At 36.6% G+C, this 557501-nt stretch overlaps 3 protein-coding genes and 1 non-coding gene across 10 annotated transcripts; 2 read left to right on the forward strand and 2 right to left on the reverse strand.

The window, feature by feature from the left end:
• The first annotated feature begins 9143 nt into the window (after positions 1–9143).
• WRNexo (WRN exonuclease) lies at positions 9144–300394 on the forward strand. Of its 7 annotated transcripts, none has more exons than XM_081749028.1 (7): positions 9144–9384; positions 38119–38282; positions 56310–56442; positions 67104–67189; positions 70747–70888; positions 74555–74656; positions 76771–76959. In XM_081749028.1, exons 1-7 carry the CDS (start codon positions 9337–9339, stop codon positions 76819–76821), a joined length of 726 nt encoding a protein of 241 aa, XP_081605154.1. In that variant the 5' UTR covers positions 9144–9336; the 3' UTR covers positions 76822–76959. The 7 variants fall into 7 exon arrangements, 5 of the variants coding, with proteins under 5 accessions (XP_081605154.1, XP_081605153.1, XP_081605156.1 ...); XM_081749027.1 differs by lacking the exons at positions 9144–9384; positions 76771–76959 and adding exons at positions 9392–9615; positions 298973–300394; XM_081749026.1 differs by lacking the exon at positions 9144–9384 and adding an exon at positions 9393–9615.
• Positions 127820–143366, reverse strand: LOC145678652 (uncharacterized). The gene is made up of 4 exons (XM_081749025.1): positions 143245–143366; positions 140911–141156; positions 130973–131184; positions 127820–128812 (listed from the first exon to the last, which is right to left on the reverse strand). Exons 2-4 carry the CDS (start codon positions 141122–141124, stop codon positions 128651–128653), a joined length of 588 nt encoding a protein of 195 aa, XP_081605151.1. The 5' UTR covers positions 141125–141156; positions 143245–143366; the 3' UTR covers positions 127820–128650.
• Positions 300395–399256: 98862 nt separating the features above from the next.
• Positions 399257–522228, reverse strand: LOC145679851 (homeobox protein rough-like). Its single transcript, XM_081750372.1, has 3 exons — positions 521359–522228; positions 425654–425888; positions 399257–399896 (listed from the first exon to the last, which is right to left on the reverse strand). Exons 1-3 carry the CDS (start codon positions 521807–521809, stop codon positions 399665–399667), a joined length of 918 nt encoding a protein of 305 aa, XP_081606498.1. The 5' UTR covers positions 521810–522228; the 3' UTR covers positions 399257–399664.
• On the forward strand, positions 490243–490315 carry TRNAV-UAC (transfer RNA valine (anticodon UAC)). The gene has a single exon. It is a non-coding gene; the product is annotated as a tRNA-Val (tRNA).
• Positions 522229–557501: the final 35273 nt, after the last annotated feature.

Below are 557501 nucleotides of genomic sequence, written 5' to 3' on the forward strand. Positions count from 1 at the left end.
GTATTAAGGTTTTCTCGGAGTATCATATACGGTTTTAGCACGGTGGAGGTCCCCCATGTTACTTCCTGTGGTTCAGGAATATAATAAAATATAGCTCCATGTCTCCTATAGCCTAGCTGTTAAAAGTAATAATAAAACTTGTTCCTTACTAATCAATTACCGTACACGCCCTAGTTGTGGGAGACCCACCAATGCGGAAACAACGCTAAGCTATGTCTCATATAGCCACAGTTCTAAATGAACTCTATGTATTATCCTGGACTTTAAACGTAATTTTACTCAATAACCGTAAAATTGAAAAAGTACATTTTCGATGAGTCATAATCCAAAAGATCTAAGTGGGAAAATAAAATTCAATTACAAGGTTAATATAAAAAATAACAGTACGGTCAATAAGCGTAGACTCCTCTCATTATGCAACGTAAAGCATCTAGATGTTAATGGAAATTATTCTACAATTACATCTCATGACTTGTCCCTAGCTGGACACTCTTTATTTTTTACTGCTACCATTAAATTAACTCGCTGGATACACATAAAATTTTAGAATTCAAACCCTTTAAACTTAATTTTTCTGTCACGCAGCAATTGCTGTAACACTGGCAATGCCCCATTTCATATAAAGTCAATACTTTATACTATCGGTATGTGAAATCAACAATAAAAAGTTTAGTATTCGATGACTATAAGGAAACATTCTAAATGTAATTCACTAGACTTGACATCACAATTTAATGGTCATATTACAAAATAAGGAAAACAAACGTAATGATGATAAAAGGCACTGAAAAACAAGCAAATAAGATAATATTCTTGCAATTAATCTTTTTTTCGCAAAACGAAGGATTTTCTTTATATATAATCTCAAATTGATTCCTAGTTAGAAAACCTTAAACATCAACATAATAAATACGCATTTCACACTACTAAACTCCGATAAATCACTTCAACAAATAATGTTTCCTACAACTTTGACTCTAATTCTGTACTGCATAATAATGAAATACAAAAACAAAGTTTAAAATCAAGCTCAAGATGCGCAAAATTCCAACTCAATAATAATAATAATAATAATAATAATAATAATAATAATAATAATAATAATAATAATAATAATAATAATAGAGCTTCTTTACTGCTAAACTTTTTAGCGTATGCGCCTTCGGCAATTAATTCTTTTATTCCTACAAAGCAGTATTCAACTCTGCTTTCCATTGATTCTTCAAAGTTTGTTCGTTTCATTAAAAAAAAATCGGTGCTGAACAGGCATATAAACTCAAATTTAAGTACAATCAACATAATGAAACAAATCTCTTTCAATAAAACAAAGTTTAAAAACGAAATATCAATTTCATGAATTAATCAATCTTTGCAATATTTAATTCTATATTTTCTATGTATAAAATTAGCTAAAGTTTTCTTACCTTAATTTTGCATAAGCGCTGAAACAATCTTCGATGTCAATACAGCTAGCTGCAGAAATCAAGCATCCAAACTAGTACACCCAATAAATTATAATACGACCACACAATAAAACTTCTCTATATCAAGCGCAGTACTAGACATATAATAAAACGGCTATGTTCGGTCATGTATTTATAAAGCCCCCTCAATTCCGTCAAAGCATAAGTTCATTTACCTACCCTCCCTTCTCCTATCTATGATTAGTTACAAAATATCTTTCAGCTTTCTACCATTATGCTTATTTTAAAAGAAAAAATAGATAAAATCTGATTTCCTCATGCATTTTCATCAGATATAATAAATGAGGGGTCAGTCTCCTGCCTTGTCCTAGTTTTTGGGTTAAGCATTCAGTTAACCAATTTATTTATTTCATTTCTAGCTAGCATGTTATTCCAAAAATAAGATTGCACTTAAAAGAGGAAATTGTGGAAACCGTTTACTGATTACATGGCAATAACCCCGTAAATAACGACGCCAGTATACATATCACTTTCTTTCCTTAACTAGCATTCCATCAAAGTAACCTTTAGTGGCCATTCCTTTTCAAATCGTCTATTGGTACACATCTAGAGGCGTCTTGCAGACATAAATATCTTCACATAAGTAAATCTTAAAATATCAAAAGAGTCGCCATAAAGTGGTTCTTTTAGATAATATCAGTCATTGTGTCATCACTTCAAATAATATCATCTATAGGAGATAGTCCCATAGAGGTTCAGAAATAGCATTAGAAATCAAAGCATGTATTTATTTCAACAGTTGTGGATATTAATCAGATATTGTCTACATTTATAACTCGTCAACCGTCCTCATTTCAAAAATATTTTATAGTTCTTGTGTACGTCAGAATAGACACAAGCATCAAAAATAATATTTCAACAAGCTGTATGAGGTAAATGACATTTTAAAAATAAATATGTTCCACATGGTTTCAAGGCTGAGTTCCAAATTTTCCAATAACATCAAATGTTCCACATCAATCGAGCCAAAACCCATCGCTAATGCTTCATTTCAAACAGGTCATATATCTTGTCTCGTTCTCCGACTCATTGTAGTACAAAATTCTGCTACCTGATGACGCCACCTCCTTATACGCAAAGAGAAATTTATCTTCGAAAGTATTAACACACAAAAGATGCATAGCTGGATTGTCTTTAATTTTCTTTCAGCAAGGAAAAACTAAAAGTTACAATAAATGTCACCGCTGTACCGTAAAATATCAAATATTTTTATACTGTAATTTCCAGTATTTATAATTCCACGTACTTAAATAATCTTTAAATCAAGTATTTGTTCCTAAATAATTATAATATATGAAAATGTTATTGTAACAATAAATAATTCTAAGCTGTTCGGGAAAATCAAGTTCATTCTAGAAATAATTAAAGATTTAAAAAAAACTCCGGGCTCATAAGACCAGTTCATAAACGGTCGGTGCGGATCGTGTGTCATCGGCGTGCTTCGTCAAAAGCATCAGTGGTGATATCAAAAGTAACTTGTCTTCCTACTTAAGTTAAAGTATCGGGTAAACATACAAAGTGTGCCGAAAATACCTTTAGCATCCACGGTTACCAAGCGGCGGGGCTAAAAATCTCGCAACGGAAATGGAGCCAGCGGAAAGCTAACGTTCAATACAGTGCGGCTGCCGGGCAGTCGGCACTATACAAAGTGGACGGGCGGAAAAAGTATAAAGGGAACTCGCGCTGCGGTCAGACAGTAATGGCGCCAGCGGCACCATTTGCCACGCGTTATCAATCCAAAATAATTGCAATCTCGTTACTTCAATTGAAAAAACTCATTGCGCTAGGTACACTATCATTACTTCAATTATATACGTCATACTCTTTCACGAATTCAATTACATACGTCATACTATATGATGAAATGTCGCCTTTTAACAAAAGATCCGGGTTAATTTCACGTTAATCTCTTGGTTACTTAACGTAATAAATACATAAAACACTGTAATCATAGTTTAATCCCCTTAGCATACCTGGGACAGGTAAAAAAAGGCAACCCTGTTTAATTCAGGTAGTATACGTGGAAGGCGATATATGCTGCATGTTCCTACTCAATAGTAGTGCAGGGGGGAAGGTGGTGAGAAAACGAAATTAATAAAATCATAGGTTCGAATCCATCTAGAAAAATATTTTTTGTAAGTGAAAATTATAGAGAGAAAAAAAGATGGTTGATAGAAAAACTTCGAACAGATCTGAAAAGAAAAAAATATTGAAATTTTGATTCAGTGTTTTCATACACGATAAGAAACAACTTGTTCATGCGACAATTATGGTTTGGACGAAGCAACAGCTATTAGTCTTTGACATAAGCTGAAATACAGGAAAGAAAACGTGAAGAAATCCTGATCGTTGAATCCACTCCTCATTCCCTGAACAATATCGTTTCGTCATTGATGTGCAATTACAAGTTAAAGCATTCGATTAGAAGTGTAACGTATTTTTATACAAGCCATAACAGTTTGATATTAACAAATAATGATTTTGTGTATCAATTGGAGCATCTTATATACATTGTGTCCGGAATGGGACTGACGGTTTTTAAAAGTGTATAGTTTTAATATGGTTGGAGGTACAGAATTAAAAAACATTCATATTGAAGGAAAACTCAAAAAGTTTAGTTCAGTTAATTTTCATACTTGACCAACTACCGGTGACGGCGCTAGTATTGCCGATAATTAGAAGTGGCGTTGGGAGTCGAAAAGGCGCAATGCATGTAGTGGTTTGCAGAGACAAAAAGTGTTGTTCAAGTTCAACGAAACTATCGACGTGTTTACCACAAGGATCCTCCATCACGCAATAGTATCCAGACGTGGAAAGATCAATTTTTATCAACGGGGAGTGTAGTGAAACAACACAGCGGTGGTAAAGCGCGTGTGTGAGCGGAAAATGTGGAAGCAATAAGAGAGTGTTTTTCACGCAGCCCGAGGAAGTCAATTCGCGCAGCGAGCAGGCAATTGGTAATTGCAAAATCAACAGTGCACGCACGATGTGGTACACAAACGATTACGTTTGCGAGCGTATAAGGCGCAATTGTTGCAAGAAATTAAGGTCAACGGTAAGCCACAGAGAGCAGCATTTGCTACTGAAATTCTGGACAGGATTGATTATGACCATAATTTCCTATTGAACGTTTTTTTCTCTGGTGAGGCAACTTTTCACTTGTCTGGCTGTGTTAACAGACACAATCTTAGGATATGGGGATCTGAGAATCCGTATGCGTACATAGAACATTCTACAGTCCCAAATTGAATGTTTGGTGTGCTGTAACACATAATGCAGTTATAGTCCCCTTCTTTTTCATAGAGCAAACCATAACAGGAAATGTGTTCTTAGACATGCTTCAATACTTTGCTGTTTCCCAGTTGCAACATTTGTAACCTCAAGTGATATTCCAATTCAATGGTGTCCCGCCACTTTGGAACCTACAAGTGAGGGAGTACCTTGATACTGAATTTCCTGGCCGTTGGATAGGCCGTGATGGGCCAATTACGTGGCCTTCACGCTCTCCTCACGTTACTCCCTGGAGTTCTTCCTGTGGGGGGTATGTGAAAGACTTTGTGTACTCTGGTGAAAGGGTGCGTAAACCTTGATGAACTGAAGAACCGCATTAAGAGTGCGATTGCTTCAGTAACACCTCAGATGTTACAGAATACGAAAGAGATTGAGTTCAGGCTAGATATTATAAGTTACAAATGGAGCTCAGGTGGAGTTACACTGAGTTAGAAAGTCTTGTAAGAAAGACCAAATAAACTTTTTGAGTTCTCCTTTAAAATGCATGTTTTTTTCTTCTGTATCTCTGACCATATTAACCCTTTCCGGATCCTGGCTTTTTGGGCTATTTTTTAGACTTTCAGTCAAGCAGCTACTGTATCGTCACTATTTGTCCTAGGATCATGGTTCATACCTCATTCTCTTCAGAATAAAGCTGGCTTTCAAATGGTACCACTTGCATGCTCATACCATATACCAGAAGCGGGAAAAATGACAAAATGAAAGTTTCGGAGGGAATTTTTTTTCTCGAACTTTGGCCCCCCTGGACCTTCCCCTGTGTCAACGTAGCCATCTAAAAAAAAATCTGATAAATAGTACTTGGTATACTGAATGTGTGTGCCAAATTTCAAGTTTCTATCTTGAATAGTAAGGGAGGGAGAAATTTTATCAAAATTTCCCACCATGCTCCAAATTACCACAAAACACTATGATCTCAGGGAAAAAAATCCTGAGACATCCCTAATTACCCTAGGGTCATGTGTCGCCCATATTCTCTTCTGAATAGAACTGCCTTTCAGGCGGTACCATTCACATGTCTCCATCATGTATCTAAGGCGGGAAATTGCAGAAAAAAGGGATTTTTTGGTCTAAATTTCCCTTTTTCAACTTTTAGCCCCTCTGGACCCCCCTGTTTTAACGCAGAAATCTGAAAGAAAATCTGTTAAATACTACTCGGTGGACTGAATGTTTGTGCACAATTTCAATCTTCTAGGTGCAAAAATAAGCCCGCCAGAAAAAAATCAGAAATTTCTCCATGTTACCCTATACAGAAGTATATTTTGAAAAAAAATTTGAGACGCCCCTAATTACCCTAGAATAATAATTCGACCGTCATTCTCTTCAGAATGGAACTGCCTTTCAGACGGTATGACTCACGTGTCTCCATCATGTATGTGAGGCGGGAAAATCCTGAAAAACGGGATTTTTTGGTCTAAAAATCCTTTTCTTCAGTTTTTCCCCCTCTGGACCCCCCTGTTTTAACGCAGAGATCTGAAAAAAATCTGATAAATGCTACTAGGTAGGCTGAATGTTTGTGCACAATTTCAATCTTCTAGGTGCAAAAGTAAGCCCGCCAAAAAAAAAATATACCCACCATGTCCCATTTTTCCCTATATAGAAGTATATTTTTCAAAAAATCCCTGAGACGTCTCTAATTACCCTAGGACAATGAATCGACCGTCATTCTCTTCAGAATGGAACTGCCTTTCAGACGGTATGACTCGTGTGTCCCCATCATGTAAGTGAGGCGGGAAAATGACGAGAAACGGGATTTTGGGGTAAAAATATCCCTTTTTTCTACCCCTTTTCCCTTCTGGTTCCCCCCCCCCTGTTTTAGCACTGACATCGGAACAAAAAATCTATTAAATACTACTCGGTGGACTGAATGTTTGTGCAAAATTTCAATCTTCTACGTAGAAAAATAAGCCCGCCAAAAAATATTGAACATAGGCTTAGAAAATGAGAAAAGAAATTTTTGACTTATGACGTCATCACCTCCTATGTCTGGACGCAGGACGGTCTGAAACCATACGTAATGTCTTCTACAAGGCCTCTGGACTTGGAAAACAAAAAATACCCGGACGGAAAAGCTCAAATAGAAGAGAAATAACGCAATGTACCATGAAAAACGCGTATGGTACAAAATTGTACCATAGGATCCCCAAAGGGTTAAAACTATACAATTTTAAAAACCGTCAGTCCGATTCCGGACACCCTGTATAATTCTGATTTTTATTTTTGCAAATATATTCTATTTATTTGGTATTAATCATATGTTTTAAGGATATCGAAGGATCGTTGCCCCACAAGCTCCTGAGTTAACTTTATTCTGCATTAGCTGAAATACCGTCTCTCTGCATGAGGAGGATAAACTTCGTGAACTGTATCACATTTGATTGTAAATAAGTAAGCATAATAAACAAATAAAGAAGAGCAACGCCTTGGTCGTTGTTGGTGTCAACAGTGAAATAGCATAAATGAATAACGGAAAATAACGCTTTCGGCATTACCCCTGTCAATATGAGTGTAATACGAGAATATATAAATATTATTTAATTTCAGGTTCAATGGACAAAATTACCAAACTGTTTTTGTTAAATTGATGATCTCAAACACGTTTTGATCAGTTTACTTGGGAAAACTCCTTTCTCCAAATGCACAGTCCTTAAAATTTTAAAGAAAAGTGTATATTGCAATGTGTTCTTTGTGTACTTGACAACGGAGAATATAGTATATTCTAGCGCGCCGCCCGATTTGAAGAATCGGTCCAGTCGGTTTAGGTCCGGTCCTGGGAGTGATAACTTCTTTAGCACACATATCACCTACTATCTTGAAAAAACTGTATGTTTTCCTTGCATATTGCTTGCTCTATCAGAGCATTGTGATTCCAGACTTTTCTTCACAATATCAGCGAGGTGATGCACTGATTTTGTGAATAATGCTCTCTGAACGCTAAGATGCGTTTAGTGAACATGAAGTTTGTCATCACACCAACGAATAAAAAGTGCTGCTGATCCTTTACTCTGTTGTCTCATCCATAATGATAGAAAGCTACTTGACTCCTTTTACTTCTTTCTTTTTTTTACTTGATGTTACGTAGTGAATGGTCGAAGAAATATCGTTTTGTATGGATTTTGAGGTAAATGCCATGTCTTTACCCAGTCTTTCTCTATATGACTACTTAGACAGGACTGCAGCCTGTTGAGATAAAAGGGAAGAATATTAGTCCCTAAATCAGAGGCAGAAAAGGGAATATTAGTTCCTAAACATCTACATATATAGTAGAACATTTTACTTGTGGCTATATCGTCATGGGAATTTTATATCCCTTAATTAAACGATATTTGTCTTCCTCCAGTGGACAGTCCACTCTTTGGGGAGGACCCGTAGGCTGATTTGGACCTTGGTTCAGAAAATATGTAAGATCATGCTATGAGCCGGTACTATAAACTTCTATGTTCTGACAAATGGGGACTCTTGTGGCAAGAATCTCCTCTCAATCTTTACCTATGCTACGAAAATAAAGAGCGTAATAAAGCATGATACAATTGGAACAGGCCAATAGCCGTAGAGCGAGTAGGGGCCCTTGAAGCTTTTCCTTACAATAATAGCCTCTATATGAACTAATACTAAATGATATTTACTTTTCACGTTCCTTTACCTTGTCATAACTATTAGTTTGTAGATTTTCTCCTAAGTTCATTTCAAAACATAACGTCCCCAATTCCAGGAGACATGTGCAAAACTCACCTGACGGCATTTCCTTAGCACTGAAATGCCGTACGATAATTCGAAAAACGTCCCTTAATATTTTGGTAATATTTAAGCTATCTTCCCAATGGATGGGTAGTTTCCTTAATGAGACGGTAAGTAACAAGAACTTTCTGTTTAGAAATGGACTTCTTCTTTTACTCATTACTTTCACTCTACTAATCAAATCTTTTAATTGCTTTTGTAAATTGCCAATATGTATTGTCCAAGATACTGGTAACCAGGCCCGTATCCACGGGGTGTATAGGGGAGGCCGCCTTTCTAAATTTTTCCTGGCATCTTAAAATACTCATCATAGGCTTGCAAATGAACTATGGTATGGTGATGAACTATAATATAGTTGGATCGCCCCCCCAAACTTTTACCGGACCCCCCTAAATTTTTGGGCTGGCTACCGACCTGCTGAAAACTTTTTTTTTAAAATTCACGTTTTTGGCACCTAACAGAAGGTGACTCTCATACTATACTTTTCCACTATTTACTTATAATATATTTTCTTGCTTTTATGACTTAATTATACGCTCCGAAACTTTATGTTCATTGAGGAAAAAGAAGAAGAAATTGAAAGTAATCATGCATGGTACAATGTTACTAATTTTTACCATTCATGAATGAAATATACGTATTGGCAACACTGTTTGTAGTTTTCTTTTGTCATAAAGCGCTGTAATTTGAAAGTAGAATAATTTTCAACAAAAGGAATAAGTATCGTACGTCTGCTTAGGTTAATTATATTCATTTATACAAGAATTAACGAATTTTTACACTAATAGTGTGTTTTTGTAATATTAACAACTAACAGAATAGTGAAATGGCAGCGGAAGGTCGAAGCCGGAAACTACCACAATGGCTTCTGCAGGCAAGTAATTAGCGCATTTATTAAAGAAGAATTACAGTTTCAGTTGCATGTGTTATATTATGAGCAATTCCTACTTAAGTATTGAAGTATTTATATATAGAATATGTGTAGGTTAAGAATACATCAACCAATTCTTTTATATAAATGGTCAAGATTATATATAAAGTAAATCTCGTGAAAATATTATCCTCATACCTTTGGCACATGTTGGCGAAACTTTACGAGAAACAGGTAAGTTTGAAGAGCGCCACCAAGAACAATACATCAAAAATTACAATATTACTGTTTATTTTCTAATGCTATCTAGCCATATTCGTAATCTGTATCTGTAATATTTTAAGTAGAACTAAATTTGCTTATTATATTCACATAGCTCCGATTGATTCCAAGAAAGGGTTAAGTTCCAAAGTTGGTCATCCGTTTCTAGCAAAATTTTGAAAGTTTACCGGGAAGAAATGAATAATTTTTTTGTTTGTGTGGTTGATAATGTATAACGAGGGTGAAAATTGGGGTTAAGTTTAGAGTTACCCCTCCGCTTTTTTATAAAAATCAGGAAAATTTACAGGAGAAATAAGCTAAGAAATGATAATTTGAAGTTTTTATTTGATGTTTAAGAATATAAGTTTGGCAGGAGAATTATGTTTACTACGAGAAAAGATATGTGGAAGTTAGTACTATTTGCCGGATGCGGAAGCATTCGCGGAAGGTTTCAGCAGCATGGTAGTTGTAAAATATGGTGAATATGGCTAACATGTGTAACGGATGCGCAAAAATAATGAAGAAAATCTTTTAAATTTTTGTGAAGCCCACAGAGTACTGAAGTTAAGTAAAATGTAATAATTTGTAATACTTTAAGCACTGCTTTTTGTGTGTTGCTAAGTTCAAGGGCACCTTCAGACTGGAGGGGCAACTCTAAACTTAAGCCGAAAATTGTGTTTATTTTCTTATATAAGCTCTTCTAAATATGGAACTAATAGGCAGATGAAGGGAACTCTTGGCGCATGGTTACTTCATGGTAGGATTATGAGAATGTAATTAGGTAATAGTTTACAACAGCTACTTCTCATCTCCCGTGCACGCGGATACTTCTTACTGTTGCACTACCTACAGAAGTGATTCTATATCATGTACAAATGGTAATGGAAGACACAACAAACCCAGATCATGTTGTGTTCACACTCCAACATGAAGTGTGAATACAGCGAGATCTGCGTTTGTTATGTGTTGTATTACCGCTTGTACATCAAATAGAATTATTTTTGTAGGTAATGCAACAGTAAGCAGTATACACGTGCACGGAACATGTGATATATGTTTTCAAATCCCTCCACACATACTCATACAGTAAGTACAAGGGCACATTATTCTTCCCATATGTTATAAAAAGAGATTCCTGGAAAAACACCTTAAGTACAAGGGCAAATTTCAATAATGCACGCTGTGTTACCTACTTTTAACATCCTAGATAATCAATGAATAATTCCTAAAAGTATGACGTTTCCCCTCCTTCCCAAACGGGAAGTAGCTGTCGTATACTTCAACCGTAATTAACATTTGGTTTGTAAACATGCCTGGTGATAATCAGGAAAATATTAAAAGTAAGTAAAAGTCATAGCTTAATAAATCAAAATAAATTGAAAAAAAGGCGGTAACTAAATAACTGCAAAGAAACGTGGAGAAAGTTGTCAATGTAACGGTAAGTATCATAATCAACATGACATCAAGTTCTAGAACTCAGGTACCCCTTCCCATTTAGCGGTAATAAAAACAACAACAAAATAAAAAAGACGTGCCCTGCGGGGCTGTAACCAGGGGTGGATAACTTAACGTAACTGTAACGTAACGAAAATAGTTCTCTGTAACAAAATTATTGGTTATTTAATGTAGGTAGGTACAAGGTATACCACCAATTTTTGTTACGACACCGTAACGTTATTCGAGCATGTAACGTTATTGTACCGTAACTAATTGAAGGAACAAATCTGTTTCGGGTATTCCTTTCACGCTTGGTGGGAGAAAATCAACAACTGGTACCAGCTGAATGAGATTCTTTCCTATGCGGGTATCTAATGGAACGAAAATGTGTGGAACAGAAGCTATTTCGTTACAAATACTATTTGCCACATGAGTAACACAGTTGACCAGACAGGTTTGGTAAAGGTATTGTGTTCATCAGTTACAGATCTTATCAGATCTTTGGAGAGTTCCTCGGACATGGTATCTATTGTATTGTTCTTCAGAGGGTCACATTGAATTTCGTTCTTCAGGTGGTGAAGCAGAATGAATATTTCACTTTCGTATGTTGTTATTGCAAATATGAAGTAGAGACAGGGAGAAAGAAAGAGATCGATTTCTGTGAATATCATAGGAGGAAGTCAGTCACATACAAGGAAAAAGGCAGGTGGAAGGGGATAGCAGGGTCAGGGGGAAGCACAGAGTGAGACAAAAGTAGCAAAGGGGAGGGAAAATAGACAATCTCTTTCATTCTTCATCTTGCTTTGTTTTCATAGCGCTCTTAGCTGTCCACAACAAGAGTAGGATTAATTTATGTTAGAACTGTTCCATGAATGGTGGGCGCAAGCCTGTGAAAATCATATTATTATTATTATTAAAACAATGCCCACAAAATAGCTAGGAAATTGTGTGATGCATGGCCACGTCATTGGCTATCAATCTGCATTATTTTTGGAATATTTCACCGTTGTTTGCTGATTCTTAATCCAGGCACATCCCCAATTTGTTCACTATATTGAATCAAACTATATTATTATTATTATTATTATTATTGTCTAGCGAGCATAGCCTAGTGGCTAGCGTTCTTCTTTCGCAAAAGGGAGATCCTGGGTTCAAAGCATGTGGCCTGCTACCCTGACCGGTTTTACTAGCTTTTTTCGTTGTTCCACAAAGTGAATGCCGGGACGTTATCTTTAAGGAGATGTTATACCTTTTGCCACTGGTTTCTCAGTCCCCATAAGATAACATGTAAACTTTATTTCATGAATATCTAACGAAATATGGTACGTAACAACTTAAAATTTTTCATACGTATACAGAAAAGCAATAGAAATGAAATGATTGTTTCAATTGCACGCTTAATGACGTAGATCAAGAGTAATGAACTTTTAAAAGTAACATTGTAATGGACTATATATTGAAGGTTGTGTTTTCCAATGTGATCTTCGCGGACAGATGTCCTGTTGACAGGCAGGTATTTCCCTCCCCCTCTGAAGTCCTTTTTCAATGGGTGTGGTAGAACGCCGCGGGGTGCCACCCTCATCCCATTTCTTTCCTCCGTTTCTGCAGAGCGGATAGATTTTCTGTAAATGTTACAAAGAAACAATATTTGCTTCCAAGACAATTTGAAATATTTGCTTCTTGCGATTTCATGCTGTATGATGTATACTGCGAAAGCAAAGATCAGGTAGAGAACGCCAATTTCTTCATTACTAGTAACTCTAGTTAGATAATTATTGCTAACCACTAATTTCATATTAGTACGTTCCAACTCTTTGTAATAACACTGTCTCAACAGTAGAAAATAGGGGAGAGTATATACTTTGAAGAGGAGGATCAACAATTTGATACAGATCATGGTTGAAATTTAGCTTTGTAACATCCTTACAGTGATTGGAGATTAAAAAAAAATCTTTTCATACCCCCCACTCTTTCCTTTATTTTTTTTCATATAGATTTTTTTGTGCTTTCTTAAGCATCAGCGCTTTACCAAGAAAACAGAAATTTCAGTTAATAATTAAACGTAAAAGATCTGTAGCATCGAATTTTCTTTTTTTTTTTGGGACCATAATAGTACAGAATATTATTTACAGAATCCTTTATATTTATTGAATAAATATAAGTTAAATAATTACTAGCAAATGCTAGCGGATATTTTTTTTCCTTCGTAACATCTGCCACAGGTGGATAGAAGAAATGTCATTGGTCAGATTTTAGCTTCCAGATTTATAGAAGCTGGGAGGAAGAGATGTAGAAGCGTCTTTTCTTCATATACCGTGGTGGAAATATCAAGCCCTTTTTGGTTATCAAAATTTTCTTTTAGTTTAAAAGTTTCCGGCATAAAATTTATTCGCAATTCGGTGTGGAAGTGAAGAAACTGTAAGTACAACAAATATGTTCGAATAATCAAATTTCACAGATAGACAGAAATAGTGTTTTGCGATCTAATACTCAGACTTCATTAAGTAAATAAGGACAGCCATATTTGGAAATTATTGAGTATGTCTAATTGTTGAACTATAAAAGTCTTCTGGTTTACCTTTCCTCTCGCTCACGTTTGATTTATGTAAAACTGAAAGCAAACATTATTATTATTATTATTTTTTTTTATGTGACTCAAGTTCAAAATGGTACGACGTATTGCTTATGTGAAAATTGAACACGTAGCCATGCGGGGCTAAAGAGGGTGTTGAGTGCCAAAAAGGGTGTAATGTAGCTGGCTAAGTTTTCATTTCCTCCTTAGGAACCTTCAGTTCCTAGGTGAGTTTTGTGTTGTTGTTTCCTTAACATCAGAACATTATGAAATAGTAGGACCTTAACCTACACTCTCTCTCTCTCCCCATTTTCGCATGTTTGTCATTTACTCAAAACAATTAAAAGATGGCTTCGTCATATAATATTTTTTTTTACAATAGCAAGAATTTTTAATCCCACCATCCATCTTAGATTAATAATTATTTGGTTAATAATATTTTTATGTGTGTATAAGTTGGTAGTGTATATTTATTATTGCTTTGGTTGGGATACACACTAGTGATTATAATGGACTCATATTTATTTTGTTTATATATGATTAGCCCGTTGACATGGTCACTTCTGTATTAAAATTTTAGTGCCGGGTTATTCTCGTGTTAGTAACCACTCTGAATTCGAACTTCCGTATATAGATATTTAGTCTGGTTCGTACTGTGAGTTCCCATGCGTGTTTCTTCGCTGTGCGATGTTTCTTTGTCTCGTGGGGATGGTGATAGACTGCATCATGGATAATTTAGTGATAGCGAAGGGATGTGAACCACTGTAATTTAGTGAGGGAATCCAGGTGTTTGAAAATTTTGATAACGAGTCATTGTGTGTATATTGAATATTCATTTTCGTTGGCCAAAGTGGTATTCGAGAGTGCTTAACGTGTCATTAAAAATTTTATTTGTTATTACGTAAATTTTAACTTTCAATAGTTAACTATTGCAGTAATTAAATCGCTTCGTTGTGCTTGCATAGTTTAGGATCCGTTCGTAGTTGTAGATGTGGCGCTAGCAGCGTCGTATTCAAAGCTGATTCTTGATATACAGAGAAAATTAATAGATAGTAAATACAAGAATATTCAACAGAAGTTATTGATAGAAATAGCAGAATATTTTACCGAATAGTGTGCGCATCGGTTAGCTTTCGCAATAAATCTGTAATGCTTTGTTTATTGGAAGGTAAGCCTGAAATTTAATTAACTATTTTCGAAGTAGTATGGTAAGAGGTGAAGAGCTGAAAGTAGTAGGAATGATACATAATATTAGTTTAGATAAATGGAACGGGAGTTTTCGTGGAGTATTTATATATATTTTTTTTTATTATATGTATGCAATACCCCGGTGGTATTGTGTACATATGATAACCTTTATTACAATACAAATAGTGGCATATATATTTAAAAAAGCATATTATAGTATAGGATTATCGAGCCTATGGGCTATTTTGTGAATTGGTTGGTGTTCCGTAGTATTGACTAGTACTTGAGAATATAGATATGTTGATTTGTGATTATGAATATTAAGAATATAATAGGAACCCAACATATAAAAATATAAGCCCAGTAATGAATATACATATGAGAGGCCACTAGATCAAGTGAATGCGATCGGAGTCTCCCAGACCTATCGTCGAATATTATAATTTCGGGAAAGCTAATTCATAAGATTGGGTTGAGTGGAATTTAGTTGCAATTCGGTGTGTAAGTGAAGGGGAATAGTGTAATAATTTCGATTTGATATCTTGCGAAACTTCATAATACGTCCGCATATTATTTAGTAATGTTATTATACTATATTTTAAAATATTTCCAATAACGAGGAAGATTCGGTAAGGAAAAAGTAATACAGGTTAACACATCCTATAGATTTTTTTTTATTTTTCGGTATTTTCCAGTTTTTTTTTTTTTGTTCCTAGTTTTTTTAAATATAAGCATTAAGTACTTTCTTCCTACTTTGTTTTCATGTGAGAAGAAGTTTTCATCTTGTATACTTCATGGCATTTGTCATGGTTCCTTCGGGGCAGAGCGATGTCGTGATGTGGGGGACATGTGTGTGAGCTCACAGTGGGACAGTTTAACATTATTTTACATCACCGATGGACTTGTACTATAACTATCCGATTTATTTTCCAAGCTTTCCTCCGGACATGTAATTTATCTCTTATTGAAGCCGGCTGACATTCTGACTGTTTTGACAATAATGCTAATCTAATGTCAAATGTCGGGATGAAGAATTGATAATGATGATTTAGAGAAAAAGAATATATTTACTTAGTTCATCTTTTGATTATATTACTAATTTACTTACATTTTTATTGAACGGGATTTTTTTTTTTTTTTTTTTTTTTTGGAAAATTTTCCTTTCTATTGTCTTCTTTGCTTTTAACCGACTTTTGGTGGTAACGAAGATTGTTTGTTATATAGAAATTTTATTGTAAATTCTAATTCTGAAGGTCGTCTAGCGGTTTTATTGTAAATTCTAATTCTGAAGGTCGTCTAGCGGAGACGGAATAACTAGGGCGCAGGTACTAAGGGGGAACTTTCTAACGGTAGTCCTCCTTCGTATCTCTGCTTGGTCACAGACTTCTAGCGGGTTTCAGGATAGTAAATCGGTCTGTATTGTGAGGACCGTACGTTTTGGGGTTTATGTTAAATTGTTTCGGTTTAAGTCAACAAATGGTTGCAAGTTTTATCATCTTCGACGACCTAAAAATTGTTCGGTTTTTCATTTGCTACTTCGGTTCTTTTCCTTGTATCTCTGATCAACGATGACTCCAAGACGTCGATTATTCAAAATCTAAGAAGCTAGCGTTATTTGGAATGGGGAAAGGATAAATTTTAATGTTACTTGATATTTTATCGGCTTGGAGGCATTCGATGTTCGCTCTTTGATTTTTTTTTTCTTTCTTCTCTCTTTCCTCGAACTAGATTTTTTTTTTTTTTGCCATTTGTATATTCCTTGATATAAGTACTTTTTTTTTAATATTTATAATAGAGACATCTCTAACAGACATGTTACCAATATATATTTCATTTAAGGGGACTTATAACTGAAGTTCTGGGATTTTGGTTCCGAAATGGGTTCATGATCTTGGAAGTCGTTTCCATATTGCTGAGAAATTAGTCTCCATTAAATATACCTGAAATCCGATATTCATAGTGGTTCCACAGATTATATTTCTGCCAGTTATAGCAAAATAGTATCCTTAACATCAGCTAGGCCTAGCTAATCACCAATAAGGAGGAATATTAATCACCTGCGTACGCAATTAACATGATTTTTTTTTTATTTTGTAAATATACCTGGATGAGTAAGAAAAGCTGTTTATTGATTAAAAAAAAAACAACCTTGGGTTGGATATTTGTGGAAGTATTTTTTTTATTTTATGTATTATTTTTAAATTTTAATATTTATCGTCCATACGAGAATACTGTTGTATAGATATACAAGCTTCTGTTATTGCGAATTTACCAGCTCTTACTATAATATTTTGTAACTAACTCAATATACCCTTTCACTAGACCGAGACTGTACAGCTGTTGTTGAATGTAATTATTAGAAATTTTGTTTTCATATCGTAATACCTATGTTTAAGACTTCTATTTAATTAAATAAGGATTTTTTTTTGTAAATTGCTTGTTTGCACCTCAATCTCAATTTTCTGCGCCGTCTCACTTAATCATCGATGGGTATACTGACGACATTTTCTGGAATTATCATTGTTACAAAATTTTAACCTCTATTCGAAATCAATTGAGGGAAAATTAAAATATTAACATTTATATTCGATGTTGCCATGTAAAGTCAATATTTTTGTATATGATTTCTCTGTACGGGCGAGAGTACCTTCAGGAGCTATGAAAATTTTCGTAATCAGTGAAGAATCCGTAATAATCATTCCATTCCAAAAGAAAACTCCAACACCCAAATTGAAAGTTTAATTTACGTCAATTTAGTGCGTTCATCTTTATAGAACAGTGTTTCCCTAGTTATTCATTTGGAGTTGCCATAGTGCGAAATCACATCCAATTTATTCTAGAAGTGCAAATAGTGACAGGTTAACGCAGACATCCCAATATGCCGGAATCAAAATAAAGTTCGGAAATAAATTACTATATTAATTTGGATAGACAGGAATAATGTACTAAGAAGATATATAGATTATGAATCACCTTGAATTTAAGTATGCCCAAATTACAGTGAAACAAGTAGTGGCAAGGAATTAATAATTTACAGGAACTGTGATTTACTAAATTTTATTCATAAATACACCATCTTCTTTGCAAATAGTTGACCTAAAGATATATACATTGTTCTGCAATAACTTTGGAAGAATATGGAAAACTTCAACATATTTAATGCGATGGAACACTTCCCTGAGAATTAAAGTTCAGAAATTTTGTGCTATTTTTTTTTATGCAAGTTTACTCAATGTTATTTAAAAAATTTCATAAAACTTTCTTTGTCTCGTAAAGCCATAAAAGATTTTTTTTTTGTTTAACCACTAACTGTTTTGAAAATCATTTGATACTGCAAATTTTATGTGAAATACTGCTAAAACCATTTCCCTGTTTACTTCCGTTGTGGACGGAGGTATTTCCATTTGGAAAATATTAATGTGTTTATTTCGGAGTTTAATATTTTTTTTTTTATTTGAATATGTCAAATTATTAAATGTAAATAAAACTTCCAGCTGGAAAAATGTTTCTTTATTTTCTATAATTTGTAGACCAATGCATCCTAGCAACTAATGGTAGTTTAGTAAGATTTTAATTTATTTGTGTATTTAAGTATTTTAGGTTGATGTGATGGTGTGGATTTACTCCGATTTGGTTATAAAGAATATTTCAATAGTGAATGAATATATACATATATATATATATGAGAGTAAAATCAATACCCAATTTAGGCATGCACTGAAAACAGTATCAATCGAAATTATGAAGTAATATCACCTTATTACTCCTCTAAATATGATCTAGATATATACATATATTCAGTGCTGTATCGCACAGAAGAAGATGGAGTAATCGTTGAAACGGTGACTGGTTAAAAAAAAAGGGAAATAGTGAAATAATTTAAATTGCAGAGTTACTTTTTTTAATGTTTTCTCTCAGGGTTATTCTTTTATGTGGACAGGTTAGATACTGTTTCTCTCTTCTCTTTTCTTTTTCTTCTTTTCTTCTTCTTTCTTTTCCTTTCTTTCTTTCCTAGTCTAACGGCCATACTCATGTCATCTCATTTTAAAGACATTTCAATTTCTTTGGAATGTTTTTATTTCTCTTTTCTTCGGTGAAGTGCCCGCCTTATTCAACACACGGTTAATATCTCCTATGGTTTCTTCTGAAATCGTTGCTATGGAGATGACATGAGAGATGGGGTTAGAGCTTTCCTTTGCAGCACTAAGTTTGTATGAGACGTTTGCATGGATACAAACTACAGAATTCCCTCTAGTAACTGGGATTTGAAATTCGTGACAGGTAGTTACTTTTACTTTCTGGCAACATTAGCTATTCAACACATATTTTTCTGGATGTAATAAAAAAAATCAACTTTACTTCAAGCTAAATTTAACAGATTGAAACGATGGATTGAACCCGATGAACCAACTTTCCCGTGAATAAACATACATAGGTAACATTCTAAAAAAAAGAAAAAATACAATAACCTTTCCCGTTCGTCTGTCTAGTGGCTAGCTCGCGCAACTTTGGGTCACAGATCTCGGGTTCGATACCCGGCGGAAGAGCCTTGAAATATCAACAGATCACTAAGGACTCGGATTCCACTGAAGGCTCACGTCTCTTATAACATCGGTACAGAAAGGGACAATAAACTCTAAACCCACCAAACCAACCAAACTAATGAAGAACGGACATAGTAATGTCACTATAATTTAGACTACGTGAACGATTTTTTAAAGTTTTCATTATGGTAATAAATATAAGTGGAACTAGGGCCTCGAACATTTCTAGATCTTGTTACTCGAAAATAAGCAAATATAATATATACACATGGTGTCAGGAAATAACTTCGGGATGTGAATCCTCGGACGAAAACATGAAAAAGCCTATAGACCAACCTTGGTGCACAGTTGCGTTATTTCAGATATATTGTCCACAGAAAATTGGTCGTAACGGTACAAGAAAGCAACAACTCGAGCAATATTTTGGAGTTTTCCGAAAACACCTTAAAGTTTTATTGTATTTGACAGCAACATAATATGATTTAACCTAAGAAATTTAAGCGAGAATGTTTTTAGTACGGTGACCCGTAACTTTCACTTTATGTTCTCGTGTAAGGATTAAATTCCTTAAGTAATTTGATGTCGTTTTCGAACACCCTGTGAACATACATAGCGAGACCTCGGGTCACGAACTTTATATCTATTCCGCTGTAGGGATGGATACGAGTGAGTTTTCTTTGAAACTCGACTCGACTCGAAGCAGACATTTTTGAGCTCGGCTCGAAAAATTTCCTCCAACTCGACTCGAATTCAGGTCGAGTTTCGACTCGAGTCGAGTCGTGTGTAGTTTCAATTACTATTTTTAAGTATCCAACATAGATAATAGGTCAATGATACTACTACTACTTATATTATTATTATTATTATTATTATTATTATTATTATTATTATTATTATTATTATTATTATTATAACATCATGTATAACCAAGAAAGTAGGCGGGGTGTACCTGTATACTAAAAACTAGTTGACTTCCGATCTCGGTCACCGAGAAGTCTTCAGGAGGCAAGGACATTGTTCACGAGGATCTGGGTTTGAGTTCCGGAGAAGAAAGTATTCAGGCTCGAGCCAAAAATTGTTAAAAGTTATAGGGCGCCGGTCAAACATGTTCAAAACTGCTCGACTCGGGTCTAGGGTTGTCAGTGACTCGAGCGGCTTGGTTCATAGCTCATTCACTATCGAGCCGAACCGAGATGTGAGCCAAGCCAATAGCTCACCCAACCGAGCCAACTCGAGCAATCGGCTCAGTTGAGCCGAGTCGAACCGAGGCGATGAACTCGTTTCAACGGAGCTGGCTCGAGCCGATGGCTCATCTCAGCTGAGTTGGTGAATCATCTGAGCCGAGTCGGTAGCTCATCCCAACCGAGCAAGCTCGGGCCAAAAGCTCAACTGTGCCAGCCGACGGCTCGTCTAAACCGAGATGGCTCAAGCCATTGGCTCAATTGGGCCGAGCCGATGGCTCATCTGATCCAAGCCGGCTCGAGTTGTTCGCTCAGTTGAATCGAGTGCCGAGCCGATTGACATCACCACTCGGGTTGGGCTTCTGCTTGAGTTCAAAAATTCGAACGTGCAGATCTCAGCTTTGATAGTAAGAGCTACAGTATATACTTATATTGATGCTCATGACACTTGAGGCTGTCTCGTTATAAAAAATAAAAAAATATTGTCGTCTCGTTATCGAGACGAGACGAGATGCGAGTAGTGTTCCTTGTCGTGAGCAACACTAAAAATATTTCACACTGCTGCTTACATTTCTCATGGTTTTCGCTTTCCAGTCTAATCAGACCATTATTTCAAAACGAGTTAAAACGACTGAATGAGCGAGCCATTTAACAAACTCGACTCACTCGAAACTCGACGTCAAAAACAGTGACTCGGCTCGGAACTCCACTCGAGAAAATTACCTTTGACTCGACTCTAAACTTGACTCGAGTTTCGAGTCGAGTCGAGTGTTAGCTCGACTGGTGCTAAAATTATCCAAAGATCCAAAATTATTTTCCTATTGAAGTTCATAGAATTTGTATGTGTATGTTAAACAAACAATTGCTTTAAACCAATAAAATAATATAAATGGTTCAGAACCAGAGTGAACTCAATTGATTCATATCTTTATTCACTTCTTATATTTATATGCAAATTAAATTAGGTCGCTAAATTTTTGACTCTGTGAACTAACTTGGAGGAATAAAGTATATATCTTCTGTACTTTGTACTGATTTAACTTGTGCAGTTTTTTTTTTCTCTTCTTGTAAAGCGATTCTTAAAATATTCACAAGTACAGTACATGCAATATCAGTACAATATATCTTTATCAGGTGTTCTCCGTGGATGAGTCTGTAGAATTGTCACTTTTGTAATCAGGCAGGGGTCCCAGGTTTGAGCCCAGCTAGAGGACAATTTCTCTCCGATTCAAACCAAGTAATGGTTTGTAACCCACATTAAACTGTAGGTCCCGTCCTTCATAACCCCCTTGTTACATAAGAACGGGCTAGAAAATACTTATTTCTATCCATATGTAATCTAAATAAATTAAAAGTTTTGTAGCCATGGCCCCTTCTTTAAAAAAAAAATGAATAACTGCAACTTGAGGGTGCTAATTCGACTGATTTCGGTCTCAATCTTAAGAAGTGACCGCAAACCGGTCCAACTCGAGGTCAAAGGTCAACTAGCTGTTTTCGCTCAGAATCAAGACTTTCATTACAAAAATGTGTTTTATACTTCCCGCTTTATCCCAACTTAGGCTCTAGCCCAATCTATCTTATTCTCTTATCAATTTCTTAACTGTAACTGTGTGAACCAAATAACCTCTCAGATGTTTAAGATTTTTTATCCCTTATTACAAATCTAAAGTAGGTTTTATTCATGCAAATAATCTTATGTATTAGCTTCCCTAACTCACTCCTTTGTTCAGACACGCTACTCGGTTTGGCTTATTCAATCTTGAACAGTAATGAATGGGCAGACTAGTAAATAATTTGTGCTCTACTGGTAAATCATTTGTAAAACTAGTTTACATATGACCTCGAGTTTGACTTATTTTATTATTTAAAAAATAGAGGCCACGATTATCCACAAGATAAAGAAAATGGTTCAAAAACAAGTAGCAGTGCCACGTGTACATCACGCAGAAGTGTTTGGTGTCTGTGGTACGATATTTTCATAATTAATATTGAAACTGTAAATTGTAGTAGATTTCTACCACTTCCGGTTTTAGTAGAGATATTAGACTAGAGACGAAATATATTCTTGGAACGCCTAATAAATTGCAGAAACCGCTTCTTATCTATTACAGTTTTTATTCTATAGCCATCAAAGTTAAAATCGGTAGTAGTTGATTTCCACATCTTTTGGAAGACAGAATATAGTAGTTATTTTTAGAAAGCTGAATAGAAAGCAAAAACCCGCTTCATTCCTGTTCTATGGAGATCACTATTGAAACCGAGCTTTCAATTGAAGATCACAAGAAGAGATGAAAGGTACACCTGAGACGCTTGAGAGCTGCTCGATTGGAAGAAACCGTTTTCATCTATTTTTTTTTTTTTTACCGTTTTTGCTATATATAGATCAATATTTATTGAAAGCAGAAATTATAGTTGATTTGAACCATTGTAGGTTGTAGTAGAGTTAATAATAGAGTTAATAATATATTCTTACGAAGCAGAAAACCGGATCTCACTACATATTGCCGTTTTTGATCTATGGTGATCAAAGATCAAACCAGAAATGGTTTATTTAAATCACTTCCGGTTTGGGTAGGTGGTTTTAATGACAAATAAAATTCCTTACTCTTGACTATATTTTGACCAAATTTGGTGATGATCCATCAAGCAGTTCTTTAGTTTTTTCTTTTACTTTTTCTTTCTTTTTTTTCACACACGTGCACACACAGGTATGGTAAATATATAAAGGAGTAGGTAAACCAAATTCTAGTTATTCAAAAACCAAACAAGGAAAACTTGGTTTTTGCCACCCCTGCATACAATTAATCCATTCTAACCACAGAAACGTTGCACTGTCTGTTTTCTATGATAAATAATATAAAATGAAATGAAACCTATCCTTCCAGATAACAAAAGATAGGTAAATAAGAAACATTTAGACTTTTCTTCGTTGTATAGTTTTGAGTGGCAGAGAGGTGAAAGCTACTGCTTGGAAGAAGAATCCATCCGTTTCAAGGCATGGGCGCCGATCCTGGGGGACCAAGGGGACCCGGGACCCCCCCCCAGAGCACATGTGGGCCCCCTTATTGTATTTAAGAATATATAATATTTGGAGTAATTTGAATGCAATTTGTTTTAAAATCCTCATATATGCCTTCTCCATCTAAATGAGGCCCCCCATTTTACAGAGAAATCGGCGCCCTTGTATACAGGCGCGGATCCGAGGGAAGGCCATAGGAGCTATAGTCCCCCCTTAACGATCAGGTATACACCGGTTAAAATGGGCTTCAATTCTGCTTTACACTGGATAAAGCTGCAAGCTATGGTTTAGCCCCTCCCTTGTTCATATCCTGGAACCGCCACTGTATCTATCTATCGATCTATCTATCTATCTATCTATCTATCTATCTATCTATCTATATATATATATATATATATATATATATATATATATATATCTTATATATAAAAGAGAACGCACAAATCCTTTGTTCCCTCATCACGCTAATACGGCTGAACCAATTTCTTTCATTTTTGGGGGGTTATTAGGATTTGGACCCTAGATGGTTTTTATCATATCACTTTAATTTTTAATTAGCAGTGTCTTGAGATAATTGACCATTCAAGTGTCCATAACGTACAAATCCTTTGTTAGTTCATCATAGGTAAAAATAAACGTATTTATATGCAACCCGCATGACCGTGTCACTCGGCGGGTTAACATAAATGACAGGCGATATAATGTTAACATTTACTGCAATCTACTATGGTTTTTATCATATCACTTGAAAGCGAAAAAGTAAAAATTATCTAAGTAACACAACGTTTATTGCGTTCCGGGGTGACCGCAGCGAAGCGGGGCGGGTTAACATAAATGACAGGCGATATAATGTTAACATTTACTGCAATCTTCTATGGTTTTTATCATATCACTTGAAAGCGAAAAAGTAAAAATTATCTAAGTAACAAAGTTTATTGCGTTCCGGGGTGACCGCAGCGAAGCGGGGTGAACGCTGCTAGTATATATATATATATATATATATATATATATATATATATACAGGGCCGGATTTAGGGACTGCAAAGGTGCACTTTCCCCCTTTGTTGTAAATATACACTATCTAAAATGAGAAGCGAGCAGTGAAAATAGCAACACATTCCGAAATTTTTTGCCATCATGTATCTGTTTGGGGCTTAAAAGAAAGCAGAGCTTTGCAAAAGCATGATTTTCTGAAGGTTGAAGGAAAAGAATTCACCAAGCAAAATAATATAACTTCTGTCAAGCAAGTAAGAAAACATAAGGCAAGAGGAGAGAAGGATATTTTTGTCCTGCATTCCACTTGCGTCTTTGTTTAAAATATTTCGGCCAGTAGTTACTGAAAAAGAAGATACAACGTACAAGACAAGTCGAGTCGAGACTGTCGGCGACCGAGCCCAGACATAATATATAATGATCTTTATTCCTTAAGCGATACTTGGAAACCAAATTTAATTTAAATCTGACCAATAGTTACCGAGAAATAAAGTACAACATACAAACAGAGCCGAACCGAGCCCGTCCTTTGCCGAGTCGGCCACCAAGTATAGAGATGTTTATTCTTTGGATAATGGGCTATCTGCACACCAAATTTCGATGATATTTGGCCAGTAGTTACGGAGAAATAAAATAGAACATACAAGGCAAGCCGAGCCGAGCCTATCACCGACCAAGCTCGGCCATCACAATACTAATGGGGAGAGCTTGAGGCGGGTGAGCCCCCCTGACTACGCCACTGCACTTTTGAGACACTTGAGAGCTATCCGAATGGAGAAAACTGCTTTCATCTACCGCTCTTGCTCTATGTAGACCAATATTTATTGAAACGAGAAATTATAGTTGAATGAACCACTTCCGGTTTTATTAGAGAGTTAATAATAGAGATTAAATATGTTCTTACGAAACTGAAACCCGGATCTTAATACGTATTACGTTTTTCGATCTATGATGATCAATGATCAAACCGGAAATGGTTTCTTTAAACCACTTTCGGTTTGAGAAGACTATTTTAATAACAAACTCACTTCCTAATTCTTGACTCTTTGTATTTTTACCAAATTTGGTGATGATCCATGAAATACTTTATTTATTTATTTACTTTTGTCACACACTAACACACGCGAATAAGGTAAATATATAATGGAGTTTTGATAAACCAAACTCTAGTTATTCAAAAAAAAAAAAAAACTTACAACGAAAACTTGATTTTTGTCATCCCTGTACACAATTAATCCGTTCTAACCACAGAAACAACGCACTGTGTGCGTTTTTGTTATAAATATTATAAAATGAAAAGAAATCTATCCTTCCAGAAAACAAAAGAAATAGGCAAATATATAAGAAACATTTAGACTTTTTTTGGTTTACATTTGTGAGTGGAAGAGATTAAAGCTACTGCTTCGAAGGAGAATCCATCCGTTTCAACCAACAAAAGATGTAGAAAAGCAATTGGAAAGACATTCCATACTGAGGTTTCAAAGATCATTATCTTTGTTCTACGAAGTATTTTGTTGACACGTGAGTCATACCAACTTACGCCGAAAAAGCACATTCAGATAGTTGTGTCGTAAAGTTGTGGGAAATCAGTGGGAAGTGGGAGGTGGGAGTGGAAAGGGAGACTGCTCAAGGCATAAATGATTATGAAACTGGAGGGGTAGACACGGGTTTCACTTTTCAAATTGTCATAATACATCCCTCCTCAGCATTTGTTCTTCAAAGAATGTCATCCATAGTAATTCATGAGATTTGCAAGTGGTCTTTTGACTCTTTACCTGCAGTAACTCAATACGGAAGAATGCATTACAATTAATCCAAGTAATTAGGTGCAAAATTGTGACAGTCATCTGAATTGTATTACTCTTTGGCAACAAAATTACCAGTTCCTAAATGCAGTATTTTCTAAGATATTTATGAATTAAATTTTACATGTTATCTTATGAAGATTCTGAAGCCTCTGATGATGGGAAGACATCCCCTTAAGCTGTAGGTCATGTCTGACAGTGGCGTAGTCAGGGAGGAACACCCGGCTCAAGCCCCCCCCCCCATTAATATTGCGATGTTGAAAGTGGATTCCGCTTACATATAGTATGTTCTATTTGTGATCCTGATGTTAGGACTTTTCTTTTTAGTTCCCGGCGTAAGCTGACCGGATGTTGTACTTTTACTCCAGATGTAGAAAAAAAATACTGTAATTATGTGTGTGCATATGTAGTACTTTATTCCTCGGTAACTATCAGCTAAATTTAAACCAAACTTGATGCGAAAATACCCAATCATCTAAGGAATAAAGATCACTACATGTGATGGCCGAGCTCGGCCGGCGATAGGCTCGGCTCGGCTTGCCTTATATGTTCTATTTTATTTCTCCGTAACTACTGGCTGAATACAATCGAAATATGGTGCGCAGATAGCCCATTGTCCAAAGAATAAAGATCGCTATACTTTACAAAGCGACAGGGCAAAGGACAGGTTCGCCTTTACAACAACAAAAGAACTACGAATATATTTTGTTTGATGGAAGGTGAAGGGGCTGAAGTATAATCTTGGGTGTGAGAATGTGTTCATTTGGCCCTGTACATTGTCAGTTATTTGCTTCAAACGCCATATTTCTTACCTTTTCATGCCAGCATATGTAATGACTTCTATATATTGATTTGCTATATATTACAGGCACGCCACGAAACCTCAAGTCTGAATCCAGCATCAAGATCATATAGTTTTTTTTCTTTTTTCTTTTTCCTTTTCTTTCTTTCTTTCTTTTTCTTTTTTCTTTTTTTTTTTTTGCAAGATATAATGTATGCAAATGTCTATCGCCAAACTGAAATATTCAGTCATCATTGGCGATCTGGCGATCGAAAATTCCAACCTGGCGACCAATTTGGTACATGGTTTTGTTTTATATTACTTAGGCACCAGACAAGGGTTGGAAAAAATAGTTTTATTTTTTTTTTTAAAAAAAGAACAAAACATGTGTTTAAAACATAAAAAAAATGTTCAAAACGTTTTAAACGTTTTAAAACACAGACGAAAAAAACATGTCAAACATTTTGAACAGTTTAAAACATGATTTTTAACATGTTTCAAAATCATGTAATAACTTATTTCTTAGGACTTTTTGCTCTTTACTAGCAACCGACCTTTTCATTTATTTTATCCTGATTAATAACACTGTGCTGGATACAGAATATTTCAGTATAGATTAGTAATTCTCAACTTATTTCATATTCCAACCCCTTTTTATTACACCCTCTTGCCAGTGATTCTCATAAGTACTTTCTTGGTTGTAATTAGCTTTTTAAGTAGATTTTAAAATCTACCTACTGTGGAGATTTCACACAATCTATCAATATGCATGGTGAAACAAAAGTCCTCACCACCCTTGTGCGTTAAGAACGGGTTGAGGGAGAATGATGAAACTTTTAAGTGATCTGACACATCAGATAGTGCTATCAAACATCATGGCTGCCATTTTTGATTGGAATTCAAAATTTCAAATACAAATGGAATCATGTTACGTGTTTTAAGGCTAGAACTTTACCAGAAATACGCTTGTGCGGTTACTTTAGCCTTAAAACAAGTCATTTCGGAGTTACTGCTTCTGAAAATTTCCTAATTATGCTCTTAGGGGCTAAGATCGCGTTTCATGGAGGCGGGTGTGATTTTTAATTGCAAAAATTTGATTACTATTTCAGAACACTCATACTAATGAAATTATCTTAAAATGATAAATTTTCGAAAAGTAATGATAGTTTGAAGCACACTTCATGTTGTGCTAACTTTAGAATATTTTCTGCAAGCCTATGTAATTGGTTGTTTTTTAAGTCAATAATTCATTGAAGAAAAGTAATATATGAGGCGTTCAGAGCACTATGGATCCAAGTCCATTTTCAATAAGGTTCAGGTTTGCTCAGCAAATGAATTCTATTTCCAAACGTAATATTTTCGCAGTCAAGAGTCCGCAATAAGTATAACTAAAACCACGTTAAAGGCCGTGGGATAGTTTCATATGACAGCCGCTAGATAGGGGCGTTAATGGGGCAGGAGGGCATCCGCCCCCACCCCACCCTGAATTTCAGACTTTGGGGGCAGTAAGACAGTTTTAAAAACCTTTCGATAAGCAAAATCCAACAAAATAAGTTTGAGGTCCTTACACCGAATAAATAAGGAGGAAATACAGATGATCGAAACTGGAAAGTTGTTCCAAATGATGTCGTTTTTTTCTTCCCGTAAAACTAATGTTAAGCGATTCCAAGTTGTACGGAGACTGACAAGATACATTCGCGAAGTGTCCCCTCGGAATTCGTGTAACATTGATTCAAATGCAAAGTTCTCCGTGGCCCAATGTGTATTGTACTAATTTAAGCGGCCCATACCGGTAATTTCCATATTTATGGGCCTTCATGTATCCGGAATTCAATCATACACTACTATAACACTCGGAAACAAAGTTGCTTTTAGTTTCTTTAGATTTCACTGGACATGAATATGGGCATATGCAGAACAAATTGAATCAAGTACTCCTTCTCTGACATATGTTACCCACCTTGGCCGCCATCTTGGATTTAACTTTCGGTTTTTCAAATGGCAATAGGTTCAAATGATACATCAAATTAATGTAAACTTTTCTCGGAATTTCATTGGTGTACTGAGTTTTATCGTAGCTTGTATATACCATTAAATGTCAAGCACTTCATATTGAACCAAATAGAAAGTTGTGCAGGGCCCCGTGTGTATATGCAATCTTTTATGTGTTATCGTTGATTAAATATTCTCTGAACTTATATACATGCAGACACACAGATGTCAATACGGAAATGGTAGGTCTTTACCCAAATCTGGCCGTATCTGGATCTACATTAGGCATTTTGACAGTAATACAATACTTCCTTATTATAGTATAACATGGAAGTAATAACAATCACTCATGGAAATGTAATAAGATTATGACACCTATGTTGTAAGGAGTTTACCAGTTAGAAATTGTTTTGATTTGTCAACACCAAAAACGTAAGCGTAACTGATATTAACCTGCAATGTCTATTCGCAAAGTGGCTGGAGGGAATGAACATGTAATACCTTCCAAATGGTACAAGCTACGGTAAAATACATTACACCAGTGAATGTAAACGTAAATGTCCGATGTAACACTTGCACCTATTTCCATTTGAAAAACCAAAAGTAAAATCTAATATGGCAGATCTAAGATGGCGGCCGGGATGGGTAACATGTGTCAGAAGCAGTACTTGATCCAATTTGCTTTTCATATGCTCATATTCATATCCAGTGAGTAACATCTAAAGAAACTAAAATGAATTTTGTGTCCGAGCGTTATGGTAGTGTATGACAAAATTCCGGATATATGAAGGCCCATAAATATGCCAATTACCGGCATGGGCAGCTAAATTTAGTACAATACACATTAGACAGCAGAGAACTTTGTATTTAAATCAATTTTACACGAATCTCGAGGGGACACTTCACGAATGTACCTGGTGAAAACCAACATGTAGGCTACTATATCAACGAACGCCTGCGATATATTAATTTCAGAACCGCAATTTAGAACCGCAAGAACCCTATGTTTGTTTTCTGAATACAACATGAAAAATTGTTTCTTTTATTTACTCTTTAATATTAGTTCTACAAGTAGTACAACCTTCGACTATGACACTTTCTCGCAAGTTAACTTATAAGCATTTAAACAATACAATGAACATTAAAAATCAAAGGGAGAAAAAGAGACAAACTGTAGATTACCATATTGCCACGAGAAGTCAAAACATTCACATGAGAAGAAAATAGTCTTCTGAATGGGTAGCACTTTTTGACAATTTTCTTTCTCTGGCAGATTTTTTTTTTTCAAAAATAAGATAAAATAGAAATATGTTTAAAGGTGCAAAGGTGTACGTGCACCCCCTTCCTTGTAAATATACACTACCTAAAGTGAGAAGCTAGGAGTGAAAATAGCAACGCTTTCCGAAATTTTCCTCTGTCATGTTTCGATTTGGGCTTAAATCAAAGGGAAGTTTTGCAAAATCGATAGTTTAAGTCAATTTTCTAAAAGTTCAACAAAAGGATTCACCGAGAACAGATACTTAGGATATCCAGGGCATTTCCTCATTCACACCACAGGTGCCTAAAGGCATTTAAAAAAATCCAGTTCAATTCAAATGTAGGCCTACTGGTAGTTATTGGTGCACCCCTCAGAAGATCCTTTCTACCAAATCTTGTGTGTTGGTCCCCCTTGATGAGTTTCTCGCTACGCCACTGATGTCTGATATGTATTTGATTTATAAACTAAATTGCTTGCAAGCAAATGAAATGTCCTTCCTGCTTCCCTGGGGGCCAGTATATGTGTAACTTTGGTGAATGTAGCTCCGGGTTCGATCCTTGTTGGGAAGTGAGCTCGAGCTTCAACCACATTGGTCAGTGCAAGACTGTTGTAAAATAAACATATATGGTGACTACCGGCAGTGAACTCCTTCATGCCTAAGCGCTTAGCGTACGCACCTTTCGCCTGGAAGACCCGGGTTCGATTCCCGGCGTGAGCACATGTGGTTTCGATTCCATGTTAATCAGTAGGTCCCGTCTCATAAAGCCTCGCTGCCGAAAAGGACGTTAAACTCCAAATCAACTCAACTATCGGCAGTGTCATCACAAGAAGTAAAAATCTTATCAATAAGCTTACATTGAAAACTTCACTCTTTGATCATTTCTCTTTTTCCTCTTTTTAAATACAGAGCAATCAAAGTAATGCTATTCTCAAAGGACATGTAGCTGAGGGCTTAAGGCAGCGTTTCCCAACCTTTTTCAACTTGCGGCACACTACAGGTGTAACTTGAATTCTCGCGGCACACCCATATATATATATATATATATTAGGGCGGAGCGAAAAATCACTTTTTTATAAATCGAAAACGCAATAGTGCGGAAAAGTTGTCAATTGATGTTGATAAAATACTGTAAAAATTTCGTCGCTGAAATCAAATATCTTCGGGTGGCGAATCGCCAAAAAAGATTTTGTGTATTTATAGGGTATGCAAACCCGCCGTACATATAACTCTTTTGTGTTTCTACGGTAAATGAATAAAACTATTACCTATATTTCTTATCTTAAGCAGTCTGTAAAATTGAAGAAATAATTTCTAGATGATTTAGGCAGATTTGGAACCATAAAAGAGCCACTTTTAGCAAAACAAATTATTCTATACCATACATTGTACTTGTGGTCCCATATAAGGTTCCAGCATTGCATTAATACGCCGATAAATGTGTTCATTGTTCATTACAACTTTTCCTTCAACACTCCTTTTCCTTTTAAAAAAATTCTCGTACTGTTTTATACAGCTTACTTTGCTTCCCTGCGTAAGAATGTAATTTGGACTAGTCCAATTCATAGTAGCAGCATTAAAAAGAAACAACGTTAGTATTCGATAACTTTGTTCGAGTGTGGAAGACGATCTTTTCAAGATATTTTGCGGTGTTAGCATTGTGTTTCGGTGTTTACTTCGTTGTACGTAGTTGATAAGTATATAAACTGTTTATGTACTGTAAATTAAACTTTATGTAATTGTGAGATTCGTACTTTGCATCAATATTGAAACTCTAACCATGCCAAAGATAAGAACAAGATTACGAACGACTTACTCCGTATTTGAACATTCAGCTAAGCTTTCAGGTGTACAGTTACCCACAAAATCAGATGTAATAAAACATTATTTTTAATTGGTAGAGCTTGAAAAGTGTGAGAAAGGGTATGATTGATCTGTAAAGATGGTGGCGAGAGACGTTGCTCAGTGTGTGAAATCTGTTTAGGACAAGGCTTCCATCCCTATTGTGTCGTTAGAGCGTATAGTTCAGCTTCTACTTCGCTTGCACGGAAAGTATACAAGAAGTTTGGTAAATCTGAGAAGAAAACGAAAGCTTCTGCTAATTTCCAGAAAAAAATGGATATATTTAAACAAGATTACACTAAGTTCTTTGATATATGTTCCTGTAAATGTCATGAACTTTCCATGTGCTCATATGAATTGAGAAACTAAGTACCTAAGAAGGAGTGGACATTTCTGCAAGATCAGGGAACAACACAAGTAGGCAGAATAGAGGAAGTTGACTACGAGGAGCCTATAAAACTAATCGTACGCACTAAAAGGAAATCAGGAGAGACCATTCTCCAACAGTCTTCTCACATATCACAAACGAGTACTTCTAATGAACTCCATACATCATCTTCTGATGGCGATGAGTCAAATGTTGATGATTACTTTGCGAAATAATAGGATATTAGAGAAAAAAGAAGCAAGGAGTAACGACATGTCCTTAGACCTCTTGTTGTGCTCGTAGACCGATTTGGAAGATCTGATCGTGCAACTGCTTTGATAGCAACAGCTGCAATTCAAAGTTTTGGAATGATTGATCCAAAGGTGGTAGACCGCTCAAAAATCCGGTGAGAAAGGGAAAAGATACGACAAAAGGAAGTGCTAATGGCCAAAGGAAAGGCTCTTAGAGGCTTAAACTTTGATGGTCTTAAAGATCAAACTCTATGCAGAAAAAAAGACTGGAGGTCGCTGGATTTTAGTAGAAAGATACCCTACTTGTAAAGACGGAGAGCTAAACACGTATGACTAATGAGAACTTACCACATACCACATAAGATACATACCACAAAAGGAGCGGCAATTGGTTCAGGAAGTAATCCAAAATAACTGTTATTTCGCTAATCCGGAGAATATATTGCTTTCTATGGTTGACAATCAAAGACTTCAAGTCAGAAAAAAGGCATGGAGAAAGATGTTAACGCAAGGGGAAAGGCTAGGAACGAGAAGAATAGAGATAATGATAGTAGCAACAGTAGGAAGACGAAACGAGGAAGATCTTCTAAAGTAGACAATGAGTCATATGTAAATAAGAAGTATGCTACCAACGCGCAATTTCAATGCAAACGATTAGACTGACTTTATTAACTGAGAATCAGTTGAAGTAACGTATCCTCCAGCGCTGTCTTGTTTTCCAATAGAGAAATCTACAGTAATAACCACGAACATCCATTCATAAAAAGACCTTTGAAATATTCCTATCACATTCAAAATACAGAACTCTGCGTGAAACTTGTAACAGAAGCATCTGCATCAGTTTGTGGCAGAGGTAGTTTTATCAGACTTTTTTTTTAAAAAAGAAAAAGAAATCTGTAAACCCAAAAGTAGAAACAAAGGCAAACTATGCTCTCCAAAGAACCAAAGATCTAATTTTGAACACACGTGTATGGATGGTAGGGTGGGATGGGAGGGACCAGACCTGCACCCCCGTTCTCGTCGTAGGTCCTGGGTCGTTTCACTGAAACAAGCAGATGGATACAGAAAAAAATATGTATTTTGTATTAAGTAGATTGTTATTTTGATCACATTGGCTATTGTGTGATTCCAAATCTGCCTAAATCATGCACAAAATATTTCTTAAATTTCATATATTACTTAAGTTAAGAAATATAGGTAATGCTTTTGTTCATTTACCGTAGAAACACAAAAGAGTTATATGTACGGCGGGTTTGCATATCCTATAAATACACGAAATCTTTTTTGGTGATTCGCCACCCGAAGATATTCGATTTCAGCGATGAAATTTTTACAGTATTTTATCAACATCACTTGACAACTTTTCTGCACTATTGCGTTTTCGATTTATAAAAAAGTGATTTTTCGCTCCGCCCTATATATATATATATATATATATATATATATATATATATATATATATATATATATATATATATATATAATTACCGTGGTATTTTAATGTGATTACTAATTTCCTTCTTACAGAGAAGAAAGCTCGATCACTGATTTTCCCCCGTGCTAAATCATTATACTTATTTTTCATTCTAATTTTAAAATAGAAAACGATTGCAATGAAATATACGACTCGGGTTTTTAAAAATCCACTTTCTCTTTCGAAAACTGTATCTAACCTCTAACTAAAAGGGAAGATCACTAAATAACGAACAAATAAACAAATCTCCTATACTTTTAAAACACAAATGTAGGTAATTTGTATGCATGCTTGCTTTGTTCAATTTATTGAATGATATGTTAAAATTTCAAGTTACGAAATAGTCTGCAACAATAAAGAAGTAATAATGGTCATGACAATGATAAATACGTTTTTCAACATTAAAAATGTACAGAAAAGTAACACAGTATGAAATTTAAAATTGTAGATTTATAGTAGAGGTTCATAGTAATGTGAAATATAAATATACATTTTCCAATGTCTTGCAATTTGGTTCGTATAGAATTAATAATTTGTTTCGATTTTCTCGCGGCACACCGGTTGGGGAACGCTGGCCTAAGGTGTTTACTGAATCTTAAGTATGAGGAAAAAGAAAACAGACTGAAAAACGTGGAATTTATTTACTAGTATAATGGAGATTCTTTTAAAGCCAACCTTAGACTCCCTGTCGCCAAGGATGTTTAAACGTTACTCAAGCGTAACTCCAAGACCATCAGAATTGAAGAAGATGAAATACAGGTACAAAAGGTAACCGATAAAGAAAAGAGAAACATAGAAATGGTACTCATCATAACAAAAATATGTCTACTTACACAAAAATGTTCTGCAGAATTTCAATACGTTTCATATCGCTAAAATCAAGGAACAAAACCCTTTGAGTTCGAGAGAGAACTGGTATTCAGTGGAACCAGTTTTATCTTAACAATCTCAAGCAGGTACGACATACGTGGGTATTTCGAGTAACGCTAATCCCTTGGTGACCGTAACTACAATACCAAAATGCAGAATGTTCCATTGAGTAACGTTACTCAGCGTAACATAATTCAGAGCGTACCATTTTAAAAGTTACACTGACCAATAACGTTATTAACTAGGTGCAGAAATGGGTTACAAAATAGTAACCGTAACAGATAACAAATTGTAAATATTGCACATTTCGTTAAGTTATCCACCCTTGGCTGTAACCCGCCTTCATTTGGTAACGCTTGCTCGCAATACTATTTAAATTAGATATTATACTTTGATAGACAAAGGAACCAATTATTGCGCTTTTAGCCAAAACCTAGGCGGACGACCAACTTCGGAATAAATGCCGCAAAAACATTACAACGCGCAGTTTTACTATACGGATCCATAATATAAGTAGTAGTAGGAGCGGGTTAGAAGCCCCATAGGGGTTGGTTGGGTTCTGTTCTCGACATAAAATAGGCATGCTGCTGAATCATCGAATCCGCGTCTTTCAAATAGTACCCACTTCCATATATCTTTTCTCGTATTGAACATAACTTTATTGCCAAACTTACACACCTAAAATTCACATAAGAATTCCAGTTCATCATTTCTTACCTCATTTCTGCTGTAAATTTGCCTAATTTTTATATAAAAAAACGGAGGGGCAACTCTAAACTTAACCAGGCCTTTGTGCGGCAGATTAGTAGTTTTATTTTTTATTTTTTTAAAAAAGTTAATGGTAAAGTTTCACGCTAAAATTTTAAAAAAATCTGGTATCCCAATAATGAAACAATGTTAATTTAATTATGTATCTGAAAGAAAATAGTCGAAATTAGAGATAGAAAGGATAGAAATCTATAAAAACAGAACTAATTCAAGTACCAGAATGCAAAAGGTAACAGGACAACGACGTAGCCATTCCTGCTTTCATTTTCATCGATCTTCCAAAGATATAATTAAAATACTATTATTAACATATCCAAATAACAAATTTAAACTGGTGGAGTTACGAATAAAACAACCAAAACGTTAAAAAGATGACTCATATAATTATAACATCAATCTCTGACAAACACTAAAAAGAAAAAGCATGTGCTAACCGTACCCTGTGAACGAGTAACTCGCACAGACAACGTAAGACACATCGTCGAACATTACATCACCAACCAATCACAATGCTTTAAAACCTTCAATCATAACAAGAGTTCTAACACCGCCAACTAACTGTTGGCCAATGCTAAACACACTATCTCGAAGTTGACTGTCAGTTTGGGATAAAAGCATTTTCAGTGAGGAAAACAATACAAATCAATGGATGAACACAAGGCTACGTTTCTTTATTACCTTGACAGTTTACGAAAGAAACTGCTAAAAACTTAGGAATTACTCAAGCAGACGGTTCTACCAAATTTTGACACATTTCTTACATTTTCCGGTTAGGTTAGAGGTTTGTATTTCTTTTAGCAGAGCATGCACTAAATGAGGAGCTCCATTACTACTTGCATATTGACTCTAAGAAGTGGTCAGTATAAATACAGTGTGGACGTATGACATAAGAACTACAGTGCATAAGACTGGGTGGCCACTGAAAAGCGCGAATAATGTCTAACCGAGTCAGGGTAGGAGCGGAGCAGGGGAGACCGAACGGTAGCGAAGGGTGCATTCGTAGGGAGCAGGCGCGTCAACGAGGGGGTATACGCAAACACGAGGATAGTGGAAGAGCACACTTACACACATAATTCTTTCACTGTCACTCAAAATTCAATTTAATATGCTGTGCACTGACAGTTATTACTTATATTCACACTCTCATTCTTTCAAAAAAGTGTTTCTCATCATATTTTGCTATCTGTAAATTTTCTATTTGATAGAACCGTCTGCTCGAGTGAACTCAATAATTACTCCCTCAAAGTGTATTCGCTCAACAACAAAACATTCTGAAAAAGTAAGATGATCAAGTGAAATGGTAGGTATCGATGAGAAGATAAGACAAAACTCAATATAAAGCAAGTAGTTTAGACCTTGAGAGTAGGTCTAATTAGTAGAACGTAAAGAAGTTTAATGTATATATTTGTAAATGTTAAAAATATCAGCTCGTTGAAACTATTTTCAATAGGCAGATGATTGCGTCAGGCGTTACGGTGTGATGAGACAATTAATGAACCAATTGCAGTTTCTTGCTTTTCTACGCGTATTAGTCATCATTTTATACAGCAGAAGAGCTTGAAATATATTTGCCGACTGCAACTATTTGAACATTTATTCAAGCAATTCAAAAACCTAAAACTGTTTTACACAGGTTATCAGAGTTTGAAAGAACAACTGCGTATTTATGCTTACATTATTGGTTCATGAAGTCACATAAGCATGTATAATTCCTCCATATGGGCTGCAGCAATTAGCACAATAAACACGGGGCCCTACACAAGTTTCTATTGGGTTTAATATTCGTGCAGTGCCTGACATTTAACATGCAAAACCTTGTAAACGGTGCTAGAAACGGTGAAACTAACTACACCAGTGATTTTCCCAGAAAATTTTTCATAAATTTGATGTATGTCTTGCTCCTGTTCCCATTTGAAAAATCGAAAGTTGAATCCAAGATGGCGGAAATCTCAAATCATACAGTAAAAGTACTGTATGTAAAAAATGATAATTATACGAAAATGTAATATTTTGTTTCAATATTTACTTCAGAATGTTCAAGTTCAGTTTTCTCTCCGGTTGGAAAAGGGTGTGATTTACATGAAGAGATAAGTCTTTTAGAGCACATCTTTAATGGAAAATTATTTTTTATTTCAGAATTCAGAAGTGACTGAGAGCGAGAGCAAAGAAAACATAGTTGAGAAAAGAGGAGTTAAAGAATTGAAGGCAGGAAACGAGAAATTACCACTTTTGAGATTTTGTGGGAAAATTAATTACTGTGATACTGCAGGGGATTGTGGCTATGCATGTGAAGAAATTATGTAAGTAATCACTATTTTGTACTTTTGAAATGCTCTTTAAGTATTCGGTCAATACAATGATACACGGAAAAATATTGGCTCTAATCTGGCAAATGACTCGAACTCTATATCCTGCTTGTCAGGTGGATTATTGCCACTATTTAAGCCAGCTACAACGACCAGTATTTCCGTATTTGGCGCTTTAATTTTCCAACTCTTACAGACCAACCATCTATTGCAGAAGAATCCAATATGGGCTGCTTATGTCGCTAGTAGCCTAATTTCTTACAGCAATCGTTTATGAAGCGGGATATCAGAGTCGAGTCTCCATTAACCAGCATTCTGTGTAGTTCAATTATGTGAAATTGAATTGAACATTTGTTTGCTCGTCATCTGTAGGGCACAAATAATGTGTGTCATTAAAACTCGCTTTGCTATATCAGCTGAAAAAGTCCTTCGATGGATACAAGAAATAATAAATGAACATGAAACGGCTGACTTTTTTTTTTTTTTTTTAAGGGATTACTTTCTTTTAGTTGAAATATTTTGTCAGGAGTGCCTAAAGTAATCGAATAGCTGAAGACACAATGAAAAGTCAAGAGTTAAATTATATCGTTTGTTAATACTACGTCGGTGGTTGAGAACTTCAAGTATCAGTTGGATTAAATGTACACCTTGTCTCAAAAAGGTTGAGCGCATTCTTTATTGGTGTTTTGAGGCAAAAGTTTTCAAAGTCCAACTTCGGGTATCTTCGGGAAATAGTAAACCAGGTTCGAACCTCCAAGCCAGCCTTTGCAATCGGGAAAAAGTTTGCAGATGTGTTTTTCTTCTTTTAAATATAATAAGACTTGTTACCAAGTGTACAAAAAAAGCAACATTGATTGAAATATTTAATGATACAATATTTCGAAACTTTGTATTAATGTCAGCTCATGTTTGTTTGTCATTTAGCTCTCCATACGTGATGGGACATTTAGATACGTAAACGAATCTTTCCATATGTAAAAGAATGCTCAAAGTTAAGACATAGAATATAATTATCACCTGAATACTAAAATAAAAGTCAAAGTAGAACAAAAACAGCGTTTCTAGTGGGTATGAATGTCATAATTTTCTTGAGAACCGTTATACATCGCTAAAAGTACCTTAGCAGAAGTCCTTGTGTTAGCTCACTGGTAAGCTGTCGGGTTTCAAATCATAAGGTTGTGAGTTCGAATCCCATCTGGGTCAATGCTCTTTTAAAAATTATATTTTCCGCAATGCATGAAAAATTATATAAAATAATGACATTAAATACATCAGTTGTATATATATAACATAATTATATATAACATAATCATTGCAGAATGTAGTAATTATTATGTTTAAAATATAACATCTGAAATAGGTAGGTGTTCACAGTAGGTCTGTATTATATATATGAGAATGTTAAATACAAGTTAAGAAACTCGTTCACTAGCAGTAAATAAATCATATAGTGTATTTATTTGCAGCTATTTGTCATACAGATGTAACTTCTCAATATTCTCAATACAGCATGTCATTTACATTCGTGAAATACAGTATATTCCTACGGATATAGAAAGTGTGTAAACAGAGTATCCAAAGTCGGATCCTGCTTCAAGACACACAACTTTTCCCGATCCCCTTAACGTCACGGGAAGAAACATAAATTCTCTTTAGAACGGAATATCGTTACTTAGAGTCTCATTCGAATACGTTGAATATGCTTTTGTATATTCATTTCTCTCTCTCTCTCTCTCTCTCTCTCTCTCTCTCTCTTTCGCTTTGTTTATGTGTTGCGGAATATCCCAAGTTGAATACAACATTTGCAAAGTATATGACCATCAGTGTCATGGACTACCGGAAATTGAAAGTCGTGTTTCTTCAGGTTGGATTTGCGTGTTCATGTTAGCTCACTGGTAGAGTACGGGCTTGTTAATAAGGTCGTCTTCAGCTCAAAGCCTGCAGAAAATTATCTTCTTCTTCTTCTTCTTCTTCTTTTTTTTTTTTTTTTTGTTAGTAGAATTGCACAGAAATCGGATTCAAGGAGTGGTTTACTTCTGGAAATATTTTCAGAAGCGTTTAGGTAGCCCTGAAAATGACTGTTTTCGGGAGTTAAGGCGGGGACATTAATATTGTGTCCAATACCCTTCTGAATTTATTACACGCCCCATTCTTCTGGGCATGGAATCTATTAAATGGGTGACAAATTTATCTCCTTCCCCTACCTCCAGCTATGCTTCGGAAACAAGATGCCACAGGTCATCCTGGGTTCTTGGTGGATCTGCCTCAGGCCAACTATCCCTTAGAGTACGCTTCACTTCTGCCCACATATTTTCCGTGAGATTGAGGTCTGCTCCACGAGGCGGACAGTCAATTAAATCAATCTCAGGCTGCCCTGCGAACCATTCCTGAACCACACGGGAAGTATGTATTGGCGACTGGTCTTGCTGGAACTGAATTACATCATCAGGCGGAAATACTCGTACAGATGGCACCATGATATTACTCATAATATCTAAGTACTGAGCACTGTCCAGGTGTCCTTCAATTCTGTGAAGCTGTTCTGCTCCGCGCCTGAAAATCCAACCCCAACATGAAATAGATACATGGCCACTGCGATTTCAAGCAGCAACACATCCAGGGTCATATCGGGTGCCTCTCGGGCGATACACAAAACGGCGTCCCTCATTTGATGTTGTGAATATGGATTCATCTGAGAAAACTACGTTTTCCCAATTGCGACCCACATTCGCCTGTGCAAACGCGAGACGGCAAATTTTGTGGTCGTCTGAGAGTTTTTCCTTCACGGCAGCAACACAGCCACGTAACCCAGCATGACGAAGCCTTCGCAGAGCTGTATGCTTACTACCAGGAAAGAGAGAAGCTTCCCTTAGCTGTCTAGACGTCCGTAGTGGGTCTAACCGGGCTTCGTTTACTAATCTCGCATCTTCTGCTTCGGTTGACACATGCGGACAACCAGAAGAGCGTAAATTACCAGTTTGACGTGTAGGACCATATTTCCGAATCCATCGCCTTCCTTAGAGGCCGGGACACCTACTCGCCTGCTAGCTGCAGTTGTAGAATAGCCTTCCAACTCCCATAAAGTAATTACTGCTGTACGTCTATCCATAGTTACCAATGTTCTGAGCTGTGAGCAGGAAGCAATAGGTAAAAGCTAGTACCTGACGTGTGGTTGGTTGATTGCACGACACGCCTATTGTGGGGAACGACTTGGTCAACGACTCGCGAAAGAAATCTGAAAATGGTGCGCCGTAATAATAATATTAAAAACAGTTTTTATAAAGGAATATTAATACATACGAAAAGCTGTTTAAAGAATGAATTTTTATACTGACTTTACACGTATAAAAACATATACCATATACCAAACAGATTGAGCGATATGATGATAGCTGTATTGAGACGAACACTTTCGAAGTTCAACTTCGGGTATCTTCTGAAAACAGTAAACTAAAGCTGCTGGTTCGAACCTCCAAGCCAACCTTAGCAATCGGGAAAAAATGTACAGGTATGTTTTTCCTTCTGTTAAATATAATAAGACATGTTGAAATGGTATTAAGTGTAGAAAAAAAGTAAAGTTGATTGAAATACTTAATGATACAATATTTCGAAACTATATATTCACACTTTCGTTTCGTCATTGTGATTTCCATACGAAAAAAATAATTTACGTATGAGCTCAGTTATATTTCAGAAGCAGCTTCCGAAAAGAGGTCATGTTAGCTCAGTGGTACACCCCCGAGCGTTTAAATCGTGAGTTCGATACCCGTTCAGGTGAGATTCTTTTATGATATTCTACTTTCCTCAATGCATGAAAATTATGTAAAATAGTTACATTACAATTCATCAGTTGTATATATCAGTTGAATATATATATTCATATCATTTCACGACATAAGCAATTTTTATCTTTAAAATATAACATTTGAGGTATTGACAGAACGTCGGTATGTTATATGTGAATATTAAATACAAATTACGAAAATCGTGTAATAGCAATAAATAAGTTATGTAATGTATTTATTTGCAGCTATTTTCATACGCAGGTAACTTCTCAATATTCGCATTACAGCATTTAGGTAGAGAATATCGAAAATCGGATCGTGGTTCAAGACAAAAAACTAGCTAGCCCCAAACTGTCACGTAAGAAATTCACCAATCGCAAAAGTAAAGTGAAGAGATTGAGAGCGGTAATATCTTAATCGCTCTCTCTCAACTCTCTTATCTGCATTTATGTTCCAACATAACTCATGTATGCCTAGAGCAGGGTTTCTCAACCTGGGAGTCGTGGCCCCTAGGGGGTCGCGAAGATAAGCGGAAGAGATAAATATAGTTAGAATCTAATACCGGAAATTATTTTGAATTTTGTTCTGATAGGCATACTTTTATTTTTTATACATACTGTAAAGAACAATAAAAAATAAGTCTACTGAACATTTTCAAAGGGTGCAGAGTTGTTTAAAAATGAATTTAAATGAAAGACGTATGATATGATACTAATGAGAACTGTATATAGAAATACTAGAAAAATACACATGGAACAAAGCCTGCACATTGAAATACAATTAAAATTGAAACCTAATGAGATGCCTAAGCATGGTGTAATTTCACTAGTGCAGCAATGCCCGGTTCAATCTTCGTGACGAACATTATGAAGCCATTTTCAACTGATAAGCGATTTCTTGTCTTTGTTTTAATGTTTACCATGAAAAAAAAAAAAAAACTTTCGCACAAGTACGATGTAGCAAATGGAATTATCACTTTTAAAGCAGCAGATACCAGACCAGGATATTCTTCTCTCCTCATCAGGCAGAACTTGTCCAAGTCTTCGTTACAGAAAACCAGTTGCAAAGACTTGTAGCATGATCATTCTATTAGTTGGTCAAGAAGTTGTGGGCTTAGATCAGATACGTTAATGGCCTCTTCAATGAAGGAGTTTAACATCCATCTTGAACCAGCACCTTCGTCGTTGGGAATATAGATAGTACAGTTACTGTATCCACTGTCAATGCCGGGCGCCGAAAAAAGAGGCACAAATTTCGGAGGAAGTGTGTTACTCATGTTAGGAAAGTAGGGATGCACGCGAGACAAGACGAGACGAGAAATGGAAAATTTCGCCTCGTCTCGCAACCTCAAACGTTGGTCTCGTCTCGCGTAAGGTCTCGTCTCGCGTAAGGTCTCGTCTCGCGTCTCGCATAAAATTTTGAGTCTCATCTCGCATCTCGCGCGAGACTTTCTCGCATGGTCTCGCAGTCTCACATATATTCTAGGTCAAAATTTTGCAATGTGTTATTCTATGGCTGTTGAATGATGATGTGATATTCTGTCCGAAGGCAGGTATTTGAGCTAAAAGTCCCTTGGCAAGGTGAATGGTGGTTTGCCATTGCTTTCCATGGGATGAATGTTCATAACATCCTAAGGAGACGGAACCTAGAGTTCAACATGGTATTCGAACTTGTGTCCCCTAAGCTACAAATTAAAAGAAAAGTTGTGCTGGAATTTGATCGCTGGACCATTAATTTTCGTCAAATTAATAGCATAATTTACAGCAAAACCAGCATAAATTGTTGCTGGATTCAACATTGTTTTCCAGCTTAGAGGTGTTCAGCAATATTTGGCTCTTCTAAAATATCGTCGCCACTATCAACATTTACACGTTTTGGTCGTTTCCTTGAAGGGTGATTTTTCCAGTATAAAGATGTTTTTATACCACCAAAAGCGCTTGTACACAACAAAAGAACTCCTCACAACACAATACGACCCAATTCTTTTGGTTCGTTCGTGCTTGTACCAATGTTGGATTATCGCATTTTATCAACTTTCGCTTTCAACTTATACTGCCAGATCTAGAAAATAAAATTACTGACAGATATAGGGCCATTCCTACCATCTCCCACCAAACCTATAGGGACATCCTGCCAAACCAGTATTTGAATTAAACTTCCGAGCTAGAGGGGGATGTTTTTGATAAATATATAGAAAGAAAATACTTATTCCATGTAAAAATATGTTATTTCTGCGAGCCGGGCCGGGGATAAACTTTGAGAGAGGGGATTTCCCCGCCATCCCCCAACATTAATCGCTAGTAGTAATGTGAAAAAGACAGAAACAACAGAAATAACATATTTCGCAGCAATAGGGAGTCTTATTCGCTTTTCAGACCAAAAATAGAAGTTCATGTATTCGTGCGCGCCCGCGTGTATGTGTTTGTGTCGCAAAAAAAAAGTCCTAAATCTATGCTGTAATAAATATCCAATTTACAAAGCTTTTCTTTTTTAGAAACTAAAGAAGGCTTTAATTCTGAAAATTAACCTTGATTAATAATAAATCTCATAAAATGTCTATTGCCCCAATCACTTTTTTTAGTTCCTGGAGGCATTAACGCTCAACTTAGAAAACTCAATAAATGTAAAATTACTAAATATACAATTAAATGCAATTCATAAATGTTGCGAGACGAGACGAGACGTCTCGCGTGCATCCCTATAAGGAAAGTGCATGTGCACATGTATAAAATAGAAGGAAAAACGTAATAAAATGTGCTCAAAATCAAGGAAAGGCAGGGTTTACTTTTGAAAATTTTATTGAGCTTCGTGCCAACCATGGTGGCGCTTCGCAGCTAGTCTGTCGACCTCACTCATATGTACGGAGACATCGTCGTATACTCTCGCCCCGAGCGCTGATTTTCCATGCCACGGCACTGTTCACTATAAACAAGAAATGGATTCTACTATTATAGAAATAGGTATGTTAAAAATCCCACACAAGCTTATTATAAAACACAAATTATAAAAGGGTCGCTGGCAAGAGGATGTGATGAAAGGGGATCGTGATAGGAATTAGATTGAGAACCACTGGCCTAGAGTAATTTTAACCAAATTTCTTATAGTTTGAAAAAGAATGCTGTCGGGTTACCTATGGTGAATGGGAGGGGGATACATATAAAAGATTGCTAGAAAATGATCGGTATTAGTGTCGAATTGATAGTTTTCGGGGTCGCTTAGATAAATAGTGTGACTTTCGATTTCGCTTAACTCCGATTAAGCTCTCATTAGTAGGGATGGGCACGAGCGATTTTTCTTTGAAACTCGACTCGACTCGAAACAGACATCTTTGAGGTCTACTCTAGGACTCGGCGCGAAAAATATCCTCCAACTCGACTCGGATTAGAGTCGAGTCAAACTAAAACGAGCCAAATCCTGTGTGTAGTCCTACCGAGACAATACATAGACAATATAATTATTCTATTATCAATTATACTACTATTACTACAAATAATAATAATAATAATAATAATAATAATAATAATAATAATAATAATAATAATTATTATTATTATTATTATTATTATTATTATTATTATTATTATTATTATTATTATTACACCGTGTATAAACATGAACGATAGATGGTTAGTAAAGGAATACTAAAAGCTAGTTGACTGCCGACGTCGGTAGTCATGACATCGACGTCGGTAGCTACAAAGCAAAGACATCGTTCATTACCCTAAGCTGTAAGCGTCGGTGGACTACAGATGGTCAACTATTGACCTCTCGCCAAAAATTGGTGGCCCCGCAGCGACAATCCGCGGTGGCCCCAGTTCCATTTTGAAAACATTACTACCAGCGGCAGAGACGCGATGAAACGACAACGAACCACAAAATTACTCTCCCAAAATATGTTAAAATGCCTATATGTGTGATTTGTTTATATTTAGGTGAGTCAAAAAAACAAAACAAATACCCCGGGGTGGACGCGAACTATCAATATTACGATTACTAGGCACGTGTTCTTCTGATTTCCCCACGAAAACGATCATAAAAAGCTTGCTTGTTGATGGATAAATCATTGACGTCTTAATTTAGCCAATCAGACAAACCCCTATATCTCGAGTTCTAGGAGGTGATACTGTGAACCGTTTCAGATTTATTGCTTTCTGGTGGGGTACTATCTATGTGCAAAATTTGAGTATAATAGCCGACATGCATCTTCGGTGCCTCTTATCTTTAGTACAATTTTAACCAGCGATGGTGTGGGTCAATGAAAATTTGATCCACGAACCACCATGATCCAGTATCACCCACCACCCAAATGACCCATTGGCCCACTCTGACCCATCATCCATCGTGATCCACTCTGACCCACCACCAACTATGAACCACTCTGAACCATTGCGACCAACTCCGACCCACCAACACCCATCGACATCAACTCTGACCCATGATCCACGTCCTCTTCTCCGTTGACTAAAAAGGCTACACTTGTAATAAAACAAGACTGTGAAATTATCACTTATCGGAGTTTGAATTTCTACCGTCAATGGCTCAAGCACCTCTCTGTTACAATACTGGTGGATCTGACCTTTACGATATATAATGGCAAAGTGTTTCTCAACTTCCGAATTAAAATGAATTTAAATTTATCATATATAATTATTTCTTTGTTGCCTTACAGACACATTTCAGTAGAAAATAGGATGAAATTTGAAAGTCTCAAACTAAGGAAAAGTAGACCAACGTAAAAAAAGAAAGAAAAACTAATTTTCTATATCATTAAGCACCTGAAGTGTCACTCTTTATCTAATCCACCTCGAAAATTATGGATTCGACACTAATGTCGGTCTTTTATATATATATATATATATATATATATATATATATATATATATATATATATATATATATATATATATATATATATATAATTTTGATGTCAGCCCCTTTCATTTCTCCTAGGAGAGCAAACGGATACTGCCACCGTTAGGACTAAATTTGGTCTTAAATGACATTAAAATTTCTACCAATTAATTTAGCGACCAGTGTTGCATTTAAAAGCTCGGCGCCCCTACGCACTTTTGCTCTCGGCGCCCCCAATAACTACATATTTCTCCGCCCCTTCATCCCTAACTTAAAAATAAAACTTAATTCTAATATGCTTAGTTAGTGAATTTATTACATTTAAATACCACTCACTACATGCTACAGCTAGAACTACGTAACAAAAAATAACAAATGTGAAACGTGTTCTGAATTATTTTTAGATTTCTTACGCTATTATTATACATATTAGAACAGTAAAAGAGGATTGTTCATGAAATAGTATATTTGCTCTTGATTTTTAACTTTTTCATACGGAAAAAGTTAAAATATTATTCAAGTTTTAAATTTTGCACTCTGCAAATATATTGCCCTCTAGGCAGTGGGACTAATGTGAAATGTGGACTAATGTGGACTAATGTGAATTGCGGCGCTGAAAACTTACGATTCGATTCTAATATCGGTTGATTTCGATATTTTTATGTCGCTACGTAACCACCCTGGGTGCTAATGGGAGCTTAATTGGACTTGAATTGAAAGTATAACTATTCACCTAAGCGACCACGAAGCTATGGATTCGATACTAATATCGACCCGTTTCTAGCATTTTTGATATGTATCCCGACAGTACTCTTTTCCAGACTGTAAGAAATATAGTTATAATTGCGCTAGATATATCAGAATTATGTTGAAACACACACATACATCCACTTTTATATTCTGTATAAATAGAGAGTGAGCGACCGAGCGAGAGAGAGCGACTAAAGGCATCACCACTTCCACATTGCAAAAGCATATATCAGGAATTGAATTGAAAATCTATGTAAAGACTTTCTGCTGTGGCGTGCTTCATAAGGACAATTCCAGTCTGCTCACGTGACCTGTGGGGTTCATGAATTTCTTGCGAGCGTTGCGACTTCGGATTCTCTGTTTAAACCCTCGGTTTATGCATCGAATAAGTTTTCAAGAACATAAATGACATGCTGTATTATGAATGACGAGAATTACCCTCTATATGACAAATAGCTGCAAATAAATACACTACATGATTTATTTATTGCTATTGAACGAATTTCTTAACTTGTATTTAACATTCTCATATATATAATACAGACCTACTGTGAACACCTACCTATTTCAGATGTTATATTTTAAACATAATAATTACTACATTCTGCAATGATTATGTTATATATAATTATGTTATATATATACAACTGATGTATTTAATGTCATTATTTTATATAATTTTTCATGCATTGCGGAAAATATAATTTTTAAAAGAGCATTGACCCAGATAGGATTCGAACTCACAACCTTATGATTTGAAACCCGACAGCTTACCAGTGAGCTAACACAAGGACTTCTGCTAAGGTACTTTTAGCGATGTATAACGGTTCTCAAAAAAATTATGACATTCATACCCACTAGAAACGCTGTTTTTGTTCTACTTTGACTATTATTTTAGTACTCAGGCGATAATTATGTTTTATGTCTTAACTTTGAGCATTCTTTTACATATGGAAAGATTCGTTTACATATCTAAATGTTCCATTACGTATGGAGAGCTAAATGACAAACAAACATGAGCTGACATTAATACAAAGTTTCGAAATATTGTGTCATTAAGTATTTCAATCAATGTTGCTTTTTTTGTACACTTGGTAATAAGTCTTATTATATTTAAAAGAAGAAAAACACATCTGCAAACTTTTTCCCGATTGCAAAGGCTGGCTTGGAGGTTCGAACCTGGTTTACTATTTCCCGAAGATACCCGAAGTTGGACTTTGAAAATTTTTGCCTCAAAACACCAATAAAGAATGCGCTCAACCTTTTTGAGACAAGGTGTACAAATAAGTTTAACTCAAGCGAAAATAATTTATGATTCATTGCTTGTAGCAAAACTTTATTTCCAACATACAATGCAACGAAAGAGTTGAGTTGAGTTGATATTGAGTTTAACGCACCGTTCAGCAGCTAGGCTATATGCGACGTGGACCTACTGATTAACGTGGAATCCGAACCATATGAGCTCCCGCCGGGAATCGAACCCGGGTCTCCCACGCCAAAGGTGCATACAATGCAACGAAAGAATAATCAACGTAAGCAGTTTACATGCATGTAGAAGTTCCTACTTGGAGATCCATTTTGGTGGACAGTCTTCACAAGGACTTGGAAATTTACTTCAATACATCTTCCCATCAATACATTAGTATCGTCTTTATATATTATGTACATTCTACATCGTGAGTCATTGAATGGCCGTCAACAATAAAGATTTCGGATGCACACTAAGCAGATTAGGGTCCACAACTTGGTGAATTTGGTCAATATCAGATGAGTTTCATCGATCGCGCTGTAGTGAAATTGTTTGATTTCACTAAGTAAAAATTCCAGATTGATGACTTCTCAGGAACGAAAGGTCTGCACATCATAAAACTTAAAAATGCCACTAATCTCGACAAAGTCTACCACTATATTGAATTTGGTCAAAATCGGATGAGTTGCATTAGTCATGTTTTAGAGGAATTTCTTGACATCATTGAAACCAAACTTTTTTTTTTTTTTTTTTTTGTCAATAACTCGGAAACCAAGGGTTTGCATATAATTTATTTCATATATGTACTAATATCGTCAAAATATACTACGATACGAAATTAGGTCAAGATCGGATAAGTTTCGTTGATAGTACGTGTCACATATCATGGTAAATCTATTCAAAACTTTCATGGTCAATAATTCGAAAGCCTAAAATTAGCACATCATATTATTGTATGTTTATTAAGATCGTTAAAGTCTACTGACATATCAAGTTTGATAAAGATCAATTGAGGATAAATTTTGTCAATTGCATTCGATATATAACATCTTTTTTTTTCGCCAGTTCAGTGGGGACACTCGGTAGAAAAGTGGAACAGCTTGTTTACGCCACCAATGAGAGGTATATCCTGGGTTTTGCTCATTCACATCAGGCAAATGCCAGGATAGTACCTAACATACAGATCCCAGCCCGTATATCCTTCCTTCTCCCCTTCCCCGGATAGTGTGCTCGCTGAGGGACGTCATCCTTCATACCTAACATACTTAAGGTCCTAGGTTCCGGTAATGTCCAGAAATATGTATAAATAAATAAAATAAAAATCTTTTCACTAACTCCACGCCCAATATTAATGGTTAATAACTCGGGAACCAAACGTCTGGACACCATATTCCATATAAGTACTAAGCTCAAGATCTACCACCATGCTGATTTTGGGAGATGGATGAGTTTCATCAATTGTTTATGATTTACAGGACTACCCTTGTGATTTATCTTTTCTTTCTTTTTTCTTTAAAAAAAAAAAAAACAAATGCAGAACGAAAACAATGAAGATTGGCAAAGGCATATGATTATCCATTATAAGGTCAAGAGAAAAAAGTGTCAATAAGCAGGAGGTTGGATTTCAAACATTCTAATCACATTGTAGCAGATGCTTGATGGGGTAGCGTATTAACAAGGAACCCCTCTGAGTGCGAGGTCGGGAAAGCAAGAAATCGTTGTTAGCATTAAAAGCCCCTTCCCATCAAATAACCGTTAGCTGCTAATGGCCACCACAGGGGGAACCAGGGAAGGGGGGGGGGAAGCTTTATCAAAGACAGACGCATGTGACGCAATTACAGGAGGACGTGATGCACACGAGGGAGGTAGAAGGAATGTGAATCTTTGAAAATGGATAGACAAGGCAAAGATATGATGGAAAAAGCTAGACAACGATAGAGCCTGGGGAAATAAGCCTCGGAAGTGGTTCACATTCGACGAAGTGACGGAATGGTTTCCGGTCACAACAGAAGTTGACAGAGCGACTGGGAAACGTTGTTAAGGGCGACCGAAGCGCCACTGGGAACCTCTACAGCAATCTTTTTTTAAAGGTTTGTGAATATTTTGGAAGGTTTTGTAGAATTTTTGTTCTTATATACCTAGGTATAGTAATTAGTTCTGTTTCCCAGTCACTCGAATCAACTCACTACGAATAAAATTTAATTTTGAAGAAGGTGGATGGTCTGCAGAGCACCTTCAAGAATGTCCCTTTTAATTGTGGTTGTAGTTGATTCGAGTTTAGCGTTGGGCCGCATTGGCTCAGTGGTAGAGCGTTCACCTCTGGTGCTTGGCGTCCTGGGTTCGATCCCAGTCCCCGCCAAGTGAACTTTGTGGTGGACAAACACCGTGCGCGTGGGTTTCCTCGGATTTCTCCCGTTTCCTCCCACTTCATTCCACCATTTCATTCATTACTCATCATCACCGTCTCCTTTAGCCTCACCGGCATAACCGTAGGATGTGAAGCTCAAAGATTTCATTTCATTTCATTTTTGAGTTTAGCTTCCCGTTCAGCAGCGACACTATATGAGGCGTGGAGTTAAAGCTTAACTTGAGTTCCGAACCACATGATTTCACGTCGGTAGTTGCAGCCCGTTTTTAGAAAATAGTATCACACCACGATCAGATGTTAAGTTGGTGAGTTTGAACTAATGTATTATTAGAGTGAGGATTGGAAAGTTCGTGGGCTGAATAAGAAGAAAGCAGTTATTTTATGTTTGTATACATTACCTGCTTAGCTATATCCGTTGAGATCACTGTGTAAAATTTCATTTCTCTATTGTTTCAAGTGAGGAGTGTATAATGCGCTAAGTATGCGGAAGTGACGGAATTTTGTGACATGGAGAAAATTAAGCATCGAGCTGTCATTAAGTACCTGCATAAAAATGTGCTTAACACCATAGAAAATTCATATGGACATGTTGGAGACACTAAGAGACTCCACGCCCTCGTATTCCATGGTGAAAAAGTGGGTAGCTGAGAAGCGTGGCAGAAACATTGAAGATGACCCCTACAGTGGCAGGCCTGGAACGTCGGTTACTACAGAAATTGTTAATAGTGACCTGACTTTGAATGAGCGTAGAATCAAAATCCTATAGATAGCTGAGACTGTATGAGCGAGCGCAAAACATTATCGTAAACTGTGATGTTCACCCTATAGGATGGGAATCCAGATAGAGTAAGCATTACATTAGTTAGTCATTGATCAAATATTTTGCCCGAGCATTAACGACGAAACAAATTATCACTAAAGCAATAGCTTCTTTCACCGCTAACAACACGTAGGCAAAGATTCAAACAACAACCTTAAACTTATGAATAGAATAAAACTACAGCAGCATTTGAACTGAAAGAGAACATAAAACAATAAATTACTGGTATCAGTATTTTGCATAATTCACCACACTATGGAACTACACGAGGTAACGGTACTCTATCAGTCCGACACTATGTGATACCGTAGAAGAAATGCTCTATTTTCAAATCATATTATACTGACATTAATTTTACAGTAAGGAAACAATTTTAAAATCACCAAGATATGTAGATGTACAATATAAATGAAATATACGATGGGTTCACATAATTGCAAAGCTTACTATGAATTGTCGCGACCAGCTGAAGTACAGAGCTTCTCTTTTATCGCATTTCCCGGCGCGAAGTGCTGATTACATCATGCATCTCCTTTGTCCCCGTTGCTCACGTGAGTCCCAACCTACCAGATTGACGTAAGTACAGGTAGAACTGTGATTGGCTGCTGGCGGCGGCCAAGGCCGTCGACTGCTATCGTCTGCTTTGCTTCTGATATATCCGTTATGAGAACATACAATGATTAGTTACGCTATGCGCAAAGAAATAGCAGCCTTCAAAATAAAATGATTAAATTGTCTGTGCGGGCACACCAAAAATTATGCAGAAATAAGTTTTGTTTTAAAAATGTTCGAACGTGACTTTTTTTTTTTTATTTGTCACTTAGGCTCTTTAAAACACATTGAAATTTTTAAAGTGCGCATTTTTGTTCTCAGAGTTTTAACACAACGGAAAGTTAATTCTTGTGAAGGAAAATATAATCAATCAGGGTACGTTTCCCTTCCAATCTTGTCGCCAGTGTCTTCATTAGTAGTAGAGGAGGTGGAGGAGAGGTGTTGACCTGGCTGAAAAATAAAGATTTATTTCTGCACGTGGTAACAACATAACAGTGCATGAAGATAAGGAGAGTTTGTGTGGGTTTCTGGCCTTCTAAAGCCCTTGTTTTGTAAAACGCAGAGATCGTTCTTCCTCTTTTTCATTTATGTGTTGTCAGTCTGTTTGTACTGAATGTTGTGAACTCGTTCTTTCCTGCATACGAATTTGTTATCGTAGATAACATTTGAAGATTTGTTATCGTTATTTTCACTTGTGAGACTTTGGCGTTTCGTGTGTTGGAGAATGGAAATGACATCGCGAGGTGATCTCGGTTCATAAAAACATTCGAGACGACTTGGAAGCAATGGACACAAATTCGGAGTGAGATGAAGAACAGATTGATTTGCCTTTCTCAGAGATACACGAATTTAATTCTGATGACTTTGATGAAACACCGGGCTCATCAACGCCTCCATCACCTTCAGCAGCTACTCCTTCTTCCTCTTCGTCACTTCCAACTCTTCCTCTCAACCTATCGTTGCCTGGAGCATTCCCACTGGAGTTTGGGCTGCTACAAATTTACAGCCATTTTCCGGACAGACAGGACTGACTAATAGATGCATCACGGCAAACCCTACCCCACTGAATTTCTTCAATTTGACTTTCTCAGTGAAAATATTCCGTCGAGCAGTTAAAGGAGTCACTAGCAATATAAGAAGTTCGGCGCTAAGGTACGAAGTTTGTGGAACAAAATACTTCCCTGAATGTGAAGATATGCAAAAAAGGTGTGCATTGTACTGCTCTATCCAAAAAAGACGTTTCTTATACCGATGTGTGGCCTGTAAAGTGCCTCTTTGCGTGACTCTATGTTCCTTCCAGTACCGTTTAATAATCATGAACGTGAACAACCAACTTTTGCGCATTGAAAGAAAATGGTTTGGAGCAAAGGTAGGTAAAACATTTCACTGTAACAATTCTTTTTTAATTAGTGGCGTATATTCATTCAGCAGGGAGATGCTGTAATTACGCTGTGTGTACTCTATAATGATACTGCTACTGTATTTTGTTGCCAACATAATAGAAAAAAATTATGTGTATATATTATTTACATTCTCAAGTTGTAGTGCGGAGAGGGGGGACGGAGATATTATATTAGAAAAATTGTAAAAATTATGTTTTCTCCCCACCCCCTACTCCTTGATTACATTCGATGTGCGTAAAACACCAATTATGAAACTTGCATGTATTCTCCGTAAAATGTTTCAATTTTCGTGAGTTTACTCCTATTACGGCCTGATCCACAGCCGTTTGAAAATAACCCTGCACTTTGTTCAAAATTGACGCCGTATTCCAGGCTTTTTTAAAAGGCTCCGTAATTAAAAGGTTTTAAAAGTAAATATTTATCCCAACTATTCTGGAAGTTTCCGTATACGGGGTAAGGAGTAATTTGAAATATCTTTTACAAATTCAAATGACGTTGTCTTATCACGAAAAAACGGCTACATCACTTGAAATTAATTTTTATGAACATAGCATAAGCTCCGTCTCGAGCTTATGCTCGAGCCATCTTTTTATAATTTCATTTATTAAACTGAATATTCTTAGGGAGGAGGAAAGGTTCAAAATGTACGTGAAAAATAGATTACCTCACCAGCTTCTTCAGTTCGGAAAATTAAACTAGGAATATAGATTGGCTCTTAAAAGTAAATTGACACGGGTTCAGTGTTCTTGGAACTTTCGCTTCTAAAGAAGAAAGTGGGCAGTTTCTATGTCCGCATTTTTTTTTTTTTTTTTTTATTTCCCATTTTGTATTCAGAAAATAGCCCAAGTCAGATAACAGTTAAACCGTTTAAAACCTAATTTTGAATGTGGGCCTAATTAACATTCGGGTCCACCTGGGATTTTATATTTCGATGAAATGCATATCCTAAGGATGTTTAAATGTAGCTTTCAGATGTTCTCGATAAGCTTTTTTTTTTTTTTTTTTTCGTGCAAAGAATGTGTATTTCAACTAGTAAAATATGTATAAGAAAAAGCTATCCAACGTTTTTTACACGAAAGATTAAGAGAGATCCTTTAATTGATCTTTTTAAAGACATATTTTGAAGATTTTTTTCGTAAATGAGTCGATTGAGTTCCTAGAGCATCCGTTCTGAATCCAATGGAAAATCTATGGTCAGAAATTACTAGAACTTTACAGGAGAATTGGCCTAACAACTCACCAAGGAAAGCTGACGAGATATGGAAGCTAGTTCTTAATGCGTGGGAAGAAGTGGCACAGAGACACCACTATGTCGCCAGCTTAGTTAATTTCGTACCAATGCAAATAAGAGCCGTAATATAAGCCAATGTGGACTATACAAATAACCCAAGCTCCTTATGCTTTAACCCCAAAGTTTTTAAGGATAAAGAAAGAAATGTTTTTTGCAAATTTCTTGAAAACTACTACTAAAATATAGAGTTTAAGTATAGCTTTACGCTGGATTGCTCATAAAAACAGAGCGAGAGAGAAAAAGAGCGAGAACAGGTCACAGGAGAAGGTGAGTATGCTTTTCTGCGTCTTGAATTTGGAATAAATCTTTTGTATTTTTCATCTATGGACAGTGAGCCATCCCTAGTATAAAGCATTAAAATTGTCTGTGGCAAAATAAAGGACTGTTCCTTCTAGAAAGAACATAAGAAAGAAAAGAAGAAAAAAGTAGTTTTTTTTTTGTGCTTGAAAATAAAATCCCAGAATAAAACTATCGTAACACTAAAATGTCAATTTTACAGGCAAGCCAAAGAAATCTTCATATCTAAAGATACTTCATTATCTATTCATTTTTTGGGAGTTGGAACACTATTAGAGTATGTACAGTAATTATTGTAGAGAGAACCTTTGTTAAATACCATACAAATTACAATTATTACACATTGAAAATTGATAAATATTTCAAACTTATTTTAAGTTACGACAGTCTTATTCTGAGGGTGCAAATTGTAAAATATGTTTTATATTTCAAGATTTTCAACTAACAAGATGCCAGACAGCCAACTGGTCAAATTTCGATGAAAGTTCTTAGCATTATTGCAGTGAAAGGACGATATTCTTTCACCTTCGACAATCTCTGCCAATCCGATATAAATTTATTAACGTTAATATTTGGTTTTGTGACCTGAATTTTTTTCTGTGTAGATTTTTTCTCTTTTACATTAAAAAGTAGCATATAATTCGTATTATTTCAGAAAAGATCTTGAAAACAAGGAGTATCTTCCTGTAGGATTTGACATAGAGTGGCCGGTTTCTTATAATGGTAGTACTTCCAAAGTTGCCTTGCTGCAAATCTGTTTGAATGATTCAGTATGCCATCTCTTCCATGTAAGTAACTTCATACTCAACTTAAAATACTTTATACAGATAGTTAAAACGGAATAAACAAAATAATGAAAACACTGTGTGCGGTAACACGTACTGATCGTGTTAGTAACGCCGAATACCTCGTGTATATAATATATGTATTGTATATCGCTTTGGAATTTCGTTCACATGGAATATTCTAGTGTCGAGATAAATTAGTTAGTTGCTCTGTATACTGTGACTGTGTTAGGTGCACTGTGACTGTCTTGTATTAATGTTGTGTTGGGTGATTGTGGATATTACGCGAGACAATGTAATACGGATTCGTATGTGTAATAGATTGTACGTTTGTGGTGCAAAATGAGAAACTTGTTTTCAGAGAGGGCAAATATCGATGTGCGGTTAGTTGGAGCAAGGGTATTCATTATTACGTGTGTTAGGTTTATCAAGAGCAGCAGCGTCCGAAGTGAAGACAGCGCATAGAATTCATGGCAAAACAATATCAGAAAAGAGGAATAGTGAACGGCATTCTAAAACAAGGAAGAAGAATCTGAAAATGAAACAGGATTGTCCCAAAGAATCGTGAGACTAATGCGGCAAAACTGACTACAGAACTAGGTAGCATCTGGAACAACCTGTTTCTGCAAATCAGTTCGACGAGAGCTGAATAATCTTGACATCCACAGTAGTGTAACATGTACACCACGAAAAGGAGTTTGGATTGTATGGCGTGATATTTTCTCAATTAATATTGAAGCCAGAAGTGGTAATTTCTACCATTTCTGGCTTTAGTAGAGAGAGAGTGGAAATGGAATATATTCTTGTGACTCTTAATTGATTGCAAAATGCAGGTTCTCGGTATGTTACTGTGTTTCTTTTATAGTTACAACGTTAAAATTGGAAATGGTTTATTTCTACCACTTCCAGTTTGAATGACTTTCATCAACGAACCCAACTACAACTTCTAACACTCTATATCCTGGCAAAAATTGTGATGGTGATCCTTGTCTTCTGGTCGGACGGACGGACAGACAGACAGTAAATATACAGAAGAGTTTTTGTTGGTAAACCAGGCTCCTTAAAAAGGAATTAAGAACAAAAAGATGGACCACCGATGACGATTGGAAGAGAGTAATGAGTTATGAGTCAACTTTCTTCTTGTTTCCAACAACAGGCTGGATTCATGTATGGAGCACACCCAAAGATTCATATGCTCCGGACCGCCTTCTTTCTACCTTTAAACATGTCAGGTCTGTTCTAATGTGGGCCATAATTTCATGGTATTCCATTAATCGTGTTATTAATGCAAAGAACGAATTACTGCTAGTGATTGTGTGGATATTTAGGTGAGCTGATGTATTCTACAATTAGTTCCCTAACAACAACACGGACGACAATGCGCCAATACACACAGCTAAGTCTGTTTAGGAATGCTTTGAGAAACTTTAGCACCTCGTCTGACCTTCATATTCTCTCGACTCGAACATTATTGAACATCTATGATCAATTTTAGAGCAGTGAGTCCGTGGCAGATTTTTACCTCCACCGTCGCTGATGGAACTAATTCCTGCACTGCATGAGGGATGGTGTATCATTCCTCTGGAAACTATTCACGAGTTATATGCCTCAATTTCCCCACGAATACAAGTTGTACTACAGGGTAATGTGATCGAATGCCATATTAATCTGCTGAGTTGCATTTTGTTAGGTCGTTTCCATTATTTTTATTACTGTCTGTATATGTGTGGTATTTAGTATAATGATATTTGAAATGCAGTAACCACTACTTACGTAAATAATGCTTCCTGTAAACTTTTATATGTAAATTTTACGTGTAAGTCGAATTTGTAAATTGCGTAAATGTAACTTTGTACGAACCGCAATATTTATTATCGTGTATGTATATATGTATATTATTAACACAGTATTATTTTATAAATGAAATATCATGTACCAGTGTTTACTCGAATACAAATTATAGAAGTATGATTCTACTAACGTAATATTTGAAATTCAGATTGTAATTTTCGAGATTTGTTACATGACTACGAATTGACTTAAGTTGCACATCATGTAATTCCTGGAGTACTGTAATGTCTTTCCTTCATTACTTAAATACTGTAGAAACACTATCATCATTCTGGGTGTAATATTCACTTATTTTCAAGAGATTAGAACGCGTTTAGGAAAGTAAATAAATCATTCCTTTTTTTAAAAAAAATATTTGATCTTCTTTATACTTATGATTGTTAATACACAAAACCTATTTGCTATAAAATTATCGGGAAAAAATGTAATATGATTTATCATGTTCATGAACTTTTGTGGTGAACAATTTCTTTATACTTCTTAGATGTGGTGTAAATTTTTCAGAAATCTAAACACATTAAGAAGCTGAACACATTAAATGAAGTTTTTTGCTAATTGAGAGCTATTGTTTCTTGGAGTGGGAGATCTTTGTTCGACTTTTACTGAGATATCTTGTTATTTGATTTCATTTAAACTGTTAGTGGGGGCGCGGTGGCTCAGTGGTAGAGCGTTCACCTCCCGTGCTTGGGGTCCCTGGTTCGATCCCAGCTCGCGCCGTGTGGACTTTGGTGGACAAACACCATGCTCGTGTGTTTTTTCGGGGTTCTCCCGTTTCCCCCCACTTTCTCCATTCCACCATTTCATTCATCTCTCATCATCACCGTCTCCTTCAGCCTAACCGGCATACCCGTGGGACATAAAACTTAAAGATTTATTAGTTTTCACTTAAACTGTTAGTTCAACTTAACTCCTAGATATGAAAAGCTAGTGATGAATTTTGATTACCGTAACAAAAGGAGTGTTTCATTTTGTTGCTTTACCAAATAATTAAAGTTGCTAATAAGTACTATGGGCTTTGTTGTTTTCATTCAATGAATCGAATTTTATATAGCTACTTGTCTTGCTGTATTTGCATATAACCATTTGTAGATGTGTTTGTATTAAACAAAAGACATATTTTTCTACTTTGAAAAGGTTATATTGAAACACCTACATGTGGTGTTCATTTAAAATATCCTCTGATTCTCTTACCATTGACTGAGATAAATGAAATTTGGTACAGACTGTAGATATTAGTCCTCCACATAGGAACCTCTAAGATCACACGATTTTCCCATCGCTTTGTATACTTGTAAAGACTTTGTTTGTAGGATTCCCCAGATTGTTCTGGAAGCTATTACTTGACCTCAGAAATCAACGTTTCATCCTCTATGAAATGCTTTCCCTTCAAAAACGACTTCATGGTTAGGAAGGTGAAAGTCAGATGGTGCAAGGTCAGGAGAGTATAGGATATAGGGAAGTATTTCATATCCACAGGATCATGCTTCTGTCTGAGCAACATGCGAGCTGTGAACTGGAGCGATGTCCTTATGGATACAGACACTTTTGGTTAACATTCCACGCTTCTTGGTTCTGCAGCAGTAAAGCATAGTATATCCCTGCAATTGTGGTACCCTTCGCCAGGAAATCTATTAGCAATACTCCATGCTAGTCCGCAAAAACTATCAGCATGACCTTGCTTGCTTAGAGTTGGACATGATCTTTCTGTATGCTTTAATTGCTTTGATGGGCCGTAATCTCTGGGTCATAGTGATCCACGTTTCATCGTAAATTACTAGGTTTTTTTTTTTTTTTTTTTTTTTTTTGTTTTTTTTTATCCTCCTCGTTTTCACGAAAGTATCAAAAGCTCATAGGAGCAAGTGACTCGTTCTTGCTTTTGGAAAGGTGTGTAGCCGGAGAAGCCATCGGGCAGACACCTTATGCATGGTAAATATTATTGAGGGATTGAAGTTAAATAGATTTTATTTCTAAAATTTTAATAATTGGATTGAATAAAGATAAAATGATGTGAGAGAATTAAAAGACAAAATTAAAAGTTAAGTAATTGCAGAATTAGGTTAAGGAAATAAATTACAAAATTATGTTGTCCATGTTTTGGTTGTGTCAGTTGTAAATACAGACGTGTTAATGTGCAATATTTTGAGTACGAAGAATAACATAGAAGTAATGCTGTGTCAGGAAGTTGTAAGAATAAGTTGTAATGTTTATGTTGTCATTTGCCAATTGTTAACATCGACACAAATTTTAGGATGTGACAAAATTGTCAGATTACGGAGATAGACGTCTGGAGATTTTGTCTATTTGATGATCATTGCAGAAATGTGAATTTCGGCAATGAGATAGCAAACACGTGGAGAAATGTGAAGCAAGGTGGCAGTTTTGAGAGTAACAGGTTTGACATAAATACTCTAGGAAGATGAGATCGTGGCGATTCGACGGAGAGAGGTCTCAAACTATCATTCTACGTAGAAGAGACTCTCAGTTCAGTCTTTTGATATTTTATAAATCGACGAGATTTACTTTAAGACTATTCATGAGCTATGGCCAACTAGTTCATAAAACAAGTTCTATAACCGTACTACAGTGGAACATTTGAGCAGCATTATTGTCGCCAGTAGTTGGAGTTCACTCTGCTGCACCTTTGCTTCCTGAGAAACAACATCGACAGCTATCCTGAAGGTATGTGTTCGCTATTCGTTTTACGTCATCAAATAGAGAAATTAGTCAGACTCCTTAGGTTGTGATCTGGTACTGTTTCTACATCCTACACACAACAAAATACACTCTAACATCGCGATTGATTATTGAAAATACAATGATTCTAAACCTGACTCGTTATGTGTTTACTTTATTGAAATTAGTAATAGGCTATTCCCTGACATTATAGAAAATGTCAGGAGGACAATCTTCCTGTTACTTAGAGCTACGCACTTGCTATTAAAGGCACGACAAGGGGGGTTGACAATATGATCATTGATTATTTTTGACACAGAAACCCCACATTTATTTTCATATTGTTAAGTGCAGGCAACTAGGGGTATTATAGATTACGAATTGCTAGTCCTGCACCATGGAATATTGACACCTGTTTCTAATTACATTTAAAATATTAAAACAATTCAGATAATTTTAATCAACAAACGATATCTAATAATGACTTCTGCCAAAAAGGTAGTTGTCAACATTCCTGTATACGTGGGTTCAGATTTTAAGTCACTTTCCCCGTTAGTGACTCCTCCTGGATACATGGATTTACGAATTTGTATTATCTACCATTTCAGTATTCAGGAGAGTTTTCCACCAGGCAGATTTTTAGGAGATTACTCAAAACATCGGTCAGACATCATGTTGCTCAATCTGAAAGAGAGACATTATTATATAAATGAGGTACTCACCTAGCGGCTAGAAGAATCCAAGTACAATAGATGAAATCCTTTTATAAGATACATACAGTTTTATTCAATACTGAATCATATTTGACATATTTTACTACTTTATTCATATAGCGCTTTTAATATAAAATTTCACTGCAGCAATTGAAGATTTCTCAATTAAAAAAAAAAAAAAAAAAAAAAATTAAAGTTTCTGCGCACTTAAAGTTTCAGTTTCCATCTTCTTTCTTGAAGTGTCCCCAAGTTAAATCTTCTACTAATTTTTCACACAGTTCTCTTTCCCTTTCTGACGATAGAACGATGAGTCGTCTTGATGCAGAAATGGATTAGTTTTTTTTTTTTTTTTTAAATAGAAGTTCAGTAGACTTTTGTCACTTTTTACTGTTTCCAGTGTCACTCATCAATTTTCGTTGTATTATTTTCATCAAAAGTAATTAAAAAAAAAAAAACTAAAATGATATAGTTAGTTTAATGCAGAATATTTATCATGTCACCAAAACACTTAACCCTTTCCGGATCCTGGCTTTTTGGGCTATTTTTTAGACTTTCAGTCAAGCAGCTACTGTATCGTCACTATTTATCCTAGGATCATGGTTCATACCTCATTCTCTTCAGAATAGAGCTGGCGTTCGAATGGTACCACTTGCATGCTCATACCATATACCAGAAGCGGGAAAAAAATGTCAAAGTGAAAATTTCGGAGGGAAAAATTTTTTCTCGAACTTTGGACCCCCTGGACCCCCCCTGTGTGATCGTAGCCAGCAAAAAAAATCTGATAAATAGTACTTGGTATACTGAATGTGTGTGCCAAATTTCAAGTTTCTATCTTGAATAGTAAGAGCGGGAAAATTTTTATCAAAAATTCCCACAATGCCCCAAAGTACCATAAAACACTATGATCTCAGGGATAAAAATCCTGAGACATCCCTAATTACCCTAGGACTATAATCCGCCAATCATTCTCTTCAGAATAGAACTGTCTTTCAGGCGGTACCATTCACATGTCTCCATCATATATCTAAGGCGGGAAATTCCTGATAAAAGGGATTTTTTGGGGCAAATTTTCCCTTTTTTCAACTTTTGCCCCTCTGGACCCCCCTCTGTTTTTACGCAGAAATCGAAAAAAAACTTCTGGTAAATACTACTCGGTGGACTGAATGTTTGTGCAAAATTTCAATCTTCTACGTGAAAAAATAGGCCCGCCAGAAAAAAATTCCCTACCATGCCGCACTTTTACCCTATACAGAAGTATATTTGGATAAAAATTCACTGAGACGGCCCTAATTACCCTAGAATAATAATTCGACCGTCGTTCTCTTCAGAATGGAACTGCCTTTCAGACGGTATGACTCACGTGGTCCTATCATGTATGTAAGGCGGGAAAATGACGAAAAACGGGATTTTTGGGGTAAAAAATCCCTATTTTTACCCCTTTGCCCCTCTGGTTCCCCCCTGTTTTAGCACTGACATCGGAACAAAAAATCTGGTAAATACTACTTCGTGGACTGAATGTTTGTGCAAAATTTCAATCTTCTACGTTCAAAAATAAGCCCGCCAAAAAATATATACACCGACAATGCCCCATATTACCCTATATAGAAGTATATTTTTTAAAAATTCCCTGAGACATCCCTAATTACCCTAAGATAATAATTCGACCGTCGTTCTCTTCAGAATGGAACTGCCTTTCAGACGGTATGACTCACGTAGTCCTATCATGTATGTAAGGCGGGAAAATGACGAAAAACGGGATTTTTGGGGTTAAAAAATCCCTATTTTTACCCCTTTGCCCCTCTGGTTCCCCCCCCTGTTTTAGCATTGACATCGGAACAAAAAATTTGGTACATACTACTCCGTGGACTGAATGTTTGTGCAAAATTTCAATCTTCTACATAGAAAAATAAGCCCGCCCAAAAATATTGAACACGCTTAGAAAATGAGAAAAGAAATTTTTGTTTTATGACGTCATCACCTCCTATGTCTGGACGCAGGACGGTCTGAAACCATACGTAATGTCTTCTGCAAGGCCTCTGGAGTTGGGAAAAAAAAAAACCCGGACGAAAAAGCTCAAATAGAAGAGAAATAACGCAATGTACCATGAAAAGTGCATATGGTACAAATTGTACCATAGGATCCCGAAGGAGTTAATCGGTGATCTTGCTTTATATAATTGCACAGTTATGACAACAGTCGTATGCATCTATCTCACATGTATTGCCACTTAATTTATATTGTCAGTTATTGGTTGAACAAAATATATATGTGTATTATTTTTCACTGTTCAAAACTACATAACTTTTCACTATACAGGTATCCGAATATCAAATTATTGCAATCAATTTTAACACGAAGAACAAACTGTCAGAAATTCCTATAAGATATATTATTTAGTCTGAGTGTAGCGACCAGCACAACACTTCGCCTTCTCACCACCAACTCTAGACAACAACAACCTAAAAACTGAAAACCACTCTTGTCACTTTTTTCTTGGACACTTGATAACTTCCTTTCTGAAGTATCCACTGTTCCCCTAGCAAAACAGTTTCTCATCGATTTATATTTCCGCCAGGCCTTTCTCACACTTCGTCTGCCTTTTAGAGTTGGGCAAGATGAGGTCTGACAGTGCATCAAGCAACGTATCTTGAAGCCAAATCTCTTGCAATCTAAATATTACTATTTTAAAAAGAACAAATGAAAAGGTACCACGATAAGAAATAATGTTTTATTTCAGAACGGAAATTCCAAGAGCATTAGTTTATCTTTTAGTTTTCAGTTATTCATTAGGTTTTTTTTACTTTACTTTACTTTTTACTTTACTTTTTACTTTTACTTTTACTTTTACTTTTACTGTACTTTTACTTTTACTTTACTTTACTTTACTTTACTTTACTTTACCTTACTTTACTTTTACTTTTCTTTTACTTTTACTTTTACTTTACTTTACTTTACTTTACTTTACTTTTACTTTACTTTACTTTACTTTACTTTAGCTTTACTTTTTACTTTACTTTACTTTACTTTACTTTACTTTTTACTTTACTTACCCATAATAGTGTGCTGAATAATAATAATACATATAAATCAAGTACAGATATTAATATTCCATTTATTATTTATGTAAATTAAATATGCATATTAATAGACAAATTAAGCTTGGGGAAGGTGTGCCTTTCACAATATCCTCATCCAGTTGGCGATTGGTTATACTGCGATCTTTGCCCAATGATATCTTTTTCAATAGCGAACTGGGGTCGCCCGTCAATGGGGACAGTTTCTGCGGAAATCAGGCCACACTTGAACTGATGATGCCAATGATTAATATCATATCATGGGTCTTCCTATAAGTCTTTAATCTACTAAGGTGTTTCTTTGGGTGTGCGGCCTCTAGAGTACAGAAAATTAATCACTGCTCGGGATCCAATTTGATTTATTTTTACACTTTCGTTCAGTTTTGTAACACAGAAAATTTTAGAAGCTAAAAATTGAAATTTTCTTAATAACCTGTAGAGATATGTATCAATACACATGTAAAATTTTAGTATACTATATTAACTACAACTAGGACGGTGAAAGTCTTTAATGAACGTCCCACGTACTTATCTAGATGTAAATGAATTGTTTTGAAATGATATTTATTTTATTAAATCTGTTTGATTTATTATGACCCTATTTAGACTGCAATGCATATAGTTACACTCGAGTCAAATTTAGTTTTTCGATTGCACGGCTAGCTCCCCACCGACTTGGTACGTTTAGTTCACCATGATCTGATATCATAATCATCAGGAGCCAATTTAACACATCTGCTGCCCTGGGCAGTTAAGAAGTTACCTCTCCCTCAAGATCGATAATTACCAGTCTAGAAAATTTTAGAGTAAAGTGAATAATTTATAAAATATATACAATAAATAAAGTGATATGTAGGTAATATACCAATAGTAATATATCTTATAATAATTTATAAATATTAATAGAAAACATAGTTTCTCGCACAGTATTTGGTCCGAGAAACTTTGCTACCCCGAGCCATGATCCATATTGATCCATGCGTAAATATGGCCCTGATTATTACAAGAGTGAGTCATAAGACTTGAAATATTCTGGTGCACAACATATCTGTATTTATTACAGTACAATGAAAACACGTTAAGTCCCTCGTGTTGGACTGTCTGCAGCCATCTTCGTGCCAGTTCCTCGATTCCACGTCTACACCACATCTTGTTCTTAGAGACAAGCAAGTCAGGCTCTGCTGTTCCCGTATCTTGGTGATTGGTGTGTCATTGTAATTTCAGGAAGTGCGTCATCGACCGGATGCAGCATCAATTTGAGTTCTTGAATCTTTTGTTGCGTTTTTCGAACTGTGTGTGGTTTTGCGTTACCCTGTTGCAGCATGGCGCACTTTGTGCACAATTTAGTTCACCAATTCAGGATATTTTTGGCGTAGTAGCATACATCCTCTCCCATCTGTTCGGAATAAAATTCGGCATTGATTGTAGGACCGTTTTTGGAAATTGTCCCTTGATCAATCACGGTATTTTGCACAATCGAGGTTTGGAAGAACACCAACCTTTTGTCGCATTTGACAATCCGTTTAGGAAATGCTTTGCGGATTTTGCAGCAGTTGTCGGCACACTTCTACTATTCCTCTAGGCCTGGGCTGGAGTCCGCTCATGTTGCACAATGCTGAAATTCCGGATGGCTTTCCCCAAGTTCTTGAATGTGATACATTACAGTGGACTGGGGCATGCCGAGTTGATTTGACAACCGTCGTGTGCTGGTGAATAGTTTTTCTCAGTGACTTGTCGTATGACCTCAGAATCTGTTCCTGGGGCGACCGAACCGTGGCTGATCTTCCGACATATTTATAACCTGCACAAAATCTTTGGAACTAATGAATTGTGCTGTAGTTCACTGCATCTTCCATTTCGCATGACCATTTTTTTTGGGGGGGTTGCTACCGCAGCGTTATGCCCGAGTTCAAACTCACACAGTAACAATTCACGTATCAGACATAATGGAGCACTTATCGTCATTGCCAGTATAATTGACTAAAGATACTGACGAAGTAGTGGCCTCCGTGATAAGTAGTCCGCTTGCGACATTATCTCTTGGTCTAGTTTGATCTTGTACTTACGATCGATCACGGCGTATAAATGTGCCTGCTGTTTAGGTTGTGGGAATATTGGTAGACTTAAGACTTACCTTTGTATTCTTCTTCTTCTTCTTCTTCTTCTTCTTCTTCTTATTATTATTATTATTATTATTATTATTATTATTATTATTATTATTATTATTATTATTATTATTATTATTATTATTATTATGTTTAAATTTAAACTACTAAAATTTTGTTACTTTTATTATCTAGGTAGAATAAATACTATTAGAACTAATATAACTAATGAAAAATTATAATTTCAGTTAAGTTGCATGAGAAGTCTTCCTGTGATTGTTAAAGAACTTCTGCAACACCCGAAAATAAGATTAGTTGGAGTCAATATTTCAAGGTAATTTTCACTTAGTTAAATTTATTTTCATTAACAGTCGCAGAGATGGAAATATAAAAATTAAATGAATAAACTAAGTGTTGAATTTATAGAAGAATCAACTTATTTTGTGTGCGTGGAGTAATAGTATTCGATGATTTGGATTTGGTACTGGATAGTGTCACATTGATTTGCAATATAAATTTTTTTTTAATTCTTTACAAGGAAATCATAACAAACTAGTTAGGTAATAAAAGGACTTTCCATTCTTTTCTTCCTAACCAAGTTTTTTAAATCTTGTAATCACGGCACAAATGTGTCTTTCTCTGCTTCAGTAGTCTAATCGTAGAAGGAATATTAAGAATTCGGATCGGACACTATGTTTACTAAGAACTTACATGACCTGGAATCGAACCACAAACTCCTCGTACTAAAGGTGAGTGCCCAACCAGTAGTGACAAGGAGATACAAGATAATTTCCTTATTTTCTGTTTCTAACTTCCAAAATTCTATTCAGATTTTGAGTTTTTTTCCATATATTATTAAATTCGTATTTTAGAAGTTGTCAGTTTTATTTCGAAAATCCCTCGGAACAAAAAGTTATTAATATGATCCTTAAAAAAAGATTTCAGAGTATTACTGAGATATTTATTTAATTTATTTGTAGTAATGACAGCCCTATTTAGAAAGTCAAGTTAAACAACAACAGTTCTAAAGTAGTCGAGTCGGGTATCACTTACACTTTTAATAAAATTAATTTGTAATGGGAGCTCCTTCGTGGTTAAGCAGTTAGCGTGCTCGCCTTCGGCATGGAAGACCCGGGTTCGATTCCTGTGGTTCGGATTCCACGTTAATAAATAGGTCCACGTCTCGTATAGCCTCGCTGCTAAACGGGACGTTAAACTAAAAATTAAACTACATCAAATTTGTAATGGAATTACAGAGTAATGACTGAATGCAATTAAGTGCTCTTCATTTGTAATTTACTCACCAATGCTATCTGAATTCCTGCCGTTAATTGATCATCTGTGGTTTCAGTGAGGTAGTTTATTATAAATACTTCTTAAATTTCTTATACAGATTCATTTTATTGGTGTAGTAATTCGGAAGGAAATGATGATGTTTTTTTTTCGCTTTAAATGCTGGATATATAAGTTTGTAATTACTTTTTTGTGTATCTTTTTCTCTAATGCCTGCTGAAGAATCAAATGCTCTCCGTAAAATCAACGTTTTTATTATTATTATTATTATTAGAAAAAATAATAAAATACTACAAATTTATAATAATTGATAATGATATTATTGTATTCCTAATTGGGAATTTTCAGTTATTTCGCTATAATCATCATCTGAAAAATAAAGTCTACAAATTGTGATTAAAAAATTATAGTAGCAGTTTTGTACTTGCAAAAGGTGGATTCATGTGCTCAATATTATGCGTAAAATTACTCATACAGGGAAAAGAAGTCAGTCAATATATTCAACAAAAAATTATAAATTAGCCATCTGTTAAGGTCTGATTTGTTATTCAAGCCAAGAATTTAGTAGAGGTGCTCCCAAGAAAGTTATCAGTACAAATGGAGACATTTAAATGGAGCATAGCGAACATGATAATTTGTCGGTGCTAGGTCCGAAGTATACAGTGGAAGCATTAAAACCTTCCAGCTAACTTTTCTCGATGTCTGACGGGTCATTATAGATGTATGCAGCCTGGCATTGTCAGTATGGTATACGATATCCTTTCTGTTGACCAGTCCCGGGCTGTCTTTTGAATTGCTAGGTGCATTCACACTAATTGTCGACAGTACAGATCCGAGTCTATCGTTCTATCCGGTGAAGTTCTATCCGGCCCTTCCCATCCCACCAAACGTATAGCATAATCTTCCTGCGCGTTGGTGTGGGTTTTGCCACAGACTGTGGAGCTGCTTCTCACTTTCACTACGATCTTTTTGGCACATTATTATTGAAGGCTATTATTCATTATTCACTTGTGATCAATCGCTTGAAAAATGGTTCGAGTTCATTACATTTCAGTGGAGATTTGCAGATAAGAGAGATTCGATCGAGTGAATGCTTTTGAGTCATATCATGTGGCACCCAAACGTCGAGCACTTTGAAGCCACAATGGTTAAATATTGTTTGATTATAAATCTTTAAGTCCATGACGATGACATGTCGGTCTTGCTCCAGTTTTGCCAGAATCTCATCCACTTTTTCTGTGATTGGTCGCCACTTCGAGAATAATTTTCAGAAGGAAAGTGACGGAACCATGGTTTGCAGGGTGCTCACCCAACCTTGAATAACTCAGGGATTTCTTATACCATGAGAAAACCTGTAATAAGCCGTGAATTTTGTTATCAAATCTTGAAAGTCTAGAAAATGTTTAAATTAATAAGAAAAACTTATCAGAAGAAAATAAATGCCATTTTGAGTTGCAAAACGTGCTTTGGTACTATTTCACATTTAAAATATTTGAAATAAATAGAAATATATAGGATTAAATATTGGTAAAGATAATTAGATAGTACAAGAGCATTGTCAAAAGCTTCTGGTTTGACACTGAAATATCACTCCTCGTGAAATAAGCAGTTCGTAGCATATCGTGCCATGTATTGCAGAAATATGTATCAGTTTGAACTGTCTAGCTGTCTCAATTTGTTGGAGACAGTCATTTAAATCAATCATAGTGCATTGAGATCTCTAAAGCATGACAATGCTTCAATCTACAGGGCTGTTATTACCTAGATTGCAGTGAAAAAGTATGGTTTTGAGAAAATTCAGGTCCATTCTACAGTCCAGATTTAGTACTGCAGCTTTGGCAACAAAGCCCTGTGGACTGGACCATTGTCATGCGCTATGCCAGCTCAACACATAGCGCGAGGAAGGGTCTCCCTTAGGCTAAAGGACATAATCGTGGGACGTTAAACTGAAAGATTTCGTTTCTGAACGCATAGTGACTGATGCGAATGGCTGCCTCTAACGAACTGCCGAAGCCAGACAGTTGAAACTGATTTAGTATTTCTTCCATAGATGGCACTATATATCATGAATGGTTTATTACTAGTGGCGCGATATTTGTATTAGGGCAGAAACTTTTGGAAATACTCTTGTAATTGGGATATTAGATTACTTATATACAATGACAATTGTTACTAGCTGCATACAAAGTTTGATATCTGCACCAGTTTGTCAACAACACAATTGTACATCTGCGTTAGTATTCTGTAGATAACAGGATTTATTAACACTGAAAGATTAGAAATCAATAACTGGAACGTAGGTGACCACATTCATTAGTAAATAGTGTTCATTTCTACAAGTGACAGTGTATGTAATTGTGTCCTTGCAAAATTCTTTGAAAAGAATCCTTTGGAAACCAGAATTTGAAAATAAGTGATTTTCTTTTAAGAAACCTCGTCAGTCTTGTTCATGAGGATTACGTGTAGGTCAGAGAAATTATGGATAGAAAACTCTCCAAATTAGGAATGCAATATGTAAATTTGTTATTGGTATATGTTCGTATATTTGTTATATTTATACCATGTATCATATACTTTATATTTTTTCCCAAACACTAGTGATCTGTGGAAGCTGAGTCGAGATTTTCCAATTATTGTAAAACCCATTATTGACAATCGCATGATTGATCTTGGAAAATTGGCGAATGAAGTGTTGAAGTGTCAACAGAATTGGAGTCTCGAAAGACTGGTTTTATACTTGGTAATTGTTGTTTTGATTCATTTCATTGTAAACTTAACGGGCTTTAAAGTCCATATTTTTATTAATTAATTCATTCACTCGTTCAACCAGTGAATCAGTGAGACAGTCTATCTTCAGATTCAAGAAATTGAAAACGGAGCTGCAAAGATTTGTCTGATCAGCTACTATCAGGTTGTCTAAATAATATTGAGCATTTGAGCATTCGAAATTGAGAATACAATTATTCTTATTTGAAACAAACATTATGAAACATGTATACCATTCTTATCGATGACTCTCTGTAATTTTTCGGGCAACATAATAATTCCGTCACTGTAGAACTTCTGCGATTTCTGGACACAAGATTGATACTCGTTGTTTTCACAGACCTCTTTTGAAACTACTACAGGGTACTACAGAGACTGAAACAAATGATAGTCAGACGGTGCCAAGTCCAGACTATATGATGGATGCATTAAAACATCCCAGCCAAGTTCTCTTAATTTTTTGACGGGTTATTAAAGATAAGTCCATACTATATGATGGATGCATTAAAACCTCCCAGCCAAGTTCTCTTAAATTTTTGACGGGTTATTAAAGATGTATGTGGCCTGGCGTTGTCAGCGTGGAATACAACACCCTTTCTGTTGACCAATTCCAGCCGTTTCTTTTGACTTGATAGATGCATTCACGCCACTTGTCGAGAGTACAACTCCAAATCTTTCGATCTGCCCGGCTCGTGATGCACAATCCCCTTCCAGTCCGAGCAAACATAAAGCATAACCTTCCTGGACACCAGTGTGGACTGTGGAGCTTCTCCTCAATTCGAGCTGGTTATTTGTCTGACTGTTGTTGTAGGTTATCCACGTTTCATTACTTATGATCCGCCACTTCAGAAATGGCTCGAGTTCGTTACGTTCCAGTAAAAATTCGAACAAATAAATATTTTTGAGTAAGAATGGCACCCAAACTTCGAACTTCTTTTTGTAGCCAGCCATTTCCAAATACTTTAACACTGATGTTGGATGTGTAATTGATTGGCGTTGTCATGACTGCGTACACACCGGTCTTACTCGAGTTCGGCAAGAATTTCATGCCACTGCGAGGAGTATCTTGGACATCGAAATTTCCAAAACGGAAGCGATTGAACCATATTTTGGCTGTTGTTTTTCATATTGTATCTTGTCCATAAACAGCACAAATTTCTTCATGAGCCTCCGCAGCATTTGCTCCTTTACTAAAATTGTAAGATGTAGCGGAGTTTTGCGAAAATTTACTCCTTTTCATGGCACAATACCGTATGTCTGATTATAGGTATTCCAACACCTTTTGCATATCCACTAGCTTCAACTGTCAGCTGTGAAACAAGGCTAGACCTGAACCGCTTGCGACTCGTACCCTATGATTTGAGACATTAAAACCATGTTGTGCGCAGAAGGCTCAATACTTCATAGACAATTTGATAGAAATGTAGGATGCTAGTAACATTACTTTACTATATTTTTTATCAAAATAATGGAAGTTACAATATGTAAAGTGCTCGAGGCACACGCAAGTTAAATATGCATGTTGTTAGAGGTGTCTTAGATAATCGTCTATCAGCTTCAGACTAGGTAAGTGGAGTTAAGTGTTGAAGCGGAAATATGGTCGTGATGGGCAATGGGAGACATTTCTGATAGTGAATGGACGGTCAATTGGGAATTGTATTTAACGTGACTGGTGCGTTAGGAATGTCGTGAGGAACAATATACAAGGTGATGACGTTGTAAAGAACTCATCGTTTCGATTTTCTGTGTACTCCTGAGCTCGTATTGTTCCTCTTTGAGTCTTGAGCCTAAGATTTTTCTTATGATTTTGTATTCCTTTTTCTTTGTGTTTGTGATACCTGCTTTTCTGTCATGTTCCTAAGCCATAGAAATATTCTAGTCTAATGACTGTATTGTAATGTCTTGATTTTGCATATTTAGATATTATGCATTTTGTGTTGTATATATTTTGGGTAAGTCGATATGCGGTTTCCATTTTTTTGATATCATTATTTTACACTCTGTATATTGAAGATTCCAAATTAATTGCATACTGTTACAAGGGTGAGGCATCTTGCAATATTCTGGTATACAACATACCTGAATTTATTACAATAAAGTGAAAGCAGATTAACATTCAAAATATAACCCCTTGTATTGGACTGTCAGCAGCATCTTCCTGCCAGTTCCTCGATACCATGTCGTATCCTTAGAAGCAAAGAAATCAGTCATTGTTGTAGCTACCTCCTGCTGGTTGAAGCATCGTGATTTCAGGAAGTGTGCTACAGACAGAAACAAGTAGTAATCCGAAGGGGCAAAGTCAGGACTATATGTTGTTCGTGACATTAGTCGATGCTATCAAGTTCCTGAATTTTTTGAGTCTTCGAATAGTGTGTGGTTTTGCGTTAGTGTTGCAGTACGGCACACTTTTGTTTCACCAATGCAGAATATTTCTGGCATATTTCAGCATACATCCGCTCAATTGTTCGGAATAAAGGTCAACGTTGATGATATGACCGTTACTAACGATCTCGAAGTGAATTATCCCCTTGTAGTTCCACGGCCCTGTTTGACGACATTTTCTGTAAGTTGGCTCTTGCTTAACCACTGTTCTTGCTTATTCGTATTTCTCAAGAATACCTACTTTTTGTTGCATGTGACAATCCGTGTCAGGAAACTCATATCACGCGGATTTTTGCAGCAGTTGTCCTCACATATCCACTCTCCTCTGGGCCTGAGCTGGAGTCGACTCATATGGCATAATGCGGAAGCTTTTGATGGTTTCCCCAAGTTCGTAAATTGACGCACTACAGTGGACTGGGACATACCAAGTTGGGTTGAAAATCGTCGTGTGCTTTGCGAATAGATTTTCTTCAATGGCATGTCATGACCTTAGAAATCTGTTCACTGGACCGTGGCTGATCTTCGATATTTTTTACAGCCTGCGTAAAACTTCTGGAACCAATGTGCTGTGCTCTGGTTTTGTTCCCGTTTCGCATGACAAACGTTCTGAGTTGCTGCTGCAATGTTATGCCCGAGTTAGAACTCATACAGTAGCAGTTCACGTATCAGACGTTATTGAGCACTCATCGGCAGTGCCAATAAAAAGTGACTTGAAGATACTGTCGGAGTGGCGGCCTCTGTGTAAGTAGTCTACTTGCCACACGACGTGTTTGGTAGTTAGTCCAGTTTGACTTTGTACTTCTTGTTGATCACGCACACCTGTTTCGGTTGTGGAAATATTTGAAGACTTATGATTGACACTTTGCAATTAAGTTTCGAGTTATGGTGACTCAGTAGTAGACCACATAGCCCTAATTTAAGTCGAGAGTTAAAACCACTTCGATTAAATTGGGATAGACTCTAATGTGTAAGTTCTCTTATTATTAGTTCGTCACTACTGTTATATCATTTCTCTGGTTACTTTGTACATTATCTTCATTATTAGACTAAAGCGAGTAATATTTTAAGCTTATATAAATAAATTCGTCAGGACAAGTTTTATTAGTAACATTCTAATATTATTTAACAAAGAACTTCGTTTATTCTGTATCACTCGTTTAGCTTCCTAAATATTCGTTAAATAGTTGATATACTTGTATAAATGTGACATTAATCTGCGTTAAAATTAATCATATCATTTTTTTTTTTTTTAATTTAGTTCCGAATGAGGCTTGAGAAAGATGAACGTTTGAGGAAAGGTAATTGGACGCAACAGCCTCTGCCAGATGATCTAAGGAATTACGCTGCAACCGACGCTTACGTAAGTATACATGTCACCTAAGAGTATATTTTACGAAAATGAATTTTAAAATTTGAAGGATCTTTTTACTTTTACGTAGGACTGAAATTATATATTGTTGCTTTCTTTAAAGTCTGAGTTGGATAGGTAGGTGGCACTAAAAGTTGCGCCATTCATTAAATATCCGTCTGTATTTATGAGACTGGGAGATTTCATAGCGTATCTATTTCATTACATGTTCTTCTTCCTTTTTGGCCAGTTTATTTGACTGACATTTTCAGAGGTTTTTCACTATTCTATTAAGCATATCAGTCTATTGTCATGATTCCCTTATAAATTTTACCCTGGAATGTACACTATCTAACAAGGGAAAGAAAGAGTTTTTCCAGGCCTATTGCGATCGAACTCGGTGGGTATGTAAGTAGACCTTGATCCCAAACACTATAATCCGTTGATTTTCTTTTTTCGAACTTTTGCCTTTGGTCAGAGTTACAGGATTTCAGAAATATTTGGTATTTTGGTTTTTGTACCCTTGTTGTTTCCATATACAGGATCAGTAGATAGTACTCAGTAAGTACTTTAATTTGATACTTTATATGGCCTTATACGCTCACGATAATAGGCGTGAAACAAGAAAATGTCTCAAATTTGGAACATATATATATATCTTGGGGGTTGTATATTAAAATGATACTAGCTATGTAACGTGAAATAAAACGTGTTTCGCAAATACGAAACAGTTGGAAACTTGCATCCGTACTGATTACTGACTCTTGAATAAGTGATTTCTGTATATCCAACTACACAAAACGTTGAGCTGAGTAGAATGAGCTGTAGTTCATATATATAGGTTGAGAAGGTCAGTAGTTAGAACATAAAAAACCAATATCCTATAATACCTTTGAAATTCTATGTCTTAAGAACCGTTAACCCCAGGTCACCTAAAATTATCTGTGGGTAGACAATATTAATAGCTCTTAAATGAATTCGCGATTTTGAATATACAACCCCCAAGATCAATAGATTCCAAATTTGAGACATTTCCTTGTTTTACGCCTATATCATGAGTGCTATAGGATCATATGGATTATCAAATCAGAGTACTTACTGAGCACTATTTACTGATATTTAGAAACGAGACCTATCTCCTTGTAAGGGTACAAAAACCAAAATAACAAAAATTTCAAAAATTCTCTAAGTCCGGCCCCAGGCAAAAAATCAACGGATTATAATGTTTGGGATCAAGTAAATTATCCACCGAGTTTGATCGCGATAGACCTGGGGACAACTGTGTCCTTCTCTTGTAAGACATATACGTATCTCGTAGGTGTTTCCAAACCAGCGTCATACTCTGAAATTTATCAATCCTTCGAATAGAGAAACAGCTGTTTTACCTGTTTTAGTATAGGCACTTGTAAAATATTCCAGTCTAAAATGTTTCAGAGAAATTTATTACTCGTATTGTTAGTAGAATCTAAACCAAACTTAATGTTTTCCAGCTCATGAATGCGTACCAGATAGCGAATGTTCAACTGGGTGATACGTGATCAGTTCGACTCTGATTATTTGTAACTTTTTAATTGGTAATTAAATTGAATTACCTTTCTATTCAGATAACTTCCCAATTTCCCCATTGTGTCAGACTTCAGATTTTTTTGTGGATAATAGTAATATTTTTTCTGCATTTTAGCGTTTCTGTTTAAGTCCGTTAATATATATATATATATATATATATATATATCTTTGACTATGCATTTACAATTGAAAAAATAGGTCCTATTTTAACAACTTTATAATTTTAATACTAGTTGATTATTTTAAATTTTTGTGATTAACAAATTCAATTAAAACATTGTAAATATATCTCGAACAATGCAGTTTTACGTATGAAGGTTCCTTGAACCAATTAACTGCGTTATGCAAAGTACTCATGTATCTTATGTAGTTTTGTAAATACTCTGTTCATAAAATCATTAAATTATGTTTTCTAAATAGTAACACGCACACATATCGCATTACATCCTTGCCAGTATACTGTTGACATCTACTTTAGAAAGGTTTGTTGCGGTAGTAATGGTAGACATTTGTTCTTATGTTGATTATACTTACAACTTTCCCTTCTTTCTTTCTTATAGGCATCTTTGATGATATACAAACACTTAGCAAACAGAAAGAGTTCTATATAGGTTAAGTACGACTGCTTAACTTGCTTTGGGAGTATCATAGCTATCAAAATGAACCGTGTTGTTAAAGTTTGGCAATTCGGTCGGATAGGATATCAAACATCACTCAAACTTCAACAAATTCTTGCAAGCCAGCACAAAAAGGACGGAGTGCGGGACACTTTGTTATTAGTTGAGCATAATCCTGTGTATACAATTGGTATCCGAAGAAAAGATTACACTTCTGAAGATGAAGAGTATTTAAAGCAACTAGGAGCTGAATTTTATAGAACTAACAGAGGCGGTCTTATTACATTTCATGGTCCTGGTCAGTTAGTTATATATCCAATTTTGAATCTGAAAAATTTTGAACCTAGTATGAAGTGGTATATAGCTCAGCTGGAGGCAATGGTTATTGACTTGTGTCGCAGTGTTGATATTAAAGCAGAAACCTCACCACATACCGGCGTTTGGGTAAACGACAGGAAAATTTGTGCAATAGGGGTTCATGGCAGTAGGTATGTTACTACTCATGGTTGTGCTCTCAATTGCAATACTAATCTGGAATGGTTTAGTCATATTGTTCCTTGTGGCATTGAAGGCAAAGGCGTGACGTCGTTAACAGAAGAACTGGGGACAAACTTTACAATTGAAGATACCATACCGTTACTACTTGACTCGTTTAGTAAACAATTTGAATGCAATTTATGCGAATTCCCGGTAGATGAAGCTCAAGAAATAACTGCATTATTAAACGAAAATGATGCAGGTGTAACATTTGAAAAGGGTACTGTTTAGAATACTTTATTTTTAGTTTGCAGTGTATCTGTAGAAACGGTACTATTTAGATTACTTTATTTGAGTTCGGAGTGTGTCTATAATTGGATTACATTCTGCAGAAAGGAACCTGTTAGTATGAGATGCATTGGAACAAAAGTAGTTTAACATAAATAAGAAATTCTCTATTTATTGTGTTAACTTATTAATTGCTTAAACCGAAAGCGATCAAAATATGGATTCTCAAATGTATTTTTTTAATTGTTGTATCTAGTTGGTTCCTTTTTGAAAAATGTGGTTCATTTCTAGTAATACAATAGATAAGATATGTAGATTAGCATTAGTGTGTTAACTATACACTATAATAAATTTTGGTCATTATATATATATATATATATATAAATTGAGTATTATCAACGAAAGTATGGTCTGGTTCGGGAAACTTTTCCGAACAATCTCACAGAGCTATGGTAGAATTCTGTATAGTTGGGCTATCTAGAAATCACCAAAAGAACTATATTATCAGAAATAGCAGAAAACATTCGAGCCATTTAAACAGTAAATTTTATTGTTCTTATTAAGTTAATGTACACTCAGACTTGTAAAGCATTAGCTTTAGTATAATGTAATGTGATCAAATTCTAATATATACTTCCTAATTTGTTAGCAAGCATGATTTAACGGAGTGCATCTGGGTGAGAACCCTCTTTCTCTTGATATTATCAATTGACTCCTTAATTTAACAAATGGATCGCGGTGGCTCAGTGGCTCTGGTGTATAGGGTCCCTAGTTCGATTCCAGTTTGCGCCAAGTGGACTTTGTGGGGGACAAACAACGTGTGCGTGGGTTTTCTCGGGGTTTTCCCGTTTCCTCTACTTTCTCCGTTTTACCTTTTTAAATTCATTCCTCGTCATCACCGCCTCCTTTAACCTACGCGGCATAACTGTGGGACGTAAAACTGAAAGATTTCATTTCATTTCTTAATGTAAGAAATAGTCAGGTAACAATTTTTGAATACTTTCTCCCGGTAAAATACGTAAATAAAATTAGGTCTATAATCTGAATATGAGCAAATTATTAATATTTTTTTTCTTTGAAGCATTAGCGATATGGGGTATTGACATATATATATATATATATATATATATATATATATATATATATATATATATATATATATATATATATATATATATATATATACGGCATATGGGGGGTTAGCTGTAGAGCTCCACCGTTCGTACCCGGAGAGACTCCACCAACTGTTACGGTTATTGGGGGCTTAGTGGTAGAGTGCACCGTTCGCACACGGCGAGTCTCCACCAACTGTTACGAGTATGGGGTGTGTAGTGGTTGAACTCACTGCTTATGTCGGGCTTAAATCTATCAACTGTTACGAGTAGCTGTGGTTAGTGATTAGCGCGGGCCGCCTATTGGGAACCGGTGGCCACATACTAACATCTCGGGGGTTCCACCATAACTAAGACGTGTGATAGAAACCACACAGTGTGTGTTCGTGACGAGCGTGAGCACACACTATTCCGCTTAAGACATGAATCATCAGGAACCCTGCCTTACACGGAGTTAAGAATCGCTTCTCTCTCTCTCTCTCTCTTCGCCCAGCCAGACGGGGCTGTGAATAAGTACATCCCGTATTCAATCTCAGATAATCCTATCCTCATAGATTCGCTGGTATGAAGTAAGGCTGAAAGAGAAAACGCATCGAAGTCGTAGCTCAGTTAATTCATTGTCGGTACCTGAATCTACCCAGGTTTTATTCTACTCTAGGAGAAGTTCAATAAAGAGAGAGATTTCAGAATAGTAGAGTTTATTACAATGATAGGATAGTATACAGAACGAGTACAAGCGAGAAGACCGAATGAAATAAATATTAAGTTCTCAATTCATACTAAATTCTCAATAAATACTAAGGTCACAATCACTTAGTTGAACCATATTCAAGTCTAATAGTGTCTCTTGGCTATCACAAACGACTAAGTTCTCATGTACGTCTATGATTCCGTTATTCTCTTAACTTCTGTTTAAAGTCGCGAAATAGATTAAAAATCATAAAAGAAGAAGAAAACGAAGAAACAAGTAAAGTCGCGCTAAAGTGATTCAAGTTTTTCCGAAGGGACATACAAGTCTGCTTGATCCAGGCTATGCGTAGGGCGAGGCCGGTCGCCAAATTCTAAGTCCGAAAACTACATCTTACAGAAAAACTCAGCGCAGCGGCTAAGTCCACACATACCTCATTGGTATTGGAGACTACCGGAGCACGTCTGATCGTCTTGGAAGTCGAAGAAGAAATGAAGACCGGAACTGATCAAGGCCGTTTTCGCCTCCTTATATAATACCTGCTCAAGGTCGACCTTGGACAGAAAAAGGTGGGAGGAGGTGGAGTGGGAAGCTACAAAAGAGAGTGGAAGGAGGTAGGTGGGGGTATGCTTCAAGAGAGCTACACTAGCGCCATGTTTCAACCTGGTGGACAAACGGCTAATCCAACCGGCTGTATTTGCTACAGAAATGCTTCGCTAAGGATATTTTTGATATTACACATTTATTTTATTTTATTTTGTTATTTATTTTTCACTTCCTTGTTTGTAACCATTGTGTTACACAAGGTACAGTACGATTTATATTAATTATTTATGCATAATTTCCTCAGTCCTGAAGCCCCTTCTGGCCGGTTGCAACCAGGTTAACAGAAGTAAATAAGGCGTTCCCCGATACAGCCATCCCGAACCTCCTCTGTCCCACCAATGCCTCCACGTTCCCCACAAGGAGCGCGGAGTTCACAATCCAGGAATCGAAAGCCGGCCATCAGGCTTACGCGCCTTATGTAACAATATTATATATATATATATATATATATATATATATATATATATATATATATATATATAATATTGCTGTCTTCGCAATAAAATTTAAATGTATTTAAAAATAAATTACAAAATGAGTCTGAGGCTTTGGAGTGTCTTTTGATTGTCGCTACTAATCGACTGTCAGAAATGAAGTCTATTCGTCTGACCTGATGTCATAAATTAGCATACTTCTTTTTTAATCTGCAGTTACGTAAGTCCGTCATTGTTAATCGAATATTGCTGAACTTTACTGTATTGTTCTGGTTAACCTGTGTTTCGTCGAGATACTATACTGCAAAGGATACTTGTTCTTTCTGACAGCTCGCTGCTCGCACGTGTTGCTCAATGCTGTGTTGCCAGCTTTTGCGTCGGGTATTGAAACAACACGAGTAGAACTAGGGAATCCTTCCTTGTTCCATATTAACATTCACTAAATGTAGAATGCTTATGTAAAATCACACTTATGAGAGAGACAAACACTAGTTCAAATAACATTGGCACGATATTAAAGTACGGTAAATCCAATCATTCCTTCCTCTCACTTTATTTCTATCGGAAACCTTAACTTTCACTGAAGAAAACAGAAATTTCCTTATAGCTGTAGCGAAATTACTAACATCAATATTGGACCTTGTTTATATTTACTGAACTTACGTTTGTATACCAGACATCACTCACGGTACGTCTTTATTTGGAACTCGTGACCCTTCTATTGCGATAGCTTTAACAGTTAATAAAGAAGAATGTAGTAATAAAGAAGAAAGAGAAATGTGCTTACGTTTATCGTATGATTAAGGATACTCCCAGAGAAGAATCACTGTCACTTTCGGAGCTGGAAATAACAGAGATTATCACTTCCTCCACACACTTCAAGTATTCCCTCTTTATCTCATTCTCTTCCAATGTTGATCAGCAGCTCAGTTTTCCGCAGTAACACTAACAAGTGCTTCTCTTTTAAGTCTTTTCACTTCTGCCACTATAAATTTTTTATTTTCCCTCGCAACGTATTCTTTTACTTACGGCCATATATTTTCTATAGGGTTTAAGTGGGTATTTTAAGGGGGAAGTCTTATGATCTGGTGACCCTTTATCATTGCTAATTCGTCAATTCTGTACAAAGGGATTTTGGGCTTGTATAAGGTCACCAGTTCTAGAAGTTCTACCTTCTTCATGTCAGGCTCTAATTGCACACTGGTATTGCGCTTTAATCAGTCTAAGATCTCATACTTCCAGGATTGAATTGCTGGGGGTTTGTCGGTCATAACGGAATGGTATGGGGCGTTGTCGGATTTAGGAGATATGTTTTCCAAAAGAGCTTCTTGGAACCTTTTCGTAGGTGTATGGAGTTCATTTCCTCGTGATAATCATCAGTTTTTTTTAGATCTGAAAATGAGGAGGCAGTTTGGGACAAAACCACGAGATATGCCAGCATGAACAATTATTCTTCCCCCCTTACCTATTGGTGCGTTCATTTTACTTTATGCAATATAGTCGGTCCAGCCTTTTTCTAATGTATGGCGTGCGTTGACCCATCTCTTGTCTAACCAAACCACATTATTATAATCGCATTTCTTCATAACTGAGTTACCGACAATGTCTAACCACGATGTCATTTATTTCCATCAGTACTGTGCGTTTGGAGAGTGTGTTAAATTCGAACCCCAGGTCTATGATATAGCTTCTAAGCGAGAACTTACTTCCGTGGAACAAGTTCGATTCAAGGCTGACTTGGAGCTTGCTTAATGTGGGATGCTTCTTGCGCATATAATACTCTTAAATGTGGCGACGAAAAGCATCCCGCTGGAATGAATTGAGGTTTGTGACCTTTTCATAGCAACGATGTTTTCCTGGAGTTTTCAGCAATACCTGCGATGGTCCAGGCTCGTCCTTTTCTTGTTCTTCCTTCTCCTCAAGTTCCTCCTCTTTCCTGATTTTTTTTCTCAATTCACATCACTCTTTTTCTTTTTTTTGTTAATTTTAAGGGTAACCGCTGTCCTTTCTGTAACTTGATTCACATCGATAAAAGGATCACCATTTTCTCTTTCCCACTATTCTCGTAGTGTACACTCCATCTCGCGAGCTTGGCCTCATAAATCGACACCCTGTCCAACCCTGTTCAATTTTTGAGTATTTCTTTACAGACGAGTGAATTCATCGTCACCTCCGTCGTCGACGAACAGGATTGCACTTTCTGTCGCTTCATCCATTTCAGAGGACACGCACACACCAATTAAGAGACAAAGAGTCAGAAATAAATAATGCACTAAACACTAAAGTATACACGAAACATGAAATTATTCACTGCAAATAAATCTCAATTTTATAAAATTAAATGACACAAAAGAGAACTAAAAAGAATGCTCTCAATAATTAGCAGGTACACTGAAGTTAACATTCGACTAAAACAATGTGCATTTGTTCAGTGGCGGTTCGTGAGTATGATACGGTAGTGCCAAAACATACATAATAAAATGTGCATTTCCGTAAATACAAAGTACATGTAAAGGAACAAATAATATTTTAGAATTATTTTATTACATAATATATATATATATATATATATATATATATATATATATATATATATATATATATATATACAGGGTGTCCGAGAAGTCCTTCCCTGATTACAGAAATTGATAACTCAGGCTAGAAATAAGATAGAAATATGAAACTGGTGTTGAATTGTTTACAAACTATAAAAGTTTTGGTCACATCAGTACACTTCCACATGAGCACCCTTGTTAGCACGTAGCACATCTAGGCGATATTCAATTTCCATCCACACAGCCAACATCACTGGAGGGATCGATGCAACGACTGTGGTTATTCGTTGCTGCAGGGTTTCAAGATCTGGTACACGTGTTCGGTAGACCTCATCCTTGACATAACCCCATAAAAAGAAGTCTAATGGGGTTATGTCAGGAGAGCGTGGAGGCCAAGCTGTTGGTCCATCACGACCAATCCATCGCCCAGGAAATGTCCTATCGAGATAGGCACGGACGTCCAAACCCCAATGAGGTGGTGCACCGTCTTGCTGAAAAACGACATCGGGGCGATACTGAAGCAGCTGAGGAACAGCATACAGCTGCAACATATCCAGGTACACTGCAGATGTGATGGTATCCTCAGCGAAGAAGAATGGCCCGATAATTCGATCGTGCAATAACGCGCACCAAATATTCACCTTTGGACTGCCTCTGGTGACCTCTCTGACGGGTTCTGAACCCCAAATGCGTACATTATGGCGATTCACTACTCCACTGACAAAGAATGTCGCTTCGTCGGAAAAGGCAATTCGTCTGAGATAACCATTATCGTCCTAAATACGTGATAGCATTTCGACCGCAAAGTCATATCGACGTGTACCGTCGTCGGACAACAAGGCCTGGACGAGTTGCACTTTGTAAGCACGAAACAATAAACGTTTGTGTAAAATGTCATGGATAGAGCTTTTTGGCATCTGTAATTCACGTGAGGCCCTGCGCACCGATTTCTTAGGACTTCTCAGAAAAGACTGCCGCACAGCCTCCACCGTGTCTGCTGAGGTTCTTGGTCGACCAGACCTCGGAAGGTCAGCAACCGACCCTGTGTTCTTGAACTTCTCATACCAGGCTTTAATGCTCTTGACATCAGGTGGAGTCCCAAATGTTGTCTGGAACTCTCTCTGCACCGTGGTTGGTGATCGTGTCTCATGGTACCACAGGACACACCGTGCCTTCTCCTGGTTGGTTGGCATGGTTTCTTGGGCTTCTTACTTACGTACTACAAACCTAAAACAAACAAAATTGAGACTTGGTAAAACAGAACAAACCTAACACAGACAAAAACTTTTATAGTTTGTAAACAATTCAACACCAGTTTCATATTTCTATCTTATTTCTAGCCTGAGTTATCAATTTCTGTAATCAGGGAAGGACTTCTCGGACACCCTGTATATATATAGTTATTTTGAATGAAGTTGTTTGTGCGTACACTAAACTTATTATAAACATAAAGCAAAATAAAAAAGTTTTAAACTTACTTAGCATGTGCTGACTTCTGCTAAATAGAAGAAGATGGGAGAAGCCTAATTGGAGCGTAAACAAAGTCCATCCGATGATTCTTCTGTTTGGCAAATTGGTCAATGACCTTCCCTTGAAATCACTTACATTGTTCACAAAACTTTTTTCACACGATAACATTCCCAGAGCACTGAGTCTTTCCTCTTTCATACTGTTCCTGATGAAAGTTTTTATCCTTTTCAATGGAGAAAAACATCTTTCAGCCTCAGACGTAGACATCGTTATTGCGACTAGCAGTTTTAACAGCTTTACGGTTTCATTAAATGATTCACACAAACCTGCTTCAATGAGTAGAGACAAAAGTGGAACAGCTCCAGAAACAGTTTTCAGCTCTTCTCTTTCATACAGCACTGCAGGTTTACTCTTGAGTCTATTCTTTATTAAAACAGAATACTTGTCTACTATTTCACTAAGGTATTTGTGAGGAAATCTTACATGATAGTTGTCAAATTCTTCAACCATGAATAAGTTAATAGCTATGAGATGACCAGAAAATTCAAATCTATTTTTCTACTACTAGTATTGTGTCACACACTTCCATTGCATTTCTTTTCATGGTGTCTTATTCTTTATTATCAGTACGTGGCCTTTTTGATGGAATGTTATCAAGTAGGGGCTGCGGTGGCTCAGTGGTAGAGCGTTCACCTCTGGTGCTTGGGGTCCCGGGTTCAAACCCTGCTCCCGCCAAGTGAACTTTGTGGTGGACAAACACCGTGTGCGTGGGTTTTCTCGGGGTTCTCCCGTTTCCTCCCACTTTCTTCATTCCACCATTTCATTCATTTGTCATCATCACCGTCTCCTTTAGCCTAACCGGCATAACCGTGGGACGTAAAACTCAAAGATTTCATTTCATTTTTTTCATTTCATGGAATGTTATCAAATTTCAACTCATTCCGAACCTCGTCAATTACAAGATCAATTTCCCCTCTTACTCTCTGAATGCCTATTTCGAAATTGTGAATTTGTTCCCTGACTTTAACGGGATCTGTGATTTTCTTCTGCAACTGTGAAAAAAATAATCTCAACATGAGACATAAGTCTATGTAAAAATGTTAGCCAGAATACAAATGTACGATCTTGAAGCCTCAGTTTATATGCTTCAGGTTGTTCAATGGTACTGTGTAATTTGATATCTTGACTGGTTTCAATTGTTTCCATTACCTCAATCAGTTCTTTTCTGTACTCATATACTACATTTACTCCACGCGAATGAAAGTTCCATCTGGTTTGTGATGTACGAGGCAATCTTCTCTGCACAATAGCATCAAAGATTTTTGTTCTTTCGGTTGATTGTGAAAAAAAAAAAAAAAATGTACATATCCCAGACAAATGTGCGAAGATACGAGCATGGCGGTTCATGGATGCTGCATAAAGCACTATGAGATTAAATTGATGAGCATAACAGTGGAGGTAGTTTGCATTGGGATATTTATCTTTTATGATTTTTTTGCACCCCATTTGTGCATCCACTCATAATCGAAGCACCACCAAAATTTTGTGCTATTAGTTTCTTTGGATTTTCACTGACCAAGGAATATCCAGTTGGTTTAATAATACAATTTGCTATTGCACGAGCATCATGACCGTCAGGATTTACAAAATTCCAGAAGCTCTCTACTAGGATTCCCCCAACAATATATCTCAGTATCAAAACAAACGGAAACTGGGTAGATAAATCTGTTGTTTCATCAGCTATAATGGCAACGTAATCCACACTTTTTATTTCTTTAGCCACTTCATCATGGTACACTTGTAACATACAGCAAAGCAGTTCGTTTTTTACTGTTTTTGATGTGCCTTTGAACACGGATGATTGACATAGCTGGCTTTTCAAATCTTTATCCAGTTCTGCACTGAAATCAATTAATTCTCGAAAGACACTTTTATTTGAAGAGTCCTCAGACTCATCATGCCCCCTTAATGCAAGTTCTGAAGCTCCGCAGAAGCGAATGCAGTTTATAATCAAATTCAAAATGTACAGTCGCGGCCACCGATAAACGGCCTTTACTCATACCCTTCGTAAGAAAGAGCCCCTTCCGCAAGCATAACCACAAGTGACCACAACAGTCTTTTCCGCACGTACTGGAGGACAAGGTTGTCACATTTTTTTGCTTGAAAATATCTGGACACCATATGTTCTTCTCTTCTAGAGAAAGCCGTAGTAGAAACGTATTGACGCGTGAATTGTGTAATAAAAAATGATCTAAGAAAAATGTTATGTGATCCATTGCCTACAACATAATTCAAATCGGGCGAAAATATCAAAACTCAACACGAATCATTCTTTTTTCTTAAAAAAAAAAAAAAAAAAAAAAAACATATACTCTATTATATAAAAAAATTAAATTGACTTAGACCCTACTCATCAATAACTAAGTCAAACTATTATAGATAGAAACATGAATTTGTAAGGATGTTCCTTTGTCACAAAATCAAGGATTAAGAATATATTGTTCAGAAGTATGTCTTATAGGGGAGTAAAAGAGGGTTCAAATAGCTTTTGCTAAGAATAGAGTATCTCACGAATCCTTTAAGTTATTTTATTTTAAAAATTCCGTTGCTGAGAAGGGGAAGTAGAGTCATTTTCTATAATATTATACCTATAATTTTAGTTTTATTGAAGAAAAAGTTCCAGGTAATTAAAAACAAACATTAGTGCAAAATATCAGAAAATTGCAATTTGATTAGCATTGGTTAATAAAGCCGTTAGTAAACTAAACTTAAAATAAAATTTAAAACAGGCTATTGTGAAAATGATGACTTGTATGTAAATATTTTACTATTGTATTGAAATCAATATAATTCAGTTGCTTGCAAATGTCTTACATGAAAACGTATCCTAAGGTTAGTGGCTTGGGCTGGGTTTATGGATCTCATCATTGAAGCCAATAAATAGATGATATTAAAGAAATGTTTAGATTTATTGTATATTATCCCGATTTGGACGTGCGAAAACGATTTAACTCGATCTTGACTAGTGTTGCCCGCGAGAAGAGACGTCTTGTTAAGTTTGAAGAAGTCTTATTTCGATTCTCAAAGAATTCTTTTTCACCTCATCTCAAATCGTGTCCAGTAATTTTATATTCTTTACTTTTAAAGGTAATCTTGGTAAATTTTTACATTTAGCAATAAGAAATTTAAATGCTTTATTGGGATAGGTGTTAAATAATCAGCATTAATTAAAGATACATATCGCCCAGGTTTCTTAACCAATGTTCATATCGAAATCAGATCTGTAGTATTCAGATCTGTATCAGATCAGTCTGTTCGTCTTAGACTATTTTCAGCCCTCCTGAAATTTTCACATCTTTGTTGGTTGTATATCAGATAACTTTGCTTCTATGTTATTTTCGGTCTTCGGGTAATGAATCATAAAGGATAAAAGAAATATATTGTATTACCAGTGGTAATAAAATAAAACTGCCACGTATTACTCTAACTGTATGTAAATTCTTCTACAAGAGCAAGCGTTATCATATTACAAAATAAAAACTTGCAATAAAATATATCAATATTTTAATTAACGCAAAAATAAACAAGGAAATTATTTTTAAATAGGAAATTCTGTAAAAACATACAATTATATGTTCACCCATTCGTGAATACAAATGGGTGAATATTTTAAACAAGATAAAAGTTTAATTGAACAGTAACCAACTACAAATTTTATAAGGTGCATGATCTACGAAAATAAGAGAATATTAAAAACTATGGATTACTCTCTTTCCTGGAAAAGTGCTACTCCTGATCCAAGTCAGAATCGTCTGTTGACGAATCTGTTATTTCCACTAAAACTCTACTTGAGTTGACTGAAGATTTCTGTAACTGTCTTCAATATCCTCCACGTGTCTTATATAATTTCTCTCTAATTGTCAACTCTAATTCTGTTAAATGCACTATTTAATAAAGACACAAGTTTTTGTAGGGGTTTGCCTTTCATCTTTTGGGATGCTACCGTCCGTTTTAATTGTGACCACACCATTTCAATTGAGTTAAGTACGCAATGATATGGAGGTAATCTTAAAACAACATGCCCATATGATGCTGCCAATTCGTGTAATTGCGTACCTTTTTCTTTTTCCGTTCGCAGGCAGTTGTTCATCAATAATTTGGAGAACAGGTATTATCGGGACCGGACTAGATATGGCACTATTGTGGATTCGCATATAATTAAGAATAGTTTCTCTTCTCCACGAAGTATTAGGCTTCGGATTAATTACACAACTATGGGAAGGGGCATAGAAGATACCTCATCTACGCGTTTTAGTATGGAGTTTTCAAACCAGTGCTCGAAATTTTCTGCGTTTATTGTTCCATGATAATCGACAGGAGGAGCATGAGACCTTTTCTTGAGAGTTATAAATAAAGAACTATCCACAAAAGCAAATCGGCCATCAAAATGCATAATAACGATCCTTTCCCCTTTTTTGTCCGAAGTTGCAACTGTGCAATTGTCAAGAGTCGTCGGACCAATTTTTGATTTGGCACGTGTTGCTATCGTACCAAGTTTCGTCTATGTATACGTCACAGTATCCCGCGGAACGGTAAGCTTTAATTTCTTCGAGATAACGGTATCTCTAAGTAATAACTTCATTGGACTCACATTTCGCGCTTTTTCTTGGCACTGATTTATACGAAAACCCCATAGTATGTAACAGACGACATAATGTTCTGATGGAATAATGAATTTCATAGTTAGTCTCGAATGTCTTCACAAATCATCACGTTTCTTTTTTTTTTTTTTTTTAAAAAAAATCTGATTATTGGAAGGGAGAGTCCTCCCAGTTCCAGGATTGGGGGACATGTCCCCCTTATACCTCCGGGATTTGCGCCAGTGAACTATTATTGGCTATAAACAATAAATTGAATCTTTCTGTAAGAAACGGAGTTTATTGGAGAAAACATTTTAAGCTAAGATTTTTTTCGTTCTTTCTATTCGTTTCTTTAATTTTCAAAACAGTAGAAAAAAACTGTTTTAACTTTAACTTCTTTATATGTGTAAGAATGTGATTCATTTTATTATGGTTTGCAAAATCCGGAAAACTATAAAACTCAAGAGGAAAAAAGAAAAATAACTCTGTTACCTGCCTTAAGTTGTATATTGTAGCACCAAATACCCTTGCAGGAATTGCGAATGAATATTTACCCTTTTAGAAGCATTTACACTCTTCGCTTATATATATATATTTGTCATTCTGAAGGAAAAAGGATCCTTGTAAAAAATGAAATCTTCGTTAGTTCAGTTTAGAAATCTGGCAGCATTGACGCCCTCATGAACCCGAGTGAAGTTTGCGGTTGCTAAGCCACAGGGGGTAGAGGAAAGTTTTTCCTCTTCTAGGAAAAATAGTCGTTTATCCATGGCCGCGAGAGTATCTGTTTTTATTTACCTGTTCATTGTGCTGTAAACTGATGATATTGCGAATCCAGCCGAGCATGGGTAATTGTATTCCCTAACAAAGACAAACTTAGTACATTGTTCAGATGTAATGCAGACTTTTCATGTTTTTTTTTAAATTTTATCCCAAATATGCACTAAGTCAGTGACGCCAGATTTTGTCCAGCTTGCGTCTCGCCCAAACAACATACACGGAAAACAGAATAAAGCACGGAAAACAGCTACATCACAACCACATATCCAACTGTTTTTCAAATATATGTTCATGTTAAGTTGATGCAATCTTTCCTTATTACGGATCACTTGCTTAATACACAATTTTAAATTAGAGATTGGCCTCCCTAAATTTTTAACAGTTAGTTTGTCATCATATGATAGGGACGAAAACGGATGTTTCAGTAAATTACTTACTGCATTCATCGTGTTGTATTGTCCTGGTTTCAACGAAAGTAGTTACAAATATAATGAAAGAAGAAAATTGCGTTTCTGTTTACGTTTCAACAATTATGCTTATGCAAATCGTTTGTAAAATTGAAACCAGGAATGTACACCCTCTGTAATTTATGGATATGCAACTTGAGGTATTGCTATAACTGTCCTGCAAATTACATAATTTTTGAGGGTGACTTTTTCGAGATTTTGGGGCTCCAAAAGGAGGCTCTTTTTTTGTATTTACATTAATAGCACATCCCAAACGTTGCATATGACGTTCGATGCATATGCATTTACAAGGCTTTTTCATTACCTTCCAAATACACAAAACCCGACTGAAATATCTTTCATAGTTCCTGAGAAACAGCAGTTTACAATTTTTGGCGCCAAAACCTGTGACAAAATGGACCTCGAACTTTGAAGCAGCCTAAGTAGGCCCAACAGTTTTTTCTGCGAAACAAAAAAATGTGTGTTTCATCATTTTGTATCTAGAACACTATATTTCAATATGATGGATATCTTGACATTATCCTGATACCCCCTGGCTGTTTGGATTTGGAATCCACCCATATTTCTCGGTACGTTGATATGCTTTCGAGATGAGACAGACAATTTCGGGGTATTCTAAATTGTTGCTTTTTCACTTCTCTATCTGTCTCTGATTTAGTTGGTATATTGATATGGAACATATCTCAGCCATCAGTTCTGGACATGTTCCGTAACTGTCGAGATTTCTTGTGTTTTCTTCATATGTAGGTATTTTAAATAGGCAATATAAACTAAATACTACAGTTGTATCTTGCTGACCAGCTACTTTCGGTTGAACTAGTATTCGTAAACGACAATTTCTAAATCACAACATGCAGAATTACCAAAATAAAAAAGAACACACATTAATCAAACTGTATAATCATGGCCCATTATTCTTCCTGTTAAAAGATAGCCTGGTCAGTTTCTAAATCATGATTTTTTTTTTTCTTTCTTCGAAATTTTGCTTACACATACAGAGATGGGAGAACAATTCCACATTCTAAAATGTCACTTCAACAGTATTCAGCTAAACAGGCCTTCGAACAATGCACTGTAGTTGAAGAAATATATTACGCAAATGAGTTAATATTCTTATTATAACAACACCTTCATTACCTGTAGATACATTATAAATTGCACTATGAATACTTCAGCTGATAACATAATAACAATTCGACATCTTGAAATCCAATCTGTCAAAAGAACGAGAAGTGTATATATATATAAATACTGCAAATATTATAGCTCTCAGCAATCAAAGAATAACAATATAAAAGAAGTCTACAGAAAAGCACTGTGTAAGAGTAACTATTAGTAGTGGAGAAGCTAGTCATGCGGGTTATCCGGTAGATGAATCGCTGCAGGCGACACTGTCCAACAATTTGTAATGTAAGGTTTGGATTATCAAGAAGTCCGTCCAAAATGGCTGTTGGACGCGGTGCAGATGAACAGAAGAATAGTGTTGTTGGCATACTCATGAAGTTGGGCGATCCGCGTACTGCGTTTGTGTCTTGTGACAATGTGCAAACCCACATTTTGCACAACATAAAGGTGGTTGTGTTTGAGCGACATGAAGCCATTCACAAGCGCTGCTGAGCAGAGAATGGATAATGGCATGTAGAGGTGTTTGTTAGTACTCGATTTGAGGTAGGAGAGGATGTTGACTCGTTGTTTTTCGTACGTGAAAGGAGAGGTGCAGATGAAATTTCTACTTAAAGTTCATTCAACAAACCTTACATACGGACTTTTTCTTCATAATTTACTATTAAAGACTGCATGATTATCTGAAACGACCCTGGGGAAAAATCCGTTATCATAGAAAAGAAACAAGACAATTAGCTACTGTCTTAGAAGTAACCTTTCTAAGTTAAAAAAAAAAAAAAAAAAAAAAAAAACTAATCGTGTGAATGCATCAATTATGCAGTACATATGACCGCCTGTAATAAATGCTGCTGAGAAGGTGCAAGGCTATGGAATTCGGTGTTAGCGATCCTTTCAGCTGAGTGTCTCCACCAACTCCCGGTTGTGAAGACTTTTTACAGGGTGGCCATACTTACATCTAAATTTCCTTCTAGAAATCACAATTCAAGGGAGAATAAAATGCAAGTGATGGAATAAATATTAAATGGTTAGAATATAATGATAATTACTCAATTTAATAAAGGTAAAAAGTACTTTTAATTAACACCAGAAACTGAATCCATTATATGAACTAGGTAATCCTTAATAGCCTATGTTTTCACTCTACAGTTTCGATTTATATGTTTAACCTTGGTGGGCTAATTTCATTAAAATAGAAGAAAGCCATGTGTAAAGTCCTTGTTGTCTATTGGAGGTAACTCTTTTCGAAATTATCTTTGTTGTTAGCTAAATTCACTTTCTTAAGCAAAGTTCATTGACGTAATCAATCCTTATTACGTATAAAAGGGAAACGTCTTAGCCTGTGAGTAACGCTAATTCTTAATAGTTCACAGTCATGCTTGCACACCAATAGTTATCACTAGCATGCAGTCAACTTGCATATAAAACTATCGTGACGATTTAATTGCAACTTAAAAACTATTGTCTCAATTAATCATTTGATAATGTGACAAGGTTTGTACCTGGAATATTTAGATTTGAGCATTAATACTCGTATTTATGTATTTCTACAGTAATATATTGTGAGGATGTAATTGCAACTTAAATTGTATTGTTTCAATATATGTATTGAAACTATATGATAATGATGACGAACTGTATGCTTTGCTATTTATTATTAAGACAAGGGCCGTAGCTATATTTAGGTTTGAACATTAATTTTCGTATAACCGCGAGTTAGTTGGTAGACAAACTTAAAAAGTTAAAAAGTAAACAATTAGAACGTTCAGTTAAGCAATTTTAACCTATAGCGTACAGTGAGCCGAAGGCTTCGGGGAACAACTAGTAATAAAAAATCTCTTTTAGACTTCCCGGCTGGTCTAGCAGCTAGCACGGGCCTGTGGTGCGCGTGGTCCAGGGTTCGATGTCCAGAGAGAGAGCATTAAAATTTAAACGCATTTCACTGGTTTGGATTCCACTTTAAACTGTTGGTTCATGCCTCATATGGTCCCGGTACTGAAAAGAGAATCTGTCAGTTTAACGTCCCACTATTATGCCAGTTACGCTAAGGGAGACAGATGATTAAGGCAAATGAATGATTGAATAATTGGTGGAGTGAGAATGTGGGAGGAAACGCGAGTACCCTGGGAAAACTTATGGACACGATGTTGTCCACCACAAGCTTACTTGTTCGGGGATCGAGCCAGGGATTTCACGTACCAGAGGAAAGCGCTCTGCCACTGAGCCACCGTACCCTGTCCACGGTACCGAAAAGGAACGCTAAAAACTGCTATTAACAAATAAAATGCTATTACGAAGTTTCATAAGTGCTATGTAATCTGTCGAAACACTTAAACAATATGACTTCTGACTTTTCGCTCAGATAAGATTCAGTACCAGATTCAACTGCTGAATGATTAATTAGCTGATGATAATGATTTTCAAGAATAGTTCTTTAATGTTTTGCAGATACATTGACATACATTTACTTATTATTTATTAATAAAGCTTCAGATACAGTTGTGAAGTTAATTACACTGTAAGCAATTAATAAGACAGAAGTTGATTTAGAAGGGCGTCTGTTAGGTATTTATATCAAGGCTAATTTCATTATTCATCTGATGAAACTGGGAACAGAGTTACACCTGTCAGATTATACTGCATAACTATAGGCTTTCTCACTTAGTTTATACAATGCGAAATTACATATTAATAAAGCTAGTATTATGATTATCTCTATTACACATTAATATCACTAATCGTATTGTTCATTGTCACTATCCGACAAAGGTTGAGTAAGCTCAATGTCCGAAGACGATGTATCATTGTCAGTTGTTCGTTCCTCATCACTGTCCATGCCGCCTAAAGAAATTATGAAATTGTCCATAGTATGCTCCTTTAAAGCATCTCGTTCCCAGTAATAAATTTGAACGTTTATAATGTGCCTGACGAATCCCTCCCAGTCCACGGGCGTTACCCTCTGGAAAGCGTCGTTTGTTACTTCCAGTCTTTGTAATGAAAAATTATCTGTAACATTGCTTTCTCGAACTACCCTTTTTATTTTAGCACAAGCCAATTCTATGGCTTTTAGTTCACACATATACGGGGGCAAACGAAACCGTATGACCATAAGCTTTCAACATCTCATCAACTTTAAATATATTTTCCGGCTGTTTGTACTTTTCCATTAACTGAAATAATTCGAACTCTTTCATATCGTGGGAGAATGACACTTTATTCCGCTGAAGCTATTCTATCATCGCTTATTTCACAGCGTACTTCGTAGGAGCTTTATTCACTTGAACACTGTGGTAGGAAACGTTGTCCATGACAATGACGCTTTCTTTCGGCAGGTTAGGTACGAGTTTTTCATTTACCCATTTTTCAAAATTTTCAGAGTTCATTTGCTCATGGTAATCTTCAGTTACTTTACCTGCTCTAAATATTAGTTGTTTCATCAATGAAATCACTTTGCGACCCAACACTAAGTAATATTAAATACAGGGTGGCGCGTATTGTATCTACCAACTTCAAATGAAAATACAAAGGTGTGTTATGCAAGTTTTAATGCAAAACTGTTATGGAATATAAGTATATGGACTGGCAATTTGTACACTGTACAACACTTGTCGAAGGAGCTCACTAAACTTTAAAAATAACGTCCTGTAAATGTCCGCATTTTTCCTGGATGCACTGCTGCAGGCGACGTGGGAAGGCATTCATCACACGCATTAACGTATACTGTGGAATGGAACTTATCACATGACGAATGGCAGTCTTCAGTTCGTCAATTGTCTTCACGCGATTGGCAAAGACCCTTTCCTTAACATATCCCCAGAGGAAGTAATCAGGAGCTGTTAAATCTGGGGAACGGGATGGCCATGAGACATCGCCAAATCGGGATATCACGCGGTTTGGAAATGTTTCTCTGAGTATAGACATACTTTGGCGTGCCGTGTGTGCCGTAGCACCGTCTTGCTGGAAATAAACGTTATTGATCACACCCCTTTCCTGCAATTCCGGAATGAGAAACGTCTGTAACATATGGCAGTAGCGGTCGGAATTTACAGTTGTTGCATGTCCGGCGTCATCCTCAAAAAAATAGGAACCAATAATGCCACACATTCCAACTGCACACCATACCACAACTTTTGGGCTACCTTGAGGCTTTTCATGTAATGAACGAGGATTCTCCTGAGACCAATACCGGAAGTTTTGCTTATTAACATACCCAGTCAGGTGGAAGATTGCTTCATCGGACATCAAAAGTTGTTGGAGGAACAGTGGATCTCGGTTAATCAACTCAAGAATGTTCTGGCAGTTATTGAGTCTGTTTTCCTTATCAATGGCTCTCAACTCTTGTACCACCTGCAGTTTATACGGATGGAACTTCAAATCACCCAGCAAACGACCCAATGAACGTCGTGTCAAATGTAATGTTCGTGCATGTCGCCGTGCTGAACGTTTGGGACTGCGTTCCATCGCTACGCGCACTCGTTCCAAGTTTACATTTGTTCGAACACTTCGTCCACGACCTGGTGATTTCCGGTTCACAACACTACCTGTGGCCCGCCACTGTCTCACCCATCTCAGAATACTGTGTCTCTCGGGTATAGCAACATGGCGATCATCACTGTTTCGTCGCAGTGCCCGCTGAGCCTCACTGACAGAACCGGTTCGGATAAAGGCTTCCACCGCCGCAATTCGCGTCTGCACAGACCACCGCTCCATGGTAAACTAATTGCCAGAGGCCCTGCTATTCAGTGCCGTAAGCATGCGCAGCATTCGTACGCGCATTTGATCAGGGTTGCCAACTGCAACTGGTAGATACAATACGCGCCACCCTGTAGTTAGAGGAACTGGTGTTGGTCAACACTCCCTGAACAGATTCACTTTGTCAATTATTGTCCATCCACGAACGATTCGTTAATGTACACAATGTTCGTTTTTTGGGACCTATATATTCGGATTGACTTCAGGTATCTTCCACATCACATGGCAATGTTTGGACATTCAGTGAGTATTTTTCTTCTACTTCCACATTTCTTCCATCTAAAACCCATATCGCGAAGCAAACGTCGTAATGTATGGGTAATCCATGGAAAATTGATTTTTTCTCAATTGGCCAGTAGCAGTTTCGGTACTGTTGGTAATTTTCTCTGGTCTACATATAAGTTCTGAATGATATCTCGTATCACACGTTATCAAATTCATCACAATGAAATTTATATTCTTTAGAGTGTGGTCGTTTCTTACTTGCAATACTTAATGAAGGTTCACCAGCTTCACTTCTCTCTTTCCGAATTTTAGACACACTCCTCACTGATATTCCAGTATAGCTCGACACACGTAACTTGGGTGTATTTTATAAATATTTTAACCGACCTTCCCTTGCTTCCTCATCACATACACTTATAACTTTCCTTACATCTTCTCTAGCATCATTGTGAATTGTTTGTCCCTTCCTGCAAGTTAAAGACATGGTTTAAATGGCTAGAATTATTGCTAAACGGGATGTAACACGATGATTTATCCTTTAGAAAAATAAATAAATAAAATTTAGCAAAAGAAACTGACTTAACGGATATCAGTGAATACTTCGAAAATTGCACTGAACTGATTAAATCCTATTCACTAACTAAGACGAACACACGACTAAATCTATTTCTTGAAATGGAAGGGTCTTCGAGAAAACGAAGCAACGGAAGGTGGGTGCATTGTCCATTCTCAGCATGACACTTGACACAATCTGTTTCACATTTATCACATGGCTACTGGTTCACATTTGTGAAGAATACTCTCATTTCACGATAATGTAGAACTTGTTTTAAATCCTCTCAGTAAAGTTATAAGGATAGTTTCATTTGAGACTGTCCACACTTAATGACTGAAATGACTTTCCGTCAACAAAATTTAGAGTAACCTGGTTGTCTATGGACACCACTTGGTGCAAAGACTGGTACTCTTTTTCTAAAAAGAACATAGCTCAGGCTTCTCTGGCCTAGCAAAATAAAAGTTTTTTTTTTTGCCTCTGAGGCTTAAAAGAATGCACATAACCCACTTTCTCCTATCTGGAAGATAATGGGAATCACTCATCCCAATAAACTATCATTCAAATTTATCCCTGGCTGAATAGCAGCAGCAGCAACAACAAAAAACTACGTGGGTAACTTGGTCATCACTCAGACCCAAGGAAAGAATAACTCATTCCTTGCTTTAGCCATCACTCAGTCTCCAGAGAAATTATTCATTCTCTGTTTTCGGTCATCACTCAGACCGATCCCTGCAAGATAGGAAAGTTCTTAGATAAAATTCTCAAAGACGAGGCTGGACTTTCAACAATGTTGTACAGGCTCTAACAGCCATATACATCCAACCTACCAATGTGCTGAAAGGCTTCTCTTTTATACAGGGTGGCCCAAAAGTATATACACCTCTGCATTGATCAAGTATAACACTCTAGCTTATGGGTTTATTTGCTTCGGCTGTTACGGACTTAAGATATAAGTAAAAATCATTAAGAACAAATAATAGAGAAGCTAGGTCTACCTGTTTGATAACAATAAGAAATGATATGAAATACAGTGAGCTGATCAGTACGAGACTGTATACCTACTTTTGAGCCACCCTGTATTATCTGGGTCCCTTCTTTTTTAAAAAAATTCCTAAATACGCATAGAGAAAATGTAAAGCTCTTGAAGAGTATGTTTGGCAGTTAAAAACACATATATATGTATTGCCAGCGTGCATACATATGTAGCTTCCTTTTTATTTTCAGGTCTGGTTTGTGCTAGCATGATTTCATTGTGGTGGTTCTCGGCGATCATCACGGCGGGGTGGGCGGACCGTGCCCCTTTCTTGTCGATCATCTTCAAGTTGTCCCAAATTTCTAACGAGTTCTAATAAATCAAAAAAGTTTTTAGACTAGCTGCGGCTAAAGTCTTTTGGATTTGAACATTGAATTGTTGGCTAATTACCTTCGCTAACTCATGCTGTGGTAACGGTGGGCGCAGCAATGAATTTAGATGTGCTATATGCATGGCATGACGTGGGTCATGTTTTGAGTATATACTTGCACTCTTATGTCGCTGAGCCTCTCATCAGAAAAATAATTCATTTTAGAAATATTCACGTGAAATCTTCCAGTGTGTTTAATTTCCGACTCCATCATTTCGAAAAATAATAACGCTTTTCCGCGCAGAGTTAATCTAATGATTTTTCCATGCAAATTACTGGGGATTTGCATGGGTGAAATATAATCTTTTAGAGAACGCATGTATGAGTGAATCTCCAATTCATTTTCTTCGGATGCAAACTCAAGCGCTTGAATAATGTGGCTACCTATTAACGATTTTTGAACGTTGTTTATCATTTCCGTGTCCTGATAATCATGAGTCGTATGCTGATGCATCCGGCTGTCATACTCAGGTATGACGTCATTATCAGGGATATTCCTGACCATGCTATTACTATTTGAAGTACTGGGTCCCTGTGATAATTTTCGCACTCGCGTTTCTAAATTTTCTATTGACGAGTTCATATGTTCACGTAAGTCTTGAATAAAACATTGAACTGCTGAACAAGACTACTATTCATAAAAATCAGGGGGCCGCGGTTGCTCAGTGGTAGAGTGTTCACCTCTGGTGCTTGTGGTCCCGGGTTCGATCCCAGCCCCCGCCAAGTGAACCTTGTGGTAAACAAACACCGTGTGCGTGTTTTTTCTCGGAGTTCCCCCGTTTCCTCCCACTTTCTTCATTCCACCATTTCATTCATTACTCATCATCACCGTCTCCTTTAGCCTAACCGACATAACCGTGGGACGTAAAACTCAAAGATTTCATTTTTTTTTACAATATAATACACAATATACTAAACGTAATATAATATACTAAACACAAAAGAAATGTATCACAATATAAAGCAGGGGCCGCGGTGGCTCAGTTGTAGACCGTGTGCGAGGGTTACCTCGGGGTTCTCCCGTTTCCTCCCACTTTCTTCATTCCACCATTTCATTCATTTCTCGTCATCACCGTCTCCTTTAGCCTAGCCGGCATAACGTGGGACGTAAAACTCAAAAATTTCATTTCATTTTTCACAATATAAAGCCAAATTTAAAATTAACACAGCCAATCCAATTGTTAATATTATACAATGTAGAAACACAAACTAATATACAAATATAGATACAAGAGTGATATTACAAATACAATAAAATTATTTATAATTCCCTTTTATGTTTTTTGTGACCTGCCTAAGCCTGTTTTTTTCCCCATCCTATGTTTATAAACTAGAACTTGCTATATAGCAATTTTGCTTGCTTTAGAATAATTGTATTAGTTTATTCTGAGAACTTCTTTGGCTTTGATTAAATATATCTATCTCGTTTTTCATTCCACATAATTTATTGTAGGAAAAGTACATTTTCCAAACGGGTAACTTTTTTAGAATCTCTGTTCAGGCTTCCGTACGGTGGAAATGGTCTTTTTTATTCATTCGAGTTCTAGTACCTGGTATGCGAAATTGGATTTCAGGGAGTAAGTCTATAATATCTACGCTGTTATGAATTAATTTATAAAGAAAGAGTGAGTCACTGCTCAGAGTAAAAACATGAGAAATAGCATACAACCTAACACTGTATATGATAAAGTACAAATGATAAATATAAAATGATTTTCATTACTGTAATTACCAACCCCACTAGTCTAGTGGCTAACACGCGCGCCTTTTGTGTAAAGCGTCTCGGGTTCGATTCCTGATGGAAAAACATATTGAAAGAGTGGTTCTGATCCCTTTAAACTGTAGGCCGACGTCTCATATAGCTTCACTGCTGAAAAGGGACGCTAAACGATAACCAATCATTACTGGAATTACAACATAAACAATTATTGCATACATATACCCTAATGCATATAACACAAAGATGTAAATTATTCAATTATACAATGTTTGGCTAGACTCGCTACAATTATCACTCTTTATCCCATTTTTCTTTTTCTGTGCCTTATTGCGTTGTGCTTCCAAAATATATGGGGGATCACAGATGGGCAGACATCGTCTGTGACGTGGGTCTACTAATTCTGGGAGAAGACAATTCATATAGAATTTCTCTAGATGTGGAAGCATGTGCTCTTCCCAAAATTTATCGTCCCGTGAAATTCTTTCAATCTTTAGACCCATTGGAGTCCAAACTGCATATAGGCAAAAATCACGTTTAGTAATATGCAGCTGGCCTTGAATTTGGTAAAAGTGATTGTGCTTTCTGTTAATACCCCCTATTTTCCCTACTTTGACGTTCCACATTGTGACCTTTCGTTTAATTATAGCCTCATTGGGTATCATTGAAGCAGCAGATGAAGGACATTTAATTTCAACAATTCCATTACTCCCAATGAGCCTATCAGGAGACGCTCCAAGATATGGAATCTCTGAATTGATAAAAAGCCCACACTTTTCTGTGGTGATGTTGCACTCTTCTTCAATCGCCTTTTGAGCTGTTGCTTCATTGACTCGCCCATACGCCATGGCCTCGCAATCAAATGTGGAGTATAGAAGAGTTCTGACGATATATTGGCAGCTTGTTGTAGGTAGCATTTTACACACGCGACCGAAATTCGTCGCTGTAAGTAACTTTCTTCTGTGCTCCATCCATTCACCACTGGTGCGCTGATCTATGGTGAGTCTTTCAAATTGTGCTCTTTCTTCTTCAGATCTGGAAAGTGACTGAAGAAACGCTTCCTTCTTAACTTCCAAACGATGGGGAGATAAATCTGGTCTTTGGGCATTTGGACCGTAATCTTGATCTTTCTTGCTATATGAACCCGGAAAAAGAGACTTCCTACATTTTTCTTAGAACCCTGTTCTCGTTGCGCATCTATTTTTCTCTTCCTCCTCAGCTCACTTGCTTTTGCAGTGTCTCCTGGACTGGATTCATACATATTCTTATGTAAATTGTAGAATGCCATACCTGTGTTGTGCCGAACAACAGCGTCAGCACATCTTCCGGCGTAAGAGCGACCGCCAGCAAAATTTATTCGTTTGTCCCCAATAAATTTAGCCACCGCAGCGTTATAATGTTTCACCCTGTTGCTGTCCACGTCATGAAGCAAACTTCTACTGTTTAAACTCAACAGCCTCACTGTCTCTCTTACTTTGTCCAATAGACCAGAAAGCTCCATTTCACGTACAATATTTACATCCGGTGTTCCGTCTTTGTATTTACAAAAGTAAGTTGCACAGTTGAGATGACTACCAAAAATGTGGTCTGTGGCATTTACAATATCTGTCCGTAAATTTTCTACTTTGTCATATAATGACAAGTTTGTCTTTTTGTGATAGTGAACTGCCTTTACTACTGCAGTTCGAAACCGCAGTATGTTATCTCCTACGTTTTTCCTCATTGTGATTGATGTTTCTGTTCTTTCTATCACTGTTTCTGGCAATGTCCCTTAATTTATTGCAGAAGTTGCGTAGCAAATGGTTACGACACTCAATTTTTTCAACTGTGACATTCTGGTAAGGTCGCACATCTAATATTTTTTTGTATACCCTACTATCCCCATCCGCGATAAGCTTATTGTATCGGATGCCGTACATTTCCTCACTTTTGCTAAAGCCCTCCACTATTGCTGCAGCTTCCATCCCACTGGAGCTATGGTTCGAACTCCAATTCTTGAAGCACATATGGTCCTTTGGATCACAGTCTTGACTAGAAGCTCGAGTGCATGTGTAGCAATATTTGTTTTTTACTTGGATGTATAGAACCTTTCCAGTTTCGAATCCAACAATAGCACCCTGAAATGGAAATAAGTAAATATGATGGTCAGGGTGTCAAAAAAATCAACCGACAAACTTCGGGAGGTAAATCCTCACATCAAAATAAGACAAGACCAATCGTAGTCGTCAGCTCAAGACCACTTAGGAACTAGTATGAGCCCTATCTGAATATCCATGAGGTAAAGGCGCAACAAAGTGCATAGAGGAAGTTGAGATACTTCGAAACGTCTCTTTAAAGTTAGAATATGTTGTGTGCGCTTGCATAACTTCTGAAATTAATATTGGTTGTTACACGAAAGGGAAAAAATTAAGTTGGTGATTTTCGGTTACGAATAGAAAAATGAAATGATTTCAAAATATCGTTCACATGAATATTGTCATTTATGCTTAATTAGTACTTAAAAGTGTCTCCTTGTACTCCAATTTCCTCTATACAATTCGTTGCGCAAGTACAGCAGGATTCTGAAACATGGATATTTGGATGCGGCGCATACTAGTTCCTGCCTGCGTGCTGTCTTGACCCGACTACGATCAGTCGCATAGTAATTGAGCTATGAGCTCATAAAGTTCATTTTCTGAGGTTTTCGGCAGTCTATAGCTCCAAAACTATGGACTTTTGACTACGGGTTAATATATACTTTTTTTTTTCTTATTTTTATGTAAGGAATAACCTCCCGAAATTTATCGGTAGAATTTTTTGACACCCTATTTCTAATAGATATTTACTTAGAATTTTATATTTTAGTATACCTTCAATAAATTTACTGTGTACAATTTTCTTCCTGGTATATAAAGGTTCAATATTAAAATACACCAAAATTCGTAATTATATTGTGTGTACGGTAATTAGAGTTCATAACATAAGATTCCCATAAAGCATTTTTAATTGCCTCTATTTTTTTTTCTGCGGCTGTTTTTGTACCCGCATGCCATATGGCAGCTGCATATTCAAGTTTAGTTCTTACTAAACTTTTACATAATATAAGGGAAAGTTAATAATTATCCGCACAATACACAAGAAGATTTCAGCACAATACGAGGATAATGTTTTGCCACAGCGAGGTGTTTACCAGTGGTCAAACGAGCGTGAAGGATGAGGAAAGAGCGCGGGGCGAACAGCCATAACTGAGGTCAATATTGAACACGGTCGTTTGACCACTTTTGAACTGTTCAATTCACTGGTGAACACTTCGCTATGGCAAAAAATTATCCCCGTATTGTGCTGAAAGTGTTCTATGAATTTCCACTTCTGGTATACCTTCAGACCACAAAAAATGGCTTACTTTGTTCTTTTGTGGTGCAAACAGATAGGGACGCGGCCATCTTTACGTTGTAATAGCGCAAAGTGGACTGATGTGATAACGCTGCAACCTACCACAGGCGAAGATAACGGTACGATGTAGCGGCTGGTGAGCTCACAAAGCCGTAGAGCCAAACTAAAGACAATTAAAGCAAAATTGATGATAATTATAAACTTACCCTAGTAATATGACTTTACACTAGCGATTTCAGACCATTGATTGCAAACAAAATAATAATAATAATAATAATAATAATTTCCTGCATCCTTAACCAAATGTGTATGTGGATATTAAATTATTAGTATAAAACATTTATGGATAATTTAGGACACTATAATAATAATATTTGAATAAAAATTATTCTAATGAGCTGCTTATTTTCAGACACCGTTTTTCTATAACCTAATGTATTTATTTTCTTACTCCCACAAATACAAAGACCGTCCAAAATTTATAGAAGAGATTCCAAATCGAAAGGTGTCGATCTGTGAGGATTTTTTATCTTCTTTTTTTATCGAGAGCAAGCGAGAGAGAAAGGAAGGATTACGGTACTACAGGAGAAGAGAATAATCCATAGTACTTACCACACCAGATAGAGAGCTGTAATTTGTTCTGTATGATCTCTTTCCCCAGCTTCCGTCAGCAACCACAGTTACAAGCGGTGTTCTGTCAGTATCCATGTTGTTTTTCTCTCTTGCTATCTTCGCTTCTTCGTCTGCAGCCTGTTTCATTTGTTGTATGGATGTATTTATTCATGAGTCACAAACAATGTCATGGTATTTCTTAAATGTATTTGGGGACATACATGGAATATTCATTGATGATAACATTTCATCTAATTGTGCATATTCACTACCCGTTAAGATTGCTCCTGCCACGGCTACAGTATTTACGTCCATGCTTTTCGTTGTATCTTCTTCGGTAAAAACAGAACTTTCTAAATTACACACCGAGCATTTAAAAATTAGGCAACTTTTCAACCCCAAACGCTTTTCTCTTACAAATTCATATCTTGGAAAGTGCAACATCTGACATAGGGCTATATTTGTCCAATTCTTGAATGGCTTTTACAAAATGTTCGATATCTACGATTCTTCGACTTTTTAAAGCATATCCAATACTATTTATACTTTCACTATTGCTGCTTTCTCCGTTTGTTCCGTGCTCGGTTGTTGACACTTTTTTCATCCTGTGAAAGACAGAATCTAATCAATTTTCTCAGTCAAAATTGAAATAAAATAATATGTATGTTCTTATTTGTTTCCAAAATAATTTTGTAGGCAAACCACGACCGATTAAAGAATCTTAAGAGAAAGAGAAGAGACGCATTTTGCAAGTTAAATGTCTGTTCGATTCTCTAGTCTCCAATAATTAGAAAGCTATTTATTGCACAGACCTTCATGTCAAAAATTCGGAAAATTTCTATATAATTTTTACAATCGTCATCCGCTGATACGAAAACTACCTGCAGCTAAAAACTTTTTTTTTTTTTTTTAACAACATGCACGTTTTTAAAATAAGCATATAAACAATTAGAAAGCGGGCAAACATGGTCTTATCAATATGAACTTGCTTTCAACTTGCGTCTTGTCTTTGTATATGGGTAACAAGGAACCTTCTCCAATCTCTAAGGCCAGGGCCGCTTCCTTCTCAATTTCTAGACTCACCTAAAGGGTTTATGTGAACTCTGAGTTGGGGAGGTCTGATCCCTTTCTTGTGTGTCCTTCCTTTGAGAAAATTTCAATAATAATAATAATTTTCCACTACAACATGAATCAGTCGTAGAAGTGAAGGTATATGGTACATAAATTCAGCTCAACAATATACATTAAAAAACATAAAGTGAATTTATCTTCAAAGCGGGGTAACACCCTAGTATTTTTCCTGCTGCCAAGATCGCACGAAGGCACTTTTTCCAGATAGTTGTTTTAAGTTTACTGATTTGAACATTACTTTGCAGGAAGCCGAATAATAATATAATAAATTATAGTACACGGCATCCGAACTGGCGCATGACCGTCAGCAAAGCTTGAACTGCTTGAACACGAGCAAACATAGAGTGTCATTATTTCAAAATCACGGATGATCGATATAATTTTTCATCTATTGTTTTATTACTTCTACTGACTAAATGCAATAAGTAGCACAGTACGAACCAAGTTAAAATATATTTCTTCATTTCTGTGAACGTCCGAACCTTCTACTTCATTGCAGCAAAGTATAATCAGGGAAGGCATTTGCCTATACTTTTATTAATTTCTTATGGGAAATTCAATTTAGGATTTCCCGATTTCTATGAAAAATATAATTAATCAGATCACTTCTTTTAGTTCTCAACACTCATATACACTATATTGAGGTTCCTATGCTGAATTTTTTTCGAAAAAATATGGCAAAAACATTATGTTCCGGTTAATGTATGGGAACCCCGTGTTAAAATGAACGAATTTCAGCCGCTTGCTGCGGCCAACTAAGCCAGGCTCTTAATAGAAAAACGAGTTAAGTGAGTAACTAAAAAAGTAAAAACCTAAAGTAAAAGTAAAAAAGTAAAACGAATTAAGTAAAAACCTAGTAATAACTAGTTAAGCAAGTAAATGAGCCACGTTCGGTGAATCAGTTAACTTCTTTTAAGAAAAACGTTGCTAGCACGCTTGACTTCGGTTCGCGTCGTCCCTGGTTCGATTCCCGGTGGAGGTGCAGTTGAACGACCAAAATCTAATTCCACTATAATCAGTAAGTCTACGTCTTCTTTAGCCTAGCAGGCACAATCGTGGGACGTTATACGAAATCGTGGACAGTACTATATTAGACGCATTTATTATTATTATATTCCTTCTGTATTGCATGCTAGAATGCAGCGTTTACCAAAATTTGGAGCAATCAGTAGTTACCATTAATATAACCCTTAATATTCTATTGCTATAGTATTCAGTCAGTGTTCAAAGGTGATTTTTATGCTTGTAGTGTAATATTGCTCTGCTTTCGCTGCAAAAATATTTACTATATATATGAATTACGATCTCTGTTGAAACAGTGTGCATTTTAAATAAATTGCTTAAATTTTCTTGCGTACGCTATCGAAAGAAAAGAAAGGGAGAAAGCTATTTCTTAGTGTAATGATGAGTTGTGCTATTGTAGAGCACTTACTTATTAATAAACTCTTTTGTACACTCTAATAAACGGGATAGAAGTGTGATGCCTAGAAAAAAATATAAAAAGTAGCATATTTCTTCGAGGGGATAAAGATTAAAGTAATCGGTGGAATACTAACTTAAATTGTTTCTTTGCAAATTCGCATTCGCAACATAACATACAATACTATTAATTCTACCCGAGTGTTTAGTCCGGAAAGGGCTCCGTACAGTTCTTATAGAAATTTAAAACTTCAAGAAAAAACTTGTGAAACACTACTGGAGCTGAATTCTCTCACGCGTTTATCCCGCGCGAATAAAGATGTTAAAATACAATCAATTAGTTTCGGAATAACTAATTTAATTGATGCTAATGGATCACAATAATAGATCTTTTAGCCGCAATAAGTAATCACTAGGGCTTGGAAGTTGAAGACCTAAAAATTGCGTAAAAAGCACCTATAAAAAGACCTAAAAATATCTTTAAAAAATACCTAAAATGAGACGGCACCTTATGTTTAAAAGGGATCTGAACCATTACTCGATCTGAATTCGAGACAAGAAGTACACAAAAAAGTTAAATGAAAATAAAAACTAGTGAATGAGTTTGCTGGGTCTGTTTTATGTACAAGCAGAAACATAGCCAGGATTTCGTAAGGGGGGGGGGGGATCTGTGACATGAAATACTGTGGTTATTACAGGAGGTTATTATCAATCTAAACTATTTTACTGGCAACATACCCATATTAGTTTGTTAGGACAATAAAATGAGGATATGTTAATATTTTAATAACAAACTATAAAGAAATCTCGAGTCAAAGAAAATTTTAAAAATATTGAAAAAGATATAGTCTTCTGAGGTCATTTGAACTCTGTTCTTGTTGTCTTCTTCCTTCTTTTTCTTATCTTCGATTAATGCTTTCAAAGATAGCAACGAGATCTCTTTCGGCAGTAAACACATCCTATAAAATGGATTAGTGTTGCTGCGAAATTGAAAATTACTTTAACAAGTATAACTGCAATTTATATTGCCAGGCTCATATTATTGGTGATAGTGGGCATTTCTTAGGTTCTACCTGAGAATCTATTTGATAGAACAGATTTATCGATTGTCATTTGTAGTCCATAGGATTAGCATGGAGCTAAATGGAATTCGGAACGGTCCGTTCCAATAATATAATTTTTTTAAGGTTGAATCCCTTCCGTTTTCTCTACACAAAGTTCGTCATAAGAAAGAGTAACCAAACGTTTCTTGTAGTTTTATACTTTTAACGCTGATTCTTCTTTTTCTCTTTTCTTTTTGTTTCATTTTCCCTTAATTTCTTCATTTATGGTTTCGAAGGGGGGGGGGGGGGTCCGGATCTCCCGGACCCACCCCTTGACTACGAGCCTGTGTACAAGTGATTCATGGAACTAGGTTCACGTTTGAGCTTCGGTGCTAAAAGGGACACTAAACTCCAATCAACCAAAAGTGATTCATTAGCACCTGTCAAGTTGTGTTAGAAACTACAGGAAAGCAAATGTTAGTAAGTCCGAGTTTGGCGTTCTTTTTCGACGCTGAGGAACGGACGTGGAATCCAAACTGCGGTAATACATTCAAGTTCTAAGGCACGCACTGGCAATGAAGCCGGAACCCGCTTGCTCCAAATGTGCTAGCGCAAGCCACTAGACCAGAGGGAAAAACTGGAAAGAAAATGCTGTGTATATATATATAAAACCTCTATAACCACAACTTTTAAATAGTGCTCTAATAAATCTATATCCTATTCGATAATATGTTACTACTCAAAAAGAAAATCGAACATATGTTACTAGAAACTAAAATATCAATTTCAATAAGACTTACTTCATGTCATGTCATCCTCTTCACTGTGATTCTCTAACACAAATAATAAATTGTTCTGAATTCTGATCATGACTAAAATAACTTTCTTCTATTTCCTGAGTATGACGAACACAGTTCTCCCATAAGTTGCAGCCTATCTTCTGTACACATTCTCGTAATAACTTATACACACTTGCACTAAGGGAAGGGGAAGTACTGTTTTTTCCCACATCCGTCTTCAACCATGCCCAAACCAACTCTATCGGATTGAGGCAACAATGGTAGGGTGGCAAACGAAGAACTTAATGATCATGCTTGTGTGCTATACTATCAATAACAAACTCTTTCTCTATATTAGAGTTTTTGATTGCCTCTATTAATACAGCTTTAATAGGGAGGGGTTGTGAAATAGGAATATTGTGACTATTCATGAAATCTACTATGTCCGAAATTTTCGTTGACATTGTTTAAGTCGTGAATGATAGCTTGCATTGTCCAACACTATCACGCATTTCATATCAGTTGGTAAGTTTTTTTTATGACGCAGTTCTCGAACCAATTCTCAAAAACCTGAGCATTCATGTCATCATGAGAATCTACCTTTGAATCGCCGATGTTTCTTGCAGAAAAAAACAAACAATTCGGAACCTATCCTTCTGTACTCCCTGCGTGTAAAATCATGATACGCTTCCCTCTGGATACAGGAGCTTTGGGAACGCAAGAGCAAGAACCGTCATCCCAACCTCTTTTCACCACATCGTGTGTGTCGGACCAAGTTTCATCTACATAAACAATTTTGCAACCACTGTTCCTAAGCTGATAGAGTCGCGACAAAAATCTAAACCTCCAGGCAACTATTCTAGCCGACTCCATAATAATTCGCCTCTTGTTCAAAGTACGGAACTTAAAACCCAATTTCTGCAATAACACACTTAAAGTAGTTCTTCGATATGGGAAGTGACCATCCTTTCGAAGTTATTAATGACATGAGTGATAAATAAAGGAAGCGATTTTACAATATTTGTGAGGACTCAATTTACGGACGCGTCTAGTGATGATAATTTAAATACCAGACACGTACTCCGTAAATTGAGACTATTTGTAGATTAGCAACCCTAAATTTCTAGAACACAGTTGTAAGTAACAGCCGAATTCGACACAAAAAGTATTATTGTTATTATTATTAAAATTTGATCATCCGGGTAGTTTTTATTGATGAAGAAAATAAAGTTTTAATTTTGAAAAATAAATAAATAAGAGTCGCATCTTCTTTCGGGAACTAAATATACATTAGCGATAAATTTCCAAAATGACTAACGTTGAAATTAAATAGCTCCGTTGGTATTCCACCAACATGGAACCTATGAATAGGTGTGCAGCAAAAGGTAATGAAATTGATAATAACAACGGTGGCCATCGAAGCGTGACGTCCATCGTACGTCCAACAGTCTGATTGCTACCAGAAAATTTAAACAGCCTAGCCCAGTTTTCGTGTGTGAAAATCCTCGACCTCCACACTTGAGGTTGGATTAAGAGACTGAAGGGTATGTCCTCTCCTTCCTCCCGCGAAAATCCAGCCGTAGACGCTTGCAATGTCTTTTCGTTAAAACTTAATCTGAGTCTGAACACACACACACTGTACAACACACAATTCTTTGGGAGGAGAGAGAGACCGGACAATACATAATATTCTGCAAAGTCACTCAGACGACACTGCCGTCTGTAAATTTATCTACACATGATCATGTATAGTGATACAAAGAAAAAAAAGTATGCACTACAAAAAAAAAAAAAAAAAAAAAAAAGGAAGGCGTTATTCACTGTGTTAGCTGTTTCAGTTCTTCAGTAACGCTGACTTCGTTTTTAAAATTTTGCATTTCTCTCTCCTCTGTTAATGTTTAAATTTGTGTGTGTGTGTAGTTCGTTAAAATGGCTAGGATTTCTTCGCCACGCGAGAACAATAAATTACCATAGTGACAGCGAGGGTCCTTGTTGGATATTGAGCGAGATGACCACTACTCTGGTTCTTAAAAGTCATTCTCTCTGTCCAAACTCCAAATAGAACACGGTAATAAAAATACATATGAAGTGAAACAAAAATAGAAGAATAAAAATACAAATTTTTATTTAATAATATACATACAATTATGGGAGGTGACGACTGTCATACACTTACTACACTCATAATGTATTGATGTTCGTGTCCAGATTATCTTGCCGCTAAGGCTTCTATATCACTAATCACTTCAGCATACGTCCTTTTAATCACTGTCCATGGTTTTATAGTATTCACACACTACACTCTTCATTTCATGAATGAAATTATTGTTTTTAACATAAGAATAATGAACATATTCTTTTGCGTTCTTATTGTTTAGCGTTCCTCTTGATTCTGTTCTCTCCGTGCAATCTTTTTTTCCTCAAACGCAAGCCCACCCTCTCTTCCTATTGGTTGGCAAAACTATTTAATATTTTTAAAATGGGCAGAAGAAGACCGGAACAAACAGGAAACTGCGTTGGTGTGTGGCGACTTGAAGCATTGTCGGTTGGTCAGTGGACGAAAGACATGAAAGCAAAAGAGGACAGAACGCTAAGGAGACGAGGGGAGTTGGTATGTGGACTTTTTTATTTAAAAAAAGAACGTTCTGGAGAGTGACTGGGTAAAACTGGAGAGAAAATGTTTTAGATGAGATAAGCGCCTGAAATGAAGTGGCCGAACTTTCGATTGAATTAAATGAGGACTGTAGATGAATAATACGTTGATAATAAGTGCACTGGCACAGTCCTTTAGTCAAAACTAAAATGCAGCATCAAATGCACTTTATATTTTGTAAATACAGAGTACATGGACACTTTCTGAAGCATGGCAAATAGCTCAGGTACACCTATCTCCAATTTACATTCGTTGGAACTCCCCCCCCCCCCGCACTATTTGTGTATTCTGATTTCTTTCCACATTGGCTACTTTTTCTTTCTTTTTTAAGATATTAGCAAAGGTTTCCAGTTTCCTTTGCTTCGTTCTTCGTGTGTTTGTTTTGCTATTTAATTTCTTGCAGTAATTATTCAGCGATTTGACGATGACCAAATTATCATTTTGAAATTTTTTTTCGGAGACGTCTCCTTCGCATATACCATGAGCTTCTAAAACCTCATACCTTAGCACAACATCTAAAGTACTTTTCATCGCAACACTTCTTTGATTAGTAATTTTCAAGAATTCACCCTCAAAATCACTACACAATTTTTGAATAATATTGTTATTATATACAACAGCATTGACAACATTTTCTTGGAGATACGTTAGTCTTCGTCTGTCAAGATTGCTAATTTAGGAGAATGAAATATCCATTTCATCACTTGATGTTTTTGCAAGAAATACATTTTATTATTTCCAACACCGCGTGCACGCAATAACCAGCAATGTACGTCACTACTGGCAGAGACTAACTTTTGCAATATTATTTTCTGTTACAACAATGTGAAAGGGAAATATATCATCCAATGATGTTCTAATTAGGTCGCTTAAGCCTTTCTTCCAAAAAGTCTCCATTACTGGAATATTTCCAAGATGATTCGATAATAATTCTGATATCATCATAGTTTGCATTCTGAATTTACTTTCACCCTCAAATATCTGTTTTATAGATACACTGTATTGAGCACCAGTCAATTGCCTATATTGTCCGAACCTAGCCTCAACTGAATCCGTTTGAAATTTCCTAGGCAAAGTGTATTCCATTCCAAGTTCAGAACAGCAATAATTGGTAACTTGAAGCAATGAATGTGTGTTATCGTCAGATGTGTCTCTTTAGTTAGCATTCCTTTATCACCATTCATGCTCTCCCATGCTTCTAGCCAATCTAAAAATCTTGAAAAAATTGATACTTTTCATCTGAGTCAGAACTAGTTGGTGTTCTAAGCCATCGTTCAATCGAATCCCCTTATATGGCATTTTTAGGTTTACAATATCCTACCTTCGGAATATAAATTTTATGTACGCTGCTGTTTCTTTAAAATGTGGTAAAAGTGCTTCTGCAACAAATTGATTGAATACTTTAAGCACTAGTTTGACAGCCTGTTTCTCTAAATTAGAGATAGATTTTAGTCAAATTATAGCCAAATTTAACCAAGCTAATCTTCTCAATATCATGCAATTTTTGGAAAGTTAAAAACGACGCTGTACGCTCACGTTAAAATCAGTTGCGTCAAATAGCGGATAAAACATAGCTTTTTCTGGATTCTTTACGTTTATGCAATTATTTCTTAGTGACTTCAGTAAGTGGACAGGATCAATAATAAAAAAACAAAGGTCTATTTTTGTCCATTGAGTGAGGGTAAACTATATTAATACTAGGCGGTGTTACGAAGAGATACATAGATTTTCTGTTTAAAGAGTGTTGTCACTGATAACAGTCTTGCACACTATACCAAGAAAACCAGCGTGTAGGGACTAACCTTTCTAGTCTTAAAATGGGTAACTTCAGTTTTCTTGGAGCTTCTAAAAATAACTCATGTCGTGGAGCACTGTTTGATATGAAGCTGAAGATAATTTGAACAGTAGAAAAGAAATTTTTAGCCTCTGAACAACTCCTAGTGAATGCACTAATACCACTATGATCGTGGCGGTGAGCATGACAATGAACGTACAGAGCATGAGGTGCTTGCTCTTTTACTCTAATTTGGATGCCGCTTGCACACCCACTCATGACATTGGCACCATCATAACACTGTCCAATACAACTTTCAATGCCCCATCCTTGTTCTGAAAGAAGGGAGAAAATATAATTTGTAATATTCTTCGCAATACAGTCTTTTAGGTTATGTAAACCAATCGTTCTTTCTTTCACCTTGCAATCCTTAGAATCAACGGATCTAATCAGAATGGCCAATTGTTTAGCCTTGGAACAGTCTTTGATTTTGATTTTATCTGCCATTATTAAATAGAAACCAGCTTTTTAATAAACTCTTTCAACGATGTTTGTCTAATTCGTGAATAAAACACGAATATGAGATTCTGATATTCTGGAGAGCTATGGCCATATCGACGGCTACTTTTTTTTTTTTTTTTTTTTTTTTTTTTTTTTAACCTTAAATTAGTGGTAGTCTTTGTAATGTTTCTAACATCTCCAGAAAGTTACCTTTATTCATAGAGTCCTCTTAGTCATCATGTCCTCCGTATCCTAAACCTTTCCGACCCGGAAAACTGACCACACTCTGAAGTGTTTTCACATGCCTTCGATTTTCTTCAATTTCTGGAGAGGTTGCGTGGTTGTTTCCAGGGAGACTACAGAGTTCCGCAGGTTCGTAGAGGATTCCCTGTGGTCCTTGGATTCGGTATGATCTGGAGCCTGAAGTGGGTCTTGAGATGGTGCGTACCAGTTTGTGTGTTCCATTTTGCCAGCTTGATCCGGAGAAGTCGTTTCCGCAGTCGTGTGGCGAAGTTGTTCCACAGTGTTTTGTAGTTTAGATGTCTTGTCCTTCGCCACTGTTTCCTTGCCCAGCGCTTAAGGTGAATCAAGAATGTGGTTCTTCTATCTTCTGCAGTTGTTGTTGGTAGTGGTCGCTGAGTTGTAGTTGTTGATTGCGGCTGTGATAGATTGTACTGCATATTCCAGTTCTTCCGCTGTGTTGAGTGGTTTGCGGGGGTCCGTGAGTTCCACCATCATCTGCGTAAAGGTGTCCTAGTCGGTTGTGGCTATTTTTGGAAGAAGTTGAGAGCTTATAAGATGGTGGATGATGGAGACAGTTTGTATTACTGGGATATGGTGTGATCGAAATGTGTGGATGACCTCTGGTCCTTCTAGTATGGCGATGTTGGCCAGCAGTGCCATATCCAGCACATCTAGACGTCCACCGTTGCGCGGGTAATGCGTGGGCTCGGTTGATGCAGAGGCAATGAAGTTAGGGTGTTTGCAGTTTAAATCGCCTCTGATGAAGATTCTTCGCGAAATTGTCGCAGCGTCTGGAGGTCTTCTGGATCGAGTCTAGTTTTAGGTGGGCGGTAGGCAATCAGTTGGATTGGTCTTTCAGGTAAATGTAGTGTTATTCCTGTGACCTCGAGTGATCTGAGTTGCATTGGTGAAAGAGGATCGTGAGAGAGGGAGTTCTTTATGGGGATTGCTGTTCCTCCCCGGCTGGTTGCTCCAGGATGGTCGGTGCGGTGGATTTTGTAGTTTCTTATACTGAAGGAGATTGGTGGTTTGAGTAGGGTTTCAGACAGGAGAAGGATATCTACGTGTTCACGGTGGGCTCATTCCATGTTAAATAAACCAATATCAGATTTTATGGTTGCCCTTACATCATGGATTTTCTTCATATTTTTTCTTTGGGTAGATACCCATGAGAAATGACCACAGGAATATTTGCAGATTTTTATCTCCTAAACGGACCTCAGGAAAAATAAATGAAAATATGGCATTTTCCGAGACTTCTGCCGCGGAAAAATCGACATGTAATCTTAAAAATTCTGTAACTCCCTTATTTTTCGGCCAATTGAAGTGTTTCTGGTGTCAAATTAAAGCTAATAGTCTCTACTGTTCAGAACTACTGTTGAATCAGAAAAAGGTTTTCATAGAAAACAGATACAAACTCTGAAACACAATTTGTATGATTTATATGTGATTTTTGTTATATAAACTGCTAAATCACTGAAAACACAACCGCACATTTTTACCTCAGATTCACCTAAATATGTATGTTCAATAGTGCAAAAATGAAAAGGGTGTTTTTTGTGGTTTGTCAGTAAGAAATTATAATGCAGGGACACGACTTATGGCACGTTATTGACATGTGTTGAATATTGTACAACAATTCACTGGCACACTGTTGGTTTTTTATGTTCACAGAGATATACAAATAATATCTGGGTAAAATGTAGGAGTTACAACAACATATTAGCTACACATATATAGGCAGATACTACTACAAATAAATACCTGAATAAATAAAAGTTTAAAACGTCCCCTTCTTTTGCATCAGCTGGTAAGTTGAAGCATGAATGGCCTCAGCAACTGATGTTTGAACACTGTCTGCAATGAAGTAGTTTCTTCCTGAAAGTGTTTTGAAGTTTGGCACTGGAACCTCTTTGATAATATTTTCAAATGGCACCCAACAATAGTCTTCTGTTTCTGGCCAAAAAAATGTATTCGAAGGTCCAGACGGGTGCATAAATTGAACTTTTGCATCCCCCTCAGAGTAGGAGATTTCAATGACTTTTCCTATCCACCACTTCCTGTCATACTGAACAGCGTAAAACTTCTCTTGTGACACTTTGATGAAAGTATCCCTTTCCTTACATCCAAACACAGCTTGAAGTAATGTCTTTGATGATTATGTTCCCTTCACAAGGAGGATTAATCCATGCAGAGACTGGAAGAAATGGTTTTCTCTTGTTCCTGGTACTGAGTTGGCAGTTTCAAAACGTTTTTCCAAAAATGTGTACTTTCTTCTATTTCTTTTTCATCAACATAGAATGATGTTATTCCTTTTACATTTTCGGCAGCAAATTTGTTCACATCTTCTGCACTTAAAATGTGACCATCTGTAGTTCTCTGGAGACTTGCTCTAGTAACAAGTCTCTTAATGGTACCACCTATTCCATCACATGCATTTTTTCCATGGCTTGTGGCAAAAAAAAAAAAAAAAAATCCACTCAGCCGTTAAGCCATGGTCTTGATGATGGTGACAAAGGTTAATAAAGTTTTTATAGTTCTTGTACTGCGCCCCGGCTCCGTCACTAAAGTAAATTGCATGTGTGAGGTTCGGATTTTCAGTTAATATGTACTGTATGGATTTCTTCTGAAATGAAAGAAACGTGCAGATATCATGTTTTAGACAGTTACTAATGAAACACATTGACAATGATGTAAGTACCGTATCTTTCTTCGTGTAAACAACAACAGGGTGTATTGTAACTTGGATATTGTGCCAATGGAAGCCTTGAGTAGCATTTTGTACAATGCAGGTGTAATTTTCACTGAAATCTACCAATATAAAACATTCATTAATTGCTAATTTGGTTTTCACTTCTTTCAGGTAAGCACTCTGAGACTTGGCAATGAAATGATGTTTTGTCAGCGTCCAGTTTATTAACTAGAGTATCGATGAATTCATCAAACAGATTTAACTAATGTTTCAAGCATAGAACGATCTGTTTGAAGCCACTGCTTGAAAGTAACATCATCTCTTGTTTCTAATACCTCCAGTTGCATTAAATAGTCATGAAGGGGAGTTGTACCTGGACAGTTGGGGCAACGGTGAAGCATGCACTCTTCTGATTCTATATCAGACACTATTTTCCTGAATAATTCCTGGTAGGGCACAGGAATGTGAATACTCTGCAGCATTAATTTCACATTTTGGTGGCAGACACAAATGGAATGTATTCCCCGACTGGTGATTTTGACACATTCTTTAGGTCGGAGTTCGCAGAATTTAGAAAATCCAACCTTATCATGGGGATGTTTTTCTTTGAAGGCAAGAAACACATCTTTAAGGTTGTGGATGATCAATCGTTTAACGTTCAATACCCTTTTCCCACTCTCCGTTGGTACAGATATGACATCTCTAGTGTTTGATGATATCCGACTAATATCATCATCATAGTAGTGAAGTTCAATGTTCTTTACTACATTATGTGGGAGAGTATGTCCTTTCTTTTGACTAGGTTTGCCTAGAATCCCCTCATTTTGTAATATTTTCCTTGCTCTTTTTTTTCTTTCTTTTCTTTTTTTTTTTTTTTTTTCTAAATGCACAGTGGTATTGAAATAAGACACTGTGTTTTGGATACTCAATGATTCAGGGACAAGGGTTAATATTTGGACTTTTTCATCAACACTGCTGGCAGAAAACTTTGCGCGAAGTCTCTCCATCAGACATTCACAATCCTTACATTTTTTGTCTTCATCCACCTCATTCGTACAGGACTGGGACCCTTCAGTACCAAAAGCGTTTGCTGCTAACCCTGTAAACTGGCAGCAAGACGACTAGCCTCATGTGTTAAGTATATGCCTCTTGTGTCCACTTTTCTTTCGGTAGCTTTCAGTGGTGAACAGTTAAGTAATTCACACGCTTTATTAAGTTTTTCTAAGACAGATTCATCTGGTTCGTAAGCGTCATCAGAATCAAAGTTGATTTCACTGTCCGATTTGCTGCTGCTTGCTATCACTGCTTTCCTGCAAGATATACACAATTTTGTGCCAGGAATTAGTTCAATATCTGCAAATCTTCTGGAAAATGCCAGCGAAATAGATTTTAAACTTTTCACTACCTTTTTCTTATGCTTTTGAAAAGGATCAATGCATGTTCTCTGCCTGTCTTCATAAAGAGATAAATACTGCTTTAAATGGAAATCACAAATAAATTTCAAGTCAGAACATTTGGCTCTAAGTCTGATAAGTTCCACATCACTTGCTTTCAAATTACACACGGAAGTTACTTTCCTGTCTGGAACTTCCTCACATTCCTCATACTGCCTGCAAACGGAACACTGGTCACCTGGTTCCATTTTCAGTAACACCTTTTCAACAGTTCAACATGTGTATACCAGAAGCTCTGAAGGCCAACTGAATAGGAGCTGCCACTTTGACACAAGCAAGTGGCTGTTTGAACAGGCTCAAACACGTCCAAACCTGTTAGATCCAGCACAGAACATGTGCTTCTTAGGTAACTCATTCTTCACCAGACACAGCTTTTATAAGTTTCATACTGGACAAGTCATTTAAAAAGCATATCCTATTATTTAATAATGTAAAATAATATATATATATATTAACTAATTGCCGAACGTCAGTGAGGCTCCCATTTGGACTCGATCTGCATTTGGATTTTCATGTCTGTATGTATGTCTGTACCACGCTACAGGGCGCAATTTTCGGTATTTTAATACGAAATTTTGAGGATAGTACTACGAGATACCCTAAACTTGCTGTATAGATTTTGGCGGTGATCAAAAGTAAAATTTCAAAATGGCGATCGCTTGTTCAAAATGGCGGCCATCCACTCTATACGGCGCAATTTCCAGTCTTTTAACACGAAAATTTGAGGTAAGGACCGTGAGACGCTCGAAATTTGCTTTATAGATTTTGGTAGTGAACAAAGGTAAAATTTCAAAATGGTGGCCATCCACGCTATAGGGCGCAGTTTTCGGGTTTTTGACTTGAAATTTTATGAATAGAAGCATGAGACGTATATACAATTTACTGTGCTTAACATTAAAGTGGAGCAATGTCAACTTTCAAAATGGCGGTCGATTTTTAAAATGGCGGCCATCTACACTCCAGGGCGTAATTTTCAGTATTTTGACTTGAAATTTTGAGAATAGAAGCAAAAGACATATAAAATTTAGTGTATCTAACAATCAAGTGATCCAATGTACAATTTCAAAATGGCGGCAAACTTTTTCAAAATGGCGGCCATCCACTCTATACGGAGCAATTTTCGAAATTCACGTGAGGCACCTGGTCATTAGACCCACTAGTAATAGTAATGTGGCAATTGTGATGGGGAGTGAGTGAGCGAGAATGTCATTGCAATTGACTTCATTCAATATTTATGATATGCTTCCGTATTCATAAAATAATGTTTCAATATATTAATTTTTGCACATTAGGCGTACATCTCAACCAAGCCAAATGTAACCAATGAAGTAAACATTCCAACAAAATGCAACATTTCTATAGTTAATAACATATAGTCCCTGCATTATAATTTCTTACTGACAAACCACAAAAAACACCCTTTCATTTTTGCACTATTGAACATACATATTTAGGTGAATCTGAGGTAAAAATGTGGCGGTTGTGTTTTCAATGATTTAGCAGGGTTTTTTACAAAAATCACATATAAATCATACAAATTGTGTTTCAGAGTTTTGTATCTGTTTTCTATGAAAAACTTTTTCTGATTCAACAGTAGTTCTGAACAGTAGAGACTATTAGCTTTAATTTGACACCAGAAACACTTCAATTGGCCGAAAAATAAGGGAGTTACAGAATTTTTAACATTACATGTTGATTTTTCCGCGGCAGAAGTCGCGGAAAATGCCAGATTTTCATTTATTTTTCCTGTGGTCCGTTTAGGAGATAAAAATCTGCAAATATTCCTGTGGTCATTTCTCATGGGTATCTACCCAAAGAAAAAATACGAAGAAAATCCATGACATAAGGGCAAATGGCATTGGTTCATTTGACATGGAATGAGCTGGTGGAGGAAATCTTCGGGGGTTGGCTTCTGATTGCGGATACCTTCCGCATTCCAATAAACAACTCTTAGGACACGAGAAACGCTTCGTTTAGTTGGAGCCATCATCCGTAAGTGTGACAACTACTTCTAGCATGGTGGTCATCTTGCTGATGGGATCCGTCGCTGTTGCAACTTTCCTGAGTCCTGTCTTCAAGTTGTGGAGGAATGTTTTGAAAGTAAGTCCTTGAAATAGGGCCATGATCTCCTTGATCGTCGTGGCAATTGAGGTGTCGTTCTCTGGAGTTGCTGTTGCCTTTTGGGGAGGCTGAGTAGTTCGTTTTTGGGGTACAGTGTATTCTTGGCTTTTCACCTGTATGGGTTTGTTCTGCTGTGTGTTGTTCACACTGGTATTCTCTGCTGGGGTTGAGTTCTGAGGTGTCTCTGGCACTTGCTCCTGGTGCGTGGTGGTTCTGTTGTGGTTGGTATATTCTGGAGTATTCTGCGTAACTTTCCGGTTTTGCGGCTATCTTCTCGCTCTCTCTGCTTTGAGGGGAGGGCACCCCCTGGTAACTGGCCGAGTGGTTTCCACCACAGTTCACACACTTAGCTGGTGTTTCTTGCGATGTTTTTGGGCACATAGTGCTGAGGTGTGTTTCCTCACACTTTATACATTAAGGGTTGGCTCTGCATGTCCTTTGGGAGTAGCCTACCCTCTGATATCGGTAACACTGGAGTATGCCTTGGCCTCGATAGGCTTCCACTTGTATTTTATAGTTCATTAGGCATTTGAGTTCGTAGATATCCGCCATCCTAGGAGCCTTGTCTAGTGACACAAGGAACAGTGGGTAGAGAGGACGCTCTCCGTTTGCGTCACTACATCTTTCATCTGTTTGACCTTATCCACTGGGTAGTTCAGTGCTTTCAGTTCGACGTAGATAACTTTGACGCCTGTATCAATAGGAAGTTTTCTGATAACCACTTTAAATGGTCTGCCTGCTTTGGGGATTTCCGATGCGTATGACCTATTGGTTTGCATACAGTACGTTTCAATTTTTTTCGTAGTCCTGCATGGAGGCGAACTGGAATGATATGTAGTATTTACAATTGCGTACCTTGGAGGCCACCTGGCAGAGTTGGGACATGGACTTAATGCAGTTGTACTGTTTCTTCACTCCGTATACAGTGAGTGGAGGTACATTCTTTTTGGACACAATGATCACTTCCTCTTCGTTAGTGTTGGTTTGTGCGTTATCCTCTTGATTGTCATTCGGTAGATCGTTTTGGTTGCCAAGTGCAGAGTATTTGTTTCTGTCTCTGAAGTCAACCAGGGGTGATGTAGGGACAGTGTTTGGGCGTCTTGCTCGTTTCTTAGGGTGCTTGAAGGCCGTGACTGATTGCTGGAAGTCACTTTCGTTTGCATCCGATTCCATGTCTCTTAGGTTACCTTCTGCCTGTTCAAGTTTATCTTGGGCGCCAGTTGTGGGATATAGTGGTTTGTTGCAGGAACTTGGGCTAGCTTGCGCGTTGCTAGTGCTTGCGACTGCTTGCAGGTCATCTTGACTGAGTGGTGGGATGGGCTTAACGCTGATATTTCTTCGTCTCTGAACGGTCCCTAGACTGATGAAATTCATGGATTTAAACTGTTTTGTTAGACTTCCAACTGATGCTGACAACTAACATCTAACCGGGTTCTAACGATATGAGCCGAGCTCTTCGCTTACAAAGGGGAAGAAGCAGAAGGTCGGTCACGATAATTGTCGCCACTGAGTGAGAGAAATTGTGCTAAAAACGTCATGTAGCAGTTAGGGTTGAACGATTGGAGAGACACCTGGTGACATTTACATAAATTATTATTTTTGTTGCTCTGTGAACAAAGAAAGAAAGAAGTTACATGTTAGCTAGGCTAACTAATCAACATAGATAAATACGTCATAAAATACAACTATAATAAAGATGATAATAATAAAACTCCATCTTTGGCCAAAGATAATGTATTTATGCAACTGGTTTTTTTAATGAAAACAGGGATTGCATAATTCTACCCGGTTTAAAAAAATGTTAAAATATTTGATACAGTAATTTGTTATACACTTAAGTAATATACATATAATATGTATATAAAGTAATATGCATGTAGTAATATTCTTTGTACTATAGCAGTTTCTTTGATCACAGTTCATAGAAAATCACCATTTAGTAGAATAGTCTTTAGGTCTGTTTTAACCCTTTCACTACTGGTGGGGACAATATTTAACGCTCATCTTTATGGCTCTTGCTCGTATGTAAAATGTGCCTTCAGGTGGACATGTAAGAAGTATTTTGACGCGATACAAGCATCTTCGAGACCATCACTATCTGGCAGCGTTGTATTGAACTCAAGATGGTGGAATGATAGAAGAAGACGACAGGAATGTTAAATGTAATTATAAGATTTTGAAAATATGCATAATAAAAATTATAATAAATGGTTCTGGACTGGAAAATAAAGATTCTTTCTTTGTTTTAGTGTAAAATATCTAGTTATAATATCGTTTTCTAGTTCGTTTCATGGAATGAAATACTATGTCTCGTAGAGGGGATATTGGCAGCTAAAGGTTGTTACGGAAGATATTTCGCAATATATGCATTTTTCCGCCTACATGAGGTTTTACCGGAAGCCTGGTACTCAGGATACACCCTTGGCACAGTTGCCTTAGAAAATCCGGGTGTCGCAGCCACTTCCGAAATCAAGAAACCAAGTCGTTAGGTGTTTCACAGTCAAATGTGAGTCCAAATGACCATAAGTATATGGAAATTACTAATTTCTTATACTTATTATATTTATTTTATCGTAGCTAAAGAACAGAAAGTTTATTTTCATCATGTTATAAATACAATACGAATCTAGTGAAAAATAAGTGAAGACCTGGAGTAAATTAAGATTTAATGTTAAGTACCATTTGAACAGTTTTGAGATAATTATGTTTGTCCTTGAGAATTTGTGCCGTGCACATACACCTCACACATTCTATTGGCAATGATCTGGACTACTACGCACAGGTTTGGCGATTAAATTCGATTATACTTAAACTGGCTTGGCCCATATACCATCATTCTGGTTATAACTCGAAACTTCAGAAAATGACACTTACATCGAAATTTACTTCAGGTCTTCAAGTAGCGTTTACGATGTATTGAACCATAGTTGTCAAATAGAATTTCATAATATCAAGCTTTGACTGTTATCAGTGCAAAAATTAATTTTCCATACTATTATGTACTCTATTATTCACGCATAATGTTGTATATGCAGGATCCTAAGGCAAATAAATGTGACAACTCGATCACAAAGGTGAATGATTGTAGTATTTCTAAATTTCACTCACTTTTTCTATTTAGTACCAGATTTGCCACTTACCACCAATGTCCCCCAGAAGTAACACGCTGCATTTTCCTACCAACATTCAGAAAGTAAAAAAGTATTACATTATCCCCTTGTTTATGTTTGTTCAAGTCAAACTAAAGTATAGAATAATTTTTCAGACGTGTAGAATTAAATCAGTAGTGAAAGGGTTAATTATTCACCACAACATCTTTTAAACACTCCGATATATTTGATGAATCACCACTACACTTAGTAGTCACTGAACTTGAAACGTTTCTTTGCGCGTAGAAACTCATGGTGTTCACAATCACTATCATTTTTTTTACCGGGCGGCAAAGGAATCTCGTCCGATTTGAATAACTCTATTTGAAGAATTTGAAGAATGTCATCATTGAGATCAGTTGATTCCATCATTTGTTGAACTGTTCCCTCCGAATTTGAGTCACTCAATTTCTTGTAGAGTGAAGTGATACTCCGGTTGCTGATATTCTCGTTTTTCCTTGGAGTAACAGGTTTTTGAAGATCTTCCTTTTTTTGCCATCTGCAGGCTTTCGTCAAGATTCACCTGTAGTTCTAATTCCCGACGGTTCACTCTTGGCCTACACGACGAAGAGTGATCGTGTCTTAGGCTGCGAAATCTTTGTTTTCTGCCCCTTGCCACGTGTGGTCTCCCAAGCTCATATTTAGGGCAAGTATTAAGCCTCCAGGCTAAACTCTCCTGTTACTGCGGAAGGTGGGCAGCGAAATCTGGGGAGTGGAAAATATGGTTTGAATTGGTCTGCTTGGGCGCGTGTCTGCTTTCCACCTTTACAGTGTTGTAATATATATGCGTTTTTTGCTACTCTCAGGGTTAAGGTGGTCTAATATATTTCGCTAAGAGAGAGATCTTGGGAAGACAAGAAAGGCGTTTTGCCTTAAGCCAAACCTTTTCGCCTAATTTAAATTATTTTCTTTGCGCCCTTTATTATAATTATTAATTTTTCTTTAGTGGTGTTTGTTTTGAATGAGATTATCTTTTGTAAGTATTTATTTATTTATTTTATTATCTATCACCTATAACAGAGATTAAGCTCCAATTACAATAGGCATTATAACTATGTAATTAGTAATATGCAGATTTACGAACATACATCACAACATACATAAGCTATCACATTGTACAAATAATCAATATAATATACATGTTCGAAATTACATTGTACGAATAATTGATATAATCTAAATATTTGCAGTTACATGATAATTCTTAACCATTGCACAACATTACAGCCACAGCGTATGTATTGAAGGTTATCCCTAATTCTTTCAGCGTACTGAGAGTGAGATTTTCCAGAACTTATGCTCTTCCATTGAATAACCTGAATTTAAAAATGGAGATTTTAACTTTCTTCTGAAGTGAAGAACTGATGGTTCAAAACTTTTATGCACATTTTTTGGTATTGAGTGCGGACTGAATAAAGTTAAGATTTTCCGATCAATTGTGACTGTCGGTATAAATAGCTAATAATTTCTTTGCTTGTTACACATAGCATTCACTTTTGTTTTCTTTTGGACGATATTTGCTAATATAAATAGAATGGATTGAAAGTACCTTAAGACGGTCCTTCCATAATTTACTAGTAAACACGGCATGATTGTCTGATGTCAGACGGGAATAGAATTTGAAATTACAAAAGAATTCAAAACACTCTGCTCTTTTCTGAGAAGTTATTACTTTTAACGGATATAGCCTTGTAAAACGACTAAACTCATCGACTAGGACGAAAACAAAACAATATCCCCTTTTTTAGATCTCAAAAGAGGACCAGATGTGTCTAAATGGAAAAGTTGGCCACTTTCTTAGACCAAAGAGCTGGCCAAGTTACCAATTTTTGAATTTTGAGAATCTTGTAGGTAGCACAGACCACAGATGATCGACAAAATTGAATTACATATTTCTTCCACCCTTTCCAATAGTATAGTACTTTAATTTTATCAAGGGTTTCTGCGATACTAGGGTGACCAGAAAGCTTGTTGCAATAAAGATCATCAAGCACAGTAAATCTTGCAGACTTAGGGAGCCATATTACCCAATGCTTCCCCTCAAAAGTTCTTATCTTTCTAAGTAATAAACCTTCACTGTCTAAACAAGTGACTTTCTCTAACTGATGAATTTCTCGCTTCATTTTTCCGCTGAGTCGTTTGCTTTTCCCTTTATGCCTATTTATTTAGATAATAAGTAAATCAAAAGCGATTCGACGAAAATTCTTTTAAGGCAAAATAAAAAAAAAAAAAATAAAAAAAATACGGGACTCCTTCACTTCAGAGCCCTATCCCTTAAGTCGGAAGATCATCACTTAGACCTATAGACTCCTACAAATTTCTTAGTCAGACTCCACCGATCCGTCATTCCCTCACAGTTTCATCTGACGCCTACCTCTATCAGGAAAGCCTGACTACAACTTTCCGTCCAAAATATAAGAGATCCTGTTGTCAATGGACATCACTTAGGTTTTCTCTGGCCTAGCAAAAAAGATCTAAGAAAAAACCTAAGAGAGTTTTCTGCCTCTGAGGTTAAAAAAAATAACCTACTTCTCCTCACTAGAAGATAACGGGAATTACTTATCCCAATAAGCTATCATTTAAGCTTATAACACTGACTAGCTAAATGTCCTCAAACGTGGTCATCACTCAGACCGAAGGAAATCACTTATCCCTTGCTCTGACCATCACTTAGGCCAGTCCCTACTATTCATTAAAATATCAGAAAATTCTAATGCCATCACTCAGGCTCCAGAGAAATCATTTATTCTCTGTCATCGGTCATCATTCAGACCGTTCCCTACAAGATAGGAAAGAAAAAAAAATGAGGCAAGACCTTAATAACGAAGAGTGGCTCTAACAGCCATAGTCGCCCAGCAGTATCCCCCTATGCGGCGAGAGGCTTCCTTTTATATGGTCGATGACCCTTCCCCTTTTAGTTTGCTTAACTTTGTTTTCGCTTAAAAATCCGCAAAAAAGTCTTTTGGAAAAAACGAGCAACCGTCGCTATCCTCTGGAAAATTCCATCGATCACTATAAGAAAATCTATATAAAAAAAACTTGAACGTAGAGTTCGTTAAATATAGCTGACAAGAAAAATCCAAGCAGGAATACATAACTTGAGCAGATATACACATACAAATAAGCAATATCCAATATGAAATTATAAATATATATAACACACAATACGATATATGTAATTAAATATATGTCTGGCCAGACTTACCTTTGTCAATAACAACAACATTATATACACTTGTACACTTAATTATTTATTCACAAAATAAACACAGTAAGGGCGAACCCTCGTCCTTACATAGCACTTGACGAACTTAAAAAAAAAAAAAAAAAAAAAAAAAAAAAAAAAAATCAGATTCCTCGTCAGTTCAACGTCTCTCACTGTTCATTCTGGAATCTTTTTATTCTCTTTTTTTTTTAAAAAAAACAAACAATATTCACAAATTCGAACACAATTCGCAATTGAATCAGAACAAAAAAAAAAAAAAAAATACGTATGATTGCTTCACTTCTGCCTAGTCTAATGTCACGAATTAATCATAAATTCCACTTCACTGATTGAAAAACACTGCTCTTTCCCCTAGAGTTCATAGTTCCTCAAAAAACTGCACCATGAGTCTTTAGAAGGATAATTTTCTAATAACTGTATCCTTCCCTTTATTTTCACTAACCTCGAGAAATTTCCCCGGAGTTACTGGAATTCCCTGGATCTCGTCATCATCCACACAGATGGACAGTACATCATCATCTAGATCATGTTCGTTGTAACCAAACGAATTTGATGATCCAGGCTTAGGGTCTTCTTCCTTCCGGACACTGAATTTAGCTCTTTTGAGAGTTCTAAGAACTCCAATGTAATATAATAAACAAATATTAATTGCAATATAAAGAAAACGTCAAAATACTATGTGGTTGTTCAATCATAATGTTCACTAAATAATAATAATAATAACATGCTGAAGAGTGAGGAGCACATAGAAGCGTAATGATGATCAAAGCTGTCCACTGCAAGCTCTTTTTAACTTATAAACAGAACAGGTTTCCTTACTTACTTCAGGATCCACGCTGATTAAAAACACTTTTAAAGCTTTTCGATTTTCTCCTAAAATCGTCCTCAGGTGGTGGAAATGTAGGCGATTAATGATTAAAATATGTTAAAAAAAAATAAAATAAAATAAAAATAAAAAAACGAGCATCTGCTTTTAGTCCAGACCAATGGCATGGCTGCTAGCATTGGTCTGGACTAAGAGAGTAGACCAATGCCAATGCCAGAAGGGCAGCTGCTCGTTTTTTTCTTTCCTATTTTTCTAAAAGTGTTTTTAATCAGCGTGGATCCTGCCGTAAGTATAAATTATGTTATCCACGCAGCGTGTTCAATACTTAGGTTTCCTTACCTTTATAATTTTAGCTTAGAAAAAAAAAAAAAAAAAACTGATATAGAATTTAGAAGGAAAAGTAACAAGTAAGTACAAAAATGAATATTAATTTTAACAATTTCAGAGCGAAACCTTTTTCACCCGTTTCTAAATACCACTCAATGGGTAGCCTTATGGCTGAATATCACTAGGCTTTCGCTCCATTTTCGGGTTACGTCTATTATTTAAATATCAGGGCAGTAAAACAGTAAGTAATTTTGGCTCGTTTTGTGCTTCAATAATGAGTACAATTAGTTTTAAACAAAATGCTATTAATAACTTAATACATGATTGTAGACACTTTTTGGATAAAGCAATGTCCTGAAAGTGTCCGCACACAATCCTGAATCTACCAGTGGCATTTGTTTTTTAAAAAATGTACTGATTATTGAAATAAGAAATGCACATTAATGCATGAAAATTATTTTCCAGTTTACCTAGAGTGCAATTTAAAAAACTGAGGCAAAACTATACCTTCTCTTTTGACAGATTTAAGTGGCTTTCTTTAGAAAATTAAAAACAATGAATTAAAGGAAATGAAACAAACTTTTCTTTCAATGGCAACAGTACACACTTTGCAGCCACTTCATTCACACACAAAGCTGAAAGATTGTCAGACAATCGAGACACCACAAAAACGTCAAGTTTCTTTGATTTACATGGCCTAGTATATAAATTTTCGTAATTTTTAAATTTCTTGACAACAAGCTGCAAGGAGTTACTGTTCCGTGGCTGAAGTACGTTGTAAAGAACAGCTACCTGTCCACTCTTCGTGAGAAGGAAACTGTCGGTCTCACTACATGCGACAAGCACAAATTTCATGAACACTACTTTCTTATATTGCGTACCAGTAAACCCATAAGGTGTTGGCCCATCTTTGTGCTCCAAAAGGTTTGTAGGTCTTTGTTGCCGGACTAGTTCCTCGACAAGAACGATATTCCTCTCTGCTATCCTATTGTGTATCTGTGACAGAGCCTGGCTTGGGGACCTCAGTTCTTGCTTTAACTGCCCTAGGAAGTTTTCAAAGCAGTAGGCAGAGTAAGAATCTAATGGCCCAAAATGTTCTGCATCGTTGGCCAAGTGAATTAGGGAATGCACATTGTACACTAAATAAGAAAGTCCATACACATTCTTACATTCCTCAACAACTGAGCATATTGCGAATACAAGGGTAAAAGTTTAGAGTTCCTCAGTATTGTTATTCACAGCTGCCTTCAATGTCAGGTTGCAGAAACCTTTCTTCTTTTTTCCGCGAAAATTGTAGGTCATGGCAACTTCATTGCTCATTACGTGGCGTAGAATGCCACACACTCCAAACCCCAATGAAGCAAAGTAGAAACACTGAAAAGGAAGAAGCAGGAGATATACAGAAGATGGAAATAGTTGTAAAAAATGTTATAGTACTTATAAACCTGGACAGTCGTTCAGAGTTGAAGTCAAAAAAGTGAACTAGATCCTTCGTAATTCCCTCAGGCCTGATTAGAGGGGAAAGTATTTTCCTTCAATTTCGTAATGCTGGTTGCACATGTAACTTGACGATTCTCCACATAATGTGATTTTCCTTCCCACTTTGTTCAATTTTATTTTTTTTAATAATATATTTCGTAACTTGTAAAAACAAGAAGTGTGAAAGAAAAATGATAGGAAATCCAACACTGCGTACTCATATATTTGAAACGAACTACTCATGTTGTATTTGATAATTTTAAAGAAAAAATATTCTCTTTCCATATGTGGAAAATGTAAATAGATTGTTCTTGAAACTTTTAGAAAATAATAATAATAATTGAAAAATAAATGGGCTACTGATAGAAACAAGAAAAAACTGTCTAATGTTACCTTTCGTTCCGGGAATCTGAATCGTCTCATCTCTAGAGGCTAACGTAACAACAAAAGCAAGTATATTCATTTAAGAACAGGGCAACTGGATGATCTATTTTCAAGAATTATACATCACTATAAAACTAACACTGAAATCAACCCCCCCCCCCAATAAAAAAAGAATTCTGTAAGAAAAAAGTTAAAACCTTTCTATTTTTTTCTGTCATTACTAAAAAATAAAATATAGAAGAAAATTAGAAATGCAGAAGTCAAGCAACTTCATGCATTATGCCAGGAATGCCCTGCTATGCTTTCTTAAAAGTGGAAATATTGAACTGCTGACATCAGTAGCAATAGCTGTCCACCTCTTTGAAACATTTTTCATTACATAAGAAATACCTGCTAAATGAACTCTAAACAAACTATCAAATTCCCTGACTTTTCTAGGAATTTTTAGTACCAGGCTGGATTTACTATTTCAAGTGAGTGGGAACAACGCTGTAGTAGTAGCGGTCTACACATAAAGCCTGCCTTTTCTCCCAACTACTCCCTTTGCATCATGGAGATTGAATATTTTTACATTTGCCGTTACGCAACAGGCATGACACCACGAAGAAAAAAGTGACAAGTAGCTAGCACAGCGCAGTTCTTGTTGTTTTTCCACACCGAAGCGTTCTCAAGTTGACAAGGGAATTAGCGCAAGTTGCGATCGCTATTGCAACAAAGGTTTGGTTTGCTTGTAAGAGGTTTACATGTACATGACAAAAATGCGCAGCAAATGTGCCATCGACAATTACACTGTAAACTACGAGATTGCAATATTCCGATCACAGTGGTCCATACTAAACATGATATGGTTACGTCAGTTCCTTTAGCTGAGTTCCTTTAAACTGAGTTCCTTTAGCTAATGTGGTATTGCAGTGTATGTTATGCTGGACACTCGCCGCGTTCTACCGAAGGTCACCTGACGAAGCGTCCAAGGCGACATTTAGGGAAACCAGACAGACATGAACGCAGAACAGGAAACCCAGTATAATAAAGACACTCGTATATGTTGCATGAACATCAATAGTCCCCAGTCCTCCCCCCAGAAAAAAGTGCGTTTCTTGGGTTAAATTCCATAATAAAACCAAAAAAATCCACCCCTAAAAATATACGTACAATGATAACCGTCAAGTGATTTGAGCCTTCTCGTACAATTTGCTGAAAAAAAGCAATCAAATGTTACAAGCTGTGCAAAATTGAAACAAACACGGGATTTAGATCGGCAAAATTCCTGAATTTTTGTATTTCACATCAGCTGCTGAGTCTTGGAAGCCGTGCGCTCGCAGTGGTATGGATTTAGGTTGAAAATCTTGCTGTACCTGTAGGAATGTAACTTGTGTGTGAAATTACTCGCTATTTAACTGGTCTCCTACCATTCGAGAACAGACTTTCTCCAATATTTCATGCCATAATTTATTTTACTAGCAGGAAAAATGATCAAGAAATTTCAATGTAAACAATGACGAAGTGTGGAAACAAAGTCATTTAACAGCTATATACTGCATCACTTTCTCTAACTATCCATGACTTTTCTTTTTACCTACAATCCTTAATTCCGCTGCTTTTGAATTCTTTATCTTTCACCTATGAAGACGCATGAAACACAGGTATGTAGAAGTGAGAATGCAAGCTTACCACGTCTGAGAAATGTTGGTCGTCTTTCAGGAACTCTTCCACCGTTTCCACATCTCCTTGTGTTTTCAAAGGGAAATCCACTGGTAGGTTGCAGATTGGTATACGCTGGATGTCTGAGGAAAGCTTGCTGTTCACTTTCTGCAGTAAGCTGTAAATCTGAACATTCTGCTGTCTAACTTCTATGAGGTTAGACAGGAGCTTCTTTTGTAGATCTGAAATGGAAAGTTACGAGGGAAAGACTTCAGTGTCAGATAGAAAAGATCTCTGTAATACAAATCAAATTGCTATACAGAATTGCTTACCAATTATTGGGCTTTAACAGAACAACACATTCTAGACCAGTATAGATAGCACTCGCTAATGTAAATGGCTAACTGAAGTGATCAAGTACAATGCAAAAGTTGACTTGAGATAAAGATGTACTTTCGGACGAAAAAGAAAGTATGATAAGTGAAAACATACAATGTACACATCGGAAATTTAATAACTGTGGAATACATATTGAATATTAGTTTCTAAAAGTTGGCGAAATCTTCAGGAAAACAAACATGTGTTGTAGTAAAAGAAAATTAAAACCAATAGATTAAATTGGAATTCGATTTAATGTGTTTAAGCATCTTCGTCACAGGTCTGGGATGGGGTAGGGGAGAACATGGGAAGGTTGTCGGCCAGGGCCTAGTTTTGTGGGTACCATCCCACTATTTAACTGGTGCGACTGAGAGAAAACACTGGAAAATCCTGAGTCACGATGACAGGCCGGTGGGCGCAAGCCCTCTATCTTCCGAATGCGGAGCCAGTGTTCTACCAACTGAGCTATGGCCCCTCGATTAAACACCATACAGTAAGATGTATTAATTACGGCAAGTTAGTACAAATTTAAAATTTGAAATGTGGCAAAGTTATCATATCTCATGAATATCCTTCTCTTTAGATCACAGACATGGTATTTTATTTTAGATCAATAACAATACTCAACATTAAATATTTCTAAAGGTATTATAACAGTGGTGCTTATGTCAATTTTCCACACTTCAAATAATTAAGTCATTAGTTTCATAATTTTGAAAACTGATTTAGTAAAAATTTGCTCAAAGTAAAAAAAAAAAAAAAAAAAAAAAAAAAAAAAAAAAAAAAAAAAAAAAATTCACTAGAATGTTAAACAGAGTACTTAAGAAAAAAGGATTTCAACTTTTTGAGGTAAATTTGAGACTTCCACTCTAACAGCTACTGCTTCCTTACTATTTATCGTAGGATCATGGTTCATACCTCGTTTTTTGCAGAATAGAGCATCCTTTAAAGCGATACCACTCACTTGTCCGTATTATACACGAGAAATTGGTAAATCGGAAATTTTTTTAAAAAAATCAAAATTTTCGCGCCTCTCTGCCTCGGGCCTGTGTTTACGTAGGGATCCGATTTTTCTTCGATAATTACGTAGTTATGTACAGGGCGCGAGGGACAACATGAGCTATGACCTTGAAATCCGCAACCAACATACTTTAAAGGAACAGGCAATCCTAATAGTGTTGCTAACTGCCACAACGGTGAAATAGAATTTGGCGATTTGAAGCATTTCTGGGAAGGGATGACAAAGGCACTTTGAATCAATCTGCAGCCTTCCTTTTCTCATCTTCATTTTAAAAAATCTGAACAATAAAGTAGCCTATTTATTTAATAAGATGTAAATATGCACTCGGTGCATTAAAGGTTTCCTTACTTTAATGCATGATGATCGTAACGTAAACTAAAGTAAGTAAAAATTACATCACATAACACCACCTATATTTGCAATCCATTAATTCTGAGGACTATATCCTAAATCGTGGCTACAAACCTGTCAACTCCTTCCCCCCCCCCATACAGAGAAGTTTGTTATTTTCGCTGGTAAAGCAAAGTGGTCCTATTGGTACCCTCCCTCCCGAAGTAGTTATTTATGACACAGATGGGGCGTCTTGAGAGACACATGAAGAAGCTGAACTGGGCGCAGGTTCTTTGTGTATAGTTCTGTGCTGTTTTAGTCTGTTGTGTGCTGGTTTGTTCTCTTATATATATATATATATATATATATATATATATATATATATCATAATGCAGGGTACGAAGAGCGAAAAACTTGGAAGATCGAAGGTGATTTAGTCAAAGCAGACATATTTTGGTTAAAGTTTATAATTTTATAATATACACGTAAAACAAGTGCAAAAGCGGGTATCTAAAGCAACCGGTGTTTCAGTAAATACTTGTTTTGAGTGAGCGGGTAAAAAATCATGAGAACGAGCTCTTTTCCTCCGAATAAGAAGCGAGCAGAACGAAAAACAAAAATTTCACTGGATGATTTTGGCAAACGCGTTATTCGTCAAACAATTCATGAATTTCATGTTGATTACGGTCAACGACCTTCTATAAGATCACTGTTGCGAGTACTTCGAGAAAAGATTAATTTTAATGGAAGCACTTGGTCTTTACGGAAAATAATCCGTTCCTTAAAATTTAGATGGATTAAGGCTGAAAACAATAGGCGACTACTTATTGAAAAAGATTAATTTCAATCAAAGTGGTTGGCTTATTTGCGAGCTATAGATCATTACAAACGGCAGAACTGCCCCATAATTTACATGGATGAGACGTACTTGCATTCATTGCACACAAAACAATATGCGTGGATCGGTAAGAATACAGGTTTACTTACACCAATTTCTAAAGGACAACGCATAACAATCATGCATGTTGGCGGAGAAAACGTTTTATTATTATTATTATTATTCCAGATGCGTTAGTCATGTTCAAATCTGGAACGAAATCTGGCGATTATCACGATGACATGAATTATGAAAACTATGAAAAATGGTGCAAATCGCGGCTAATTCCTCCTAACTTGCCAAGTAATTCAGTTCTTGTGATAGACAGTGCACCACATCACAATGTCTGTTTAGATCATTCACTGACATCATCATCTCGTAAAGTTGTAATGATCGGTTGGCATGTAAGACAATATTCCTTTTAGAGAAAATATGTACAAACCAGAACTTTATAATTTAATCAAAGCCAATAAAGCTCGTTTTCAGACATTTAAAGTAAATTCGCTCCTTGCTGAATGTGGACATTCAGTTCTTCGTTTGCCCCCGTACCATCCTGATCTAAACCCGATAGAGTTGATTTGGGCTGCAGTCAAAGAATATGTAGCAGCAAGAAATACCACTTTTTCCATTAACGATGCTATGAAACTCGCCAAATAGCCCAGTAAATAAAGGACCGCGAGCTGAAATAATTTAGAAAAAGCTGAAAATTTCAGGATTTGTGTTTCATGTGATCTTAAATGAAATACCAAAAGTCCCCTAAAATCCCGTGTGCACTTCATCCTCAAAATGGCGGCCGTCCGGAATGCGCATGGCTACCGATTTTAGCTTGTAACTCTGAGACTATTAAAGATATTCCAATTCTGTAAAAGCACTTTTGTTCTAGAAACTCTAATCTATAACTTTTCTTAATACGTCTTTCTCGTAAAGTTTGATACAAAGCCACCATTTTCCATTAAAGTATAAAATGATACATTTTGAAAGTCCTGTTCTTGAATTGGTTGTAGAAAATCTCCAAAACCGTTAGTAATTCGCAAACAATGCTCGGAATAGTTTAGATTGAACATTTAATTAGCTTTGTTTTAAAAAAAGAATCATCCAAATCGGAATACAATTAATCGAAAAATTCGACGTTTTTGAAAAGTATAGGTGGACAGAGCTGCTTTCTTGTCACCCAATTGTCCATACCGTGTTCCTTTAAATCCCCCCTTTTTTTAGTAGCAGAAATAAAGTACTGAATATATATATATATATATATATATATTTATTCAGTAGACTCACCCTTAACATCATTGGCGTAACAGCTGGTAGTCTATATATTATTATATTCTAAACATACACAAATTTTAAGCTAATGTGGTTCATAGTGGTATGAAAGTAAACAGCAAACCCCTGCCTTCTTATCTCAAAGAATGAAGCAAACAAGAAAAGAAAAGCAGATCATGTCTAAAAATAGAAGCATCAACAATGCATTCGTATCGCATCTACCTAGAAATAAGCAATTCCTTCATTGGAAAAGTTACTCCCGAGGATCCACAATTATTAAAATTTTTTGTTGAAAATGTAACTAGAAGTAAGAAAGGTGATTCAAATATGTTATCTCGGATGCATATCATGATCTGCCATTCAGTTATTTCAATCTGTCGGCCTCTTACGTTTATATCACCAATCCATCTAGCAATTGGAGTTTATTGTTTGCGATACTATGGATTTCGTCAATATATAGATAGATATACTTGCATAGTTTTGGAATATCAGCCAGCTACGCTGAAGTAAGAAGATATGAATATTCTAGAATGTCTTCTATTATTCCAATCCAAACCGAACATTCTCAAAATTTGATTCAGTTTGTTTTTGATAATGCAGCGAGAACATTAGATGGTCACGGTACTTTGCACAGTATGGGTGGGATTAAAATATGCACACCTAAAATAAATAGACAAGATTTCGTATAGAACGTGCTGCACTGCCTTCAGCAGTTATGGTATCCGCTCTTGCTGGAAGGGATATTAAATTTTATAACAAACCAACAAACAATGAACTTTTAAATATTGAAATAAAGAATTTGATACAGGAAGAAAATATGATGGTACAAAATCTCCGATATGCTAATTTTCACAGATGAAGATTGACTTCTCATGCATCTCATAAAAGATTCATCTAAGCCAGGGTGAAATGGTTTCATGCACACTATCACTATGACCACCGGCAGTTTGAAATGAGCAGCATAACTGCAGTTCCTTTTCTCAACTGGAAATCATCAAATTTCTGTACAATTTACACTTCCTTTCTATTTACTTGTGACGGAAGCAAGAAGGCGGGATAGGATTCTTGTATCGTTACTTTTGAACAGCTTCTGTATTGGAAGGCAGTGGAAATAAAACATCTGCTGAACAAGATAGTGATTTAGCTAAAATAGTTGTCAGACTGGGGGGATTTCACCTTCTCATGTCATACTTAGGTGTCGTTGGACATATTATCTGGTACTTTAATTGAAGAACTTTGGGGCTTGTATGCGCAGAATACTGTGGTGCACATGTTAAATGGAACTACATATGCAAGAGCACTGAGAGCACTAAGCACTTTTTGACTTATGTAGCACTATCAACAGATTTGCAGCTTAGTTAGGGACCTTGAAGATACTAATATATGTTTCAGTATCGATAAGTTGATCATAGGTACAAAAACCGTAAACGACTTAAAGGATAATCCAGACATTAAAATACTTATGACCTATCTAGCCGAGTCAAAGCTGAACTGTGGCTTCAAAGTTTGGAACAAGTAAGATTAATAATACTTTATATTCGAGCGGAGCGTCCTGGAGACTGGGACTTCATATTTATACGGTGAAAGGAATGATTCCAAACTTTTACGCAACAGAACATTTGAACTACGCGAAATCTACACAGTGTCATCTGCAACAGATGGAAGAATTGGGAAATAAACTGAAACTAGCAGAACTTGAAAGATACTTTGATGTGCGAAGGAAGAATTGCTTTTTGAGTGGAAGTGCAACAGATATAGTAATTGAACAGAGTTTGATAAGGGCAGTGAAAGCTTCCGGAGGCTTGAGCTATGGGCGGGATATTGGCTGGCTCGGTCTTATCTTTTCCAATTACAATGGAAGTGAGTGAAGCCTTAGAAAGTTTCTGTGAAAAATGGTCGTCAGTGTCTGAACAGCATGTAGAAACTAGACCTTTCGGTCAGGAGACAGATGATCAAGACATCAGAAAACTTTCTGATGGCTTAGTCTTCACAACCCGTTAGAACAGTCCTATCAAAAAGACCTTCTAGTCAACATTGCAACTGACTTAGTAACTGGTAAGACAGTTAACTGTGATAGGACGAAAGAGATAGGGTCAAAATCACTATCTCAAATGATAGGTAAAACCTTTGGTAGCGTAGTTCTTAAAAGAAAAAAGAAGGTTGTGTGTCTGCGACAAGCAATACAATTAATATTAGGAAGGAAGCTGTTAGCATCAACTCACTTTAGTTGTTCAGCGGAATTGCTGTGGTATTGCAATCATGAATAGATGCATGATTTTTTAAAATATGAACTAGCACTTTATCCTCCCTCCTTGTTTGATGAAATTTCAATTAGAAAAACTAGAAAGTCTGCACTTGTGGACATTGTATGACGTATAGAACCCTGTATGAAAACTCTATCAGAATTGAGTTACGTTGTAGACGGTGGTTTCTTACTTCATGCGGTTGTTTGTCCGATATTAACACATATCCAAATCATGCAGAACTGCAGTTTTTGATGGCTATGCAACAGGCAATAACACCAAAAATGTTGAACGACAGAGAAGAGCAATGTCAAAGATGTCTCTACAATCGCATTTGATGAAAATACGAAAGCAACTACTGAGCAAGCACCCTTTTTACTGAACTCTAAAAAATAAAAGACGTTTGATTGATTTCTTCAAAACCCACTTTAACTCTTCAAGCATTACAGTGTACGAAGCTGAAGGAGATGCAGATGCTCTGATTGTCAGCACAGCTATTAATCTAAGTAAATAAAACACTTTTGTTGCTATAGTAGTAGGAACTGACTCTGACTTATTGGCCATCTTAATTGCTCGAACAATTCCAGACACTACAGTGTACGTTGTGAGGTCGTAAACAAACAAAATTGAACAGAAATGCTTCCACATTGGCAAAATCCAAAGGAAACTAGAGTCACTGAAGGACATCTTTCACAGGGTGTCTTGATGCTACACAGGGTGTAACACATCATAATCTTTTTTCAACAAAGGCTGCCATCAAAATTCTTCAGAAGTAGCAAGAACTATCTAAAGTGGTCACAGTCTTCCACCAACCCAATTTAGATCCCCAAACAGTCATTAAAATAGGAGAAAGATTGGTTACGCGGTTGTACGGAGAACACAATTAAATTTCTTTAGGCGAACTTCGATATAAGCCTACAACAGGATAATGACTAGAAAACTATCCTCAAAATTCAATTCGGCAAATTTCCCTCTTACAAGTGCTGCTGCCTCTCAACACAATGTATGTGTTTACCTTCAAGTACACCAATGATTGGGGAATGATTTGAACTCAACAAAATGGGGGTGGCAATTAATAGAAGGTAAATTGCTTCCAGTGCAATAAACTTAAAAGCTGCTCCTGACAATTTGCTGAACCTTGTATCTTGCCCATGTAAGATCAGAACGCAGAAAGACTGTGACAGCAAATGTGAATATAGAAAGGCAGGACTGACATGTTCCAAACTTTCAATTGTCGGGGAAATATTTGTTCAAATATGTTAATTCCTGACGACTCTGAAGACCATGAAATTTTCATGTATTAAAGAAGGTAGGTGTAATATATATTTTTAAAACTTTTTACTCCCTTTTTGACTATTTACAATGAAGAATCTACTGTATAAGGGAGTTCAAATGAGATGTAAAAACGGATACTTAATTTTCAACAGTGGTGGCTCGTTGGTATGTAATCAGTGAGGCACACTACAGAACTGTAAGTTGGGTTATGTATCTAAAAGTAGATTCATGCAAATTAACCATTTGGTATCCTTATGAATATACAACCAAACTTAGTTATTTCGTGTGCACCACCGGTTACATAACAACGTGCCGCCACTGTTTTCAATGTACTAAAATTATATTACTCTTAACAAAATTTACAGAATAGGGCTTTTATTTTTCATAATAAAAGTGCTTTTTACAGAATTAAAATATAATAATCCCTTTTCTAGCTGTTAGTTTTTTTTTTTTTTGGGGGGGGGGGGCATGTCGGACAAAGATCCTCTTTAGTCGCCATTTTGGTATGAAATTCACATAGGTTTTATGACAGTTTTGAAATTGTAGTTTGGAATCCAAGGCATGAATGCCATAAATCCAGCACAACTATGAATTTCGAAACTTTAGGTGCTGGACTAATAGCGATTAATTTTTATCCAACTACTTTTAATTAAAAACATCAAATATCTCGACTAATTGTATTCCGATTTAGATTATTCTTTTTTTTTTAAAACAAAGCTAATTAAATGTTCAATCTAAACTATTCCGAGCATTGTTTACGAATTCCTAACGGTTTTGGAGATTTTCTACAACCAATTCAAGAACAGGACTTTCAAAATGTATCATTTTATACTTTAATGGAAAATGGTGGCTTTGTGTTAAACTTTACGAGAAAGAAGTATTAAGAAAAGCCATAGATTAGAGCTTCTAGAACAAAAGTGCTTTTACAAAATTGGAATATCTTAAATAGTCTCAGAGCTACAAGCTAAAATCGGTAGCCATGCGCATTTCGGATGGCCGCTATTTTGAGGATGAAGTGCACACGGGATTTTAGGGGACTTTTGATATTTCATTTAAGATCACATGAAAAACAAATCTGAAATTTTCAGCTTTTTCTAAATTATTTCAGCTCGACACCCTTTTTGGTCCTTTATTTACTGGGCTAAAAGAGAAATTTACAATGATAAGAGCGGAAGAGTGGAAGGCAAGGTGTGATAAAGTATGAAGATGTGAACAAGCATATTTGCAAATGAAACTTCAGTTAGATGTTCTTACTGAAACATTACAATAAACTCGGCCGAGGATAGTGAAAGTAATAGTGACTTCTCAGAAGAAAGTGACTACGATGATGATATGGATTGTATGAACGACATTGAGCCTTTATAAATACCTGAAGCTACAGGTAAGCCTATCATAATATATATAAGTTACGTTAAGTAGTTATTATCCATTGTTTTTAATTATGTTGAGGGTTAGTACCAGCATGGGTTAGAAACACTACCAAAAAAAATCTTCCTTCTCTCTTCAATGTCACCCTCGCAGCGGATAGCGTTCTTCCTACCTCCCGCCTCTCATAGCTCAATAATATCTTTCGCGCTCTGTACACAATGCGTATGCAAAATGTCTATCTTGTATCTTGAAAACAAAGGGAGAAAAACAATTTGAAGTATGAATTTGAGCCATATATATATATATATATATATATATATATATATAATATGTGTGTGTGTGTGTATTATAACAATTTACTGCGTCATTACTATTCGGCATAGTGTCAAAGTTCAAACGCCATTTTCTTCAGTATAACGAGCCCTTTCCAACGATACCACTCACATGTTCGTATCATACACCTGAACCGGAATTTTTTCTGAAAAAATCACCCCCTTAGAATAGTTAAGCAGCTCAGGGCCTGGTTCACGTAGGCATCACCACAAAAACCCACTTCTTTCCACTACCCTCACTAGCGCATATACCCATAATCGCTGACGTGCCTACTCCCTTCGGACGCATTCCCGCGCGTTCGCACTGCGCTGACTTGATTAGATAGTATTCGTGCTTCTTAGTGGCAACATAGCAAAGGTTAGTGTAGTTTTAAAGTTTTATGCTACACATCTAGAAGCCGTATTAATAAGTAAATCGTAAAATAATCGTTGGGGTATGTTTAGCAGAAGGGTTCCAGAAGTACGTAAAAAATATTAAATTTATAGAAATGGGTTGATGCAAGTACTAAGACCTCACATAACCCTAACCAAACCTATTATTAACAGAAATAAGTGAAATTCTATGATTATTCGAAAATTATGCTGGACCCTAAAGTAACAATCTAACAAACTAATCTAACCGAAGCTAATGTGAAAAGAAATCACCAAAATTGTAACATTTTTCTTAGAAAAAATTGCTGTACCTCTTCTGCTAGACATATAACTAATTGTAATTTTTAAAACAATTCCGGTGGCACCCTTGAATTGTATCTATGCGAAAGTGGAAAGCTTTTAGGAAACAATAAGAAGGAAATTAATGAAAGATTTATAATTTATCAACAATTATTTCAAGTCATGTGCCAAAAGTAAACCTGTACGGGAAATTCAATGCAAATACTCACTTGTCTTAAATATGATGTTTTTTATTTTCACAAGAAGCCAATTTTCTTGTGGTTGTTCCCCTGTTTTAAGCGCACGTTCGAAACGACTAGATACTTTATATGGAGGCCATAGGACTTCGCATTTTCGTGGAGTGAGCCAAATTTCGTTGGCAATAATAACTGGATTGCCTTCAGGCAACTGTATCTCCGGTTCTTCCTCAATGACACAATACATGGTTCTTCTTCACACTAGTTAAATGCAATGTTCTGAAAAGATAAGATGAGAAAATTTACCTTCTCCGGTATAGTAACACAGTGGTCTGTTATGACAATATTGCTGTAAAACGAGTACTTTTACTACTAAAAATTAAATTAACACTACGCGACTTTCTAAATGATGGACGCGCGCTATTCTATCGTATGATTCTATCAAACACGACTCCCAGCCTGCATTACGGTGAACGTCCGCGCTTTTAGCACCTCAAAAAGACGTCCTATTTAGGTGATGTTTGAGATGTCAGTTCTTTCAACCATTCTGGCACGTGATAAACACGTACAATTTCGGTCATGTTTGACACGTCATTTTTACTACAATTTTGGTACGTGATAAAGACGTTCCAAATTTTCAAAAGACGTCATTTTAAATCCGAACCCCCAAAAAAGACGTGTTAATGACGTGACTGTGCTACCTGGACACTTCTACTACATTTTCATCTTTAGTATAAAACTCTAAATGATTTCCAACCCTGGACAAAAAATCGGCGACTGAGTTGACCATACTTCTAATGTAGACAATTCGGAATTAATAACGAGCTATTTTCTCGAGTAAAGTTCCATAGCGTCTCTGGCGCTTATGATTTGTTAAAAGCCAAGTTAAACTTTTCGAATCAGAATAGACTACAAAAGGATTATGTAAATAGTATTCAAATTTTTCCAAGCAAAGGCATAAAGGTTTCATCTCCAATTCTTAGATGTTCTTACTCCAGTCTGATGGAGGAATAGCTTTTGAAAACAGGGAAACTGGTCGTAAGTTTCCTTTTTCATCATATTGTGAAAGAACCCCAGAAAAATGACGGAGACTAGAATCACAATGAATTACGAAACTAGAATTCATATCCGGGACCCTTAATATTACATGCTCACAAAAGGCTTGCTTTAAATTTTGAAGAGCTTAATCATGAATCTTTGTCCATTTAAAAGGATGTTTAGTAGACGTAAGTTCTTGAAGTGGTGCTATTAATTCTGAACACTTATATATAAATTTGGAAAAAGAAATTAAAGAACAAGCAAATTCTATTAACTCCTTTTCGATTCTTTGGCCTAGGAATATCTTGAATCGCCTTAACTCGTTCAGGATCTATACTCATTACCGTTTTCAAAACGGAAGCCCAAATACTTAATACTAATTTGAAACAAATGAGTTTTCTTGGGAGAAATCGTAATACCCCATTTCCTAAGACGAGATAATACCTCTTCAACTAGTTTTTTTTATGACTTTCAAGATCCGAACTGAAAAACAAAATATCAAAAAATATATCAAGGTTTTTACCAATAAGCTCATGGAACACCTTATTCACTATATTACTTAGAATAAATGGAGAAACTGTCAGTCCTATAGGACAGGCTGTAAAACGATAAACCTTATTCTTGGTTACAAAAACAGTGTAATTCCTACACTCCTCCGACAAGGGTAACTGATAGAAACTATTTCTGATATCAAAAATTGAAAAAAAAACTAATGATTTGAATTGCTAGAAATTACATTTTCCATATTCGGAGACGGAAGCTGCGCAATTATTCTCTTATTAATTTCGCGGTCCCGGTTTCAAGCCCTGCTCCCGCCAAGTGAACTTTGTGGTTGACAAACACCGTGTGCGTGGGTTTTTCAGGGTTCTTCAGTTTCCTCCCACTTTCTTCATTCAACCATTTCCTTCATCTCTCATCATCACCGTCTCCTTTAGCCTAACCGGCATAATCGTGGGACGTAAAACTTAAAGATTTCATTTCATTTTCTCTTATTAATTTCGCCAAACGCCATTACGAGTCTCTTACTTTTATCAGCATTTGTAACCAAGAAACAGGGAGACGTAAAGAGGGAATAATCAATTTCTTCCACAATTCCTTCTTTAACTAAATTCTGAATATATTCCTCAAGTTCCTTTTGTTTAATGGTGGGTATCTGATACGACTGTTGACGAATAGGAGTATTATCAGATAATTCAATATCATATGTAAAATTTTTAACTTTTCCTATTTTAGTGGTTATAACATCAGCATAATTTTCTATTAAATTATCAACATACTCTTGCAATTCAGGATTTTTCTGCAAAAGTCGTGATGAAACCTTATAATTACCATTTCTTTCTTCCCTTTCGGACTCCGCCGGATGTAAAACTGAATGGTCAAACTGCACCTCCAGTTCAGGATCAAAGGACATCCCAACAGCAGCATCTCTCCTACAGACACCTGAAGCCACAGTAGTCGGCAATGTTGACGTTGACGACATCCCCATCGTGTTCGAAAAGTTTGGAGTAAGATTAGGGCGAGGTAAAGTTTTCGGCGAACCAAAGGAGCGTGCTGGTTGCTTTCCACTGACCTATTCCCTAGAAGTAAATAGGGAAGAGCGAGGAGTAACTGCTAATAACGAAATCTCTCGAATAGGTACAATTAATTTTCGAGATTGGACCTTATACACTCCATTGGAGATGTCTATTACAGCATTGTATTTAGAATGAAAACTGTTCCCTAGTAAGATGTCAAAGTCCTCGGCTTCAACTATGTAAAAGAGTTCCGAAAATTGCTGCCTTCCCATTTTGAAATAGATTCTAACACGTTGATTTACTGTTACTTGGATATTTCCTAATCCAGTAATCTGAACACTAACATTTTCCACTTTAATTTTGCACTGTTTTTGCAATTGATCAAAATACTGCTTACTAATGTAATTACACGTACCACCAGTATCTATCAAACAATTTACACACTTCCCTTTTATATAGACCGGTACAGTTATTAGATTTTGAGAAAAGGGGGTATTTTCCCATAAGTTCTTATTCTCCCTTGACCAATCACAAGGTTGAACACAATCCTTTTCGCATGTCTAACTATTCCCACCAATTTGATCGATACTCTTACTTACAAGTTGAGGGGGATTATAATAACACCTTTGAGTGGGCTGCCTTCATTGCATGATTACCTGATCTTTAGTATTTTAAACACCTATCATGGCAGACGATTTCCGGGATGGTACTATATCCCGATTTCCCCTAACAGGTGTTCGCAGTTTATAATAATCGGCCTTATACCTATGCAACATATCATACCGAGCTGACAAAGACATTAATTGCTCAAACGTGTTAGGCATCCCATGTTCTACCAAAAACATATGGACAGAAGGACAGACCATGTTACATGTAAGATCACAAACAGAATTTTCACTAAATGACATGTCAAGAACGTTAATAATGGTTAATTTTAAGATCTGCAAATTCAAAAAGTGTTTGATCTTCACTCTGCATTGTGTAAAAATATTTTGACATAAACTGGGTACGAGCAACAGTTGAAATAAATCTGAGCATAATTCTCCTATAAATAGTTTGCCACGAATAAGAACCACCGATAAGGACCTGTATCATTTCCTGAACTTCATCTCTAGAACGTGAAAGGCAGGCAATGAGAACCAAATCTAAGGGTAAACTTTTACTCCTCACAATACTATCCAATTTCAATAGAAATTTAAATGTTAGTTCCGTATTAGAACCATCTATAATAGGGAGTGAATTTATTTCATTAATTAGAGCTCGATAAACACCATCCGAAGCTTGTTTACTAAAATTTAGGGTCAAATTATTAGAAAAGGAAGTATTTTGAATAGTACTCCTATTTTTATTTACAACCCCTGGCTCCGCCACTGAGGGTTCGTTGGGTTAGTGGTTGACTGAACCCACCCCCACGTTCGAATATTGGGTTTTCAAATTCATACGAGTACCCCAAAAACTCATCACTACTTGTACTAGAGGTTTCACCCTCATTATTACGTCCCGAAGAAAAATTTACATCTCTGGCTCTCCTATTGTAATTCTGTGCCATATTGCTAACGTCCTTCACAAGACAAAAATATATTAATAATACTAGAATTTTATAAAATGACCCCAATGTTAGGCGCATGAAATGGTTTTGTTTCTTAACAGCTGAATTCCAAACGTTACACAAAAGGGGAGGGGGAATTTCTCTTACTAATTTATATTCTTACAAAGATCCTACCCACATAGGCAAATTTTTGGAAAGTACCTTGTTAACTGGAAGTTCTTTTAAATTATATATGTTGCGAATAACCACTGCATACATAATTCAGCGCAACATGCAAACCTCTTCCTCGGTAGACCAGCCCTAGCTCCTACCTTCAAAACTTTTTTTTTTTTTTTTTAAAGGAGGAACCACAGGACAAATCCACCGAAATAAACTTTACTTTTGCATTACGTGTAATGGAGCAACCGATACCTTCCATAAATATTCCCCTTCGACTTCCTTTAACCTTATATGCAAAAATATTTTTTTCTATGAGTACCAAATTTGTGGGGTAAGGATCTAATCTATGTTCTGAAATTGTAAATCCCCAAAAATTCCAATGTAGTTAACAATTTATTGTAACAAAATTCTCAAGACAACAACAATAAATATATATTCAACAAATTAAATATTATATGTAAAAATCATAACTTGGAAAGCTTTAAATAGTGCAAAACAAATCCAACCTTGAACTGGGAACGAATACTTTTGTTGCATTTAAACCAAACGAAGTTTTAAGGCTCTTAATTTTCTTACTTTTTTTTCTTTCACAAAAATGGTTAACAAATCCTTTCCCTTTTAAATTATGAAATCCTTCTCCTAAGTTCCGAAGTAGAAGAGGGTTTATGTTCAAATTTTAAACCTGATTTATCTTTTGCTTTAGTTTAACGTCTTCGTTTTCTTCCATTAAATTTATGAGACCAAATGAAAGCTTGACTTTAGAAGGAAAGCGAATAGTGTCTGTAACTGAATCTTCTATATATTTAGAATGAAAACAAAATACCAAAAGAGGATAAACATAGAGGAAACCTTCACTAACTCACCCACTTCTTCCTTGAATTGCACATTTACAGTTAAAGATTATGAGGCTTTCAAAGGTGGTAACAACTGACTCTTAATTTTTAAATCAAATACCTGTTACTCCGATTTTACGTATTATTTTCACCTTCATTTGCTCTCTTTTAAGTCTTCCAAAGCCATAGTCAAACAAAACTAATATTCAACCGTTAATTCATTAATGTATAATACTGTATCACGTTCCCATTCTCTTTTTTTAAGCACAGCTATTTTCCCCCTACATTACACTCACCAAACTTCCAGTCAACAGGAAGGGCGCCCCATGATCCACGAGGAGGAAGCCTTCGCTGTGACGTCAGCTACTCACTCGCGCAGCCGGTCTCGGCAGCAAGCTACTACGTAGTAGCATGACAAGGCAGGGTTGCCACCTACTTTTAAGGAAACATTGAAAGGGAGTTTCATTTACAAATAGATTTCAATACAATGATAATAATTAATCGTAAGATTGTGTTGCACCGTTCTGCAAAAATTTTCAGCTGCGTGGAGAATCTCTGCAGAATGATGTGTGTATTTTGTGCGAACGTTCAGTAGGCCGTGTCGTCGGTGAACGTACCTAATTCACAGTTGGTTTTCTTGTTGCAGGGTGTGTCGTTTACGTACATTAAGTATAGTAGGGGTCACTGTTTTCCCTTGTGGTACCCCTTTTTTAAGCCTAGCTTCGTCTGACGGGTTCTCCTCTATTCTGACTCGCGTTGTTCTGTTTAGCAAGAAGTTATAGAGCCATCTGATGATCATCGTCCTGTGATCATGGTGTTGTGTGAGTTTGAACAGAAGGCCGTCGTGCCATACTGCGTCGAACGCACTGGTGAGATCCAAAAACATGGCACCCTCTTGAATCTTTTTTAATGTTGCCTTTTTATGTCTTTGTTATGCTTATGATTTGATCTAATGTGCTGTGTTTTGGACGAAAGCCTGCCTGTTTCGCTGAGAGTTGGTTGCCCTCGCCCAAGTATGAGTGCATTCTGTTAACAATTACCTTTTCCATGGGTTTTGATAGAATAGGCGTGAGTGTGATCGCTTTATAATTATCTGTTTTTGAGTTGTCTTTGTCAGGTTTTGGAAGTAGTATTGTGTGCGTCTGTTTCCATGCTGTGGGGATGTAGCCGATCACCAGACTTGCAGTATGCAGTTTTGCTAATTGTTGTGAAGGGGGAGGGCCGTAGAGTGAAAAATAAATTAATTATTATGCAGATTACATTATAATTTAAATAAATTTGAATATGCTAATCTAGAAATGTTAATGTTTTGAGAAATATGTAAATAACTAGCTAAGTCGGTAGAGCTTTTAAGTTAAATTTCGGTAGAGCAAAATATGTAATATAAAAAGATAAAGTAATTTAATGAACAAAATGAAATGAATTTAGGATAGCATTTTAAATTAAAAGAGAGACTCTAAATAACAGGTTTACGTGTTTTTTGAGGTGGTTAGAGACAATACTTATTTTTACTTACACCACAACACTTAGTTGTGGGAGACTGTATTTTACCAGACATTGACAACCCCAGAGCAGCTGAAAAGAAAGATGATAAAATATTACACTGAGCATATATTTTGTTGGACTTTTTGTGGAGAATGAAGTGCACACGAGATTTGTGAGATAAACTTTTAATGAAGTGTAATAATACACGCATTAACACTATACACTGTGGCTTGAAAAAAAAATGATTAAATTTTGAAATTTTCAAAATTGTTTCGCCGAAATGTTTGATTTTAAACTAAGATTTTATTTGTTTGTATTAAATGTTCGTGCACGTTTTATTGCATCTTCAATGGCTCTCCTCTTCTCCTGGATGTCCTCCTGGTCATCTTCTTGCTGCTTCCGATGGCTTTGCTATCTTCCATTTTTAGCAGAACGTAGGTCCCGCGGAGGTCATGTTTTCTTCCACATTGAACATGACAATACTCTGCTTTCCTCCTGGTTTGTTTCCAGTTGAATATTCAGAGAATAATTAACAATCTCTGGATCTTGTGTCTGCAGTGGATCTTGGCACAGGTTGTTTCGCCTAACCTAACGCGATCCAGCCTGTTAGGTGGCTATTGCTCGACTATTTAACTTCATCACCCTTATAGAAAAAGGGAAGATGACACTATCGGGTTCGCTTAGCAGATTATAATATCCTGCTTATATTTTAAAAAAAATGTTTGTACACCACTGTACTGTACTAAACGCACACAGTTGCGAAGTTCGTCGTGCAGCATTATGAACAAGAGATATTATATATACACATTTTACGATGAATATTTGAATTATGATAAATATTGAATATATATATATATATATATATATATATATATATATATATATATATATATATATATATATATATATATATATATATATATATATATGGTTAATAGTTTAAGTATTTACAAAATGTTTACGTACATAGCTCATATTATGAGCTTAAATGTTTGTGGCTAACACTGTTTGTTAGCATAACAGAGTCACCAGTTTTTTTGTACGTCCAGAGCCGAATTTTTCTATACGAGCCTACGAAAAGTGATACCTTTTTTTTTTGATTACCAGACACGAATCGCCTTTCTTCCCCCTGCCTCCTTGGTTTTGTTAAAACCACCTTTTACTTAAAAAGCTGGGCTCGCCTCACAGCTTTTGCGAGTCTTATGACTGGGTGAAGTGGGGAAGAAAAGGGATTGCCTACAGAGGTCATTGTCCCCTCTGACCTGAATTTATACTTTCATTGTTTTTAATGTACATCATTTAAAATTGATAATAGATACTCGCAAACTGATGTATTCACAGTGTAGCTGAAATGTTTAGCTTTAAAATGATGCATAGCACTACACTAATCATGTTCTTATTAACCATGTATTTCACGTTTTTTTTCACTAAGTGTTTAATTTTTAGCTGAGAGCACACGCTGCTCTCATGCAGACCCGACTGTCCTGACACCTAGCGGGATTTCTCCGCAACCACTCACCTGTGTGAGGGGTTGCTATGTGAAGTTGTTATATTTTTATTGTTTTTGTTAAATTAAAATGTTTGTTAACATACCACACACGAGAATTAACACCTATATACAATAAGACAGCTTATTTGCAAGTGTGACATGCTGTCATATCTTAAAAACATAGAAATTATACATTTTCTCACATGTTGGTGCAGTTTTTCCCCTCAGGACGTTGCCTGCTATGATACACGATGTTTATGCTCTTACATCTATCATGCATTCCTTCCATGAAGTACTGCAGGACTTGTTGTCCTGTACTGAAACAAGCCTTTTTTTATACGACACAAAATAACACCATACAGCGACTAACCTAAGTTATATTTTACACTAGCGAAATACCAAGAAAATTTTTACAATATTGAAAGAATTACTTGTGGAAGTAAAATTATCTATAGGGGTGAAGGATTCTACATGGAATGCTCCGTTCCTCGGTTTTTCTCCGGTGAGGTGAGGGGAGCTGCGAAATCCTAGGTTTGGTTCTGGCTGGCGGAATTTCCGTTGGAAATGATGCTAGCTGCTCAAAAGGTGTTACTTCTGGCCAACTTTTAAAATTATCACACCTCTTTGTAATCGAAGTTTCGCATGTACTTACGAACTCCAGCAAGCAAACTTAAACAATAGCTGCATCCGACTTGGAGACTACATGTCATATCGTCTCTGACCATAGTAATTTTCCCATTGTAATGCTCCCTTTATAACACGTATATCATATAGTATGTTCCTTCTACTATCTTATACTACGCTTCAAAACCTGAAAATTAATTCGTGAGACACTCACATAATATAAATAAATTTGCTTACTAATCGTCTAGGTAACTAGTAAACAATAAACTTAATATCAATACCCAAGGTTCAGGGAATTTTATATCAATCAGACTTTTCCAAGTAGACTAGTTTATTCAAAATTTCAAAAAACAAAAACAAAAAAATAATGTTCTCTGAGATTAATATTCCTTAATGTAAATGATTTCTCTAATCAAAAAAAAAAAATTCGTTCAGGTACAACTCTAGACCCAGAGGTCCCCACCTATTTAAAACCTTAAATAACAGTTCGCTCCAAACATGAAGCTTCCTTTAAAATTTGTCTAAAATTCCTTAAGAGAGGTTCTGAACATGCGTCCTCGTACAAGCCATCATGAACCTCACATACTCTAAAGACAGACCCAACATTCTGAGTACAGTCTGGCCTAAATCCCTAATTCAGGAATCGCCCTTTATTGGACAACCCTTAAGGAAATCAGCTAGCTATCAGGCTTTAAAAAGGTAAAGGGAAATGGAAGATTCCTTCATTTAGGAATAAAGCACCTTCATTCAGGCTCGGTAGTAGGAATAAAAATCAAAACAAACCACAGCCTACCATCCCCTTATGTGAGGAATCAGCCGTGAAAATTCTAATCGGCTAATCAGAAACAACTAGCCGAGAAAAAAAAGTATATATTACTCATCCGGCTCGGTTGCCATAGCAACAGCCTTCCCTAAAATCAAAATAAAGAAAATTTCTGAAAACATACAGCGTTCGGAAGGAACGTTGTCACAGTAGATATAAAGATCCCTACTAAATTTCGTTTCCTTAAATATTCCTAACCGGGAATCGAACCTATCCTTAGACCATACCCATGGACATACAACCAGAACTCAAATATTCTGATTCGTATTCCGCTTAACAAGTCTAAAGGTTGACCCTATACACAGCCATCTATTTCGGCTGTACCCCTGCTCTGACTTAAAAAGAAAAGTCGCGAAGCAAAAAAGAGACCCAAGGAGCACGAAAGCTCCTCCCGCTAAAAAATTCCGTCTCGATTCTATCAAAAGAATCCAAAATCTGCCTCCCGCTGCCATTCCCTTCTTACTTATATACGATTTAACAGCTTTCTCCCTCTCCGCTACGACGAGAAGAAATTGTCACTGAGCTTAACAGTGTTTCCAAATGAGCTAGCTAGCTACTAAACTTTTGCCTTACTTGGAATTATTTTTTTTTAACTGAAAAGAATAACTTTAAAGATTAACATATACATATATATACATTAAACAATACATAAATGCACACATGAATATATAAATTTATATAAGATTAATAGAAAAAATACCAATCTATAATAATTTTACCAGCGCTGGTTTTTTAACCTAATTATATATGTATTAATAAACAAGAAATAATATGAATATTAGATTTCCTTTAAATATATGCATATATGTACAAAACTAGCAATGGGCCTGAAAGTGCTCATTGCACCATATGTATCTATCGCAGGTTTATGCACACTGAAGTTTCATCCATATTCTCTTCTTTCTGAAAGTTATAGTTAGCAACCCTGGACCAGCTGCACTTAACTCTTGGGTGTTCTTTTCCTTGAGACAAAGAATCTCCCAACTTTTCCTTTTTTTTCTGTGTGCTGGGTTCATACGATGTACCGTCCAACTTCCTAAGATTTCGAAAGCATTGCTTTTTGCACATATTATTCTCAATTGAGGTGTTTAACTTCTATCTTGATTTAATCCTTACCCTTACATTTATATAACACACATAATAATAGTAATAATAATAATAATCATAAACACAAAAATGAAATAAACTATACACAATTACTTCCACAACTAATCCTTTACTTATTCTATCTTAAATGCAAATTAATATACGAAAAATATATGTGAATATGTAAATTTTAGGCAAAAATAATTATATGCATATTACGATTTTAATATATTTACATAAGCTAATGTATGTACGTTACATAGTGGTAGTATAATTTCTGCTGTTTTTTAATGCATATAGCGTACATGCCGTCTGGACCTGGAGCTGCGGCGTTTCTCTTCAGTGCTATATTAATTTTTTCCGTTTGTATTGGGGCCAGGAGTTTTTCAGTGTTGCCTTGGTAAGCGTCCTGCTTGTAGAGGTCTATGATGTTTTCATGATTTATGATGTTTGCTATAAGCTTGGACTCTTGGTGGATGTAGTTTTGAGTTCTGTTCTTTGGTGTTTGGTCGTTAAATTTCCTTTGGAGGTATCCATGGTAGAAATTGAGTTTTTTTTTTGCTGTAGTGGTGGTATTTACTTCGTCTATCTTGCTTGCTATTTGGTTAGCTGATGCTCTTTTGTATTTATATTTTAGATGTTTCCAGGAGGGTGTTCTTCTTTCTTTGTACATGATACCCAGTTTGTTGCAGTAGTTTTCAAATATCAGGTTCCTGTGTGCCTTAATTTCTTTGATCTCCCTATTATTATTATTATTATTATTATTATTATTATTATTATTATTATTATTATTATTATTATTATTATTATTTTGTAGTTGGGTCTTTGTTTTTATTGTAAAGTTTATTTAGTTCCCTTTTTGTCTTAATTTGGTCAGCTATGTGTTGAGGTAGCGTTCGGTCTCCGTTGCTCCGCTGTAATGATTATGTTTGCATTTTCAGTGTTGTTCACACTGTTTGTTATAGACAAGTTTTTTTTTTTTTTTTTTTTTTTTTTTTCATGTATTTCCTTGGTGAAATTTTTCCAGTCAGCTTTGTTGAAGTTTTTGAATTTTCTATCTTTCTTGAAGTTCCTTTTGATGATGTTTAGCGTTGTTAGGATGACGCCATGGTTAGACGAAGCGAAAGTGTGTACATGTCCTGGGGTTAGCTCATTAGCTTCGCTGTTCCTAGTATCTTATCTGGTTTCGTGTCCCTTTCGTTTGCCGTTTGCGCTCTCCTTGCTCGTCCGTCCACTTGTACTTGTATGAGTGAGCTGTAGCAAGATATGGATAGAATTTTCTGCCGTTTTGATTTGTTATGGGATCGCTAATCACCTTGTGTTGGCTGTTTAGTTCAGCCGCTATTACCATTTTGTTGAAGTTAGCGAATTGGTTTAGCAGGTGACATGTTTTGGATATATCGTTCAGAGGAGAGCTTATAAGGTTGCAATGTGTAGGGTGTCAGGTTCATTTGAGTCTATTTTTAATGATGGGTGTTGTTTCGTTATCAAGGAGTTGGTAAGGAATGAGTATAATATTGAAAGGGATATCGTTTTGTATGTATATAGCTGTGCCTTCTGCTGTTTCTTTGTCCGCTCTGACTTCTACGTATCTATTTACTTTTGTTGTGATTTTCTTGCACAGCTTAGTTTCATTTATTATTATGATACCTAATTCTCTTTCGTTTGCGTATGCTTCCAGTTCAAATGTTTTGTTTCTTAGGCCTTCGATGTTTGTGTTGCGACGGTCGGCAAGCAAGCAAGCAAAAGAGTCTGTTTATCATCTCACTGTGGAGATGAAAGGACGTCCAGCCGTAGGGTGCTTTGTCCAGTGTAGGAACATTATTTGTTTGAATAAAAGTTTGTGCAGTGAGCCAGCATGTCTCACCGAAAAGACAGTGCGCAGAACGGGAGCCAGGTGTCCGGGCAGGATGCAAGGCCTGTTTGTCTCGTCATTGGTGAGTTTTGTCTGGTGTTATTTAGCTACTTGGGTATTTCGCCTATCGAGGAAGGATGGAGGTTGTTTTTATGTTTTGATGTTTTTCTTTGAATGTAAGAGCTTTGGATTTTTATTTTTTTTAATTTTATTTATTTATTTTTTATTTTTTAATTTTTATTTTTTTATTTTTATTTTTATTTTTTTTAAATAGTATTAAAACATATACTGCACATACATATATATATGTTCCTTGTTTGCTGACCTGTGTTTAGATTTAATTTTTGTGCTCTTCTTTGTTGTGTGGTGTTTGTTCTGTTTTGCTTTTATATTCTAGTTCTTCTTTGTGGTATGGTTTAATTGTTATGTTCTTCTTCTGTTACATGTGTGAGCTGTTTTATTTGTGTGAGTTATTCTTTGTTGTGTGTGATTTTATTATGTTTGTGTTTTTCGTGTTCTTTTTGGGTAGTTTTCGTGTGAGAGTACGTCTTTTGTATCTAATGTGGTCATTTTGTATGTTAGTGTATTTCGACGGGCGTCGTGAGTCTCACTTTTTTTATTATTTTTATTGTTATTATTATTTCTTGCTAGGTTAGGGATAGGATGTTTTGTAAGGTTGTGTTGCTATTGTTGTCGTTTCGTATTTCTGAAAGTGATCTTCGTAGAATGGTTTGTTTCTTAGTTGTTGGCTGTAGTTCTTGTTCAGTGTTTGAATTTCGTGGTCTATGGGGTCCAGTTTCGCCAGCCGGTATAGTTGTTCCTTTGTTTCGTTGAAGGCCTTGTACGTTCGTCGTATCCAGTATCTTTCTGCTCTGGCAATGTCTTCTATATTGTTGCGTGAGAAGATGGGGTGTCCATAGATGAGCAGGGGTCTTATTGCTGTTTTGTATAGGTATCGCTTGTTTTCTTCTTTGAGGTATCCGGTTCTGGCTAGAGGGAGGAGGGCAAGTGTAGTGCGTATTGTCTTCTTCCTTAGCTGTTTGATGTGCTCTTGGAGTGTGAGTTTGCTGTCTATGGTGATACCTAGGTATTGTGCGGTTGGTTTGGGGTGAATGTATTGGTCTCCTATTTTGATGGTTCTTTTTAGGTCGCTGAAAATGCCTATGTGGTTTGTTGCAGGGTAGAAAAGGATGATTTGAGTTTTCGTAGGGTTCAGGTCTAATTTCCATTTCTCACACCAGGCTTGGAAATAGGCGATTTGGGTCTGGAGATTTTTCAGGATGTATGTAACCGCTTTGCCGGAGGTCCAGTATACCGTATCGTCAGCAAACAGGCCGAGGTTGGTGTTGAGGTGCTGTTGTACTGGTGTTTCATTGACGTACCTGATATAGAGGAGAGGGGCTATAGTTGATTCTTGGGGGACTCCCCTGTCCACTGAGAAGGTTTCAGAGAGTTGGTTGTTTATTCTAATTTGGGCGGTTCTATTGCTGAGGAAATTGTTTATCCATCTGATAATGCTTGTAGGTAGGTTGAAATCTGTGATTTTGTTCAGCAGTCCGTCATGCCACACCGCGTCGAAGGCGCCGGTGAGGTCCAGGAATGCTGCCCCCTCTCTGAGCCTTTTTCAAAGAGCTATTTCCATGTCGTTATAGATACGGAGGACTTGATCTATTGTGGAGTATTGAGGCCGGAATCCTGCCTGGTTTGGTGTAAGTTGTTTGCTCGTGTTGAAGTATTTGTGCATTCTATTTACCAAGATTTTTTCCATGAGTTTCGAGATGCTTGATGTTAGGGATATGGGTCTGTAGCTTTTGGAGCTGCTCTTTGGCTTTCCTGGCTTGGGTATAATGATTGTTTCGGCTTTTTTCCAGGAGGGGATATATCCCGTCTTGAGGCTCGCTGTGTATAGCGAGGCCAATTTGTTAAGCAGCGTGGGGGGAGCTTCCTTCAGGTGTTTGGTTCTAATTCTGTCCGGGCCTGGCGCCGTGTTTTTCTTTAGTGCCTTGTGTATCTCTGACGGCGACGGTCGGGAAATTTGTTTTGCTTATATAGTCCTCACTTGTGATTTCCTGCTCTGTGATTGGCCGGCAAAGCTGAGTCTCTTTGACCAATCAGAAAACTATTTTGGGGCTAGCTCATCTTGGGTACACGCCAGAAACTGAATAAAACTCTTTGCAGTGGGTGAAATGGTTATACTATGTGGCGTGCTTCGTGCAAGCTACAGCTACTATAATTCTAGCTACGGCATGCAGCATGCTCACTTTAGCACGTAAAAGCCACAAAGAGTTCTTACACCACACTAATAACGTCACAGATTGATGCACTAATTTCTATGCACGCGCTAAAAATTTTTTTGGGTTGAAACAAAGTTTATTTCGCAAATAGTCGCTAGGTTTAGTGGAGCACGAGACACACATGTCTTCTCACTAACATCTAAAATCCGGGTTCTGACAATATGTTGAGTTCTTTCCTCACGGGTGTTTAATTTATGAAGTATCGGGCCGGAGCCCATACCTGTGTTCTCTTGACTGCTGTTTTTCTACGTATGTGAGTTTAGGGATCGCAACTGTCGCCTATCCCTGTTGTTTTCAACTTTAGCGGTCCTTCTCTGCTGCGGTTCCTTTGGCATCTGTCTTTGTGGATTTCGGGTTTGCTGTGGTATTGGTTGTTGGATTGGTTGCTTGTCGGACATTTCTCTAGAAGTTTACTGAGTGTTGAGTTCGTTGACTGTGAAGTAACGGTAGCTGTAGGTCCTCGTGGATTTGCAGGATCCGTGTATTCTGTGTGTGTCCAGTGATAGCACCTACCGCTTTGTTTTGGACCACCTGAAGGTGAGATTGGAATGTATGTTGTCATGCTGGATGGGCATATATCAGGATGGGGAGGATGCACATCTGGTATACATGTTTCGTTTCTATGGTTGAGTACTTAGGAGTATGGGTTAAAGGACTTTGAACCGTACAGTAGCTCTCTGGGCTGTGGTCTTCAGGTGGTCTGCAAATAAGAGACGTCTGGTCAATGGCTTTCAGTTGTGGAGGAATGTCAACTCCATGAAGTGAGAAGTTGTAGTCCCTCTCGCAGATGTTCTGTGTGAAGTCCACGAGGGCAGTCTTGTCAGCATTCACCTTTGTTTACCAATTGTTGGCTCATGTTTCCAGAAGCTCTATGTGGCTTCGGAGGTACAGTTCGGTGTAGCGGTAGTTGCGGTGACTGGCAAATATTGCCGTGTCATTCACAAATATGGCAGTAACGGTGTCCTCGTTGTTGGGAGGTCTGCTGTGTAATGTTATAGAGTATCTGATTCGGACAGACAGGATTCCTGTGGCACTCCAGTTCTAATTTTTAGTTCCGTATTGATTTGGTACTGAGGTAGGGGGCGCGGTGGCTCAGTGGTAAAGCGTTCACCTCTGGTGCTTGGGGTCCCTGGTTCGATCTCAGCTCGCGCCGTGTGGATTTTGTGATGGACAAACACTGTGCTCGTAATTTTCTCGGGGTTCTCCCGTTTCCTCCCAATTTCTTCATTCCACCATTTCACTCATCTCTAATCACAGTCTTCTTTAGCCTAACCGGCATAAACGTGGGACGTAACACTTTAATATTTCATTTCAAATTTTTTTTTTTTTGGTAGCTGTGCCTTGAGGGGTTTAAAAAGCAACCCATCATGGCACACCTTATCGAAAACTTTCCCGATATCTAGGAAGTCCCAAGGTGTGGCCGCGTTTATTAAACTGGTATGTTATTTGTTCTCACTTTAACAAGCTGTAGTGTTGTTCCGTGTCCTGATCGGAACCCGTATTGGTGGGCGGTAAGATGTTTCCATCTTCGATCTTCATCAGTTTGGGTTGGAGGACCCGCTCTACCACTTTACTAATATGGGAGAGGAAGCTGATGGGTCGGTAGTTCTTGGGTTCCGACCGTGCTGCACTTGGTTTCGGGATCATGATCACTCAGGCTTCTTTCCACGCTGGGGGAAGTATCCCAATCAGAAGACGGCGTTGATTATTCTGCAGAGTAGTACCAGTACTTTCCTTCGTGCATGTTTCAGTTCCAAGGGGAGATCCTGTTAGGCCCTGCTGCTCTGTGTGGGTTGAGCTTCTGGATGATTTTTCTGATGGCTCTGGGAGTAATAAGTTCTTCGGCCGGTGGATTTCCTGTTGACTGATGTAGTGCATTTTTCTTTGCACCTCTTCCTGGATTTCTGCTGCAACCGATGTATTGTTTTCTGTGAAAACTTCTTCCAAGTGGCCGGCAGAGAGACTGGCTTGCTGATGCGGGATGTATACTAGGCCCTATGGGCTTCGTATTGGTTGTTTTCGATTGTACTGTGGTTTGCTTTAAGCAGCGGAGAAGGCGCCAGAAGTCTCTTGATGGAGCGTCGAGTTCTTGAAGCCGGTTGTTCCATTGTTGGAGAGGATCCTGGTGAGTCGTTTCTTCACTTGAGTTGTTAGTATTCCACAGTGTTTTGTAATGTGGATGGCGGATGGACTGCCATTTCTTCCTAGCCCCTCTCTTCAGATGTATGAGCCGTAGTCCGAAGGTCTTCTGGCGTCTACTGCACTGGTGGGTTTTGTTGTGTTGTGGTAGCCATTCGATATGCTGATTGGATCAAGGCAGTGAGTGATGCTACCGTTTTGTCTACTTCTGGTGTTCCTACCGGTAGCCCTGAGTCTACCATTGCTGCAAGGCTCGTTGTATATGCATTCCAGTTGGTGTTACGTATTGTGGGAGCTGCACTCTAGTAGGTAACCCGAACATATCTGAAGAAAATTGTACTTAGCGTAATGAGTATTTTCAATGAGACTAATTACTCTAATAGCGCAATGAGTTTTTTGCAATTGAAGTCATGAACGAGACGCTGTATGCAATTGAAGTTATAAAAGAGTACGCGGTGTTAATGATATTATGAATTAATTTTTTCGCGTTATTTACAAGTGTAATTGTTATTTACGTATGACATAATGTTCCGCGCAATGAGCTCAATTCCTAATTACGATCTTTTATGATTTACATATACATAATGTTCCGCACAATGAGACTATTTTTTAAATATGAATTTAAGTTGTTGTACCAGATAAAATTATTGAATGCATGCATAACTCAGTAAAATATTTACTTACCACTGACGTGAACACATCCCTTGGAGAAGTACGACGCACGGCGATGACACACGATCCGCACCGACTGCCCGCGAACCGGACTTACGATTTTGGAATATTTATTGTAGGAAAATTTATAAGCATGCCATATTAAGTATTATTAATGCTCATAAATAAATGTATATGTATTCTTCCTTTATCTTATACAGAATAAACATACTTCTTGATATGATACCAATTAGTGCTTGTATATAGGTATAGGAATAAAACATATTAATGAAATGTATTTTTTTTACTGATTTGTTCTTCGTTTAAATACAATATTTAAATTTTAAAAAAATGAATAATTGTTGTTCCTTCATTTGCATATTTATATATTTACATTTTCTCAATGATTGTTTTTTATTCATATATTTACAATTGTAATATTTTCAATCTTATATTTTGAATAATTCTTGTTTCTACATTTTTTTCAATCATTGTGGTTTTTATTTGTATATTTACAATTGTGATGTTATCAATTGTATATTTTCAGTAATTGTTTTCATTCGTATATTTACAATATTGATGTTTTTAAACGTATGCTTTGAATATTTACATATTTACAATTTTAATATTTACATTGTACATTGATGCGCGTACGTTGGTATTTAACGCAAAGCACTATGGGAGATGAGGATGATATAATATCTAGTACTTGTGAATGTAAGAAAGAAACCCAACGATGCGAATAGTTATATGCTATATCCCAGGCAGTGTAGCAATGTTTTGCGGAATTGCCATAGTCATCTATTGCCATTCATACAATTAATATATATACAATATTTACAAAAGTATTTACATATTTACAACACACACTTGTTTTCATGCACTCGTCATAGGACAAGACTTTGTCTTCTATAACCGTATGGAATACTACGGTAGTCTGTTTCACTGTCAGGATTTAATTGTTGTCTCTTGTTATTTACCTTGCGGTGTGTTTTTACCTGAGTTTTAGAAACAATAGAAAACTCAAGACTTACGTACAATCCTCCCTGGGAACTTTAATTTTTTTTCTCAATTTTGTTACGAACTAAGTCGTAAAAATGCTCAAAATTAATTTCCTTCCGCGTTCTACGGTCCAAAGTGATTCCCTAATTTTATATACATAATCAAGTTTCCCCGTCCCAATTTCTTTCATCCTATATGCGTAATTTTTAACCTCTAATCCAATAAACATGTCTATTTCCCACCCTTCTGGAACTTCATTAGTTAGTTCTCCCAGGTAGAATCCGGTTGTAAGTTTGGACATTCTATCTTGCCGTTGTATAAACATAATGCTGTCCGTGTCACAGTAAAGAACATGGTCTGGTCCTGCAGCAGTCAGTGGGTCATGAAGCCGACGCCTTGCCCACGATGTGATGAACGAAGCACGTACGACATTTTAAAACTTCCATGGTCTGTTTTCACTTTCAATATCTTTGTATGTGATCAGGAGATGGCGTTGAGCAATGGGTGTTACTGTCTGTACTTCGAATTGTGGTGACAGCAGGTACGTCAAAAATCTTTTCGGGGTATCAACGACTTTTGATTGTAGAAGATCGGTTCGCGGTCCCCATTTTCCATAAAGCGAGTTGAGTAATATTTTAGCAATATACCTCAGACCAGCGTTCTTCCTGATATTATTGCAGTTTAATTTTACGCCTTCGTGAGCATGGTACTCTTCAATGTATTTTTGTTTGTCTCCGTCGGTTTGACATGAGGCAAGAAATCCTGAAGCCCCCTGCTTCATTTGAAGGAAAGAATTCATATAGTCTTTGAACAGACTATCTGAATTTTCTTCCTCACCATCAACCAGGTAAAATTCCCAAATTTCCTTTATTTTGAGTATCTTATATCCATTTTGTTCTAATCTATGAAGTTCTGGAGTACAAAACGTTCCAGTACTTGCACGTTCATTTTCAATCAAACAATCGTTGACTCTCCATACATGTGCGACATAAGCCGAAAAGCAATCGACCATGTGCAACATGTGGCAGGAGCGGAAAGATTAATTCACTTGGAAGCAATATAGTGCATTTTACTACACCATGAATACTTTCCACTTCTGCAACATCCGGCGCCCACTGACGCGGCCACTGGGCGCGAAATTTTTGGCGCGCCCACTGGCGACGGTTTACGAGCCATTACCCAGGGGTAGAGGCTAGTAACATCTAGATATTGAATATACTCCTCATCAGTACACTCATACAAGGCATTAAATCACTCGGTTCGGCCGCCATTAAAGCCGTGCTTGGGGACCAAATGATCAACAAGATCATTACGAGTCTTAATAAACGCTTGAATGGACTTATCGGACTTCCCTTGATCATCCCACTCACACTCCCATTTCTCAACAATGTTGAGATTACGTTCTTTTAAATATTGGGATTTAATAACGATCGCTTCGTACCTTTGTTGCATGGATGTACGATTGGGCAAGGACGCGTCAAGCTGTCCGTGACGCATATCAGGGTAGCAAATGAGGCAACCATGGAAAAAACACCCATTGAATTCATATACGGTATTGCTAGATGGCTCATACCAATCCACCTTGTATTTTCCAAATCGTCTTTCGGGTCCATTTCCTGAATGCTGAATTTCAGTACCTCTTGTTTCGCTCATATACCGCAACCATTGCAAAGCTTTTACACTTTGCTGGTCACGGTAATCGAATCCAAGAGTCGGAATAACCGCAGTTGACACTTTGGGTAAATACAAAGTAGAATATGTAAGCATAGCAAGACGCTATGGTTCCGGTTGAAATGAAACATTGGATTCCGCCAGTTTTCTCTTCTACCATATCGGAAAACTTGATAACCGCTTCTGCTAAAATTCTCACGTCATTGCGGCAATACTCCAACATTTCCTTTTGCAGGTCGTACTGCTTGCCAGTATGAACACGTTCTTCGTGCCAGGCGATTAATTGTTGTTCTTCCGGAGCACAATTTTCAGGGTCAAAATACTTAATGTCTGGAATTTTGTCTACAAAATTTTGGTTTTCCAAAGTATAAAACAAATATGGGAAATCTCCCTTCTTTAAATTTCCAGAAAGGCCTAACGTATTTGGGAGTTTTGACAACTTAACGCACATGTAAAGAAACGTATCGCGGAAAACTAAATGATTACCGACCCCGCAACTCGGTAATTTTGTGCTCCGTCATTGTAATTGATAATGTAAAATGCTGGGTTTCAATGAGATTTTTAAGACAGAAATGGATATCATACTATGATCCATTATGTCTCAGTACAATTGTGCATTCTAACTTCGGACGAGATATTAACACAAAGTTAATAAACTCGTCGATGTTCTTAAAAGAAAACTCGCGTTTTCCATTTCCACATTCATAGCATGATGTGTCTAAACTGCTACCCTTACATTTGTAGCAAATCATTTGTGCGCAAACAAGATTTACTACGTATTGCTGTTCACCTCGTTATTCATATCTAGAAGCATAGTCTACATCAAAGACTATTTACAAATACTTTTCTACCCGGGTAAGTTGTTGATTATACACACAATATACATGGTTACGGTCAACATGTTCATAGCATGATTTACACAACCGCTCTTCGCATTTATGTACAGAATTCCGACGCCGTCTCAAATCAAACATAACACCACTCATCACACACCCTAACCAAATCACACTCTTGTTTCGTCCAGTCGCATCTTTGTGATTATCAAAACATTCATTCGTCGGAAACAATCTATGAGTATAATCGCATTTACGATGCATATCAGGCCGATAACTCGTGATACTTTTCACAATACATGCACTTAAACTCACACTTGTGAAAAATACCAGACTCGTACCCCTGTAAACAATGATCACAAAAGCCATCTGTCCCCAAAAGTTTACGGACGCTGGTTATCAACTGATAATGGCTGTCCTCATACAATATGTAAATTTGTTTGCCACCTTTAATCCCCGGATATATCACAGAATTCCCGTGTCATTTGATTTCTTTCATACACAATGATCTGGTACTTGGGTGCGAGTTGATTCTGTATTTTTTCACATCATTTAAGTACACCCATTTTATGGCTAGCTTCCTTGCCTGTTTTAACAAGCGTTTTGGGTTCTTCAATTGATACATTTGTTCATATCGATGATCGCCCCTTGCAATTCCCAGAATTACACTCTTTGGGAGGCAGTACACGTCCTTCTCCATAGAAAGTAGTTTATCTTCGAAGAAGTCAGCCAATGGAAGATATTTCTTAATGGTTCGTTCGCGTCTTCTACCTCTTCCCTTTCGGAGATGCACACTATGCACCTTAAACGTGACGTCACCTCCGATTAGGAACGCCTTATTACTGTTGAGGGTGTTTTCTACTACGAAGAAGAAGACTTCCGTGTTTAATTCCGATTTTCTGCGCCATGACAGATACATTGGTTTATTTAATTTCGAGGCAGTGCTCTCGATAGTTATTCCAACATATGCGTTCTTATCAACGTCTTTGACCGTGTTGTCTATTACAAATTCAAACAATGAATGGATATACTTCTGCGGGTCTTCGATTTCTTTACGAACACGCTTAATGCTTATTCCTGTCCCCTTTAACCCAAAGTATCCATATGTTCGAGATGTACTTTTTACTATTTCAAACTTGCCACCCATACCAAACATTGCGTTTGGTGATTCCTCATTATGACCTGAAGCTGTATCAACAGTCATGCTAGTACTTGGCTCCCCCAAGTTAACAGGATCACCTAGTAGTTCAGCAGCGGCTTCAGCAAACAATCCGTAAGTTTTAACTGCTAATATCAACCGCTTGAACTTTTCACAAGACTGATTTTTATACCACCCTCACGAAAGAATCCGCACTGATGTAAGTGTGAAATATCAGCAGCGGTCTCACAGGTTGTCAAAATAATTTTCTGAACAGCTCCATAATGTCTAAATAACGCCTACAAGTGACGCTCGTACTCAAGATTACGTACACGCACCCCATTACTATGAAATTTATTTACTATCCTCTTTCAAGTATAATAAACAACTTTAGGAGCCTCATATCCGAAGCGTTGTCCCATGGTTAATATCTGACTTAGGCCGTTTGCACTTGTAGAAGCCATCTGTAATCAGATTATTATGTTCTTGTATAATTTATCAGTATATATTCAAATTAAATTTAGTTTTCTTCACTGTTCCTCTACCGTGTAAGGATAAGTGTAAATCACAAATTCAGCAAAGATCCAGTTTTAAGAATCCTTTCACAGTTCTCGATAACTGCAGTATAAATCACAATGTCACGTAACTTTTTCAGTTCACCAATGGTTAAGTTCTAAGTTTACCGGCAATGCACTTTAAAATTTATCGTCAATTTCACCAGTACTTGTCGATAAATATAATAATAAACCTACCCGTAACTTTTTTCAGTTCACGAGACTTAGTTATAAGATTAGCAATAACTGAACTATTACTTATTGGTAACTATAATGTTACCGTATCTTTTTCAGTTCACCAAAGATTCAGTTCAAACTTTATCAACAATTTCACCAGTACTTGTTGGAAACTACATTGATAAAGTTCAGGTGTTTCCTCAGTTTACCGACAATGCACTTGAAAGCTTACCGGCAATTTCAGTAATACTTGGCGTTAACTATAATAAACAGTCTCGTAACTTTTTTTCAGATCATGTAAGATATACTTCAAAGTTTATCGGTAAATCCTTCACTACTTTCCGATATCAACAATTTACAATGTCCCGTAATAAAATTCTCTTCGGGCTAATTGCACCACGCAACGTAGAACCAGGAACGTCGTCACCATACAGCTTCTTGTCTTATATTGACTCCTCGCGCAATTTTGCCTCTTATATACACGAAGATATAAATTCCAAGAATTTTATCCGCTTTTATTCTATATATTCTATTTTATTTTATTCCATTTATTCCACACGAAGTTTTCCGAATATTGCCGGTTTCCCGAAAATAAACTTACTGAAAATGTCAGTCTCGTAACTTTTTAGTATACCGACGATGGACTTAAAGTTTATCGGTAAATCCTGTAGTACTCTCCGATAATTAAATGTCAATGTCGCGTAACTTTTATTTAACTAATGTAGATTTGCAATAACAACATGTAGTGTACGAGAAACGTCTTCACTTTAGCACTACTATATGTATAGTGTGCGGCGCGGCTCGCTGCGTGCAATTTATACTTTTCAAAATGTAATCTCGTACCCAGACGCGTTACAATCATGCGTTAACAAAGTGAATTAGTAATTATTATGAATTGTAACTCAAACGTTAATTATGGTAATCACATACCAATTTCCCGAAATAAAATAAGTTTTTCCAATACGTATAAGTAACAACAAAAAGTATAGTAAAACGAAATAACATAAACGAACAAAAGATATCAGCAAGAAAAATATACATAATTCAAATACAGTATACAGTAAAATGTTATCGAAGCAAAATAATACACTAGAAAAAAATAAAATATGAAAAGGAAGTTTAGAACCAAAAATATAATTTACAAATAGGGGGTTAGCTTAGCCTCGTTAGTTTTACGGAAATTTAACGTGATCGCAGCATAGCTGCTCGTAGAAGTTTGTGCAGTAAACAAAACAAAGAAACGAAAACTTAAAGAAAAATAGCATAGTAAGAAAATATCCGATGAACAAATATAATTTACAAAAAAGGGGTTAGCTTAGCCTCGTTAGTTTTAGATCAAAAATATTTACCAAATCGCATTATAATTTAATAGTTGCCAACACTTTTATCGAGATTCCAATGGAAATTTAACGTGATCGCCGCATAGCTGCTCGTAGAAGTTTGTGCAGTAAACAAAACGAAGAAACGAAAACTTAAAGAAAAATAGCACAGTTAGAAAATATCCGATGCACAACACAAAAAAGTAAATATATAAAAAGGTTAAGTTAATCTCAGTATTAGATCAGAGAAATATAAGACCAGAAAAGTAAAAGAAAATATAAAAAGAAGGAAGTTTAGAATAAAAAAATCAAATATAAAAAGGTTAGCTTAGCCTCGTTAGTATTAGATGAGAAAATTCAACATAGCAGAAAAATTATCAAATATAAAAAAAGGTTAACTTAGGTTAGTTTTTGAACAAAAAATTCAACACATTAAGACATAAAGGAAACATTTTAAATAAGGAAAAGATTTAGTAGCAATCACAAATAAAAGAAAAAAAGAAAATCAATATCATAGCAAGGAAATATAAAAAAACAAAGTTCAAACAAAACAAAACAGAAATAAACACAAAAAAGATAACGGTTAGAAAAAAGGGTCACGTTAGTTTAAAGCAAAATAAATCAGAACCAAAGAGCTTTAACGAGAATTTTAATATGATTGCAGCAAAGCTGCTCTTCCGAGTTTTCGTAATTGAAAACGAAAGAATTAAGAATAATTAACAAGGAATTTATCACTGAACAAAATTATCAAAAAACCAAATCAATTTCATATCATTTTAATGTAAGCGTAACTTAATTTATTTGTAAAATGTTGGTGACTACTAACGATAGTTTCATTAAGTAACAGTTAACGATATTTTTTACTTGTAATAGTCATTTACATTGTGAAAATTAAGATTATTTTGTACTTTAATTTACCTAAATGTACCTTTTATATTTACCTTATGAAGAATGAATTTACATTATACAAAAAACTAAAATGTAACTTGTAAAACAAAATATATTTTAATATGTTTTTCATTAGTTAAAACTCGTTAGTTCTAAATTTCAGTTCTTAATTCTTACGATTCGTAACATGAAAATTTTTCATTGTGATTTTTAATACGATACATAAAACTTTTCGTAACTATTCAGTTAGTGTAATGTTAATCTGCAACTCTTGAAATTGTAAGTTTCAAATGAAAATATAATTTTTTATACTTTTATTACAATTGTTTTTACTAGAACAGTTCTAAAAGTATTAAATATAATTTGTATTAAGAAAACAAAAATTTAACACCGCTGGTCAGACAAATCTGACTTGCTTTCACAGTTGAGGATAAATCACTTCGATCCTGTAATAATAAAGAATCACAATATTACTTTACATGAAAATTGTTTCAGTATAAAAAATTGAAAAATTGTGTATTACGAAACTATATGTTGGAAATTAATTTATATGTAATTAAAGTATTTGTAAACATTAAATAAATGCTGCCAAAAATTTTGGCATCTGTTTAACTTCAACGTGACATGTAATGAAAATATGTAGTTAGTGAAAATTGTATGTATAAAATTAATTTGCATGTAATGAAAGCATATGGAACAAACATTTAACTATGTTGCATGCTACAAAAAAAATTAAGTGTTAAGAAAACTGCATGCTGATAAACAAACAAGACAACGTAAAACAAAACTGTAAGCGTTTAAAACTAACTGATGTTGCACATAAGAAAAAAATTTAATGAATGTTCACAAAACTACATGTTGAAAAATTATTTAAACATAAAACTTCAAATAAAAATGCATGGTTTTTAAAATAAGTCATGCATGCAATAAATTTTTTAGTGTAAAGTGAATGTATGATGAAAGTATTTTTTCACGGATCCCTTCTTTAACGAGCTCATTTATTTATTGGCTCGTTTCTTATAGAAACTCTTGTTGTTAACTTTAGTTTGTACAATTCCTGTTGGAATCTCATCAAAATCTTCGATTGTGATTATTTTATTCGTTTGTTTGCTGTTCAAACTCAGCTTATGTATTCTTTCGTAATTTTGACGCTTGGCTTCTTACAAAAGCTCTGAAGAACCTAAGATTATGAACCTGATTTAAAAAGTTGGCTGATTTGGTTTTGTAAATTCAGAACACTGTATGTGAACGTTTTAAGAAATGAGTAGTTAAAAATGTTCCGAAAATATTAATTACTTTACAGATCGCTTGCAGAAGCTCATAAGAGCAATCTGCGATTGTGATCTTACAAAAATTTGTATTATTTAAATCTTGTATGCTATTAAAATATAATTGAGTGTGTAATATGTAACAAGAAATATTAGGTGATGTAAACATTAAATGAATGTAGTAAAACAAAATTATTTGTAACAAAATTTTTTAGAGTACGCAACGACGAAAGAAATTATTTTTTCTCGTATTATTTACAATAATATTCGTCGTTTAAAAATTAAGTGTAGGTTCTAAATATTTACATGTAAGTTAAAAGTATGATGTATGCAAGAAGTACAAGAACAAAAATTGCGTGGCATACAACTACGTATGTTGTAAATGGAATCATGTTACAAGGTTCATGTTACGCAAAACAAAATGTAAGCTCTAAAAAAGCTGATACAAGAAAAAAATTCGTTCAAACGTTATATGCATGCTACAAATTGTTACAAAACATAATGCATGTGAAGAAAATAAACTTATTTAGATGTATTAAAGTAAAAGGTGTAACGAAAAGAATTCTTAAGCAGAAACTATTACGTTCGTCGCCAATGATACTTCTGTGAACTTGAATAGTTTGAAATTTTCAATTCCGTTGTAACTTCTACTTTTTTTCCAGTGAAGGGGATCTCCAGTGTGTTACCCTTAAACAAAAGAAACATTACTAACACTTGTAATTTATTTTCCTAATCATTTTATGATGCGTTCCTTTAAAGTCCTAAGACCAGCTATGCTACGAATATTTACCAATTTCAATTCTTATGAAAGCTTAAATTTATTGCCTCGTATTTTTATTTTCTCGTAATTTACTCAAAGACTGTGATCATAGTAAAAGTTCGTTGTTAAAAATGGTGCGAATCTACAAATATTTTAATGAAACTAACTCGACCTAAGCTAATCTTTTCTATTTCAACTTTGTCTCTAAATGATACTTTCTTAACTTTGATGTATAGCTTCCTATGGAAGCTCATTTATTTATTGGCTAGTATATTTTAACCTCTCATAATTTTTAAAAGAGAACACTCCTTGAGTGTGATTATTTTATTCGTTTGCTTGCTGTGCAAACTCAGAGAAAATTTCATTTGCGATCTTGTAAATAATTCCTTTCTTAAATCTTCGTCTCTTGTTAAATTTCTACTATTTTTTTCCTTTGCTACGCAAACTGAACAATCTGCGATTGAGAACTTACAAAAATTCCTTTCTTATTTTTATTATTTCGTATCTTTTATCCTCGTAATATATTACTCGACGAACAATCTGATTGTAAATCTAGTAAAAAAATAAAAAAAGATGTTAAGAAACATCTTTGGTAGAAATCTGCAGAAAATATCCTGTTCCTCTTATACTTCTGGTGGTCACTTATGATAGTTCCACAAAGGATAACCTAAAATATAACAGCATGTGTTAGAACATATGCTGTACTAAGAATCTATCTATTAAAATGCTACAGTACCAACTAAGAGCGATCGAGCTCTAACCTATAACCTTAGCTTTTAAACCTTTGATTTACGGTTATTTGTGATTCCACGTTTATAACAAAGACAAGTATTTTTAAAAGAGTGTACATTAAATAAATTACTTAAATATTTTTCACAAAGTTTATCCTTTTAAATTATTGTTCAAATTTCTTTGCCTTTAATAAGCCTTCTCCGAAATAAATGCAAATGAATTGTGCTGCCATCTTTGAAGCTCTTTTAAACTACGTTTATGTTTCTAGCCAATCCTTTCGACAATGAGATCTCGGAAACTACAGGCTCTAGAAAGATGACGTTTTCACTGATCGAAATTTCATGTAGATTGTCCAGTTCTAATTGAATATTTAAAAAACATGGGCATTATTTCTTTATTACATTTTTACGAGTACATTGGAAGTGTTGAAATTAAAAAAAAACTAAAGCATCAGATCCTAAGCATTATACATTCCAACACCACAATGTTGTATATAGAGATTGTATATACCTCAGTCGTTTGTTTCATGGCCAAATAATAATGGAAAAGGAAGTATAACCATTTCTGCAGTCTAAGATGAACCTTTTTGGGGGGGAGTGTTTTGCCCAATGAACACCATATATAACTGGCATTATAATTAATTGTGTATGTAATGTATTTGCTTATTACTGCAAGCAAGAAGAAAAAAACACTGGTCATACATGAATTAGAAACTCCAACCGGAAGCAGGCTCAAATCTTGCAAACGGTGCGAGATATTGAGAAAAAATAATCGAAAAAAGTCTCCCCTTTATGATACCCCTTGACTTTTTTAAATCGATACGTCTTTCACTTGTGTCTCTAAAGGGACATGTACAGATGTGAGGAATGACAACTAGATTTATGCTCACATGCGAATGATGCGCTGTGTAGAGAACGCAGGGTCAGCTAGTATCTTATATCTTAGTATACACTATGTAGTATAAAAACCTTATACCTTACATTATAATATGTATATTTACATTATACACTATTTTATGTTAGTATACAATATGGTATACATATATTCTTGTGATAGATATGCTTAATGCGTATCTATAAATTAAAGAATGGTGTGAGGTAAACTAAGCTGATCAGTTAGATTATATTGAGTGCATGCAGCTATCTAAAGATATATTTCTGCAGTGGTATAAGAATGTAGCTTACATTTGATTCTGTATAACAAGAGGTCAGAATGAAGTAGGTTTTCATAATATTATATATATCTGTGATAAGGTTGATTGTACTTTCAAATAGGAGCACTACAGGAGTAACGGGATACTAGGGTAGAAAAAACAGTAGGGGAAAAATCAAGAGCAGGTTTTATTACTAACGGTCAAGAAAGGTATATAGGAGAGTCAATGGAAAATATTGTACTGATTAGAGACCTAAAGGAAAGAGAGGAACATTCATTGAAGTTTGGGAAAACAGAGTACAAAACACTATTAAGAGAGAAGTTAGAAGCAAAGAGATACTTACATAAGAAACTTCAGTTATACATAGAAACAAAAGCACGCATAAAGACAGATGACAAAATATAAGAAACTTGGATTATAAGAGCATAGAGAGAAGCAATAGCATACATAAAGACAGATGACAAAACATAAGAAACTTGGGATATACACAAAAAACAGAAAAAATAACAATGAAAATAAGTTACAAGCGTACACAAACAAAAGGCATAGGATAGACAAAAAGGATAGTAAATAGGATAAGAATCCAGGCACAGAGGATACTAAATAGAATAGAGTAGGAGGCAAACATCTTGAGAAATACCAGTAGTAGTGCTAATAATACCAACTAGGAGAAGCAAAGCAAAGAGGATACTAAACAGAATAGAATAGCAGGCAAGCATCTTATGAAATATACAATACCAACACAATAAAGAACACATACACCAGCATTAAAATGAAAACATCTACAAAGAGGCCCCCACAATTGGAAATTCTAAGAGGGATCTAAGAATTGGTAAGGCAAAATAGCAAACAAAGAGGGACAGCAAGCAGAAACTTTTCAAATAGCTTAAGACTATTTCAGGATAGGAATATTCCTAGAAAAAATCATGTATGGAAAAAAGATATGGAACTTTTAAGATATGGAAGAAACAAAAAATGTTCGGTTTTCTTATTTAATAAATCTTCCAAGTATTTTCCGATTCTTAATCTCGATTCTCTTTTATCTTATCTTATTTTTCTTCCAAATATGAATATCAATTCCGTATAATTAGTGATAACAACTAACAGCTCTATAAATATTCATAACTTCCTATCTACGTCCTTACAAAGTACTTCCTCGTAATGTCTAGGGTATTTGGCTCATATCAAAGAATATTAAATGAAATTTCGAGAATTTAAATAGGAGATTAATCGTTTATTTACAAATAGAATACTCTAATTAAAAGGTATGGTACTAACTTTATCTCAGGACGCTCCTCCGCCCTATATGCACTCTATCTTCTTCTTACTCTTTCCCAATAACTAATGGAGAAAGGAAGTAATTTTAATCTAACCTTTAGAAATCCTAATTTCCTTAATAATCAAATTGCTCTCTATTATATCAGGGACCTGTGGAAAATACGGTTTGCAGAATTCAGTTACTCCTGGATCGTACTCCTTACTTTAAAGACGGGACCTAGACTCAAAGGTCACTGTCTGGCCTAAACCTGTCACTGGGACTCCAAGTTAAGTCCACAAAAGGATTCTATCTAGCTTAAGCATATAATTATATAGGTTAGGTTGGTATTAGGGATAGGATGTCAGCCTTTACTCATGGCTCTAACTAAATTTCCTTACACTCAAGGAAATAAAGGAATTTGGTTAATTACTCACTCTAACACACTCTTAAATGAAAGTCGCAGTGAGAAAATTCTCTAATCTCTTACAGCACCTAAATATGCTATAATTACATAAGCAAGGGATCTAACCCAAACGCATTTGGATTTCAATTAAATGTTGCTCCACCACTAGGACGGAACCAAAACCTCGAGTCTATACGTGCGTCACTCACCTCCGCCATAGACCCTTAGGAAGCTTAAATACTCCCATTCTAAACAAGCAATAGTAATCCAATAGCCTCTGTTATAGGCGTAGGATCAAGCATCTAAAATAACAACTTATTTCCTAACTCCCTATCATTTGTATATCCTATCTCACGGCCAAAGCTCAATTGCTTTAGCGGAAATCTGTAATGTACTAGAATCTCTAATCTGTCTACATACAGTAACTAACTAGAGGGGACTCTCCAAACTGCACTATTCACTTCCAGTGCAGCGGACTGGCTGGCCAAGATCCTACACTCAGGAATCCTCAAAACGCACAGCCACGAAAATAGGGGAGGCAGCCTTTTTATACGTTTGGGCCTGCTAAAAAAATAGCAACAAAAGATTCTTTTGAAAGTTTTTTAGCGCCAACTACTCGAATGGAAAATTCCCAGTAAGGGAGACTGAAATACAATGGGTTTCGCAGCTAGCCTCCTCGACAGGCTTGTAAAACAAAAAAGTTAGCATGGAAAAAGTAACGATAGCACTAGCTAAACTGTAATTAATAATTTGATTAATTTTTAAATAACGGGGGATGATGCTCTAATATATATATATATATATATATATATATATATATATATATATATATATATATATATATATATATATATATATATATATATATACAACATAAATTGATTAAATATTTCCTTACACTAATAATAATAAAATAAATGAATAGATATATACCAATAAATTAATATACTCCAGGCCTGGATTTCTAACTTATAAATAAACACAATTATTAAATAGAACAATATTTAAATTATATCATTTATATTTGAATCTAATATCAGCAAGGTCGCAAGACGTACCTTGCATATAACCCCATCACAAAAAAAAAAGAATATTATTCTCACTTGTTACTTTGAATATTCAGTTTATAGTCCGGAACAGTCTCATCTTTAAATTTTTCATCACAACACTATCACAATCACAAAAACAAAAAACATTTTTATTTAGTTTCGTAACGACTTAATTCTTTAGGGAGAATTTCCCTTCAGTACTTAGTCTCGTGACCGTCTTTAAAAAACATAAGCAAAAAATTAATAATTTCCAATTTAATTCATTATTTATTCACTTCACTTGTTCACTCAAACTTCCACTCTTTCTTTCTGTTACCTGCACCACCGACTTGTAGATTGCTATTCACTAGAAGTCCAACTTCCTTTTTGGCGTCTCAACTCCGCTCACAGTACCTGATACGACTAAGTCCTTACCTGGTGTTAAGGGAAGGTTTTTTAATCCCTCACCATCTGTGATTAAATCCAAGAAACAACCATCATTGCCATTAGCCTCTGGATTACTGGAAGAATCTTTCGAACTCGGTCTACCAAGGTTGGAGTCCTTTTTCGTGAACAACTGCTTATTATACTTTTGCACTGATTCTTGAAATTGAAGTGCTCTAATGTCCTTCAGAATTATAACCTGGGTCAGCTACTCGAACTTTCTTACTATCACTGCTATTTAACTTCGAAAAACGCACACGACGCTTATTGTTTCGTGGAGCGTCTACGTGACACAATAATTCAAGTTCAAAACTTGCATCTGCTTTAGGACGTGCAGCAACGTACACACTACGTGTAGGTTTCTTAAATCCGTTCGACTTTTTTTTTCAAAGCTTGAGACCACAAACAACGATATTTACAGTAAACGACGAGACGAGAAACTGTGATCTTGGCCAGGCTTGTTCCCTAAACTAGCTAAATTTCTCAAAGAAAGAAAATAAATAACAGCACAAAGAATTTTTGAGCTTAAATTACTACGTCTGTGGGATGTTTTATTTTCCCCCCAACTTTACTTTCTCTTTCGTCTGGAAATAACGTTTTGGCAAACTCTGACTGTAGTTCACGGACCTTCTTACAAAATTCTGGGGCCATAAAAACAAGTTTGATCATATCATCGTTTGTCTTGACTGTTCTACCACTGTCTTGATTCCGAATTATATAAGTATTTGCAACTAACTGCTTTTCTATCTTCCAAGGACCGCTGTATCTCGGCAAGAGGCCTGCACTCACTCTATTAGTGGGCGAAGAAAGCCGTATTATCCTCCACCAAACTATCTGATCGGATTTGAATGGATTCGGTCGTCGACCTCTATTGTGAATTTGTTTTCTGGCAGCATGTTTTCGTCTCTGTACCTCAGCTTCCAGTTGTTCATCAGGTCCTCCAGGTTCCTGGGTTGCTTGGTCCCTGGAGGACACTACTCGTTTCCCTGGTTCTCTTCTATCTCTTCTGGCTCTGCTTCCTCTGCGGAGCTTTCTTCTCCCTCTTCTTCCATTGCATCCTTCCTCGGCCCTTCCATCTTGGCTTTCCTCAACTCAGCTTCTTTCTCTTTTAGATACTTCTCTAAGTCGCTTTCAAGCTTGTCCTGGGGTGTGCTCGTGTCTTTAGCCCTATCTTTGCTCCTTGTCTTCTCCTCAGGTTTCTGGGCTGACTCCTTAGGTCGGCCTTCTCTGTTTGAATATTTTCCTCCGGTCTTTCCTTTTTCCTTGTCTTCGGGTTTGCTTTGGCTTCTGGTGGACATTTTTTTGTAACTGACTTCTGGTTCTTCATCAGGCATGTCTCCCTTCTTCCTTGGTGATCTCCTTTTCCTTGGTTGCTTGTCGGTACTCTGTTTCTTCCTCTTCCCAACATCTGTGCGTCTGCCATCTCTGGGCGCTGTGTAGCTGTCCTTCGGGGCCGTGCTTGGGCCAGGTTGACCAGTGGTATCTGAATCATCCCTTGGGCCTTCTATGCGCCTTCTGCCACCTTTCCCGTCACTTCCTTAATCGTCATCATCATCTCTGCCTCTTCTTCCTCCTCCACCCGGCCCTCTCCTGTCATCACCATCGTCGCCCTCATCCTCACTACCACCATCTTCGCCCTCGCCTGACTCTTCGTCTTCTCCTCCCTGACCGTGGATGCCAAATGCATCGTGGATGTTATTTCACAGTCTTTGATGATTGGAGCTCTCTTCTAAAATTCCTTGCCGTAAAAAAATCTGCACTTAATGTAATATATAACAAGTTTTGGAATAATATTAATTGTATCTTGCACAGAACAACCGACTTCCGAAGTTCGAACATCAATATCTCAAATATCTAAACAATCAAAAAATACATCATCCCACATGCTACGTATAGACTTAAGTTTTTCTGCAATGGTATTTTTCACATGTGACAAAATTCTATATACACTTTTGGGTGGATACGTTAAGTAGTTCCTTTTAGTTTTGGAGCCATAGTTCTTAATTAATGTTAACTCTGCTGCATTTGGTAGGTCTATTGGATCTGTACGCAACAAAGTCACACATTTTGTACAGTTTGTCAAGAAACATGTCGCACAACATACCCATCCAAATAGAACACTAAGCACTCCCTACTAAGATTCACCCCGGTCAAAACTGGCATCGTGTTCCCAATCTCCTATTTCACTATCGCTCTCCTTCAACACTATTTTGCTTTTTACGATAGATTCCGCATCTTCCTTTATTTTCTTGTTACGTAGTTCTGTGTCTTTAGCCAGAGTTCGCATTTGGTGCACGAATGATGTTAATGGTGCGTCTGTCATTTGTTCACAATCTTGTCTAGATTCCAGAGCCAGTTTCGTAGGGATGTAAACACATTGTAGCATATACAATTGTAAAAAGTCTATTGTTGATGGATGGTCGTCGCAGCTCATGGATCGTAATATTCCAAAATGCCGTTCCAGGGGATCTTGTGTAAACTTAGCCGTCAAAACATACTTAAACCCTTTCTTCCACAGATATTCTGACGATTCCCAAGTGCTATGAAGTGTTGCTGTAAGCGACTCTTGTGTCCTTTGAGAGGCAAACGTGTTCTCGTTACTGCTAAGAATGGTAATTCATTTTTGCAAGACTGGATAAGTTGTGCAACCTTTATAGAATGCATTTTTTGGTGTTGTTACATTCAGGGCGTCAATCAAACTTTACATCTCTTGTAAATTCTTCTGTTGGTTCACTTCCTGTTAGTTCTTCTACCTTAACGACATCTCTGTAAAACTTCATTCCGTTTGCCATAGAAGCACTGAACAACTGAAAAGCCATTCATACATTCATCCTTTGAAATGAAGAAGGATTTATCTGAGAGGAAGTCAGTGTGGGACAAACCCTCATTCCTGAATATGCGGGTATAATGTCAGTTTCATACACTCGCCTATAAAAATCGTAATTCACGGTCTGGTTGCAGTAAAGAGCTTCTCTTTTGTCATGGAAATAATTTCCCATACATTTTATTATATGCACAGCATCTGGAAAGGCCCAAAGGTTTCTGGTTTCGTCAGCAGGTTTAGGAATGCAGCATTTTAAGTTTCCTTTCTGTCCAGAAATCCCTAAACTTCTCCAAACTTTCTTGTTTGATGACTACCATCTGCGGTAAAGCCAATAATTCTTGCACCAGCCCGTTCAAGTTGTAGAACAACTTGAATTAATATTTTACAAATAATATCTCCAGGAGAAGCATTTTTGCTTGCGTAAACAGCAACCGGCTGAACACAACTATTAGTGATGAGCAAATGCAAGACCAAGACCAAGACCGGGGTGGTCTTGGTCTTGGTCTTGGTCTTGGTCTTGCACATCCAGTCTTGGTCTTGGTCTTGCACTGGAACACTTGGTCTTGGTCTTGCATGCAAGAGTCTTGCAAGTCTTGCATTTAAGAAATCTTATGCTTTTCATACGTAAATTTTACTCTGGATATGAGGGATAATAAACTCTAGACGCATGAAAGAAAAACAAGACGGCACAGAGTATTGAAATACAATGAATTGCAAAATTATTTTTACACTCTAAAGGCGTCAATTCTTTCTTTTCAACCACGATTAGCTAATCCTGGTATTAAACAAACTTCCAATTAAATATTGAGATTTCGTTTAACTGTTTCCAATATGTACTCTATGGAGCAGAAACATTGTCATTACGCAAAAGCGATGAAAAAATGCAAGCTTTCGAAACATGGGCATGGAGAAAAAAGGAGAGAATTAGCTGTGTTGAACGAAAACCGAATGAGAAGGTGTTAGAAATATTAGCGGTAGAGGGAAAAATAAGAATTTTCGATATTGTTAAGGGGGGAAGAGAAACTGATTAGGATATTGGCTGAGGAGGAAGAGGAACTTATTAGGATATTGGCTGAGGAGGAACTGTATTATGAGGGACGTGCTAAAGGATATTGTGGAAGGAAAGAGGGGGAGGGAGCGAAGGAGACTACTTGAAGGAAGATATTAAAACAGAAAATTGCTACGTCAAGACGAAGAGACTAGCTGAGGACCACCGAACGTGGAACCTTCTCAGTTGCAGCAAGTAACCTGTCAATAATGACATAATACCTATTATGATGATGATCATATGTTTAGCAATATTGACCAAAAAAAAGAGAGAAAATTAAAATAATAATTATAATAAAAACTCTTAATATTTTAGAGTGAAAACTGAAAACGACTCAATTGTCTATGTCTTTCGTGTAAACTCAATTTATATAAATGCTTCCGACCTGTATTAGAAATACAAAATAACAGCATCAAACTCTAAGTTATTTGAAGTCTTACTTGTGATTATGGACTACTAGCATCAATTACTCACTTCGTTGGGTTAAACTAATAATAATAATAATAATAATAATAATAATAATAATAATAATAATAATAATAATAATTATTATTATTATTATTATTATATTTTGTTAGTCAGTCACTTTTTACTATTAGTAAAGCGCTGTCTGATATCGGTCATTTTCGATTATTTTTATATTTCTCTCTCCTCCTCCTCCCAAGTTGCGGGGCTGAATTTGGATTTAAACGGCATCAGAAGTTTCACTCTTCGTCTCAGAGACCCCGAAAACTATGGATTCGTCACTAATATCGGTAATTTTCAATAAACATATATTTCTTCCTCCCCCATGTTGCGAGGCACGGCATTGGAAATGTCATTGTTCATCTCAATGGCCTCGAAAATCATAAGTTCGACATTGATAATGGTCATTTTTGATCATTTATATATATATATATCTCGTTCCTCCCCCAAGTTGTGATGTGAATTTGCATTTAAACGGGATCGGAAGTATCACTATTCATCTTAGCGACGCCGAAAACTATGGATTCGACACTAATATTTGGTCAGGTTTGATCATTATTATGTGTTATTTTCGATCATTTTATATCTCTTCCCTTCCCTCCGCCAAGCTCCAGGGCTGAATTTGGATTTAAACAGCATCAGAAGTGTCACTGTTTATCTCAGCGATCCCCAAAACTATAGATTCCATTTTACTATCGGTCATTTTCGATCATTTTAAAATATATATTTCCCCTCCCCCTCCCCTAAACTGCACCGTCAAAGTGATATGACAGAAACCATCTTAGGTCCGATCCTCATCTATGTTGAAAATTTGATTGAGATCGATCGGCTGGTTCAAGAGTGATGAAGTCACAAAGACAGACTTATATATATATTTTTTAACATATATCTTCCCCCTCTCCCACCCCTACGTTTCACCGTCAAAGTAAAATGATAAAAATCGCTCCAGGCCAGAACTTCATCTGTGTTGAAAATTTGATTAAGGTTGGTCGGGTGTTTCAAAAGTTATTAAGTTTTATTTATTTTATATATAGGGCTACCTCCCCCTCCCCTCCTCCTCCCCTAGATTCTACCATCAAATTGAAACAAACTCTAAAACTCTTTCCAGGACCGAACCTCATACAATGTTAAAAATTTGATTGAGATCGGTTCAAGAGTTATTAAGTTACAAACTTAGTCACTTTTATATTTATTTATATTGATTTTTGTACATCTACCCCTCCTCCTTCACCCTACGTTGCTCCGTCAAAGTGAACTGACAGATAACATTCCAGGCTTGAACCTTATCTATGTTAAAAATTTGATCGAGTTTGGTCGTTTGGTTCAAGAGTTATTAAGTTTTATTTATTATTTTATAACTCCTCTTTATCCCCTCCCCTACGTTTTATCGTCAAAGTGAAATGATGAAAACACTTCCAGGCCCAAACTTCATCTATGTTGAAAATTTGATCGAGATCGGTCAGGTGGTTCAAAAGATTAGGAATCACAAAAATAGTAACTTTCAATTTTATAATATGGATAGTATAATGTTATATCCATGCCCGAGGCCACAGAGGTTTGTGGAGGGGAACGAATATGTTAGGGGGCCAAGACATTAAAATTTTCCTCAAAAATATCTTATTTCTGATTTTTGTACTAATGTCTGGAGGGGTCACGAAAATTTTAGTGGGGCCAGGCCTCCCAGGTCACGAAAATTTTAGTGGGGACAAGTGCACCGACCATGGGGGCCGAGGGGGCCCGCGCCCCCTAAAGCTGATGTGGGTCCTCCTTATTTTATTTGAGAATATACAATATTTGGCATAATTTGAATGCAATTTGTCTTAAAATCCTCATATTTGCCTTCTGCATCTGAATGGGTCTCCCTAAATTTACAGAGAAATCGGCGCCCTTGCCCTCTGATTGCAGGTCTGGTTATATCGTTCAATGCTCGATGTGTCGTATACCTCAGGAGGCTAAAAGTTATAAATAATTATTCAACGTATAAGCATCCTCCCATGAAATCAAACTTGCGGTCACATGCACTACTTTGTGCCAATGTTTTGAAAATGTTATTTTGATATTAATTTTATGAGCACACATTAAAAATTTCCAACGGATGCTTGAGTTTCGGAGCCAAGATCATACCCATGTAGTCGACACCTATGGTGTACGGCATTACCGATGTTCATTACTACCTTTCTCTTTAGTTTTGGAAGAAGAACACCACTAATATGCTTTGAAATGAAATGAAGTATCTAGTTTAACGTCCCACGATTATGCACCAAGACTAAGGGAGACGGTAATGATGAGGAAATACTGAAATGGTAGAATGAAGAAAGTGGGAGGAAACGGAGAAACTCCGAGAAAATCCACGTACACAGTGTTTGTCCATTAAAAAAGCTTACATGGCGCAAGATGACACCTGTGTGGCTTGAAATCGAACAATATCTACAGAAAACGCGAACAACCAATTCAGAAAACGACATACTGTAGCTATATGCTACATGGGCAGATCGACTCATACGGATTGCATAACCTACTGGGAACACATTCACTCTAGGAGCATTTTTACTGAAGCCAAGAAGTTCATCTCCTTCTGTTTTACATTCTAAATTAAAAAAAATCAAGTAGTGTCAGTACTTGTGCAAGACTCGTGCGCAAGACTCTTGGTCTTGCAGGTATGGTCTTGGTCTTGGTCTTGCACCCCTTGGTTTTGGTCTTGGTCTTGCATCGGGATTCCTGGTCTTGGTCTTGGTCTTGCATGCAAGACTCTTGCAAAAACTGCAAGACCAAGACTCTTGCGCTCATCACTACCAACTATGCATATGAGGCACAAACATAAACACTAGTGCGTGGTTTGCGACATCACCTCTGCTTTTTTCTGGAGTGTGATCACCGAAATGTACGAAGCCGTCCACTTTCAAAGAGTTCGAGTTGAAACGCGCTTCTTGCAGTTTAACTTCGTCAAATATAACGATACCAAATCGTTTGTTTTCGTCTTCATCCCCGCGAAAATAATTTTCAATAGCTTTCAATGCGTATTCGTTGGTTCCTTAAGGGCATTTAAGCCCCTTCACCGGCTTTCGCAAATGTGCTTCAGAAGGAAGTGGAAGTAGTACGTGTTTTAAACAATGACAATAACCTTTGGGAGATTTAATTTTCAAACAAACAATCTAAAAAAAATCCTTACTGTAGCGCATACCTTTGGTGTTTTGAAGGTTACATTTTTTCAAGATAATATCAACTACAATTGTGTTTTTTAGAAAGACGCACGAGTTTGTGTGAAACCGAATGTTGTTCGTTAGTTTTTAGTAGAGCAATTTCTTTCTTCAGTTCAACAATTTCTGTTTTTACCCTACGAAGATTACTTTTTGTTCTAATGACATGCGATTTAAAGTTTTAATTTTTGTCTTCAAACTAACATTCTCTTTTCGAGCATTGCAGTGATTTCCACATTTGCACAAATTTTTGTGAGCCGGAGGGGATAAGTCACTTTCATACTTTCCGAAATTTCCTTTTGTTGCCTGCTATTTCTGTCAGCACCAAGTGAATCTCTTTTTGAGCGTTTTAGATCACGTTTTGAGGGAGAACGACGTCTTTTCATGGGTTTTGAGAGGTATTTTGGCAGATTGGGAAATATGTGGGGGACCGCGCCAGGTTTTAATTTCCATCTCTGTCTCGGTATTTCAACGGTTTCTCCCTTTATTATAAAATAATCTACTTTTATAATAAATTCGTCCGCAAAATAAATATCACACACGAAACACTTTCCTGTAAGATCTCTATCACTTCGAGGAATAGCCCCTACCCACTTCAGAAATTCTTCTTCGTTTTTAGGAGGCGCAAAAAAAAAAAAAAAAATCTGCATCCCAACCGCGATATCCTGACTTACGTCCAGGAACAAAGCACGTAGGCATTTTAACTTCGGCTGTCCGTCACGTCCCGCATAAAAAGCAAAGAAACGCACACACACACACACTAAGAAACTTGTACAACAGATTCATCTACAAACAGTCTCCACAACACAAGAAACACACACGAAGAAACTTGTACAACATATTCATTTACAAACAATCTCCACAACACAAAAATTATAATGTTCAAAAAACAAAAAAGCCACCAAGACAGTACATCACAACGTGCTTTCTTCACAATGCACGCTTCCGAGAAGAATTGCATCTTTAGCAACAGTGCTGCCGCCTAGCGTACGTGGACAATATTTCAGTGCTATAGTCCATTCAAACTACGGGGAGAGCTCAGACTTTCTCCTCTATTGGTTCTGCTATGGAAAACGAAAATTAAAAAAAAAAAAAAAAACTTTATATGATTTCTTTAATAATCAAGTTCTTGCAATGCCAATATTTTTTCTCATGTAAAGATTTTAATTAAGTATCCGCCTCTGTTATGTTAGCTGTATAATTCAATATATAATAACGTATATACCCTCCATTATCTTGAGTTAGCGCCGCTATATGAATTTTCTTCCACCAAAAATAAACTCGGGATCGCGAGTCCGGTTTGCGGAGTGGCGAAAGGTCGTAAGAGGCCCGGCCTACCCATTTAATTTCAGAAATTATAATTTATAATTGACTCATTTTCCTTGCACAGAATGTATGATAGTTTTCTAAGTTGAAAAGAAATATTGTTCGATGAAGGAATCGTGGTTAGCACCACTGCTGGGAGGCTCACCGAGCAGTGTCTCAGGCGGCAGTAGAACTACCGCCAAGCTACTCAGAAAATCATGCGAGAGAACGTGTTGGTAATTACCTGCGAAAGAGAGCGGCCTCAGCGCTTATTGACTTTCGTTTCTACATGAAGCGTTTCTCTTGAGACTTTCGATTTCGATTCGATATGTCAAACAAACAAAGAGTAAGAGAACGTAGGGCTCCATTCCATACCAACTTTGCTTAATTTTGCGGACTCTAACACAACGCAAAATCTGGAACAATTCTAAAGGTGCTACGCCTATTATCGCAAACTAATACCCCTTTATTCCATTACATTGGCTCAAACCTGTACGAAATCAAACTCCTTGAGTTCATTAGAATTGAATATAGAGTGTGTGTTTTTGAGATATTGTGACATATTTTTTCTTACATTTGCAAAAGTGAATGAGAGAAAATGTCAGTGAATGGAGAATATGAACATAAAATAATTCCTATTAAAGAATCTTCTGTCAGTGGTCTTTGGAAAATTAATGTGTTATTAAGGAACGAAGACCAACGCCTGTGTTGAAAATAGAACAAACAAAGAGCAAGCGAGTTCTGCATGCATTGGTACAAGAAAATTATTTGTAGTTGTTGAAATAAAGAGCAGCGTATGAAAAAATATTTGTCTGATTCTGTTTCAAAAGGGGAATTAAGTGACGCACAAAATGGCTGGATTGAATGCTTGTTACGTGTTTTGAACAATATAGGCCTAATTAAAGACGAAATTTTACAAGCAGAGTTTGTTTTAGTACAAGTAGACTAAACAACATATCCTTCTTGTAAAGCGCAGATAATGTGATAATCCATCTTCCTCACCCGATCAAGCCCAATTAAAACAATTAAACTCCATTACGGCGAATTAAGATCAGCTATGAGTCACATACGTGAATTTCATTATGAAAATTGAGATCAGGATCGAATAAGTGCTGTCGATGAACTTACGTTAAATATATGAATTTGTCTTCTTGTGCTTCTGTAGTAAAATACTGTATTTTTGTCTAATCTGTTTCATTTTATTATTATTATTAGTGGTAGTAGTAGTAGTAGTAGTAGTAGGTACTAGTAGTAGAACATTGGGCCTACCCTCTTGAAACTATCACCCTTCGCGGGCGGGCGGTGCGGATCGTGTGTCATCGCCGTGCGTCGTACTTCTCCAAAAAATGTGTTCACGTCAGCGGTAAGTAAATATTTTCGCGGAACATTGTCATACGTAAATAGCAATTACACTTGTAAGTAAGGCGAAAAAATTAAATTCATATTATCATTAACACCGCGTACTCTTTTATAACTTCAATTGCACACAGCGTACTCGTTCATGACTTCAATTGCTAAAAACTTATTGTGTTATTAGAGTAATTACAGTCTCATTGAAAATACTCATTACGCTAAGTACAATTTCTTCAGATATGTTCGGGTTACCTACTCATCCTTGACACTTGTGTCAGTACCACTACTGTTAGTAGACAGGGATATGATCAGATTGTAGTGCTACCTATGCGTGTGGTCCGTCTATTATTGCTGTGTTGACAGAGAGAACCGTATCAGGACGTCCGGGTTCCCTCCGTTCCTCGGGAAGTTGGTGGGATCTGGTTGTGCTGTTGTCAAGAAGTCCAAGTGTCGAAGGGCTCTGTACATCACTCTGCCGTTCTAGCTGAACACTCTTGAGTTCCAAGCAGGATGCTTGTAATTTATGTCTCCTTCCAGTAGCACTCGATGTCCCAGTTGGCGGAGCTGGTGAAGATCAGGTGTATGAAGTGGTGCGTCTGGTTTCTTGTAGACGGAGACTACGTGTAGTGGTCCATCTGAGGAGTGCAGAGTTACACCGGTAGCTTCGACGCAATGTAGGAGTGGTAATGAGCTGGTCGTGGAGTAGTTGTTTTACGAGGACGGCTGTGCCTCCCTTTCGACCTTGTCTGTCTGTTTTGTAAAGTGCATAGTTCCTGATCTTGAAGTGCATGAGTGGGTGAAGGTGGGTTTCACTCAGTAACATCACATCAACTACTTCACGTGTGAGGAAGTCTGTGAGCTCCATTTGGCTGTTCTTGATTCCTTCGGCGTTCCAACATGCCACTTGTAGGTATCTGGAGATCTGATAATTAGGCCGTGCCATCATCTAGATTTCTAAAGATTTCTAACACTGAGGTCATCTTGACAATGGGGTAGGTTTTTGTGGAGATCTTGAAGGCTTGACCTTAGTTTGGTCAAAATGTTCTTGAGGTTAAGTTCCTGGAACAGTTGCATATTCTCTTTGGTGGCAGCAAGGGAGGGTTTACCGGTTGCTTGTTCTGTCGCTGTAGCAGGCTGTGGTGGTCTGATGTCCTCCAGTTCTGTGGGGTGGTTGGAGTTAGTTTTCCGGGGCTGTTCAATTGTGGCGGCATCCTTGGCTCTGGGTGTCTTGGGTGTGGGTTGCACTGTTGTGGGACTCAATGAATTGTTTCTCTTTGTCGGTGGGAAAGCTGCTGCTGACGAAATGCTGGTTTCTTGGGTCTTTTTTGGTGGTAGCTGGGTCTTGGGATTTGTGGCGTCATGTTGGTTGGGAGGGTTGGGAGTGCTTCTTGGCTTTCGCGCATTTAAGTACGCACATCCTAGGTAATTGGCAGGATGTTTTCCTCTACATTTGGCGCATGTTGGCAGCGTATTTCTATTCTTAGGACATTTCTTAGTGTTGTGCGGGCCGCTATACTTTACACACCTGGCTGTGGTGTTGCACGTTGTTTGTGAGTGTCCCGTTTGTTGGTAACAGTAGCACTGTAGCTGTTCCATCCCTCGGTAAGGTTCTACCTTGATCCGACAGCAGAGGAGGTAGGGAAGTTCGTAGATTTTGGAATTTTCGGTGGTTTTTGGCAGACTGGTGAGAAACCGGTGAAACTTGGGACGGTTTCCCTGCGCATCAGTGCGTCCTCTTATTTGGGAAATGACTGCTGGCGTGAATCCCTCCGTTTGTAGGGCTGTTTCTATGTCTTTGATATATGTCTATTGGTAATTTCCTGATAACTACCTTCAATGGACATATGGTACGTGGTAGTTCGGTATAGTATGATCGATTGCTTTGGGCGCAATACGCATCTATTCTCAAAATCCTTCATGGTTTTCTATTGAATTTTCAGAAAGTTTCGACGTGGGTTGCGGTGGGACTGACTTTGCATGTGGCTGCCAAAGTTTTGATTAGTGTGTAAGGTTTTTCTACATCATAGACGTAGATCGGAGGAATTTTTCTTGACGGGAGGTTTGGGATTTCGTTTTCTTTTTCGTCAGATTCGGCTGGTAAATCTTCTGGTAGTATGCTGTCATGCTCCATTCCGTCTGGTGGGATATTTTTTCCGTGTTGCAAGGGGGTAAACTGGTTCCTGAATTTTAACGATTGGATCAGGCCGGTGGTGGGAGGTTTCGCCGTCTTGGGCCGTTCGAATACTGGTGGGACATAATCCTCGATGGAGTTGTTTGTGTTTTCCGTTGTGATTTCCATTGCGTTGTAGCATGTGGGAGATTTTTCAGGCAGGGGCTGTGAGTTTCCGGGTGGCTCCAGGGGGGAAGGCCTGCGCTGGGAAGGTGGCATGGGGGATTCTCTTGGCTGACTGCTACTGCTTTCTGAATGGCCTGACTGATTAGTTGTGCCTTTGCTGGGTTTGTCTTTTACGGGGGCGTGTCCAGGGTGTGGTTCTCCTTGTGTTTTTTCGTGATTTCATTCACTGGGTTTGGGGCCCGTTTACGATATTGAATTGCTTGCGCTGACATAATGTTCACTAGTTAGTGGCGCACTGCGCCCTTGAAGTGGTTCTGAAAAGGGCCACAGCTGATTTGATTCGGTACCGATTGTTTAATGCACTGATCACTTCAGTCCCACTGTCAACTGTCTTGTTAAAAGTGTATACTGCCTTGTCCTGTGACTCTTGAAAAAGCCGCAGCTTTGTTGGAAACTACATGGTAATTTATATGCAATAGGTTTACTATTGTGTGCTGCTGGTAGCGTATTGAACGTGCTCCCCACTGGCCTATTCTTTTTGCCGGTCACTGTATTTATATTCAATGTTCTTGGTGAGTGTGTGTATATCTATATGTATACAGGTATATATTCACTAAATATGTCTGATGTATATCGCTGAGGTGTTACTTTTCGGGAGAACCAGCCTGCTGCGCTTTGCGGACAGGCTGAACGAGTCTCCGCTTTTTCTTGGTGGTTTGTTTTTGTGAGAAATTTCGGGCTGGAGCCAATGCCTTCTGTCTGGAGCCCATGATGTTTCTTGTCTTTGGTGTTGCTCTTGTATTTGAGTTGAGGGATCGCAACTGTCGCAGATCCCTTTGTCCTTCATCTTGGCGCTGGTTTCACTGTTGACTTTTGGGAATCCTGTACGGGTATCGTGGTGGTTCTGACTGTTGGGTTGTCTGCATCTCTGACTCCTCCAGAATTTGGCGGAGTGCTGGTGTCGTAGGTCCTCTAGCATTGAGAGTTCCAGGTCTTCGTGGATTTGCACAATCCTTGTGTCTCTTGAGTGCCGTGTGGTTGCACGGGCTGCTTTTTTGGATCACCTGGAGTCGGCGGAGGTATGTGGGATAGGTGTGTTGTCATGCCGGATGAGCGTACATGAGGATAGGGAGGATACACATGTATGTATGGCGTCGTGTTTCTAGGGTTAGCTGTGGGCTGTGGAGAATGGAAGTAGGTTCTTGAGTCGTATCCTGGCTCGTCTTGCTGTTGCTTCCAGGTGGTCTGCAAAGTTCAAATGTCGATCCAGGATGACTCCTAGGTATTTTGCGTTCAATTTTGGAGGAATGTCAGCTCCGTGGAGGGTAAAGAGGTAGTCCCTTTCCTTGATGTTTTTGGTGAAGCCCACCAGCGTTCTCTTCTCGGTGTTCACTTTGATTTTCCAGTTGTTCGTCTAGGTCTCCAGAAGCTCGATGTGGCGTCGGAGATAGTTCTGCGTAGTGAAAGTTGCGTTGACTGGCGAAGATTGCCGTGTCATCCACAAATGTGGCGGTGGTTGTAGTCCTGGTTGTAGGTAGATCGGCAGTGTAGATATTGTAGAGTATCTGGAACAGACAGGATCCCTGAGGTACTCTGGCTCTGATTCTCCATAGACCAGTTAGATGTTGGGCATGGGAGACTCAGAATGTCCTGTCGGTTAGATAGCTTTGCACTGTCTTGATTTGATACAGTGGTAGTCGTGCCTAGTGGAGTTTGTGATGCAAGCCTTCATGCTCCTCCTAGTCAAAGGCCTTTCCTATATCTAGGAAGAGCCCCAAGATGTGGCCTTTTTCGTTGAATTGGTATGTGATTTGCTTCGTTACTCTGATCAACTGCATCGTCGTTCCATAGCCTAGACTAAAGCATATTGTGATTGGGTAGGTAGTTGGCACCATCGATGATCCTCATCAGTCTTCGGTGGAGCACGCGCTCTACTACTTTGCTGGTGTGGCAGAGCAGACTGATGGGTCTGTAGTTCTTTAGATCTGTTCTGGCGGCGTTTGTCTTCGGGATGAGGATGACTCGTGCTTCCTTTCTGTAGGGGGGAAGTATCCCATGCTGAAGATGGCGTTCGTCATTCAGCTGAGAAGTACCACCTCTTTCCTCCGTGCGTACTTCAGAGCTAATGGTGTGATCCTCTCTGGATCTGCTGCTTTGTTCGGGTTGAGCTTCTCAATGAACTTCCTGATTTCTCTGGGTGTGACCAGGTCTTCAGCCGGAAAGAGTGATGGTTGTTGAATTTGCTGTAGGCTTTGTAGTACCGCTTCCTGGATGTGTGGTTGCACCTGTGTGGTGTTCTCCGTGCAGACTTCCTCCAGGTAGTCAGCATGTAAGTTAACTTGTGCTTCTGAGGTGTACACTTGGCCATGCGGCCCCCGTATTGGTTGCAGCTCGGGTGGTGGCGTTCTCTTACATAGGGAGCGGAGTAGTCCCCAGAAGTCTATTACGGAGCTTCAAGTTGTTGAAGATGATTCTTCCATTGTTGTAGGCGGAGCCTTAGGAGCCTCTTCACTCAGAGTTGTTAGAGTTGTCCACAGTGTTTGGTACCGTGGGTGGCGGGTGGCTTGCCACTTCTTTTTCGTCCATCTCTTTAGGTGCATGAGTCCAGTTCGAAGATTTTCTGGCGGAACAGCAGAAGCCTGTTCCGGTGGTTGCACTTGATTTGTTGTTGCCAATCTGTATGCTGACTTCATGGATGGGGTGAGTGAGGCTACTGCTTCATCGAGGTCTTCTATGAGGTAATTGGCGGGGTGTTTTCCTCCATAATTTGCGCAAGTGACTGGGGTGTCTCTGTCTTCGGACACACTCTCGTTTGGTGTGGGCCTCCGCATTTGACGCACCTGGTCGTGACTTGACACGTAGTTTGCAAGTGCCCGATTCTCTGGTACCGATAACACTATAGGAGCTCTGTCCCTCTGTAGGGTTCAACGTCGACCCTACAGCAAATCAGGGTGCGCAGTTCGTATATACATGCGTTGGCTTCGGATTTGGGTAGGCTGACCAGGAACAGTGGGAATTTGGTCGGTTTCCCTGGGCATCTGCTCTTCCGGTCATCTGTAAAATGTCGGTTGGTGAGAAGCCTTCTTGCAGGGCAGCACGAATGTCCGGGATTTCAGTATCAATTGGCAGCTTCCTTAGTACAACTTTCATTGGCCGCATTGTCTTCGGTAACTCGGTGGTATATGATCGGTTGGTCTGGGAGCAGTATGCGTCAATTTTTGTAGTCTTCCATAGTCTTGCAGTGGATTTTCAGGGAATCCTTACTTGGGTGCATCACTGGCGGGACCTTGCATGTGGCTGCAAGCGTCTTGATGAGGGTGTACGGTTTTTGTACCTCATAAATATAGATGGGTGGTATTCTGCGGGTGGGGAGGGAAAGCACGCCTTCTTCCTGCTTACCTGCTGAATCTGATCCTTCAACTAGTTCCTATTCCATTTGGTCGTCTCAGTGGACTCGGGTTTTTGTTGTCAGGGGAGCGTACTTGTTCTTGAACTGTATTAGGGGCGAGATGAGTCCGGTGGGTGATGGTTTTGCCGTCTTCTTTGGGCGCTGGGAGCCTGGGGGGACTGCCTCTTTAGTATGGGGTGGTGTTGATCATCTGTGACTTCCATCTCGCTGAAGCTGGTGGATGCCACTTCATTTGGTTCTGGTCCTCTTTGGGGTTCCAGGGGGTAGACCTGTACTGAACTTGTCGCCGGAGGAGAAAGTTTTTTGGTTGCTAGAGACGGCGTCCTGAATGGCCTGGCTTATCAGTTTGGCCTTCGCTGGTGCTATTTGATGTCTCTTGCGGGGCCCACTTCCAGGAGGGTGTAGGTCTCCTTGTACTTTTTTTTTAATTCCTCCACTACCCCTGCTCTTGCCGTTTTCTTACGGACTTACCAGCAGACGCATCTGCCCCGAACTCTCTGATAATCTCTCTCTTTTTCTTGTTTATCTCATCTCTCTTTTCGTTTGTATACCCAAGTGCTAGGGGGTGGGGCTTTTATGACCTGAGTCCTAAAATGCTTATCTCAGGTCTTAGTTTTCTTCTTCTTATATGCGTATCCTTTATTCTGGATATAAAAGAGAAACATTTTTAATACATACATGATAACATAGATACAACACAATTTACAAATACACAGTACTCATAATACTACAAATACAACATGTCTAACATAGGTGACCTCACCTGTATGAATTTTCTATGAATTGAATTTGACTTTTCTATTTTCATTTCATTTCATTTATTCTTTTTTTTTTAGTTCATTACCTGTATGACTATTAGGTTTTTCACCTTAAACCTTATTCTATTATACTTATTAATAACACTTGGTTTTCACCTGTATTACTGTACCTATAGACTTCCTAATTTTGCTAATTTTTGCTAATTTTGGCGGTCCTCCGCATTTCAGTTTTTATCTACTTTTTTACACGGTCCTCCGCACTTCATATTTCTACTTTAGATCACCATGAAACACTGAAATACTACAACTACACCATTACATTTCCCTTAGTACACTACACTGATAGACACACAAAACATACACACACACACACACAACACCAAGGACTTGGTTATTAGACTAAGATTGTTTTGGCTATATTTATGATCTTCCCTAGACATGCAGAAATTTTATCTTCTTCTTCTTCTTGCCAAGTCAAGGCTTATTTGCACTCTGTTTATTTCTAATATTTTGCTACACAGACTGCTAAGCTTTAGTCTTTTTTCTTTGTCTCTTATTATTTCCTGTATTCCATTTAGTTCAAAATCGTTTCTTAGATATGCTCTTATATTGTGGTCATCTTCGAACAAAGTAATGTTCTCACAGTAAAAGGTTATGTGATCGGGTGTTTGGATATTTCCGCAATCACATACGTCATTATCTAAAAGTCCTAATTTATAAAATGTAGTTTTGAATGGTCCATGTCCTGTTAAAAATTGTGTCATGTGTTTATTAAAATGAAGATCTCCCATTTCTAATCTTTGGTCAATGTTAGGAAAAATATTAAATAATCTTCGGGCTTTGGTGCTATTTGTCCAAGTTTCCTGCCATTTCCTCCTTATATAATTGTCCATTTCCTCCCTCGTGAGAATTCTGTGTTTAAATATTCTTTCCACTTTTACTAGGTTGCCCTTTTGCAGCCAATATCGACCTGCTTGTCTCAGTATTGATAGATATAATGGTTCTATGCCTAAAAGAACTTGTAGGGCTTCCACAGGTGTAGTACCCATTGCCCCGGTCATTCTTATTAAAATACTTCTTTGAATACTATCTACCTTTGTTCTTATTTTAACATTTTCTAGTAGTCTGTGGCTCCAAGAACTTGAGCCATAAGCAGCGATTGTTACAAATATTGCCTTGTAATATGTTAGACAATGCCTTGCCGACAGTCTAAAGTCTCTTGCCATTATATAAAAAATTTTATTTGCAATTCCGATTATCTTCTCTTTTTGTTTGTTTATATGGACTGCAAAGTTCAGCAACTGATCTAACCATATGCCAAGATATTTAAAAATTTCTACTCTGGAAATGGACTTAATACCAATTTTTATAATAGGAATTCTTTCCAATTTCCCATTAACTAACATGTATTTTGTTTTGTCAGGAGATATATTTAATTTTGTAAATTTACACCAATCCAATAATTTTTCCATAACTAGGTTTGACCTTGCTTCCAATTCCGTTCGGCTTTTTCCATTTATGATTAACGCTATGTCGTCTGCGTAAGCCAGTTATTTCTTCTAAGTTATTTATGCTTTTTAATCCTGGTTGCAACATGATGTCCCAGAGCAGAGGTCCCAATATAGATCCCTGTGGACATCCCTTTGTTATGTTTTTTCTTATTTCCATATTAGAAGCTGAATAAGTTACTTCTCTGTCTGTGCAGTAACTTTTGACTAACCGTAGAATACCTGCGTCAATCTGTAGGTTCTGCAATTCTTTAAACATGGCCGGCCACCATAAGTTATCAAAAGCGCCAGCAATATCGACAAAAATTACGAGAGTGTACTTTCCTCCTATACCTTTAGCTCTTTTTATTAGATCCAAAAGTCTATTTATTGCGTCTGTCGTTCCCTTATTTTTTCTAAAACCGAACTGTAGTTTACACTTGCTTAAGTCCCCTCGCTTAGCATTTATTCGTTTAGCTATTATTTTTTCTAGTATTTTGCCTAAAATGTCCAAGAGGCATATTGGTCTATATGACTTGGGAGAGGTAATCGTACCAGCTTTTTGTTTCTGCAATATGATTAATTTGGCTTTCTTCCAGTTTCTTGGGAATGAACCTAATTCAATACATTTGTTATATAACCTGACCAAATATGGTACCCAACTTTGTCTGCAATTTTTATAAATTTCGGATTTCAAGCCATCTGGTCCTGGCGCTTTGTTACTTTTTAAATCCTTTATAATTTCCTCTATCTCCTCATTATTAGCTTTATTTCTTCTAGATTTGGGAGTTCACCTGGATCATAGTTGATATAGTTTTCCCTGTCCTTCTTGTTTTCGTCAGTGTCTGTTGATGGGTCGTCATTGGGGAGTAACGTATCTATTATGTATTCCATTGTTTCTTTCATATCGTTTGTGTATGTTTCGTCGTGTTTTTTCATAGTAGACAGCACCAAGGACGGTTGTACTTTATCTGTTATTATTTTATAAGGCATGCCCCATGGGTCCATGCTTAGTTTTTCCCTGGCAAAATTTGACCATGCCTTATTTTTGTCTATTTTAAGTTTTTCTTTATATTCATTTTTAATTTCAAGATATTGATTTAATCTTATATCCTTTAAATATGGATCTTGTGCCCTTTGGTACTGTCGTCTCTTCGCTCTTAATTTCCTTTTCAACACTTGTAGACCTAAATTCCAAAAATAGGTTGTACCATTTGACCTGTTTTTACTCCTTTTCTTTATTGATTTTTTAACTGCTTCCAACGTTGAATTACCTATTTCTTTTATTTTGTCATTTAGTTCATTTTCATTAGCACAGTTTAAGTCTGGCAAACGAATTTCTTTATTTAACTTTTCCCAATCGATCCATTTTATCTTATAAGGTATACCATGCCCATCAAGTCTTCTAATGCTGTTGTCCGGTTTAACTATATCAAATCTTATTATTTGGTGGTCACTCGTTGTTTCACTGTCTAATACCTTCCAGTTAACGATGGCCTCTATAAAGTTTGTAGACGCAAGTGTTACATCAATGTTCGTCTCGTTTCCATTCCTGTTTCTGTATGTCGGTGGATTATTAGGCTGATTTATTATGATTAAATTTAGTTCGTTTATCATGTTTTCCAACTTTTCTCCTCTTTCATCCAACACGTTGGAATTCCAAGAAGTTGATTTAGCGTTTGCATCTGCACCTATTAACAGTCTTTTTTCTGAGTATGTATTACAAATTGACATTATGTTTTCTATATATGGTTCTATGGGATGTGAATACTGAAAGTAAGAATTTACCAATAAAAAATCTATTAAACCATATTTTATTTCTATACAATTTGTCCATTTATTTGAAAAATTTACAATATTTAAAATTTGTAGTTCATTGTTTAAAACTATTATTGAGGTAAGTGCTTGTCTATCTTCTCTTATTATTCTATAATTAAAATTTGGAGTTTCAAACTCGTCATTTTTAAAATAGGGTTCCTGTAGACATAAGATATCAATTTTCCACTCTATACTTGTTTGAATAATTTCTTCCATAATGACCTCTGACCGCATCGTGTTTAGTTGTAAAATTCTCAGGTTATTATCCATAAACTTAAGTATGGTAGGTTTTAACCCAGCAATTGGGCCAGTCATTTTTGTGATTGCATATAATGCGGCCGTAGAGTCGTATAAAATGTATATAAACTCTATTCAAGTCTAAATTTAAATTCCTTCTTTCATAAGCCATGTCTACAAGCTCTAGAAGTTGTCTTGGATTTGTAGGCAAGTTATTGAGACTTAATTCCATTTCATCCTCGTCTTGTGAGAAAGGAAAGACTATCTGATTTCCATTTTCCTTCAGATTGCGAATTATATGTCTCAAGGCTAATCTTAAAATTGCAGACTGCTCTAATCTGGAGAGTTTTAATGTTAACTCAAAGTTATAATATATATTTCCAGGATCAGTGTTATTTGTTCCGTTAATCCTCTCTAATCCATCTTGTTTTGAAGATTGTCTACAGCTGCTGCTGTTTTGAGCTTCTCCCATCTTCATGATTGTATTCTGGGCTTCTCGTTCTTCGTGTTTAGAGTTTCCAGAATCCAACGTAGTATTACGACTGACTTTATTCGTGTTCTTTTTCTTCCAATTTCTCTTTAAAATTCCCAAAATTCCGTGATGTTTATTTTCTGTGATGTCAGAGAGTTCCTTCCTTTCACCTCCCTGAAGATCGCTAAGATTTTTATTCTTATCCTGGTTTGTGCCTTCCGCTTCAGCAGCTTCTAGTGATTTATTATTCTCATTTTCCTCGATTTTTACCTTGTTTATTTGTAGTTCCTTGTTCTCATATGTACCCTCTTTGAGATCTTCTATACTAGTTATTTGTGTGGCGACATCTTTACTCTTCTTCATTGTTATCTTAGAAGTATGATTCTCCAGCAATTCACTGGTCTCTTCTCGTAATGTAGTATCTGGTTTTCTTAGTTTATAATCAAACTTTCTCAGCTGCCAATCCACTTCAACATATAGGGTACAGCGGGGTAATTTGAATAATTTCAGACATTTTCTCATGTATCTCAGAAAGTATAATTGGTATTCAGATACAAAATTGTGAACAGAAACTTTGAACCTTACTATAACTTAGCAATTTTTCTTAAGATAGTATCTGTGATACATCATTGTGAAATTTGGGTATTCAATTTCCCCGCCGAAATTTCAGAAAACGTAAATGCGAGGGGCAATTTGAATAACGAGTGGGGTAATATGAATAACCAACAAAATAAGCAAGTCTTAAATAAGGAAAATATATATACCTAGAAACAATTATATATTTAATAGCTATATTGCAAATTCTACGGTAATTGGAATATGTTAATTTTAAATAAAAAGAAGTACATAAATTGTAAATATGGTTCACCTGTAGTTATCTTTTTGAATGCACACTAAAAATATTGTTAGGAACACTGTCTCAGACAAAGAGCTGTAATAGGTTAATTCATTTTCCATCGTTCGTATTTAACGACAACGACCACAAATAAACTGTTTTCGACCTTCTGCACCTACACAGACCTCGTGGAACCATGTCTTACAACGCTGACAACGAATCCATTCTCCCAGTCTAGGAGAACGTTCCGAATAGTAATTAAGAAGGCAAAAACCGCAATTCCATGTTTGGTCTTCATTGCCTGCAGCCATCTTTACACTTAGGTCTATTTCTTCGTCACTGGAAGAGGTGAATCAGTTTCTTTCGAGCTTTCGTTTGTTTTTTCTTGACAAGTTCCGTATTAGCACTCTTCTTCCTTAAAGTGTTCTTGGATTTTGTTGCATTCGATGCTTGCGTCTTTCCTTGGAGTTGTTTTACTCTCATTGCCTGAATATTTTCAGGAGAAGTCGAGTGGCATGATTTTCCTGTGACACGACGTCTCTTATGCACACAAAGTTTTTCAGGGCTAGGAAGCACTTGTTGTATGGGTTCAGCTTCAGGCTTCGTTGGGACGTTTTGAGACCAATGATCGGAAGAAGAAGGGGCGTTGTTAAGATCATCTTCCCGTGAAGACTGCTCCTCAGGATTTGTAACAAGGCCATACGTTTCCGAAGGGGCAAATCGAAACTCTTCAATAGCTTGTGGTCTAAAGGGGTATATACCGGTACGGGAAAACCCATTAACTACTAGTCCAACAGAAGCTGTCCGCTTCCAGGCTTCAGTGAACAAAATGCAGAACTGAGATTTACTAATCCCTGAGTTCGGGTTTTGGTAAATCCAGGTAGTTGCCTCTCGGTGGTAATTGGCTTTAAGAGACTTAAAAACAGAGCGATCGAGTGGTTGTAATACATGTGTTGTGTGTGGAGGTAAGCAAAGCATTTCGATGTTATGACTTTGGCAGAACTCTAAGGACGAAAGTTGTGAGTGAGATTTATGCCCGTCCAAAATCAACAGAACCCGACCCGGAACTCTATGTTCGTTGAAGTGCTTGATAAACTTTAAAAAAATGTCTTCTTTAATGTATCCACTATCACTCATGCAGACAAGTGATCCATGCGGGAGATGGGTTTTAAAGTGCGGATTTTGGTGTACACCTTTGAATATTACTACAGGAGGTATAAAAGACCTTCCGGCATTGCAGTATACTATCACCTTTACATTTTCTCCGCGCTCTACAGATGTTAAACTGGTCACCTCTTTTTTACCCTTTTCTGCAAGAATTTTAGGGGTCTGTTATTTAGAGGAAGTCCACTTTCGTCCATATTGTAAATACGTCTAGGATGGTTATGGAGATCATACTCGTTCATTAATTCACCCAGTAATTCAAAATAAGAATTCACAGTTTCCTTGTTAACACCAGAAACTCTCGCTTTTAACAAACCTTCAGGTTTTTTCAAACTAAGATTATTTCTCTTACAAAACGTTTGACACCAGTCCTTCCCTGCCATTTTAGTTTCATTCCAGGATTGAGGAATGTCAAGTTCACATTTAGACGCATATAAATACGCCGCTCACGCACTTCTTTCGGAGTAACTCCAAACCCCCTGGATTCTAAATGTTTTACTCTATCCGCAAGTTTTTTTCTCTAGATCTCTGGAAAACACGCTTGGCCTTCCAATATCACCGAACGATATTTTAGACGTATTGCCTACAGCAGGATCATCAATTAATGCCCTCTCTTGATACTTAACTCTTCTGTATAAGCTTGTGAAAGTGACATTAAATAGCTCTGATGCTCCCAGTATCGACAGGTCACCATTAAGAACTGATTTGACTGCTTGTTCCATAGACTCTTTATTCCATTTTAATCGTTTATCTTTCTTCTTATAATTTCTGACCATCTGAAACGATAAAACATTACGAATGCTTCATCAGAACCGAGGCATAAACAAATATAAAATAGTAGGATTATATTTCTAATTGCACTGGTATTCAAATTGCCCCGTTATGAATTATCCAAATTGTCCCGCAGTCGACGAATATTCCATTCAGAACGTGGTATGAAAACTGCTCACTAGTTCGCGCAAGCGTACAGTATATCAACGCAACACATGATACTGATACGATTATCATCCAGAGCGATTTCATTTTATCCAGTTAATAATAAGGAAAGCTTAAGGAAACAACAGTGAAAATTATAACGACTTAAAAAAATAGGTATACTCGTACTTACCTTGCAGCAAGCAAAAAATCGTGTAGGCCTTCAGAACCGTAGGAATGGTTTGTATTTCTGAGAGCGACTTCTGCAAACAATCACCTACAAATCCACTGCAGGTTCACTAACATGGCGAGCCGCGTTTCCACTCCAGCTTGCAAAATGCTTAACATTATTCAAATTCCCCTCCTATTCGAATTACCCCGCTGTACCCTATATGAGTATTATGTTGTCATTTTAAAAACGAACTTTTGACTCTCAAAACAATAATAATCTTGAAAAACAGACAGCACCTCCCTAGGCTGTTTTCTCCATAGACCCATACCTATTGCCGGAATTATTATTTGCTTATATGTTAAGCACCCGTTGTTTTTCTCGAAGAAATTCAAAATTGTTGCTAGATCCTCTAAAAATGTTTCTTTACATGAAACAACGTGTATGAAACTACATCCATATATGTTTGTGCTATATAACGCCTTTATTATTTTTCCCTTTCCATTAAGCATTTCGAGATCTTTGAATTTTGTAATGTCAAATTTTTCATGAGAATTGGCTACAATTCTTGCAAAACCTGCCGGGAAGGTCTTTAAATTTGGATTTATAAAGTGTAAGATGCATATTCCTTCAATTTTTACATCGATAGTTCCTGGTTCCACAATCAGGGGTTTGGGAATATTTTTTCCCACCGTTACGTCAGGTATATTGTTCATAGCCCAATTCAGAAACTTTTCTTCACTTTTCTTTAAATTGAAATCTCTCATTCTTAATGAGTCCCTTTGCATTTTTGAAATATTGTTTCCTTCTTCTAATTTGTTTCTCCTACTTGACATGTTGATATTGTCGCTTATCTCCGGTTGTTTTGTATGCTGTTCTGTCATATTATTCTCAGTTTCCGCCGCCATAGTCATACTTGGCTACCTCCCTTTCGTAAAAATACTTATACGTCAAGCAGTCTTTTTCAACCTTTGCGTTGCATTTCTTCTTCCTGATTTGACAGGGGACACATACTTTTGTTTTTTCCAGATTCTTGCAGGCGTTTTTCTCATGTTTTTCTTCTCCACAATGGGCACATCTGACTTCCTGTGCACGACAATATCGTGCTATGTGACCATAATCCTTACACTTGCTGCATTTTGCTACGCTTAAGAATTCCTTTACCGAAAGCGACTCATACATAATGAAAATTCGCTTGTTGTGTACTAACTTCCTGTAAATATTAAACGGGGCCTCGAGAACTAGGTGGCATCTAGCTGCATTTTTTGGGCCAGTTCGAAACTTAGCCTTCATCTCTTTCCCTGCTTGCTCTTTCTCATTCTCTTCCAGGTTTTGTTCAATGAGCGTCTCAATTAGGAAGTCATCGGAATACGTTGATGGTATATTATATACTATAAACTGAGGATTTCTTTTCTTTCTTTGTTCCATTTTGAACTCTTCCAGTAGTTCTTTGTTTTTCTGTAGCTTTTCTAGGTCTTCCTTTGTGGCAGTCTCGATAATAAGTGTGTTTCCTGCTGCTCTAGTTGCCATTATTTTAACTTTCTCTTTTGCAGGATTGAATGTTGTAGCCAGCTTCTTCTGAATTTCCTTAGCATCCATCTCTTTTTTGGCTCCTTTAAGAAAGATTGCCGGGTGTTGTTTCTTAACGGCTTCTTTTATTGTCTTTGTTCGTAATGTATCTTCATTTTTGGTAGCTTCGGCATATGTCAAAGCTGGAAATTGGTCATGGTTTGATTGTATAAAATTCTGCTTATTCTTCAGTTCATGATTTTCTTCTTTGAGTTTGTCGTTTTCCTCTTTTAACTCTTTTACCTGTTCCTTTAAACATGTAATGATACCCTCCAGTTTTGATTGGTATGCTAGCCATTCCGCATATTTCTTCTTTAACGTTTCTATTTTATACCTGCCTACTTTACTTGATTCGAGCGTATTGTCTATGAACTTTAGTGATTGTTCGTATATTTTCCAATTTTCTTCCTCTTCTTCATCTGTGTCTGTTTCTCTCGTACTTAAAGTGGGTGGTGCTAAATCATTTTGCCTCCTTGGTGATTTGATCCCTGACTGAGAGAGTTGGGCATCCAACATCTCTTCATAACTCCCAAAACTTCCCCTAGCTGTTCTTTCATCCCTGAGACGCGATTTATCTCTGTCCTTGTCCATCTTCGGAAGAACTCAGCCCCTTAATTTTACGGATAACCCTCTCCACTCAAGCGTAATGCGGGTTGTCTATAGGCTGCTTACACAACGCGAAGTAACAATATTATAATATACAGTTTATACAAGTTCTCATTAAACGCCTCAAATACTATGCAACCCACCTTACCCCTGAGCCATGCGGATTGCCCAACAACCAGTCATTTCTATCATAAGAACTATATCTTTGTAAAACACAAACACTTAATATGAAATATGCATGAAATATGAAGCAATTACGCCTCAAATGTTATGCAACCACCCTTGCACAACGATCAAGGGGTTGCCTAGTTATGTGTCAAAGTCGAAACTGAATAAATACACTATTAAGCAGTCAATCGTAACATAAAATCATTGTTCAGCATACTTAAGAGTCAATAAACGCACTCGCTTCCTGTTAATCGTTAAAATGTTCAATTCATGTCACTGAAAGACGCGACTTTAAAACATTCACTCAAGGAATAAAATATAACGTCAAAAGTTTAAAAATTTATAGCGTCTTTATGTCCAGGTAAAATTAAATAAAATTCACATACCTTATGTTCTAGGACCCGCTCTTTCATTCGGTGCAGTCGCCAAACCTCTATCATGAATGGTTACAAAGTTGTGATAACCCACCTTTTGGGGAGGGGTACCACCTACACACTTCACACACTTCACCTTGACACTTTTAACGTCCCGTACGTCAAATAGGAGTGTTCTATGACACGTTCCTCCCGCACTTCCGATGGCATACGACGGAGCGAAAAACCCACGTCCACACTCTTTCAAGTCCAATACTCAAGTCCTTGTACTCCTTGTACTTCTTGGCCACTTCATTGATGGGGTGGGGGGCTTGATAGCGGAGAATGTTTGGACTGACATACTGTTCACTTGTTGAAGCACTTCGCTGGTTTGTGGTGTGGCACTTCACTGAGAGTGGCTCTGAATGGGCCAATTGATTAATCACTGGTGCACTGTTCTGTGGCCCATGTAAGGACCACTTGGCAGCGTCTGTTTTTGGCTCTTGGAAGGGCTGTATTTTGTACTGATACTAATACTTCAGGTGGTGGTATAAAATAACACAGAGGTACTGTTCAGTGACCCTGGTAGGGACCGCTTGAGAACGTCTATAGGTGGCTCTTAAAAGGGCCTTAGTTCTGATTTTTCATAATTGTTCCAGAGTTGTTGCACTGCGGGACTTGACGGGAGCTTGTTAAGCGTGCTCCCACCAGGACGATATTTCTTTTAGCCTGTTATTGCTATTGAGAATATTTCGTTGTTTTCGGCATATGATGTCAGTGTTTATTTAGTTTATGGGGAACTATATTTGATTTTTGGAACTTTTCTCTCTTCTGGTATGCAGCGGACTGCGGAGATTAAAATTTAAAAAGTTAAAAATAAGGACGCCCCTCAGGAAAGCCCGCGTCCTGACAGAGAGTAAGGCATCAACCATCTATCTGCATGCCTCTCCTCACATGCAATTAGTACACTAAAACATCTGTCGAGTGTAGGTGTGTGCCGCGGTTTCTATCTTTTACGAAAGACATTTACATGCGATTTTGTCAATGTGTGAAGTAGAAGGAAAGAAGGGTAAACAAGAAGATAGGAAAGCGCGATAGAAGAGTTATTTGTGTTTGTTAGAGGGCCAAAAAATCTGGGAACCAGAAAGAGCCCTTTATCTGTCATGCTGCATGCAATAGTATTTACATTGCAAAACCACAGTTGAAGGGTGGCCAAAATCCATGCAAAATTGGCTGTAGTAATAAATTATAAATTATCTGTTATATTGCAAACCTAGCTTAGAATCTGTTAATTTTTAAAGCAAATCTGTGTTGTCTGTATTTGGGTAGCATTTAGTTAGTGGGAGATTTGTTATTTTTAAACATGCAAGTCCTTAATCTTGTTCCTTGGCCTCGCTTGTCGTCATCGGTTTGCAGTGGTCACAGCGTCCTAGCTCTTTTCCTTCAGTGGTCCTTCTCCTGTCTCCCTGTTCCCCCTGCTTTTTGGCTTCTATTTTACTGTTTTTGGCTTGGTTATGTACAGCTGACCATTCGTTGTGGTTAGTGTGTTTATTGTTAAGTGAAAACTGTTCCTGGTGGCTGTAGCTATTGTTTCATTGAGTTTGGGCCTGGCTGTTGCTGGTGTTGTGACCGTCAGTATTGAAGTGACCCATGTTATGATTTTATGTGTTGCTCTTTCTATTGCCTCTTCTATTGCTGCTATTGGTGGTGGCTGGATGCATTCTTCTTGTTCCTGTGTGTTAGTTGTATTGTTGATTGCTGGTTTGGTCCTGTCTCTTATAAGGGCCGGATGTCTTGAAAATTTTCTTCTGTAATTATCCTTGATGTATACTTCTGGTTAGTAGCCTTTGGTCGCTCAGGACACTCCACTCCTTGTCCTGTGACCGGATTGCTTGCAGGTAGCACAGAAGTTCCTATTAATTGGAAGAGTACATGGGTTGTTATGGAAGTCACCACACCTGTGGCACACTCTCTTGTTTGTGCATTGGTGTTTAAGATGACCATATTTGTAGCAGTTCCAACAGGGAAGAGGGCGCGCTTGTTTCTTCGACTGTTCCACTCTGTATGTTCTGGATACAGTCCGTGTGTGATCAATTGGTTTATTTCTTCTGGGTTCGTGGAGAATAGTCGAACAAGTGGCGTTGGGTCATTTTGAGACTTTATTCTAGTTAGTGAACTAAAGTGAATATCTTGTCTCTTCAGTTCTTCTTCGAGATACTTGAGATCTCTGTTGGCGGGAAAACCTTTTATCACACATGTGAACATATCCTGCCTCTTTTTCTTGTGTTATGTGACTTCCTCTTTTGTTGGTGGTTGTTTGGAACTGTGCTTCTTCTGATTGGTTGCTTGTAGGATGATAGCTTGAAGAGGTTCTAGTTTCTGATTGGCCTCCCTGTTGGCGGTTATAGGATCCAATACTGTCTTCTGATTGGTTGGTTGGTGTCTTCTGGTTGGTAGCTGTACGTTTGCCTTGGTCCTGGTAAGAGCCGGAACTTTTGGTTTTCACCTGTGTGTGTTTGGTTTCTACCTGTGTGTTATTGGTTTTCTCCTGTGTGAGTCTGGCTCTCTCCTGTGTGGGATTGGTGCTGGCTTCTTGACTTGATGGCTTCTCACCAGTGTTTTTCTTTTTGTGTCTTTTTTGAACATCTTGGAAGTTGTCATCTATTGTTTGTTCACCTGTTCCTGCATCGATTGGTGCAGTTTCAGTTTTCTCTACATGGGCAACATTATCATCTTCATGCGGGTCTTCTGGTCCCTGGTTCTCGTGGTCCTAATAGGGTCCGGAGTGCCGGCGTTCTTCTAGTTGCTGCACTTCTTCTTGGCTGCGTCTCCTTTTGAACAAAGTACTTGGACCAAAGTGTTTTGGGCGGAATATCTTGAGAAAGATCTTCCTCGCTGCTTCCGATTTGAAGAACACCTTAACTCGTTCCCCTTCTTCCATGGCATAGAACTCGCCTGGGTCCATCCTCTGGCTGATGACAGAAGTCACGTCTTCGTCTACATCTTTGATGTATACAGGAGATACCTCCATTAAAGTATCTGAATCTTCTGGTTCCTCCATGCGCAGATCGTATGTTTCCATCACACTGTTCTTGGAGTGCTCGGGGTGGGTCTCACATCTTGTATTGTCAGCTTCTGCTGCATTAGCTCTTCTTTTGGGCGTCTTCTTTGGAGGGCGGGGCATGGCTCTAATAAGGGCCGTTTGCGTGTGCTAGTCAAAGGACAGGACTCTTGTGTATGGTGCTTCTCTATGCTTTCCCAAAGAGATAATATTACGTTCCCGTCAGCCGACTGTTGCCAAAGGCTGTACAACCTATATTGCCAGCGCGAAGCTTGACTCACAATAGCGGGTCCAGCCGACGGAAAACAATGCTTATTTTTCCAGGAAGCGGTGTGTGTAAATGTGTATCAGTTTTCTCTTTATTGACACAACTCTTCTCTAATCTATACTCTTTTAACAAAGAGCAAGTTCTTTGCTGCTGACCACACCTTCGTTAACACCGCCAGGGTTACCGGTGTGTCACTGCGTCTTCTACTGCAACAAACTGCATCTTCTATTCTTCCTGAACGCAGTATTCTTCTCTGTGTGTCGTCGCCACTGCGGAGATTCGGAAATAAATTAGAGATAAAGAGGGCCCCTTAGCAAGAAAGCTCGCCCCCTTGAGTGATGCACCAACCTATATCTACGTGCACCTCCTACATGCAGTTAGAGACCTAAAGCAGCATGTCGTATGTGGTGTCGCGCCGCGGTTTTTATCCTGAGACATTTACCAGGCAGTGTGTGCTAGAGAAGGAAAGAAGAGTAAAATAGAAGATAGGAAAGCGCGTGAAGATTTTTCACCTCACCATTGGCTTGGGTAGTAGGAGGGGAAAAACCTGGGAAACACATGGAGTCCAGGAAAACCCCCTTTATCGGTCATGCACATGCTCAAGTTATTTATATGGTAAACCACACTAAGAAGGGGTGGAAAAACCCATGTAAAATTATTATTTTACTGTCTGTATTTAATCTAACTTAAAAAGCTGGATGTGATTTAATCTAACTTGTTAATTGTCTGTAGTTTGGTGGGTAAGTTTGGTTAGTGGGTCTTTATGTTGTTTTTAAGCATGCAACTTGGTCCTTGGCCTCGCCTGGTCGTCATCGGTTAGGAGTGGTCGCAGCTGCTCAACTTCAGTCCTATCCCTCGAGTTGTATTTTTTTAGTGCCGCTCTCCCTGCATTGCTTGCTTCTAGTAGCTATCTGTGGTTTGGTTACATAAACCTCCCCAGTCGTGGTTGATATGGTGTTGATGGTTAACTTAAAGATATTTTTTGTTGCTATTGTTATTGCGTCAGTAAGTATTTTTCTGCTTGCTGGTGGTTTTGTCATGGTTAATATCGATGTTACCCATGTTACTATTTGCTGTGTCGTTCTGTTTATGGCTTCCTCTATTGCTTGATTTGTTATGTGTTTGTGGGTTTCTTTCTCTCTCGCTTCTGTCCGATTGTTGAACTCTGCTGTCTTCCTGTCTCTCATAAGGGCCTGAATATGTGTACTGTTCTTCTGTGATGAGCCTGGGCACCTGAGTTGAGGTTTTTGGTCTTTCAGGACATTCATTACTTCCTGTCCTGTGACCATTTAGTTTGCATGTTGCACAGAAGTTCCTATTTACTGGCTGGTTACATACATCTGTATGCGTGCCACCACATCTGTGGCATACTATCTTACTAGTACATTGGTGTTTTCGATGTCCGTATGCGTAGCAGTTCCTTCTGGATTGCTCCACTTTGATGTCCTTGTTCCGGTGGGTAGACCGTATGTAATTAGCCTACTTATTTGATCTGCGTTGGTAGAGAATAGCCTTATAAGTGGAGTTGGGCCGTTCTCCGACTGAATTTGGTTATTGCGGTGTATTGGACTTCTTGGTTGAGTTCTTCGAGGGCTGTTAGATCTTTGTGGGGAATCCCTTTATGACACATGTGAACATATGTGGTTTCTTGCTCCGATTCTTCTGACTCCTCTTCGGTGATTGGTTCGATGCTCTGTCTTCATTGGTTTCTGATTGGCTGTTGTTCGTGAACTCGTTACTGGCAGATGCTGTTTTGTTGTGGTCCTGGGAAGGGCCGGGCTTTCTGGTCTTCACTTCTGCTGGGTTGGTTTCCACCTGAGTGGAGTTGCCTCTTTCCTGTTGGTCCTCAGAAGGGCCGGTCTTTCTAGTTTTCAGCTGTGTTGACTTGGGTTCCACCTGTGTGCAATTGTTTTTCATCTGTGTGTGAATGGTTTTCTCCTGTGCGTGATTGGCCTTTTCTGTTGGTTTGACTTCCTTCTGTGTGAGTCTTTTTGTTGTTTCCTCTGTTGGTGCATTTTCTTCCGGTGTTCTCTTTTTCCTCCCTCTCCTCTGGACCACTTGGAAGTTGTCGTCTTCTTGATTCAGATTCTCGTCTTTGGTTTGGCGGTGGCAGCTTGGTCTTCATGGTTATGCAAGACTCCTTCCGTAAATGGTATCTCTGTGCTTGTGGGTTGGTGGTCCTCATAAGGGCCGGCATCTTGCTGGTTTTGTATGTGGCGACGCTGGCTCGAGTCGAACGTCTGGTCTTCCATATCGTCTCTTCTCAGGTACTTCTTGAAGTTTTCTTCCATTAGTGTAAGTGCTTCAGCACGTATACTCTCTCGCTCAGCTGTGGAGAAACTTGGGCTGCTCTGGAAGAAACCAGGTCCCTCCTCTTCTCCGCCGCTCTCCTCAACTCTGTCCCTCCTGCTTGGCCTCTGGGATAATTGTGGTTTGCGATTGCTCTTTGATCTTGGCATTTTTCTCTATGTGGCTCTAAAAAGGGCCGAAAACTCTGATTTTGGTTTGGTTCTAACAGGGTCAGATTCTCTAAGTGAGATGTTTGTGTCTCTGTATGCTATCTAAAAGGGATAGTACTGAGTTCCTGTCAGCCGACTGTCGGCAAAGCCTGTTCAACCTATACGGCCAGTGCGGATCTTGGTTCGCGATAGGGGGTCCAACTGACAGAAAAACAATGCCTATTCCTTCTAAATAGCGGTATGTGTAGTAGAATGTTGTCAGTAGTTTTTATTTCGAAATTAACTCTTTGTAGCCTATCTTAAGAAAGACTGGCTACTTTTGTTTCTCTGCTGCAACAGCTCCTTCAGTTGGCACCGTTAGGTTTCCAGAGTGTTAATTGAAGATAATCTTCATCTTGAACTTGTTTTTGAAAGTTTTCTATCTCTGCCTCTACTGCAACTCAGCTTCTCTGTGTCAGCCTCTCCGATCGCCGCAGGAGATTCGAAACAGAAACAGAAAAATTATAAATGAGGACGCCCCTCAGGAAAGCCCGCGTCCTAACAGAGAGTAAGCCATCAACCATCTGTCTACATGTCTCTCCTCACATGCAGTTAGTAATCTATAGCATCTGTCGTTTGGGAGTGTATGTCACGGCTTCTACCTTAGACGGAGACACACGCGAATCTAAGGTTGTGTAAATAGAAGGAAGGAAGGGTAAAATAGATGATAGGAAAGCGCGAGAGAAGATTATTTTGATTTGAGAGAGGGACAAAAAACCTGGAAACCAGGGAAAAAAACCCTAATCGGTCATGCTGCATGCATACGACAATTTACATGGCAAAACCACACTGGAAAGGGGTGGCAAAAATCCATGTAAAGATCTGTTACTGTGTTTGAGCAAACTATCTGAGATTTAAGTTAGTCTGTTAAATTGTCTGTAATTTTGGAAGTGTATTGTTAGTTGGGGACTCTGTTATTTTTTTCTTTGATAACATGCACGTCTGGCCGTCTTCTTGATCCTTTTTCCACGCCAAGGTCGTCATCGGTTATTGGAGTGGTTATGTCGGTTACCTGAAACGAGACTTAGTAAGCTTGATTAACGATTAGTAAGAGATTTTACTTCAGAAGATGGTCATGATGATATACGCTGCATTTGTTGAGACTCTTGGGTGAGTGAATTTAGTTTCAGTTGATTTGTTACTTAAATTTATTTTCTCTGCCTCCCTCGCCCCTCCCCCCGCGCATTCTATATTTCGCTCGTGCACACTCTTTCACGCATTCATACTATTCTAGCACACTCATACTGTAACACAACCATTTTTCTTTTTATTTAAGTTACCTTAGTTATTATTTTTGATTTCTTTTTTTTATTTAAGCTTTTTTTCTTTTTTCTTTTTTTCTCAAATTTTTAAATATATTTTTCTTTTTTATTTTATTTATTTTTATTTTATTTTTTATTTTTATTTTATACGAAGATGGGGTGGAGAGAGAGAGTTGGTAGTATGTTTGTTTCTTTTATTTTGGTGGGTTTTGGTAAAGGATGTTCAATGGTCTCTTATGTTTGAGGTGGTGATGGACGTTGTATTTTCCTAAGTTCGTGATTAACGTGTTCTCTACTTGTGAGGTGTTGTTATAGAATTTCCTTGTGATGTCTCTTATGTGATCATCTACTAATTCCACTTTTAGTTGTTCTTGTAGTGGTTTGAGTCTAGTGTATTTCGGGCATCTGGTCATGAGTTTAATTACTTTGTTTTGGAATAATTGTATCCGATTTATATGTGTTTTCGCTGCATGACCCTATGCCGGTGCAGCGTATGTAGTAATTGGTCTTATGATTGTTTTACATAATATGCTTTTTGCCTTGTGACTTAATTGATTATTTACCATTAAGCATTTGAGTTCAGTTAATTTACCTGATGTTTTATTGAGTTGGTTTGTTATGTGTTTTGAAAGTTAATTTTGAGTCTAATGTTATTCCTAAATATTTTGCTGAGTTTTTCCAATTTATGTCCTTGTTGAATAATTTTGGCAGTTGTGTGGGTTTTCTATGTCTTTTGGTGAAATAGACCTCTTCGCTTTTACTGACATTGACTTTAATTTTCCATTTCCCAAACCATTGCTCCAACTTGTGTAAGTGTTCCTGTATGTATTCGCATGCTTTGTTTGGTTGCCAGCTATTTGCAAATAGGCAAGTGTCACCAGCAAAAAAGAGCTAAGTTTGTGTTATTAGATTCCGGAATATCATTCACAAAGATGCTAAATAGGGTGGGGCCTATTAGGGAGCCTTGTGGGACACCAGCCCTAATGTTTCTTAATGTGGAGGATTCCTGTCCAACACTTACGTAAAATTTCCCGTTCTGCAGGTAAGACTTTACTAGGTGGACAAGCTTCTCCGGAAATTTCAGTTTCATTAATTTGTATAAGAGGCCTGTCGTCCAGACGCGGTCGAATGCTTTTTCTATACCTAAAAACACTGTCCCGGTTCCTTGATTCTTATTGAAAGCTTCTGTAATGTTTTCAACTAGTCGTGTTAGTTGGTGGACGGTAGAGTATTTCCTTCTAAAGCCAAATTGTTCGTTACGTATGATGTTATTGGTATTGATATGTTTTGTCATTCTTCTCAAAATTATGGCTTCCATCAGTTTTGCCATGGTGGTTTTGCCATGGTGTTGAGCCTATAATTTTGAGGGAATTTAGGATCTTTTCCTGGTTTTGGCAGTGATGTTACTTTAGCTGTTTTCCAGTCTTTGGGGAAGTAAGCTAGTTTGAGCATTTTATTAGCTATTGCTGTGAAATATTTTATTGCCGTTATTGGAAGATTTTTTAGGCTAATATTTTGTATGCCATTTGGGCCAGCTGCTTTGTATGGTTTTAATTTCTTCAGAATTTCGCTTACTTCTTTATGAGTTACTTTTGCTAGGTTATCTGTACAGACTTTAGTGAGGAATTCATCTACCGTTCTCCTGACTATTCTGTCGTGTGCTTGGTTAGACGGTTCTGTATTTGGCTGGAATGACTTTTCTAGGGAGCCTGTGAGGGCGTTTGCTTTGTCATTGTCACTGAAAAAAAGGTCCCTCACCCCATGTAAGGATGGTGTGGGTGTATACGGTTTTGTTAAGTTTTCAGTCAATTTCCACACTGAATTGTCCTTAAAGTTAAGTTTCTGTATTTTATTGTCCCATTGGTGTCTGCGAAAGTCTGATATTTCAGACCGTACGATGTGTCGTAATCTATTTGCCTCTTCTCGATAAAATGGGTTTCTGGTTGTGTGGAAATTTTTCTAACTTTATTACGGTAGTTAATTAGATCTTTTATGTAAGGGGGTAAGAGTGGTTTAAGATCGCGTTCCGATTTAAGTGGGATGGTTGTGTGTATGGCATCTGTTATTGCATGGTTCAGTAGGTTAATAGCTTCATCAATATCGTTTATGTTCCTGAGAATGTACTCCCTTGGAATCTGATTTTCTATTGTTTTTCTAAAATCGTCCCATCGTGCGTTTTTAGTCTAATATCTTTTTCGGTTCTTGTGTATCCGGCCTGTCTTTAATTGTCACTACGATTGGTATGTGATCAGAATCTAAGTCGTTTGAAGTGACTATTTCAAGGTTGTAATTAATGTTTTTATGGAATGCGAAGTCTAGCACGTCTGGTCTGTTGCCGTTGCTTGGATAGTGAGTAGGTTGAAATTGTGAAAGGACTTGGAGTGGTGATGTCTGTAGGAATGTATCTAGTTTTCGCCCGTTGTTATTACTGACTACTACAAAAGTTTTGATGTTTACTATTTAGATCACCTATTATAAGCACACTATTTGCTGTGTTACTAAGCTTCCTGATATCCTCGGTGTCTATTACTATGGATGGGGAGTTGTAAGCTGCAATAATATTCACAGGCCTGTCTTTAATATATATTTTTATTCCAATTGCTTCTACTGTATTTAGTGATGGAAAAGTGATTTCTTCGTGTGTTAGTTTTCGCCTGACCGCGATAAGGACTCCGAGTCCTTGTCCTACTCCGCTTCTATCTTTTCTATATATACAGTACCCTCTAATCTTGATTTTATATCGTTTGTAAGGTTAGTTTCGTTTATGAGCGCTATGGGTATTTGTTCTTCAATAAGGAATTCCTCAAGTTCCCTGAGTTTATCTCTTAGCCCCTCAGCATCCCAAGAGAGTATCTGGAGTGACTCATGGTCGGAGTTGTGACCCATTTACTTGGTTCTATTACTATCTGTTTGTGTGTATTGTGGTATTAATGTTGGTTTTGCTACATGACTGACCCAATTTAGAAATGTATTAAGGAACTGACTTATATGGAGGAGAACTTCTTCTAGTTTATGAGTCTCAACCAGTACTGAGCTTAAGTCTACTAGTGCATTGAATACTTCCCTATTCGGTACTGTTGGTTTGCTGTCGTGGTCTCTGTCATCCGCGGAGGGTGGTAAGAGTGGTTCGGTGTAGATATCGGTTGTATCAGAGGAAGAGGAGACATACCTGTGTCGTCTTCGTCTTCTTCTCTGACGTTTGGGTTTAGGAGAGGGAGGAAGGTTTTGTTCGGAGGTTTGTTGGGTAGCTAGTTGGGAGGTATCTGGTTGTGTACTCACGGGATTCACTCTGGGTGGGTGAGCGGGAGGTGGATTTTTGGTCTTGGTTGGGAGACGAGTCGAGGGTTTGGTGGGCGCTCTCTCTCTTACCATGGCTTTGTTACCAGGCTCAAATTCGGCTGCATGTGCTTTCTTGTATTCCGGACAGCCACGATAACTCGCCGGGTGGTTACCGCGGCAGTTAGCATATGTAGGTGCGTTATCTTTCGGTCTTTTGCAATCGGAACTTGTATGTTCCTGAGCACATTTGACACATCATGGTTTGCGTTTGCAAAACCGAGCAGTGTGATTGAACATCTGGCAATGGTGACACTGAACTACTTCAGTTTGAGGTTGGATGTAGTCCTCAAACCTAATTGATATGAAATTAATATGTTGCAGTTGCAGCAGTTTCTCCTTTATCTTGGTGTCGGGTAGTTTCACCATGTAAAGAGGCATCGCCACTTTTTCCGTTTCGTCCGCTTTACTGTTAGGATTGACATATATTCTCTTACTTAATTGATGGACCATTACGTGTTGGGTTCCCACTACTCCCTGAATAAACTCCTGTATTTCTCCTACTGGCATATCTATGGACAACCCTCGAATAACTATCTTGATCTGTTTGGTTTCCTTAGTATGGTAGATGGCTTTTATGTTATTCCTCTTCACATACTCAAGGATTCCATCATGAGTCATCTGGCAAAGTGGGATAATTCTGTAGCCATGTCGCGTCATTTTGATTTCCATGCTTCCAAAATGGCGTATAACTGTGTAAGAGTTATGTGTTGGAAGTGTTATGTCTGGGTATTTTCTGTTCAGAATTGATTTTTGTCGGTTCGTATTTGTGCTTGTTCTGTCTGTCATGTTGTTCGCAGGTGGGTATTTTACCTTGTCTGCATATGTTGAGGTTGAGTATCTGAGTCGGAATCTGAAATGCATGAATTTGCCACATTTGGAAATAATTCTATATATGTATCATTAGACTTACTTGTGCCACAGCCGTTAGCTACCTGTACCAGGGTCTCCGCTGCTGCCTGTCTGTTCGGTGTAATTGGTTCCTCCGTGGTGAGAATTCCCTCCATTGGTTCCTTCGTGGTGAGAGGTCGTTCCATTGTGACACTACTACTCTAATCACTGCACTAATTCGCTTGTTTTGAGCCAAAAGCTGCCTTACACCTTGAGATTTTTTCTCGCGTTCTGTGCTTGTGAACTGTCGCTATATTCACTTGACTATAAATCACTTGCGTTATACTATCACTATATTCACTTTGGTTATAAATCACTATGGAATATAAAGCCTTATTCAGATTACTATATCACTACACTACACTAGATCGCACTAGATCAGTACACCACACTAGATCACACTAAGTTATGTTACGTTGGTTATGAGGTCTTTTATTTTTGTATTTTTTTATTTATTTTATTATTTGTTGTCTCTGGATGTTAGTATATTTGGTTTGCTCCAAATCACTTTATGTAGTATCTTTGGGTTCGTATAACTTAGTCTGTTTAGCGCTCGATATTGACTCCTAAGCACACAATCTGCAATGACTTTGGTTTGCACTAGGCGAAAGACGCTTATACACTCTAGGAAGTACATTTATATACTTTATTTTACAATTACACTTATTTTACACTCGTTGCACTAAATCAGTAAGTTACGCTGGTATACAGAGGTCTCTAAGATCTTGTAATTTAGCTATTTATTGCACTATAAAGCGCTGTCTTTTTTGCACTGTTTACACTAACCTGGCATTTTCTTTTTTACTACACTAGCACACTATTATACACTATTTACCACACTAATACTATACTAATATATGATCTCTTGTTTATGTTTCGTTTTCACTACTGCTGTACGTTTTACACACTGAAACTTAAGATCGCGTTATATGTTGATTTAGCACTGAGTCCTATCTCTTGATGGGTTTTGATTACACTGAGCTAGTTTTTTATACTATAGAGTGATTCAATAAAAACTTACATTACACACTATTTATTTTAGTCCAAAAGTTTACCAATCTGCTGTTTCCACACAATAGAGCTAGAACGGTCTGCTTTGCCTTGGAAGTCACTAATGCACTAAAAGTTATATACTTATTTTAACTATTTAATAATACACTTGTTACACTGAAGTCACCAGATAGGCTTCTTTCCTTTTTACCGCAGGTTTACGTTGACACTGGCGCTGAAAAGGGCCGGATCTAGTACACTGGCACATACTTAAGTTGGTTGGCTCTGGCTCTGAAAAGGACCGTAGTCTTTAATCACCTGATCACTGTTTACGGTTTGAGCTAGCACTAATAGGGTCGGTACCCAGAAACTAACTACTAGGCCCTTGCCCGAGCAAGATCCGCAAGCCCAGTCACTCCCGTCATTGTTTTTCCGCAGGAGATTCGGGGCTTTCTCTTCACTTATATACACTTCACTTGGGAAATGCAGCCCTGTGATCGGCCGGCGAGGTTGTGTCTCTCCGACCAATCAGATTCTTAGTTTGGTATCGCTCAGTTCGGCTTGGCGCAAGTAAATGAACAGAAACTGTTTAGCTCGGTTAATATGGCGGCTGTTGGTTGGCATGCTTTGTGCTAGCTACGGCTAATCACTTTCACAGCCACTAAATATTCTTGTCACTGCAGTAATGTGTCACTATTAACGCACTATTGTTTATACACACGCAGAAAGGGAATATTTGATGAAGTAAACTTTATTTTCACTAAAAACACTTGTTTTTTGAAGAGCACGACACACACGCGGCTTCTCGTAACCATTTAACTCTGTGTATCCGAAAAAAAAAGTCTCCTGGCCTGTCCTCTTTTTTTTTAAAGCACTGCTGGAGGAGTAGGAGCAGCGTAGTCAATCGGGACGAACTGGCAAGCTGATCCAGCCAATCATGGATGGGTGCCTTCTTACAGTCCGCGCTTTCGGACGAGTGTGTTCTATGCTGCGATTCTGTACCGTGGGTGCGTGGAGTGCTCTCTTTGTTCATGCAGCATGCACACACTACTCTAGTACATACTACTCTAAAACAGCACTCCACAACACTGAGTAACAATATATAGCACAAATGATAGTTCCAATGTTTATTTGTACTTTGAAAATTTTTTAGCACGGGAAGGTTTATTTCTCCTCACTAAAATCATTAATTTGCACAGTGTAAACACACGCGTGGAAGAATATGGGCCGAGCGCTTCGCGTATAAAGTGGAGGAAGCAGAAGGTCGGTCACGATAGTGTGTACACTTGAGTGGGAGAAATTGCCCTAAAACCGTCATATATCAGAAAGGGTTGAACGATTGGAAAAAAAAAATCTGGTGACATTTACATAAATTTTTATTCTTTTGTTGCTCCTGTGGACAGAAAAAAAAAGAAGTTAAATGTTAGGTAGGCTAATCAATCAACATAGATAAATACTAATAAATACAACTATAATAAAGATGATAATAATAAAACTCCATCTTTGGCCAATGATAATGATGTACTTTATGCAACTATTTTTTTTAAAACGAAAACAAGGTATTGTAGGTTCCGTCTGGTTACATTACGGTAGAATAGGTTAGCTTAGGTTATGTTATGCTAGGTTAGATACTTGCATTATATATATATATTTTTTTAAAAAAAATACACAAATAACATTCACTTCTTTCATTTGAACTAATTTCTCCAATAAATCTTGCATTTTTTTTACCAAGTTTTAGCCCCCCACAAAGACACTAGTCCCTTTTAAATAATGATCTGTAAATATTATTGTAAGTACTCAATGACTTTGTACAGCACCTGTTTCACACTCATAGGCGCTGACTTTGGGGGGGCAGGGCACTTTTGGCCCCCCAATATTTAAAGGTGAGAACCTCGCCCCCCAAATATAACCCAGTTGAGGAAGAATTACCAAAGAGGAGCAAGAATTTCTGTCGTAAATTACGTCGTGCCTTTAATTCAATATTAGGAACAGCATTCTTATTCGATAAAAAGCACCGTTTTCAAATCTTTTTAGGATTTCCACTTTTTGAGGTAAATTTTAGACTCACTCAAACAGCTACTGCTTCCTTACTATTTATCGTAGGATCGTGGTTCATACCTCGTTTTTCTCAGGATAGATCATACTTTCCAACGGTACCACTCTCTTGTCCGTATTATACACCAGAAATAAGAAAATTGAAAGAAAAAATTAGATTTTTCGAAAAAAATCGAAATTTTGGCCCGTCTGGCCCGGGCCTGGGTTCACGTAGGGATCTGAATCTTTAAAAAATCTTGTTATATACATAATACGTGCGCAAAATTTCGTTTTTGTATCTTGAAAACTGAGGTCGGGAGAAATTTTTGAAAGTCTGAAAGTGACCCATCTTTTCATATATGTATATAAATAGAGGAAGTTCGGGCATTATGGAATAGTCGGATAATATGAAATACCTCATTAGCTCGCCTGTGATGTGTTGCTTCCAAGCGGAGAGGAAAGAAACTACTACCTCACGTCCCCATGATGCTCTACAGTCAGTCTCCATGTGATTGTGACATTCGTTGTGTTAGTAGACGTGAAAATCTGATTTCTTATTCAGGAATACTTTTACACGTAAGTGGTTTACAACCTTTATTTGCCTATTGAAATGTAATAGAACAACAATTCTTTATTTACTATGACGTTGGATATACAGAGTGGTAGTTTGATAAGCGCCATTATCCTATACGCCTTCGAATGCGTTTAACAGCTCTTTCGTTTCCAAGCTGGCATGGGGGGCAATATGGAATACCCGCAAGAAAAGCATGGTATTCCGTATTCCGTATGGTATTCCGATTACAAAAATATCTATCGGTATTGGGCAATTAAACATACATTTATGATGACAACAATGGTAAGTGTATTTTTTTTATTATTACAGCAAATTGTCTGATGATACAAGGGGTGAGCTTGGGTCCAGCGTTCATCATGTTTAATGTGAGCACACAATGACTGTGCCGATCCTGAAGCAGAGTATTATATTTATGTCTTTTGCAAGTAATCACAATAAGTTATGGCTTGGCATTCAGAATTTTCATATATCATCACTATATTCATTGTATGTTCAACAGAAAACTTTTTTCTTTTCTATATAGCATTTGTATTCCGTATTACACGACTATTTCATATTACCCTCCAAAGTGGTTTCTTTACAAATTATAAATTTTACCCCCAAGGTAATGAAACTTCTTTATCAAGATATTCATAAATAAAGCCAAATATGTAAGGCGTATACTCGTTTTCCTTTTTGTTTCAATGTGCAACTATTAACTGAGTTACAAGCGAAACAAAAATGGTATTCCATAATACCCGAAGTTCCTCTATATATATCTAGGTATAAAATATTTTTAAAAAATGTACTGCGTCATTCCTATTTAGCCTAGAGTCATGGTTCAAACGCCATTTTCTTCAGTATAATAAGCCCTTTCCAACGGTATCACTCACATGTCCGTATCATACACCTAAACCAGATAATTAGGGAAAAACTCGGAAGTATTTTTGCAAATCCAACCAAAACATTTTGCCCTTCTGGCCTAGGCCTGGGTTGATGTAGGGATCTGATTTATTTTCTAAAAATACATTGTTATGTATATTATACGTGTGCAAAATTCCAAATTTGAATCTTAAATTCAAAGGACAGAAAAATTGTTGAAAGTCTGAATTTAGGCTCTCTCTTTTTACACACACATACGTATATACTTATTATAAAAATTTACTGCGTCATTACTATTTAGGCTAGAGTTATGGCTTAAACGTTATTTTCTTTAGTATAACAAGCCCTTTCCAACGGTGCCAAACACATGTACGTATCGTATTCCTGAACTGGGAAAAATCGGAAAAACACATTTAAAAAAAATCAGCCCCTTGGAACATTTGCGGCCCTCGTGCCCGGACTCGGCTTCACGTAGAGATCTCAGAAAAAATTGAGAAATATCCAAAGGTACATACAATTCCAATCTGATATCGTGAAAACTACAGGCGTGAAAAATTTTGGAAATTTGCCTTAAGAAAAAGTAAAAAGTCACGCACTTCTGCACCCACTTGGCGCACCCAAGTTGACCATCTGGTTCCAAAACGCATCTGGAGTGTTCTTTGGTCCATCCTTGACTTTACTAGTAAAAAAAGACTTAAGTACCTGTTATACAACCTAAATAAGAGGTCAAAGACCATAGTACGCCATGGTAACAAAAGTTACCAAAAATCTTAAAAGAGTTAATAGAGCACTGAAGCTTCAATCAACACTATGGTAACATTGATATGAGAAGTGAAGATCAATGTGGTGCAGTGAAGCTCCCAGAATTTGAGCTTGAATTTGTTTTAATGCGTTTACACAAATTTTACTTAGGTCATGAATTTAACAGCGGAGCGGATGCAGCAGACCGAGATCTGGAGGGAAGGGAATCTTTATCCAGCAGTTGATAGAAAACGCCTGAATATGATTATATATTTATCCATTGTTTTGGCCCCCCCAATATTTTCTTCAAGTCGGCGCCTATGTCACACTACTAACAATACTCCTGTAACCATAAAATGCAGCTTCTCCACGATGTGCAAAAATACTCCGCCGGTGGAAATTAGTATCTAATACAACCCAATTTCATATGTACTCATTCATTTTAACCGTAAATTACCATTTTTATGTCGGCATATTGTAGAATTACACAAGCGCATGTAGGTAATGGTGAATACTTTGGACAATAAACATTTTTGTAAGTTATAGCTTACATTGAGTACAAGGTTGATCTCAATATAATGTGTTTGCCTAGTACGCCACTGTACTAAAAATTACCATTAAAACATGAATTATGTAGGGAATTATCACACAAGTATCAGCAAAATAATCAAAGATAAATATTTAACTTAGTACTCACCTTGCGATGATCTGGAATGACATTGTATTCCTTTTCAATTTCATTCCAAGCATTGTTCTTCTATTAGAGTGTCGGTCCATCTGTTGTTTTTAATTTTCAATTATGTGCTTGTATTTAAGCACAAGCTCTTTTAAGTATTCTTTTTCCTCATTTATATACACGATTCTTTTACCTTCTACCATTGTGTTTTACGTGGTAAAATCTTAGCGCTTTACTTTGATATGCGAATTTTGCTCTTCATTTATTTTATGAGTGCTTATTGGGTGTTGGCTACGACCTCATCACTTCTATGATATTTTTGTTTAAGTCTACTTTGAAATCAAACTTCGATAAGAAACAGCCGAGGAAGGTTCGTAAATATGATTTATTTTCAAGTGGTACACTTATGCGAGCAAGCCTTGAATTCAAGCCTGGGAACAATTCAAAGAGTGTTTTTATATATGGGCCTAAGTTTTTGTATGCTTCATTAGTTATATTTGTTACATGAGTTTTAAATGAGAAGCAGCTATCATAGGTTACACTCAGATCTTTCATTGATTCTGTTTTCTTAAGTGTAGTTCCTCCTATCGAGTATAGAAATGTATGAGGATTTCTTCATTTTGTTAATGTCATATACATACATTTGTTTATGTTTAACCTAAGACCATTGTATTGGCACCTTTTATTTATATTATTTAGATCATCCTGTAGTCTTTCGCAGTCTTATTTAGATGTTATTGACAAATGTTTAGGCCGTCAGCAAACGATAATTTACCACATTTCTTAATACACTGTGGCAAATCATTAATAAATAATAGGAAAAATACGGGACCTAGATTTGATGAATTCGAGAGTTTACCAGCTTCGCCTCTGGGAGAAAATCTTTGTAAAGCACTGCTTGTTTGTGATTGTTGAAATATAAGGCTATTAGCTGTAATGATGACTTCTGAAAGTTAAAGGAGTGAAGTTTACCATGATCCACAGTGTCAAATGTTGTACTTAAATTTGTATACATTGCATCTATTTGACCGCCTTTATCAGGCGTAGAGGCTATAAGATCAGTTAATATAAGTATGTTGTAGTTGATCTACTCTTTAGAAACCCGTGTTGATGTGTTGAAATGACAGGCCAAACATGATTTATTATCCTTTCATACAGAATATTTTCATATACTAGGGCAAATGAGGATAAGATAGTTATTACTATAGCGGATAATTATATCGCTTTTCGATCCTGATTTTGAAATTGGGCATATAGTTGCTGCTTTCTACCTGTCTGAGAATGTAGAGGTTAGGATTTACAAATTGATGATAATATAGAGTGGTGTTTTTAGAATCTCACCACAACCTTTGATTAAATAAGTGCGGAATGGGATCGGGACCATTTGGGAAACGAGACGGTGATGGCTGGTAACAGGATGTCACTTCAGGAGCAGAGCGAGAGAAGCGTACAGCCACAAGCAAGACTATGCATGGAGCTTTCAAAAGAATTAATAATAATTTCTACGTACCTTTTCTTGCTTAGTTGATTGTTGTTGGCTTCACTTTAGCTGGTGCATACAATTGCCGAGCTCATTATCTTTGAGCAGACGTTGATTTGTGAATTTTATTGCTCTTGTTCATATATTTCATATGAATAAATATTCTACTGCTCACAAATTGCCTGATTACTTTGTTCATATACATCTGGATATTTTTTACTTATTTTCGCGATCCATTTTTTACAATATTTTTTTTTCCTTCGAGATTGTTTTGGATCCGTTAACATCATTGAAAATAAGTTCAAATCCTTTTATTTTTGTCATCTATTCCTCTGTTGGAACGAGAAGACCACCACGTGATAGAATCTCTATCCAACCATCAGAAGCTTTCTCGGCTGTGAGAAGAAAGTACATCTCCAGATGCTGTACCTATTGACGTGTCATATTTTCTTCCTCGAGACGCTATGTATCCAGCAAGAAATCGAAACTCGCCAAATCAAAAAATGATCTTGCATTTATTATATAGGAAGGAGGGCAAGAATACGCAAATTTTATTCTAATTAGTGTATTATTGAAAATAATGTCTACAAGAAAAAAGTTTTGCTTGCATTTTAAACTTTGAAGTTTAGAGTACGAAATATTTGCATCACATGTGTGTATATATAAAATAGTTACAATGCAGAATTACAAGAAACAAAAATATACAATTGCGTACACTTGCCCCAATATGTGGAGCAAGAGATCGAATGTGAAGAGGCAAAACTACGCACTAAGAAAATTTTACCTAAGTCAAAAATATAATTGCCAATTCGTTTATAAGATGTGCACTGCTCATGCCACCACACTTTACACTTGTTATATTTAATCCAATCTTCTATTCGAGGACCACTATAAATGCCATCGCATGCTGGACAGAAATGTTATCACTTTTCTCGTTTACTTTATTAGAGGAGCTTTTCATTTTCAATTTTCTTTGTAAACTTTTAATGTTCTCGCTTATCGTTACTTGTTGTAGCCCGTGAACGAGAACGTTTCTGAGGTAAATTCTAATTAAAAGGAGACGAGGTTAATATTTCAAACTGTCTGCCAGTGGTTTTGCGTTTAACAGTTGAGGAACGTGTGGTTGCTGGTGGAGGGTTATTGAAAATAGTGGACAATATGACGTTGATGGTCCGGGAGTGAGTCTGTCTTTTGGTCAACAGTGAGTTTCTGATTGTTGAATTTCAGGAGATGGAGAAACGTTTGTTGCAACTAAAGGTATATTTTCATCATCGGAACAACTAGAATAGTTTTCGGACTCGCTTTCGAGATTTAGTACAGTAGGATGTAAACAGTCTGCATCGGTGAATATGTTTGGAACTTGTGGAATTATACCATATTGTTCAAAACCAGACACAGCATTGCCAATGGTAGCAGCCTTATGAGAAGCTTTCGAAAACAGATGTGCAACTTGAAACTCTGTGATGGGTGATTTCTCATCCGCTTATCGCAAGCTGCTGAATACAACATTTTGAGGGAGCTGAAGAAGGATCGATCTCGAGGCTAAAGATTGTGACTAGTATGTGGAGGTAAACTCAACGTTTCAATACCATTTTCCCTGCAGAAATCAATACGCTGAAGTGAAATGTGAGGTGCATGGTTGTCCAGAATCAACTGCACTTTGTAACGGAATTTGATTGCACACGTTATTGGAAATAATGTAACCATTCAAGGAAAAGTTGAGAGTTTATAAACCCAGAGTCGGACATCATTGCTACGGTACCAGGTCATGATTCATCGATTATTTCCTGGTTCGTGCGTTTTCTTGGAAAAATTAAACCGGGAGGAATAATAAAATTCGCAGACGCACTCATACAACAAACAGCAGTGACTGTAACACCTCGCTCACCGGACACTACATTGTTAACAACCGACTTACCTTTATGTTAGAACTTGTTCGGAACAATGTTTAAACCGGTTTCATTCACATTATAAACGTTGTGTGGAAGGAACCGTTCTTTTCAACACTGCGAGATTCTGAAAGAAATTATGCACTTTTGCTTTCTGGAAACCCAACGCTTTGCCCAAATCCGTCTTTGATCTTTGTCGTAGAATAATTGATGGACGCCTAAGCCGGAAACTCTCTGACATTCGTTTTTCACTATTAAATGTATAGGGTAACTGGTTCCGATCAGGAAAATCATAGGCCAACCGCCTCAGATCCTACAAAGTTTATCCATAGAACATGTTATCCAGTATATTGTACCAATTCAGTTTCCATCTCTTCAGTGAATACCGGCTTGATTGTGACAAAGACTAGCAGCAGAACCCTAAAAGACAAAACAACCCATATTTAGAATAATGTAGATATAACTGAAAAAGTAGATTTCATAAGTGCACAATCCACTCTTTGGTACTTTTGAACTACGATTACTAACATTACCTTCTCGATTACCTCTAACAAGTGACACAAAACAAGATACAAGCAAATACCCATACGGAAGAGGTTTAAATATGGGCTGCCACTTTTATTTGCGTTCTCGGGTCGTACTAAGTTAACCCGCCACTTTCGTTACTGAAAATCGTGAAAAATTAAAGTTATTGTACAAGACTGAAAATTTGCCTTATATGAGCTTATGATTCAAAGAAACAAGTGCACTATATGATTCCATGAAATATCTCGTACGTCGCTGGGTATGCGCACGCCTTTGTGTGCTTGTTTTGAAAATTGTAACGGAGATCACACTTTCATGATCGAATTAATTTCCAGTCAAAAAATGGATTATAATTATGATCCAGTTTTGTCAATATTTTTGTGATTTCTTTTGAGCATTTAATTCAAATTTATATCAAAATTTGATGTAGTTTGTCAATAAAATGTAAAAATCCATTTCTTTTAGAAAAGAGAGGAATTTAATAGTGAATTAGATTACTTACTGCAGTTAATATTATTGCTAGTGGACCGATTGCATTTTTTTAAGTAAATCTTTGCAAACTAATTAACTAAAACAGTTGAACATTATTAGAAATGTAAAAGCCCAATTTATATTAATTATATTTATTTCTTGTGTGACCTCCCGTTACAACGTGACCGCTGTTACAATGCCTGTGACATCCTGTTACTTACCATGGACCGCTGTTACTTCGACAGCTTCGCTGTTACTTCGATTATAGTAGCTTTATCAGGTAAATAGGTCTGTTCACAAAAAGTATTTTATTACCTAATAAAATTTTGAACTGTATATGTTAAATATTTTCTGCATATGTTTCTCATTAGTTACAATAGTGAAGTACTATAAATCAGTTTGTCTTCAAAATATTGCTCTCCAAAGTTAGTGATGCATTAAGAGATTAAAATGAAAGGCTACTTGTTTCTTAAATAAAATAAAATAAGTTTAAACAGAATACAAAAAACTTTGTTCTGAACACTTTCGCAGCTGTGGCAACTTCATCTTCTTACCGTAATTTAGTCTAACTTAGAAGAATTACAAAGCAGAACACATTTAGGAAATGCATAATGAAATATTCGCGTCTTTGGTGTCATGACTTTCCCTGGGGGATCTATTATAGCCTTCACATCACTTAAGTGATAAGGAAGTGTATCCTTTTTTTTAGGCCAACTGAACTGTCCGGGTCCTGAATAGTGCATAACATTTACATGTAACACATTCCAGCTGTCCAATTTAGTAATAGTCCCAGGGTATAATATTCCATCAAACTTCACAATTACCCATGTAAGGTAAAAAAACATTTAAAAAATTGTTGTTATTTAATGAAATCTCTATCTCTCACTCTTCAGATCGTTTCGGATCTGATCACTTTATATCTATATGAAAAACTATAAACCTAATCGAGATTCATTATCACCCCACTCTAACGAGTCTGCCATTTTACCTTACAACAAAAGAAATAAATCGTCCGTTCGCTGTTGTCTAGGTAACAGGTTCGAAATACGATTGAGTTAAAAATAACAACTCAAGGGATTTACGGTGGATAACTAGATTTATTAAACTTAATATTTTCTAATTAGGGTAAGGTGAGTGACTAGAATTTTGAGGTTCAAAAGACGTTACTTCGCCCTTGAAAGAAAAACTTTAATATTTTGCTCTGCTTCCCAAAGAACTCATCATGAGAATTCAAGGAGCACAGACTCTAATTTAAATATCACTAATCATAAACAATAAAAGACTTCTCTAATATTTCTTTGGGAATTGCTGTAATATGGAAAACTAGTACTCTCTCTACATTAGGTCCATATTCCTTGCTTTCAAAGACTATTTAACTTCACTACAGTAACAGTCTGGCCTACACCTGGTTTGGACTCTGAACACTGAGAAATCCAGAAAAGGAAACTAACTAAAATCTTAAAGTTGGTAAACTTAGGGAATTAGGAGTAGCAGCCGTCACTCATGGCCCAGCTATATTATTACGTCTTCCATTCAAGACTCTAGGTTTAAAGGTAAACACACACTCTAATACTTTCAAACACGAAAGTCGCAGTGTGAAAACAAAAACACCAGCCAAGCCTCACTATTGCCAGACTGTACGGGGAACGAACCCAAACCGCAACCTGGATTCAATTTTAATGGGAGGACAAATCTCCAGCACTTCGAGATTTTCTAAAACCTAAGTGCCCTGGGTTCACTCTCTCCCTAGGGTCGCCCCAAGAGCAAATTACTTTTCATTCCTTCTAACCATTAACTAGAGCCCATTTAAGTCATTACTCTGACGTAGTGCTCAAAACTCCTACTTTATTCTTTAATTCCTATTTCTAACTGGAATTCACCTAAGTTACGGTCAGAGACCACTTTCCCTAGCGGAACAGGAAGCCACGGACTAACATATCCACTGGTCATCCAGTAACTAAAAGAACAAACTCCCAGGAAAAAAAAACTTACTTGCTGATTCCCTTTGGACTGAACAGCCACAAGCATAGACCTCTACTCTACAGGCCTCCCTAGGTGAAAAAACAATAACCATAAAAATATTCGCCTTTTTATATGTTTTGCCAGGGACAGAAAAAATGAAGAGAAAATTTAAGTATTCAGCGGTTCTAGAAACTTCTACAGCAATGGAAAATTACTGGAAAAGCAAGCAAGAAAAAGAAATCTTCAAAAAACTAGCCTCTCTACCAGATCTATAATCAAGTGGGAGCGAGAGTAATACTCGATCTAACTAACTGAATCTTAATCTTAAAAGAAAATTTGGCATATATAAATGATTTGGGATAATGCACTAATTGATATTTACATACATTTACATATTATAAGCATAGTAAGATTATATATTACGCTATACTTATTAAATAAATAGTACTAGATAAATGCGTTAGATAAATGCGTGTTAGGCCTGACTTACTAATTAATATACGGAACTTAATTATAAATATATAGATTTAATATTAAAATATATAACATGAATAATCAATCAAGGTAACGAAGTGCCCCTTGCATATACCCATTCCAATAAAAAAGAAAAAAATTCTTGCCTCCAACTGGGCATGTACGAGTCTCACTAATAAAAAAAATCAGTTTTACTGAAAAATAAAAATGAATTACACTTATTTAAAAACCACTTTAATTCACTTGAGGGATAATATCCCTTCACTGTTTATTGTCTCATACCGTTCTAAATACTGTTCATATTCTACGCATCAGAATAATGAAAGAAATAATTATTTGAATTTAAAATCACTTTAAATAATTTTCAAATATAATTTACACAGATCACTCTTCACTGTTCTCTTGAATTTGTCAGAAACATCATTATAAGTTTCACTCAGAAATTCAATTTCTTCTTGACGACTTCTACACCTTCAGAGGGAATTGGAAACACCAGATTCTTATCTGGGGTATCTGGGAGTGACTCACAGTCCAATTCTTCTCAATCAGTAAGGAGATCAAGAACGAACTCATCCTCGACGTGGGCTACGCTCGTGGATTCACCACTAGACGTTTCTCCAACTGCAGCCTTCTTAGCCTTTTCCCGTAAAAGGCTTTGGTAGTATTTCCGAGCCGATTTTTGAAACTGAACAGCTCGTATTTCCTTTAAAATATATTCCGGTTCTTTTTTCCGAAATCTTTTGACTTGCACCTCACCAGACTTATCACTTAAAAGCAACCTTCGTTTATTGTTCTTTGGTGCATCTACGTGACACAAAAGTTCTAACTCAAAGCTTGAACCAGCTTTAAAGCGAGCTGCCACGAAAACATTTCTCGAAGTTTTAGGCATCTTGAATAATTCTGCCATTTTATTTTACTGAAAAGAATCTTACGGTGTCTACTCCAAAAAAGCAACTGATCAACTGGTGGATTGCCAGGCTAAATCCCTAACCTCTAATTTCAAAAGAAATATATAAAACAAACATGGGTGAAAGTATTTTAAACAACCTCATCTGTAGGATATATTATTTTTTCCCCTGCCCTTGCGACCTTTTCATCTGGGAAAAGTGTCCTCGCAACTCGGGTTGTAATTCTTTTACATGCTTACAAAATATGGGTGCCATAAAAATCGGTTTTAGCATGTCTGTGTTCGTCTTTACTATTCTCACACTGTCCTGATTGCTTACTAAAAATGCGTTAGTAGCAATCTGCTTCTGTATTAACCAAGGACCTCCGTACTTCGGCAATAATGAAGCATTAACTTTGTTTGTAGGCGAAGATAACCTTGATATTCTTAACCATACGCTCAGACCCTCTTGAAATGGATTTGGTTTTCTTCCTTTGTCGTAAATTTTCTTTCTGGCGGCATGCTGTCTCTTCTGTACCTCGATCGCGCGGTTGTAGGCGGTTTCCATCCAACCTCTAATTTCTCTGACATACTTCAGGCAGTCTGGCTCCCCCTCCCTTTTTCTTTCCTCGAGAGGTTCCAAAATAGGGTGTCTAAATGGCCTTCCGAAAAACAAATGGGCCGGACTAAAACCAGTAGCAGCGCAAACTCTTGAGTTTATAGCAAATTCTATCAACTTTGTCTTTTGACCAATCCTCACGCCATTTTGCATACATTCCCAGTATTGTCTTGACGTCCCTAATCATTTTCTCACTACGGTTTCCTTTTGGTCTGTATGAACTAATGAATTTGCATCTAGATCCAAGCATCTTCATTGTATCTCTCCACAACTTTCCAGAGAAGATAGAGTGATTATCTGAGCAAATTTTCGAGAAGTGGTTAAACTCTGAGAAAAAGCTATTAAACAATCAACCATTACTTTGGCAGTAAGCTTATGAACTGGGTAAGATCGAGAAAATCCATCGACTAACACTAAGCCATAACGATAGCGTCCTATTTTACTTGGGACTAGAGCCCCGAAATTGTCCACATATAGTAACTGGTTCGGTCTATCAGCCAGAGAAGACTCCATAAATCCGTATTTTGTGTTCATATTTTCTTTAAATATACTGCAAGGAACACAGGCTCTACAAAATTCCCTTACATCCTTTCTCATTCTTGGCCAGAAATATAGCTCTCGAATTTTCCTAAACGCCTCAAGCCATGATGGATGTCCGGATTCCTTCACAATATATGCCATTACACAAATCGTTTCTTTCAAAGACTCGGGAATCCAAATAACTTCCTTTTCTTCTCCGTTTACCTTAACCTTTCTCCTTAAAATTTCGTTGTTATCAATATAACAATTCCGCTTGACTGTCCTTAATTTTTTCTTCAATTTGGTGGGAATGTCTGACTTCTCTCCCTTAATAAACGGGATAATTTTAGAAATAAATGCATCAGACATTTGTTCTTCTCTAAGTTCCCTTCTACCATGGATTCTGGAAAATTCGCCTACTTATCGTCTTCTTCTACAAGCATACAAAAGGGCAACTCGGAAATTAATTTCCTCTTTTCTTCTAGAGAGAACCTCCTATATTCACTTAAAGCGGCCATTAAACTCTTTTCTTTCATTTGTTTCTTCATAAGCTTTACTTCCCGGTAACTTTTATAATCAATTAATAAAACTTCAGAGGTTGGCAATTCTTGAACATTTACTATTTCTCCGTCTTCCGTTTCTACTTTAAGAAAACCAGAATCGTTTTCTTCTTCTAACGGGAGTATCTCGTTAGCTTCAGGGCCCCCGCAAACTCAGGTCCCTCCGTGTGAGAACTTTCCAGTCTCGATAAAAAATCAACTGGATTTTTCTTCCCTTGTTGAAATGTTAAAACTACAGGAAATCTCATTATTCGGGTCTCTCTGAACCATCTCTGAACCAACGCTGGAACTTTCACGGAGTTAATTAACCTTAGTATAGGTCTATGATCTGTGTAAACATAGACAACTGGCGCATGTATTAAGTATAGTTCAAACTTTTCTAACGATGTTAGTATCGCAAGAATCTCTAAATATGTCGATCCATATTTACTTTGTGTCGGCGATAGTTTCCTTGACCCAAATGCAGTTACAGCTAGTTTTCCGTCTTCGTCATTTTGACAAAGTATACCCGCTAGCTAAAGAACTATCATCAACATACAATAAGGTTCTTCCAGTTTCGGCAACATCAACTTGGGATCTTTGTCTAACTCTTCATTTCAATTTCTCCAAAGCACGATCATGTTTTTCTTACCATACGAAAGGCGTATGTTTCTTAAGTAAATCGGTTATTGGTAGAACTATTGAGGCCATGTTTGGAATTCTGGAATGGAAAAATTGAAGAAATCCGAGGATTTGTTGCAACTGCTTAACATTTTTCGATCTGTTAATCTGACTTGCCATTTTCAATTTCTCTGGCGTATACGTGATATATCCGGGTGTAATTCTATATCCCAAAAAATCTAATTCTTGAGTACAAAGAACAGCTTTATCAGGACTGAGAGTTAGTTCTGCTTCCTCAATACGTTTGAGTGTTTTCTCAAAGATATATAATAATTCGTCAGGTGTCTCAGCTCCGATAAGCACGTCATCACAGAACGTTAGGACCTTGGTATAGTATAATTCCTTCAGTACTAATTGCATTAATCGGGCGAGAGAATAGGGATAATTTTTTAACCCATAACACCCCCTAAGGTAATAATAAGTACCCAAATGTGTAACGAATCCAGTGTACGGTTGGCTCTCCTCATCAATTTCAATCTGTGCATACGCAAATGATAAATCTACGGAAAGGAAGTACTTCATTTTTCCTAGGTGTGCTAGTGCTTCAGTCAGACTCGGCAGACTTACCCCTCCCTTTCTGACATACTATTGATCTTACGATTATCCAAAATGATCTTATAAATTCCATCCTTTTTCTTGTGTAGAATAGGTCAACTCACAAACGGGGTATTTGCCTTTTTGATAATTTTATCATTCTCCATTTGCTTTAGCACTATCTCCATAATTTTCCGTTTCTCAAAAGACATGGGTCGAAATCTAAAAGCAAAAGGATTAGGGTCTCTGACTTTAATATGATGCTTGATCAAATGTGTAAGGCCTGGCTTATTGGAAAAAACGTTATTGTTTTTCAAGAATGGTGCGCAGTCTATTTTTTCGCTGTGAATCTAGATTTACTTTATTTAACATTTCTTCAATCATCTGTTTCGAGAAGCTTTCAACAACTGTACAACCGTGATCTTCCCTTCTCCCCTTGTTTGGGTTGTCAAACTCACAAATGGACATCTTCTCGTCGTCAATACACCAGCCGTTCAAAGAAATGAACTATGCTATTTTTGTTTTTGATAAAAGTCCCGGCCAACAAGACATTTTTCAGCAAACCTCTCAAAACGTAAAACTTCTGCCTGACTGTATGCCCATAATATTCTATATTTACAATCACACTCTCTTCCGCCATTGTAGTCCCTTTCGCTAAGCAGAGCGGCAAAAATTCCTTTCTGAATTTGGCCCCTCTATTTTTCCATATTTTCGCCTCTTCCTCGTCAATGAAAGAAAGCTGACTGCCCGTGTCACAATAAAGAACATTCCTCCCAAGAATTGAAGCTTTTATGAGAGGTTCAGTGTCCCTTCCCTGAAATGCCTTTTTTCCTCGCAGCGCTAAAAAAAGGATCTCTGTCTTTGTTTTCCTTAATTCCTTCTCTGCTTTTACAACAGCAGGTGCATTACATCCAACACCGTTAGAATTTTTGGGACAACGTGCCCTTGAAAATTTCTCAACTTGAGCATCCCCTGCTTCTGTTTCTGGTTCTATAAACCTAGTAAGACGAGAATCATTCGGAAAACACCAAGAATTCCTTGAGAGGAAAATATTAATTTCAGCCTTAGCAATAAAATCTGCGCCTAGTACCAACTCGATAGCCTGGTCTTCCAAAACGTAGAACTTATAGGAAAACTTCCTTCCTTTGATAAAAAATGTAGGATACACTATCTGCCTAGTCTTTGCCTGTCCCGACGCTAATAATACAGTATCGTTTATTCGCCTTGTTTTCGCTCTTTTCTGAATCCATTGCTTACGTCTGTTGGTTTACAAGACATATAAACGAGCCACTGTCAAGATAACAGTCCTTTATCTGCCCATAGAAACGCCCAAAAATATAAGGTGGAACGTTTTTTCCCTAAGCAATTTTCCTAGGGAATTTCATTACAAACGCACTGATCTGGTGCTTATTTTCTTGGTTTACAACCTTTTTCCTGCTCGAGCATTCAAACCGTTTGTGGCCTAATCCCGCACAAGCATGACATTTAATTACTGTTTTTTCTTTCTTTTCATGTCTAATTTCACTCTGTTCTTTTGTCCTCCTACTGAAGTACGCTGGATTTAATGCCTGGGGCTTTATCTCCGGTTCTGTTTCTACTTCTAAAGGACTCCTTTTAATGGCAGCAATCTGAACGCTATCTCCCTTCCCAGCATAATGCTGTCTTGTGTAATTATAATTTTCTAGCAAAAATGCTTGCACCTTCAGAGCGTATTCTTCAAGTTCCCGCAGATTTCTGAATTCCTTTTCATGCAAATACTGCTTGAATTTCGGATGCGCTTTACTATCTTTTGAATTTGTTCAGCTTCCGGAATTTACCTTCTTAGACGGAAAAAAGTAATGCCATTTCCCTTATAAATTTCGATAGGGATTCGGTAGGTTGCTGAATCCTATCTGCCAATTGACTTTCTATCTCACTCTCATAATTGAAACTAAAATATTCCTGTAAAAGACTGTTTCTAAATTCTGCAAAACTAGAGAACTTCTCCTTGAAATTAAACAATTTCTTCGCATCTGCCTGCAATAGCTTAGGAATTACCTTCTCTAACATTTCCTCTAATGAAATATTCGTACTTTTCGCATAGTCCACTAGATTTTCAAGGAAATCAAAACGATTCTCTGATACTTCACCGGAAAATGAAGGAAGCGTTAACTTAACTTCGTCTAAGCTTAAACAGTTACAACTTCGCTGACTGTTTTCTCTTTTGGAATTATCTGTCCTATCGAGAGTTCAATATCACTTTCCCCGCTGTCAATTAATTTAACAGCAAAATAATCTTCATCTTCTGAACCACTACACTCCTGGTTTTCATCTTTCTTCTTTCCCACTTCTGAAATTTTTCTACTCTTCTTCGCTTCTATGCGTTTCTCCCGCCTTCCTTTCCTTGAACAACCTTGTTTTCTCAATCTTCACTGCCTTCTTCTATGTTTTCCTTAGAGTTTTCAAAATCCAAATGCCTTCTTTTCCCGTTTTCCTTTCGTTGTTGACTTTGTTATCGAGGCGGACAAAGCACCTTTATATGGAGAACCTGTTATGCAGGAGGCACCTGCAGCCTTCGAACCTTGACTACTAACTTTCTTCGTAATGGTAGGAAGTGGTGAAATGTCGAAAGGTGTCACAAGATCTAAGGACGACGTCCCAGAGCATGTTTTGTCACTTACAGTGCGAAGTGACAGAGAAGGAAGCTGTGTCTTCGATCCAGAGGAAGAATCTGAAGATGATGGTTCAACTTGCTGATTACTTGGCCCAGGTAATTCGACAGATGCTATTTCAGTCGGGATTTCTGCAATTGTCTCAGTCTGCGACATTCCTTGACATTCTTTGGCTGCAATGATGTCAGCGTCTGTGAAGATATTTCTTTAGAGAATAAATCCCAATTATCTTAGCCGTTCACTTCTATCTCGCCTGATTGTACCTTCAAATACGCTCTACCAAAAGGATTCATCATGTCATGCGGAGTGATTGGCCTTCTTGCTGACAGATTCACATTCTAAGCTCCTCACTATAGTACACCTTCAGAGGTCCCATGAAGGTTTTGTCCAGGGGTAAGGAGCTATCGAAATTATGGCCACGTGATTATCTCTTGCTATATCAATCACTTCCATGTTCCGAACCTGGCTGTAATGTACATCCAAGATAAGTAGAACTGGTAAGCTTGCTGTTGGGACAACCTTCTCTACGAAATGGAGGAGCCATTTTGTGAAGATATTGGCTTGAACCCATCCAGATGGAGAAGAAAACCAATAGATCCTGGAGGACAACCTCGCATTAGCTGTTCAGACATTCTTTCTTGGAAATATCACAACTGGTGGCACGAAATATCCGCTGGCGCTCATGCAGGCAATAATGGTCATTGTAGATTCTCTTTCCGCGAACATCAAAGCAGCAATTTGTCTTTTCCTTTTCTTGCTAAGACGTATGGAATTTTACTTTGCACAATGGTGAGTCCTGTTTCATCTACGTTCAATATTCTGTCAGGTGGGTAATTGTTCCTCTCAAACGCTTCTTCACTGATTTTGAAAAATCTTCCGACGCTTTCTTTGTTGAACCCTAGTGCACGGGAAAATGAAGTACCGTATGGCTTGCGTAAGGATGTATGAAGAATGGCCTATCAGTTGGCTGAAAAGAATAACTTACCACACCCATTTGTAACAACTGAAGCGAGAAGAACTTGTGCAGACCTCTTTCTCCAACGTCATAAGGATAATACATCCTTATGACGTTGGAGAAAGAGGTCTGCACCCTTATGACGTTGGAGAAAGAGGTCTGCACAAGTTCTTCTCGCTTCAGTTGTTACAAATGGGTGTGGTAAGTTATTCTTTTCAGCCAACTGATAGGCCATTCTTCTTAAATGAGCAATTGGGAAACCAAAAAGTCTTTCCTCAGTAAAACGTAAATAAGAAACTGGCATCTTCTCAAGTTCGTCTCCCAGAATTGTTTTGCGTCCTAATTTAGTTTCTACTGCTTGCAAAGGTGTTCTTGAATTTTGCTTAGAAAGCGTCTGAAGCGTTGTTCGAGGAATATCATTGGTGCTTTCTTGGTTCCCATTCTCTTTGCTCTAACTTCTGTTATTGCTTTCTCCATATCATCTTTGTTCCAATTCTTGCGTCTTCCTGATGCTTGATAGCTTGGTTTCGATCGTGGCATCTTGAAAATGTACATAAACTTATATTAACCCCCAGTACCAGACATGGAAACATGTTGTTTAAAAATGGGCTACTAGCCCATATATAGACCAGTCATGGTAGCTCATATTTAAAGAATGACACCAGTTTGTTTCGGAATGTTTGATGGCGTATCCTTATAAATGCTTACGATTTAAACATTGAAACTTTAAACGCTATGTAGTAGGAATACAGTTCATATGAGACAATTGGTTTAAAGCATGTGTGAAAACAAGAGACGTAAAATATATACAGTACATACTACAAAACTTTTAGCACGACGAAATTATCTTCCGTGCACTGAACTGCCAACAAACACAAGTACAGAATAACGTGAGAATACGTCTGCCTTCAAAAGAGTATACCTTCTTTAGACGTTTCCGCAATGTTGCTTCGTGGATGTCATAGATTGCAGCTACACTCCTCTAGTTTTCACCTCTCTCTACTCTTTCTCTGGCCTCTTCAAATTATTCTTCTGACAAGGAAGGGTCACGCAGTGGCTCCGCTGAGATCCGAACGAGACAATTGTGTTTGCATTTGATATGTTATAACTAGACGAATCCCAAAGTTATACGTGCCACCGGGCGGAATGTCGTGAGTTACAACATATTTTGTAATATAAAAGCTACAAAGCTGGCAGAATAGTTTGAACCGAGTCATTTGTTCGGAAACGGTTGGGTGAATGGAAAACTCGGACAATACGTGTGACATAATTTTCAAGAACACACTTTTTCGGATAAAAAAGTTTGCCCCAGGGTCCTCGCAGGGTCCCAGACGGGGTCCAACTCAAAATTTGTTAAATTGCAAGGGGGGTTAAGTGGCACATCATTTGAAAGCTGTTGTAAAATGAAAGAATATGCAGCAAGTCTCGACTCTCTACGACAACCCTGTGCAAAATGGCGGAGGGTCAAAATGTAAACAAAAAGTTACTTGAAAAGTCCATGGTCACCCCTATAAATCGGAAACGGTGAGACAATTATGAAAATAGGAAAGGGAGTGTGGCATTATTTTCAAAGTACAACAATTTAAGTTAAAGCGTCTTGTCCCAGGGTGCCCACAGGGTCCCAGGTGGGGTTCAACTAAAAGGTTTCAAATTGTAAGATAGGTTAAGAAGCTCATCGTTTGCAAGATCTTGTTAAATGAAAGTAGATGGAGCAAGTCTTGACTTTCTACGACAACCCTGTCCAAAAATGCGGCGGGTCAAAATGTAAACAAAAGCTTAATTGAAAAACTATGGCCACCTTGAATCCAAGATGGCCGATTAAAACCTATGTCATTCATAACAGTACAAATCTAAATCTCTATTTTCCTCTATTTCGTATTTAGAAATAATAGGAAGACTAAAGAACAATTGAATTTCGATTCACTTCAACAATTATTTCATTCGGTAACAACACATATATGTTTTGTTCTTAATGCACATTCGTCACGGTTCTCTCAACTCGGACTTCCTACTCATAAATGCTAAACAAAAGTTGAATACCTTCGGGTATTTTTCTAATTTTGTCATACGTAGTTCATACAGAAAGAATTTGCTGCACCAGTAGGTTGGGGATCTATTGTAACGTATTCGTGATGGTTACATTTGTATATCATTCGCTGGTTTGATCGCAATACTTCAAGCAATACCAAATAAAAAACAAAAACATTTGCAAGATTAGCGAGTAGTACCAAACATGTGTAAGTTATTTCAGTACATCGAGCCTCGTCAAACTTTGTTAGTTTGGTCACGGTATTCCAAGAAATAACATATTTATATACAAACTCATTTTTCACGCTGGCAGCGATATTGGATTACAGATTATACTCTTTGATATTTTGTGGATATCTGCTATTGACCATAAACGTTGGTTTCTCCAACACCAGTAATGTGAGCTGGATATGCGTTCGATACATAGTGCGGCATTTTGAACTCAAGATGTCGCGTTTTTGAACATTTTGCATATTTTAGTCACTTACTAATCAACATTAATGCCAAATTTGTTTTCCTAGCTTCAGCAGTTTGGTATGCTTATCCTTTTGTTATAGGTTTTAAGCGGCCAACTTGGATTCAATGTGGCCATAGATTTTCAATTAAGCTTTTGTTTACATTTTAACTCACCGCAATTTTGGACATGGTTGTTGTAGAAAGTCAAGACTTGCTCCATCTACTTTCATTTAACAAGATCTTGCAAACGATGAGCTTCTTAACCTCTCTTACCATTTGAAACTTTTTAGTTGGACCCCGCCTGGGACAAGACGCTTTAACTTAAATTGTTGTACTTTGAAAATAATGTCATACTTCCTTTCCTGTTTTCACATTTGTCTCACCGTTTCCAATTTATAGGGGTGACTATGGACTTTTCAATTAAGTTTTTGTTTACAGTTTGACCCTCCGCCATTTTGCACAGGGTTGTTATAGAGAGTCGAGACTTGCTGCATTTTCTTTCATTTTACAACAGCTTTCAAATGATGTGCCACTTAACACCATTTGCTATTTGAAAATTTTGAATTGGACCCCGTCTGGGACCCTGCGTGGGACCCTGGGACAAAGTTTTTCAGCCCAAAAAGTTTGTCGTTGAAAATGATGGGATACGTGTTGGCCAAGTTTTCCTCTTATCCAACCGTTTTCGAACAAATGACTTGATTCAAACTATTCTGCCAGGTAATTTTTTTTATAGTTCTTACATTGCAAATTTTGTTGTAACTCATAATATTCCGCCCGGTGGCACGTATAACTTTGGGATTCATCTAGTTATAACATATCAAATGCAAACATAATTGTCTCGTTCGGATCTCAGCGGAGCCACTGCGTGACCCTTCCTTGTGAGAAAAGCTTTGGGTTTTCCTTGTGGACGTGCGCACCATGATCTAGAACGAGAATGTAAGACTTAGAAACCTATTATACGTAGTATATTTTCATCAAGTAGCTATTAATAAATAAATAAACCCGAAAAATGAATCCATCACTATTCATACAACTTTCACATAAGAATTTGAAAACAAAGCTTGAGTGACAGTCTTTTTTTTCATTATTTTCAAAAACTAGAAATCAAACTCTCTGGTATACATCCCATGAAGGGATACGGCATATCAAACAGTGCCCATTCAACTGAGTGACATGTGGATATCTCATTTGGTTCCTGGGCATCAAGAACCAACTCCGATAACTTTTAGTTGATATATCTTCCAGATTGCTTCACGATGTGGGATCAACGCCAAAAATGTATGTGCTCCCACCGAGAATTGAACCAGGAACTACGCACCAAAGGCACAGGTGTTATTGTAATTATTCAGTTAAGCGAGAACGTAATCCGCCAATAATAGTCCATAGTCATTTCAAAATATAATGTTTTGAAGATGCATGGAGCACTGACTTTCAGATCTCTATAGTTCTTGGTTTCTAATCTTTCAGTTCGTCTCAAAATATTTATTTACATTTTTATATAACGAATTTTATTACACGATATGCTGTCGTTGACATATGCCTTCGATCTACATGATTTCAACATAAAAATTATTATTAACCAGATGTCATTTGTGTGGGGCAAGAGTATGCACGTGTATCCTTACTTCAACCATTTGTGCGTACTTCTTCCTCCTATTCATAAAATGGACTTGTCCAGAACACTGCATACCAATCTCGTGACACCGGTGCGAAACAAGTGTAAGATGTGCTCTATGGTATGCAGTAAAAAACTGACTGTTACTAGCAATTCAAATATATTGTCAATTTTGTCGGATATAGACCTACCTTAAATTCCTAAACCACAACATTACTTCAAAGTAAAGGAAAATAAATTTTCTTACCTAGATTTCCTGTCCTTCTTTGTACCTACTTGACAAATGTTTACTTTCTCGTCGCTATAACTGTCTATCTTCACATGATGGTAGTGTTGCAATACACATAATTTTTCTCCTGATTTTAGCGATTCGTATATCCTTACGCCCTTCGTACATTTGTCCCTCCTTCCTTCTAAGCTGTTTCTCGTAACTTCCAAAATAATGATTTTCCATTGTTTATATTACAACCTAACCAAAAACACACAAAGTTAAATAAGGAAGCACTTCAATAAAAGTAACGACACGAGAAAGTGAAGTTCCACGAGGCAGCGTCGCAACAGCTGAATGATAACTGATCGTATAAATATGAATATTTTCATATTGTAAATTTTGATGTTTTGCCTGTATCTGAAATAAAAGTGCATATGGTAAATGTGCCAGTCCTCGACCACCTAACTCATTTTCGTATGGTTCTTAATCGTTGTTCACTGAGTCTGACCAACAACTTAGGAGGATGCAATTAGCTCACATATATTCCTAAAGCTATATTTTGTCTACATCGTATCCAAAACTGAGATAACTTATACCATTTATGTAATACCGTATTAGTCGGAGAAACGCCAATGACTTTTTCTTTTAGTGTTCGACCACTTTTCGTTAAAGTTCGACCGCATATTGTTTAGTCGTCGACCACTATTAGGTTAATATGTTTTTAATTACAGTATGAAAGCTAAAGCATAACCTTACCTAACTAATATCATCTGTATATGTTATATCATTAGTTTTCAGGTATCACTTTCCAGTTTCGCACAACAGTCACTGAGAATAAGTAATTTTGTATAGTTTGTCAAGAAAGGAACCACCAAATTCATTTAAGATTCAGTGAAATGCAGCATTAAACAGGCTTCATTTTCTCGGATAGAATGTTAAACAGTAGGCCCCATGACGATAGATCCCTGGTCCTAACGTAGCCACTCTATAAATAAAAACCCTTCGCCTCGCACACATTTCTCCACCCTTTGAGGCTCAACACTTTTCCTGATTTAGAACACAGTTGAAAGCTGGATTCGTCAGCATCAAATATTCGCTTAGAATCATTCAGGATATTACTATGTATATTGCCCAGTTTCTTCCAAGTATTTCTCAAGGTCCTGAAACCACAAGCGAATATTTTCCTCAGTTACAGCTTATCGCGCCTTGTTCAAAGTTTCGGGAGTTCGAGACAAGATTTGCGGGTGTTTTCTCACGTAAGCGTGGTACCAGATTTCACCAGGTCGGTTGTCTTTGAACGGTGTGTTAAGTTTTTCTGCATCAACAATTTTTTTACACTGTTCAGAAGATCGTGTTACTTCTGTGCAAAGCCCTTTTTTTCTCATATTAATGAGCCAGTCTGCTAATCCCTCTTCTTTCTGTGTTAGGTATGGTTCTGGACCAATTCTCCGCTTTTCGGGACTGCGAAAATGAAGTTTATCCCTCAGCGTTACTGGAGGAATTCCATAGATTGCTGATGCCTTTCGTATGGAGTGCTCTTTTTTGCGACAAGTCTCTAAAGTTTTTGTAGATCCTCGTTTGAATAAGCTGGCAGTTTAAGCTTAGGCCTACTCAAACTCATTATCTCTGAAAGAAACAGGAACATTCTTAATGACATGCAAGGAAAGTAGGCGTGTTCCAGACGTAAGCTGATAGTAGCAATTCCGCTAACAATGTTTGAATGCAGTTCCACGACGAAGCGAGAATGGTGTACAGTGCCGGCAGAAAAAAAATCTTTACATTGTGAAACAAATCAGAAATCTTACAAATTCATAATATTGAAGTATTTTGTTGTGGCTAATACTTTACAATTAGTATTTTGTCATATCGCCTTTACATTTTATCACCATCTGCAGACGTTTAGGCATTGATTCAGCCAGGCTGGCGAAGTATGTAGAGTCCATGGTTATCCACAACGTTTTGATCGTTTCCTTTAGATCCTTGATGTTGCTTGGTCGTATCTCTTGAATCTTGTTTTTCATGACGTTACAGGCGTTTTCGATTGGATTAATGTTAGGAGAATTACCTGGTCACTCTAACAGAGGAATATTATGGTCACTGAGAAATTTTGCACGGCCTTGGACATGTGGGCCGGGGCCCCATCATGCATAAAATAATTACACTCATGAATGTCCCAAAAAGGAAGTAAATGTTCTTCCAAAACATTAATATAATTGCTTGCTTTCATGGTTTCATTCTTGGGAAGAAAGTACAATCCTCCTCTGCCCTTGTTACCACTGAATGCCCCCCACACCATCACACTATCAGAGTATTTAACGGTCTTAACTGTAAATTTCTACTCACACCGTGAAGCAGTACTCGGACGGCTCACCATCTTAGATCCATCCCGGATCAACCTAAAAGTGCTCTCATCACTAAATATCACTCCTTTCCACTCTTCAGGTGTCCAATCTTGATATTTCTTACAGAAGTCGAGCCTTTTTCTCTTCATTACTGCTGTAAGAAGGGGCTTCTTCGCAGCACGGCACTTGGCAATCCCAGATTCTTTTGCAGACGGTGCCGAACTTTCCTAGTTGCGACATTCAGGAGGAGCTCAGGATACTTGTTTTTCAATTCTACAGCTGTTACGAAAGGATTTGACATTACTTCTCGCTTTAGAAGTTTATCAGTCCTTGGTGAAGTCTTTCTAGGTGCACCGGAGCCGGACTTCCTACATGGTACAGTTCCAGGAGGAAATGACGCCGCTGAACGCTTTAGCTGGTAAATTCTCTCTCTTGACACTCCAAGATCCCTGGATACAGCGATTACCGAATCACGTTTCTCCAAAAGAGTTAAGGCCCGGGATTTCTCTGCCATTGCCAGCTTTTTACGACCCATTGTGTGTAATCAGAACAAAGTTATAAGACCACTTACTTTCAAGAACTTAAACAAAAATCTAGCTGCACAAGCAAAGAAAGAACTATCTCGCCGTACAACGCTACGAGGCACACTGAGCTTCTGATGAATGAGGGAAGATTGCAAGTGGCGCGCTAATGACTGACGTCATCATCAGGCTCCTCTCATATTTTTATGGCGGGAACGGCGCTTGACCCCGTTACGTGGATTTTGCATGTAAAGCTTTTTTTTTGCCACACAATGTAAAGATTTTTTTGCCGGCACTGTAGTTCAGTATTAAATTAATTACATCAAATATAATAAAATTTGTTATTCAAATGAAATGTCATGACCTAACGGTGCCGTTAATTTTGCATGATGATCTTGGGAAACTACATGAATATTCAGTTACTTGAATTTGAATTTATTTTATGGTCTTTAAGCATCTAAGGTTCCGGTCGGGACAGGGTAAAAGAGTGAAAGGTAGACGGCCAGGGCTATTTTGTAGGTGTGCGTGGGGTTCTCCCGTTTCCTCCCACTTTCTTCATTCCACCATTTCATTCATTTCTCATAATCACCGTCTCCTTTAGCCTAACCGGCATAATCGTGGGACGTAAAACTCAAACATTTCATTTCATTTTCCTATTTTGTAGGTGCCATCCCAGCATTTGCCTAGCAAAAAAAGTTAATCCTAGACCAGAACAAATGTACTACGAAAAGGAGTGGTCAAACACTAGTAAATGTTTTTGTATACCATTATAACTTTAGAATGGTAACTATAAACTCATTTCATGCAGATGAAAAAATGAAATGAAATCTTTGAGTTTTACGTCCCACGGTTATGCCGGTTAGGCTAAAGGAGACGGTCATTATGAGAAATGAGTGAAATGGTAGAATGAAGAAAGTGGGAGGAAACGGGAAAACTCCGAGAAAACCCACTCACACGGTGTTTGTCCAACACAAAGTTCACTTGGTGGGAGCAGGGTTTGAACCTGGGACCCCATGCACTTTCATGCAGATGAATCAAAAATTAGTCGTTATTGTCGTTTCTACAATTTTTCAGTGCTCGACCACAGGGTGATCGAGCACTAGTTAACAAAGAATATTTCATAAGTCATTGTCCGACTACTACATTTTATCGACTTATTCCTCAAATCTTGCTCTACAGTTCTATACAACAGAATAGTATGTGCACTTCTTATCTGGTGCAATAAAACCACGAAAAAGCTCGAAAAACAGAGCTCTGTCTTTCCCATTTGTAACAGATTAAAGCTGTCGAAAATTCAGTGCATCTTCCGTAAGCATGTATTTGATTGACTATTACCGAACGCACGTGCAATATATTTTGACAGTATCTTTGGGATTCAGAATAAGCTACAATTAAAGTATAACGGAAAATCATGACTTTTTATCTAAAATAAGCTTAATACACGGTTTTAAGGTGAAAAGTGGTCGGCAACTAGGGGGTGGTCGAAGACAGGCTCAACCACCCTACGTTGTTGATATTACCATTCAAAGTAGCGTACTTCAATGCTTTCCGTTCTTCGCTGATTGAGTTACGGAGAAAGATTGGAACATGTAACAAAATTACTTATTGTAAATTAACTATAAAGTTAATTTTAAAAATACAACTGCAAATTCAGCCGTTCAGATGTCAAACCGATTAACTCCATCAAACCCGAGATTTTTCAATAGTGAGCATTTTAGTAACAGATACAATGAGTCTTATGCAGAGTCGTTTTGCCTCATGATTAGCGTCATACTAAATGCATGACTACTGCAGGAAACATATGTTAGTCGAACTCTTCACGCGTCAGAACGACTCTGCATAAGGCCCAATACATTTAAATGAGAGTGATAAGAAGATTTACGCATTCTAGTGGCAAATTGTTGAACTATGGAGTTAATAGATTTTGAAGGTCAGTCAAGGCTAATGTTGTTGCAAAGGCTAATGTATCTTTTCCAAGTCAAAAAAGTGTAGAACTAAAAAGGAGTTAATCGGTTTGGTTTCTGAATGCCTCAATTATAGTTCGTTTAGTATACTTTCGTTCATATTCAATAAAAATTTCATTCTTTTACTGAAAAAATAACAGTTATTCCTCTTTAAAGAAAACCAATTTATTGCAAATTATATATATATATATATAACCTAAAGAATTAAAGTTGCAAGCAAAATAATCTGTTAAACACTTCACTGAATAAAATTATTAATATCTCATGACTCCACCTTAGCTGGACTTGAAGATATAGTTGCTTGAACCCAGCGATCTATAACGCTGAAATGGAGAGTAATGCCTGCTATACGCTATGAGATAAGTCCTAGGAAATATCTTAAGATTTATCTGAGGAAAAATGTTACAACATATCTCTCGTAGGAAATTCTACTTTTTTTGTGCCATACACGTAACTACAGTGCACATCCTACTGATATTGATATCAGGTGCTATATTGTTAAATTGCACACCTCTGAAAAAAAAATCATTAGCAAAACATACCTCATTAGTCCCTGCACCAAGGGCGACTATTTTTGCTCTTTCACCCATATATGGCTGGCGGGGAGAAAACAAATTTGTTTTCACTTTCTCTCACCTGGTGTCGCTTAAATCAAAATCGAACGAATTTTCGTTCAGAACTTAGGAAATGACATGCAATATAATGCCATACACTTTGAGATTTAGACTCTAGGAAAAATCGTAGGAGATTTTCTAGGATCTATCCTATATTGTATAGCGGGCCTAAGTCATTTAGCAGCGTTGATCTAACCAATATTTTATGGTTTGGAAAAACTACAGTTGAAAGTGCTGCATTAAAACCGTTGGATAAACGTTGGCAAATTGCTTATTGGCAGCTGTTTTTTTTTCAACTTGGATTTTTCCCGACAGTTAGCCTATGTAGGACTATATGCTTCTAGGAAACAGATATTATAACAGTTTGCACGTTGAGAAATCTGGGATATCAAGTGCCCTAGAGATCCACGAAGGGGATTATATAACCCTATATGTGTAAACCCATATGATTAACATTTAAACCATATTTACCATTGGAGTATGTTGTGTAATGACTGGTGTATCTTTAAACGTTGATAAATACTTTTCATTGTATTCGTACAATCATTTTGTCAATTGTGCTTGAGTGGCCCTGGACTAAATAAAATATTTTTATACTATGAGTCATGTGACACTAAAATAATGTTTGACATCTAAGACTTGAGTGAATAACTGTTGAAACGAGACGCGAAAAATCTCTGGTCTCGTCTCGATTTTGTAAAGGCGCTTATCGTCTCGTGGTCAAAACTACCACTGAGCCCCTCAACACTGTTTTCTCAGTGAGAAATATTAAAGGTACTCCTCTTATTAGTACTAACGATTTTGTGTGTGAAAGTATTGCTTTTGTTGAAGTTTAAATTAGAATTCGAAGCAAATTTTAGACCTCCCTCAACTGGTATTAGGTTGTCTAAAAAAAATATATTGAACCTTCGGAGGTCAAAATTGAGAACATGTTTTTAATGATTCGAAAAGAACATAAAACGACATACGTATCTAGTTGTATATATTATATTAATATAAAAATGTCAGAATTCTACTTAAAACCGAGACTTCTGTTTTTTAAAGAAAAATCAGCGTGATTGTATCTTTAATTCTATGTATAAGTACTTTGCTCAACGTATATAGTGTATCTACGTATATTACGAGTAGATTTTGAATTTGTATATGTATGACAAGCCATTTTATATCTTTTGTACCAGGGTTTATTGCTTTTTTGATACAATCCATAAAAAACAGTCCTTTCGAGAGTCAATTATGTCCATCTTCACAAACTATATATATATATATATATATATATATATATATATATATATATATATATATATATGTGTGTGTGTGTGTGTGTGTGTGTGTGTGTGTGTGTGTGTGTGTCTTTGTATGAGTACTTGGATCTGGCAACTCTGACTTCTACTGTAAGTCAATATACTGTACAGATAGTGATAATAGTAAAATGTTTACATGTACTACTAAATGCATAATAATATAAATTTTCGCGAAAACTCTCAGTTCTTTTATTTTAGCTCCTTACCCTTATTTAGTTTATCAGCATAATATTTCTGATTAGTATGAAGATATCCATAGCTCATAGCAACACAGCACTGCTTATTTCTATTTAAGTTGTAAATTCAGACTTTCCAAACATTTCTTCTCTGTGCAGTTTTGATGTCATGTCTTGTCTATTTGGCAACGAAGTAAGGATATTTACAACATAGGCAGGAGGCTTAATTTAATATACAAGATTAAGATAATAATTTAAATATATATGTATTAAAGAATAAATACAATGGTTCTATTCTTATATAGTAGATAAATATGTCCCGTGTGGAAAATACTGTCTTTTGTTGAACTATTGTAATCAGTGTTTCTTCCAGACCTGTTTATGGGGGACACTGCCCCCCGGAGCAGACCAAAATAATATGTTTATAATATAATAATAAATAGAATAGTATCAGCAGTCCTCCCGGAATACGGAGTGTGCCCGCCCCGGAATATTATTTCTGAAAGAAACACTAGTTGTAACCTGACGATGCTAACTGAAACAGGACATGTACGGAAGAATTTTAATGTAAATAGTATGGTGCTTTCATCTGGTCTACAATATCTGATTAAACATGAAATTAATAAATACTTAACAATTGATTATACTATAAAATATGTACAAGGAAATTATGTATATGTAATATTAAAATTCATTACTCAATTATATTCTCATTTCTACAGTTAATTCTATGTACATTGTTTTAATTACTGATCTGTATAAACAAGCTAAAATATTGTCTTACTTATATTTCATTTCTGAGAACTTGAATGTTCTTCTAATAACTGTATTCATTCATACCGTCAGTCACGGTAGTTATCTAGCCCCGTGCGGTGCGATTGAGAAATTTTATGATTGCATTTACATCCTCATCACCGAACTTGGATCTAAATTACAAAATCTTCCACGGTTTTCAGTCGTGGTGGCGACTCAGTGTACCTACAAGGGCGAAACGGCTCACTCGACCTTCGGTCGACGGAATGTATGACTGCGCTGGAAGATCAGGGATAGGAGCAATACAAGGTTTTCTCCATCGCCTCCGTGACCAAATCGGAAGAGCGCGCGTCTCATAATCAAAAGGTGGTTCGCGCTCAGCCTGGAGTACTTGGTTTTTTAAGTGTTTTAGTCTCACCTTAATATAAACAAATTACAGACATAGGCGATTTAACATATTTTGGGGAGTAATTTTGTGGTTCATTAGCGTTTCGTTGCGTCTCTGCCACTGATGGCCGCTGGCGGTATAATTTTCAAAATTGAAGTGGGGCCACCGCGGATCATCGCTGCGGGGCCGCCAATTTTTGGCAAGACGTCGCTAGTTGCCCATCGGTGGCCCACCGACGCTTACGGCATGTGGTTCTGTATTTACAGTCTCAGAGAGCTGATTATTGATGTGTGGTTTGGTGGTGTGTCCCGTGATGAAGTTGTAGATGAAATGTATCCTAGTAGTTGGCTGCATGCATAGGAGGCCGTCTTGCTAGACAGAGTCGCCGGCTCCGGTAACATATACCTAAGTATATTTATGGAAGCTGCTCCACTATTGTCTTCAGTTGCGAAGGCTTTTTCGTTCTCACATTCAGATTCTAGCTGATCGTGGAGTAGATGGGTATGAATTCAACTTATTTGATAATGAGGAGTTTGATATGGGTGAGCTGTGTAAGCAGTCGACCATACCCCGTGCCGTAAACGTCGACAATACTTTGAGGCCCACTTGCCGGTAAATGTTGATCGTCGATATATCGACGCGTCGAAAGATGCCGCTAGTTTGCCATTGGCAGCAGGTCTTCACCAAGTTGAAAGCAGGTGTTGAAGTTACCACCGCGTAGAAACCAAGACTTCATTTTGTTCCGCGCTCCTTCGATTTGTCGAGGAGAATCGCGAAGGGACCAACACGAACTATCGCTAGTCATGTGTACAGTAGAAAGGAAGCGCTTTCTATACAACAATAGAACAGCAGGAGGTCTGATTAAACTGGTACTCTGTTTCTTGTCTGTGGGCCAGGTGTGGTTGGACAGGTCATTAGGCTGTGGTTGGAAGATTTATTACCAGACCGTTAGGTTATCAGACTGGTTCCTGGAAAGGTTGACCGTTAGGAGGGTTTCTAGAAAGGTTGTTAACATATGCATAGCATACTCTTGGGAAAAATCAGAATGAGGTCATTTTATTTTATTTAATTCAATAATATTATTTTAATTGGATCGTATGCTAAAGCATACTCCGTAGAACAGGTATGCTGTGATCACATTATTTATTTATTTTCTCGTAATTACTCGTAGAACAATTGCTGATTGTGATCGTATTGATTATGGTAATTGGATCGCATGCTTGGCATACTCCGTAGAACAACTATGCTGTGATCATATTAAAAATGAGGAGCGCATAAACTTTATTCATGCGAGACATATTTTTTATTTTCTTAAATTTGAGGGATCGTACGCATAACATAATCGTTAAGAACTTGTGGAAACTCTTGATACTGGTACATACACAGAACATGGTTTACTTACGTCTTTCGCTGTCGAACTCAAGAAGCAAACTGAAATTTTCGCGCGGTTTTTGGAAACCAGTTGTTTGCAATTGAAAGATGGCGTTGCCGGGTAATGACTATAGGTACAGGTTAAAACATGAATACAGAGACAAAAGAACGACGCCGCGTCGGGTAGACATCACAAAATGCCGACAGTAATAAAAACAATTTTGGTGTTGCGGTGGTTAGACATAATACATTGTCGGTGGAGAATACAAAGAAGATTGAGGTCGCGGTTGGTGAACACGTTGAAACATGCCCCTATGCTAATTAGTGTTGGTACCGAGACCTCGGTCAATCTCGGTCTCGTCTCGAATATTGTTAGCTATTTTGCCTTCACTCAAAATTTGTTTCGTTGCTGTGTGAGATAATATGGGAACAGTTGAATGATGTACAGTGGCGTATTTAGGGGGTAAGTATCGGGCTCAAGCCCCTCCCGAAATAAACTTGTGATAATGTTTTCACATTGCACGTACAACAGAGATGTTTCTTACCCGTTCCTCAAGCCTCTTCGGAAACAAAATTCATTTCTGTTGTTTCTCTCTCTCTCTGTCTCTCCCTCTCTCTCTCCCTGTATATATATATATATATATATATATATATATATATATATATATATATATATATATATATATATATATAGAGGTTGGATAAAAACTAAAAGGTTTGCAAGCGTTTGAAAATTATACCTAGTATGGTGTGGGGCCTGCTTTTGCGTCCAAAACAGCTTGGATTCGACGTGGAATGGACGTATAGAGCTCCTGAATCGTGGTGTGTGGAATTTTGTACCATTGTTGTTCCAAAACATGTTCCAGTTCCTTATGGGATGCTGGTGGAGGGTAATTACACCGAACACGCCTTTCCAACTCAGACTACAATCGCTCAATGATGTTCAGATCTGGTGATTGTGGGACCCAGGGGAGATGTGATAGCTTCTGGTCATGCTCCTCAAACCATGATTTCACCGTTTTTGCAGCGTGACAGGGTGCCAAATCATCTTGATAAATGCCATCACCATCAGGGAACAATATTTGGGCTATCGGTAGAACCTCGTCCCTCAAAATGGCCAAATACGCCTTAACATTCATCATTCCATGCAGGGCTATGATGGGACTACGATATCACTGCCCATACTGTAACAGAACTACCCCCATGCTTTACAGTTGGGAGTAGACAATCTGTATCATAGGCCTGGGACGATGTTCTCCATACGCGACCGGTTGTTGGAAACAAGGTGAATGTCGATTCATCGGACCACATTACGTGTTTCCACTGCTCATGAGTCCACGCCTTGTGGTCCTAGAACCACTGGATACGTCTCTTCGCATTTACTGCTGTGACCAGGGGTTTGGCGATAACGGCCCTGCCATGAATTTTCATTTTATGAAGTTCCCATTGCACTGTTTTTGATGATACTGGGTTCTGTAGGCCGGAATTGAGTTCAGACCTAATTTTCATTGCAGTGGTCTTCTTTTTAGCTGCTACAATCCGTTTTAATGCCCTCAGGTCCCTATCTGACAGAATTGTCTTGCAACCACTGTTGTGCTTTGCAGACGTTGTTTGCCCATGAATTGTGTATGCCCTCGTGATATTGGACACAGTGCCACAGTACATCGTGAATACTTCTCACACCTGGAAAGTCCGGCCCCGTATGTATCTTAGGTGATTTAACCGGCATAGATTTACTTGCCATCACCCATGGATATAGACTTGTTACATCGGCATTCGCGATTCGTTCGTCACTCGTACAATTGATGTAGGAATGAAGGACCTCCGTGCGGCCACCGTTGTAACAATTCTTGGGAATAAGAAAATCAGGCAGATTTGTACAACGTTCTTCAATAAACCTTTGTACTTCCTTATCAGTTTTTATTTTATTGTCCCAAGAACATTCCCGTATTTTGTATAGGTTTACACCACTACTTTTCAGGTACCAACGGTGCAGTAAGCTTTGCTCACATCGTTTCTTCATCGTATTGTATGAGTCTTGAGCGTCGTGCAGAATGGCTTCACGATTAAAAGGGAAACAAAGGCTACAGGCATGAAAATAACATCCATAGAAGTCGAAGGCAGCGTTAAGTCCTTCGTGCCATCCATCGACCTTGTACTTACCATATACATAAGCCATTGCATAGCTTTAGTACTATACTTGGTCTTATGGAACCCAATGCGGAAATGACAGGAATAGTATTCTCAGGTAAGTGCAAGGTACGATATGTCCGCATCGCAAGACTTGCAATGGTGGATGAAGTAATGAAACATTGCAAACCCTTCGTTTTCTCTTCGATTATATCGCTAAATTTGATGACCACTTGTGTTAAAATTCTAACGTTATTTTCACAATAAGACAGTATTTCCTTCTGTAAATTTAACTCCTCGCCACTTACCGCACGTTCTTGGTGCCAGGCTTCCAGTTGTTATCTTTCTTCCGTGCTTCGCGCCTCAGTCATAGAATTCAAGCAGAGGATTGGGACGACATAATTTTGATTCTCTTCTGTACTAAACAAATATGGGAAATCTCCCTTGTTTAATTTGTGACTAAGGCCTAAAGTTTTCGGTAATTTGGATAATTTAACATCAAGGAAAAGGAAAAAATCACGGAAAAGAAACGATTACCTATGCTGATATTAAAAATCTTCTGACCCTGGATAAGAAGACTAGGAATAATATGCTGCTCTTCCATTAGTGTTCTAAGACTGAAGAGGCCATCCTAGCGAGTACTGTTATGAGCGATCGCTATTATCTTCTGAAAGACAGGACGCTCTACTAACACATGGTTAATAAATGCTGTCACCGTCTTAAAAGAAAACGATTTTCAACACTATCACCGCACGTTTTACAAAGCTAATCGATACCTTTCCTTATACAGGCGGGGCAAACATGGCGACAACAGGTCAGTGCAACTTCCTGTTCACTTTCACCGTGCTCATTCCGTGCCTTCAACATTGACTCTACGTAATAGGTTATGCACATAAATTTATTCATATGCACAGGCCTCTGTCTCTGTACAAAATATGTGTGGTTGGTATCAACATGTGCGTGACACGTCGTACAGAAATGTTCACCACACACGTGATCAGATTTTCAACGCCTGTTATCAAAGATGACACCTCAATCGATGCAGACCTTTACATTATCGCTTACAGATCTAGCCGCCTTATTACGCTTCACGTGGTTCTCAAAACATAAACCCTCAGCAAACTCTATTGCATGCATTGCATTTAATTTTGCAGTATAAACGCGTTCGTGTGTGTGTTCGCAAAAAGAACATCGAGTTTCTCACTTGTGTTTACGGTATCTCTTATCATAAGTTTCCAAACAATAATAACAATACTTCCGTGGCTTGAGGAAAGTTCTAATGTTACGAATGTGCTCAAAGTGGCCAACAGTGTTATCTCTTTGATAGTTTAAAAAGATCTTTTCTGCGGGTTCTCCCGGGTAACAAACTATATATTCCCGGTTATTCTTTTCATGCTCCTCATACATCACGATTTGATACTACCTTTTCAAATATGATTGGAAGGCATCAGCACCTGTCACAGCCTCCCTTACTTTGAACGATAACTCCTGCCATTTTGCAGAGAACTTCTGCTTTAAGAAGCCATGTTTCATGGTCTCTTGTTCTTAAAAGATACAAACTTCGAGCACTTGACGTACGTTTGGTTATCCAGTAATGGCAGGGGCAGAAAGTAAATATTCTTATTTTCAATGCGTATTAAACGCTTCTCCAAATAGTCTTGGTATTTTGAATATTTGTCAACGGCACTCTGTATTATTTCTTCCCTGGCCATGCATGTGGTAGGTTATGTGGAATCGAAACAGTACTTCATGCCCCAAAAGGAACACTTCATTGTAATATAGTACACGTTCGATTGAAGTGCGGACTGTCCTAGCAGAGAAATTGCCTTTTCTTCTTCATGGAACATACCCTGGCTTTTGTTGGTACTGTTGGTACTATCTATGTATACCCCAATGTAGTCCGAGCAGCCTGCATTGAAGATCAAATGTTCCAACGCAAAATCGACTAAATTTTCAATATAGGCCTTAGTTTATCAATATTCCGTTTATCATGGCCCGTGAGATGAAACTTACGAAACCTTTGCTTTCTCTCACAACTTCGAAATTACGATTTCTTTGATTTTGCCCGTCATTGTTATTATCATTACTACTACCACTATTAGTACTACTAGTAGTACCACTTGTACTATTATTGTTCGTGTTGCCATGCCCAACCATTGTTGGAACACACGCATATGACGGACCAGGCTTAGGAGAGAAAAAATTTGGTTCCCATAGTCACGATTATCCTGTATACGGTGTTGAGGGGTATTGTATACAGGATTTTTCCCCAGGACCTGATACGTGGGTAACCACAGCGTTGTCCTCATTTTGAACCAATCTCATTTCTTCAACTGGTATTTCATCGGAATTTAGATTGCCAATCCCATTCTATTTCATCTAAGAAAGCTAAATCTTCATCGTTAATTGATTGAAATCATTACGACTCAATGATTTTCTTGAGGGGTCATGACTGGTATTATTTTCAGATGGGATTAAGCATGGTTCTGAAACAAACCGCGTGCCAATATAAAAAAAAGTTCGATAACTCTTTATCTTTTATCCTATCCACCTGACCTTCCACACAAAATAATAAATACATAAGTTTCTGCTGAGCCTGATAATAAGTTTCTTTAGTACGAAAAAAACATACACAATCAAGACTAGGACATCAGCACTGGATACACAGTGCTGGAAAATTAATATATCATTACCTTAAGGCACGAAGGGTGCGTTGTAGTGCATCGCATCTCTCCAACCCCCGATGTCCCAGGCGCTGCATCTCCAAGATATATTTCCAGGTACTTTAGATCCTCGGGTAGTCGTTCAGAGCGTGCACCAATTCTTGCAGGTAGATTTCATCAACCATATTAATTTCCTCGCTTGAGCAGAAGAAATCCATCTCTAAGATATAAAACAAACTATTTTGAGTTATCAAGTTCACTATATCACTTTAATATAAAAGAGAGAGACCAATCAATTATTTTCAAGCTTCAGTTACATAATATGCAAAGGAAAAACCAATCACTTATTTTCAAGCTTCAGTTAAATTATAATATACAAAAAGGAAACTACTTATTTTCAAAGTGCAGTTAAATATTGATATGCAAAAGAAAGCAATCTGCTTAGTTTATGAAGAGAAATAAGTAAATATTCACTTTATATCTAGTTGTAAACTCTTATTTTTTAAAGAAATAGGCATAAAAATAGTCTCTGTTCATTAATAATGGTCAAGAACAAATGAAAAACAATTAGAATATGTATGATTTCTTTTTTAAAAAATCAGTAACTATAAGAAATACATAATATACACACCTTTGAAGCCTAGTTGATCTTTAACAAAAAAACAGTAAAAAAGAAATGACTACGTTGTAGTAAGACGGCTCAAAAGGAAGATGGATGCCCTTAATGTTGTTACCGCCACACAGGGTGCAACAAGGCGTGTTTCTCTGTAATATAATAGGGTTCAATGAATATTTTAGCTCTTTATTTCTCTTTTATATCTACACATGATTTATTTTACTGGTTAGCAGGCAAGGTGAGGTTCTCTACGATTTTCTACGTACTCTAACGTGAAAGGAAATGATACCCGCACATGTCAAATCCACATTATATCAGGTCCTATCATGTATCGCGCCACAACTATTACCACCATACCTAGTGGCAGAATTCGGAATTAGACATTAGGTGAGAGGTGGATGTTCTTCAGTGCACACACATGTGACTGTTCCGTATAATTCTATATTTTAAGGTGAGTATAGCACTGTTTATTTCAATAAATAGTATATTTGTATTACATATGTATCCATTGTATAACAGCGTCAGCACACATTGGCTATTTCAATCTTAATGTAAGTACTAGTTATTACTAACAGAAGCAAAACATATCTTCCTTGCGCTAGTTTTCTCTCACCCACAAGATTGAGGCATTTTCGATACTCTGATAAATATGCATGTATACTCTAGTGATCTTAATATTAAGTTGAACTATTGACGATCAATTCTAGTATGAGTAAACTTAACATGAAGTTGAATTATTGGGCTGAATACTGGGATAACCTCCTTGCAGTAAAGCAATAAATATTCAGTTCGGGGCCCTACTAGTATCAAACACGGACATAACTCCCTTCTCTCACCGAGGCAAGAAGTGTTTAGTTTGGAATCCTATTACCAACAAGATGCAGTGAATGGTCTTCAGTGAGGCAAAAGTCTAGGGGAAACTACCTAACAACAGATACTGGTATAACCCTCTTCTCACAGTATTGCAATAAACGTTTAGTTTGGATTCCTATTACCAAAAAAGACGGAGTGAATAGCGCTCGGTGACGGAAAGTCTAGAAGTGAATACCTAACAACACATACTTGAATAGCCTCCTCTCTTTCTCAGCGAGGTAAGAAGGGTTTGCTTTGGGGGAAACCCCATAGAAAAAACAACATAAATAGCGCTCGGGATTGGTAAAAGTTTTATTTGAGATTTACTGTTAAAACACGGGCGTGATCGCCCCCATACCATCACTGCATGTATGTATGCTGAAACTTCTAGCGTTTTTCTTCCAAATCCTAAAACCAGCTTTAACAAGATTTCTTATATTTTCAGAGGAATTTCTCGCGGGTGTATGTCCAAAGACGGAACAACCATAAAACAGCATCTAACATGATTTTTTCTTACCAAAATACAGACCAATATTTCTTGCGTCACGGAAGAGGTCCCCGTTCTTTCCCTTTCGCAAAATTTACAATAGCAATACTGTTCCCCCCGCAAGTCCGAAGGGACCCGCGCACTACCATGATCAAAAATAAACGAGCATGTTTCTTTCGAATCTAACTATAGAAAAGTGCCACAAATTTACAGGTTGCCCATGGTCATCCACGTTGAAAAAATAAGCGAACGCAATTTCTGCGATGTTCAAATTTAACTCTGGGAAGCTGCCCGTCGCAAGTTGAAACCTCTTTATTTGTTTCTTTTCTCATACCTGTTTCCTCTATTTCTACACCTTTCAGTATAGGAACACTTTTTCGAACACATTTAAAACACTTTTAAACATTTAATACTAATTAATTTTTCAAATACCGTGCAATATATCCCTATTATAATTTCTCTTTTTATTGATTCTTGGTATACAAGACAGAAGTCAATCTTTATGTTGAAGTTAATTATTTTAAACGAGTAAATAAAGCAATATTTACTACAGATGTTGGGAAATATATCGGCTATGTATGTATTTTAAAGTGTTCTTTATGTGTAAAGTGTTCATTTTCTGGAAACACTTCCCAATATGGTCACGGATTGACAACAAATAGTTCCCACAATGTATTCACATATCTCTACATTATATTTAATCAATATAGTATCTAAAAGCAATCAAAAATGTTGGTCAGTACACAATTCTCTAAACCCGCTTTCAGGATTACGTAAAAGCATACAGTTATCAAGATCACAAGAAATTCCACACTTGGTTCAGCACTAAACTATGAACTATGAACTCCAGCTAATCATTTTTCTTCACTGACGGCTCTAAGGGAAGTGACCATACATTTCTAAAAAAGCCTAACTTTTTTCATAACTAGTCAGGTATTTCCGTGTAAATAACAAGAAAGTATCATATGAAGTTTAGGATCCCCACATATCCTTAGTAATAATAGGACAGATCACTGTTCCTCTCCCCACTCCTAATGTTTCAAATTGTCTAGAAATAGAAACAGAAATGTGTACACCTGTAATAATAATAATAATAGTTTGGTCCTTTGATCTTTAATGTTAGGCTTGCCTATGAAACGATACGAAACAAATACATACTCTTCAAACAACAGTGGTTGGCCGTAAAACAATTTTCAATTCCGTTTACGTTAGTTAATCAGTTACATGTTATAGTATCTCAACATATTATTTCAATTCATGATCAAATAAAATATTCACAAAATTCGGGAGTGATGTATGCTCGCTAGCACCCTTAACCAATCTTTTCCGAAAGCAAATATCTCGTTCGTGGGGCCACGGTGGTTCAGTGGTAGTTCGGGAAACGTGGGGGCTCAGTGGTAAAGCACATATATCTGGTGTGTGAAGTTCCCGCTTCGATCCTTGGGGAAATAATTTTGTGGTGGACAAACACAATGTGTGTGAATTTCCTAGGGGTTCCCCGTTTCCTCTCATTACAAATATATCAAAGCAATAATAATAATAATAATGTACAGACCTTACTTGGATTTGATGTCACTTGAAAAAAACACTAGACAAGAAACACGTTAAAAACACAACTTACACCACAAACGATAACCACGCCGTAACAGTAAAGTAAATTTTACAAAATGTAGTTGTAGCGGATTTATATATTATATTTATCAAGGTTATAGGGGGATGGATTTTCATATTCATTTTTATCAATAACGTACATGGATTTTCATATTTTATTTTCATTCGTAAAGCCGCTTAGGTAGTAATAAATGTCATTGTACAAAGAGCGAAAGAAAGGGATTTTCCGTTTCCAGACAAAAATGTGCGGTATCGTCTCGTTTTTCTAGTCATCAATTCACAATTTATCAATTTAATTTCATTTTTTGATAGTTCCAAAGAGACTTCAGCAAAATACCTATGGAGATAGATTATCATTAAATGTAAATTTCTTTAAAATAATTATCATTTATCAGACAGTTTCAAACTGTGCGTAAACTCCGTAGTCGCGACAGATTTAAAAGATAGCATCAGCTATGTCTATAAATTGTGGGCTATCAACATGAGACATTTTGTCGAGTTTAATGACATGTCGCGCTACCAAACATTCAAACTGAAATCTACAATGGACTAGGGAAACTCATTTTCCGCTTGTGCAATTAAAAAGGAATATTGTTGTGGCGGGGTGGGACCAGAAATTTTCCATAGACCGGTATACAACGGTGGTTTCTTACTAATTTAGTGACCCAACTTTCACTAAAGGGATATTAAAGCCGATTCAGTTTTTACACTCATTTAAATTTATTGGCTTCATTTCAACGTATATCTCATTAAATGTTATATTCTTGCCGCAACAGAAAATCAAAGATCTGAATAGACAATGGCCAGTAAACACAGGAGCCTGGTAGATCCATTGGACATGGGATAAAGCTGTCCCACATACTGTTTAAAGTCCGTAAATTGGTCGTCCGAGAGGTGGGTACAGAGAGGCCAAGCATCCATCGGGTCATTGGTATCAGAGAGACAAGGAGACCAAAAAATTCAGCTCAAACATAGACTTGTTGCAAGACAGGTTACAAGGAAAAAGCAGGAGGAAACCCATTCAAGTCTGTTCAAGACAGAGGAGAGGTAGGGGGAAGGCGTGTCCCTAACCAGCTGCCCGGATAATTACAAGAAAGGGAGAGAGCGATGTAGCTTTTCAATCATTGCGGGGAGAGGAGGGAGGAAATGTAATCACCTGTTCACAACATGAAATGTGGTCAATCATGAGTGGAGGAGATGATTGACAGACAGTTGAAGAACCAGTCACATCTATGATCGCTCACAAAAGAAAGAGAAAACCAAAGAGCAGGTGGAGCTAAACTGCTAATGCGCTACCAGGGATACGTTGGCAGATGTCTCCATACAGAACGAGTTGAGAGAGTGGGTTGTTAGTTGAGAAAAGCGAGGATGCAAGTGGGATAATTGTGTTTCAGAAAAACGAACTTTTGCACGTCTCGTAAAGCTAGTATATATATATATACAGCAAGTAATTACAAAAATTTTAAAATAAATAAATAAACATTCACTCCTTCGTCCCTTTCCTAATAGGATCCTGGAATCTCATATAGGGGAAAATTTTATTCACACATTTTTTAATATTTTCAGAACAATTTTAACGTATTCAACTTTCATAGGATTTTTAAAATATTTTCAGAACAATTTTAACATATTCAACTTTCATAGAAATTTTTCTAAGTTCTAGCTCAATGAGTGTTCTGCTAAGAAATTATTTAACAGAGTTTCTGGAAGAATTTTTAAGAACGAGTAATTTATTACGAGCTTTTTAGTAGGTTTACAATTAAAACTTGTTCATCGATTAAATTACAATAATAGAAGCTTGTGGTAGCTAGGGAGACTTCTGGTGGACTAAGACAGATTTTAATTTTATTATATAATAATTAGAAATTATTCATGGATTAAATTAAGGGGAAAAAGTTTGTGGGAGCTAGGGATCGCCTGTCAAGGCTTATAGCGGGGTTCTGATGGTTTGAGACACAATTTAATGTTATTATATCATAATTTTAGTACACTCGTACAAAGTGTTAGAGTAGTTTATCACGAGAGAAATAATTTTTAAATTTCGATTAAAGCATCGTGTAGGATCATGTTTGAAACAGCAAAGAGGTCATTCAACCTTCCAGGGTCCACCTCATACCCTTCTATTGCCCAGGTAATAAATCTTCCCCCTCCTCGAGACCTGGCCAGGGATACCGGCTCCACAGACAAAAAATATACAGAGTACCAGTTTAATTATACCCCTTGCTGCTCTACGATTGTATATAAAGCACTTCCCTTCTACTGTGCACGCGGTTACTATTATATATCATATTTTCTTGGCGAATTGTTTCTAAAGTGAGATCCTGATGTCAAGAGTAACCCCTACATGTTAATCATGAAGTCAAAAATCTTGAAAAAAGTACATATAATTGTATGAATGTAGATGACAACTGTCGCCGATCATTAGAAAGTGAATATGGGAAAACTATGAAATAAAGTAAATAGGGGCGTATAATTTTACTATCGAATTACGCGGCCAATGCATTCTATCTGATCCATACGGTTATGTTATATACACTTAAAGGCACGCTCTGATTAGCGAAATCAAAACAACTTCAATGATTTATCCCTCTAAAAGCGATATTTTGTTCATCGCATCCGTGGCGAAGTCGGTACAGCACGCGGCTAGTAATCACAAGGTCGGTGGTTCGCGCCCACTCGAAGGTACATTTTATTCTATTTTTTTAAAAGTGGTTTTAGACTCATCTTAATGTATACAAATCTCGCATATAGGCGGATCGTCGCTGCGGAGCCGCCAATTTTTGCCCATCGGTGGTCCACTGACGTTTACGGCATGGGGTAATTTTCTCCATGAAGTTGGAGATGTTGGGGAGGGCTATGGATCCTAGGTTGTAATAGTTACTTGCTGTTTTGCCTGGTTTGGTAGGTAGGATGGTATTAAAAGCCTTTCTGCGCATGAGTACACATCCAGCGTATAGGCTAGCTGTGTTTTTCAAGTTTGATGTTCATTGTCGGCGGAGGAGCTTTCAGATATTGGGACACTGTTTTTCGTGCGTTGAAAGGCGTTCTTGAGTTCGAAGGGGTGGAATGGTTCCAGTATATTGACAACTTCTGGAGGATGTTGGTCTCTCAGATCAGCTGTAGATAAATCTTCATAATGGATTATGATGGCTTTTATATTTCGTGCCAGAGTTTCAATGTTGTTTTGGGTTTTTGTGATTGATGATGTTTCTTGAAATTTGGAAAGACTGTAGGAAGATGTAGTTTGTGAGTGTTGGTTGGAAGATGAACTCCGTTGATGACGTTAGGTAGCTCTGCTACAGCTGTGGCTGTATATTTCTTCCTGATTTCTTGCTAGAATTCGGAGATGTTGCAGGTCGTCCAGATTCATACCTACAGTAAAAAATATTTGAGTCCAGATTCACCGATATCACAAATAATGATGTTGGGTGGAAATATTTGTGTTTGATAATCGATTTACACTTCTTTATGAGTACGAAGTGTGGAAGTTTTTTTAATAAACTGAAATTCAAGAACAACCAACAATTAGATACGCACACTGTTGTTGATATAATCAACATACGTAAATCTTTACTACTGCATAGTAGCATATAATATATTTTCTTATATGCGAGTAAATCCCATCCCGTCTGTAGTAAAGTAGTTCCTATATAGACCGCATGTTCTCACTATAGAACTTCAAACACAAAATGGATGTTTTCATAGCATGAATTTCAGATACGTTATAAATGTTTCCCTGAGGCACCAATGGATTTGTTTCAGGCGATACTCCACAGATCTAAGCTCGTGCAAAGCCTAGCGGTTTTCATTTGACATACATGTTCTCATTATATGTTTGTTTTCATGTTTAAGTCAACCAGGTTATTTGTGTTTTTTCATCTTGTATGGAAATATCATTCGAATAAAGTTAATCGTTTTTCTTGTTTGGAACTAATTTGTTAGATTTTCACACATTTTTCACTGATGTCTTAATGGTAAGTTAATCAACATTGCAAATATGTAGTTCTCGTCTGTTTGATGATTTGCCATTGCTTACAATTTTATACACTGTATATTGCTACGTCTAGTCTACGTCTGATTCCAGAAACATCTATTGTTCTGATGTGCAGTGATGGAGAATGACTCCTTAGAATTATGCTTATGGTTCGATTTCAAGTAGGAATGCTTTGAATCATCCGAAATTTTAGCTGCTTGCTACATTAAACTATGGCCGACTTGTAGCATTGGACGATTTAGTGTCAAAATATATTATTTAGTGTCAAAAGATTATACACATACGAGTTTCCAGCAGCAAAGCAAATATTGCTTTAACGTGCTTCATCCTGGGCATGTAGGCAAATTGCATAATTTCTACCCTTGTGTTCTTATATTCGATTCCTGGAGAATATAAGCCAAGGCGCATTCAGGAATTAAGTTCTAATGGACTGGAAAATGGAAGATGAACATAAGAAGAAAATGGTTATATAATATGGAATTTAATATAGGCCTATAACCTACTTTTCAACATACGCCCCATCCTTTTTGAGGCATTTGTCGTAACGCAACACTAGCTTTTGTATGTTTGTGTCGAAGAATTTCGCCGCTAAGGACGAACCTCGGTGTCACAACTGTCCGCAAGTCAGGTGCGATGTCGAAATGTTGTCCGACCAGAAATAGCTTCAGATGGAGAAAAGGATCAGATGGAAATTGCTGGACGTGAAGTCAGGGCGAGGACGCATAGGGCATTCATGTTTCATCCCGGTGACGATGTGATCAAAGAACTGTTGCTGATAACATAGCAGGAAGGCCAAGATAAACTCTAGGCTCTTCTTCTTGTTCTCGCTGTCAGTGGTTTTTGAACCCATCGTGCACACTACTTGTGAAACTGCAGTCGCTAGACGATCTCATGCAGCTGGGAACGGGAGACCTGCGGAAACTGACATGATATTTCTGACATTGTGAACCACCAGTTATGTAGAATTACTTGCACACTTCTTTCCACCAATTCAGGCATAATCGTGGACGGTTAGCCGCTACGGTGTTAGTCGTGCACATTGGTGCGGCCTGTTGTGAATTGTGTGCACCATTTTCTGACTATATCTTTACTCGTCACATCCGATTCATGCGCTTCACACAGCTATCGGTAAATCTATGACGCCGACAAGTTCTTGGCATGGAAAAATTTAATTAACGCACGTACCTCACACTCGGAGGAAGACTGTGTGTGCACAGTTATGTTTACCGAACCACAGTTCTATCACCACCTGCTCCATGAAACTGCGCTCGTTCTTTGTTACGGCTACGTTTTTCTCCTTTATTTCTGCAAAAGTGAAACCCGCTCTGATTTCTCGTGGCATCCTGAGGCACTTTCGGAACTTCGTTGCTGCTTAAATGGAGCATTAAACCCAAATCAATCGAATTCAGTCCCACTTGAAATAGTACTTGCCATTTTATATGCCCCTCGTTAAAATCAGTCTTACTTTAAATAGTATGTACCATCTTGCATAGCCTGACTTATAAAAAGGAACATTAAAATTAATTCAATCTAATCACACTTTAAACAGTAGTTTCCTCCTTATATGTAGCCTCGCTGCTAAAAGAGAATGTTAATCTAAAATAACACTACCCAACAAAATTTTACATTTTTCTGTAACTGGCATGAGAACAGCTAATCTTTATGTTTTCGGGTGTGCTGATAACGAAAATGTTAATGAAAATGTAAAATTAGCTCGCGTTTTGAAGTTATGATAATTTTACGTTATTGCCTATATAAGCTTATGCATGTATACCTTGTTTTCCCTCACAGGAAGGTCACTGAAGACGCAACCGCTTTGTTTAGCGTTTGTAGTTTTCAGCTGGTGATTCCCTGATTAGTGTCCAGCAGTAATCGGCTAACATTGGTGCATTCCACTTTCCCTGGTATCTCATTTCCTTGCCCGAAATTTGCTGGTGGAAGCGTTTCCCATGCTCATCGCTTGCAGCGCCACAGTTGTCAGGAAATAAGTGTAAGTGCGAATCCAAGAAATGTAATTTTAAGGACATGTTGCACCCAGTTAATCATAGCAGTGCAGAAGATTTGCCCCAAGACCCTTATAGTTTTCTGCCCTCTTATTTCCTAAAATGTTTGTTGATACTTGAACAAAAGCATCCCAAGCTAACTTTTCATCGCCTGTCAGGATGGTGTTGAAATTCTCATCTTTGTACAGTTTGCGTATCTGGGCAGTTTTGTCCAAGGCCTTAACGAAGTTTTTCATTAGGCCCAATTTTACATGAAGAGCAGGGAGAATTATGTTGTTGGATTCGATAAGTACTTCGTGCATAACATTATAAAGTCCTGGTTCAAGTGATTGACGTTTAGGCCTATATTTCTTTTTATATGAAGTGTTTTGGCGCGGGTATCCTAGAGGCACAGTTAACAACAGAATTTTGTGTAGCCCTGTTGTAACCCAAGTAATATACCTATGACTTTAAGCTCATTGGAAATCTGCCATTTAAACTTGTCATAGTTCAATCGCAATAACAATTGTTATCATGTTTCTTTCATGTAAGTTGCATATCCAACCGTAATCAATGGTAACACGTTATCTATGTGCAGTAGGACACGCTTGAGACTTATTTTGGAGAAGTCGATGAACAATCTCCACTCATCACTTTTATAGTTAATGCCTATAGCTGCCATTAGTCCTTCTCATCACTACAAAATACCAAGTTCTTTTCACTTTTGAAAAATGGAAGGAATGACATATGGCGGTTACGGAACGCAGTCACATTTACCGTCTTATCAAGGCAGTTCCACTGATAGTCTTGACGCCAACAGTTAAGCTTTATCTTTCGGATATGTCCAGGAAGACAATCGTTCACATGGTTTGATGGTTCTCGCCAGATCATGGGTATAGCAAAGCCCATGGAAGATCTTTTACGATTCAACCAAAAATGAAGACTCGAAACACAAGATACGCAACATACATGAGAAGGCCATGGTTTGTCACGACCCGCTCGGGAGAGTAATACTCCCGAAGGGGAACACAACGAGCCTTAAATCATGGAGTACAAGGGCAACAAAACGAGCGCTGAGGGGCATCTAACCCGTTCCTACTATTACTACTACTTATCTGCACAAAAGTAAGTAAATCACATTTTTGAGTATTATTTTCGTATTATTTTAATTTAAAAAGTGTTATAAAATGTTTAAAAAAAAACTTCCTCGGGCCGGGTTTTAACTCACGCCAAAAGAGATTTTCGTTACTAGCATATAGCGCTAGCCCACTCGGCCACGAGGACCGACAACAACAATCGTCTGAATTCTGCTATTTGAATGCAACGTGGCAAGACATAGATAACGCCAACCAATCAGAACTGTGTTTTCCGTTCCTACTTGCGGGAGCATTACTCTCCTGAGCTAGTCCTGGTCCCCGATTTCACGGCCAAAGTACAGTTTGTACGCTTTCCTAATATATGGCGTTATTGGCCTCCTTTGCGATTTCAATATAGCCTCTCCGCAATTGTAACAAAAATTGACAGCACCATTTACACATTTGCTAAGCATATTGAATCACAGGAATTAAACGACTACAGGCACTAACCACACTTCAGTAACATGTTCTTCCAGCACCCGAACGCAACACAGCTTGTAACAGACTGAAACTGCACTTAAATGAAACATGGTCTACTACTCCCTTCCTCTTCTCCTCCCCTTGTTGCTATGAGCCCGGGCTAAAAATAGTGACAAAATATACAAAGCTATTGCCCTAGAGGAAGCTCAATCATTCTGTCTACCATCAGCGGCCTATGTGGAAAGGGATTGACAATGAATACTAATAAAATAGTAATTATAATTAATTTCACCTCCCCCCTTTAACTTGGAAACGAGAGCTAATTCGAGCTTTTCATTGCCGTTGGCGTTATCAGCGTGGTTGATATAGTTAAAAACATTTATTTCATTCCAGTTACATTTTCAGTGTTGGCTAGTGAAATCTCTCTTTAAACATCACATCCCATTTCCTATAGCTTCGCTGCTGAAAAGGGACATTAAACGCAAGCCAATTGAATCCAGCTCTGTTCCGTATCACATACCCTCTCTGCTGGAAAGGGATGTTAAACTCGAATCAATCCAACCCAATCCCATCCTAAACAGTTAAGTCCCACCTGATATAGCGTCGCTACTGAAAAGGAACATTAACCTCAATTCAAACTAATCTTGCGAAACAGCAGATTTCCATCTCATGTAGCCTTGTTGCTGAAAAGAGATACGAAACTCCATTGAAATAAATCCAAATTCTTTAATTTAGATGCCAAAGTAAGAGCAATTGTGCAGACTTTTTATTAAAATTAGTTTTATGCTTTAATTGAAACACGAGGAATGTTCATGTTTCTCGGAAGTGCAACAGTGATCAGCGAACTTTATTTTAAAAGTAACTCAAATGAAAAGATACGAAGTCAGAACTTCATTGTTTCATTTTCCTGTTGAACAGAAGAACAACATTCTTGTGTAACTGCAGCACAGAATGACAAAATAAAAACGTTGTTGAAACACTATTATTCTAATATACATACACAATGTAGTATAGCCTAATGCAAATTAACTGGGTTGATCCAGAAATTTTGGCAAATCCTGAGGAGATGAGTTTAAATAATTGGATCTTATTAAAAGTGCCATTTACATTAAGTTAGTAAATAGATTATGCATTATATCCTCTAAAGCAGCTTATACCAACTTTGTTTGCCTGGCGCCCCCTTCGTAAACCCTGCATGCTTCACACCCCCAGGGTGCACATGTTTCACAATGACATATGCACATTTGCAGGGGATGGTAAAATCTGTCATAACTACAGCCGTATATTATTTAAAATTAATATTTTTTTTGTTGGAAACAACTTCATGATATTTGTAGTTAAATTTACTAAGCTGACTTATTTAAATACTACATTCATGAATCATGTTTAGGTTGCATTAGTTTGTCACATGGACACTGCTAAAGCAAATGATCAAACAAATCTCAGCATGAATTGCTTGATTGTTGTCAAATACAAGAACTCAATTCTCGAACAATAGCGGACACCTGTATTTAGTTAGTTATCACAGTTCCAATATGAAAACTAGTCTTGTCTTTGTCACAAACAAGTTCTTTATCATTGAAGGTGGAAACAAGTTTTCTTTTTAATTTTTAAGGAGGAAAATTAAGAAATAAAAGTGAAAGAGCTATTTATACTGGAATTGCAAACTATATATTAAAATTGAAGCTCGATATTGAAAAAAGGATTACGATCTTTCCTCTGCATGTGTGTTTGTTTTATCTTTTACTAACGTAGTAAATTATTATTTAAAGGAAAAACAGACACAACGAGATTGTATTTGTAGTGTTTAGGCGTTTCAGAATACGAGCGTTCTTTCCCTCTCCTTCGTTGTTCATGATGGGATAGCATACTTGAAATCATGCCTTTAAGATTTGTTGTGTCTTCCTTAGCCTAAGGAGCGTAATTGTGGGACGTTAAACTAAAACCTAGTAAAATAGCTGAAGTGGTAGAGCGTTGGCTTCGCATTCGGGAGGTCGTGGGTTCGATTCCCACCACCGATCATCCTTACTGGGATTTTCCAGGGTTTTCCTCAGTACTACCAGGCAAATGCCGGGATAGTACCTACTAAACAGGCCCTAGCCGATACCTTCTCCAATCCTTTCCATTGTTATTGTTCTTAGATATCCAGTGTAAAATGGCTTCTGTGCTGTATCTGGTGATTGTTAAATAAATAAATAAAAGACTTCAAGACTTCTTTCTGGAGAAAGGGCGGGGGTCGGCAAATGATATCATTGCACGGGGGGGGGGCAGATTGCCTAGTTCCGGATGTGAACGCCGCCCCTTCCTATGACAGACGAAATGTCAGGTATGTAGGGTCTCAGGTCTGTGAAGTTAACTTGTAAATGGTCATTACAAGCTGTGCTTTATTCATAATTTCACAGTTTATATCTATCATTCGCTTGCGAACCCTTGTTTGCTCTTCTCGCCCCTAGGTTGGGAACCATTAGTCTAAGGCATTTTGAAAAGTTTTGTAAAACTTTTAATACTTCAGAGAGGGCTGCGTTGGTACAGATACTGAAAGAGATATGAAAAGGTAATGTTGAATGTATATTAGAATTACACTTACTTCCTTTCTGGCTGCTTTATTGATATTGCTTTCGCATGTTGTTATCTGATTCTTGTTGAATGGAAGTAGATAGCAAATAGCCATGACAACGACCTTTCAGTAACGTGGTTAATTGAAAAGGAGCGTAAGATTGAAAGATCAGAAAAGTAGGACCCTTTTTGTGCATTTAGATAACAGATCAATATTTATAGCAATGAATCTTATCATTATTTGCCTATTCATTTCTTATATTGCGATGTCTAATGAACCTAACGATTGTTGGGGGGGGGGGTCTAAATGAATAAAGAAACATTCATTTGAATAACGATTCAATTGGGCTTAGAGGAATGTTAGATTTGTAATGGTGATTGCTTTTCATTTGTTCTTTGTCAAAAAAAAAAAAAAAAGTTTATGACATTTATTTTCCTTTAATCATCAATAGATTGATGTAATAAAGGTAAATAGAAAATAATTTATCTGATAATATACTGTAAATTTCATACTTTGTTTTAAAAAAATGGAGGTTTTTGTTCTAGGAACCATTCCATTTATCTGAGAGTATTATACATTATTTTTGTAACTATTAGATTTGAAATGAAATTTCGAGCTTTACGTGCGTCCTTTAGATTATAGGAGGAGGATTAATTAAAAGTGGATGATAATTGCTAGAATGAAAATGTGAGGGGAACGGAAGAACTGCGAGAAAATGAAATGAAATGAAATCTTTGAGTTTTACTTCCCACGATTATGCCGGTTAGGCTAAAGGATATGGCGATGATGAGTAATGAATGAAATGGTAGAATGAAGAAAGTGGGAGGAAATGGGAGAACCCCGAGGAAACCCACGCACACGGTGTTTGTCCACCACAAAGTTCACTTGGTGGGGCTGGGATTGAAACCGGGACCCGAGGCACCAAGAACTGCGAGAAAAAAACCCACATATATATGTTATTGTCTATTACATAATCGCGTGGCCTTGGGTCGAACTAGGACACCTCATAACAGAGATGAGCGCTCTCTTGCTAAGTCACCGTACCTCCAAATATTAGATTTGTACTTGATACAATCTGTCACTATGTTCATACAGACTGCTTCAAAAGTCCGGGACCATAAGTCAACTTCATCATCAGCAATGATACGAAAAATGGAAAGTTATTGGAAATAGATGGTTTTCAGTCTAAAATTGTGGATTTTTTTTCAATGAGCCAGCTGTTTGGGCTCCATACTGGTAAAGCGCTCAGTGTTAAATAAAATAATAATAATAAAAATAGAAACGTTCCCAATTCAGCAGTCTGTTAGAGCGGAACGTAGGGCACGCAAAATGGCACTGGAGAATTGCACATTGTCATGTGAAGGAACCTGGTACACCTCAAATTCGTTACCCAAGGATGCTATGTTATTGGCATTATGAGGGCACCAGGGGAAAAGTGACTACTGACTGGCAACGTTGCTTTCTCATTTACAGGAAGGATATTTGAAGCGTTTGCAACGCGATTTTATTGCTCTTGCGTACGCTTGGAATACGCTGACCATGTATTTAAATGTGGATGGCTAATCACAAACGCGAAAGCAATAAAAACGCGGAGAAAACGTCAGCTCAAGCGTATTTGGTGCGTTTCAGAACAATAGACCGCCTGTTGTTTAAAAGATGTCAAAAGGGAGGTAAAAAAACGAAAGACGTGTTGCCAGGCAAGAGGATTTCAGCAAGAAATACCTGCTTTTAAGATGCTTTGTGCAAAGTACTGGAACTCTGCCATTATAGACCAGACTTGGCAAAAAAGACCTGGAAACCCTGACTGGCTCACAGTATGATTTATTACTCTGGCGAAAGTAAAGTTACCAAATAGTCACCTTGGTTGCGTTCGCTCTAGAGGGTAACGCTTCGAAAACGCATTCTGAAGTAGCCACAGACTTAACATTGGGCGTTCCACAAGTGTGCCGCCCAACGGAGAAGGAGCAGGTAAGTGACGTAATGTTGCTAAAAGATACTGGTGACAGGCGAACAAGAATATCGATAACGTACCCGATGGTTTTGTAGGCATACTATTCGTGGATCCATGACTACGCGTACACTGCTAGTACTCGTTCTCTTACGTTAGGGTAACCAGATTCTGACAAGCGAAAAGTAGGACACAAATATAATATTATATGCAGATAGTTTACTGCGTCGGCAATACACATGTCATTATTTCATTTAACGTTAACCTAAGTTAATCATTCATTTTTATTAAAAAGAAAATCACAGAACAAAAATATTGGAGGAATTCAACACAACTCTAAGTTCTTTAATATATGACAAAGTGATTTATTTTTAAGAACTTTTTTCTTTTCTTTTCTTTTCTTTCTTTCTTTCTTTTTTTTAACATTTAAGGCCTCCTCATTTCCCTGTCGTTGTCAATTACTTTTGGACTTATTATTGGGCAGTCGCAACTTTGCCTCTGCCTTTATTTTCTCTCTTTTACTTTTATTTTCGTTTATCCCTCTTTTCCGTTCGGCTATTATTCCTCAACAGGTTGAGGTGAGGCATATTTTTCTAGCATGGCATCTAATACTTTAAACAATGCCCTTTAATGTAAATTTCTTTTCTTTCTTATTTTATGAACGTACAGTGAAACTTCGTGTAGGGCTAAAGATTTTTAAAATCGATTTTCGGAACGTGAGATTATTTTATGGAATGAGGAAATATTTAGACCTGCACAAGGAAACTCCTACTTGGTTAGTTATAACTGAAGTAACTTGAAGTGGAAATCTTTCCTACCTTACCAATATCTCAACAAGATCTTCTTACTAAAAACAATGTATTGCAAAACAAGGTTTTGTTGACTGTTCTCCTTTCCTAGTATTTTGAGAAGTTTTATAAAACACAGCGGTTCATCATTCATGAAAAGAGTGCATGTGATTCAAAATGTTTGAATAAAGAATGAAATAGTAAAATTTTTGAAATAATTTAACTCAGGACATTTTTTAAAAAAGGACATTTCTCGATTATCTAGGCTCCTTCGCAACACGCAGGACAGCTCTTTAAAAAACAGTACTGTATTGTGAAAACCAGTACGTGTGGTCACTCTATCTTACGTCAAAATCTCTCCTCCTTTGTTCAAGGTGGTTCTCTCTGTTTTTCTCAATTTGTAAAACCGCACTCTTACGTCATACATTGACCCGTTAAAAATGACTGATATATTCTTATTTATTGTTACAAATTTTGCGCTGTGAAAACCAGGGGCGGATCCAGGACGGACTTCTAGGGGGGCGGTGGGTTGTAATGCTTCTACTTAGAGCTACTTTTAAGAGCTCCAAATTCTGGGTTTTATTTTTATCCAAAACTAGCATCAATTACCCGCTTCGCTGGGTTAAATTAAGATAAAATAGTAATATTTTTCGTTAGTCAGTCACTTTTTACTATTACTAAAGCGCTCCTTGATATTGGCCATTTTGGATGATTTTTATATATCCCCTCTCCTCCCCATGTTGCGAGCCACCGAATTCTACACTGATATTGGTAATTTTGATTTATATATATATATATATATATATATATATATATATATATATATACCCCTACCTCAATTTTTGCTTGGCTCAATTTGGACTTAAATGGCATCAGAAGTGTCACTGTTCATCTTAGCGACCTCAAAAACGATAGATTCGACACTAATATCTGTCATTTTCAATCATTTGTAAATGTCTTTCCCCTCCTTTAAGTTACATTATCAAAGTGATATGACGAAAATAATCTCATCTTCGAACTTCATCTATGTTGAAAATTTGATCGAGATCGGTCCGGTGGTTCAAGAGTTATTAAGTTTTATTTATTTTTATATATCTCCCCTCCTACCTCCTCCCCTAAGTTCTATCGTAAAAGTGAATAGATAAATATCTTCCCAGGCCCGAACCTTATCTATGTTGAAAACTTGATCGAGATCGGTTGGATGGTTCAAGAGTTATTGAGTTTTATTTGTTTTTATATATGTGTCCCCTCCCCTAAGGTCTACCGTCAATGTGATATGATAAAAACTACCTGACGTCCGAACTCCATCCATATTGAAAATTTGATTAATATCGGTCCTGTGGTTAAAGCGTGATGAAGTCACAAAGACGGTCACTTTTATTTTTATTCTTTTTACATATATCTCCCCTTCCCCCTCCCCTAGGTTCCACCGTAAAAGTGAAATAACAAAAACTACCCAGACCCGAACCTTATCTATGTTGAAAGTTTGATCAATTATGTCTGGTGGCTCAAGAGTTATTAAGTTTCATTTATTTTTATAGATTTTCCCCTCTTTTAAGTTCTACCGTTAAATTGATATGATAAAAACCACCTCAGATCCGCACTTCATGTATGTTGAAATTTTTTTAAAGATCGGTCGGGTGGTTTAAGCGTTATGAAATCACAAAGACAGCCACTCTCATTTTTACTTTTTTTTTTTTTTTTTTTTTACATATATCTCCCCCTTCCCTTTGGTGCACTGTAAAAGTGAAATGAAGAAAACATCCCATGCCCGAACCTTATCTATGTTGAAAGTTTGATCGAGATCGGTCGGGTGGTTCAAGAGTTATTAAGTTTTATTTATTTTTATAGATTTATCCCCTCTCCTCCCCCTCCCCTAAATTCTACAGTTAAAGTGATTGATAAAGAACACCTCATATCTGAACCTTATCTATGTTGAAAATTTGGTTAAGACAGCTGGCTAAGGTAGCGTGTGAAAAAACGTACTTCCAGGAGTATCACTCTTCCGAGCGAGTCATGAAAAAACAACGTATCGCATAAAATTTGCTCATGTATAGTTTATACACTTGTCATGATCTAACACTTGCAACCTATCACTTGTAAACTTAACATACATGTTCCTTACATTGTGTAGAAACACTCAACTGATGGAAATTAAAATGTTGCACAGTCGTCTTTCATGTACACTCGCTGTTTTAAAAGTGAAATTTCCATTTTTGTGATAGGCTACTCTCAATCTGCACCGAAAGGTAATGTTTATGGAATTCATTCATGTAAGCGGAAAACATGCAAGCTATCTGTAAACATACAGCATAAAAAGTTGGCTTCGTTATTGTAATATGATGCTAATTTGTAGTAATCATAGGTCACATTCCATAACGGTTTTCGTTAACGCAACGCAAAATCTGTTGTTCCGTTTCCAATAATGGCATTGCAGTTACAATTGACTTTTGCATGTTTTGCTTTATGTTACACTGCGCAATATTTGCAAAGTCTGGTACGGAATAAGACCCCATTTATTTTTTGGCACTAGTCCTCCTTTCCGGTCATACTCATTGTTGCTAACGCTTCTGGTCCTACGAACTCGCACTCGCGTAGACCCTACAGCTTTGTGCTGCCCCAAACCGGAAAAGTTGCCAAACTAGTTGGAAATAAGCATCTAGTAGAGATTGTTGTGTGAATTTAGCACTTGTTGTTTCTTTTTTTATACTCATTCCGTGAATCATCTGAACTTCACCTTTACTAAGTGAAGTGTTGTCATATCGCGCACTGCAAATAGCCTTATTTTGCAGCAGCATAAAAAGATAATCGATGAAAGAATTCTAAATTTTCAACAATTATTTCTTGTCCCCCATAACTTCACCTGTAACAAATATATTATTGTCATATCGTGCAGTGCGTTTTTTACCTAAAGCCCGTCTCACACGGATCTGAACTAAGTCCTCAACCCAGGTTACAACTTGACAATGTTGCTTAACTCAAACTTCCATGCAATTTATTTTATCCTGAGGTGATGTAGGGGTCTCAGACGATCCTTAAAACTAGATAGGTTTTACCAACAGAGCCTCTCGTGGTCGCTGTATTAAACAGACGAAAAACACTTGAAGAATGTGTTACGCGCAGGACAATCAACTGTCGTAATTGTAAATATTATTGTTTTTCTATTTCACAATATGAGTTCATCCGAAGAGGATGAAATAGCCGTAGCAGCGATATCTGCTCTGTTGACACAAAATCCGCCCTCCTCTCCCCCCACTAAAGAAAAACGAGAGACAGGGAGAAAGAGTAAATGGACCAGGGAGTGAATTCTTCGCCGTAATAATGCACAGGAAAGCACCATATTTTCAGTGGTGAATAATGAACTACTTGCAGAAGATCCTCGTTCCTACAAAAAAAAAAAAAAATCTACAGAATAGACTATTGATAATTCCATACGCTATTGAAATTAGAAACTCCGAAAATTCGGCAGCGAGATACGAACTTAAGGGAGCCTGTATCAGCTGGAAAAGGTCTGTAGATCCTTGTATCCACCAGATTGTACAACTGAAAATCAAATGACTTCTCCAAATCTGTAAATGAGGGCAATTATCAGGCGCCGAAAGCTAAAATAAAAAGGAAAGAGCAATTTACTAGTATAGGTACTTTGTGTATCCGCTCGGCTCACTACCCACAAAAAATACCCAAATAGCCCATAAACTTATACCGCGCCGAGAGCTCCTCTCATGCACTACATCCGGACTTTTGGTATTGTGCCAGCATTATAGAACTGTTCCCTAAAATTGCACATAGGCCACACAATACTGATGACAATTAACTCTCATTGTTTATGTTTCTGGTGCTGGTTTTCTTTTGGCGCACTACATCTGAATTTTATGTTTATAAGTATAGGATTACTAGTGTAAAATTATTACAAGTGCTTTACAGAAGTTGTATTTTGTTTACAAGTGGAACGCTACTAGTATGAAACCATGACAAATGCTATTGAAATTCGTATCATTGCTAAAACCCATTTGTTTTCACTACCCTCGCTTATGCGGATATCCACCTTCGCTGACGCACCCCCTCGCTAACACTCGGACCATCCAGCTACAGTTAGATAGTATTCATGCTTTTTAGTGGCGACCTAGCGCAGGTTGTTTTGTATTTTTTGGGCTGTAGTTTTTATGCATGCGTCCGGACGCTGTATTTATATGTAAATAGAAAAAGAATTATAATTTTTCAACTATTGCTTATGATACCCCCTTGAATTTTAACTATGCCATGTGGATACTTTCATGTCGCTCAACACAAATCATTTAGAAAACAATAAGAAGGAAATTAGTGAAGGAATTCTGATTTTTGAACGATTATTTCGAGTGGTGCGCCAAAAGTAAACTTGCACGCTTTTTTAAACATGTTACATTTTTTTGTGTACAAATTTCACAATATATTTAAATCACCTATTTTTATTCTTTTAAAAGATATAATTACATTTGTTCACACCTGTAATGTTCGGGCGGACACTACCTCCTTCGCTGCATACCTTCTCTAAGTTCTTTATTCTTGCAGTCTTTTTTTTTTCTTTAAATAATATAAATCGTGCTTCACGTTATACAAAAAATCATATTTTTCATATGACTCTTAATATCTATAATGCTTCTCTTTTCCAGGCAGCATTGTTTTGAAATTAGAGCGAAAAATAGTTGAATGTTGTCAGGCGCTACTCTTTTCTGATTGGTAGTTGTATGGAAGTCCAGAAGAAAATAGAAACTGCTTCTATTTCTTCCAAGTCAGGATCCAAATAAAGACAGCAGAAAATTTTAACCTGAACTAAGGGCAAGTAACTTCTCACACGATCGTTAAGTAAGGTCGTGCGTGAATCGCAGCCTTACTTCAGTCCCGTCTGAGACAGGCTTAAGACTTAAAAAAAAAAAGTACTGAAAAAATTATTTTTGTTTCCCCCTCCTTATCTTCACCTTGTCGAAGTGGAGTATTGTTATATCGCATATTGCAAATATTTTGCAGAAACTTTTTCAAGAATTATTCAGAGGGGTGTTCTTAAACTTGACGTGAGCGATTGTATCTGTTTCGTTCTTTTCCTCCATATTATTTGTATTGATGTGTTAATTGTCATTGGATAAAAGTTTTAATCAAAACAGGCGTTTACGACGAAATATCGTTGATCGGCATTTTTTTGTGAAATATATAGGTCCTACAAGATAGTTCCATAAAAAAAAAAAGACGTCTCTCGTTCCGTAGGAAGTATCTGTAGAGTTTTGAGGGGGGAACAGGATGGGGACGGACATCTTTACACCTGGAGTGTCATGCTCTTAGAATTCTGCAATTGTGAATTTGTACATAATTTTAAATTTTGACAAAATTTAGTTTCTTTACAATTTTTATATATTATTGCATCTTTTTTATATGTCCTGAGCCTCTAACCCCCAAGTAATTTTACAAATAGTGTGGAAACAAATTTACTTAGAACAGGCGAATTCGTCCATGTTGGAACGCGCCATTTTATACAAATCTACGTTTTTAAAAAATAATTAAAACAAATTTAGTGAAGCAGTCCACTGGGCTATAAGGCTGGGACTTTCTTTATAAATCTCCCGAAAGGGAGATAACTAGAACTAGAACTAGAGTTTTTAAATAATTGGAAGTGTCGATTATGGGAATACTATCCTTTTTTCCCGGATATTAAAGTAAAAACGTTATGAAACTTTTTGAAATTAGTTATGGACTTCATGAAAGATGTAAAGCTTGTATTTATTTAGTATTTAATTATAATACATGTAAAGCTTGTATTTAAAAAAAATATAGTATAATATAATTTAAAAAAAAATTTTAAAAAAGCAGGTAGTCAAATATGGCTGCACTATGCATGTATTGCAGACTCCGGGCTTTGTAGTCTTTGCTTCCTCTTTATGTATCTCCATATGGGTGAAATTTTAAATAAGAACAAAAAACAAACTGTTTACGTTATCAAGATTTTTAATTTTTTGCAACAGCTTTATAAAACTCCAAGAGTTTCAAGGAATTTTAAAAATCGCCGTTGAAGACATGTGTTGAATATAAATAATATCTGGTAAAATAATTTATATAATCTCAGAAAATAGTAGTTATTAGTAGCTTATATTTTATTTGCGACTTATAAATATACATGATTAATTTTTGTCTTCTTGTGTGATTCTTACATATATGCTAAGTTCTTATATTTGTAAAATTTAGATAGTAAATGATATATGTATTTTGTAGTCGTGTAGGGGTATGTTTAGATGAGGAAGTGAGAAGTAGATAAAAATTAGATTTACAAGAGAAATGAGTTCAACTAAGGGAAACATAATTGATTTGTATACGAGGGTCACTACGAAAGTTTTGAGATGTAAAATAACTTACATACTTAAAATCAATTTAACACTTAAATTTTCTCAAAGTATTCACTATTACACTGTACACACTTTTGCATCCTCGAAAATCACTTTTGGAAGCAGTGTTGCCAGTCTTTTTCTCCAAGTGTTGTAAGTTCATTCTCGTAAGCCACTACAGCTTCTTCAGGACTGCAAAATTTCTTCCCACGCATGCGATCTTTGATCCTGGAGAACAGAAAAAAATCACACATGGCCAGGTCAGGGCTATACGGCGGATAAGTCATAAGTTTGACCTCCGTAGATTCTAAAAACTGAATTGTGATGTTGGCCGTGTGTGCGGACGCGTTGTCATGATGAAGCAGGATCCCACGCAATCCAGTTCTTGGACGCCGTTCCCGAAGCTTCTGTAACACTTTTGTTAAACAAACAGTGGTGTACCAATGAGCAGTAACAGCCCGTTGTTCTTCGAACGGAACAGTTGCAATATGGCCAGATTTGGAGAAGAAAGTTGCGACCATCTTCTTCCCCACACTTCGCGGTCGCTTCACTTTCGTGGGTGGATTTTCGTCTGGAAGATCCAAACTGTAGACTGGCATTTATTTTCAGGGTCAAATTGATAGATCCAAGTCTCATCACCAGTAACAATGTCAGAGTCGTGTCGAGAATTGCCTCCATCAAATCTTGCAAGCATTTCTTCACACCATTCCACACGCATGAGCTTCTGCTGTTCAGTCAAAGTGTGAGGCACCCAACGAGATGAAACCTTCCTGAACCGAAGATAATCATGAAGAATTTTTGTTACTGCTGGCGATCCAATGTTCACTGTAGATTCAATGTCCTTGAAAGTTGTTCGAGGATTTTCTCGAATCATTTGTTCCACAACGGCAAAGTTTTCTTCTGACACAACTTTTGCCGGACGTCCAGCTCTCTCTTCATCTTTAAGCGATGTCCGGCCTCTTCTGAATTCACCAAACCACCGAAAAATTGTAGCACGGGAATGAGCAAGGTCCCCAAATGCCTCCTGCAAACGGTCAAGGCTTTGTGTCTCATCCAAACCACTTTTGAAATCGTAAATTATCATTGCCCGAAAATGTTCCCTTTCGAGCTCCATTCTAGACAGCGGAATACTGCTCACATCAACAAACAAGTGAAGGCGATGCGGCCACGCCGATAAGCGAGGCGAGTTGAAACTTGCTTCGCTTCTTCGCTCTGGATACCACTACCGAACGCAATTGTTGGAATTCAAATACTGTGCCTCAACAATACGTATCTCAAAACTTTCGTAGTGACCCTCGTATCATTTAAGAATGGAATAGAAGTAAATGCAGAAATGCGAAATGTAGAGATTATATGTACTTACTGGAAACAGGATAACATTAATACAATGATGCCAGTTTTTACCCTAACCTAACATTAACAGAAAGTAGCGAAATGGTAACAATTTTCGAAAAAAAAAAAAAGAATGGCCTCCTTCAACTAAACATAAGTTATCGTGTATTATTATAACCTGAAATTTTATTAATTCATAAATTTTGAATTTAATGTCCCGTCGAGCAGCGGGGCTATATGAAACGTGGCCCTTCTGATTAACGTGCAATACGAACTACATGAGCTCCCGCTGGGAATCGAACTCGGATCTCCCACGCTAAAGGCACGTACGCTAACCGCTTAGTCACGAAGGAGCTCACCCTGAAATTTATTATTACCGATTAAATAAATAATGTCTGAGATTAAAGGAGCATATATGACATTTTACGACATGTGTGCAGAAGAACTGGACTTTCACTTTTTCCTGGGGCCGCGGAGGCTCAGTGGTAGAGCTTTCACCTCTGGTGTTGGGGGTCCCTTATTCGATCCCAGGTCGCGCCAAGTGAATTTTGTGGTGGACAAACACCGTGTGCGTGGGTTTCCTCAGGGTTCTCCCGTTTCCTCCCACTTTTTTCATTCCACCATTTCATTCATTCTCATCATCACTGTCTCCTTTAGTCTAGCCAGCATATACGTGAGACGTAAAACTTAAAGATTTCATTTCATTTCACTTATTTCCCTTCTCGGCGTAGTTCAGTAAGAGGGGTGGAATCTATTCCTCGCATGAAGGCGTGTTACATTGTTACGTTTGTTGGGTTCTAAAAACTGTCTACAGTTTATCTGGAGATTTTTTCTAATCGTATAAATTCTAAATATTGATGAGATGAATCTTGAAATGCTTCTTGGAATTTTAAGAATTAAAATAATAGTATTATTTAAGAATTAAAGAAAACTTGTTAGTAACTTAAAGAATTGTTTGAAATAATATACATGGGATTTCATAATGGCCTTCCCTGTTACAAACACCAATAACTAACTTTTATTAACCCACACATACATGAAAGTACTATTAAACGAAAGAAAAACTCAAAAAGTTTTGTTTAATTACATACCTATCATTTTATATGTTATGGGTGCGCAACATAAGCCACTTTGCAACTCGATGCACAGCAAGAAGTCTAATTCCTGCAAAACACGTAACACTCCACGATTGACGGTTGCAACAATCTCTGTAGTGCTTGTTTTCCACAGGAAATATTACCAGCATTCGGGCATTACAGGCCGCCGGAACTCGTCCGATCCGTTCATGATGTCATCGATGTGGATCCTAGGAGATCCATGCTGGCAAACGACAGAAGGCTGAAGGTTGATGGGGACGCTATCAGACTTGTGGTTCATGAGAATCTTCGTTACACTTCGTACGTAATGAGAATAGGACAGTTCTTGTCCGAGAAAACCAGGGTCAACTGACTAACCAGACCCAACCTCCTCCTGAACAAGCTGAAACATTCTCAGGAGCCCGGAATGCTCTGGGGTTTCTCTTATGAGAAAAACTGTGTCCAGAAGCAGAAGGTGAACCCAAACGTAGTCGGTGGCTATGTAAAATCCACGAGGAAGTTCCAACCGATATGCACACCGAATGTCCAGTCTCTGGATGGTACTGGGGGATCGTGAGTGGTGAAGGTGACGTGATGATGCCTCCACATTTCTCTCGTCAAGCTTCCAGAGTCAACTCCGTCGCTTTCGACGAAGTTTTGAGCACAGATGTGAAGCTCTGGATTTTCTGCTGTAGTACGTCCAAGATTGTATATTTTTAAATAGAACTCCGCTTCATTTCCAACAGCTCGTACTACGTAGGGTGGCTGACCAACAGCATTTATGACCATGCCACTCCAAACACATGCCCCCCGGCTCCCCAAATGTTAACCTAATGGACTATTATGTATGGGGCATGATTAAGAGGAACTCCAGTAAGCATCCACACAACACCGTTGAGGCTCTTAGGACAGCTGTTGTGAATGCAGTTGCAAACAGTCGTAAGACCCATCTCATTACTGCCTGCAGGCGATTTTGACATCATATACAGGCTATTAGTGCGCTGACGGCGGTTTCATCGAATGATTTCGTCCATTGTTGATGTGATCATCTGTACAGCACATTAAAAGGTAATACAATGCCCTCTATTTATTACTTATTGTCTGCGGGCGTGACTTTCTCAAATACTTGCCTCATCCGGTATATCATACACGATCGACGAAACTCATCCGATTTTGACCCAACCTAATATGGTGGTAGCACTTCACAAGCTTAGTACACATATGAAAAATGATGGTTGCAGATCTTTGGTTCCTGAGTTATTAATGCTCAAAGTTGGAGTTGAATTAAGTGAAAAGATGCTATCGACGATACTAATCTGATCTTGATCAAATTTCGCATGGTCACAGCTCTCATGTAGCTTAGTAAGTACACGAAATATTGTGGTATGCATACTATTGGTCATCGAGCAATTGACAATCAAATTTGCGTCTGGAAATAGAGAAATGAAAAAAAATCATTAAATTGCGATTGAAAAATCTATCCCATTTTGACGAAGCGTAGTGGTAGACGTTAACCAGGTTTCTTGCACATTCGAATATCATATGAAATACAGGATTGTCCGAGAAGTCCTCCCTGATTACAGAAATTGATAACTCAGGCTAGAAATAAGATAGAAATATGAAACTGGTGTTGAATTATTTACAAACTATAAAAGTTTTGGTCACATCAGTACACTTCCACATGAGCACCCTTGGTAGCACGTAGCACATCTAGGCGATATTCATGGTATCCTCAGCGAAGAAGAATGGCCCGATAATTCGATCGTGCAATAACGCGCACCAAACATTCACCTTTGGACTGCCTCTGGTGAACTCCCTAACCTCCCTGGGGGGTTCTGAACCCCAAATGCGTACATTATGGTGATTCACTACTCCACTGACAAAGAATGTCGCTTGTCGGAAAAGGCAATTCGTCTGAGATAACCATTATCGTCCTCAATACGTGATAGCATTTCGACCGCAAAGTCATATCGACATCAGGGGCGGATCCAGGACCGACTTCTGGGGGGGCGATGGGTTGTCATAATGCTACTTTTAAGGGCTCCAAACTCTGGGATGGATATTTATATATATAAAACAAGAAAGTTTCCTCTTCTGGGGGGGCGATCGCCCCCCCTGGATCCGCCCCTGATCGACATGTACCGTCGTCGGGCAACAAGGCCTGAATGAGTTGCACTTTGTAAGCACGAAACAATAACCGTTTGTGTAAAATGTCATGGATAGAGCTTTTTGGCATCTGTAATTCACGTGAGGCCCTGCGCACCGATTTCTTAGGACTTCTCAGAAAAGACTGCCGCACAGCCTCCACCGTGTCTGCTGAGGTTCTTGGTCGACCAGACCTCGGAAGGTCAGCAACCGACCCTGTGTTCTTGAACTTCTCATACCTGGCTTTAATGCTCTTGACATCAGGTGGAGTCCTCCCAAATGTTGTCTGGAACTGTCTCTGCACCGTGGTTGGTGATCGTGTCTCATGGTACCACAGGACACACTGTGCCTTCTCCTGGTTGGTTGGCATGGCTTCTTGGGCTTCTTACTTACGTACTACAAACCTAAAACAAAAAAATTGAGACTTGGTAAAACAGAACAAACCTAACACAGACAAAAACTTTTATAGTTTGTAAACAATTCAACACCAGTTTCATATTTCTATCTTATTTCTAGCCTGAGTTATCAATTTCTGTAATCAGGGAAGGACTTCTCGGACACCCTGTATTAAGGTGCATAGATTTTTAGTTTTCGAGCTATAGAAGTTGGGCTGGAACTCAGTAAAATCAAGAAATTTCACAAAAGCATGATTTAGGAATTCATCTAATCTTGACCAAAATCGTGATGGTAATAGAATATCACAAGCGTAGTACACTTACGAAATATTATGGTGTGCAGGCATTTGGTTCTGGATTTACTGGCCATCTAAGTTAGAGATCGAACTTACTTAACTGAAGAAAAGAAGCCTGTACACCACGATGTTTCACAAACATTTTAAGCTTGTTAAGGTCTATTAAAATTACAAAGGGTTTATCCGATTTCAATAATGTGAACAGACTTTGGGACAGATGGCTGAAATTCAGCTCAAATGTAGAAGAGACTATGTAGATTCTATATTCCAAATAGGGGTGGGCAAAACCGGTTACTAAAACCCGAAAACAGACATTTCTGTTTTCTCCAAAACCGGTTCGGTTTGTCACCGAAAACTGTTTCGGTTTCTCCAAAAGACCGGTTCGTTTTTTCGCCGAAACCGTTTTCGGTTTTCACGGAAACTGGTTTTGGTTTTCTCCAAAACCCGGTTCGGTTTCTCACCAGAGTAGAGTTTCGTTGTTGAAAAATGAGCCAATTTTGATTGAAAACTAGGCCGATTTGAAGATCTAAAACATATGTAAGTTCTCATAAGAAGGAACCAATACCGGCTTCGGCAAAAATCGCACTGTTGTTAGTAGAAATTAAAAACCTAGAACTGTTTTGGAAATCGCATAAAATTATTTCTGTGGAAAAGGAATCGGTTTTCGGAGAACAACGAAACACTTCAGGTCAGAAATAGAACCAGTTTTGGAAAAACTGAAACCAGTTTCGATGAAAAACTGAACTGGTTTTGGATAAAACCGGTTTCGGTAAAGAAAAACTGAACGGTTTTTGGATAAAACCGGAATTGGTTTTGAAGAAAATTGAAAACCGGATTCGATGAGAAACCTTTTTTTTGAAATGTTTCAAAATCGGTTTCCGTTCTCCTAAAACCAGAAACCGAAAAACCTGTTTTTGTGCCCACTCACTGGTGGATCCACGGAGGGGGCGGAGGGGGCGACCGCCCCCCTCCAAAAGGGCTTGTTTTTTTTCCTTCCAGCATTTATCGTTGGGAAATGCAAATATGATCTTTTCCCAATCGATCCAATCTGTGACAAGCTTGCAGTTTAATCAAAATGTGTGATACTTAATAGTACTTAATGCAAACATATTTGAATTGTGAATACTTCAGTCCCTAGTTCCTTGAAGCGGTCACCATAAGTCCCAAAGGAACGAAATAATTCATTCGTTGGACGAACAGCTATAGGAAGGAGGGTGAGACGGCTTACGTTTTTAACTAAAAAAGTATATACTTTAAAATGGTGTCCTAGAAAAAGGATATGGAAATTAAATTCGGGTCCCGAAAGTTCAATTACCTTTAACTTGAATAAAGAGAAATATAGAATCTTCATCACTTCTTACCGAAAATCGCTCTGAATCTGAGACTTTTCGGTTGGTTGATTGATTGATATGTATTTACGTCGTTTGTCAAAAGCTACGCTTTACAGAATGAGAACTAGAGTTTAAGTTGGATCTGAACCATTGTACTGCATTCGATGTTCACTCATCAGGAATCAAACCACAGAACCTCACGCATCAAAAATCAAAGTTGCGTTCGCTAGCTACTAGATCAACAAAGAGAGCCGTGATCTTTGGGGTTCAAACACGGAAACATTAGGAAGGGACCAGGAACACATTATGACTTTTAATGGCAATTCATCTTTTCTTGGGAAATAACACAAGCTGTTATTGTAATTCATATATAAAAGACGAAGTGAATAACTGGTCTTCGCGCAGGTCAAACCGCTTAAGCTAGAAACTTGAAATTCGGACAGTAGATAAGATTTGTGACGGATATCACTCAGGAAGGATTTATTGCAAATTCGAGGAAAGAAAGAGGAATGGGGTGGAAACTATTTTAATAAGATGGCCATTTCTCCAAATCCCTTAAGGTTAGAGACTTGAAATTTGGTATTTGGACTCCTCATTTAAAATAGTTTGACACGCGTTTCAACGTTTTTTGATACTTTAGTAAAATGGGAAAAAACAGGTGAAAAGAAAAAGGGGCGAGGATTGCAGTTATTATAATAAGATATCAATATCTAAGACTCTTTGAAGCTTAGAAACATGGAATTTGGTATACGGACTTCTCACTTAAAATAATTCAATATGTATTTCAGTGTTTTTGATATTTTGCCTGAAAAAAATGAAAAGGGATTGGAATAACAACAACAACAACAACAATAATAATAATAATAATAATAATAATAATAATAATAATAATAATAATAATTATTATTATTATTATTATTATTATTATTATTATTATTATTATTATTATTATTATTATTATTATTATTATTATTATTATTATTATTATTATTATTAGATGTCCATATCTCGGGATCCGATACTGTTAGAGACATGAAAGTTGGTAGTGTGATTTTTTATTTAAAATAATTAAACATGCAGTTGATCGTTTTTTGCCACTTAACGAAGAAGGGAAAGAAAAGAAGTGCGGGTGGTCCACTAAAATGCCTTACGAAGTGTTTGAATTTCGTGACAGAGATTTAGCTCAATCCAATTCTATATAAAAGAAACAAAAGGAAGAACGCAAAATATTGTGCTACAGTAGCACGTACGAGCATTAGCTTACATTGTGCGAGATCGTATGCTGAGCAAATTGGAGGTCTGGGGGCGAAGCCTCACCTAGACGAAGGCTAGTATAATATAATTTTATTGTTGTAAGCATAGCAATAATTATACTATGAAGAGCTCCTTCGTGACTAAGTGCTTAGCGCACGCGCCTTTGGCGTGAGAGACTGGGGTTCGATTTCCGGTGGGAGCTCACGTGGTTCGTATTCCACGTTAATCAGTAGGTTCCATTTCATATAGCCTCGCTGCTGAAAGGGACGTTAAACTCAAAATCAACTCAATTATATATTTCTAAAAGCTGCATTTAAGAAATTACCTAATAGAGCCAATTTCCAACCTCCTGTTCCTAGTCTGGTCTAATGCTTTCTTTCTTTACATATTGAATTATACCACTGCAAAGCGGTGTATTCAGACAATATACCCTATATAGTGCTCATGGTCCCGGTTTCGTTTCCCAGTGGGGGTACATTTGAACGAAAGAAATGGTTTGGATTCCACTATAATCAGTAAGTGCACGTCTCATTTGGCCCCCATATCATTACCGTGGAACGTTAAGCTCAAGCAACGAACCAAAAAACCCTATACATACACTTTTATAACAGTGTCCTATATTTGTCTTCTCGCTCTCTCCTGTTTAAGTGAAAAATTCCTGACTGTACCAGCAATTGAATTCCTGATACATTCATCTTTAAGTGCATCAATTGAGCACAGTTAGAAGCTTTTCTTGAGAAATGAAAAATTCCATGAACACATAACGTCAATGTTTATCGGTGACTACCAACGACTCTGAATCCTGGGTTCTATACCAATCATAGGAATGCTTTCTTCACCTTTGATAAATCAGAAGATTTAGGCACGATTTATGGACCGCAATCCGAACGCACATTTAAGAAAATGTCAACAATGTTGACAAACTTAAGTGATGGTGAAATGTTGAGTTTCGCACAACGAAACGTAACGGAAATCCAGCAACATTTTGCCCTCAGGAGATGTCCGCATAGCACCATAGATCAAAGATTATGTCCCTCTCAGAGAGGACACTGAAAAAATGTCATGGATAGGGGTAGACAATTAGAACATACCCTCGCATTCTATTGGATAGTGAAATCGATGGATTTAGGCGAAGCTTCATGTTTTCGTGTGATCACTTTAGTGTAAAAAAGCTTTCTCAGACCAGCCATCCTGAATGAGATTTCCTCATTCACATCAGGCAAATTCCGGGATGGTACCAAAGTTGTAGGTCCCAGGCCGCTTTCTTCCTTCCTTCCTTCTCTTTCCCCGGATTGTGTGCTCACCGAGGGACGTCATTCCTCATATGTGACGGGCTAAATGGCCATAGATGCTGAAAACCCAGAAATCTGAATCCTAGATACCCCCTACCCTACTCAGTTAGTCTGTTACATTGTCAGCGATATATATATATATTGCGTGGACTGCAACGCTGACATATTTCAAATTCAGCCCGTTATATATTAATTTACGGAGGTTCTGTTAATGTGTGTGTTGGAGATGAGCAAAAAATTGAAGAACGGGACTCTAGGGTCATTTTTAGCGAAGTGACCAAGACTGGAGTAGGTAGTACTGTGAGGTGCATTTAGCCAGAGACGAAACTAAGCATACCCGAGAAACACCACCACAATAAAGATGATAAAAATAAGGTGGAGTGGCTAGGGATATTCAAAATATTAATAATACTAAAAATTTACCAAAAATGCAAATAGAATGCATTAGCATACATAATTCCCTGCTTGGAGATAAAGGTGATCTCCTGTGGAAGCCGCCACTGCCACACTTAATAGTCGGTAGAGCATATGTAAATGAATATAAATGAACAAAAGATCTCAGGGTATACTCGGACTACAGTCATGGTCTGGAAGCTACTTATAGAGAGTTTCAAAATAAGACAAAGGTTAAAAAAAATCTAGTTTAAAAAATAACAGGTAGCCGCCTGTTAATAGCTCTCTACACTCATGACTGTGTTCTGTTAGTTCTTTGGGCGTAATTCTCCCTGGGCCCCATTCAGGGAGATAGTCAGATGTACAAAGACATGGAGAAATGTTTTCTTGACTCACACTCCTGAAAACAAAACATAGGAATTAGCATCAGGTACTCACCATACAGGAAAAACAGACCCCTAGAAATACTTTGGATAGATGAAGGTTTATTGTTGCCTTGGTAGACCATGGAGGAAAATCGACACACGTAACACTTCCATTTTAATATACACTTATATTGAATTTCTATTACTTATGGTGCACCACACACACACTCTTAATTGAAATGCACACAATTTTCCCACTGGAAAATTTATAAAAATTAAAAAAAAATAATGATGAAATTGATTTAAAACTGGAGATCTGTTTGATCTCTTAATTGATCTGATTCACTACATCAATACGTACTCCTCATCATTTTAAGTTCACAGTCTCTGACCGTCTTTCAGAGAGGAGGATGATAATAGCACATAAAATAGTAATACACACTTTATACGTGAAAATAAAAAAATGATCAATAGATATATATTCGATGCACTGTTCATTCAAAAAGGTTGACGCACAGTTCCTGCTGAAAATAACCAAGGTAGTGTCCACATTCTCATTCCACTAAAACAAGAAATGTTCCTGACGATTCTGACTCACTGAATGGTCACAACTCTGCTGGAACTGAGATAAGGCATATCAGTAAAATAGACAAATTAGGCTCCTGCTTGTTTCCTCGTGCTAGAGTCCAAGGATGGCACTGCCGTAATAGCGTGACAGGCCATGAATCTCTCAGATAGAGATTTGAATATCAAATTCCAATTCCATACTGGGAATTAGTGAAATGCACCACTGTGCTACTAAGAAAGTTTATAGACGAATCACGGCTAATTGGTACTGCTGACCAAAATATAGCGACAAGCCATAGTTAAATTAATGATTGAAACTATCATGTTCAGACGCAGTAACTGATTATAATGTAGGTTCCAAAATATTAAGGTTGACACTGTTCGAAACACTTGACTTAATTCACAATAAAATGGATGGTTATCAGCACTGTTCACTAGTACAAATAAGTACCCGATACATGTCGGTACATGTATAATAAACACAGGAATCCTGGGGAGCGATTCTCTCACCTTCCTGGGTCGATTACTTCCCGGTACTTGAGAAGTATTTAAGACTTCACACACGATAGTTGAAGTGTACTCTTCGGTGTCTATCTAACCAACTCCCCGTTCAGCCACTGAACAAGGTTATTAAACTCTGATATTGCAAGAAAAGCGGGACTCGCTCTTCTCGGAATCTTCCCACAAAGGGTTTGATGCCGCAGGCAACTTATCATGGGTGGTCTCCTACAAACAGACCACAGAAAACTTGTTTCTGACTGCATAGTTCGCCAGACACCTATGAGAGGTGCTGCCCTCATCTTCGATGGCGGTCACTTTGAAAAGCTTCTGACCAAAACAGAAGTCCATAGCATTAACACATAAACATTTACTATTTTCACTCAAAACCAATACTTTGCATAATAGAAACACATGATAATATATACAAAAATAAAGAAAAATATACACAGAATACTTTGATAATATTATACAGGACTGTCATCTCTCGTGGTATTATAGGGAAGTCTCTTTTCCTTTGGCTTCCCTTCAAACCTTCTGCTACTAACCCTAGTAGCCATGCTTGCAAGAGAGAGAGAGAAGAAAACATCTTAGGTTACTCTTAATTTTGAAAAATACAAGAGCCAAATGTCTTGAACGCAGGGAAACACGTTGACAAATATAGTCATGAATTTAGAACGGTCTTTCCAAGAACTAGTGAGCGTAATACGTTAATATTAATATTTTACATATAAAATGAATCAAAATAAAGTACAATTTTCAAAGCTGCTGTGCATCCTGGGAAAATTTCTTAGGTCCGCTAGCTGATGGGGTAACGAACTTTGGTGAAGTGGGGTGGAATGACGCTTTGAGCTTGCTACTCGAGAAATTCTTTTAAAAGGTGTAGAAATCGCACCTATACAAATTCAAAAACTATCATGTTGACGCTAAAATTTTTACAACTTTATCAACAAAGCATGTTGAGCGTCAGTCAGCAATGTATCCAATCCAGCATTGCTTTACAAGAGGAAGTGAACAGGCTACTTCCTGTACGTAATGAGTCATATTCTCTTGCTCATTCAGTGATTTCTTCAAGCGTGAGTTGTTATAGACCTCACATGCAGTTCTCGATCCAGACAAGAGTCGCCGAGAAAAAAAATTCTCTGTCCACGTAGCTCTGTCTCCCAAAGTTCAAACTTCTATGCATGAATCCATACAAGAATCCTTAGTATATTCTTTAATTTCTCCTTTAATTAATTAAATGTAGTATAGTATAATAACTATCTCACTTCATTTCCATATATTTGGTCTAGGAATTAATTCGTGCGGGTGGACAAGAGATGGTGCAACGAACGGAGCGTCCCACAGTTCCGTGTATCCACACATGTGTTGCAAACCCCTGTCATCGCGTATCGTTCGTAGTGTAGGGCAGTGGATTAAAGCGTCAACAACACCAGTTTGTAGTTAAGTGAACATGGCGCAATTTGTGCCTGATAGTGTTTTGCGGGGTGTCCTGCTGCATTACTTTAACATGCAGAAAAGTGCGACTGAAAGTCATCGTATTTTGGTGGAAATGTATGGTGACCATGCTCTAGCTGAGCGAACGTGTCAGAAGTGGTTTGCACGGTTTAGAAGTGGTGATTTCGGCTTGGCAGACCAAGAGCGAACTGGACAGCCCAAAAAATTTCAAGTCGAAGAATTGACAGCATTGCTCGAGCAGGATTCGTGTCAAACGCAGGAACAACTTGCAGCAGCATTAGGCGTTGATCAAACAACAGTCTCCAAACGCTTGAAAGCCATGGGAATGATTCAAAAGATGTCACATTGGGTTCCACATGAATTGAAAGACAGAGACGTTGAAAGACGAAAAACCATTTGCGAATTGCTGCTTCAACGACAGAGCAGAAAGGGGTTTCTGCATCGAATTATTACGGGTGATGAGAAGTGGATCCATTACGAGAACCCTAAACGAAAAAAGGCCTGGGTGAAACCAGGTAAACCAGGTCCATCACAACCAAAACGAGATATTCACTGTGCAAAGGTTATGCTGTGCATATGGTGGGATATGAAAGGTGTGGTGTACTATGAGCTGCTGCAACCGGGTGAAACTATGAATGGAGAACGTTATCGACGACAATTAATGCGTTTGAAGCAAGCTCTGGCCAGAACACGACCAGAATGGGAGAACAGACATGATAAACTTATTGTTCAACATGATAACGCTCGCCCACATGTCGCAAAACCGGTCAAAACCTATTTAGAAAATGTCGGATGGGAAGTTTTACCCCACCCGCCGTATTCACCAGACGTTGCTCCTTCGGACTACTACTTGTTCGATTGCATGAACAACGATTTGATTGGACAGCGGTTTACTTCTTCAGAAGATATCGAAACATGGGTCTCTGACTGGATCGCTTCCAAGGATGAGGACTTCTTTCGCCACGGAATCCGTACATTGCCTGACAGATGGGCGAAAGTGGTGGCTAGCGATGGACAATATTTTTCTTAAGGTATTTATGTATTTTGTGTTTGTACTACAGCTTCAATGTGTGCGTACCAACCTCACGAATTAATTCCTAGACCAAATATAATATATACAATACAATGTCCCAGTAATGAGATGCACGCAATAAATAAAAGGTTATTAGCCTATAAAGGAAAAATAACATACATAATTAAATACAATATACAACAATATTGTATTAATACTTCCATATTACGCTCGGTGTTTACCCATTAATATTCATAATAACAAGATAATCTTTAATATGCACGCTAGTTTAAAGCAATTAATTTTACCACAAATTGATAAATTTAAATAATGATATGTAAATGTGCCCCTCATCTGCATTTTGATATGCAGATGAAGGAGAAGGAACTCGGCCTTCTACAATTCCCCCTATGATTCTAGGTGCTGTATTTGCTAATACAGGACGTAGATCATACAGGGTGCACATTTTATGTTCCTGTAAACATAAGCAAAATATTACATAAATCTCAAAATAACACACAAAATAAATCACAAGATAATGCACAATAAAACATCATTACAAGAAAAATAAACAAATGCTAAATGCAGAGAATTCAGGAAGCCCTACTTTACTTAATCTGAATACATAAGTTCCCAAAGATACATACAATACTAATACACTAAAATAAAACACTATAGCACTACACTATGTACACAAATTGTCAAATCCGGGGTTCGATGCTTCAGGTGTGAGTTATTATTGCGTCTCTATTGCACCAGCAACACCATTGTTTGCTTCTTCTCTAGCAACATACTTTTTGAGTAAGTAAGCATTTCTGGTCATTTTGACCTCTTCTGTCGCAGGATCCGCTAGCGTGTACATGTTTTTGCCCGTGGTAGCGACAATTTTCCAAGGGCCAGAAAATAGGAGAAGGAGTTTCTTTGAGCATCCGACTTCGGGAATACTCTAGATAATACAAGGTCACCCACATTGTACTCTACAGTACGGTGTGACTTGTCGAAATTTATCTTACGTGTAGCAGCATTCTTTTTGTGATTTCTCTTAGCGATATCTATGTAGTACTGCACGTCATGGCGCTGATCCACTTCTGGGATTTCGAAAAGCCTGACTATGTCTCTAGACATAGACTGTCCAAAATGGCATTCATAGGCTGACACGCCAGTGGTCAGGTGTTTCGCGGAATTCAAACACTTCTCTATTTTCTCCAAGTGTTTGGGCCACAATCTTTGGTTGTCATGACACAAGTTACGCAGTAAACGTACGGTTGCCTTTACTGCTACTTCTGCCATTTCTCCCTGAGGATAATATGGAGTAGAGGTTATGTGCCTGATACCAAGGTCTGCTAACTCATTTTTCCAGCGCTCAGAATGGAAAGGTGACCCTCTGTCTGTCAAGACGAGTTCCACACTAGGGTTTACTTTCAAATATTCCTTGAGCTTTCTTACTGCGGTGGCAGCGTTTGCTTTTCTACATGCGTATAAACCTACAAGTTTTGAAAAAGCATCATAGAACACAAGAATGTAATGGACTCCCCCAATTCCCTTGGTTATTGGCCCAAGCCAATCTGTACATACCAGGTAGCCTGGCTTCTCCACAACGACGGGATTCAGTGGTCCCGGACGATAACAGTGGGGAGGGTTGCTCTTTTGACATAATTCTCAGGAAGCACAATATCTCCTCACGCTTGCTCTCATCTTTGGCCATACGAAAAATTCAGTCAGAAGTGGAAGCAACTTACTGGCCGACATGTGCTCTCGATCTGAATGGTAATAATCGAGCAGTGGAGTTACTAACACTTCTGGGATGCATATGCGAACTCCTTCCCGGTCACGCTTACATAAGCGTCCGTTCAAAACTTCGAAACGGTGACAAGCACCATTTACCCTTGGTGAGTTCGTCTTCTCTTCTACTTCTCTCTTGATCTTTCCGTAGACAGGATCGGAAGACTGCATCTCCGGTAGTATGGCTATCATCTTTCTCAACTCACAAGGAATTTCCGTCAGTATGGTCATCAGCGACTCCTGGAGGATAGGCTTCCGTGCAACACTGAGGTCTTGTTCTGTGTGAGGAGGGTACCGTAAGTGATAATCACTCAAATTTTCATTCGACTTTACAAACTCAAACTCGAAATTAAAATTGGACAGCAACATCGCCCACCGGGTGATGCGCTGGTTTGTAAGTCTACAATACAGGATAAATTTAAGAGCAAGGTGGTCGCTGCGAATTTTGAATTTAGTTCCTACTAAATACTGCTTAAATATAACAACCCCATCTATAAGTCCATAAAATTCCTTCTCAGTCACTGAGTAATTTTTCTGTGCTGCGTTGAACACACGTGATGTGAAAGCGATGACCCTAATGTCATCATTGTCATCACGCTGGTACAATAGAGCTGAACACGCACACATCACACGCATCGGATTCTAATATCAATTGCTTATCAGGCAGGACGGTCTTCAATACTACTTCTTCTTGGAAGATCGCTGCCTGATGTTCGGGTTCCCACTTGAACCTCACATTTTTCTTCAGCAGATTGAACAACGGATAGAGAACTTCCGAGTATTTTCTGCTGAAGCACCGGTAATATTGGCAGTAGCCAATAAAAGAACGCAGTTCCTTCACGTTTCTAGGTGTTCTGAACTCTAACACCGACTTCACTTTCTCCGGATCTTTACCAATTCCGTGTTGGGAAAGTTCGAAACCAAGTATGTTTAATTTCTTTCTTGCAAAGTTACACTTCTTCAGCCTGAGAGTTAGGCCACCTGCAGTGAGTAAACACAACACTCTGTCGAGGTGTACAAGATGTTCACTGAAGCTCCTGTTGGCTACTATCAGATCATCGACATGCGCGCCGCAGTATTCTCGCGCCTCAGTTCCAATAAGCATATCTAGTGCTCGAACACACGAAGCAAGGCTCTGTTTCGTACCGAAAGGTAATTTCTGAAACACGTAGGAAATACCTTCATGCAAAAATCCTAAATACTTTTGATCACTTTCTTTGACCTTAATCTGAAAAGAACATCTCGGTTGCATCCACGCAACTGAACCAAGAATTATCGCAGATGTCTTGGAGAACAGACAAGGGAGGCATTGGTCGGTCAGATAAATCACCAGAAATCTTAGCCAAAGCTCGACCGTCGATACATACTCGTATACGTCCATCACTCTTTGCGGTCACTACCAGTGGGTTGATATATGCAGTAGGTTGCTTTCTGATCACACCCCACGCGAGCCATCTCGAAATTTCATTGGATACTAAATTTCTGTAACGTTTAGGGTAAGGATAGAGTTTGGTCTTGATTGGACGTTCGTCCGTTACTCCAATCTCATGCACGTAGTTAGCTATGCAACCTGGCTTGACATCAAAAAGAGCTTGATGCTTGAGCAGCACAGCTTTCAAACTTTCTCTCTGTGAGGCTGAGAGATCTGAGTAGTTCGATACAAACTCTTCTATGTCTGAATGGGAGGCGCGAGTCTTCACTTTCATCCACTCTTCTGGTGGGAATACGTGATTCGCCAATTCTTTGGCACTTGGGAATCTTCCATCATCCAAGTTTGGTGCACGAGTTGCCTGCTTTCTGGAGGTCTTAGACTCAGACTCATCTTGTGCATGAACCCTTATGGCCTTCCGTCTTTCGTCTGACGGGGAAAAATTAAAATTGACATTCTCAATTTCATCCATTAAACTAAATGGTTTGCTGCACTCTCCATTCCACTCCAAACATCGAACTACTAGATCTTCAGTCTCGCAATCTACAGATCTAAATGCTACTTCTAAACTTCATGTGGATGTTTTAGATGTAGAAGGCCGGTGTCATAGTCTAACATGGCACGAGATTCTGTAAAGAAGCTGGAACCTAGTATCAAAGACCTATTTAAACCTGAGATAATAATACCCAACGTATGGTATTCCTTCCCTTGTATCACAATGACTAACAGAGTTTGGCCTACTAGTGTCGCTGCTTTATTCCCAAAAGCCGACGTTACCCTTATATTCTCCGCACTCAAAAATGCGGGTGGGGGATGGCTATTTGAGACGGTGTCCCAAAATTCCTTAGAGATCGCGGAGCAGGTCGCTCAGGTGTCCAATAGACAATTTACTTCCTTGCCAAATAAACAAACATTAATTTCTGGTAGTGAAATGACGTTATTCGCTGGTAACGGTTCATTACTAGTGTCAAAGAGGTTCTTAAAAATGCCATTAGCTTCTTCATAAATTTCCCTGTCTATGTCGATGGGTTCTCCGTTCCTACTTAATAAAACTAATTTCTTTTCTAAATTGCCTTCATAAAAATGCTTCGTGTTCTTTATTTTTAAACAAAAATCACAATTTTCTTCTTCTTTTTCTTCTGAAGTATAAATTTCCTTCAATGCAGTTTCGCAAGAATTCTCTATGTTTACATTTTCAAAACTGATTAATGAATTACGCACATACTTGGGATGTAATTGTGTCAACTCGGGTGAACAAGTTCTCTCCGTGTCCAACCTACCGTCGCCGCAAGCACGTGCGGACAATTCTCATTCCCTGGAAGAGGGAGATGAGGATTGGTTACTCCTGGTAACATTATTCTGCTGGTTCGGTGGAGGGGGCGCACGGTCGTAACGTTCCAGTAACTGGATCTCTTCCTCCTCCCCTCTAAAGGAGTTCCGTCGCTGGCTATCCGTGTTGCGCATTCCTCCCCTCCTACCGCGGGCTACACGATTGTTTTGGTGGGTGTGAGAGTTCCCACCACGTGACCAACCAGACGACCCACTTCCGTTGCTCTGATTACGGGGTGGCGAGCGCTGGTTGTTATGGTTCTGTCGTTGTCCTCGTCTTTGGAAAGGACGCTGGTTTTCTCGTGATCTTTTTGCTTGTGTACGAGCCAGCTGCTTACCGCAATGGCCTGGGGGGCTATTTTGTTCATTGTCAATGCTCACCTGGAGCATGTTGACTCCCTTCCTTGGGTTCTGCTGATAGAACTGATCTCGATTCGATATCGAAGACTGCAGTTCTTGGACCAAGTTAATCAATTCTGCTATAATTTTCGGGCGAGACGAGACAATAGCCCGAAATAACCAGTTGGGAAAGTGCCTTCGGAGTACTTTCAACAGAGTTGAGTCTGTCATTCGTGGTTCTAAAATGCTATTTCTATGCAACAAATCCAGCAGATATTCTGCTGGAGATTTGTGCACTCGACTGTCAAAATGAGACGTGAGTATGTTTGTCCTCAAATTCGCCAGTCGTTCCTCGCTTAAATAACAGTGCCTAAATTCCCTAACAAAGTCATCATATGTGTGGATCTTACTCCGGTTGACCTGAAACCATTGGTATGATGTGTTCCTCAGCGCCCTGGGTATGAAACTTAACCGTAGTTCTTCTGGTACCCCTGTGACCTCAAAGTAGCGGTCAAGGTCCTGGACGAAGTTATAAGTCTCTGTCTCAGACTCGTTACCCGTGTAAACTGGTAAAGTTACGTCTCTATGAATGAGACCGAGCGCAGTGACCAGATTCTGTCTCGTCTCATGAGTACATGAGCGAGACGTCGACGGTACAGGGTCTGTCTCGTGGGATTTAGCCAGGTTCCCAGGTTGAGAACCGTGCAAGTCGCGACTCGAGGAGATGTTCGGCGATGGAGGTCTTTCTTGAGTGGCAGAGACGGAGATGTTTGCGAGACGTCCCTCGATCACCTCGCTCGTCTCTTTCTGCACGGAGTTCTTCCATTCCTCCATCTTCTTTTCAAGTTGAGTGCAGACGTCTTGTACGGTATCGTGCATCTGACGGATGCTACCGTTGTACTCAGATCTTATTTCCTCGAGTTGCGTCTCTTGCTCGATTTCCCCCCTAAGTCTGGCAAGTTGGGAAGCGAAACTCACTTCCACTCTCCTGACCTGGTTATTGAGATTTTGGGTGGTCTGTTCAACCCGAGACGAGACACGCTGTAAACTCTCATTCAGATCGTTATAATTTTCCTCAAGCTGTCTGGCAACACTGCTAGCATTTTCTTGCACCTCGTCTAGCCTACTTGCTGTTTCGGCTACACGACTGGACAATTCTTCGCGGGCGCCATCTATCTCCCCCCTTAACTCGGCGGTGGTGAGCTCCAACCGCTCCGTTAACTGGCGCTCGCTTTGCTCAAGTCTCGAACTCACGGTCTCCAACTGGAGTTCAAGACGAGCATTGCTTGACTCTATTGTCTGTTCGAGACGTTGGTGCATGTCTCTTGACTCTCTACGCACCTGCTCCAGACTTTGTTCAATACTCTGTTCTAATTTTTCGCTGTTCTGTCTAGTTTCATTTCGGACCTGGTTTAAACTCTTCTCTAACTGTCCGCAACTATTTTCTAATTTCTTTGTACTTGCTTCTAACTTTGACTCTAACTTTTGTTCTAAACTTTTGGTACTTTCCTCTAGCTTTCTTTGGCCCTGCAAAATTTCTCCTAAAATGGCCGCTAGGTTTAAACCACTAATACTGCTCGTTTCATTCAAGATTGGGCTTTCAACAATACTCGGATTTACAGTCGGTTCGCTAATATCTCCCCGAAGAAGCACTTCCGGTTCCCTACCGGCGGATGGCGGATCCGTTTCCACCACATCAGTGTTTTCTCCCACACTTCCGGTGCGCTCGTTAGCGCTCTGCGCTACAACTACACTCTCCTCTGAGAGCTCGCCTGCTCTCTGAGCGAAATCTTCGTTTATAAAATGGCTTTCCATATTTTCAAGTTGACGAGCCTGTGCTCTTGTTACTAACATTAATGATTATAAATAAATACAAAGGTTTACTTCCCCCCTAAACTTCAATACGCCTGAATTCTCTAAAACACAGTATATCAAAACAGCACAAAATCATAGGCACAAATAAAAATTCAACTTTATAAGAGACACCGCAGTTCTGGGAAATTTCTGAGGGGTTTGACAAACATAAGCCGAAAATTTTACAACAAAAAGTACACTGACCATGAGTATTTAAGAGAAATACTCTATCGCCCTTTACGCTGTTGGCGCCACTAATATTTGCGCAAGAGCGTGGAATATCGTGCCCTGAAGCTGGGTAGCCACAAATATTGGGAGGTGCAGGTAGCCAGAGACGAAACTAAGCATACCAGAGAAACACCACCACAATAAAGATGATAAAAATAAGGTGGAGTGGCTAGGGATATTCAAAATATTAATAATACCAAAAATTTACCAAAAATGCAAATAGAATGCATTAGCATACATAATTCCCTGCTTGGAGATAAAGGTGATCTCCTGTGGAAGCCGCCACTGCCACACTTAATAGTCGGTAGAGCATATGTAAATGAATATAAATGAACAAAAGATCTCAGGGTATACTCGGACTACAGTCATGGTCTGGAAGCTACTTATAGAGAGTTTCAAAATAAGACAAAGGTTAAAAAAATCTAGTTTCAAAAATAACAGGTAGCAGCCTGTTAATAGCTCTCTACACTCATGACTGTGTTCTGTTAGTTCTTTGGGCGTAATTCTCCCTGGGCCCCATTCAGGGAGATAGTCAGATGTACAAAGACATGGAGAAATGTTTTCTTGACTCACACTCCTGAAAACAAAACATAGGAATTAGCATCAGGTACTCACCATACAGGAAAAACAGACCCCTAGAAATACTTTGGATAGATGAAGGTTTATTGTTGCCTTGGTAGACCATGGAGGAAAATCGACACACGTAACACTTCCATTTTAATATACACTTATATTGAATTTCTATTACTTATGGTGCACCACACACACACTCTTAATTGAAATGCACACAATTTTCCCACTGGAAAATTTATAAAAATTAAAAAAAAATAATGATGAAATTGATTTAAAACTGGAGATCTGTTTGATCTCTTAATTGATCTGGTTCACTACATCAATACGTACTCCTCATCATTTTAAGTTCACAGTCTCTGACCGTCTTTCAGAGAGGAGGATGATAATAGCACATAAAATAGTAATACACACTTTATACGTGAAAATAAAAAAATGATCAATAGATATATATTCGATGCACTGTTCATTCAAAAAGGTTGACGCACAGTTCCTGCTGAAAATAACCAAGGTAGTGTCCACATTCTCATTCCACTAAAACAAGAAATGTTCCTGACGACTCTGACTCACTGAATGGTCACAACTCTGCTGGAACTGAGATAAGGCATATCAGTAAAATAGACAAATTAGGCTCCTGCGTGTTTCCTCGTGCTAGAGTCCAAGGATAGCACTGCCGTAATAGCGTGACAGACCATGAATCTCTCAGATAGAGATTTGAATATCAAATTCCAATTCCATACTGGGAATTAGTGAAATGCACCACTGTGCTACTAAGAAAGTTTATAGACGAATCACGGCTAATTGGTACTGCTGACCAAAATATAGCGACAAGCCATAGTTAAATTAATGATTGAAACTATCATGTTCAGACGCAGTAACTGATTATAATGTAGGTTCCAAAATATTAAGGTTGACACTGTTCGAAACACTTGACTTAATTCACAATAAAATGGATGGTTATCAGCACTGTTCACTAGTACAAATAAGTACCCGATACATGTCGGTACATGTATAATAAACACAGGAATCCTGGGGAGCGATTCTCTCACCTTCCTGGGTCGATTACTTCCCGGTACTTCAGAAGTATTTAAGACTTCACACACGATAGTTGAAGTGTACTCTTCGGTGTCTATCTAACCAACTCCCCGTTCAGCCGCTGAACAAGGTTATTAAACTCTGATATTGCAAGAAAAGCGGGACTCGCTCTTCTCGGAATCTTCCCACAAAGGGTTTGATGCCGCAGGCAACTTATCATGGGTGGTCTCCTACAAACAGACCACAGAAAACTTGCTTCTGACTGCATAGTTCGCCAGACACCTATGAGAGGTGCTGCCCTCATCTTCGATGGCGGTCGCTTTGAAAAGCTTCTGACCAAAACAGAAGTCCATAGCATTAACACATAAACATTTACTATTTTCACTCAAAACCAATACTTTGCATAATAGAAACACATGATAATATATACAAAAATAAAGAAAAATATACACAGAATACTTTGATAATATTATACAGGACTGTCATCTCTCGTGGTATTATAGGGAAGTCTCTTTTCCTTTGGCTTCCCTTCAAACCTTCTGCTACTAACCCTAGTAGCCATGCTTGCAAGAGAGAGAGAGAAGAAAACATCTTAGGTTACTCTTAATTTTGAAAAATACAAGAGCCAAATGTCTTGAACGCAGAGAAACACGTTGACAAATATAGTCATGAATTTAGAACGGTCTTTCCAAGAACTAGTGAGCGTAATACGTTAATATTAATATTTTACATATAAAATGAATCAAAATAAAATACAATTTTCAAAGCTGCTGTGCATCCTGGGAAAATTTCTTAGGTCCGCTAGCTGATGGGGTAATGAACTTTGGTGAAGAGGGGTGGAATGACGCTTTGAGCTTGCTACTCGAGAAATTCTTTTAAAAGGTGTAGAAATCGCACCTATACAAATTCAAAAACTATCATGTTGACGTTAAAATTTTTACAACTTTATCAACAAAGCATGTTGAGCGTCAGTCAGCAATGTATCCAATCCAGCATTGCATTACAAGAGGAAGTGAACAGGCTACTTCCTGTACGTAATGAGTCATATTCTCTTGCTCATTCAGTGATTTCTTCAAGCGTGAGTTGTTATAGACCCCACATGCAGTTCTCGATGCAGACAAGAGTCGCCGAGAAAAAAAATTCTCTGTCCACGTAGCTCTGTCTCCCAAAGTTCAAACTTCTATGCATGAATCCATACAAGAATCCTTAGTATATTCTTTAATTTCTCCTTTAATTAATTAAATGTAGTATAGTATAATAACTATCTCACTTCATTTCCATATATAATATATACAATACAATGTCCCAGTAATGAGATGCACGCAATAAATAAAAGGTTATTAGCCTATAAAGGAAAAATAACATACATAATTAAATACAATATACAACAATATTGTATTAATACTTCCGTATTACGCTCGGTGTTTACCCATTAATATTCATAATAACAAGATAATCTTTAATATGCACGCTAATTTAAAGCAATTAATTTTACCACAAATTAATAAATTTAAATAATGATATGTAAATGTGCCCCTCATCTGCATTTTGATATGCAGATGAAGGAGAAGGAACTCGGCCTTCTACAGTACAAACATGTGAAAATCCAGTGATCAGAAATTCATTCAATTCGAAGAATATTGATACATCAAAACAAGATGTATATATGTCTTTCAATTCTTTCTTAATACATGCTTTGCCTGTCATGCGTAGGCTTAAAAAAATAGACTCTAATAAAATCGAAAAAAGTGAGCGCTTTATAGGCTTGTACTACTGTCCCTCCATGATCCCCTCCCCAAATATCAATATCAACAAAATATGAAGAAAGCTTGTCCCTTTTAACACTATGCTATATGAGACGTGCAGCTACACTTTCAGGTGGAATCAGATTCACTGTAATGCGCTCAGAGAACAAACGATAATGCCACTAGTAGAAAATGCCTACTCTTGAATAAATTTGTAATTGCTTTTATTATATACTAATTTGAGTGAGGACTCTGAATTCAATTGAACTATTTTAAAGCATACCTGTTCGTGGAGTCACGAGAGCCACTACCTCAGAATTTGAATATAAATAGATATAAATTTTCCAACTTGGAGGTCATTTTTCTCCTCGCCTCATGCACCAATGTACTGTACAACGTTTAAATGCAGTGATGATTAGTATTATGTATTAGATATTGTATCCATTTCATTCTCCTGTACTTGATCTGTCTTTTCGTCACGGGGACATATAGCCTGGATGCTAACGTCCCCGTTAATCCCCCTATTTGTTCATTCATTCATTCATCTGTCCCCTTGAGTGAGCAGGCCAGATCTTTTAAGAAAAAAAAACGTAACATTCTTATTTCGAGGGAAAGCCACGAAATTCATGTTCGGGCAATCACTACCACGGGGAATCACGGAGCCACTAAAACATCCTCGAATAGTGTGAATATTATATTTTTTTTCTTTTCAATTTTCAATTTGCTGAACTATATCATGATATAAACACAAATGAAAACAATATTTACCCCTATATTTTGGCCCTGGTAGAACACTGCGTACCATATACTATTCAACCACTTTGTAATTAATTATTGTATTATTTTGAAGCTACCAAGAAATGTACATAGAAATATTGTTCTTTTGTTATTTGTTGACATTTTGTATTTTTTATGCATGTATACTTTTTTTTTTATCTATTTCTGCGTAGACCGAGGCTGTCTTGTTTTTATACAGTTGTCCTGCAATTGGTATTCAAAATAATAATGATTAGAGCAAAATTGTACACTCTTTCGTTAAAATGAATGCCATCGTCAATACAGTATTTTCTTTTGTGCAAGTACCGTGCAAGAGAGTGCATTTGATAAGTGGCAGTAACTACGTGTGAAGTGAATCATGACACCGCCTCGCGTCCGAAACGAAAGTGCGTATTTAATTTAAATCTAGAGAAAGAATATACTTTCATTTAAAAAAAAATAAAAAAAAAATACAAATTCCTGTCCCAAAATGAAATCTGGGAATCAGGTGTACAAACCCCCTCCCGCCCCGGATTCATATGCGTCCCATTCTTGCAAATTAAAATTCTGGTCACCTTGAAGCTACGCTCGTCCAAGAAGCGAACCGCCCCCTCCAAACGATCCTACTGGATCCGCTAGTGTGCCCACTACTAATTACAAAAGCAAATTGTCCTAAAATAGATGAAACAGTCAAAAATCACGAAACATTAATGTCAATGGAAAATCAATGATAAACAAACAATGTCTCCACTTATCTCAAAAAACAAAAGAGGGGGATGGCTTAAAACAATCTTAAATATAGAAGAAACTATGTAGATTCTACGTTCGGAAAGGATATGGTCCTAAAATGGACGGAACATAGTCAGAAAACACGGAACATTAACATTAATGTCAATGGAAAATTAAAAAAAAAATAAAATAAAACAAATAATTCCTCCATTTATCTCAAAAACCAAAAGAGGGAGATGACTGAAATTCAGCTTAAATATTGAACAGACTATGTAGATTCTACAGTCAGAAAAGAAATTGTCCTAAACCGGATGAAACATAGTCAAAAAATAAAATAAAATAAAATAATCACGAAACATGAACAGTAAAGTCAGTGAAAAATCGATGAAAAAATGAAGTTCACATATCTCGAAAACTATAAGAAGGAGACGGCTAATAGAAAGCTTATTACAAAGACATAATGAAGAGCTTCAAAATTATGTATATCACGTAAGGTAAATGTGAATAGAACTTTGTTAAAAGTCAAGTTGTTTGAGTAAAATCAATAATAATGATACAATACATGCATCGTCTGCGAATTACCCAGGTCACCCCACGCGGAGGTTACGTGCTTGAAATCTCACATCTGAATTTGGAATCTCCAGACTCGATTTAACATGCAACGTGACTTTTGACCAGATCACGTGACACAGTCTGGTCATTATGGCAAACCGGATGGGCCCAAGCTGAAGTGGGACCTTTAATCCCCGTGTTATTGGGCACCAAATTTTGGGCTTGGATTTAAGAAACCTGTTACGGAAAGTAAGTGCAACGTACATGTATTTATATTCAAGATTTAGATACTTAAAATTAATAGAGAATGATTTTGTTGTTGTTGTTGTAGGAAAATTTAATAGTATTTTTCATCGCATTTGAGTTTTGCTTTTGCTTGTGTGAATCATTTATAAAATTAATTGAAAGTCAGTAAAATTAGTAATGAGTAAAATTACCTTTCATTTTAATTTGTTTCTTTTCAATTTTACTGTTGTGAGGTTATACTTACACAAGAGTTGGTAAACAGGAAGTAATGTGCGACACAAACGAACAATGACTTTTTTGCATGTTATATTAAGGAATAAATTTATTGACTCATACGCTTTTTATTTTCCTCTCGGGATATATGCTTGTAGTCTGTTTTGAGAGTTTGACCCTTACTACTATAGTCGTGGTTTTAAGACCGAGAGGCAAAGACGATATTGTTTTTATTATTATTATTATTATTTTATTTTAAAACAAAATAGACACAAATATGAATAATATTGAATATGAATTTAGTACAATTTTCGAAAATTAAATAAATACAAAAATTTGGTTTAAAATTCAAGAAAATTTTTATTATTCGAAGATCATTATAAAACGTAATGTTCCGTACGCTAAACTGATGAAATAGCCTACAATATTTCTTGGTATATATTACACAATTGTTACTTTGTTAATAGGATAATGCATTAAATAACTTTAAAAAACGTTTAACTTAAAAGATTAACAAATAAATATACATGTAAAATCAATGTAATACATAAAAATATACACAAATCCATGTAACAAGTGTGTCATTTTTTCTTTCTCTTTTTTATTAGGTGCTTTTTTGGACAAAGAGATTCAGAAGTAGTTACTAAGGATGAGGGGAAGCACGAGCGAACTCAGATAAGCTTGATCACTGTGGAAGTCTGGTCGGAATATAGCCTTCTAAGTTACAAGTGAATACCTCTAGAATACCAAAAATACAGATACGTGCGAAAATTATTTCCGACTAGTTTCATTTTCTTGTGCCTAAAGACAGATCTTCACCCAGAATCTTACGTGCTTCTGTAACCCATTTCACATTAAACATGAAATCTTCAGAGAAATTCTGCAACTCATTGCATTTTGGTTTGGCCTCTGGCCAAGAGCAACAATGTTGGAGTCACTCGCAATTTCACAAGCAGAAAAGCAGGTAGCTTCGTCGATCGGCGAGCTAATTGAAGATCCCGAGCTTGAGCATGTAAGCTGATTATTTCCTTTTGGTGAGAGAGAATCTTAATTGATGAACCAGCTGGAAGATTCTGATTTGAAGGATCAGAAAATGGATTTTTACCTCCAGAACCTGCTCGATGATTCTTACTTGCAAATTTCTTGTTTCGGGCGGATTCATAACTCACCGTTGGTCTGTTCCATCATCTAGAGCCATAAGCAAGTATGTAAGGTGATCTTTATCAATGCGTTTGGGTTTTATATGATCAGGCTTAAAATATCTAAACTTACTTCTTCATACTTGCTGCATTAAGCCATGAACATGACACACTTATAGAGTAGGTCGTAGGCCGCACGGTAAGAGGACCATATTCTCCCTTTATTTGTGAAATAGTTAACATGCTCAGGAGTTTTCACTTTTTCTTGTTATATGTTGCTATGATGTTTTTATAATTATTTTCTTGATACATTATATTTTGTTATTCTTTTAGCCTTTTTCGCAAACTTCTGTTTATTTTTGTAACTTTTTTCTTTTGTTTTAACGTTTTGTCAAACTACACCTTTTCTCAAAAGTTTTATTTTGAATTTATAGTAGAACATGTGTCAGTTATTGATGTTGTCGTGACAAGAGCAAATAGTCTCGCTGGCGACGTCCTAGTTAATCAATCAATCAATTTTTCGCAAGAAATCCTTCCAATTAGTCAGCTTTCTCAATCCCCTTAAACTATCCTTCAAACATTACGTGAAACCTTTAGTTGATCTTCGAGAATCCACCAGAGACTTCGCAATCGTCCGACCTAGACAAATCCAGATTTTGTTGCAATACACCTGCAATTATCAATTGTATAAGATCTTTATATAATTTTAATAGCTATTATTACATTTTGATTGAAGTTAATAATTGTAGTCGATTCTGATTGAAAGATTAAGAGACGTAACATCAAACTTAACATGTGAAAAGTTGTAGGATACTGTTTGTTTAGTTTTGCATTTGTGAAGTAAGTGTAAAATTAATTGAAATTGAAATAGTAAAATTACCTTTTATTTTATTTTTTGTTTCTTTTTATCTTTTTCTAAAAATTTTATATTTCCGGTACAACGCTTTATCTCTCTTTTTACCTGTTCTCGACGTTTCTGTCTGTATTCTTGTCGGATTCAATTAAATAGAATTTCGAATAGAGACCAATATATATGATAAATGATAATTTATTTGCGAATCTGCACCCGTACAATATACATTTTCGAGATTTTGATTTTGGAAATGAAGTGTATATAATATTGAATAGTAAAAATAGTAAAATTAAAAAGAAATATTCGTATAAATATTGATTAATTAATTAGAGTTAAACATGGCTTTCCAGTCAGGATTATATAGAAAGGATTACTTTTAACTGCAATCCGCAAGAAAATATTTGAGTTTTAATTTGATCCAAAGTTGGTAACTTACAGGATAATTTATACATGATTGGTATTGTAATTTTTTATGCTTTTATTATAATTCTCTATCAGTTATGATTTTACAAATTCAAAGTGTAGAACGAGAAACAAGTGTAATATTATATTTGTTACGAAAAGCTTTTAAGCAATGATGGTTTCAGGACGTGATCTGAGGGAGTAATTGAGACCCCTCTCGGACTAAGAAATTTCCGCCTTAAGGACCATAGGGCTATATTCGATCGTGCTCAATGTGGACTAACAATGTTTGCCCTCCACCCGCATATTGAAATCCCCTCCCCCCCGAGGATAATTTTCTGAAATCACCACTGTTTATAAGTAGTTTTTCGTTACAAATCAGAGGATAATAATGGAGTAGTGAGTATACTTCATATTTTTCAGCTATGGATTTTAGATTTACAATTCATATAATGTTCCGTTCTAATCGAATTTGAAACAAAAGAAGTTTCCAATGAGTTACTCAAAGAAATATTTACAGCCTCTTGATGAAAATAAGAAGACACTTAAAAAAAAAACCTTCCTACTGGGTTTGAACACGCAAACATGTGGTTGATAGAGTATCGACCCAAACCACTCGACCATTTTATATGCCTTTGTAGGCCTTCTTTTGACGTTTGTGAAAGCAATTTACTGTTCCATACTCGCTTTTGTTTATTCCGATACGACTATGAATTCTCAGTAAATATTTGAATGTTACAGCTCTTGCAATGTATAAAAGTGTTTTTAGAATAAATCACATTTGATTTTAGGTCCTAATAACATACGTAAAGAGATTGAATTCATGAAATGGTTAAGGTTGAAGTAAGCGTAAATGTTTTCATACTTAGAAGTCTGGGTATGCAAACCCGCTTAAGTTGGGGATTTACTTTGTGAAATTTGGTACATTATTGCATTTTATAAACTACTTTATACACACAACAAATTTTACGCAGAGTAAATATTATAGCAGAACAGTATAGAGCACTGTATGCACTTTCTGTATGCAGTTTTGCTTTTCGCTTAGATTTTAACCGTTAGCACCTAGATATATATAGATTTTATTTTAAATTACCACGAATATACCTTACATTATTCGAATTGAGAGGGGCAAGGTGGCTCAGTGGTAGAGCGATTAATTCTGGTGCATGGTGTCTCTGGTTCGATATACGGACAAATAATTTTGGCGGTCAATATCGTGTCCGTGGGTTTTCTCGGGGTACTCCCACTTTCTCATTCCACCAATTATTCCATCGTCATTCACTTGCTTTAATCATCGTCTCCCTTAGTTTTTTGATCATGCGGCGTTAAAGATTTCGTTTATTTTTACTATTCCAACTGATAGATTTCATTGAGCGAAAGAAAATAGTACGGATGGGTGCAAATCTTCCTGCATAGTTTTCTACTGAATAGAGAAAAACTTTTTTTTTTTAAAAAAAAACTAATAACTGACGATTTCGTTTATCACGCCACCTATCAAGATGAAACTGATACTAATGAAAAACTCAAGTCAAGTTTTTCATTAAGCACCAGAAACATACCAGCACCTTGTATCATTAATAAGATATTTACCAAAATTATGGTTGACTTTTAAGCTTTTAAACGTTTAATTTTTGTTTAACCATTTATTAGTGTGATTCATTTAGTGTGTCCATGTGTTATTAATTTATCAATCGATAGATGAATCGAGCTCAACACAATGAAATGCTTGAGGGTAAGTTTTAATTCCAAGTTTTCGAAAAAAAATAATCCAGGAAACAGTTTTTGTGGCACTAAAAGATAAGTCGTTTGTTACCAGTAATAATTGATTATTTTTATTCCCCTGGAACGAATTGTTTATTTGTTTATCAGATTGTTTCTATTGTTGTTTCTCTTAACGCTGACATAAATACTTCTGAAAATGAAAATAAAATGAAATTTTTTAGTTTAATGTCCCACGAATATGCTCATTAGGCTTTAAGAGCTACTAAATTATAATACCTAATCACTACGGAATTAAAATACCGCTAATTTTACAGTAATTAGGTGATATCTTCAAATAGATAAAAGATAATCGAAATGTGGAACAAGAGCGTGCTAGACAATATTATTTTGCATGAGGTGCCGTTATCACAAGTCGACCTAGTAGCTTTCCGTTTGCAGCCATTTAGAAACGCGAACATAAATGCCGATTTTCTAAATGGCTGGAAATCGAAAGCAGATAAGTGAGTCTTAATAACGATATCTCATGTAAAATAATATTGTCTAGCGCGCTCTTGTTTCACATTTCGATTATCTTTTGGGCCATTCCATATGAACTCAACAAATCAAGGTGGCTCATGTGTTTCAAATTTTCTTCAAATTTTGTACATGTGTTGTGGTATCCAAACACAACACACGTGTAAATTTTACAACTCTACCTCAAAGAGGACTGCTGTAGGAACTATTCGAAATATGGAGATTTTGTGCAAAAAAAAAAAAAAAAAAAAAAAAAAAACTAAATCCGCCTTCGAGTTAAAATACTGAAACCGCTAAATGTCTGGAGATATGGAAGCTATTTGAAAATGACTTTCAGTAAAATAATCTTAGAATTTGTAGCAAACAAAACATTGTAGTAATGAACTTCCCAAGTGGAGTTAAGCATATTAATTTCAACATCAAAGAGGAAAAAAAGAAGAAAAAATAAAGCCAAAATTTGGCAATTATTTCTGGAAAAGGATCACCTTACATCAACCTCAAATTTTCAAAATAAGTAGCTCAGATATTCCTCTTTAACATATAAAAACTATAAAAACATTAGGAGGGTGTATTTTCGTATGTTCAAGAAAAACAAATTATGACACAATGTAAGTTGAGGGCGGATTCAGGCATTTTTTACACAAACGCCCCAAATTTCCAATGACTTTCCGTTCTCCATGTTGAAAATGTTTATAATTGTCAGTACTGGGGTCATTGAGTAGATGGATTGTGCCAGAAATCTTAAACTTCAAGCATCATTGCTGAAAGGACTCAGATTCTGTCATTAATTCCAATATCATGGACGACTATGAAAACTTAAAATATTTCAAACAAACAAGTATCTCGTTCGTGTATTAAGGAACAGGCTCACCCAGAAGATATAAATGCAAACAATGAGTTCAAACTGACAGAACCCAAATTGAGACAATGATTAAAGATTCAGACAACTTCTCGACTGGACACTGTTCCTCCAACCGTTGTTTACTCTTACCCCACCACATGGGGCAAGAGTAGAAAATTTTTCCTTCGTCAAAACTATGTTATTCCTCTGTATCCTCTGCTTGCTTTGTCGCAATTAAACTGTATATGTTATTAGACATAACAGGCTTTCAAATCAAAGACATGTTGCGTTTCTCGCTCTCACCATTGCACCGCAATTCTTTGATTAACAAAAAGTGTTCAATCTTGTCCTGGTCGCCCATAAATGTTATTTGTGTATTATATAATGATAGTTCACTATTGTTCAGTGTTTCTTTTGTTAAATCAAACAGCACTATCTAGGCTGCGTAATATGCACATATTGTTTTAAAATAACTTTATAAATTACATTTAAGGAAGAATTTCTACTTGTTTTTTAAAATTATTTTTTCATAAGAATCATCAACCATTGTAAAGAAACATACTTAGCCATGCAAGTCGTATAACTAGAAAATTAAATAATATGAGACTTGAATTATATTTTTTTCCTTCAACATATAAAAGAAACACTTTCCTAATTTTTTATATGATAAACAGGACTACCAGAGCTACTTTGAAAATTTGAGGTTGGTCTTAGGTGGGCCTTTTTCAGAAATAATTGAAAATTTTGACATTATTATTATTATTATTATTATTATTATTATTATTATTATTATTATTATTATTATTATTATTATTATTATTATTATTATTATTATTATTTTGCTTTTTTCTCTTTAATGGTGAAATTCATATGCTTACTGACACTGACACTGAATCCAACATTTCAGGGCACTGTTGTAAAATTCTGAGACTAAATTAAAGATGTTTGTAGGAATACTATGTATTTTTTGAACTAGGTTTGGCTAAAATACCATGCTCCTTTCTGATCTTCTGGCTTTACGAACGAGATACTCGGTTGTTTGAAATGTTTCAACAGTTTTCATAGTCGTCCATGATATTAGAATTATATTGGACAGAATCTGAATCCTTTCAGCAATGGTACTTGAAGTTTCAGATTTTTGGCATAATTCATTTATTCAATCACCTCAGTCTTGACAATTATAAACATTTTCAACATGGAAAATGGTAACAGTCATTGGAAATTTGGGGCCTTTGTGTGAAAAATGCCTAAATCCGCCCTCAACTTACATTGTGTTATAACTTGTTTTTCTTGAACATACGAAAAAACACCCGCCTATTTTTTATATGTTAAAAAAACACCAGAGCTACTTATTTTGAAAATTTGAGGTTGTGATGTAAGGTGGGTCTTTTCCAGAAATAACTGCCAAATTTTGACATTATTTTTTCTTCTTTTTTGCTCTTTGATGTTAAAATTCATATGCTTAACCTCACTTGAGAAGTTCGTTACTACAATGTTTTAAATGATACAAATTCTAAGATTGTTTTAATGAAAACCATTTTCAAATTGCCTCAATATCTCCAGAGATTTAGCGGTTTCAGTACTTTAAATCGAAGGCGGATTTATGTTTTTTTTTTTTTTTTTTTTTTGTACAAAACCTCTAAATTTCGAATGGCTCCTACAGCAGTCCCCTTTGAGATAGAGTTGTAAAATTTTACAGGTGTGTTATGTTTGAATACCACAACACATGTAGACAATTTGAAGAAAATTTAGAATATATGAGCCACATTTCGGTTTCAAAGTTGGTGATTTTATATGGAATGACCCTTTTATCTATTTGAAGATATCACATAATTACTGAAAAATTAGCGGCATTTTAATTTCGCCGTCATGGAGCCTTTTAATCGAGACAAATAATTAAAGCCAAGAGAATGATGATGAAACAATTGGTGAAATGACAATGTGGAAGGAAACGAGAGTACCCCGAGAAAACCTACAGACAAAATGTTGTCAACGACAAACTTACTTTGTCGGGGATCGAACCAAGGACCCTACGCACCAGAGGTAAACGCTCTACCACTTCTTTTTTAAAGTTAACTCACTTACCGAATGTTCCTCAATAACTTGATTTCCTCCTGTTCTTCCATTAACCTCTAACAACAGAGACACGAACACACAAACATTGAGGACAATTAAATTTCCAAAGGCTCTCGCACCGGGAATCGGACTCGGGACACCGTATACCAATGGCGCACGTGCTAGCCACTAGACCAGCGAAATGGTCACCACTGAGCCACCTTGCTCCCACGCATACATATTTCTAATGGTGATAGACTCCTATCAGAGACCCCTCGTGGTTGTATGATTCGCGTACACATTTTTTGGAACGGGATACTTGGGTTCGATACCCAGTGGGAAGTCTTGTGGTTCGGATCTTACGTTACTTCAAGTTTCATATAGCTTCATTGCTGGAAGGGATATTAAACTCCAACCCAACCAACTATCGTACATACTTCTAACTTCTACAGAGTGGTCCGGAAGTAGGCGTACCCCACTTTAGTTTCAATAGTATAGTGTTAGTTATGGTAGAATGTCTGTACACAGTTACCTTGAAGTCTAAAGAGTCTTAACAGTCATTAACATCGGTATGATCACCATCAATGTCGTAACACAGCTGAATTCTGCGCTAAGTTCTCGTAGATGTTTTGCGGAGATATTCCGGAGCCACGAGGGTGAAGGCATGTTCCACATCTGCTCATAATTCCTGCATTATGTGCTATCAAGTGTTTCTTACTTGTTGCTTTATGAAACCCCAGAGAGCATTGTCTGGTGTCATCTGGTCGGAACTTCTTGGAGGCCAGGCAAAGGGAGCTGGTGAAGATGCAAAAACTGTTCCAATTCAGCGGCCAGAAAACGTCTGATTCAGGTAATGGTGACCAAGCAGGAAACAAATGAACATGGATAGCAATGTTGCCAGACGATGCCAAGCAATCAGAGGTGGCCTGTCATAAGGGGCCCGATGAGCCCGGCCCTCCCATCGTTTTCGTATTAATATAGAAAAATACAGGGTATTTCAAAACAACACCGACAACGTTCGGGAGGTGGTTCCTGATATCAAGATAAGACGAAAAGTATAGACCGACCTGGGTGCACAAATGCTTCCTTTCGGAGTTATAGGCTGTCGAAAACATGAAAAAATGAACTTTAAAGGTCCATAGCTCCGAAACTATGGGACCTACTGTAGTCGGGTCAAGACTTCACTTAGGAACTAATATGTGGGCTTTCCAAAAATATATATTTCAAAATCCTAAGGTACGCACACAACAATTTTTGGAGAGGGAGTTTGGGTACGGTCTTATAATTTGAAGTACTCACAATCTACCTCCATGAAAATTGTTATGGAAGTACCGCAGGATTCTGAAACATGGCTATTTGGATAAGGCACATACTAGTTCCTAAATAAAGTCTTGACCCGACTACGGTAGGTCCCATAGTTTCGGAGCTATGGACCTTTAAAGTTCAGTTTTTCATGTTTTCGAGAACCTGTAACTCCGAAAGGAAGCATTTGTGCATCCAGGTTGGTCTATACTTTTCGTCTCATCTTGATATCAGGAATCACCTCCCAAACATTGCCGGCGTTGTTTTGAAACACCCTGTATATGTATCTTAAGTTATCTGCTACTCTTGTTGCTATAATTTCCTTCTGAAGCAAAAACAGTAGTCCTGACTCCTTCAAATCAGATTTCCATGTACTACTTACGCTTATGGGCACGCAATCCATGCGGTCATACAAAATAAAGACAAAAAGGGTCAGATATTTCAGTGTGGACTTAGTATCGTCTCGCATTGACTCGTGTGGCGAACAACGTGAAAATCCAGCTTGAATGTAGGTAGCGAGGGCCAAGAATCGTAGGCCCTCATCACACGATTCCATTCGATCCCTTCCGAACGAAAAAGTTTAAAGCTTGCTTGTTGCCAAAATTACTTTTGTTTGTAGAGGTTGTTGATTCCACACTTTCAGTTGTTTTGTCCCTTGACCTTGCTCTCTTTTGTTACTTCTACTGAAGGGATCCAAAATCAACCCCGTGTCCACCCTTCAGTTTAGACGTGAATCTTTTTAGTGTCTTTTGTGCTATTTTTCCCCTTGCGTTTTGTGTGGTTGTGCGAAAATGAATGAAGTACGCGTATTAGAAAGTATTACGCGCGTTTCCAATAGGTGAACCCTTAGAACTTTTCCACTTTTAAACATTCCTTTCCGGAAAATGACTTAACAGCTGTGTTCTGTTTCTATCCGATGCTGAACAGAGAAAAGCTCAAATCCGAATTACCGGCCGCATAGAGCATGATATTCTTTGTGCAATTAATAACAAAAGTGATTTATTACTATTTCTGCGTGGCAATGACTTAACAGATACATTTTCTGAGGTGTCAAAACTGTTGGACATAGTGTTGTTGCCCTGTGATTATACTTAATGTGTTAGTATGAAAAGTTTTTCTGACTGCAATTTCGAGTTTTTTAAGCAATTCACTTAATAATAACAATAATAATACATTAGTAGTAGTAACAGTAGCAGTAGTAACAGTAGCAGTAGTAATAGTAGTAACCATAAAGTATTTGTCTTGAGGCTTGGCCCACCCTACCTTTTATTCCACGAGCCGCCACTGCAAGCAATGTTACCAAACAAATGTGGATAAAACCTAAAACCGTCAGAAAACACCAATTAGGGTTACGCCAACTGCCGGACCACGCTGTATAGTCACACATATACTCCTAAAAATAACACATTTATATTTCTAACAGTAACACATATACCCTAACACTGATGCATATAATTCTAACACTGCCTCATACTCCTAACAGTGACATATAATTCTGACAATGACTCAAATATTACTTGTAATCGTAATAATGAAATTTCATTTGGCATAAATTTTGTATTTCATGATTCATATCTTTCTTTCTTTCTTTTTCTTTTACTGCATAGTTGTAAAAGTATTGAAGAACTATTTCTAATTTATTTGATTCCAATTTGTGGCAAACTTCCAGAAAGAATTATTTCGTAATCCTGTTAAGTTAATGTAAAATACCTACAATGTTATTGACTTCACTAAGGGATGGGAGAAGAATGAATCACAGCAAGTTCCACAGATGTTGACTTCCCTTAAATAGGTGATATGACTATCTAAGCACAAATAGGAGACAAAACAGACTTTGTTGGCTTCTTACAAGTCATTAATTCTGAAGAAAACAAGGTTTCATAAAGATTTGAGACACAATGCGTCAGCAAAATTAGTAGGGACTCTATCAGTAATTATAAGTCAGTAGACAAGGAAATGTATTTATGAATATAAATTATGGATTTAAAATTAGAACAATGTAGATGTTACGCCCTATATCTGTTCTCTTCAAAACTTACACATTTTTCGCATATAGGGGTGAATTAAATAAATTTATTGGTCAAATTTATTTATTGGATTAAATAAATTTATATCCTAATAGTGAACGGCAAACGTCTGTCTTGTAATTAATGCAAACCGTCTGTCTTGTATTAAGAATTAATTAAATTAAAAGAGAAAAGTTTTTAACTTGCAATTAAGTCATCACATTTTGAAATAATTGAGTTGCAATTAAATTATCACAAAAGTTTCAAATCGGCAAAGTACCTAAAATTTAACATACAAAACGCACATAGCGACATCTATTAGCGTGAGAGCTCTATTTTTTAATCTTTAAATGGAACAAGGGTCGTATCTATATTTAAGTATTGATATTTGTGTAACCGTACGTTTAGCCACCTAATGACTTGCATTGCATACAGATGTGGATGAGTTACTATAACCTCTATTTTCTTCATGTATACAGGACAAAAACAATATATATGTATTCTTCGTGCCCTTGTCTATTTTGGTGTGTTGCTTTTCCATGATCTATCAGGCTGCAAGCGTGGACAGAATAACCAGCTCGGGCGGAACCTAAATCTATATTGTATATTCAAAAAACGAAAGTGATTTATGTTTGTGACTTAGTAACTCTTGAACCACCCGACCGATCTTGGTGAAATTTTCAACATAGATGAGGTTTGGGGCTGGATGGTTTATATCGTTTTACTTTATAGTGCAACTTAGGAGGGGGATATATATATATATATATATATATATATATATATATATATATATATATATATATATATATATATATATATATATAAATGATCGAAAATGACCGATGTCAGAGAACGCTCCAGTAATAGTAAAAAGTGATTAACTAATGGAATATATTACTAATTTTTCTTCTATTAACCCTGCGAAACGGGTAATTGACGCTAGTTTATAATAGAGCAGATTAGTAGCTAACTATATTTTACTCTCATTCGAGTATAGTAATATCAGGAATGAAGTCAGGAAGGGCTCGGGGAAAATGCCTCCGGTGTGTAACCATATTTTATCTTAAAAGATTTTTAATATTATCTGCTATTGGATATTTATCCAACATATATTTTCAACTTTTGTAAATAACAAAGGTAAAGTGTAATTCTGTAAAGTGAAATAAGAAAATCTTTTGGTTTTATATGCTGTAGTTATGTTCTTTATACTGAAAAAGACAGATTATTAGTGAAAGTAAACTATTATGAAAGGATCTGTGGAATGAAAGTGTGGGAGGAAATGGGAGAATCCATAGAAAACCTACAGACAAGACGTGACCCACCACCAAGACACTTGACCTGGGTTTGAGCTAAGGTTTCCTCCTTCTATGCTAGTAAAAAAAAACATTGAAGTATTATGTCGGTAGAGAAATTCCCCTGCTGCTTCCAAACAAAATCTGAAATGACGTTCTTGGGCGATTCGTTCTTGAAATATTACCTCTGTATTTTATTATTATTATTATTATTATTATTATTATTATTATTATTATTATTATTATTATTATTATTATTATTATTATTATAGATATTAGCCAAAATTGGCAGGCCACTTGCCGCAATTGAGAAGCTTCCATGTTCCACGGTCTTTCGCTAATATCTTCGTTTCCACGTACGACTTTTCTGTTTTGATATCGTCCATTAATTGTAGTCTCCCTCGCCCGCTCCCTCTCTTTCTTGCCACCATACCCTCTAGCACATCCCTCATGATACAGTTCCTTCTTAGCCACTGTCCCAACCAGTTTCTCTCCCTCTTCTTAATAATATCCAAAATTATTCTTTTCTCCCCCAACATTTCTAACACCCTCTCATTTGTTTTCCGCTCGACCCAGCTAATTCTCCCCATTCTTTTCCACACCCACATTTCAAAAGCTTCCTGTCATTTTCCATCATTTTTGTGCAATGTCCGTGTTTCTTTCCCACATAGAACAATACTCTACACGAAACAGTTTATAAGTTTTTTTTTTCTCAACCCTTTATTCAAGGTTCCATAAAATAGTATTTTTTTTTCTTACTAAAGGCTTCTTTCGCCATTGCTATCCTGCTTTTATTTCACGTTCACACTTAATATCATCACTAATAATACTATTCATGTATCGAAAACTAGTTACTTGTTTTATTTTCTCCCCTCCTACTCCAATATTTGACACCTACTCCTTCATTGGAATCAAATATGGTAAAGTGAAAATACTTATAGGACAAAGAATCAGTTATCTCTCTAGATGATTCATATTGCTCTTTTAGAAAAAATGTCTGAATTTCCCACTGATTCTTATATGTTTATTTTGTTTTTGATTGATTGGTTCATGTTTACGTCTTTGTCAGCAGGATGATATGTAGGAACAAAAAACCTACAGTTCGGAATGAACCACTGTAGAACAACACTCATATAATCCACATGAGGGGCAATCCAAATGAAATCGACCAATGATGGTTGCTGACAAAATTTAGTTTTTTAAATTAATTTTTTACCTAAGTTTGTACCGCATTTAGGGATTTGAAAACGAATATTCATTTAGTTTTTAGCTACGCAGGTTTGTCGTAGCGGCCATTTTGTGTAAGCGCCTGAGCACATTTTGAACTTTTTAGTGCATTCCGTTAAACGCTGTAACTTTATAGGTTTTAAAGATAATGAGTTCCAACCAAACCATATGAAAGATAATGGAATGGACAATATTCTATGGTCTGTGCACATTGAGACGTGCTTTGGAACGTTGAGAAAAGATGTTCTGAACATTGAGGTTGGAAACCTAGAAATGGCCATTTTGGAATGTACATTTTGAAACGAAATAAATAAGACTCACCTTCAATTCTTTGTCTACATAGAGACTAGATAATAGACAACGTCCTAAACAAGTTTCAGATCTGAGAACTATATACTTGATTGTTTGGACATTTTCAAACTTTGCGAATTTTCGAAAATCGTGTATTTTCACCACTAAATATCTCAGGAAGGACAAAAGTGAAAAATCTCAAATTTACAGAAAATAGACGATAGTTGTGCAGTAACAAGTGGGTAAAATTGCATCACTGAGTTATAAGGGCAGTTTCTGAGTTATAAGGGTTTTCTTCACTGGGACTTAATAGAATGCAGCACCCTTGGAGTGAATATAAACTTTGTAGGAGAAGTGAAAATAACACGAAAGTAATGTTAAATAGGTAAAGTGTGCATAATTTATAAATCATATTTTGTACAAAAAACGAAAGTCACCTGTTATTTCTTTTCTGCCTATAGCGCTGCTGTTAAGACATTAGTGAGGTAAATAGTTGACTAATTTGTGTACAGGGTTTGGCACTGATATTGAAAGTACGACCTGTAGGAGTTGTGAACTCTGTGGGTGTGAGTTTCCGACGAACCTTAGTGATTATCACCCACACTTTGTCATCCGTAAATAGTTTAAAAGAGGTTATTGGGCAATGGGGATGGAAAAAGTGATCAGAAAGATCGCTATTTTCCTGACTGATGTCTTCAATTCCCCAATCCACCATTTCTGTCATAAATACAGACTACGGTATCATTAGGTGCAAAGGACAACATGCTATGTTCTGGAAGTACTGAAGTACTGCAATCAGTAAATTCGTCTGATTGTGGGTATTCATAACATCTGATTTGTGTTTTCGTCAGAGGTACAAATCTATGATATGATCTGGTATTAATAATTCTTTTACAAGTAGCAAATCTCGAATTTCTTGCTGTTTGACTGCACTTCTTCTGATGAAACATAGATAAATGCTATGCCTAAGATACTATATCAACACAAAACCTACACATCTGTTCAGTTTTTAAAATCGCGAATTTCACATCACTGCAATAAGTTTTAACTCGAAACTGCTCGATGCAACAACTTATAACTCGGCAAATTTGAGATTTTTCACTTCTGTCCTTCCTGAGATATTTGGTGGTGAAAATACACGATTTTCGAAAATTCGCAAAGTTTAAAAATGGCCAAAAAATCAAGTATAAGGTTCTCAGATCTGAAACTTGTTTGAGACGTTGTTTACTATCTAGTCTCTTTGTAGACAAAGAATTGAAGGTGAGTCTTATTTATTTCGTTTCAAAATGTACATTCCAAAATGGTCATTTCTAGGTTTCCAACCTCAATGTTCAGAGCTTCTTTTTTCGACGTTCTAAAGTATGTCTAAACGTGCACAGAACACAGAACGTTGTCGATTCCACTATCTTTCATATGGTTTTGGTTGAAACTCATTATCTTTAAAATCTAAAAAGTTACAGTGTTTAACGGAATCCTCTGAAAAGTGCAAAATACGCTCAGGCGCTTATACAAAATGGCCGCCACAAACATAAATAATATAGAAAGAGTTCAGAATAAATATTTAAGGTACTTGGTGTATTGGGATGAGAATGTCGGAGGAAACGGCAGTACCCCGAGAAAAGCCACGAACACGATGTTGTCCACCACAAACTTACTAGGCGGGTATAAAACCAGAGGTGAGTGCTCCACTGCTGAATCACCGTACCCCCAAATACTTCTGTAGAAGAGAAGTTTCCAGTGATACCGTTATGTGAAGATGTTTGATGTGTAAATTTACCTTAGCCTACGTTTTGTTAGCTCAGTTTAAGGACAGAGAATGATTTGTCAAATACCTCAAAAGGATCAAGCACTTAAAATATATGCCATATGCTAATTATGTTAGATTTGAGAACAAAGGAAAGTTAAACGAATGCAAGTTGAATGTGAATCTCACCTCACTAAGCTCAGAAAATAACTACTAAAAGTAAATTCATTCTTATTTCGATAGTAAACAAATTTCAGGTTTTTTATCATAGGTTAGAAAACTCACCTTCACATTTTCACTTTAAAACTACTCTTCATAAATGAGTTGTTACTATAAAATCAATACACTGCTTTAATTATTAGAATCGATAGCAACCATGAAACATCTTGTATTGTTGCGTAAGAATAAATTATTTTCAAGCAAAATGTATTAATGAGAAAAACAAAAGGGCTAATACTCACCCCCCAAAAATTATATATATATATATTCTTCTATATGTAACAGGTAGCGCTTTCGGAAGAAAGTTCTTTCTTCAGACTATTGAAGACTCAAAAAGGATTTAAAAACATGAAGGATGAGGGGGGGGGGGATGGTTAAAAGTTTAAGATATGTAGAAAAACAAAATTTTCTGTCAAACACTAAACACATGGGAATAGACAGTCAATGTCATTGTACACTGCTGTTCACTGTTTTCTTTGCTTTCTTTCCAAATGGCGAAAGTGTGTAGGGAAAAGATTACTCGAAATAATATTTATTTCACCCCTATCGAAATTATGTGTGGGTCTCTCTCTATGGATGTAATTATTCTTTGATTTTTCGTTGATGTTTTTACTTTTTCAATTAAACATGATTCCACAATTGTGATGGTTATAATCTCTAAGATGCGTTGCTAGACCAGACAACTGTTGGTCTGTTGCGGGTGCCGAGACTTCGAAGTACGAACATGTTCAGTTATTCTAGTGCAAATATTCCTTTTTGTTTGATCTATATATATACTTTATCAGATTGACACTTCACCCGATAGACGCTAATGCTTTGTAGGATCAGAAAAAACGCCTTAAAGTTAGTTATGTATTTATGTATAGATTTAGGAGGAACTTCTGAAATGTTGATGTTGCGTCTTTGTAGAATCTTCTTATTTTTTTCCCGAGAAATGTGGAATGTGTTGTTGGTTGATGCAGGGGTGTAGCCACGGAGAGGCCATCGGGGCCAGGCCCCCCAAATGAGTTCTTGCCCCCCCCCAAATAACCAGCTTATAAAACATCATCGTAAGATTACCTCGCTTCAGTCATTTAAAAATAACAAAGATTACATATAATTAATAATTTACGGTAAAATAGTATGGAAAATACTATTTTACCATACCGATCGAAAAATAGTGTAGTATCCAGGGGCATCGTTAAGGGGAATAAGGGTGGAGCTCCCCCTTCCCCCAAAGTTCTCAATTTCTTAACAAGTTGGCAAATTAAAATACCTAGTTGGCAATTTGGAGAATGCCGCTTTGTCCGTGGGCAAATCATTATCAGTTCTTTTATAGACTTGGCATAAATTTTGTGTAGTTTGCTATCTTGAAATAAATGGATATATTCGTTGAAAGCTTCTTTACTTGTTGCCAGTGATCAGTGTCGGATTTATGTATAAGCTAAACAAGCTATAGCTTAGGGCCCCGAAAACCTGAAGAAAACTGGATATCCATTTCCAATGTATAAGAAAATCAATCAATAAAATAAAATTTACATATACCTTGGATGTAGCAACAGTGCTTCCTGTTGTGTACTATGATGACTACTATGATGTAGGTAATGGTGCCTCTTCTGCTAGGCTGCTTCCTAAAATATCATTAGTTTATCCATTTCTGTATATAGGGTGCCTACGTTCACCTGGACACGTAAAGGGCCCCATTACCTTCAACAGCTTAGAGCCCCACTAAACCTAAATCCGACTCTGCAAGTGATCACATTTCACTTTTGTTCATTTGATATTCCTAAACATTTTGAAGAATCTTTAATGAACAATCGGGAAATTGTAGGCCTACCACTGAAAAAAGCTGAATAGAGGTGGCGTACAAAATTAAAACAAAGACAGACAGAAGAAGAGTTTCGATTGCAGGTAGAGCATTGGATGCAAAAGCATTTGATACAAGAGCATATACAATACAACACTCAGATTGTGGAGATTAATAAGAGAATAATAAGAATTAATGGGCCTATTAATAAAATAAGAACAAGGCAGTGACTGGTTAGTATAAACTTTTTACTGTGTATAGTATGTAAATTTGACAAATTTAAGGGCTTTTCCCCAATAGTAAAATATCAAAGGGAAGTAGATTTTGATACCAGAGTGAATATATTGTGTAACCGTGTCTGTTTTGTGTGTGAATAGACCTTCTCCTTTGAACAAAAAGTGATCTTATTAATACGGAGAAAACAATAGATTATTTCAGTTGTTTTGCAGTAAAACTCTATTTACAGGGCTTTTTAAGTAGGGAGAATTGAACAAAATGTGTTTTGGGAATTTTGGGAATGGTATCACAGTAGATTTCTGGGGGTGTTGTTCGGTGGGAGAAAAGCTACAATGGATGTCAAGCAGTGCCGTGCCTTGGGGTGGGGCGACCGCCCCAGGTGCAGATGTAAAGGGGCATAAACTTCGGGAGGAAAATGCATGTGCATACAAGTATAAAATGCAGGGGAAAAAGTAATTAAAAGTGCTCAAAATCAAGAAAAAGCAGGGTTTAATTTTGAAAATTTTCTACCGCTTCGCGCCAAACATTGTGGCGCTTCGCGGCTCGTCGGTCGATCTCACGCCCGGCGATCTCATATGTACGGGGGCACCGTCGTATACTCTTCCCCCGGCGCTGAGTTACCACGGCACTGCACTGAAGTCAAGTCATTTCGTCGCTTCCGCTGTGAACCTAAGTGCAAGATTCCAAAAGTCGCATTTTGAGGTTCAAAACAATACGTCTGCTGGGTGAAAGCATAGATCAGTGTGTGTTTCACTTCATTTTCATACAAATGTGTTGCCTTTCCTGCCTTATTTTTAATCCCGCAATTGCTTCTTTCGAAAGTTAAACAAAAATTGCAAGTCTTCCTTTCTTTATAGATTTGTAAGTCAAAGCATTACATATACCGCTGTATGTTACTTATGTAGCTCACAGGGCCGCAACTATGGGGGAGGAAGCGAGGCAAATGCCCCGGGCGCGTGGTTGGAGGGGCGCCTGAAAGGCATGTTATATATTAGTATTTTTCCTGCCGGTATTTAATATATTTCATCAGAGTGCGAAATCATGAAATCGAAGTGGGAGGAGACAAGGACTGAAGAGTTAAAAAAAGGGGGGGGGGGGAATTTGCGCACTTTTATGCTTCAAAGTTTCGATATAGAAAGTTCACGTATTGGGGCATCCAGAAGTAGTAAACTATATAAAGTTAGGTATAACTAGTATACCGCTGATCACTAGTTCATCTAATAATTAAATACGAAATACACGTTGATTACACATGAATTACAGTAATTACTTTGGAAACTTCTGACAGTATTCAGTGTATTATCCCCTCCCCCAGCAAGGATTTAGTGAGGGAATTTTGTCCAAAAATATTCAGTGGGGGAAAATCCCATGTTCCCCAAGGATTTTGCACCCTGCTTTTTACAATAAATTTCACTATTTCAAATCGATAATAAATAATGAATTTAATATAGAATCAAATCTCATATTATATTATATTATATTATATTATATTATATTATATTATATTATATTATATTATATTATAGTGCATTTTTCTCTTCTCTAACTACATACATTATTCATTTTGGTAGAAAATCATTCTACAAAGACATTCTCTCAGGCTTTCTCCCACTTCTCTGCCAGAGCCTTTTTCCGCATCCTACCCAACAAGATCCGGCGTTTTACCAAACGTCCTTAAAATATGAAGTAGATGAACTAAGGAGGTATTTGTGTGTAGGTTAGCCTGGTCTCTTACTAAACCCCTCAATTGAATGTTTATGTAAATTATATGTCCCTATATCACAAGCAGTAAACATAGCCTACCTTATTCTACGTTTCTTAATGCATTTCTACAACAGATAATAACTTTAGAGGTTCTCGTGAGGATTGGGTGACGCGACTTATCTAGCTATAAGTTGTCAAATTAGCAGTTGTGCATCGTGCATGGTGATAATGATCCTGAGTTGAGGTGTAAAATTGCACTCGAAAGCGGAACAAGGGCTGTTCGTATTCGTATCTCAGACGAGGCGTGGAATGGGACGAATATGAAAATGTTTGCTGTAATAGATTTCCACAGGGTTGTTAAAAGTGAGACTAAGATTTTCGAAACACTTTTCAATTTTTAAAATAAGACTTGGCAATTTTTAAAATCAAGACTTGGCAATGTCAAGTTTCATCATCCCCCCCCCCCCCAATATTGTAATGCTCGCTACGCCGCTTATGGTATCTCTTCCTTATACCGATCGGAAAGTAGCATGGTATACTTTTTTTGTGTGTGTGACAACAGATTACACAATTTACTGCGATTTATATTTGACAGTTTGATGACAAACGTTTTAACAAAGTACTATAAATACTACCATACAACATTGGTACTAAATTAATTTGTAAGTACATTATACTTTTATATGCTCTATCTCGTGTTTAATAAAACATATTTTTTATCATATGGAAAATTTTGTGAAAAACAAAGTTTTTATTCAATTTTTCGTTTGGATTTAATTTGCTTTTTTTTAAATGCTACTTGGTGTAAAACAGGAAGTAAGATATAGCTGTTAATAAAATAATTATGTTTGTTTAGTCACGAATAATAAATAAATATTTTTGTTAGGAAATCTTAAAGAAATTAAGTGCAATTTCAAAGAAAATCAATCTTATGTAGATAGGTTCTGTGTACAAAGGCGTAAACTGAAATAGTTACGCACAAAGGTATAACATTTGGTCCGGGACAGTAGTTCTGGGTTAAATATAATAAAAACTATCTGGAATATAATTTATGGAGAAAAAGTAAAATAATAATAATAATAATAATAATAATAATAATAATAATAATAATAATAAGCTTAAAAACAGTGGTTTTAGTTTTCCGGAAGGAAACCAAAATTTTCCGGTTTTTTTCAGGCCTCAAAAACACTAGCTGCAACACTTTTTTTTGGCTTGGCTCCCCTTCAAAAACGACGGGCCCCTCCTATATTAACCTGCTGGCTACACCCCTGGGTTGATGGTAGGGGCCGACGATCTCCTGTTGTACCTGTTTGTACCATTTTAATAATAAAGACTTTTGGAAACCATTTTCCTGTCCTCCTGAGCAACCGAGTCTATCGTGACGGGGACATATAGCCTCGATGTTGAGGTTCCCATTGATCCCCCTACTCAATCAATCATTTTCCTGTCCAATTCGTAATAAATATTGTATTTCCTTATTAAGATCCTCAGAGAGGTCTGAGAGTAAAAGAGCTCTCCTAAAAAGTTTTTTCAGACATTTAAGTTTCTTCCGAAAGCGCTACCTGTTACATGTAGAAGAAAATTCTGCTATTTATTTTTTGCGGTGAGTATTAGCCTTTTTGCTTTTCTCATTGAATATCATCAACGTTAGCAATATTGTGATATAAAATGTATTAATATCCATCTACTTTTTCCGCATCCATATAGTTTCAAAACATGTCAGTCATCTTTCTTCAAAAGATCTACTCTCACTGTTGCCAACAGTGGTACAATATACCTACATCCAGCTACTAATGCAGAAAAAAAAAGTGGTAAAGAAAATGAAAAGTAAGTGGTCAGCTGGCGTAGACGGCATACCGCCAAGTATTGTAAAGAAAAGCATTAAATATATTGCTGACCCTCTGTGTTTCCTCATAAATATGTCGTTCTCAAGTGGAGAATTCCGTAGTATATTAAAAATTGCAAAAATAAAACCAATATATAAAAAAGGCGACAAATCAGCGCTTGAAAATTATAGGCCTATTTCGCTTCTCTCAATTTTCTCAAAAATCTTAGAAACCACAATGAGTGTTTTTTTCCTTAAACATGATCTTTCCTTTTTTTCCTAGCATCCTTTTTCCTTAAACATGATCTAATAACACACAAGCAACATGGCTTCCTACAAGGGAAATCAACGGAAACCGTAATACAGTAGAGCGTCGATTATCCGAAGTAATTGGGGAACATGGGTGTTCGGAAAACTGGTTTGTTCGGATAATCGAACTGTACATGTTTATTTGCCAAAAAGAAGTACTGTACAGTAAATTTATTCATAAAAACAGGCATCTCTTTAAGTATTGCAAAGCAATGTTCCGCTAGCGGTGGCTCAGTGCGGCGATTACTGTGGGAAACTTGGTTTGGGAGTGAGGGGGATGATGGACGGTAGGGTGGGAGAGTAACAGGTGCGAGCGAGTACACAGTTCGGTTAAGCGGTCGTTCGGTTGACCGACGTTCGGATAATCGACGCTCTACTGTGTATAACTTCGTGGAAAGTGTACATAAAGGTTTAGATAGTAAGGAGAAATGTATAGGTGTTTTCCTGGATCTTTCGAAAGCATTTGATTTAGTGTCATATAGAAATCTTCTCTCAAAGCTACAAGATTACGGAATAAGAGGCATTGCATCCAAATGGTTTCAATCGTATCTGAAAAATCGGCAGCAAGTAGTGGAAATTACATACAATAACAGGAATACAAACCAAGCTACACACTACATATAAGAGGAACAAGAAATGACATGTGGAGTGCCACAAGGATCCGTATTAGGGCCGCTATTATTTTTGATATGTATTAACGACCTACCAAGTAATATTGCTTCAGCAGAAGCATCCCTTTATGCAGATGACGCTAATATTATAGTAAAAGGTAAAACAAAAGAGGTTGTTGAAGGTAGTGCAAACGAAATCCTTTTTAAATTATCTCACTGGGTTAAAGAAAATAAGCTTAAATTAAATATTGAAAAGACACAAGCAATCAATTTTCATCACATGCGCAACAAACATGCACAGCCTAGGAACATTGTAATTCAAAATAACGAAATAGAATATGTAAACTCGACTAAGTTCTTAGGAATTTGGATAGATAAAAATATCTCCTGGGATGTGCAAATAACTAAGCTTAGTAAAAAATTAAACCAAATATATTTCGCAATTAAAGTACGTAAAAATGTTTTAAGAGAGTCTACTTTAAAAACAATTTACTCTGGATTATTCCAATCGAATTTAACATATGGTATTATATTTTGGGGAAATACACACAAGGCCAAAGTAATTTTTACGATACAGAAACGAATAATAAGAATGATGGCAGCTGCTAAACCAAAAGATCACTGCAAACCAATATTTAAAAAACTTCGTATACTTCCAGTACCCTGTTTGTATATTTTAAATCTATTGATATTTGTAAAGAGACACCTACAAGGTGTCCTTACGCGAGTAGAACAGCAACATGATCATGATACAAGAAACAAACAAAACTTTTCTATTGTAGAACACAGAACAGTATTATATGAAAAAGGGTGTAAATACGCGGGTATCATGCTTTACAATAAACTTCCGAAAGAAATAAAAACTCAGGACTCTGTTGCTAAATTTAAAAAAGAACTCCAGAAATATTTATTACAACATTGCTTTTACTCGGTAGAGGAATACATGAACTGCTAAGTGAATAGAAATGTTATATGATGTACAGTAAATCAATGTCATTACTCGCTTTTAGCATTAGATATTTGTTGGAGGATTTCTAAATACACTGCAAGTAATAATTGCTGTTTATTTTTAACAATGATATCATGTAAAATGTACAATGTAATGAGATGGAAGAAGTAAGGCTTAATTATTAACTTAGTGTGTGTAATTTTCACTATTATTGTTTCTTTTACTTTTGTATTCATATATAAATGACGTGTCCACTTCATATGCATTGTAATACAGTGCTAAATGTATGAAAAAAGGACGAAATAAATACAATACAATACAATACAATACAACAAGTATCTTCAGAAAGTATCTAAATCACGAACAGAAACTACGTAAAAAAAAAAAAAAAAAAAAAAGCCGAACTGTCCTCAAATTAAGAATTTAACTCTGGAACATTAATATATGTTTGTTATATCATTAACCATTCGTAAATGTTACATGTTGAAATAGAAATTATTTTCTTTTCTTTTTTTTTAAAAAACTTTTTCTGAACTTTATTTATTACACATTGATCGCCAGTGCATATTTTGTAAATTTTACTGTCAGCGCCAAGTTGACGCATATCAGAAATGATATACGAAGCGCGGGCGGAATGCACTTAAAGAAAAGTATTCAACTGACAGGATTACTGCTGCAATATGATTTTCCGGCGCCCTGACTACAGGTGAGATGTGTTAAATAAACCAGCATGTGTATCAGATCATATACACGTGATGATACAAAGAACGTTCGTTGTGTATCAGAAATGATACGCGAAGCGTAGGCGGAAGACGCCGTGTGTATCACCTATGATACACATGGCGATCAATATGTTAAGGCGCTGATTTATTTATTTCAGGATATCTGTTACTACATGATACATTTAAACCGATTGGTTTCTAATTCTTAGCCTATTTAAAAACAGATTTCAAAATATGAATAATTATTGTAATTACTTCAAAAATATCCTTTAGAAAATAAAAATTGTTTCAATGAAACCGCCTTTGATAAGCCTAAACGAGAAGTAGTTCAGATAAGACGGCGTTGCTCGAAAACCATAACAATAATTCGTTTCAAGATTTTTCAGAGGCAACTAGTGAGGTGAATAGGACAATTAGCCTTGACTTCTGATGGAGGTTTAGAAAGAGAAGAAATTAATGCTATTTCCAGTCGAGCTGAAAAAATGCAGTACACAGAATGAAGGTGTATATGTTGCTAAGAAAGATTAGTAAAGAATACAGAACTCGTTTGATGAAAATATATGCAATAGAGTCAAAGCCTGGAGCAGTGTTACGTATACCTGTAAGTGTATTAATATATTTTGGGTGGATCGGCATCCTAAGAATCTTATTTGATTCCAAGTTATGATGGTCGAAGAGAAGTAGAAACTGCATCTGTACGTTAGTTGACGAATAATTATAAGAGGTCTGGTATATGCCAACCGGGAAGAGATGTAAAAATGTCTTGAAAATAGGAAGCAAAATATTACAGGGTAGCTTTGTTTCCATTAATAAGGACTGCTTGATTATTGTGAACAATGACGTATGGCGTGCAGTACCGTACCGTAAGGAGGGCGAGCGGGGCGACGGCCCCGGCCAAATTCGGGGGAAAAAACGAAAAAAGACAGGAAAAATTACTTGCAATATGTGTATGGGGGCGCCGTAGTATACTCTCGCCCCGGGCGCTGATTTTCCACGGTACGGCACTGATGGCGTGCGAGAAACTACCGATGAGTTGATAGAACTTGTGCCAATATTTGGTTGGAATCCTTCATTAGTGTGTTTCAAGTTTGAATCCAGTGGCGTTTCTTAATCGCAACAATATAATTGTGCACGCTCCTTACTTGTCTTTACCACGTTGTGATCGACTATGAAAATTAAGATCGACCATGACAATGTAATGCCCGAAGTTGGTATAAATGTAGTGTTGAAAGCTTTGTTTGGACCATAGTTTGGTGACAATGAGGCATCTAAAATAGACAAGCCTGATGATCGAGAAGGTGAAGTGCAGATGGGATAGTAACTGCACGATAAGGAAGACTCCCAAGTACCGATAGCTGTGCCTCTGTAGAGACGTGAACCACTTGGAGCGTCGTGGCGAAATAAGCAATAGTTTGGTATATAACATGTTAAATATGCTGAAAAGTAGGTTTCGTTGAGAGCAAGTAGAGCAATTCGTTCTTCCTGAAACAGCTGCGTGAAGAGTAGTTGGTGTGTCAACAGTTGAAGTAATAACAGTAACACATATTGTTGAAAGTATGTGTGGAAATGTAATGAGAGCCAAACCTTTTATAGAGATACAAAATTTGGTGTGAAAAGCTCCTGGTTTGATCTCCGGTCACGCGAATTTGTGGTGGATAATATCGTGTCAGTAGATTTTACCTAGTTTTTTCCATTTCCTTTCCATTCTCAGTGACTCTAGCAAGCTAGTTGTCGCTCGGGACAATATCTTGCCTTAGCGCCCCCCACCCTCCCGACCAACCAAACCAGAATGCTCACCGACTACACCTGATATTGACATCACGCAGTAATTCTCCTATTCCATTTTTTTTTCAAGTGGTAAAGCTTGATTTCAAAATTGCAGTATGTAATTTAACTTTTAGTCCAATATTAGTATTAATTAGTATTTGATTGCCAAATAATCTCACAGTAGCATACTTGACACATTCTTATAGTCTTATCATAACTGAAAATCAATTTTATTATTATTATTATTATTATTATTATTATTATTATTATTATTATTATTATTATTATTATTATGGATTATATTGGGATGTGCATTTGTGTAGAATGAATCAACAATCTTCTGCTTTAGAAAAGAATATTTAATTACGTGACAAACAGTCAAGCTGTTGTCTCGAGTATTATACTCGGACATTTTACAAACATATTAAATCGATGTAAGTTAAATGAAAACACAAAAAGATTGTAAAAACTATTGCAGCCGCTAAGTTAAATTTTAGTTCCATGTTCTCAAAAGATAGCTTTGAAGCTAACTTATGCTCGATGGATATGTTCCTAAGGTTGTTGAGTCGTTGTTGTCCCGTTAAAGTTTCTGAGCGTTTTTTTTTTTTTTTAATGATCTTTAGTTTGCTAAAACTCTTTTCCTTCCCTTATAATGAAAATAAATATTTTCCCAGTTTTGTACCCCCCCATTTCAGCGCCCGGTCACAAGCCCCGTGTGCTTCTCCTAGTTACGTCAATGTTCATTCCCAATCCACCAATTATTTCAGAATCATTTAGTTTTATTAATTCATCCGTCTCGTTTAGCCTATAGGGCATAATCATAGGATGTAAAACTAGAAATTTCATGTATTTGTCATAAGAAAGTCGTAGTATGTGGTAATAAAAATGTAAAATTAAAAACTGCTCAGTAAACTTTTAATATGAGGTAATCCAGATAAAGATTTCTTATCTTAGTAGACAAACATTTTTTTTAACCCTGGGAAGGATACATTGTTGAAAGCTACGAAGCATGATGATTTGTTTTTGTTTTGGTAGACCATACAGCTATATACATATATGAAGAAGGATTTTTTTTATATATACTTGTGAGAATCTTTCTATCTGCCTCTTTTCTTTTTCTATTCTTTTTCTTTCTTTCGTGTGCCTACAATTTTATTGCTGAAGAGATTTGAATAGGAGAAAAGCAGTTGTAAGCAGCACAAAATTGTATTGTCATTGCTAAGCTGCGAGCGGATTTAAGCTACCGTTTCAGAAGTGGAAGATTCTAATGAAAATCTCTGCTTCCTTCCTTCCGATCGTAATGCTTTTCTCGGCCTGTTTGGTATTTTTCCTTTCCAGTTTAGGAGGGGGGAATATAAAAGCTCTCGCGAGGAAGATGGTAGGAGAGAGAGAGAGAGAGAGAGAGAGAGAGAGAGAGAGAGAGAGAGAGAGAGAGAGAGAGAGAGAGACTAAGGAAACAAGATCTCTAGTGTATTGAAGCGTGTTCGTTTGATTTTTAAAGATGGTGTATAAAGACGTTTGGTGATGCTGTGAGTCGTCTACTCGTATTTAGTGTTGTAAGCTGGATTCTTATCTGTGTACAATACTTTTGGCCTCGAATACTGTTTTGCCACGCACAAAAGGCTCGTTTCTTTTCTTCATTTCTTCAAAAAAGTAATAAAAAAAACTTTGCTATCCCCTACTTTACGTATGAAAATAAAGAAAAAATAGAGCTATGTTAAGATTTCTCCCTTCTTGTTCACCGTCTTTGATGGGAGCATTGAAGCTTCTCTTAGCTCAGATTCTACCAACGTATTCTGCGCTCTGTTTCATCTGTTGTCTATAAATATAATACATTCGAATGACTATATACAATATTTATATACTATCGTTTAAAATCTACATGTTTATGCTTTACTGGAGCTCAGCATCAAGTAAAATAGTGTTCTTTACGTCCGGTATGTTAATATGCAAAACGATATGTGCTGTTACCTAAAATATGTTTAAACGTGAGAGGTCCTGCAATCCTGCTGTGGTGGGAAACGCGTATAATGTGAGAGTTGATCTCGGATGATGGTGTGCACCCACCAACTGTACCATATTTAATCCTCGGAGAACACGGTAATACATGGTGATACCGGACATTTTATCTATTTTTACATCAACATTACACGGAAATTTATACGCTATAGTTTACTACTTAAGTTTGAATAAAGGGGGCGCGGTGGCTCAGTAGTAGAGCGTTCACCTCCGGTGCTTGGGGTTCCAGCTCGCGCCGTGTGGACTTCGTGATGGACAAACACCGTGCTTGTGGGTTTTCTCGGGACTCTACCGTTTTCTCCCACTTTCTACATTCCACCATTTCATTCATTTCTAATCATCACCGTCTTCTTTAGCCTAACCGGCATAACCGTGCGTCGTAAAACTCAAAGATTTCATTTCATTATTATTATTTTTTTTTTAAGTTTGAATAGATATGGGAAGGAATTGCAAATGCGTTACGTAAAAAAAAAAAAAAATCGAAAGGTGATGTTCATGTTCCGTAATGAAGTTTATACATCATTTAAGGGACATTGGATCATGTGTTTTGTAGCGTCATTTCTCGATTGGACGTGATTTTTTTTTTCTACGTAACACAAATGACATTTCTTGCCACACCTATTCAAATCAAAGTAGTAAAGTTTAGTGTACTCAGTGTATGGTTCTTTTAAAAATTAGTATATGTTTCTGTGTCAGCCCATAGTAGACTTTGTCCTTCATAAACTAAATGTTACATAAGGCAGTGATACACAACATTTTTAGAAACATTTTAATAAACGAAAATGATATTTAATTTAATAATTAATAGTGTAAAACTATAAATTACCATAAAATAGTAATCTTATGTAGCCTGAGCACTGTTACTGCCGCTAGAGACGTTGACTAGTACAGTCTGTTTCAAATTGATTTTAACCAATTATGGAATCCTTAATGATTTTTAAATTCTAAAATTTCGCGTCACACCTTATAGGACTCCGTGTCGCGACACAGCATTTCGAAACCACTGACATAAGGTTGTAAAAAAAAAAAAAAAAAAAAAAAAAAAAAAAAAAAAAACTCGAACTCAAACTAAAATATTTTTAAGAATGTGATTTCGAGAAACTTCGTTTTTATTGGAGATATTTAGTCGAGAAAGTAAATTTTAGGTGAATATGAATCTTATTCAAGCACTCTCTTAATATGTTTTTAAAGTTGTCTTCAGTGATGCTTCCAGAAGATGACTCGGGGAGAAAAAAGGTGTCTAAAGAGATCGGTCTTTTTTCGCCTATGATAGGGGAACGGACAGAATGGCAGAAGGACAAAATGGCAGGGGACATAATGGCAGGAGGACAAAATGGCAGGCGGAAGAAATGGCAGAGGACGAAATGGCAGGAGGACAAAGTGGCAGGTGGAAGAAATGGCAGAGGACGAAATGGCAGGAGGACATAAAGGCAGAAAGTATAATTTGAATTCTCGGGTTTTAAACTATTTTGTTTCTTACTTGGTAAATGAAGATTTCAACATAAATTTTCGATTTATTTATTATGTTCCAAGATTCGAACTGCTAATAATATTTCAATTCTGAGAATTCTGATGTAAGAATTAAGAGAGTGCCACCAAGATTTCCGTCGGAAGTTTGGAATTCTCGTGAGGCAGCTCTGTCTAACAATCCTCGCACAAATAACTTATGTGAGGGGTGGAATCACAAGTTTTTTCATTTGGTTGGACACAACCACCCAACGGTATGGAAACTCATACAAAGCCTACAGAAAGAGAATTCCACCGTTCATTCTACAATTTCCTATTGCGAAAGAGGACAATATCCCGTCAAGAAAACTAAAAAGGTTTATGTTGATCTGCAGCACAGATTGAGGAACTTATATGTGGATTATTACGCAAACAAAAGATCTCTTGAAGAATCCTTGCGGGGAATTGCTCACAACTTGAAATTAACGACAATGTAAGTAGCTAGTCATTCTTATGACTGCAAATTATATTTGTAGTCTATTTTACGGTATATTTTATTATACAGGGGTGCCCACAAGGGGGGGCTATGACGCAAACTGCGTCATTGAAATATTTGGGGGGGGGTAAAAATCTATATAAATATGTTTGAGAGAGTGTAAAAATTAATCGAAAAGATTTTTTTTTTCATGGAAGAACACCTACAGATAGGCAATTGAGGGGGGGTGCGTCATGGACATGAAGGGGGTGGGCACCACTGTATTATATAAAATTAACGACGGTATAAATAAATAGCCATTCTTTTTTTAAGACTGCAGAATGTTTTTATAGCATGTTATAGGATATGTTCACGACACTGTATGTAACTAGTCATTCTTACGACTGCAAAGTGTGTTTATAGTCTATATTGCGATATATTTTGTTATATAAAATTAACGCTGATGTAATTATTAGTCATTCGTACAACTGCAGAATGTTTTTATATTGTCCTAGTATGTGTTAAAGATGTTAACGACCTGGTATCAGGCCGGTAGCCAGCTCAAAAATGTAGGGGGGACCCGGCTGAAGTTAGGGGAGGGGGCGATCCAACCATATTATAGTTCATTTGTAAGCCTACCGTGAAAATCTTAGGAGTTATTATTCGGAATTAAGAAAGATGTACGTAATTAGTCATTCTTACAACTACAAGCTGTTTTTATAATTTAAAGAATATGTTATAGGAAATTAGAAAAAAAACTTTGTCATTCCTGTAACTGTAAAGGAATTTTGTAGGTCTGTATTGTGATATGTATTAGTATTGAAGAATAAATAGTAACCATTCTTTCACTTTTGTACTTACCTTGTTTGCTTTCAATCTATATTTTCTTGTCCTTAGAATTGTTATAAGACCAAGATATCAATTGGAAGATGGTTACAAAGAAATAAATTTAAGAAAAAAGTTACGATTTTAAGTTAAGTTTGGATAACTGATATTTACCCTCTTTTACGCTCTTGGTTCAATTTAGCTGTATTTATATGCTTTGGACATTCGAGGCAGAAATGACTAAATCGAGAACCGTTACCTAATAACAAACACAATAGGTGAACCCTAAAAATACGAGCCCTAGGAGTTATAATTTTTGCCAAATTAACTTCCTGCGATTCCGTCCTTCTGCCATTTTGTCCGCTGCCAATTTGTCCTCCTGCCATTTCGTCCGCTGCCATTTTATTCTTCTGCCTTTCTTTCCTGCAATTATGTCTCCTGTCATTTTGTCCTCCTGCCATTCTGTCCTAAATTCCTATGATAGTCATTAAAAAAATCTAAGTGTTCATAGAAGCCAGTATATCATATGAATATAAAGCTCAAGCATTAAACGTTACATATCTGTAAGATGAACATGAAGAATATTGTCACATTAGGTCCGTATTTATATATTATGCGCCCCTGTACTCTAAATAATCCCCCCCCCCCGCACAAACTTATTTCTCAAACAAGGAAACAAGCCATGATTTTGCAAAAATATCAACCTTTATTGAATAGCAGTTAGGTATTACAAGTTTTAAGAAAGTTACAACGTAATTTTAAATTGCCTAATTCTCTCAATGACAGGGCCGGCCCTAGGTGGTGCGGGGCCCCAGGTTTACAACTAACTTGCCCCAAGGTCCGTAAAACACACACAAACACACACACACACATATATATATAGGCAGAAGCAATTTAAATTTTGCTTACGCTCGTTTCTAGATATTCAGCACTTCTCTGCAAAATTTGCTCAAGAAAATAGATTTCGACATCGATAGGTACTGAAACTATGAAATACTGGTACAGAACCTTAAAAAATTGCAAGAGACAAGGGTCAAATATGTATTTTAAAGTTCATTATGGCGCTCTCTCTGCTGGTCTGGTAGTTATACCCATTTCCAGTTGTAACGTTTTTCCATCTGCAAACTGTTCTGGTGAAAACGCTCAGCCTGTTCATTGCTTATAGCAGCTAATTTTTCAGAGAAATAACTCAAATGGAAATGCAGACAGTGAATGAATTTTAAAATACATATTTCACCCTTGTGCCTTGCAATTTTTCAAAAAGGTTCTGTACCAGTATTTCATAGTTTTCTCCTCTTACACGCAAACCTATTGATGTCGAGATCTATTTTCCTGACCAAACTTTGCAGAGAAGTGCTGAATATCTAGGAATGAGCGTGAGCAAAATTTAAAGTGCTTGTGCCCATAAAGCCGGCCACAGTGGTCAAAAACCTGATTGATCAACAATAAGCCATAACAATGTATTTCAAGTTTGAAAATTTCATTTTATTTGTAAAAGGGTAAAGAGATGAAAACCAAAAACACAGTAACCTACAGTATACAACTATTTGAGGGCATGTTTATCATGACCGCCATCTTGAAGTCGGACATCTTGTATCTCGCTCGACCTTTTAAAATAGGAAGGGGGTCGTATAATATATCAAATTGGGCTAGAATTACGAGAAATACAATAGTGATGTCTGTGTTTTCATAAGTTTATATTTGTTAGACATAATGAAATGCACGTTGATATGAATTCGTTGGTTCAAAAATTTCTTAACAGCTGTGTCTTTTTGAAAAGAATTCGTCAGGAATACCTAATGCACGCTAATGTGCAGCGCCGTGCCTTGAGGGGAATGAGCAAGGTGACGGTCCCGGGCGCCGAAGTAAAAGGGCACAAAATTCGGGAGGAAAAAGGAAAAGAAGGAAAGAAAAAAGAGAGGAAAATACTTGAAATATTTTAGTACATATCAGTAAAAACTAGTATGTATTTAAATCCTCTTCCTGCTTTAGGAAGTGGCCCTATAATGTTTCTCATGCTAAGAAAATGTATGTGCACATACACAAAATGGAAGGGAAAAGCAATAAAAAGTGCTCTAAATCAAGGGAAAAAATGAAATGAAATCTTTGAGTTTTACGTCCGACGGTTATGCTGGTGAGGCTAAAGGAGACGGTGATGATGAGAGATGAGTGAAATGGTGGAATGAAGAAAGTGGGAGGAAACGGGAGAACCCCGAGAAAACCCACGAGCACGGTGTTTGTCCACCACAAATGTCACTTGGCAGGGGCTGGGATCGAACCCGGGACCCCAAGCACGAGAGGTGAAAGGTCTACCACTGAGCTACCGCGCCCCCCTCTAAATCAAGGAAAAGCAGGGTTTATTTTTGAAAATTTTATTACCCTTCGCGTCAACCTTGGTAGCACTTCGCGGCTGGTCTGTCGACCTCACTCATATATATGTACGGGGACACTGTCGTATACTCTCGCCCCGGACGCTGATTTTCCATAGCACGGCACTGCTAGTGAGAACATCGTAGGCAGCTACTTATGAAAGGTGTAATCAGCTTGAAATCGTTATCGACTGCAGACAAAATGAAATGATGATGAGGCAATCACAAACCTTAAGGAACTGACGGAAGATGGATGACTTATTTTCCACTGGATTATTCGAGTTAGAAGACAAACCTTCACAAGCACTTATTCAGTACGCATTAGTATACATTCGGTTTTCCTGACTTGATTTTAGTATATATCTGCAGGATTTTTCGCAGGAGAGGGCAAAGTTTGTCCTCTGGTTTTGTATGTTTATTATAGCTATAATAAGAGAAAGGATATGCAAAGAAGTCGCACTGAGGCTGATTTATTTGATACCATCTCGGTATTCACGGTGCAGTAGCGTACCCAGGAATTTATTTCGGGGGGGGGGGTTCAAACTAAATATGAAGCTATTTTATATTAAAATTGCTAAAATTGCCCCTAAAATTAGGCTAAATTTTTAAAAAGTCGAAATTTCGGGGGGGTCCGGACCCCCGTGTCCCCCCCTTCCGTACGTCCCTGCACGGTAGCATCACATGACATTATCAGTAAGAACACCAGGAACTTTTACTTAGTGGAGTGTTCAAAATAAAAGAGAGCGTGCACCCGGAATAATGATATTCATTTTTACGCAAACTCAAAGAAAACAATATTTTTATGCACAGAGGTGTGTGTAAGAAAATTTGAGGGAGTGTTAGGGGTGTTGGAGGTGTGCAGAATATTCCCTGGACAAATACACCGTATCTATTTTAACAACAGAAGTTGTAAATAAATAAATAAATAAATAAATAAATAAATAAATAAACTGCTACTGCATTAAATTCAGGAAATATCTGCTTCTGCCTGAAAACTTAATACAAACTATTTATTTACGTGTTACGGAGAAGCCATATCCTTCCTCGTGAAGTCCATGGAAGTGCCTGTATTGCAATATGTTGTTATGTGTACTTGACAACCTAGAGTAGCAGAGCTATGTTAACGGTGCCAAACCACTTGGCCAGGGGCCCCGCGAGCAGAATGTCATGTATTAATTACAAGTATTAGGAGCAAAATTTAGTCATAGGACCACAACACACATTTGTTTGCTCTGGGCCCTCGTAATATGCTGTTAAAACGGCACTGGAGAGTAAATTAGACTGGACAGTAGAGTACACGGCACTAGCGCACGGCACTAGAGCCCCCTTAGGTGCGAGGCCCGATTGAGAGCAATCTGTCCAATCGGCTTAATGCCGGCCCTGCTCAATGATGATTATGATGTGGTGTTCTGCCCGAAGGTACGTGTTTGATCCGAAAGTCCATGGGTAACGTAAACCCATAGTAATTTGCCATAGCAGTTTACACAGTTCTTTTACTGAATTCATTAAACTAGAAAGAATTAAACACATTAACATATTTTCTCGCACTTGCGTGGGACTCTGCGGGTTGCTAATTTTAAATATTACTTTATTGTGAATCTTAAAAAAAAAAAAAAAAAAAAAAAAAAATCTAAAATTTTGCCATCCCCTAAATCAGCGTTTCCCAACCTTTTTCAGCTTGCGGCACACTACGGGTGTTACTTGGATTCTCGCGGCACACTTATAGATATTATTATTTGTAAATATAAAACACAGTGGTATTTTTTCTGTTATTGTTGATCTCCTCACAGAGAAGAAAGCTCGATCACTGGTTTTCCCCCGTGGTAAATAATTATGCTTATTTTTCATTCAAATTTAAAAATAGAAAACAAATGCAATGAAAAATTGGACTCAGGTTTTTAGAAATACGCTTTCTTTTTAAAAACTGTATCCAACCTTTTTACTAAGAAGGAAGGTCACTAAATAACGAACAAACAAACAAATATCTCTTATTTTTAAAACACAAATGTAGGTAATTTTTTTGAAAGGATTGAATGATATTTTAAATTTTCAAGTTACGAAATAGTCTGCAACGGCATGATGTAACATCTAAGGCATATATAGCATCTAGGATGCATCTAGGCAGTGCATATATAGCATAAGGATAGCGTATGCCTCGTACTGATTCCTGTAGTAAGCAAGAGGTTTCCGTATATTTGTACAATATATCGCTGTCTGGAGAACGGATTTTTTCTCAGTATATGAAACTTAAAATTGTAGATTCATAGTAGAGGTTCATAGTAATGTGAAATACAAATATACATTTTTCTCTACGTTTTGCAATTTGATTGCTATAAAATTAATAATTTTGTTTCGATTTCTCGCGGCACACCAGCGGCCCATTCACGGCACACCAGTGTGCCGCGGCACACCGGTTGGGAAACGCTGCCCTAAATTCTGCCGCAGGATGATCGAATACAGAACAGCACTTACGTAAATACAGACTTGAGTCACATAAAGAACTGCGCAAACAAAGCCTGATTTTTTGATGTTATGCCAGTTTAGACATTTTTTCGAACTTGCAATAATCGTTTTAGTATGAGTCGCTTCATAAACCACACTACACGAATTGTTGTTGATAAAGAAGCTTATCAACTCAGATTTTTTGTCTTCACGAAAACAAAAAATGAAACCTTTATTTCCCATGGTTCGGTTAAAGGAGACGGTGAAAATGAGAATGAATGAAATGGTGGAATGAAGAAAGTGGAAGGAAACGGAAGAACCCCGAGAAAACCCACGCACACTGTGTTTATCCACCATAAAGCTCACTTGGTGTCAGCTGATATCGAGCTGAGGACCTCATGTACGACTCAACAACTCAATAGCATTTCTGGAGGTCCGACGGGAGACTTTCGGAGTGTTTTACCTCAGGAAGAACCGTCATTGTGTTTATTCTCCTCCCATTTCGTTTTCACATCTCCATGCCGCGTCATTGACCACTTTCGGTTAATCCGCCTTTTAGGATAGTTTCAGTTTCCCTTTCTAAGGGCAATAAAGTGTCCTGACCTCTACGAGATCATCCACCCCCCGAGAACGCCGTTGAATCCTGATAGAGACTGATTCCTTATTCAGGGAGTCAGTTGTCGGTCTCCACCTACGATAGTTGCCTAAGACGTTGTCTGCTTTGTAATGTAGCTTATAATTTTCTCTTCGCTTAGGGTATTACTCTACCCAAAGGTATTACTCAAATCTCTCCAGTGCTATTGGAGAGACATAATTCTCTAAGCCTGATATTTAAGAAAAACAATAGGCATCCTCGACTTTGTCGTGTATGTTCCGGTTTCGGCCCTCTGACGTTACAAATTAAGGGTTGATTTGGGTAGGGGCTTTTGTAGCACTTTTATTGCACATGAGCCCTTATCCAAAACAACCCTTCAAATGGGTTTGGTTCTGTATTAGCATGGTATATGCATCATATAGCTTCGTAGTTTCCGAAGTCCCATAGATCTCTAAATAAAGAGTTAAGAAAAAGTCTCATGAAGTATTACGTGCAGAACTTTGTATTTTATTGTGCAAAAACACGGACACAAGAAGTGACGAAAGCATTATTTCAATCTGTTTCAACATTAGTATTAATCGCATGTTTTTAACAATGTTTTTTCTTAAACAAATAGCCTTGCAATCTCTAAATATAATTATACTTCACCTTTCTTCTTACATTCAACTCAGTCGTCACCCAATTTCCTACCCACTTGAAAAAATAAAAGAAAGGAAAAACTAGAGAAAAGAGTGATATGTTCATAATAGCATCTAAAACTTATCTAATATAGCAAGTTTGTACTAGAGTGGAGTTCCAGCATGAAACCTATTGTTCACGCTAATTGTATAAACGTTTGTACCATTAATGCAGTGGATGATGTAACGATGAGGAACGCAATTGTCCGATCCTTTATTTCCGTCACCTGCATTAAATCCTCCTTCTCCAAGATTATTCAGTGTTGCAGACTCCATGAAACAACATTCCCTGGATAGATGTTTAAAAAAGACGAAGAGAGAAAGAAAGGAACCTGCAAATTCCCTTCCTCTCGTATCTAATCGAGAAATTCGAACTAATATAGTACTTAAAAAAGTGCAAAACAAACAATATTAAAATTAGGAGAATCTAGTGTACACTCGGGACTGCAGAATTATGAGATCAGGAATGTGAGTAGGATTTGCATGATTTCTTATTAGAAAGGTAACCAAGAAAGTTCTGTCGCTTTTTGTGGAGGTCTGTGCTCAATCGGCCCTCACGCCGTGAGTTGAATGCGAATGAAGATAAGGCGAAGGTCAGCTGTTGGTGTGGGTATATCCAACACACTGCCTGGTTGTGGCAGTTCAGTTATACCGTGAACTTGCGTACGGACAGAGTGAACATGGAATCTCTACAGAGCGTCATAAGGGCATGTGTGCGGTACAAGTTAAAGTGGGTCAAAAGCAAAAATATTTTCTTTTTTGATACCCAAAAAAAGTAGGTGAGAGCGGCGTTAGTTAGGACAATTTTTACTTACAACCTTGTAACTTCTTAACAAAATTTATTTCTAAAATGGTGACATAGCTCAGACCTTCCGGTATCCGCTAAGCATAAAACTCTCGGGATTGATGTAATCGTTTTACAGTAAATTATACAGAACCACATTATTTGGCACAACATGCCCCTCTATGGGGCGGGTAGTGACACACATGGGGCAGGTAGTGACAACATTTATAAAACATTGATGTCAGTATATAGCACTGTAATATACCATTTATTGAAAAAAAATCTGTTTGTTCCAAATAACAATTAAACCAATGAATACTTTCCAAAGAACTCCCCAACATAGTGGATCTTACAGTGTAACCTGACTATACTTCAAAGGTTGAATATTGACTTTCAAAAGAAAAAAAAAACTAAGTCTAACCACAATTTAGGATACAAGTTAAAATGTAAAATTTATATCGATTGTGTGAATAACATAAGGTTATAAAATATAGATAAACTCAAGGACATATTATTATGAAACCTTATCTTTCGAAAATTCCTAATATACAGGCTGATTTAAGGCAAGCTTAGCTAGACCAATGAAAACTTAATCTTAATTTAAGAATCGGAGTGGCAATTAAGGCAAACACAAGGATCGTTATTTGTGCAGTCCACATGAGCCCACTTTTTACAATCTAAGCACTGAACCCATTCATTTCCATGTGCTGATTTGCTGAAGGGTTTGAAACACACTAAGCAAAAACAATTATCATATTCCGAAGACTCGGGGTCATCTAATACAGAATTTCTGCTGCGTTGTTCTTTTCCAGTGCACGAAGTTTCAAATGGTCTTTTAAACACATTATTTTTAATTCTTTTTTCTTTATTTAATTGCTCTTGTCTAAACTTCTTAGTTCGTGAGGACCAATTGCATAAAATATCTTGGAAGCTTACAGCGCATAATCGCAGAACTCTTTTTCTTCAGATTCTGAGAAAACCATACGTATCCCATAGTGACAGCACCATTTCGGTTGTTATTGTTCTTCATATACCTAAGCAGGGACATTTTATATACATGGAAGATCTCTTGTGCTTTGCGTAAGAGTCATGTACCTGATTCCACTTCCTTTGCAGCTTTTTCACAGTCCTCTACAGTTCGTTTAGCTCTCTTTTTTTTTATTTATAATTACGAACCATCTCTAAAAACGAAACAAAAATCTGTTGCCTCGTCACAGAAGAGAATATATCTGCTTTGTCACTACTTGCTCCTGTCACTACTAGCCCCGCCCTCTCCTAAGTGTGGCCAAATTGAACTGAAGCACCATTATAAGAAATGCGCCTGTGGGGCACTTAATGTACACTTAATAACGTGGTTTTAATTTTTAAAAATGTGCATATTTTAATAAACAATCCGTTGACTATATTCAACAATAGTTGATTATTCAATATCATCATCATCATCATATGTATTCTGCCCTTATTGGCAAGTCACTTTGGGCAACTCATTAGCTCCCATGATCAACGGACTTCAGTAAACTATTCGTCTTTACATACGATTTTGTTGTTTGATATCGTCCATCACTTATAGCCTTCTTCGGCCCTTCCCTCTCTTTCCTGCCACCATACCCTCTAGGACGTCCCTCATGATACAGTTTTTTCTCAGGCAATGTCCCAACCAGTTTCTCTTCCTCTTCTCAATAATATCTAAAACTGTTCTTTTCTCCTCCATCATTTCTAACACCCTCTCATTCGTCTTCCGCTCGACCCAACTAATTCTTTCCATTCTTCTCCACACCCACATTTCGAAGGCTTCCAGTCGATTTTCGTCACCTTTACATAATGTCCACGTTTCCACCCCATACAATACAACACCCCACACGAAGTATTTTATAAGTCTTTTTCTCAACTGTTTATTCAAGGTCCTACAAAGCAAACTTTTCGTCCTTCTAAAGGTTTCTTTCGCTATTCCTATTCTTGCTTTTATTTCACGTTCCCACTTCACGTCATTACTAAGAATACTACTCAGATATCGAATACTATTCACTTGTTCTGTTTTCTCCCCTCCCACTTATATATTTGACACAGACCGCTTCGTTCCAATCACCATGGCTTTTGCTTCTCTAACATTTATTTTCATCCCATATTCTTCAAAACCCTTCCTCAAGTTTTCTAACATCTTATTGATTTTCTTTTCAGATTCTGCATATCGTCTGCAAATCTTATACATCTAATCATTCTACCTCCTACCGAAATGGTCTTCATCATGTAGACTCTTTTTCACTATCTCTTCTAAATAGATATTAAATAATGTTGGCGAGAGACAGCATCCTTGTCGAACTCCCCTTCCGATTGCACTTTCCTCTGTCAGTTCCTCCTCTATTCTAACACTTACTTGTTGGTTCATATATAAGTTTCTTATGAGTCTTCGATCTTTCCATTCCAATCCAATCTTCTTTAGAACTCCCAACAATAACTACCAATTCACGCGGTCAAAAGCCTTTTCTAGATCAATAAATACAACATAGCCTGTTTCCCTTTTTCTATAAACATTTCACCGATCACCCTTTTAATAATCCAATTGCATCACTTCTGCCTCTACCCCTCCTGAACCCAACTGTTCCTCCTGAACCTTTTCATTTGTTCTTTTATACAACTTTCTGTTCAGTATTCGGAGCAGAATAAAAAAAATGAAATGAAATCTTTTACGCCCCATAGTTATACCGGTTAGGCTAAAGGAGACGGTGATGATGAAAGATGAGTGAAATGGTGGAATGAAGAAAGTGGGAGGAAACGGGAGAACCCCGAGAAAACCCATGAGCATGGTGTTTGTCCACCACAAAGTCCACACGGCGCGAGCTGGGATCGAACCAGGGACCCAAGCACCGGAGGTGAACGCTCTACCACTGAGTCACCGCCTCCGGAACCATATTTTGCCTCCGGAACCATATTTTGTCCTGCGAAATACCATTGTATATACATATGTTCTCTTTTTGCTGCCAGCCAACTAGGGAAAAATAGAGTGGTTGTTTCCCGTTGCCTTCCACCCTTCAGTATCTCAGCCGTTAAAGTCACTCTGACCACGCCTGGGACTATGTCCAAGTTGCCGTACCAATCATATATGATTTCCGCCAACTTGACTACTGGGGAACTGCTGCCTTCTCCCAGAACACTCTTCGTCTGGCTACTCCATTTAGACCGATTCGGTAGGGGTGGCCCTTCTGGTAATGAACTACCACCGACATAGCTCTAAATTTCCCTGTAGCACGTAATTCTCCCCACCCGACACATACGTGTATTTGTAAATGTGGTGTTTATCGGGGAGGTTATTCAATATAATCTAATTTTTTTTTTTAATGATGATTTAGTTACTTAGATACAAAATAAGTCAATCGGTCTGCAATTCTGCTCCTGAGACAGATAAATTATTCTTTCTTAGAATAACTTTGACTGCTGGTACATTAATAATATTCTTTATATGATGGTATGTCAGTAGAAAACGTTTAGAACCCATGATTTAGAAGGTATCAGAATCCTTCCGCGTCACGACAGATCCACGAAGGGTGTGATATAACAATATTTAAATAATATTTATTACTAGCGGAATACCCGTTCTTCTCACGGGAAGAATAGGTTTCATTTTGGAAATAAAGAGCAATGGAGGCTGCGTTTGGATTTAAACGTCATCAGAAGGGTCACTCTTTATCTCAGCGACCTTGAAAGCTATGTAATCAACACTAATATCGGTCATTTTCGATCATTATATATATATATATATATATATATATATATATATATATATATATATATATATATATATATATATATATATATATATATATATATATATCCCCTCCCTCTCCCCTAAGTTGCATCGTGAAAGTGAAATGATAAAACCATCCCAGGCCCGAATTTTATTTACGTTGACAATTTGATCGAGATCGGTCGGGTAGTTCAAGAGTTATTAAGTCACAAACTTAGTAATTTTCATTTTTATATTGATTTTTATACACAATAAAAACTTCGCCCCCTTTCCTACGTTGTGCTATCAAAGTGAAATGACAAATATCACCCCAGTCCCGAACTTCATGTGTGTTGAAAATTTAATCGAGTTCAGTCGGGTGTTCAAGAGTTATTAAGAGTTCAAGAGTTATATATATAAGTCAAAGTGAAAAGATAAAAGCCATTCTAGGCCAGAACCTTATCTATGTTGAAAATTTGATCGAGATCGGCCGGGTGATTCAAGAGGTACGCAGTTACAAAGATAGTGACTTTTAATTTGATATATTATATTGGAGTAGTATATGTCGTATAATGACTTGTGTATCTTTTATTGTATTCACAGTCACTTTATCAAATTTATAGTTTTATATACTGTGAATCATATAACACATCAAAATAGCGTTTGAGATATAAGACATGGTTGAACTATTGTTCCCCACACACTCGTGAAATTTATTGTCTCCAAAACGAGACGAGAATTGTTATCGCGAATTTAAAAAAAAACTTCTTGTCTCGTGGGCAACGCCAAAAGATTAGAGCGAAACATTTTGTCCGTCTAATTCAGATTTTTGTCTTTATAGTAGCTGTGAAAATAAAATAGACCTAAGTCTAGTAACAATTTAAACTGTTTGGCAACACTGATTAAATTGTCGTTGGTCCAGCAGAAACACACTCTGTTAAATCTCCCAGGCTCATTACACAAAGCTCGCTATTAGCTCGTTATCTAGCTGGGCATCCCTCATCCCTCGGGTCTATTATCTCCTTCCAGTAGCCAGGTGCTATTTTCCCGACCAAGATGCCTGTCTGACGTCATTCATTCTCTTTCAAGCCGAAATCACGTGACTCCGGTATTATATGAAAAGCTTTCAGAGCACAACTTAATAGTTGATTCATTCTTGAAAGAAGGACAGAAAAAGAAAAAGATTATTACTGCTCAGTGGCACACGCAAACACTGCCAAACTCACCAAGCTAGATTCAAGTCCATTTGGAGAAAATTAAGCAAAATGAGACCATAAAAAAGATTTGTAATTCTCTGCTTCAGTTAGGTTGTTTTCTGTAACAATATGTGATATACTTGCTTTATCTTTGCTCAGTCTTTTATTTTGGTTCCGCAACTGCCGTCGTGTCAGTTTGCAGAGCCTGGGACAAAAGGAAATTGCTGGGCCAATGATGTAGAGGAGAGTTTTACACCCAGCATGAATAATTTTGAGCCAACTTTGACTTTTATACATATACTAGATGTAATAATCGTTCTTCGCACGGGGAGAATAGATTTATGAGAAATATTTGAATTCCCTTCCTCCTTGAAACTTTTATTTCAATGAAAATGTAATGATAAAAATACAGAAGATATCTACTTTTGGTATAAATATGAAAACAGCATATTCGCACAGAATACACCTTTAATCAAATTGATATCTATGGTTTAAAAAAAGAAAACAGTTCGAAGTTGGGTAATGTCTATCTTCTAAAAGTCATTGCAAATGGGTCAGACGTTTTCCCGACCAGAAAAAGCTATGAATTCGACACAAGTCTCAGTTTTTTTTAACATTTTATTTTTCACCTCCTTCAACCCAAACTCTGCAAATTGGCATGAACTTAAAGCGACATTATCGAAAATAACAATTTCCGGTTTTAACATTGACCCAGGGGCGTAAATAAGGCCCCCACAAACCCCGCGTTGTGGGGAGGTCCAAGCCCTAACGGGATCCCCAAATCGTGAAGTAGGACATAGAGAGGGGGCCCCACTCCACGTTATCTGCGGGGTGGCCCCCAAGCTCTTAGTTACGCCACTGCATTGATCGCTATATAGCGAAAACAATAGCAGATAGCAAGAAGCTTTTTTTTTTTTTTTAATCGATTTAGCGTTCTAAGAATAGGTACAGTTCTGGTCATAGAAGCGGGCTACCTTCCAGAGATTAAGTCCAAAAAATGAGCCTAGATCCTTACGAATTCCCTTCTGGTTTGGCTCTTTTTCCTTGCATTTTTTTGCCACAGTAAGGGATGGAAATTGTACGATGCTATTGCAGTATGCATATGATAATTAAGTTAAGACAAACAAAATAGCTACAATCCAGAAAATTGCGGTAATTTTAAGTCGCAAATATGATACATTATTTGTATTTTTAATCTAAGACAATTAAATTAATGATGGAAGTAGCTAAAATATTGTAACTTCACGCGATCTGCTTCACGCAATTTGCTAATTGTTTCACTGCCAATTCGTGTGTCTCCAAAACGATACCTTTGGTCAGTTACCTTCCTTGGAGCCAAAATTAAGGAGTAATTTATATTAAAAAAAAAAACTCATTAAAGTCAGCAGAGTCAGAACAAGAGTGTTTGAAAAGATTCTGCTTTTTTCCTTTATAACATGTGATTCATCGGAACCGTCTTTTGCATAGGAGGTGGAAAGGGAATTGTATTTAAAGAAATAAAGTAAAATCACATTTACTTGCAATGCTAGTATTACAACCTAGCAGTAAATAAACAAGGACCTGAATAAATTTTGCTGCTCATGCAACGAATTACTTTTCTTTCTTTCTTTCAAGCTGGGCTCTTAAAATGATATTTTAGCCAGGAAAATAGATAAATACTTTTGTAATTTGTTTTGTGTCCATCAGCAAGTAACTCTGTAATTATTATTTAAAATAAACATACAAACACGATGAGAAAATTCTTTAAAATTATGAATCTTTAGAAAACATATAATGACCTGTTTGTTACGTCTATCTCTGGTGCATAAGGTCCCTTTACTTTGTGGTAGACAAATACCATGAGCGTGGGTGTTTTTGGAGTTCTCTCGTTTCCTAACACTTTCTTCATTCTATCATTATCTTCTATCTCACTATCACCGTCTTCTTTTCTGTTGTAAAAATCTCCAATTTTTTTTTTCGATATTTGAGATACTGTAGCGTCCTGAGGTTGCAATGTTGCTTAGCAAGTGTGGTGTTGTAATAGATTTGAAATATATAGTTACGTGATGCACTATTTAAAAAAATACAACTTTGTGTTGGGTCGGCAACATTGTTCATCTGATGGTATCACAGAGTACGTCAAACTCTCTCCTTGCCGATATTTACAGCGTTTTGTATTTAGGTCTCATCAAGATAAATGGTCCACCCTGTATATATCACTTACGTTGTTTACGGTTACTGTGCTCGAATGTGATACTTTAAAGAAATTGTCCTCTGATCTCCGTAACCTCTATATTGAAATGATTATTTTTTTGCTATTGTCGCTGTGGTGTGATATCTCTCACTCCTGGATCTTCCTTTTCCTTGTGTGTCAGGTGCTAAGATACCGGGATATAGAGAAAAGCAGAAAATGTTAAGAAATGGTTAAATAGGAAAAAGGTAGAATGTTGAGTATGTCAAAATAAGCTGGATGTTTCTCTTGATATATTCTGGTAAAGAAATATTGACAGCTTCATTAACTTGTGTTTTCTTATCACATTGAGGCTAAGCTCGCAGGAGATATGTGAAGAAGACAGGAAAATCTTGCAGCTTCCTTGTTGAGTGTCTGGTAAAAGTAATATGACTACTTTACCCAAAATCTCATGATCATCATAGGTATTCTGCCATTATTGGCAGGTCACTTGCTGCAACTGAGAAGCTTCCATGCTCCACGGTGTTCCGCTAACCTCTTCGTCTTCATGTACATTTTTTCTGTTTTGATATCGTCCATTAATCGTAGTCTCCTTCGCCCCATACCCACTCTTTCCTGCAATTATACCCTCTAAAATGTCCCTCGTGATACCGTTCCTTGTTAGCCACTGTCCCAACCAGTTTCTCTTCTTTTTCTTAATAATATTTAAAAATTTTATTTTTTCCCTATCATTTCTAACACTCATTCGTTTTTTGCTCGGCCTAACTACTTCGCTCAATTCTCTTCCACACCCACATTTCGAAAGCTTCCAGTCTTTTTTCATCATTTTTGCGTAATGTCCATTTTTCTGACCCATACAATACAGTACTTCACAGAAAGCATTTTATGAGTCTTTTCTCAACTCTTTATTCAAGGTCCCACAAAATAGTATTTTCTTCCTCCTGAAAGTTTCTTTTGGCTTTCCTGTTCTTGTTTTTATTTCACGTTCACATTTAAGATAATCACTGCTAATACTACCGAGGTATAGAAAACTAGTCACCTGTTCTATTTTCTCCCTTGCAGCCTCTATATTTGACAATGACCTCTTCGTTCCGATTCAGTATTATGGCTTCAAAATTCTTCCAATTGTGGCGCATGTTGTAATTATATCTGTAAGGTAGCTGTAGTATACCCAAAGTTTAAAGCTTCTGCACACAATATTGTAAATAAATAGATAGATTCGCATTGATTCTAGTATTTTCACCTGATTGTAGTTGCGTACCTAACACGTTGTATACAATTTCGTCATGGTGGAAACTGTGATATTTTATAACGTTTTTACTTTCGAGCGACAAAAGGAAAGAAGAAGAAAGTATGATGATCATGGAAAAGAAAATTCAATTCGAGATTTCAACTGATTCATATGTTTCATTTCCCTTCTATGTCAAAAGAAAAAAAAATATTTTTTGAATGTCTATTCGTCCGTTCGAACCGATGTAAATATAATTCACCTACAGGCAATACGTTTAACGTATCAAGATCAAAAATTAAACTTGTTTATATATATAAAATCCTCTAGAGGAGTTTTTGAATTTTCTTCCTACCCTCAATATAAGGGTAGTTTAATAATTAAAATTAAAATTAATCGGTGAAAATTAAAATTTGCGATTTTCTCGAAAATGGCTTTAACGATTTTCTTCATATTTCACAAATCAATATTTTATTAACAACCCTATAGTACGAAATAGATCATTTTTCTAAAAAAAAAAAAAAAAAAAAATCCAGAACTGGTAGTTTCTCTTGGGGTTGCTTCTTTCTGGACGATTTTCTTAAAAACAACTCAGGCAATTTTGTTCTTATTTATAATTAAATATTTCGGCAATAACCTGACAATATGTCATAAACTCATTTGTCCTGCAAAAAATCGACTAAGGGCAGGATGAGTTGTTTTCGAACTATTTTCTTAAAACGAACTTTGGTGTTTTTGTTCCTATATTTAGTTACTAGTACGTATGTATATGTGTTTGTCATAAGCTTTGAGCATAGAAATAAGTGATAGCCTGGAACTGTCAGATGTGCTACACAGATAAATTTTTACAAGGTCTAATCGCGTACGAAGAGGTTTCTTCGATTTTCGGCTCGGGGGGGGGGGATCACGGAAGTCAAAAGTTATGTGCATTTTTTCTTTGGTTATTTCTAAGAACGCCTTGTCTATATGTAACCCCGCATTAACTCTTTGTTATGTGGGCTTATGAAATTCGTTCGGATGAAATTATTGTAGACTAGCAGCGTTCACCCCGCTTCGCTGCGGTCACCCCGGAACGCAATAAACTTTGTTACTTAGATAATTTTTACTTTTTCGCTTTCAAATTGCAAGCGCCTGTCATTTATGTTAACCCGCCGAGTCACGTGGTCATGCGGGTTGCATATACATACGTTTATTTTTACCTATGATGAACTATGGAGACTTGAATGGTCCATTATCTCAAGACACTGGTAATTAAAAATTAAAGTGATATGATAAAAACCATCTAGGGTCCAAATCCTAACAACCCCCCAAAAATGAAAGAAATCGGTTCAGCCGTATTAGCGTGATGAGTTCACAAAGGATTTGTACGTTCTCTTTTATATATATAGATTTTTTTAAATCCAGGTTTTGAATTAAGACCTGGCAACATCAGGTGCTTACAAGTAGTTTTATGCACAAATGTTTCATTAATAGAATAATAGCATGGCATAAGAAATTTTGTTCTAGAAGAAATTCATAAGCCGTAGATTACTCGTGGAGCAAATTTTTCTCGAATTTTCTCAAAAAAATTACTCAAGTGATTTTCTTCATATTTCATAAGTGTTTCATTAATAATAATATGAAATTACTCATTTGTCCAAAAAAAAAAAAAAATCAATAGGTATTTTACTCTTGGAATTAAGTTTATTTTTAGATGACTTTCTGAGGAACAACTCGAGGAATATTGTTCATATTTTATTGACAATCTTATAATATTGCGTAAATCACTTCGCCAGAAAAATATTAACAAGTAGTTTAATTTATGTTTTTTAACAATTTCGTCAAATACGACTTATGAGATTTTGTTGATATCTCATACATAACACACGTTTCATTAGACCTAATAATCCTAATATATGTTTTTTTTTTTTTTTTTTTTATGAAAAAGTCCATGAAGGGTAATGTACTTTCGGGAATGAGTTTTGTCCAGACGAATTTTTACGAAAATTGAGGTTATATACATAAGCACCGACTACATGGGTACTTTGGGACTCAAGCTCCCATTGGATTTTTCTCTTTTCCTTTGGCTAATATTGCTAAACACATTTGCAATACAAAAATAAAATTTCAATGTTAGAGTTTTGTTCAATGCAAAGTTTAGGCGGTCATAGTAAAAATAAATACATAAATAAATAAGTAAATGAAATCATTACTCCTTTCATTTCATTACAGTAGCCAATGCTTCCTTGATGATTGTTCATGGCTATCTGAATCCCACCCTTAATTTGAAAATCACTGACCTATTGATCCTGTTGATAAATTGGAGTATGAGACTCGAAATGTGATGTATCTTACAAATACGGAAGAGTAGGTGCCAATTTAAAAAAATAAAATAAAATCGGCTCCTATGGTTATATTCTACAAATAAATGCTTCATTAAGGTGGATCACTACGTGTTCTCAGTGCTATGCTAAACGCTGTTTGAATAGTGCGGCGTTGCCAGGTAGTGTCGAGTGTTTACTGGTGCCAGATAATAAAGGAAGTAATCATGGAATTCTGCTTGGATACTTACTGAACAAATTAGGTTTCGACCCTTACCGCAATTCACAGCTAAGTTTCGCTTCTCGAACTGCAACTTCTAGAACACAGGAATTAAACGTACAAATTTGCCAAGAACGCATTATGGTGCTCTGCGCAAGTTTCTTCTCAAAATCTATTTCCTTAAATGTAAATTAATATTTAAATAAAATGTGAAACATAACACAAAAACGGTCAAACAATATATCTATTTTGTAATAGGATCGTTACTTTAAAATACTTTACACATACAAATAATCATTTAATAAAACTGAGCACTTCTGGTAAGATCTAGCGACAAGTGCCATCTTGTGTGCTCATTGTAAAACGAAACAAATATTTTCTTTTATATGTTTCATTTTTCGATATCAGAAGACACAACCAAATGAAGCAATGTCTTGTGTTGTAGCTGAAACATAACTTTATCATATAGTACAATATTTACAATATGTAACGTTTCATTGCGCAGTAGTTAAGGAAATGAGATGAAATACGTATGTACTTATTTCTGGGTGGTGATCCACCTTAATAACTGTAGCATAACATGATTTAGTTTCGAAATTGAGGTGAGAAAGTTTATTGCGGTAGCCTGAATCTTTTATTTATATTTGTTTTTGTCTTTGAAGAAAATGCTTGGACAATGCAAGAATGAAATTATTTCATGTTTTTGAACTAGAGTAACAGAAATTACGGATATCTGAACAGTTTGAACCAGAATTTTAATCAGCATTATGTAATAACAAAAATTTGCAAAATCATTGAAAGTTCGTAGTAATTTATTTAAGGAGTGCAAACATAGTACGGGTTGAGACACGCTTCTCAATTTTAAAGTAAATTTTCCCTGCTTCATCGATATTGGACTGTAATGTTTTTTTTTCCCTCCTAGATTCTCAAACTGTCCAAGGTAGTTTTTTTTTTTCGTTTATACCTACGTCTATCCCTTGATCAGTACTTAGACCCTACGATTATTTTTAAAAGCCATTGCAACGATCTATCACATTTTCGTTGTGAAGAGTCAGAAATAGCACAAAAGATGGCACAGTTACTTATATGATAAACAATACGCTTCTATTGATTAAAAATGTGTCAAAATAATTACTTCTGTCATTTGATTTATAACTTTGAATAAAAACTGTGAAGTTTTAAAAATCATATGTATAAATACTACGCGAGCTAAGAAATAATTATGAATGTTTCATTCCCTCCAGTTAATTAAATAATACTCTCACAGATATTGAATTGGAAGGGTTTGTTTTTCGAGTGTTGAAAGGTATTTGATGTTGGTCTAGACCAGTGTTATTCGACCTTTTCTTTTCACGTACCCCTAAACATAGTTCGCCATCCAATTGTGTACCCCTGAAGCTGTTTAAAATAAATTAAAGTAATTTATTAAATTTAATACACATGTTCTGTTGATTAAAAAGTGGGCAAAAAGAGAAACAAAAAAGGATAATCAGTGTTCCAATCAAAAGACTGTTTTCAGGGGGATGAAATGCACACCCCAAAGATTAATATGGGAAGTTTCAAAATATACTGTATGGGAGACATCCAGTTCTACAGAGGACTATTTCCCCCTCAACCTCCCTGATATTTCGTACACTGAGGACAATGTTAAAAATTCAAAACGTAAAAGTAACTTTGGAACTAATCTGTTAATGAGATAACCGAGGTTGTTTCCAGGACGTCAACTCCTCGATTTTTGGTCGAATCTTCGAGAGTGTGAGAATCAGAGCTTATTCTGAATTCAAGCAATGTCTGTGCTTCGTTTTTATTGATGTTAATGCAGAGAAACCCCGTTCACTTAAATGTTAATGGAAATGGAAGAAATTGTGAAATAGCACTATCACTAATTTCATTGCACTCTTTTCAGAGAACAAACACTAAAGTCACAAATTGACAAGTGGATCGAATTTCATTTTCAGTGAACTCTCAGCAGATATTTCCAGCAGACCTCCAGAAGCAGCGTTACGTACCTCCAGAAACATCTTCGCGTACCCCAGGGGTACGCGTACCCCTGGTTGAATAGCACTGGTCTAAAGAATATATATATAATCATCATAGATAGGGTAAATCATTGTCAAATATGAGTATGGTCACGTGATCTGTTATTGACCTATGATGGGATTAGGTGTCCAGGACATTGGCACATTTAAACTTTGTAGGATAATTTGAGAATTGTTAACATGAAATTACGTCATTGGTTTTGATTATTCCAGCCAAATATAAATGTAAGCAACACGATGTACCATGTGACCTTGATGAGGTAGTGTACAGGGATTCATTTCCTTTTCAAAATTCGTGGAAGTTGTCAAATAACACGTTTCTAGACAACAGTTGGTTCTGCTAAGATAAACAATTGACCTAATTGAGACCTAACTACAACATGTAATTATATGATTAATTCTAAGACTTAGGTATATCGAGACAGATATCATATCATGGATATCAGCAATATCAAACTACATAATAAAATCATTATATTTAGCCTACTATTTCAATGTATTGTTCAGGTTTCTAAAGTGATAGTTGAATGCTTAGCATGGCGAAATTATGCACAACTTCATTAGCTCAACTAAAACGGATAGCCAGCCAATTCTCGTCGTACAATGGCTTAGAGCAAGCATGTCAAAGTCAGTATCTTAAGTGGGTGAAATCGCCATCAGCGTGCAATAATAATAATAATAATAATGGTTAATTATAAATTATAAAATCTTACCTAATGCGGTAGTTATTTAAAACAGTACTGTTAAAATTATTTAAATATTCACTATTCAAATATTTTTCTGTTGTTATTCAAATATCCAAGTAATGGTTTTCAATACTGTATCGAATATTTGAGTAACCAATTATTTGAAGAATCCATTATTCGAACTTTAACAGCACTAATTTTTAAAAAAATGGAACACAAGGAAATTCAGGTAGTAGATTCCCATTGTTTCTTTCTCAGTACACGAAATGTTTGCTTTACAACCGAGTCTTACGAGGGAACCTATCCAAGTGCAACTCTGACTTCGAGTCGAGACTATGGTCGTTGGATACCTTGTCCCAAAAGAACATAACACGAAAAGTGATACATCCTCGATCGCAACCGTTGCAGAGATATAAGCGTGAAAAGTTAGAAATTGAGCTCCATACTATACATTACAAAGTCAGCTTCCGGGTCAGATTTTTCGGAAACGGTCAGGTAAGGAACCTCAGCGAATACATATCAAATTAGTGTTGGGAGCCCACCACCTTTTGAATGAAAAAAATGTTGCCCCCGGGGCACTCGCAGGGTCCCAGGCGGGGTCCAACTCAAAGTTGACAAATGGAACCGGGGGTCAAGTAGCATTTGTATGAAAGCTATTGTTAAATAAAAGAAGATAGAACAAATCTCAACTTAACGGATTTAGAAGAGTGGCCATATATTGTCTGATGTAGGTTGTATTGACATTTTGACCAGTTGCCCGTTTGCACAGGGTCATCATAGAGATTTGAGATTTGTTTTATCTTCTTTTATTTAACAATAGCTTTCATACAATATGCTACTTGACCCCCGGTTCCATTTGTCAACTTTGAGTTGGACCCCGCCTGGGACCCTGCGAGTGCCCCGGGGGCAACATTTTTTCATTCAAAAGGTGGTGGGATCCCAACACTAATTTGATATGTATTCGCTGAGGTTCCTTACCTGACCGTTTCCGAAAAATCTGACCCGGAAGCTGACTTTGTAATGTATAGTATGGAGCTCAATTTCTAACTTTTCACGCTTATATCTCTGCAACGGTTGCGATCGAGGATGTATCACTTTTCGTGTTATGTTCTTTTGAGACAAGGTATCCAACGACCATAGTCTCGACTCGAAGTCAGAGTTGCACTTAGATAGGTTTCCTCGTTAGTGAATTTATATTAATTACATCTTTAAATATTCTCACAGTATAAACATCGGTTGAGAAAAGGACCAAAAAAAAAAAAAAAAAAAAGAGCTGGTATAATATAATGGTATAATATATTTTACCATTATATTTTTTCATTTCATATTTTTATTTTTTTAAAAAAAATTTCTGGGTTAATTGTGGGCCGCAGAAGAATGAATCAAGGATCCCATACGGCTTGCGGGCCACGTGTTTAACATGTCTAGCCTTGGAGGGTATAGGTACAGAGCTTCAATGTATAGTTTTGTGGATCTCAGCATTTTAAGGAAAATAGATACCCTATGACTCAAGAAATAAAGCATGTTGGTTTAAAATATCTCTTCTCTCATGCTGAAGGATAATTGGATAGGGATTGTATGGTTTATGTGCCACAGTCATCTACGATAACTACTCGTATAGACAATTATCACAACAGTAGGATGTCATTCAATGTCCACTGCATTATTTAAAGCCAAGCTTCACTATTTAGCGATGCTTCTGGTTGCATGATTTACAATTGCACCCTCTTCCTCAGAATAAACCAAAACATAAAGTCAGATAATTAGTGTCCAAATTAATGAGAAAGAAAGCAAAGCGTTGAACCAAATACTGATCAACGAGTCATAGATTACTTGTTTTAGATAACATCACCAATTCTCGCGTTGATTCAAAGGACCCAGCCGATGGTATGGGATTGTGAAGTATGAAATCCATTCTCACCTAACAGACTGATATTGATAAGACATGTCCAGAATTGATTTCTACCTGTATCAAAATTTAAACCACTATATTGCGGATAGTTTACCTCTTTTGAGACAATACAAGAAGCACATTTGTCCTAATAAATCAGTTCCTCATATCACAGCTCTCATAATCCTTTCAAGTCAAGATTTAAATTTTGGCATATTACTGTTGGAAGCAGTAACTGGATGCCAAGGGAAACTATTCTGTTTACGCCAGTACTATTTTCATTTATCTTATATACGTGATGACATGTAAGCTATATTTTTCGTAGCATGAGGACATGTAAGTAGGGATGCGCTCGAGTCGAGACATGTCTCGAATCTCGACTCGAATTCGAGTCGAGATTCGAGTCGAGACACACTTTGTAAAATTCGAGACGAGTCGAGACAAACGTATTTCTCGACTCGAATTTTCGAGTCGAGACACGAGTCGAGTCGAGACGGCTCTTAAAAATCTCGACTCGACTCGAATGTCTCGAAAATCTTTCTATAATTTTTAATATTATTTTGAAGAAAGTATTCACTCAGAAACAGCCTTGAAACCAATTCCAGCTTTTATTCCTTTAGAAAGGTACAGAACGCATAAAATTAATAGTTAATCTTTAAAGATCAAGATTTAATTTTCAGCTCAATTCAGTTAATTAGAACTAATAGTTAATGTCGTTGTATTTGGTTGTACTGCAAATATAATGATAATAATAATAATAATAATTGATTATCTAGTTTGTATAAAACTATTATCCGTAGTCTAAATCTAGTTTGTATAAAACTATTGCGATAAAGTGAACTTCATAAATTCTCTGAATGAGCAGTTGGTAGTCTATAGTAATTTAGCATAGTTATAATTATTGCGTTTTCGTTCCCATGAACGCAATAGGGTTACGTAACTTCTGGATTATTCGCTTGCCCAACTATTCTGAGGCTTTAATATGTCGCAGCATATCACGAGCTACGGATAATATATAATGTAACATTTGTTGTAAATCACATATTATGATACAAGACTATTTTACATAGTATATCTTATCTAATATAAATAAAATAAAGAGCTTGTATATGTGTTTGTCTGTCTGTCTGTGTGCGACCTGGGGACCAGACGAGTGGACCGAGAGATCCCAAAATTTGGTCACGGATACCTTAGTCCAGGCCCCAGATCAAGACGAAGCGTTTTTTTAAATTTCGAACCAGGGGGGTCTCGGGGAGGACGTTTACTGGGACCAACGTGGGGACCAGACAAGTTGACCGAGAGTTACCAAATTTTGGTCACGGATACCTTGGTCCAGGTCCCAGTCTAAGGCGAAGCGTTTTTGTCAAAATTGGAACCAGGGGATCTCAGAGGGACGTTTAGCGAGACATGTAGTAAAAGTAATCCAAATTGATCGACATTAGTGTCAAATTCATAGTTTTCACGGTCGCTGAGATCAATGGTGACACTTCCATCAGCGATGACTTGCAAATTCAGCTACTACTGTATGCGGGCCGGGTGTCAGCGGGTGAGGAATACCGAGACATGTATAAATAGCCCATATTGATTGATACTAGTGTCAAATCCATAGTTTTCGCGGTCACTGAAATGAATGGTGATACTTCCACAGGTGTTGACTTCCAAATACAGCCCCCATGCGAAGAATGGGTATATTAAGCTAGTATTACAATAAATGGACTGCTTGGATGCCAAGAACTAGTACAGATAAGTACCATTCACTTCTATGAATAGCTATTTTTTAAAAGGATTTTTGTAAACACTAAGTTATAAAACAATGAACTACATACAGTAGTTATGGTTTTGGTTCCCAACATAAAAGAAATATGGATTGTTCATGAGATATTGAACTTCAACTTTCACTCCTGGAAAATTTCAATTTTTGAGTTAGGCCACTTGGCATCAAAGCAGTTCACTGTAAGATAAATACATTCCGCACATTAGTAACATAGTTGTTCAGGGGCCTTCGATTTCCATCCTCTCAAATGAAAGCTGAACTATTGCTTGATACATGCTGGCTATATAGGAGAAATAGTGTATTAAGTTTTCGAGCTTTGGTGCGTATTCGTATTTACACTCTGATATAACTTTAAGTTCACACTCAAATCGAGCTAATTGTTTAATGCATTTCGAAAGCTTTTGTTTTTATGCAGCTCATTAAGGAAAATCTATTTCATAATCGTAACATTTATGTACTAAGAGCCTATGAACGTAAAGTGGACTCGACCTAGCCCCATGGCCGCTGTGACTCAGTGGCACAGCTGTCACCCTTGATGTGTGAGGACTCTGATTCTGTGTGTGTGTGTGAACTCCGCGGCTAGTGTACGCATCTTTGCCGTGGAAGACTCGGGTTCAATTCCCGGCGCGAGCTCATGTAGTTCGGATTCCACGTTAATCAGTAGGTCTATATTTCATATATCCTCGCTGCTGAAAGAGACGGTAAAGTCAAAATCAACTCAACAATATATAGTGTGTGCTTATGTGAATTTCCTCGTGGCTGTATGGTTAACACATACGCCTTGATCGCGGGAGACTCTGGTTCGATTTACGGTGGAAGCTCATGAAGTTGTTACCGGTATCCCACTTTAAACTGTAGATCCATGCCTCATATCATCATCATAGGTATTCTGCCTTTATTGGCAGGTCACTTGCCGCAGCTGTGAAGCTTCCATGCTCCACGGTCCTCCGCTAACCTTTTCGTCTTCGCGTATGATCTTTCTGTTTTAATATCGTCCATTAATTGTAGTCTCCTTCGGCCCCTCCCTCTCTTTCCCGCCACCATACCCTCTAGGACGTCCCTCATGATGCAATCTCTTCTTAGGCAATGTCCCAACCAGTTTCTCTTCCTCTTCCTAATAATATCTAAAAGTGTTCTTTTCTCATCCACCATTTCTAACACTCTCGCATTCGTTTTCCGCTCGACCCAACTAACTCTTTCCATTCTTCTCCACATCCACATTTCGAAGGCTTCCAGTCGATTTTCGTCACCCTTACGCAATGTCCACGTTTCCGCCCCATACAGCACAACACTCCACACGAAGCATTTTATGAGTCTTTTTCTCAACTCTTTGTTCAAGGTCCCACAAAACAGACTTTTCTTTCTTTTAAAGGCTTCTTTCGCCATTCCTATCCTTGCTTTTATTTCACGTTCGCATTTCATGTCATTACTAAGAACACTACCCAGGTATCGAAAACTATTCACTTGTTCTATTTTCTCCCCTCCTACTTTTATATTTGACACAGACCCCTTTGTTCCAATTACCATGGCTTTTGTCTTTCTAACATTTATTTTCATCCCATATTCTTCAAAGCCCCTTCTCATTTTTTGTAACATTTTATTGATTTTCTTTTCAGATTCTGCAACAAGGGCCATATCGTCTGCAAATCTTATGCATCTAATCATTCTACCTCCTACCGAAATGCCATCATCATCATGTAGGCTCTTTTTCACTATCTCTTCTAGATAGACATTAAATAGTGTTGGCGAGAGGCAGCATCCTTGTCGAACTCCCCTTCCAATTGCACTCTCTTCCGTCAGTTCTTCCCTTATTCTAACACTTACTTGTTGGTTCATGTATAAGTTTCTTATGAGTCTTCTATCTTTCCATTCCAACCCTATCTTTGTTAGAACTCCCAACAACAATTCCCAATTCACGCGGTCGAAAGCCTTTTCTAGATCAATAAATACAACATACACCTCTTTCCCTTTTTCTATAAATCTTTCACCGATCACCCTTAATAATCCAATAGCATCTCTTGTGCCCTTGCCTCTTCTGAACCCGAACTGCTCTTCCTCAACATCTTTATTTGTTCTTCCATATAACCTTCTGTTCAGTATTCGGAGCAGAATTTTAGCTGCATGAGATATGAGACTAATAGTTCTATGATCCTCACATCTCTTTGGGTTCGATTTCTTAGCCATCGGTATCATGATCGTTTTCAGAAAGTCTCTTGGCCATTCCCCTGTTACATATATTTCATTGCATAGTCGCCACAATTCTTTCTTTCCCTTGTCTCCTATATTTTTAATGAATTCAATTGGTATGTTGTCTATTCCTGTTGCCTTTCCATTCCTAATTTCGGATATAGCCTTTTCAAACTCATCCCGAAGAATACTAAATCCTTTATCATCCTCGCCTACTTCATTTTCCACTTCAACATTTAGGCTACACGGTCTATCCCTACTCTCATATAAGTCTTCAACGTATTCTTTCCACCTTCCTATGACCTCATTTCTCTCGCTGACTACCTTCCCATTCTTATTTTCTACTGCCATCATGATACTCCCTTGTTTCCTCCGAAATTCCATAGATTTCACCTCCTTGTACATTTCCTCATATTTCCCAACTCTTTCTAATTCTTCTATGTCCTCGCATTTTCTTTTGTAAAACTCTTCCCTCGCTTTGTCTGTTTCTCTTCGTAATTCATTATTTAACTTTCTGTACATCTTTCTGCCCTCTTCTGTATCAACCTGTTTCCACATCTTCCTCTCTCTCATTTTCTGCAACATCTGCTCTGTAACCCATGGTTATATGTAACATCATATAACCATAGATATAATATATATGCCTTTGATACACTTATTTTCCGACTTGGAAGCCATCGAAAATTTCCGGACACAGAGTCCCGTAGACCGAAAATGAGAAACATGGGTACAGAGTAAAACAGCCATAGAAATTTAAGCTTTTTAGGCTAACTTAATCCTTACATATAATGCAACTAGCTTGGCCAAGTTATAATGGAGGAAATGCTATCATTGCAACACTCTGAAAATAGAAAATGTTCGTCAGGTATTACTATCCCCCCCTCTCCTGCAGAATGAAAACCCTGACTAAAACTCAATATATATATATATATATATATATATATATATATATATATATATATATATATATATATATATATATATATATATATATAACTATTTTGTGTAATGTAACAAACAGTGGCGGATAGTATTCATGTTTCCTTGCAGAGGTCCTTACGAGGGTTCGCTTCCATCTTCCTCTCCCCAAGAACTAAAATAAATTAAAAAATTGCTATTACTTGTTAATCTTGTACAAAGGACGCAATTAAAGTCCCCAGTGTAACCCCTTCACATTTAGATTTTTCCCCTGGAAGAAAACCAGTTATTATTGTTTCTTGATTTCTCAGTCTCACCTACATAAACATACGAATAGAATTACAGGATAGGACATGTTTAGATTGCTTGCACGTGACATCTAACTATATTTCTCATCAAATGTGTCACAGATGAAAATTTCCGTTTGCACTGCCTCTATTTTCTATTACATATGTTTCATTTATGTTATGTTGCTAATATTCGTTAGGAAAAAAGTACAGACTGCGCCTGTGTGCCTCATAAAACGTAAATGTACTGGATAATTATTTCTTCACTTTCTTCCAGAAAAAAAGTAACCCATCTCATGTCGGCTAACAAAAGGAGGTAGCGGACCAAAGATAGCCGTTGGTACCTAAGGTCGTTACACAGCAGGGGTTTCATTCAGTCAGAGGGAAAAGAAAAAATAATTTAAGGTTTCTACATTTGTTTTGAACTGCAATATACTTCTTCCTTTTGTTTTAAGAACCATTTCCTTCTCATTTATCTGCATCAGAAAAAAATGCAAAAAAATCACTAGAATGTGCCTATTTACCCAAAGTACGTACTAGATCACTAGTTCAATAGTAAAATCACTAAATCTAGTACGAAATCATAAATGTGGCATCCCTGGGTTGGAGCGAAAGTAATGGTTGGAGTAAAAACTAGTCCGTATTTCTACTGCGTTCTGTTGTTGAATTCACAGAAATGTTCAAAAATAAATTCAAGAAGTAAAACACGATCCTACAAAAGACTGTTTACTTGCTCACTGGTTTTCGTATTGTGAACTGAAACTCAAGTGCGCAGTCATGTTGAATACTTCTGTCCCTTTCTACTTTACAACTTGAGGTGGGATGAGGGTCAGGATAGATCTAGTGATATACCGCTAAAGGAAGTGCTTCAGTACAAAGTCGGAAGCGGTATGTATTGTTTATACTACTTACAACGTTACCCCCACATAAAATATAAATTCACTCTTTCTCCCTTCCCTTTTTCGAATACAATGAACCGACTCTTTTGCTGAAGAAAGATGCTAAAAGAAAATTGAAACATCTGTGTCTAAACTTTCTTTGAAGCGCAGTCTTTTGTATTTGTAAGGTTTTGCGAGTGTTTTCGAGATAGCCAAATCTTTTACCAAGGACTCCTGCTGCGAACTGACCGTGAGTAAACATCCGATCTCGCTGTGCTCAATTTCTCTCGCACACGTGAAATGGGTTTGTTGTTTTCAAAACAAATAGGAAGTTACCTTGTGCTTTTGCATTTCCGCACGCACACAGGTACCATTGTTGTTTTAATGATCAGAAGAAATATCAAAACCATCAGATATATATGATACGAAACAGCTAACAGAGGAAGGCAAAGATAAAAGTAGGCCTATACCAAGTTTTCCGCGTGGTACCATTACGGAGAATAAATATTTGATAAAGTCACGTAGATGCGCTTAAACCTATTCCATCTGTCCTGATAACTTTTCTGGTCTCATCAATTTCTCAGGAGAATACGTACAACATATGTCCAAATTCCATATATACTCTTTGTAAACTAATGAGTAAACTCATTAAGAACACCAACTGATATCAATAAACAGGAAAGAAAACAATACTTTATACTTCTATCATTTGGTACACATCTCTATGAAGCAGAGCTTGTTTCTTTTCGAAATAGCTCCTTCGTGTCACAACTGTGGTTAGTTTTGTTTTGTGTTAGGATGAAAGAGAGAAATGCAACATTTGCTTCGCGGTGAAGTTATATATATTATTAAGATGAGCGGTGATAAGCGAGGTTTAACAAAGAGTGCCTTTCGGATGCACAATTTAACGGGTAGTTGCAGTCCGTGTTGAGAATCGAACCAAAGCTATGTAAGACATGACAAATCCAAAAAGTGTGTTGTATCGGTGCAGTACCAGTTTTTCACGTTTTTCAAAATGTTCCAAAACCCAAAGAATAATCTTTCATTTCTGATATTTTAGTCGACACAAATTACAATTTTATAATGTAGTCAATGTTTATAATTACTGGGCAGTTGGGCGTTTAAACTAATGACATCATAATAAAGACAAAACCATAATTTTGAGTTGAATTGATTCTGAGTTTAACGTCCCGTTCATTAGCGAGGCTATGTGAGACGTGGACCTACTGATTAACGTGGAATCCGAACCACATGAACTCCCACCGGGAATCAAGCCCAGGTTTCCCACGCCAAAGGCAAATATGCTAACTGTTAGCGACGAAGGAGCTCCACCATAATTTTAGTGGGCGTTAAGAAATATCTCGCCAGTGCTTTTACAATAAATAAAATTTTATAAGTATTAAAGAATAGTGGTAAGAGATTTTATAATAGCTCTTTTATTTATGAGATATGCGTATTTTGAAAAAAACAACTAAAGAATAGGTTGGCGGAACCACAAAAGATTTTCTTATAAATACATACGCACCTTACTCACCTTTTATAATTGCTATGCTTACGTTCTCCATAAAACAGAAATTCTCTTTTAGTGATACTTTACAAAAGATCATGAAGTGGGTTCAAATTTAATTAAAGGCAAAATACAATACAATAATCCACAAATATTGCCTCAAGTGAGTTTAAAGATTTCTAAACACTAGTGCGAAACCGGGCTCTGCGATCGATTTACAGGTCTTGAGACGAAAGTAAGAAGGGACTTACGCACACAGTAAGTAAAAACAATTAATATGCCTGTAACTTTCCCCCAAATGGGTGTATCTTAAAACTAACCTCACCATTATTTTTCTAATTAAATTCTAGCCCGAAATTATGTATCATATTACCCTATTCCCATTTTGAAAACTTGACCTTAATTCAAAATGGTGGATTTCAAGATGGCTGCCATCAAGGTCATATCTACCATACGACTTCCCCCCAGAACTTATATGTATCCACATGGTTTTTCTTCACTTTTCTTCATTAACGCTCCGTTTACAAAGGGTAGTAAGGGACTTCTGTAGTAATCTCTAATAACCACATCACAACTCTTAAAAGTTATTAAAAAAATAGAAAACATGCACCATGGCAAAAATTTGTCATCACAAGTAATGATGCATACATGCCTTCTATCAGCAAAAAAAGTTTCATTGAAATTGGAGCCAGACATTTGAGTGATGTCCCTTGTGGGATGTGATTGAACGTGACGTCAGAGCACATCGCCTCCCTTCCCGGAATTTACGGGAATTAGGTGACCTGAGTGAGCACATGTGGTGCCAGCTCTCTCCAGCGACCTATCAAGGATCATTGCGTGTATGCCAAGACGTGTCGCCGTTTTTATCCATGCCAAAAGTTGACATACTGACAGGTAGGTAGTCATGATGGTCTGGCTGATGTGTGCGTATATTTTAACTCGTACATTTTGTCTCGACTCGAATTTCGAGACGTCTCGACTCGAATTCGAGTCGAGTCGAGACAGAGACTGTCGAGTTGAGACACGAGTCGAGACAGAAACATATTTTCGAGTCGAGACAACATTTTCTCGAGACGAGTCGAGACAGGCTTAAATCTCGACTCGACTCGACTCGAATGCATCCCTACATGTAAGCTATATATTCCGTAACGCGAAGACATGTAAGCTATATTTTAAAAGCATTAATACATTGAAATATTCACATAAATGTAGTTGCTTGCGTTATGTCCGTGATGAGGCACACACGAGTTGAGCTGATTATGAGTTTAATGTTCTTTTCAGCAGCGAGGCTATGTAAGACATGGACCTACTGATTAACGTGGAATCCGAACCACATGAGCTCCGCCAGGAATCGAACCCGGGTCTCCCACGCCAAGAGGCACACACGAAAACAAAATTTACTTTGTGTGGGGTAGATCTAGGTGGGAATAAATGGTCATGTTCTTTGTTAATCAACAATTGATTTAAGTCTCGTGATACCTTGATCTGAGAAAAGTAAAGATATTAAATAGCATCTAGTTAAGCACGAGAAGTTACCAACCCAATGATTCCTTTAGTCTCAGATTAAAAAGGTGTCAATTTCAATCTCATAAATACATTCTCTAATCGTCCAATTTGAGGAAAGATATTTAAAAAAAGAAACAAAATTTATCCTTAACTCTCTATTATAAAATACATTAGGTACACCTTGTCTCAAAAAGGTTGAGCGCATTCTTTATTGGTGTTTTGAGGCAAAAATTTTCTAAGTCCAGCTTCGGGTATCTTCGGAAAAAAGAAAACCTTGTTCGAACCTCCAAGCCAGCCTTTGCAATCGGGAAAAAGTTTGCAGATGTGTTCTTCTTCTTTTAAATATAATAAGACTTGTTACCAAGTGTAGAAAAAAAGCAACATTGATTGAAATACTTAATGATACAATATTTCGAAACCTTGTATTAATGTCAGCACATTCTTGTTTGCCATTTAGCTCTCCATACGTAATTGAACATTTAGATACGTTAAAGAATCTTTCCATATGTAAAAGAATGCTCAAAGTTAAGACATAGAACGTAATTATCGCCTCAAAAACAGCGTTTGTAGTGGATATGAATGTCATAATTTTCTTGAGAACAGTTACACATGTTTCGCTAGAAGCATGTTTCTGTAAATCCTTGTGTTAGCTCACTGGTAAGCTGTCGGATTTCAAATCGTAAGGTTGTGAGTTCGATTCTCATCTCGGTCAACGGTTTTTTAAATTATATTTTCCGCAATGCATGAAAAATTATATAAAATAATTACATTAAAATACATCAGTTATATATATATATAACATAATCATTGCAGAACATAGTAATTATTATGTTTAAAATATAACATCTGAGATAGGTAGGTGTTCACAGCAGGTCGGTATTATATATGAGAATGTTAAATACAAGTTAGGAAAATCGTTCAATAGCAATAAATAAATTATGTAGTGTATTTATTTGCAGCTATTCGTCATATAGAGGGTACTTCTCAATATTCATATTACAGCATATCATTTATGTTCTTGAAAAATTATTCGATGCGTAAAGAGAGGGTATAAACAGAGAATCCAAAGTCGGAACGCTCGCAGGAAAATCATGAACCCCAAAGGTCACGTGAGCAGACTGGAATTGTCCTTATGAAGCATGCCACAGCAAAAAGTCTTTACATAGATTTGCAATTCAATTCCCATTGGCGTAACTAGGATATTTTGCTAAGGGGGGGGCATGGTCCATTAGTTCTGAAAAACTGAAAGAATCTTTTAGAAGACCTTGTTATGATGTTATATATAGTCTCCCTTACCCCGCACTCATTATCAACTCCAAGTTATTTAGTTCTAACACGACACTGTCATGTAACATTTCAGTGAAAATTTATTTTTTTGAAATTTACTTAAAATTGTATATTCCCTATATTCTGATGCTACTAAATAACTACCTAAAATCTACTCTAATTGTGAAAACTCATAATGTTCTATTACTGTTTTACTCGAGCAATTCTGAGCGAAAATACATTATTCGTAAACGTTAACTGTCATGCTCTCAGTTTACTCTTACACAAGGGTAAAAGTGGGTCTGAAAAGATAGGAGGACGGTTGATGTCACGCCGTCTTCCGTGCCTATCTGTGCCCATTGCATTTTTTAGGAATTGGAGGGGCACCGTAGATAGTTTTGGAAGTGGGAGAAGGGTGTCCTCCTGTGTTCCCCTTTACTTTTACTCCTGCTCTTACATATTTTAAAAACACAAATAAATATGCAAGAAGTGACATAATTTAAAGTTATAACTTTTCAAAAATCAGTCATGAGCTATTCATTGTCGTTTACTAATGTTGCAGTTTAATTACATAAATCTTTGCGAACAAAGAAATGCAATAAATTTCTATACACAAAACATTTTTAACTAAAAAGCAGAAACAATGGTATACAAAACAGTGGTAGAAATATAGTTGGCTAACTCCCGAACAACTTAAATATTAAAAAAAAAGAAAAAAATACAATTAGAGTGAAGCAGATCAACAATACGAGAGGAGAAGACATGTAGACGGACTTGAGGGACCCGTTTTCCTATAAAAGATGTTTCCCATTATCTTTTCAATTAAATATTAAATTACACACCTTACAATTTTCGGGAGGACGTATGATAAGTGGCCCTGATGGACAAGCAAATGTGATTGTAAAAATTAAAACAACAAACATTTAATGAAACAAAGATTCAACCAGCAGAATTGATTGATAATAATGTTGATCACAATATTTTAAGAGAGAGAGAAAATATATCAACACTTATAATATTCCTGAATTACATTATCAGCTTTTAAGCGTATTGTTGTAGTTACATCGTTAGCGTCAACAGTTGGGAAATATCATTACAGCCAGGGGACACCCACAAAGAGGTCCACCGGACCCGAACCCTCAAAAAAAAAAAAAAAAAAAATATATATATATATATATATATATATATATATATATATATATATATATATATATATAATGATTGTGTTTTGTCTGTACCAGGGAGCACTCATGGGAAGTCCATCCAATTTGGATCGCATGAAATTTTAGTGACTTGACATATATATGTGCACTTCCTTAATAAAACTATACTTGACTTAACAGTGAAATTATCAGTGGCGTGGCGTGACACTTTCACAATTGCTACCGGTTGTTGATATTACAAGTATCTCTAGTTTTTCAATATCAGAGAATCTAGTATTTTTTTTTCCTTTTAGCGTATCAATCATTTCAGACTATAGGCATTGGCAACAATTTTTTAGGAGAAGAATCAAATGCCACTTCATTTACCTTGATCTCTTTGAAAAGTGTGGCTCTTCAGGTTCTTCCATTTTTTACTAAATATAATCGAAACCGTCTCTCAATAATTTTAGATATTCTTCAGTCATCTGTTTTTTTCTGCAAAAACTTACATAATAAATTTCCTTCTGTAAGATATTGAACAAGAAGATTTCTTATCTTGATCCTATTACATAAAACAGTTCAAGTAAAAAATTGAAGTCAAAACTTTGAAGGGTTTGGTAGAATTTTGCTGCACGAACTCTAGTTTGAGAATCTCATTCGTCGATGTTTTCGCCATGGATTTAAAGAGTCCTAACAGTTCATCTTTAAAGCTATACAGCACATCATTTATCCTACTTCTATAGTTCCACCTTGTGTTTGAGGTTGTGGGGATATTTTTGTTGACTACACAGGTCGGTAACCAGCCCAAAAATGTAGGGAAGGGAGGCGATCCAACCTTTTCATAGTTCATCACCATATTATAGTTTATTTGCAAGCCTACCGTGAACATTTTAGGGGGGCAGCAAAAATTTAGGGGGACCCGTCCCCGTAAACCTCCCTGGATACGGACATGTGACTACATAGTCCAAAGCATTTTTTTTTTGAAGACTTCGAGAATAAAACAGCAAGTCACGACATAATTTTAGAAAAAAACTTACACCCTTTTGTACAGTCAACGAACTTCCTAACACTAAATTAAGCCTATAGGTATGACAATATACTTCTGTATATCTTTGTTTAACAAGAAGCTGCTGCTTCCTACCTCACCAACCATAACCGAAGATCCATCGTATGTTTGAGAAACAAGTTTTCCGTATTGAAAACGAGTCAGACTGTCAAACACAATTTGGGACAGTCATGCCCGGTTGCACCAACCGAGGATTCATCCGTGGATAGGGATTAAACTAAAGTTAATCATCGCAGTGAGGATAATGTGTTGCACCAACACTGATCTGAAGATTATATTGCCAGATCGTAGAATTAAGATTAGCCATCGAAAACGGGAGTTTAATCCTTGATAACGTCGTGATCAGCTGTGTAACGTTTAAACTCCCAGTTTTTTCCTCTAGCATTCAAATGTGATACAGTACTATTAATACAATCCTATTTTGGACATTTATAGGGAACAGGCCATTTGAATATATGTTTGGGCCAAACTACACGGCATTTTACAGATGCCGAATGGAATGGAATGGAATGGATCAGCTGTGAGTAGAGTGAATATGCTTGCAAAAGATTTGGATATTTTAGGTGAATCTGAAGTGCTTGAACAGATAGAATATGCTATCCGACCTAGAAGAATAATGAGACAAGGAAAATCCTTTTGAATACTTCAACGATGATGCATTTTGTAATTGTTTTCTCCCGTCGAAGTACTCTGTTTTGTTGCAGGATTGCTTGCAGAAGATATCAATAATTTGGCTATTTATGTGGTTATGTGGCTATAAATGGTGTTACTGTGCTTATTTCAATTGTTCCTAAAGCAAGAAAGTGATATTTGTATCAATAAATATCTGTCATTACTACAATGGACCGATTAAAGTAGCATACTTGCACTAATTCATTATATTCATTGACTTATTTATTATAGTTTGTGAATTGAAGAAGTGTAGTTTTTAGTGGCTACCTAGTAGAGTTGGACAATGTAGGTTAAATTTACCTCACATTTAAGGTAATTATATTTATAAGATTCGACCTTGCTGCAAGACGCTCTCTTGGGGTCAATTATATTTTATGGTATACACTGCAACATTCGTTCATTTAACAGGTCTATTGACATTTTAAATCTTTACAATTTTGGTTTATTTGGGTTGAATATGCCCTTGTATATTAAATACTGCAGAAATAAGTGTGAAAAGAAAAGTAATAAACCGAAGCAGAAAATTGGAACATTAACTTTGTATGTCATAAACTAGAATTGCTCCCATCCTTGCATTAAATCTGCTAGCATGTTCTGCAAATTTTACAATGAAAACTATTGATTGCTGCTATCGTGCTTCCACCAATAAGTCATGCAGTAACCACCGCAGGTAAGAACTTGATGTGTATATATTGTTAAAAAATGTAAGCAAATTTTCATTAGAATTTCCGGTGCACATTTACTGCATGGATCCATAGATTTGTAAAATTTAGAGAACAAATTTGTAATAACATGTTAACAGACTAATGTGTTACGTATTCTTATCGAAATACGTATTCTTCTTACCTGAAAACATCCCAAATACATAGCTACGTAAAACATATTAATGAAAGTCGAACCTGTTATGCGCGGACTTGGCAAGGTTCTAGATTATTGGTCCCCCTTCCCATTGATCAGTAATAAAGACAGAAATATACATGCCCTGCGGTGCTCTAACCCGCCTTCACTCGCTAACGCTTGCTCGGCGGTACTGTGTAAATTAAATGTATAAACTTTAGCACAGAAAGAAATCAACTCAGCTACTAACATGTATGGGAGACCAGTACTCTAGAACCTTCCCTGTGGAATTTCCTATAAGGTAGCTATTAACCATAGTATATGAAGTAAAGTGTCTGAAGTCAATGTGCTAATTCATGCCGCGCAACGACAAATGTCTGGGCGTTAAGAGGTTCACATAATTGTGAAATTTACGTTAGTAATATGGTATGTTAATTTGAGCATTTGTGCTGTATCGCCGGACCACACGAAAATCGAAACAAAAAAAAATCTCGTTAGATTAGATTAGATAACATTATATTAGGTTAGTGTTAACTTTAGAGTTACCCCTCCCGTTTTTTTATATACAAATTACGAAAATTTACAGGAGAAATGAGGTAAAAAATGATAATTTGGAGTTCTTGTGTGTTGTTTCGGTGTGTAACTTTGGCAGTAAAGTTACGTCTAATACGAGAAAAGATATGTGGAAGTGGGTACTATTTGGAAGACGCGGAAGGTTCGATGATTCAGCAGCGTGCCTATTTTATGTCAAGAACAGAACCCAATGAACCCCTGCGGGGCTTCTAACCAGTTCCTACTCCTACTCTTACTACGATTACTACTATTTATACTATGGATCCGGATAGTAAAACTGCACGTTTTGAGGTTTTTACTGCTTTTTTGTAGGTGTGAAACAGAAGGAGCAACTCTAAACTTCAGCTTTAGGTTAGGATAAGTTACAAGTCAATTCTCTTGTAAAGAGATACGTGTAAACTTTTACAGTATATTCGTATAAATATGGGGTCCGAATATACAGTAGGTATGTCATAAAAACTACAGCGCAAATACATAAAACAACTTGTGCTAGGTGGCCACTATAAAGCACAAATGCTACTTAATCGAGTCGGGGCAGGTCAAAGCTAGTGGACCTACAACATAGCGCAGAAGTGCATCCGAAAGGAGCGGGTGCGTCAGCGACGGTGTGTACGCGCGCACGCGAGAGTAGTGAAGACATACGAATTTTGGTAATGATACGAGTTTCAATAATATTTGTCATGGATTCATACTAATAACTATCCACTAGTAAATATAAAATACACTGTCTGCAGAAACATTGTCGTAGTGGCCACCTAGCAGATTAGGTTGGTTTACTTACATTTAGTTAGGATATAATTAGATAAAACTCAAATACGAGTGTTTGAACTTAGACACATACGCGCCATTTCCACACTACCTTATCTGCCACTAAATCATAACAAGTGTACCTCTCCGCCAAATAGTCCCTTCCGCCTTCATATGCAATGCCACTTACATCGAAAACAACCAACAACAGACACTTCCTTATCTTCAACTTTTCCCATCACATGACTTTCAATCATTCATCAGAAATCAAAATAAATTAACCAATTTACTCGGTAAACTTCCTAAAACTGATCCGGCGATACAGCACTTAACCCTTAATTCGGAACACAAATATACAAGCATTAAAAAAAATCGGGATATAACCTATAACATTTTTAGTAACGAACAAATACATTATTCAACATGTAATTTGATGCCATATATAGTACTTGCACTATCCTCGTTTATATCTATACCCACCTTCGCTAACGCACACCCTCGCTACCAGTGGTGTAATGCTAGAATTTTTGGTAGGTATACGCTCGATCGTTTTCAAACCCATAGCGTATACGCAAGACTACTTGGCGTATACGCACCCCAATATACTCATATTCGTTTGTAAATTTAAGGTGAATATACGCTGGACTATAAAAATTTTAGGTGGATATACGCCGTATACTCCCGTATACCCCCCATTACATCCCTGCTCGCTACCGATCGGGTCACTCCTCTGCGCTCCTACCGTCACATGCTTAGCATTCATGCTTTAGTGATCATCTAGCAGGAGTTAATTAGTGTCTTTTGCGCAATAGTCCGTATCGCATACATAGCCTACACTGAAGTTACCGTAATATGAATTTGTACGAGGGAATGCAAGTCCTCACCCAAGAATGATTATTTAAGATACAAAAAGTCGATTTACTAAAAAAGAAGTATATATGCAAGAAATTTGTGCTGGATCCGTACGTAAATCTGCACCGCATCGCCAATTGGTAACATTATGCAAACTCGACCGTCAACTACTAAAATTAACTTTACTTAATAAAGATTACCATATTTACGTACACCAGTGCTACTTTCTGGAATGAAGTATAACCAACTGTCGACGCAAATGTAAACTTAAACCATTGCTATTGTTTTTCAGCGGAACTGGCGAGGCGATGTAGATGTAAATCTATATCAAATTTGGGTTTTAAAAAGGTTGTCCGAACAGAGTCGTGGGGGGCGAGACGGGGACATATAACCTCATTGTTAATGTCCCCATTATTCCCCCACTAATACTCATATAACTGTTACAGTGTGATGGTGGACACGGAAATATGATGAGATAACCTAACCTTTCCTACTCTGCCCTACACTTCAAAATAATGGCCTAAATATTGATTGTAAGGTAACCTAACTTACTCTACCCTACATTTGGAGCGCTTGTACCTCTGGTGCGTGGGGTCCCTTGTTCGATTGCAAGCCAGTAAATTTGTTTTGGACAAGATCGTGTTCTTGGGTTTTCTCAGGGTACTCCTATTTCCTCCAACATTTTCATTCCACCAATTTTATCATTCACTTGTCTTCCTTAGCCTAAATGGCATAAACGTGAGACGTTAAACAAAGATTTCATCTCATTTTTCTGCCCTACATTTGAAAATAATGGCTAAACATTGAGCTAACGTAACCTAACCTACTCTACCCTACCCTACATTTGAAATTAATGGCAAAGCATTGAGCTAACGTAATGTAACTTACCCTATACTACTCTACCCTACGCTAACGGATTCTACCCTAATATTCTCTACTTCACCCTATCCTACCCTATACTTCAGTGCAAAAACCGAACGTTGAATTTTAGACAAGGTGGTATTTGTGTGAAGCTTAGCGTAGTTTTTAATAAAAAAAAAATTATTTAAGAAAAATGGACTACCCACCCTTGAAAATATCTCGTAACAGCCAGACAAAGAAGTTTGTTCTGCTAGAACAGAGCTATTCTTCTATTTTATTTTCAATTTAATATTTGGACCCTAGATATCTATATTTGATTTGGTTTGGAGTTTAGCATTGCTTTCAGCAGCGATGCTATATAAGATCCGGTCCTACAGCTTAATGTAAGGTCCGAACTATATGAGCTCTCGCCGGCGGATCTTCCACGCCATTCCGCGTATCCAAAAAAAAAGCGCTCGTATATATATATTAGAATATCAGAAACATCTTCTTTTTTAGTATTTGATATATTTTTTAATTTATTTTATTTATTTATTTATTTATTTTTTTTGTTAAAGGATATGTTTATCCAAAAGTATTAAAACAAATTTGCCTTCCCGAGCAGTCAACTTCACTCGCTTTCTTCCCATATCTAGTACAAATGTTACCACATGCTACGCGAATCAGTTTTCAGTTGTTACTGCACTGTATTAGCCAATCAAATGCATGATATTGCATGACGTCATGTCATAAACGTCATAGTTTTATACAGCTTCTGATTACTCGTGGATAAGTTAATCCTTTCTCACAAACTGTTGGTGCAACGATCTAAGGTTCTAATCCAAAGATAAAAATAATCAATGGATTATCTTATCTGATCTTAATCTTCGGTTGGTGCAACCGGGCATCAAACTACGGTATGATGAAGACGATTGCACAGTTCTTTTTCAACACATCAAACTGCATCAAAGTGCAAATTCAACTAGTAGGCTAGAGGCTAGAGCTGGAAATTTGCTGAATCGAAAGTATTCTATACTAAATTTAAAACAAAATATTTTCAACTTAATTAGCATAAATCCTAAATAATAATAAATATACGAATTAGAAGGAGCACCGGGAAACATCTTTACTTCACTCTAATTATCATTACTATGAAATTGTATACTGTTAAGACAATGAAATAACTTTACGAATACGGAAATCACAGCCGTTTCCATACTTGGATTAGGAAGCAAACGAAACAGTATAGTTGAGTCACACTGCCAGTTCGATCCTATAGCGAGTGGAGAGCGAGTAGAGTAAACATGCTGATGATATTCTAGATTCTCCTTGTTTTGACAGGGAAAGTTAGTATTTTTTCCTGTTCCACTCAGCCGAACGGTAACATAAGGGCCATTCCGAACGTCTAAATACGAGCGCGCAGGAGGCTTCTGGCTGGCACGCTGAAAGGTGCATCTGGAGTGAATGACCGCTATCGGGGTTCGCGTTACCTCTGAAATCAACGGTATCAACAACAGTATGTTCCTATTTGGCGCTGGCAATGTAAATGCGGGATAGGCCGTCCGAACTTTAAAAAAAAAAAAAAAAGAAAGAAAGAAAGAAAAAGAAAAAAGAAAGAAAGAAAAGGAAAAAATGTAACATCTCCCCATGTTGATGAAATTTAGAGACATATGATAACAACGAAAAACTGCCGTATTTTTACCGTTACCGCCGGTAACAGCGGTAATATGCACTACACGCCCCTGGAAATTATTATTGGTTTATTTACGACGAACAAAGAAAAACTTAAATATTTATATTGGCTAATCAGTAAGCGCAAGAATTTCTCAAGATTAGGGAAATTTCCCTCAAACTACGAACACTGCTTGTTATTGCTGCGATACCCATGTAACTTTTACAGCATGAAACTACAATATCAGGTTATCAGGAACATATTTTTTTCGTTAGCATAGCACAAATACACTCCCTTTTCGAAAGCAAAATACAGTAAAACCTGCCTTCAACGAACCCTTTATTAAACGGAAAACTGTCTTAAAGGGAAATATTTCATGGTCCCATCGATTTTGGAGTAAAAGACATGTAAAAGTCCCTTCATTAAGCGGAAACTGTGTTATGCGGACAACGGAAAGCAAAATAAACCTTTAACGGAAAATTCTGAGTTTCAGACTACATCGTTTAGAAAATTTTTAAACATCCTGTGAGAGGGTAAACATATACTGTCTGCGATAAATACTTCGTTCTTTTGTTAAATCTTTATGGGCAGTGTTGACCTTCGTCAATCACTACTCATATTCAGCTCTCACAATTTTTCGCTCGTCCTACGTAGCATGTCACCTGTCAGTCTTCTTTGTAGGCGTACTTCTGTTCCGCTTGTGTAGCAACTAGCGACAGCCAACAAAAATGAAAAGAAAACTGACAAAACAAAGTTCTGGGAAAAAGGAATTGAGGTAAAGCAGAAGTTATATATCTCCATCACGTGTCGTGAAAACAAGGAGGAAAGAGTTCAGAGGACTTTCAAAATTCCAGAGAAATCTTTTCTATGTCCTGAAGTATACCGCAGCCAAGTAGTAGCAATGTATGCAAAAAATCCTGCTTGACTATTGGGAAAAATAAAGGAAAGTGTGCACAGCATATTTTGTGTTTATTTTAAGTTTTTTGGGGTATTAATCCGTAGAAGGAAAAAGTACTGTAATTGAACAAGTTGCGTACATCAATATATTTTCTCATTATGTCCGTTATAAACATATATATTTTTTTTAACGGAAAGGTCTGTCTCCATTAAGCGGAAACCTGTCTTTAACGGAAATTTTTGCGAGTCCCGCTCGATTCCGCTGAAGACAGTTTTCACTGTATAAAAATTGTTCATGTGGTGCACAACTTACGCTACTTGGAAATTATTTATGGTTTACTTGGACGCAGAATAACGCCATGTGTGTGTCTTGCAATATTGTACCCCTCCCAACTTTCGACACTCTGAACAAAAATTTCTGGGTGCGCACCTGATTACAGTTTATACCTTAAGAATGTAACTACAAACTTCAGTTCATAAATAATACTAATACTAAGAAGAAGGAGGAAAAGCAACAAACGATATTGAATAGTGACTTTTGGGTATTATATGCGTAATTGCTTCAGTTTAGCAGTTCAAGAGTTCGGCTTCTTTTTTTCTTTCCTTTCTGTTTTTTTTTTTTTTTTTTTTGTGTACCTTAATAATTTGCTCTGAGAATCGTAACTGTTCAAACATTACTTCAGTATGCTATAAATAAAATAATAACAATAAGACTGATTTATCACACATATATAAACAAGAAAAAATTACTACGTCAATAAGTGAATTACTTGAAAGAATACAAAAATAATTTACATTAATGAAGCTATCAAATAAAAAAAAGTCGCATACAGCTCAAGTCGAGAGGTCACTATACTGCCCACTATCACATTAGTCCAGGTATTTTATTACATTCAGGCACAAGACCATAGACCCATATTAAAAAAAAAAGTCGATAGGCGGACGAATATAGACACTATTAAACATGTCGAATGCAAGCATCATTAAAATTGTTATGCGTAAATTGAGGTAAATTAATAACATTATTTTCATCCAGTATAAAAATTCTGGGGAGGGCCAGCTTTGCTTCTAGGGGGAGCCGGTACCCCCTGGACCCTTTCTAGTTCCGCCTATGTCAATTCCTGATATATGCTTTTGCAATGTGGAAGTGGTGATGACTTGAGTCACTTTCTCTCGCTCGCTCGCTCACTCTCTATTTATACAGAACTAGCAGCGTTCACCCCGCTTCGCTGCGGTCACCCCGGAACGCAATAAACTTTGTTACTTAGATAATTTTTACTTTTTCGCTTTCAAGTGATATGATAAAAACCATAGAAGATTGCAGTAAATGTTAACATTATATCGCCTGTCATTTATGTTAACCCGCCCCGCTTCGCTGCGGTCACCCCCGAACGCAATAAACTTTGTTACTTAGATAATTTTTACTTTTTCGCTTTCAAGTGATATGATAAAAACCATTATAACGCCTGTCATGTATGTTAACCCGCCGAGTGACACGGTCATGCGGGTTGCATATAAATACGTTTATTTTTATACCTATGATGAACTAACAAAGGATTTGTACGTAATGGACACCTGAATGGTCAATTGTCTCAAGACACTGGTAATTGAAAATTAAAGTGATATGATAAAAACCATCTAGGGTCCAAATCCTAATAACCCCCCAAAAATAAAAGAAATTGGTTCAGCCGTATTAGCGTGATGAGCGGACAAAAGATTTGTACGTTCTCTTTTATATATATAGATATAAAAGTGGATGTATGTGTGTGTTTCAACATAATTCTGATATATCTAGAGCAATTTTAACTATATTTCTTACAGTCTGGAAAAGAGCACTGTCGGGATACATATCAAAAATGCTAGAAACGGGTCGAAATTAGTATCGAATCCATAGTTTCGTGGTCGCTTAGATGAATAGTTCTACTTTCAATTCAAGTTCAATTAAGCTCCCATTAGCACCCAGGATGGTTACGTAGCGACATAAAAATATCGACGCCAACCGATATTAGAATCGAATCGTAAGTTTTCAGCGCCTCTAACAGTGCCACATTAGTCCACATTTCACATTAGTCCCATTGCCTAGAGGGCAACATATTTGCAGCGTGCGAAGTTTAAAACTTGAATAATATCTTAATTTTTCCTTATGAAAAAAGTTAAAAATCAAGAGCAAATATACTATTTCATGAACAATACTCTTTTATTATTGTAATATGTTTAATATTAGCATTAGAAATCTAAAAATAATTCAGAACATGTTTCACATTTGTCATTTTTTGTTACGTAGTTGTAGCTGTAGCATCTAGTGAGTGGTATTTAATTGTAATAAATTCACTAATTAAGCATATTCGAATTAAGTTTTATTTTTAAGTTAGGGATGAAGGGGCGGAGAAATATGTAGTTATTGGGGACGACGAGAGCAAAAGTGCATATGTTTAGCCGTGAATTAGAGATCATCTTTTGTTGTAGTTATGTAGACCTTGAATTCTTTTGCTGTTTTATTTCGGTAATCCCCTGGAGAATATTGGAATGAGACTGTGCTTCTGACAATTTGTTTTTGGCAATACACGGTAGAGTATTGGGTTATATTAGTTAGCCGGACATGGTGTTGATTTTGAATAATCGAACAAAGTGTTGGAAAATAGAAACAACAAATGAAGGATGTTACTATGTAGAAATAAATAATGTGTAATCGTGTTGATGTAGAAATGGAGCCATATAAGTGGCTGAAGTCTTTTTTATGTTAAGGAAAGTTAGAGCCAGTGTGGCAATTGATATTTTAGGGTTTATGAGCCAAGCGTGGCTGTTGATAATAAGGTCGAAGAGCCGAGAGTGGACACTGTTATGGTAGGTTGATGAGCCAAGAGTGGCTTTTGATATTTTAGTGGCTTATGGTAACGCCAAGTGGGATCATAGTTATTGTTATAGTTTTTGGGATTCAGAAAGGCTCCTGTTTAATTGAGTGTATTGGTGTAAGTCAATTAAAGGTTGACAGTGAAAAGAAAATGGTATAATTAATTTGTAAACTCTAGTAGATTTGAGAAGTTAATTAAAGTAATACTTTGCTTCACTGAAGGTACCAAAAATAAACAAACCTAACAATTATAATACATATCCTTAGGGGGGAGTAGAAGTCCGAATTTTTGCGAAAAATTGAGTATCTCACAAGTCGTTGAACTAAGAGCTGAAATTTAGCATATAACTCTTTATTAAAAATAAGCAGCATATGTCCTGACATTTTTTTATTTTTTTATGAGCGGGGGGGGGGGGCATTTTCTATATATTGGAAATTGGTAGTGGGTTGATTTGTAAAAATAATCGAAAACGTTTGATATTAGTTGAGAAAGAAATTGAGTAATGAAAACTACAGTTCTTCGAATTTTATACCCACTGCTTTCTATTTATAATTGCAGAAGCTGGTGTTTAATATATGGAGGGTTCAGAACATAAGGCAATCATGCCATAAAGTTGAGAGAAAATGGCCATAAAATTGGTATTCTGAACTTAATTACATGGGCATTTTCAATTAGTACGGCATGCGTAATTATATAGAAAATTAGTTTTTCTTTCATTTTTACGTTCGTCTACTTTTCCTTGATTTGAGACTTTTAAATTTCATCCTATTTTCTACTGAAATGTGTATGTAAGGCAACAAAGAAATAATTATATATGATAAATTTAAATTCATTTTAATTCGGAAGATGAGAAACACTTTACCATTGTATATCTTAAAGGTCAGTTCCACCAATATTGTAATAGAGAGGTGCAATGAGTCACTGACGGTAGAAATTCAAACTCCGATAAGTGATAATTTCATAGTCTTGTTTTATTACAAGTGTAACCTCTTTAGTCAATGGAGAGAAGGACGTGGATCATGGGTCAGAGTTGATGACGATGGGTTTTGGTCGGTCGGAGTTGGTCGCAATGGTTGAGAGTAGTTCATAGTTGGTGGTAGGTCAGAGTGGATCACGATGGATGATGGGTCAGAGTGGGTCAATGTGTCATTTGGGTGTTGGGTGATAGTAGGTCATGGTGGGTCGTGGATCAAATTTTCATTGACCCACACCATCTTTGGTTAAAATTGTACTAAAGAGAAGAGGCACCGAAGATGTATGTCCGCTATTATGCTCAAATTTTGCACATAGATAGTACCCCACCAGAAAGCAATAAATCTGAAATGGTTCACGGTACCACCTCCTAGAACTCGAGATGTAGGGGTTTGTCTGATTGGCTAAATTAAGACCTCAATGATTTATCCTTCAACAAGCAAGCTTTTTATGATCGTTTTCGTGGGAAAGTCAGAAGAACGCTTGCCTAGTAATCGTAATATTGATAGTTCGCGTCCACCCCGGGGTATTTGTTTAGTGTTTTTTTGACTCACCTAAGTATAAACAAATCACAGATATAGGCAATTTAACATATTTTGGGAGAGTAATTTTGTGGTTCGTTGGCGTTTCATCGCGTCTCTGCCAATGGTAGTAAAGTTTTCAAAATGGAACTTGGACCATCACGGATCGTCGCTGCGGGGCCACCAATTTCTGGCGAGAGGTTAATAGTTGACCATCTGTAGTCCACCGACGCTTACAGCTTAGGGTAATGAACGATGTCCTTGCCTTGTAGACTTCATGACTAGCGACGTCGGCAGTCAACTAGCTTTTAGTATTCCTTTACTAACCATCTATCGTTCTTGTTTGTACACGGTGTTGTCATAATAATAATAATAATAATAATAATAATAATAATAATAATAATTATTATTATTATTATTATTATTATTATTATTATTATTATTATTATTATTATTATTTGTAGTAATAGTAGTATAATTGATAATAGAATAATTATATTGTCTATGTATTGTCTCGGTAGGACTACACACAGGATTTGGCTCGTTTTGGTTCAACTCGACTCTAATCCGAGTCGAGTTGGAGGAAATTTTTCGCGCCGAGTCCTAGAGTAGGCCTCAAAGATGTCTGTTTCGAGTCGAATCGACTTTCAAAGAAAAGTCGCTCGTGCCCATTCCAACTAATGAGAGCTAATCGGAGTTAAGCGAAATCGAAAGTCACACTATTTCTCTAAGCGACCCCGAAAACTATGAATTCGACACTAATATCGATCATTTTCTATCATTCTTTTATATGTATCCCCCTCCCATTCACCATAGGTAACCCAACAGCACTCTTTTTCAGACTCTAAGAAATGTGGTTAAAATTACTCTAGGCCAGAGGTGCTCAATCTACTTCCTATCATGATCCCCTTTATCACATCCTCTTGCCAGCGACCCTTTTATAATTTGTGTTTTATAATAAGCTTGTATGGGATTTTTAACATACCTATTTCTATAATAGTAGAATCCATTTCTTGTTTATAGTGAACAGAGTCGTGGCATGGAAAATCAGCGCCCGGGGCGAGAGTATATGACGATGTCTCCGTACATATGAATGAGGTCGACAGACTAACTGCGAAGCGCCACCATGGTTGGCACGAAGCTCAATACAATTTTCAAAAGTAAACCCTGCATTTCCTTGATTTTGAGCACATTTTATTACTTTTTCCTTCTATTTTATACATGTGCACATGCATCTTCCTAACACGAGTAACACACTTCCTCCGAAATTCGTGCCCCCTTTTTTCGGCGCCCGGCACTGACAGTGGATTCAGTAACTGTAATATCTATATTCCCAACGACGAAGGTGTTGGTTCAAGATGGATGTTAAACTCCTTCATTGAAGAGGTCATTAACGTATCTGATTTAAGCCCACAACTTCTTGACCAAATAATCGAATGATCATGCGACAAGTCTTTGCAACTGGTTTTCTGTAACGAAGACTTGGACAAGTTCTGCCTGATAAGGAGAAAAGAATATCCTGGTCTGGTATCTGCTGCTTTAAATGTAATAATTCCATTTGCTATTTCGTACCTGTGCGAAAGTGTGTGTGTGTTTTATTTCATGGTAAACATTAAAACAAAGACAAGAAATCGCTTATCAGTTGAAAATGGCTTGATAATGTTCGTCACGAAGATTGAACCGGGCATTGCTGTACTAGTGAAATTACACCATGCTTAGGTATCTCATTGGGTTTCAATTTTAATTGTATTTCAATGTGCAGGTTTTGTTCCTTGTGTATTTTTCTAGCATTTCTATATACGATTCTCATTAGTTTCATATCATACCCCTTTCATTTAAATTCATTTTTAAACAACTCTGCACCCTTTGAAAATGTTCAGTAGACTAATTTTTTATTGTGCTTTACAGTAGGCCTATGTATAAAAATAAAAGTATGCCTATCAGAACAAAATTCAAAATAATATTTAAAAATAATTTCCGGTATTAGATTCTAACTATATTTATCTCTTCCGCTTATCTTCGCGACTCCCTAGGGACCGCGACTTCCAGGTTGAGAAACCCTGCTCTAGGCATACATGAGTTATGTCGGAACATACATACATACACTTTTATATGTATAAATACAGATAAGAGAGGGTTGAGAGAGAGCGATTAAGGTATTACCGCTCTCAATCTCTTCACTTTACTTTTGCGATTCGTAAATTTCTTACGTGACAGTTTGGGGCTAGCTAGTTTTTTGTCTTGAACCACGATCCGATTTTCGATATGCTCTACCTAAATGCTGCAATGCGAATATTGAGAAGTTACCTGCGTATGAAAATAGCTGCAAATAAATACATTACATAACTTATTTATTGCTATTACACGATTTTCTTAATTTGTATTTAATATTCGCATATAACATACCGACGTTCTGTCAATACCTCAGATGTCATATTTTAAAGATAAGAATTACTTACCGGTATGTCGTGAAATGATATGAATATATATATTCAACTGATATATATACAACTGTTGATATGAATATATATATTTAAAGATGAAGAGAGAGCTGGACGTGCGGCAACAGCTGTGTCAGATGAAACATTGCCGCTGTTGAACAAATGATTCGAGAAAATCCTCGAACAACTTTCAAGGACATTGAATCTACAGTGAACATTGGATCGCCAGCAGTAACAAAAATTCTCCATGATCATCTTCGGCTTAGGATCTCGTTGGGTGCTTCACACTTTGACTGAACAGTAGAAGCGCATGTGTGTGGAATGGTGTGAAGAAATGCTTGCAAGATTTGATGGAGGCAATTCTCGACGAGTCACTGACATTGTTACTTTTGATGAGACTTGGATCTATCAATTTGACCCTGAAAATAAACGCCAGTCTACAGTTTGGATCTTTCCAGAAGAAAATCCACCCATGAAAGTCAAGCGACCGCGAAGTGTAGGGAAGAAGATGGTCGCAACTTTCTTTTCCAAATCTGGCCATGTTGCAACTGTTCCACTTGAAGAACAAAGGACTCTTACTGCTCAGTGGTACACCACTGTTTGCCTAACAAAAGTGTTCCAGAAGCTTCGGGAACGGCGTCCAAGAACTGGATTGCGTGGGATCCTGCTTCATCATGACAACGTGTCCGCACACACGGCCAACATCACAATTCAGTTTTTAGAATCTACGGAGGTCAAACTTATGACTCATCCGCCATATAGCCCAGACCTGGCCCCGTGTGATTTTTTCTGTTCCCCAGGATCAAAGATCGCATGCGTGGGAAGAAATTTTGCAGCCCTGAAGAAGCTGTAGTGACTTACGAGAATGAACTTTCAACACTTGAAAAAAAAAAAAAGACTGGCAATACTGCTTCCAAAAGTGGTTTTCGAGGTTGCAAAAGTGTGTACAGTGTAATGGTGAATACTTTGAGAAAATGTAAGTGTTAAATTGATTTTAAGTATGTAAGTTATTTCCCATCTCAAAACTTTCGTAGTGACCCTCGTATATAAAGATATATTTCTTTATTATCATATTTTTCTTCTTCAAGAGCTTTCATCAGTTCTACGCAAGGTTTTTTATTTCCCGTTCACTTTAAGTAATAATGTTCTATATGCTAGAAACTACTTACCTACTCTACTTTTGCTTAGGGTTGCCATATTTTAAAAGTAGAAAAGCGGGGGATTCTAAACTATAAGTACTGATGTGAACTTGTTTATAACAAGTACTGATCTGGGATTCTTCGAACCATTTTTTTTTTACTGATTTCTTTGCTAAGTGACATTTCTAATGTAATTTTCTAATGAAACTAAAGTAAATTTAGTTTTGGCCTTTAATGTTTTGTTAAGTTCAACAAATGTGAGCCTCGAATTGTAAAGTGAGTATTAATCCTTTCCCCTCGAATGCGGCGAGAGCCCCGACATTCGAGATTTTCCTTTCCGCTCGTATGTCGGGACTACCCCGCACTAATTTTGACGCTTTAATTACTCGCATGTCGACAGAGCCCCGCTTGTATGATTTAGTCGACAACTTCTGCCATCTTTTGGCCATCTATTCAACTCATTCTCGGCTGTTCCTGCCACAGTTTTCGACAAATGAAAAGTGATATACAAATGTAAACAAACACCAAAGATGGCTGAGTTTGTGAGAGACGAAGATATACAAGGTGTTTGGGAAGCTGCGATTTCAGTGATAGTGGTAGCGAATATTTAGATAATGACAGTTTGAGTGAAGAAAGTAGTGGTGATAAATCTTCCGATTCCAATGAAAATGATGACCAAGTAAGAGGTGATGTGTTGACAAGTGACAATTGGACTCCATGTGGTAATAATGATGCAGATTTTCCAAAAATACTCTTCACAGCAAATTCCGGGTATAAACCACCAGTTGTTGGAAGGCCAACTACAGAAATTGAATTTTTTTAATTATTTTTAGTGACACTTTGCTTGAGGAAATTACATATGAAACAAACACGTATGCTAAGTCTAAGATACAAATGCCACTACAAAAAAGGTCCATTTGGTCAACTTGGCATGACATGACAGTTCCTGAACTGAAGGCATTTTTGGGTGTAATACTAAATATGGCACTAAATCCTAAACCAAACATACTAGGTTACTTTTCAGAGGAATGTTTCGACAAATGTTCATTTTATAAGGACATTTTCAACCGCGATAGTTTTTTTTTTTTTTTTTTTTTAAATTGGATGCTTCACTTGTGACCCCCAGCACCTCAGATGCAACAAGATGTTCGTGCAAGGGGTTCAAAGATAAAAAACATTGTGGAACATATGACAAGTTTAGGGAATTTTTTTGTGCCAGGACAAAATGTAAGCATTGATGAAAATACAGTGGGGTTCAAAGGGAGAATAGTTTTTAAATGCTACAACCCACAGAAGCTAACCAAATGGGGGTTACGAGTGTTTGTATTGGCCTACTCAAGTACTGGGTACATCTCAAAATAAATCCGAGCTGTACAGCTTGCTGTGTCAAAACAAATTCGAGGGGAAAGGGTTAAGTATTACAGTAAGATATCTGTAATTGTAAGGATATCTGAAAGGCAAGTTTTCCACGAAAAAAAAGAAGTAGAAGTGATATATGATAAATATTGATCATACGGTTTTCTCTCTAAGAAACACAAAATAATTTATATAAAATCATGGAGTCATGAATAATTCAAATATGTTTATTACAACATAGACAAACGAATATTCATTCGTATAGAACCTCCAGTACATTATATTAAAAACACACGAACTACACAAAGAAAACCACTGTGCATTAGAGCAAATTTCTTATTAGCAAATGGCTCTTCGCACGCGCACTGGACAAATAGCTCACAGCCTGAGCCTGAACGCGAGTCCAAATTTAACTCAATCGCGATTGAGATTGACATAGAGATGTAGCAGTATAGCCTACGCTGAATATAACAACACTTTATCCACAAAGTCGTCATAGGTTTTTCTCCAATCCAAAAAAGCGGGTGGTTTTTCGTGATTGAGAGGTGGTTAAGCGAGGGATGAATATAAAACCTGAAAATCGGGTGGTACCCGTTAAAATCGGGTAATATGGCAACCCTACTTTTGCTCCTCAGATTTCTGCAATTGTCACAACTTTGATCATTCCAGGTTCATTGCATTCATCTTCTTGTATTTATTTTTGCTTCACAAGTTATTCTCACATATTCTAACATTATGCTAATTTTCAATTCGAACTCTGCAGTAAGAGCCATATTATTTGCGAAGAGAATGTATTACCTCTCATGCTTCCTTGCAAAACAATGTCTTCTTTGCTCAAACCTTTCTTAACTATTCTTTTGAACTTAGCAACAATAGAATGATGTCGGCGAAAGGCAATATTTTGTTAAGGACTTCCTTCAACTGAGCTATCCTATGTCACTTCTTCTTTTGTTCTAACTTCTAAAGATTAGTTCATATGGTTTTAAAGGTTTTGCCATTATTGGTACTTTCTTTTTATTTTTAATACCTAAAATACACAGCTTATTCTTGATCTCATTCAAATCATCTTCCATCTGCCTGAAACACCATTTCAGTCATTAAAGACCTTTCTTTCTGTCCTTAGTGTATATGAAGTTAAGTTTTGTTTTTATTATTAAACAATGAAACACAATAAATATCAAGTCTGTGGTTCTCGACAATTAATAGGATCTCTGCTCCAGCAGAAAGTCGATGTAAACATTGATCAAGATGTGCAGGGCTGCATGGTCAAATGGACTCATTTAGTAGGATTAGATACCCTAGCACTCGAAAGAAGAAATATCCAAGCAGCCTGGGATGAACCTTTAATAAAGCATCATAAGCTTCACTACTAAGCTCAACTGATAAGCTCGAAGATAAAGCCAGGCTTCTTGCTGTCACATCAGCTGAAAACGGAGCATGACTTCAAGCCTTACCTTTACCTTCTATGGGCTCATATCTATCTAACTAGAGTTTTTGAATAGCCACTGCTCTACGTTTAGGAGTAGATATCTGCGAGCCACACCGTTGCTCTGCATGTAACGACCATATACATAGAAAAGGATTGTATGGCTTGTCATATAAAAACAGTGCTGGCAGGATTTCACGACATACCAGTGTAACTGACATTATTCTAATAGCTCTCATTTCAGCAGGCGTTCCATCAGTGAGAAAACCAAATGAATGCAGTCGCAATGACGGAAAACGGCCTGACGGAATTACGTTATTGCCATGGAAAAAAGGAAAGGCACTTGTTTGGGATTTCACATGTGCAGACATTTATGCAGCCTCAAATGTACCAGATACATCGACTCGACCAGGACTCGTAGCAGCTCGAAGAGAGGTCGAGAAAAGGAATAAATATATCAATCTATTGGACAAATATTTGCTTGTTACAATAGCAATTGAATCAAGTGGTTCATGGGGCAAAGAGGGGTTTAACTTTATCAATGAAGTTGGCCAACACATATTGTTAAAATCGGGAGATACCAGAGCTAAATCATTTCTCATACAACGGATTAGTATAGCCATTCAACGAGGGAATACGTCAGCTATTTTGGGAACTTTGCCAACCGGAAAAGAATTAAAAGAGATCTTCCTTTTGTAGGCTGTTTATGAACTCAAATTATGTTATGCAAATTTATAATAAAATACTTAGTTTGAGAAAAAATAAATATCAAGAATATTAAATATGTTTTGAATATTTTTTACGGAGAATTTTAGGTATTATATAATCTATATACATTGAATATACAATATAGCTATTATGATCATTACTTTGTCCAGTTAATGTTATTCACAGAAATAGAGCAGTCGTTCAGACTGTGTTTAACCCTTTTAGCCGTGATTTTTTGTTTACTCTCCGATTTTATTTTCATTTTCTCGTATTATTCTTTTTGACTTAACAAATAAAATACAACCGTCAATTTGTTTGCGGATGTCATATTTAGAGAATTATGGATGAAATATTTTCCGTGCACTAGGGTTGAAATGTAAAATACAAAATAGCATTAATCCAAAAGATCATAGTGATCTACAGAGTTTACAAACTCAAAACACATCACTAAAGCAGAAGGAGGATTTATTGCAAATAGTTTGTTTCGCCAAGAATCAAACTGCCTAAGTAGCTGAGCTTTGTCCCTTGTGATAGCCCCTGCAAGTACTCTACAAGAAATGTGCTTACAAGGGGCATCACCCAATTGTCCGGCTCCGATTTCATGAAATTTTTCTAGCTGATAGAGGACATATATAAAATTTTTGCCATGGTGCATGTTTTCTATTTTTTAAATATTTTTTTTAGAGTTGTGATGTGGTTATTAGAGATTACTGCAGAAGTTCCTTACTAACCTTTGTAAACGGAGCGTTAATGAAAGAACAACCATGTAGATACATATAAGGCCTAGGGGGAAGTTGTATGGTAGGTATGACCTTGACGGCAGCCATCTTGAAATCCGCCATTTTCAATTAAGGTCAAGTTTTTTAAACATGAATAGGGTAATATCATACATAATTTCGGGCTAGAATTTAATTAAGAAGACAATGGTGATACTAGTTTTGAGATACACCGATTTGGGGAAAAATTACAGGAATTTAATTGTTCACTTACTACGTGCGAAAGTCCCTTACCTCCGTTTCTAACCCGCGTATTAATGACAATAAGTGGATAAAAGCTTCGGTAATACATATTATACTTAGAGGGAAGTGATACGGTAAGGGATTCCTTGACGGCAGCCATCTTGAATTCCGCCATTTTAAATTAAAGTGAAGTTTGAAAAATGAAAAACAAAGCATGTTACACCTCATTTTAATAGCAAATTTCCCTAAAAAGCCAATGAAATGCTTATTTTTGTTCTATAGTTAACCAGTATGAATTTAGGACTGCTTCTAATGTGCACCAAACGTTCATTATTCGATCTTTCAAATTGGAAACATTCCTAATTTTGAGATACACCGATTTGGGGAAAAGTTACAGGCATTTAATTGTTCACTTACTACGTGCGAAAGTCCCTTACCTCCGTTTCTAACCCGCGTATTAATGATAATAAGTGGATAAAAGCTTCGGTAATTCATATTATGCCTAAAGGGAAGTGATAGGTAAGGGTAACCTTGACGGCAGCCATCTTGAAATCCGCCATTTTGAATTAAAGTGATGTTCGAAAAATGAAAAACATAGCATGTAACACCTCATTTTAATAGCAAATTTCCCCAAAAAGCCAATGAAATGCTTATTTTTGTTCTATAGTTAACCAGTATGCATTTAGGACTGCTTCTAATGTGCACCAAACGTTCATTATTCGATCTTTCAAATTGGAAACATTCCTAATTTTGAGATACACCGATTTGGGGAAAAGTTACAGGCATTTAATTGTTCATTTACTACGTGCGAAAGTCCCTTATCTCCGTTTCTAACCCGCGTATTAATGATAATAAGTGAATAAAAGCTTCGGTAATTCATATTATGCCTAGAGGGAAGTGATAGGTAAGGGTAGCCTTGACGGCAGCCATCTTGAAATCCGCCATTTTGAATTAAAGTGAAGGTTGTAAAATGAAAAACATAGCATGTGACACCTCATTTTAATAGCAAATTTCCCCCAAAAGCCAATGGTATGCTTATTTTTATTCTATAGTTAATCAGTAAGAATTTAGGACAGCTTCTAATGTACACCAAATGTCCATTATTCGATCTTTCAAATTGGCAAAACTCCTAATTTTCACCGCATGTTTTAAGATTCCAACTGGTACTTTGCAATTGTTGCCATGGCTCATGTTTTCTAATTTTAAGAGTTGCGATTTGTCAGTTCATGAATAACGTTGGGATAAGCATCCAGCAATCTTTCTGAATTTTGAAGATTTGCCATGTAATTATTTATTTCCTATACCTGCCCTTCAAAAGCTCGTTTACTGACATGAATCATCGCACAACGAAACAGCTCCAACTTTGCATTCAGGTAATACCGAAGACGTAGCTTGTATAGTAGATGATACGAAAAATCAAATGAAAATTCACTTCGAAAAGGAAAACGAAATATGATTGTTGTGTAAATCAACGGTCTTTTGTTTTGTTTTATATTTATTTCTTTATTGTATATTTATTTATTTATTTATTTATTTTCTATGACAATTTTTTTAGCTAGTCAGACAAAAAACACTAGTTAACAAAGGTTTTGTTACATAAAAGGAAATACCTGTTCTTAAAGGAACTTTTTGCGCTGAATTCGAATATGCACTCGGTTTTTCTCCATCACGTACGATTTTCCCGTAACAGAGGGATTTTCGGGAAAATCCCTCAAAAATTTCCCTTTTCGTTTATTTTACACCCCAAGATCTTGTCCCCTTGCATATACTAACATAGAAATTATATCTAAGTATACTTTGATTCATATTTAACAAACCCTCCAAGTTTCGTAATAATCGCTTTATTCTTTCTAGAGAAATAAATATGTTTGTATGTATACTGTGTGTACTGTTTATTGCACCTTATAGTAATGCTTTCAGATCTCTTAAGTTGAGGTAAAACGTTTTGCTTTATTACCACAAACAAATATATAAAATATAATACAATATACCGTACTTTGACAGGTTTTGGACTAGTTTAGATGTGTACACGGGACACTTTCTGCAACCAATGAATGATACTATTCTCATCATAACAATAGGTATCTAGGCTATCACATCCCCTACTAAACCTAAGTCTCTACAAGTAAGATTTGGCGGGAAGAAATTAAGAAATACCGGTCAAAGTAGCCCCGGGGGTGGGGCTACTTTGACATCTTATGTATTTGCTGCATAAGGTCAAAGTTACTCAACGTATGGAGTTATTTTGACATGGATTTTATGTAAAGCGTATAAAACACTGTTTTGGTCATGTGTAAGGTACGGTATGCTCTATACTTGATAAGCACGAAATCTTTATTTTGTTGTGGTACATCATTATACGCCACTATACATGCTTTTCTAAAGCTTTACTTTTAACATCTTTTACTTTGAACATGCACGGTGCTTTACCTTACATTGCTACTTTATTTTTTACTCTACTTTATTTTTTTGTACTTTATTTTATTTTTAACATAATTACATATGTACCGGTATGTTATCTTTACATGTAAGAATGGAAACAAAAACCTTAGTCGTCAACATCATAGTCGTAACAAGCATACTGAGGATTTTTTGATCCATCATTACAAAACCCACACACCCATTTTTTGCACAGGACACATTGAATCCACTCTCTTCCACCCTTGTACTTTCGATAGTCACACATACAAATGGCACAGATGTTTTCGTCATAGCCTTCTATCTTCCTTTGTAGGCTTCCTTCTAGAAGTCCTTATATTATATATTGGGGGACAGGAAGGATATTGAGAAGGGGTAGAAATACAATGGGAGAATCCCTCATCCCCTCCGGCAATTCGCACCGTGGACACCATATCAGCCTTTATCTATGAAAGTATATGCAATAATTCTCACAGGAAGCACGAATTGCTCATCTGTCAAAGTAGCCCCGCTCTATGTCAAACTAACCCTAAATGTCAAAGTAGCCCCGTTTTACGGTAATTTACAAGTGTGACAATTTACAATAAACAATAATACAAATGTACCAAAAGGTCATGAAAAGACAATCAAAACTATCACAATATATGAAACTTCCATTGGGTTACAAAAACGTACACTACTTCCTTCTTTTGTAAGAAATGTTGCATTCTCTAACAAGACCCTAACAATAGTCCCCCATCATTGAAGGATCCCATCGTCCCTGGTACCTTTTCTCCATTACCATTATATCTTGGTGGAATATTTCCCCCTGTTCATCGCTGAGAGCACCTAGGTTAGCAGGAAAGAAGCTGAGGTGGGAGTGCAAAAAGTGGATTTTTAAAGACATCCTACAACCCAACTCTTTGTATTTCTGTATCATGTCCTGTACGATTTCTGTGTAACTCTCAGCTTTGCTATTGCCCAGAAAGTTGCGCACAACACACTTAAATGCTGTCCAGGCAGCTAGCTCAGCACTGTTTAACTTGCTGTCAAAGCTATCATCAAGCATTAATTTCCTAATTTGGGGACCAATAAACACTCCCGCTGAAATCTTAGCATCACTCAGGTTAGGGAACTTATCTCGCAAATACTTGAAACCTTCACCAGATGTGTCCATGGCTTTGACAAAGTTTTTCATAAGTCCTAACTTGATATGAAGTGGCGGTAGTAATATCTTATTAGGATTTACCAAAGGAGCGTATTTGACGTTGCATTCTCCAGGTACGTAATTTACTCTAGGTTCCCATTCCTTCACTTCATAATGTTTGTCATCAGCTCGGCTATCCCATAAACATAAAAAACATTGGTACTTCGTGTAACCGCACTGCAGTCCTAATAAAATACCAACTACCTTGAGATCACAACATATTTGCCAACAATGGTCCTTGTAATTTATAAGATTTAGCAAAGTTGACATGGTGTCATAGGATTCCTTAATCTTCACTGAGTGCGCAAGTGGTATAGAAGGTTTTTTATTTCCATTATGTAAAAGGACAGCTTTAAGGCTGACCTTTGACGCGTCGATAAATAACCTCCATTCTTCTGGAACGTAAGGAATTCCTAGCTCCGCCATCAACCCATTTATATCCGTACATACGCACACATTATCTTGCATTGAGAAATAGCTTGAAAATTGAACATGCCTTTTCCTGTACACTGATATGTTCGTTTCTGCATCCAATAAGTTCCACTGCTGGAGCCTTGATCCCAGAAGTTCCGCCTCTTGTTTTGTCAGGTGCAAATCACGGACTAGGTCATTAAGTTCACATTGCCGGATGAAATGTGGCTCGCGAACACAGTCAGGGATGAACGTTGGATCCTTGGATGTACATGTTGATGTCGATGGTTCATCAAGGTCATGATCATCGTCAGAGTCTTTTGGCCATATCTCTTCCCAGTTGGTAGGGGGCTCGGGAAGTGGAAGTTCATCCCCGTGCGGAATAGGTCTAATTGCGGATTTAACGTTGGGATAACTTATTGTGTATTTGTTTTTTTTAGAATGTCCCTTAACTATTGTGAGACAAAAATAACAATCATCCAGATGGTTGGTGGGTTCTCTCCACACCATTGGTACAGCAAATTTCATGAACCTCCGTTTCCCTTTGGCCCATGCAAGTAAAGTGACGTAGCACCACGCACAAATTATGTTGGGTGCCCAAGTTTTGTCCTGATCTCCACACGACATCCGAAATATATATAATATGCTAGTTTCGCCAATGGCGTAATGGATCTACACTGTCCTTTAACTACAAACTGGCCACACACATAACAAAAACTATTTGGTGAGTTAATACACGAACGCCGTCCTCTTGACGCCATTGTACTGATTACAAACTAAACTTCTGGTCTTAGTTGGGTATAATGCCGTTAAGATCAAACATGAAAGCACTCTTAGCAGCAAAGACAACTTTGAAAGTGAAGTAGTGTTAAACCACACGTCAATATAAAAATGTACAAAACTCTCTCACCAGGTGTCAAGAACACAAGAAAGAAAGAAATGCGCGGGGGGAGGGGGGAAACGATACCGTAGTGGAAAATTCAGACTGCATTAGTTCATTGTTGTCAACAATGAGTCTGTATTCCATTCTTTCTTTCTTTTGCATTCTGTTACATTTGATAACAAATATTGATAACCATTTCATGAACAAAACGAAAAAACTTGGAGAATTGTATATATATGTATTAGGATATATATATATATATATACTGTACGTTTAAAAAAATATACGTTGGAAGTACATTCTATTTTTATACACGTTTCTAATTTACAGAGAGCAATACAAGTGTGTTGTTGACTATTGTAAATATTCATTTTTATATCTGTGTTTGTAGTAATAAAGCAAATCGTTTTTACCCCAACTCAGGAGATCTGAAAGCATTACTATCAGGTGCAATAAACAGTGCACACAGTATACATACAATTTGTTAACTAGTGAAAGTCATTCGTTTTCTAGCGATTGTTGTCGATGATTCATGTTTGTAAGATTTATAATCAGTATTGATCAGGAACTCAATTAAGTTACACCTCTTTATAAACAAGTTACGTGTTTTCATATTACTCATGATACAAACAATGTTTTGGAAACAGTTATATTATGCCTCTTTGATATTTTCTATCATTGCTGCTGTTCCTTTAAAGTTGTATTTATTAAAAAAAAATGTTTTATTGTTTGTCGTTTGCGCAACATGTACGCTACATTTCCTGATAATTTTGTGTTCGTATAACACAAATTTGTTATAATTTCATTTGTATTTCTTTACGTCACATTGGTCCATAGGCTTCTCATGTCTTCTGGTTTGAAATAAATAATTACAAATAGTCTTCAAAATTCAGAAAGATTGCTGGATGCTTATCCCAACACTAGTCACGAACAGACAAATCGCAACTCTTAAAAAAATGTAATAAATTTAGAAAACATGCGCCATGGCAACAATTGCAAAGTACCAGTTGGTATCTTAAAACATACGGTGAAAATTAGGAGTTTTGCCAATTTGAAAGATCGAATAATGAACGTTTGGTGCACATTAGAAGCAGTCCTAAATTCATACTGGTTAACTATAGAACAAAAATAAGCATTCCATTGGCTTTTTGGGGAAATTTGCTATTAAAATGAGGTGTCACATGCTTTGTTTTTCATTTTTCAAACTTCACTTTAATTCAAAATGGCGGATTTCAAGATGGCTGCTGTCAAGGATACCCTTACTGTATCACTTCCCTCTAGGCATAATATGTATTACCGAGGCTTTTATCCACTTATTATCATTAATACGCGGGTTAGAAACGGAGGTAAGGGACTTTCGCACGTAGTAAGTGAACAATTAAATGCCTGTAACTTTTCCCCAAATCGGTGTATCTCAAAACTAGTATCACCATTGTCTTCCTGATTAAGCTCTAGCCCGAAATTATGTATGATATTACCCTATTCCTGTTTAAAAAACTTGACCTTAATTGAAAATGGCGGATTTCAAGATGGCTGCCGTCAAGGTCATACCTACCATACAACTTCCCCCTAGGCCTTATATGTATCTACATGGTTGTTCTTTCATTAACGCTCCGTTTACAAAGGTTAGTAAGGAACTTCTGCAGTAATCTCTAATAACCACATCACAACCCTTAAAAATTATAAAAAAAAAGAAAACATGCACCATGGCAAAAATTTCTGTCATCACAAATAATACATATATGTCCTCTATCAGCTAAAAAAAATTCATTGAAATCGGAGCCGGACAATTGGGTGATGTCCCTTGTTAGCTTCCTGACAAGAGATGAAAGCACAAGAGAAATAGCAGAAAGTGATTTAGACAAGTTCAAAGAATACTGACATGAAAATCCAGCCATTTTGAATCCTCCAGAGTTATAATATTAATCTTAAAATATGATGTACACAAATGTTACCACCAGGTCTGAAAGGGTTAATTCAATATAATTCTCCAGGATAATTCCCACACGGAGAAAACGCTTGACATAAAACGGTATTATAAAGCAACTTATCCACCATTTTGACACAAACAGTTATTTCACTCACCATTTTGAATAAATTATATAGAAATTGCTGGATAATTGTAGAATGACGCGTAAAATATTTATAAACACTTTTTGTTGATATTTGATTCCTTGCTATTTCCAATGAATTTACCATTTATCTACACACGTACATTATTCGAATTTCCCTATCATTTTTAATCTATTCTTTGTCAACATTTTGCGTGTATTATAATATGGTTCTTTGGCTTTGCCGATGTCTCGCCTTAATTCGAGGTTCGTGTTTTGTCTTTAATGCAACTTTGTCTCCACACTTCTCTGTCCCTTATTTTTAAAACTTCTTCTTTAACTCAGATTTCTTAGTTCCAACCCTCTTCATGTTGTCGTAACGCAGAGTTCTAAGTATTTACAATATTAATTTGCTCCGGAGCATATTTCTTCTCGACTTAAATACTTCTATTTTGAATAAATGAGCACTTCTCTATTTTAAAATTTTTCGTTATTTGAATTCTGTCTCCTTTTTTAAAAAAAAAATCGTAACTGTTTCTTTAGTTGGATTGCATTTTATCCAGTACAAGGTTATGAGAGAAATTATCAACTCCAGGAAGATCGTTTACACTCTTAAAAATGCTTGGAACACTATTACTGTATCATTATGTAATTTGTTTACTATCACTGCTCTTAAATGGAGACATTCAGACCAAATGTTCTTCTTGTGCTTTGATTGAACCACATTTTCTATCATTAGTGAATTTTTGGCAAAAAAATCTATTCTCCTCTCCTTAACCATATTTGTCTATTATATTACTTTCTATCTCCACATGGAAATTCATGTTGTCTAATAAAATTACTTGTAAATCTTGTTTTCTATCTACATATGATGATTCCTTACATTTTCTTGTATTTTTCCTCCCAACAATTACTTAAATTCTTAGTTCCAAGATATTAGAGATGAGTTGAGTTAAGTTGATTTGCAATTTAACGTCCCGTTCAGCAGCGAGGCTATATGAGACGTGGACCTACTGATTAACATGGAATCCGAACCACATGAGCTCCCGCCGGGAATCGAACCCGGGTCTCCCACGCCAAAATCGATCAAAGTTGACTGTTCTTACATAGAATAAGTAAGTATTAATAAATGAGAAGAACAAATAAGGTTATCCCACTTGTTAACTGATAGTATACCGTATTTTGCATTGTTAACTTCTGTTTCAAAGTTGTGTATTTTAAATACAGGGTGTTACAAAAATGTGTCACACTTGGGGTTTCGGGTTCGATCCCAGCCCCCGCCAAGTGAACTTTGTGGTGGACAAACACCATGTGCGTGGGTTTTCTCGGGGTTCTCCCGTTTCCTCCCACTTTCTTCATTCCACCATTTCATTCATTTCTCATAATCACCGTCTCCTTTAGCCTAACCGGCATAACCGTGGGACGTAAAACTCAAATATTTCATTTACAAAAATGTGTCATAATATTTTGGGAAAGATTCCTCATATCAAAATAAGAAAAAACCTTCATATGGATCTGTGCTAAAAAGTGGAGAGTTTCGGAGTTATAGGGTGCCGAAAACTTGAAATAAGTGAACTTTAAAAGTTCGAAACTCCATTATTATGGAACCTATCGTAACCGGGTCAAGAAATCACTGAGAAACTGGTATATGAACTATCCAAATATCCATATTTAAGAATGTTCCAGTATTTGCACACCAATTTTTAGAGAGATAGATGGAGCATGATAAAGTACTTCCAAACAGCCTCTCTAAAAATGATTGTGCAAGTACCGAAGGTTCTGAAAGATAGATATTTGGATAGTTCACATCCTAGTTTCTCAGTGATGTCTTAACCGGACTACGATCCGTCCCATAATAGTGACACTATGGACCTTTAAATTTCATTTTTTCTTCACGTTTTCGGTATCCTATAACTACGAAACTATCCTTTCGACCACAGGTCTACATGAACTTTTTTTTTTCTTATTCTGATGTGAGAAATTTACCCTCAAAACATTGAGAAAAATTTTTGCAACACCCTGTATATTCAGAATACAATGGCCCAATACAATAGTTGAAATAGAATATAATTCTGAATTTATTTAGAATATTCTTATCAACTTCCATGTATCTACACAACTTAATAATTGCATTGATTTTTATTCCTACTTCTATACTACTTTTATGTATTTTAAAGCTTTGATCTATTTCATCTTCTCTACGAGATATTTCGGTAGAACTAGTCCCTCTGTCCCCCGCACCAGAAACGCCCGTGATCTCAGACCATGTTACTTTATGCTGCACATAGTTTTTTTTTTTTTTTGCGGAATTCCGCGGTTTCTTTCCACATTACCATTCCGCCGATTATTTCGCAATCATTCCTATTTACTAATCATTATTTTCCTTTAGCTTAGATGACACAACAATGGTGAGTTAAATATTTAATCTCATTTCATAGCGTATCTCTCTCTCTCTCTCTCTCTCTCTCTCTCTCTCTCTCTATATATATATATATATATATATATATATATATATATATATATATATATATATATATATATATATATTGTCACGGTATGCCAAAATTCAGTAATAGATTTAAATATCAAAATTCATTCATTTTTATTAATTGGCTAAAAAGAGGAAAATTGAAGTATTGTTTATAAATTAACTTGTAGTGAGAAATTAATTATGTTGCAGACAGACAGATTATAACACCAGATTACATAGTGCTTATGATTGTTGTTTTCATTAAGTAACAGACACGAGTCTGCAAGTGTCACAAGAATATAAACAAATACTGAAGCAACAAGAAAAATGTAAACTCTGTATAAATTTGTGTTCACAATAACACATTATCAAAATTAGGTAAAATTGTGAAAATCGCAGACGTAAACTGTCTGGAGTTTTGGTTAATGAGAGAAAATGCAGAAACTGCGGTTTCAGCACAGAGATGTATAAACTGCAGAATTTGGTAAGAGAGAAGCAACAAATTCGTCATAATGAAAATTAACATAAAAAGGTGATGTCGGACTGAATAGGGATCAGTCGCAGGAGATCCATTAGTAGATCAGTCCCAGAGAATCTGTTAGGAGATCAGTCGTAGGAGATCAGTTCCAAGGAGTTGCAGATATCAGTCTCCGAGGATCAGTTCTTGTCTCTGTAGAAGAACAACAACGAGTTCCAGTGGAAATCCATCCACTGTGTTGGACATCGACTTCGAACTCCGTGTACAGGAGTTCGACTCCAGAATACATCGAAGGTATGTAGTAATGCATCTCTGCTACTCTCAAATTGACTGAATCGCCAACTGGTTTATTAATGTGATCAAGCAATTTTACTTAAATCAACATCACAACATCCTACACCTAACTCTACTAAAGTAAAGATAATAAATGTCTAATTAAAGTTAATTGTTCACATAGTAATTAATTTATAACCTTCACTTGTATAATAAAATAGTTGTGGTTATTCCCGGGCATTCTGGAAATGTTCGGAAGACAATCTCCTTGAGACGTTGAGATACGTCATTGCATTATAGGCACAGCAAGGGGGTTGAAATGGTGGAGGCGACCGCCGCGTTGGTTCGATTCTCGGGAGGTATAGCATTTTAAATTGCTTAGTAACCCACCATTGAAATGGTGGAGGCGATCTTAGGTTCGATCCCCGGATCGATATAAGGTTGACATGGCGGAGATACTGGTTCGATTCCAGTTAAGTTACGACCTTTCGCACGCCAAGAGTTGTAGAGATAAATTATCTACTAAGGACATGGTAAAAGCAACTGTTGTGTCGATAGTAAATAATAGTACGTATAGTCACTAGGCTATAAGCATAGCTATAGGCCATCCGCCCTCACTGGGTGATAAAATTAGGCGTAATATTTTTAGAAATGTTGTTTTTAACGCAGCAGTGCTGTCATCATTGCTATTCATCTAGCGAAATGCTTGGATGCTATGATAGATATTCATATTTAGATATGTAAATAGTGGATAACAAACTCATTAAATGTATATAGATTTTAGTAATTATAAGTTTTAATATTTATAGTATGGGATTAGGTAATATTGAATTAGTTTAGTAATACTAAAAATATAAATAGATAAAGTCATAGTAATTGTAAGAATAGGTTAATTAGTGTTAAGAATAGTTATAACGATAAGTTAAGTAAAAGGGTTAAGGAGTTGTATGTTAGTATTTTAATTAATAATTCAATAGGTTTAGTAAATTATTAATAGCACTAAAAATGAATTTAAAAAAGTAAATATTGTAATTTAATTTAACAAGTAAGGTGTCTTTACGGCATAATAAACATAAATTATTAAATGAGGTGTTAAATTTTTAAATAAGTCTAAATAATGTGATAATGGAGAAGAATATAATTATGAGTAAAATGCTATCTAGGAAAATAAGAAGAAGAAAAAAGAGGCAAGATAGAATGAAATTTTAAAAAAATGAGTGATGAAATTAAGGTTTAGTGATTAGTTAGTTAAAATTAGTAAAGATATTGACATAATTAGGCAAACATCTTGAAAGAGAATGATCTAGGTAGGTAAGAAATCACATTCTCGTGATGTTGAATTGGGCGTTTACCTCCGGAAGTTAAGCGGAAGGGAGGTTAAGCGGAAACGAGAGAAGGAGAAAAAAAAGAAAAAAAAGTAATTCTTGCAAACATCAACAGTTTATCTAAAAGCATTGACACAGAGTTGATACTGAGTTGCCAACTAAGTAACTCAAATTGGGTCAAGGTTGTAGAAACAATGGTGATATTTTAGTGTTGGTGGATTTGAGTGTTTGATAAAAATCAATATAGAATAACAGTGAAAGTGCGTAAAATATATTGTTGTGTGTGTGAATGTATAATTTAAATGTGAATACATCGTTATGAAATTCCCTAAGAAAGGACTTAGGATGGATATAATTGTTGACGTGTTGATAAATGTTGAAGCTATAAAGACTTCAAGTAGTTGTGTGTTGTTACGATAGATGGCAGGTAAATGCAGTGAACTGCTATCTGACATATTTTGCTTTATATAATGAAAAGAACTAATTGGACTTTGAAAAAAAAATCGTGAAAATTATTAACTATCAATTTTTGTTTTTGCTCAAACTGAACATTACAATTTTGGCTTTTATTTTAAAATTATATCTGTAATCTGTTACATGAATTAATAATTTGGAAATTTTGTATACAGGAAGTTCTCCAAAAGCCGATCTTATTCATAAGATCTAGACGTCATCGGAGATGCCTCAGTTTAAAGTGGGGGCGTATGCCAAAATTCAGTAATAGATTTAAATATCAAAATTCATTCATTTTTATTAATTGGCTAAAAAGAGGAAAATTGAAGTATTGTTTATAAATTAACTTGTAGTGAGAAATTAATTATGTTGCAGATAGACAGATTATAACACCAGATTACATAGTGCTTATGATTGTTGTTTTCATTAAGTAACAGACACGAGTCTGCAAGTGTCACAAGAATATAAACAAATACTGAAGCAACAAGAAAAATGTAAACTCTGTATAAATTTGTGTTCACAATAACACATTATCAAAATTAGGTAAAATTGTGAAAATCGCAGACGTAAACTGTCTGGAGTTTTGGTTAATGAGAGAAAATGCAGAAACTGCGGTTTCAGCACAGAGATGTATAAACTGCAGAATTTGGTAAGAGAGAAGCAACAAATTCGTCATAATGAAAATTAACATAAAAAGGTGATGTCGGACTGAATAGGGATCAGTCGCAGGAGATCCATTAGTAGATCAGTCCCAGAGAATCTGTTAGGAGATCAGTCGTAGGAGATCAGTTCCAAGGAGTTGCAGATATCAGTCTCCGAGGATCAGTTCTTGTCTCTGTAGAAGAACAACAACGAGTTCCAGTGGAAATCCATCCACTGTGTTGGACATCGACTTCGAACTCCGTGTACAGGAGTTCGACTCCAGAATACATCGAAGGTATGTAGTAATGCATCTCTGCTACTCTCAAATTGACTGAATCGCCAACTGGTTTATTAATGTGATCAAGCAATTTTACTTAAATCAACATCACAACATCCTACACCTAACTCTACTAAGAGTTAAAGATAATAAATGCATAATTTAAAGTTAAATGCCTAGATTATAATTATTCAATCACCTGCGCAAGTTAAGTATAAAATCCTACTAAGTAGGTTGGTGGAGATATGATAGTAATTTTATTCCTGTCTACTTTGGATAGTAGACGGAAGCGGCTTGTGTCGTTTCACCAATTCAATACATCCCAGCTTTAAAGGCACGACACGATATAAAGTTGTCAATATATATATATATATATATATATATATATATATATATATATATATATATATATATATATATATATATATATATATCTTGATATTTATAATTATAACAACTAAGAAATGAAGAAGGTGGGTCATTTTGCAGGAAAAATTTCAATAACCAGTAATTTTAATTTATCTTGTCTAGAATGAGTCGTCGATCTTGAAAAAAAAATCGTCAAATGCCTTGCAATCAGTAGACTGACGGATCCAAATATATCACACAGCACAGTTATGATGGACTATCTTAACCGTGAATCCGATAAAAGTCGTCGGGAATCTAAATAAACTTACCTTAACATAAAACTGTATAGAGGCTGGATTTTTTAACTAGAAAGGTATGTTCATACATCAAGGACAGCATCACTATAATCATAATCATAATTATCATCGTAAATATTCTGACATAACTGCAGGTCACTTGTTTCAAGTTTAGAGTTTCACTCTTATAATTTTCCGCTAATTTCTTAGTTTCTAAGTAAGAATTGTCTACTTGAATATCTTTCATTAACTATAGCATTTTTTTTTTGAGTCTTTCAACTTCTAGTTTACTTTCTATCACGTTTGTCCTAAACACTTGCTTTCCCTCTTTCTAACTACTTCAAGCATTGCTTTTCTTTCCTCAATTTTCAAACACTTTCTCATTAGATTTTCATTCCCACCCAGATAACGTTCTGCATTTTCTTGATACTCACATTTCGAATACTTTCACTCGTTTCAAATCTCTCTTCCGTAAATACCATACATTCTTCCTCATACAATACAAACAAAACTCCTTTCCAAACATTTGATGAGTTTTTTTATGTAACTTTTTATTTAAAAGTATGAAATACGTTTTTCTTCTTTGTAAATGCTTTTCATCATACTATCCTTGTTTTGGTAACCACTTAGCTAAAATAACGTTTACAAGAAAGGTGTTTAATAATTCCTCCCCTGCAATTTCCACATTTAACAATATTCTCTTTGTTCTAATCCGTAGTACTTTAATCTTTTTAGCATTTATTTTCAGCCATATTCTTCACTACTTTTCCTTTGTTAATTTTCGTTTCAGATCCTTCTACAACATTCATATCATCCGCAAAATGAAAACGTTTAATTCTCTTCGCACATATCGAATACTGCTTTCCTTATGTACAGTGTTTTTAACTACTTCCTCTAAATATAGCTAGTAATTGAATAAGGTTGGAGAAAAGCAATATCTCTTTCTAACTTACCTTTCAGTTACATGTTTCGCTGTTCCTCCTTCTCTTGTTCTAATTCTAATAACTGTTTGTTTCAATATAAATGTCTTAAGAGTATTCGATTTTCCCACTTCAACTCAACACTCTTAAGCTCTCCCACCAACATATTCTACGCCTCTGTTAAGAGCGTCTTTTAAATCACTAAACACTACATATAGTTCATTTTTCAAGAAATCTTTTTCTGATTACACACAACGAACCCTGTTTGATCGCTTTCCTCTACTAAAACCAAATTGTTCCTCCTCAATGTCCGAATTTGTACTCCCGTATATTCTCTTCATCACCAGTGGATTCGTTATCCACCTACTATCAGAGAATATACTTGGAAAAAAATATAATATCATAATTTCTAACTAAGTTCAATTTTAATTTAATTTACAGAAATTTTACAGTATTACTCGTATACACTACTCTAACATAAGCAAATAGACAACCATAGTGCAAGACGATTTCGTAGAAACACAGAAAGATAATAACGGCCAATGTATATGTGGTAGATGTTGTGAGCATAGAACAAGTGACACCACGACGCGCGGATGTGTCTATGAGAAGCTGAAGGAGTATAAGATCGCATAATTGGATTGTGTTTTAGAAGTCAGCACAACATTGATTAGGTCTGTATTACGTGTACCGTTATCAAGTGTTAACAGGATTTTAATGCAGTTCATGCGGAATGGCGGACATTAGAAGACTCGAGATTGCTGCGACCGGAACCAACGCTATGCCTAAAAAATGTGGATGTTAGACATATAAAGACCCAACCATCCAAACTTTTTCAATGATATCGGAACCGAGATCAATGGATGAGCTCCATGGTATTTTAATATTACGAAAATGTACCGACGAGTTGCCATAAAGAAGCAACTCCTTACAAGACCACATCTAATACAGAGGAAAAATTTGACTACCGTGTATGAAACAAGTTACAACACGTTTGGAATCACCTTAGATTTCCTGATGAAAGCTAATTTTTAACAGCTCTTGGGCATCGATCAACAGATTACGATTCCACCATCTTGCAGTGAAATGCAACGGCACACATATCATGGTGTGCCATGGAGTGCAGGGGAAGAAAAGAGAAAATACTATTATATAAAATTTATTAATACAAATAATAAAAACTTCGTGTAACAGTGGGTTAAATGTGGAAAAGTAATCGTAATAATTTCATTTCTTTCTGATGAAGACATAAATGCTGCGAAATAAACAGATAATTGGAAGATGGATTGTTATCCTCCTTCGAAAGAGGCGAACTGCCGCGGGACGCTACCCAATTTAGGGATCATTCCTAAATTAGGTAGCGTCCCGCGACAGTTCGCCTCTTTCGAAGGAGGAGGGCACCATGTCATAGGGCAAAGTTGTCCACTGGAAAAGGCAAAATAAGGCTCAAACTATATGTAGCTCTACAATTCTGTATTGGATTATATATACGAGTAAAATGTTTGCCGTCTTATTCTACAACTAAAATTACACAAACGGCCATATCCGCAAAAGTATTTATTTGAGGCACTCTGCGATGGATAGTGCCACATATCAGAGGATATTATTGACGATTTACTGGATTTCATGCCATGCAATTTTGAAACTTCACGTGCTGCCAAAGGAGGATCCACTAAGTACTAACTTTGGCATCAGGAATAAATCCTTTTTTCAAACTGATACGCAGCAACGACCGCAGACTCGCTTTCTGGGAGTATTTTTACTTATGTCAAAGTATCTAATCAAAATAATGTATGGGCCTGTAATGTTAAAATGCATTTTTAAAAAAAACTACATTTTTTAGAAAAAGGAAAATTCTATTTACGTACATTACATAAATTTAGCACATTTGTTCCAGGAATCCTTACTATTCTGGGAACATAGACATAATTTTATGCTCCATTGGAATTCGTTATTAGTAAATTGTATCTTTGGTAGTCACAATACAACATTGAGACAATCGACTATTCGTCTTCTTACGTATGTTGATTCTTCTCTCTGGAAATTTCCAGAATAAACTTTTATTTCTAAGTTTTTTTGTCACTAAAACCAAGAAATCAAATGTTCTTCACACCGGTAACTCATAATAAATCAATCTTCTTTGGTCCCATAAAATGTCAATAAATAAAACTACCAACTAGATAAACAATCAATATTATGATTTCTATGCTTAGAAAATGCAAGGAAATCTTTTTGTTATTGACTAGTTTTTAAACTTTTATGACTTGCAATTCCACTAATCTTTTTGCACAACCCCCTCTGTGGTACTTCCAGTAGATAAAACCAATGAATTGCTGCTGCTACTGCTGTTAGACGCTGTATTTCCGTCTCTGGACATCACGGGATTTGAAAAGGTGCTTGTTGTAGGGAGAGTTGTTCCCTGAATGTCCTTGTATAAACACAACCCACAAAAACTCTGCGAATAAGATGGAGGAAATGTCACCAAACCACTTGCCAGCGCCAGATTCCTGAAACAAGAAAGAGAATCATGAAAGCCAATGACGGAATTTGCATTTTTAAAAAGGCATCGTACAAGTGCCTTAATTACGACCTGAAATTAAGGATTACTAAAGAATAAAAGCTAAACATATTCTAAAATCTATCATACAACGCTATTGCAACAACGAAATCTGATGTAAAGAAAATTAGCTAGGATTCTTACAAAGTTGACTGTGTAGTATTGTTTATTAATTATGGCCCCGACAAATTGAAGTGTGGGTACAATGTTATAATAATTGTACCCCTGAATGCTTTATTTTTCTGCTTGATTGAACGAGGTTGTTTTGATTAAAGATACATTATCCGTGGTTACATACAAATAGTACCATAAACGTAAAAGAATGTGATTGGAAAGGTCTAAGTGACACTTCTTCATATTGCAAACTGTACAATAGTTCAGTGCGGTTACAAAACTTCTTTCCTATCCAGGGTGCGAAATCCTGGGGAGAATGAGGAGAATTTCACTTAATATTTTTGGAAGAATATTCCAACTTATTAAACATTTGCTGGGTGTCAATCTTGTAAATTAATTACAGGACTTCATATGTAGGTCTAATGAACATATATTTCACATGTATGCCTAGTAGTTAGTTTAATATAGATTTCAAATATGTGAACTCTTCATGTCTAAACATTCCAAAGCGAAGATTTTTTTTTTTTTTTTTTTTTTTTTTTTTTTTTTTTTTACTGTTAAGATTTCACACTCTTTTCCTATCCTGCGTACGATATTGAGCAGGGAGGTTCAGAGCACAAGGGACTCAAGTCCAATTTCCACAGTTGTGAGAAAAAGAGACAAAGTTTGCACGCTTCTTTTTAATGCGTGGGAAAGTGATCACTGTGTTTTTTCTACAGTAAGGTATTATTTACTATACATTGAGTATGCATCTTTTAAGCATGGAAAGGAGCTTCAGGTAAAGATCTTAAATATGAAATATGTTGGAAGTAACTAAAATCGGAATTGGATTCCTTGTGCACTGAACGCCACAAATCTTACTATAAAAGAAAAGAAGGAAATGCAATTATTTATGCACCACATTGTGTTTGATCTATTTCTGAGTTGAGTTTTCGTGTTTTATGTCCATCCATATGTAACACCATGGTTTCGAAGGACAGGATATGGGACGTAAGCATGATTTCGGTGCAATTGGCGGATGCACAAACTATAATATTTGTGCTAATCAATAACTAATTTTTGGTTAACTTTTTTAAGAGTTGCAGTTAACTTTTTTAAGAGTGGGATGCACACGGTTGCATTCTGGTTGACTTTCTTGAGCCTGGACAAATCATAAATTCTGCCAGCTACATCCAGACACTTTTGAAGCTCTGTCGCGTCTTGCGTTATAAACGTCCTAGAAAGAAAAATCATCCTTCAACAGGACAATGCGCGTTCGTATAACACGTGCCACTATGGAGCAGATCAGGAGATTTGGGTAGGAAACACTTTCACATCCTCCCTACAGCCTCGACATGGCACCTTCCGACTACTATCTTTTCGGTTTTGTGAAAGAACAGATGCGAGGCCATCGCTACGAGACACTGGAGGATATTTAGCAACCAGTGCGTCAGTGTCTACGGGCAGCTGGAACAGAATTCTATCGCAAGGGTATTTTCAAACTTGCAGAACAATGGAAAAAATGTATACAAAAGAAAAAAGTCTATGTGGAAGAGTGAAAGAAAAGTCTGTAGATTGAGATGAAATATTTGGTTTCACTTACAAATAAAGATTACGGTTGTGAAAAAATGTTACTCACGACTTTCAGTATGCCCCTCGTAGTTAAGGGGTAACCCATACTTCCCATATGTTGAAAGTTTTGGAACTGATTAGAAACCAAGGTTTAATGACACATTTTATTAAAATAGAGGAGTGAAACCAGACTTTTTTTTTTTTTTTTTAAAAAAAAAAAGGCAAGTTCGTACATATAAGATATTATTGAGATATGCTTCTAAAGGGCAGGGTAAAAGCAATGATACAGCTTTTACCTCGGGAACAAAGGATTCCGAGAGTTTTTACTGAACAACATCATATTCAGGAGTCGTCTAGGAGTTTTCCTGTTTTACTTCTATTTACTTTCCAATAACTCGATTATATTTCAGTAATTTGTTGGTGTGCCATATACCTCGGTCAAGAATGATTTCAGGGCGTGGCCCTGGGGGAAATCCTCCCGGAGGGAGCATTACTCCAATGGAGCTCAACCTGGGTTACCAGTATTTGCGGTTAGTACTTTAACCTCCCTTTATTCAAAGTTTTCCCTGGGGAAGTTCTCTGAAATCATCACGCGTCCCAATTTTCTGGGACTGTCACTGGTTTTGAGTTAACTGTCCCTGAGTTCCAACAAATTCGTTTGTGAGAACCACATGTCCCGAGTTTAAGGAATAGGTTTCTTTTTTATGTTATATGTATTTATTTCAAGGTTATTGCTTATTGATAGTAAATATCTACCCATTTAATTTAATCTAACTCTGAAGATTTTAGTTAATCGGCTACTTTTATAATACTTTCTTTAGAGCTCCTTCGTGGCTAAGCGTTTTGCGTCCGCGCCTTTGGCGTGGAGACCCGGGTTCGATTCCCAGCGGGAGCTCATGTGGATCAATCAGTAGGTCCCGTCATATATAGCCTCGCTGCTGAAAGGGACGTTAAACTCAAAATCAACTCAATACTTTCTTTAATTATTTAAATATGGCATAAAATATCAAATATACCGAAAAGAGTGTCAATATTGTTATAATTCAAATAAAAGTATGTTGCAGCATGTGCACACATTTTGAATTAGGAGCACAATTTTACTGATTAGGGGAAAGTCGGATAGTATCGGACAGCGTATAGTATCGGACAGTGTATAGTTCACTATTTTCGGAACAGGATGGTGACACTCTTTAGCCACGTGTTAGTAGTTCTTTGTGAGGGAAGTGTGGCGCCAACATTCTGAGATAGTACGTTGAAAGGTGTATATGTGGTGTGATGATTTGTAGTTTTTGTGCGGTTTGTGGTTGCACGTACTTAATTTTGTCGGCTAATTACAGAAACAATGGTAAGTGAAATATGAATTTAAGTAGTTGTACATTTTTGTTGTAGCTTTGTATCCTAATTGGCATTATATCATTGCCTACATTGCAAGACAAATTATTTCAGGACTCTTTATTATCATGCACGTTGGTCGGGTGGTATCGGACAGGGTGTTGGCGGGCAATATCGGACAGCAATATTCGAAGTTTCAATGCGAAATCTCATAGTTCTAGCCGGGAAAGATTTTTATTATTCTTTCATGTAGACACACCAAGGAGCACGTTGGTATACTTTTTTTTTTTTTTTTGACGAACTCTCTGAACTTATGAATAAATATTCTTTTAAACCATCGAGAATTTTTAATGCTGATGAAACTGGTGTGTCAGTAGTTCATGAAAATCAGTTAAAGCTTGTGTCTATAAATGGGAAAAACCAGGTAGGGAAATAACATCTGGAGAAAGAGGCAAAAACGTAACAATTCTTCTGTGCATAAACGCGTCAGGTGATCAATTTATCCCTCCATTATTTGTGTTCCCAAGAGTAAGAATGGACAAAGAACTTACGAAAGATGCTCCTGAAGGAAGCCGTATTTGATGCTCAACCAAGCAGTTGGATCAGCAAGGAAGTCTCTGAAATTCGACGGTGAAACAAAGACTGATTGCATAATTTGTGGGGAAAACTTTGATGAGAACTGGATACAGTGTAATTCGTGCAAAAGTTCGGCACATGAAAACTGTGCAAGTCTTAAGGGAGATGCATTTTATTATAAATGTGATATTTGCAATACAACATAACAATCTGCAGTTTGTAAGGTATGTAAGAAGACATGTAAGGAATCTAAGAACGTAATAACATCTGTCCGATATAACCCGCCAGTTTTTTATATCTTGAAAAATTAAACTTTTACATTTTTTTTTCAGTTTCTATAAATTTTGCAGTAAAAGTGAAATATGGTTTATATAGTGTTATAAAGATATGTATGAGGATTGCACATATAAGGTTTTTATTTAATTTCTGATTATCATAAAGTTGTTACATCACATGTTCCTTAAGTGTCCGATACTACCCGACCTTCCCCTATCCTTCTTGAGCTCTGGTTGCGCTGCAAATTTAAAATCTGAATATTTTACAATTAGTGGGTTGGTTTCAGCTTCCAAATTTATGGCAACCCTATTATCTATCTATATTTACCTATTTAACGTTTGCCTATCAGTCCGCCATTTTTATTTTTATTAGTCTGTGTTTATTTTCACTACACCTTAGCCTGTTACAAGACTATTAAGTCGATGTTGATTCTCAGAGACTCAATGAAATTACTGTGAACAAACAAGAGGAAAATTAATAAACTCGCAGTTGTGTCTCCAAAGTGTTCTAATGGAAAAAATACAATATATTGGAGATCGTAGGATGTATTAGAAGAAACAAAAAAGGAAGTCAATGCGTGTTAGCGACGATAGATGTGAAAGGAGAAAGCGTAACTGGCTCATTAAATTCACCTCCGAGACTGTACAAATGTAATCTACAAGGTAAAGTTGAAGGCACAACAGGAAGGGGTAGACCAAGAACATAGTATCTGAATGATATCAGGAAATGGCAACGATATTAACAGATAAAGCAATTATATAGATAGAATTGAACAAGTGGAAAATTTAATCTGAACTATAGTGCGTCCAGTAAGAGAACGTCTCTGACAGCTCGCAGTGACATTGCCACTACTCGCGTGTCAAGGGTTTTTTTCGGAGCAATTGTGGTGGCAATTTAATTAATGGTATAAGACAGAGTGATCGTGGTTGGTAACACTGGTATCAAAGTAGGGGTTGCAATGTCCCACCGCATGTGGTAAGAAACGCCAGAGGCCATCTCTTGTTGGCCGTGCTATAGGCTGACCAGATTCTGACAAGCGAAAAGTAGAGCACATGTATAATAGTAGTAAGTAAGTTTACTGCTTCGGCAATACGCATATCGACATTTCATTTAACATTAACCTTAAGTTAATCATTCATTTTTGTTAAAAAGAAAAGTACTGAACAAAAGTATTCCACAAATTCAACACGACTCTATATAAGTGCGTTGATGAATGACAACGTGGGTTACTCTTATGAACGTCGAGTGAAACTTCGTGTTGGGCTAAAGACTTTTTATTATCGTTTTTCGTAGCGTGGTATTATTTTAAGGAATGAGAGAAAATTTAGATCGGCACGAGGGAACCTCCACTTAGTTTGGGTACCATCACTGCCATAAGTTGAAAAAGAAACTTTTCCTACTTTACCGATATCTCAACAAGCCCTTCTCAGTAAAAACAATGTATTGTAAAACAATAGTTTGTTGATTGTTCTTCAAGTTTTGGAAAACACCGCGGTTCGTCATTCAGAAAAACAGGTATGTGATTCAAATGTTGTGAATAAAGCATGAAACAATAAGATATTGCAAATAAGTTAACTCAGGATATTTGTCAGGACATTTAAAAAAAGAACATTTCTCGATTTTCTAGGCGTCTTCGCAACATGCAGGACAGCTCTTTGGGAAACAGTGCTGTACTACGAAAATCAGTACCGGTACGTCTGGTCACCCTAATCTGAGCAGTTGGCAAAAAATAATAATAATAATAATAAATAAATAAAATAAAATAAAATAAAATAAATAAATAAATAAATAAATAAGTAAATAAAACTGTGTGAACCATCAATAAATTTTAGATTAAGCCTAAGCCAATCTTAGCTTGGAGAGGAACGTATAATCAGCAACTGTACCCCAAATTACTCTTAACTTATACTCATAATTAAGTATCTTCAGATTCAAAGAGTACATTCCTAAGCTCTGAATTAGGGTTTAGCATCTCTTCAAAACTAAACATCAACACACTATTTACCAAGAGATATTTATTATTCTCTATTTCCACATTCCATAGATAATTATCAGATTCTAATCGTGCTCCAACTAATTCTATATAATCATATTAACATAATGAGAGAAAGAGATTCCACTACATGAGAGAACATAAGAAATTCCATGAGTCCTAATCCATCTTGATCTGATTGCAGTCCAGCATGATTTGTTTTCACAGTATCTATCCTAGCAACCAATATTATATATAGAGCAGTGGTTCTCAAACTTATTGTTACCGCGACCCACATTAAATAATAAAATGTATTTTATGGCTCACCTACTTTTATTCAAATACACATGGACATTCTACGTAATGGGGATGTATTTCAAACTAATTAAATTTTGTAAATCATATCTCTAATTTGTTATTTCCTAGACTAAAAAAAAATAAAAATTCACATGATATACAAAAAGTAATTGGAAAGCAAAATCTCTGTACAACTATTCATAATGAGTCGCATGCGATGCATGTGCTTGTTTTCGATATTTATTAATAACTGTGTTGATATCCACGCTGACGAATTAGGCTACTATCAGGTGCAAGGAATTGGACACTTGCAGTCGATTTCTGTATTTAGTCTTGATCCCCGCCATCGCTGTTGCTTACATTTTTCTGTCTTTAAGGAAGTAGCCAGGGCTTTGAGTAACCACTCACTGTATTGTTAACAAACGCTTCCAATTTTCATTTTCAGAATAGTACTTCACAACATGAAAATAAAATTTCCATAATTAGAAGGAAAAACTTCTAGCGACCCACCGAAAAAAAAAACGACCCGCGACCCACCAATGGGTTGCGACCTACACTTTGAGAAACGCTGATATAGAGGCATGTGCCAGTATTCAGTGACGTTGTGTGTACATAGCCTTGTAGCCTAATTCCCAACGAGCAGAGAAGTGCATAATTATGTAAAATTTGAAATTATGACGTGGATATAGTATACATGAAGCTGCATCAGTTCCCGAAGGAGCAGGACGCTCATACTTTTAGGGATTATTCATTGAGTATGTACAAACTTACAAAGAGGGTAACAAAGCGATTTTTATTTCCTTATCGACTGATACGAAAATAAAGAAGAACGTACCTGTACTTTATATCTGCATGTGTAGTGCCCTTGTACTTTATCTATGACTATGTGTGTGGGGGGAGGGGGGAATTTAACGCATATCGCATGTCTTGTGCACATGGATACTTCATACTATTGCACTACGTAGAAAATTTATGGTATTTCATGTAGAAGTGGTAATAGAACACAGAAGAAACGCAGATTAGGGGGTCCTCATGTATACTATTACCTATGACGTCTTTAATTGTGATGCAAAATTGACACTATATGATGTAATAATTAAGAGTAATTAAATTACAAGCGAAAAACAGTACAATTTTTTTTTCTGCTGTACTACTTTCGTAACTAGAGAGCCAAATAAATTGCTTTATTTTCCAAATTTTGATATTGCTCTTTGCTAATATCAACGGTAATCATAAGAGCTACCTTTGGTTACTTGCCAGCTTCCTGTGTTGTGTAATAGCCCTAAGCGTTATTTCTTAATGAATTGTGGAGGAGGACGGGGCCTCTATATAATTAATAGCTAACTGCAAATGTTTGTCGTTCACTTTTACTAATATGATTTCTGGTGGAATACGTTTCGTTTCCATTTACTTCAACCCACACCGAATCCTATTAACCGAAAGAGGGTGCTAAAGACTAAATGATATTATTAATGTTGTTCCACACGCCTGGCACGTGGGTTGGGGAAAAATTCTTTCCAATAACCGTATCCACTACCAGTGTATTCACAATAAAAGGAAGTTGGGAAATTGAACACACTTCTTTCCTTTTTCTCTTTCTCACTCTTTTAAGAGGAGGGGGAGGCACGTAAACAGCTGATGGTAACTAAAAATTCCTCATCCTATACTCTCCAGAACCAATTTAACCACAAGTGTCCTGTCACGCGTTCTGAACAGGCAATTGTTTCATTTCCTCCCCTGCCATTTTGTATCTATCCTGTATCTGAACAGCAAGTACTAACAAAGGACTATCTTTTTTTTGTTTCTTCTTTGTTATCTCCCGTGTAAACTCTAGAGTTTTTATCCCTCGTTGATTATGAAAAGGGGCCGCATTTACGCAGATTTGTTTAAGAAAGCGACATAAACTGAGTATGTCATTAATTCTGAATTAAAAAGCGTACTGTTCATAACTACCATTCTTCTTTTCCCCCTTCCCACTCAACTTGTCCAACTGGAAATGAAAAATAGATTTGACTCTTCTCTTTCTAAGCACCTACTTAACCTCATGATCTCACCTATGCGTATCAAAATTATCAGGCCTGATTTAAATAATGAATTTACTACACAGTAGCGTAACTAAGAATGCATGGGCCTCTCTTTTCAAAAATTTCAAAAGGGCCCTCTCTTTTCACGTTCATGAAGGCACATAAGATTCATAGAGAACGTATTGTTGAGCTTGGATGTTCCATCTAGTTAGTTACTACTTGCTCATATTATCAAAAAATACACGTAATATATGATGATGATGATGATGATGATGATGATTATTATTATTATTATTATTATTATTATTATTATTATTATTATTATTTGAAACAATTGCATCGTACTAAAAAGGTTCTTAAGAGAAACATCTCTTCCTAAATAAATTAACACACAAAATGTTCACAACTAATATATAAACTCCCACCAAAACTTTACGATGCTGCTCATAAGTTTTCAAAACGGTAAAACGTCTGGAAGAGGAATTCGTTGACCACTTTGTCAATATCAACATGGTGATTTTCTTGATTTTCAATGTTTAAGATTGAGAAAAAACGATCATCTGACTGTGAGACATCATATTACGAATATGTACTGTCCAGTCAGAGTATTATGACTACCTGCTAAATACCTGGTATGTCTATCTTTTGCTCGTAGGACAGCAATAATGACACTTTGGTAGGTACATGGAGGCATGGTGCACCTCAACTGCACACAGAAATCACTTAGTTACCGTAAATTCCGCAGATGAGGTCGGTTAGCTTGAATCTTACATTCCATGACATCCCAAAGATGTTCAATTGGGTTAAAATCTGGTGAGTTTGAGGGGCCATTGCAGCAATTGAAATTCATCACAGCACTCCTCGAACTACTGCATTACGATGACCTTGTGACAAAAGGCGTTCTCCTGCTGAAAGCTTCCATTCCCAGCTGGAAATATGGCCGGCATGAATGCGCGTATGTGATTAGCAATGACCTGCCAATAGCTAGGAGACATCATGGTGCCCTCCACACGCTGGATCCATGAGTGACCACGTGAAGGTTCCTCAAATCATAAGTGAGACCACTGATTGTCGTCACTCTGCTCTATGTCTCGGTCTGATATTCCCCTGGAAGACTACGGATTCTGACTGGCCATGGATGCGATGAAGGCCATGTAATGTTGTTCCATAGCCCCGAAGGCACATGCCCATTCCACTCATTATCGATTAACATGGTAACATGGTACACGCGTGGGACGTAACCTGAGGAGTCCCATATCTAATAGGTACGGTGAACTGCATGCTCAGAAACATTCGTGCTTTGTTTGTGAAGTTTGTTATTATTTTTGGCACAGATTTTGCATTATTCTGTTGTGTCAACCTCGAAAATCTACATTCTACATTTTTAACGAGGTGTGACCGCTCCGCTTCTTGTAGTTTGGTTTGGTAATGACTTCCCGTCCTTTTTCCCAACCTTCGAAGACACTAAGTACGGCAGATCGCGAATATTTACAGGTTGAGCTGTTTCCGAAATGCCCTTACCAGCTGTCTGACCACTCTATCAAACTTTGATATATCACTGTCCTCCCTCATTCAACGCACGAACATTACACTGACTAGTCGAGTAAGATCCCTGTCACCATCTGAAAAGCGATTCTGCTACGCCTGGTGGTTTCTACCTCAACCCAACGATTTCGTTCAAAAAGTAGCGTGTGATCATAATGTATTGGCTGGTTAGTATATGTTTTGTTGGCTAATAGTTTACTGAATAATTGCTCAGATGTTGCCGCCGTCACAGGCAAAACATCAGATATAGTTGCAACCCCGAATTTATTAACATCACAACATAAAGTTAATCTTCGAAACATCACAGAATTTTAACATCCTAACATAAAGTTAATCTTCGAAACTTAAGTGGGCCCCTTTTTGCTATGGGCCTCCCCGCATTGTGGGCCCGTTAGCTACGCCACTGTTACTACAAATTTTTGCTAATCGCTAATTTCATCTCGTTTCGAGTGTGAGAAATAAACATTTCCTTTTTGACTAAAAGTTTTATTTTAATGATTTGATCCAAAAGAACTACAAGTAGTATTAAACATAACAAATACAACAGTTTTATTGTTAGAAAAACATGCTGAGCGTTATTCTACCGTAACACTAAAAATATTGAGAAAGTCACGGCTTATGTTACACATAGTGAAACCACCTATGAGTCTCAAATCAGTTTCAATCTCTGACACTTTCTGATAAAGATATAGAAAGTTTTAATGATTGTTTTAACATTGCACTTTTCTTTCTTTCTTTTTTTAAATAATAAATTTCCAGATCTATTAACTCTTTTAAGATATGGGTTTTTTAGGTATTTTTGTTGACTTTCAGTCAAGAAGGCACAGAATCATCCCTAATTATCGTAGGATTATGGTTCATACGTCGTTTTGATCAGAATAGAATAGACTTTCAGTCAGTACCATTCACGTGTCCCTATCATGCACCTGAGGGGATTTTTGAAGGGAAATCGGGATTTTTTTGAAAAAAAATTCTTGAAAGTTTGGATCCCCCTGAGCCCCTCCCTTCCGGGTCTGCGCACAAACCTAAAAAAAAATTGAAAAATACTACGTAGTGTACTAATTACTTAAGACAAATTAGAATTTCCTGTCTTCAATAGTAAGGGCGGGAAAATGTTTACCCATATTGGGAGAGTATCAAAACACTTCCACAATTTCCTTAAAATGCACCCTTCAAAATTTAAAAATTTCCTGACACATCCCTAATTATCGGAGGGTCACGATTCATACGCCGTTCCCTTTAGAATAGAGTAGGCTTTCAGACAGTATTATTCACATGTCCCTCGGACGTCCGTAGGGGCTAAAAGTTGAGGAAAATAGAAGGATTTTTTGTGAAAAATACCCTTTTCCCCATTTTGAGTTCCTCTGGCGCGGCCCTGGGTAAACATACAGATCTGGAAATCACTTGCAAAAATAGTACTTGTGGTACTAATTACTTGTGACAAGTACCAATCTTCTATCTTCAATACTAAGGGCAGGAAAAATATCTTCCCATGTGAGAAAAGCGCGCAAAGCGCTACAAATTACAGTAGTAACAAAAATTATATTATGTAAAAAAAAAAAATCCCTGACACGTCCCTAATTATCGTAGAATGACGATTCATACGTCGCTTTGTTCAAAATCGAGTAGGCTATCAGAAAGTACCACTCAGATGTCCTATCATGTACCCGAGCGGAGCAATAGTCGCGAAAGTGGGATTTTTGGTCAAGAAATATCTTTTTTTTTTACCCTTTAGCCCCTCTGAACCCCCCTTCTGTGTTGACGAAGAGATCCGAAAAAATCAGATAAAAACTAAAGGCTCCACTGATTGTTTGTGTAAAACGTCGGAAATCTAGGGTTAAAGAGAAGCTCATCAAAAAATGTTGAAGTTAGACCTCACTTAAAAAAAGGGAATTTGTAAAGTGATGACGTCATACCCCCTATGTTCCGACACTCGGAAGCGTATAGGCCCTTCCAAGGCCTTCTTCAATGCCTCCTTTCTTGTAAAAATAAAAAAAAACGGAATTAAATAGCTATCTTAGTTCTCTTTTAATCAAATTTTGAAGACACTATCATTTCTTAGTAAGAACCAACATATTTCTTAAAAGGGTTAAAGGAAGTTAATGAAAGAAGTAAATTATAGTGACTAGCGTTGTCATGAGCACTGTCGTGTGTATGTAAAGCTCTGTCGTTTGGTTTCCGACAGGAGCTCATGAGTTTGGATTCCCCGTTAAGCTGTATATCCACGTCTCATATAGCCTCGTTGCTGAAAAGATTCCATTCCATCTCGCCTAACGATTTATCAGCCACTGATATCTCCAAGATAAGAATGTCCGCCATTTTAGGCGAGATGGGAATTCTAATCTTGCCTAATCCCATCTTGCCAAAAATTACGGTACGATACAAGGAGGGAATTTCTGCACTAAAGAAGAAATTCCTCTACTAGCATTTTAATCAGATGTTTCAATCAATATTGACAATCTCTGTCAACCACACTGTAAATACGGTATATAATAAGTGCTATACAACAAGAAAGCAAACGAGGGGAGGTGATTTACTGAATTTAGATCACCTTTGGTTTGTTTTGGGAATATTGGAAAGTGATTGGTAGACCGAAGCTAATCAGAAACAGGATAGAAATGTACATGGTGTTTCAAAACAACACCTACAATGTTTGGAAGCTGATTCCGCATGTCAAGATGAGACAAAAAGCAAACAACAACCTAGGTGCACAAATGCTTCCTTTCGATGCTATGACCAGCCGAAAATCTGCCAGAAAAATGCAAAAACAGCCATAACTCGGGAACAAAATGTCGGGTCGAAGTCAGGAGAAAAGGAATGTCTATTATTGTTAGTCGTAGCTTCCATTAATGCACAACTCGATGTGATACAGGGGCGGCGCAAGGGTCATCTCAAAGAAATTGAAGAATTCTTTGAATATTTTATCAAACGTTGACTGAGACAAATTAACTACAATAATACGATATTTCGAAAACGAAAAGATACACACATTTGATTGATCTTCTTTGTCTCAGTACAGAATTGACTTTCGAGGAAGATCTCAAATTATATGAAGTTAATAACGTTTAAATGTTATGCCTTCTAGGCTAATGAAGACAGAGAGATCACTCATGGCTATGTGGGTAGCGTACGCGACTTTGGCATAGGACAATCGGCTCCGATTCCCGGCTTTAGGGCAAGCTGTTCAAATCTCACGTTAATTCGTAGCTCCATGTCTCATATAACTTGCAACCTAAGGGATGCTAAACTCAAAACCGATCCAATAATAGAGACAGATAATAGATGGAAGCTAATTATTGGGAAGTAATTCGTGAAATGAGAATGTAGGAAAAAAACAGGGTAATCCCGAGAAAACTCACAATGGTACAATGGTATGACACCACGAACTTTTATATTTTGGGATCGAACGAGGTCCATCCCGAAGCAGAAGTAAGCACTCTATCAGTAAGCCACCGTGCCCCTACTTTGGAGGATGCACTATGATTCTGTAGATGTATCGATCTAGTGAATATTGTGTGTGATAAACCAATATACAAGAAGTACAAACCAAACGGTTAGAATGTGGAATTCGTAGTGTTTCCTTCGTTAGGAAACGATAAGTACGTTTCTCTATGTCAGTTATTCTTAACTGGTTGCTCGCGTCTCTCAGGGATTGTGGGGAGGGGGGCACTGACTCAGTGGTAAACAGCTTGCCTCTGGTACGTGGGGCCCCTGGTTCAATCCCCAACCAAGTAACTTAGTGGTGGACGCCATCGTATCGTGTCTTTATGTTTTCTCGGGATACTCCAATTTCCTTCCACATTTCATTCCACCATATCTTCCATCATCATTCACTTGCCTTAATCATTGTCTCCGTTAGCCTCAAGAGCATAACCGTGGATCGTTAAACTGAAATATTTCATTTTGGGGGGTTCCTTACAGTTTGTCAATAGGTCACCGTTTTTAATAATTTGTATTGAGTTGAGTTGAGCTGAGTTGTAGTTTAGCGTCCCTTTTAGCAGCGAGGCTATATGAGACGGGACCTACTGATTAACGTGGAATCCAAACCACATAAACTCCCGCCAGGAATCGAACCCGGGTCTCCCACCCCAAAGGCGCGTACGCTAACCGCTTAGCCACTAATAAGTTGTATTATTGTTGCTGTTGTTTGTGAGAGAGAAGGGATCTATGGGGCTCATAATTTTCGAAAGGCTGAGAACTTAGTTGTACGTTGATTGTAAGAAATGCTAAAAGTACGAATTAAATTGATTTGTTAGTCTTTTAGCATTATTAATCGTGTTATGGACAAGAAATATTTCAAACAATTTTCTATTGATGGAGGAACGGGGGAAAATTCTACAATAACTGGGTAAAAAGGCTCATAACCAGTGAAAAGAAAACGTAGTGGCAGGAGAGTGCGTTGAAAAACAACACACTTCACATCAATTCATATCTGATAAGGTCTAGACATTCATATGTGAGGATACTTATTGAATTCTTCATATTAGGATATTTCACATTACGATTAAATAGACGTTTCAAAGTCATTTCTACAAGACCTACGTAGTCAACAATAGTGAACTAAGTTGCATCAATTGCTTTAATGATCCAATAACTATTTCCTAACCTATAAAACATTCCGTGAAAAGTATTTCAAATTCAGATGAACTTGATACAGGAACTCACTGAGAGATTTTTAACAGTGACGACGCCAGTTTTAGTTAATTGGATGGGGGTAAGCGGAAGGACAGAAAAAATTGAGAGACTGCAAATTTTTGTATACGAAAAGGGGTAATTTTATATTACTTCACCTATATCATAATACAATTTATCTGCGAGGGGCAGGCATCGTCACCGGGAACGGACACTTGTCCTCCTATTCCCCTCTGGTGTTGTCACTGATTCTTAAATTTTATATAATTTGGGGTATCGTAAACGTATTAGGGCATGAAATGTGGAAGGGCACCGCGAACGAAACGTGTATATGAAACTTCTACTGGGAGAACTTATAAGAGTAAGACGAAAAAGACAGTCAGTTAACATATATAATAAAGTTGGAAGTTCGTATGATAGTAAGTTCAATAGTGAATTAGTTCAAAAAAGTAAATACACTAAGGATATATATTCTAAAATTAAAAAAATAAATGAAAGAAAAAAGAAAGAGAGAGAGAGAGAGAGATTAAAGTAATGGATTGGTTATAAAATACAACGCATTCTTAATAATTACACTTACAAAAGCTGTGCTCTCCCATGCAACATACATATTTCAGGATAATCTTTATGAGATTGTTCTAAATCGCTGTGACTTACTTGCAGAGTATACGCGGTAGGAACTTAACAGAATAGAAAACAGAGATTTCCAATATTGATTGAAATATACTGAACTTAGGTTATTGATTCTCTTTTGTACGAAAGATTAATACATAGAGTATTTCTTTTCTGAAATGTGCGTATGATTTTACAGTTTCTTAGTGTTGGTGGTTAAAATGCTAATACAGGAATTCCCTCTTTAGAGCAGAAATTCTCTCCTTGATTTTACCGCCATTTTAGGCGAGATGGGGTTAGGCAAGATGGAAATTCCCATCTCGCCTAAAATGGCGGACATTCTTATCTTGGAGGCATCAGTGGCTGATAAATCATTAGGCGAGATAGGAGGACACCGCTGAAAAGAATACTAAACTCGAATTAAATCAAACTGACGTTTTCATATTAGGTGTACGTATCCCCTGATTTAACGACATCAATTTCCAAAAACATTATTTCACTGGCAGAGTACGTTGTACTTGCACAATCAAATACTCACTTCACTTCCAAAAAGTACAGTAAGAGAATAGAAATGCTTTCTCTTATCTTCAGTGACCTCGAACCGGGAAACATGAGTTATTCATTGCACCTCATCTTTGCTTTATGTGTACGGTGTTCCTTCAGTGCCTTTCCGCTCTTAGAAGACAAAGCTAAACTAAGATAAATTAAATTGGATATCGAATGTTAGAAAATGTCCAATTTACACAAGTGATTGCCTTACAGAATAATAATAGTATAGTCATTTTTAAGTGATTCCAGGCTCTGAGGCCAAATTAGATAGCCAACCAACTTAACATGGTTTTTCTTTATCAAATAAGACTTTCGACGATGTACTACACGACTACTTTTATCAGTAAAAAACTTTAAGGCTATGTGTGCCTTCCTTGTGGACGAGAGATAGCACTGCAGTAGCCACTACCAGTGATGAAATGGGTCATGAACTCTGTGACCCGTGACCCGGAAGACCTAGAGGTGGTCAGGCCCATGATTCACCAGATCCATTGACCCAGAGTAACCCTATAGGATCTAGAAACGAAACGTTGTCACACATGTATGTATGGGGCTATTTATGCAATTCTTACAAACGTGATGCTCTCCTATCTTGTTGCCTTTTCACCAAATTTTCTTTCCTGTTTGTTGTTGCGTGTGTGTGAGCCAAACATTGCACTGAAAGACTACAAGGTTTATCAGAGTACAAACTTGTCAGAATCACAGAAAAGATAAGCTACATATTTCTCTTATGACGAATCGTCAAAGTTTAATCAATCCGTAAACCTTGTCGTTTAGAATATAAAATATATTTTTGAGCCCAAACAGGATTTGCTAATTATTTTTGTGTGTTATATTCAAAAACTACGAATAAACATGAGATATTCAAAACATAGTATCTTGATTAAGAAATATAACAACGAGAATCAAACAAATGAATGTTCGAGCTCAAACAGTGAACTTATTATTAATCAACCAGTGATTATCATTATAATCAGTGATTATCATTATAATCAGTGATTATCATTAATCAACTATAAAACTCTGGGGTATTGCTGTGGAAACGATATTTCGGCTGTTTCTGGGTTGACGGATATGGCTGGTTCTGGGTTCCGGTCACCGGGTCAAACTGAGACCTAGACCCAGATAACCCAGACAAAAGTCGTGAACCAAGTGATCCAGTAACCCTCTACCATATGTGTAGCACGTGCCTTTGCTGGGACAAATTATGCGAAACTGGAACAAATTATACGAAAGTAAAATATATGAAAAATGTATTATTTAAAATACAAAGACGAAGACATATATAGGCTATAGCTATGAGAGTACAAAGCACATAAATATATATAAATTATGAAATATAACTCTTCCGTTCTTGGAAGTTCAAAGAACGAAAGGATAACTGAAACTTCGAACCTTCGAAAAGCTCAACTCCTTGTTTGAGAATAAGTTTATAGAAAGTATTTGAACTTCGTCCTCTCTTAGGATGTCCATTACAATGCAAGTGTAATGATAGAAATCCATAAGTTGCCCCCTTTCTATCTCTTATTTCTCATCTCCTTTACATCTTACTGCGCATGTAGATGAGAGATAAATTTGGATTTAAACGCCATCGATTGTCACTATTCATTTCAGTGACCTCGAAAACTATCAATTGAACACCAATGTGGGTCGTTTTTGATTATTTTTACATGTCACCTATCAATTTTTTTGCATAAATTATCCGCTTCTCACTTAAAATGGTAATTTTCAAGCACTCTGGAACACGGATCCATTTATTTATTTTTTAAATTGATATACCAAATTTAATTTTCCTAAATGCTCATAAAATCCTCAATTTTCGCATAATTTTTCACCCTTCCACTCCATCCTTAGGAAATGTATTTTCATAAGTTTAATATCGTGTGATCCTTGGGATGCTTATGGTATTATCCAAGTATTATTTTAATTGCTTCAGTGGTTATTGAGTAATGCTATTAGACATAAATTGACATTCGCTTTTATTATAGATATGTTCTTTTACGGCATACAGTACAGCCATAAAACATGTAAACAACTATACCAAGTTGTTATGTTTATGAGTGGATTCGTAGAAAGGAGAAATCAAAGCAAAGATTATTAAATACTGACTAACCAAACTTAGCTGATTGATGACCATAATCCAATAATTAATGAGATTCGTGTGTTGCTGAAGTAAAACGTTCGATTTTATTTTCTAACTTCACGGAACATGAGTTTCTTACACAAAATATACGTAGTGTACGTACCACTAATGAAGCTATCCATGCAGAAAATCTCTACCTAATTATATCCAGAATATTTAGCTATCCTATTAACTTTAATGAAATGACAAGCTTTCAATATTCCTAAATGAATTTTACAAACATTCGGTGTATGTACGTATATAGAGAGAGCCTGTTTATGCCTAAATGGTTAATATTTTATCTTTGGTATCTGAATCTTGAGTAGAAGTACATATAAATTGTATATTACATTGTAGGTGAACGTTTCATGTAACCTCTATTAGTACTGAAGAGGGTCGTTAAAATTCCAACAACAAAGCAACTTTATCAGTACCTTAATGGTGTTTACATACTGCACTTGGAGATATTTCACAATATGGGTCTCAATTTTGAAACGTTGGTCTTTAAAAAAATTATGGACCCTTAAATGGTACAGCGTGTAGAGTTTGTAGTTCAATAGAGGGAGAGTGGTCATATTTGGCGAGTTCAGTGCACAAAGGATTCAAATCCATTTTTGGTAATTTTGGACACTTTTCATGTGTAACCCTTTGACTACCAATTTGTTTTTAATGTGAACATTAATTTATATGTACGACTCCTTTAATGTGGGACATTCCGGACATCTGTTCACAGTTTAGGAAACTAAACACAGTCTGCTGGTCACATCTGACCCGATGGGAGAACAACATGTATTATTTATTTTATTTTTTATTTTTTAAAATTTTCTAAAAACAAATTTCCAACGACGTTTGAATTATTCGCATGGGACACATCGTCGATCCAATGCCAAAACCGCGAATGTGCTAAATTTGATTTTGAGTTATAAGCATTTCAATATTCAACTTACTCCGAAAAATCAGTATATAGACTTAGGTACATGTCTTAGGAATTGACGATAACTTCTAATATACTCATATTTTACAAATGGGACTTTGGTATTGGAATCTGTGCGCCCCAAATAACATGAAACTGCACTTAGGTGAAAATAGCAAAATTTTCACATTCGCGGTTTTGGCATTGGACCGACTACATGTATCCCGTTGGTAATCAAAGGGTTAAGATCTGTATCTGAAGCTCCTTTCAGAGCTTAAAAGACTGATGTCTAAGTATTGTAAATAACTGTTATAATGTAATAATAATAATAATAATAATAATAATAATAATAATAATAATAATAATAATAATAATAATAATAATAATAATAATAATAATAATAATAACAACTTTTCCATATACTGAAGTGTGCAGTACATTTTTATTCCAAATTTAGCAAGTGGACTTGAGTCACTTGTGCCGTGAATGCGCCATTTGTAGGTTACTTCCTGTTCCTTACAGTCTATCATTTTATTCATTCTGTCATAATAATTAGTATATATCATAATTTATTTTGTGATCAGTACATGTATGAAAGCTGATATTTCAGAAGAAAACGGATGTGCGTTCAGCTAAAACAAAAAAAAATGTATCGGTATATTTCCCTGAATTGACAGCTTTAATATTCTTCTGCTACGTAAAGGTGCCGCAAAATCATAACTAAGATCTTCTGTTACCGTCATCTGTTCCCCTTTTGACCCTTGTATCTTCCTGTAAACAACCCTCTGTCTATGATCTGATTCATTTCACTCCCCCTTCCCTCTTTCCTATTGGATGATAGATTGATGTCAAAATTTACATGAAAAATTAATTAAAACATGATATTGGTTCCTTGTATGCTCAGTGATCTGCACTTCCGGTTGAGATTTTTTCAAAGAAACAAAGAGCCAAAGAAAAGGCCTGCATTGAATAAGCGGAAGTGGGCGCTGCATGATCTTCATTTTCTCCCCAAATTATTTTACACCTATTGTCTTTCACCCTTATGCCAGTAGATATTCTTTTAAAGGTAGAAAATCTCTTCAAAGTAACCATTTTACCCTCACCAGCAGGAGACTGACTACCTTTCAATTTTCTGTCAAATCCATTCAGCCAACTGTGATTGGTTCTTTCTCACGATAAACAATGATCCATTGGGGAAACACATACTATATGTGAGATACCTTTCAGGTAATGGTTTTGTATTGTTATCTATTGGCAGAAATTACCAAATTAACATCGTGATTCCGGGCTTCATGGACCAGATGGTTCTACTGTATGGGATCAGTGATATGAAACTGATGCTATTCAAGAGATTAATATTTATTGTCTCTGTTAATTTAATTTGAGTGAACAAAGCGAGACAAAGAGTAGATTAACAGATTTATTGATATTAGAATCTAGTTTATAATTGTAGAGATTTTACACAAGCACTTTAAACGAACCAGATATTGAGACAAATACAGCATTCAGTAATGCAATTTATGTATATCTCATAGATTATCTAGTTTTGTTTATGAAAATTTAAATTTCGTTTGTATGTGCTTATACTTAATGATTCTTTTTTGTTACTCGCACTTACGCCTTTATATAAAAAGTATTTAAAATAACTTCGTATTTTTTTTAAAATATATGTATATAAGCTATTTTTTATTAATTTTGACACAATTTTGATTAACATTACTGTATATATAAATATTTCAATTTTAAAAGCTCAAATGAACTTACAGAAAAGTAAAAAAAAAAATCCCAAATAATTTGGTTTAAGTTTAAAATGTGGACGACAAATGTAGAAATTTAATATGTAAACAAAATAAACTAAAACTCATAGCTACAATTGAGGACCTAAGTGGGAAACATCTTCCGCCTTATGCAGAGTCGTTCTGATGTATGATTAACACCATAGTAGAGTTTTGACTACTGCAGGAAATATATGTTAGTCGAACTCTTTAGTATGACACTAATCACGCTCACGCGTCAGAACGACTCTGCTCGGGATGTTATTGTATTCAGCTGATTATATATATATATATATATATATATATATATATATATATATATATATATATATAAATCAGCTGAATACAATAACATCCCGAGTGAAAGGACTTGTGATCAGTCGTTCTTTCAGAAAAAATGTTCCGGGGGGGCACTGCTGGTAGGTACTATTCTATTTATTATTATATTATACACGTATTATTTTGGTCTCCTCCGGGGAGGCACTTTCAGTGCTCCGGAGAGGGGGGCAGTGCTCCCAAAAAATAGGTCTGGAAGAAATACTGCTTGGGATGTTATTCAATTCAGTTGAGGGATTTAGGACGTTATCCCATTCAGGTGAATTATATCGCTGTAATGGAAAACTTCAGTGAATGAGAAAAACTTTATTCAGCTATAATGCTTTCTTTGATCTTAGTCACAAATAACGAGAAACCAATGTTAGTCTTCTCTCAGACATTGAATAACAATCGCGTCCTTAGAGTGCAAGTCCAATTTTTTCCGAAATTGAGTTTTTTATACTTATAGATGGCGCGTGATTTGCTCTTTCACATGGTGACAAAAAAGCGTACGAAATCGTTATTATTTACAAGAAATAATGAATGAAATATTGTCCTATACCGTATGTCCTCCTATGTCCTATGTCCATTATTTTTGCTCTCCCGTAAAATTTCTAAAATTGGACATAGAACCTTTGGGCTCTAAGGACGCGTTGACCTATTCGCCAGACTTTTGAAGTTGATGCGGCAATACTTTCTTAGCTGTTTGATTTCAGTACATTTTTTTACACGTATCGAAACAAGGACTTCATATATCAGGGGTGAGCTACCGCTGGCCCCGATGTCATATTCTGTTAGTCTTGAAGAGTGGTTTCCAACCTTGTTTACTTGGCGTCCTCCCTTAGTAAATCCTACATACTTCATGCTTTCTTCCTTATCGCTGTTTGGTTAGACACTTTTTGACATTTCAGACGCAACATTAAGATCTCAAACCTTCAATAATAACTGTAATCATAATCTCACCAATTTATATTTACTTCCAGAAAAACTTCTGCATATCGTTTTAGTACAGTATTATATTTACCAGCACTGTTCTTAATAGAACCCTAGATCTTACTCAATAATTATTCGCTCCCAATGTAAACAGATTAACAGAAGTTTATAGTTTCGCTCGAGATATACAGTATGTTTCAAAACAACACTGACAGCGTTTGGGAGGTGATTCCTGACACCAAGATAAGACAAAAAGTATAGACCAACCTGGGTGAACAAATGCTTCGTTTCGAAGTTGAACTCTGAAGGCTCATAGCTCCAATACTACCATAGTCGGGCCAAGACTTCACTTAGGAACTTAGGAATTATAATATGTGCGCCATCCAAAAATACATGTTTCAGAATCCTGCGGTACTTCCGCAACAATTTTTATAGAGGGAGTTTAGCTACGGGCATATCGTTTGAAGTACTCATCAACTACCTCCATAAAAATTGTTGCGGAACTATCACAGGATTCTGAAACATGTATTTTTGGATGGCGCACATATTAGTTCCTAAGTGAAGTCTTGACCCGACTATGGTAGGTCCCATAGTATTGGAGCTATGGACCTTTTAAATTCAGTTTTTCAAGTTTTCGGCAGCCTTTAACTCCAAAAGGATGCTTTTGTTCACCCAGGTTGGTCTATACTTTTTGTCTTATCTTGGTGTCAGGAATCCCCTCCCAAGTGTTGTCGATGTTGTTTTGAAACACCCTGTATTTGTCTGTGGTACTTTATTTCAAGGTAACTACTAGCCGAATCTGAACCAAATTAGATGACCAAATAGCCCATGGCCAAATTAATAAAAACGTTATATTTGGTGGCCGGGCTAGGCCAGGTACAAAAAAATTCGGTTCCGCTAGACTCAGTCCTCTACGGTCGATTGTTTCTACGAAAAAATGTCTTAGGACTTTTTGTGTAGAATTTTATGAAATACAGTTTCACTCATAACTTTCTCAACGAAAAGTTAATAATTTTCGAGATAATTACAAAAAACTAGAAATCCAACCTTTCACCCCTCATCAATAAATAAACAAATAAAACAGGGTTTAAATCAAGGATAATTTTCAGATTATGCTGAGGACATCAAAATAAGGGTCGTAACAAAAATCCAGTTTCTTCGAGTTTTTCTTTTTTAAGTGAAAGTGTAATTTTACTGTGCTATTTAAAGCCCCTTTGCTACAACATTTGTAGTATTTGTAATTACGAATGCGATTTATTATTTTTTTTTCAGTGGCCTCCACTCTTTTCCCGTGCACGTTCTTTACGTACCTCAAGTCGGCCGGGAACCACTGGCTATAATAATAGCTTAATAAGATCTTTCTTCTTTCCGTTTAACGTCCCACGCTTATGCCTTTTAGGGTAAGGGAGACGGATTATGAAGGTAAGTGAATGATGATGGGAGAATCGGTGGAATAAGAATTTATGAGGAAATGGGAGTACCCCGAGAAAATTCACCACAAACTTACTTAGCCGGGGATCGAATCAGGGACCACACGCACCAGAGGTAAACGCTCTACCACTAAGCCACCGTGCCCCACCCCCAAGATTAATAAGATATTGCTTGTGGAAGTAACATGTTAACTTGCTTGCTTAATTTGATGTCTGGTCTGCACAGAAAATGAAAGTAGACTTTATTAAAGAAAAAATAAAAGCTTTCTCATTTTCCTTTAGTTTAGCTGATAAAACATAAACTTTCTATAAAATCAAAACTATTGATTCGGGTTTCAACATTAATAATATAAATTCAGACGTCTATTTCTCAATACTTCTGATAGTGGAGAATTTTCTTTTGTAATTTCCCTCCATTTTGTTCCAACATTTTTTATTGTCCACCATTTTAGATCAAAACAAGGATCCTTATTGCATCTAAATTGGGGCCAGAAGTCAACATTTATCCAACATAAATGAATGAGACAAGGCGAAATGAGGATTAGGCAAAACGTTGTATCATACTATACTCCAATGGAGCTATAATTTGCTGAAGGATGGGTTCAAACATTTGTGTTCATGTCGATAATATTTTAAATACTAATACACTTAAACATGTATTGTGATTCCGCATGTATCCGAATATGTCCATGTGCAGCTATGTATCCACATCACTACTTTGAGATTCTAGTTAACAAAGCTTGATTTCGAAAGATTTCCCCGTGGAACATCCCGTGGACATTTCAATATCTCCAAAGTTACAGTCCTGGGATGTCCAAGGTACGTTTCGGTGTTATATGGAGATGCTCCACACTTATCAGACTTTAGCATATACAATTAGTGTTGGGCATATACAATAATGTTTTTCTCGTCTCATTTTGTAAATTTTGTAGAAATCTTGTATCCATTCTCGAAGAATCCTTTCTCGTCTCATTTCAAATGTCGAAAAAAGCTTTTCTTGTCTGGTCTTGTTTTTTTTTTAAATTATGTATAAAATTGATGTCCTGATTTTGTTTTTAACTTCATCTAGAAGTTATTAAGTCCATCCATTCCATGAGAGGTCCACGAGGGGTGTTATTAACAAAATTTAAACCATATTTGTTATTGGAGTATATTGTATAATGACTTGTGTCACGCTCCGTCCAGAGCCGCGGTGGCTCAGTGATAGAGCGTTCACCTCTGGTGCATGGGGTCCTTGGTTCAATCCCAGCTCGCGTCAAGTGAGCTTTGTGGTGGACAAACACTGTGTGCGCGGGTTTTCTCGGAGTGATCCCGTTTCCTCCCACTTTCTTCATTCCACCATTTCATTCATTTCTCATCATCACCGTCTCCTTTAGTCCACATGTCAATAAACGTACGACATAAAACTCAAAGATTTAATTTTCTTTTCCACACTCCGTCCGTCTTTATTCTCGAGTTCTCTCCAGGTACCCATTTTACAGAGCCTGGATGAACTTCCGAGTCGCATTGCAAAAAGAGTAGGACAAAATAAAATTCCTACCTCAACCGAAGATTGAATCCGACCCATGCAGTTGGTATTTAGACACTCATTGACTGCGATATGTTTGCTTTCTAAACTCGTAAGTACAGTCATAAACTTGCGATGTTAACTATTTCACTCACTCTATGGCCTATGAAACCCGGAGGCTTAGTGCCGTATTCACAAAAGCTCTCCACTAACTTCTCTTCTTAGCCAACGGGATCGTTTCTATTTTGTATTCCTTTTCTGCAGATTCATCTTAATATTGTCCTCTCATCTGCACCTAGATTTTTCTAATGGTCTTTCTCCGATTGAGGTTTCAGTTAGTGGCTCGGCGTGGTGCAGTCGCTGACGCTCCTATTTATGGTGCCTGCGGTCCCGGGTTCGATTCTCGGTGGGGACACTCGGTAGAAAAGGTGTAACAGCTTTTTCAGGCCAGCCATTCTGAATGAGGTTTACTTGGGTTTTCCTCATCCACACCATGCAAATGCCGGGATGGTACCTAATATAACAGTCATAGGCCGCTCCCCCATTCCTTTTTTACTTTTCAATTCTCCGGGCAGCGTGATCGCCGAGGGATGTCATCCTCATATGTGTGACGGGATAATATGGCCATACATGACGGAAGCCCAGAAATCTAATCCTCCTGAGTTTTCAACTAAAATTTTGAAAACGCTCCTATTTTCTTCCATTCTGGCTGAATATATGACATCTCCAGCTGATCCCCCCTAGACTTAAATGATCTTAACAATATTTGGGAAGCTATACATTATGCAATTCTTCGTTATGAAGTTTCCGCCATTCCTCATCCTCCTTTGGCTTGGGTCCGAATACTCGCTTCTGAATTTTATTCTCAAATACTTTCAGTCTGCATTCTTCCGTCAAAGTAAACTATCAAGCTTCGCAAGCATAAAGCTAACAGGCATAATTAGAATTGTAAGCTTCAAATTCTTTGATAGAATTTGCGAAGACAAAAAAAGTTTGGACTGAATAATAACACGAATTCCCTATTTTCAGTAGACAATTAATTTCATCGTGGATATGATTTCGGTCTGCTAATGTTGATCCTACATACCTGAAAATATCTTGTGATGTTACCAATTCGAAATTCAAATTTGCTAACTGGTCGATCAAATTTGCTAACTGGTCGATAATTTCTACACTTTAATAAGATCCCCCCTCGCTTTCTAACAATGATCAAAAATAAGAGTAATTAATACCTGTACTGTTGATCCAATTGTGCCTTCTCGATCCTTTTATCCTTGGCTCTTCTGTTCTGGAACCATATTTTGATTTGAGTTTCAGTCAGTGCTAGACTCTCTGCTAGTTCAAATCTCCGTGAACGAGATATATATTCGCTTCTATGGTACTCCAACTCCAGTCGTAGCGTTTGTTCACTGCTGAAGGTAGTTCGCTGTCTCCGTGGACGACCTTCTTTCCGCCTTCTTCTTGCCACTGAAAGTACAGGGTAATGTCGATTCATTAATAGGAAAAAATAAGATCTGTTTATTTCAAACTACTGTAGAAGTAAAAACTTAACCATGGTAATTAATCTCGTTGCCATTTGTTTGATATTTGTTTCTAAATATTTCGCAAGTCGAATTATAATACCAACAGTGCTCTTGGTAATTATTTACTATTTAGATATTATTACTTACCTAAATAGTTTATACTGACGATATATTCTCAATTATGAAACATAAGCAACAATTATAACAAGTTAGGGTAAACCTACATCAGTCAGGATCCCCGACAAACTTGGGACAGCTGAAGATCATCTGAAAACACTGACCAGTTTACTAAGCAATTTCTTTTCATTTCGCAGATAAACTATTATACAAGTTACGCAGGCTATATCAAAAGTCCGATTCCATATATTAACTTCGTTATGAGTAAATATACGGGGGAGATGGAAAGTGATTGAAGTTATTCGAAATACAGTGGGACACCAATAACTCGGAGCTGAAGGGAATAGACAAAAATTCGGGTTATCGAGTTTTTCGAGTAATCAAGGTGGCCACAACGAGAATTCGAGATACCGAGGTCCCGCATTCCTCATTAAAAGTGACTATATAATTTCTAGGGTAACCCAAAAGCATAAAAAGCATAAAAAGCATAATGGCAATTTAGACATATGATTGGTACCTTGAACATGGTTGTGGTTGTCTAAGGGTCCAGAAAAATCTAATTTTAAAAGCATAGTAAAGCATAATTTTAGAAAATAAAGCATAAATCATAATTTAAAATATATAGCATAATTTGTGGAAAATTCTATTTAACTGCAAGTTTAACATACTGTATTAATATTTTTAAAACCAATATTTACAATGCAAAATCATTGAGAACAATGCAACAATGAAAAGCTTATTTTTATTTCTGTAAATTTTTCAGTGTAATCCTTTGATGTGGAGAAAAGAAAAAATAACGAAAAGAAGAAAACTTTTCGCAACAATGAATAGTATACAAGAACTCCATACTATATTGTTATGTGTACCTCTTGAACTTGAGCACTTTCTGCACTTTTTGGTGTCATCTTTTACTTTCCCTTTCTGTATATATGCACCGATAAGGCGCACACAAGTGATAGAAACAACTGACTCGAGTAAATCATATCTCTTTACAGTGCATTAAGTAGGAAGTTCATTAAATACAAAAGAAATTGTTTGCATAAAATATTAATAAATAGATCAAGATATTTAGAATATTTAATGTATAGTAAATATTATACATTATACACGATCAATATAAAACAATGATTAAAATTAATAATGCATAATAAAGCATAAAGCATAATTAAACAAAAAATAAAGCATAATGTGGGTTGCTCTAATAATTTCTATAACTTGAAGTTTTATTCGTTCAACCTCTAGAACTCGAAGTTGTGAAAGTTCCTTAAATTAAATAAGACTAGTAAAAATAAAATACTGTATCGTACATGTATTGTTTTGAAGGGGAGCTTTCATGTATAGACATGAGTACAGCACAATTACAGTACACATTAGCAACAATGAGAGCTTACTTATAGCTTCGACCTATCGAGGTCACATCAAGAGAAATTCAATTTATAGAGGTAAACTAAACTTGGACTTGTAGAGGTTCGCAGATACAAAAATTCGAGTACTGAGGCTTTTATGATTGTGAAACCCTTAAAATTCGATTTTCCGAGGTTGTAATTTTTAAACATTCGACTTATAGAGGTTATTCTAACATTGAGTGTTATGGAGAGTTCAAGAGAAAGGGAAAAATTCGAATTATCAACGAATTCGAATTATCCATTTATATTCGAATTATAAATGGTAGAATTATTCTAATCACATGTGAAAATAAAAAAAAAACCTTGTCGCCTATCAACAATCTGTTTCCTTGCCCCCTCATAATACCAACAATAGACCCTACACCATTGTTGGGAAACGGACTCGCAGTTCTAGGTTCCTCACATAACAATGTACACGTTCCCTGTCTCACTTATGCGTGCTCCAATGTTCCATTTTAACAGCCTGTTGAATTAGAAACGTTGGTTTTCCAATTAACATGATGCGGGAAGGAGCCTAACCTATATAATGAAGACTTCTGTTTTTGGTTTCTCATACTTTACCCTGAAGACGAGAACAATGCTGTCAGTTCTCGAAACGTTGGACGACGTGGAAGTCATCTGCTGATTGTCTAAGATCAACTATATTCATGTAACATTTAATTTCATAATAGATACACACATTATTCATCCCGATTATTGTGCATTTAAATTTGTGGTACTTTTTCTGTCATCAATAACTTAAATAGTTAAAGTATTCCTGTATATTCTCCGGCAAGTATAGTGGAGTATCGATTATCCGAGTTTCAATTAACCGAGGTTCCGTGTTATCCAAGCTTAATCCAAACAACCGAATATAAACATCTTTCAAAAACTAATCTAAAACTAATCTGGTTACAACGATAAGAAATCTGCAGGGTTTTGTTCCAGTAACAAAGCACAAATGAAGCTGACGTAAATATAACAACCCCGCACGGCGTTATCACATTTAAGTAGAGATGCAAAAAAGCCGGCTTTTTTGAATCGATAGTTTTTTTCACATAAAAAGCCGGCTTTTTTGAAAAAAAAACGAGAATTTTGGAAATTTTGGCTTTTTTCATTTTCATGATTTTTCTATCCAAATAGCTTTTCTTATAGTATATTCTATACTTAGATAAGAATTCCATGACCTAAATGCCATATTTAGCTCTGTAATTCACCATCAAGATGGATGGAGCACATGTTTTACGAATTAAAGCTAACATGAAGAATGTAGTATTTGAGGGCAATTTTACAGTCTATTTAACTTTATTTTAACTTTTGAGTTATAGATATTTTTTTCTTCCCTAGATCATTTTAGTTTGTCATCCGTGTTTCATTTCTAAGAGCTTAGTACTCTAGCTTCTAGCACAAAAGTTAAACATACGTTTTTCTATATATCCGTCAAAGCATACGTTTTTCAATATGTCCGTCAAACCGTACTTCCACATTTCTGTTATACGGTAGTTGTGCAATGATTTAGCAATAATTTTACGGATACAACCTTGAATACCAATTTATACAAATAATCAGTAGCAGGTTTAGAAAAGTACTTTGGGAGGGGTTTCTCTGATTGTTTCGTTTTCTAAAAAGTCCTAATTTTATTTGGGAGGTGCTTAAAGTTTATGAGTACAGGCATAACTAATATTTCGTTTCGTTTATATGTTTAGCAATAATCTTCCGGATACAACCTTGAAGATCATTTTATACTGAGTATCAGTGGCGAATTTAGAAAAGTATTTTGGGAGGGGTTTTCTTACTACTAATGTTTAGTTTTTCTAAACATTCGTTATCTTTTTTTTCGGGAGCTCAAAGTTTATGAGTAAAGGCATAACTAATAGATATTTCGTTCGTTTTAGACATTCCGCAACTTTGGGGAACAGGCTTCAGTCCGAAAGACCGACCCCCTAACCTTCGCAAAACCGTCACTGCTAGTAATTAGTAATAATAACGATTTAAAGACAATAAGAAAGAAAGTCGGCCAACTCCTACACTCCTAGTCGGCCAGTACACGCACTATTTCTACATTCACAGATGGACTGAAGGAAAGCTTTGTCAGAATGGTCGAATGCTTGGTTGAATCCCGGACTTCCCGATAGAAGCGCAAAAGCCAACCACTCAGTCATATTTGTTGTGAAGTTGTATTTAGCTTAACTTAAATATATTTCGTAGTCCTTTTTTTGGCGAGGGGGGGGAGTTCCGTAATGATATGTTGAATCCCTCTTGTTAAAAATTCAGACAACTTGAGGATTGGGTAAACCGTGATGGTGGTCAAGGGCGCCCATGTTGTGGTTTCAAAGGCGGGGCAAGTATAAACGACGTTTCAAAAATAGTTTCAAATTTTGCTGTAACTAATGTAAAAATTCTATTGGATTTTCGATATTCTGAAGTACATTGTCCTCTAGGGGGAAGGAGACGAGCACCCTCCTTGCCCCCCTGATGGGCGCCCTTGATGGTGGTTATAAAAAACTTAACTGTAGAATTTCAAGAATATACAGAACCAAAAGTTCCAGATGTGTAGTCTTTAATTGTGTCATATAAATCTAAGCATTTCTCTTATGTTTTATTTTAATTTTATTTTGTTTCAAAAAGAGGGTATGGAATATTTTGAAGTAAAAATACTACATACAATTTTGCTAGTTATTTGTATATTTTTTAAAAGAAGCTTTTACTTTTAGGGTTGGATCGTTTACACCAGCTGTTTTTTTTTAATTGGTTTAAACCAAAAAAATAAAAAGAACAAAAATGCGAATCGTGTGAACTTCATGGTGACGTTTCCACATGTCAAACCATCTGCATTAGTCTTATTTCCTTTTCACCTTGTGTCCCATGTTCAATTCTCGGGCGAACCACAACCCTTCTTTCATGTGTAAACCAAGTAGCGGTTCGGATGTCAGTTTAAACGAAAGTCTTCTCCATGATAACCTCGGTATTTCGCAAGGATGTTAAGCCTAAACATACGATACGAAACCAAATTATATAATTCTGCATGCCTGTTGTTTTATAAAGAAGCCAAGGTTGCTTAAATATATTGATTGAAATTGGTAAAATTTATCGATTGCCTACGTAGCTTCCAACATTAGCTTGGATTGGACTTTCAATGATATCTACATACTAAATTTGTAATTTAATACTTCAGTTTTAGCGTACTGATTATAATACGTTGACCTTTAAATTTTACATGGAAAGCAATAAAAGGATTTTCCCGTTATTGTTTTACATTTAAAATAATGACGGGATTTTCCCGATGGCTAGGGCGGGAGTTTCTCAATTTAAGAAATTTACTGACCGGACTTCTTTAAGCTTATGGGACCTCTTCCAGCATAACCCCGTTATTGCATAATAACATCAAGGCGAAACAAACTTATTTCTGTGAATATGTAATATAAATACATAAAGCAAAACATCTAAATCAAAAACCTGGTTTAAACCCCAAAAAACCTGGTTTAAACTGCCCCCCAAAAACAGGTTTTTGGCATTTTCAGAAACAACCATGGTTCTTGCCGACTCTGCTTACTTTTGTATATAGGAGGTTAAATTTTTTTTATTATATACATTGGTTAATCCTTTGAAATTCATAATGTAAAAATGTTGAAGTAAAATTGTTTAAAATATCTTTTCGAAATTCATGGTTTATTTTCGAGGTTTTATATTATTATCGGCATCAACCACTAATTAAATGACTTTTTGTGTTATAGAGAAGCGAAACGAAGTCTGCTTTATCAATTTAAAGCAGAATTTTGAAAAAAAAAAAGCCCAAAATTTCCCAAGCAAAAAAGCGAAGCAGAAAAAACCGAGTTTTTTTCAAAAAAGCCGGTTTTTTTTTCCGAGCCCTTGCATCTCTACATTTAAGCGAGCGAGCTTTAATTGTTGCAGTTTTCGTGTCGAAGTCGCAAGAGGTGTATTTTCTCTAACAACAAAGCCGAGAAGTGTTTGTAGAAATTATTTAAAAAAAAAAAAAAAAAAAAAAAAAAAAAAAACGTCTTGTGTTATTACTAGAAGATAAACTTACAGCTATTAACCGATTAGATCCTGTAAAAGTGTTTAAAACGTAGCAAGTCATTTAGGCGTTGGTACTGAACAAAATTGTCTTATGTATCAATCCGTGTTAACCGAATTTTTGCTTATCCGAGTTAGGTACGGTCCATATTGGCTCGGATAATCCGGACTCCACTGTAGACGTTATGAAGTTTTGCTTTATGTAACTTCAGTTCGTCTCTTTTGACTAATTGCTTTTGCCATTGCTTTGTTTTCAGAAACCTTCAGCTTGCGTTAATATAAAACACGAATTACGTAAAAAAAAGAGAAAAAAAAGAAAAAAGAAAAACATAAATACGTTTTGCAATTATGTAAAATATGAACGTAATTTAAATGTGTCTTATATCAGAATATTTATTAGATCTGAAATCTGATATATTAAAAAAAAAATCGCTTCGGAAATTCTAGTGTGAAACTATTGTGTAAAATGTTACATTTCACTTATTGTGTTAAAAGAAAAGAAAGAAATATAAATTGATTCGAATATTCTACAGGGAAAACATCACAGTTATACTAAATGAATTCAACTGTGATTAACTTTTAAAAATAGCTTTCATTGATATTATCACCATTAACAATCACATTAGAATTTTAAAAACAATATTTTTCACATCAATTTAGGTTGCAGTTCTGGACAAACTGAATCAAAACAGACAATAGAAGAGATCAACTATTAAAAATGGAAATTTTCATTTCTCCCTCTTTTTTATTTAACCCTATAAAAATATCATATGTGTAATACTGATGTCAATTGTTATGATTATAAACAATACTGGTTTTTAATCTTCTTAAAAACTAACTTCAAATAAAAATGTATTAGTTATGGTAAACTTCTTTTTCTCTATTCATCTCCACAATACAAATAACTTTGAAAACAGAGTTAAAAATGATTTGCAATTTTCATTTAAGCTGCTTAAAATCAGATCAGTTGATTTTGTTAAATGTGTTATGAAAGAAGTAAACGTTATTGTAAATGAATAAAAATAATCTATGATGACACAATTAGTGAAAAAATCAATAATATTTATTCAAACAACTTTTATTCTGGTTGAAATAATTTACTAAATGTAAGTGAATTAGGTTTATTTGTTTCAGGGATGGCGCAGCCACAGAAAGATTAACGAGGAAGGTGTTCTCCGAAGCGAAAATCATGCATGTATTTAACAAATATTACATTGATTCTTACCAACTTGTGTAAAGACTCTGGCTTCTTGTCTGTACATGATATTGGACAGAACGCACACGATGCATGTCATACAAATTATTTTTGACATAGTAATCACGACTAAATAATTAAAGGAGTAAGTAATAGTAATTTTGAGTAATAGTGATCATGTCGAGTGTTACTGCCTTTTCCTAACATGTAATTTGCTCCATTCTTACTTAAAATTTATTTTTTCCTATTATCAAGTTTAGAGAAACTATACATGATTCCCGATAACAGTGGCGTATTTACGATTTTGTTTCGGGGGGCTTTGCTAACTTTCGGGGAGGTCTTTGCCTGAAAATGTGAAAATTCTGCAAGATATTTCATATACTTTATTATAGTAAGTAAGATTTCGGGGGGGCTTAAGCCCGGAAGCCCCCCTAAATACGCCACTGCCCGATAATGATGAGGCACATTTTCAGTGCTAGTATCCAAGATGGGATCAAACATATTTAACCAAGACCATGTTGAGTACTAATGAAGGTACTAGAGTTTATGGTAATGTTCAAAGTTCAAATATCATATCTCTGAGAAAGTTACCACGCTGCGCGGAGAGAACATTCTCGTCTTTTCCTGTCATCCACGTTATAACACAATGCAGAATATCAACAGGAAATGGCCTCTATCTTCCTCCGAATGTTTTCTTTAAGCAACATAACAGCAAGTTAACGTAATCCTTTTTTTACCTAACCTCACAGGAAATAGTTCGGATGTATTCGTTCCGTGATTTTCATGACCAATAAACATAATGTAATCTGCAAGTGAGGTGTTCAGGAAATACTTGTCGAAGAACTGCAAATCGCAGCAGTGGCATCATCTTGCTGCTTCAACATGCACACGATCTGCCTTGGGGCTGTAACGCACAGCATTCTCCTCTTCCATGTTTGAAGCTGTATTATAGCCTGAAACTATCGCCGTAATTCTAAATACAGATTGAGTGGAGATAAATCATGCGGCTGTTGCCAAGCTTCAGTTATTTAAACAACATCATGTAGATTGGTGAAATTGTGTTCAATGCTGGAAGATTCGTAAACTTTCATGATATAGTGTACCCAAAGAGAACAATAAAGTGACGTGACATGCAATGGTGACTTAAATAATCACTTAATCATGTTACAAGGAAATGTTTCTCCAATTATGTGTATCTGGGACAACACCGACAGTCTCATCTTCATGTAAAATGCTACCCTCCTCATTTTGTAATTAATATTCACGAATATCTTGACAATACTTTCCATTTTACACTTTCCATTTTCATGATCCAGATGAATGTTCAGAATAAAGGCGTGATCTCACGTCATGTGACTTCTTAAAACTTAATACACTAATATAGTCTCATATGAATTCTTACTTGTCTAATGAAGGCGGTATTACAATCTGGAAACTATAACGCAAGAATCTCTGTGCAAGTCAGCGAGGCTGTTGTAGACGATTACAGAAACTGAGAAATAACTGAGGCTTATCTGGAATTTCAATACATTATATTAATTCTTCAGTTCTACTGTACTCACCAAAACTTGTTTCATAAAATTGACCTCTAGATAGAAAAACGTATTTTCAATATGTAAGTAATCGCCAAACGTCTTATTGCCGTTTGGATCAAAGATGTAAACATTAATCAAATTGGATCATTACTATGTAGAGACTGTGCAACGAAACATGGAAAGATGTACGCTAGGAATAACACACACACAAAATAATAATAATAATAATAATAATAATAATAATAATAATAATAATAATAAGAAGAAGAAGAAGAAGAAGAAGAAGAAGAAGAAAATAATTCGCATACACAGAATAAGGCTGTCGTAACTCTAAAATGTCAATTTTACAGGTAAGAAAAACTTTGTATCTAAAGGAACTTTATTATATTTTATGTTTTTAGGAATTGTAACGTAATTTCAATATAAATAGTATTAATTATTTTAGAGAAAATAATTCTTAAATACATAAAAATATGATATCATATATTAAAATTGGTCACAATTTAAAATCTACTTTGAGTTATATCAATGTTATACTCTGAGCTGCGAATTATATTGATCAAGATGACAGATGTAACATACAGATTGCTATCAAAATAATGGAAATATCCATTCATTGTAACATGTTATCTTTGTAAATTAATACTAAATATTTGCTCATTCTGACTGCCTTGTGTTAGTGCTGTACTTGGAATAGTATGTAATGAGCTAAACGGTGTAAGTACAAATTTGTGTACGCATTAAATTGCCATAGATAGTCTAGTACTAAACGGGAGACCTTTCTGATTTTCAAAGAGAGCCAATCATAGAAGCGCTGTTAGTTGGAGCAAGCATATGCAAGACTATCATATCAGTGTTTAGGTGAATCGAAAGCAAGAGTGTCCAAAGGTAGTGACAACATACAGAACTCGTGATGAGGCATTAGCAGAGAAGAGAAATACTTGATGGAAGCTAAGCCTAGGGGAAAGGGATCGAGGAACATTGAAAATGAATGTTAAAAGAACTCTGGAGCTAATATGGTACAATTGATTTTAGAACTTTATCACAGTATCTCGAACGGTCTGTTTCTGTAATTAATGAGAGCTATATAATTTCAACATCAGCAGTCGGTATTTTAAAACCACTGAGCACCGCCTTCAACATGGTAGCGTTAAGTAGTTGGTGTCAAGAATAAAAAACATGAATGTCCAAATTGGAACAGAGTAATATGGTCCGATGAGTTATACTTATTTCCAACAACTGACCGGATTTTTGAATAGCGGCTTAGGGATGGCCAAAGATGCTACGCTCCGCAAATGATAGTAGCAAAACGGATATTTAATTTCAGCTGTATTAATTACTGTATTTTAACGTGTTGACAAGGTTTAAATTTTAAAGGAAGATTTTCTTTCATTTTCAATCATAGAGCTTTTTTTCTTTGTTGTAAATATTACATAAGTTTAATAAACATATAACAGACGAATCCAATTTACGGGGCATATGACATTACTTGAGTGGCCAGGCTCCCATTTGTCCTCCTCCATGGCTATACACGTAATATTGAAGATTAATTTTTAGTTTAGCGTCCCATTTCAGCAGCGAGAGACGTAGACCTAGAGTTTAAAATGGAACCCGAAGCACATGAGTTTCTGCCGTAATCAAACCCAGGTCTCCCACAGCAAAGGCGCATGCTTTAACCGCGTAGCCACAAGGAAGCTGCATGTCATTAAAGAATATTAAAAACAACACTGATAAGTCTATAGTTTTTTTTTTCTCTACATAATTTCAATGGATGAACATTTCCGTTAATGAGAGCTGCATAACCTCAGCATCTATAGTCGGGCTGCTATTTCGAAAGCGCTGATCACCGCCTCCAACGTGATAGCGTGAAATGGTGCCAAGAATATAAAACATGAACGTCCGAAAACTTAAATATATATATTTCTTCCAGTATTCAACCGAATTACACTACCTTGTATAGCAAGTTTTCTGACGTTTACATTTTCTTCTTCAAGTCACATCAAACATTTCAACATTCGTGAACGTACATTAACAAAACAAAACTAGAAATGGAGGCCTCGGTGGTTCAGTGGTATAGCGTTCACCTCTGGTTCATGGGGTTCTTGGTTTGATCCCAACTCGCACCAAGTGAGCTCTGAGGTGGAAACACCCTGTGCATGGGTTTTCTCGGGATTCTCCCGTTTCCTCCCGTTTTCCTCATTCCACCATTGCATTCATTTCTCATCATCACAGTCTCCTTTAGCCTTGCCGGCATAATCGTGGGATGTAATACTTAAATATTTCATTTCATTTCAAAACCAGAAATGGGATATGTATACTGACTTCTACTCTTTTTAAATTCTGACAACCCTGCAAAGTAATACAGGAAAACACTCATGTCTCTCATTCCTCGATTCCTCTTCATCCAATAACACCACGTAAACTAAATGACAGCGATTGTATATACAGAGCAAAACCAGTAAGTTTTCAGATCCATTTTATTCATTGCGAACTTGAGAAATTAAAAAAAAAAAAAAAAGTTCAAACTTCAATATTCTTTCTAGCTACAGTCTCATATTAGTCTCATATTAATTACCCCACCTTCATATTAGCAACTTGTAAGATAAAAATTGAAGTAACAATTAGTCATTTGAATCCAATTAAACCCGAAGCTATGGTAACATTAGTAACATTCAATCCTAATGTGTTTTGTTGTGGTTCCTCTTCAGTAAACAGACAATTACATAACGGCTTCCAAAGGCGTGAGAAAATGATAAATATTGTTTCATGATAAACGGAAATTAATTCCAAACGTAACACTTAATGATAAATGTATTGACCTCATATTGTGCTCATTTTCCAAAATTTCTCGCTTCATCATCGGTAGCTTCCGGTCGGCACGTGTAATGTATTAGGACTGTTAAGCGAAGACGATACGCAGGAAACAGCACATCCGGTTGGGCGCGTGGTGTTCTTGTGGTTTATGCTCTCAAGTTACTATTGGGTACTTTTTTTTAAATGTACTCTTGCCACAGGCATTGAACAAGCACTAACCTAAAGATACTTGTTGCATTGCGATTATATTGATAATTGACTGGTTTTATTAACAATATCTAATTATTGTTTAAATGGAGCCTTTGCTTGCAATAATTTCATTAATTAATGCTTATTATTATTATTATTATTATTATTATTATTATTATTATTATTATTATTATTATTATTATTATGCGTTTTGGCAGGTCCTGGGACTAATGTTTTTTTTTTATTTTAGATTTAGATTTTTTATTTTAGATTTTAGATATGGAAGTTTTTCTTCCATATTTGTCGATCTTCAGTTTCCTCTTTTAACTCCCAATATTTTCTTCTATTTTTCAAATCATCGATTAGTTGTGTTCTTCTTCTTCCTATTCCTCGCTTTCCTTCCAGCAAATTTCTAGGGCGATTATTTCAGTCGAGTTCGTTAACGAGTAACGGAAATGATAACGGTGGATACAGAGTATTTATCACCCATATTTCATTATTGTAAGCGATTTTTTTTATTTTGTTTATTGCAACAGATAGCTAAAGCGATTATGTCGGCCAAGTGCATAATGGAGTCAATCTGTTAACGGATTAACGAATAATGGCGACTTTTATTGTGGTTATCTATATATGATACATGTACACTCATGTTCAAAATTATTGTCGCATGTCTATATACATGTTGTTGTAGAAATATAATTTGACAACGAATTCGCCCGGTATTTCTTATAATGTTAGTATGTGTATAATCGGCAAAGACATGTATGTGGCAAATTTCATGTCAAAAGAGCAGTAAATAAGAACAATAAAACGAAAATAAAACTTTCTTGTTTATTTAGCAACATTTTGTTTTACTCATTCTAATTTTCGTATTTATAATTCTTTTTCTATGAAATTTATCACAAATATTCGCTCCAGATTATGCACATAGTATCAGTATTAAAAGCACCCTGCAAAATCATTATCAAATTATATTCTTACAAGAAGACATTTATAGATATGCGACAATCATTTTGGACGTGAGTGTACGTAATTCTTTAATTCTGATTATTTGCAACAGACAGCTAGAGTGATTATAAGGACCGAATTCGTTAATGGAGCCAATCTATGCGTGGTTATATCGACTGAATTCGTTAATAGAGTGACTTCATTAACGAATAATGGCGATTGGATATCTATAACCTATACATGAAAGCTTATTTTAATATTCTGTTCTTCAATAAACAGCTAGAGTGATTATCTCGGTTCGTTAATGGAATCATTCCATTAACATATTAACGGATAACAGTGGCTATCTATAGCCCATATCCCACAAATGTAAGCTATTTCTTGAATTCTATTTTTGTAATAGATAACTAGAACTATTATCTCAGCCGAGTTTGTTAAAGGAGTCAAATCTTTAACCAATTAACAGTGAACGGCGATTTTAATTGTTTCCTATCTAAAGCCCATATCACATAAATGTAAGCTAATTCTGGATTTTTCTGTTTTTGTAATATATAGCTAGAACAATTATATTGGCCGAGTTTGTTAATAGAGTTAATCCATTAACATATTAATGAATCACGGCTACTTTAACGGCGTCACTTATAGCCCATATTGGATACATATAATCCAATTTCTTAATTCTACTTTTGCAATATGTAGCTAGAGCAATTTCCTCGACTGATTTCGTTAATAAAATTAATCTGTTAACGTGTTAGCTGATAAAGGCGCCTTTAACGGTGGGTATCTCTAGCCAATATTCCATACATGTAAGCGATTTTTTGAAGAATTCTGTGTTTTTGCAGCTGAGAGCTTGAGCGATTATCTCGGCTGAGTTTACCAATCGAGTCAATCGTTTAATATTTGAACAGGTAACGGGTGACTAATGATGTCTATACATATTCTATACATGGAAATATTTCGAAATGATCATTTCTACTATTTTTACCAGAGTTTACTCACGTTTCAATCTGTTACTTCTTTCTCCTATTCAGATGCACCACCATTAGAATAAAATTGAGAAGTTTAGTTGATACGGAAAGGTGTACCACATGACGCTTGTCTATTATTGTGCTGTACTTTTAATATTCATTGTTCTTGATAAGGTACCCATAATTATAAACATAGAAGTCCTTTTTCGAAGTCCAAGGGAACATAAAAAGATTTAGAATTTTCCAATAATAAGCATTACTAAATACCAAAATAAAGTGAACAAAACTACCATACCTACATGAGAAAAATTAACATGAAGTAGACTTTATCTTTGGGGAAGTATATTAACGTGATGCAATACCACAAAGGAAGGACATTTATTCGCATATAAATCAAACCATACGTACTAAGGAAAACACATTTAAATAGAACACCAAATATACACACTCAATTAATACAAAACCACATAGGAGTAAAAATCTTAATTATCTGTTCTCACTTAAAGAAGTTCGTGCTCAACGTTTGGTTTAACTTGGTTGTTTTCAGGGGCGGATCCAGGAGGGGGCGATTGTTCCCCCTCCCCAGAAGAGGAAACTTTCTTATTTTACATTTATATATAAATATAAGCTATCCCAGAGTTTGGAGCTCTTAAAAGTAGCTCTAAGTAGCAGTATTACAACCTCCCCCCCAGAAGTCCGTCCTGGATCCGCCCCTGATTGTTTTTCTACCGTCAACAAAATCTTCAGTTTTAGTTTATTGCTTAAAATATGTTATTAGTAATTTATGGTTCACATTCAATTGATTTTATAATTTCCAACCATTTCGGAAGCTTCAGATGAGGCTAACACACACTGTTGCTGTACTTCATCATCATTCTAGACTACATCATCATTTAAGGAGGGCAGAGAGGTAATTGTTTCCCCTGAGTTTGAGAGGCCCATATATTTTATTCGATTGTATACTTATATAGTAACTAGCAGAAAACCCGTTCTTCACACGGGGAGAATACGTTTTATTTTGACATAAAGGAGTGACTTTCGATTTAAACTGTATCGGAAGTGTAACTGCTCGTCTCAGCGATCTCAGAAACTGTGGATTCGCCACTATTATCGGGTATTTTCGATCATTATTCTATATCTCCCTCTTCCTTTTTTCTAAGTTGCACTGTCAAAGTGAAATGATAAAAACCATCCCTGGCCCGAACCTCATCTATGTTGAAAATGTGATCGAGACAAGTTGGCTGGTTCAAGAGTTATTAAGTCACAAACATAGTCACTTTCATTTTTATATCGTATATAGATAAAACAACCTGAAATTCTTGTCGATGAAGCATCTTGTCCTCTCCCATGGCAAAATCTGAAATAATACTACTGGATATATTGTGTTTGTGTGTGGCATCTTCCTACCGATGGCTTTGTATAACTTAGAACCGGTTGAAATTGCATTCTTTTGTTTGTAATCTGTCCAACACTAAAAATGTTGTTATTGTATTAATTCGAATTATCCAAACAGGAGATTCAAGAGTTCGATTTATCCACGATTTTTACAATCAATTTTCAATAGTTTTCAAGGAAAATTAAACTTTTGTTCCAATTATCCAATATTTCGAATTATCTAATTTCGCATTAACGATAGTCTGCTATATTATATGTGTGTGTTCTTGCAACTATTAGCCTGGAGTCGGCATAAGTAGTACTATAGTTTATTTGGCTTAAAGTTTTAGAAACATACTCTATTGTAAAAACGAGGGCTTTTGTTTTATTTTAGCAACTATAGTAGATTATAATTGTTTTAACTTTTACTTGATCAAAATCAACAAAAAATATAGGAACAAACATGAAAACACAATTTTCACACAGAGAAAAAAGTTCATTATTTCGCAAAATTCGGGGTAAACATTCATTTATCAGCTATTGTAATCAATGTTAGCTCTGTTATTTCAAAATTCAGCCAATGATACATATCCTTTATTTCTTGGTTGATGGGCTTCAAGTTGTCATATATTGTCAACACACATATCTTCTTTTTTTAAAAAAATGCAAGTACTAGCGGAAATTGTGAACTTCGAAAACTATAAGGAAAATTAAATGAGAACAGATGGATGATACTAATTTAAAGTGACAAGAGAAAAGAAGATAGTGCGTTCTGACACTTTTGCGCTTATTTGTTTCCTGCCGCAGAAACACAGTTGCTGTGATTTTCGTTGTCGCTCATATGGATCACAACAAGGCACAGGAAGTGGGAGAAACCTGTTGCAGGTAATAGCAGTTACTAAAGACAACAGATGGTAAATACGTATTAAGATTCTATAATGATAGGTTAACTCACTTTTCCTGTTATAGAATTTTTTTCCGATTCTCGCACCTCATTATCACTACATTTTTCGCCTTACGCTTGGAAATTTCGAGGGAAGTTCTCGAACGTCTTTTTGAAACTAATTGGATAACACGTGCTCTTTCTTTGCGAGGGTCCTGAGTTCAGTCCACGGTTAGGAAATTTGCTTCAAATAAACTCAAATAGTGGATCAGATCCCTTGAATCACTTGGTATTGTCTCATCAGTGAGAACGATAGAGAGGACAAGAGGTGGGCTCAGGGTTGGCGCTAGAAGTTTTGCCGCCCTGGACGGTACTTTCACATGCCGCCCCTTTATTATTTTCTTTCTCAAATTTTGCCGCCCCTGTATTCTTTTCTTTTTCAAATTTTTGTTGGCACGGCTCGGCCCCCTCGCGCCGGCCCTGGGTGGGCTCCCCCAATGGCATCATCCATCCCACCGACTGTCCTCTAGACATGATGTATTCTAATCTAGGTCAAGTTATACAAAACTACTTTCGGTATAAAAAAAAAAAGAAGAAGAAGCATCTCTTAAAATCTCTGCCTTTCCACTTGCCACTCTACTTGTGCCCTCTTTGTTGATATTATTGATGTTGTTGTTGTTATTACTTATTTTTATTGTTCTTGTCCTTTTTTTCTTTTCCTGTTTGTTAACATTTCCTTGTGTAAAATGGCAAAATTATGCTGTATCTGGGAATTTGTTCATTAAAAAAAATAAATAAATTAGAGCTGGTGTGATCATTGCGTCTCATATAGACCTGATGCTAAAAATCGATGAAACATAACTTAAAATCGAAATGATTTTATACTTTAGTAGAAGGTACCATTAACAAAATATGCCATTATTTATCCATAACTTAACCCTGAGGTCTTTAATATCCATGCATAGTGAACCAATATGATCAGTCAACATTCTTGATTCATTATCAGATGGTCTTGACTTCTTATCTCTCGGCGAGAAATCTGAGTTCATTTTTTTTTAAAAAGGTTTGTCTTTTTGTCTAATGCCAACCATAATAATGCTTTCAAATCTACAGAACTTGTCCAACAATTTCCTTCCATATATTTCTTTCCCATTAGTAATTTTTTCCGATAACGAAACGCCATTGTGCAGATGATGCAATAATAATAAACTTGATTCATTTGTACACAAAACGTAATTCACTGCCTTATTTTCACTAATAGTAAAGTTTACTAGTTTTGATAATTTCCAGTAATATGGGTACAATTGAAAGATTTTCACGTGATTGAACTTCTCCCTTTGTATTTCATACACTTTATACACTTTTTTTTTTTTTAATACCAGGCTTCTCGTGTTCAAAAAATATTTTACAATTCTCAGACGTCGATTTTATGGTAGCAAGGAAGGCATTTATAATTCGATTATCTTAAGTACTAACGTAAGACTCCACTAAATAAATGCCCGCAGGATGATTTTTTTTTCAAAGAAACTGGAACAAAAGACCCACACACAAGGGAAGTCACAAATATACACACCTTGATCCACTTAACACTACAAGTAAAACAATCATATTGACGCACATTGCATAACTATTAACTAAGCCTACAGTAAATATATTAAATCAGGGATGCAAATAAGCAACAAATGTTTACTAGCTCAAGAAAAAAAGCTACTAGCCCACATTTCACAATAGAAATCATTTACTTAACCTTCGGTATGATATTAAATACTCGCCCGCACCGATGAACTACTCGCCCCGGGCGAGTGGTTATTTGCATCCCTGTATTAAATACTGTAGTGAGTGAGCGTGTGTTTCTGTTTCGCAGAAAGAGGTTCAAACTGGTCTAATCACGCTCAGCGTTGCCATGTTACGAAGAACAGAAAAATAAAGCAATGCGTGTGTTCCTCTTTCGCAGAATGAGATTTTTTTCTTTTTACATTGTATTGCTCTTTGGTATTCGTATAGAAAATTGCAAGTTTCTAAGTGCAATATTTTGTAAGATATTTACAAATTAAATTTTAATGTTACCTTATGGAGATTCTGAAGCCTCTGATGATGGGTAAACACCCCCTTAAATCTGTGGAAAGCCTGTACTGCGCCAGAAGTACGCCAATATTTCTATTACATGTTGAGAAATTGATTCCAATGTAATTTTGTAGTCACATATAAAATTGTAAGTAACAAACAAATTGTTTCATAAATTATTGAGAAAGTCAAGATGGCTGATATATTAGCACATCGTAAAGTGAAAGGAACAAAAAGATAGTGACCAATGGAACAGTTAAAGTTTTGTCTACGTCAATTTTCATACTTATATACATGGCACGGAAAGTATTTTTTGACGGATTTTCTGCTCATCTTCTGCTTATTGCAAAGCAAAACATTGTACACATGCATGCTTCAGCAAATCAAGAAAAAAAGCTGAAGATTGTTGGTTCCAGTTTCGTGTGTAAGAATTTATGACTGGATTTGAACAAATGGCAATAAATTCTACAGGAGAACATTCCAGCAAGCGACATTATGCTTTTATTTTTCCAAATTTATATGCAGAAAGATACAAAATACTGGATTGACTCCACTTTACAAGCCTGATAATGATATGAGGAAATATGTTAGGAGAGTAGATGTACTTCCACTCGTTCCTCTTGAAGACATTCCTAATGTATGTCCATATATACAAGACGATACACCCCACATCCCAGAGGCAGAAGTTTTCCTAAACTACTTGGCGGACAGCTATGTTGACAAACTGAATGTCATCTTCCATTCGTGAATACAGCAATATTTGAAAGCTTACTTTTTTTATTTGATTACTATTTGACTCCTTACATTATACTAAGGATGGTCAGCTCAATATAAATATCTAAGGAATTGGGAGGATTGGGTTGGGTAGAAGAAGTATATTTAAAGATGATAACTAAGGAGTTGTTCAGCCCATCCAAAAGTGATAACTGGGCTGTGGTGACTAGTTTTAAAAGACTTGGTTTAAAAAGTATCTTATGGGGAAAAGCATAAACGGAAGATTATTTCTAATTGTTGCGAGCTTTTCGCGAAACACCCGCTTCATTAACAAGATATGAATGAACATGCTATTAAGGAATCAAAAGTATTTAGTTATCTGTTATCAAAAATAGTTATTAAAAAAGCAAGAAAACGTTATTATTGATATTGTAATTCCCTAAAACAAATTAACCTACTTTATTAGTAAGCTCTGTTAAAATCTCCGTTCCACGTCGGAAGCACACTGGCTTAGTGGGCCGGCGGCAGTGATGAAAATTTTCCGGAAAATTTTCATCATTTTGAAGCAAAAAGTAAAACAACTTTTTGTGAATCGGAAAGTTTTATTGCTCTGTAGAAACAAGTGAAATGATTTTTCATGGATTTGAAAATTTTCATCACGATGTAGAAACAAGTGAAAAAACTTTTCATAATCCAGACAATTTTCGATATTATTATGTATAGTGATGTTTGATGGAAAATTTTCCACTATATTTAACTCCACATTCAGCTACAAAATTGAATTTCTGTAGGGAAAGTTACACAGCAACAAATTATCATTTTCCAATTAAATTTCGGAAGCCAGAAAATTTTCTAATATTTCAAGTTGGGAAGTAAAAATATATAGTCTCTCTCTCTCTCTCTTTCTCTCTCTCTCTCTCTCTCTGTGTGTGGGTGTGTGTGTGTAAAGTGCAGAGAACATACATCGAGTTCGTAGAGAACAAATATCCCATTCCAATATTTAAAATGCAACAAGAAATTGAAAAGAAACTTTTGAGAATTTATCAATTTCAGAAACAGAAAATTCCACTATTTCTTCACATGTAGGACTGCCTATGTAATGAAATAACTACATTAAAGTTCCTTATAAAGATTATTTTTGTAACAGAAAATAACAAAAAATGATTTTATTGTGTTTAACACTCCTAAATCATAATTTCGTTGGTATTTTGTATAATCAACATTTTAGAGCAGATATTTGTATTGTAAAACTACCATTATTATGTATAAAAATGTATTTGAAATAATGACGATTCGATAGAACAAGTATATATATATATATATATATATATATATATATATATATATATATATATATATATATATATATATATATATATATATATATATATATATATATGTAAGAAATATGTTTTTTTTATTTTGCAAATTAAAATGAAATTACTTGTTGCCTTTAAAACGCAGCGCTAATAGACCAGATTTTTATGTTTCTTTTGTTATTTTATTGGAAGAGCAACTACACAAATCAGCTTCCTTATTAGTTATATTTCACCTTCTCTTCTGAATGAATATATGAATTACTTAAACTCGAATTTTGGGTAGTCAAAAATTTACAGCAGGAACTTTATATTATATCTACATATTTATAAATGTTGCAGTATGTAAATCTATAAAAGTAGTAAAGCTATGAGAAAACCGTCTTATGCATATTAAATTGACGAAATCTGATATTGTAACATCAAAGGTGGATTCTGAGGGAAGTACGCATTGGAGTTTTTGAAACATTTTTGAAGAAATGAAGAATCGTTAGATTTTCACTTCATGAAACTTTTTAAGACACTATTTATTACCACTAAATTTTACTGCTAAACAACGATGTAAGAATAATTGGAGTATGTTTTTATGAATCGGAAAATATTTATCACTTTTAACAAATTGAAATTTTAAATAATAGAATGGGATATTTGTACTCTACGAACTCGATGTGTATTCTCTGCACTTTGCATTCACACACACACACACACATATATATATATATATATATATATATATATATATATATATATATATATATATATATATATATATATATATATATATATATACAAAGAGAGGGAGACAGGAGTTGAATTGAGTTGATTTTGAGCTGAACGTCCCTTTCAGCAGCGAGACTATATAAGACGGGACCAACTGATTAACGTGGAATCGGAACTACATGATCTCCCGCTGGGAATCGAAGCCAGGTCTTCCATGCCAAAGGCGCGTATGCTAACCGCTTAGCAACGAAGGAGCTCGCAGAGGAAGAGAGAGAGAGAGAGAGAGAGAGAAACACTGTGTAAAATTTTACTTCCCAACTGTGTAAAACTTTACTTCCCAATTTGAAATATTTGAAAATTTTCCGGTTCCCGAAAACTAATTGGAAAATGATAATTTGTTGCTGACTAACTTTCCTCTCAATTTTGTAGCTCTATGTGCAGTTAAATATAGTGGAAAATTTTCCACCTAACATCACTATACATAATATCCAAAATTGTCCGGCTTATGAAAAGTTTTTTCTACGCGTACTTATTTTTACATCGCGATGAAAATTTTCCGATGTATGAAAATTCCTTTCACTTGTTTCTACAGAGCAATAAAATTTTCCGATTCACAAAAAGTTGTTTTACCTTTTGCTTCAAAATGATGAAAATTTTCCGACTTATAAAAAGTTCTTCAAGTTTTCCATATAAGACAGAAAATATTTCGATTCATGAAAAATTGTTTCACTTGTTCCTACATAGTACTGAAAATTATCTGAGCAATGAAAATTTTCAGATTCTTTAAATGATCTTTCACTTTTTAACATTTCTAAACATGAATTCAACTAATTTTATGATTACTTAGGAATTGTTACTTGATTACTGATATTTTTTTCAGAACGGAAAATTTTCCACCTCACATCACTAGCCGGCGGTAATGTCTTAGGCGTTCAACTTCGGACCACGAGGTGAAATTCAACGTAAGTTCGAGTTTCACTGAGGACAATGGGTATTTTCAACTCACTTCGAATGTTTTGGATTCGTATTTATTTCGTAGGAGATTAAGTAGAATATTGAATACCATTAATAAGATAATTAAGAAGACGAATGTCCCGGTTGGAGCGAATTAAGTAAAGTGGTAATGCGTTCACTTCTAGTGATAGCAGTCCTCAGTTTGATTTCCGGGACATGGAACTTCGTGTCTGTTGATTCTCTCGTTTCCTCCTGCATCCCAACAATTACGTCATAGTTGTTCACGTTCGTTACTCATCCGCCTCATTTAGTCTAAAGAAGATAAACATGAAACATAAAACTAGAAATTTCATATCATTCTGATTCACACGCAACTACTTGGCTATTTTTACAATTTCTGGATTCTGGAACACCAATTTTTGCTTTGAGGAGGATGACATAGCTAGCTTAGCTCTGAGGAAAGAACGTAGACTGAAAGTATTTGAGAACAAGATATTGAGATGAATTTTCCGACCCAAGAGAAACGGGAATGGAGAATGGCAGAAACTTCATAACGAGGAACTGCAAAATTTATTCCACTTACCAAGCATATAAGCAGATCGCGAAGGGAGATAAGAAAAATAAATGCAATTAGAATCTAGTAGCGAGAAAAAGAAATTCTCATTTTGAAAAACATGTTTGTATTATCATACCTTTTGTCAAATGGAGCTTCATACAAACTCTTATGTAATGAAAAAGAAGCTTATTTGATCGAAAAGTTTATTATAAACAGAAAATTACTTACGGGCGTCGCTGGTAAGAAAACATGATAAAGGGAAAATGAAATGAAAATCAAATATTTGAGTTTTAACGTCCCACAATTATGCCCTTTAGGCTAAAGGAGACAATGATTAAGACAAGTACATGGTGATGGAAGACTTGGTGGAATGAAAAGTGGGAGGAAACGAAAGTATCCCGAGCAAACCCACGAGCGCAATGTTGTCTACCACAAATACTTGGCTGAGGATCGAACCAGAGACTCAAGGCACCAGAGGTAATCGCTCTACCACTGAGCTATCATGCCCCCCCTTCAATGTGATAAAGGGACCGTGATATAAGATAGGTTAAGAAAGCAAGCAGTAGACGAACGGAAAGGGCTGAGCACAGTTCTAATAACGTTCTTAAGTTACTTCTAAAAGTAATGAAAACAATAAAGCAAGAATCAGTTAATACCTATTTGTAGAATTTTACTAGTCCCTAAACTTAGAATATTTATACATAGCAATACAGAAAGCTCCTCTCGAATCTAGAAAAGTTAGATCTTTTCCCAAAATTGTCTATAAAAATGTTGTACATAATTATGAAAATATTTCAGATTTTAATTCTGGAGAAGTGTGTAGAAACTTCTGTTAAAATATTGTCATTCCAATTTGTCGTTCTCCATGTGGAAGTAATACTCAACAAAAAATATATATATACATAAGCCAATAACAACAGAAACACAATATGTTCGGTACAAGCGATTAAATCTCTCCCACTTGGTAATTATAACACGATTTTCCACTGCACATTTTGAAAGGGACGAGTCTGCAAAATTGGTTTTGAAAGGAGAAGGGGGCGGAGACTTAAGAAGACATTTAATAACAATGCAATTGAGTGCGATTAAACATTTTGCGAGCTCTCCACATTGGAAACACAAATCCTCTCCTCTCTCGCTATTCTGTGTGTCTCCCGTGCTGGAACAATGTCGCGTCAGATACTACAAGTGCTTCAGGGGGCGGTGTAAGGGAGGAGACAGTATAGGAATCGTGGGGGAAAAGGGGGAGATAGGGAGGGATTTTAGCCGCGAATCGACGCAGTCTGTCGTGAATATGTAATCTCATTACCATTGTCATGACATTGGTGAGGGAATCCGGAGGGGGAGGGAGGAATTTCGGACAACGCATGCGCCAAACTTGTAACTCACTCTTTGCATAAAGAAAGGGGGAGAAGTATGCTCCACGCTTTCTCTTCGAATCAAGTGAAGCCTTGTACTGGAAGCCCTGAGTCTCTATAGAATTTGCTGTGTCATTGATATGAGAGTTTCACATTGTTTGACAGGGAAAAGTTTATATTACATTTCCAGCGGAGATACATTACCCCACCTTTGAAAACTCGCCTCACTCTACGCTATACATATATAGATTCATGTTGTATTGTTATATTTAGCGAGGTGAGAATTACGTTTTCCGCTTCTGCAATCTTCTATTATGCTCGAAGTATGAAAATACATACATACACATATACAGAGTTGGCTATCTTTCGTGGTTTCTTCCAGCAAAATCCTTACACTAACTATAATAATAGAAATATTACATTAAATCTAGCGTATGTAAGTGGAATGGGAATATGTAATATGTATTGCGTTTGAAACTAAATATTTTTTTTTAAAAAAATCATTGCTTTCAGTAGCAATGCGAAAGGACAATACTAATGTAAATCAATGTAAAAGTAATACCAGATTTTCAATTCGTGGCTTTAAAAATGTATATTTGTACGAAGATTTTACAGTCTTGTTCATTAACTACGGATTCGTATTTTATTTTGATCTCATTTGGAAGCTAGTAACTTTTAAGTAGCTTAGTTACGATTCATGAAATTTCCTGGTACATGTTTTAAAATATTAAACATACTTCTGTTGTTTAAGCAAATATATACTTTGTAGTTGAGTGAAGTTCAATATTGTATTAACGGTTTAAAAGATTATTTTAGTAGCTGGCTGTAGGAAATCTCACTACTCAGGGTTTCCACTAGAACTTGGAAACTGAAGGTGAGAGTGTCCACTTGCTTAATTGTTTTTATTGATTGGTTGATTGTAGCCTAATTTAACGTCTCCTTAAAGAGACTGAATGACACGAGACCTGCTGGTAATCAGAACTAGTATTAGACCTTTTCTCGAGATTCCTCGTGCCTACATGGCTAGCGTCTGCATCTTGGCGCGGGAGACCGGGTTCGTTTCCAGGCGGGAGCTTATGTGGATCGGATCCCACGTTAAGCTGCAGGTTCACGTCTCATATTGCCTCGCTGTTGAACGGGACGCTAAACAACAAATGAACCACTCGAGTTTTTATCCTAGGCTCTGTGTTCTCAACGTGATCGAACCCAAGAGTATGCATTCAGAAAACGCACCTTGTCCACTTTGCCAAGAAGGGGCATGGATTATTTATGGGGTGTTGTAACTTTTGGGCTGGGGAATATGGGTAACATTGAGATTATTTTAATGAAGATACTTGCTCCAGTAGAATAGGCAAATCATTATCGCACGTGTTTTTTATGCACGTGGTAGAGTGGTATAGATCGATGAAAACGTTTATCATAATCCACCACCCACAGCGAATCACCACTATTCATCTACAGCTCACAGTGAAGCATGATCCACCGTTTATTTGTTGTTGAAATTTAGTCCCTTTTCAAAGTCAGAGTGTATGGAATGTGGACTTGCAATTTAAGATAGAATCGGAACGTTCACCATGAATTCAATGCTCTCCCAGCGGGAATCAAACCCTGATTCACGTGCACGAAAGGCTCACACATTAGCCACTAGAACAGTGTGATCCTCTAGAGTTTCACAAAAGGGAACAAAAAAAAAAAAAAAAAAAAAACAGAACAGGAACAGAAACAAATTTTTTTACCGTTCTCTATCAATGAAATAATTGGGTGTTTCTACAGCTAAATTATAAAACACCTGCATATTTTTACTGAGACGGTATTTGTGAAGCCTAATTATTTTGTAGCAATACACAGTAGTGTGTGGTGAGTCGCTTAAAGTTATCAATTATAAAATTTGATTCATATGTGCTTGACCACTGAACTACATTATGTGGCACAGGGTCACAAGTTACAATTGAACCATAATTTTCTGAGTGGATCAAACATCATGAAATTCATGGAGAAAGTAAAATGTGATGTATAAAGTAAAAACGTAACGACGACGGAATTTGATGTGCTCACTGCGCACACTCAACCTGGCATTTAAAAGTAGTATCTTTCGTGAGCTCTGATACCCTGCCATGTGACCTTTGGCATGTAGTTAACAATGATAAAAAATATCTTACCTTTCGGAAACAAAGGACTCTAAATCGATAGAATGGCCAGAAGGATTACTCTCTAAATCCTCAATCAAATTTTTTGCTTTACTCACGTTATTTATTTCCCCTTATTTCACATGACGAAGTTGATCTATGAAAGATCATATCTGGCAACTAAACACACAGAAAAGAGAAAAAAAGGAAATATACATTTTCCTTACACAGGACATAAGCTACATGAACAACTTTTCACTGTAACATAATCAGTAGGACATATTAATACATACAATGCTCCTTCCTGACTGATTACCTAATTTGTGTATTTTCTATGCGTGGCTTCGAGCTCGATTTCCTGCGGGGGGTACTTGTCTAGGATAGTGGTTTGCATCCAGAGACTTAAATAAGGGCCCCTCAGACCCCGTATTGCGGGAGGGCCCCAAGCCATCAGGGCCCCAAATAGTTTAGTGGGACGTAGGGAAGGGACCCCACTCCATACTGTCTGCGGGAGGGCCCCCAAGCCTTTAGTTACGCCACTGTTTGCATCCTACTTTAAATGGCACATCTCGTCTTATTAGCTTCGGTACCATAAAGATATTTGAACTCAAGTCAACCAAACAACTTGCGAACGTGTGTATACATAATCTTCCTGCTTAATTCGTTTTTTTCTCTCCCATGCACCTTCAATTCTGCTCTGATATTAGGCCTATTAAATGACAAACGATTTGTTTGAACGACAACTCTTCACTTTGGACTTGCACCTACTAAGTTGGAAAAGCTAACAAAAAGAATTGGAAAAAATAAGCAAATTTGTGATGCATTAGTTGGTGAACTTGTGTTCCGGTCGTGGAAAGAACTCAATATTTGTTGACTTCTTGGATATAGTATTTAAGATATCTTAAAAAATAATGTTTTATAGAGAAAAACAAATGAGTATAATTTATTCTGCTGTTAACAATCACAGGCCCTCTTTTAGCTTCTCAGAATAATTGAAGTTAGAAATAAAACGAAAGTTATTTTTTTAAAATAAAAAGTCGTTAAAGACTACCCTATAAGAAGACAATTGAGCTGTTGGTGAAGAATAACTTCACTAGTTTTCAAACGTACAAAATCGTCACAAGTCCGCATATAGGATTTCTGTATTGGGTCAATTTTCAACTTATCTGCATACAAACGCAAGTATAAAGAAATAAGAAATTTCGTGCAGTGTAGAGTGGAAATTATTCTTGAGTAGTTTTACGATGAAAATTACGAAACACGTTATTCCATTTGCATTGAACGTCTTGCGTCGTTAAAACTAATATTTTAAATCAATTAGTTATAAAATTACAATTTGCTGAAAGCAGATATAAATAAGTCTCTCTTTAAAAAAAAACTACGAAAATAAAAACTTTGAATCCCTACCTTTAGACGCAGAAATTACTCCTAGGACGTAGTCTTACGCAACCCGCTTGATCAAGTTGTGAAGCACTTTGCCTAACATGCAAGGGGTAGTTGTTATTGGAGTGAAGCTCATCCTTACGCTACTTAGGCGTTTCTCTGGATACTCCTCCAAGATGCCTGAACCTTTGTTCACCAACTTTGAGATGGTGATTGGAGAGCGCGCGTTGAGTGTTCTACGGGGTTGCATGTCCCGATTGGACATACCATTGAGGAATAATCACCGAAAAACAGAATGCCCACAGTGGAAAAGCATTTGGTGCGGGAATTCTCATTGTAAACAATGGAAAATAAGAATTTTCCGCATTAGAAATAGGACAAAGCCCTTTTGTTTTGTTCTGTGAACACGATTTTTCAAAGCCACTATGCTTTTTACTGATATCCAAATTGAACTATTTCCATGTTCGTGTCGTGTTCGTCCACGAAAACAATTCATGCACTAAACATATTCTAATCAATAAAGCTTTATCGCTTCGTTCCAAATTTGCAATTAATGCATACCTAGTTATTGTTATTATTTCTGTTAATCTCTTCCCATTGTGGTAAATATGCTATTTTAGAACTTCGTACACTATACCAACAAAAATGAAATGAAATCTTTAAGTTTAACGTCCCACGATTATCCCCTAAAGGCTAAGGAAGACGGATGATTAAGGCAATTGAATAATGCTTAAAGATTCGGTGGAATAAAAATGTGGGATAAATGGGAGTACTCCGAGAAAACCCACGGACATGATGTTGTCCACCACAACTTATTTGGACGGAGGTCGAATCAGGGATTCCACATACCAGAAGTAAGAACTCTACACTATCAATAAAACAAAATCCCGTACCTTTTATTCTTTTGTTATTCTTCAGTTGTGCCAATGTACGCGTATTGCATTAGACATGATAAATACAGTTCTATGTACAATTGCTTTCAATTATCAAGGGGTTCATTCCGTATTCCGTCGCGAGTATGACTTATCTCTGAATTGCATATAGTATTATACTTTCTTACATTTACTTTATCTTCTTTTGTTTTTAAGATATTGCACAACATTTTATTTTTCATTCCATTTTTACGAAGCTATTTTACCGTTTAAATTATTAAGTCTACAAAGTTGAAGTACTTATACAAGTCTTACTTGGAACTATGATTCTTATTTGATTAAAGAGGCAGTTCCATGTATTTTAACTTACAGGAGAAGGGGATGGCAGAATATATGTAATACTGATTGATGACTAGATGAATCAAACAAATTTTAGACGTTGGGTGTTTTCGAAAGTAAAGAAGTACATTAAAAATGCTACATTACTTCATCCGTCCATTCAGGGGTATGCATATAGAGTCTAAAATCTACAGCTTGCTTAAAGAAACAGGAAATAAAGATTTTTTTCTAAATCAAGATTTCTCCTTCCGATTTGTTGATTTCTTCATGTAAAGCTTAATTCTAGAATAGTTTAGAGTAAATATATACTAGTGGTTTTTTCAGTTATTTCCTACTTTGGAGTATTATTGGAATGGTGAGGGAAAGGCAATGCCGTATATTCTTCATCAAGAGTGAAAACATGTCTTTGTACACTGGAGTTTATAATCGGGTCTAATACAAGAAAACCTGTAATCATACTCTATACGAACATCTACTATATTATTATACCAGTAACTAATCTCATATCGGGAGCAGTAGCTTATTCAAAGCTAGGAATAGAAAAAATATCCTAAAATTGGTTTTCTGCTGTTATGTGTAAGACTTTTGTATAAATCTGCTTCCAAGTCCGAGAATAATACTAGTTTAGATATTCTAGTACAGACATCGTTTTCATGGGAATGCTACTATTACTGGCGCATCACTTGCCACAAACTTAGAATATTCCATGCTCCACAGTCTTTAGGTAACTTTTCCATCTTGACGTGGAAATTTTCTGTTTTAATATTGTCCATCACATCTTTCGTCTCTCCCTCTTCTTCCTTACATCAAGTCCCTCAAGATACAGTTTCTTCTCAGACAATGAAACATGCAGTTTCACTTTCTCCTTATAATGTATGTACAGGGTGTAATTTAATCAACGTAACAAACGTTGCAAGTTGATTCTTGACACCGAGATAAGCAAAAAGGGTCCTTTGAACATATAACATATTGGCAGAATTAGCGAGGGCCAAAAGCGAGGGAACAATATGTTCGAAACGGTAGACATTGAAAACCAATAAGCTTAGAGATGGCGGTCAATAAAGTTTATATAGGTGGCTCTTGTGTTCAATATGTAGTTACTGGATCACACACACAGGCAGCGCTTGTATTCAAGACGCTATAGTACGGGAGTGGTTATTGTGCTGCGAGTATTGAATAGAACAAGTGGTAATGCTCTACTCGTAAAACACGGTGCATTATTGAAACCGCGAACAGGCCGACATGCTATGTAGGTACAGTCGTGCATGCGGCAATGAGTGTGAAGCAGCATGATTTTATCAGGCGTGCTTTCCTAACAGACGCCAACCATCATACAGGATGTTTGCAGCAACTTATTAGCGCGTGTATGAAACAGGGACAGTACTACCTGCCTATGTAGATGCTGAACGATCCCGCCATGTATGAACACCTGTTATGAACGAACATCTGTTAGAAGCTGTGGACAATTAGCCAGGTACGAGTACGAGGGAACTTATCCGTGAAGTATATGTTAGTCACATGATTGTGTGGCTTGCGTTACATGAAAATGCCTTGTACCTATACCACCTGCAAAAAGTGCAAGGACTGACAGACGCGGATTTCCAACCAGGTGCAGGATTCCATCAGTTGTTCATTCAACAGACCACTACCATCATACTGTTTCAGGTATTAGTACTGTTCACTGACGAGGCCACGTTTAGAAGTGATGGTATCGTCAACATGTATAACACACACACGTGTGCAAATGCAAATGCACATCCCCATGGTACAGTTGTCACTCATCATCAACACCAATTTGAACTCAATTTATGGTGTGGTATTATCCATGGTCAACTGATCGCCTCATACATGCTACTCCGAAGACTGAATGGAGCACAGTGTTTAACCTTCCTGCAGGATGCACTGGCCGGATTACTAAAAAGTGTTACCCTAGCGTTTCGCCACAGTGTGGTACATGCATGATGGGGCACCCGCGCACTTCAGTGTGAATGTCGGCTGGTTCTTAAACGACAACTTTCCAAGACGTTGAATCGGACATGGCGGTCCAGTACATTGGCCTGTTCGGTCTCCGGATCTGAATCCATTAGATTTTTATTTGTGCGTGTGTGTGTGTATGCTACTCCTGTCAACGATGACAATGACTTGGAACAGCGTATCCATAACGCCTGCGCAATTGTTAGTCAGACCTAGGTATCTTCGAACGGCTTCACCAATCCATGATCCGGGGTTCTCATGCATGCATTGCTGTCCATGGCGTACACTTTAAACATTTCCTTTGATGTGGCCGACGAGTTTACGTTTGTGTTTCTTTGCATGATATCTACCGCTTCGAACTTATTCTTCTCATGTTTTCAGCCCTTCATTAACTCTGCCAATATGCTCAACATCAAAGAACCTTTATTCACTTATCTCGGTGATAGGAATTACTTCCTGACTTTTGTTGTATTAATTAAGTTACACCCTGTACATAAAAATGAATGTAACGATGTTAGGCGGCCAATTTCACTTAGACCACTGCATCTATTTTCATGATTTTTAGTACATAAGCGGATCATGGCTTATTACAACTTTGTATCACATTAGAAAACACTCCTAGCAACGCCATTGCAATACCAACACATGGGAAACGACAATGGATCCACTTTGTTTATTTGAATTCCACCACTTTTCTTTTTCTTTTGAAATTTAATTTGTAGGATTTTAATGCTATTGGTTATCTTATAAACGACTATCATCACAATTCTTTTTTAAGTACAAAGCTACAACAAAGAAAGTAATAATACTTGGAAATTTATGCAGTTAAATTTGAGAAGAAAGTGTTGGAAAAATTGCAAATGCATTTTTGTTTTTGTCGCTATGAAGATAGCATGTGAAAACACTCCAAGAATTTTGATGATGGCTTAATATAAGATTATTAGTTCTTATCTTGAGTAATTAGCAAAACAAGGTAAACAACAGTACGATAATTGTGTAAAGAATATATCGAATTATTAGATTGTGTAATTTGTAAGGAAGTATATAAATAAAAGGAAATAGAAATCTATTTAATGTGGCACAAACTGACACTGATAAGGAGCATTACGGAAGTGTCACCCACCGATTTGAATAAAACTTTGCATACTTGTAGAACATCAAAAAATAATCGACACGTATTTTTTGTTTCGGCAATGGTGAAGATTTAAGGGCAGAAACCACCCTTTGAACAATAGGGGTGATCTTCAAGCATAAACAGAAAACAATCATTTAATATAAAATAAATCATACTGCCAGGGTGATCTTAGGACAGCTGATTCAGAATCTGACGTCAAAATTAGCAAATTCAAAATGGTGGATCCAATATATTGATTACATTTACAAAATGTCTTCTGGTTTGAAATTCTCTGCTCTGAGGCAAGAACAATTATAGTTGGCAGGGGTTACTACGAGAAGGTTGCAGACCGATTTGAAATCCATTTCTATTGATTTTAAACACGTTTATTTCAACTGAATGTTTGATTAAAGTTAGTCTCTACACCTCTCCCTATTCGGGGTGTTTATGTATAGTGAGTCCCCTTGCCTCTCACTATATCAGAACGTTACATATCCTCAATTGTTATAATTATGAATTTATTGAGAAAACGCTTCACAGTATGATATTTTGTAAAAAAAAAAGTGTGTGATGCATAAACATTGTTTACACCTAGCTCAGCTTATAACAGCAATAACTGTTGCAAATCGCAAATGCAGCACAATCTTCTTCCAAATAACTGTTTTTGTGTCACGCATATCTAATAAGATCTGCAAATCTGGGAGAAGAAAACGGATTATGAATCAGTGATTTGGATCTAAATTATATTATTACGGAGATGAAATTTAAGTTATAGTTGTAGAGGACAATATCAGTAAAATGTCTCAAGAAGATTTTGCACGGCCTAAAGACGTACACATCAAGAGGCTGAATCCTACCAATTTCTTAGTGTTGAATGGTTTCTATTTTGAGACACTCTTTTGTTCGTAAAATAGATTGAAAAGTTAATTAATTGTGACCACTCTACGAATCTAATAACAAAATAGACTTTGCATTAGACGCTGGGAGAGAAACTAATGAAACCATGTTCTTGAAACCATGATGTTAATTTTCCCGAATTCGATGCTTTTGCAAGGACATTTTCAGATTAAAAAAGGTTTTCAGATTATAGGGCTAAATGTTTCATTCTTCTCCTTGAAAATAATTAACAACGGTGATAACAGAACACAATTTTCAAAAATTAAAGGCTGTATGGTGTAGCTGTGAGTCATAGATCTATTTTAACTGCCACACTTTCTACTGTTTGTGTATGTGTAAACGTTATAGTGAGAGGTGCAGAGACCCACTTTAATCAAGCATCTCATTAAAATGAATACAAAAAAAGGGTTTCAAATTTGTTTGCAACCTCCTCGCAGTAATCTCTGCCAACTATAATTGTTCTTGGCTAACTACAGAGAATTTCAAACCAGAAGACATTTTGTAATTGTAATCACCACTATATTGGATCCGCCATTTTGAATTTTGTAATTTTGACGTCAGATTCTGAATCAGCTGTCCTAAAGCCACCATGGCAGTATGTTTTCTTCTAAATTAAATGATTGTTTTCTGTTTATGCTTGAAGACCACCCCTATTGTTCAAAGGGTGGTTTCTGCCCTTAAATCTTTACCATTGTCGAAACAAAAAAAAAAAATATGTGTCGATTATTTTTCGATGTTCTAGAAGTATGCAAAGTTTCATTCAAATCGGTGAGTGACAGTTCCGTAAGTCTCCTTGTGAGTAAGAAGACAACTGGATCACAATCGCTGCACTTTCATTGAAATGCGTATCTTAGTGGGGATAAATACTTTCTATAAACCTGTTCGTCCGTGCAAATAACGAGCATTTCAACTAGTTACATCTAAAACTATTCTTTATTCCCTGTTATTCCTAATAGTTAGTTCTTGGTTTTCCCTTGGACTCAGCTAATTTTCACTATTTTCTACTCACATTTTGAAGCCCGAAACATTCCAGTATATTTTCGTTGCTTTGGCATACATATACACACACATCTATCCATACAAATAAAAATGAAAGTGACTATGTCTATTACTTAATAACTGTTGACCGATCTCGATCAAATTTTCAACATAGGTGAGGTTCGGGCCTGGGATGTTTATTACCATTTCACTTTGACGGTCTAGCTTAAGGGAAGGAGAAGAGGATATATATATATATAAATGATCGAAAATGACCGATATTAGTGTCGAATCCTTAGTTTTCAGGGTCGCTGAGTTGAACAGTAACAATTTCGATACCATTTAAATAAAAATACAGCTCCGCAGATTGGGAGAGGGAGAGATATAAAAAATTATCGAAAATGGCCGATATATTACTTTTTTTCTTTTTTTATCTCAGCGAAGCGAGTAATGACACTAAATTCGTTGTACAGTATGGCGCTAAATTAGTTGTACAAAAGCAGAGGAGTGATTCCTGAGAGTAAAACAAACAAAAAAGTTCCAATAAACATAGGGCGAAAACCCCATCGTTTACGTGTTATAGGCTGCCGAAAACATGAAAAAATGAATTCTAAAGGTCCATAGCTCCACAACTATGGGACCTACCGTAGTCGGGTCAAGACTTAACTTAGGAACTAGTATGTGCCCTATCCAAAAATGCGTGTTTCAGAATCTCGAGGTGCTTCCACAACAATTTTTATAGAGGGAGTTTGACTACGGGCCTATGATATAAAGTACTCTCCAACTACCTCTATAAAAATTGTTGCGTGAGTACCTTAGGGTTCTAAAACATGTATTTTTGGATAGAGCACATACTAGTTCCTAAGTGAAGTCTTGACCCGACTACAGTACGCCCCATAGTTTTGGGGCTATGAACCTTTAAAATTCATTTTTTCATGTTTTCGGCAGCCTATAACACGTAAACTATAAAGTTTTCGCCCTATGTTTATTAGAACTCTTTGTTTGTTTTACTCTCAGGAATCACTCCTCTGCTTTTGTACAACGAATTTAGCGCCATACTATATATATATATATATATATATATATATATATATATATATATATATATAAAACCAAAAAACTATTCTTCTATTCTACTTTGCCCCTCCTTGTTGTGCATATATTTAGGTGCGTGGGTTTTCCAGTTTCCTCCTATTTCCCCCCAATAATTTCGCTTATTATCACCATAATCATCTTCCTTAGCCCTAGTGCAAAATCGTGGAACATTAAAGTAAAAAAAAAAAAAAAAAATCCATATTTGATCATTTTATTTCCAGTACATGTTTCAAAGTAATTTATTTATCTTCATACAATATAAGTTTTAATATCTGTTAGATCTGAGTTACTTAGTTAAGAGGAAGGAGATAAATGAAAACATTCGTGTGGACAGAAACATCAACCCTGTCTATAACACTTCCAAAGTGAGTTCTCTCTAATTCACACCTTACCACAAACTGCTTTTCTGTAAAAAGAAAACAAAAGATTTTGTTTTATAAAAATCACTCAGAAAACTTTCAATGTTAAACTTCCATAGAAACATACAAATAAAAAATTTTGATTTACGTGGATGCAAGTTTCATTTTGACGCCTGACATATACGTATATATAGCTACATAAGTTGATTTAGTATGTCTACATGAATTGGAGTATTTATGGAATGCGTTGTTCTAGATACACTGTATGTGTGTAAGTGGTTAGTGATAACACCTATCACGATATAATGAAATGTTGATACTAATACGTGTTACACATGCACCACACCAATAGAAAATTGATGTTTGCATGTTTCAAGTGCTGAAAATTGAAATGCAGATAGCACCAATAAATTTCAAAACGAAATAGATGATCAAACTCAGTACTACGTCATTTGTGACACGTTAATATCACTACAGCAGTGATGGTTCTTTGGAAGTACATATATGGTATAATTAATTATCTTTACAAGTTAATAATAGGAATCACTCATTGGATACGTACAAACCTAGCTGTATGGATATAAGGTGTGAGGGTAAATAATTAACGTTGTTAAAGTGCTATAGTTTGGTAGGAAACAGCGATTTGTCTTTTTCTGTTGATGTTACATTGCATGCTGCTCGCCACATGTCCTGTTTTGTCTTGTCATATGCGCCTCCTAAACTGTTTCACGGTCTAACACACACACGCACAATACGTACTGTGAAATCGAGATCATTTTTCTGCATTTTAAGGACGTACGTCATAGAAACTGAAAAGATGGCTTTTGAGCACGCAATTTGAAAATTATATGTGATTCTAAAAGTATTTCTATAATTGTGTTTTATAATTAATTTCATAATGTACCTAAACGGTGCTTGCAAATTACTAGTGTTATTGTTTTTGCCATACCATTAGAAATACTATTACTTATCACAACAATAAATAGAAAAGCGTGTTATTAGCACTTGCGAGAAGAAAAATATGTTCAAACATATTTAAACCATTCGATGGATCTCATGAAGCCGAACAAAATGATAAATATATATATACATATATATAACTGTAGAAGCTCTGCTTAATTCTCTAGAAAATCGAGGAAAACGAGTTCTTTTCTAAATCTAAAAATTGATGATAAAATAATACCATGCCATTTCCTAAGACGAAACTAATCGTGAAATATACTCTTGTTATGCCATCATTATGACACCAGCAAGACAACAGTAGGTAGTATTGTAAAATTCTACTACTCAGCGCCTACATCATGTAAAATTCTTCCTTTAGGGTAGAGCTAAAAATGGTACACGGACATTTTTAAATTTTCCCAATTACCATTTATTATATAAAAAAAATCTTGTATGTGCAGTAATGCACATAATGCAATCGACTGCGCTAATTTACTGCAGGAATTTAAAATACACACTCCTACAAATGTAACTCGTCTTGAAAATTTCGATTTCTTTTACTGCGACAGATTACACACGAACGCAAACAAGAAGTCACCAGTATGGAGATTGAGTACAACCTACAATAGGTTAACAAAATATGCAATAGATTTGGATACTAATATTAACAGCGTAAGTCAATTCAAGGCAGTTCTTTGTAATGTAATAAGAAATAATTGTAGATGAAATAACATTAATGATATTGCAACCACATTATAAATATAAGTGTATTATAATATGAATGTATGAATGTGTTATAGTTGCTTAATACATGTAACGGATACTGTAATTGGGTTATGTAACCTGTTGTGTCTAGAAATAAATAAATAGAAATAGAAATAAATAAATTACAGTTGAAATATTAAGTTCCTCTTAAATATTTAGTGTTTTGTTGGTGAGTTTGTAGGAGCCTAGAAACCGAACGTCCTTTGGTAACAAGGTCCAAGGCTCTTGTGACCCAGGATTTCGTGTAGGTTAGGCACCTCTCAGAGACCAAGCGTAGAGAGTAGTGAGGTTTTTGCGAGGATCAGGCGTTCAAACAAAGGAGCTCTCGGAGACCAGGAATCCGAGAAAGTGGTAAGGATATTGCGAGGACCAGGCGTCCAAGCGAGATAACTCTCAGATACCAGGCGTCCTAGCGAGATAACTCTTAGATATCAGGCGTCCTATCGAGATAACTCTCAGATACCAGGCGTTCTAGAGAGTAGAGGTGATGATCAATCGGTGAAGATTCATGCGTTCTGTAACAGAAACAGAAATGTTATAGAAAAGGACACATCTCAGGAAAGCCCGCGTCCTGACATAGAGTAAGGCATCAAGCATGTGTCTATATGCCTCTCCTCTATTCAGTTAGTAGCCTAAAGTATCTGTCGGTGGGAAGTGTAGTATCGCGGCTCTTATCTTGACGAAGACATTTACAGGTGAGTCTGTTAAAGATGTGCAAGATAGAAAGAAAGGATAGATTAATGGTTTCTGCGGTATTGTGGCTTCTTTTATCCTAAAATGTAAGCTGACTTCGTTGATCTTCGTTATTTGACGATTGTTGACGATGGTTGACGATGTCTTCGTGTTTTACAGCCAGTACATGCTGTTGAGAACACGTGTAGAACCTTGCAGTATATGGTTAGTAAGAGATAGTCTAGAATTATAAGTCACTATTAAATTTTAATTTATTTTTAACAAAAATATTGTCCAAAGGTAAGAAATATGTCAGTCGATAAATCACATCAAACTGAACAAAATTACATGTTTGAGGGCAAATTCACATGTGTGTGGTTTTGAATAAAGTCGAAGGAAAATAATTTCAGTGACTCTAGAATGAATGTCGATTGCTGTTAATAAATGACAATTTTTTAAAAACTTTCGCTGGAAGTAGTTATTTATTTATGTATTGCATATGCCATTTTTATTTATGCACAGTATAAGTAGCAATTATTTATTTATGTACTGTATAGGTAGTAATTATTTATCTGTGTACTGTAGCAATTATTCATTTATGTACTGGTAGCAATTATTTATCTATGTTGTATATGTAACAAAATACCCTGTTAACTAGCAGATTTATCTATGTTATCATCATCTCCTAACGGTAACACACATATTTTTCTGTTCTCATAATTCTTGTTAATAAATCAATATAATGAAAACCAATAAATAAACTAAAAAAATTACATTGTTAAAACTAAGCTAATGTTAATGTTAAAATATTTGGTTTACGGAAAATTATTATTATTATTATTATTATTTTTATGATCAGTTATGCCCTCTAAAGGTAAAGCTGCATTTGTATATAATACAAAATTCTTAGAGAATTTTGATTTATTAGAGTTGTAGAAGGCAAAAACAATGTTATATTTCTAAAGAAAACGAAATATAAACACTTATAGTTCAAATATTTACTTGTAATAATGAAAACAAAAGTCGGGCTTCATGTCTGAATCTTATTCCTTAAACTTAGAATTTGACAAGTTATGACGGCAGCCTCTATTAGTTATAAATCCTCAGTTTTTATTTTATAGACCTTTTCAGCCTGATTTGTGAAACGAGTTTATCAGGCTGATCATCTGCAGTACCGTGCCATGGGAAGGGGGTGAACGGGGCCACGGCCCCGGGCGCCGAAATAAAGGGGACAAAATTTCGGAGAAAAAGGAAAAATGAAAGAAAAATTACGTCGAATATATATATGGGGGCGCCGTTGTGTACTCTCGCCCGGGTGCTGATTTTTCACGGCACGGCACTGGTCACCTGTATAGATTTTGTGCGTGATTTTACGCATTTCAATAGCAACGGAAATTTCTCTCTCTCTCTCTCTCCTGGAGTAAATAGGTGAAAATAAAGGTATATTTTTCGGACATCATCTCAAAATGGAACGAAGAAAATAAAAGCGCAGAAGTACAAACTACATTGCAAACTACTGCAGTAAAGTGCAGAACTTATGACAGTATTGTCTGTTTGAAGTAAATTTATATTTTTATTTCCTGTAGTTTCAAAGGTGCCAGCATTAACGAAATTAAAAAATGTATAATAATACTACTATTTAAAATAAATTTCAAATATTATATGTGTTATGTGGAACATTAAGTAAACGTAATCGGTCATTTTTGAAAGAGGTACTTGTCGTAAGTTTATAAAAAAGTCTCACACTTTTGTAATGGCAGCAGAATTTACACTTTAATCTGTTAATATGTCGCGTCGAGTTTTTTAGAGCACATTATTTGATTTTGTTAATGCTGACATTTTTGAAATTAGAAAAGTAGAATATGAATTCGCTTAAACAAATAGTACGCGGCCATTAGTTCCATTAATACGTATATTTTTACATCTACGCTTTCAATGTTTTCCTTTTATTTTGAGAAAGTTATCTGAATGTGTGATTCTTTTACCTACTATTTTCTTCAGGTAAAAAAGTAAATCTTCGTCGTGTTTGGAAGGCACGAAATTACACATACACAACCATCTATACAGTTGATGATGATGACTGTGTAACATTATAAACTTTTTCCATAGGTCAGACTGGAAAGACTATGAAACAGAAGCTTTAAAAATTTAAACTGCTGTACATGGGTTACCACTGTAACTTATAAACGCCAAGTTGATGAAGTAGGTTTCAGGCATGGAGCCCAATAAACTTTGTCTGCACCTCGTATATATATTCTCGCAATATAGCATTGCTTTGGCTTTGTCATGTAAGACATTTAAGTGAAAAGTATCCATGTCCAAAAGAAACTATTTTGTTAATACAAGGAGGGGACCTGAAGTTTTAAACATTCGAACTACTGCGTTTAATATGAATAACTGGAAATATCGCCCTATAAATATTTATTTCTGTCTTTAAATATTCTGTACTATATATTCCTGTCGTAGTAATTCATTACTGGTTCAGCCAAAAACTAAGCAGTCGTTGTTGGAAGATTGTAGTCGTGTTGTGTGTTGTGCTCTGTTAACGAAACCAAACTTGGTTAAAAGTTGTAATTTTAATCACGTGACATAACAGCTCTTTTTGTGGGCCTAAGCCGCTGGCTAGTTTTGCCACGAAACGAACACATCTTTCGACACGAGACAAAGGACGAGACGAGTCAGCCTGAAGTTTTGTCTCGTCTCGTCTCGTGGCAACACTAGTCTTTTGTGCTGGAGTTATTTATTCGATTCCAGGTAAGAGTCTAGTTTAGCTGTATAGATTTATATATTATATAACCTACCCTTAATACTGAACAGGAAACAGACTTAACCGATAAATGTACGTTTCATTTGTTTCCGTTATAAAAGGGGATTTTTAAAATATAAATCCTATTAGCTGGAATATTATTTTAAACTATGAATTGAGAAACAGAATAAATAAATATAATACTTTATTATTTTGTCGTTTCTAAGAAACGCTTGGTTACGATATATTTTCCTGTATTGACAAGATAACACAATGACCACAGTACCATGACGATAGATATTCCTGTATTGACAAGATAATACAATGACCATAATACCATGACGATATATTTTCCTATATTTCCCAATACAATAAAGATAAAAAAACAAACTAAAAGTTGTGACAAAATAAATTGGAAAATAAAACTCTAGATTTCTCCCCCCTTCCCGCGTTATATCAAACAGGACCTAAGTAAATAAATACGTAAATAAAAAAGCTTTAAGAATATTTTTTTTTAAATAAATAAGAGGTATTTTATAATCTTCTTTTCTTAGCTTGTCAGAAAACGAAACATTATATATATATTATATAATTTTCGATAGAAATATTGTACAATAGATACTAACATTATATTTCACAGAACGACGGCCATGTATTGTGTTCTGTACAACTTAAGTCAAAGTAATTCTCTCAAACATAAGACGGGCTTTTCATCTTTTAACATCAGCAACAAACGAAAAGGAGGAAGCCAGACTACTTTAAACGACATACGATCTGTTCTCAGTTGAAAGGACTCTGATTATATTTCTAGTTTGTAGAAGTTCTTTTTTTTTCTTTCATTATTATTATTTTCCCCAATCTCTATAAACTTTGAAACGAGCTTCCCTTCTTCTTGTGTTGGGATTTTTTTTCTCCCTCCCTTCACTGATTCTGAGCTTTCATAACCACAGTGGTCAGCATGGTATATAATAGAGACTATACAAGCTGTTATTTCTAACTACTGGTCACAAGGTAACTATTACCCAGACAACATTGTGTAAACAGGATGCGTTGTGTAAGTTAATCCGATTTGGTTGAGGAACAACATTATTGAATTCAGTTTGTTACTTTCAGTGAATCAATACATCTATATAAGCCTATATGTATATATATATCTTTTAGCTTTATTCACATATCCTGTCGTTTATGTAACACTTCTTAGTAATTTGTAACTGTTAGTTTTCAAAGAATAATTACTATTTGAGGCATTGAGTTTAAGTTTTCGCGGTTTGTATGCTTATGTAACATTGATGTTATAAGGACAGACGTCATTTTCCAATCAGGTTTCTCTCGTGATCACTAACTTCAACGAGGCTCACGCTGGCTCAGACTTGCAGTCGCTCGAGCTCAGGCTCACTGTCCTCAATGAGATTCGCTCTAGCTCGATCTCAAGCCCATTTACCTCATTTAGCTCGTACTCTCTTAGGTTCGCTATCTTCAGTGAGGCTCAATCTAGCCCAATCTCGTGACCATTTACCTCATTTAACTCGCACTCGCTTAGATTCGCTATCTTCAGTGAGGCTCAACCTAGCTCAATCTCGTGACCATTTACCTCATTTAACTCGCACTCGCTTAGATTCGCTATCTTCAGTGAGGCTCAACCTAGCTCAATCTCGTGACCATTTACCTCATTTAACTCGCACTCGCTTAGATTCGCTATCTTCAGTGAGGCTCAACCTAGCTCAATCTCGTGACCATTTACCTCATTTAACTCGCACTCGCTTAGATTCGCTATCTTCAGTGAGGCTCAACCTAGCTCAATCTCGTGACCATTTACCTCATTTAACTCGCACTCGCTTAGATTCGCTATCTTCAGTGAGGCTCAACCTAGCTCAATCTCGTGACCATTTACCTCATTTAACTCGCACTCGCTTAGATTCGCTATCTTCAGTGAGGCTCAACCTAGCTCAATCTCGTGACCATTTACCTCATTTAACTCGCACTCGCTTAGATTCGCTATCTTCAGTGAGGCTCAACCTAGCTCAATCTCGTGACCATTTACCTCATTTAACTCGCACTCGCTTAGATTCGCTATCTTCAGTGAGGCTCAACCTAGCTCAATCTCGTGACCATTTACCTCATTTAGCTCGCACTCGCTCAGGCTCACTATCTTCATTGAGGCTCAACCTAGCTCGATCTCGTGACCATTTACCTCATTTAACTCGCACTCGCTTAGATTCGCTATCTTCAGTGAGGCTCAACCTAGCTCAATCTCGTGACCATTTACCTCATTTAACTCGCACTCGCTTAGATTCGCTATCTTCAGTGAGGCTCAACCTAGCTCAATCTCGTGACCATTTACCTCATTTAGCTCGCACTCGCTCAGGCTCACTATCTTCATTGAGGCTCAACCTAGCTCGATCTCGTGACCATTTACCTCATTTAACTCGCACTCGCTTAGATTCGCTATCTTCAGTGAGGCTCAACCTAGCTCAATCTCGTGACCATTTACCTCATTTAACTCGCACTCGCTTAGATTCGCTATCTTCAGTGAGGCTCAACCTAGCTCAATCTCGTGACCATTTACCTCATTTAGCTCGCACTCGCTCAGGCTCACTATCTTCAGTGAGGCTCAACCTAGCTCAATCTCGTGACCATTTACCTCATTTAACTCGCACTCGCTTAGATTCGCTATCTTCAGTGAGGCTCAACCTAGCTCAATCTCGTGACCATTTACCTCATTTAACTCGCACTCGCTTAGATTCGCTATCTTCAGTGAGGCTCAACCTAGCTCAATCTCGTGACCATTTACCTCATTTAACTCGCACTCGCTTAGATTCGCTATCTTCAGTGAGGCTCAACCTAGCTCAATCTCGTGACCATTTACCTCATTTAACTCGCACTCGCTTAGATTCGCTATCTTCAGTGAGGCTCAACCTAGCTCAATCTCGTGACCATTTACCTCATTTAACTCGCACTCGCTTAGATTCGCTATCTTCAGTGAGGCTCAACCTAGCTCAATCTCGTGACCATTTACCTCATTTAGCTCGCACTCGCTCAGGCTCACTATCTTCATTGAGGCTCAACCTAGCTCGATCTCGTGACCATTTACCTCATTTAACTCGCACTCGCTTAGATTCGCTATCTTCAGTGAGGCTCAACCTAGCTCAATCTCGTGACCATTTACCTCATTTAACTCGCACTCGCTTAGATTCGCTATCTTCAGTGAGGCTCAACCTAGCTCAATCTCGTGACCATTTACCTCATTTAGCTCGCACTCGCTCAGGCTCACTATCTTCATTGAGGCTCAACCTAGCTCGATCTCGTGCCTATGTATCTCATTTAGCTCGCACTCGTTCGATATCGGGTTCGTTGTCTTCAATGAGGCTTGAGCTAGTTCGATCGCGCTTCTATTTACTTTATTGGGCTTCTCCTTAAGGGATTAGGCTCACCAATTTCATTGGGACTCGGACTCGCTCGAACTCAGAATTTGGCTCATTATCCACGTGTTCGAGCTCAATTATTGTGCTCAAGGCCGATTGATTCCGAGCCCCGGGCTCGTGAGTTACAATATCTCTGTATATAAAGGACTGGGACCTACTGAACGTGGGTTGTTAACCACTACCACGGTTTGATTTGGTTCAGTTGGCGGGTGCACAGACAAACTATCATACAAGATCAATTCTCAAAGTGTAGTTCGTTCTTCATCACACCATAGAGCCTCCAAAAGAGCAGGATTTAGCCCTGCTGATTGAAGGTATTGACATGAAATTAAAACTCTTAGTTCTACGTCTACCACACTTCTACTCTTTAGGCTAAAGGAAATGGATAATGAATTAAGGTGAATGATTATGAAAGAATTAGTGGAATGAGAATGTTGGAGGAAACGGGAGAACTGCGTAAAAATCCATGGACATGAAGTTGTACACCACAAATTTTGTGTGACCGGAGAGCGAACCAGGGACTCCTCGCGCCAGAGATGAGCGCTCTACAACTGAAGCTACTGGTTTCAGTATTGAATGTATACAATTTGGATGGCCACTGTAGTTTCGTAATGTGAAAAAAGACTCAAAAATTTTGTGGCTCCTGATCAAAAAAAAAAAAAAAAATTGTTGGGCAACAAAAGTTTCTGATAAGCCTTATATCTGGAGATCTACATAGAGTGTAGCCAAACCCAAACCATCACTTAACTCACAAGGAACGGACATGAACGTGTCATCCGAACATCCAAATCAAATTTAGTCCATTCGATAAACGTAACAAAGATATGTTCATGCACATAAAATTAGGTTTCATGGACATGGACGGAGTAAGTCCCTGGGCCCCATTAACCCTGTTAGTATAAAGAAAACCTTAGACTCGCAGTGAAATAGCTATTGCATCAACACTGTTCATTGGAAAGTCATGGCTTATAGTTCATTCTCTTCAGCATGAAACAATCTTTCCAGAAGTACTATGTATTGGGCCTATAACGTACCTGAACAGGGAAAATGGGAAGAATGTTGGGAAAATTCCCTCCAGAAATCCCTCCCATCAACTTTGATCCCCTCTGGAGTGGCCGCGGATAAAATCACACAATCCAAATGTATCACACAATACAAATGTATATTATAGGGGATAAGAAATGTGTGAACCAAGTTTTGTATTGATAGATGGAATATATAAGAGGGAAAATCTTGTATACCAATACACGCTTTCCCCTCATACTTATTATGTATATCAATGCAAAACTTGGTACACTCATTTCTTATCCCCTATAATATTTTTCGAGATACATTTGGATTTGTGTGCTTTTATCCGGGACCACTCCAGAGGGGACCAAAGTTGATGGGAGGCATTTCTGGAGGGAATTTTCCCAACATTCTTCCCATTTTCCCTGTTCAGGTACATTATGGGCCCAATACATAGTACTTCTGGAAAGATTGTTTCTTGCTGAAGATAATGAACTATAAGCCATGACTTCCCAATGAACAGTGTTGATGCAATAGCTATTTCACTGCGAGTCTACGGTTTTCTTTATACTAACAGGGTTAATGAGGCCCAGGGACTTACTCCGTTGTCCATGGCACCTAATTTTATGTGCATGAACATATCTTTGTTATGTTTATCGAATGGACTAGGTTTGATTCGGATGTCCGGATGACACGTTCATGTCCCTTCCTTGTCAGTATGATGTACTTATTCCGTAAAAAATACGAAAAATCGATTTAGGGCCGTTCAAAAATTTTGTGGCCCCCGATCCAAAAACTAATTATTGAGCAAGATGGCAATTTTTGATCCACTTTTTGGATCATTCTTAAAATTCTTGTTTTTTCTTCTCTCCTTGAATTTTAAAGATAAAACATACTTTCAAGTGCGATTTATTTTTGGGACGATACAGTACACATTGTGTTCGGAAATAATACCAAACAACTTTGGGAAATTATTCCTTTCACGAAAATGTAAAAAAGAAAAGCGTGATAGAATAACATGGGTGCACAAATGCGTCATTCGAAACTATAGACTGAGTGCCTTCGTGGGTACGAACAGCGTACGATCTCTTAACGCGGAAGACCCGGATTCGATTCCCGATTTTAGCTTATGAGGTTCGAATCCCTCGTTCAGCTGTAGATCCACGTTTCATATAGTCTCATTGCTGAACGGGATGCTAAACTAAAATCAGTTCAACTAAACGGAACTATAGCCTGCCGAAAATTGGTCGAAACAAAATTAAGGCTAATAACTCAAGAACGAAATATTTGATGGTCTTGTAAAAGAATATTAATTATTTTGAGTCTAGGTTCCATTCATGCACCAGTCGGTATGGAAAAGTGTTAGCCTTAACCCTTTGGGGATCCTGGCTTTTTGGGCTATTTTTTAGACTTTCAGTCAAGCAGCTACTGTATTGTCACTATTTATCCTAGGATCATGGTTCATACCTCATTCTCTTCAGAATAGAGCTGGCTTTCAAATGATACTACTTGCGTGCTTATACCATATACCAGAAGCGGGGAAAAATGTCAAAGTGAAAATTTCGGAGGGAAAAATTTTTTTCTCGAACTTTGGCTCCCCCTGGACCCCCCTGTGTGATCGTAGCCATCTAAAAATATCTGAGAAATAGTACTTAGTATACTGAATGTGTGGGCCAAATTTCAAGTTTCTATCTTGAATAGTAAGGGCGGGAGAATTTTTATCAAAAATTCCCACAGTACCCCAAAGTACCATAAAACACTATGATCTCAGGGAAAAAAATTCCTGAGACATCCCTAATTACCCTAGGACTATAATCCGCCAATCATTCTCTTCAGAATAGAACTGTCTTTCAGGCGGTACCATTCATATGTCTCCATCATGTATCTAAGGCGGGAAATTCCTGACAAAAGGGATTTTGGGGGGCAAAATTTCCCTTTTTTCAACTTTTGCCCCTCTGGACCCCCCTGTTTTTACGCAGAAATCGGAAAAAAACTTCTGGTAAATACTACTCGGTGGACTGAATGTTTGTGCAAAATTTCAATCTTCTACGTGAAAAAATAGGCCTGCCAGAGAAAATTTCCCTACTTTGCCCCACTTTTACCCTATACAGAAGTATATTTGGATAAAAATTCACTGAGACGGCCCTAATTACCCTAGAATAATAATTCGACCGTCGTTCTCTTCAGAATGGAACGGCCTTTCAGACGGTATGACTCACGTGGTCCTATCATGTTTTTTGGCGGGAAAATGACGAAAAACGGGATTCTTGGGGTAAAAAATCCCTATTTTTACCCCTTTGCCCCTCTGGTTCCCCCCTGTTTTAGCACTGACATCGGAACAAAAAATCTGGTAAATAGTACTCGGTGGACTGAATGTTGTGCAAAATTTCAATCTTCTACGTTCAAAAATAAGCCCGCCAAAAATATATATATACCGACAATGACCCATATTTCCCTATATAGAAGTAAATTTTTCAAAAAAATCCCTGAGACGTCCCTAATTACCCTAGAATAATAATTCGACCGTCATTCTCTTTAGAATAGAACGGCCTTTCAGACGGTATGACTCACGTGGTACTATCTTGTATGTGAGGCGGGAAAATGACGAGAAACGGGATTTTGGGGGTAAAAAAATCCCTATTTTTACCCCTTTTCCCCTCTGGTCCCCCCCCCCTGTTTTGGCACTGACATCGGAACAAAAAATCTGGTAAATACTACTCGGTGGACTGAATGTTTGTGCAAAATTTCAATCTTCTACGTAGAAAAATAAGCCCGCCAAAAAATATTGAACATAGGCTTAGAAAATGAGAAAATAAATTTTTGACTTATGACGTCATCACCTCCTATGTCTGGACGCAGGACGGTCTGAAACCATACGTAATGTCTTCTACAAGGCCTCTGGACTTGGAAAACAAAAAAAAAAAAAAAAACCCGGACGAAAAAGCTCAAATAGAAGAGAAATAACGCAATGTACCATGAAAAGTGCATATGGTACAAATTGTACCATAGGATCCCCAAAGGGTTAAAGCATGAAGCGAAATTCGTAAGGCCTTCTACGAACAAAACATGATAAATAAGGAAGTGATTACTGGCATATATTTTACATCCAGTAGCACAAAATGGAATCAAGTCACAAAATAATGAGTATTTAACATGTTCATTTACTCGACCTTTATCGGATATTTTGTTCTCGATTTACGAGTAGTTATTTTTATTATTCCGACTGATTTTCGGTGAGCTATAGTTCCGAATGACACATTTCTGCACTCCTGCTGGCCTACATTTCCTCCCAAAATTTCGTGTGCGAATCCATTTTCCAAAATTGTTTTGTGTTTTTCCGAATACCCTGTACATAGATACTTCGTAAACATTCGTTACCTTCAGAAAATTCTCCTTCAGTTACACATTGAAGCATAACATTGGCTTGTTTATGCAACTTCGTCGCGAATAATCTTCAGGAAATGCCCTTCCATAACACGTGCAGCGGTATGTGTGGATCCATTGTTTCATTATTATCAAACAAGTACCGTATATACATAGCAAACATGATGAAGGATGTCTCAAATGACACTTCAACCCTGTTTACTGTGTTGCTAACAGATGTCGCATCCCTTCAGGTATTTAAAACATATTTTAGTGAAATTCTATGAGATGGCTCTTGTGAAGCAAAGCAAAGAAAATGCAATTTGGGAGTTTTGGAAGAACACTTCATTTGAACTATCTTACGGAACAAGAATATTACGAATGATCAAAAAGAAATGGGTCAAAAGACTGCGATCTTGACCAATAATCAGTTTTTGGATCAGGGGATCACAAAATTTTCGAACGGGTCCTAAATCGAGATTTCGTATTTTTTGCGGAATAAGCACATCATACTGAGTTAAGTTATAGTTTGGGTTTGGCTACACTATATGTAGTTCTAAAGATATAAAGCGTACAAGTAAATTTGTGACTGAATTAAATTTATTGCATTTTTTGGATCCTGAGTAACAAACTTTTTGAACGGCCCCTAAATCAAGCTTTCGTACTTTTACGGAATAAGCACATCATACTGAGTTAGGTGATAGTTTGGGTTTGGCTACGTGGTTCTCCAGATATAAGCCCTACAGGAAAATTTTTGCCTGCAACAAGACAAAGTGAGACTTAAAAAAAAAAAAAAAAAAAAAAAAAAAAAAACTGATTCTTCAAATAAGAATGCAAACATAAAACATATTTTTCGTGACTTCTAAGTACAGTAAACTCTCGAATATCCGCTTTGCGGATTATACGTGGTCTTCCATTTTTGCGACGATAAATTATGGTATTAAAAGGAAATGTTACAAAAGCTTCAATCACAAATAAAGAGGTATTTTAGCAACACGAAAAATAAAAAAAAAAACTTATCCTTTTTGTTATACAGTAAACCAACAAACTTCTATGTCAGGATCTGGCCCGGGGCCGAAGCCCTAGCCCTTCCAGTTTTTTGAGTAATATATTCAACCTATTACTTATATATTTTTGAAAGTTTATAGCAAACTCGTGACATACCTATCATAGTGTGGATTCTGGATGCCCCCCCAGTTTTTACCTTCTAGATCCGCCACTGTTCTAAGTACATAAAACTACTGTTTATTAAGTCATAATTGCATGTGTACGATGGAAATAAAAAAATGTTCAAAAATATTTTCATGTTGAGTTTTGTTCATTTTCGACCATTTTGCGGATTATTCGCAGTTGTAGTGCCACATAAGTCAGAGAAGAATCAGGAAATTGTGTTGTTAATTTGTTTAGATTTAGACATAGGAGGTGCCATCTTTCCAAAATAAAATGTGGGGACACTTCATGCAAAATGTCACATTGTGCAAAATGCCTTTCTAGTGAAGAGGGAATCTTATTTATTTAATTGATAAATGAAAAGTAAGAAAATTCATATCAGGGATGGCTACATTTTCCGAAAAAAAAAACGGAAAACTGAAAATATTTTTTCCGAATATCGGAAAATTGGAAACAATAGACGGAAAATTTCCGAAAAGGGAAAAAATTTTCAGAAAAGTGGAAACGGAAAATTTTACGGAAAAGCGGAAAACGGAAAATTTCCTGAAAAGTGAAAAACGGAAAATGTGATTTCCGGAAACTGAAAAACTTTTTCCGGAAATGGCAATCTCTAATTCATATAGATCCTATATCGATAATATAGACATAAAGCTCCATGAACTTCCATAAAATCATTGGGATGAAAATGTTCTCTATTTAAATAGGCATACTGTATTTTTTTTCGCACATAATATCTCATGTTTTTAGGTAATTGAAATTGTAATACAATCTTAAAATTCGTTGTACTTTAGCTTTTTGATAGTGCTATCCAACAAGTGAGTGCTCACTGAATTGCGACCACCCCTCCACAGAAGAAAAAGTGGCCAGCGGCCGAGCGGATTACATGATCACCCGTATTAGTAGTATTGCAGAGAAAGAACACACTCCAGGCAAGAGGTTGGCAGAGTACACTCTTATAATGGGAGGTGGGCAGGATTTATTCGCATTCCAATAGGGCATGATTGTGGGTACCCGAGCAATATCCAGACAGCACTACGTGTCGGGTGCCCCTGTACCTGTGTAGTGAAGGTGTACAAGGAGTGGGAAGAAAATGGGATAACGGTCTGCCGGAATTGCAGGGGCGTACGGAAGTTCAAAAAGTGGGGCGAGCATTGCGTCACAAACAGCTCGTGAAAGCCCAACAAACCATCAGTGTCCGAAAATTACGTGACCAATACGATGGTGGATGCACAACACTTATATCCCATGCAACTGTGGGACGTACACGGGCACGCATGAAGTTACACAGCAAACGCCCAATTCGTCATCCACTCTTTACGACTCGTCATCGACGACTTCGTCGCGCTTAGGCATAGAAATATGGTAATTGGACTGTGGACGATTGAAAAAGGGCGTGTTGGTGCGATAAACTACGGTTTGTGCTACTCCTTTCGGTGTGCATGTGTGTGCCAACAGCACAAAGTTATGAATCCCACGTACATGGTTCGTTCTGTACAAACAGGTTGGGGTGGCTCTATGGTTTGGGGATGCTTTTGTTGGCATGGACTGGGACTGTTGGTGTGCATGGACCACAATGTGACATCCGTTGTGCATCTGCAGGTGTTAAGGGATTACGTACGCCCTACAATGCAAAACTTCGATCCACATGAAGATGGCATTTTTCAGGACGGCAATACACGGTGCCACCAAGCCAGGACTTTGCTTGCTTGGCTTAAGGAATATCCACGAAGCTGCAGCATGTGAATTGGCCCTCTAACTCACCGGATCTTAATCCTATAGAACATTTATGGGACGTTGTGGAAAGAGTTCTTTGCATTATGACTCCTGCACCGATATCTATGGACTCATTATGGGACGGCATCAAGAATATATGGTGTCAGATCCCCGTGGAAACGTATTAGCAACTACAAGAATCCATGCCTCGCCCTGTCCAGGCCGTCCTCTGAGCGAAAGATGGACAAACAAAGTATTAGGTAGGTGGTCGCATTCAGTGAGCACTCAGTTTGTTTAATGATTTTAAAATGAAAAAAAAAATGAAATCTTTAAGTTTTACGTCCCACGGTTATGCCGGGTAGGCTAAAGGAGACGGTGATGATGAGAAATGAATGAAATGGTGGAATGAAGAAAGTGGGAGGAAACAGGAGAACCCCGGGAAATCCCACGCACATCAATGTGTGTTTTATAAATACAATAGAAATGCATACAAACACGCGCATATTAGTTGTCATAAATACAGAAAGACCACCATTTAGAAGCTATGGCAATTTAGTTTAACTTAAAAGGACAAAATGTTTCGTTGGTAGGAAATTTGTCTCAGAAAAACTAGGAGTACTGTAAGAGATCAATCACAAACCTCGTAAGAATGCGTATTTTTATGTGGGAAGACACGAGAAGAACCAACAAATTTCTATTACTCTAAACGTTGAATAAATTAACAACAATAGTGATGAAACAATGGTTACACAAAAAATTTCGATTTAAGAGAGAGAGAAAATAAAAATACAACAATGTTCCTTTATAACCATAGCAGCATTTCATTCATTTATTATCATTTTCCTCATTGCTTACACTAACACTTTCATCAAAATTCCTTACTTTCTCATTTTCAACAATCCTCTAAACACACACATTAGCATTCTTCTACTTCATCATTCTCTTCCCCCCCCCTTTTTTTTTTCTAAGAATAACAAATTTTTTGGTGAGTATCACAGCAAAACCTTTTGGGATTGAAAGAATACCAATTGGTTTTCGTCGTGAAATACGAAGGAATTTGTTAGAATTCCCTCACCACTCATCTCATCATCATCCACTAGCAAGTTACTTGATAAAGTATCGCAGTAAAACCGTTGGCACTAAAGGAATTCCAAAGAGTTTGCTAAGTGAAATATCAAGGAATTTGCTAGAATCTGGTTCTCCGGCGTAAGATCGTACGGTGCATATGATCTTACGTCCCTCTCCAGTCAAAAGTAGGTCCTCACAGACGGTGGAGATCTTGATGAGGTTGTGGGGCTTTCAGCCAACATCTGCCTGCACCAACCTTCTAAATTAGTTTTGAACAATAAATAATACTTGGTCGTTTTCTTTTCAGGTTCACAAGGTGTCCAGAGATGTACTTATTCAAAAGTTATGAGATAAAATCAGTTATCATACGTCACTTCCACACACATCTATTGGCAAACTCCGTTACGTTTTTGGTACTTTAGTTGTTCTCCCGTCCGTATGATGCATACACGCTTCTTTAGAAGCTTTATCCAGGAGCAGTACAATTAAAGATTTCATATTTTCATTATATTTTGTCCTTGCATATTATTAATTTAACAATATTCTTAATTATATTATTCGAAGTAATAAGAAAACAGAAACTTGAATATCTCTTTTAAGATTACTGTTCAACTTATTTCACTAATTAGCATGTATTTAATTATCCTAGAATAAGCTAATTTGCTAAGTGAATGGCTGGGGTTTAGCAACGTTGATTAGTTTATTATTTGCCACAACATATCCACTCGCTTTTCCTGTTTACTCTCTCATTTTCTCCATTTTTCATTCCTACAACATTCTCATAAAACAGAACTCTCTGATGTAATACTGAATCCTTCTCTTTCGTAAATACAGAGTTCATTTTAGTAGTTTGTAGAAATTTTTACGTGAAAATAGGCTGCATTTCTTCCGAGAATTCAATGAGATCACAGCAGCGTATTTAAATATCTTTCAATGTTACTTCTCAAAACGTGGAGATGAAAAGAATTGGATAGCAAATAGCTGCAGAACAACTGACAGAACTATTTTACTAATTCTTCTTTGAATTAGTAGAATTGAATTAGTAATTCTTCTTTGAATTTCAAAACGTACAATGATATATACACATCAAAGTAAAAGAAATTTTTTGTAGAATCCAAATCTACTCACAGAAGTTACGTATCTTTACAACAGTTGATGATATTCAACAAAATGTGTGGGAAAGGAAACACAAATCCATCATGCTAAATGTTCATTTAGTGGATGACTCGATGTTACTTTCAGTGAGGTTCGGGCTCAATTAGGTAATCCACATTTCAAGCGTGCAGTATGGTTTCTGCTTCCTTACTTGTTGTGTAAGTGCCCTGGGTTACCTAATTGTGTTGGTCTAGTAGTGTTACTTTTACTGACAAATTTGAAAGTGATAGTTTTACTCATAAATATTGATTTACCGTTTATAAATTATTGATATCGGACATCGACATGAGTAAAACGTGTGACATTACACCACAGAAAACCACTAGAATTAAAACATTAAGTGAGTGTGGCAAAACTAATGCTGAAATAGCGCGTATTATGCAACTGCATAGAAGTACAGTGGGTAGGCAGTTGGCCAAGATTCGGGTAGCAAGGTGCATAATAAGTGGAAGAATTGGCAAATGTGGTCGAAAAATGAAATCCTGGCCTAGACAGAACAGTGCACTGCGACGATTGCGTCTTGCAGATAGGTTTGAGTCATCAGCAACTCTTGCCAGAAGTTGGAGGGAAACATCTGGTGTCGACGTTTGTCCGCGAACAATGAGAAACAGGTTAAAATAAATGGGTTTGCGTTTACACAGATCTGTCAGGAAGCTATATCTTACACCGGAACAACGTAAAAGGCGCGTAAAGTGGGTCAAAACTCACAAGCATTGGACAAGTGACCAGTGGCGCAAAATTCTGTTTAGTGATGAGACGAAAATAACCATTTGTGCCAATAATTCACGCGTTAGAGTTTATCGCATGACTGGTGAAGCACTTAATTCTGCGTGTATTGTAAAAATTTCCAGTTGCTCTAACAGTGTAATGATTTGGGTATGTTTTCCATTTAGTGAAATTTGTAAAATTCATATTTGTGATGGTGTTTTAATGCACAAACTTATAAACATATTTTTTTGAAACGACAATGATACCTGCGGGTAGAGATTTATTCAACGGTAGCTCCTTTATTTTTCAAGATGATTCTGCTCCTTGTCATCGTGCCAGTTATAAAAGAGTATATGCTGTCCTTACGTCATGCTACCCAACTTCCTTGGCCTGGTAATTCGCCCGACTTAAACCCAATTGAAAATTTATGGAGTGTTTTGAAGGGTAAGGTTCTTGCAAGACATCCTACAATGAGAGCTGAGTTAATTCACGCAATAAACGACGCCTGGCAACACTGCATTTCAATAGACACAATACAAAACTTAGTAAACTCCATGCCACAATGATGCAAAGACGTTATTACTAACCGTGGACAGCTTGAGCCAAAACCAATTGAGTACACTTCACTTAACAATTGACGTCATATTTTGTTGAATATCATCAATTGTTTAAAGATATGTAACTTCTGTGAGTAGATTTGGATTCTATATAACATTTCCTTTAATTTGATGTATATGTCATTGTATGTTTGTGCATATTTAGTTAGAAACTTCTTTGAAATCCTTATAAATGCGTAAAATTCCATAGGGTTGTTTTGCTAATATATATATATATATATATATATATATATATATATATATATATATATATATATATATATATATATATATATATAATACCCAAATTAAGTAGGGTTTTATAGGGAACTAAAATAATCTTCTCCGTGCTATTTAAATAGAACACCTACATCCTATTCTTATTGAGGACCGTTTTAATAAAACTTAACAAACGTCATTTACAAAATTTTACGTGAGAGGTTTTCTAAGTCGTACTCAATATCATTGATTCAAAAGATTTCAAAAATTTAATACTGGTCACCCATGTAGATAGAGATTGATGGAGGAATAATTGAAATTCATCACTAACGGCTTTTATTGAGGAAAAAAGGAATTACAAAATCTTACAAAACTCAACATATCCACTTTTTCATACATGTTTCTTTTTTTTATTTTATTAAGCCAGGTCGTATAAATATACATTCTATGCATTTAAATTCAATGGGCTCTTAAATATATTACATTTTGTAGATAATAACAGAATAAGAAGTTAACAATGTATTAGTAAAATTACATTTTTCTTTTGACACATGAACAGAAGTTTCCACAGGAACAAAATCTGTTTCTCACGTTTTAAACCCTTAAACGTATCATGAAACTGAGTCATACATTGATATGACAATACATAATAGTGCAGTCAAATTACAAAAAGGTAAGGAACAAATTAGTAACAAGCTGAAAATTGGTACAAATGTTGGGAATGATGTTCTAAACAACATATTAAAAGTCCCCTGAAATTCCAGGTGACCTTCGCCGCCATATTGGAAAATGGCGGCTGGAAGTGTCAAATGAACATACACAGATAAAAATAGCAATATCTTTGCAATGGTTGAACATAAGGACATAAACTTAGTGTCGATTTATAGAACATAGATAACACAATATTTTTAAAGAGAAACAATTTTTCATAAAATGCATACTTTTACAAATATTTAGCTCTAAATTCTAAAATTTCGAAAACTACCGTCAAACTGATTTACAATTTTATTGAACTTAGGAAGTAAATTAAAACAAGTTAACAAGTTAAAATTTGACATAGATGTTGATAAAAATTATTTAAATGACATACTAAAATCCCGCAACTTCTTCGTTCGCCATATTGGAAAATGTCAAAATGTCCGAAGTATTTGAAAGATAATATTTTGTTAAGTGAAATACAAAATCTGGACCGGGCTAAATATTTGAGAAACTGTAAATGCAGTTGATCCGAAGTCAATTGCGATCACTGGTGGTGCAAGGGGGTAAACATTATGACGTGTTTAAGGTTGTCCTCCGCCATCTTGGTGACCGCCATTTTGGAATCAACTTTTTATTTTTAAATGACAACATGGTCATGTGACATATTAAACAACATCCTCGTTCGAAGAGAACCCAATGGTAAGATTATTTTTCCAAAACCTGCATCAGTTTTGAAGTTGTGAATAGATTATGATATGTTATATGTAAAATGCTATGAAATGTGCTGTGCGAAGTTTCGAATTGAAAGGTAAAGTAAAAAAAAAAAAAAAAAAAGCTTTGTAACATCTCACATTACGTATTCTTTAATAACCTGGAAAAGAGAGAGCTAACACACATGAGACAATTACAATCACATGACATGTTCAGCATGCCCACCGTTTTGTTCTATGCATATCCTTAACCGTGAGATCCAGTGCTTGGCACTATGCGAAGCGTGGTTGGTGATATTTATTCACAAGCCGTAATGATTCTCCTTTGCAGGTAGCCAATGTCAATAATTTTACACTTTTAGACAATAGTTTTAAAGCGTCTCTAAAGATAGAAATCCAAACGAGGTAGGTCAGGGGACCTTGCTGGTTACTCAACTGGTCCATGCCGATCTAACCAACAACCGGGGAAATGTTCATTGAACCATCGATTACATTACCACCATAATGCGGCGGTGCCCATCTTGTTGTCAATATTGATGAAATCACTCTTCCTCTTCCAACAAAAGTGCCATAACAGTGTTTTCAAGCATATCTCCATATTGCGCAGCATCCCAGGTTCCATCAGTGAAAACAGGTCCAATAAGTTTTCGCCCCATACTCCACACCACACCATTACCTTACCTGCATCACCTGCATGTTCCTTTCTTCATTAAAATTTGAGCTTCGTTTACTGCACTATAATACAATATTAGGATTTTTAATACTGTGTAAAAGCAATATGGGAACACAGTGCTCTTTAATAAAAAAATGTTATAAACTTTTTCACATCATTAGCTTTATTTTGTTTCCATGGTTCACTGATGGATGTTGAGGTGCTTCAAACAATATTTTTAGGGCAAAGTGATTGTTTCGTGTTTTCTTGAAAAATGGAGATAATTGTAGAATATTAAGAATGGAGATGTCCAGTTTTGTGATAATTTGCTATATTTAGGCGCCTTTTACAACGACAGATATTCAGTTTCGTTGTATTTTATGTTAGCCATTGTGTGAGGCCCATATTAAAGTACCAGATTGCGTTAAAAAACGCAGTTTGAAAAGAAGTCCTGACTGACTGATCAATGTCCAGGTGGAACCGCTTAAGGAGACACTTTTCCTCATTTACGCTAGGCAAATGCCGGGATAATACCTAACATAATGGTCGTAGGCCGCTTCCTTCTTTCCCCAACCCTTTTTTCCTTCCTTTTCATGGGATAGTGTGGTCGCCGATGGACGTTTTCCCTCATATTACGTGACGGGCTAAATGGCCTTAGATGCCGATAGCCCAGAAATCTAATTCCTAATCAATAATTAATTATAAAATAATTGATAATTCATTATGGAATTTTACTGCTTACTTTTCTCTGCAATTAAATATCGTAATAGATATTTAATTGTAGTTAGTGATCGAAATATGTATTGCTAGCACTGTTGAAATCCATGTAAGATACAAGCTTTAATTTTAAGCGTCGTTTTTGTGAAAAATACTTGGCTTTTTTCTGTACATTGTATTTTAAAACAAAGCCTATATAATTTTTGTTTGGTACTATTTTTCTGATATAGACACGAATTTCAAAATAAATAAGAAATGGTAATGCAATATGTAAAATGCCACCCTTTTGAACTATGCAGTGACGCCAATCGATGTAGTTGACGGTCGCATATGGAAGTTCGTATGGGCTTATCAGAGTTCTTTCCCCTCTGCTATTCACTCTCATTGTGAGGTTTTTGAGCTAAGCACGGGAGCAGAACTGGCCCAGAAAGGAAGGAAGAGAAAGTAATACCGTTTGACAGCTGATACCGTCAAAATCTGCTTCTTCCCTGTTTATAGTAAAGGGTTGTAAGTTTTTCTTCATGCAATGTAAATATTTCTACTGTTCTCCAGAGTAAAGAGTAAACTCGTTCTTCCCATATTTGTTGCATTAGACCCCTAGTTTATATATCAAACAGATCAAGTGTTTGCTCTGTCCTGATGGATGGTTAGATAAGAATAGAGATCTGCACAAATGCGGATATCCGGGCTTGTAAAAATGTAAAAATGATTAGTTTATGTTCAGGACGATAAATTTTGTAAAAAGTTAATTGTTAAGATAAGATGTAGAGAAGAAGGGTGGTGGTGTGCTATTCTTTCTTTGAGTGTGAGCATGGTTCAGGTTCCGGGAACTAAAATTTATCTTACACAACCGTTGAAGTCTCCGTTCTTACAGCTAATGTAGTTTATGACTCGATACGCCACTGTTTCCGACTTGCATACGAGGTTTAAAAAATAGGTTTGGCATAGAAGTATCGAACTTCGAAGGGTATCGTGACCCATTTGAGTTTCGAACCCACGGTCTCCTTTTTATTTAAAGTATTTCGTAATAATGAAAGAAAAGATGGAGACTGATTTCACGGTAAAAGAAAATCCTCCCTCGGTACTCCAGGGCTTTAGGAAAATAAGATCCCCCTTTAAACAGCGAGAGCAAGCGAAGATTTATTTTATTCCTGTTGCCTATCCTTATATTCACATACTGCATTGCTGAAAAAGAATTTTTCTCTCATTTCTGGTTTTTAGGGATGAACTAGACTGATTTTCACTTTCCATTAAAAAAAATGGAATTTAAAAATAATAAAACCCAAGTAAACAAATATCCTGAATTTAAGTTTTTGACTGGAAGTCATGAAAATCAGTTCAATTCAGTCCATGATTAGACTGAATTAGAAAATTGCCTGCATTGCCTTATTATTTTAGCCTAACAAACTCTTATAAAAACAAATGCTATTCTTGAGGTCAGGGATACAACTTGTTCATAAAAGAAAAAGTTCACGAATTTGGGTTAACAGTAATAAAAGCTTTTAATAAGTAAAAATGTTAAAAAAATAAAAAAAAGTTTTAAAAAATCAAGCATGACGAAACTTAACACTGAATCTGGAATTTATGATAACAAAGATGATAAATAAGGCATAAGGCCTTAGCACCAAAATTACTTTAAGTAATTCCATTTTCATATCTTCTTCTTGACCTATAGCTTGAATACTTTTTTATAAGTGATCTGACGCACATAAACAAAGTAATGAAATTGTTTTTCACAACCAGTCCTAAGTGAAATTTATCTTTTTTTTTATCCTTACATAATGAGCTTTCATAATCATGTACAGTACAATAAAAAATAGTTAATTTACAACTTACATTTGGCAATACTTATTCACGTGATATGGGATGATAAACATATGATTGACGTTGATCAGCTGATACTTAGTGATTAATGACGTGACAGAAATTATGCATTTAAGAATGGTATGGTTTTATGGGATCTGAATTTAAATTCATACGATTTAGGTTGAGTGAAATTTAGAAAATAAGTGGAATAATCTAAAATACGTGAAATGAGTGAAATGAGTCATGACTTCGATAGGGGATTTAGTGAGAAATTTTGAAAGAAAAATGGGCTGACCTAATGAAAATAAGTTAGTCTATGACTGGCTTCTAATCGTTTATAATCATGACTAAGATTAGGAGATAATTACATCATATATGAAATTTACACTGACATAAACAACAAGAGTACATTATATCTATCTATCTATCTATCTATCTATCTATCTATCTATCTATCTATATATATATATATATATATATATATATATATATATATATATATATATATATACAGTGAAACCTGTCTTTAGCGGAATCGAGCGGGACTCGCAAAAATTTCCGTTAAAGTCAGGTTTCCGCTTAATGGAGGTAGACATTGTCTTTTTTTAAAATACATGCTTATAATGGACATACTGTGAAAATGTTCTACGTACCTTTTTCAATTACAGTATTTCTTCAGTATTTCTTTTTTCTACGAATTAATACACAAAAAGTTTAAAATTAATACAAAATATGCTAAGCACATGCTTTCTTTATTTTTCCAGTAGTCAGTGTTTTCTGTATGCATTGCTGCTTGGCTGCTCTACTTTCCGCATACACTTTAGCCTGAGAAATTGCACTAAGTAAATCAGAGTCATTTTTTCGTAAGGCAAATTGTTGCAGTTCTTTCAAACTTCTGAGAGCATCTTAATACGTCTTTATTCTAATCTCTTTTTGGAACACGGTATTCCTCTTCTTCTTCCATCTCGTCTTCTCCTTTCCGACTTTCCGTATGATTCTTGATTAAAGTGAGGGGATTAAGGACAAATTGTGGGGGTGAATATGAGTAGTGGTTGGGGAAGGTCAACAATGCTCAAAAAAATTTAACAAAAGAACGAAGAATTTATCACAGACAGTATAATGTATATCACAAATAGCTGGTTAAAGATAGAAGTCAGTGGAGAGATTTTGTGAACCGGCATGGAACCTCCGGGTTCCATAGACCATAAAGAGAGAGTATATGTGTGTAAATTGATGTGTATCCCCTCTCACAGGATGTCTAAATGCTGTAGTCCAGAACTCAGAATTTTCCGTTAAAGGTTTATTTTGCTTTCCGTTGTCCGCATAACACAGTTTCCGCTTAATGAAGGGACTTTTACACGTTTTTTACTGGAAAATTCACGGGACCGTGAAATATTTCCGTTTAAGACAGTTTTCCGTTTAATAAAGGGTCCGTTAAAGGCAGGTTTTACTGTATATATATATATATATATATATATATATATATATATATATATATATAATATATATATATATATATATATATATAGATGGTGTCTTCCCGTTGTGCCTACTTCCCGTTATGCCTACAGGCCCTCCAGCACTTTGTAGAAAATATTTTTAATGATCTTATCTGTAGGCAGAACGGTAATTCCCGTTGTGCCTACTTCCCGTTCTGCCTACTCTTTCGAGACGGGGAATTCTGTGCAGGGAGGGATCTTTTCTAGGGATTTTTTCTTTAGTAATTCTAATAGATTCTGTAAGAAGAATAACTATTCCTTTAAATTTCATCATATATTTTAAATGTTATCTTACTTGCTCTTCTCAGAAAAAATGACTAGGTACAGTTTTGTTATTAGCAGCGTTATTCACGTCTACTTTAGTAGAGATGTGTTTTTTTAATACTTACAGAGAAATGGAAAATTAATTGATTAAGTTACAAGAAAATAAACTTATTTCGGTCTAATATCAAGTCATTTCACAACAAAATTTTATTCAGTTTTCCAGTAGTTCATCTCCAACATTCTAAGGCTCGCAGTACGTAATAGGTGCTACAGTTCACATCCTCAAAATATATTTGGCCATATATTAAACAAACAATGCAAGAAGATGCATAATTCGGTCTCTTTTCTTTTTCTAAAAAAAGCCTTTGTCTTCTACATCACAGATCTTTTTCCGGCATCACCTCTATATATGATCAGGTGCTTTGTCCTCTATACATGATTCTGTATTACACGCAATATGTCGTACTTATATTGTAAAAAAAGAAAAAAATGGGACCGCAATGGCTCAGGGGTAGAGCGTTCACCTCTGGTGCATGGGGTCCATGGTTCGATCCCAGCTCGAGCCAGGTGAGCTTTGTGGTGGACAAACACCGTGTGCGTTGGTTTTCTCGGTGTTCTACCGTTTTCTCCTACTTTCCACTATTTCATTCATTTCTCATCATCACCGTCTCCTTTAGCCTAGCCAGCATTACCGTAGGACGTAAAACTTAAAAATTTCATTTCATTTCATTTATACTGTCAATGTAAATACTAAATACCACATATCGTCAATATACCCAATGTAATTTAAATAAAGATCTCATAATCGTTGTTCAAAATGTAAACAGTATGCAACCACATCTATGTAAGCCATCAAGCCTATTACACGTGGTTCCAGCCTTCCTAATAATCGTAAATATCTGTGATTTTATTCTGTATGTGACCACACAAATAGCATTTTTAATTTCGATTATTTTACGGTAAAAATATTCTGTGAAATGTAATGGAAATTCAGAAGGAGCCTTCTTTGCGAATTTCTCAGAGTTTTCATTCTCACCGTCGTGAGTAATCCGATTGGGTAGAGAAGCGTGATTATCTAAGCAAACTCATCACCAACAAAACGCCGAACACGTATTTCATACTTTGACCGTTTCTGATTTTGAAAACACTCCTGTGTAGACTATAAGTCATTACTAGGCACCTTGCTTATCACACTGACACTAACAAATCATATATAATAACTTTTTAACGTAATAAGTAAAAGCTTGTTGTGTTTCTTATTGAAACGTTTATGTTGCGAGCGGAGCAAGCAAGAAAATTTTTATCATATCTATTTCTTTGCAAACTAACAATATTGATTTAATCGGACGCCAATACGTTTTCAGGGCGACGCGTCGTTTACTGACTTCCCATATTTTTTCTTTCTTCTTGCTTGTTCGGCGACCCCTACTATTAGCGCTCAGGGCAACAGCCCCGCTCGTTCCCCTCTAGCTACGCATCTGATTACTATAACAGTCTTATGTGTTTCGTTGGGTTTTCAGTATTTAGAAAATGTTATTTCAATAAAGTGAAGAATTATATATTATTGTTTAATGTATGGCCGAACATGTCTTGAGGATGTGAATTGTGGCACTTTTTAGTACTGCAAGCCTTAGTATGCTGGAGATAAACTACTGGAAAACCGATTAAAATTCGGTTGTGAAATGAATTGATATTAGCCCGAAGTAAGTCTGTTTCGTGTTCGTTTCAGATACAATGTCAAACGGGTTACTGGCAACTGAATCAATCAATTCGAGGAAAGAGATATGATGGAGACAAACACTCTTTTTAAAGGCCGCCTTATGCATCCTCTTGCGTTGTTTGTTTAATAGTTGGCCAGACATGTCTTGGGGATGTGAACTGTGGCATTTTTTAGTACTGCAAGTCTTAGCATGCTGGAGGTAAACTACTGGAAACCCAAATAAAATTTTGTTCTGAAATTGCTTGATATTAGATCTTTTTTTTTTTTTTTTTTTAATGTTTGTTTCACATACAATGTCTAACATTCTTGCAACTGAGTCAACCAATTTTCCATGTATGATGAAACTTGTAGAGGTGGTGGTTGTTTTTACAGAAGCTTTTAGAAATACTAAAGAAATATTCCCTACAAAAATTCCTCCCTGCACATAATTCCCCGTCTCGAAAGAGTAGGCACAACGGGAAGTAGGCACAACGGGAATTACCGTTCTGCCTAGAGATAAGATAATTAAAAATATTTTCTTTAAAGTGCTGGAGGGTCTGTAGGCAGAACGGGAAGTAGGCACAACGGGAATGAACCAGATAGATAGATAGATAGATAGATAGATAGATAGATATAAATATAAATAATAAATATACACTGAGAAAAAAATTGTAGGTGGCGTACTTAAAAAGATAGGTTACATGCGTAATTCCTATAGTTTTTGGACAACATACAGCACACGTATAACTGAAAACGCATGTTTTATAATACTTTCTGCATAAGTGTTCCATCTATACGTACTTTCTGTATGAAACAATGTAGGCGGTCAGGATCTCACATACAAATGGACGTATATAACATATAGCTGACTAAGGTAACATAAGTATATGCATGTGATATACGGAAAACTGTTAGATGTCAGACACCCTCCAACCGCATGATGTAACATCTAAGGGCAGTGCCTATGTAGCATACGGATAACGTATGCTCCGTACTGATTTCTATAGTAAGCAATAGGATACCGTACATTTGTACAATATACCGCTGTCCGGAGAACGGATTTTTCTCTGTGTAGGCATGCATACATAGAAGACAATTAATACTTAGATATTAATATTCAAAGCAAAGACCTCTTTTACTAAAAAAAAAAAAATCTTAGCCAAATGTACTTGTTTTCCATAGTTTTCCTTATGTTGCAACAGTAACGGAAGAGAACTCGGGACAGTGTGTGTTAGTATCTAAAGAAGAGACAAGATCTACTCCGTCATCTTCGCTGATCGAATTTTGGTGAGTAGAGAGCTGGCCCATGACTTGATAAACACATTGCTTATATTCGACTACAACTGCAAAATCTTTTCTGTCCTCAAAATCTTGTTTCTTTATTAAGTATGTTAAGACATTGTCTAAATGATAGCCTAACAGGCCACAGCACCAGTTTTAAATATTAATCCAATTACCTGAAATTAATGGTTAGTTCATTAAGAGCATAGCCGTATACAGGAGCGGCTTTAGGATTTTAATTTTGGGTAGGCCCGCTCCCTTGTTTATGGATGCATATACACATTTGATTAATTAATGACAGTAGGAAATTACTTTTACAGTAATGGTTGTTGCCACTTTTAAAATAATTATCTACCATTAATATAGCTACTGGAAAATATATTTACTCTTTATTGTATCTTTTTAGCGTTTATGTATTTTTCAAAGTTTTTGGGTAGGCCCATGCCTACCCAGCCTACCCGCTAAAACCGACACTGGCCCTATACTCAATTAGTCCCCGCAACTAAGGTATGTTCATTCATTTTTGAGCTATAAAATGGGTATATGCATTGTATCTGCGTCCGGGTTCGATACCAATTAGTGACATGTTACAAATTATGTACATATGTGTATTTTGAAACAGGACAGTGTAGTCAAAACTATTAATTAAAGAGAACTATAATATTACTCTTCATTCGTATTTACTGTGGGAATTGCCTTCAATGTAATACCCGATTACTCAGTCATCAAACGATTCTTTTAACTATTTCAAACTATTTGATAATATTCCTTTTGTTTTATGTTATAACCAACTTCTACATTAAATGCAATATTAATAGTGCACAACATTTCTAAGCAGACTTAATATTGTATTATGCCCTATGTAATATATCATTTACACCAAAGAATGCTCCTGTGCAGTGACATATCCGGAAAGAATGTATAAAGTTTAGTTGGATGATGATTCAGAGAAAGGAAGTAGAAGATACAAACAACGATTGTTATTAAACATCAAAAGCACACGTAGGGCAGTAAACGCAGAGATCAACTTCATTGCCGACCACGTTGTTAAGTGTCCCAACGAAAGCGATTCATTCCATCAGTACTTAGAAGTTTGTTTACGTAAAACTATACATCATTTAAAAGGCATATATAATGTGTAAAAATATAACAGATTATTTAAGGTCGCGTGGTCTAGTGGATAAGACGCCGGTTTTACACCCCGGAGATCGTAGGTTCGAATCCTGCCGCGACCACAATTTTTCCACAATTATCAATTAAAATTCAGTAACCTCGAACAAAATATATATACACAAAATAAATTATTTTATTACGAAAGGCTTTACAAATTTATCGTGTACCAAAAAATCATGGTGAAGTAACAGTGAAAGAGTAATGTACATGTGCTATGTCATTTGCAAAACATTTTCTAAGAATAGGCATTTATCGTTTAATTTACTATGATTAAGGAACACAAAGGCAAAAGTGCTTGAAACATCATCTACGCTATATAATCTTCCTGCTCTTGGAAAAAGCACTATTTATGTAAGCATTCATTAAGAACTGTTAACCAAGTAATGTAAATAGTTCTTCGTTATATATTGTACAAAAAATATAGATATTCCATTGTAATACGAGGTATGTTTAAAAGTACCGAACTTTTGAACTAGCGCGTCAACAGAAACAGGGGGTGTGCTGCAGCTACAGAACACATCTAGCGGAAGATTTAGACAACAAACTGAAATTTGCCTCGTTTCGCTATGACGCTTAGTCGCCGAGCTACAGCCACTGAATTGGGCATGTACAGAAACTGTTCGTCGAATTAGTGACAAAGTGACAATCAAAGAATCTGAGGAACAACGAGTGTGCGTGTGTGTCAAATTTTGGTACAAACTTGACAAAAAGTTTACAGAGAGATTTCAATTGCTTAACCAAGCGTGTGGGGAGGACTGTATAAGTCGGTCAAAGATCAAGGTGGTGATGCTTTTTTTATTATTATTGGAAAAGCATTTTTCATCATGAATTCAGATGGTAAACAAATAGTTGTACCAGCACATTTTAGCGCGTTTGAAGGATGCTATGGGGAGGAAGAAGTCTGAATTGTGGGAAAATAAGATTTGGATGGTGCACAATACCAATGCTCCCGCTCACGCGTCGCTCCTTATCCACAGTTATCTGGCAAAACATCAGTCTTCCGTTCTGTCCCATCTACCCTATTCTCCGGACCTAATTTCAGTAGACTTTTTTCCATTTTGCAAACTTAAAACCACTTTGAAAGGATGTCGTTTCCAAATCATAGAGGAGATTCAGAACAATGCGAAGAGAGACATGCGTGCCATCTCAGACGGTGCGTTGCAGGAGGCGTTCCAAAAATGCAAGAAACATTAGGAATGGTGTTCTGCCAGTAGAGGGGACTACTTTTAGGGTAACAGTGCTTAAAATGTAGTAAAATGAGCAATACATATTTTATAGCAAAAGTTCGTTTCTTTTTTAACACACTTTTTATACCAGGGATTTCGGATGAATTTCAGGAGAATTTTAATCAATAAATCTGATGTATTGTCATATATGTGTTAAAAATGCTAAGTAATTGAAGTAGAGAGTTTTATTTATACTCAGAAACGCCTGCAGGATATTTTCCATGGAGAAGAGAGGGCAAAAGATCGACACACAAACGAAGTGGTGAATATGTACAACTTGATGCATATACAGTACTTCATGTAAAATAATTATTATTCATGTATATTATAGAACTTAATTAACTATAGTAAATATCTCCAATACTACAGTATAATGGGTGAGTAAACAAATCTATTTTGCATGTATTTTGAAGAACTGAATAATTAAAATTTAAAAGTTGAACGCATGTTTCAGCGTTTTTTGATATTTTTCCAAGAATCGAAGAAAATAGGTGAGAAGAAAGAGATAAGGAGATTGCAATTATGTTGAAAACACCTATACTGCAGTAAATAATAATAATAATTCCTTTCATGAATAACCTGCATACCGGATAATCCGCGCACGAAGAATGAATAGTGCTTTGTATAGCTATTTATATAGGTTGTTGGATCAAAAGATCCAATATATTTCAGGCAAACATTTTCTTGTACGCCTTATATCTGGAGAACTACATATAATGTTGCGAAACCCAAACTATGACTTAATATGATGTGCTTATTCCATACAAAATATGAAAACTCAATTTAGGGACCGTTCAAAAATTTTGTGGCCTCTGATCCAAAAAATGCATCAAAAGATCCAATAAATTTGAATCAAAAAATTTCTTGTACGCCTTATATCTGGAGAACTACATATAGTGTAGCCAAATCCAGGCTATCACTTAACTTAGTATGATCTGGTTATTCAGCAAAACAACAACAACAACAAAACTCGATTTAGGGCCGTTCAAAAATGTTGTGGCTCCTGATCCGAAAGCTAATTATTTGCCAAGGTCGCAATCTTTTGATGCATTTTTTGAATCATTCCTAAAATTTATGTTGATGAAACCAAAATGAATATTAGTGTATTGTACTATGAAGTAACATATATACAAAATTATAGAATAACATTGTATAAATATGAAATTAGAAGATTTGTAATGAAAATTGACTATTGTTCGCGTACGTTTTAATATAAATGTGACTATGGGAATTGGAAAATATAAAATAGCCATTAGACAACTCTTTGCCAATTTTTAAAAATTAAAATGGTACAGAATATTCTTTAATTATACATGTTTTATTTGTGTAGACGTAGTCTAGAGAGTAACAAATGAAAGTCGGCAGAAACCGGTAATGGCGTTATTCTTTGATAACCGTGAGCAGATACTAATGGTGTTTTTGGGGTATTTGCGACCATCAGTGCCGATCAATACAACAGTGTAGTAGAAGAATCATAGTTTATGTAAAAGAACGTTATTCTTCTTTACAAAAACGCTAAGGGCCACATCAACAGTGCACCACTCGAGCGTCGTGGCTGGAGCGTCGTGCAATTATAAAGGTAAAAAAATAGTTCTGTCGCTTTTTCACCCACCACCTTCAAACATCGATATGTCACCTAAAACGTACCTGGAAGATCAAAATAGTCCCCATCAGCATAGACGACGTTCTGCCAACGTTTTGAAAGGCAATGGATTCCATCGCGATAGCACTTGGTAGGCCCTGAAGTGAAGAAGGTATCAAGTGGATTTTGCACCTCTACTAGGTATTTAAACTGGCGTCTCCTGAGGTGATTGCCCAAAGAATTGAACAGGTGATAATCGGACGGTGCAATTTCCGGGGAGTATGGCGGATGCCATAATGTTTCCCATCCAATCGTACAATGGTGTCCTGGGTCACCTTATCCACGTGAGGTTTAAAGTTGTCCTGTAACAGGGGAATCCCTTTGCGATTCAGAAGTGCTGGCTCTACAGTTTTGAGTTTTTCTTGAACGCTACTCAGCTGCTGACAGTACACATTGTTGCATTGATGTTCTGACCAGCTGGTAGCAGTTCCTGATGCATGATGCCACGAGCAATAAACCAAACACACAGGAGGACTTTCTTCTGGTGCAATGCTGGTTTCGGCTGTTTTTTTTTAAGGTTCATGGAATGCTAACCAATGATGACAGCGCCGTAGAGCTTCGTACAGGACCCATTTCTCGTACATATCAACACCCTGTCCAGAAATAGGTCCTTCCTCAGACGAGACAACAAAGAAACACAGGTGTCTGCTCGTGTTGCCTTCTGACGCGGAGTCAAATCATTTGGGACCCGAGCTCCTCCGTGGCTAAGCGGTTAGCGTACGCGCCTTTGACGTGGGAGATCCGGGTTCGATTCCCGGCGGGAGCTCATGTGGTTCGGATTTCACGTTAATCAGTAGGTCCACGTCTCGTATAGCCTCGCTGCTGAACGGGACGCTTAACTAAACTCAACTCAACTCATTTGGGACCCATCAACCCAACTTGTAATGCTTCCCAAGTGGATGGCGGTGTTACCGAATGGTTTCTGGAGGTACCATCGAATTGTAGTCCAAGTTCCTCACATGTCTGGCCACTGCTCGCCTCAATTGGTGCCTGTAGATCTTCATTTTGTACATGTGTTGGTCTTTCGGCACGTGCTGCGTCTTCGAATGTTTCACCACCGTCCTTAAACTTGTTAAACCACCGCAGCACTGTCTGTATAGTCACGACAGCCTTACCAAAAGCCTGGCATATCTTCCGCCCCGCTGCAGTGGCGTTTGACCCCAGTTTGAACTCGTACAGCATACACACTCTTATGGCACTCTGCGGAGGTCTCATTTACACTCTGTCCTTACGCAAGTTTACGGTGTAACTGAATAGCAACAGCCAGGTGGTATGTTGGATATACCCACTCCAACAACTGACCTTCGTCTCATCTGCATTCGCATTCAACTGACGATGTGAGGGCCATTGGAGCACAGACCTTCACAAAAAGCGACGGAACTTTCTTGGTTATCTTTATATTATGTACCAGTATTTGAAAAGTTTGAAGTGAACCAACCCATTTTTTGTCAGATCAAGAAATACAGAGAGAGTGCATTGGCTTGTTAACAGATAGCAAAAGAGAATCTTTCAATAGATCCATTGTCGCCTGATGTTAGAAGTGCGTTGCCAATGGTAGAGATTACAGGCACGTAAGTAGATTTCTGTTCCTTGCCGGTTTCCACCACATTTTATGTCACTGACACTTAATATTTTTAGTGTTTTACTCCGATACTGCAGTATACATTTTTTTATCATACTTTCTTTTTCCCCTGTTGATGATATTACCATTCTAGTTTCTGAAAAAAACTATCAAACTTATTAATACTGATTGATTTGTAGGGGTGATGTAATTATAATGCCGCTGTAACTATTAATTCAAGAAACAAGAATTTTAGGAAAATCAAAAATGAATCAAAAGATTGCGATCTTCGTCAATAATTAGTGTTTGGATCAGGGGCCATAAAATTTTTGAACGGCCCTTAAATCCAGTTTTCGTGTTTTCTACGGAATAAGCACATCATACTTGGTTACGTTATATTTTGGGTTTGGCTGCATTGTATGTAGTTCTCCAGATATAAAGCGTACAAGAAAAGTTTTGATTGAAACATATTGGATCTTTTGATCCAAAAAGCATAATTCTCTTTCTTAAAAGTAAAGTACAAGTAAAGTCCACTACAATCTGTCTCTTTTCTAGGAACTTGCATAATCATTAACAAAACAGTGAAACAAACTATTTATAGCTTCCTTTGGCTATTTGGTTAGCGTACGCTTCTTCGGCACAGCAGACTTAGGTTCAATATCCGTCAGGAGCTCATGTGGTTGGGATCCCACTGTAAGCTGTAGGTCCCAAGTCTAATATAACTTCGATACTGAATGATGTGCTAAACTCTAATCCAACAATAGATCGATAGGTTTTATATTTATCAGATAGCTGATAAGGAAATTGCATCTTGATATAATCAACTTAAAAGTGGAACAATGACTAAATTTGCTGAAAAGACAAACTGGTACAACTTGAGGCTTCCTTGCCATGATTGTTCTACATATTTACATACTTATAAAACACTTAAACTCTATTCTCTCATCTAAACATAAGCCTGCACCTCAGTTTCTGACAAATTCTATTTGAACGACATACTCCTCATATAGCCAGTCCCTTTTGGCTGTCCAATCTTACACGGTTTCTATACAATTGAACGGATTTTCGCAAATTATATAATCTGGAATAAATTCTAAAGATAAAGTACATAAATTCACGTTTTCTTATATTGTCCGATCACTTTCGCATATTGTAGGAAATAATCTTCTCTTGATCACTTGTTCAGAAATGGCTCGTTACATGTCAGTAGAGATTCGCAGACATAAATTATATTGAGTAAATGCTTTTGAATAAAATTGCTCCAAAATGTTCAACACTGTTCTGTGATGAATGCTCGGGTCGTTGGCGATGTCATTACTGCTTACATTCCGGTCTTGCTCGACTTTTGACAGAATATCCTCTTCTTTTTCTGTGATTGGTCATCGAAGTTTCCAGAGCAAAAGCGACTAAATAATCTTTTGTGTGTTGCCTTAGATAACGTATTTTGTCTAGTAACAGCACAAATTTCTTCACAGGCCTACGTAGCATATACACCTTTATCGAAATAAAGTAAGAAAATGTAGTTTTACGAAAAGTTCATTCATCTTTACGGTACAATATCTTAAGTCTGATTACAATAATTTCAACAATGTTAGAACACCTGCTAGCTTCAACTGTCAGCTGCCAAATGACGTCAGGTCTGATTACTGGGACACTAACGCCATCTTATGCGTAAAATGCTCAATACTTTTATATTACCTGATATTTCATTACTAAACATTTTATTAACAACCCTATAATATGATATAATTCGTTAACCACCAAAAAGTCCACAATGGGTAGTTTACTCTCGAGGTATTTTTCGGATGATTTCCTTAAAATCGATTCAGGCAAATTTGCTTTTACTTTATAAGTAAATATTTCAATAACAATATTAAAATATGGCATAAACCATTTTACATTAAAAAAAAGCAACAAAGAGTAGTTTACGTTGGTGAGATTTTTTGGTCAATTCTCTCAAAAATTGTTCAGTTGATTTTGTTCATATTTCATAAATAATTAATTCTCTAACAACACTACAATATAACGTAGTAGTTTCCTTTTAGGGTGAGTTTTCTTCAGAAGGTTTTCCAAAATACACCTATTGTAATTTTGATCATATTTCATAAATAAATGTTTCCGTAATACCACAATACATAATTCAATTTAAGAAGTGAGAGCGAGAAAGTTTAGTGCCGTGGCCCGTATCTTTTACTTATTCTGCAAAGAAGGGACTTCATACACTATCGCTGTTGTGGTTATTATATATTGCCCTATATAGTAAGATTTCTAGTCAAGTGGTATTCTAATCTGAGCTTTTCCACATGCATCGTTTGCTTTGCGCTAGAAATAATGAAAGTAATTTAAACTTCTGGGCTTATAGGACTATCAATAAATCAAATGGTTATTACGCTCACATTTAGTAGCATGATGCCTACAATGTGACAACCACGACAACAAGATCGTCAGTAAAATGTTTCAATAAGGGCGGAGATTCAGAAGAAAGGGGACGCATTCCTCTATCTCCGAGTTTTTGGATAAAACTATAACTTTATAGTCGAATTTTAACTATTTTAAGGAGAAATGTAGCTACACTTGGGTTAGCCATATAAATGTCTAAAGGATATTAATATTATATTCAAAAGCAAACACTACGTTAGAAGAAAGACAATGAGAAGTTTTAGGTAGACACAAGGCCATACAAAGAGGAATATAGGGGTTTGGAACCTCTCTCCTGAAATTTTCAAATTTACACAGGACGAAATTACATAATTTACAGTAGGAAAATCAGGGGGATACGGTGCTCCTCAGATCTTCATGAGTACGTAGATAAAAGTGTCTTCTGAACCATCGTTCGGCATAATTTGGAGACGAAAAGGAAGTTCATTTAGTGCTGTGTTTCTTTGTCCCGAACTTTCCCGAACCAGTTATGGGTTTATGCTTGTATTTTATATATATATATATATATATATATATATATATATATATATATATATATATATATATATATATATATATATATATATATATATATATATATATATATATATATATTTGCCGTGCTTTGTAATTTTAATATGTAGAGTTTAGCTTGCGATTATCCACATTTTTTGAATCAAAAGATCTATTATATTTCAGGCAAAAAAGACTTCTATGCCTTATATCATATATTGTGACCAAACCCAAACTATCACTTAACTCAGTATGATGTGCCTATTCCGTAAAAAATACAAAAACTCGAGTGAAAGGCCGTTCAAAAATTTTGTGGCCTCTGATCCAAAAACTAATTATTGGCCAATCTTTTGATGCATTTTTTTTATCATTCCTAAAATTCTTGTACTATTTCTCTTCTTTCTTTGATATGAGGGTAATCTATTAAAAATGAGGCGTACAGAAGTTTAATTTGTTTGCAGTTAACTGTTTAATGTGAAATCTGAATGAATGGACACAAAAATTAGTTTCTGCTTCTTGTAAGTGAATTATTATTTATTCATTCAGATATTTATATTTTCCAGCCACGTCACTTAACCATATAATAGAGCCATCAGACGTCCCGTCTATATAACGGAATTGTCCCGGGACAGAAAGACGTCCGGTGTCCCGAGAAAAATGCAACGGGGACTAGAAATGGACCATTAAAAAAAAGTATCTCGTTTTTGGCCCTTAGTTATGCATAGTTTACTACTAATTCCCTGTATGCGCTTTAACAGTACTATGAAGGAAGACACCAATCCTTCTACAAGAAATTCATTCACTAAAACAAATGTGAATTCAAAAGACAATCAATGTCTAATTCAGGGGTGTCATTTCAAAGGGTCTTTCATAGTAAGATAGTGAAATCGCCCTTGATCCAAATTGGGTCGCTATTGACCCAAAAGGTTACCGTTGACCTACAACTACCTCAAAAAAAAAAAAATTGACCCCCTCCCCTTACCGAATTATCGTATCATACATGCTCAAAATTAAATACTTTTAAATTTTGGTGAGGGTGGTCGAAAAATTTGGAAAGTTTTTACAGATTGTAGATACTATCTAGATCTAAATGTGCATTTTTTCAAAACAATCGATGCGTGTTTTCTTTATTTTTTTGCGTGTTGAAAATTTCAAAAAAATGTAGAAAAAATTTGAGGGAACACTTCGCTGAATTTTTGCTTAAAAAAATTGTTATACCCTTAGGTACAAGATATATTTTTTCGGGATCTGAAAGTGATGGCAACATTGTCAAAAATAAATAAAACTGAAAATAAACGGGTAACAGGTTGTTCCAAGGAGACAGGGATCCTCGAACCTACTCAGTAATATTTTTATATAATTTTATATGAAAGGTAAATGAATTATTTTAAATTTTGTTCGTCCTTAAGCGTACACAAATAAGCTAAGATTATTTCTTTTTCTTTACAGGAAGCCACAGTTTTTTTTAAAAAAAAATACTATGACTCGTAGTTAGACACAGCTACCGCCAATATTGCGAAAGAATTGCATCGTTGGCTAGTGAGGAAAGATAAATACGACATGGGAGATAAAATCACCTTTTATATCCTAGCCACATAGTAGTCTGGTATTTAAATTACGCGTACATTTATTCAAATGAGATGGATCCAGGTAGTTCCAACGAAGGATGGTGCTCCTCGGACTTACTACCCTATTTACTAAGCTACTTATGAGCTATTTTTTAAATGTTAACCTTAAGTAACAACTAACCAAAAGAGAACAACTGGATTGTAACACTTTGTTGGAAACTTTTAATAAAAAACTACCTTGTGGGTTCGAGAAGCCCCTCCCCCCTTGAGATTCCTGAGCTTAATACTGGAATTATTAACTTAAACAAAGGATGGACAAAAGAAATTTTCAGAAAGAAGACAGGAAAAATATACATTTTAGAAAGGGGTCTATAAATTAAAGATATCACTTGAACATTCTTCTGGACACAGGAAAAGCCGGTAAAGAACGTAGTCCCCCAGGATGCTGGGCCGCTTAATTCGAACCTACAAATTCCTGATTGCTAAGCGCAAGAAAACCAACTGCCCGTTAAGTGCTTTATTTGAATGTTAACATTCCTATGCGTACCAAGCCAATCAAGAAACGGTGGTATTCTGACCAATTTACGGCATTGTATCTTGTATTTGATATGTTCATAGTAATTCTTTTTATCTACCATGAAACACTATATATTTACATTATTGTGACAATTACGCTCACACACTCAATTGTTCATATATTCAAATTAAAACATATTTATATGTAAATTCAACTTATTTTAAAAAGTCAAGGAAAATTTTATTTTGTTTCATTTAGCAACCAAGCAACCTCTTTCATTTGTCCCAGGTAAGGAAGTTTCTCTGCTTTTCAGAAAAAAAACAAAAGACGGTAACCGCACTAATAGACCACCCAGTTTTCTACCTCGCCAGTAAACGGTAATGGAATTTGCTATTGTTACTCCAGCCATACTGTCGCACTACCTAAGTACCTCGATATCGCAAATATCACGTCACAGACACACAGGAACCAAAATTTTTTATCTACAATCTTCGCAAGTGCTTATGAAACTCTTTAACATCACGTACGAGCCCAGAACAGACGCTAGAAACCCAAGCCAAATTATCAACCGATTTTTGGGAAATGGTGTCACGAACTTAAAGCGGCGAATCAGAATCCGAAATTCAAAATTCACAAAGAGAAGAATGAAGCGTCTATTTTTTTTTAAAAAAAAATAAAGAAAGCTGGGAGAACGCCTACACGGAAGAGAGGTTACTCTAAGTCGACACTTCATCGTGAAAACATCACCAACACGCGATTCATAAGCGTACGTCAACTCATATGTACATATATATATATATATATATATATATATATTTAAGTGTTTAAATTTCAGAAAAATGGCTAGCTAGACACCCGTTAGCAGCCAGTTACTTAAATCACGCGTTATCCACAGCAACTTCGTCGTTACAAGATTATTTATACAAATATTTAAAACATCGACAGATATACACAATTCTTATCATCTTACGGTAAAGCTACATAAATGGTGATGTTGAAGTGAGTCTGTGATTCTATATACGTTGATTTCCCGCATAAAGTGCAAAGACAGGAAAAGTAGTGCGATGTATGGCGGATATATATATAAACTGTGCGAGTGAAATTTAAGTGCAGATGGATTTGATAAGTGACGCATCGTTGCATTTCAACAACATGGAGATGAAGGACGGAGACACGGGTTCGATCCCCGATACTTGGAACAGATGCCTTGCCACACGAAGACCCAGACGCTTCAGACAAACGTGGACCTCTTCTCCGGGAGTTGAATCCAGAGGACAGCGGGGTCTGAGAAGGGACATTAGGAAGCATTGTGACGGTCAGTTAAGTACAGTGCAGTTTTCTTCTGAAGTGTGGAAATATAAGCGGAAGGACTTATTAAGGTAGGACAAAGTATTCTGTTATTTTCGTTATTGAAGAAGGACTATGGCCAATATTTCCGTGATTCGTGATCTCCATACTCACCTTTTTCTAGAAACTTCGGGACATTGTTTATTCATACGGAACTGTCCGTAAACATTTAGAGCATTTTTTTTATTCTTTTTTAAAAGAAGTAAACAAATAGCCTAATGCCTTGGTTGCATTTCCAAAATTAATTCACTGATATAGGAACTGTTAATTTCATTCTTGAATAAGTACCATAAAATTTTTGATTATTTTACTAGTGAAATTTGTATACATTGATTTGATCTTCAATCATGCATTTATTTGTAATCGTAATATGTCAATATTTAGATCCTTGAAGCCGTCATTATAATCATTTATATGCAATCCAGTATTTATTTATATCAAGTATGAATTATTTCTCTTTTAAACATAAATCGCGTTTAAGATGTGTGAATGTAATGTAATTTCTGTTTTGAGTAAACTATGATTTAGCGTCAAAGTCTAGTTTTTCAAATTTTAACATTTGTATAGGTTGTGTTAGGGAAATATGTGTCAGAGCGGTAAACAGGCTTAATATGATTTTATTGTAACTTGTCAATTTTTATTATACTCATTCTTAAAAGAAACAATCAATATAAAGCTTCCAAAGACGTGCTATGTTGAGTAAGTTTCAGACAAATAAGTGTAAACATTCTTATCCCGTAATATCGTTAGAGTCTCGTAAATAAGGTAAACAAATTTAAGATACTCGAGTAAATCCCTTCGGAGGTACCTATCTGAGCAATGAACGCAGATAGGGTCCATAGCTATGGAGAAACGTGTATTCGCAAAATAAGGAATCAGTGAGAAAATCAGCAAGCGTCGACAATATAATTATTTTGATCAATTGGCCAAACTATAATAATGGTAGTACTATATATATATATATATATTTCTGTGTAGTGTACTTGAAGATGAAATATTTGTGTAGTTAGTGTTGTGTAACGATTTTTATTGTGAATTGTATTATTTACCAACTGATATAGTATGTGTACAAAGCTATGTTTTGTTTATGCAAATCTTTTAATATTGAAAATTCATTAGAGTTCATTAGAAACAGTGCACTAAATTTTCTCAAAAGCATACTATCGCTTCTAAACTATTTCTCCAGTAAGTCTTGCAAGCAACCTAAATCATTAATTCTTTCATTCCGCAATCCGATTCTTAAACTTATTTCCATTTCTTTTATTAATAAAAAGAGGTAGTAACTGTGGGCGAATTACTTAATAGTCGTTTATGTCTAGGGGGAAAACAATAAATCATTTTGCTAATTAATATTCAGTTTAATAGAAATTTTTGTTTGTATAACTACGTCATAGTAATTATAAAGAATCGAATATTGTCAGTTTAGTTGAGTAGAAATAGATTGTTGCTAAATTTTACAGTCAAGATTGAATAATTTGAATATTACGTTGTACAGTGAAGAATGTGTTAAGAGAAATCATATTATTTGGTCAAAACAGTCAAAAGTCTGATTCATTTGCAGTAAAGTCAATTAATTCATTTTTTTGTAAATCCAAATTAACTTTCTTGTTGATTTTTGTAGATATCACCTTATTTCTCGTTAAATTTATTAAAAGTCTATTTGACGTTAGAACCAAAGCAGTTATGTGGTTATCATTTCAAAGATATGCCTATTTCTTTAACCGTTATTAGCATACCTAGAATTTATTTCAAATTACCCTGAACAGAAAAAGTTGAAGCACGGTTACATTGACCATCAGAAATTTTTTATCTAAATTAACTCATTTTTTTAAAAAAACTTTAAATTAAACTTTCCTTGTTTGTTGCTTTTTAACTATTTTTGCTATCTCCACACACTTCGGTGACAGAGTGATAGTCAGTGTAGCCAACTGAACAAGCCATTAGCGAAAAATCTTTCTTTCAGCTTTGCAGCTTGTGAGATTTTTGCTCCGCATGTTTAAATCACTTAACTATTAACTACGCACCTGTTTTCCTAGCGCCTTGGAGACACCGTTATGGGGAAAACAGGATCGATTAGACTTAGGTCATCTTTCGTTATATATATATCATTTTTTTTAAATTCCTAACCATCTTAGCAAAACTGTATCTTTACCTTGGAGAACTGAAGTTCGAGCCCCGTGGAGTCCACTTCAATTCTCCAAACTCTCATTCATTTTTTTTATTTGTGTAATAGGCAGATGAGTTGTCGCTCATCAATACCATTCACTTTTCAAGTACAAGGTCAGGTATTCATTTTTCTGATGCATATTAGGCTCATCCGTGAGTGCCTTAATTATTCATTCTAGTGCAGATTAAATATGCAGATTAGAGATAAGGAATCGAATTCCGAAAACAATACTTTCATATTCTTCGTCGCCCGAATACGTAATATCACGCAGTAATTCTATTTGGCAGCCCGAGCAGAAATTTTCCTTTAATTATTAGTAATTTTCTATCGTTGCAAAACTTAGCGCCCGAGACAATAGCATTATCATTACCAAACTTGGCTTCCAATACCGGAACCCCCAGTGTTACAAGAAATGGCGCAACCGAACTAGGACCAAAGTACAGTGTTACAGTGTAACAAGAAATGGCGCCCGAACAGGGACCCGAATGCGTAGTTAATCTTATTTAAGGACCCGAATGCGTAGTTAATCTTATTTAAGGACCCGAATGCGTAGTTAATCTTATTTGAAGGACCAACATGCGTAGTTAATTTTATTTCAGGACCGAAAAGCGTAGTAAGCTTAAAAAAAAAAAAAAAGAAAAAAAGTAGGAAATCTAGTTTGGAGAAGCATACATAGTAAATTTCGAACAGCGAACGAAAACAGTAATCAAGTCTATTACGTAATACTAAAATTAAGAATGGGAAGCGTGATAGGAAATTAGGTAACTTTGTATTCAAAGAATCATTATTTCGAGATTACCCGTAGAGAACGATTAAGCGTTCTACTCCCCCTCGCAACCAATTTTATTTCATTTCAGCACATGCGTAAATAATAATAATAATAATAATAATTGTTCTTACCTCATGTTTGTTTGTTGGTTTGTGTGATTGGAAGAGAAAAGATGCACCATTTTGTTTGTTTTAAAAAAAAAAAGAGAAGAAAAGAAGGAAAGAAGAAAACAAAAAGGTAATGCACCAGGTAAGCGACTAATATAAGTGAACATGCAAATTCTTGGCATATTGATGCATAAATTTAGCTAAGTGTGTTTCTAGTGAATAACATTAGTATTAACATAATTATATATTCATATATAGATATAGGTTTAGAATAGGTCAGATTTAATACTTTTATTTACACATGCATTTTATTACTTACATATTATTGTGTTTTAGACATGGTATCTGTTAATTAATACACTATTTGTATATACACATAAATATCCATATGAATATAGTAATAAAAAAAAAAAAAAAAAACAAGAATGAACTAAGTTGTTGTGGAAAACGTGTGGTGATAAAGTAGCTTGGCATGCTACATTGATGAAATAGTAATATTTTTGCGTATTAAGGTGAACTTAGAGTACGAAATTTAGAGTGATTGACAGCATAGGTCAGATAATTAGAATTAATTTTAGACAAATTTTAATAAGAATCATTCTGACAATCCAGTTATTTAAGTCTACTTGCAGATGCCACAGTTGAGGCCATCTACCTTGAGGCAACGACCAAGAAACAGGATGTCTGCCATGGAAGAAGCACAACGTTGTCGCACGTGTGGACGTGACCTATGGGAACAGGATTTGGATCCCACGGATGAGGCTCAAAATTGTCCTGAATGTGGTGACCAGAGGAATACAAGTCCAGTTATGGAAAATGATGTCACTCAAGGAAGTAGAGACAACATTCATCAGCATCACAGGCCGAACAGCACTAATGGCGATTTTCAGGAATCTCTTCTATCAGCGTTACATGAGTTCATGAGACAACAAAAAGAAGAAAACAAGAAAAACGAAGAATTTAGAGAAGAACAGAGGAAGAAAAACGAAGAATTTAGAGAAGAACAGAGGAAGAATATAGAAGAACAAAACAAGAAAATCGAAGAATTTAGAGAAGAACAGAGGAAGAATATAGAAGAACAGAGGAAGAATATAGAAGAACAGAGGAAGAATATAGAAGAACAGAACAAGAAAAACGAAGAATTCAGAGAAGAACAAGATAGAAAACTTGACAAGCTCATGGAAAAACAAGACCATTTGGCACAAGACCGAGAAGAACAAGAGAGAAAACTTGACAAGCTCATGGAAAAACAAGACCATTTGGCAGAAGACCTCTCGAGGAAACTACAGGAGCAAGCCAGGAGGCTGGACGAACACGAGAAGTCAAACAAGGAAGCGCTGGAGGACTTCAAGCGCACCATCTCCCAAAGTCTGGAGGAACAGAGAGAGCGGCAGCACAGGCAGTTGCAGGAGACAGAAGAACGTCTCACGGCACAAGCTGGCCAAATGGAAGAGAGGATGGTCAGGCAAATGGAGGAAAGGCAGGAACAGGTCCTAGAAGATATGCAGCGCATGCGGATGGACTTGGAGACGCAGACCCAAGCACAAAGGATAGAGCTGCAGACAAGGATGGAGAATATTGAACATTCCATGACTGTACGACAAGAGGAGCTAATAGAGAGCCTCACTAATCAGAGCACCAGGATTGAGGAACTCCGGCAAATCCAAGATGTCGAACGGGAGAAAGCAGGAGCTATTCAGCAGACGGTGGACCAACTGACAGCATCCCTAACGGAGAAGATGTCCGAGTTGGTAGAAAGGAGAGTTGGGGAAGCAGTAAGAAACATACCTCAACCCGCTTTCTCAGGAATAGAACCACCTCGAAGGACTCCGACACCTCCGGTTTCAAATCCAATTTTAGAAGACCTCAGTCAAGGGAATCAGGAGAGTGGAAGATCTGTGGACTCTCACGCTAGCTGCAGAAGTTTTCTTCGAGCTCCTAAAATAGATGAATTGCCATCGTTTGACCCGGACACGGATGTGGGACTGCCATCAACCTTCCTTGAGCGGTTGTTGGATGACTGCAGGCTATACGGAATAGCGCAGGAAGAACTTCTCCACATAATTCCACGTATCCTACGTGGAGCAGCAAAGATGTGGATAGACAATCACATCCAACAGTTCAGAACTTTTGAAGACTTCCGTCGTGCCTTTCTGAGGAATTTCCAAAGCGAAGCCATTATTCAGCGAAAGCTCACTCGCCTCAGAAACACACGCTATAGGGCTGATTCACGTAAGTCCCTGCGTGAATTCTTTTGGGAGCAAGTCAAGGCGTTCCGGGAACTAAGTCCTTCTATGTCAGAAGCGGAAGTTCTCTCAAACGTGAAGAACATGTTACCGTTACGTATCCAAAGGCAGCTCATCGGAGTTCAGCTGGAGGACACGGAGCAACTGTCAATGATCCTCTGGGACAGCGAAGAGCTGGACAGGATAGAGAGTTTCCAGAGAGACCGAAATGCCCAAAGGAATAACAGGGGTACGACAGGCCAACGGAGAGTACAGCATGTGCGTAGGCAGTCAACGGAGGAAACCGTATATAGGGACTCCGGAAATAGAAGACAACGGAACCATCCTTATCGAAGAGAGGACAATCGATTGCGCAACACTCACCAGCCATCACAGCGGACAGATGAAGACAGTTCCGGCAGCGAGAGAAGTACAGGAGCACCGACAAGAGGTCACGCGCAGCGCCGTTTCCGCCGCAATCAAAGAAACAGAGGAGACAGGCCAAGAACTGAAGAGAGACAAGTCCGACAAGTGACCACGCATCGAGGGAACAGCTCGGAGCGAAGAGGTCACACCAGAGGAAACAATCGTGGGTCACGAGGGAGAGGTAGCAGTACACCAGACAGCATCAATGCTACCAACACACTGGTCCTGCAGGCAGAGCAGCAGCAGGAAAACTAGAATTTGACCGCCAACGGTCCAGGGTTCGGGTTGACGGTCAGTCTCAGTCTGCTAGAAAGGAACCCAATAAAGTAGTTGACACCGATGTGGAAGGAAATGAAACAGCAGTGAAGATAAGAATTAATGCAGAAGGCAGATGTTGCACAGAGACTAATCAAAGAAACGTTGTAGAGCAAACACAAAAGAATACTGAGCCTCAGAAGATGAACGTGCATGTCTCTGCCACTTGGCTTACCTCTGATGATAATGAGAATGAACAAGAGGAAGATGAAACACAACGATATCAAACACCCAGGATAGAAGTCGTTATAAACCAACATACCTTCGAGGCAATTCTGGATACGGGCAGTGAAGCTACGTTGATTACGGAGTCTACTTGGAAAAAGATATCGGCAGATGTTCGCAACCCGACATTGCGACAAGCACAGGAGATCAGATTAGTGGATTTCACGGGGAAGTGTCAATCCAGAGCAATCGGTCGTGCAGTTATACCGATTGAGCTCTCGGAGATGGAGATTGCGTTGGAAGTATTGGTAGTTAAACGACTCAACGCACCCATTCTCCTTGGCGTGGACTTTCTGTACCGTGTACGCGCCGAGCTAGATTTCAATCGCTGTGAGCTGCGAGCGGATGCAGAACCCGCCAACATAATCCGCAAATTCCTACCTATGTCAAGAATGGAAGAGGAACTTTGCGTCGAGAAAGATCTTCAAATTTCAAATGTAACCAAAGACGAATTAATGCAAGAGATCGAAGAAAAAGTGCGTGCAGCCAATCTACCCTCACACATTGAGGCACAACAACTTCAAGATATCCTTCGTAATCACTGCTCAGTATTTTCTGATCGTCCAGGACGCTGTAGGGTGTATCAACATGATATTGTTGTTGAAACAGAGGAGGCCATAGTTTCAAAGATATATCCGGTTGCATTAGCACACAGAGATGAAGTGCGTACGCAACTTAAGCAAATGCTTGAATGGGACATTATTAGGCCTTCAAAATCCTATCATTTGAATCCACTGCTGGTTGTACCTAAAAGTGATAAAACTCTACGTCTATGTGTTGACTTTAGATCCCTAAATAGGCATACCAAGGTGTTACAGACACGACCTCTGGAAATTCAGGAGATACTGCAGAGATTCCACGGTGTGAAGCATTTTGCAAGAATAGACATGAACTGTTCTTTCTGGCAGCTAGAACTGACTGAACGCTCGAAACCCTATACCGCCTTCCCATTTGAAAACAAATTGTATGAATTTCAAGTCATGCCATTTGGACTTTGCAATGGGACTCAATCCTTTACGAATGCGATGAACTTGGTATTAGGGGATGAGGTTCAGGACTTCACCATTTGTTATGTGGACGACCTCCTAATCTTTTCTAGATCGATGGAGGAACACCTGCAGCACATCGACACCGTTTTGGCACTTATCAGCAAAGCAGGAATGACGGTGAAATTGAAAAAGTCGGAGTTCGGATTAAAAGAAGTTAAATTTTTGGGACACGTGATTTCACCAACCGGTATTGTAAAAGATAAATCGAAAGTAGAAGTCATATTGAACCTGGAGCCGCCTCGCACAATAAAACAAGTGAGAAGATTTCTTGGCATCTTAGGATATCACCGCTCATACATACCAAACTTCTCGCAAGTGGCGCAACCTCTCTTTGAGTTGCTGCAAAAGAGTCGAAGATGGAAGTGGACTCAAGCACACCAGAAAAGTTTCGAAGACTTAAAGAGGGCTATCGCGGAGGATGTGATGCTGTACCATCCCAACTTCCAGGAACCCTTTTACGTGCAGTGTGATGCATGTTTGTCAGGCCTGGGAGGCTGTTTGTACCAGAAACAAGGGGAAGAAAGGCGAGTGATCCAATACGCCAGCCGAAGTTTAAGAGGAGCAGAGAAGAATTACGCCATCAATGAGCTGGAATGTCTTGCCATTCTTTGGTGCATACAGAAATTTCGCATCTACCTCCTTGGTCGGCGCTTCACTGTGATCACTGATCACAAAAACCTGCAATGGCTGCACCGCAGCAAGAACTGGAACAGTAGGTTGACCCGCTGGAGTGTACAGCTGCAGGATTACGCTTTTGATGTAGAGTACTGCAAAGGCAAGGATAACACAGTTGCAGACTCCTTGTCACGCTATTACGAGGAAGGCCCTGCAAACACTTTCAGCGTGAATACTGTGAAGCAGCAGACCTTGGTACTTGCAGTCACCAAAGAAGAGCTTGCGAGACAGCAGAGAGAGGATCCTCAGTGGCAGGATATAATTGACTTCCTAATAAAAGGCGATACTACGGATGGGAGCACCAGGAATCGGAATTGGAGTCAAAGCTATTGCTTAGCTGACCAAGTTCTATGCCTCAAGAACTTTCATGCTCCAGAGATGCTGACAATCTGTCTTCCGAAGACACTTCAAGACAAGGCACTCCAAGACATCCATGACAACGGCGGACACTTTGGCTTTTACAAGTCGTGGAAGGCCCTGAGCCAATCTTACTTCTGGAAAGGAATGAGGCGAGACTTGAAGAAATGGATAGCCGATTGTGAAGTGTGTGCTCGATCCAAAGTGGACAGACATCCCCCTCAGCGAACAGTAACCTCTTACCACGCAGAGCGACCCAGAGATATTTACTATGTCGATCTTGTAGGACCAATGACACGAACACCCACGGGAGAAAAGTATATCCTCACCGTGATGGATGGATGCACGAGGTATCTCGTAGCCATTCCCTTGAGGAACAGTTCGGCTAACCTAGTCCTCAAGTATCTCAGCCGTTACGTTCTACCCATCATTGGGGTACCAAATGCCATATTGAGTGACCAAGGACCACAATTTACCTGTTCAAGATGGAAGGAAGAAATGGAGAGACACAACATCAAGGTCTTGTACGCACCTCCATACCATCCGAAGTCGAACCTGGTGGAGAGAACACACGCTGAACTTCACCGACTATTCAGAGTATTCTGTGCCAAAAATCACACTTCTTGGGCAGAACATCTACCAAGCATTGTCATCCTCGTAAATCATGCGGTGACAGAATCCCTCTCTTATACTCCAGCGGAATTATTTCTAGGAGCAGTGCGAAGAAATCCCATCTTGGAGCATTTTGGTATTCCGAGGGAAGAACGAGAGACCTGGGAGGACAAGCTGTTCTATGCATCCCGTAGGAACATCACCTTGAAAAGGCGAAGAAATGAAAAACTCACCACTAAAGGTCCGGTGGTAACACCTGGGGACTTAGTGTTCCTGAAAGCGCACAGGTTAAGTGCTGCTGCAGACCAGACCGTGCGGAAGTTTTTCGATCTTTACCAGGGTCCGTATTATGTGAAGAAGAAGGTTGGAGCTAATACCTTCGCCATTATTGACTGTAGTACAGGAAAAGAATTGGTCCCACAACATCTGGAGAATCTCAAGACGTGGAAATGCTCAGAAGAGAGAAAGGAAAAATGGATCCAACGCATGAATGAGAGACTCTCACCCGGAGCATCCAGTAGCCAGAAGTAATCTTCAAACATGACATTGAGATTATCTCTCAGCGTGCACGAAAATTTTAACATTAGGGTTCGGATTTTTTGTGAATATTTAAATTTTCTTCTTCAACATAGATTAGGGTTAGGACTTTCATGTATTTGTACTTTCTGTCAGAATTTGAACTTTTATATTTATCAAATGTTACTTCTCCTTAGATGCAGCCGTGCTTCACTCTGTTGCAGCACTTGCTACATCTTGGGAGGGGGGTATTGTGACAATTACGCTCACACACTCAATTGTTCATATATTCAAATTAAAACATATTTATATGTAAATTCAACTTATTTTAAAAAGTCAAGGAAAATTTTATTTTGTTTCATTTAGCAACCAAGCAACCTCTTTCATTTGTCCCAGGTAAGGAAGTTTCTCTGCTTTTCAGAAAAAAAACAAAAGACGGTAACCGCACTAATAGACCACCCAGTTTTCTACCTCGCCAGTAAACGGTAATGGAATTTGCTATTGTTACTCCAGCCATACTGTCGCACTACCTAAGTACCTCGATATCGCAAATATCACGTCACAGACACACAGGAACCAAAATTTTTTATCTACAATCTTCGCAAGTGCTTATGAAACTCTTTAACATCACGTACGAGCCCAGAACAGACGCTAGAAACCCAAGCCAAATTATCAACCGATTTTTGGGAAATGGTGTCACGAACTTAAAGCGGCGAATCAGAATCCGAAATTCAAAATTCACAAAGAGAAGAATGAAGCGTCTATTTTTTTTTAAAAAAAAATAAAGAAAGCTGGGAGAACGCCTACACGGAAGAGAGGTTACTCTAAGTCGACACTTCATCGTGAAAACATCACCAACACGCGATTCATAAGCGTACGTCAACTCATATGTACATATATATATATATATATATATATATATATATATTTAAGTGTTTAAATTTCAGAAAAATGGCTAGCTAGACACCCGTTAGCAGCCAGTTACTTAAATCACGCGTTATCCACAGCAACTTCGTCGTTACAAGATTATTTATACAAATATTTAAAACATCGACAGATATACACAATTCTTATCATCTTACGGTAAAGCTACATAAATGGTGATGTTGAAGTGAGTCTGTGATTCTATATACGTTGATTTCCCGCATAAAGTGCAAAGACAGGAAAAGTAGTGCGATGTATGGCGGATATATATATAAACTGTGCGAGTGAAATTTAAGTGCAGATGGATTTGATAAGTGACGCATCGTTGCATTTCAACAACATGGAGATGAAGGACGGAGACACGGGTTCGATCCCCGATACTTGGAACAGATGCCTTGCCACACGAAGACCCAGACGCTTCAGACAAACGTGGACCTCTTCTCCGGGAGTTGAATCCAGAGGACAGCGGGGTCTGAGAAGGGACATTAGGAAGCATTGTGACGGTCAGTTAAGTACAGTGCAGTTTTCTTCTGAAGTGTGGAAATATAAGCGGAAGGACTTATTAAGGTAGGACAAAGTATTCTGTTATTTTCGTTATTGAAGAAGGACTATGGCCAATATTTCCGTGATTCGTGATCTCCATACTCACCTTTTTCTAGAAACTTCGGGACATTGTTTATTCATACGGAACTGTCCGTAAACATTTAGAGCATTTTTTTTATTCTTTTTTAAAAGAAGTAAACAAATAGCCTAATGCCTTGGTTGCATTTCCAAAATTAATTCACTGATATAGGAACTGTTAATTTCATTCTTGAATAAGTACCATAAAATTTTTGATTATTTTACTAGTGAAATTTGTATACATTGATTTGATCTTCAATCATGCATTTATTTGTAATCGTAATATGTCAATATTTAGATCCTTGAAGCCGTCATTATAATCATTTATATGCAATCCAGTATTTATTTATATCAAGTATGAATTATTTCTCTTTTAAACATAAATCGCGTTTAAGATGTGTGAATGTAATGTAATTTCTGTTTTGAGTAAACTATGATTTAGCGTCAAAGTCTAGTTTTTCAAATTTTAACATTTGTATAGGTTGTGTTAGGGAAATATGTGTCAGAGCGGTAAACAGGCTTAATATGATTTTATTGTAACTTGTCAATTTTTATTATACTCATTCTTAAAAGAAACAATCAATATAAAGCTTCCAAAGACGTGCTATGTTGAGTAAGTTTCAGACAAATAAGTGTAAACATTCTTATCCCGTAATATCGTTAGAGTCTCGTAAATAAGGTAAACAAATTTAAGATACTCGAGTAAATCCCTTCGGAGGTACCTATCTGAGCAATGAACGCAGATAGGGTCCATAGCTATGGAGAAACGTGTATTCGCAAAATAAGGAATCAGTGAGAAAATCAGCAAGCGTCGACAATATAATTATTTTGATCAATTGGCCAAACTATAATAATGGTAGTACTATATATATATATATATATTTCTGTGTAGTGTACTTGAAGATGAAATATTTGTGTAGTTAGTGTTGTGTAACGATTTTTATTGTGAATTGTATTATTTACCAACTGATATAGTATGTGTACAAAGCTATGTTTTGTTTATGCAAATCTTTTAATATTGAAAATTCATTAGAGTTCATTAGAAACAGTGCACTAAATTTTCTCAAAAGCATACTATCGCTTCTAAACTATTTCTCCAGTAAGTCTTGCAAGCAACCTAAATCATTAATTCTTTCATTCCGCAATCCGATTCTTAAACTTATTTCCATTTCTTTTATTAATAAAAAGAGGTAGTAACTGTGGGCGAATTACTTAATAGTCGTTTATGTCTAGGGGGAAAACAATAAATCATTTTGCTAATTAATATTCAGTTTAATAGAAATTTTTGTTTGTATAACTACGTCATAGTAATTATAAAGAATCGAATATTGTCAGTTTAGTTGAGTAGAAATAGATTGTTGCTAAATTTTACAGTCAAGATTGAATAATTTGAATATTACGTTGTACAGTGAAGAATGTGTTAAGAGAAATCATATTATTTGGTCAAAACAGTCAAAAGTCTGATTCATTTGCAGTAAAGTCAATTAATTCATTTTTTTGTAAATCCAAATTAACTTTCTTGTTGATTTTTGTAGATATCACCTTATTTCTCGTTAAATTTATTAAAAGTCTATTTGACGTTAGAACCAAAGCAGTTATGTGGTTATCATTTCAAAGATATGCCTATTTCTTTAACCGTTATTAGCATACCTAGAATTTATTTCAAATTACCCTGAACAGAAAAAGTTGAAGCACGGTTACATTGACCATCAGAAATTTTTTATCTAAATTAACTCATTTTTTTAAAAAAACTTTAAATTAAACTTTCCTTGTTTGTTGCTTTTTAACTATTTTTGCTATCTCCACACACTTCGGTGACAGAGTGATAGTCAGTGTAGCCAACTGAACAAGCCATTAGCGAAAAATCTTTCTTTCAGCTTTGCAGCTTGTGAGATTTTTGCTCCGCATGTTTAAATCACTTAACTATTAACTACGCACCTGTTTTCCTAGCGCCTTGGAGACACCGTTATGGGGAAAACAGGATCGATTAGACTTAGGTCATCTTTCGTTATATATATATCATTTTTTTTAAATTCCTAACCATCTTAGCAAAACTGTATCTTTACCTTGGAGAACTGAAGTTCGAGCCCCGTGGAGTCCACTTCAATTCTCCAAACTCTCATTCATTTTTTTTATTTGTGTAATAGGCAGATGAGTTGTCGCTCATCAATACCATTCACTTTTCAAGTACAAGGTCAGGTATTCATTTTTCTGATGCATATTAGGCTCATCCGTGAGTGCCTTAATTATTCATTCTAGTGCAGATTAAATATGCAGATTAGAGATAAGGAATCGAATTCCGAAAACAATACTTTCATATTCTTCGTCGCCCGAATACGTAATATCACGCAGTAATTCTATTTGGCAGCCCGAGCAGAAATTTTCCTTTAATTATTAGTAATTTTCTATCGTTGCAAAACTTAGCGCCCGAGACAATAGCATTATCATTACCAAACTTGGCTTCCAATACCGGAACCCCCAGTGTTACAAGAAATGGCGCAACCGAACTAGGACCAAAGTACAGTGTTACAGTGTAACATTATTATATAAAAATAACTATGTATATACGATTGTGATAGAGCAAAGGTCTTATCCTTCAATAAGCTATCAAAAACAAAACTAACTCTTTAAATTAACGCTAGTGTTTTCGTCGTGCAATCGACAGTTCTCAGATTCGAATTCTGCAGTGAACACTGACTAAAGGTCCTCCAGAATTTTCCTCAATCCAGAATACTGGTACCCACGAAACGAAAAGTACATTTTAAAATTCCAGACTACACGAATAATTCCAAGAATTTCGTGGACAGCTCTGGTTCGCTCAAGATTTCGAAACATTGTTTTATTGTAACATGATTTGTAGTATAAAAGTTATAAATTGATAAAGTTATATTATAAATACAATGAAATAGAATTTATCAACGTTTAAAGATATATAAGCCATTATAGAATACATATATCCCATTTATATATTGCTTCGTAGAGTTTGCAATTTAATATACATTATAAATATACTTTATTTCCTGTTTAATTTAACACAATGTGAATACGTATTACATTTTGAGTATTTAATTACTTCTTGTAAATGGATTAGATAAGAAATCATGAAGATTCGGAAGTGAACCCTTGACATATATTTCGTTACATGACCTTATGGTTTAGACTTGAACTACTAATGTAATATAATTTAATGAGCAAAATATTTAAACTATTTATTTGATATTAAGTTCCCTTTCTTGATTAATGAAATCATTTCCGTGTTAGAAAGTAAGCCTTCCTTTTTTTTGTATGAATTATTTTTTTAATGGAATGTTCTGTCTAATATTTGATTAATTATAATAATACAATTAATTCTATATCATTATTTATAAGTGTAAGAGGTCAGAAATTGAGTCAATAACCTTCTTTCATATATACTACGAAAATTTCCTCTTAAAATCAGTTGGATCTACTGTAGTAGTTCTGTGCTGTACACTTTTATGTTAGGGTATGAATATTAATCAAGGAATCTATCTGATACGTAACCTATCTTCTTTTTAATAATAATTATTCGATAGTTAACCCTATATAACATTTGAATTTGTTATTACCAACAAGTTATTTATTTATTTATTTATTTAATATTACAACAGGCTTAATGCCCAATTACAGTGTTGTGTACATACAGAAAATGTTACATATATAAATTTCTTAATTATTTCTACAGAAAATTTCTTGTTTCATATATGATCTGAACATGTTTTCTGAAAGACTAAATGCATCCACTTTATCAAGCTTATTTTCAATATCATTGTATAATTTACACAGCCTCCGCATAGGGGATTTATATAATATATTGCACCTGGCTTTCGCACAATAAAATGTCCCTGTATTCTCTATTCTGGTTATGCAAATGGGAACCCGCAATGATATTTTCGAGACCAACTCCATAAATCAATCTTATTATTTAATAACTTATATAAGAATAACAAGTCCAACATCTATCTTCTTTTTTCTAAAGTTTGAAAATTAAAGTTGTTTACTAGGTCATTGTAGGAAAAATACTTGGGATAATAACTTTTTTTTGTATGTAAACATCTTCAAGAATTTTGTTTGGATGTTTTCTATTTCTCGAGAGTATTTTTTATTATTGGGGGTCCATATAGTAAAACAATATTCTAATTTTGATCTAACATACGTAAAATAAAGTGTTGTGAACGTTGTCTTACTGAAGAAGTCTTGCCCTATTCTGTAAATTAAACCTAAGTTTCTATAAGCGCTGTTTGTTATCATATCTATGTCTTGATTGAAATTTAGTTCAGGATCAAAAATAACGCCTAAATCTTTGACAGTACTTGATTTAGACAATTTAGTTTCTTTCAGTGTATAGTCAAAGGTGATGGGATTTCTTTTTCTCGTAAAAGAAAGGGATTTACACTTGGATGGATACATTTATTACTAATTTGTTGTCATCGCACCATGTTTGAACTCGCTGTAGGTCTTGTAGCTGTATGCAGTCTTCAATTTAATTAATTCTAGAATATAATTTGAGATCATCAGCGAATAGGAGAATCTCATAGTTTTCAATAAAAAGTGGAATATCATTAATAAGTAGGAGAAATAGCAGAGGACCCAGATGAGATCCTTGAGGAGCCCCAGACAGAGTAACAAACTTTTCAGTGACATGCCCCTTGTATAGAATAGATTGTTTCCGGTTACATAAATACGATACAATATATTCTATTGCCGACTTTGAAAAGTTTAGGCTTGTTAATTTCGCCACTAGAACATCATGATCCACGACATCAAATGCCTTACTGAAGTGTGTAAATACCGCCTACCTGGCCGCCTTTGTCTAACTCCGTTGCTATAAAATTTGTTACAACTGCTAGGTTTGTTGCAGTAGATCTATTGTGTAAGAAACCATGTTGATGTATAGATATAACTGGCTTTACGTGATTCAGAATTCGTGTATATAAAATACTCTCAAGAATTTTAGCAAAAGGAGATAATATAGCTTTTAGGTCTGAAGTTTCGTATTTCACTTTTATTTCCAGACTTTGGCACTGGACACACTAAACTTTCTTTCCATATGTCCGGAAAAGTGCCTAACGTAAGACTACTTATTAAAGTTAACCACACAAATATACCAAACGAGACAAGAAAAGGTTCTCGAAAATCGAGACTTATTAAAAATTTACGATACGAGACAAGAAAGCCTTATTTCTAATCGTCTCATGAACAATACTAGTCTAGAATAATCCCAGGATGATATCCTTTCCTAACGTTTTGTTCCTTCTTCCATTCTTTATGTTAATATTTACAGTCTAGAGTGGCCTTCCATTTATATCAACATTAAATAAATGAATAAACCACTTAGAAGAAACATAAACTAAATTTTCTTTCCAATGATTCAGATTCGACATTAAACTGAAGATTTGTGGTCCAATAACATTAGTGTTAAAAATGGGACGTTAACTATAGACAAACAAATTAACTTTGCTATGTTAACATCATTACTACATGATCCTGATATGAATCTGTGCTTCGCAATTTGGATTAGTCAATAGTGTTTACCGTGACAGGGTTAAATGGTAGCAGTGCTGACGTCCCCATTCTCCCACAAACAATTAATCCAATTTTTGCATTAGGATGGACTGCTATCTGTAAAGCTTCAAAAGAGATTTTGAGGTAGGGCCTAAAGTTTTCATTTTCACTTTCATTTATGCAGGTATAGCTGGATTCTGTATCTTTTTTGGATCGAAAGATCCCATATATTTCAATGCAAAATTATCTTGTATGCCTTATATCTGGAGAACTACATATAGTGTAGCCAAACCCAAACTATGATTTAACTCAGTATGATGTACTTATTCCGCAGAAAACACGAAAATTCGATTTAGGGACCATTCAAAAATTTTGTGGTCCCTGAACCAAAAACTAATTATTGGCCAATATCGCAATCTTTTGATGCATTTTTTTAATAATTCCTAAATTCTTAGTCAAAATCGCAATCTTTTGATCCATTTTGTAAAGTCATTCCTAAAATTCTTGTTAGTGCAGTTAACATTGGAATTCTGAATCTAATATTCAAACAACATTTTTCCGATGTTCGGAGTTTGAATAAAATTACTCGAATGGTTGTTTAAACAACGTATTTAAGTAAACGAATAATTCGAGTAATAGTTCAATTGTTCGAATGTTTATTCGAATAACGAATAATTATTTCACTAATAATTCGAGCAACAAATAATTGTTGAACTAATTTTTTGAATCAGTGGTTAATAGAACGAATTATTCTTCTATTTACGAATGCGTAACTAATAAGATGCAAATTATTCGAAGAGCATTCGAGTAAAGATAGGACTTTTAAAAAAGTGTGTAAAAGAGCCATCACAGAACCTCGTTCTACCGAGAGAAGAATATAGAAACTTTCCCCCTTCTCTTTGCTGATCGACTGAACTACAATCATTGGAACGAAGCTCCGAATAGTTTAAGACGATGCTCCGACGATTTTTTTTTTCGTCGGGATGTGTGTTCAGGCGTCAGTATATCGCTAGATCTACTACTTTTGTTGTGAATTTCTTGACCAGAATCTGCTGCTTCATTCAGTACTTTTTCAGTTGTCTCATGGTGCTGATTGAAAGACAATCTGTCAAATCTATCTGGTTTTCCACAAAAGTCTAATTCCTGGCCAAATCCAGCGTTTCTTGAATTCAGTGACTTCACGCAAAACGTTAAACCAACACGACTAGAGCGTTGACATTACATATGCAAGTATGCTTTAACGTTTCCATTATTAATTAATTTAACCAGTGTTGGATAAGTTACTTGTAAAAATGTAACGCCTTACAAGTTACTTTACTTTCACTTAAAATGTAACGCGTTACTTTTAGGTCTGAAACTTACTTTGAATATGTAAAAAAAATCTTATCAATTCAATTTTCCGTATTATTATTATTATTATTATTATTATTATTATTATTATTATTATTATTATTGCACATTCCGATTTTCCCCAATCATCGCAAATGTTTAGAACTGTAGGTTGATATAATAGTAGCGTTGCTATATCCTTTCACGTGGACAGTTACTTTATTGGAAATTTGATGTACTTCGCTAACTTCATAAACGCAATCTTGCACGTTCTGAATCGCTTTGTGTAGATGCAAGAACAAATTCTTACTTGACAGCTGTACGAACATTTTCATATAATGTAACACTGACTAAAATACCATACTGTGTTAGAAAAAAGATGACTGCTTATCATTATTTTGCTAAATTAATTATAACATTGATATGTAAAAAATATAAGGCAATATAGAGCAGCATTGCACTAAAACTAATAAAACAACACACGAATTGGGGGTGAATCAAAACTTGCCAGTAACTCTAAAATTGATACATGCTTTTTAAAGCTAGTTGTTCTACTCTATAATCAACTGGACTCTAGGATACGCAAACTGATCTGAAAGAACTCCAATAATACATACCATTAATAAATTATTTTCTAGTAATACGATAGGCCTGCTCATCAGAACACAGGTTATTCATATTAACCCCTTACTGTATGTTGTTAATTATGGCACCCTAGCTGTTGATAAATATTTCTCGCTTCTCTTCAGACCAGGGATAAAAGTGAGGGGGGATGCGGATGGACGCCGTGCCCCTGCTTTCAGAAAATACTGTGGCGTCCCCCTACTTGAAAAGAAATATCAATGGGCAAAGATTGGCACGGGAACGGCGTGACGTTATGCGTTCCCTTATCTTTTCAGATCCACTTTTACCCCTGCTTCAGACACTTTACTTTTAAATTCTGTCCACCATCATCATCAGCTTTTAAGAAAAAGCATTCTTTCAAATGTTCGAACTGTAAAATATTTTCCTTCTAGATCTTTATAAAAATATCACCAATAAAAGCAAAATAGACAACAATTGCACTTGTAGTTCACTCGCTGAATGTATTGACTTGGAGCTATCAAAATTTATGACAAAATCTTACCGGTGCTTGCAATCAGTACCGGTACCTGTGATTTTCCTGAGGTTGTACTCATCTTCGAAAAACAGCACGTGGTACTAAGGTCTTATCTGTTTCTCTATCATGTCGGTGACTAACTGTCGGTCAATGACATAATTCATGCTCCATTTCACCATTCTGAGAAATTCACTTACACGAAAAAAAAATTGTTTCCGAAAAAATATATATACATATATTGTAATTACTTATTCGAAATGTAACGCAAAAAAAGTAACGCAAACTAGGTATGTTACTTAAAAATTTGTAACGCGTTACCGTTACAGTTACTTTGGGAAAAATGTAACATGTTACTAGGAAACGTTACTTAAAATGTAACGTGTTACAAGTAACGCGTTACTTGCTTTACGTTACCTCCAAGACTGAATTTAACTTATCAAAGCAAAGTCTCTCTAAGTGAGCGTAGGTTATCCGTTACCTTTCTTGCCTCGCAATCGTGAGGCCTCGGCTTAACTAAGGTTTTTCTTCCGTTCCAATAAGCGATGCACAAATGGACCTTTGAATATAGGCCATTGCGACTTCCTTCCACTTGTTTCCCTATTGTCGTCGTCGTCGTTGTTGTTGTAGATTTATACAATTGAGGAGCGTTTTTTCAAAACTCAATAGACCACAAAACATTTTTTTTTTTTTTTTACAGGAGTTGCGTTTTCATTATTATTGTATATACATAATCTCAACCGAGTTCTCACAAAACGCTCATGATTTAGTATTCTATACATTTCGAGATTTGCCAGTTCTGATTTCACAAGTCTATTGGTAGTATAGAAACATACATATCCCACACACACACACACACATATATATATATATATATATATATATATATATATATATATATATATATATATATATATATATATATATATATATATATATATCCGTTTCTCAAAATGTACTCTATCAAGTTTTGAAAAACGCTCCTCAATTCCAGATTAAATTGGCCTTGGTGGCTGCATTTGGAAACTGGTTAAATACATAAATAAATGCGTAAGTAAATGAAGTTAGAAGTGCAGTCGTTATTATCATTTTTCACAGCAAGTGTTAATAATGAGGGATGAGAATGTGTTTTTGCAAGGAAATAGTCTAGGACCCCGTTTCAAGATTTTTCACAATTCTGCAAAATTATCTTTTGAAAGTCCACCAATCAGAATGGCCAGCAGTGGATTAAAGAACTTGTGTCGATTTCTTCTTCAGAACATTTCATCAGATATCTATTGGGAATGAAAATCCTGTTTGTAAAGGAATATACATTTTAAAATGAAGATGAATTGTACTAGAACTACTTATAGTATTAATTAAAACAAAGGTACTTACAGAACGCGGAAAATCCTGCCGGAAAGGCCCCTTCTCCGATTGCTCGAAGTTGGTCCTCTTGCAGAGCTCTTGAAGGCAATGCGAAGAAAGGATTGGTGGAGAACGGAATCATCGGATGTGGTGGGTACGGGGCAGAGGGCAACGGAAGCGGGAAAAACGAGGGACGGCATGACGATTGAGCAGTTTGTATAGTTCGTGTGAAAGCTGAGGGACGGGGTTCAGATACCGTAGTGGTGGAAGTCTCCAAATTCCCATACAAACGAGCGAAAAAGTGTCGTGGAGACGAAGCGCGTGGCTTTGTGGGAGTGTTGCGGACATCCCCGGATGGACTGGAGGACTCTGAATGACCTGAAGTTGATGTCACCGACGATCTTTCAACATCATCTGGAGAAACGAGCGAGCTGGTTTTCTCCAGAGCTGGAGAGTTTGAAACGGATTTTTCTGACAACATCGCAGAATAAGCGTGCCACACAATGTGTCAATGAGATATGATTACTGCGACAAGTATATAGTTCATATTGTTCTCCACTTGTTGGTTAACATCAAAAGTTATTAGTTTTTTTGTATATTAGCCACAACGCGGAAAGATCAAAAACACTTTTAAGAGGTGTTGGAAATAAGTCTGACGGAAATGTCAAGTTGTTTCACAGTTTTCTAGTAAATTAAGCTCTAAACAGCTGTAACGAAACAACAACAATAACACTATTGTTGATTTATATACATAAATACTTGACACTTGAATAGTTGTAGTTCACAAGATAACTGATAGCGCGACCGCCCGTCTCATAAATGAATGGAGATCTCTATTAGAAAATGTATATGAAGAGCACGCGCCTTTTATCAACTAAAGACTATTTGGTCGTCGCGGTAAATCACTTCACAGAAATACGATTTCTCTTTCCCTCTCTCTCTCTCTCAATTCCTCATCCACATGGGCACCTGTGAAACGCCTCCAATAACAGCTGTTGTCCGCTGGAAGATTGTTGTTTAAGGGGGGAGGCAGGATGACAAAAGAAGAGACGCATGCGCCCATTGTTATACGGAAACTCTGCTGCCAATGTGAAGCCGCGGGAGGTAACATGTGGTTTCTCAATTGGTTGGAGGAGTGGGGAGATATATATCTCCTTATTAATCATTTCTATTCATATTTATTTATTTATTACCTTACCTTCTCACATTATGTCATTCTAAATACATTGCTATCTAATAAAAAAGCTTATACAAGAACAGAAAATCCAATGGATTTTTTTATGAAGGTAACAAAGTACTTCAAGGATGGTAAAGTGTAAGTAACAAGACTTAAGCTGAAAAATCATTTCGCTTATTTAAACTCAAAATACAACCGTTAATTAAAATCTATATAAATTAAAACGCTAGGTTTATACGTTTGTGGTCAAGAAAAGTTTATAAATTTGTTGACGTTTATATGTTTGTGGGCGTTTATATGTTTCTAGCAATTTCTTTTGACAATGATATCTCGGAAATCACAAGCTCTAGAAAGATCCCGTTTTCACTGATCGATTGCAAATTTTGTGTAGATTGATCAATTCTAATTGAATAGTTTTCTAAATAATGACTGTTATTTCTTTATTACGTTTTTAGCGGTAGACTGGAAGTATTGAAGTTTTAAAAAGTAAAGCGTTATATCCTACAAGTTATGCTCCCAATACTACACATTTATATTCGGGTGTAGTATATCTCTCCGACGTTTGTTTCATGGCCAAATGATAATGAAAAACTAAGGGTAATTATTTCTCCAGCCTAAGATGAATCTTTGTTGTTTGGAGTGTTTTGCCCAATGACACACATATCATTGACATTATTATTTAATTGTGTGTGTAATGTATTTGCTTATTACATAGTGCATGCAAGAAGAAAGAAAACACTGGTTATACATGAATTAGAAACTCCAAGGTCGCAGTGGGTTGATTCCTTCTGCTTACGCGCATCGATGTTATTAATGTAGTGATTTATCTAAGGAGTATCATCAACAAGATAGCATAAAATGCTTTGCGTATTTCGTATAGAACAGTATAGCACCCTTTATATTTCAAGGAAATAATAAATATATATGCGTTTTACATTGTTCATTTTTTTTTTAAAAAAAAAGCTTGCCTATTGCTATATATCTTTCAGGCCAATCATAGTTGTACACAAACAGCGTACACCTTATGAAAATTTTAGGATTACAGCACTAGTTACAAGACTTAAAACATGAAAAAAGAAAGAGAGAAATGCATAATATATACATAAACCATACATATATAAAGAAAGATAATGTGTTTAAGATTTCATGAACAATGAAAGTCCCAATTGTCGGTTCTCAATGTGTCTAATATTCAGACTAATTATTGACAATGTTGAGGGAAATATAGGTAAAGCGTAATGAAGAAAATATAAATCCAGTTATTAAAAGCTAAAGAAATTTTAATGCAACTAATCTCTCTCTCTCTCTCTCTCTACATACAGTGGAGCTCCTTCGTGGCTAAGCGGTTAGCGTATGCGCCTTTGACGTGGGAGACCCGAGTTCGATTCCCGGCAAAAGCTCATGTAGTTGGAATCCCACGTAAAGCAGTAGATCCACATCTCACAGAGCCTCGCTGCTGAAAGGGACGCTAAAATAATATCAACTCAACTCCACATACTGTGCTTGAATACGAGAGATATAATTCAAAACAACCTGAAAAGATAATTTAATATGTAGACCCAGGGGTGCCCATCCCCCCCAAAGCTGATGGCGTACTCCTCCCCAAAACTAATAATCTCTTCCCTCTTCAAAACTCAAGTCCTCTAAAAACAAATGCTCAGTGTAGCAGTAGTTTTTATAGTACTAGTAATTGTCATTTTTGTTGTTGTTTTTTATTTCCCGTAGTAGTATTATAGAATGCTTGTAGTAGTAGTAGGGGCAGTAGTAATTATAAAAATGGCATTACTTTTATTAGTAGTCTTGGTAGTGTACAATACTAAATATGTTCTGTAAGGATATTGAAGGGTATAAAAACTTCTACACACTGTGTATGGCACAGGTATTCTTTTTTTACAATTAGTAGTAGTATTTTTCTTTACAAAATATTGATATAATTTCCTTGTACATGAAAAGTAAGACGCAAGTTACAAGTTATTGAGATTGATACCAAAAGAAAATGTTATCCTCGAAATTAGCCTACAAAAAGAAGTGATATCCAACAAAAAACATTCCTGTAAAAGAGCCAAGTACGAATGGCCTTAAAAAGAATTGAAATCACAAAAATAGGCGCCAAGTTCTGGTGGACAACAGTTACAAACACTCACTGGCTCAATTCAAATTTAGATTTGAAACTTGGCTGTTGTCTGTATGGTTACCACTAGCTCACAATTATGTCAAACTACTTTATAATTTTCAACAGACAACATAGGCAAGTTTCAAATCTAAATTTGAAAGTGATTCCTTGAGTGTTTGTAACTGTTGTTCACCAGAACTTGGCGCTCATTTTTGTGATTTCAATTCTTGGCGCTATTTTAACCGATCTATTGTTGGTTACGTTTACATTTATTTATTTATTTATTTATTATGGACGACATATAATACGTAACAATATTCTGTTACTACTTGATGTATGATGAATGATGATATTTTCTATAGTTTTCTATGTGTGTTAATGTGTGATTACATTTTCCAGGATCTGCGAAAAACGAACTGCCTAGCTGGCTTCACTCTGTACAATACATGGAGCTGAATATATAGAATACTACTGGAGCGACCTCTCACGGAAAGTCTCTATTGTACACAGTGATGCCACTTTTGAGCTGGTTTTCAGTTTACCGCAGGCCCTGGAAAATGTAATCGCACAAACAGAAAACTATACAAAATATTATCATTAATTTATTTAATATACATCATGTAGCAATTGAACAGCATTACTTATTATGTGTCGTACATGGTATAAATAAGAAATAAATAAATGCTCCCAGCAGAAAATGGGTAAATTACCTACACAACGCGATACACCGACCAGCCCATCCTTTCATACAGCAACTTGCGCGGTACTTTATTCATCGAGTTTCTAAGCAGGGGGTAGGGGGATTCATTCTCGAGATTTTTTAAAAAAATCGCATCGTGTTCCAATGTTATTCTGACAACAGCAAAATTACTTATTCGACATTAGAGTAAAATTCTTCCCCAATTTTTTTCTCGATGGCACAACTTGCGCCATTCATCCCTCCTGTGGGCGGCCCTTCTCTCTTAAAACGAACCAACCTTTCCTTTCATACGGCTACTTGCGCGGTACTTCATTCATTGAGTATCGAAGCAGGGGGTACGGGGGATCACCCCGAAAAATTTTTGAAAATTAGCTTCTCAAAATCGTGTTTTAATGCTATTCCGACAGTAAAATTGCTAGTTCGAAAGTAGAGTAAAATCCCCCCCAAAATTTTTCTCAATGGCGCAGCTTGCGCCATACATCTTCCCTGTGGGCGGCCCTGTGTAGACCTAAGGGAACTTATTATTGTAGTTTAATAGCATTTGTTGTAGAGGGGGAGAAAGACTGATACTTATGACAATGTATACAAATGACAATTTTCCGAAATATCTGGAGTCGAAATAGAATTAATGATATTGCTGCTGAATCCAGAAGATGCTTTTACTATATGAAATGTTGCAATGTGTTCGACACACTTTTCGTATTTCTTTGTCTGAGAGTTTCACGTATTTGTCTAGTAGAATAACGTAAATTTGGATTTGTCTCAATGATCTGAATTATATTTTAGGAACAATCCTGACTTCATTTATTCAATTCAGATAGTCGGTGTTTCGTATTCAATGAGATTTAGACTACAATATTTATATAACTTTATATAAAATATAAATATCTTTGAGTTTAACGTTCCACGATTATGCCTGTGAGGCTAAGGGAGACAGATGATTAAGGCAAGTGAATGATGATGAAAGAATTTGTGGACTGAAAATGTGAGAAAAAAAACCGAAGTACTCTGAGAAAACCCACGGACAACATGTTGTCCACCACAAACATACTTAGTCGGGATCGAATCAGGGATCCCTTGCACCAGAGGTAAGGGCTCTATCATTGTGCCACCGTGCTTTGTGTTCGAAAATGGAGAAAGAGTGAGTTTAATACGAATAAAAATTCAAGGTACAGGTCACAGCACTAGAGTTTCTCGCTCCCATTTCTTATATTAATTTATGAGATGTTGTAGTTATTACTGAAACATTTATTTATGAAATTTGAACATAATTATAATTGCTTTTTTGGGAAATCTTTGTCCGAAGAAAACTCCCTTATATGAGTAAACTGCAATGTGATTCTTTTTTCTTCATGAAAAATGGCATGTCGTACTGTAAGGTTGCTAATGAAATATTTATTTATGAAATGTGAGGAAAATCGACGGTAATGTTTTATAATAAACCGTCCAAATAGAGCTCACTAACGCTTGTTGATTTTTTAATGTGAGAAATAACTATGCGAATCTTAGGACTATTAGTGAAAATGTTTATTATTCTAGAAACAAACTAACATGAGTCGTTTTCAACAAAATTGTCTGAGAAAAAATAAACTCATTTCCAAAAGTAAACTACCCCTTGTGAGTCTTCTAATGTCAAAAGGAACTTGCGCTATAATAAGACAGGACTGTTGAAGAAATATTTATGAATACATTTTCGTCATTAACTTAACTCCTGAATCAGAATCTAAAAATAGAATAATATTTCTACAGTTAGAATAATTAAAAAAAATACACTGTAATTCCTTACATTTACACAAAACATTAGTAAATTCGTGTTAGGTTACAGATGAATTAAAAGCTGAATATTTCATGTTTGTCTTCCCTTTTCATACGAAAGCCTTCTCCCCGAAATGCTACCTTTCAGGTGATATAGGCCTATCACTGTATTCTTTCTTGTTAAGGTCATTTAAACTTGTAATTCCAACAATCTGGAAAGTATTTCGATGAGGGACGCTTACTGCACCAAAGAGATCAGGTCAAGAATTGTCATAGCTAATAAAGTACAAGAAAACATTGCTCTTAACTAGCAGGCTTAATATTGGACTAAGGAAGAAGATAGTCAAGTGCAATATATAGAGCACTGGACCGTATGAGACAGAGCCTGGGACATTACGGAGGTTAGAGAAGAAATATTTAGAGAGCTTCGAAATGTGGTGTTGTAGGAAGATGGAGAAGATAAAATGGACAGAGAGAGCAACAAATGAAGATGTTTTGAAACGGATAGGAGAAAAGAGGACGCTTTTAGCTACCGTCTTCATAGAAAGGCCAATTGGATTCGACACATCTTGCGAAGAAATTGTCTTCTCCATACCGCAATAGTAGGAAAGATGGAAGGAAAGCGAGGAATACGAAAAGAACAACACAACTGATCGATAATTTGAAAAATAGAAGAAAATATTGTGAGTTAAAAAAAGTGCAAGCTGAAGATCGTGAAACGTGGAAGAAATATTTTCAGGCCCAAACCTAAAATTGAAAAAAAAAAAAAAAAAAAACTCATTAGTCCTAGTAAATGCGAAAGAGTAGAATACTTTATAATAATAATAATAATAATAATAATAATAATAATAATAATAATAATAATAATAATAATAATAATAATAATAATAATAATAATAATAATAATAATCCATGTTATATACAGTGGTCTCACTGTTAACCACCCGTCTGCTTAACCGTCCATCTTCCAAGAAATAAGTCGTTTTTGTTATCAACCACTCTCGGTACTCAACAACAATAATAAACACACATGCCATAATAATAGAATTACACTTCTTTCAGTATTGTACCGCAGTGTTTCTTTCAGAAAAAAAATGTTTCTGGGGGGGGAGAACACTTAGTATTCGGAGGGGCACATTATTTTCACACGGTACTATTCTATTTATTATATTATAAACTTATTATTTTGGTCTCTGAGAGCTCCGGGGGAGTGGGAGGGCAATGCTTCCAAAAAACATGTCTGGAAGAAACTGATTGTAGCGTCAAATTCAGTTTTCGGTTTTTCTTCAATCAATACAATACAAGTACACCATAAATAAGTGTGCAGTTTGTGTGATGGTCTAGTGTGTTTTATTCCATATATAGTATTTCGTTCAACTGAGTGTTACAGGAGCATCTTGTAGTCGAAACTTTTGATTTTGGCAACTTAAATTTGCTGAGTTCTAATACTGTATAATCCTTCTTTTAAAACCATTATAAAGATGCTATAAGCTTTAAGGGCTATGAAATTGTGATTTTCGTTTTAACAGACATTTTCGTTATCCGACCAGGACCCGGTCCCGCAGTGGTCGGTTAACATGAGTCTACTGTATGTTATTTCTGTTCAATTGTGCTATTCTGCAAAGGGTTCTAATAATTTATTGCTTTGAATACACTGTTTAAGTATTTCTGTTGTCATATTTATTTAATATATAAGTATATATATTGCATTTTAAATTATAGGGCCTACAGTTTTGAACTAATAAAAATAATTTAAAAAACGCACGAATATAGATGAAAATTGTATTACACAATCATGGGGGGACAGGTCAGATCGTTCCCATATATATTTTTTTTAAGCGATGTTCAAAATATTTATGAAGTTGGAAAACAATGCTGTTGAGGATCAGGGGAGCAGAGTTGCCTTCAACATTGGGAGGCGGGCAGATTTGAGGCTTATTCTGGAGGAGGCGGAGATGAGTCTCATATTACGGTAGATGAATCTGTAAATTATTCATTGTAGCTTTGGAAAATTCAAGATTACTAATAAAACTCCAACTGACCAAAGCAGTATATACTTACTGTATATGCAGATGGAGTTTTATTAGTAGATGAATCTGATTTCTGAGGTGAACCTGTTGTATTTTATACAATGGACATCAATTCCATCTCACTTTCCTTTGTGGCAATCGGACACAAATCATCACATTTCTCCCCCAAAAAACACATTTCAAATTAGATTATTTGGGAGACAGTACCCCTCAGCTTCAAGATTGGGGGAATCCTCCGGGATTTGCTTCAGTATACACAATATAATCAAATGTTCCAAAATATTAAAGTAGAATGTTTGTAATTCTTAGAAGTTTAAGTGTCACTGATAGGAGTGTTTGTATCATGACACGATGTGATTTTCAGCATAGTCAGTATTTCATTTTACATACTCAAATGTTGCTACTTTATGTTACTAATAACATGCGTTAATGGCACTATTAGAGGGATGAAGTTAGAGCTATACTATAATATTCAGTGCGATAAAGACACTTACTTACTAATCTCGTATTGATAATCTTAGAAGGAACGGACATGAACGTGATATCCGGACATCCGAATCAAACCTAGTACATTCGATAAACATAACAAAGATAAGTTCATACACAAAAAATTAGGTACCATGGACAACGGAACAAGTCCTTGGGGTCCATTAACCCTGTTAGTATAAAGAAAACCTTAGACTTGCAGTAAAATAGCTATTACATCAACATTGTTCGTTGGAAAGTCATGGATTATAATTCATTCTCTTCAGTATGAAACAAGCTTTCCAGAGGTGCTATAGTCTAGACTCTGTCTATAAGAGCTGTAGAAAAGTCGGGGATGACAGCAGATCTCTTCAGAACCTGTTAGAGGGTGATCAATTAATGAAAAGAAAATCAAAGGTAACACTTCCGCAACCGGGACCTTCATTGTAAAATTCAATATTGAAAATGGCGCCCACGCGCAAGTACCAAATTATATTTAAACTGAAATATTCTCTCACAGGAACAAGCTAGAAACTTCATTTTTATACCAAATTAAAGATAATTGATAGTAGAAGTAAGAAAACTAAGTATATTGTTTACATGTTGTCGCCATATTTAAATATAACGGTTATTTGGGCCAAAAATTAGTTTTTCTCGTTTCTCTTTTTTTTATTTCATGACAAATAACTATAAAGTTGTTAAAAATATGAAAACGCAGCCCAAACTTATTAAAGGAGCATAATCTTAGCTTTCTATCGTTACCAATATCTTTAGTAGATCTTAAAAAATGACGGAGCTATTTAAATTTAAGTGGCGCAGGATGTAGCGTTTTTTGGACTGTTTAATAAATTACCGGAAAAACACTCACTACGCGCAAAACTTTCAAAGCTATTAGTTTTCAACAAATTAAAATAGTCTATTCATTTTATCGATAAATTAAAGGTAATAGGTTGCTGTGTCGTAGGAAGTGAAATAATAATATTATTGCATTTGTCAAATATTATTATTAACATGTTTGTTCATATAATATGTAGCTAATGTTGCAGACTCTAATGTGGACAGTGGAATATTAAAAATCCACAGTTGGCACCAATATCCAAGACAATGACTATAGAAAACTTGTTTGACATCTCCCTATCCCGAGACCCCTCTTCTTCTGCATCCGTATTAGACGTAAATGCCTGCATCATTTGCCAGAATCGTGACAAATCTTCAGGTAAAACAATGTCGTCTTTCCGAGGGAGAGAGGATGCTATAGCTGCGGCTGAAATTCGCAAGGATGGTATTCTGAAAAGACTTAACGGGATGATCTACCTTTTCTCGGCACAAAAATTTTTATATTGGACCTTATGGGGAGAACATGGCTACCGAATTTCCTCAGTTTCTAAGGAACTAGGTATCTCTAATGGGAAAGAAAAATTTTGCAGCATTCTACAGAAGTTTATTAACGGGTTGAAATACTTAGTTTAGCAGAAATAAATTATTAAAAAATAAATAAATTAGTTTCTTTTTACACAAATTTTAATATGTCTAACTTTGGAACCAATTATGGTAGAAAGATCAACTTTTTTTTTTTTGTTTTATTCCTTGAGAAGAAATGACTCTAATAGTTTTAATCACAACCATATCTGATACGCCAATTAAAAAATAGTACTTTAATATAAGTATTAAAGTCCACCTGTCAAAGTTTGACGAGGGTAAGTCACGCCCCACTCTAAGCTTGGCCGCGGAAAGGGCGGGGGTTGGTGAAATGGAGGGGGAAGGGGGTAGATGTCTGAATGAAGCAGGTTCTCGACCAGTTTCTGAGATCACCTATCAGCTGCCAAATACTCTTAGCTTTATAGAGTTTGTCTCCCTCAATGGTTCCATACTAAGAGACTGGACGATGTGGTGTGAAGTATCCTCTTTTCCCCGTTACCTCTGGAAGTTCATCAAGATGCATTCTAGAGTGCGCGGGAAGAACAGTATATATAAGAAAACGCTGTTATTTTGCGATTTTTTTCCCATACGGACAAATATTATAGCATACAGTAGTGGCGAAGGGGTAGGGGGGCAGAGGGGTGCCCCCACAGGATTCCGACAATGTAAAGTCTTGGCCCCCATATATAGGTGTCCGTTAAAAAGTGTCCCCTAAGTTCTTTTTAAAATAATGTCTTGGGGATATATTTCAAATTTGAGGTGTTTTTCCTGGTAGCCGTCATTTTCCAATATTGCCGCCGCCCTACGTAAATCTCTCTCTCTCTCTCTCTCTCTCTCTCTCTCTATATATATATATATATATATATATATATATATATATATATATATATATATATATATATATATATATATATATATAAAGAGAGAGATCGTGAACCAAGGCACTTAGAAAGATAATTTTGGTGTCAAACTATAGGTTTCTGAGGCCGATGAATTTAAATATGGCATTGTTTATTGCCACTTAGAAACCATACAACCTGGCAACACTGTTGTCTAACGATTAACTGTACAAAGTTACAAATGCGTATATGCACGCATTACTCTAGGATGTAGCGTACTTCCTTAGAAGTAAACGAAACCTACTTTTTCTGGTAGCTTTCATCACGACAAGACATATTTTACATGGTAACATGAGAGAACATTTGTCTAAATCCAATATGGCAGCCAATATGATGGCTAATTACTAGGCAACCAAGTAATGGACTTATTCAAATACCTGTCAGTCCTAATTGGATCTTCAGCGAAGTGCAGAATTTGTGTATCATTGTAATGACGTCTATATGTTATATTCAAACAAGAATGTGTTGTTACGGAAGAAAAAGAAAAGAAAACGTAGTGAAACTGAGGAGCTGGATCAACGTTCAATAAAATTTCAATCTGAGCCAATGGCAAAGAAAATGAGAGTAAATATTCCAGTTCGACAATCACCATCTTCAAATAAGAAAGCAAGAAATGTTTTATGTGTAATATGTGGGAAAGAGAAACACAACGGAATTAAACAAAAGTACAGAATATGTGAATCAAATCGTGCAATTACATTTTTATCCGCAACCATGTTCTCTAAAGGTGACGGATTTACGAGAACTTGTGACTTGGAGGATGAATTACCTGTTTTCGGTGCAGATCTCTATTATCATAAGGCCTGTCTTGAGCACTATCTTCTGTTCAATAAATATTCTCAGAAATCAGATAGCACAACTACCGAGTCTAAGAAAACTAATAAAAGTGCAGTGCTTAATAAAGTGGCGCAAATTATCGAGAAACGTTTTGATGAGGGTGTGGATTGACATTGTCGGAAATTCGAGACTTCATTAATGGAAACAGTGAACTGACTTTTAATAACAACGAAGTTAAAGTTTGGAGGAAAAGTAACGTTTTCGAAGCCTTCGAAAAGAAATAAACCGATTCTAGGTTTCAACTCATTATTTAGTGCCGAAGAAGTAGCTGACAAACTGAGATCGATTAACATACTTACGAGTGCAGCGAAAGAAGTACGAACGGCTATCCTTCACACAGATTTCGGTATTAAAGGAGAATTTAGGGACAGTCAGCAACTTCATAAGTCCTGGTCAACAACTAGAATTCCTCAACATCTTTTGAATTTCCTAGCAGAAGTGCTACAAGTGGTCAAGCTGAACATCATACCTGGGACGCAAGCGAAGATCTGCATATCACTGACGAAGACAGTGAAAACGATCTTGAAGAATTTCCCGACCAACAAAATTTAAATTTTCAGAATCTATTGTAGTCAATCTTCCAGACTTTATTCTATAATATATATCGTAGTAGGAAAGCAACCCTCATGCATTTGATGGAGGCACATTCAATTCATGAGAAATGCAAAAGCAGACAACTGATCTCAACTATGAATAAATTAGGTGTGTCAGTTGGCTATAAAGATATCATGCAAGTACGAAGCAACCTTGCATAATATACACTAAAAACCTGTTCCTCCAACTTGTCTTTTTCAAGACACTTTCAGGGTGATAGTTTCACGGTAGGAGCTATGGACAATTTCGACCGTGAAGAGGCTACTCTGTCAGGAATCCGTGATAGCCACGATAAAGTCATGGTGCTTTTCCGGGAAGTGCCAACAAAAGTTCCATCGAAACCGAAATTATCGAAGTCGGTATTAGCAAGACCTCCAGTCATCTTAGATTCTTGCTTCCATCTCGGCAATTGAAGAAATGAGAAAGGAAGGTACAACCTATATCGATTCAAAACACGCTGACAATTTCTCTCGAACTGTATGATTTGGACATCGATAATTTGCGTCAGAAGGAGTTTACTCAAGACATAATGCATGCTGCATACGAGCTAGAAACTAAAGAATCCACTCTAACACGGGGTACTGTGAATGCGATAATAACGGATTCAGATGTTTCCAAGAAACAAGTTGGCTTTCTTCCAGTACTGCCGTATCCAGTAACGGAATATAATAGTGTATACACAGCAATGAAAAACTTCCAGAGCCTACTTATACACTTAAACCAATCTTCAATGCCTGTAGTATGTGAAGAAGGGGTGTATCACATTGCTGCCGAAATTCAACTTAAGAGCAATGTATTTTCAAACATTGTCCTCATGCTAGGATCATTCCACATGACCTCCTTGTCTGCACAGGAAAATACATTTCTGGTAGTGGTTTGGAGTCTATTTTCATAGAAAATTTTTGGGTCCAAAGTAACCGAGAGTATTTTAAAGAGAACTATCTGTGTTAGGGCAGTGAGAGGTATGTTTATGATTGCAGATGTGTTTATGCTAAAGGGAAGGCTTTCCTGGAAGAAGAAGGTAAATATTATACGTCTGTCATCCAGCAGTTCGTTGACAGTATGACTATTATGAAAGAAAGACAAGCTTAACGTGCTCTTATCAGTTCATGGAGTTAGTCATTAATTCAGATGAAATATCGAAGCTTTGCAGAACTTTTCAGAGAAACTCAGCTCAATCTCAGAGCAGTGCCGCTGCCTTGAACAGTTTTTACATCTTTCATTTCTGCTGAAAAGCCTTATAAGAGCTGACCGAGAAGGACACTGGCCGTTGCACCTGTATATTGTACAGCAGTTGCTTCCGGTATTTATGGCATTCAATCGAATCAATTTTCTGTGGTGCGCGTCCATATATCTTGAAAAAATTAGAAATTTGGAGACTCAACACTCGGAAATAAATGCTCAGTTCATTAATGGTCACTTCGTAGTCAGAAGAACGAACAGTGTATTTAGCGCAGTTGGTGCTTATATGATACTTCAACAGATTATAAATATATCTAAGAAATCATCGGAAGGAATTATGGGTAAGACGCGCAGAAAGAATTATATTACGGAGTGGGAACTGTCGTACCACGAAGTTCTTTCGACATGCCAAATCTTCAGTCAGATTCTTGGTACATCACAAACTGACCATGAGTTCCTTGGTAATGTACTTGACAAAGTTCGTAACTCTGTCAACAGAATGGTAGAATTTTATGGAGCGGAGGGAAATCCCGTAGCACTTCTGCTAGGAAGTTCAAAAGATGTTGAGGAATTCTAGTTGTTGACCAGGACTTATGAAGTTGCTGACTGTGAAGTTGTACCATTTCATGTCGAATGAAGGTGTACCAGATTCTAATGCAGAAGAAATCCTGAATTACCTGACACGTAGCCATGAAGCTTATGTGGCATTTCGAAACGAGCGATTTTTGTACAAAACAACTCCGTTGTCGAAGACCATTCACAGACGAAAATTTCCAGTTTCGTCAAGCAAATAAAGCAGTCTACTTTGTCTACTTTGCAAAAGTTGTTGGGACCATCTGAGAACGTTTTCGAAGGACATTCATCAATGAATACAGTAATTATTGCTGATGTTATGAACCAACATCGTGAAACTCGAGTGAAAGGTTTACAAACATTTGCTGATCTGTTTGATGTATTCTTCAGGAGCTGCAGCAATGTTTAAACATGCACCCACAGGAATTTTTATGTGACTATCTAATCACCTCGGTCAAAAATGTGGAAAGACAGCAAAGGGTAACCGCCGATACTACTAACTAATCTGTCATGTACACATTCCTACCGGTGCAAATAGAGAGATTTTGGGCTTTCTCGGAAAACAAAATTGAAATTCAAGATGTCTTAAAAGACTACCTCTGCACAAAAGTAAAGTTTATCGTCTTTGAAATGTATCTGAGAGAATTACTGCTTGAAAATGGTGCAACTCCTGCTATATCTGTCACTGCCTCTTCAATTGTTCCAAAATGTACATGAGTGTTTCATGTTGGGTGTCAGTAATTTTACATTATGCTCTGAAAAGAAATATGTAAATATTCTCTAAAGCACAGCTAAAGTCATATATTCGTAAAAAATTTGAAACTGTAGAAAACCTTAGTTAAATATTACTAGCTCTCACAAGCATACATGATATTACCATCAAATTAAAGTAAATTCTCATGACATCAAAGTCTGCAAAATAAAACAATATAATAATTACATTAGCTACATATTATATGAACAAACATGTTAATAATAATATTTGACAAATGCAATAACATTATTATTTCACTTCCTACGACACAGCAACCTAATACCTTTAATTTATCGATAAAATGAATGGACTATTTTAATTTGTTGAAAACTAATAGCTTTGAAAGTTTTGCGCGTAGTGAGTGTTTTTCCGGTAATTTATTAAACAGTCCAAAAAACGCTACACCCTGCGCCACTTAAATTTAAATTGCTCCGTCATTTTTTAAGATCTACTAAAGATATTGGTAACGATAGAAAGCTGAGATTATGTTCCTTTAATTAGTTTGGGCTGCATTTTAATATTTTTAATAACTTCATAGTTATTTGTCATGAAATAAAGAAAGAGAAACGAGAAAACTAACTTTGGCCCAAATAACCGTTATTTTTAAATATGGCGGCAATATGTAAACAATATATCCAGTTTTCTTACTTCTACTATTAATTATCTTTAATTTGGTACAAAAACGAAGTTTCTAACTTGTTTCTTTGAGAAGATATTTCAGCTCAAATATAATTTGGTGCTTGCGCGCGGGCGCCATTTTGAATATTGAATTTCACAATGAAGGCTCCGGTTGCGGAAGTGTTACCTTCGATTTTTTCATTAATTGATCACCCCCTAACAGGTTCTGAAGAGATCTGCTGTCATCCCCGACTTTTCTACAGCTCTTATGGACAGAGCCTGGGGGCTATGTATTGGGGCCCATAACGTACTTGAACAGGGAAAATGGGGAGATGTTGGGGAAATTCCCTCCATAAATTCCTTCCATCAACTTTGGATCCCTCTGGAGTGGCCCCGGGTGAAAACACACAATCCAAATGTATCTCGAAAAATACTATAGAGCAGTGGTTCTCAAACTTGTTTTTACTGCGACTCACATCGAATAATAAAAAGTATTTTGTGGCCCACCTACTTTTATCCAAAAACACTTTGACATTCTTTTTCAATGTGTGTCATATGAAATTGTACGCATGTGCAGAGAGGGTTAAAGTGTTTCCATAGAAAGGACACAGGTCTTGAGTAACCACTTACTCTTCACCTCATTAACAAACGCTTCCAATTTTCATTTTCTGAATAATACTCTCTCATATGTTTCTGCATCAAAATAAAATTTTCAATCAAGGAAACACTTCTCGCGACCCACCAAACAACTGCCTGCGACCTATCAATGGGTCGCGACCCACACTTTGGGAAACACTGCTATAGAGGATAAGAAATGACTGTAGCAAGTTTTGTATTGATAAACGGAATAGATATGAGGAAAAAGCTTGTATACCAATTTCTGGAGGTAATTTTTCCAACATTCTCCCAATTTTCCCTGTTCAAGTTCGTTATGGACCCCAATTCATAGCATCTCTGGAAAGCTTGTTTCATGCTGAACATAGGCGTGCGCAACGTGGGTGCCATGGGTGCCTTGTCACCCCCATTAGACAAACTTTTTTATGTAGAATTATTACAAACTGAGAAGAGATTACGTGTAAATTATTTCCCGTCTGCATATGTGCCGTGCATCGCCGACGCAGCGTCGGGTGCAATGACGCTATCTTTTCTTAGGGAAAGGAGGGAAGGACGACATTCCATATGGTGGTACTTTAGATCTGGCACCCATATTCCCAATGTCCTGTGCACGCTAGTGATGCTGAAGAGAATGAACTATAAACCATGACTTTCCAATGAAGAGTGTTGATGCAATAGCTGTTTCACTCCGAGTATACGATTTTCTTTATATTAACAGCGTTAATGGGCCCTCAGGGACTTACTCCGTTGTCCATGGCACCTAATTTTTTGTGTATGGACATATCTTTGTAATGTTAAGGTTTGATTCGGATGTTTGGATGACACGTTCATGACCGTTCCTTGTTAGTCTTTTCGTAGAAATGAATTGGTTAACACAAAATTATGTTTTATATCTGAACTTAATAGCCTTTCATTGAACATTTAGGAAATGTAGAGTGTTTAATGTAGTGCAAAGAATTTGTGTATGCAAGGAACATATTTCTCTCTCACTAACCTGCTGTTGATTCATAATTTATCTTATGGATCTGGAAACGGCTCGTCCTTGTATATCGATGAATGAGAGTAGACGCGAAGTCCACTGGATTCATTACTTATCTAGTGCAACTTAAAATGAGAATAGATGTAACTTAGAATGAGTAACTTGAGACTGTTACTTCTCATAGGACAGGTTGAGTTCAGAGTTAGTGTTGCGGGTTCAACTGTTTATCTCTGAAAGAAAAAAAAAATAATCTTTACGTTTTACGTCCCACAGTTATGCCGGTTAGGCTAAAGGAGACGGTGATGAAGGGAAATGAATGAAATGGTGGAATGAAGAAAGTGGGAAGAAACGGGAGAACCCCGAGAAAACCCATGAGCACGGTATTTGTCCACCACAAAGTCCACACGGCGCGAGCTGGGATCGAACCAGGGACTCCAAGCTCCGGAGGCGAACGCTCTACTACTGAGCCAACGCGCCCCCTTATCTCTAAAAGGTTAAGGTGTTGGTCTGCTAGTTACGGGTGACTATACTAGACACAGAACCGAATGAAACTAAGAAGTCCTCAGTTTATGTGCCACGGAAAAGATAGTACTGAAACGTGGAAAAGTACTACCTGTGATGTCTCAAATCCAAAATATCGACGTGTGCAGAAAAATGTGTTTCAGAGAAATACGTTCATCAGCATAAGTGACTAGGAAGTTCTTATAGAGTTTGTTACAATTTGTTGCATTCACAGTTTTACAGACAAGGAAGTTATACAATGGAGACAAACAACATAATTCATTTATACAGGGTCTTTCAAAATAACACCGACAACGTTTGGGAGGTGATTCCTAACACCAAGATAAGACGAAAAGTATAGACCAACCTGGGTGCACAAATCCTTCTTTACGGCTGAGGAAAATATGAACAAAAAAATGAAAAATGAACTTTAAACGTCCATAGCTCCGAAACTATGGAACCTACCGTAGTCGGGCCAAGACTTCACTTAGGAACTAATATGTGCGCTATCCAAATATCCATGTTTCAGAATCTGCGATACTTCCGCAACAATTTTTATAGAGGCAGTTGAAAAGTATACTGAGAAAAAATCCGTTCTCCGGATAGCGGTCTATTGTACAAATATACGGAATCCTCTTGCTTACTACAGAAATCAGTATGGAGCGTACGTTATCCATATGCTAGAAACCCACTGACCTTAGATGTTACACCATGCCGTTGAAGAATGTCTGACATCTAACAATTTTCCGTATATCACATGCATATACTTACGTTACATTCCTCAGCTATATGTTATATACGTCCATTTGTATGTGAGATCCTGACTGCCTATATTGTTTCATATGGAAAGTACGTATAAATGGAACACTCATCCGGAAAATATGATAAAACATGCGTTTTCAGTTATACGTCTGCTGTACGTTAAGTCCAAAAACTACAGGAATTACGCATGTAACCTACCGTTTTAAGTACGCCACCTACATTTTTTTCTCAGTGTACTTCAAATTGTATGCCCGTAGCCAAACTTCCTCTACAAAAATTGTTGTGTGAGTACCTTAGGATTCTGAAACATGGATATTTGGATAGGGCACATATTAGTTCTTGTGTGAAGTATTAACGCGACTACGGTAGGTCCCATAGTATTGGAGCTATGGACCTTTTAAGTTCAATTTTTCATGTTTTCGGCAGCTTGTAACTCCAAAGGAAGCATTTGTGCACCCAGGTTGGTCTATACTTTTTTTCTTATCTTGTTGTCAGGAATCACCTCCCAAACGTTGTTGATGTTATTTTAAAACACCCTAAAGACCTAACGAAATTCTTTTCCGGCTTATCTAAACAATTAACAAGCGGATAGAAAAAGAACAAACCTAAGAAATCTACATGGATAAAATAAACATAGAGATTTTGATAAAAATTTTGATCTATGGATAAGCATATAAATATAGTTGTAAACAACCTGTTTCAGCATTGGCTACTGTATCAGTCTTCGTTGCTGATCAAGAAAGCTGGAAGGAAAGCTGATGGAAGAAGAAAGAGAAAAGAAGAAAAACTAAAAAAAGAAAGAAAGAAAGAAAGAAAGAAAAAGGATACATTGTAATCGGATAATTGTGGTATTTTTAAAATAATCGTCTAAGATTCAACACCGCGTATCTCCAATTTGGCGAATTTGAGTTTTTGACGTCATTTGAAACAGTATAGGATGGCGCTCAATCTGGTTAAGTAGTACACTTGTATAATGACAGATGGTTCTGTTATTCCTTCGAAGTTATAGCGCGTATATTAAGGCTAAAGTTTTTTTTTTTTTTTTTTTAACAGTTTTTGTATCTTGTAAAATTGGTGGAATGTTACACGGTGTTGAATTTCAGACGTCGATATGTAAAGCCTGAAGTCATAATTTGGAAGCATTGTTTTGAATAATAACTAAACTATTAATTTAGGATTCTTGTATTATGTAATTAAAAATTAGGAAGAAATAAGATGTGTTAAGATTTGGTGATTTTTTCGCTGAGCAGCTAATGGAGCTACACTGGTGTCTCCTACTTCGAAGCACGTGGAACTGAGGCCGAATGTCAAGTCAACCGAGGATTCGGTTCCGGGAAGGAGACTGCCTTAAAAATTACGCGCAACGACTTTATCCTTTTTCGCGACTTCGTTTAAGTCGAATGATTTTAATTTGGGTCTATTTTCTTCTTCAATTTGGTGGATTGTGGTTCCTTGAATTTCTTCGTCTTGGATGTAAATTCTGCAAATTTCCTTTCCTGTTAAAAAGTGCAATTAGAATTGGAGGAAGTATTGACTTGTTTGAGCAGAAGATGCTGTTGCAGAATCAATAAAGTAATAAAAAGTAGTTTCTTCTTGAATTTTTTTTTCCTTGTGGTTTAAATGCTGTCTGGTTGTTTTTCTAAAATTCTTGATTTAGTCGCTGCTTGTAAATATACGATGTGCGACAAAAAAAAAAAAAAAAAAAAAAAAAAGACTAAAGTAATAACTCAGAGCACTTACATTATTGGTTCCTGTCGGTGGTGTCACCTTCAAAGTAGTTCCCCTCTACTTCAACACACTTTTTCATTCCTTGCTGCCATTGTATGTAACACCCCTGGAAGTCATGTTCTGTAAGGGTCTTTAGTACGTTTTCCATTTTCTTTTCTAACCTCATTAACGGAGATAAATGTATTCCCTTCAGTTAAGATTTGATTTTCAGGAAAAAAATCACAAGGCGCCAAATCAGGCAAGTATGGCGGGTGTTCTAACACTGCAGTGTTTTTTGGAGCCAAAATTACTGTACGGTTAGGGCCTTGTTCTACTTTCATGCTCGTCATTTTTCACCAACGCACTGACACACGTGTTCACTCTTCATCGCTTATTTCACGAATGGCTGGGCCGGGTGAGTTCAGTTCACTGTACTAGGTAGGGGAGGTATGGTAGTTTATCCTTGCAAAAGTAATATGCATTATGTTCATTATTTTTAGTAATACAGCTGCGATTCTTTTTGTGTGTGTGTGTGTGTGTGTTTGTCGCACCTCGAAATGTTCTCCAGAAAGAGAGATCCGATAAATATCACAACGATATTTATCAGATCGCTCTCTCTGAAGAACTTTAAAACACAAGTGCAAAATTAAACCTCTAATTGCTGTAAATGAAAATACAATTTTGCAATAATTATTAAGTTTATGTAATTCGGGCTCACTTGATAATCACATGAACTTGGGCCGGGCCGGGTTCGGTCTAAAAATTCGACCTGTGCAGACCTCTACTTTTAGGTCGAGTAAAATAAATAAAAATACCGGTGTTTGTAACTCGAGTACATTTGACCACGTTTGTGGGATCATATATTTTTCCGAGATTGAGTGATTTTTGCTTTCTAATAGTTAAAACTATTACCTTCGATTTAGAGTAATTGAATTAAAATTCGCGATAATTTTTGGTTTATTTTGTGTCGGCCCGCGTGTAGTGTCTCTAACCGACTCCTGGTTCACTTCAACTTAGATTCCATGAAACAATCATTAAACTAATTGTATAAAGATTTCAATAGGAAGATTATTATTGTTGAATTTACTATTTGAAGTATTGGAATATATATATATATATATATATATATATATATATATATATATATATATAAAATCAGAGTAACGTGATAATTGTTTTGAAATAGGATTGATTCAACTGTATGGTTAATATCTAGGCTTTAGAAATGAGTGAAATTATTTATGGAGCTTCAGAACATCATTATAAAACCGTTCTTATTAATGTTTATTTAAATAAATTTTTGAACGAAAAATTTTCATTATATACACTGCAGAGTTTGAAAATTTATGTATTGCGGGTTTACATAGCTGTTAACCTTAGTCAAGGTTTTTAAAAATTGCTATTTTTGATAAACAACTTGTTAATTCGTTTTCTACGTACAGTGGCGTCGGAAGTATTTTTCAGCTGGGGGGGCAAACTGCTGTCTTGAAAATAGATACGGCAATGTAACATAGGTAAGAAAATACGAATATATGTTTTAATGTAACAATAATTTGATTTGATTGGTTAATAATAATAATAATAATAATAATAATAATAATAATATAATGAAGCTGTAAACAGTTTCGTGAGAGTGAAATTTACATATGTTAGAGGCATCTTAGTTTACATCTTTAGATTAATTAATCCCGTGTCAGTTTTTGCTGGATTTTGGTGTGGTGCAGAAATTTTCAACCACTGAAATCAGAATTAAAAACATATAAAATTGTAAAATTTGTACTGCTCGCAATGACTGTTTGTAAAAGAATTTTACTATTTTATATACTGGTACATATTTTTAACTGTATTGGACATGGTCACCCGGACACTATTAAAGAATCTTAAAGCTACTTAAATCACTTGGAAACGAGGAAATTAAAATTATATTTTTAAAAATCCAGTTCTGGTGTTGCAGTACACTGTAATATTAGAAATTGCTATTTAGAACTACAAACTTTGTAGCACTTTGTAGTAGAAAGTAACTTGTACATTATAAAGGAGGCTACATAATTAAGTAAAAAATAAGAAAATATATTTGTTTTCTACCTACTTGACTTCGAACCAGAAATGGAAAAATAAAATTTTGACTAAAGACTTCATAAAATTTATATAGAAAATTCAATTACACCAATTATCCAGAGTTATTTGTATTTTGTACTACACTTACTTCAGTATATCTAGTTTGTTATTATATTCACCTGTCTTCCTAATCTCATTTTATTCACTTCACTTCACACTAATAAAGTACGACACAATTAATAAGAAATAATTCAAGTTTATATTGAATTTTAAGTGCTTTTGTAATTTTAATAATTGGTTATAATACGCATAATATTTTCACTTACGTAATTCTACATTTATTCCTTTTCAAAATTGACCAATAGTATATTTTCTTTCGCTTGTCTTTGAAATGAATTCTCTTGCAATGGTGTTTAAGTCTGGTCGCTACACATATGCAACAACAGCAGATCAGCCAATCTTTCCTGTGTCATGGACGTCCTCAAATATGTCTTTAGACGACGCAAATAGCTGAATGATCTTTCGCAAATGCTCAAGAAGCTGGCATGGTGAGAACGAAAGTCCATAGACGAACAACTTGGTCGAGAAGGCTGCGAGCAGTTGGGGTTTCAGCACTAATAGTTTTTAATATTCTGATGGTCGTCAGCGACTCAGTCGTCATCAAAGTAGGTGGAAGCAGCCTGAGCTGAGCTCATAATCTATCCAGGTTAAAATCCGACGGGTGAACTCTCAATTCCTGCTTCAAATATTCTCTTGAGAGAGGCCCACCAGCACATATAGCTCCTTCAGAAAGTATCTTCTAGAGTTTTATGAGTTGTTTGAGGGCTGGCTGATTGAAACGACGCTGTACTTCATTCAACAAATAGTCAGTGATTTCTAAGTACAATTTTGGAAGATCTGATACAGGTTCTAGGGTAGGTGCTATAGAAGGATTATCAGTCTGTTCCAACCTAATTGGTGTTCTGTTTGATCTTGATGAAGTGGGCAATTTAAGTGTAATATGTCTGCATTTTCCTTTGCTTCCTTATAGATGTTTTCAAATGCACTGTCCGTTCGTAAGTTTCTCAGAGTAGGCTATCCTCTAGATAGAATCTAGTGTTGCCACGAGACGAGACATTTCTCGTGTCTCGTCTCGTCTCGTAAACGAGACGAGACACGAGACGACATAGAACCCTTTTAGACGAGACACGAGACGAGACAGAATGCTTGTCCCGTCTCGACAACGAGACGAGACACGAGACGAGACGGGACGTCTCGTGAAATGTCTCGTCTCGTCTCGTGTCTCGAAAATGAAAACGCTGGCGGGAATGGCCAAGATTGAAGTTGCCAGTGGTCATATAGGTTGCAAAAGGAAAATCCCCTTTGTGAGAAATCATGTTGAAAAGCCTTCATAGAAAAGTGTCCTCTGTCTATTGAATGAACAATCGTGATACATGAGCTTCCAGGAATATCATCCTTAATGTCTTGTCCCCAATTCCCCTTGCTGTAAACTGAGGAATTCTCATTTTTTTCATTTCTGGCTGGAATAGTGACAAACAAAATCAAAGACAGGGAAGATTTTTACAAGGTCAAGAAACCGAACTACCACCATCAGCTATTCAATTGGAAAACTGGGTAAGGTCTACACTCATCACAGGCTGTAGTTGCGGTATTCTTTTTGCTATATGAACCGAAAACATCAATTGAAGTATGTCATCTTGCAACTAAAATTTTGTCGTCTCTCTCTCTCTCTCACACACACACACACACACACACACACACACACATACACATAAAAACACACTACCAATCGCTCGCTTATTATACAGCAGTCATGTTGTAAAATTCACCTCTTTGTTTGGAAGCCGGTCGAAGAACAAAGGAAAGCAAAGATAATGTCGACGAACCCTTCAAATTGTTTGCTTTCAGCAAATTTATGGTAGTAACAATACCACTGGAGGTGAAGAGGTTTTACAGGGGGGCCTTCCTTTTGTTGCGCGGAAATGTTTGATCTGACCAGAGTGCGAAATTGCCCTCTGCTTCCATGTTGAGAGGACTGGAATACTTCCCTTTCCTAGTGAATAATATTCATTAGGACCTGAATTATCTTCAAAAATGGTTTCTTACAGGCGCATAAAACCTTTCGAACTTGATAAATGTAAAGAACATTTGGTATAATATTCATGGAACTCCGTTGAAAGCAGAAAATATCATGAGAATGATCAAAATTCGAACATTGAAGAACATAATTAACAGAAAAGAAATAGGATACCCAAACCATATTTTTAAACCTGCTATAAAATGTATATCCTATATTTTTACTAATTTCTTACTTCCATGAAAGTATCTTGGGGGATGATATTCTCTCCAATTTTTTCAGACTGAAATCCTTTTATCCCGTACGACTTTCCCCCCCTGACACAATACGAAAAAACAAATGCTGTTAAAATCCATACACATGACCCTTCCGGGACTCAACTCGGGGACTTCAAGCCGATGGTCTATCGCCGCAGACCGCTCGGCTTGGTATGAAGATGTACGTTGTATGATTGCGAATAGATCACGACAATATAAGAAACTTTAATCCAAAATGGCCACCCAAAAATCAACTTTTTTTTAGACCACTAGCTAATCTGGGTGTACTGTCATGAGTTTGTTACACAAACGGGGCAACCACCATATAGTATCACACATCCCGCGGTTATGGGAACAGATTTGAACCATGGAGGTGAAGACTGGCTCCAAGTATTCTTTCGTCCGATGTGTCGTTCAGCTCCCATTACTATGGCACTTTAAGTAGAGCTTACTGTGCAGTAACATATAAAATTTCAATCAAATACTTTCCATTACTCAATAAAATTATTTGGTTCCGAGCTTTTTTTTAAAAAAAATAATTGCAACAAATCTAAACATGCTAAAATGGAAAGTAGTTTTTTGATTGGTATGGGTTAACACTGTGAAACCTAAAGGCTGGAATATATGAAATCAAAGTGTACACAAATATCTATCTCTCTGTTTATCTATATACCGTATTTACGCGTGAATAACGCCTCCCCGTGTAAGCCGCGCACCCCCAATTTCTGGAACGTTAAAATTGAAAAAATAAATAAATAAATAAATAGAAAACTCATGTAAGCAGCGCACATCAATTTTCTGAAGAAAAAAAAGGTACAATGTATTTTTCATCCTACTTTTAATCATTAAAATTGTTATACACAGAGACAATTCAACAATACTGTGATTATTAACAGAAATCACTCCCGTGCCTAGCTTTCTTCGTCGCCGAGGAGCTGGAGCACATATCACCATCGGACTAAATAAAGTCTTCGCTCCCATCGCTGGCATTGGAAATGCAGCATTTTTTAAAGCTGCGGACGACAAGATCCTCTAGAATTGAATTCCATGCTTCAATAATCCATTCGCACAAAAGGCGGAGTGCAGGTTTCTTAATTCGGCCAGTTGGCGTAGTTTCGTGTACTGCAGTTGCCATTCATTCAGTGTACAGTCGCCGCAAGTAGTTCTTGAAAGGCCGGTTGATGCAAAGAGGAAAGATGAGCTGTAACTTGTCATTTTATATTAAAACTTTTCTACTCTTGTAAAATTACTCACAATATTCCAGTATTAGGCTAATAAAAACTCCCCGTGATTTTAAATGCTTGGTGGCTCAGTCAATTCTACATTTCCTCGTGTATGCCGCGCACCCTGTTTTTTGACTTCGTTTTTGTGCAGAAAAGGTGCACGGCATACACGGATAAATACGGTATCTTTCCATCTCTCTCTCTCTCTGATATATATATATATATATATATATATATATATATATATATATATATATATATATATATATATATATATATATACAGACACTATAAAGCAAGTGGGTTGATAGTATACGGTAGTGTCGGGGATGGTGACACCTTTACATCGAACTGTGCTTGTCGTGTAAACATTATTTGACATTAGTGTCTTCATCTTCGACGTACCTATGAGCATTTTACTGTATATTCGTGTATTGAAACTGGTGAAACAAATTTCAGTTTCAGAATGTAAAAAAAAAGCCAAGGTCGAGAAGTCTCAGACAACTAACAGCAGAGATATATTATCTTGTAAACTATTTGTCCTTGCCTTGTGAGCTTATTTGAATTTATTTTTAAGACTTTTAGGCAACTTTGGCCGAATGGATGATGATGGGGAAATTAGTGGAATGAAGAAAGTAGTAGGATACTAGACAACTTCGAGAAAACACACACATTCGAAAAATGAAATGAAATGAAATGAAATCTTTGAGTTTTACGTCCCACGGTTATGCCGGTTAGGCTAAAGGAGACAGTGATGATGTGTAATGAATGAAATGGTGGAATGAAGAAAGTGGCAGGAAACGGGAAAACCCCGAGAAAACCCACGCACACGGTGTTTGTCCACCACAAAGTTCACTTGGCGGGACTGGGATCGAACCCGAGACCCCAAGCACCAGAGGTGAACGCTCTACCACTGAGCCACCGCGGTCCCCACACACATTCAATGTTTGTCCACCACAAAGCTCACATGGCACTAACCGAGATCGAACCGACTACCACATATACCAGAGGTGAAGGCTTCACGGTGTAGCTACCGTGACATTTCTTGTCTTGTGTGTTCTGGGTAATAACTTAGTTGTATCTTGATTAGCATGGTGCAGCCTGCTACATTTTACTTTCGTTCCCATGGTATGCTGCTATATTTTTACGAGACAAGACGAGACAAAACGAGACAAACGAGACGAGACGAGACGAGACGGGACAGAACCTCTCGAGACGAGACACGAGACGGGACGAGCACATTTTTTCGAGACGAGACGTGCGTTGCACGAGACGAGCCGAGACACCCTGAAGTCTCGTCTCGTCTCGTCTCGTGGCAACACTAATAGAATCGCTGCTGCTCCTTTAGCTCCAGAAGCAGAAACATCAGAATTTTGAAGCACTTTCGCCAGTTGTCCGCAAGGTACAAAAGCACGTATACTGACTATCAGAAAAAATATTCCGAATTTGTTCATTCTTTTCAAATATCCTTTTAGAATTACTTTTTGACCATCATCTGGAGCACTTGTATTACTGATGATTTTTTTTTCAACGTGATTTGAATTCGTTTGTAGTAGATTGAAATCTGATTAGAGATTTTCGCCTAACACACCAGCGAGTAGGACAAACAGGCAGCAAATGTTTAGGATTACCTTAGTTGATAGTTTTACAGGGTTCAAGAACAATGTCGGCGTGCGTATGTTGTCTATCTTTTGCAGAATCCAGGTTGATGTTTCAACGTCTTTCACTATGGCCCGCGCGTCACACAAAGATTCGCATTTTCGTGCTACTTCCTGAAATGGAAGATCTAACGCATGATTATTGCAATGAATGTATACAGCTTTCGGATGTTGAGTCGAAGTTATCTTCTGCACACTATTCACTCGTCCTGACATGATAGCTGCACGATCATGACACTGTTCGCGTATATTTTCTGCATTCAGGTTAGTTTCGTTAGAATATCTTTGATCGTGAATTCTGTTTCCGATTTTGTGCCATGTGGGGTGATCGTTTCCATAAATATTTTGTTGGGTTTGAGGAATCAGAGTCAATACAGTACACACCGAGAAAACTGTTTTTTTTTCTTTCTTTCTTTGAAATATCAGTCGTGGAGTCGGCTATGATTGCATAAAATGGAGACTCTTTAGCTTCTGCTACCAAGTCTCTCTATATTGCATGTCCCATAATGTTTAAAATTTCATTCTTTCAATCAGCACTAAGCCAGATATCCCGTCGATTAATCCATTGATTGAGAACAGGCACATCCATTTTTCTTTCATCCAGGACAGACATCAAATTACCCGTACTATGCAAATGTTTACTGATTGCTTGACCACTGCGAGTTAAATATCTAACACTACTAGTTGTTATAAGCAGTGACTGTCTTCCTTATTCTTGTTTACAAACTTGGTCTGAAAGGAGAGCTGAAACACGTCATATCTTAACCCTTTCACTACCACTGGGATATATGTGTCCCACGATACATTCTCAGAGTACCCCTGGTAATTTACCACATTTTATTGCTATGAATCGATGTTCCACTGGTAAAGAGAAGCCTGCTAATGGTTCACAGAATTATTATTAACATTATCAAATAGACAGTAGTGGAAGTGAACGTGAACAATGAAAGTGATAATGGAACAGATGAAAGTGAGGAACAATGTGCTAGTGATAAAGCAGTGGTTGCATGTACTGTAACTTGGAAAAGGATGCCGAAATATTTGTAAAATATTTGTAATCATAAATACGACCCAATTGTTTTTCTGACAATGTACGTTTCATAATTGAAAATACAAGATGATCGTTCGTCAATACCACTGGAACATATAGGTCGAACGTAAAAATATCAGAGGGATACATAATGTCCCACCCTTCCCAAGTCGAAAAACGAAACGGTGGAAAATGTTTTTATATATATTTATACGTTTGAAAACAACTTAAAATAGCCATATTAATGTTTTTCACTCCGAAAAAAATGGTAGTGAAAGGATTAAACGAACGGAACGACAATAGAGTTCGCATTTTTCATATGCTCTGAATTATTAATCCTACCTTATACATTTTTCCTCCTCACTATAAAACTTACTGCACTCTGCATATTGTTTGTAAGAACATTAATTTAACTTTATGGAAAATGTATTTAGGCCCTAAATATCCTGTTATTCATTTAAACTGTTATATTTTTCAAACTTCAAAATCTCGCTCAACGACTCGTTTCATATTGCAGACTTACGATTACTTAAACAACAATTTTAGTGTTTTGAGAATGTACACCGATGGAAATAAAGAGATTTTTCAATTCTTTTTCCTAACTCTTTCTCTCTAACATGGGGGCAGAAAAAGCGCCCGGTTCCTTGTTTCAAAGAGAAAGATGAATCTGGAATAGACAATTTTTTCACATTACTATAAAAAGCAAAATTTAGTTCATATAATCAGTGTTGTGTGATGTTTTTAGTCTGAAAGTGAGGGGGCAAAACGAGTATCTTGCCCCCTTTGAAAATTTCAGGAGGGGTAACTGCCCCCTTGCCCCCCGGTTCCGGCGCCCCTGTCTACGTATTATTTGGAACACACACACACACACACACGAGTACAATAAGCAATTATAACTGCTATGCCGATTATCGCAAACTAAAATGCAAATTTTATGTTGCAATAACGTTGAGTTGATTTTGAGTTTAACGTCCCGTTCAGCAGCGAGGCTATATGAGACGTGGACCTACTGATTAACGTGGAATCCGAACCACATGAGCTCCCGCCGGGAATCGAACCCGGGCCTCCCACGCCAAAGGCGCGTACGCTAACCGCTTAGCCACAGAGGAGCTCATGTTGCAATAACGCAAACCAGTAAGGAATACAGTCCCTCGTGTATTAATACTATTCATAACAACATATTTTTATTTTAAATTGTTTTTATTTTTTTTTCGCCAGAACTTATTGAATTCAAGCCTCACCGTGTCTGTCGCTTTTGTCTTCCCGAACACCCGAAGGGCTAGCCTTAAGTCAGCTTCGGTAGTATTCGCCCACTTTCGTTGAATTTATGTATTGCTGAAATAGTTTTCGTCTACTGAGAGGGGTTAGTGATGCGCGATTGCGAGAGGTTCTAACAATCGAAAAGTTGCTTATCGAAAGGTTCCGCTGTAACGAGCAGAAGGTTTCAACTTGAATATTCGTACTTCGCTTTTATTGGCTCGCGCCAAGCCAATTCCATACAGTCTAAGGCCAATTTTGTTATCATTTCTTGCACAAAAACAGGTTTTCGCGATTATCAACATTTCGTTCATGGCACACCGCACACCAATAAAGATTATAGCAAGTGTTGTGGAGCAGATGTCCTTGTTTAATGTATGGTATGTATAATCAAATTGGAAAGAAAAGGAAACGAAGATGGACTGTGCAGTACATAAACGCTGCTTAAAGCTATTTCTTTCTTTCTTTCTTTCTTTTGTTAAAAATGTTAAAAAAAGAAAAAGAAAAAGATGCAACCACACACGACAAAGAAAATTGAAAGCAGCTCGTGTTTAATTACATAATCTCATTTAAAGTTTCGTTTCTTATTGGAAATTGTTCTTCATCCTTATATATATATATATATATATACACTACATATGTGTATTCTCAAGATAGGGAACGACACGAATAATTGATTTCGCCTTCGGTGCGAGCGGTGGGGTCACTTGGTCGAAAAAATGTAACAGCCTTCTCAGACCAGCCATCCTGATTGAGGTTTTTAATGGGTATTCCTCACTCACACCAGGCAAATGCCGGGATGGTACTTAACAAATAGGTCCCAGAATGCCGCTTCCTTCCCTCTCCATTCCTTTCTTCCTTCCGTTTCCCCGGGTGATTTGCTCGCCGAGGAACGTCATCCCTCAGACGTTACGGGGTTAAGGCCGTTGCTGCCGGTAATGCCCATAAAAATGTATCAACCAATAACGAATAATTGAACTTTCGAAGGTTTAGTTTTAACGGCCTTTCCAGCAGCAAGGCTATGTGAGGTGTAGATATACAGCTTGACATGGTGTAGTCGCTACCATTCTTGCCTTTGGTGCGAGCAATCCCGGGTTCGATTCCCGGTGGGGTCACTTTGTCGAAAAGATGTAATAGTATAATAGATTTTTCAGGGCAGCTATTTTGAGAGGTTTTTCCTGAGTTTTCCTCACTCACATCAGGCAAATGCTGAGATGATACCTAACCCACAGGTCCCCAAAGCAAAAATCCCGGCTACGCCACTGAGGATAGATGTACTATGCCCTACCAAGAACCTTTGCGGCAGTGTACTCAACAACCTACTAAAGTTTCATGGTGATCGGATGGTTATAAATGAGGTCCCCCCAAAAAATTCTGGTTACGGCACTGAGGACAGATTTAAGGATATAGTATACATGAAGCTGCATCAGTTCCCGGAGGAGCAGGACGCTCATACTTTTAGGGATTATTCATTGAGTATGTACGAACTTACAAAGTGGGTAACGAAGCGACTTTTATTTACTTATCAACTGATACGAAAATAAAAAGAACGTACCTGTACTTTATATCTGCATGTGTAAGGACAGACAGATAAATAAGGCCCCCTCCAAAAAATCCTGGCTACGCCACTGAGGAGAGATGCACTATGCTCTACCAGAAACCTTCGCGGGAGTATACTGAACAACTTACTAAAGTTTCATAGCGATCGAGTGGTTATAAGTGAGGTGCCCCCCCCCCCCAAAAAAAAAGAATTCCTGCCTACGCCACTGAGAATACATTTAATATGCCAAAAACCTTCTCGGGAGTGTACTCAATAACTTCCCAAAGTTTCATGGCGATCGGATGAATGGTTTAGGAGTCTATAAAGGACAGACACACGCACACATATACACACACTTTCATTTCTATATATATATAGACTAGCAGAAAGGCCCGCCCTTCGTACATCTAGTAGATGCCACATTTTAACGAAACGTTTCGTTAGAAACATCTCGGTCGGAACCTGTCGGTAAGAACATCTCGCTAAGAACCTCTCGTTAAAGAAATCACAATCGAAATGTCTCGAGAGGTTCAAACAATCGAAACGTTTCGATTGTAACATTTCGCAATCGCGCATCTCTAATTGTTACCGCTTATTTTCGTGATTCCATGAGAAGGACTGAAAGCTACGGAAAATTGCCTTCAAAATCTATTATTACTCGCTTGATGTTTAAACAGCGCATTATAAAATAAATCAATTTTAATAAAATTCATTGTATCAACGTCTAAAAACATCATTTGAAACTGATGTGTAAATATTTGAATAGGCTTAGCTTTATAGCCTTAATGGGCCTTGCGTCCCTGATTATAATTTTTTCTTAATTGCACATGAATGCGTGTAACTGAATAAGAAGTTTATATACATAAAATGTATATAAATGTGCGATATGTTATAGACGAAATCAAGAACTGGTTTTGTCATAATATTACGTTGATGAAAAGCAACAATTTTCTCTTTAAGATCTGGCAACTGTAACTAAACGCTTAGAAAAGCTCCCTAAAAAAGATAACAAGATATATCTTGTGACGTAATAAAATAAAGAACATTATGAGTTTATTACAGTGCTCAAGTGTGTTGAAAACCATTTTAAAATATATATTATGCATTAGAAGCATGGGAGCAGCAGTGGATACAGATAACAAATTAGAAATAGAATTTAAATGCGATCAAACAAACAATGCCGAAGTCCGAATGTCTTGTATTGGTTCTTGGATTAGAAGTTTTCATATTCGCAAATTGTTACACAATATCGCCTCTAATAAGGAAGATATTACTTGTGTCAATAATAAAAATGATCTCCCTGGTATCGTATCTTTGTATATTCAACAGAAAAATGATACAACGAAAGAAGAAATGGAATCTGTTGCTGTGTGCGATAAGGATGGTAAATGGGTAATATTTAATAAAGAGAGCGATTCTGAATTGTACTTTGATGAATGTGTTGTAATAACGGTGAGATCAACTACGTTAACTGTTGACAGACACGTATTGGCTCAAACTATGTTGTATTATCTAAAGAAATTCTGTTTTTTAAATGATGACTTATTGGTGAATTTCAATTTTGGAAGTACTGTATATCACAAGAAAATTACTTCGAGCAATGGAAACCTAAGTGACAAAATAAAAAGTTTTTTTATTTCGTGTAACTATGAATTGGAGGATATTAATTTACTTTTAAGCAATTGTGTTGTTGAAGATCTCATAGTGCCAAAAGATTGTACTAAGAAAATTCAAAGATTATCAGTAAAGGTCATGTCTTTGTCTGTAACGTTGCCAATAGTAGACTGTTTTCAACATTTGCACGTACTGTTTTACGGACCAGGTTTTGTTCCGTTAGTTGTAAATGAAAATCAGTACCTTCAATTGACACCCGTCGCATGTAAGGGATTTAAATTTGTTCCAAATCCCACATGTGATATTGATAATGTTCTGAAACCAGACATATGCTGTCATATAAAATGTAATAAAATAAATGTGGATAATGCAACTTACCTAGTGTTAGTGATTTTTGATAGTTCGTGCAACATTGAACTTTTATATGATTTGTTTTCAAATATAGAGCTAAGTTTTAGTGCCATTGTATCGATCAATAGGGACAAAATTAAAAATGCAATAAAACTTACTCTTGAGAGCATATTATGTACTAAATCTATATCAGATCTCAGAAAAGTCAATTCTGAGGATAAATTGGAAGATCTTCTGTCTTCTTCTGTTGCACAAATTATAAGGCACAGTTTCAATGATACTTTTAGGGAGAAATGTTTCAAACTATTAGATGCAACAAACACAAGGGATGCCGAAATAAATTTTCGCAGTAAACTTGGTAAAACTAATTTAGTTAAAGAAGAGGGACTAACGAGTAGTCAAACTCAATTTGATTCTTGTCCTCAGACAATCGATACTTTAAACAGTTCAGATGATAATACCCAAGAAAGCTATAGCTTAGCTGAAAATTATCAGGAAAAATACTTTTGTCAGGAACAGTGTATTGACGATGAGATAATAGATAAAACGCAAAATAATATATTATCAGACTCCATTCCATCAAATTTGACATTTTCAATATCTGATCTACCGAATATTAATAAGGATATGACATTGGAAATTAATGATCTTTCACAATCATTTACAAATGACAGTTTAGATAGAGAAATATTAACAGAGGGTAACAATGTTGACATTTGGTTTGATGATGAGTTTATAGAACTCAGTAAATCAGAATCATATGTATGTGGGGAAGAAGTTAAAACTGAAGATCAAAACAAATGGATAGAAGAAGCTATCTCTGAAGTTGATACGTGGAACTGATTTCTAAACATTTTTAATGAACAGTGGACTGACAGATACTTTGGTGCAGGTTAAGTTTAAGGCCAGCAGAATTTCGATAATTTATAGGTAAAATTAATTGATTGGTATCTAGAAACAGGTGGCGATTGAGAATCCGGATCCACATATTTGTAAAATTTACCTATGAAATTTTGAATAATATTTAAATAGTCCTGAGATGCGTATCTACATAGAAATACATTAATGAAAGTCTAGCCTGTTAAGTACGGGTTGCTTTATAACATAACCATTAAGCACAGTATACAAAGTAAAGTGAAGTTTATCTGAAGGCAGTGTGCTAACACATTATGCATTTTAAGTATTTTTATACCATATACAGTATTTGTCCGCTATTCTCGTTTTTGTGTATAACCACCATCGCTGACGCGCCTGCTCCCTACGGATGCACATCTGTTGCGGTGAGTCGATTAACATTCTTGTTCGTGCATGTTTACTTTTGGCAACCACTCGAAATAATTGTTGAAAAAATTGTAGTTCTTTCACTAATTTCCTCCTTACTGTCTCCCAAATGATTTGCACTGGGCGACATCAAAATATCCCACTTGACATAGATACATTTCAAGGGGACCATTAGAAGTAATTGATGAGAAATTATAATTCTTTTACGCTTTGCGTGTAAATACAGCGTCTGGATATATGGCATAAAATCTAGAGTGCAAAAAACAAACCAACTTTTGCTAGGTTGCCACCAAAAGGCACGAATGCTATCTAACCGAATTGGAGCAGAGCGAAGCTGGTGCGTCTGCGCGATAGCGCGAGGATGCGTCCAGAGGGAGCAGGCACGTCAATGAAGGAGTATACGCGTAAGCGAGAGTAGTGAACACAAGTGGGTTTTGGCAATAGCACTTGTCATAGTTTTTATACTAGTAGCACTCCACTTGTAAACGAAAAATACTGCTTCTGTACACTGTGCAGAAATGTATCGCCGGTTGAAAATAGTATTTAATACTGTAATCTTTCATACGCACTCATTTATTTTATGCTCCATAAAGCACTTGTAATGATTTTACTCTAGTAACCCCACATTTGTAAACATACAATACAGCTGTATCACTTTATATTTAATTCTATCGCGTGCAAACAGCACCTTGGTGATTTTAGTGACAACCTTGCACAAGTTGGTTACTGTTTTGGAACAATTGTTTTCATTGCTTAGGAAGATAAACGTTAAAGTAAATCTGAACCGGGTATGCAAGTCCACATTTCAAAACTTATTGTTTAAGATACAGAGGGTGAATTTACTGAGGAAGAATTATATATGCAATGTAAGAATGTATGAATCTGAATTCTAAATCTGGACCTTAAACATTTATAGGAAGCAAATTGCTGCAAGTGCCAGATATAAGCAATAAAAAGTAACATAAGTTATATTAAGTTGATATGATATCTCCCAAAGCAATAGGCACCATCAATCAGCGGATATGTAAAAAATCTTCCGTTAATTGTGTGTGCCATTTTAAAAAATTTGCGTTGGGCAACAGGATATATTTATTTACTCGCCACCTAGTACGGTACAAACTCATACTCATTAGCAATTTTCCATTTACCAGGTGTAGGTACGGTAATATTGAGAGGAAGTGATACTAACACTATTAAGATAAGGTCATTTTTCATCAACTCTGTCATTGAATATTTTAAAATCTCGTTAGTGATAATGAAGTAAATGAACTTTCAAAACAAACAAAAGAATAAGTAAATAAAACCGCGGAAGTGACAGTATGAGTTACATTTTTGAATGAAGTTTGTGTTGATTTTAATACGCACACACCTTTACTTTGCGTCTTTTTCTCATTTTGTTGGGGCAAAAGCCAACGCTTTAGATAGCGCCTTCGACATTATCCTCTATGCTATTTACCTACCTCTGTCCGCTATTGCTTTCTCCAGTTTCCACAAATCTTGCCGTTCAAGATTGCCCAATATAAGTAATAAATTAAGTTGACATTAAAATGAAGCTATGTAACTATGTTTATGACGACTTTACCTACGTCTACTAAAAATGAAAATACAAATAAGACGTTAGTTGACTTTTTCATGTATTTATAGCCACGTTCGTGGTGGTTTCTCTCAACTACACTAGTAACAAGTAGGTGCAATGTCATATCATCCAACATAATTATTTTGAAAATTATAGTATTTGAAGAAAGAAGTTTAATTTCGAAAAATTATATCTGATGGCGCTCTTATCTTTGCCTGCATGAAGACGTTAATATTAGAACTTACCAAAAATTAGTATCAAAATTGATGCACTGCTTTCAAAGCTATTCAAAATTGAACATGTTAAGAAATGTGTGTATATACTGCTAACAACTGCACTATACGTATTAGTACTTCAGTCTTAGTGCAAAGTTCCTTTTTTCTTTTTCTTTTATTTAATTACGTTATTCTTCTACAATGTATAATGCTTAATACATCTCAAATGTAAAGAGCACAAAATTTGAACAAGTCCGAATAAATCAAGAATTCTGTACATTTCTGTAACACTTCGAAATGAACTAAACCAATTTGAATACGATTTTCGATAAGATAAAGAGATTATGTTCGGTCCA

Source organism: Thermobia domestica, chromosome 2, assembly GCF_964235325.1.
Source record: "Thermobia domestica chromosome 2, izTheDome1.hap1.1, whole genome shotgun sequence".
Classification (NCBI taxonomy): domain Eukaryota; kingdom Metazoa; phylum Arthropoda; class Insecta; order Zygentoma; family Lepismatidae; genus Thermobia; species Thermobia domestica.

Coding starts and splice junctions, on each gene's coding strand:
- LOC145678652 (XM_081749025.1), bottom strand. CDS start 141,124: ATGTATTGTGTCATTGAGGAAGAACCGGAGATACAGTTGCCTGAAGGC. Junction 131,185..140,910: donor AAACATCATATTTAAGACAA/GTGAGTATTTGC, acceptor TTTCCATTTCAG/ATCTACAAAAGAAGCTCCTG. Junction 128,813..130,972: donor ACCAACATTTCTCAGACGTG/GTAAGCTTGCAT, acceptor CTTCCTTTTCAG/TGTTTCTACTTTGCTTCATT.
- LOC145679851 (XM_081750372.1), bottom strand. CDS start 521,809: ATGTTGTCAGAAAAATCCGTTTCAAACTCTCCAGCTCTGGAGAAAACC. Junction 425,889..521,358: donor GGCAGGATTTTCCGCGTTCT/GTAAGTACCTTT, acceptor CTGTACTTTCAG/TGGCAAGAAGAAGGCGGAAA. Junction 399,897..425,653: donor CAATTGGATCAACAGTACAG/GTATTAATTACT, acceptor TTCTTGTTTCAG/GAATCTGGCGCTGGCAAGTG.
- WRNexo (XM_081749026.1), top strand. CDS start 9,529: ATGGTCAAGATTATATATAAAGTAAATCTCGTGAAAATATTATCCTCA. Junction 56,443..67,103: donor CAGTATGCCATCTCTTCCAT/GTAAGTAACTTC, acceptor TTATAATTTCAG/TTAAGTTGCATGAGAAGTCT. Junction 74,657..76,770: donor ACGCTGCAACCGACGCTTAC/GTAAGTATACAT, acceptor TCTTTCTTATAG/GCATCTTTGATGATATACAA.